The sequence below is a fragment of the Antechinus flavipes genome, chromosome 2 (genome assembly GCF_016432865.1).
Source record: "Antechinus flavipes isolate AdamAnt ecotype Samford, QLD, Australia chromosome 2, AdamAnt_v2, whole genome shotgun sequence".
Taxonomy (NCBI): domain Eukaryota; kingdom Metazoa; phylum Chordata; class Mammalia; order Dasyuromorphia; family Dasyuridae; genus Antechinus; species Antechinus flavipes.
The window spans coordinates 336,752,716-337,329,431 of NC_067399.1; the positions used below are offsets into that span (position 1 = coordinate 336,752,716).

The window sequence follows — 576,716 nt, forward strand, 5'->3', positions numbered from 1 at the left end:
TGAGGATCAAAGTAAGAAACAAAATGAAGACTTTTGTTCTAACTATCGAATGTCCATCTCCAATAAATAATACTCCTTGGTGTCCCCAAAGCACTGCTTTTAAAGCAATGAATTTCTATTATATAGTTGAGTTTTTAAAATGTAAATTAAATTAAATACAATAGTAACAAAGTTGCCCTATTTGTCTATGTTGCCTTCTGACTGCCTTTATTTCTCTTTGGTATAGATATATTTTAAATGTTTCATTAATATTTCTTTTTTTGGGCATCACTATCACTATCAAACAACTATTTCTTTTTCCATAGAAGCCCTGACCTATCACTAATATAAGCAAGCAAAAATGTCAATATATCTGTCAATGTATACCTCATTTTGCAATTATAGTCCATTATTTGAAGCATGCTTCATTATGTTTTCTGAAATTGATCAGATTTTTAAAGTTTTGAATTTTTTTTTGTATTATTGTCATCAACATATAAATCAGTTATATCTGATATCTACTTTTTGTTTTCTTCTTATTTGTCAATTTGAAGTTTTACTGTCCCTTTGGAGCTTTTCTAAAGTTAGTTTTTGTGTTCTTTTGAGGCATTTAAACAATACACCAGTGCCCTAAATTTGTTAAATTATCTTTCCTTTTGTAAATTTCATCTCATTGTTGCTAAATGTGAAGGCTGGGAGGTTTAGTTGATTAAAGGTAGAATAAGGTTCAACTGTTGAATTGATGAAGAAAAGGAGGAGTAGTCACTTCTTCCTCTGGCCTTCACCTTTATGTGGTATTACTTGCTTTGCTTGATCATATATCTTCTTAGAAGAAGAAACTAAGTGGCAAAATGGTTAGACTGCTGAATTTGTAGTATAGAAAACCTAAGTTCAAATCCTGCTTCAAATCCAGCTGGGAGATGCTGGGTAAATCACTTAAACATCTTCTGTTTTGTAATCTAGAACATGAAAGTTGGCTTCTAAGATGTCTTGTGTCTTGTGGATAAAAAGCTATAACCTTAAAGGATTTCTCATATACACATACACCCCCACATACACCCCCCCCATGTTTTATAGCTTAATTATATAATAGTTCATTAAGTATAATTAATTCTCTTTATATTTATTTAAATTTATTTTTTATTTTTTATAAAAGTTTTTCTTTTCAAAACATATGCATAGATTTTCAACATTCACCCTTGCAAAATCTTGTGTTCCAAAATTTTTTCTCCCTCCCTTCCCCCACTCCTTCCTCTAGAGAGCAAATAATCCAATATATGTTAAACATGTATAATTCTTTTATACATATTTCTACAATTCTCATGCTGCATAGGAAAAATCAGACAAAAAGAAAAAAGTGAGAAGGAAAACAAAATGCAAGCAAACAACAACCCCCCCCCCAAAAAAAGGTGAAAATACTATATTGTGATCCACACTCAGTCCCCACAGTCCTCTCTTTGGGCACAGATGACTCTTTCTATCACAAGACCATTGTGGCCTGAATCATCTCACTGCTGAAAAGAGCCATATCCATATGATTAATTTTCTAGTCTAGTCTACCTTTATAGAGGAAAATAATGCAGAAAGTATCCTGACCCCCAACAATACCCTATCGACCTAGACATGCTTGGTCTATTTTAGAAATACTACATTCCTCAAAGGTCCCCATATTGATTCTGAATTTAGTTTAGACATCCAATCAGCATAGCCTAGAACTCCTGAGTTCAAGTGATCCTCCAGCCTCCATCTCCTAAGTAGCTAAGATTACAGACACATGCCACCATGCCCAGCTTCACTTACTCTAAGAACTTTATAAAAAATAGGAAATGAAAGGTTTAATTAAAAAAAGAAGACATCAAATCATTTACAATCACACAATGAAAGTCATTTTTCAATGAAACATTATTGTTAATGCTAATAATAAAAAGGGCAAACTAAGAAAAAAATAGGAAATGAATATCAATGAAATTCTCTCTTTTATAATTACCTGTTCTTTTTTTCTCTTTTTGTAAGTGGGCAAAATTTTTATTGTCCAAGTTTGAAGTATTGACCTACTAAATGTGGGGCAACTGACCTTCATTATTCAAAAGGGATACAAATTTCGATCTGTCAGTTTTCTCTCTTGTGTGCATGAAAATCCAATAATGAATAACTCACAAAATGTCTTACTAAAAGGATAAAATGGGACCAATTATATTATCCTATGTTTTAAGTAACTGTGTGTGCCACTTACTATTCAGATTAATTTCTGACTTTAGACAAATAATTTAACCTATTTGTATATCATTTTATTCATTAATAAAATGGGGGGAAAGAGACAGATCAAAAAAAGAATAGGTTTGCTGTTCAGGATGATGGGATGATGAATAATGGACAAAAGATAAAGCTGCTCAACTCTTTTCTTTCCCGCACCATAAGGTTGCTCTTTTTCCTATTTTATTTTTTGATGTTCTAGACTTGAAAAATACCAACAAACACGAAATTTCCACATAGAAATATATCACAGAAGTTCTGGACTCATTTTATCAATTCTTACTTTCAAGTCACCTAAGTTTTTAACCATATTATCCTGATAAACTTAAGACAAAAGACACTGATATTCTTAATTTCTCTTCTTGGTCTACATGCACTAACTCTTTTTGCTACTCTATTTTCCATTAATGAAGCATACAGATCAGAAATAGCTATGATCAATCACTTTACATAACCAACAAGTTCAAACTAATAGTTTTAACTTTATTACATAAACAGTATTAATGCAACTTTAAAGATCAGAATTATATATTCCTTGAGGGGAGGAGGTCAAGCAAGAGAAAATGGGGAAGAAAGAAAGCAGAAATAGGCAACCATAGTGTTTTTCATTTTAGGCCCAGATTTTATTGTGATATTGGCAACAAATATGCCCTCTCTATCTCTAACTTCTCCAATACCAAAAGCAAGGTTTAATTTGAATGGCTTACTTTCTCTCACCACTATTCAGTCCAAAATCCCTATCACATAGAACTCTTTTCAACACTCTGCAATCATGCATGCCCTTTCTTTCAGAGATCCTTTCTTCCAGTCTGAGAAGAAAGCAAAATGCTTTCCTTTTAAGACACAGGGTCCCATAGATCCCATTCTGTCCAGAAGAACTTCATCTTCTACTGTGCATTTGTCCATTTAAAAGAGATGTCCAGTTTACATTCATCTAAAAGCCATTTCTTAATCCTCATTCTTCTTAGAAATTTTCCTTTTGACATTAATGCATTGTTGGTGGAGTTGTGAAATAATCCACCCATTTTGGAGAGCAATTTGGAATTATGCTCAAAGAGCTCTTCCAGTAGTGTTTCTATTGGGCTTATAGCACAAAGAGATCTTAAAGGAGGGAAAGGGACTCACATGTGTAAAAGTGTTTGTGGCAGCCCTTTTTGTAGTGGCAAGACTGGAAATTGAGTGGATGCCCATCAATTAGAGAACGGCTTAATAAATTATGGTATATGAATGCTATGAAAAACTATTGTTCTATAAGAAACCATCAGCAGGACGATTTCAGAGAAGCCTGGAGAGACTTACAGGAACTGATGCTTAGTGAAATGAGCAGAACCTGGGAATCATTGTACACAGCAACAGCAAGATTATACGATGATCAGTTCTGATGGACATGGCTCTTTTCAACAATGAGATGATTCAAACCAGTTCTAATTGTTCAATGATTAAGAGAACCATCTACACTCAGGGAAATGAGTGTGGACCACAACATAGCAGTCTCACTTCTTCCTTTTTGATCAGATTTTTCTTGTGCAGCAAGATAATTGTATAAATATGTATATTTATCTTCTATTTCCATATATTTTTACTATGCTTAACATATATTGGATTACTTGCCATCTAGGGGAGGAGGTGGGAGCAAAGGGGGGGAAATTGGAACAAAAAGTTTTGCAAGGGTCATTTTTGAAAAATTATCCTTGCAAACGTTTTGAAAATAAAAAGCTTCAATAATTAAAAAACAAACAAACAAAACTGTGCATACCTTTTGATCCAGCAGAGTCACTATTGGGTCTGTACCCCAAATAAATCATAAAAGAGGGAAAGGGACCCACATGTCAAAAATGTTTGTAGCAGTTCTTTTTGTGGTGGCAAAGAATTGGAAAATGAGTAAATGCCCATCAAATGGAAGAATGGCTAAGTTATGGTATATGAAAACAATGGAATATTACTGTGCTATAAAAAAATGATGAACATGCTAAAGGCCTCATTTCCAAAATATATAGAGAATTGACTCTAATTTATAAGAAATCAAGCCATTCTCCAATTGATAAATGGTCAAAGGATATGAACAGACAATTTTCAGATGATGAAATTGAAACTATTTCCACTCATATGAGTGTTCCAAATCACTATTGATCAGAGAAATGCAAATTAAGACAACTCTGAGAGACCACTACACACCTGTCAGATTGGCTAACATGACAGGAAAAAATAATGATGAATGTTGGAGGGGATGCGGGAAAACCAGGACACTGATGCATTGTTGGTGGAATTGCGAACAAATTCTACCATTCTGGAGAGCAATCTCTCCATAATTCCAGAAGGAATTATGCCCCAAAAGTTATCAAACTGTGCATACTCTTTGAACCATCAGTGCTACTACTGGGCTTAACTCCAAAGAGATATGAAAGAAGGGAAAGGGACCTGTATGTGCCAAAATGTTTGTGGCAGCCCTGTTTGTAGTGGCTAGAAACTGGAAAATGAATGGATGCCCATCAATTGGAGAATGGTTGGATAAATTGTGGTATATGAATGTTATGGAATATTATTGTTCTGTAAGAAATGACCAGCAGGATGAATACAGAGAGGCTTGGAGAGACTTACATGAAATGAGCAGAACCAGGAGATCATTATATACTTCAACAACGATACTGTATGAGGATGTATTCTGATGGAAGTGGATTTCTTTGACAAAGACATCTAACTCAGTTCCAACTGATCAATGAACACAGAAGCAGCTACACCCAAAGAAAGAACACTGGGAAATGAATGTAAACTGTTTGCATTTTTGTTTTTCTTCCCGGGTTATTTTTACCTTCTGAATCCAATTCTCCCTGTGCAACAAGAGAACTGTTCGGTTCTGAACACATATATACTGTAACCTATTTAACATGTAAAGGACTGCTTGCCATCTGGGGCAATTCTCCCTCCAGGAGGGAGGGAGGGGAAAAATCGGAACAGAAATGAGTGTAAGGGATAATGTTGTAAAAAATTACCCTGCCATGGGTTCTGTCAATAAAAAGTTATTTAAAAAAATAAAATGCAAAAAAACCCCAAAACAAACAAACAAAAAAATGATGAACAGGGGGCAGCTAGGATAGAGTGGATAGAGTACCAGCCCTGAAGTCAGGAGGATCTGAGTTCAAATTTGTCCTCAGACACTTAACACTTCCTAGCTGCCTGACCCTGGGCAAGTCACTTAACCCCAATTGCCTCAGAGGAAAAAAAAAAGAAAAAAAAGAAAAAAAAAAGAAAAAAAAAGAAAAAAAGAGAAAAAAAAAGATGAACAGGCTGATTTTAGAAAGGCCTGGAAAGATTTACATGAGTTGATGCAAAGTGAAACAAATAGAACTAGGAAAACAGCAACCACAGTAACAGCAAGATTGTGCAATGATCAACTATGACAGACTTGCTTCTCGGTAGTTCAGTAATCCAAGGAAATCCCAATAAATTTTGGATGGAAAAATACCATCCCTATCCAGAGAGAGAACTATGGAGACTGAAAGTATATCAATATACCCTATGTTCTCTTTTTTTCTCTCCTCTGTTTGTTTTTCTCTTGTGGTTTTTCCCTATTGTTCTGATTATTCTCTCCCAACATTATTCATAAGGAAATATGTAAAAAAAAAAATTAATGTACACGTATAATAAAAACAAATGTTGTTTTTAACATATAAAATTAAAATTTTCTCTCTCTCTCTCTCTCCCTCTTTATATATAAAATTTCCCCTTTCTTCTGAATATTTTCTCCTTCAGTTTTCATGAGACTGCTAGATCATGGTTCTTTACTATCAATATGATCAATTCTTCCTTTTTGCAGGATCATAATCTATATCTTGCCCTACATGTATCCCATAGGGTTCTATCATAAGCCTTCTCCTCTTTTCATTTTACTGTCTCATAGTAATTCAAACATCATCTCTATATAGAAGCATTCCAAATCTATATTTTTAGCCCTTCTTTCTTTTACTCATTATGCATGTCAAACGTAGTATGTTAAAAAGAGAATGCCTTATCTTCACCCCCACCTCTCCAATCATGGCTTCCATCTATCTTTTCTGTTCATTATTTAAGATTAAATATAAACTTCTCTGTTTGGCATTTAGAGCCCTTCATAACCTGACTCAAATCTACCTTTTGACATTTATTATTAACCCCAGTCTACACTGTATAGCCTAGTTAAGTTAGTCTTCCAGGTATACTTATATAAAAATGCAACTAAAATATTCAGATGTGAAAATGAAATTAATGTATGATATAACCACTACATAGGTAGTAAAGAAATTGAAGCAAACCAGATATCCATGATTGAAAAATGTCTAAATAAATTACAGTACTTTAATGCAATGGAATATTGCTGTGTTGTGAGAAACAGTGAATACAGTGAATATAGAGAAAAGTGGAAATATTTACATGAACTGATGCAGAGTATAGTAAACAGATCCAAGAAAGCAATATATACACTGATTACAAAAATGTAAATGAAAATAACCACCACAAAGTAATCCAAAGTAAATATTGCAACATTACAAAGAACTAAGTATGGAATTTCTGGGAAATGCCAGAAGAAGGAATAAAAAGAGAAATTTATGGCATGGAGAAACAAAAGAAATCAATAATATATCTCTAAAAAAAGAACTACATAAGAAAAAGGAACAGATTTTAAAGAAATCTTTCCATTAAGTTAAACTCAGAAAATCATTTTTTGTTTTTGTGTTTTGTATAGTGAATAATCTATATACAGAGAAAGAACCACATAAGGAAAGAGGAATAATTTTATATTGAAAAACTTTCTTAAAATTTTCCATTGAAACCTGCTAATTAATTGTGTTTCTTCATATTTTTAAATTAAAAATTATGTTTTTTAAAAAAGAGAAATATTTCTACTTGGCTAGTTACATTGATCAAATAAACTGAATAATTATTAGGAAGCATTATTATTTATAAATATGTACCATCCTCCTGGATATCACAGAAATATTTTATAAAATGAAGTATATTGAATCATATTTTGCTCACTAAAATATTATTTCATGAAAGCAGAAAGTTTTTTTGTACTATTGTTAGAAAATACACTAAAGGTTACTTACTTCACATTTATTTTTTCCTTTTTAATGACTATTTTTATAATATACACATGCTATAATTTATTGTAAATATAAGTGATTTAAAAATATATATACATATCCTGGAGATGTGAACTTGAAGTTCTTTTTTTTAATACTAGTAGTAATGAATGATCAAGAAGTTTGGAATCCACTAGTCCCTAAGATTATGTTTGCATGTCTTTACATTGTTAACTAATTCTTGTTGGTAATGAAAATCTACTTTACTTGGAATCCACCTTCTAGCTGTTCATATCTATCTCCGCAAAACATCTGTACTTTGAAATAAGGTTTATCCTCTGATTTTAAGAGTATTCTTTTACCTTGAAACCTAATTCCAAATGCAGTCACTTCACCCTATGCTAGTCTATTCTGTCCAGTGCTATCCAAGATGTAATACGAATATGTTCTATTGTATCTGTAAAATTCTCACAAGGGTAACTATAACACTCCATAACTTGCTATACTCTATAATTCTTTTTAACTTCAACTCTCCGTAACACTACTTTCAGCTTGGTGAAAGAGGGATTGTCACTTTTCATTAGAATAAAAAACTGTGAATTCTGAACTTCTGTATAAAATACGATTTCTTTCCAAAAAAAAAGTGTTTTTCCTGGCAACTGTGCTTACTAAGTCAACTTACTTTTCCCTCTTACTTTACAGCTGAAAATGGTAAAAGTTATTTTATAACAAATAACTAAAGACTTCACATTTATCCTATCTACTTTAGTAGCTTCCAACTCTCATTTTCATTCCAGAAGAAACTTTACAGATTTTTTTTTTTAAATTCTGAAGATTTAAAAACACATTTACATAGAACATAACAGCTAATGAAAAAAAAAACCAAACAGGCCATACAGTGGTTTTCTCAGCTTCTTTTAGAATGGGGGTCCTCAAACTACAGCCTGAGGGCCAGATGCCCCCGCTGAGGACATTTATGTGGCCCGCCGGTTATGGCAAAGTCAGAGCCGAAGTGACGTTAGACCTAAACTTGCGTTAGCAATGCACACTTCTGGCACTGGGCTGAGGCAGCAGAGACAGAATGTGAGGCGATACCGAGGTGAGTTCCCAGGCCCGGGTGTGTGATGTGGGGAAGGGAGAGACATGCAGAAGATGGAGAACTGATGGCCCGCGGCCTTGTACAGTAACGGCAGCCACCACAACAGATAGTCACAGGGGATGTACAATGCATGCTGCGCATGTCACAGCTGCTGCAGGGGGAATTCACTGCAGCAGTGAAGGTTGGAAGCCAGAGCACGAAGAGCGGGAGAGAGAGGGTGGGAAATGGAGGCATCACAGTATATATATATACAATTTGGAATCCCTAGGAAACAATAATGTCAAGAAAAAGAAAAATTGACTCAGAGTGTAGGATATTCAAAGAACAGTGGATTTATGATTACTTTTTCATGCAGTACAAAGAAAGAGCTATATGTCTGATATGCCAGAATATAGTGTCTGTGTTCAAAGAATATAATTTGCGTCGACACTATGAAACTCAATATAAAGATAAATATGATTTTTTGGTTGGAGAAGTGAGAAAAGATAAAATATTAAAACTGAAAAATACATTGACAACTCAGCAAAATACTTTTTTTAAGCAGAAGCAACTAAATATTTCATCACTGCGAGCAAGTTTTCAAGTTGCCAAGCTAATAGCACACACTGGCAGACCATTCGTGGAGGGGGAATTTGTTAAAGAATGCCTTCTTTCTGTTGCCAAAGAGATATGTCCAGAGAAGGCTGATTTATTTAGTACAGTGAGTCTTTCAGGAGCTATAATTACACGGAGGATTGAAGAAATGGGAGACCATCTGCATCAGCATTTGCAAAACTCCATAAAAAAAAAATTTCATATTTTTCCTTGGCACTCAACAAAAGCAATGATGTTTGTGATTCTGCACAACTTCTAATTTTTATTCGTGGGACAATGATTATTTTGAAGTCATAGAAGAGCTTGCTGCACTGTAAAGCATTAAAGGAATAACTACAGGAGAGGATATCTATGAAAAGGTTTGCCAAACTATGAATGGTTTGGAGCTAGACTGGGCTAAATTAGCCAGCATGACAACTGATGGTGCTTTTAGCATGGTGGGGTCTAAGAAAGGAGTGATTGCTCGCATTAACCAAGAGATGAACAAACAGAACCATTCTCATCCAATAGCCATACACTGCCTCATCCACCAACAAGCGCTGTGTAGTAAATCACTGAAGTAGGGTGCTGTTATGAAAATTGTGGTATCTTGTGTTAACTTCATTAGAGCTAATGCACTAAATCACAGACAATTTCAGGAATTTCTGTCTGAGCTAAATGTTGAGTATGAAGATGTTCTATATCACACAGAAGTCCATTGGCTGAGTCGAGGGAGAGTTTTGAAACATTTCTATGACTTACTTCCACAGATTACAACTTTTCTGCTTTCAAAAAACAAAGAAGTATCAGAGCTCAATGATGCAGAATGGAAATGGCACCTTGCCTTTCTGACAGATGTAACAGAGCTACTCAACAATTTCAATATGCAACTCCAAGGAAAGGGGAAGCTCATCTGTGATATGCAATCACATGTCAAAGCATTTGAAGTAAAATTAGGCCTCCTCATCAAACAAGTAAAGGAGGAAAACTTCTGCCATCTCCCCACAACTCACTATCTGTTAGTGGAAAAATTGCTGATTGCCTTCCCAAACAAAACATGTGTGGATTCACTGGAAAAATTGCAAAAAGGAGTTCCAATTTAGATTTAAAAACTTTATCTCCATGAACAGGATATACAGCTTTTCCATAACACATTTTCTATTGACATTGAAAATGTGGATATAATTTACCACATGGAACTGGCTGAACTGCAGAATTGTGACTCTCTGAAAGACGCATTCAAGTTAAGCAGCCTTCATAATTTCTATGCATCTCTCCCCTCTGAGACACATCCTCATTTCAGGAACCATGCACTCAAAATGGCAACCATCTTTGGCAGCACTTATGTTTTTCTAGAATGAAATATTTGAAATCTCCAACCAGATCAAGACTAACAGATGCACACTTGCATCACTTGTTATGACTAGCAGGGACAAAGATGGAACCAGACATTGACCATCTCATTAGCCAAAAGCAGGACCATAGTTCCCGTTGAAATACTGGTAAGTTTGTTGATTTAACTTTACTTAATTTTAAATATTGTATTTGTTCCCATTTTGTTTCTTCACTTCAAAATAAGATATATACAGCGTGCATAGGAATTTGTTCATGGTTTTTGTTTTTATTATAGTCTGGTCCTCCAACAGTCTGAGGGACAGTGAACTGGCCCCCTATTTAAAAAGTTTGAGGACCCCTGCTTTAGAATCTCTAGTTTTTCCACACCCTTTTAAAAGTGTGGTAACTAACACTGAACAGAATGCTCCAAGGATCTTAATTATTGAGAAAGGATTTGATTCCTTGGTTTTTGTGTCATGCTTTTTTCCTGAGGCAATTGGGGTTAAGTGACTTGCCCAAGGTCACACAGCTAGGAACTATTAAGTGTCTGAAGCTGGATTTGTACTCAGGTCCTCCTGACTTCAGGGCCAGTTCTCTATCCACTGTAGTCAAGTCAGGAAGCATTTAATAAGTACTTATTATGGTGCCAGGTATTGGGTTGCATTAAGTAGTGTTCATATTTTTAACAAGTCTACAACATTGGCTTTTATTCAGTTTTTAGTAAACTTTGACCATCAAATCCTCATCTTCTGTTTTTGTGTGTAATCAGTTCTCCAGAATCACTGTTTATATTGTTGAGTGTACCAGCTTGCTTGTAATTTAAAAATTGCTATTAAGTTAAAATATATTCTCTACTTTTTCAAGAACACTTCAAATGATACTACTTTTTTTTTTTTCTTTCTCTGCAGGATCAACTGCTCTTAACATCATAGAATTATGGATTTAGAGCTGGCAAGGATCTTAGTGGTCAACTGACTGAATCCCTTATTTTATGCAGAGGAAACAGGCTCTGAGAGATTGGATTACTGATCTAGATCTAGAGATAGTACCCAATGGAAGAGCTGGGAATTTAATTACACTTCTAAGACTCCAAATCTAACATTCTCCCTATTTTGAATAATGGGATATCAAGTTTTTTAGTTAACTTCCAATTGACTAGAAATAAAGCTCTGACAGAAATGATTTAGCTTTATTAAAAACTGAATGATATACTTAGTTTCTAAAAATGTATAAAATGAAATACTTAAGACAGAGTAACATAAAGTATGTTATAATACTGTTAATAATATTTCTTTTCTTTCTTTCTTTCTTGCTGAGGCAATTGGGGTTAAGTGACTTGCCCAGGATCACACAGCTAGGAAGTGTTAAGTGACTGAGAGCAGATTTGAACTCAGATCTTCCTGACTTCAGGACTGGTGCTCTATCTATGAGCCACTTAGCTGCCCCTGTTAATAGTATTTCAAACACCAATAAAAAAAAAAATTTTTTTTAAAACTCAAACTTTATCTAGCTGAATTATCTATCTAATTCATTACGATATGGAAATTCAGCCTTGTACACAGTAGGCACTCAAAAATATTTGTTGATTGATTTATTAATCAAACTAGTATAACTTAATTAAAGCCTTTATCCAGGTTTGTCCTAAAGATACTCAGTAGTTGTCTTGGGTGTCCAAGTATCCTTTCCTTTTTTTTCCCTTAATTTTCAATAACATACTGTAGTGAGTAACACATGAAGAAAAAACATGGAACATTAGGCAGAACTGAATTCATTTTGCCTTGGTCACAGATAAGTACTTCTTATGTATCCACCTTTGGCTGTTTCTCTGTTTCAGACTGGAAACAATGAGCACTTTTACAAGTTGGTACTCTAAATAGCTTTGGAAATAATTTCACTATTGCCTGAAATGCAATGTTTTCTTGTCCTTAAAATATTAGTAACATGAAGAAATTTAGCTATGTATTTAAGGTGAATTTGCCAGTGCCCTTATTCTTTGCTCTACAGGGCCTGGTACCTTCACACTATTCTCAGAATTAATGTTTGGGTTTTGATGATTCAGAATGGGTATAAAAAACAAATTTTTTTTTTCTGTTCTGGCCAAAACCCTAAGTCTTCTTCTCCCAGATTGATTTTTTTTTTCTTTTTGAGTAGGCAAAGGCATCTTTTGCCTCATTTCTTACCTAGCCTTAAATCACTGTATGAGTATTGCCTCAGACAAATTAAGAGCTGGGAAAGACCTTAGTTTAATAAGACTGTCGTCTCCCACTTCATCTGGGGGTAGTCCTCTTGATCTATGTCTTGATAGTGGATTGGGTTAAATCTGGAGGAGAGTGAGGCTGATGACTTTTCACAGCCCACCTTCACGAAAATCCAGTTCTCTTGCAAGTCAAGATATCACCCTCCTAATATTATTGATCCTCTTCTAGAATGAAGCGCAGTGGTGTTACCAAAATGCCCTTCCCTGCAGTGCCAGCCTTTCCTTTTCAGAACAATTGGTGTAGCGGTACATTCCTTCAATCTCTGCTCTCAGGAGAAGCTGAGCACATAGATAGTGCAGAGGATACAGTTATAGGCTTAAGGTGAGAAAGACATCTTCCTGAGTTCAATTCTGGCCTCAGATGCTTATTACCTGTGTGACTCTGAGCACTTAACCCTATTCATCTAATCCTAGGACACCCAATTTGCTCATCCATAAAATGAGCTGAAGAAGAAAATGGCAAACCATTCCAGCCTCTTTGCCAAGAAAACTCCAAACGAGTCATGAAGTGTTTGACACAATGGAAACAAGACAACAACCAGGTCAAGATCCCTTGAAATTAGGAGTTTACTGATAAAGTGACATGAATCTCTGGAAACAGGACCACAAGGCTAATGAAAGGGTGAAATCAATCCATTTCAGAAATGGACCTAGTCAAAATTGTGCAGATGAGCAATAGGTTTGGGCCTGTGAGTGATCACTGCACGTCTAGCTTGGATGATAAGGACACTATTCATAAAAACAAAAGCAAAACTCATGGTTCTCTAAACCCCAGCTCCTTAAATAGTGGTTTATGACCTCATGTGCAGTCTTGTAACTGAATGTGGGGATTGCAATATTACATGTTTTTTTTAAAATTAGTAAATGTTTGATTTGTATATCTAATTTATATACCTATATACAATGGATTATATAAAAATGTCTTAGGTGAAAAGGGCTTGTGAGTGGAAAAAATTTAAGAAGCCTTTCTCTAAATATTGCTTTCTGTTAAGGAATGGTTAAGTTGTTCCTCTTCAAGGGCTAATAATCAGTAATTCAAGTAATAATTATTTTTAACAAGGGCTTTTGAAGATAATACCTTAACCTAAAGGAACAGAAGTCTTTCACTACTAGGCACTTAATATTTGTTAAACTGAAAGTAATTTCAGTTACTCAAGTCAATTGTGGAAGTACTTTGGACAAGACAGACTTTTTTTTAGAATAAAGCTTCTTCTTCTTTTTTTTTTTTTTTTCAAGGAGACTTGATATTTTATATATTGATCCATTCTCATTTTTTAAAAAATATGTTAAAGTATATGTTAAATACAATATATATACATGTCCATACAGTTATTTTGCTGCATAAGAAGAATTGGACTTTGAAATAATGTACAATTAACTTGTGAAAGAAATAAAAAATGCAGGTGTACAAAAATAGAGGGATTGGGAATTCTATGTAGTAAGAACAAGGCTTCTTAAACTTTTTCATTTGCAACCCATTTTTTTGCCTAAGAATTTTTTTATGAGACCTCTGGTATATAGGTACATAAAATAGGCATACAAATTAAACATTATGATAATAAATCATAATTTCATGACCTTCATATTCAGTTATGTTACTGATATGGGATTGCAACCCACAGTTCAAGAATCTTTGTATTAGAATACCACTTCCTTCCTTCTTTCACCTGTTTTCTTTTCTCCAGCTAATTCTGAATACTGTTTGTATATATTTATTTGAAGTTGTTTCCTCCATTAGTCTGAAAAGTTCTTGGAAGGAGTGAATTAGCTATGGAGGTTAGTCCCAGTAGGTGTTAGATAGACAATTTCTTCACACATCTAATTTTTTTTTTTTTTTACTAATAATAATCTCATAAGAAAATCCCATACTGATATTTCAGAAATGTAATAGTGATAATATATTTATTATAGGGCTCTAAGATTTGTAGAGAATTTTCCTAACAACAATCCTGTAATCTAGGGATAGTATATTAATATTATTTTCTAGATGAAGAATTTGAGATCGAGAGTGATTAAATCATTTGCCCAGGGTTATACAACTAATAAATCATATTATAAAACCATTGGTTTTTCCATTATACCATGCTGTCTTTTTAATACTGAATTTAGTCATGGCAACAGTCTGATAAAAACAAATAACATTCTGCATTTTTATTTTTTATTTTCCCTGTTTAAAAATCAGTGTTTTCTCCTTTTGTTTCAATTCAACAAACAATGCTTGTAGTTACTGTCTACATTTCATGAAGACTTGGTTGTATAGTTTTATTTTCTTCTAGGCAATGAAGTTAAAGGACTAAAAATGCATTTTTTAGAATAAATAAACACTACATTTCTCCATGAACAGAAATGTAGAAAATAATGGGACCTTAAAAAAAATTCATGTCTTAAAAAAAAAAAAAAAACATACTTGGGCCCCAGATTTTACATTTGGCTCAGAGGCTAACTACCTGATAAAATTTTATCTCAATTTTTAAAATCCCACTTTATATAGATCACCAAACCCACTTATAAATTAAAACCTGCATATCCAATATCCCTATGGGTCTTCTGAGACTTTCAGCTAAATCTTTAAATGATTATAATTGGGTGGGATTTGAGAAAAGAGGGAAAGGGGAGTTTGAGTTCTTAGAATTGATTAAGTAGTTTGGTTGTAAGCACTTAATCAGCTCATAATAACATCAGAAAAAAAATGCTGAAGGTTTAGAATCAATAGGTTGTTTCAGCATAATTGTACCTTTTTGAGACAAAGATGAAAGCCTTACTTTTTTGCCGCGAGATGGGAGCTTTATTCTTTATTGTTTAAAGCCATTAACATACACTGAACAATTTCTTGGAACTTGAGTGATGAGAAGAAAAAAAACAAAACACATTTTGGGTTAAGTTTTTTATTAGCACAATCAGAATGATAGCAAACTGACTCTAAAGGGAGAGGTTTGGGAATTTTTTAAAAGGATGATTCGAGCATGAAGAGAAACATGAAGTTTTAAGGTCCTGGTAAATGTTATTTTCTAGTAGAGTTACTTAGATGTCATTTAAGTGTTGTGGTTATTTTTTGCAAGAGGTGTGGAGGTAGCTAGGTGATACAATAGATAGCATTCACTAGAGTGGGGCCTTGGATACTAGCTATGAGATCCTGAAGATGAGGTGGGTGCTGTTGGCAGAGAAAGACTGAAATACTGCCCTGAGGCAAACAGGAAAGAGCAGGGATGGGGATTAGTTTAACCTTAGAACCCCACTTTGCTGTATCCTGCAGATAAATGCAATTTATGTCAAACCCCTGAGGCCCACCCTCTATGAAGTGCTTTTCCCTTCTCTCTCTCCACCCTCCACTCCCCTCACTGTGGGACTGTATCCAGCCAAGAAATCCTAGTTATGTCCTTGAGGTTGTTTCCCTTATAAATCTGTTTATGTCCCACACATCTCTGTGGGACTCCCTTGGGTCAGTCACCCACAACACTCTGTTTTTCCCTTCATTCTTCCCCCATGTCATGTGGTATCTCTTCTCTCTTCCCCTTAAGCTTCCTGTCTCTTTTCTCAAACCCTACTATGCCCTATGGTATCTTTCTCCTCCTTACAGCTAACTCTTTTGAGGTGTAAAAACCCTTTTAGAATTTGGCCTGACAAGAGCATGCCCCAATGTCTTGGGGTATTTTTTTTCCTCCTGGCTAATTGTGAGTTCCAACAGGGTACTTGATCATCGTTAATTGTTAAAACCCCTTTCTTGCTAACTATATGCTCCTCCACTGTATTTCATATTTACCATTCCTGGTATCTATTGTATCTCTTAATTTTGTCTGTAACCTCTTCTTCTAAATAAACCTACCTCTTATGTATTCTGATGGAAGTGGATCACTTCGATAAAGAGATCTTATTCAGTTTCAATTGATCAAGGATGGATGGAAGCAGCTACACCCAAAGAAAGAATACTGGGAAATGAATATAAACTGCTTGCATTTTTGTTTTTCTTCCCGGGTTATTTATACCTTCTGAATCCAATTCTCCCTGTGCAACAAGAGAACTGTTCGGTTCTGCACACATATATTGTATCTAGGATATACTGTAACCTATTTAACATGTATAGGACTGCTTGCCATCTGGGGGAGGGGCTGGAAGGAGGGAGGGGAAAAATCGGAACAGAAGTAAGTGCAAGGGATAATGTTGTAAAAAATTACCCTGGCATGGATTCTGTCAATAAAAAGTGATTAGATTTAAAAAAATTAAAAAAAATAAACCTACCTCTTACCAAAGAGAATGGCCATTGTAAATTCTTCACATGATTGAACTCCAACATTTGGTGCTTCTCCTAAAGCACATCATCTGGTGTAACATCATTATAGGACTCTAAGATTTGTAAAGGGCTTTCCTAACAACAATCCTGTACCCTGTAATCTAGGGATAGTTTATTACTATTCTCGTTTTCTAGTGAAAATTGGGATTGAGAGTGACATCAGCCACATCATGGATCAAGTCATGCCTCAGTTTCCTCATTTGTAAAGAGAGGATGATAACATGTATCTACTTCCCAGGGTTATTATGAAGATAAATGAAATATTTGTAAAATGTAAAAAAAAAAGTGTTATATAAATTCTAGCTGTTACTATTATTGTCAGCATGACTGCAGTCATAAGTGGATTTCTTGGACTAAGGACTTCAAAAAACAAATTTGTGCTTAAACATAAGTTTTCTATTGAAGGGACAAGAACTTTGTGTGATTTCAAAATTTCCTCTATCACTATAGCTTGACACCTTCTTTGCAGCTTATGGTCTTAAAGCCTGTCTAGAACAGAGAAATTAATTGATTTGCCCAGAATGTGTTAGAGGTGAGTCTTAAACTAACCCCCATTTCAGTTTTACTCTCTATCCATTATGTTAAACTGTCCCTCTCTTGCTATTGAAAGCATTTTTAAGTGCATTGAATTTGGAAGTAGCTACTAAGTTTTGAAATATTTCAAGAAAGCCTTCTTAAGCACAGTCCTTCTAAAGAGAAATTTAATTTCCATAATCAGAACTTAAAGCAAATCATATGGAAGTAGTAATATTTTTTGTTATAATGGAAAGAGTGCATTTGTAATCAGGAGAGAGACCAAGTTTGAAACCTTTTTCTGACACTTTGTAAAACAGGGAAGCTAACTGAAGTGTCCAGCAGAGAAATCCAATTTATGTCAAACCCTTGAGGCCCACCCTCTGTGAAGTTCCTTCCCCTTTTCCCTCTCCACTCTCCACTCCCTTTACTGTGGAACTGTGTCCAGCCACACAAGAGGGTTCAGGTGAGGATTTAATAAGATGATATATATCTCATTTTCAAAATATGTAGAGAACTGTGTCAAATTTAAAAGAATACAAGTCATTCCCCGATTAATAGTCAAAGGATATGAACAATTTTCAGATGATGAAAATAAAGCCATCTATAATCATATGAAAAAATGCTTTATATCACTATGATTAGAGAAATGCAAATAAAAACAACTCTGAGGTATCACCTCACACCTTTCAGATTGGTTAAGATAACAAGAAAAGATAATGATGTTGGAGGGGATGTGAGAAAACTGGGACACTATGCATTATTGATGGAATTGTGAAATGATCCAACCATTCTGGAGAGCAATTGGGAAGTATGACCAAAGAGCTATAAAACTTTGCAGTATCTTTGATCCAGCAGTGTCTCAATTGGGTCCGTATCCCAAGGAAATCAAAGGATGAAAACAGACTCCCATGTGCAAAATTGTTTGTGACAACAAAGAATTGGAAAATAATTAGCTGCCCATCAATTGGGGCATGCTTAATAAGTTGTGGCATATGACGGTAATGGTATATTATTGTTCTATAAAAATTTTTTTTAGAAAGCTAATTTTAGAAAGGTCTGGGAAGATTTACATGAACTGATGCTGAGTGAAACAGGAATATATTATATATAATAATAGTAAGAATGTGCTATGATCAGCTGTGAAAGACTTGGATCTTCTTACTGGTTCAGTGATCCTAAGCAGTCCCAATAGACTGGGGACAGAAAATGCCATCTGCATCCAGAAAAAGAACTATGGAGATTGACTGTAAATCAATAGTATATGCTACATTTACTTATTTTTTGTTTTTTTTTTCTCTTCTCTTGTTTTCTGATTTTTCTTACCTAACGTGATTCATAAAGCAATGTGTATTAAAATAAATTTTAAAAATTAAAAGATAAAATAATATATATAAAGAACTTTATAAATCTCAAAGGCATATGTGAATTATAGCAATATTCCTCATCACTTTGTGTTTTCTAATTTGATTAGAACATGGTAGACATGTTGCTGTTTAGTTACTTTTGATTCTTTCTGATATTTCCTTCCCCAAGTTCTCCAGCTCATTTTTACAATTGAGGAAACTGAGGGGCAAACAGTAACTTGCTCAAAGTTAGATTGCTAGGAAGTATCTGAGGCCAGATTTGAACTAAGGAAGAAGAATCTTTCTAACTCCAGCCCAAGCATTTTATCCACTGCTTCACCTAGCTTGCCAGTTTGTGGCAATATATCTTTCTTCAAAAGTACACTGAGATACTTTGACAAATTTTATCCCTCCTGGAATTTTCCTTGAGAATTTATTTTGTTTGGGTTTCCTTTCAAAAATTAATTCCTCTATTCCATTTCCCCTCCCCTCATCCTCCAACAGTTTATAAAATATTTTTGAGTAGGAATTTTGTCATTAAAAAAATTAAATAAGTTGCTTCCCCCATTAAGTGCTTAATAAATGCTTCATTCGTTCTAAATAATTATACTTGATCGTTTAATTCACAAACAATACACAGACATGAATTAAATGCTTGTGGAATTGAACCAAGATATAATCCAAGCAAATTTCGTGGGGGAAAGCTACCACCTAAATTTTTAAATGAAGAAAATTGGAAAATTGATTGGAAAATTAATGTCCATTCTCAGAGAATGTAAAAGAACATCTTTTCATTTTAGCATTCTAGAGAAGCTATTTTAGATCGAGGCCCTTAATTGCTCTCCCTCAGTTCCATTCTAAAGAATTATAAATACCTAACACAATTGTGACGTAGGGGTGGGGATTCAGTCTGGCAGTTTATCGTAGCCCCAAGCACCAGCTGCTCTTCGAGACATGAGTCTCGAAATTTCACAATTCCAGTTCTTACTGTAAATAACCTTGGAGAATTTGCTCCCCTTATAATAATAACTCATTAAAAATGGGTGTAAAATGCTTAGTGAAAGGCAAGGACAGGGTGTAATTATCACAAGAAAGTTTGGAGAGTGAGTCCAAAACTCTTATCAGGCAGGCTCTGTGATCCCGATGTCCACTCTATCTGAAACCCACCCTTTTTTCAAGGATTCCATACATGACCGTTAACTTCTCTAGGTAACTGCTCTCTGCAGGGTGTCTGAATTGATCAAATCGTGCAGCCTCACATTTTCGAGACATTAACCTAAAGGAGGGAACGTCATCCTCTTCTACAACTCATCCCTGCCCTTCTGGGAATCAAGGATGTTGCGCCCCGGGGCTTGGAGGCAAGAGTTTGGAAAAGGACCATGCTACCCGGGCCTCCCATTGGGTCTGTCGCATTCCACTCATACTCTCTCGCTGTTTGATTCGTAGATTCCGCACCCCCTCGCTTTTCGTCTACTTTCCCTCATTGGGTATTTACAATTCCCCTCCTCCAGGCTCTACTCTTTGGATTGGACCGGAGAGACAGCCCATCAGTCGGCTGGGCTCCGATGCTGCGAACATTTGCTCGCTTCACTTGCCAGCTTCAGGACTTTTAAATATTTGGGTGGGCGGGGAGCTTTGTAAGAAAAAGGATGCCCTTTCCTTTAAGTGTGTGAGGTGGAGGTCAGGTAGTTTTAACCTTTCACAGCACGGGAGTTCGCAATGGTCCTGCTCCTTTAAAAGGACTTTTCCTCTGCACAATGAAACAGAACTTGGGCAGATTTGAGTTTTATATCAATGGAAAAAGCGATCAAACCATAGGCAGGGAATGTCGAGCCACTTTGGTAAAGGCCGGAAGAAGTCTCACCTAGCAATGCCGGTTGCATGGTCTCGTTGCGGTGGCAGTCCAGTGTCCCCACGGGACTGTGCAGCACTGCTCAACGCCAAAGTACCTCAAGCAACCCAACAATATTCCCCGCAGAGCCGCTCAGGGAATTGCCATGAAGTGCCTATATTTTCTGGAGGCCAAAAGAATACTGCAACCCCCAACAGGCATGTTCTCCCCGGGAAGAAAGGAAATCTTGCTTTTGCCCAGAGCAGCCTCGCTTCACCCTTCCTTTTAAGCCCTGGTATCCAGTGATCCTTGATGAGGATGAATTCAGCGTTTCCCCTTTACAGCCCGAGTGGGTGTGCATGCGCACGTGTGTGGCTTGATGAACTGCGGAAATATGCTAGCGTCTTGGTGTATTTTCTCCACTTGGCTTAGATGTGGATGTTCCCGCTGCTACCGCGCCACCCAAGAGTGTGTGTGTGTGTGTGTGTGTGGTAGAGTTAGGAGGGGGAAAAGAGAAGGGGGTGGGGAAAAAGCACTGGCACATGCCAGGGTCGCCGTAGGTGGAAGCGGCCGGCGCATGCGCACGCGCACCCTTGCCGGGCCATGAACGCCGAGGGGCGCGCGCCCCTTTCGTGCGCGCATGCTTGCACTATCATAGGCTCCCCCAGCCTGCGTTCTTGTCAAAGCCGCTCCGGCGCGTGCGCGCGTTATCTCCGGCTGACTCGCCTAGGCTTTTTTTTCCCCTTCCCCTAGCACTCACAGCCTCTTCAGCCTCCTGCACTCCTCCCCCGCCCCTCCGTCCTTTCCCTTTCTCCTCCCCCCCAGGAATGGGGTTCACGCTGCTCTGGGTCGCGCGCCCAGAGGCCAGCTCGCGCTGTCAGCGTCCGCCCAGCTCGCGCCGCCTCGCGCTCCCCCTCAGTCAGTGGCGCCGAAGGCTCCGTTAAACGGCGGCAGCGGCGGTTCCTGTTTCCGTTTCTTCCTCTCCTCCTCAAGTCGGGAGTAGCATCCTCCTCCACGCCACCACCCCTTCTACTCCTACTCCCCCTTCCCGGGGCAGCGACTGCCGGAGGCGGCTGTGGCTGGAGACGAGCCGCCGGAGTCTTCCTCCCTCCCTCCACGGGTAAGAGGGCGTCGGGGCGTCGCGCGGGGCTGGGGCTGGAGGTCCCCGGCAATGGAGAAAGCGCGGAGACCCGGGGACCCGGAGGACTTGGGGCCGTTTCTCTCCTCCCAGGCCTGCGACTGCCGCTAAAACAGCCCCGGAAGAACCCGGGGAAAGAATTCCCCCTCCCCCTCTTTTCCCCATCCCTCCTGGGACTATGGGGTAGGGGGCCTGATGGGGGGGGCAATCCTTGGAGCTCCAGGTGTGGGAGCCCCGGGGTAAATGGGGCCGGGGCGTCTCCTGCTTGGGGCTGGAGGGGCGCTGTTGCTCTCTTCGGAGGAGCGCATCCTGCCCAGGGGGGCAAAGGAGATGGGTTGGGGGGAGGGAACGCGCGAACCTTCGGGGGTTCCTCCTTCTCCCACTCAGTTCACGAACTTCGGCCAGTGGGTATCATCGTGCGCGTTTTGTTAATTAAGTGAATGGAAATGGGAGAAATGAATTTGTACCCAGATCCATCCTGCCCTTCCTCCGAGTAGGGAGGAAGCAAAGAGAATAGCCCCTTTAGGGGTTCGGGCTTCTGTAAGAGGAGGTGGGCGCTTTCCTCGTTTTAATGGAGAGGTGGTAGTAACTTGACTCTAAATACTGAAGGACTGGGGGAGTGGGGTGGGGTAGTGGTGGAAATAAGAGTTAATTATCCTTTTAGTGGGGAGGTTTGCCCTTTCTGCGAGTCTGTGCCATGTCCAGTGCATCACCTGTTATTCACTGACAATTCACTTTGGGGGTTGCAACCTTCTGGCACACTGAACATCAGAAAACTACTGCATAAAAGTACTCTAAAGTTGGACGGCAGTGGCCACATCTGGGTTTAACCTTGATTTGATTTTTTTTTTAAGGGTTGAGATTTCTTTTATATTTGGGCTTAGGAAAATTTTTAAAAAGAGGCAAATAGAATTCCACGTACTTTTATTTATTTAAGCCAATTCGGGAGGGTGAAGTCAGAATTTCCGTTCGGCAACTGTAGATCTGCAATTGCCAATTTAAGGTTTCTCAGAACGATTTTTCGTGGTGTTTTTTACAGTTTAAATCGAAAACTCCTAATTGTCTCTCTCTCTTTTTTTCTTTTTTTTGCTTAAAGTCAATGGATGAAAGAACTAGGTTTCATAATAGATGTATTTTTGTCCCCAGAGATGCTTTTCTTAAGTTTGTATATTTGATTTCATGAAATAGTTACACTTCTAAAAAGTATCATGTTGGAAATGTATTATAAAGGCAATTAAATCTATTTAATTACTATAGGGTTATCTATACTTGCTGGGAAAAGTTGTGGTTATCACTTTGGCTAAAATATTTCTTCAAAAAGCCGTTCCATGAAGTGGACACCAATGCTTCTCTAATCTTTTGTGTTTGTAGCACAACATTTTGAGATTAAAATGCATTTACTTGTGATTTTTGAGGAACTCATTCAAATAGTAAGTTTAAGAGAGAATCCATATTTGAAATTGTGAATCATAGAGGCTTAGTTTCTCAAGAATTCAGGTAATCAGGAATGAAAAGGATCTAAAAACTACCGAAGTTGCTTTGGAGGCATAACATTTTCCTTTTGCAGCTTTAAAATTTCAGAATTCTTAAATTGAAGAGCTTGCTGAACAGCTGGAAGGAAACTTGCATAGATAGCAGAAACAGATGTAAAAATATTTTCTTTATCTTTGATCAAGCAATGAATTAGTCAAACAAAAGTAGAAAGTGTTATACAGTGGGATAGAATCTAGTTTATTGTAAGGATAGTGAATTTAGATTAATTTCATTGAAATATAGAATTATATAAAGATTCTATTTTAAAGTTTTTGTTTTTAACTGAAAAATCATTCTGTAAATGTCCAGATGTATTTTTCTTTGTCATTTCTGTTTAAGATGAATGAGACCATAAGACTCATTCTGATTAATTATGTAATTCTTTGGTACGGTTTTTTCCTCATTAAATTTCAAGCACTTTGATATGATGGTTTTTGAAAAATGTTGAATTTTAGTACTTGTCAATGATTTGGTAGAACCAGTTGAGTGTATCGTGTTTATATCTTAAGTGAAATGCAGTTATAACATTAGTAAGTATGGTCTGGAGGGGGAGCTAGTGCCAAAGCAAAGGTATAGCTTAATTTATTCTGGGACTTTTAAAAGCCTCAAATTTCCTGTGACCATTATTATTATTACTAAAAGGATGGGGAAAAGTGTGCATATATAGTTATTTGTTGATACTAATTAGAAATATTTGAATATATTAATTGTGTAGAAAAAAATAATAGAAAAATTTCAGTTTATGTCTAAAATTTTGGAAAGCAAATAAAAACAAGTATTTTAATTTCTCACTTAAAATAACCGAATGAATGTGTGATCAAAAACTTAATGCACGATCATGTTTTATCATTGCCCTTGGTGCATTATAGTAGAAACTAACTCTAGAAAGAGAAAGGTAATGAGAGCGGTGAAGTTTTTCCAAATCCTTAATGCTTCTTTGTAACCTTTTAAATAATAAAGCCACAATTTTGAAATTTTACCACATGACATAGTTTAATAGTACAGAATGGGTATAAGGAAGTGCATTCAATGTGGATAAGTAAATTTGTTTAGTGTTAAGAAACTTTATAGATCTTTTTGATGAGGAATTGGGATGTTCATGCATCTGGAGAGTAGGGATCCCAAGGTCACTTCTTAACTGCTTCCTCCTGCAATATAGCGCAGTGAGTTAAACCAGGTGACCAATTAAATTGTATCAATACTTCTTGAATATGAAATAATGGTACTTTGTTATTTTGTATATTTTTATAAACTGTAAGCCAGTTAAGTGTTTGTTCTCTTAATAGTCCAAATTAAGACTGGAATCTGGTGGTAATAGCCATTTAAAAAATAGTAGAGTATTCATTTAGAAAGGGATGGATTTGAAGGTGTTGGTTGGTCTTCAATAAGCTTATACATATACATATTATCTTATAAAGTTAAAATAAAAATTTCTTTGAAAGGTTAACAGTATCTATGGACAACAGAATAGGGAGGAACATTTGTATGACTTTTTAATGCCACAAGTTAAACATAGTTTTATAAAACTTGGCTAGATTGTTTTGATTGTCTTACATATCTTTAAGAATAGTTGCTTTGGGTATGTTATACAGTGTGCTCAATGAATTGATGATCTTTTGAATGTAAATTTTTTTTTTAATTATACATTCTGCAAATTGTAAAAGTGTTGTCTTCATTTTAAATTTATAATCTGTAGTAATAAACAACACTTAATCTATCTGAATAATTAACTCAATTTCCCTATTAGGAAACAAACTCAAACATCTTTGAAGAAAAAACATGTCTTAAGAGTCATGACATCATGATGCCTAAAAGCAAAAAAGGACTTCTGACATTTGTTTCAGCATTAATGGTGTTTTATTGACCTTCGAGTCTAGATCGAATGGCAATTTGAGGTTTTCAGTCAAAATTTAGTGCAGTAGGCGAGGTTGATAAAGGAATGGATCCTGCATCTCCTTTTGGGACTTAACTAGTGACTGTGCTTTATGTTTATCATCTGTACAGTGTGAGATTTAGTTTTTGCATTCTAGAAGTGATAGTTCCTTGCCTTTAATTAGGCCTTTAATTTCTTGTGCTGCCATTATAAGCTAAAATTTAAGTTGAACTAAAAAGAATTTATGGATAAAAGATATAGCTTTAAAAAATTTTTTTTCATTTAAATTTTTATTTGCTTTACAGTTAAGTACTTCTATCAGTATTTTTCTCCCTCCTCCCCCCTTAGGGACACACACATGAAAACTGCAACCAAAATTAAAACCTTCCACCTTGCCCATACCTTTTTTAAAAAAGGGGGAATAAAGTTAAGCTGTTATCCTTGTCTATGAGTTCTTGGTCCAATGAAAATGTGTTTGTTTTGATGATACCAGAATATATATGCACACAGATAAACCATTAGCCTTAGTTTTAGGGAGAAGAAAAATAAACACATATAACATCATGCAACTAGTCAGGTTTAATGTGATATTTTTGGACAGTATGTTGAATGTATCATCATCTTTGCAGCAGTTTTTTCTTTTTAGAAAGTATTATGCCTATGTTTTCTTTCACATTATGATAGTATTTCCTTTAATATTATGCCGTATTTGTTTGCTATCCTATTGAAAATAGTGCATGTATTTTGTGTCCTATTTTTGAGCTTTATAAAAATAATAGCAACTGTGTACATTGATTTAAGTTTTAAATGGCCACTATTTTCCTATTATAGTCATGGTTAATGGGAAATGTAAATAAAATTCATAGTTTATAAAATAAGTAATAAAAACGTTGAGGCATTATCAGTTACAATCATAGATGTGAATAGGAAATTAAGCTGTATTTTTGTTTTCTAATTGGCACTGTCAGAAGCATTTCCTGATGTGAACTTTAAATGAAAAAGCGACCACTTTCTGAATATAATGAATATAAATGAAAGATTTGACTATTTGGAAATAATTCAGACATAAAGACAAATAAACTGGTCTAATGTATGGGACAATTTGTGCCACTCTCCCTCTCTTTTTAAATAGAAACTACTATTTTAAAAAAATTATCTTTCAACTACAGTATGAATAGCAAGGTTTTTTTAAAGTATGATTAAGACTATTAACCAGGATTAAAAATATAAATTTGCACCAAGTCAGATTTTAGGAAGGACTTCATTACTATCTATTTTGAATTATGAAATGTTTAATCTTTTAGATAGAAAAAATTCTTGAGTTCCAGTAAAAGTTATACATACATATATATGTATTACATATACATATACATATATATATATAATCTACTTAAATATATGTATACTTTATAGAATGTTGACTACAAAGTTTCCACAAAACTTACTCCAGTTCTGGTGATTTTGGGGGGCAGGGAGTTTGTGATTATGCTGCCTTCAAGTGAGGTAAAATTTGACATACTAAAACTGAAAATCTGTGGTCTGCCTTAATTGGAGAGGAAGAGAAGGAGGAGGAGGAAGAGGAATAAGGAAATAGGGTGAAAAAGTTTCTTCTTTGCTCTAGTTTTCCTTTCTTCTTTCCTCCCCTTCTGTCTTTTTCCTCCTTCTACTTGACCTAGAGTTTTGGAAAAACTACTGGAAGAGATTGAAGAAGGAGGGATATGCTGTAAGAACCAAAGTCTTAGATGATGGAGGAAGAATGGATGGGCTGAAGGTCATAGGTGGCAAAACCTTAGCAACAAAGAGGGATAGCTTTTCCTTTTATTTGAGTAAGTAAATTTCCTGTACTAAAAATTCCAGTCTTCTTTTTCATTATGGATTTTCCAAAGCTATGTCAGAGGAGCATAAATTCTAGCAAGTGCTATTAAAGCTAAAAAGACTTCAAGAATAGGCCAGGTGATAGTATTTGTCTTTCTTCTAGAACCAGTCTTACTAAGTTCAGAGAGATTGATTATAACAAGGTTGTATTACTTGGTGATGAATTTCCTGCTCCAGCAACTCATTTAATAGAACATTTTACTAAAGCAAAGACGGGTTATGATCTGCATCAATGGAAAGACTGTTCACATTGATCAAATCACTATCTTTTCAATGGAAAATAATGTAGGATTTTAGGAACTTGGAACAATAGATAATTTGAAAGTTGAGGAAAGAGAATTGGAAAGGCCAGAAATTAAAATTCTTGGTAATATCCATACAACTGGGGGCTTAATGTTAGGTGAAATTCTGTAGTAAAAGAGGCATTGATAGGCCTTACTTTCATCTCTGAAAACACTGCTGATTGGAGCTCCATTTACAAATAAAACTCCACTTAGCAAACCTTAGAAATGTTAATATTAATCTGGTACTTCTCACCAGTCAAAAAAATATTCTTAGGATAAGAGGTATGAGGGAGATATGTACCATTAAGGTTTAAATAAACAGAGACTATTAGGCTGTCTTGGATTAAGTCAAAGAAGGGTATGTATACTACTTAAAGAAGCTAAAAATAGGTATAACATGTAGAGAAGCTGTTTAATGTTTTATTAGTGACACATTTATTTTAATTTAAACACTAACAGAATCATTTTATTATAGTGGCAGAAAGATGTAAGGAAAATGAAATCTCCAAAGAATTCTTCTGTACCTGGAGCAGCTTGCCAGATCTAGAGGAGAGAACCTATCAGCTGCAACTGACTGCAGAGTCCCACCCACAGCAGTGCAGATGGATCTAAAGGAAAGATGATGAATAACCAAAGTTTTTTCAAGGGAAACCACAGGATTCCCTAATCTTCAAGATTACGCACAATTTCTGTAATTCTTGTTTGTAATGGCTTTTGTACCATTTAGTGGCAGGGTATTTTAGTTTTTGGGAATTCTGAAGAGGAAAAGAATCTGAAATCAGAAACAGCAGAATTTATCATTTTACTTTTTTTTTTTTTTTTGAAAACTTCTTGGACCTCAACAGCTTCATTGTGATGTGGAGATTACTCAGAATTCTTGAAGGTTTTGTGTCAGCATACCATAAACATTGGCTGTCTCACCAAGCTTGAAAGACTTTGAGTATGGCCTTGTCTACAGACTTGTATCTTCTAGCTTAATTTAATTCACATGGCTTATTGGGGAGTGTGAGGTTGTTCAACTATAGCAAAGATCTTTTGGTGAAGAGCATAGGTCATTGCTGTCTATATTGGTGGAAGGATTGCCAAAATTTGTGGCTCCTTGAAGTGTTCTTAAAACAACTTTATCATTTCTTGGAGTTTTAAAAATATGACGCCAAGGAGTTAAAATTAAGTCAGTTTTTATCTTAAGTAATCTACAGCAATAATTTATTTAATTGTTCTTTAACAGTGATACTAAATCTTCATATTTATTCAGTACTTTAAGGTATGAGAAGCACTTTCACAGCTGTGAAAATAAGGTTGATAGTATGAGTATTATTTATTCCCTTTTGACTGAGAAAACAAACTTAGAGGGCTACTAATGGTACTTTAAGTTCACAAAACCCAAGGAACCCACTATGCTTCTGGAAGGGTATAATAGAAAGAAGTGACAACAGTGAGTCGTGAAGTTTAAGTTCTAGTTCTGACTGTACTACAAATTAGCTATATGATCTAGGATGCAAAAAGAAAACCTAGTTACCAGTTTCCTCTTTTGTAAAGTACTAAAACTAAATGTCTAGCCATTCCAGATACAAAATTATGTGATTTGAATGGTTTAAAATAAAACAACTTTTAATTTAGCATATCATACCTATTAAACTGGCAAAAATAATTAAAAGCAATAAAATTCAATATTGGAGCTATTCTCATAGAACTTTTTGGAAAATATTTTATTAATATACAATAGAAGTTACAAAAATAATTGTACTCTGACCCAGTTAATCCTTTGTTGACTATTGTGCCCTGAAACAACACAAACCAAACAGTTTTCATAGCATTATAATAAATAATTGCAAAAAACTTGAAGAAACAAATTTGCAATAATAAGAGAATAGTTAAATAAATTGTAGTATATGAATACAGGAATAGTATCATTTGGCTAAATCTCACAATTGTGAGGAATACAAAGTAATCTTAGATCATTATGAAATAATACAAAATGAAAAAAGCCAACGTAAAAATGAATGGGTGAAAAAGTCTGATTTTTGGGATCTTAGTAGGAAAGGTTGAAAAACTCTCTTTTCTGTGTTGAAATCAATTTTAACTGTAAATGGTCACTAAGCAAATTTAATTGTGTTGTTTAATATTTTTTTTAACAGATTAATTAAATTTTAAAAACCCTTTACATCTAGCCATTCTGTAACACTTTTCCTTTTTCTTTTTTGAAATGTATTTTACCTTCTTAAGTTTTTCTGTTGGTCATCTTTTAATTGTCAGATCTCTTAAGAATTAAGTGACAGTTTCCAAACTATGAGGTTGGGAGGGGAGAGAGAAAAAGATGTGAAGTAGAGGCTGAAATAATTGGATGTTTTAAAGTACAACTTTGATGTTGGTATGTCTATTCAATAGAAACAAAGTTCAAATCAAATCTAACAAAACTGAGACTATATGAGTAATGTCAGAGAGCAAGAACCCATCAGCTCATGGCCCTTTCTTCACATGTCCTGTCCCCACACATCATCTGCTTTTTCTAGGTACTCTGGTCACTGGAAGTTCTAGTGCTAGTTTATTTTGTTTCATTTCCAGGAGAAGGAAGTTCCTGAGTTTTGGAGTGGGTTGGATATGAGTTTAGTTTTTCTCTGTCTCTGATCCCAATTACCTACTTTTATGGCTTTTGTGAATGTTTAAAGATTGGGGGTAACCTTTCTACTCCAATCATGTTTATCCTTTCATCTTTGGGAGGCATTATGGTGCAATGGAGAGAACACTCAATTTGGCATCAGAGGCATTGGAGTTTTTTCAAGCAGAAGTTAAGAGAACTACCGGGGTAAAATATGATAGAGAAACTTTTTCCAGATAAAGGTTATGTGTGGTACAGCCTTGAACCTTTTTCAGTTCTGAAATTGTATGATTCTATTTTGTATTTGAATCCCAGCTTTACCATTTGCTGTGTGATTGGGTAAGTTATTTAGTCCGTCTGGGCCTCAGTTATCTCATCTAAAATGAAAGGATTACATTAGATGATGTGAAAAGTCCTTTATATCTCTTAAGATCATTAATCTTTTGACATGAAAGTGGCACAATGATTAATGCTTTATTTTATCATATGTATATCATTTATAAAATTATAATAAACTTAATTTTATGGGAATAAAAATGAACCAAGAAATGCTTATTTTTTTTATTTTTATTTTTTTGCTGAGGCAATTGGGGTTAAGTGACTTGCCCAGAGTCACACAGCTAGGAAGGTGTTAAAGTGTCTGAGACCAGATTTGAACTGGGGTCCTCAGGACTGATGGTGTGGGGCACCACCTAGCTGCCCCAAGAAATATTTATTTTATGAAAACCTGGCTATGACATTTTTTTTTCATTTATGTAATGAAAGGACACATTTGGGAAGCACTGATCTAATATTATTTTTGAATACTATGTAAATTTTATTAGAATTTATTAGAATTCTCAAATGTCTCAAAAAAAAAAAACCCCAGCATTCTCAAATAAAAATTACATAGCCATTAAGATCAGGCTTAGAAGGGGGCAAGTTTTTAAAGTAATAATGAAAAAAATGCCATTTCTTTGTAGTGACAACTTCGTAAAAATCCTACTTGATACAGTAGATAGAGCACCCTGGAAATCAGGAAGATCACTCTTTGTGAGTTCAAATCTGCTCTCAGGCACTAGCTGTTTTGACTTTGGGCAAATCACAATTCCAGTTAACCTTAGAATCTTCATTGCATAAAATGAGCTGGAGAAAGAAATGGCAATTTTTGGTATTTTTGCTAAGAAAACTCCCAAATGGGGTGATGAATCAGACATGACTGAACAGCAACAACAAAGTTTTATCAAAAAGTTTTATGTGGTCTTTCTTTTTTTTTTTTTTTTTTTTTTTCCTGTTTTGGTGGGATTGTTCTGTTTGGGAAAATATCAGGCAGCCAAATCATGTTATATAGAAAGGCTTGTAAGATGCAGAACTGGAAGGGGAACTTTTTTACAGAAGAAATTGTCAGAGGTGAAATAATCTCATGGACACAAAGGTAGTTAATAAAACTAGCATTCCAACTTAAGTCTTCTCTAAATTCATTATCCCCATCTCCCTCCCTCCCCATACTTACTTGCCTTGGGTTGGATTGGATTATGCTGTCCCTGGTTTCCAGGAATGAAAATGGGTGATTGGTTTTCTAGATCTCTAGGAGATCTCTGAAAATGAAGAAAAAACTTACTAACTGCATTGGTGGTTTGGAAGTAGGAGAGTATGCTTAAAGAACAGGTTATATATAAATACAATATTAAAAAAATGACAAGTCTGTAATGAATAAAGAAATTTTACATTGGACAGAAATGTGACTAATAATTCATACTTGAATATAACTTGTACTAGTGACATTGGATGGCTATAAACTACTGAAACTAGATTTTTCAATGAACCTAATAGCAAATGACATATGCTTTTATTAAGTACTTGATATGTGCTAGTCATTTAACCCTGTTTATCTCTGTTCATTTGTAAAATGAGCTGGAGAAGGAAGTGGCAGAATATTCTAGTATCTTTGCCAAGAAAATCTCACAAGGAGTTCAGAAAGATTCAGACATGACAAAGTGCCTGAACAACAAATGTTCTGGGCACAATGCTTAAGTACTGGAAATATAGATACAAGCTTGTCAACAAGCAGCAAGGAGCCTTAAATTCTAATAGGGGAAGATAACTAGGGCTATAGGGCTAAGTGACTTACTTCCCTAGGATAACACAGGTAGAGTCTTGAGGCTGGATTTGAGTCAGGTCTATCGTGTCATCTAGTTCCCTGCTTTGCTGTATTCTACATTGTAAGTATTTAGTATATTCTTTTTACTATCACTTCTCCCATATTTTAGGATGCAGGCATTTTTATTCTTTATAGGAGTGTCTGGAAAGTTGAGTGTGTGGTCAGCAGTAACACCTACTTGGATTGTAGTCTTTGCATAAGATAGTACTTTAAACTGCCTCCCCTTCTTATATTTGGGAGGCTTAGGTTTATCTATTTGAGCACTGCACATAACATAGGAAATTGTCTGAATTCCTTCTCCATTCAAACTAACCATTTAGTGCCTGTTCATGTTCTATCTCATCTCAGTCTAGGCTTTAAAGAATAAAACCTTTGATTTTAATATTTCATAATTTTATCAAAATGGCTCATATTCTCTTTTTCATTAAGTAGTTCATTTCTTACCCATGCAACTCAAAGAGAAATACATTTTCATACAGACTATAAGTATATTAGATGGACAGAATTGGACATAAAAGACATAAGCAGTTGACAGCCAGCCTGCAGGATGTGAACTCTCAATTTCCTATTGGTTGTGCTTATTAAGAATTCTTAACTTCATTTTTGCCCAAGCAACAGATTATTTAGATGTTATTTACAAGGAAGAGCTATGAAGTCCTCCAGTATCTATCATTAAGGAAAGAAATGAAAGGAACAGTCAGAAGTGTCTACTATACCAGGTACTGTGCTAAGTCCTTTGCAAACGCTTCATTTATAAATCTTCAACTGAGAAAGGTAGGTATTGTGGTCCCTATATTACAGTTGAGAAAACTGAGGCAGCAGGCATATTAACTAGTCTGGATTTGAATTCACATCTTCCTAATTCTAGGCTCAGTTCTCTTTCTACTTCAGTATAGTGGAAGGGGCAATTGCTTTCTGACTTCTGGCTACTATCTGTCTAATTATCTGGTAATCACCATTGTTTTTTGAGGGTCCTTGAAGTTTCTTTTCTCTAAAATCACCTTGATTACTACAATGAGCATGGAGTTCTCAAGAAATCATGTAAATCTGTCAGTTCATTTTAAACTGACTTCCTGGTTGTCCCACCTGGGTCTCACCTGTGTTTTCTGTAAAGCATTGCATGGTCTTTGTTTTAGATGTCATAGCATTTCAGGATGTTACTGTGTCTTTTTTTTTTTTTTTTCTTTTTTAATAATTCCTTTTTCACTAATTCCTAAGCCATGGACAGTAATAACTTTTTGGTGCTTTCTGGCTAGAAGTAATTTAAAAGAATGATAGATGTGAGGTCCTAATGCTTTCTCCGAGTCTTCTTATTATTCCTCTGCAAACAATGATAATCCCTAAAATTTATCAGTCACTTGCTATTAAAGAGCATAAGAGACAAAAAAAGAACCAGACCTTACTCTTAGGGATCTTCAATTTATACACATAAGGGAAATAATATTAAATAAAATTTTCCTACTGTAAGTTGGGAGGAAAGATCTCATGTGGTACTAGAATTTTGAAGGGAGCTCAGAATTCTGTGAGGCAAAGGTAAGTAGGGAGTTCCTTCTTGGCAGAAGGGACAAAAGCCTTTGTAAAGTCACACAGATGGGAAATGGTGCATTGTGAACAAGGAACAGCAGGTAGGCCAGTTTTGCTAGTCTCATAATATATAAAGGGGAGTAATACATAAACTAAATTGGGAAAGGCTTTAAATGCCAGAGGAATTTGTAATTTATCCTAGAGGAAATAGTGCTGCCACTGGAATTTTTAGAGTTGGAGTACAGTGACATGGTTAGAGCTGTTCTTTTAGGATTATCAGTTTAAGCAGTTGTGTGGAGTTTAGATTGGAGTGAGGAAACACATGAAGCAGGGACCAATTAGGAAACTATTGTAATTAAGCTATTCCTTAATTAAGGGGCATATATTTCCACTCATCTTTTTGCTATTATTGATAGTGCTACTATGAATATTTTTGTGCATATATATATCCTTTACTGTTATCATTCATTTCCTTATAGTTATAAACCAAGTAGTGTGATTGTTGATTCAAAGGATATGGATAATTTATTAACTTTTCTTGCAACTTCAAAATTATTTTATAAAAAATGTCTCTATGACAGCACTTCCAACATCAAAATTATTTTTTCTGTTTTTAACAATCTGGCGGGTATGAAATTACAGGTTAATTACAGGTTTTATATGCACATATATATATGTGTGTGCATATATGTACATATTTGATATTTCCCCCTTGAATTGCATGTTAAAACAATTTTAAACTTTTGTTTTAAGTTTTGAGTTCCAGATTCTGTCTCCTGATTGTAGGAATCCAATATAGATTATACATGTGCAATCATGTAAAACATTTCCATATTATTAATTTTGTACAAGAAGGCTAAAACAACAGCAAAAAAGAAAAATGAAGGATAGTGTGCTTCAGTGTGCATCAGTCAACATCAGTTCTTTTTTTTGGAGGTAGATAGTATGTTTCATCATGAGTCCTTCAGGAATGTCATGAAGTTGTATCTAAATTGTTTTAATTTACATTTTTCTGCGGGTAATTTTGAACTTTTCAGATATTTATAACTTGAATTTCTTTTACAAGATTTTTGTTGATATTCTATTACTGTTTATCAATTAAAAAATAGTGCTTAAGCTTATAAACTTTTATCCGTCCTCTGTGGGTTTCGGATATCAGACATGTTAGGTGATGAAAGATTTTTTCCTAATCTCCATCTCCTCATAGTACATTGTCTTTTATTTCTAGTTTGTGGAGGCTGGTTAAGAATTTCTTTCTATTTATGACTGTGAAAATCTTCCATTTTTAAAAAATTTTGTGACGTGACTGTTTATTTGGTCTGTTTTAAGATTTTAGTTAATCTCATTTATCTGTTAAACTGCTATCCAGTTTTCCCCTCATCTTTTTTCCTTCCTTCTTCCTTCCTCCCTCCTTCCCTCCCTCTCTCCTTTCTTTCTTCTTTCCCTTCTTCTCTCCCTCCCAAGTTTATTTTCCTGGTTTTATTGAATACTTGACTGCTATAGGCATTTGATATTACTTACCTGTTTCATTGATCTACTTTTGTATTTTTTATTCTGTTTTAGAAAGTTTTGATAATTATTGCTTAATAATATAGCTTAGGATCTGACAGTTACCTTTATTTAGTAATTTCCCACATTGAAAGATCCTGCTCCAGTTTCTTATCTCCTGAATTTTACTTTTGTTTCAACTATCTGTTGCTTTTAAACGCAACGTGTCTAAAACAGAACTCTTTATCTCTACTTTTCTTGCCTCAGAAAACTCCCCATATTCTTTCCTAACTTCTCTTTCTTCTAGTTAGCAAAATGTGCAACTTTGGAGGCATTTTTGGTTTTTTTCTTCTCCATCTCTCACATTCATTTGAATTGCAATGTCATGTTGATTCTGCTTTCACAATATCTCAGATCTGTCCCCTAACTATATTGACATGGTTATCATTGTAATTCAAGCCCTCATTATGTCTCATTTGAACTATTTTAGTAACTTTCTAATTGCTTTCTCTGTTTAGATATCGCCAATATATTCTTAACATGGATGACAAATGTATAGTTTTTTTTTTTTTTTTGGTGCTGAGGCAATTGGGGGGTCACATAGCTAGAAGTGTTAGGTGTTTGAAGCAGATTTGAAGTCAGGTCCTCCTGACTTCAGGGCTGGTACTCTATCCACTGCACCAACTAGCTGTACCCAAATGTATAGTTTTCAAGTTTAAGACTGACCATGTCCTTTTTTTGATAAAGAAATTCTATTAGTTCTTTATTGCCTCTAGTATAACATAGAAACTTCTCTAGTATAACATAGAAACTTCTTAGTCTTATAAAGTCCTTCACAATTTGACCCCAACCTCCCTTTCCAGGCTTACTGCATTTTACTGCATTACTTTCCACCTAAACTTCTCTGCTTCCTGTCTGTTAATTAGACATGAGATGTATCTTTTGCCTCCATGCAGGTTAGGCTAGTTTTTCCTTAAAAGTATAAAACCCAGTGTGTTTGCCTCATGGACTTAAGAGTCTTAGTTTACTATCATAATTGGTCACCTTGGAGTATAAATTAACCATACTTTTATGCAGATCTAGTTAAAAAAACAAACAATGGACAACCCAAACAAAAGAATTTTTGCTCAATTGAATCAACTCATTTTAAGAATACTCATCATTGTTGAATATTCTTCCCTTGTTATAGATAAATAAATCTCTTTTTGTTAATTTGAATGACCTATAAGTGTCTCCAAAGGACTGGCCTGACTGGCCCAGCCCAGGACAACTGGTATAGGCTTGCAGATTTGGAACAAAAAGAGCTTGGAATGGATGGACAATTCATCAGAAGGTAAGCTCATACTGACATTTGTGCTTTTGTGATACTGTTGGTGATGTATTTAGGAATGGTGCGTGATTATTAATAGATTAGAGAATAAGTTTCCTATGGTCATTCAGCAAGTAGAATCCAATGAGTATATTGCATGTCCTTAAAACCTGTACCTAGGGGCAGCTAAATAGTGTGGTGGAGAGAGCATCATCCCTGAAGTCAGGGGGACCCGAGTTCAAATTCCATCTCAAATATTTAATACTAGCTATGTGACCCTGGGCAAGTAACTTAATCTCAATTGCCTTGCAAAAAAAAGGAAAAGACCTGTACCTTGAAGAGAATTGCTGTAAATTCTTTTAGGTCCAGTCCTAGCATTGTATCTGGATCTGCCACTCTAGTCATTTAAACTTTAACTCTGATAGGGAATTTCCTTAGAAATAAGTTTACCTTTAAAATTCTTGAAGGCATTGAATGTTTGGGGAATGAAAATTATTTTCTCTTCACTAACAAGAACAAATACAAAATAATGAGATATCCACTCAAGGCAGGTCAGGCATGTGCCCTGTCTTTGTATTCCTCCTTGCATAGTCTTGGTAAGTTAGTGGAAACAGTTTGAATGAAAGCAAGCTGAGAATACAATCTGGGGAAGCTTTTCAGGGCTGAATTAGGAGTTAATGCTGCGAGTTGTGATCTCTCTGTGAATAGCCTTAATTGTCCAATAACACTGACCTACAGCATACTGTTTGAAAAAGTCTGACCCAGTGTCAGTCAGTATTTTTACAGATTGCCTGCAGATCACTTGAAAAGAGCCAATGACATCATGAAAGCTTAACAAAGAGGGGGCATTTATTAATCAGGAGCTGTACTGAGTGCTTTTACAAATTTTCTTCATATAATCCTCACAACCTTGTGAGGTGTAGGTACTCTTATTAACCCCATTTTACAGATGAGGAAAGTGGTTAACAGAGACTATCAAATGATTTGCCTTGAATCACACTGCTAGTAAGTGTCTGAAGCCAGATTTGAATTTAAGTCTTCCTGACTTCAGCTCAGCACTCCATCCACTGCACCCAACCCAGCTGCTAGGAAGAATAGCAGGCATCTTTTAAAAAAATCATCCTTAATTTATCCTGCTCTTCCCACAAGAGCTTTAAACTCATAAGACCATTGTAATAGGATCTAGAAAATTTTTTTTTTAATAAGCTATTGATTTAAAGGTAGAAGTGACCATAGAAGTTATTTTTACAACCCAGAAAAGAGACCTAGAGAAGTCAAGTGACTCTATGGAGGTAGCAGGCAACAGAGCTGAGTGTTGAAGCCAGGTTCTCCCTTGAATATCTGAATTAATTGCTAAATAGCTGAATATTCCAAGATTCTGTGATTGGTAAGGGAAGATATACTGATCGCCTCACAAGCTGATTTCTGCCTATGTATGACAATAGTAGAGAAAAACTGACTGGTTATATGAGTCTTAGTTATGTAAATGAAATTCTCAACTTTTAGTGGATTATTCCTTTTCATCACTATCAACCATCAGCAGTCATTTATTAAGCACTAACTCTGTGCCATCCATGTAACTATGATAAGCACTGGGTATAAAAAGGAAGAGGGAGAGGTCTTTGTGTTATAGCATAGAGCAGAACTTCTTAACCCTTACCGGCTTATGAGATCCTCTTTGGTATTCTTGTGAGGACTGGGCTCTGAATAAGGTGGAAAGGGAATATAGGGAATTCTGAGTATAGGGAATATCCAATGAAAAGACCTAGTATAGTACCTGAAGATGGAGTGTTACATTTGAGGAATACTTGATCAGAGTATATGTAAAGAAGTAAAGAGTAAGATGGGAGAGTAGGAAGGGTCCAAGTTGTGAAGGGTTTTAAAAAAAAAACAATTAGAGGATTTGATATATAAAGGAAGCCACTCATTTAACAAGGTAAGGGGGATGACAAGTGCCTATGTATGCTTTAGGAAGATCCCCTCACCTGCTGTTTGGAACATGGATTGGAGTAAGAGAGACTAATTAGAATGCTGTTATAAGTCAGGTATGAAGTGATTCCAAATCTGCACTGGGATGGTGTCAGAGGGAATAATTTATTATGGCACTGCCCTGCAGAAACCCCAGCTCATGCAACTCTGACATCCATTTACATATGTATATTAGATAAGCAAAAAGTACTAAGTTTTACTTCTATACCAGTCTCGTTAATATTATTCATAGGTACTGTTGACATACACATACACTACAATCCTGTGAAGTCAAAAACTCTATTGTCTTTATTTTACAGTTGAGAGAAAAAACCTTGAGGTTAGGTGAGTTACTTCCTCAATGTTATAGTTAAATGAGATATCTAAGACAGAATTCAAACTCTGGTCTTTCTGATGACCTCTGGATGATGTTCAATTCACTGTTTTCCTAATTGCCTCAATAGCTAACATATAAGACTTTGAGTTTTGCAAAATGCTTTTTCATATATTCTCATCTGATTAGTTTGTTAAGTAAAGTAGTAAATCAAAAAGATCATTAATAGGTTTTTGACACTTGATTGATGGAAGAGAGACCTAACTTTCAGTTATGTTTTAGACTAAGCAAGGTTGTTTGATTGGGTTTGAACCATGTAGTCTTAAGATCTCTAATAGTTCTGACATCCTGTGTGTGTGACTATTAATAGATTTGCCCCAGATCGAACCTAGGAAAATTTCACTAGCTTTATTTAAAACTTTTTTTGGATAACCTTTTGTTTTTAATTTCTTAGAAAACAAATTCATCCCTTCCTTCCCTCTTTAGAGAGACATTCCTAGGAAATAAAAACAGTACAACAAACTAATAAATATGCTGAAAACAGTCAGAATCTGTAAAATCTGTGTGCTCTCCCAAGGTCATTCTCATATTTTTTGGGGGGCAAGTTTAGTTATTATAATTTCACATCTTCCATTTTGTTGTTCTTTTCAGTTATGTCATTATTTATCATTGTGTGTATTTAGTTTTCTTGATTCTGCTTAATTCAATTTGTAACAGTTCACAGAAATCTTTCCAGGCTTCTTTCATCATATTCATCATTTCTTACGGTACATGTAAATCTTTAAATCTTTCTGAGTTTAATTTTTCATATATTCATCCTTTGAATAAATCACAGGAATATTTCATTATATTCATGTATAACTTATTTTGCCATTCCCCAAGCCCTATATAGGTCTCACTTTAAAATTAAATTTTATTTTCATTTCTAAATTCTCTCCATATATTGAGAAGGCAAGAAAAATAAAATCCATTGCAAATATATATATAGTCATGCAAAATAAATGTTTGTATTCACTATGTCTTCGCTCTCCCTTCTCATCCTGCCCTCCCCCCCTGAAAAAAAAAAAGAAGAAAATATGTTTCATTGTGCAATCTGAATCCATCAGCTTTCTGATTGGAAGTAGATAGCATTTTTTGTCATCCACATTTGGAATTGTGGTTGGGTATTATGTTGATCAGAATTCCTAAGTTTTTCAAAGCTTATTATTTTTACAGTATTGTTGTCATTGTAAAAATTGTTGTGTTTCTGTTCATATCATTTTGTACTACTTCATATAAGTAGTCCCATGATTTTCTGAAATTATTTTCTCCATCATTTCTTACAATAGTATTCCCTCATTTTTATACCATTTCATTATATTATTACATATAATATGTTATATAGGATGTAATACTATATAATAATAATTATATCATACATTAATTCCCTAATCAATGGGCATTTCCTCAAATTCCAGTTTTTTTTTTTTTTTTTTTTTTTGGCCACTGCAAAAAGTTATTATTATAAAACTTTTTTTGTACATATGGGTCTTTTTCCTATGATTTCTTTGGAGGTATATAGATTTATTAGTGGATCAAAGGGTTTGTATGCTTGTTTCAATAGGTTTTTTGGTTTGTTTGTTTGTTTTTCTTTCCAAGTTATTTTCCAGAATTGTTGGACCAAATTATATATATCCATCAACAGTCTATTAAAGTACCTGCTTTCCTATAATACCTCTAGTATTTTCTCATTTTCCTTTTGTGACAGTTCAACCAATCTAATGGGTGTGAGATGGTACCTTAGAATTGTAATTTGTGTTTCTTTAATTATTAGTGATTTAGAACACTTTTCACATTATTATTGATAAGCTTGAATTTCTTCCTCAGAAAACTGTCTGTTTAAATCCTTTGACTATTTATTACTTAAGAAATAAAGCTCTGACTTTTAAGAGAATGAAGATTAAAAGCATTTCTCAAATTTTTTCAACCATAATTCCCTTCCAAAACTGTCTTTCTTTTTGGTATTGAATTTATGATTTCATTGCTAATGGGCAATTCTGGGAAAAAACTTCTAAATAAGTAGATCAGTACCTGATTTTCAGTTTATTTTTAGAGAGGTGACTGGGAGTGGTTACTTTTGTCCATAATTATGGAAATATTCTTAGTAAGAGGCTGCAGCTGGACTTAAACCTGACTGAGATGGGCTCCATATCTATAATGCTGTTGTTCATATTCCATTTTGTTGTTCATACTTCATTTTTGAAGTGGAGAATATGGATGATGTCTTGATTTGTCTATGAATTGGGTTTAAGTGTGGCAGAGTTGTGCAGACTCATCAGCACTCTTTTCTTCCAGAATCATTGAAGACAAGTATCGAAATCAGTCATGGCTGTGACCTGGAAGTGTAGTAGGTGACCTTGGAGTCTTCAGTGTCTGACTAAGCTCCAAGTGATCCATTCCTGCTTCCTCCACTTTCATGGCTTATAGAACAAATTTTTCTCATCTGCCCATTCTGCCCAAAGAAGCCATATGTATGTGTTACAGAAAGACAGATTTAGGTTAGGTAATGTCATGTTGCTTCTTCCAACATAAAGTTTTATAGAATTAAAAATGATGATATGTTGCCTTTAAGTGAATTTGGGTAGAAAGTTGCATGTATTAACATGAGCTAGGCTACTACTACCAGCAGCACAGCATTTCAGCTAAATTTAGTCCTGGGGGAAATGGAAATGTTAATTGTGGTGAAATATAGGTCATAAGCAGTGATTTCCAAAATTTATATAGCGTCCCTCCTCCCTGGTTTTTTAAATTAAAAAATTGTTGTGGCTCCTTTATTTTTATAAATCTACATAAATAATTTTCTTAGCTTGTATTTTGTTCAAATGAAATCCAAAACTTATTAGTTAAATGTAAATATAGTACCACAATAAAAATAATTTAGCCTTCATTGGCATTTATTAATTCAAACATATAAAAGTAAATAGATTTGATCTCAGGTTTTCTTAACTCAGAGGCCAATTATCTGTCCATGCTATCTCTCCATGAAGTTTTATCATTCTTCTTGAATGAATTTTTGATTTTATCAATGTGGTATAAACTTCCCATGGTAGAAGTTATGACTTATTCATATCTAATTCTATGTGATTTCTTGTTTTTGTATTTCCAGGAATCTTTCATTAAGAAGGGTGCCTTCCTTTTAATCTTTTAAAGCTGAATAGCATAAGAATGGAAAAGAGAGTCCATGTAGATGATGAAGTCCTGAAGATGCTCAGATGTGCTAAGGATGTGCTAATTATATCAAACTCAGGAACTTTGTACAGCTTTATAAATGAGATCCAGATTAACTCAAAAATGTTCTACCAAGCTATCTACATAGGAAGAACAAGATGAATTGGTGAATGCTTATTGTCTTTACAATGATGTGCAGTTGGATTTTTCAGCCCATTGAGTTTATTTATCAGTTTCTGGATAGATGTTGAATATAGACCCTGGACAGGGACTAGAATTGAGTAGGAGGAGAGGGATTTGGCATACTATATAGTGCATTTCATGATTCCAAATTTGCCCTTGAATTAGAATTTATCTTTTTAGCAGCCGTATTCTTTGGGTGCAGTATGGTTTCTAAGTGTGGAATACCACAATCTCAGAAGACAAGAAATGGAAGCAATGTCAGGTTTTTAGACTCAGAAGACTACTGCATATGGTAACTTCTGCAATGAAATTAAAAGATACTTGTTCCTTGGAAGGAAAGCTATAGCAAATCTAGATATCATACTAAAAAGCAGAGATATTACCTTGGTCCATATAGTCAAAAAATGATAGTTTTTCTAGTATCAGTGTATGGTTGTAGAAACTTTATTTTAAAATATGGTTGTAAGAATTGTATTTTAAGAGAAATTGAGCAGTGAAGAATTGACACTTTTGAATTGTGATGCTGGAGACTTTTGAGAGTCCCTTGGACAGCTAGTTGTCAATATTTTAAAGAAATTAATTCATGCTATTATTTGAATGGACAAATACTGAAGTTGAAGCTTAAATACTTTGGCCACATAATGAAGACATGGGACTCTTTGGAAATATCCTGATGTTGGGAAATATTGAAGGCAAAAGGGAAAGGGGATGGTAGAGGATGAAATGGATAGTGTCATAAAAGTGATGACCATAAGCTGAGACAGACTTGAGAAGATAGTGGAGAATAGAAGGGTCTAGCATGATATGGTCCATGAAGTCAAACAGCACTGAATGAATATACTAAAAGGGAGAAGAAAAAAATATCTATTCATCATAGAAATGAGTTAATCTATTCCAAATTTGTTGTTCTCCTTAATTTGCAAGCGAAGAATTGAAATTCATAGAATTTGAAACTTAGCAAACCTATATTTAGTGGTCAACTAGACTTGAGATTTCTAGATCTAGAAGCTCAAGGAGTACTTGCTCCTTTCCCTCTTAATTTTCTTAGCCCTAAAGTTGAATAGGTATGGGAAAGTGAGAAGATAAGCTTACTAGGAGCTTTTACTTAAGAGCCAGTTTCTGAATGAAGATTGAAATGAAGAATAAGACAAAATTATATATCACATACATCTGTGAGAACTAGATCTATGAGATCAGCAATCATGTGGGAAATGAGATAGTTCTAACATTAATAATAACATCTCTGAATCTACTTGCAACTTTTATATTATTTCCAAGATGGCTTTAATTTTTAAAGAATTTTAGTTCTTTTTCTTTTTCTTTTCTTCCTTTCCAATCAATACTTAGTTTTTTGTTGTACTCTAAATGAAGTTTCTTGTAAGCTTCTTGAAAATATGTAATGTCTCATTTTTGTCTTGTTAATCCAGTGACTAGAAGCATATCTTGAGTATACTAGTACTTTATAAATGTTAGTCCAATTTTATTATATCTTTATTTTGATTGAACAAATATTATGTATCATCCACTATGTATAACATATCGTTCCTTACCAAGAATCATGGGGGCTATTGAAATAAGTTTGGGATTAATTGTCTCAAATTAGGGATACTATGCCTATGTAATAGAGAAGTGACTATTTTATCAACTTGATATTGAGGATGAAAAAGTAAAATATTCCAAGGGCATAACAGGGAAGGAACAGTCTTATTTTCTTTCTTTCTTTCTTTTTTTGCTGAGGCACTTGGGATTAAATGACTTTCCTAGGGTAACACAGCCAGGAAATGTTGTGTCTGAGGTCTCACTTGAACTCAGGTCTTCTTGACTTCAGGACTGGTGCTGGTGCTCTATCCCCTGCACCACCTAGCTGCCTCAGCAATCTTATTTTCAAGACAACATTGGTCATATACAACAGCCAACTTACATCTTTCTTTGGATCAAGAAGAATTTTATATAGGGATAGTCTGTGATCTGCAGCCTTATAACATTGTATAGCATAACACTGTAAATTCCTTGAAGTCAGAAATCCCGTCTTTGCCTCTTTTTGTATTCCCCAGCAATTAACTTGGTGCTAGGCATTTAGCAGCTTAGTAATAATTGATTAATTTGACCAAGAAAATATTGGTATTAAACAGATGGGGTTTGTTAATAGGTAGGATTTGCTCTTCTCAGTGTCATAGGAGCATTATGCAGTTTACTGATGTGATTGAGCTTGAGCTTTTCTGATTTAATTTTTGCTACAATTCATTTATCTGTCGAATGTGTGCTTTTAGTGTTCAGTTAAATCATTTTGTGGGTTATCTAGCTGAGTACTATAATCTAGTCATGAGGGATCTTAATTCATAGAGTATAAGAAAGCAATACTGTTTTTTGGAGTCAGGGGATTTAGGTTCAAATTCTACTTCTGAGGTGTACTATGACCATATGCAAGACATTTAATCTCTTTTTAAAAGTGGGTTGAGCCTTTGGTTGTAAAGTTTTACATTTTTTGTGGGGAGGGGCTGGGACAATTGGGGTTAAGTGATTGGGGTCACACAGCTAGGAAAGTGTCTGAGGTCAGAGATGAACTCAGGTCCTCCTGATTTCAGGGCTGGCATTCTATTCACTGTGCCATCTAGCTGTTATTACAGTTTTTGATTTATGAAGTATTAGTTTATTCTTGGAAAAATAATTATAGACATTTATTTTATATCTTTAGTCTCCCAAGCATATTATTTTATTTGAGCCTCAACAACAACCCTGTGAGGTTGATACTACATGCATCATTTTACATTTTTAATCTAAGTCTCATACTTGGACATCAATACTTTAGCTATTTATTCACTTATTAAGTTGCCTTTTTTTCTTTTATATCTCCTACCTTAATGCACAGTAGTGAGAGAATTATAGCCTACTTCTTTATGTCTTTCCGTGTCTTGTCAAAGACCTCTTAATCTTTGGCAGTATTTTCTAGATTCTTTCTGGCAGTGTCATTTGTGCCTATGTGAATCAACAGAAATGGGTAGTGTTTTGACAGATTTTTGGATGTTCTCTATTATGTCTTGGACAAAGGTCCTGGCAAAACAACAGGCCTCTCTCTTGTATTATCAGGTTGAAAAATAGCTGCTTTGGTACCCTTGCTCAAGGAATCACCAATTACTACAGTTCTTGGCTTCTTCCTCAAAATGCTGGCTATATGATTTCTCCCCTGATAACGTCTGTGGCTCTTTTATAGTTTCATTAAAAATAAGAGCTCTTTACCTACTTAGTCAGTAGTTAACCTTTTAATAAGTTTCTAGTATGTACCAAGCACTGTGCTAAGTGTTGAGGATACAAAAAGAGGCAAAGGGTGGTTCTTTTCCTCCAGAAACTTAATCTTTTTTTTTTTTTTTTTGATGTAATTTTTTTTTTAATAACTTTTTATTGATAGAACCCATGCCACGGTAAATTTTTTACAGCATTATCCCTTGCATTTACTTCTGTTCCGATTTTTCCCCTCCCTCCCTCCACCCCCTCCCCCATATGGCAAGCAGTCCTTTACATGTTGAATAGGTTACAGTATATCCTAGATACAATATATGTGTGTAGAACCGAACAATTCAGAAATTTAATCTTAATGGAAAACAAATATATACAAACAATATGCACACATAATATATTTATACAGAATAAATAAGAACTAATTAAAGTAGGGAAAACACTAGAATTAAGAGTGGTTGGGAAGGGGAGGTAGAATTTTAGGACCAACTTCTTCTCCTTTATATCTAGAGCATCCATCTCTATCTTCTTTAGAGCATCAAATTGATCAGCAGATAAAATAGATCAGAAAATTGTGTAGATATTGTTTATCATTAATTTAAACAATTATTTAATAAAGTATGTTTTCCCCCCTTTTTTAATTTGAGAAAAAAACAAAACAAAAAGAAAAAGAAATACAAACAAAAGAGAATTTTGTCGTATGCACATCATGGAGGATTCCAAATATACAACAAATTACCAGATCAAAAAAGTATATATATTAATAAAAGAAATTATATTTATGAATGACCATTTTTTTTTTACTTCCTCGTAAATTGTTCTTTGCTGTTCACTTTATTTACTTTATTCTTTTTTCCCCCTTTCATCCCTCCCCAGCATTCCTAAGTAAGCTATATTTAAGAAAAGATATATTTGTCTCTCTCTATACATATACGTACATATACACACGTCTATCCTTGCTGGCTCTTTAATTAAATTCTGTTCCATAACTTGTTTTGCTATTACTTAACCTCCCCCCACCCAAGGATCCCTCCATTGTCTTCTCTCCTCACCCTTTGCTTTCCTATCTGCTCATTCTTTCCCTTTATTTCTTTTTAGATTTTGGAGGTTGCTATACCCTTCATGATAGATATATGTTGCCTATTGATTCCATTCTCGATATGAGTAGGTATTCAAAACTATGAGCCCTCTAATTCCCTCTATCTAGTCTTCCTTTGCACCTCATTTGTAAAACATGGTTGTTATTTTTACCTTTACTCAAATGTCTTTCTTTTGAACTACCCTATTTTTGATGTGAAATATATATATGTGTTTGTATATATTTGCACATACATAAAAACAAATAATTTGTCTATAATTAAACAAGTTTGTCCATGTTAAATTTCTTAAAATTGATATTTAATATATTGGCTCTTATATGTTAAATTTTCTGTTACGTTTGAGTTTGATTGATACAAAGTCCTGAAAATCTGCAGGGTTGTTGAAAATCCATTTTTTTTCTCTTTCAGGATTATAGAGAATTTTCTGGATAAGATAATAGTTTTGGCTGCAGGCCTAGTTCTTTTGATTGTCAATAGATAGGATTCCAGGATCTGTGATCTTTTATTGTAGCTGCTGTTAAATCTTGTACAATTTTAATTGTAGCTCCAGCATAGTTGAATTGTTTTTTTCTTGTTTCTTGCAAAATTTTCTTTTTGATCTGGCAGTTTTGAAAATTTGGCAATATTTCTGTGTGTTTTCTGCATAGGATTTCTTCAAAGTGATAATTGGTGGATTTTTTTCTATTTTTACTTTCCCCTCATGTTCTATCATTCCAGGACAGTTTTCTTGTTATTTCCCCTGAGGCAATTGGGATTAAATGACTTGCCTTGGATTATACAGCTAGGAAGTGAGATCACATTTGAACTCAGGCCCTCCTGACTTCCAGTGTTCCACCTAGCTGCTCTGGTTTTAATTTTTTTCTTTAGTTTTTCCTCAGTGTCTGTCATTTGAATTCTATACATTTTCTCTGGGCAGGAAGTCATTTCATGTTACTTTTTGGGGCAAAAGCTTTTTTACTTAAGTGTCTTCCTCTGAAGATGAATTCTGGTCTTCCCTGTTCCCATAGAATATTTCAGTGGTGGGATTCTTTCTTCTTTATGCATTTCTTTCTTTCTTTCTTTTTAAAATAAGGGATAGTTGTGTGAACACCTCTGATGATAGAGTGAGGGATGGTGCCTTAAGCTTCTCCTCAGCTCAGGAACCCCAAACCAAGAGCTTCCCCGTCCTGCAAGTGCCTACAGCCAGCAATGTCCCTTCCTCAATGCCTCTATACTTACCAGGTGCTAGTTCTTTCCTGCCCAGGGCCTTCTTTCAGAGGCACAACTGGGCCCCTGTCTTTCCAGTCAGTTGAGGGTTGCTTCCCTGACCCAGATCCCCAACTCCACAAATATTCTGAGAGGTGAAAGTCTCCATGGTTCCTGCTGAGGCTTCAGCCACACCTAGTTAGCCTTAGGTGTCCCCTTGGTATTTCTGAGGAGCTAGCAGGGAGGTGTATGTGGGTTAATTCCGGCCTAGGCTTTTTTTTTTTTTTAGATCTTCTGGAGTTGTATCTGGAGAACCTCAGTTGTGTGCCAAGCACCCTGAGGCACAAATATATTATATTTGTAGGGGAAATGAGAAAATCCCCTAAAGTATGTTATTCTTGTGGAAAGGAGAGATATGGATTGTACAGTAATTATTGGAGTTGGTTGAAAAGCCATACCAAGAGATTGTTAATTATTCCTTGTTAGTTTGGCTGAAAGTCTATAGAAGTAGTGTCCCAGGGATCTGTGTTTAGCCCTGTTGTGGCTAAACATTTTTTTATTTTCTTAAAATCATTCACTTGGGTAAAGGAGTTTAAGGTATGGTTATCAAATTGGCTTGGAGGGATTAGAGCTGTGATTCAGAAGGATCTTGTCAGGGTAGAATATTAGGCTAAATCTTAACTAATTGAAATTGAATATGGTTGAATGTAAAGTCTCATTGTGTTCAGAAAATTAACTTTACAAGTTTTAAGGTATTAGAGCTCAACATGAGTCATCATTGTGATATAACAGCCTGAAAAACACATGGACTGCATTGAGCAGCATAGTTTCCTGGGATAAGGAAGTTTTTATATATTGGTTAGATTACAGATGGAGAATTGTTTTCAATTTTGGATATTGATAAGCTGGAGGGCAGTCAGGATGGTGAAGAGCCTTGAGTACATGTTATAAAAGATATGTTGGAGGAAGTGGGGAAATGACTTGGTGAAGAGAATACTTAGGGGATATATGACAGTTATGTTGAAATACTTCAGGGGCTGTCATATAGAAGAGGGGATTTGACTGGTTCTGTGTTGCTTCCAAGAGCAGCACCAGGAACATCGGACGAAAGTTACAAAAGAGGCTTGACATCAGGAAAAGCTGCCTAATAATTACAGTAGTCCAATGGTGGTGCCACTTTCTAGTGGTTCCCTTTCTGGGAATGTGGTGCCCCTCTATCCCTAACTGCTCATGCTTGGAGGGCTTCAAGCAGAGATTAAGTAACCACTTCGTGAAATTTTATAAGGAGAATTTCTTTTGGATATGAGTTGGACTGTGTGGCTGTCGAGGTCCCTCCCAATGCTGAATTCTGTCATTTTGTGGTAGTTAAGGAGGGTCAAATGTGGCATCTGAACCTTGATCTTTTTGACTGTATGTCTACCATTTCTGTCATTGTGCGTGCTACATAGTTAACTTCAACTTGAAGCATATATTTTACTCTTTACAGAGCATTTTGCAATGCAAATGATGCCAAGATTAAGTTAGGGTAGATAGATAAAATATTATCTTACAATGTGGTAAGCACTATACTGAGGGGTGGAATAATATGATGTAATATAGATAGTATATAATATAACAATATAATCAATATATAATAATATGGGCATTAATCATTATATTACTATGACTGTCCCTGCCCTGAAAAAGCTGTTATTTTTGTCGGGGAACGCAGCATGGTAAGGACATACATAGGGAAGAGACCTGGATCTAGGTAAGATGATCACCCATCAGGGCTGGATGACCTTGGGCCAGAGTCTTTAGGCTGACCTGGTGGTTTCTGAATTCCTGTTTTTATACAGCTTAGACTAGAGGCTGATTTAACACATTGACATACATAAAGTGGTTCTCAGTTCATGAGGAGTGATGGGGAGAGTCATTTGTGACAGTGGGCACCAAGGAAAACTACCTGGAGGCTTCTGGAACATGAGTTATTTGGAGAATTCACTCTCAGGTAAAAGAAAAGACCTCTTCCTATATTTTACCACTTTGCAAGTGAGATGGGAAGAATTGCTTCTAGCCAATTCTTTTACCTTCTATTTTCATTTGTGGTTGAGTAGAAGTAACTCTTAAGGAGTTACTCTTTCTGGGCTGCAGCTTCCTAATTGTTAAAAAGAGGAATACAATCAAACCTTAGATACTTTCTAGCTATGGGGCTCTGGGCAAATAACTCTCTATTTTCCTCAGTTTCCTTAAGATATAAAAAGAGGGAGTTGGACTCAAACTTTAAGCTCTCTTCTTATTCTGAATCTATTATCTTACAAACCTTAGAATAAAAAGAGAACTTAATAGGACATATGAAGTACCTTTAGAGCTTGTAAGTGGTCTGCCATAAAATTAGAGAAGAACTCTGATTTATTTAGAGAGAGCTAATCTTTGAACCAGTAAGTTTAAGTTCCATATGTGACTCATATTGGCTATTTGACACTCTATAAATTATTTAACCTCTCATTTATAAATACACATAAATATGTGTGTAGGTATGTGTGTATTTCCAGTTATATATAAAATAATTTTTTTAACATTTGTTTTTTAAAATTTTGAGTTCTAGATTCTCTCCTTTCTCTTCCTCCCCATTCTCCACTGAAAAGGCACATGTGAAGTTACACAATTCTATTTAAGTTATGTTGCTGAAGAAAATATCTCCCAATGCCCTAGAAAAGTAGAGAAGTCCCATATGACTTTTCTTTTACTAGTGACATTACAGGTCTACAACCTGTGATGTCACCTTTAATGTTTATGTACCACAAATAATCTACTTATTTTTACTTTGTGATGCTGGGGTAGGGGGAACTATTGTCATGAGGGGGAATTCCCAAACCCTGAAATAAATGAGGTCTTCCACATAGAAGTTAACATATTTAGACATGAATGTTATATGTTTAGAGTTTCTAGTTGTGTGTATTACTAGTTTCTAGGGCAATGTGCTGCTTCTGGAGTTGGACCTAAATTTGAATCCCCTTTCATTTTGCTTACCTGTGTAACTTTGGACAAAGCACATGATCTCTTTGGGTCTCTTCATCTATAAAATGAAGAGTCCCTTTCATCTCTAGATCTGTGATCTGTTGTCATGTAAAAGTCATTAAAATTATGAATAAATGTAATTAAGACATAAATAGTAAATAGAGGAAAGAAGTATTAGCTCTTAGTTGATTTTTTTGATGTCTTTTTGTTATAACAAAAGGAAAAGAAATTTCTTGTGATTAGATTAGGAATAGGTAATAAGATATTTTTAGAGATTAGAGACCATGCTTCACTTCCATCCAGTTATCTGCAAAGCCCATCAATAGGGCTGACTTCTTAAATACTTCACTATTCCTGTGAAGCCCTAAAACAGAACTGGCTTAACTAGCTATACCTCTCCTATTATGCATAGTTTCTTATTCTTGAAATGTAAGCTTCTTGAGAGCAGAGAATCTCATTTTTGTATTTGTATTCCCAAGCACTTAGCTCAGTAAATAACTCATAGTTAGCTTAATAATTAACATTTGAGTAAATTATTTTTCTTTCATTCACCCATTGAGAGATCTTTACAGGTATTTACTATTTTATAGTTCTATACTCTTTTTCATTTAGAGGCAACAAGAAGACAGTAAACAGTGTTAAACATGGAGTCAAGAAGCCTTATATTCAGATCTGGCCTCAAACACTTACTTATTAGCTATGTGATGCTGGGCAAGTCATGGAACCTCTGTTTGCCTTAATTTCCTCAATTATAAAATGGGAATAATAATGGCACCTTCCTCCCAGGATTGTTGGGAAAATTAAATGAGATAATTGTAAAGCATTTAGCACAGTGCCTTAACACAGTGCTTTTGAGCGTTCTCTCTCTCTTTCACTCTCACTCTCTGTATATATGATTCCTTTTCTGCCTCCTTTGTTAGCATTCTGAAATCTTATTTTAATGTCTGTGTCTTCTTAGATTTAATTTAACTTTTTCTTAGCTCAATTTCCTCATTTATAAAATGAAGTTTTTTACTAAATGATAACTAAAGTTCCTTTGTAATCTATGATATTTTGTTCTGTATATCCCTATAATTAAGAGAAATGATAAACATTTATTAAGAGCTAACTCTGTATCAGGTAGGTCAGATCTGATAGAATATAAATGCCAATTGAATTATAGTTAACTATACAGTTAGATTGCTGAATTTACATGAATACTTTTATGTAGTGACCATTTTGTGTTTATTTTTAACATGTTTTTTGGCTAGGAGAGCAAGATATATGAAAATATAATTTATGCCATTACTAAAGAAGAATTTGACCCAAACTTTGGTTTGTGGTAAGTCATGTTGCTCAATATAAAAAGAAACTTAACATTGTGAGCTGTCTAGGAATGGAATAGTCAGTCTTGTGAGGTTATAAATTCTGTGTCAGTAGAATCAGTTGTACAATTGGGGGTTTTGTAGAGAGTCATATACTTTGGGTAGGAATTGGAAAGGTTGATCTCTAAGATTCCTTCTGATTCTAAGATTATGTGAAAAATGTATATTCACAAAAAAGAAATATATTGGAAAATCAAGGTTATTTTGGTGGAAGTCTCACTGAACTTGAAAAAGTAGCTATTTCCTTAAGTTTCCTCTTTCTTTGTACATTTAAAGAGTTATAAAAACCTTCAATTTAATAGAAAGTCAGATTTATTCAAGTACATTCTGTGCTGACTGAATTTAAAGTATCTTTGAATTTTTCATTAGTTTGTGAAACTAATTTAAAATCTGGAGTTCAGGCACTGTTTTTGAAAAGGCATCAGGCAAGCCATTTTATTCCATTAATTGGCTAAGTGACTAATGGAGTATGCTATTCCAAACAAATGAAGTCCTCTTATGCAGAGGATTAAATGTAATATTGACTTATATAAAATTTTTTAAAAAAAATGACTGCCCACCGTTTACTATTTAGAACTTTTAATTCCATTTTTTTAAAAAAGATAACATAAGGAGCCTTTTACCTTTGATATTTGAGTCATCATATGTCAGTCATCATATATGAAAACATCCTTTCCTTAGGAGGAGAATGTATAGTATAGTGGACATAGCATTGAATTTGGAGTCAGAACACCTAGGTTCAGATTTGGACTTTGACATTAGCTGTATGTCCATCAGCAAGTCACTTAGCTGCAGTTTTCTCATCTGCAAAATAGAAATTTATTTTTAAAAACTTTCTTTTTTCATTATGAACTTCACAATCAGCATTTCAGTATACAGATAAGAGCAAAAAAGATTGTATATGAATTATGAACTTTTTTACATAGTTCATTTTTAAAAGTGAATATTAAATTTGAGGTAACACAATTTTGACTCCTTCTGAACTTTGAAATTTTCCTTCCTGTTCTCCTTGTCTCTTTACTTTCTTCTTTGTCCTATCATCTCTCTCCTTCCTCTAGTCTTCTCTTTCCACTCTCCATCTTCCTCATTCTCTTTTCCTTTGATTTTTAGTTCCTATAGCTCTCCTATGTGAGATAAGATGCACCATAATTAAAGGCTTGGTATTCTTTTATGCATGACTGTTCCTAAAAGTAAGAACTAGTACACCTCTCCTAACTGCTGGTAATGAAATCATTTCCCTGCCTTCCATTGTTATAAGGAGACAGAAGTGGAACTGTTACTTGTCTTTATTATATGCTCAAAGTTCCTCTGCTGCTTTTGGGGTATAGTGTCTTATGTGTGTATATGTGTATAGATCTGAAATCTTATTGGGGGGGTGTGGTTCTCCCCGTGTTACATATTGCAGCTCATCTATACCTTTTTTGTCCTAGTTACCTTTTGTCTCAGGAGTCCTCAAAGTTTTTAAATAGGAGGCCAGTTCATTGTCCCTCAGACTGTCTGTTGGAGGGCCGCACTATAGAAAAACAAAAACTTTGTTTTGTGGGCCTTTAAATAAAGAAACTTCATAGCCCTGGTTGAGGGGGATAAATGTCCTCAGCTGCTGCATCTGGCCCGCAGGCTGTAGTTTGAGGACGACCCCTAGGTCATCCCATAGAGCTTTCTCTGCCAGTCCATCCTATGTTCTAGACATTGTCTTCTTGATTTTATGGTGGTAACTGGATACCAATAGAACATGATCCATCTGAAAATACAAAACAGGAAACTGTCAGACGTTCTAATAATGTGCTTATGCATCCTGGTGCCTTGGGTCATTACTGCTTCCAAGGAATGAGGTGGGTATATGTTTGAGACCATATTTTTCAATCCTTAAGCTTCCTCCCACTTTTCTTTGCAATAAAATACCCTCTTTTATAGAGGTTGCATTATTTGAGTGCTATCATTTTCTTTATCTTTATTTATTTTCCCCTGTTTTCCTATTGCTTTAGATTAGAGAAAAATGTTCTCCTTATTTCCATGCCTGACTCCTCCATTTGTATCTTCTGCTGGTCTTTTCCAGTTTTCATATTTCATTAGATACCGCTCCTGTATTTTTCATGTTTCTTCATTATATCTTTTCTTTTGCTTACAGAGGCCTCCTTTGTTCTTAAATATCCTCCCTAAACTCTGTTTATCCCTTCATGTACCTTCTATGTCCTTTTCCATTAGACTAATAAAAGTTTTTTCTCCACCAACCATTCATTCCTTAATTCTCTTGAAGTCTTGCTTTTTGCCTTTGCAAGTATACTGAAACTTTTTTCTCATAGCTTGGTCTACATTTTTCTTTATGTTGCTGTTTCCATGTTGACTATTTTCTTGAATATTTTTCTTTACTGTAACACTCAGTCTCCTGTCTCTTCTGAGCATTCTTTTCTTTTCTGTCCATTAAATACAGATATTTCTGAGAGTACAGATCAGTACAGATATATGATAGACATCTTTTCTTCTTTGGAAATCTCTTCCCTTGGCTTTAGCTGTTATTCTTTGCAGTTAAATTCAAATATGTAGATTCTAATCTCTGCTTACCTCTAGATCCAGTTTTCCAATAATGTATGTAGATATTTCCACTTTAATTTAATCTCAAACTCAACCTGCAAAATTCTACATTTGTTATCTTCCTCCAAAATCTTTCTCTTGACATATCTATATCTATTAATGGCACTATCCTGGATGTCTCCTAGGGTGGTATCCTCTGCCTTTGACTCTTTTTTTTTTTTTTTTCTTTGTCTCTTTTTCTCATTAATTAGTCTTTTTTTTTTTTTTTTTTTTTTAGCAGTTCAGTTATTGTAATTGTTTCCTTTCTATTTCTACCTTCTCCACCCTACTTTAGGACCTTATTAATTCTCATGCTGGTTTCTCTGCCTCTTGTCTATCCCTATTTCAATCTTGTATAATACTGCTATCAGATTAGTTTTGGAGTCATAAGACTTTATATCTGGAATGAAGTTTATTTTATTTTAGTTGGAATCTTTAAAGCTTTTTATTTTCAAAGCACATGTATAGATAGTTTTCATCATTTAACCTTGGAAAACCTTATGTTTCAAATTTTTTTCTCCTTCCCTTACCCTATTGCTGCACAAGAAAAATCAGATCAAAAAGGAAAAAAAAATGAGAAAGAATACAATGCTAGTAAACAATTACAAAAAGAGTGAAAATACTATGTTGTAATCCCCACAATCCTCTCTCTGGGTGCAGATGGTTCCATCAGAAAGTCATTGGAATTGGCCTGAATCATCTCATTGTTGAAAAGAGTCTATCACAGTTGATCATCACATAATCTTGCTGTTGCCGTGTATAATGATCTCCTGGTTCTGTTTGTTTCACTTAGTATTAATTTATGTAAATCTGTCCAAGCCTCTCTAAAATCATCCTATGGATTGTTTCTTACAGGACAATAATATTCCATAGATTCATATACCAACACTTATTTAGCCATTCCCCAATTGATAGACATCCATTCCATTTTGGAATAAATTTAAAAAGAATGTCTTATACCCTTGTGTTAGGAGAAATATCCTGACTACTCCCCGCATTCAAATTTGTCTAGTTTTTCCTTAAATGTTGGTCTTTTAGTTCTTGAAGAGGACTGAAATGAAATCATGGTGTTGGAGGGAAGGTATAGTTTGACAGATTGTAGACCAATATAAACTCAGAATATTCTACCAGAGGTTGGACACATATATAGTCCATATCAGCATCTGGAGTGGAGATGTCTCTAAAGTTGTGTTATCTCAGATTTCTTTTGAATTCCTGCAGTTTGGAATTGTCTTGGATTACTGTATTGCTGGGGGATAGATAAGTTATTCATAGTTTATCATATAATATTACTATTTCTGTGTACAATGTTCTTCTGGTTCTGCTTATTTCACTTTGCATCAGTTCATGTAAGTTTTTTTGCAGGTTTTTCTGGGAGCACAGTATTCCATCACAATCATATCACAGTTCAGCCACTCACCAATGGATGAGCATCCCTTTAATTTCCATTTCTCACAAAAAGCTGCTATAATATTTTTGTATGTATTGGTCCTTTTCTCTCTCTCTCTCTTTTTTTTTTATCTCTTGAAAATACAGAGCTAGTAGTGTGATTGATGAGTGAAAGAGTATGGGTGGTTTTATACATAATTTGGACATAGTTTCAAATTGTTTTTCAGAATGGTTGAATCTGTTCACAACTCCACAGATAGTGCATTATTGTCTCACTATTTCTACCTCTGTTTATCATTCTCTCATTGTTATGGGCCAGAACTCTGAACTTGAAACAAGGATGCTTACAAGGTACTAAGTGGAATTGATGAGACAATGGTTATCTACTTTAGCATGGTTCAGTATGATCGATTTAATCTTACAACAAATAATGGTTTCCTAGTGATATAATGATTGGTTTATACTCAGTGTGGAGCATATAAGCAGGGACTGAGAGCCGCAGAGGACAAGTGCACTAGAAGCTCTCAAAGCCAAGGAGACAAAAATTCATTTCACCTTCAGTCAGGCTCTTAGTGGCCGGCCTGGCCTCCTGCACTTCCCCCACTGAGACCAAGGCCAGTCTAAAAGGCTCTCCAAAAAGTTGCCCAGGCCCAGGAAGGAGATAATAAAGAATTTGGACTTTTAACACCTGGTTGAACTTATGGTGATAACTTGAACTGAAAAGAAGGTTGCTTCCAGAAGCCGCCAAGAAACCTGAACCAGAGAACATTACATCTCATCTTTTATCCTGTCTGTTCTTAAAGGTGATTTGCTTCTACCACCTTCCTTTATCTGGTATGCTATTACCCCTCTCCCTTTTTCTTCTTCCCTTGCCCTCTTAATTTCCAGTAGGTTAGGATATATTTTTATATTCAGCTGAGTATGTATGTTATTCCCTCTTTGAGCCTATTTTGATGAGTAAAGTTAAAATTCCCTGCCCTGCAATTCAACAGGAATTCTTGAAAAATTCATTTCTTCTATATCCATTTTTCCTTTTGCTGGATTATACACAGTTTTGCTGGGAAGGTGATTACTAGTTGTCATCCTAACACTTTTCATATTCCAGTCCTCTAATCATTTAATGTATTATCTACTAAGTTTTGTGTTAGTCTAACAAGGGTCCATAATATTTGAATTATTTCTTTTTGGGTGCTTGCAATATTTTCCCCTTGAGCTGGGAGCTGTGGAATTTGGCTATAATGCTCCCAGAGTTTTCATTTGGCAATCTGTTTTCAAGAGGTGATTAGTGGATTCTTTCAGCTTTTTTCAGTATGTTTTTTTTGTTTTTGTTTTTGTTTTTTATCATGGTCTTCAGGCAGTCCAATAATTTTCTCTTTTGGATTTATTTACCAGATAAGTTGTTTTTCCAATGAGATATTTATCATTTTTTCAAGTTCTTTCATTCTCTTGATTTTATTTTATTGTGTTTTGATGTCTCATGGAGGCTTTAACTTTTGGTTGCCCAATTCTAATTTTTAAGGAATTATTTTTTCACTGAGTTTTTGTTAACTTCTTTTCCATTCGGCCAATTGTACTTTGAAAAGTTTTCTTTTTGTTGGATTTGTATCCTATTTTACCATTTGACTTTATTGCCTTTTAAGGTGTTTTCTTCATGTGTGTACGTGTGTGTGTGTGTGTGTGTGTGTGTGTGTGTGTACTCCAGCCTCCTTTAAGTAAGCTGTTGATTCTTTTTTTCATGTTTTTTTTTTTTTTTTCCACTTTCATCCCTCCTTCCCCCATTTTTTTCTATCTCTTTTGATTTTTAATACTCCTTTTTGAGCTCTTGCTAGAATTCTTTTTTTTTTTGGGGGGGGGGTGGGAGGAAGGGAAGAGAGGGGATAGTGTCTGAGACCAGTTCACATTTTTCTTTGAGATTCTGGATGTAGTAGTTTTGACTTTTATTAAATAGAGTTTGCATTTTGAGCTCCCTCCTCACCAGAGTAATTTTTAATGATCAGGTTCTTTTTGTTGTTGTTGCTTGTTCATTTTCTCAGTCTATTTATGTTAAAGCTAAACTTTGCTCCTAGGGTGAAGGGGGGGGTACTGTTTCAAGTTTCAGGTGTGGGGTTTGTAAGTTTTGAGTTCTTCCAAATTGGTATGAAGTAAGGAGATGTGTTTACTATTTCCTGTGCTTTGGTTTGTGAGCAACAACATGCCCTGGGCTTTTCTATCCTGTAACTGTGTCTAAAGTCCCTGGTCTATTGCAGCTACAAGGTCTAGTATATTAGTGCTCTTTGCCTTGGGGCTGGGATTGAGGTTTGGAACCAAGATCTGAGTATGGGCATTGCTGAGTCATGCATGCAGTACCATCAAAGGGACCCCTATAATCTCTGCTGTTCAGGTTTCTGACTTTCCTTCTGTCTATAGATTGAGAGCTCTGGCAAATGATTTGAGTCACTCCCAAGGCTTACTGCTAGTTTGCTGATGCCTGGCTTGTGCCACCCCAGTATGACAGATCTTTCCTGCCAAACTTTTTTTTTTTTTTTTACCAATATACCTTTCCCAATAAATTCTCTTAAAGAATGTCAAAATGCTTTGTTTTTGTCATTCCATCTTCAGAAACCTTTATTTGATAGACATGAGGGTATAATTTCTTGGCATGGTATTAAAAGTTGTTCGTAATCTGGCCTGAGCTTAAGCATTTCAGCTTTTTCTCATTATTTATCTTTGTGTAGCCTAAGTTCTAGCTTAAAATACTTCTTACCCCAGCAAGTCTGTATTTTCTCCTTTTTTAAAAGTTGTCTGCGCGTTTACTTTTCTCCCATCTTTATTTTCTTTGTTTTGTCATTAAAGCTTTTATTTTCAAAAGATATGCATAGATAATTTTCAACATTTACTCTTGCAAAACCTTTTGTTCCAAAATTTTTCCCCTCCTTTCCCCTTGCCCCCTCCCCTAGATGGCAAGGAATACAATATATGTTAAACATGTGCAATTTTTCTATACGTATTTCCACAATTATCATGCTGCTCTTGAAAAATCAGCTCAAAAAAGGAAAAAAAATGAGAAAAAAACAAAATGTAAGCAACCAATAAAAATATGAAAATACTATGTTGTGATCCACACTCAGTTCCCATAGTCCTCTCTTGGGTGCAGATGGCTCACTCCATCACAAGACCATTGGAACTGGTCTGAATCGTCTCACTCTTGAAAAGAGCCACGTCCATCAGAATTGATTGTCGTATAGTCTTGTTGCCGTGTATAATGATCTAGTTCTATTCACTTCACTTAGCATCAGTTCATGTCTCTCCAGGTCTCTAAAATCAACCTCCTGATTGTTTCTTATACAAGAATAATATTGCATAATATTCATATACCATAACTTAGTCAGTCATTCTTCAATTAATGGATATCCATTCAATTTCTACTTTCTAGCCACTACAAAGAGGGCTGCCACAAACATTTTAGCACATATGGGTCCCTTTCCCTTCTTTAAGATCTTTTTGGGATATAAGCCCAGTAGAAACACTGCTGGATCAAAGGGTATGCACAGTTTGATAGTCTTTTGAGCATAGTTACAAATTGCTCTCCAGAATGAGTGGATCAGTTTACAACTCCACCAATAATGAATATATTAGTGTCCCAGTTTTCTCACATTTTCTGCAACATTCATTCATCTTTTCCTGTCATCTTAGCCAATCTGAGAGGTATGTAATGGTACCTAAGAGTTGTTTTAAATTTGCATTTCTGTGGTCAATAATGATTTAGAGCATTTTTTTATATGACTATAAATGGTTTTAATTTCTTCATCTGAAAATTGTCTGTTCATATTCTTTGACTATTTATCAAGCCTGTATTTTCTCACATTGGTTTTCTTTACTCTTTCTTCTGTTTTCAATACCTGTCTTCTCCCAGCTGGACTTGTTTAATTTCTGCTCCTACCTTCAGGGCCAAACTCAAATGCCACTTTAATTAGATACCCAGACACACAGATATTTTACCTAAAATGATGTTTTTATACCACCTTTATTTATAAATATATTCTTATCCCTTTATTCCTTGTAAGAAAGAATAAAAAAAAAAACCAAAAATAATTCAGCAACACTAACTACTGCACCAGCTATGTCTGATAGTATATTCAATATTCTATATCTGTAGGTTACCAAAAGATAGGGAGGTACATTTTTTCATTTCTTTTCCAGCACCAAACTTGCTTATATAATGACTTAAAATTCAGTCTTTTTGTTTGTTTCTTCCATTTATGTCATTTCATTCATTTTGTATATTGTTTGCCTGGTTCTGTTATTTCATTGTCTATTAATTTATATAAGAAGCCTTCCCATGCTTCTTTGAATTTTTTATATTTATTAAACATAATTATATTCCATTGCATTCATCTATTACAAATTGTGTAGTAATTTTCTAGTTGGTGAACATGTACTTGGTTTCCAGTTCTTTGCTACAATGAAAAGCATTAGTATATAAATATTTTGATATATTTCATTTTGTTTTTGACCACCTTGGAATCAACCTTGAAATAGCTGCCTAGTGGTGAAATTTCTTCCATCATAGTATGGATATTTTAGTCACTTGGAAAAAAAAGTCTTAATGCCTAATTGCTTTCTAGAATGCGATCAATTCAGAACACTTTACTTGTCTTTCTATAAATGAACTTTTTTTTTTTTCCAAAAAGGCTTTTTTTGGTCCCATGGCCACAAATAAGTTGTCTTCTCTCAATTCTCATAAAATTTGTGCAGTAATTGTGGTATGGATTGTCTGCTTTTGATGGTGATGGTTATGATTTGTAATTCCCAGAGCAGTTGATGAAATGATATAAAGCAACAAGTAACAGATGCATAGGAGGTTAATGTGTTAAAGGAAATGCAAAGATGCATATATGTTGTTTTTCTTTTAAGAGTTGTGAAGTGGGTCCTTCAGAGGGACAGCTTGCTATTGGATGATGAAATCTTGGCCCTGTCTCTGATGGCCTTTACAAAATAAGCTGACCAATTATGACTGACAGTTGAGAAAGAGGAACTTAAGGAGGATTACTCAAACAATTTAGGGAAGAGCTAGCTATGAAAGACAAAATTTTGTTTTGTTTTTTATTTTACTTTTCTACCAGAAGCTCTAGTGAATAAAATATATAGCATTTACTTTCTGGAGCTTGTCTTATCATTTCCCAATATATGGCTACCCTCTTTGTTTCTAGTTCTTTGTGAATTAAACTTTAAGTTTTTACTACAAGCATTCTTTGGTTGATTTTATATGATTGCAACTTATTGGGTACCTTGATAATATTTCATGGATGTTTCATAAGTGACTCAAAGGAAAGTTGAAAGACAAGTTGCGGCCTTTTTACATCTACCATATCAGCAAAAACTCACACTTGTTAAGTATTGAGGAAAAAAACATTAAAATTAAAGACCAGAAAAGATTGGGTTGACATCTAGTTAGAGTGAAGACTGATACTAAATAGGTAGATTGTCCAGTTGTACTTGTAGCCATAAAAAAAAAAATCTTAGGTGAGCCAGTCAGTGCTCAGGTAGTATATTGGGTAAATCCTATATAGAAGTTTTGCAAGAAAGATATTGAAAAACATAACTCAGGATGAGATGTGAATTGTTTGCCTTTTGCACTGGTTAAATTTTTATTAAAATAAAAATCTTGAGAACAAAGGGATCAGTGAAGTAAAACTGAAAAATCTATTTTAAAGAAAGAAAGTAGTCTTTTAACTAAACCCTAGCACATTCGTTGTTTTTGTTTATATGCCTCACCCTCCACATTCATTTAAAAAGATTGGAGAGAAAATAGAACAAAACAAACTTTTTTTGTCTCTCATTTAAAATAACTCAATAGCCATTTAGCAGAAATTTCTTTTTTATTCTGTTAACCCATTATATTTCAGTGCTTAAAATTTGTACATCTCAACCTTGAAAACTAGTAGGGAAGAAGAAATGGAAAGAAACCAGATCGAGGAAGAAAATGTGATTAAGGAATAAGAAATTAAAATACCAGTAATGTTTTCTGCTACTACTACAGCTGCTTTACTGAACAGGGCAGTACTTTATTGAAACTTAATCTTTTTTTTAAAATAGTAGATGAAAAATATTTTAGTTAAGAGGCGTGTCTCTGATTATTTGAATGCTTGATTCTATTTACAAAATTTTTATGCTGGCATATTTTTATTTTTTGTGTGCCCAGTTTGTTCATGGCTTGGTATATTCCTTACAGTGAAATTGTTAGGCATTGCTGGTAGAATTATCTAATCTTTGATTACATATAAAAGTCCTGAATTTTTTTTTTTTTTAAATGGAATAACTCCTGGATCAGAATGCATTTAGAGCTGAACACAAACCTTATTTTTCATGTAGTTTACTTTCCTAATTTTGGAAGTGGGGAAACTGAGGTGCATAGATGTAAAGAAACTTGCCAAAGATTATAGACATGAATTATAAGGTCCCAAGATTTGAAATCAAGTTTTCTAACCCCCAATCTAGTATTTTTTATGCAGCTAAGTGCTGGATCAGGTCTGTGGGAATGGGTTGTTACAGGGCAATTAGATTATGGAAGATATAATAATAGTATGATATCTTACATTTTTTGTAGTGTAGATGTTTCAAAATTCTGCATATTTGTTATTTCATTTAAGGTGTACCTTTTGTTAAAATATAGGGAGATAAATTTGTAATTGTCAGTAAGCAAGTATTGTGCCAGGGACTGTGCTAAAAACTGGTCCTTCCTTTCTAGGGATTTGCATTCTAATGGAGGAGACCACATAATTATGTAGATACAAGAATTGAAAGTATTTAAGTTAATCTGAGAGGGGAAAGTACTGGTGGTCGAGGTGAGTTTCTTTCCCAACTGGTTGCTGAAAGACCAGAAAAGGCCTCTTCTACAAGGTAGGATTTTTTTTTTCAGTTTATTTATTTTTTAATTTTTACATAACTTTTTATTGACAGAACCCATGCCAGGGTAATTTTTTACAACATTATCCCTTGCACTCACTTCTGTTCCGATTTTTCCCTTCCTCCCTCCACCCCCTCTCCCAGATGGCAAGCAATCCTATACATGTTAAATAGGTTACAGTATATCCTAGATACAATATATGTGTGCAGAACCTAACAGTTTTCTTGTTGCACAGGAAGAGTTGGATTCAGAAGGTATAAATAACTCAGGAAGAAAAACAAAAATGCAAGCAGTTTATATTCATTTCCCAGTGTTTTTTCTTTGGGTGTAGCTGCTTCTGTCCATCCTTGATCAATTGAAACTGAATTAGATCTCTTTATCGAAGAGATCCACTTTTATCAGAATACATCCTCATACAGTATCGTTGTTGAGGTATATAATGATCTCCTGGTTCTGCTCATTTCACTTAGCATCAGTCCATGTAAGTCTCGCCAGTCCTCTGTATTCATCCTGCTGGTCATTTCTTACAGAACAATAATATTCCATAACGTTCATATAGAAGGTAGGATTTGAACTGAATTTTGAAGGAAACCAGGGAAGATAGTAAGTAGAGATGAGTAGGCAGAAGCTTCCAGTTAAAAGACACATACGGATAAAAAATGGAGTTTTGTGCTTTTATAAATTCTGAAATCTAATCAAGGCTAATATGACAGGATGTAGACCATTTCTTTTTATTTTGGCATTAATGTTCTAAATATTTTCTTCTGTTCTTCCCCCTCATCCCCTCTTCCCTTTCTTTTTCCTTTTTGGTAGAAACTCTGAATTTACTTTGCACATCTTTCTTTATAACTACAAATCAAGCTTTAAATATCAAAATGTTATTCTGAAATGAGGATAATTTTTAAATTTTTGTTCTTAAATTGAATATTTTTAAATTTATTTTTATAGCTTTTTATTTATAAGTTATATGCATGGGTAATTTTACAGCATTGACAATTGCCAATCTTTTGTTCCAGTTTTTCCCCTCTTTCCTCCCATCTCCTCCCCCAAATGGCAGGTTGACCAATACATGTTAAATATGTTAAAGTATAAATTAAATACAATATAAGTATACATGTCCACACAATTATTTTGCTGTTCAAAAAGAATTGGTCTTTGAAATAGTGTACAGTTAGCCTGTGAAAGAAATAAAAAATGCAGTGGACAAAAATAGAGGGATTGGGAATTCTATGTAGTGGTTCATAGTCATCTCCCAGAGTTCTTCTTTCGCTGGGTGTAGCTGGTTCAGCTCATTACTGCTCTATTGGAACTTATTTGGTTCATCTCATTGCTGAAGAGGGCCTTTTAGCTTGAATATTAAGTAACCATGTTGATGCTATCCATTCATTTTTTATTTTTTTATTTTTTTTTAATTTTTTAATTTTTTAAATTTTTTTTATCCATTCATTTTAATGACTCCATGAAAATATGAGGGAACGAGAAAAGTTATAGATGGCAAAAAGAAAAAAAATAGAAACTGGGAGTAAGATTGTTATCTTATGGGATTCATCTGTTAGAATTTGATGTGCAATTTAGGCTTGAGAGAGATTATGGTTAATTGACTGCTTCCTACAATACGGCCTAATGAAATTAATTGGAAACCCAGTTTGTAGAGTGTAGTCTGCTATTACCAGTCACTTCCATTTTCTGGGTGTGAGATACTAAAATAATATAATAAATTTGAAAAATTGGACTGAGACCAAAGCAAAATGAACACTATTTTTTATTAAAGCTTTTTATTTTCAAAATATATGCATGGATAATTTTTGACATTCACCCCTACAAAACCCTGTGTTCTAATTTTTTTCTCTCCCTTCCCCCATCCTTTCCCTCTATTGGCCAGTGATCCAATATATGTTGAACATGTGCAATTCCTCTATACATATTTCTACAAATATCATTCTGCTCCAGAAAATTCAGATCAAAAAGGAAAAAAAAAATGAGTGCAAGCAATTAACAAAAAGAGTAAAATACTATTTTGTGGTCCACATTCAGTTCCCACTGTCTTCTCTCTGGGTACAAATGTCTTTCTTCATCACAAGACCATTGGAATTGGTCTGAATCACTTCATTGTTGAGGAGAGCCACATCCATCAGAATTGATCACATATAATCTTGCTGTTGCTGTATATGAGCTTTTGGTTTTACTCACTTCACTTAGCATCAGTTCATGTAGGTCTCTTCGGACCTCATTGAAATCATCCTGTTGATTATTTCCTATGGAACAGTAATATTCCATAACAATCATATACCATAACTTTGAACAGACTTTTAAAAGTGTTCAGTTAGTAATTTTCAACCATGGTAATAATATTTGAAATGCTAGTTTAAACAAAATAAACTGAAAGAATTTGGGTGATGGCATCTAATTTTAAGATAGCAATAACAAAAAACATAGTTAAATTCTAGCTCGCATATAGTAGATTTGGAAATGTATAGTTATGTGTGTCAAAGAAATAGGAAGCTAACATTGAAGTTTTGTGGAAATACCATTAAGAAAGAAGATAGTAGGAAACAGTAGAAAAAGCCCTGGCTCTTGAATTAGAGGACTTGACTTGGGTTCAACTCTCACCTGCCATCACTGCCCTTTATGAATTTGGAGAGATTGCTTACCCACCCGGGGCCTTGATTTCTTCATCTGTAAGTTGAAGAGATTGGACCAGATCACATCTAGAATCCCTCTAATTAAATATCTATAATTATACTATGAATGAACGATCCTCTCTGCCATTCAGCAACAATTTCTTAAACTTATAGAACTAGAATGGAATGGGGAAAGGAGAGATGGTTTAGGGGGCAAAGCTTATTTAAGGCCAGCTCAGAGTGATTTTATTGTAATGATAGTAGAGTAATTGAGGTTTTGTCAGCAGATCAGTAATTTTCTCTCTTTTAAACTAGCCTTTAGTTTATAATATGAAACTGCTTAGGAATCGTTAGTATTTCTTTTTCATGTTCTTGTGTCCTCTATATTGCATTTTTAAAAATATATTTTAATATCCTGTTTTTTTACATCATCATAGTTTTTCCTCTGTATCCTTTCTCTCCCATAGACTGATCCTGTTAATAAATACTATTTTTTGAAACAGTAGAAAAGAAAAATAAGAAGGGATCGCCAAACCAATTGATCAATATATTGAAAAAGTCAGGTGTAACTCTTATTTAAACGCCATTTATCCTGTATATAGCATCTCCCATAGTAGATGCTTAAAATAGTAGATACATAAAAAATTTTATTGATTTGATTGATTTAACACCTGTGTACCTCCTATCTCCACAAAAGGCCTTCATACCCTAGCATGGCCTAGAAACTAGTGGAACACTATCACTGTAAATCCTCACATGTCCCACTTGACCAGCCCATCTTCTTTTTTGGACATATAATTCTTTGATGACATCCTTGACTCCTCTTACTTGGAGTTCCTTTCTAGTTATGGTTTGCTTCCTGCTTACATTCACCATTCTCTTATCCCTTATGTGATCATCTGTAGTTCTCTGGAAGAATTGGATTTTCATATTTTGCAGCCGCTTATGGGAAGCTGTGAAGGTTAGTAAAAGTTTTTAGGAATTTCCTGGAAATACTTGATTCAGTTTTCTGCCCTGTTCAGTTGTGGACTTCCCTCATTATATATACATATTCACACATAATATTGAACAAGTTTCACAGGAACTTCCTACAGAAGTTACTGAAATTTTTAGCAAGCATTTCCATTATTTAATGATTCTTTTAAATAAAGAATCATTAAATAATGGAAATGCTTGCTAAAAATTAAGCTTCTGGATCTGCCATTAAGGCCACATAATGAGAAGAGCAATGATTTCAGTAGTTGGGAGACCTGAGGTATATTGTAATAGGTATATTGTTTTTAAACTATAAATCACTTTGTAAACATAGATTTTTAACACAGTAGAAATTTAATATATGGGCAGTTTTTGATTATTTGCCCTAATGAAGAGGAATAGTAGTAATAATCTATAAACAAATCTATAAACAAACACAATGGGATACATTGTATTCTGTAATTCTTGAGTTTTTTGCCTCTTGTATCTAGCAGAAAGGCTCTCAGTAAATATTGATAAATTTATTTTTTGTTGTTCTTACCTCATCATATGTTTTAGTTACATAATTATATTTTGATTACCTAATTATAAAATCTTTTCCAAGAAGACAAGATAATAAAAAGCCAACAAAAATAATCTGAGAACCATCAGGTAAAATCAAAATACTAAGCAACTAAGAATGAAGAATTTATTATGAATAATCAATTCATACATAAATGTAAATGGAATAGGAATCCAGAAATTCCAAGATTACCAACATTACCTTCTCCAACCCAAGTTCCTTCTCCAATTTGGTAAATCTCTTCTCCTTTCCAGAAACAGATCAACCAGTTTCCAGAAACAGACTAGAAAGCATGAGTTCTTAGCCACCTCTATCTTGTCCCTAGAGTAGGAGACTTTTCAGAATAAGGGTAGTTTCAACCATAATAAATTATTAGCTATTGTGTAAGTAAAGTGAGACAAGGAGTTCTACAAACTCTTTCTGCTGGGAGGCATTTTTTAACAGGGCTACAGATTTCCTTCTCCTCCTCTCTCCTCCTGCCCCTCTCTTCCTCTCCCTCCCCTTCTTTCTTCCTTTCCCCCTTTCCCTCCCTTCCTGTCTTTAGTGAGCTTCTGTTCTAATGGAAGGAGGCATCTTCATAGGATTATAGATTTACAGCTGGAAAGGACCTTTAAAGACAATTCCACCTTGCTCATTTTACTGATGAGAGAGAAATCTCTTATTGCTCTAGATGCAGGGGTCCTCAAACTTTTTAAATAGGGAGCCAGTTCACTGTCCCTCAGACTGTTGGAGGGCCAGACTATAGTAAAATTAAAAACTTTGTTTTGTGGGCCTTTAAATAAAGAAACTTCATAGTCTGGGTGATGGGGATAAATATCCTCAGCTGCTGCATTTGGCCCGCGGGCCGTAGTTTGAGGACCCCTGTGAGATACCTTTGCCTAGGTCATAGAGGCAATGTTGGAGATAGGATTTGAATCAGGCTTTCCAGATTCCCTAGGATGAACCCCATCCATTAGGTTACCCTGCTTCTCATTATACAGTTATTCCTTCCACATCGTGGAAGTTAGGGGCAGAGTGTCCTCTGCAATCTGGAAAATCTGCTTAAAATTTTTTGGCTCTTCATACCAGACAGTTTTTTTTCTTTTGTTGGGTATTTATGGTACCTTATTAAACTAACCCTTACCTAATACTGGAAGCTTAGATAACTTACCCTGGGGCCCAAAAGACAAATGGCTATTTCATCATAGCCTGCATGACTAAGTTAGTTTAAATGTTGGGATGGCACTTCGTCTAGTCTTAGAAAAATTACCTTTAAGATTGAGAGGTTAAGTGATCTGTGCAGGCAGGGCTCACTAGTCTGTATGTGTTAGAGACTAACCCTGGTAAACATTTAAGTAACACTCTATTAGAGTCTAGGTAGCAAAGAAGAGCAATTAGTAAATTCATGAATGAATTTTGTGCTTATTTTTCAGAAGAGGAATTGTTAGTTTAAGTAATGCTTTTTGCCCAATATTTGCCCATAGATTTTATTGTATGTGGTGAAATCGGTGAGTGAAGTCGGCTTCTTAATGTGAAATATAAACTTTGACATTTTCACTATTCTTGGGAAATTAAAATGCTATTAAACTTGTTCTTGGGTACAGCTTGCCTACAAAGCAAAACACACAATAACCTTACAGAAAAGTGAGGCATAACTAAAAAGACAATTTATTACTGAAATAATTTTTTCCTTATAGATAATATGCCTAGTTATGGCCTAGTCATGTATGCATATTTGTATATGACATTGTACAAGGTACTACATATATTTTTTAAAAATTGCTTTCTTGGAGGAGTAAGATAACACAGTATTTTAATACTCTTAATTTTAGTTTTATCACAGTCTTGAATGCTTTTAGTAAATAGAACAATTTTTTCCCATCATGGAGAGTGGCATTATAGAGAATTTGCCTCGGAACCTGGAAACTTCTAGGTTTGAATCCTACCCTCTATCATTTACAAGTTGAGTGATCAAATCATCATCTCCATGAACCTGTTTTCTTAATCTGTAAAATGGGATTAAGAATACTTGTAGGACCTAAATCTCAAACTTGTATGTAAGGTACCATGCCTGCTGTGCTTAATAAATATTTACTGATTGTTTATTCCAAAACTGGTTCCTTTCATGACTCCCTGGTTTTCGCTGTATCTCTTGCAGGTGCAATTAATTAATGTCTCGATTAGAGGAAACACTTTGGTTTGTTTTAGTCCCTGACTCCCCAAACTCTTTCTGGACCTTGAAAAGGAAACTTCTTTTCAGTTCCCTTTTTATTCATTGTCTTTCCTCATGGATGTAATTCTTGAGGTTAGGAACTAGGAACAAATGTCTTGCTTGAGCTATTTATTTCTGCTATTATTAAAAATGGTATTGTTATTTAATAAAGACAAAATTTGAATTCTATTTTGTTTGGGTTTTGGCTGAAATTAAGAATAAAAATAGTAGTTGCTTTAAGATGAGAAAACAGGCCTCAAGATATTAAATTATTTTAATTTAATTAAATTATTTTTAATTTATATTTTATATATATATTATATAAAGCAATTTTTTTACAGTGACCAAATGAGGTAGGTTGTGCCAAGTCTCAGAGAGATTAAGTGACTTTCATAAAAGATCATTCAGCTATTAAATAGCAAATTTCTAACTTGTAAATCTTTTGATTTCAAAACCTGTTCTCATTTCATTATAGTATAGATTGTTCTTTACCTGTGATCCATGAACCTTCTTTTAAAAATATTTTGAAAACCAAATTTCAATATAATTTCCTTTTGCCAGGACAAAAGGTGTCTTCATTAGACAAAAGGTGCCATGATTCCTCTCCCTCCCTCAAAATGGAAAATCCTCTGTTTTACTGTTTCTTCAGGTGACTTTGGGATCATTTCTCTCCATTGTTTAAATTGCAGCGCTTTCTGTCTGCATGGTTATAAAAGGAATGTTGGCCACACTGAAGACTTCCTTCAGGCTCAGGAATCAAGACACTGCCATTTTGTCACAGATGATGGGTGATAATGCTGGTGGTAGTGATAACAACAGTAGAACCTAGCATTTATGTAGCAATTAAGATGTGCAAAATACTTTACAATTATTATTTCATTTGATCCTCACAATAATTCTGTGTACGGTAGGTTGCTATTATTAACCCCATTTTATAGATTAGTAAAGTGAGGCTAAAAAAGTTCAGTGATTTGCTGAGGGTCACACAACTAGTAAGGCAGATTTTTGAACTCTGCTCTTGACACACCACCAAATCCATTCCATGCTGTTTCAGGTTTACTCCTGTTTTTCAATTCCCGCTACTTCTTAAATCCTCTTACTCCTTGGCTTTTCATTGAGGAGAGTTGAGGATACTGAAGAAGAGGTTAGCAGGAATGGGTGTGGTTCCTTATCTCCCAAGACCCGAGTTCTGAGCCAATGAATTAGCTTTAAACCCAAAGGCTATGGTTAAAAAAAAAAAAAAAAAAAAAGCTTTATTGTTAAAGAAACACCAAGAGGGATTCTCTTTGTGGGCATATATTACTCGAGGGAGACTTCAAAAAGTCATTTTTTGGAGACCCATTTTATGTATGAGTCTAAGGGAAGTCTCAAGGAAATGTGAAATTTTGCCTGGGGTTGTGACTTCCCTCTTGCTCTGAGAAGATGCAAGACCATTTGGGTTTGCTACTGGGCTCACTCAGATCATACAGAGTTCACTTTAATCATTATAATCCTGCCTCTTCAGAATAGTACCATACTCTGAAGGCTGATGAACAAATGTAGGGAGGTAGTTATCTTAAAATATCTTTACAAAAGTACTGAAGAAATTCAGTAATACCCTATTGCATCTATGAAAGCCTTCTGTATCCTGCTGCCAATTTACCTTTATAGATTTTATTCCATGTTACTCACTCTTATTTCCTTTCTGTATTCCAGTCAACCTGGACTACTAATTGTCCTGAACCTGGCATTTTGGCTCTTGTTTTTGACAGATTGTTCTCTCTGACTAAAAATTTCTCCTATCCTCTTGTACCTCTGCTTGCCAGTCTCATTTTAGTCTCTCTTATAGGAAATGTTTCTCGATTTTTAAAAATTCTTAGTTTGTTGTTTCTTTGTTCTTTTATAATCAATAAATATTAATGTGAATTGTTGAAGTGTTTGGTCAGTTGTGAAATTAAAGTTATTGAAATGCTTTGCTTTTTTGTGTCCTTTGTTTAATGGTGATTGTAGGATTTGGGGCACTTCAATACATATGTAAATGTAGCTTTTGGGCAAGTTTCTACTATAAAGTGGTCATTTTCTTATAGAACTTGGGCAAATCTGGAATGGAAACAGCGGAAGAATTCTAAGACTTCACCATGTATTGACTTGCAGATAAATTTTGATTTCAGGATATGGTTTTGACTTCTTAACCTTGTAGAGATTATTCCTGGGCCTTAGAATGAGGAATAAGCATTTGTATAATACTGACGAAGGTTGTTGTGTGATTAAACAGGTTAGAATTATAAAGCATTTTGAGATATCTAAGAAGGAGCTTTCTAATAGGTTCCCACCTTAATAATAATTACTATTTCATAGATGTAAGAGAATAAGAAATCTTAATGATTTCAAATATTGAGGTATATGAACAGTTTTAACCCAGTAGTTGCTATTGCAGAGAACAAAAATAGTTCAGACAAGTTGCTCAGAGGTACAGTTTTATTAATATCTTGCAGTATCTGGTTGTGACTATATAATAAACTCTCTGTTTTGTAACTTTTTTTAGTTTGGTCCTTAAATAAGGACTTTTCTTCATCTACACAAGTTCTATATATTGTATTTTTATTTGCTCCCTTTTTTTCCAGACTGTCATCTCTACCAAATAATCAAAAAGTGTCAAGTTTGTTATTTTGGATCTTTACTCTTTCTCATTCCTACATACAGATAAGTATGGCAAAATTCCAAAATATCTAAATATTCCAAAATAAATGACATCTCTTACCATTTCTGCCTTTTCAGTTTCTCTCCCAAATGGTCTCTTCTCTTAACTCATATAGCTATCATCTTACTTTAGGTCCTTGATTATTGCAACAACATCCTAAAATTATTCTCTCTGCTTCAAGTCTCCTCTCCACTTTGTCCATTCCATGTACTCTTGCCAGTAATTTTTCTGTGCATATTTGATCATGTTATTCCTTTACTCGGCAAACTCCAGTAGCTTTCTATTGATCCTAAATAAAATGTATATCCCCTTGTTTTGTTTTTAAAACCCTATACAACATGGCTCCAACTTTCCAGCCTCATTGGATATTACCCCTTCCCTCCCTCTGTAGTCTAGATAAACTTGGTGTTTTCCTGGTTTCTCATTTATGACATTCCCATATCTGGTCTGTGTTTTGTTTTTTTTTTTTTTTTTTTTTTTTTTTTGTACTGGTTGTTGCTGCTATCTGGAGTGTATGTACTATTCATATTACTCATTCTAATTTCCTTACTGTATTCCAGTCAACCTGATCTACTAATTTTCCTGAACCTGACCTCATAGATTCCCTTTCTTCAGGATGCAACTCAGCTACTATCTTCTTTGACTTCCTGCTACCTTATGGTAGTGTTCAGTCAATATGAGTGGTCTAGATTCCTGACAGTCTAGAGGTTAGTGGCAATACGAGAATTGCTAAGAATCCCTTTTAAATCAGTCGCAGGTTTTAGTAGTGAAAGAATTCACTCATTCCTGGATTATTAGTTGCAAAATGAAAGCAAGCATATTGTTACATAGAAATCAGTTTACCAAGAAACTGACTTCTATAGTGGCAGATCTATTGGAAAATGGAGTTTTGCATTGAGAGAATGCAATTCTCAGTGGACAAAAGGGTCCTGATTGCTGAGTGAGCTATCTGGGTCCATCTGCCAAAGACCTTTAGTGAAGGAAGCTGTGGTCTTGGGACAACCCAAGCAGGTCAGACCCAGTGGGGGCTGGGACAGCCCGAGCTCCTATTGAAATTAACAACACTTCAAAAGGTTTTTGACCAGGATTTCTAATTGAATCAAAGGCTCTGGCATCTTGGAAAGATAACTTATCTAGGGGATTATGCCTTCCCCAGGAGGCGCTGAGAATCTGAAAGGGTTAATAATTGTTAATTGAAAGAGTTAATTTTGTGTATATTTCTATAGTATGAAATGAGGAGAGAGAGCTATCTATATATTTGAAAAACATCTTTTTCCTTAGGAAAATACATTTTAGTAATTCTAGCTGATCTATTCTTATAATAAATATGGGGCCAATTTTTATCTACTATTTGTTACTCAGATTTTCTATGAACCATTTAGCCTTTATGATACTTAAGAAAGAAAGAATCAATTCTATAGTGACCCCTTTTCACTGATGGTACTTCATTTCTGGTCTCTGTTTCATTGGGATCTCTGGTCAGGGGTCTGAAATATACCCAAATTGGATTGCTTGTCTTCTGAATCTCACTGTTCATGTTCTACACTTTGCACAATTCCTAGCACATGGTAGGATCTTACTTGTTAGTATTACTTGATGCTTATTACCAAACTTTCAGTTATCCAGACTTTTGTAATCTATGTCATTCTTAACGTCTCACTTTTATCCCACATATTCAGTAAATGAATTTTGAAATCTCATTTTTCATTTTTCTCCCCCTCCCAATTTATTTATTTTTTATTAAAACTTTTAAATTCACAAAACATATGCATAGGTAATTTTTCAACATTGACTCTTGCCAAGTTTTCTCTTCCAAATTATTTCCTCCTTCCATCCACCTCCTCCCCAGATGTCTGATAGTCCAGTACATGTTAAATCTGTTAAAATATATGTTAAATCCAATATATATATATTGCCTTCTCAGAGACCCATCAACAGAGACTATAAATTAAAGAAGTTAACTTAGTTTAGATTGGATTTCATACATACATACAAATTGGATTTGTTTGAAGGCAATAATATTTGATATTCTGATATGTCTCTTATAAGCAGTAGCCTTGGCAACATTGACAAAGTTTGTATTTTGCTGGTTCCTTTCTCAATAAGTCTAGGTGTTAGTGCCATTATGTTTTCTTCTGGTTAAAACCTACTTTACTGAAAAGATCTGAAGTGCCAGTTATTGATAATAGATTAAAATGTGACTGCTTTCAAGATAAATAATCTACATTTCTACAAGGGTTTTAGCATTGTGCTCACAGTAAAATTCTTACGATTCATTAGATACTGGCTTTTAAAAATTAGGTCACACATTTGGCTGCTGTCATTAAGGACATTTATTTAGGCAAAATAATATAAGAGAGGCAGGCCTAGAGGAACAGGTTTGCTTTGAGTGCCAGCTTTGGATCCAAAATGACCTGGATTTTAGACAACTCTTTAAGAATGTAAGTTTGTAATGGGCTGAAACTGAGCAGATGCCCTGAGGTCCAAGCACTTAAGGCTAATTATCAATTGGACAATACTCTATTAGCATTTGGTTAGAAAATGGCCTGCCCCACCATTCTGTGCGTCTATATAGGTCTATATAGGGAGATGAGAAGGAGGGGAAAAAGAGATGGAGTAAGAAAGCCAGAGTGACTCCTGGCCTGATTTGTGTTGCCATTCCTCTCACTTCTTGTGGCTGTCCACAAAGAATAAAAAGATCAAGGACTTGTGCTTATCCTGACTCGGGTTGATTCTAAAGTAACCTGGGTGCTGACGGGGTCATCACATAAGTTGACACTTTAAAGTGCCAGTTGAATGGATAGAAAGAGTTGCCATTTCTGGTAATTCCCTATAGGTCTAGTAACTATGGTTGTTTTTTATTTCACAACCAGATAGTGATAGATTAGAATCCATTTCTCACTTTGTTGTTCAGTCATTTTTCTTATGCCCATCTCTTTGTGACTTCATTTGGTATTTTTTTAGTAAAGATATTGGAATATTTTGCCATTTTCTTCTCCATCTCCTTTTATAGATGAAGAAACTGAATCAAAAGGGTTTTAAGTGAAATGTCCAAGGTTTCATAGTTTAGAAGTATCTGAGCCAGATTTGAACTCAGAAGGATTCTAGGCCTGGAACTTCTTATCTACTGTACACCTAACTGCCCTAATTTCTTTGTTACTGTAATTAAATGAAAGATTGAAATTTTTTGTTAATAATTTTTAAAAAATACATATTTTGTCATAATTTCTTAGAGGCAGAATGGAGTAGTAGGGAGAAACCTGAGTTTATTAATTAGGAAGCCTTGGATTTGTTTTGTTTTGAACTTGTACTTTCCATACATGTGATCTGTGGTGAAGTCACTTAACTTCTTAGTGGCCTTGATAACTCTTTAATACTCCAGTTTTAGATGAGGTTCCAAGGCCCCCCCCCCAAAAAAAAAAAAAAAAAAAAAAACTACACACACACAACAAACACCTTTTGACTTCTGTTGTCATATACAGGTATTCAAATATCTGAATAAGATCATAAGAAAATATAAATCAATAAATCAAACACATTTGTGTGATTTTTTTAGATGCCTTTATTTGTTACTTTTTTATTGTTAATTTTTTAAAAACAATTTTGAAAGATCTACATGTATCTGTGTGTGTATGTACATACACACACATACAGATACACATATATTTAATTGTAGCCACTAGCAGTTGTAATTCTTTTTGAAGTTTATATATATTGTGAATTTGTTACTGTTGCTTTTGTTTAAACACATAATTGTGGTCAATGTTTATATAATTATTTGACCTCTCTGTACCATTTCATATAAATCTTTATGTTTCTTTGAATATTTTATATTTATCATACTTAACCTAATAATAGGCTATTATGTTCATGTAACACAACTTGTTCAGCCATTATTCTTCTGACAGTTAGTTTCCTTCCAGTTTTTTTAAACTATTAAAAATAGTGCTGCTAGACTTCTTCCTACTCATTAATAATCTATTTAGTGGATAGGCCTAATAGTGGGATTAATGGGGCAAAGGTGATAATTTTGGTCATTATTATTGTATATTTCCAAATTGCTTTCCAAAAAGGTTTGACTAATTAATTTTTCAGTGATTACAATTATATTACAATTAATGTAATAAATAGTGTCTGTTTCTACTGCATTGGGTCCAGACAAATTTTGGCAATTTGATGGGGGCCAGGTGGAATCTTAGTGTTTTAATCTGAATTTTTGATTTTCAGTGATTTTGAACATTTTTTTCACATGATTATTTGCAATGTTCTTTGTTTCGTTTTCTGGAGGTTTTGGGACCAGCCTTCATTTCAGCAGATTAATCATCACAAGAATAGCCAGGTGTTAAAGTCCAAATTCTTTATTGTCTCCTTCAAAATCTAGTTTCCTTGTCTGGGGCCAGGGCTAGTTTTCTTGAGGCCTTTCAGACAGGGCTTGGTCTCTGTGGAGAAATGCAGGAAGCCAGCCACCACGGTGCTGTGAGATGAAGTGAATGAATCTGGCTCTGCCTCTCTTCTGAGTCTGTGTCTGGCCCTTCTGAGTCTCTGACCCCTTCTAAGTTTGTCTCTGAATCTCAGTCCCAGCTTATATGCTCTACATTGAGTATAAACCATTCATTATATCACTAGAAAACCATTATTTGTTGTAAGATTAAATCAATCATACTGAATTTAGAGAACTATTAATTACCATGCTAAACTAGATAACCATTGTCTCATCAATTCCACTGACTTAACACCTTGTAAGAATCCTTGTTTTAGAGTTCTGGCCACTAACAATTATTAGTAAGTTCCCTTTCAAAAATTGTTCATCTTATCAATTAGATATCACTTCCTTATAAATTTTAGATATTCACCTTTTATCAGAAGTATTTGATGTGAAGATTTCCCTGTCTCAGTTATTTTTCTCATTAGTCTAGGTACTTTTTTTTGTTATGGGGAAACTATCTTTTTTATGTCCTATAACATCCTCTTAGTCATGGCTTTTAAACTCTGGATTATTTATTAAATTGAACTTGTAGGATAATAGTGTGAGATTAAATTCTAAGAACTCATTAATTCTACAAATAAACTCCATGTATACTTTGAAACTTGGTTACTTCATTGTAAAGATGAGAATAATAGGATAGTAAGAAATTTGATGCAATGAATTAGTAATAAGGATTGAGAAGCCACAGACTTTGGATTTTACTGACATTGTACATATGATGAATCATGAATATTGTCTTTAAGGAAAAAAATGGTAGTTGTTGGATATGGCAAACATAAAAAGAAAATTTAAAAATTAAAACATTTTATTTTAGTGGATAGAAAGTATATTATTACTGACATAAAAATCATTCCTCTATCAATTTTGTGTGTATATTTAGAACACTGATTACATTAATAATGAGGAAAAAAACCATGATATGCAAACTAAATAACTCTTATTTGTTATGAAAAGTGGAATATAGTTAGGAGGAGAAGGACATGAATTTCATATAAAAATTGAATCCCATAAGTCAGTGATTATAAGGAGACCAAAGCTTAGAAAGCTCCAGAATAGTCGGCAAATGTATAACTTCTCCACCAAGCAGAGAGATAGCAGCCAAAGGTAACACCAATTTATAATGCAAACTTCCTTGTAAAATCTTATAGAGAAAAAGGATGAAAGATTATTAGTGGTATTATCTCATAAAACAGATGCAGAACACAGTTAAACTTGTAGAAAGTAAGCTTAGAGAGAACCAACTCGGCAAAGTCACTTAAGGTTATGTAAGCGTCAGTTTATGTAGAACAAAAATTAGAAATTTTATTTAAAAAATTAAGAAAATCTTATGATGTATGTTCTTTTTCCTCCTCAAACCATTTGACTTTAAATATCAAAGTCTCAAATGATCATAGGAGAAGTAAAAGTAGAACTAAAGAGAACAAAGTTGGCAAATATATTTGAATCAGATCAAGTATATTTAGAGATCTTTGTTGGAGGTGATATTTGTGAGTGTGGAGGTATTATTCATAAAATATTTGAAGGAGGAGGAGACAAAGCTTCATAAAAAATCTTCGATCTCACAAATATTGAAAAGGTAAAAGGAAATCATGTTAGGAGCTATACACCATTTGTGCTTATTTTCTCTTTTATGTAAGGTTTTTATGATCCCAATAACAATAGGTTGTATTTACATAGTACTTTAAGATTTGCACAGTACTTAACATTTTATCATTTTATCCTTGTAGGCAGGTGTTATTTTTATTTCCATTTTATAGGTAAGGAAACTGAGGCAAGAAAAGGTCAAATAACTTGCTCAGGATTACACAGCTAGTAAGTGCCTGAAGTTGAATTTAAACTGGAAATCTTCTTGGCTCCAGGTCTAATATTTTATCTACTGAACCATCTGTCTAAGCTGTCTCTGTATTGGAGGCATTGTTGGTAGTGGTATTAATTGGAAAGCAATAGGCTTTCACAAAGTGATATTCCATAGAAGAATACATATTTACCTTCATAAAATTGTCTGACAATGAAAAAACATTTGCTTTATAAAGCTAATACTGCCAACAAGATTCACTTCCAACAAGGTCTCTCATATAGCCATCGAAATTATCAGATTCCATGAAAGATACAACAGAGATGCCTTTGTTCTAGCCTATGATCAATAAGATCAAATGCAACTAAGAGCTGAATGCTCATCATGTGTGTTTGCCATGTTGCAGATGGGATAAATTTCAAATCCCTCTAAATTGAGGAGGGATTCTTTATATAAGATAAGGTCTTCTATTTTTCCCACTTGAGGATGTGCTCATTGCTCCAAGTATTTCAAACATTGTAGAGCCTACTGGATAAGGTCCAAAAACTATTCAGAGAACAGTTGGATTAAGAATTGGGACCAAACATTTATACAAGAAAAACAAATGGATAAAAGTATGCCTGAATTTGATGTAAAGTTAGATGCAACTTTTAGAGCTTGTCTATAAGTGCATGTGTGGGGAGATGGTGGTGGAGATTAGGAGTGTGGTATGGTGTGATATGTTAAAGTGATGGAGATTTATATAGATTGTACATCTAATTGTATGTTGTAATCAAGGCAAAAGGTATATATATACACATATATACACACACATTTACACACACACACACACACACATATATATATATATGTACACACATATACATATATATATATTAGCTTGATATCCCATGAACAGCAAATTGGGCTCACAATTGTAAAAAAGAGGAAGAGACTGGGTTAAATTGTCTTGGGAAACCTCAAACTTCTCCCAGAAACAAACAAAACAACAACAGAAAATATTTTTGAAAAGAGTCCAGAAATCTTAAGAACTTGAAACAGCATAGAACTTGTATCTGAGGGCATAATTTAATTTTAAAATTAACTCAAAAATAATAAAAATAGGTGAAGATGCTCTACTGATAAGGATACTGATGAGAAATGACCATAGTGGGTTTTTTCCCCCCAACTGATGTGAGATAACATTTTTCAAATCTTTTAATGGTATAAAGTAACAAAGATGAGCAATTCATTTAAGACAGAAGTATAGAACTTATAGAAGATGACTCTAATCACACAAGTAGCCTTTCACTAATGTGGAGTAAAAATGGTATTTCTAAAATATGATTGTTTTACATGGATTGCCATGGAAAGGCCTTGTAATTTTTTGGTCCATTCTTTGAAACAGTGGTTGGTTTAGAAAAGAGAGAGAGATGAATACTGATAATAGAAAAAAGTCAAAACATTAGTAAATAATGCTTTGGGTTGTTGGAGGATATTATTGGTGACTGTCATATGACATTCTCCTTCAGTTTGGAGACTGATTATGAAAGGTGGAAAGCTGATGATTACCTTGACTAACTTTTTGTAAGCTTGCCCCTAAGCTGGGTTTTTATTTTATTACTTCTGTCAGGATAGGCTTAAAGGTCAGAGAGTAATAAAACTGAAATGGCGAAGTCATGATTCAAATATAATTTGAGATTGTTTCAGTAGAATATTACTTGGAAATGTATCATCATAGAAAAGGAAAACTTGAAATGGATCAGAAAATAAGATAGGTGACATCGGGTGACTAAGATCACTAAATGGGAGAGCCTATCACATTTCCATGGCTGTTGAAGAAAATTTTTACTTATGCCCCCAACAAAAGTTGTCCATTTTGCTTCTCTGCTCTCATTCTAAGTAGATATTTCAACTTTGGGCCATCTGCCATGGGCTCCCTTTGTTTCTCTTTCCAGCATTCAACAATCTACTCCCTACTGCCCAGTCCTTGTCTCAGTGAAGGAATACAGCTTCCCCTTTGCTGATACCCTTTTCCCATGTCCTTAAGCCTCTTCCCAAATCCTGTTGAATTTTCAGTGATTATTCTTTACTCCTTTTCCTCCTCAATGTGTCATCCTAAGGTCTCTCTTCATCTCCATAGGCAGAATTCTAGAAAATCTGAAGTCATTCCTCAATTTTTTTTGACTTCTGCTACTACTTGATATTAAAGTTGACTTGAAAATCACTACTAATGTAATCAAGTTGTGTTTTTTGAATTCTCATCTACTTAGAACACTAATAATTGTTGACCTACCCTCTAGTTCTTGTTATTTCCTTTTAGTTTATAATATTTGTACTTTTTCGGGTCCTTCCCTATCTTTCTTTGCTGTTTGCTTAAGATGGTTTTTTTTTAATTCCACTATTTCAGGGATATGCCCCAAATTTTCTCTCTCCTCATCTTTTCTTAGAGACGAGGCACAGGGCATGAGGGAGTACATCACAGAATTGGGAGACCCCATTTGCAAAGCTTTAGGGAGAGGAGGTGGAATGTCTTATATGGAAAACAGGTAGTTAGGGGTCCTAACAGACTAAAGTTTGAATTTTTCCATCCTAGATACTTAGCAGCTTTATGACCCTGGCCAAGTCATCTCACCTCTCTCAGTTTCTGTTACTATGAGAATATGAGAATAGCATTTATAATACCTGTTTTACTGGGTTGTTGTGAAATTTGAGTAGAACAGGCTTTGAAAGCCTTAAAGCCTGTTAGACAGGAGAAGGAGTGGCCAAGGAAAGGGTACCTCAATTAGGGATAATAATGAAGGAAGAAATAAGGGAGGAAATAAACATTAGTTGTCTACTCTGTTCTAAGACATTCTGCTAAGTGCTTTCAGATTTTTATCTCATTTATTTCCAATAACCCTGAGAGATAGGTGATAGCATTATCCTCATTTTATAGTTGAGGAAACAGGGCAAGCAGTGTTAAAGTGTTTGAGACTTGCTTTCTAATTCCAGTCCCAAGGTTACTTGTAGGCAGTTTATGATGAGTAGTCAGAGAGTAGGCAGAATAGTAAAGAAGAAGAAAGATTCTGATTTAAGGAAGAGATGACATAATGCAGAAGGAACCCTAGATATAACAAAAACGTGAGAAAAGGAGTATTTAGAATTTTACATCAAAAAGGGCTCAATAAATGGTAGAAAAATAACATTTAAGCATTTTAACATTAAGCAAGAATTTTTTAAAATGATTGTTTCTTTGGATTATAAGTAATAAAAACCTTTCTCAAATAGCATCAGAGAACATATAAAAACTTAATGAATGGTAAACTAGGGGTCTTGCATTTAATTATCAGCATTTATCAGTGTTCATGAACATTCATGACATCATTGTTTGACACTGTTGTGGAAACTAAATGGTTTTTATATATCGTTTTTTCCTTTTGTGAGGCAATTGGGATTAAGTGACTTGTATAGGGTCATACAGCTAGGAAGTATTAAGTGTTTAAGGCTGAATTTAAACTCATCTCCTCTCAACTCCAGGGCCAGTGCTCTATATATTGTGCCATCTATCTGACCCAGTAGAAAGGATTTTAAATAAAAGATTTTTAAAAGATATCAGAACTCTCACTATTTGACAAAAACTGCTGGGAAAATGGAAGCTAGTATGGCAGAAACTAGGCATTGACCCACATCTAACACTGTGTGCCAAGATAAGGTCGAAATGGGTTCATGATCTAGACACAAAGAATGATATTATAAACAAATTAGAAGAACAAAGGATAGTTTACCTCTCAGATTTGTAGAAGAGGAAGGAATTTCTTTTCAACGAAGAACTGGAGATCGTTATTGATCAAAAAATAGATGATTTTGATTATATTAAGTTAAAAAGTTTTTGCACAAACAAAACTAATGCAGACAAGATTAGAAGGGAAGCAATAAATTGGGAAAATATTTTTACATTCAAAGGTTCTGAAAAAGGCCTTATTTCTTAAATGAGCACAACCAGGAGATCATTGTAAATGGTAACAAGAAGATCATATGTTGATCGATTCTGATGGACATGGCTCTCTTCAACAGTGAGATGATTCAAACCAGTTTCAGTTGTTCAGTGATGGAGAGCCATCTACACTCAAGAGAGACGATTGTGAGAACTGAGTATTGGATCACAACATAGCATTTTCACTCTTTTTGTTGTTTGCTTGCCTTTTATTTTGCTTCATTTTATCTCTTGTGCAGCACTATAATTGTATAAATATGTATGTAAACATATTTTTTTACTATGTTTAACATATATTGGACTATTTGCCATCTAGGGGAGAGCATAGGGAAGCAGGGGAAAATTGGAACACAGGATTTTGCAAGAGCTAATGTTGAAGAATTGACCACGAATATGTTTTGAAAAATAAAAAGCTTTTGTTAAAGACATCAGACATCCTTCATCTAATTTAAATCAGGGAGTCATACATCTAAGGCATGCAGCATTCTGGTAATAGATAGAAAGGATAAATATCTAATTTTGAAATAATTATATATTAGCATTTCACAAGCTCTTGAAAAATACTTAGGAAATTTTCTTATACCATCTATAATATCTGTAAGTTTTTTTTTCCTATGTTAGGAATATTTTTGCTTTAAAAATATTAAATAGAAATTAAATTATTTCAAGAATTTGCGATTTCATCTGTGTTAAAATTACTACAATATGGCTACAACTTAGAAGTTTTAGAGTTGTTGAGTAAAGAGTAGAAAAGAATAGACATATCTGTGGTTCTGTGGTTTGATATGTGGTTCTAAGTTTGATAATGCCTTTGCCCAGGCTTTCTGTAATGTTTGGAATGATCACTTTCTTCCTCACCTTTGTCTGTTAGAATCCCATCAAAACTTTGCCCAAATATCTCTTATATTTTTAAATACTATTTAATTTTTCCAAATACATGTAAAGATAGTTTTCAGCAGTCACGTTAAATATGTGGTTTTTCTAAACATATTTCTATATTCATCATGTTATGCAAGAAAAATCAGATCAAAATGGGAGGAAAAAAGAAAGAAAAAAGCAAACAAAAAAAAGTGAAAATGCTATGCTTTTATCCACTTTCAGTCTCTTTAGTTATCTCTCTGGATGTGAATGTCACTTTTCATCCCAAATCTATTGGAATTGCTCAAGTATCATCTTTTAGATGTGGCCTTTCCTGATTTCCCCCATCTACCACTGCAGGCCCTCTTTATACCCGGTATCCCCATGTACTACTAGTACAGTAGTGTTTTATCGTTCAGATATATCCAACTCTGTGAAAAACATTATGGTCCAAAGCATGGAAGAAAAGCACACAGCCTTGTTTCATTCCATTGGTGACTGGGAAAGCATGAGAGCATTGTTCATTGTTTAGAACCCGCGCAAGCATGCCATCATGAAATTGACAGTATCATGAAACCTAGACATAATATCAGCACCATGCTAGGGAACTCAGTTGCCTCCATATGAATTGTCTTAGGAAGATTCTGAAGATTACTGGCAGGAGAAGATGCCAGATACAGTAAGGTCCTTTTTCGAACTAAACTGCCAAGCATTCCAACTTTTGCAGAGAGCACAATTCTATTGGGTGGGCCACATTATCCAAATGCCAAATGCATGCTTGCCAAAAAATTAGTTTATGGAGAACTCACACAGGACAAGCACTCACAAGGTGGTATGAAAAAGTGATATGGTGATGCTCAAGATCTCTCTTAAGAAATTTAGAATCGATTGGCATAGGACCACCCAGCATGGCATGCCTTCATTAGAAAAGATATGAGCACAGCAGAATAGAATTATCCCAAAAGAAATGAAAGATGCACATATGAGAAGCCACCTCAAATGTTCATATGCGTCTGATCTGTGGCAAAGCATTCTGAATTTGTATTGGTTTGATCAGCCACAATTAGACACATTGTAACTTGACTTTAACATAATGGTGTCATTTTGGTCCTCTTCAAGAACAAAGGACAGCAACCAATTCTGGGACCCCATTTGGGGTTTTCTTGGCAAAGATGTGGAGTGGTTTACCATTTCTTTCTTTAGCTTATTTTACAGATGAGAAAATTGAGGCAAACAGGGTTAAGTGACTTGCCTACAGTCACATAGCTAGGAAGTGTGTGAGACTACATTTGATTTCGGGAAACTGAGCCTATCTGACTCTAGGTACAGCACTATATCTGCTGTACCACCTAGTTGCCCTAGATGCAGTGCTCTAATACTTGCTTAGTAAATGCTTAATGATTGAACTATCAATAGAATTTGAACCTAGGTTTTTCTGATTCTTGGTGTCGTTTGATTCAGTATCCATAAGAAGGATATAATAGATTATGGAACTATAAAGGTTGTAGAATCATAGAGGCATGTAAAGAATTTGATAGAGATCATCTGAAGAGATTAACCTGCCTTGGGTCATAGACCCCTTTGGCATTCTGTTCAAGCCTATGGATCCTTTCTCAGAATAATGCTTTTAAATGCATAAATAAAATATAGGATCATGAAGGAAATTAATTAAATTGAGAGTTGTTAAAATACTTAAAAAAAAAATTATGGATCCCAGGTTAAGAACCCCTGATCTAATCAATTCCTCTGAGTATAAAGTAAGAAAGTTAGGCCCAGAGGTTTTCACTCTCTGATGGCCAAGTATTGATTGTAATGAGATAATGGAGAGCTAGAATTAAGAGGTAGGATTTGAATCCAGGAGCTCTGACTATAGAAATCACACTTAATCTTTACACTAAACCTTGGATTGTGTGAGTTTTTTTTAATCCTCTGGAGCTGTAAAGGAAAATTGGCTGTAGCCAGCATCATTTCATTTACAGGATTATCATTTTAAAGATAATTTGACAATTTGTGAAATAGAAGAAAATATGCAAAATTAAAGATCTTGAGCAATTTTTAAAAAATCATATAGTTGTTTTTTTTTAATTATATGAGAAGGCATTTGCAAAGCTGAGTTAGCAAAGGTGTTTTGGGATTAAGTCTACTAAATAGTGCTAATACAAATGCCTTCCATTAAATTTGCAAAACTTTTATGTATAATTTTTTTCTTTTTTTTTTAGGTATAATTTTGCCAGAAGTTTACTCGTTGAGATGATAGTTTCCTGTTAATATAAAGTTTGTTTCATTTTGGGAATATTTAACAGTTTAATTTCTCTCTTGCCCCATCAATTTACTCCCTTTCTTGACCCATAACTTGATAAGAGAAAGGGGATGAGTGGGAGGGAGGAAATCATAAACAAAGAGGTGCCAATCTCTTTTATTCCTAGAAGAGTGCATTTTTTTTTCTTTGTTTGCAATCTTCCAGACATCCCGGGCTCCTTATTCTCTCTGAATCCATATATCTAATCAATTGCCATGTATCGTGGATTCTGCTCTCACAATCTCTCTTAAGCATTTCTCTACTCATGGCTATCATCATAGTTCAGGCCCTTTCATCTGGGCTGTTGTAAATAACCTAACTGACCTCCCTGTTTCAGGTATTTGCTTTCTCCATTCTATTCTTCACATATCTGCTGAAGTGTTGTTCCTAAAAGGCAAGAATGACAAATATAATTTTCTCTGGTATGTAAAGCCCTTTACAATCTGGCTCCAGCTTACTTTTCTAGTCTTATACATCATTCCTCCTCACATATGCCACACCTTGCCTTCTTCCCATATGTCATCTCTATTACTTTTTAGAGATTGTTGCCCTATGCTTGGAAGGCATACCCTTCTTACTTCCACTTCTTAGAATTCCTAGGAAGCTCAAAAGCCACTAGACTTGAGGTTTTTCTTGATATGCTCAAAATTAATTTGCACTTAAAAGTACATACACATACTCATATGCGTGTATATATGTGTTTGTATGTGTATGTATATGCATTGTAATTATACAGTTGTTTCTGCTTTATTCTCCAAGAGAACCAGTGACATCATGAGATGATTATTTGACTGGCATGTAAATTGGATTTAAGTGAAGCAGAGTTACTCAAAGTTGTCATCTTCCCTCTATCTTCCAGCATTTTTGAAAATCAGTATTGGCCCAGAATTCAGTGGATGATTGTAAGTGTCTGATTTCTTACCAAGCTCTAAACATTCCACATCACATGCTTTAGCCACTTTCATGGCCTTTGAAACAGATTGTTCTCATTTGCCCATTCTCTTCTAGGGAAGTCTTTCCTTGTGTGGGCTAAACAATCCCCTAATTCACTGAGGACTTTGAGGCCTGTCGGTTACTCTGAACCTGGTATAGGCTGTCTGTTCTGAGATGGCTTTACCCCCTCCAGAGTGTAGCCTCTATATAGACTATGATTTCTTGGATCTACAGGTGAGAACTGAGTATTAATAGCTGGAAGATGAGCAGCCCTGAAAAGGGCTTAGCAAGCCTTCAAACTAGACCTACAAGTCCTCCTTGAACACCCTATACATATTTAATATTTGCTTGTTAACTGAAGCGACTTTTACTCAATCACACAGACTTCAGATGGCAGAGCAGGAATTCAGATTTTTAACTTCTGACTTTGAGTCCAAAGTACCCTTCTGAGACCTCAAGTGAAAGTAGGGGTTGCTTCTAACTCTATCCTCTCAGATTGTTGGATGTTGGGAGAGTGGAACAAATAGTGGTTAAATTGAATTTCTGCTATATCTATTAAGTAAATGCATAAATTTTATGTCACTGAAAATAGAAATTCTTAAGAGGATTTAAATATTTACTGGTTAAATATCTAACTTGGTGGTCCCAAAGAAGAAATGAAAAAAAGTTTGTTTTTTGGTGGATATGTTGGTTGATTTTGATGATTTTTTTTTTCCCCTTCTTTGTTATGAGAGATGGCTTTCTGGGTTGAGATGAGGAGAGGTATATATTTGGAAATAAGGGTCATATAAAAATAAACTATCAATAAATTTTTTGTTTTAGTTAAAAAATTGGTGGAGGTAGGGCTTGAACTTGACTGACTCCTAGACTGATGCGTTTTTTCTCACTGTAAAATGCTGCATCTGCTTAAGAATAAGTGACCCAGATCTTAATGAATTCATAACTCTTCTTTGTGGAATGATTCAATTTAATAAAAGCAAAATGATAACTTACTGTCAGGAAAGAATATTGGCTCTTTAGAAGAAGAAGAAGAAAGGTCCAGTTTCTCCTCTGAAATTCACTCCTGGGTGGTTCACTTAATTTCTCTAGGTACACATTTGAAAAATGAGGAATTTGACTTTGAGGTTTCTTTCAGCTATAGTATTGTCCAATGAATCAGCTTAAAAAAAAAAGTTTTTTCAAAATATGCTAAACAAATAATACTTGAAAAGAATGTTTGATTTGTTAAACTAACACCCTTATTTAAAAGCTCTGACTTGAGAGGAATCAATACTTTATTAACAGCTTTTGGTCTAAATGCTTAGTTTTAAAAGGAATAATCTGCTCATCTCATCATAATTAGAAAGAAAGCATAATATGGCCTTTGTAGTAACAGGTCACATTTGTATAACTTTTTGTGGATTACAAAGCTCCTTAGTCACAGCAACTCTGAAAGATAGTTTTATTATTCCCATTAAAATTTAAAATAATTGTTAAATTGTATTTCCATATTATCTTATCAACTCTCTCCCTTCCCCATAAAAAACAAACAAATAAAACTTTTGTTAACAAGTATGCATTTTCAGGTAATATAATTCCTACATGGACCATGTCCCAAATATGTATGTATTGCTCTGCATCTTGAGTATCTTCTCAGGAGGTGGGCAGCATGTATCATTATTTAGCCTCTGGAATATTGGTTGAGCATTGTATTGATCAAAGTTCTTAAGTCTTTCATTTTTGTTTGTCTTTGTAAAGTTATTATATAAATTGTTCTCCTAGAGGATTTCAGAAAGGCCTAGAGAAACTTAAATGAACTGATGTTGAGTGAAATGAGCAGGACCAGGAGATCATTATATACTCCAACAACAATACTATATGATGATCAATTCTGATGGATGTGGCTCTCTTCAACAATGAGATGAACCAAATCATTTCCATTTGCTCAATAATGAATAGAAGCAGTTACACCCAGGGAAAGACCTCTGGGAAATGAATGTGATATCACTATATAGCATTTCCAATCTCTCAATTTTTGTCTGCTTGCAGTTTTGATTTCCTTCTCAGGTTAATTTTACATTATTTCAAAGTCTTATTCTTCTTGTGCAGCAAATAACTGTATGGAAATGTATACATATATTGTATTTAATATGTATTTTGACATATTTAACATATTGGTCTACCTGCCATCTTTGGGAGGGGAGGTGGGGGAAGAAGGGGAAAAGTTGGAACAGAAGGTTTTGCAAGGGTCAATGCTGAAAAATTACCCATGCATATATCTTATAAATAAAAAGCTATAATAAAAAAAAATTTGTTTTGTTCTTGCTCACTTTCAGTATCATACATTCATCATAACAGTCTTCTGAGGTTTCTTTGAAACTGTCCTTTTTTCATTTTTCATCACAGTACTCTAGTATTCCATTACATTCATATGTTGTAATTTTATTTATTAGTCATTCTCCATCTGAGAATGATACTCCTTTGATTTCTCATTCTTTACACTACAAAAAGAGGCTCTCTAAATGTTTTCGTAAAGGGTGTGTCCTTTTCTTCTTTCACTGGTTTCAGGGAATTGACTTTTTTAGAGGTATCACTGGGCCAAAATATTAGCCTTAATTTGCATGAAAAGAAACTAAAGTTCATAGAACTTAAGAGACTTTTTACATGGTTGTTTTTGATAACTTCAGGATTTGAAACCAGGTCTTCTGTTCTCTTGTTCCCTTCAGGATTACCCTTCACTAACAATATATACTTACTCCTGTGATGTGTATTTCCAGGTATAAGTCCAGAAATGAGAACATATATATATATATATATATATATATATATATATATATATATATATATGTGTGTGTGTGTGTGTGTGTGTGTGTGTGTGTGTGTATCTATTTTGCTCAAACAATCAAATCTTTGTGTAATATTTATAACAAATTCAAATCTCTTCAACATAGCCAAATTATACTAATGGGATCTGTTTAGTCATACCTTGATTCATTTTATTTGTTAGACATATAACTGTAGGTTTATATTTAGCTGGCTAGTTAGTATAATAGATAAAACACTCATCTTGGAGTCAGGAAGACCCAAATTCAAATCCAGGCTTAGACCTCTATTAACTGTGTGACCTTGGGGAAGTCACTTAACTTTTGTTTGCTTCAGTTTCCTCAGATGTAAAATAAGGACACCTATCTCCCTGGTCATTGTAAGGTTAAAAATGGGAAAATTTTTCAAATCTTAAAGTGCTATTTAAATACTGTCTTATTCTTAGCTATTATTAATTTCCATAAGTCAAAATGACCACATTATTACTTTATGTCTTATGAAAGTCTGGTAAAATATTAACTACTGATAATGTGAAAAAGCTGTTATAGCTTGAGGTAACTAGGGACTTTTTACATAGATTTATTGATAAGAGAAAATAGAATTTTAAAACTTTCTAGGTAGTCTTTATTTTTGAATCTTGTTTTGGTTAAAATTAGTGTTTTTATCAAAAAACTATGATTTTCATTTAAATGTGACTATTTTATTTAGACACTATTTCTGTTTTATAGTGTGAAATAAATAAAAATATGATTTGATTTGCCGAAATCTTCTTTATAGCCATCTTGTGGGATGTAGTCTGTTCTGTACAGTTAAACTTCTTCATCCGTGATTTCCTTAAATGTTAATGAACATATATTCCCATTGGATACACACAAAATTATTGTGCAATTTTTACCTTTGCTAATGAATAATTTTTTGCATTTGTAGTCTGCCAAATATGAAGTTAATGATTTTTTCTGGCTTGTCTTCATTTAAGATTCTTTTGAATGATGCTTGAAGTCTGTTATGTGGAATGCAGTAGGGTAAAAGTGTCATTTATAAGATATTTTTCCTCCTAATTTCCTAACCACTATATTTTGGGTTTTTTTGTGTGCTTCTGAAAAACCTGTGAAAGATAGTTCCATAGTAAATTGCATTCACCCTTGATCCTTAAGTGAATTATTAAGCTCTATTACTTATAGGAGCAAAGAGTATTAGGAAGAATAAGATTTGCCTATTACTGTCTTAAAGAGGTTCAAAAGAGGAGCTGTTCCAATTCTTTGAGGAATTGTCCACTTAATATCTGTAGGGACTGTCAAGCTAATCTGAATATATGGGGTTTTAAGCAACTTGGGTTAATATTAACATTATTTATTTATTACTGATTTAGTGTTAATGGGGAGAAATGACCTGGAAAATTTTTCAATGGGAAGGGAGAGAGAAAGGGGAAAAAGTGTGTGATCAAACCATTGAAAGACTCAGGAAAAAAATGACAAAATTTGGTGGTTTTTTTTTTTTAATAGCTTTTTATTTACAAGTTATATGTATGGGTAATTTTACAGCATTGACAATTGCCAAACCTTTTGTCCAATTTTTACCCTTCTTCCCCCCATTCCCTCCCCTAGATGGCAGGATGACCAGTAATATTAAATATATTAAAGTATAAATTAGATACACAGTAAGTATACATGACCAAACCGTTATTTTGCTGTACAAAAAGAATTGGACTCTGAAATAGTATACAATTAGCCTGTGAAGGAAATCCAAAATGCAGGCAGGCAAAAATATAGGGATTGGGAATTCAATGTAATGGTTCTTAGTCTTTTCCCAGAGTTCTTTTGCTGGGTGTAGATGGTTCAGTTCAATCCTGCTCCATTGGAACTGATTCGGTTGATCTCATTGTTGAAGTAGTCCACATCCATCAGAATTGATCATCATATAACATTGTTGTTGAAGTATATAATGATCTCCTGGCCCTGCTCGTTTCACTCAGCATCAGTTCGTGTAAGTCTCTCCAGGCCTTTCTGAAATCATCCTGTTGGTCATTTCTTATTGAACAATAATATTCCATAATATCCATATACCACAATTTATTCAGCCATTCTCCAATTGATGGGCATCTACTCGGTTTCCAGTTTCTGGCCACTGCAAAGAGGGCTGTCATAAATATTCGTGCACATACAGATCCCTTTCCCTTCTTTATGATCTCTTTGGAATATAAGCCCAGTAGTAACACTGCTGGATCAAAGGGTATGCACAGTTTGATAGCTTTTTGAGCAAAGTTCCAAATTGCTCTCCAGAATGGTTGGATGTATTAACAATTCTACCAACAATGTATTAGTGAAATGACAAAATTTGTAGAAGAAAGTACTAGCTTACAAAATTACCTATTGGCAACCAACATAATAGTTCCAAATAAATCTTTTGTTTGCCATTCTCTATTTTGCTGGGACAGGCAGTTTACATTGGTGGGACTTTTTTAGTCTCATCTTGTCTGTTCTATTTCCATGCAACAGAACTTGAGTTTTCTTGATGTGTCTGGAGAAGTCCACCTGTCAATTTACTTGTATAGATATTTTATTATTGTTGCAGGAATGAAGAGATAAATAGGTACCAGGAGTGGTAAATATGAACTAGATTTGGGAGAGCAATAGATTATAAAAGAGTATTATATAAAATTACAGTTCAATTGACCTGAAGAAATCAAGTCAGTCATTCATCACAGGGTACAAAAGTTTGCTAGTTTTTTTTTTTTTTTTTTTTTTTTTTTTTTTTTGTGAATAGCATGCAGGAGTTAGCAGGGCAAGTAGTTTTTATCATTTGGCAAGAAGAAACTCAAATTCTCTAGTGGAACTCAACAGTTAACCAGAAAGAAGATGCCATTAAAGGGGATAAGACACAAGGTGCCATTATTATGCCATTATTATTATTATGCCATTGACTGGCAGGCTAAATCCATAGAACAGTTTAGATCACTAACCACAGAATGGGATTAACAAGGGAAGGGGTTACACTATTGATTGATTTAGCACTCTAAAAGAATTAGCTCTAACAAGGAAGAAAGATACTGTGAGGCAATGGAGTGAAAGGATGAGAAGAAAGACACCATGAGGGGAGATGCCATGGCAGGCTGACAGTAAAAAGGATTTAGTAAAGATCTACAATGTGAGCAGATGTTTTAAAGGTAGAATAAAATTTGGAATTTTTGTTGAATTCACCTTCCTTTGCTTTGCTTTTATTTAGCAGATGGAAAAAATTTTGACTTAATATTTAGCTCAGTATCACACAATTAATAGAGCTAGGATTTGAACTAGACTCCAAATCCAATGCACTTTCTACAATGTTAGGCTATTAAGAATCTCTAGGTTATTTGGATTTTAATATAAGTGAATCATTCATCCTATCAATTAACCTCAATATATTGTATAATTCAATTTAATACAGGTAGATTTCATTATATTGAAATTAAGGTATTCTGAAAAAAAAAGCTGTGCTGATTGAATCATTGTTTCATATGCCTCAGGGGAACTGGTTTTGAAAGAAAGGATTTTATAAAGCAAAGATTCCTCTTTTTAAATCTAATAACCATCCTCTAATGTGTCATATGTCTAATTAGTTTCTTTTCTAATAAAGCAATTGAATAATTTTTACCCCCTTTGAGTCTTCAGTATTCTTATTTGTCTCAGTAAAATTGTTGTGCAGCAGACTCTATATTCACTGTATACTTCAGTTATTTCCTTTAATCTGAATCAATCTGTTGACAATTGAAAACAGTAAGACAGTGAAAATGAAAATAGAAAAGTACAAGGCTAGAAATTTGATTTCTCTGGAGAAAGGAGAAGATGGCTTTTGTGCAGAGTATTACAGGATAAAAAGGGACACCTGCAAACTCAGTTTGACCATACTGTATGCTATTAATTTTCCCTTGCTTATCATCTTTGAATTTTTTCTCTCTTAGGTAGGCTCTCTTATTCATCTAACTCATTGTGTTAAGGAATTTTATTGGTCCGTTTTAGTGTGTACATAGGACTTTCAATGAAGGGTGAAGGGGCTTCATTTTCTAAATGACTTACCTGGCATGAATTCCTTTGGAAAGCAAGGGAGGGGGAAAAAAAAAAGAGAGACAAGACATAGAGAGGGAGAGGCAGGCAAGGAGGGAGGATGCTGAGCACTGGAATGCAAAAGGATATAAAGACAATTCTTGTTTTCAAGGAACTCAAGAACTTGTGTAATGAGGCAAGAATATATGAAAACTATATACAGACAAGACACATGAGAAAAAAATGGAAATAATCAAAGGAGAAGGCACTAACATTAGGGATGATGGGAAAAGGCTTCTTTTGTAGAAGATGGTATTTTAGGGCTTGACCAAGGTCAGTAACTGAGAGATGAGGAAAGAGAGAATTCTTGGGATGAAGGACAATTTGTGAAAATTCTTGGAATTGAGAGATAGTATCTTGTTCCAGGATCAGCAAAAGTAGCTTGTGTTATTAGATCACAGAGTGTATGGGAATGAGTAAGATGTAAGAATATTGTAAAGGTAGGAAGGGGGGCCAAGTTATGAAGTTTTTTGAATGTCACTAGAATTTATTGAATAGTGGAGTGACATAGTTAGACCTTGCTGACTTATGATGCAGAAAAACCATTCAAGAAAGGTACAGCTGTAGACCAGGTGAGAGGTGGTAAAGTCCTGTATCTGAGTGTTGAGAATGTCAGAGTAAAGATGTTACAAAAGTAAAAAGCATAGACCTTGTCTAGAGCCTGAATATGCTATGGTAAAGAGTGAGCATTTAGCCAACATCTAGATTGTAATGATATGCTCAACATACTTTAAACAGGGAGGAAACTGGGAGTATAGTGGTACCCTTGACAGTAACAGGTTTTCTAAAGAGGGGAGATTTGGGGGAGGCAAAGATAAAATGAATTCTGTTTTGGATTTGTTGAGTTTGAGATACCTAAGAAGACATCTTGTTGGTGAAATGTAATTCTTATTCAGAGAGAGATCTGAACATATTATTTTATTAATTTTTAAAAAAATTATAGCTTTTTATTGACAACATATGCATGGGTAATTTTTACAACATTGTCTCTTGCGCTCAATTCTGTTCCAACTTTTCCCTTCCCTCCCTCCACCCTCTCCCCTAGATGGCAGGCAGTCTCATACATGTTAAATATGTTAAAATATATCTTAGATTATAATGTATGTGTGCAGATCTGTTCGGTTCTAGTGTTGTACAAGAAAAATTGGATTCAGAAGGTAAAACTAATCTGGGAAGAAAAACAAAAATGCAAGCAGTCCACATTCATTTCCCAGTGTTCCTTCTCGGGATTCTGTCCATAATTAATTATTTGGAACTGAATTGGATCTTCTCTTTGTTGAAGATATCCACTTGCATCATAATTGATCCTCATACAGTATTGTTGCAGTGTATAATCATCTCCTGGTTCTGCTCATTTCACTTAGGTTCACTTCATATAAGTCTCTCCAAGCCTCTCTGTATTCATCTGCTGGTCATTTCTTACAGAACAATAATATCCCATAACATTCATATACCACAATTTACCCAACCATTCTTCAATTGATGGGCATCCATTCATTTTCCAGTTTCTAGCCACTACAAAAAGGGTTGCCACAAACATTTTGACACATACAGGTCCCTTTCCCTTCTTTAACATCTCCTTGGGATATAAACCCAGTAGTAATACTGCTGGATCAGAGAGTATGCATAGTTTGATAACTTTTTGAGTGTAATTCCAAATTGCTCTCCAGAATGGCTGGGACCATTCACAATTTCACCAACACTGCATCAGTGACCCAGTTTTCCCACATCCCCTCCGGTATTCATCACTATCCCCTGTCATGTTAGCCAATCTGACAGGTTTATAGTGGTATCTGAGTTGTCTTAATTTGCATTTCTCTGATCAGTAGTGATTTGGAACACCCTTTAATATGAGTCGAAATAGTTTCAATTTCATCATCTGAAAATTGTTCATATCCTTTGACCATTTATCAATTGGAGAATGGCTTGATTTCTTAAAAATTAGAGTCAGTTTTTAATATATTTTTGAAATGAAGCCTTTATCAGAATCTTTAACTGTAAAAATGTTTTTCCAGTTTATTGCTTCCCTTCTAATCTTGTTTACATAAGTTTTGTTTGTATAAAAGCTTTTTAACTTGATATAATCAAAGTTTACTATTTTGTGATCAATAATGATCTCTTCTTTGGGCAGAAATTGCTCTTCCACAAGTCTGAGAGGTAAACTGGCCTATGTTCCTCTTAATTTATTTATAATCTCGTTCTTTATGCCTAAATCATGAACCCATTTTGATCTTTTGGTGTATGGTGTTAGTGTGTCCATGCCTAGTTTCTGCCATACTAATTTCCAGTTTTCCCAGCAGTTTTTGTCAAATAGTGAATTCTTATCCCCAAAGTTAGGATCTTTGGCTTTGTCAAACACTAGATTGCTATAGTTATTGATTATTTTGTTCTGTGAGCTTAACCTATTCCACTGATCAATTAGTCTGTTTCTTAGCCAATACCAAATGGTTTTGGTGACCACTGCTTTATAATATATATTAGGTTTAGATCAGGTACAGTTAGGCCACCTTCATTTGAGTTTTTTTTTTTTCCATTAGTTTCCTTGAAATTCTTGACTTTTTCTTCTTCCATATGAATTTTGTTGTTATTTTTTCTAGGTCATTAAAATAATTTCTTGGGAGTTTGATTAGAATAGCACTAAATCAATAGATTAGTTTGGGTTGTATTGTTATCTTTATTATAATTGCTTGGTCTATCCAAGAGCACTTATTATTTTCCCAGTTGTTTAAATCTGATTTTATTTGTGTGGAAAGTTTTGCTCATATAATTCCTGACTTTCTTTTGGCAGACAGATTCCCAGATATTTTATGCTATTGACAGTTATTTTGAATAGAATTTCTCTTTGTATCTCTTGCTGTTTGATTTTGTTGGTGATGTATAAAAATGCTGAGGATTTATGTGGATTTATTTTGTATCCTGCAACCTTGCTAAAGTTGTGGATTATTTCTAATAGCTGTTTAGTAGAATCTCTGGGGTTCTCGAAGTATACCATCATATGATCTGCAAAGAGTGATAAGGTTTCCTCATTACCTACTCTAATGCCTTTAATCTCTTTCTCAACTCTTATTGCCAAAGCTAGCATTTCTAATAAAATATTGAATAGTAATGGTGATAGTGGGTGATACTGACTATTTTAAGGAAAAGTCCATTTATTTCTATATTCTCATGTGGTTTTTATTAGGAATGGATGTTGGATTTTATCAAATGCTTTTTCTGCATCTACTGAGATGATCATGTGGTTTTTGTTAATTTGGTTGTTGATATAGTCAATTATGCTAATAGTTTTCCTAATATTGAACCAGCTTTGCATTCCTGGTATAAATCCTACTTGGTCATCTTGTATTATTCTGGGGATGATTTTCTGTAAATTTTTTGCTAATATTTCATTTGAGATTTTTGCATCAATATTCATTAGGGAGATTGGCCTATAATTTTCTTTCTCTGTTTTCAACCTACCTGGTTTAGGTGTCAGTACCATGTCTGTGTTAATCCCTATTTTTTCAAATAGTTTATATAGCGTTGGAGATGATTGTTCTTTAAATGTTTAGTAGAATTTACATGTAAATCCATCTGGTCCTAGGGATTTTTTCTTAGGGAGTTGATTAATAGCTTGTTCTATTTCTTTTTCTAAAATGGGACTGTTTAATCAATTTACTTCTTCCTCTGTTAATCTGGGCAAGCTATATTTTTGAAGGTATTCTTCCATTTCATTTAAGCTATCAAATTTATTGGCATAAAGTTTGGCAAAATAACTCCTAATTATTGTTCTAATTTCCTCTTCATTAGTGGCGAGTTCTCCCTTTTTATTTTTAAAACTAACAATTTGATTTTCCTCTTTCCTTTTTCTAATCAAATTTACTAAGGGTTTATCTATTTTGTTGGTTTTTCATAGAACCAACTCTTAGTTTTATTTATTAATGCATTAGTTTTTTACTTTCAATTTTATTAATCTCTCCTCTTATTTTTAGAGTTTCAAGTTTAGTGTTTTGGGGTTTTTAAATTTGTTCCTTTTCTAGCTTTTTTAGTTGCAAGCCCAATTCATTGACCTCCTCTTTCTCTATTTTATGCAAGTAGGCCTCTAGAGATATAAAATTTCCCCTTATTACCACTTTGACTGCATCCCACACATTTTGGTATGATATCTCATTATTATCCTTTTCTTGGGTGAAGTTATTAATTATGTCCATGATTTGCTGTTTCACCCAATCACTCTTTAGGATGAACTTATTTAATTTCCAATTATTTTTTGGTCTATTTTCCCCTGGCTTTTTATTGAATATAATTTTCATTGCATCATGATCTGAAAAGGATGCATTTACTTTTTCTGCCTTTCTGCATTTGAGTTTGAGGTTTTTATGTCCTAATATATGATCAGTTTTTGTATAGATTCTATGAACTGCTGAGAAGAACGTGTACCCTTTTCTGTCTTCATTTAGTTTTCTCCAAAGATCTATCATACCTAACTTTTCTAGTATTCTATTTATCTCTTTGACTTCTTTCTTATTTATTTTGTGCTTTGATTTATCTAATTCTGAGAGTGCAAGATTGAGATCTCCCACTATTATAGATTTGCTGTCTGTTTCTTCTTGAAGCTCTCTTAATTTCTCTTTTAAGAATTTAAATGCTACACAACTTGGTGCATATATGTTTAATATTGATATTGCTTCATTGTCTATTTTTATGGGCCAGAACTCTGAAACAAGGGTTCTTACAAGGTGTTAAGTCAATGGAAGTGATAAAGACAATGGTAGTTCAGTACATGTATTTAGTACTTATTATAGTTCTACAAGATTCACACCTATGATAAGAGAGCATATAAGCTTGAACAAACTCAGCCAGAATTAGAAGTAGAGAAGACAGAGACCGTGGTGGTGGTCCTCCTACCTCTCCCACAGAAACCAAGACACATTCAGGAGGACCTCAAGAAAGCTGCCCTGGGCCCCAGCTAAGGAGATAATAAAGGATTTGGACTTTTAACACCTGGCTGCACTTGTGGTGATTACTGAACTGAAATGAAGGCTGCTCCCAGAGAACCCAAGAAAACCGAACCAAAAAGAACATTATAATCTATGCTACCCTTTAACAAGATATAGTGCTCTTCCTTATCTCTTTTAATTAGATCAGTTTTTGCTTTTGCTTGATATGAGATCAGGATGGCTTACCCCTGCTTTTTTGACTTCACCTGAAGCATAGTAGGTTCTGCTTCAGCCTTTTACCTTTACTCTGTATGTATCACCCTGCTTCAAGTTGTGTTTCCTGTAAACAACATATTGTAGATTCTGGTTTTTAATCTAGTCTGCTATCCGCATCTGCTTTATAGGGGAATCTACCCCATTCACATTTATGGTTAAAATGACTAATTCTGTATTTGTTACCATCTTGTTAACCCCTGCTTATGCTTTTCTCCTTTCCTATCTGCTTAACCCCCTCCCCAGTATCATACTTGTGAGCACCACTTGCCTCTCAAAGCCCTTCCTTTTTAGGATCCCTCCTCTCACGTTAGAGTTCCTCCCCTTTTCTTACTCCTTTCCTCACAATTTCTGTATTCTTTTCTGCTTAGATTAGATCCTTCCCTTTTCACTTTTCCCCTCCCACTTTTCAGTGAGGTGGGAGAAGTTTCTCTGTTTTTCGAATATGTCTAATATTTTTCTCTTTAAGCCAATTCTGATGAAAGTAAGATACACATTATGTTCATCCCCCTCTCTTCTTTCCCTCAGATATAATAGGTTTCCTTTGCCTCTTCATGAGATGTATTACCCTCACTTTACCCTTTTTGTGGAACAATTTCCTTTCTATCTCTAGTTTTTTATATTATAACTGTAAAACCAAATTATACATGTATTCTTTATGTATATTCATAATGGAAATGTAATTTTCAAGATTTATTTTTACCTTTTTATGTTTCTCTTGAGCCTTGTATTTGGAGATCAAACTTTTTGTTTAGTTCTGGTTTTTTCATCAGAAATAGATGAAATTCACCTATTTTATTGAATGTCCATCTTCTTTCCTGGAAAAAAATGCTAATTTTGGCTGGGTAAGTTATTCTTGGCTACATACCAAGTTCCTTAGCCTTTTGGAATATCAGATTACAGGCCCTTCGATCCTTTCATGTGGATGCTGCTAGATCCTGAGTAATCTTTATTGTGGTTCCTCTATATTTGAATTTTTTTTTCCCTAGCTGCTTGTGGTATTTTTTCTTGGTCTGATAGTTCTGGAATTTAGCCACAATATTTCTTGGAGTTTTGATTTTGTGGTCTCTTTTAGTAGGTGATTGATAAATTCTTTCAGTGTCTATTTTACCCTCTGTTTTGGGCAGTTTTCTTTGATGATTTACTGAAAAATAGTGTCTAGGCTCTTTTTTTTTAAATCATAATTTTCAGGAAGTCCAATAACTCTCAGATTATCTCTCCTAGATCTATTTTCCAAGTCTGTTGTTTTTCCAGATAGGTACTTAACATTTTTTCCAGGTCTGTTGTTTTCCCAAGTAGGTAGTTAACATTTTTTCCCATTGTTTCATTTTTTTTGGTTTTGCTTGACTGGTTCTTGGTGTCTCCTCGAGTCATTCATTTCCATTTGTTCAATTCTGAATTTTAATGAATTATTTTCTTCATTTATTTTTTAAAATTTCTTTTTATAGTTGTCCAATTGAGTTTTTAAGTGAGTTGTTTTGTTCTATGGAATTTTTTTCCATTTCACCAATTTTATTTTTTAAAGAGCTATTTTCTTTTTTCCAATTCACTAATTCTATTTTCCTTAGAATTGTTTACCTTTTCCAATTCACTAATTCTGTTTTTCAGGAATTTGATTTCTTTATCCACTCTTATCTTTAAATGAGTGGGATAACTTATCCAACCTTCTTGCCAAGCTTCCCTTTCCTTTCCCCATTTTTCTTCTAGCTCTCTTGTAAGAGCCTTTTAAATTTCTTCTATGAGAGTTTTGTGTAGTGCAGACCAGATAATATCCCTCTTTTAGGATTCTTCTGGAGACAGTCTGTTTTTAGTCTCCTCAGGATTTGAAGTCTGCTCTCTATCTATATAGAAGCTATTAGTAATTACAGCGCACTTCAATTTTTTGCTCATTTTGACAAAAAAGAATCGAAGAAAACAAACAAAAAAAAGCAAATGCAGTCTGTCTTTTGGGCATGGTATTACCAAGCCTCTTCTGCAAACTACTGGAAGTAACAGTGAGGTAGCAGTAGAATCACAATGGCTACGCTGCCTGCACAGCGGCTACTCTCTGAGAGCATGCTGAGTCACTCAGAGTGTTGGGTAGGTGTGGTCAGGTTCTGAGAGACCCCAGTGTTTGGGGATTGAGGTTTTTACCCCCTGTGTTTATTGTTTCTCTGCTGATCTACTGGCTTTCTGCCAGGGCAAAGAAGCTCACAGTGGGTGAAGTTCTCCCTGCAACTTTTCCGCCTGCTGCGAGTACATCCCGCCCCACTCCAGTCTGCTCAGTATGAGCTATACTCCATGCTCTTTCTACCTTCCTGCAGTCTGCTCATGGTCTAACCGTCCCTCCCCACGAGCCAAAACAGACTTTTTCTGATGAATTTTGAGGGTATTTTCTGTTGGTAATATATTTGTGGGTTTTTTCAGTCGAGCACTAATTCTAAGGCCATATCATGAAAAGTATTCTGAGGGCAAGAAGAAGCCTAGATAGATGCGTGTGCCTCTCCACCATCTTGGCTGGAAGTCTCGATCTGAACATATTATTTTGGGAATTATTTGAACAGAGATGATTTAAGTCTATGGGAATTGATGAGATCACTAAGTGATAATAGTTTAGAGTGAAAAGAGATCAAAACCTGGAGGACACCCACAGTTTGATAGGCTGATTAGAATGTAGAACTAGTAAAGGACCACTGAGAAGTAATCAGGCAGGAGACCTGCATATCATGAGAACCTGGAAAAGATAAATTATCCAGAAGGAGATAATATTATGAGATGTTACTGAGAAGGTAAGAAACCTCAAGAGAGATTTTATTGATAACTTTTAAGGGATCACTTTCAGTTTGAGTTCAGGAGCCAAATTTCAAAGGATTTAGAACAGAATGAGACATGAAGAAGCAGAGGGATTTCATGTAGAAAACTTTCTCAAGGAGTTTAGGCTAGAAGAGAGAAGGATATAAGATAATAGCTTGTCAAGACAGTTACCTCAAGAGAGGATTTTTTAAAGGTTGGGGAAGTCATGGGTATGTTGGTAGGCAATAAGGAACCAACCATTATATAGGGATAGATTGAAGAATAGTGAAAGTATGTAAATAATGGAATAATCTGCTGTAAAAGATGAGAAGGGATCAAGAATGAATGTTGGCAAGGAGAGAAAGGTCACCTCTTACATGAATAAAGGAGAAAAGTGTGACATGAATGGTGTGAGATGGAGAAAGGAGAAGCTCCCTGCAGATGTGAGAAATGAAGAGATGGTTTTGAAGAGATAGAAAAGCAGTGGTTATGAAGAGTGGGATGGTGAATTCCTGTTGATTATATTGCAAATGAAAATGATTTGGAATATTTCTTGAAAATATGATATATAATGTGACCAGATTAGCTAAATTGGGAATTTCTGGCTAAGAAGCCAATTCATTCTGAAGAAAAAAAAAATCAGAACACAGCTATTATCCAAGAGAAAGTAGTTGAAACATAGTTGTATTGAAGGAGTCCTGAGGTGGTCTTGTTTATGTAACTTTACTAAGTACTGTGAAATTGAATTATTTTTCTGAATATCATTTTTAGACTGGAAAAGTAATCATTGTAAACATTGAATTGCTGAGAGTTCATCTGGAAATAAATAGGCATTCTGAAGACATCTCCATTTCTTAAAGCTAGCAGAGAGGCGGGGTATTTAAAGAAGAAAAGTGGGGGGAATGTAAAAAAAATAATTGGCTGGAAGCAAATTTCTTGTTATTGCAAAGTTTTAAAAACAGACTTGCTAACTGCTACTTGTTACTTAAATGTAACTCTCAGAAATAATTTGTTTAGCATATTTAGGCACAGGGCAAAATTGAGAGTAAAGGAAAAGTTGGGTTATTGAATATTCTTAACCATGATTAGGAATTTCTTAGGAAGTAATGAATAATCAGCTCATGGTAGACTCATATGGCATATCAGAGTTGGAAGAAATCCTAAAGGTTATCTAATCTAGCTTGCTAGTCAGTGCATGAATCTTTTCTACTTTCTCATAGTATTGAATTATTGAAAGTATTATTATTTCCAGACATGTTTCTCTTTCTACCCCAGTTGACTTATGTATCCTTCTAGACTATGAGAGAGCATTCCCTATAGACATTTTAAAACAGTCATCATGGGAAACTCTAGTCCTGAATCCTGTGTTGTCCTGATTTGTTGAAGGTATGAGCCCAAACTCACCTTGTTTAGTATATCAAACTGGTCTCAGCCTTGCTCCCCCCCCCCCTTTTTTTTTGGCCCCTCCTCTGTTTGCCATTTCCCCTATGTTTACATTAACATTCCTTTCCCTGCTCCCAGCACCACCCATGTTTCCCATTTTTCTCTGGGATCATGAATTAGTTAAATCATTATCACCATTTCTATTGGAAAAGATGTGTAAGTCAACTTCTTTTTAAGTAGAATTAAAACCCAAAACACCATTCTCTGACTATTTACATACTATATATTCTTTTTAATATACATACATATGTATATTCATATACTTATATGCTGTATAAGATGTCCCAAAAATTTTAGTGTAAAATTCAGTAGCTTAAAACTGAAGACTTTTGAAAGTCAATTTTGGAACTGCCTTTTAGTTATTAAAATTAGCAATGAGTAAAGGCATAAGTGGTGATGGACAAGTATTGTCCAGTAAGTAATTGATCATAAGACTTTTAGAACTGAAAGAACATCTAAGAATCATTTAGTCCAGGCTTCTTTACCAACAGAAAAATCCAGACAATGAAGTGCCTGATTTATGTAAAGGCACTTAGGTAATTAGTGGCAAACCTTGGACTAGAACCCATGATTTGTAATTCATTATTCTCTTTGATTTCCTGAAAGACAAGTAGACAAAACCATTTATTAATAGTACCTGATAGATACTAAACTCTGCTGGAAAGACAAGATTCTTCTGAATAGCATGCTGCAAACCCAAGCTGAACAGCATTCATATCATATACCAATCTAGATTTTGTTATTTAAAATTTGCAGGGTTTTTTTTCCCCCTCCTTTCTGGATGATACTCTAAAAGATGACTTCCCAATGAGTTGCCCAAAACACAGTCTTTTGTTTCTAAAAGGAAAACTAGAGGTGGGTGGTACAATGAATAGAATATTGGTCTTAGAATCAAGAAGACATTGAATTTGAATTCTGCCTCACTTATTTTGTGGGACTCTAAGCAAACCCTCATTTTCTTCATTTGTGAAATGTAATTACATACCTCATAGAGTTGTATGTAGACCATTAGACTTTATTAGTCATTAAACTCCCTACCCTTCTGTATCTTCCTGTCCCTTTATGTCCTATTTTGGAGCTGGAAGATTTCACTTTTTTTCTTTAAAAATTTTTTTGTGTGGTTTTTCTTGGTATAGATTGTCCTACATATGATTTGTTTGGAACCAGGAAATGATAGGCATAAAAACAACTCAGGAGAGCTGGGAAGTTTCTGACATACATGGTGAAATCTGCCACATTTATATTAAAGCTGGGTTTTCATTAAATACAAACCAAAATTAACTGAAATGTGAAGAGTACTAAATTTTGATATTTCTTTTCTTCCAGATTACTGCTTTGATCAAATCTAAAGAAGACCTTTCTCTCTCTAGATAGCGTCTTAAGGGATCCACACTGCCTATTCTCTGCCAACTGCTGCCTCTTTTCTTCATTTCTCTCCAGTTTCAGTGGTAATTTCAACAATAGCTAATACTTTTGAGTTCTGTTGGCCAACTTAAATTCTGTCTTCTCCGTGAAGCATTTCGTCATTTTCCCAGCCAATAATGGACTTCAATTCCTTGGAATCATGATGCATTTCTTATTTTGTATTATGTATCATTGCATTTTATGATCATGATTTTTGGAGCTGGAAAGGAATTTTAAGATCATCTAGTCTGTCTCATTTCCCAATGAAGAAAATTAGACTCAGAGCTGAGGGAACTTATCCAAGGTCATGCACAGATTTTAAGTTTCCTTTGAACTTAAATGCAACTCTTTGTATTATATTCCTTAGTTGGGATTGTGTATTCTCTCACAATTTATCTTTCTCATGTATAGCCTTTGATAACTGTTGGTTATGTTGAACTGAAAACTTTGACTTGACCTGATCTTCTTCTTCCCTTAGACTCTTTTTCTGCATTTCTCTTTCAGTTAAACTCCTAGAAAAAAATTCTATCCTACCCTCCTTGATTCCCCTTCCTTTTCTCATTTATATTTCAGCCATTTGTAATCTGGTTTTCAAATTCATCATTCAACTGAAACTAAACTCTCTCAAATTACCAGTGATCTCTTTCTTAATTGACATGTCTAAAACTCCCTTTTTTCATTTCTCAACCTTTTTGATCTCTTGGGAACATTTGATCCTATTGATCATCCTCTCCTATTGCATATACTCTCTGCAAGATTTCATGGCACTCTTCCATCTTGGTTTTTCCCCTACTTATCTGGCATTTCTTTTTGAATTTCCTTAGATGGCCTATTGTCTCCTTTGATTATATTCCAAGATTATATGGGAGTCCTTTTTTTTTTCCTCTCTGAATACTTTTATGCTTAGGGAATTCATAAGCTTTCTTTGGTTTAATTCTCATCACTATTTAGAGACCATCCAGATCTTTCCATATGAACCTTTCACCTTAACTTCATTCTCACATCACTAATTTCCTATTAGATTTTTTAAAAGTAGCTATCTTGTAGGCATTTCAATTTCAAAGATTGTCCAAAGAATAATTGATTATTCTCATCAAATTCTCTCTTCTAATAGATTTGCCTATTTCTGTTGGTCATCACCTAATTTTCAATGTTGATGTAATTCTTGACTTCTTCTCCTCCTTCAATCCAAATATCCAATCTCTTTCCAAATCTTGTCATTTTTATCTCCACAACATTTTTCACATTTATCTTCTAGTTCAGGCCCTATCAGGGGTCAGTTGTGTCTTGGCTTTTGTTTTACTACTGGACTCTGGTGACTATAGAAGAAAGAGTAAAACTGATGACTTTGTGCAGCTCTGCTTGACTTTTAACTAAAGTTAAAGATATTACCCTCCTAATGTCATTGGTCCTCTTAGAGAATGAAGGATGACTTTATTACTTCTGGCCTGACTTATGCAATAGAATCCCAGTTAGTTTTCCTATGTCAAATCTCTCCCTTCTTCAGTCTCTCTTCTTCCAGGAACCAAAATGCTTTTCCTAGAATAGCACATCTGATCATGTAACTTCTTTACTCTAATTCCAATGGGTCCTGTTGAGTCTAGAGTCAAACATTATTTCATATTTACTTCATTCTTTTAAAATTTCTGCTTATAAAATTTCCATAATACACACAATAATTGTTAGAACTGTGCTGGAAAAGTTTATCCTATTAGCAGTTCATGGGCAGGAAAAAGATTTTTTTTTTTTTTTTTTTTTTTGCTTTTTGGTTTTACAGACCTGTATTTGAGAGGTCATTTGGGTCATATATATTTTAATGAGTCATATTTGCTATTAGAAAGAGTTCCTGGGGCAGCTAGGTAGTGCAGTGGATAGAGCACCAGCCCCAAAGTCAGGAGGACCTGAGTTCAAATCTGGTCTTAGACACTTAACACTTCCTAGCTGTGTGACCCTGGGTAAGTCACTTAACCCCAATTGCCTCAACAAAAGAAAGAAAGAAAGAAAGAGTTCCTACCTTCTACCATCATGGAGTCACCATTGTGAAGTTTTCGCCAAGTCTCTTTCTCTAATTAGACATTTTCACTGATTTCTTGTCTTTGACTTGAGGAAATTAAAAGTATGTTGAAGCTTTTCATAAAAACTAATTTTTCCAAATGTCTTTTAAGTAAGACAGTTCATAGAGTTCATAAAGCAATGTGGTTACTTAGAGGCAATTTATTCTTTAAGCAGGTTAAAGATGCTACAGTTAGTGTCCAGCAGAGGTCTCCTAAAATATGGTTATATAGTTAAGAGTTCATAATGATTGGTTGCTTCTCTGGGTGAAAAGGTAAGATCGCAATTCTAGGCAATTAAGGAAAGCAAATTACAACAGAAAAACAAAGGTAGAAGAAACATAGGGATTCATTGTTGTTTTTTTTTCTTAAAAGTTTTATAGATTTGTATTTGACCTGTGAAGCGCAGTGTTATAGAGTGGTGGTCTTTGAAGATAATTTGGTAAATAAAGGTCCTTTCTTTGCTAGAAGATTAAAAAAAAATTCTTGATAGAAAAGCATAGCTTATGTCAGGGTGATAAAGTTGCCCTCATTGTTATGGTAAAAATTTATTGTGTGCTTCAGCAAAAATAATAGGAATTAAGGCTGAGTTTTCATTAAATATAAACCAAAATTACTTGAAATGTGAAGAGAGTACTAAATTTTGATATTTTTTTCCTTCCAGATCACTGCTTTGGTAAAATCTAAAGAAGGCACATATGATTTTGATTGTTTCTGTTTCTGAGAAAAATAATCAAATTTTCCAGTACCCCGAAACAAATCCAGGTTAGTATATATTTGGAGCTTTTTTTCTTTTGAGGGTCTATAAAGTTGAAAGAGGGCTAATCAATGCATGTGTCAAATGGAGTTGAATGATCCGAGTTTAACTGCTTTTTGTTTGTTGTTCTGTTGAATTATCACAAGCATTTACTCACTTTATGCTATAGTCATGTCTTCTTTTCTACATGGATAAAGTTTTCCAACAGAATTAAAGTAATCCCTGAATCAGACCTACACCCTAGACTATTGTTGTTTTTTTTTAGATGAATAATATATGCTTTACAATGTATTATACTAGTTTAAATTTAGATGTAGGATTTGCATGAATAGTCAGCATACTTGGGACTTTTGATAGTATCTATTCTACACTTTGTTTCAAATATTAGCTTAGTTGATCTTTAAGACTGAAATTTTTAACAGTTGACTTTTGTTTTTAGATTTTAAGTATCAGGTTTGGAATTTGTTATTCTTTCTCTTCTAGTATTAAAATAGGAATTTTGTGTTCTCAAATCAAAAGGCTTGTTTTTACTCAAGATCTGCTTGTTTTTTTTTTTTTTTAATTTAGATCTTTTATTAAAAAACTCATTTTAAAACAGTACAGCATTCAGATTTCGAGAGTGTGGAAAAACAACAGAATTATTAGTCAGTTTTAAGTGCCTTTTCTTGAAATTTTGTGCTGTAAAAATTTCTTTACCAGATGAGTTCAAAAGAGAAACCTGAAATATAAAGAAAAATTTACATTTTTACATTTGTTGTTTCCAATATTCAGTACTTTATAAAACCCAGCAAATGGTGAGAATCCTGTTACCTTTACGTTGGATAGGTTTTTGGGAGAAAAAAGATTGTTTTTAGAATTGACTACTTGGATTGAAAACTGTAGAATGCCCTCTTTCTTGGAGGAAATTGTGGTCCAAAGAGGAAGCTTTGAGAAACCATTTGAGTGTTTTCTTTAACCAGATGAAATATTTTTGAGATATTATATATTTTTAAAAAGTCTTTTGCTTTGATATCAAAGCAAAAAAAAAAAAACCCAAAAAACCTTGAGATATAAAACTTTAACTTTGTCTTGCTCAATTTTTCTAAGTGTTTTTATTTCTACTATAGTCTTCTCAAATATTTCTTTAGATAAGTAGGATGGATTCATTTAAGTTTAAAGAGTTGCTTCTGAAATAAAGCATTTGCAGAAAGAATAAAGAAATTTGAAAAATGTTCTTGAGGGAGTCATGACCATCTTTCATGGACAGATAACCAGACACTGATGTGTTGAATGTTATGAATTCATCATAGTTTAAAGCCTTTAAGGCTATATAAGCTTGTTTTGTCTCTATTTTCTAAAAGTCACATGTATTTTTCTAACTTTTTAACATAACATAAAAGACATAGTCAGAAGCAAATTCCTAGGGAAAACTTAACAATATGGAAAAATAGATTCTGCTTACAGAAGAAAATAACTTAGGTATGTTTAAAGTAACAGATGAACTTGGTATGGTTCTATAATAGTTTTCATGCATGTGATTCCTTAAACAGCTTTATAATAAGCATCATAGTTTTATTTATATTTAGCAAATGTTTCTTGAATGAATGAATAAATTCTACTACTTGGATCACTTTGGAAACTAGGAAAAGCAACATAAAACTTGATTGTCTCAACAATTAGCAAAATTAATATTTAAACTTTGAATTGTCAGAAAATTTCTGAATGGTATCAAGTGAAATCCAACAAAATTGTATAGATTGATATTGTTATCATATAATTTTGAAACTGATTGGGGGATTAGAGATTGTTGAGTCTGATTCTTCCATGTTATAGTTGCATAAATTGAAGCTCTACTATGGCCAAGCTGATGTTAAAATCCAGGAATCATAACTCTCAAACCAGTAAGAACTGTTTTCCACTGAACTATTCTCTCTTCATCGTATATCTATTGCTTTTTTCTTTGGTGTAGAGACTCAAAGTTAAATTGCTCATCTTACAAATAAGTTCTCTTAGTGATATTTAAATTTATTAAATTATATTAAAATAGATACAAATATATTCATGATTCTTTAAAAGACAATGTTCTGTGGTTGAATGGCTAACTTGAATTGTTTATTTTTCTTGGATTTGTTAATTTTTAAGACTATTTGCAGCATAATATTTTGGTAGTCTAATCTTTTAAAGTAAATTATAGCATTTTAATGAGAACTTTTACTATATATAGTTTTGAAAAAGTATATGGTTCATCCTTCATCTTTGAGGAAGAAGGGAATATGTCTTGGATGCTGGCGGGAGAGGACTGTGAGAAGAACTAAACAAGATGGATAATGTTAGTAACAAAAGGATCACTTGGGTGAAGATAATATTTTTCTGTAGGCAGCTTGAATGGAGCACTTACTACTGGAGATATAGTAGGCAGATGTTTAGAGTTTTCTGAAAGTAGTCAGATTTTGATCACCAAAGATGGCAAGGGTAGAAACTAAAGAGATCTAGGGTGAAAAGGAGTCTCAACCATTTCACAAATGACCCTTTCTACAGAGAGATAGTGGATTAGAGAAAAATATACAGATGCATTTTTAGGATTTTCTCTGTTTAGCTAGTTTTGTCTAAGTATATTTGTATGTCTACATTATTTGTTATAAGGGAGTCTCTCCTCCGGGAAAAGGGAAGAAAAATGAGTTAGTGAGGTGTAGTTGACAGTGAAAAAAGTTATGAAAAAAGGTATATTCTTTTGAATTAATTAAGCTTTACCAAAGACCATTAAATTGTTTTTTGTACTAATGTTTGAGATTGGTTTTTCTCACCTCCTCTCCCTCCCCCACCCCACCCCCATCCCAGCAATTGAGGTTAAGTGATTTGCCCAGGGTCACACACCTAGAAAGTGTTAAGTGTCTGAGATCAAATTTGAACTCGGGTTCTCCTGACTTCAGAGCTGATGCTCTATCTATTGCATCACCTAGCTGCCCCTTGCTACTGTTTTCAATAAAATATTTCTTAATACAGAAACTTTTACGTCTATGGTTTGGGATGGTGGTATAGAGATAAGGAGAGAAGGGTGGTTGTAAAGAAGAAAGGGTGGTTGTAAAGAGGAAAGAACAGAAAATCAAGAAATTGCATACCCTTTGACCCAGAGCTTTTAATGCTAAGAATATATCCCAAAGAAGTCAGTAATAAAAAGGCCCCATATATACTAAATATTTATATAGCAGCTCATTCTGTAGTAGCAAAGAACAAGAAATAAAATACATGCTTATTGATTGGGAAATGGTTAAACAATTTGTGGTTCATGAATGTAATCGAATATTATTGTGTTTTAAGAAATATGGATTATTACTTATATAAGAAGGAAAAAAGCATTCTAAGAAAAATGGAAAGACTTATAAATTGCACAGTGCCCAGTGAAGTAAGAAGAATCAGGACAACAATATAAAAATGAAGAGAATAGTGTAAATGGAAAGAACAACAAAACAATCTACATGAAACATGAAATTATAATTACCATGTTGGGCCCTGAAGCAGAAACATGAGATTGTAGTTCCCTTTTTTTGTAGAGGGTTGGGGATCATTGGTGTGGAACAGTCAGTCTTGATTGCTATATTTGTTAGTTTGTTGACTTTTTGATTTGTATTGGAAGACACCCTGGGAGGGAGACAGAGAAGGTGGAAATACAAGTGCTACAAAAAACAAAAGCTCTCAAAAATTTGAAAGTATTGTTGATTTTAAGTTATTAGTTTAAGACAGTAGTTCCTTGAAGTAATGTTAGAATCATATGAAAAGAAGATAATGAATACATATTGATACTGTGATTTTTTTAGTGTAGGGAAGTCAAGGGTAAGAAAATACCCTCTCCTGTATCTTCTTTGCAATATAAGGTTCTAGCTTCCTGGAACATTGAAAAGTTGATTGACTTACCTGAGATAATATAGCCAACACGTGTCAGAAGTTAAGAGACATGATTTCTGTATAATTTAATAGTTTTATTAATACAATTCTGGCATTTGAATAAAACATTTAGCCATCTTTTTCTTGAATCCAAAGACCCTCCTAGTAGCAGGTTCACTGTCTTTGTGCCCTTCAAAGAATAGGTGTTCCCCCAGGGTTAGCATTCAGTTCTGATTGGCTAACAATGAATGAAAGGTGGGTTTTAAAAAGAGAAGTGACCTTTCTCCAGTGAGGGGCTGAGAGAGAAATCATCTCATCTTTGGCCATTGTATGCAGATCATCCAACCTTGATTGAACGGAATTCACTGTAGAGTAGAGATTCCTTGTAAAGTTGAGTGGGGTCAGGTAAAAGAGGTTAGCTTAGAGATTGAGATTTTGAAATGAGGTTGGAGAAAAGGGAGCCCTCTGAATTTCCCTAAATCATTCGGTCTGAATTTCTCTCACATGTCTTCCTGGCTTTGTCTCTACTATACCATTCCCATTCTGTATTATGTTATTAGGTTCATTTAATAAGTTACCATTTTATGTTTATTTGTAGCTCAGAATCAGTGGCCAGTTTCTCTTTTTTTTATTTTGAGCTAAATTGAGTCTTCTATGTTGACAATAAATACTGGGAAAGAAAATCAGTCACCAAATTTATTAAGTTGTTCCTATTTAAAGAGTACTTGTTTAAGATGCTGGGGTGGGGAAAAGGAAAGAAAATAAAAACCCAAAATATAATCCTTGCCTTCAAGTGGCTTATAGTGTAATAGAAGAAAAAGTTAGCAACACAAATATCTATAATAAACATTACCAAATAAGTACACTTAAGAGCAAAACAAACTATTTTTTGAGATCTGAAGGGAAACAATCACATTTTGGGGGTCATACAATTAGAAAATGATCTGGAAACTTCAAGGCTATATTTGAAAAAAATTTTTTTTTCTAGCAGGGCTGCAGAAATTAAGAAGAATTAAAGTGGGTTGCAGGAGAGTGACATGAGAAGTAGGAAGGAAGCTCTGTGGCTGGGGTTCTAGAATCTCTAAATGGGGCTCTCTTGCTTTTAGATATTCCATGTGTAGCTATTTTGAAAAGACTGTGACTCAACTGAAACCATTTCAAATTATGCAGTTTATTTGAGCCTGCCTCTGATCCATTTTGTCACCATGTAACATCTTTTCACTGATTGCAACACACAAACTCTCTCTAATGCCTTAAAAAGAAGATATTTTTAGAACTATACAGAGTAAGAGGGGGGAAAAAGCTACCTTAATGGAATGTATAGTGTCACTCCCTTTCAATAGCATTTCCTTTTCTAGTGGCATGTAAATCACTGAAAATAAGCTGTCAGAAGGGGAAGTAATAGGGCAAGTTTGAGGAGCAAGAGGTAGCAAAGAAGAGTCCATTTTAGGTTGATGTTTACCAAGATGTTTACCAGGTTTTGTTCTTAGTAGTATTTGGAACCATCCTCTAATTAGAAGTTAAATTGGAGGAATTCTCCAATCAGTTAATCAAATGAGGATGTTATGCCACAGTTCTCAGTTTCCATAATTATCTTGATCCAGTCCAGAATCAATTTCCCTGCTTCTCAGTCCTGCAAAACCTCCCCTCCCTCTTTATCAGAATATTTGATAAGGATAAAAGATCTTATAGGGAGAGACATTCTGATATTCTATAATATCCCAAGCTATCAGAATGTCAGATACCATCTTATCAAGATGCCTCTCCCCATCTCCAGGGTTCCTTCCCCCATACTCTGTCAGAACTGGATTGTCAGAGTCCTGTTCCCACTCTCAGCACCCTAACTCTGCCTCTGCCTCAGTCTATCCCGAGTCTGTGCCATATGTACATATGTCATTGAGAACTCTCATTGTTTGCTGGATTCTTAGATATGATAATCTCATTCAGCCCTGGGACCAAACGATGGATCCATTTGGTCCCAGTATATCTCTCCCATTTAATAAATTATTAAATATTCTCTAATCACTATCTTGCTCAGTTTCTCCAGCATTACAAGGAGAATTGAGTTTTAATCATTCTTTTCTGTGCTGAAACCCTTTTTTTGGGAATTAAAATACAGCTACTAACTACCTTAAAAAAACTAAAACCTCTGGATCTTAGTTTATGGATTTCTAAAATGAGGGGACAGACAGAGATGATTTTCAGGGTTCTCTACAGTTTTATGATTATGTAAATATTTATCAAGTACCTAATATGTGGTTAGTATTATGAGAATTAGAAGAGGGTTTAGTTTCCATATAGTTATAATATTTGAAACTTAATGAAACTTAAAATTAGAAAAATAAATTGATACTTAAGAAATGGAGGCTACTGATGCTAGGACATTGAACAAGGAAATAAAAAATAACAAAAGAGGAATGTAATGGGGTGGGAAATTCTGACTTGAAAAAGAAAATAAAATGAAATGGTAGAAAACCACTTGAGGGGTGGTAGTGCAGATGTAATCAAATAAGAGGAGATCAGAGGAGGAGATTTAGACTCCTGGCAAATTAGACTCTTCAGATAGGGTAGTATTCAGTCAATAAGGGAATCAGGGAAAGAACTGAACTGTGACCAAATGATGTGATCACCAAAGGAAGAGTAATGATGTAGTGAGATTCACATTCACATGGGGAGGATTAATATACTCCTGATAGGTTGTGACCTCTGGTACTCAGCCATTGGGGCTTCAAGAGAGGGACTTGCATTTCAAGGGAAGGACTTGCCTTTCAGGTATTAAAGAAAGGACAAATATTCATTCCAAGAGTTCCTATTCAATAGTATAATTTATGATCTACTGGAGGAGACAAAGCTATATATGAATATATATATATATATATATATATATATATATATATATATATATATATATATACATACACACACACACACACACACACACACACATATATATATGTGAAACAATTCAAAGATTGATTATAAGGAGTTCAAAAAAGAAAGATGTTGTTTTGAGCTGTAGTAGCCCAAGAATCTTCATGGAGCAAGTGAAACATAAATATGGCTTAGAATTTGTATAGGTAAATAAAGCATTTCAAAGGGAGGAAGCACCATTAGCATAGTTTGGTTAATGGAAGAAGGGAAGTTGACAGTGAAGACATATGTATAGATGAAATGGAGGAGTAATGAGAAGTAAATTTGACTTTATAGGTTGGAACTAGTGATCATGAATCATGAAGGGCCTTGCAAACTCTTTCATATGGCAGAAAACAAGAAGACATTGCAGATTTTTGGAGTGATGTGATCAATGCTGTGCTTTTGGAATTTTTACATCATTAAAAGGGAGTCTGGTAGAGACAAGGAATTAAATATTTTGAGGCCAAGCTTAAGAAAAGGCTGGACTAGGGTGTTGTGACAGTGAGAATAAAGAAGAATCAGCAATTCCAAGAAATTTTTAAAGAAATAAACCAATCACGGCTGACACATTCATATTGCAAGTTGTATACTAACACTGTGGCTTTCCTTTCCCCTTTTCTCCCAACTCCTCTTTTAAAATCATCAGCTTCCTTCCTTGATGGCAAGATTAGAAAGTATCATATGAAATTTATAGATGTCATGAAACTGGTAGTATAGTTATGGTGGATGACAATTTGGAATCTTAACAATATTTTGGCAGTTTGGCATGCTATGATGGTATAAATGGGGAAATACTACACAGAGGTTTCAGAGGATCAGGGTTATAATGGAAAAGCATGTCCAAATAACAATTTGTGACAGGAACTTGATTTAGTGGATTGCAAGCTTACGTAAAGCTTATCTGTGATGTGGCAGACTGAATAAACTGTATGATTTTAGGCTGCTTTTATAGAAACATTTTAACCTTAGAAAAAATGTTCTAGCTCACTTGTGTTCTGTTCTTGAGACATCTGGATCCTAGAGTACTGGGTTCATAAGTCAGATTATATCACCACATTTTGTGAAGAGAATTTACCAAGTGAATATGTGTAGAGAAGGTTGAATATGATGATTGAAGGGACAAGAAACCATGACTTCTAAGGTTTGGTTGAAAAAAACCAATTACATTTAAGATGAAGGTGGAGACTTGGGAACAAGAGTGGAAGGAAGGAAGGAATTGAGTTCATAAATTTATCATGTGAAAGAGATGTTATATATTGTTTTTCTTGGTTTTACAAGACAACACTAGGGGACAATGGGTTGGAAATTGAAAAAAGGCAGATAGGTCTTGGCTTGATATAAAGAAAAAACTCTGTAATTATTAGGGCAGTCCAAAAGTAGAATGTGTTGCCTAGGAGTTTGAATTTCCTTTCTTTGGAAGTCAGGTGGAAGCTATGTAACCTACTTGCAGAGGTGTAATAAAGCCAGTTTTGATTGGCTTGTCTGTTGTTAAATTTTCAATGTGAGCATTTATGACTTAGAAATCAAGACTTGATTTATTGTTTTGTTGATTGCCTAGACTAAAATGACAGAGAATATTTTAATAAAGCAGCTTAAATTTAAAAGTAGGCTGTGGGTACATTTCCCACCTCTCCTCTTCTGGAATCCATTGTTAAACATTTTTCTGGATACCACTACTCCAGATAGGAGGAGGATTCTTGCTTGAGGTATGAGATGATTTATTTTATTTATGATTGTATTTATAGAAGATGAATTAGAAGAGGAAATCCAAACAGATTCTTATTATTTTGCTGATAGGTGTTTAAAGAGGATGATATAATTCTTTTGTGTGTTTAAAAAAAAATCAGTGCAGATTCTTATAGACTTGTACTGAATAGAGTCTGTGCTGATTTTCTGCATTCATATATAAAAATAGACACTGTAATCATTTGAATCCTTTGTTCACCACTTTAAAATAATGTGAGGTCAATTAGAGAGTAGGATACTTTGTTTATAATTATTTTTTCTACCTTATTCCATTACTTCTCCAAGATATTTTTTATGTTTTTCCTTTATAATATTTATAGACTTCCAATTTAGTAGCAGCATTTGTTTTCCCTCTTCGTCAACTCATTAGTTAAGTTATTAAGTGTATTCGTTTTGATCCTTGTATTTGATTTGCTATATACAATTTTTTGGTTTTGATTAGATTATTAGTAAGAATAACATTCTTCAGGCCAGTTAATTTAAAGTTAGCAAAATGTGCAATTGCCATAGCCCCAAATCACTCTAGAAAATAGCTAATTAGCAGAATAATAGCGCTACCATTTCATTGTCTTTATATTTCTCTATCATGTCATATTGTTAGGTCTTGTTGTGTAGGACAATAGCGATCACTAAAACAATCAGAAGTCCTAGTATGAGTATAGGAAGAAGTTTATTTCTTTCTCATGAGAAAAGTGCACAGCCTCTGACACATAAAGCATAATTTTAGAGAGAGACATCTATCTATGCAAAGGGCATTCCCTTTTTTATTCTCTATCTTGAGCTTTTCTTCCTCAACCCCCTGACTGCTTTCCCTATTGCCCAGAGTTTCTAAAGCAGTTTCTAAAAAAATGAGGTCAGTAAGTTTGAGGCTCTTAAATGCTTAACAGAGTAGCTGTTTCTCACTCAAATCTGTCTCTATTTCCTAGGAACTTCATTCTGTAGAAGGGGAAGGTAACAATGGAAAGCTGATGGGCAAAGAACAAAAGATTCTTTTCAAATTTCAGACCATCACTATGATTACAAAACCCAATCCCAGCCCCCAAGGAGCTTCCGTTCTTATATTTTCTTCAGGCCACCCTGGTTATTCCTTGATGTTCTGTGGGTTTCAGTTTTGAAATTTGTTTCATTTCTCCACAATTTAATTTTCATAACTGTGAAAACAAAAAAAATCCATATTTCACATTGTCTTGGAGAATTCTTAACCAAGAATGTTAATTCTTAAATGAGTATCATGGGACCAGAATCTTACAGGTTCTAATCAAGGGGTGACTTTATATTTTGAGTTTATTTCTATGGACTATAAAGTTTTTAATGCAGACTATTTCATTTTAGTCTTTGTATCTTCCTTGCCTCAGTGAAGTGACCACTAGTTGAGCTCTTTTAGAAATGCATGTTGATAATTTTGAGATTTAACTTCCACTTAGATTTTGCTAAAATCATTATTTTTTAACTATTCCCAAAGGGTCTGCTGATTGGAAAAGGTTGTAGATAATTACAAAGTTGATAGCATTGTACTTTTCTTTATTGTTTAATTTTCATAAGATAGAAATCCAGAATTCCTGTTAATGAATGATAAGTAAATCTGAATCTTTTGAGTCATTAAGCATCTAGTGTGTGCCAAATACTTAAGCTTAATTACCAAGGGAAAAATGACTGGTTACCACTACTGCAATTTTGGAGTCATCATATGCAGTAGGCACCCAGGCAGCCAACCAAGAACATTTACCCTAGACCTTTTCCCCACACTCCTGTGAATGTAGTCCTTTTATTTTTAATTAATTTAATTAAAATCTCTTTCTCTCTTTCTCTCCTCTCCTCCTTATCTCCTTAATTTGGCCACCCCTGTTTTAGACTTTTTGCATTCCAGATGAATTTATATTACTATTTAGATCCATGAAGTATCCCTTTGGTAGTCTGATTAGAACAATTCTGTGTGTGTGTGTGTGTGTGTGTGTGTGTAAAAACCTGTTCAGTTCTAATTTTAGTTCTTTGGCACATAAATTGTTCTTTTGAACTGTTTGTAATACTTGACCTGGAGTTCTAGGAATTTAGCTATCACCTTTCTGGGGAATTAAATTTGGGTTTTCCTACATGGAGTTATCTTGTAGAGTCTTTTACTGTCCACTTTGCACTTTTGAATCCAGTGCTTTTAGACAATTTTCATTTATGTATTTTGTTTCATTATAGGGTTTTTTTTTTCCTTTCTGGGAAACAAGTGAATCTTATATTATCTTGCTGAGAGCTGTCTACCAAATAAATTGTAGTTGATTGTAGCTATCTAATTTATTCTTTAAGTTTTGTTATTTTTTCCCTTGCTTGCTTCCTTGTTATTATTGAATTTTTGAGTTCTGTTTCTTCAGTTGTTTGCTTCAGGGAGACCGCTGCTTTCCTTAAGTTTTCTAGCTGCTGTTTCCAGTTGTCTTTCTTTCAGAGCAAGTGCCTAACAAATTTTATAAATTATTCTCAGAACTGACCTGCTAGTTTTTGCTTTCTTCTGTTTTCTTCTGTACAATTTAAAACTTTTTAAATTTTTTTAAAAATTAGTATTGTTTATCCTTCTTTCCTTCATAACCTCTTCCCTCAATTGAAAAACTGAAAGAAAAGGAAAAATTAGAATAAATAGCTATGAAAAATGAAGCTATAAAATGGTTTTCTATAAAAACATTTCTTTCTGCAACTTGAGTCTGTCATCTTTCTGTCAGAGGGTGGATAACATCATCTTTATCCTCTGGAGATTGGATATTGATTGCATTAATCAGAATTATTAAGTTCTTCAAAGTTGTTTATCTTACAACTTTTCTCCTAGTTTTGTTTACTATATTCTGCTTCTATTGATTATTTCTTGAGATTCTGTTGTCATTTCTTATGGAACAAAAATCATATTCTATTATATTCACATACTACAGATTTTTCAGTCATTTCCTATGGATAGAATCTCTATAATACAGTTTTTTGGTTTTCTTTTTTCCTTTTAATATCTCTTCCAGGTTCAATCACATATTCTTTATTATTAGTACCACTAATAGACAGGATGACTGACCGGTCGATATGTACATAGGTGTTACAGTATTCTGAAGTTTCCTGAAGGGCTCCATCTAGATCTGTCAGTGTCAACATAGTAAAATGTCTTATAAATGTGAGTGACATGATAGGGATGCAATAGTACATTAATTTAAGAACCATTCTTGCCACAAGTCTTCACCATGAACTTGTTGGCTCAAAAAAGTCTTCAGGGTTTCTGAAAACAGTATTCATCTCATACTAGATAGTCATCAAATGAGAAGTCATTCATTTATGGTTTATTCCTACAAGGGTAAAAAATTTTGTCAACAAGGACCAAAATGCAGAAATGGGACTTTGATTATTTTCTTTATACAGTATACAGTATTATCATTAAACAGTATTCTTTGACTATGGTAAGATGATAGCCCATGGAAATGATGTTATCAAATAATGTACCTGCAAGGAAAACAATGAAGGGAGTTTAATTAATTTTGATCAGAATATGGTTACTGGCTGAGAAACCAAACAAACTCTGATTGTTGTGAGCTCATGATTGCCATACCCAGTGGCAAAATTTAGTTCAGTCAACTACTTCTTTTCAACTTATGGTGCTTAAAAAAAAAAAAAAGTGAGTAAAGTTAGATCATGCTGAAAATATTAACAGTACTGATGAAATGGGTAGGTGCTACAGTTTCCTGGCCTTACATGTATTGATTTTTGGAATATTGATCCAAATAAAAGTATTTGGAATGCTTTTAATGTTGTATTATGGGGGAAAGAGAAAACATACAAAATGCTAATGCTACTAAACATTGTATGATCAGAATTAATAGATAAGTTGTGGCAATTGACAGCATATATTTAATGATACATAAGTTTTTTAACATTTTCTTTTGAAAATTATGTTTTAAAAATATTTTTCCAATTACATGTAAATTTGGTTTTCAACATTCATTTTTATAAGATTTTTTTCCTCTTTTTATTTCCTAACTATTCTTATCCCCAAGACAGCAAGTAATTTGATATAGGTTACATGTAAAATTATTTTAAACATATTTCCATATGAATCATGTTGGGAAAGGAAAATCAGAACAAAAGGAAAAACCATGAGAAAGAAAAAAAGCAAAACAAAACAAAGTGAAAATAGTATGTTTCAGTTTACATTTAGTCTCCATAATTTTCTTTCTGGATGTAGATGGCATTTTCCATTTCAGTTCTGTTGGCATTTTCTTGGATTGCTGAGAAGAGCTAAGTCTGTCATAGCTGATCATCACACAGTCTTACTGTTAGAAAGTTTTTTATTTTTATCTTTTGGTGAGGAGAGGATTATGTAATTTTAGGTAGTATATTTGTGAAGACAATGCCTAGAATAATATAACATTTACTTCACAGAATTATGAGACTCAAATGAAATAATATGTAAAGTACTTTGTAAATCTTCAAATGTATTGTAAATAGTAAGTATTATAATTTAAAAAAAAGATTTAAAGATATGGCTTGTCATAGGGGGTTTTCTGGGAAGGTTTGAGGGAGAATAGCTATATTATGATATAAGAAACAAAAGATAGATTAAAAACTTAAGTAAAAAACAAGACAATGACCTACTATATGTTCGTTTCATAATAGCCTTTATGTAATCAGCATTTAAAAATTTAAGCTCATTGGGTTCAAAAATCTGATAATCAATTTTTATCACAAATCTTTACTATAATATCAAATTAAGACTTAGTAATTATAATAATTTTGCAAATTCAAAATTAATTTTGATTAATACTGTAATCTTAGCAGATTTATAAAATAGTTATGAATAAATTTAAACTTTTTGAAATATTAAAATACTATTACCATTGTGATACCACATCTTAAAAGGCAGGATATTTTGCAGTTAAAGATGTTTTTCGATCAGACTTTTATCTCTACATTCAGAAGATGAGGAAGGATTGTCTTAGAAATGCCTTTGTAGTGGTAATACCATTAAAACAAGAATTTTCCTTCAGACTAAGAAATTTGGTTCCAATATACTTGGAATAGTGAGCCTATAGGTGATTTTGGAAGACTAAGAAATCTATAACTAGATATGAATATATACTGGAGAAGAGTAATCTTTTATTAGTAGATAGCAAGAAGTTGGTTCCCAGAACTCAGTAGAAAAGCTGCCTTTTACCTAGCCAAGCCAGCAATCTATCATATGCTAGTCAGGTTGTGAAACACTGAGGATATAAGGAAAGATAAAAAAGTTCTTGTTTCAAGGAGGGTCACAGACTTAAGAGAACAGCAACCTATAAATGACTATGTACAAAGATAGAGTGAGGCTGAATTGGAGTAGTCTCAGAAGGAGGGCATTAGATTTAAGGGGGATTGAGGTTCAGGTTATTATAGAAGGTGGCCTTTTAGATAGGGCCTGAAATAAGGTAGGAAAGCCAGGAGACACACAATGTCAAGAAAGAGAATTCTAGCTATAAGCTACAAACAATGAAAATTCTTCCAGTTGGAGGATAAAGTATTTAATGTGAGGAACAGTAAGGATGTCATTGCTTAGAGGGGAGTATGGGACTGGTTACTATACTGCCTTACCCAAATTAACTAATAAGAGACAATTTCAGATACAAAGGATTCAACTTCCTCCAATTGAGGAGTCCCTATAAACTTTTTAGAAATATAAATAACAGGTACAATACCAATCAGGGGTTTCAGATCTATATAAGAATAAAAAAATCTTACAAACAGTTGTACATACCCTATCAAATCAGGTTGCTCTAGCTACTTCAAGAAAGCTATATATCACATTTGTTATCATCTTCATTAAACAAGGAGGCCATTATGCACTTAAATAAATAATAAATAATTTGCTGAAGACAGTTGGAGACTTTGGTAGAAATAATCACTTTCAGAAACTTGCAGTTCCAACAAACCTCTTAAAAGTTTCTTGGATCGCTAAGCAGTGGAATCTCTGATAACAGCATCAAAAATGACCTTGCCTTAAAGCAGCCATAGACTTGAAAAATAAAATCAAATATTCCGTTATTAACACCATGTAAATGTAGGCTGTTCCTTTAAACAATAAAATGTTTCAACCAGCAGTGGGAAGGGGTGAGTGCCAAACAGTGCAGTTTTTTTCTAACTTCTGAGAAGCAGCCACACCCAGAGGGGAGGAGGGTGAGTACAATCTTCACCTTTCCAAGCCAATCTTTCCTTTCCTCCTTTCCCCCCTCCACCAAGCTTCCCAACTCCACTTCTCTCAGCTAATTCTTTTTAGGGTGCCAAGTTCCCCCAAGCATTCAACCTGCCAGATAAGGATGTGCCCCAGCCTCATGGGCTGTCTCCTTTCCTCTGGCAAATGGCAAGTTCCATTAGGAGCTTGTTTCTTTTCATAATAAATATCTTTTACCAAAGATAATGGCCAAAGTGAATCCTGACATGATGGAATGCCAACTTTGGTGCCTGTTATCTTAATCTAGTGTCTACCTAACCCATATAATATCTAATAATTTTTAAGTCTCAATATTACAACAATGAACCCAAATAATTTAGTTAGCAATTTCACAGTTTTCATAAGTGATAGTCAAATAAACATAACACAACCTATCACAAAAATGGATAGGAATCTCATGTAATTTACAGTCGTTTCCAATTTTAACGTACACACCAATTAAAAAGATATTTTAAAAATCAATACTTTACCTTGTGATATTCAGACTAGATGTTCCACATTCAAACTATCAATTGCTTTTTGCAAATCAGTTTTTCTTGTCCCTTGTCTTTAAAACTACCTCTTTTCTCCTCCCCCAACCTTTAAGATTCACAATTAAATAACTTTGGACCAAATTTCATAAAACTTATACATGTATTCAGCAGAGCTGATAAATTTTTAAAGCATAGCTCATAATTTTTACAAATTACACAATATACATTTTAGAGAACAACATATTATCTAATTAGGAGATATAAACATGTGACTCCTCTAAGGTAAGCCTACCAGAAGTTTGTTTTAATAATCTATTTTTAACTTCAAATCAAATACACCTTTAAATTTCCAGTAATAATGTTTAAATTTTTGCATACAAATTTCTAAGATCTTGTACTTAAAGCTAGCCAATTCACAATTACAGCATATACCATTGAATAGTGATTGTCTCATATAATTGTAAGATTCATCATAAAAATTTTTTTTCCTCAAAGGCAGTGCAGAAGGATTACAATTTTTATAAAAGTGCTTTTACTATCATATCTTAAATAACAAATTTTACCAAACTGATTGGACATAGTTTCTTTCTTTCCCTATGTGTCCCTGCTGCAGTCAGGGAATGGGGGAAGAGGAAGAAAAAGAGACTTTCTTGACTCTATGCACTAGCCTTCTCGAGGAGGCCTTAATTTAGTTGAATTTGCTTCCAAATTACTTTATACACACACAAAATTCATTTATCTCAATCTTGGTATATTGTATGTTAATCATATCTAAAAACCCATATAAAATTACCAAATGTGAAACAAATTAAATCCAATAAAGAAGTTAACACTCATAGCATTTGTTTTATTCTAAGCACTTTGAAATCTTGAAATTCCCACTTGCCAAACTCCACAATCATTACTCTCAAAAAATTACCTAACTTTTCCTGCAACTCCCAACTTGGCCAGAGCTAAATGCCTACGGGAAAGCTGGTTAAATAGCAAAAGACCCAAGTCTTTTCATTGGATAGACTAAAAGGAAGTATTCCTCATTGACCAGTGGTCATCAATGTTGTCTGCTTTCTGTGGATCACTTCCTGAAGCTGGAACCTAGCGTCTGACCTTTCTTGTCCTAGAGATCATGTGACTTCCTGCAACATAGGCCTAAGGTCTGACTACTCTATTTCAGACTTTTGGAGAAAAGTTTACCTGGTCTTATTTCTTATTCAGAAGTAAGGTGTAAAATTTAGGGAAAGAGATCAGATTATAAAGGGCTTTAAAAGGATTTTTTATTTATTATGGAAATAATCAGCATCCACTAGAACTTATTATTAAGTAGAAGAAATGACATAATTAAATTTGTACTTTGAAAACATCTGTTTGACAGTTGCATGGAAGAAGGACTGGAACAAGGAAAGCCAACTAGCCGAGTATTGCAGTTAATCTAGGAATGAGGTGATGAAAGGCCTATCAGGGTGGAGGCAGTGCTAGGAGAAAAGGTGTGTGTAGACACAGGTCTGTCTATATATGTATTGTTTGCATATATACACATCACATGTATGTGAGAAATGTGAAGATAAATGGACAGAATGTCAGCAGATTAATTAAGAAGTAGTGAGAATGGCATCTTGCTTGTGAGCCTCAGTGTTTAGGAGGAAAGAAGGAAGAGGAGAGGGTTTTGGTGAAAAATTATTCAGTTTTGGACATGTTGAGTTTGAAATGTCTTTGGGACATTCAGTTTGAGGGCACAGTCAACAAGCATTTATTAAGCACTTCTTATATACCAGACTAGGGCTGCAAAACAAAACAAAACAAACAAAAAAGAAATGAAATAATCCTTGCCCTCCCCCCCCCCCCCAGAAGTATACTTTTGAGGGAGACATCATGCACATGCATAAGAAATGCACATATACACATACACATATATTGAAATACATATATAGAATATATAAAATATATGCAGAAAAATATAAAAAATGAACGACAATTGGAGGGAGATCATTAAGGTCTGGTGAAGTCATGAAAATCTGCTGGAAAGTACTTGTTTGTATTATATAAATTTTTGGGGAAAAAAAGCTGTTTGCTCTTATTCATGAAGAAAATAAAATTCTAACAAGCAGTGAGATGGGAATGCATTTTATCAATGGTGGTAGCTAGCACAAGGGCATTTAATAGGAGAAAGAGCAATGTGTGAGCACCATTTAGAAAGCCAGTTTGATTGAAATATACATTAATTTTTGCTTTCCTAAGTAGTACATTTTAATTAATCCATGTGAAGTTTAATGTTTGCGACTTGTTTGGAAAACTTATTATGTGTTACCAGTTAATTTTTTTTCTCCTTTGTTTGAATCCTGTACCTATTTTTATTCTTCTCTGTGCTGGAAGACTTAATAAACTTCTTCCTAAATTACTTCTGTTTGGGAAAATTTTGTTCTCAGCTCACAATAGTTAAATGTTTTAAGGCTAACATAGTGGGTTGGAGTCAGATTATGAAGGACTTTAAAACTCAGAGGAATTTTATGTTTTCTGTTAGAAGTCATAGAAAACCACTGGAGTTGACTGAATGGAGAAGTGACATGACTAGACTACACTTTAGGAAAATCACTTTGGCAGCTATGTAGAGGACTGAGTGGAGAGGGGAGATACAAGCAAGGAGACAAGATAGATTCACTGTTAAGGCTCTGCTATTTTAGTGGTGGGTTCTTTTTTATTTATCTTTGTGGGAGTGAAGGTCTGATTTGTGTTTTTGCACCTAAGTAAAAGTTTTGGTTTCAAATTAAAGTTGCTGTTTTTTTTTTTTTTTCCCCTTAATATGTCTTTTGCTTTTTAATATGCCTTTTGCTTTCGCTTTCTTAAAGAGTGGCATGTAGTCTCTTCCAACTCTGATTAGTTAGCTAATATATGAAGACCAGTATATTTTTCAAAATTGAAGAAAGGGAGCCATGCCTACATTTTGTTAGAACAGCTGTGCTTATATAGAATGCCACAGAGCTTTTAATTTCCTCTAAAAGAGCTGTAATTCTTAATCACGTGAAGTTACTGTGATTGACTCAAGGGATTAGAAATGAGTGATGAAGCTCTTCTTTTTGTTACTGATTTTTAAAACTATCTGATATAGGTAGGAATGAACAATAATTGAGAACTGCTGTGTGATATGACAAAATGCATTTTGTGGTGATTGCTACTCCACCTGCATCCTAGACAGAATAGCAAACATTGAAGAGGCCAAGGTGGACAAGGCTCTCAATTCTCTAGCAAAAATAGAAAAGTAGAGCCCTTTGGTGGTGGGGGAAGGGGGGGAGAGGAGAAGTAATTTGGAGTAACCTTGAGCTGGCTTTTGAGGCTGTTTTTCATTTAATACTGTAGGTATAGACCAGTTATGAAAACATTTTCAAGGATCTGTGATGAGGTTTTCTTTTAATATAAGAACCAATTAATGCCATGTGTATGTCCCATTTATGAAATAAATTAAGTTATATTCAGATCTTGTTTGCAATGACATCCATATATCACACAAAAAAATGGAATTGGCTGAACTTTTTAAAGCACATCAAAAGAAAATACACTATCAAAAAATCCCATTTAAGTAACCTTAGGTACAGAAGAAATCTTAAGAACATAATAAGATCATTTTAGAACATTATTATAAAGAGAAGTTTTGGGCTTTCAAGTGGTGATAAAGATCACCCACTATATCTTGCCTTGGTAGAAACAAGTTAGACTGGCCCCTATGAGATAGCAATTAAAGAGCTAAGTTTGTAGTATTCTTTTTCCATATGTAGGCTCATATTTCAAGGAAGCATGGTTTCAGTTTTTAAAAAATAGTTTCAATACCTTATAATTTTGTGACTTAATTTTGCATTTTAAGAAATACATTGTTTGCATCTAGATGACAAAGTAGATAAGATTGAGCTTGGAGTCAGGAAGACGTGGTTTTAGAAGTGTTCATAGACACTAGCTCTGCTACTGTGGACAAGTAATTTTCTTTTTTTGTGTGTGATTTCTTTGTGATGCAGACCCAGTAGAGATACTGCTGGATCACAAGATATTCTGTCTCAATCCTTATGGACAATAGAGTTCATGACTGAACAATATCATGACATCAATGCATAGAGGATAAAAAACTAGATTCTAAAGTCTGAAAATCCTGGGTTCTAGTGCTGCCTCTGACACATACTGGATGTATGACCCTAGAAGTCACTTAATGTCTTAGTGTCCTGAGTAACTCTCTTAGAATATATGTTGATAGAGAAATTTCTACACCAGAAGTTCCTATGGTGATATAAGAACAGATCCTTGTAAAAAACATTTTTGTTAACAATTATTTTTCTTGTTCAAGGTTCTATTGCTTCTTACATGAACTATTTATTTATTTAGGCTTTTATTTACTTTTTATTTTTTAAAATAATAATAGCTTTATATTTTTCAAAATACATGCATATCTCTTGCCAAACCTTGTATTCCAAATTTTTTCCCCTCCTTTCCTTCTTCTCTCCCCAGACATCAAATAATCTAAATTAAGCATATACAATTCTTCTAAACACAATAGCTACATTTATCATGCTGCACAAGAAAAATCCGATCAAAAAGGGAAAATGAGAAAGAAAATAATAAGCAAGCAAACAACAACAGCAGCAAATGGTTAAAATATTGTATTGTGATCCATATTCAGTCCCCAAACCCCCTTTTCTGGATGCAGACAGTTCTCTCCCTCACCAGTCTGTTGGAATTGGCTTGAATCTTCTCATGATAGAAAAGAGCCAATTCCATTACAGTTGATCACATAATCTTGCTGTTACTGTATACAAAGTTCTCTTGGTTCTACTCACTTCACTTATCATTAGTTCATATAAGTCTCTCCAGGCCTTTCTGAAATCATTGTGCTGTTCGTTTTTTATAAAATGATTTTTTATATTATTTATATATTTATAAAACAATAATATTCCATAACACACAAAACAATATATATACCATAACTTATTCAGCCATTCCCCAACTAATGAGCATCCACTTCCAGTTTCCTTGCTACTACAAAGAGTTGTTACAAACATTTTTATATATGTGGATTCTTTACTTTTTTTGTGTGTGATTTCTTTGTTATACAGACCCAGTAGAGATACTGCTGGATCACAGGATATACACAGTTTGATAGCCCATTTGGCATAAGAACATTACTTTTTTAAAATAATATTTCATTTTTCCCTAATTAGACTAAAAAGGCTTTTAAAAAAGTTCCAAATTCTTTTTTTCCAAATTCTATTCCTTCTTTCCTCCGTTACTCCCCTCCCCACTCCCTGAAAAGGTAAACAATCTAATATAGGTTATATAGGTACATTCATGTAAAACATTTCCATGTTAGTAATTTTTAAACTATTTTTAATCAGTTGAAATTCAAAGCACACACACACACACACACACACACACACACACACACACACACAGAGTTTTCTAATCAGCAGGCTTATCCAAATAGATTATTATTGTATTGGAAAATGGAGAATTATAAGCATAGTTGAAAAGAATAATCTAGTCTCAAATTCTTACTTTATAGATGAGGAACTTGGAACCCAGATATTCACTTATTCAAAGTTACACAGGTATTAAATGGCACAGAAGAAATTTGGATCCAGCTCTTGCAGACCCACTGTTCTATACTTTAGTGCATCTATATTTTGCTTTAGCTTTATTGTTTAAAATAAAATAGACTTGCCACATTTATGTATAGGATCCTTATTTTGTCTTGGGGATACAATATGCTTCCATTGTAATGTGTCTCCAATTTTATGAGATAGGTCTAGCACAGCAGCTCTCCAGGCACTAGGGGATTACACAGGGTCTAATGATCTTTGACAATATCTGTCCTCCTGGTCTGCCCTGGGTTCATTACTCTGTGCTTGTTGTCCTTCTCAGTAAAGGAACTAGGTTCCTATTCTACCTTATCTTAGCTTTCTTCAGAAATAGTTCTGCTTTTTATCTAGTCTATGAAGGCTTTCTCAAAGGGAATGGGGTTGCTTTATACATGGAGCAGGCAGTTTTATTCCCAAACAGAAAGGGAATGATAAGTGTGGAACAATTAAACTCAGCAGAAAGTATTATGTTTCACTGGAATCTCTGTCTCTTAAAAAAGCTGCTTATTAACAAGTTCCCATTTCATCTCTCCTGAGCTCAGCTAGATAAATAACAAGTGGAGTCCAAGTGGAGTTTCTCCCTATAGAAACAAGTCTTTCCCATTGATAGTTTGACCTTGTTGCAGTTGCTTATGGTGAGATATACCTAGCTACATGGATACTTGGAAAAGGAAAGACACCAGAACCTTTCTAGAACTCAAAAAGTTTGGTACTAAGTGAAAGAAGACCTAGAGCTGCTGATTTGTACAGTAGAACTCTGGGCAAATAATTTTACCTCTATTTGTCTCACTTACATTGTCTGTAAAATGGTTATGAAGATCATATGAGATAATAATGGTAAAGTGCTTAGCATAGTGTCTGACACATAGTACGGACTATGTTAACTATTCTCCTCTTCATTTAAGAAGCAATCTCATCCCAGATGCAAGATTATTGAAGAGGCTATGAATTCATGGTTTATTGCTAATGTGGAGGGAAAGACATACTTCTACTGAACCTCTGGAGGTCAAAATTATCTTTACTTCTCAAGATCAGCAGGAATAAAGATTTGAGGGGCAGCGACTACCCTTTCCATAGTTTTGATTCATTAGTTAGTTTAAAAAAAGAACCCTTAGCTTATAGGAAACAGTCAAAGAATTATCTGAGCTTGCTCTGAAGTAAGGATAAGAGTTAAAGGTCTCCTCCATCACATATCTCCAAGAGAGTACTAGATAGACAGAAATTTTGTTCCATTGAACAGAAATTGACTTCATTGAAAAAGTTTTAAAAACATTCCATTAAATGTGATTTAGGTCACAATGTAAAGAACCTCTTAAAATTTTTTTAGGATTCATTTTATATATGTATTTTTTTTTTTTTTAAGGCATTTCTTTGTCCCAAGTTCTAGTCTGTACAAGCTTCTTTTAAACCACTTCTTAGGGGCAGACCTAATGTTGCCTGATGATTATTTCAAGTTCCAGTTTGAGATGAAATAAGACACTCATAAATCATTTAAAAGTTAATAAAAGGAGATTTACTTAGCCCTAAAATAGCTAGAACCTGTAACAAGAATACAGGGGCCTTTACCTTTTATAGATGAAGTTCTTATTATCTTTGTATAATGAGTCTGGTCACCAGGGCAGTGAATTATGAATTATATTGTCTTCAGATAGCTACTATTTTGGAGAAGTCCCAGTTTTGGGTGGGTAAGATTTTTTATGTCCTTAAGTAAACAGGATCCAACTTCAGGAGAAGTAAAGGTTAAGTCAGGACCTGGGAATTACTGTTGTCTCTTAGGAAAATTAATTTCTTGGTGTTCTTTTGGTAGGGATAAGAGGAGCACTTGATAGGTATTGATCCTATCATACCATTCCTTTCATTTTTTATTTCTTACAGTACATTTGTGTGCCTTAATTTTTTTTTGTTCAACTACTTCATAATTAATAGGTATTAGTTTCTAAATTATTGCTATAATGAAAAGGGGTGGTGTGTGTATATATGTATGTGTATATCTATATCTTTCTATTCATCTCTCTTTTTCTATTTAGTTTATACAAATGCATCCTTTCACATTTTCTTTTATCTCTGGGATTAGAGTTAATAATAGGTCAAAAAGTATTCACAATTTAGTGATTATTGGGACATAGTTCCCAATTTCTGTAATTGCAAGATCAACTTGGAGCTTCACCAATAATACATTATTAATATGCTTTTTCCCCTCCAGTAATCATCATTTTTATTTGTCAATTTCATTGTTGTGAGGTTAGAAGCACAGAATTGTTTTAAATTGTCTTTCTCTAATTGTTAGTAATATAAAGTGTTTTTTAATTTAATTTTTGATATCTTTTTTTGAAAACCACTTGTTTATATCCTTTAATTATTCTTCCATTTAGGCATATTCCTTTCTTGTATATTTGAATCAACTTATAAGACCCAATCAGGAAAAAAACAAAAGTCTTCACTGAATTTTTTCCTCATTTAACTTTGTTCCTTTTCATTTTAACTGCATTGGTTTTGATTTTGAAAAACCTTTTTAACTTTATGGAATCAAAATTGTCTATTCCTTGTTTGGTCAATAAACTCTATTACTGACTGGAATTGAATTGATGAAATTAAATTTGAAGACATAGCCCTAGAGTAAGAAACAAAATGAATTAAGTGTTGCTGAAGCCTGCGTGTCATAAACACTTTATTCAATAAGAGAATTCAGGGACAAAAAATGGTTAACACCAAATAATAGCATGAAAAATAAAAATGAATTTATATCTTGATAGAAGATAAATGGTTGCCCATGTGGAAATTATTTCTGAATCAACTATTGCGGCGCAGTCAGAGTACTGATTTATTAAAGCAAATATCAAAATCATTACCAAATTAGAACAAAAATTGTCTTGGGTGCCGTGCCATTTGATGTTTACAAGTAATTGATACTAAAAAAAATATGGAATTATTAATGCAGACTACAACCATTTCCTAAGGAAATTTAATAAATACTAGTGGATTGTCAATTGTCAAATGACTTTAAAACCACTTCAGCTCTTGATCATCTTTTCAAATCATGAAAAAAGCAAGAAGAGATAGAAGGGAAAAAGAGTCTATAGAAAGCTTGGCAGGAGATCCCATTAAGTTTTATCAATTTGAATGACATTTAATGAATTAAAAATGGATTATCACAAGTGGACTAAAAAAGATTAATATGAAAAGCTATTATTTGCATCAAAATTAGCTTAACCAGTATAACTTGTTCATTCACTTTATAGTCTCCTATCCTTTTCTGTTGATTCTAGCAAGACATGTGATACAAAGAATATCTGATCATCTGGTTGGTTTTAACTATATGCTACAAAATTCTTCTCTCCTTCTCTGCCTACCCCTTTTCTTTCTTTCCTCTTTCTCTTTTCCTTTTCCTTCCTTTTTTTCTTCCTTCCGCCTTCTCCCAATGAATTTTTGTGTTTTTTTTTTTTTTTTTTTTGGTGGCCTTTACTTATAGTTGAGGATGATGATTTGATCACAATTTAATGTGATTTTCTTACCATTATAAGGTCCTATTTAGCCACAGGGAGATCTGTTTTCTTCTGTAAATATGCCTGGTATTTGGAATTAAAATTATTTTTATCTCCATTTAGTGCCCAAATCCTATTATTATATGCTAGTTTGCCCTCTTGCTTTATGTTTCCTTGGTTCCTAAGCTAATCACCGCTTGGGTTTTTATTCTGTGATTGCATTGGTTAATGAAAACATTGACTTATTAAAATATTTGGAACCTGCTTGGAATTGCCAAGACACTATATTGAAGTTCAGTGGTACATTCATTCTTCAGAAAGTAGTTGAAAAGTTATTGTTTTTTTTGTTTGTTTTTGGTTTTTGTGTGTGTTGTTGTTTTTGGTAGTCTTGCTCAGGAGATCTTTGCACTTCTAAATGCCCTTTAAAAAATCATAGAGAATAATACACAGGCTATCATCCACATTGGAAATAGTTATGCCAGATATATTCTAAATACTTTGAATATTTTAAGAAAATGATGTACACAGGTATGTACATAGTTTTAATACGAATCTATTTTATCTAATTCTCAATTATTTATAATTCATACAATATGAAATTATTTTAGACTGTTTTCCTTATGTGCAGGGGAATTCTGGATGTGAAAACATACACATACACACACATAAGCCATTTTGACTTTCTTTCTTTATAGAAGAAAAAAAAAGATGTCATGGCAGCAGAGAAGAGTAAAATGTGAGTTTCAGCATGAGTACTTAAAAAGTCAGTGTTACTGTCAAAGTACAGTTGCTTTTAAAAACATTTATTTTTGTACATTTATTTGATGCATTTTTTATGACATTTATTTCTGAGTCTTTTTCTTCTTATTGCTATGACCTAGTGTGCTTTTCCCTGTAATAAATATTTTAAAAAGAATTTGTTCTTTAAAACTGGACATCAAGCCATGTCTCATAGCATATATAACAAGATCCCACTATCATAGAATCATAGATTGTTACTTCAGCAGCAGCAGATATCTCAGCTTTTTTCAGGGCCAAACTTGGTCATTATAATTATATAGTATAATAAACATAGTCACTTCGTTCCTTTTTCTTTTTGCATTGCTCTTTTTACTTATGTTGAATGTCTGTTTGAGCCATTAGCTCATATGTTCCCATTTTCCTTCTAGTTCTTCACAGCTTTTCTTATTTAATAATCTTCTTTTATATTTGTATAATAACATTCATTTAGCTATTCTACAATTGATGACCACCTGTTTTGATCCTAGTTTTTTAGTACAATAAATGTGTTCCTGTGTATATTTTTATTATTGTATTTCAGGTGTTAATCAAGATAGTACATAGAAGACTGGATAGGAAATCAGAAAAACCTGAGTACAAATTCAGTCTTAGATATTGAACCTATCACTTAGCCCTTTTTAACTCAGTTTCCTCATCTATCAAATGGGGACAAAATAGCACTTACCTGTCAGCGTTGCTGAAGGATAAAATGAGTTAATACTTGTAATGCTTTTTGCAAACCTTAATGTTTTATATAAATGCTAGCTATTATTATTGATTTCCTTGGGGCATTATACTTAAAAAGATCTCTGGGTTAAAAGGTGTAAACATTTTAGTCACTTTTTAGAGTTCTTCCAAATTGCTTTCCAGAATGGTTAGCTCAATTCACAATTCCATCAACAATGTATTGATAAGGAATGCATTTCCTTTTAAAGGAATCCAATAAAAGGATGATTTAAAATGCTTCTTGCTCCCCACCTTTTAAACTATTAAGTAGAAGCAAAGACAAAATAAAAGACTTGCATCATTTAATAGCTACATAGGCAGAATGGTTTAAAATATGGAGAATTTCTTCCTGTTATTCTGTAGTTCATTAAACCTGTGTTTTTTTTTGCATATAATTGAGTCGTTCCAAGAAAAGCTTCAGAACAGCTGTAATTACAGCTGCAGATTTAGTCAAAATAGGAGGTTTTAAGATCTCTTTACTTCCCTTTTACATTGCTTTTCCTCACCTAAAGTGAAGAAAATATAGTTGTGAAAGTTTTGGTACATTCAGGATTCCTGAAACTCAGTGCCACATGTGCAGGAACATGCAGATTATTGACAGTGATTGATTGTGCTAGACCATCTTCATACTGTGCACAGTGAGATGATTTTTGTACTTCATCTCCAAGATGAGTTTCAATCTTATGTGTATTCTGAATGCATGTACATTCCAAACAAAATTTAATGATTTAATCAAGCTTCAGACATTGGTTCCTACTTGTGATCTACTTAAATCTACTTAAAAGAACAATATTTTTTAAGACTAAATTTGCTACTATCTGACCTAAAATGCTTGCAGATGCTTTTCTATTTTTATTTTTTAGATTTGTTTCTTCATATCTGTTGGTAAGAATTTTATTTAAAATAAGGGGTATCATCTTGCCTAGGTAGCCAACTGGGTGATCCTTCTGACTGATTCATAAAACAAGCTCTAACAGATATGATAAATTACACATTAACTAGGTAACAATGTTAAATACCATGAGTTGAAGCATGATGCCTGGCAACCTATGATCTGGTTTTCAATATATAATAAGCCTAGGGCTTATAAAAGGAAATAATAAGCCTTAGAGCTTATAAAAAAAGTTTTCCAACTGACCAGTTCTAGTTGGGTCTCCTATGGAGCAGCTCTGCATCAGTGATGTCATGGTCTTTGTGGAGAATAACGGACAAACAAAAACCTCTGTGAGAAGAGGTGGAAGCTGTTGGTAATTAAAAGGAGTATATATGAGCAATTGGAGTGGACTCAGGAAGACTCTTCTTTTTGAGTTTAAATCTGGCCTCAAGCACTTCCTGCCATATGAGTTGGGCAGGTCACTTAACCCTGTTTTCACTTAACCCTGTTTTGCTTCAGTTTCTTCATCTGTAAAATGAGCTGAGGAAGGAAATGAAAAACCATGCCACCATTATCTTTGTCAGGAATATCTCAAAATGTTGTCAAAATCCAAAGAGTTGGATGAGATTGCAATAACTAAACAGTAACAACGTTATTGTCTATAATGTTTTGCTTGCCTGCCTTTTTTACTTTGCATCATTTCATGTCTTTCATTCCTGTTTTCACTGTCATGATTTCTTATGTCACAAAAATACTCATTTATATTACCGTATTAAAACTTGATTAGCCGTTTCCTAATTGATGATCATCTACTTTGTTTTTAGTTCTTTGCTTCCACAAAACATGGTGATAGATATATATATAGATATATCTATATATCTATATATATCTATATATATATCTGAGTCACAGAGTATACATATTTTTGTTATGCGTGATTCAAATTGTTTTACAGAATGATTATATATCCATCATAGCCCCAATAAAATTCCTGTTGTCTTTACCAGTTTACTTGATATGAAATGAAACCTCAAAATTAATTTGCATTTTTCTATTTATTAGTGATTTGAAATGATTATATAATTGTGTGTAGGCATTTTTTAAATAAGGTTGTAATTTTTCTTTTGAAAGCTATTCCTTTTGAGAAAATTTTTATTTTTAGAGTAATTGATATCCTTTGACCACTTTAAAGAAATTTCTTTTATTAAAGAAATGGCTTCTAGTCTTACATTTTGCTGTTGGTTTCTTATGTATTTTGGAAAATAGATTTTTATCAGAGATATTTAATATTAAATTATTTCCCAGTTGACTGCTTCCTTTCCTTTTGCTTTAATTTTGTCAAGCAGAATCTTTAAAATTTTATGTTATCAAAATTATCCATTTTATCTTTTGTAATTGTCCTTTCCTTTTTAAACAACCCATCCCTTAGCCAGAGCTATGTTTTTTTTTTTTTTAACATTTTTAATCTTTAATCAGACACTGTATTTAGTTTGACTATATTATTGTATATGATATAAAAACCTATTTTTCCAGACTTCTTTGCTGTTTTCTCCATAATTCTTGTCAAATAATTTCTTTTCTTGACAAATTTTTTTTTTGATTTGAACACGAGGTTATTGAATTCAGTTATTTGTTTCATCATTATAATTTTCCTTCACATAGTTATTGTTTCTATGATTTATTCTTTCACCCCTTATTGTTTAGGATTTCATTGTTAAATCTCCATTTGGTTCTGTGAGTTCAGTTATTTCTGCCTCTTCCTTGTCTGGTCTATTCCATTGATCTTTTATTTATCTTAATTCAGTAACAAGTAGTTTTGATAGTTACTATTTTACATTAATGTTTGGAGTCTGGAAGTTGTAATCCCCTTTTATTTACTACTTTTAATATTAAATTCTTTTGATATTCTTGATCTTATATTCTTCCAAATGGATTTTATTATTTTGTGTAGCTTTTGCAGTGTCTTTTTGATAGTCTGATTATTGGTATAACACTAAATCTGCCTGTTAACGGCAGTTGTTTGTCATTTTTATTATGTCGGCATGATCTAGCCATGAGCAATGAATATTTAAGTTGGTTTTTATTTTTTTTAAGACCACTTTGTATATATCTATACAAACCTATAGAATGTTGTGGTGGATTGATTCTCAGGTGTGGTGCAGTAGTAGTATTAAGTGGTAGTAGTACTTAATTTGAATGAAACTTTCTTTTCTATTATTGCTTCCCAGATTTTGTTATTATTAGATGAAATGTTGATTTAGGGTGTTCTGCTTTCTGTGCTACAGCTTCATTGAAGAGATTGAATACCTTCAGTAGGCACTTTAGCGGCATAGTGCATAAATATAATCAGAATTCAAATCCTGCCTTAGATATTGACTATGTCTTTAAACAAATTACCTAACCACATTCTTAGACTCAGTTTCTTAATTTTTGAAATGTGAGTGATATTAGTATATATGTATCTCATCGGGTTATTGTGAAGATTAAATGAAATATGCAAATCATTTTGTAATCCCTAAAGCTCTATATTATGTTTATAATTACATTAATTTTATCATTGTGATGTTATAAGTACATTCATATGTCAGCAACTAGGGATAGTTTTCCCTTTTTTGGGAAGTATCTTTACGCCTTCGATATTTTTGTTATGCTGTTGCTAATATTTCCAGAACTATATTAAATGAGAATGATAACTTTGCTTTACTCCTTTATTGATTGGGAAAGTTTCTAATGCAAAGGGTGATGGATTTTTTGTTTTTTTGTCTCATGCACCTCTTTGACAGTCTGGTGATGCCCACGGATACTTCAGAATATTTTTTAAAATTAGTTAAATAAAAGGGAAAAAAGGAAATAACATTATATTGAGATACAATTATCACAGTATTTAAAAAGAAACATGTTCATGGATCCAGGTTAAGAATCCTTGATCTACTATTTTCCCATCGTAAATGTCCTTTCTTTTTTAAGATATTTTTTCTCATTAAAAAAGATTCCTCAATGTTTGTGCTTCATAATTTTCTTAAAAAGCATCATTTGAGTGTTATTCTTTGTCAAAGACTATTTCTGCATTTCTTGATATAATCATGTAAATTTTCTTTTTCAAGGTGATTAATTGTATTGATTTTTTAATGCTGAGTCATCATCTTACACATCACTGGTATAAATTCATGTTGATAAATTGAATTTTAAAATTAACTTTAGATTTTAAAAAATTAATTTCTATAATCTTAGGATATTATTTTAAATATTTGAATATATCTAACCATCTATCTATCTATCTGTTATGGTTCAAACTGCACTGAGACCTTAAAGATAAACTATATTTACAAGTAATAGACCAGTATTACAATATACAATATGGTTTATACTTGTCTTTCTTTGCTTTAATTTTCCTTTGGTTAGATATTTGGGCTGTATTTTTCTCATAATAGAAGTTTGATATAATTTTTCTAAATTTTTGAAATTAATTTTGTTTTATCCTAGATATTAACTATTCATTAAAATTGAGACTTAAGATTTTGGGATAAGAATTTGTTATCTGGTAAAAACTTGAGAAAATTGGAAAGCAGTATCACCAAAATTGGACATAAGCCATTATCTTCAACCATTTACTAAGATAAAGTCAAAATAGATGCATGACCTATATAAAAAGAGATTTTCAAGAAATTTGAAGGATATGAAATACATTGCTTATCAGACTTAGGGGAGTAGATGAACACTTTATGGATAAATAAGAGAGTGAGGTGTCACATGAATAATTTCAATTACATTAAAACATGTTTATGTATAATATATATGCATAAATAACATACATATATGTATAAATAACAAATTTATATAATTTTATACAATTAAAGCAACTATAGCCAAGGTTAAAAGGAAAGAAAGAAAAGTGGGAAAATTTTTTATAAATAGTTTTTCAGATAAAGATCTTATATCTTAAATATATAAAGAACCGTCAATCTATAAACAAAAAAAAAAGACAAAGAAATTACATTACTTTATTATATATTTAAAAGGAATAGGCAGTTCTACATAATAGATTTTTAGTTTCATGTGTAATCATCTTTTTCATTGTTAATTATATTATTTTATGGAAATACTTTATTCCATAAAGTAAAAATAAAATTAAAATTAAAAAATTGATAAAATTCTCCTGTAAATTCATTTGGATCAGACTTTCCTCTGTCCTTCACTTCCTTTTCAGAGTTACTTTAGGGTTAGTTCAATTTCTCTTTTCTGGGTTAGATTATTTAAAAATCTTTAATTGATGTTGCTAATTTGAGTTTTTTTATATTTTTGTTTACAGTCTATTTTAAATTCTCAGTTTTATTGGCAAATAATTGTATATAGTAGATTATGATAGTCTTTTTGTTTCTTCCAGGTTGATTGTGATTTTATCTCTTCAATTTGCTTTGTTAATTTGATTTTTCTCCCCCTTTTTAATTAGATGGGCTAAAAGTCTATCCATTTTTAAAAAATCTCTCTGCTCCCAAAAATAGGTTTTAGGATTTTTTTAAATCACCAGTTCTAAAATCTTTTTGTTCTCCAATTTCTATTATCTCTAATTTCAAGATTGCTTTTTCTGACTTATTTTGTTTTTATTTGTTGGCTTTTTAATCTTAAAAATTGCATATTACGTTCATCAATCAATTATTTATGGAGGGATAAAGAGGAGGTTGAAACACAAATGATATAAAAACAAACTATCAAAATATTTTTATTTTAAAATATAATGGGGGAAAAAAATCCATTCAGATATCTTCTTAGACATTCATTTGTGTTGTTCTTACCATCAGATTCTCCAGTATTGGCAAAACTGCCAAGTTTGTCTCACTTCATAAAACCCTGCATTTTCATCAACTTCTAGCTGCTCATTCAACCATGTGCAGAAGTAGCCCAACAGCCCAATTCATTATTTGAGAATTCTGAAGATTGAACTAACTAATAATACCTAATGAATTTTTCCTTATTTAAAAACAAACAAAATCATCATTGTGGTGTTCAGTGTATTTACTGTTCTCATTATTTTGATTTTATTTCTATTACTATTTATATTGGTGTTTCCGTATTTTCTTGTTCTTCATATTTATAGTTTGAACCCCATAAGAGAAGTCCAACAGCATGACATAGTCAATACAAAGCATGTCTTGAAATCTGGAAGACCTGAGCTCATGTCCAACCCCTGATAATATATATTGACTTTGTAATCCTGGCAGGAGTTTATCACATGTTCAGAGAGGACCCCTTTTTAGGATATAATTTGCTGAGTAACTGCTAATCTAGATTCCTCATCCTCTCACTCCCTATATAAATTGTTATTAAGGCTTGTTGATTTTACCTTTGTAACATCTCTCAAATTTTTTCCCTTATACTGATATCACCTTGCTTTTTGATTATTGCAGTTGTCTGCAACTCTTTCCCCACTTTCTCAAATCAATCCTCCATTCAGCCACTATAATGATTTCCCTAAAATTCTTGTCTAATGATATCACTTCTGTTGTTCCTTACTTTCCCTCCCACACCCCTAAGTCAAATTTAATAACCTAATGGAATTTTAGTTTTTCTAGGAGCAAATCTCAAATTCCCTGATATTTTTGCAAAATCTATCCCCCTCAAGTTAAATATTACCAAAGTCTACAAAATGATTGGGCTATGATTTTTTGTTTCCTTTCTTGAGAGAGAAAATAGCTCTGGTTCCATTTTTATTTTAAAAACTATGAATATCCACTTTTAAAAGGCATTTAATCATTGCCTCTTCCCTCACTCCAGGTTCTTAAATTAGGCATAAGTCACTGTTCGGATTTGCTATATTAGTTTTGGGGAGAACCTGTCTACAAGTGTACAATATTTGGATTGGAATTGAGCATTTGAAATAGGGTCATTATTTCAAATTTAGGTTTCAGAAGCCTGTGAAGTAGTGGTTGAAGACTGGATTCAGAGAGCATGGTCTGTAATTGTCCATCATGTTCTGAAGCTATGAAGAATAAATGTATTTCAGCAATGGGTAATAAAATCCCCCAAAATGATTTTGAAAATACACTTGAAAAAAAATCCATTAAAAACTGAAAAAAAAAAAAATCTATCCCCCTCCTACCTTTCTAGTCTTCTTTTACTTATACTTTTTTACTTCCTTTTATCCAGAGATACTGGTCTTTTGGCTATTCTGTGAACAAGACATTTCATCTTTTGCCTATAGCATTTTCTCTGTTTCCCCATTACTGGAACATTCTCTCATACTCCACTCCAGCTATTGACCTCACTAGTTACTTTTAAGCTCCAATCAAAATCCTACCTTCTAAAGGAAACTCTCCCTAACCCCTTTTAATTACCTCTTTTAATTATTTCCTGTTTATTTTGTATATGTGGCCCTTTTTTGTATATATTTATTTATTTGCATGTCATCTTCTGTAATGTTCTGGTTAGCTTTCTGGAGATTTTGGGACCAGCTTTGGTTTCAGCAGAATAATCACCATAAGAATAGTCAGGAACAAAGTCCAGAGTCTTTATTATCTCTTTCACGGTCTGTCTCCTTTGCCTGGGCCAGGCTAACTTTCTGGGGGATCTTCCCATGGGCTTTGGTCTCAGTGGAGAAGTGAAAGAGGACAGGCCAGCCACCATGAAGGTCTCTGTTTTCAAGTCTCTTCTAGTCCTCCAGCCTCCAGTCCTTTGTCTTCTCTATCTCTTAGTCTCTCCTTTAGGTCTGACTCTGACTTCATAAATACTCTATTACAATTAAATCCATTCATCATACTGAGTATAAGCCAATCATTATATCACTAGGGAACCATTATTTGTTGTAAGATTAAATCAATTATACTGAACTTAGAGAACTATTAATCACCATGCTAAACTAGATAATCATTGTCTTATCATTTCTACTGAGTTAACACCTTGTTGTAAGAATCCTTGCCTCAAGTATATTTCTACAGAGTTCTGGCCCATTACAATCTCCACAATTAGATTGTAAGTTTTTTGAAAGCAGGAATTGTCTTTTGCCTCTTTTTGTGTCTTTAACACTTATCACAGTATTTGGCATATAGTAAACATATAATAAATGCTTGTTAAATTGAATTGTTGGAGTTTTCCTCATTAGGATTTCCTTATATCAGCGATATTAAAAATCTGGTTTAAAAAATGGCACCATAATATTCTCTTGCATCAGTATGCTATTATGTATTCAGTTATTTTAAGTCATGAGATACATGTTATTCCCAGTTTTCTTGCTATTATAAAATAAGCAATAATGAATAATTTTGTACACATCGACTTTTTATCCTTTTAAATGATTTTTGAGGACAAATCAAAACTTGATAAAAAATATCACTCAGTAGCCATTTCCAACTTGGTTACTGCTGCCTCCCACCAAAAGATTTACAAGTATTTCTTCTGAGTCAGTAAATGGAAATACATAAATTATTTGGGACTTATGCTTTAATAGTATTGTTTGGATGTAGTTCCATAAATCTTCCAAAGTAATTAGGAGTTTGGAGAAGAATTGGAGTGGAACTGAAGAGCTGATGATTTAACCAGTTAATAAAACATAATTATAATAGCTCAACCTCAAGAGATGAAATTATAATAATCAAGAATAAGCACAGGTTAATGAATGAACTGCTTTGTATTAATGATGGATCTGACAAAAGAGTATTTAATATTTAAGCAGAGTTGAGTATTTTCAACTCATTTTACAATTTTTAATTAGGTTTTTGTTGTTGTTCAGTCATTTTAATTGTCTTCAACTCTTTGTAATTCCATTTGGGGCTTTCTTGGAGAAGGATATTGAAGTGGTTTGCCATTTCCTTCTGTAGCTCACTTTACAGATTACAAACTGAGGCAAACAGGGATAAGTGACTTGCTTAGGTAGATCACGTAGTGTCTGATGTCACATTGAAATTCAGATCCTACTAACTCCAGGACTAGCTAGCGCTCAGTCTTCTGCACTATCTAGCTGACTATCTGAATTAGGTACTCTCTCTAATATCCCTATAAGATAGTTGATTGATAATATTATCCTTTTATTAGTAAGTAATGAGAGGATGATTAAGTAAAGCTGTCTGAGGTCACAGAATAATCCAGATATTTTCAGTCCCTCTTTTTATTCTTCATAGATGACATATATGAGTTACATATCTGATAGGCCGTAAGGGATCAACTCATGTCATTAGTCCAATTCGTAATCCATATAGTTCAATTTTTTTTCCCCCATCCACAGAACCTAGGAATTAAGAAATATGCATTTCAAAATGCTTTATGATGTTTTCTCTGAAGTATCTGAAAAAAATTTGAGCATAACCTTTTTGTGCTAACCAAATTATTTTTAAAAAGATAATTCTTTGTTGTATTAAAAAGTGTCTCATTGTCTAGTCTTGATAGACTATAACTAAAAGTCTTATTATTGAAAAAGTACATGCAATCCTGATTTTTAGAAGGAATTTTAGTTATGTATCAGCAACCTCAAAAGACTAAAATTAAGTGGAGAATTGGGAAAATAAGACATTATTTATAATATAATGTTGTATTTCAAAACACATCACAAAATCTTTTTCTAATCCAGCATCTCTCAGTGAAAGAGTCATACTTTACAGAATTATTATGCCTCTATTACAAAGGGAAAACATCACAAATTAAATGTATTATGTGAAATTTAAGTGTTATAAAATGATTATCATCGTGATAAAACTTAGTATTTATATTGTGTTTTAAGGTTTGAAGAACCCTTTACAAATATTATCTCAATTTATCCTTTCTTGGAAGTAGGTGTTATGATTTCCTTTTTTTTTTTTTTTTTTTTTTTTTTTACAAATAAGGAGTTAACTGAGGTAGAGTTTCAGTGATCTGATCAGGATCAGCTAGCTAGTGAGTAAAACTAAATTTGAACTCAGATTCTTTCTTGCTTATTCTTCTCACATTTCCTTTTACATATATGATAAAGTGCCTCCTTACATTGCAAAGAGAAATCACAGAATGCGAGGTCTTCTTATGAAGGTACTTACAATATGAAAATATGTTGAAGGAACTGAAAATGTTTATAATCTGTAGATGAGCCTTATGGTGGACTTCATAACTATCTTAATAGATTTGAGGGACTACCCCTTAGAAGGAAAATTAAGTTTGGGTCTAGTTGGGCACAGACAACAAAAGTAGGAACAGGTAGAACTTGAAAATTGGGATCTGATAAAAGGAAAATAGTCTTAGCTGATAGAATTATCTAAAAGTAGAATGGACTGCTTATATGAGATAGCAGGTTTTTCCTCTTTGGGAAATCTGGATTAACTTCTTGCTACTGAAGGTGCTGGCTTTATAACTCTTCTTGATGCCTGCTTGTTGTAGAGAAATTCTTTTTGAAGTTTGGGATAGACTTTAGATGAAGTTCTGAATTCTGTTCTAATAGTGAAATTTTGTAATTTTTCTGCAGGCCCATTTATTAAGAATGGGTAAAAGAATCATTTCTATAATTTCTTCTTGAAAGTCAAAATTTAAACATGAGCCTAATGTATAGAAGTTATAGAGAAACAGAGTGGAGTTTAACAATTAGATTGTAGTTTTCACAATGTCCAACTGAGGAACTGATATCCTTATAAAGTACTTGGATTCCTATAACTAGAAGTACCCAGGAGGACCTTCTCAGCTTCCAGTGATCTTTAAAAAAGGAGTTTCTCTGGTGGATGTGAAGTCTGAAGATCTTTCTGATGCCAAACTGTTATGATATTACCAAATTACAGGATTTTAGAATTGGATGGGATCTCATTATCTAGCAAGTGCAGTTTGTCCTCAAAAGTAATCAACTATACCATAGCAGTAAATGATCATCTAAGGCTCTGTTTGAAGATCTCCATTAAAAAGAAATCCACTATTTCCAAAGGCCTTTGATTCTTCAGTGACTATTGGTAGGATTTTTTCTTAACATAAAAGTAAAATCACCTCTTTGTAACTTCTAACCTCTGAGGCCAAACAGAACAAATCTATCATATTCCATAGGACAGGGATGAAATTCAAGACATCTATAACTCATGGAGTAGTCTGTAAAGAATTACTGCCACAACATTTGAATTGTTTCTTTCTGGCTGTTTGTTATATTTTCTTCTTGACCTTGAAACTCAAATTTGGCTTTAGTGTTCCTGGAATCTCATTCAGGAGGTGATTGGTGCTTTTAATTTTTTCCCCTGAGACAATTGGGGTTAAGTGACTTGTCCAGGGTCACATAGCTAGGCAGTGTTAAGTGTTTGAGGTCAAATTTGAACTCAGATCCTTCTGACTTAAGGGCTGGTGCTCTATCAACTATGCCACCTAGCTGCTCTGCATTTTTAAAATTTCTATTTTATTTTCTGGTTCTAAAATAATAAGGCAGTTTTCTTTGGTAACTTCTTGGAAAATGATGTCTAACCTCTTATTTTTGATCAATTAGTTATTCTTAAACTCTTAAATTATCTTTCCTCTATCTGTTTTTCAAGTTAGTTGTTTTTCCAATGTCTATTTTGCTTTTAAGGAGTTCCCTTCAGTGAATTTTTGTATCTTTCTACCATTTGTCTAATTCTGCTTTCGAGGTGTGTTTTTTTTTCCTTTTTTTGGGGGGGGGTGTGTCTTTTTTTTTTTTTTTTAAACTAAGTTGTTGACTCTCTTTTCATAATTTTCTTATATCATTCTCATTTTCTTTCTCCCAACTTTTCCCTCTACTTTTGTTGTTCAATTTTTCTTCCAGGAATTCCTGTTTTGTATCTAATTTATTTTTTTATTTGAGGTTTTTTTTTTTTTTTTTAGGGTTTTTATTTTTGTTTTTGATAATTGACATGTTATGAGTTTTTGTCTTGATCTTTCCTGTTACTATAGTGCCTATATTATAGCTTTTAAAATTGAGTTTTTTTGATGATTTCTTTTTTTTAAAACAACTTGGATAAATGTTAACTTTTAAATTTGACTCTGCTCTCAAGGTACAGGGGGTACTGTCTCAAGCTTCAAGTTCTGGTTGTGCTGTTTCAGAGCCAGTTCCTGGGTATATCTGAGTTTTCAGTGCCACCAAAATGGGTTTAATCCAAAGAGAGATGTTGTCACTGCTTTTCTTTCTTTTGGTCTGGACTTTACACCCTTTAGAAAGGGATCTTTGCAGTGACAAATGCTACTGCTCCTCTTAACCCAGAAATCAGAGCCCCTGTTCTTCTTGGATCACAAGTGGTTAGTGTCTTTTTAGCCCTGACACTTCAACTTGGATCTAGACAGTACAATAGGATTTTGTCCTCAGTTCCATCAAAGAACCACCAAACTGGTTCTATCTGACCAGCTCCTAAAGCTGCTGTTTCCACTCTTGTAGCTGTATCCAAAACCCACTTCTTGTGCTTCAGGCCATCCTGATCCTGAATTCACAGACCTCTTCTGCCAATTTCCTAAGTTGTTTTGGGCAGGAAAAAATGTACCATTCTCTCCTTTTATTGGCTCTGCCTCTTCAGAATTTGATTGGTGGCATTATTTGAAAGTTGTTTGGAGGAGAATGTTGCCAGAGTTCAGCCAAATTGCTGCCCGATGAAGTTCTCCATTTTGGCTCAGTTTCTTTCTTTGTGTGCTCAAGATCTAGCACGGTGTCTTATACTAAGTATATAGTAGATGCTTAGTAAGTTGTTATTGGTTAATAGACGAGGTCATTGGATCGAACCTGATAAGATGATTGAACTTAAGTAGTCAGTGGTCTTGACATTTTGGTTCAGAAATACAAATTGGGGGAAGCCTAGTTCTCTACAGCAGTTGTTCTGAAAAGTGCTTGAAAGTTTTAATGGAATGCAAAACAGTTTGTGTCGCAACCAAAGAAACAAATAGAATTTTTCAGTACATGAAAAAGAGAACAGTTTCCAGCAATTCTGAGGTGATAATCCTATGGTATTTTGCTCTCACTAACTTCACCTGGAATACAGCATTCATATGCTGAAGAGTACCCAAAGCCAGATTGTGAAGGACTCAGCTCATTTCATATGCAAGATGAGTTGAAGGAAATGTATAGTTTTAGTCTAAAGAAGGGGAATCTCTCTATTAAGTATTTGAATGACTGTTATGGGGAGGAGAGATTAGTTTTTCTCTTTAGCTCCTGAGGGTAAAACCAAGAAGCTTGGAGGTGGTTGCCAAGAGGCAACTTGAGATTCTGGACCAGAAAAAACTTCTTTAAAAACCATTCATTTATGGATGGGCTGGCTGCCTTCTAATAGAGGCTGAATGACTGCTTATCCTTTTTTGATGTTATAATGGAGGATTCCTTTTGTCCGTGGGCTTTTCTCTCAGATGCTAGGGTTCTCTGTAATTTAGTTTAAAAACCTGCGTTTTTATCCAAGACTTAATCCAGTTTCACTTTTATTGTTGATCAGCTATTGTGGTAGGAGTTTCTTTGGTGGTAATAATACCTTACATTTACATAATATTTTAAGGTTTTCAAAACAATTTACATAGTTTCTCATTTAGTCCTCACTTGTCCTGGTATTATTCCCCCTATTTTACATATGAGGTGACTGAGCCTAAGGATGTTCTAGGTTGCAGAGCTCCCAAATGTTTGAGCAAGGGGCTTTGGGAATAAAATTTCAAATATTCTTACTCCAATCTCTCTTTAGGAAATGGGCATCTTGATAGTCCCATTTTACTTATGAAAAAGTTTTTATTCTGGGATGTTATGATCTTCTTAAGGTCCCATAGTTTATGAATTCAGTTCAGTAAGAGAAAAAAAAGCATTCTAATTCTACAGCCAGTTGTCTTCATAGAATATCAGTGTTCTGTAGCCTATTAATAGTTTTTTGTGCCTGCTAATAATGAAGCTGGAGACATCAACAGTTTTAAAAGAACATGTTCCAGATAAAAGAATAGTTAATAAGCAGGAAGGGAAGTCTGCACTAATACATGGATATAGATAGCAGGCCATCCGTCATTAATAAATTTGTTTTGGTTTCGGTATCTTTGAAACAAAATGTAACCATTTTGAATGATGGTAAGAATTCTTGTACTTTTATCTTGTATTCAGTGGGGAGCCCTAAAATTTTTTCAGCTGGGGAGTTCAAATCAGAATTGCCCAGAGTTACGGCTAGTAAATGTTTGAAGTAACTAGAAAGCTGGTCTCAAAACCAAGATGATTTGGTCAGGGGTTGCTCCAGATATATGGGTTATGTTATTGGGAAAGGAAAAAGCAAGAAATCAGACCAATTAGGAAGTTCTTCTAGTATTCTAAGTGAGAGTGGATTAGTATCTGAACTAGATGTTGTCAATGTTTGAGTCCAAAGTGAGGGGAGGATGTGTGAGAGAATGCCAAGACAGATTCAACAGTAGGTGGAAACTTTAAATGAGGTCAGAGAAAAGAGTCAAGGAGAAATTTGAACTTTGAGCCTGGATGATTTGTGTGATAGAGGATAGGGCAGGCTTGGGGGGGGGGGGGGGATGGTAAACTGATGTTTTTGGCCAAATCATAACATGTAGTATATTTATGCTACTGTAATAATGTAATCTAGTATCAGTATAAGTATAGGTAAATCACGTTATCTACTCTCTACCTCAGTTTATTCATCTGTAACATGATGAGGTTGGATTAAATGATTTCTGTTAGACCTTCTAGCTCTTAAATTCCCTTATTCCATGATTTTTTTTTTAATCTGGCAATCACTAAGAGTCTGGAAAAGAAGATGACTTGGAATAAATCTTGATGGGGGAATGTTTGGGACACAAGTGCTTACTCAAATTGACTACTCAGAGGCATCTTCAGATACAAAAAGAAAGCATTTATTTGGATCTTGCAAGGAGAAGTCCAAACACACCAACTGAGCAGACCCAGAGCCTTTCAGCTCCCATCTCCCAGCATTGTGCCTGGCCTAGCAAGCCGGAAATAGTAAATTTGGTTAAATAGCAAAAAACTTGGGTTCATTGGATATACTGAAGAAGAAGTAACCATTGACCAGTAGTCAGCAATGCTGTCTACTTTCTGTGGGTCATGTAACTTTCTAAAGCTTAGACCAAGGATCTGACCTTTCCTGCCTATACACCCTGAAGTCATGTGATAAGCCTGCAGGCTTATGGTCTGACTCACTCCATTTCATAGACTTTTTGAGAAATTTTCACCTAGTTCCATTCATTCCCTCCTCTTTATTTCGTACATTTGAAGATTTCTCACATCAATCTTGATATATTTCTTTCACAGGATCCTTGTTATCTAGGCCGTCAGGTTTGTTCCTCTCTTTAGTATCAATTGTAACCCATCCTCTACCATTTAGAATCAACACCCACCCAAAGTTTTCAGGAACCAGAGACCTGCTTCCACCAACTCCCACTATTTGTCTTGGAAACCTTGTCATCATAGACCCAACACACTGGCTTCTGGAAGCCATAGAACTACGGCACTGTTGGGGCCCTGGGGGCTCTAGGCCATTATCCCATCCTTCCCACTTCAAACAGTCCAGACTCAGATTCATTTGGGACAATGGGACAAAGGTCTCATCTTCTGGAGCTGCTTCAGGCTGAAAACCCAAGTTTTCAGGGCTATAGAACCGGCCCTGTCCAGTGGGATCCAGACAGAGGAGAGGAGACAAGTGACTTGTAGGTGGAGTTGGCACCATCTGGAACTGTCAGGTGTTTTCAGGTTGACCAAGTTGTTGGAATTTCATGACTTGGAGTCTGGAAGAAGCAACTCTCACAAATAGATTAAAAATGCAAGGATTAAATATGAGCAAAAGAAGAATGAACAAAAGTGGAGTTAGTATGGGGGTTACTAGGGACAGTGACCAGGAACCCCACCCAGAGGAAGATGGAGGGAGGGGGGGGAAGGGAAGATGAGGCTATCATGACTCTCTCATCCAGACGGCTTTTCTTCGGATAAATACCAAAGAATATTTCCCCCAAATTCTTGCTTTTGTTTGCTTAAAGGAGTAGGGACAATAGGTGGGAACATTGTGGCCTTAAGTGAGTATGTTCTCCTTTAGCCAAAACTCTAGGGTCTTTAGTCTTACAAGGGAAAGATTTTTGCCCAATTAGTACAGGTGTCAACACAAACCAAAAGCAGTTTGAAGCCTTTGCCAGAGGGCATATGTGTAGGACTTTTGAACCACCTTTTCAGAAATTAACTGCCTGGGAGCTATATGAGGGAATGCAGGAGTCAGGGGTTGGGGAATTAAAGGAGCCATGGTCGGGGGCAAACAGGCAGCAGCAGGGCAGCTGAAGCTGCAACCTGTTTCCCTTGGCCTGAAGTGAATTCTCCTTTCTTTACAAAACAAAAAAAAAAGCTCTCTAGGTCCATGGACCTAAGGTCTGGTCTTTCCTGCCCTACAGACCTCTGAGAATAAGGATCATGGGACTTCCTGAAACTTAGCCCTAGGATCTGACCCACTCCATCTCATAGACTTTTTGAGAAATCTTCACCTGGTCCCATTTAGGAATGTGTTAGACTGTTGAATCTTCTTCATGAAAATATAGCAGTTTCCCTAGGGAGCATCTTCTTTCTCCTCCTCATGATTAAAAAACAATTCTGTAATTTAGAAAATATTCATTGATGATACTTTTAATGTTTTAAGGACACATTAGGTGAATAGTTCTGGATTAACTTCATTGTGGAAAAGGAATGACATTAATTGAAAATGCATAAATTTATCATCTTTATATGTAATTGGATTTTTTATTTTAATGTTCTAATCTAATACTAATTAGTATTAACATTTCATAAGTTAAACAGGATTGGTGATATGGAAGGTACACTGACTATTTAATAGTATAGCATACATTTGGTGGTGATACAAATGAGGAGGAGGAAAGGGGAAGGGAAGAAGCATTTATTAAGGACCTACTATATGCCAATACTCTGTGTTACAGTGTTTTACAGATAGGATCTCATTTGCTCAACAATCTGGCAGAGTAGCTGTTTTCTCCATATGCAGGTGAAGAAATTGAAATTACCAGGCTAAGTGAATTGCCCACTTAGTAAATGGTTGAAGTTGGATTTGAACTCAGGTCTTCCTGACTCTGAGTATGGAATTCCAGCCACTTCATCATCCAGCTGCCATATGAAATGAAGAATTGACCACTAATCAAGGAGAGGAGGTGGTATGCTATAGTAGCTAGAGAAAGCTGGTGTCAAAGCCAAAAAGATCTTGGTTCAAGGATTGCTCCCAACTATATTGGGATATGGGACCCTGGAAAAAGTCTCAACCTTTAGATGCTCTGGACAATTCTCAAGACTCTTAAAGTGCCAAGAAGATACCAACCTTCATTTGTAGGAGGAATTTTCTCACTTGGAAATTCCCTTTGCTTTTGAAATCACTGGTACAGTCCTTTTTCCTGTAACTAACAGAATGATTAAAGATGAATGAAATTTGCATTTAGGTTGGGTTATTTTATAAGTCTCATAAATTTATGAGTCATTTAATAAAAGAATCATAATTAAAGCTTTCAAGAATAGTAATGTTAGTCAAGGAACATGTATCTTTTGTGTTTTTCTATGTTGTCTATGAACCGCTGTGTGCCCCTATTATTAAGTTAATTTAAACTTCTGCTCATACATTGTTTCACATAGGCTACTTAAAAACAAAACAAAAAAGGGCCCACAGTACTTTCTGTATTATCAGCTATGGAAACAATAAGTAATTCAAATCCAACTTGTAGATTTATATATTTTTAAAACTAAAGTTACAGACTCTATATAACAACATCTATCATCTATACCCAAGGTTTTCATAATATTTTTATATTTTATATTTGCCTAATTAAATATTTTATATTTGCTTTTGTAAATATAAGCTCATATTATTCTTGAAACAATCATGGGAGGGTTGGTACTTGTTACTCTTCCCATTATATAAATGGTGAAGCTAAGGCAGGCAGAGGTCAAGTGAGTTATCCAGAGTCAGACAGCTAAGCAGTCTTGAGTCGGGATTTGAAATCAGATCTTTCTACTGTTCTCTCTCCATTCTCTACCAACCCCACTTCCAATTTCAATACTCGAGCTACTACATCCCTTAGTTCTCTTTAGTCCACTAGTGTATCGTACCTTGACATTGATAACTGTGAAGGGTTAAACAGCTATTTTTGTCTAAAGCTTTGCATTTACTTCCTCGGAAAGAGAGTTCCTAGGTCCTTTTTCAGAATTCATGAAGTATTGTAGTTTCAGTACTTCTAAAAGAAGCATTGGACTATGTGCAGATAAAATGCCATTGTAATTGTTGCTGTACTGTGAAATACATAGAAGATGTAATTCTGCATATTTTAAACTCAGTTTATTTTCCAAGTACAATGATGCTCTTTATCTCTGAGAACTTTGTTGTATCATGCTATTCTGAATTCACATGAATTATTGAAATTTCTAGTATGGGCCTGTTATAGGCAACCACTACCTGACAGTTTCATTTGAAATCTGTCTCAACATTTTCAGAAACAACATTTAGATCTGATTGGAATTAGAATTCCCAAGTCTCTAATAACAAAAGAGTATAGATTTATGACTGGGGAAGGGAGAGGAGGGTAAATGTTGGTGGAGAAGGAGAATACAGTGGTTGAGTAGGGACTTGGTTCTGTCATCTTGAGCAAAAATCCTTTTTTTTTTCCTGGGTTTTTTAGTGTTTTTTTTTTTTTTTTTCTTTCTTTTTTTCCCCCTGGCTATAAATGGGACATAATATAGTTAAATAAGAGAAGGAAAACCAAGGACTCTTGGGGAGAATTAATCTGTTAAAATTCATAAAAGACTCTTGAGATATTTCTTTAAAAACACAAAAAAAGAAAGAAATATGGTTCTTTTCCTTCTTTTTCTTTTCCTCTCTCCTACTCCCGCCCAGAGTTTTCTTGTTAGTCCTGATCACATTGTTCAGTACTTTAAAAATCTATTATTTAGAAATTTAATAGAAGCCCTGGAATTGGGACCCCTTTTGTGCCACTGTCATCATTGTCCCAATTTATGAAACTCACAAATTTTGTGCCAATAGTGGAGTGGTTGTTGAAGTCTTGTCTATCTACTTTATGATAGCTTTTTTAGGGAAAGGAACCCTTACACACACACACAGCCCCAAAAAATTTTTTCCTGGTATCATTTTCATTACTGACAATTATAGTTTTCTTCTTGAATGATTTCCAAACTGTTTGGAGATTCAATTTGTAGTGATCTCTTTATCCACTCACTGAAATTGTATTCTACTTTAGTACATTCTGATAATGGCTTTTAAAAGTGAAAAAACCAGCTAATTGAAACTGCAGTACAACCTAAATCAGAAGGAAGTCATTTTCTAGTTTGGAATTGTCTAAGATAACTGTATGAAAGCTTTTTCCAAAGAATTAGGAAACCTTTAAATGATATTAAAGAGTTAATAATAGTGTTAATTACCTATGTGACCAATACATTTTTTCCATACCTTTCTTTGTTTTGTTTTTCATTTTAAACCCATTTTCTGTATGAAGTTAGAGCACACATGGTCAAACATCTTTTCCATCTTCAGACAGTCATTAAGTTGTTAAGCAGCTTTTTAAAAAAATAAGTCAAGTAATTTTAATTATTTTAGTTTTGCCTGCTTTTGATCCCTTTTGATCTCTGGCACTCTTGATCCTGATCTTATTTATCCATGTCTTTCTTGAAAAGATGGAGATTTTAAAAAATAATAGTAAAATTTTTGCTTTAAATTTAAATTTAATTAGGCCTGCTTCAGTGAAGATAAGATCTTTTAAGAGCCCTTTCAGCTTCTAAATTCTTCATTCTGTAATTTTAAATGAAAGTATTACCTTTAATGTCTTATTTTGTATTCTAAATATTTTTCAGTAAGAAATAATCTTATTGTTGTTGTTTTAGCTCCAGGCTTAATAATATATTCTATTCTGTTCTGTTCTGTTCTATTCTATTCTATTCTATTCTGTTCTATTCTATTCTATATTGTATTGTATTGTATTGTATTGTATTGTATTGTATTGTATTGTATTGATAGCTGACTCAACTTGTGGCCCATACTGACCCTCAGGTTTTTAGTGGAGTCACATGTGTCTTGCTGTTCAATACCTGGCTTGTTGGGAAATTATTGGAGAATACCTTATATTTTTAGCCATTAGATATTATTATCTATTTGAAATAGATCTCAATTTGGTCAAAATAATTTTCAATTCTATTCTGTTTAATCATAGCTTTATGATCTTGTTATACTTTTTAGTTAATTTGGTAGGTGAGGATTCAGGAAAATCTAAGGTTATGTGCCTTTTGTACCTTTGATAGTCTCGGGTCATATTTTTAATAAAATCTTCAAATCTAATTGGGGTTCTCAATATGTGAAGAGTTCTCCTGTTTATTTTCCCCTATTGATTTTAGATTACTTGCGATGCTATGTCTAAACACAAAAGTCAATGTGGTGCTTTTTTCCTTGACAGAAATCCTGTTGGATTCTTTATGCCTGTATCTGATCATATCTGTCAGTCAAACCATTAGTAAATCAACATTTATAAAGTACCTACTGTGTATCAGGCACTGTATTATTGCTGGGCATTCTAGATATTGAGCAATCACTGATTTTATTTTACACAGAATAAAGATCAAACTACTTAATCTAGCATTCAAGACATTTCATAATCTTGTTTTTCTCTTTCATCCTTATCTATAGTAATAATTATAATAGTTAGCATTTATGTGGTACTTTAAAGTTTACCAAGCACTCTATATATTATTTCATTTGAGCTTCACAACATCTTATAAAGTAGTTACTCTTATTATACCTATTTTACAAATAGAAGAACTGAGGTGGAAAGAGGTTGAGTAAGTCCGAGACTGGATTTGAATTCATCTCTTCTTAATTTCACTTTATCTTCTGCTTCATATGCTTTCAGGGTGTTCCATTCCCTATAACTTGTGCTCCAGAGAAATTGGACATTGTCCATTTTGTATTTTCTATATATATATATTTTTTGCATTGTTAAAACCATATTTCTTGTTCCTGAGATGCACTCCCTACCATTCTAATAAGGCAGGTAGGTGGTGCAGTGGATAGAGTGCCAGTAGAGAGCTGTATGATCCTGGGCAAATTCTATATCTCTCTCTGCCTCAGTTTCCTCATCTATAAAATGAAGTGGAGAAAGAAATGCAAACTACCCTAGAATCTTTGCCAAGGTGACAAAAAATTGGACAGAACTGAACAATGGCCACCATCCTAATTTATGCCAATTGAAATTCATTCCATCTTTACAACTCAGCTCAAATACCCCATTGACACTTTCCTTGATTTCTGTCCCATATATTCTAGTTATCCAGTTTCATTGAACTGTTTTCTTCCTTTAAAGTAGGATAATCACCTTGTAATTACTTTGTGTTCTGTTTTGTGTGATTGTTACTTGTGTATGTGAAATGCATTCTTACTATTTTTTCTTTTCTGTATTTATCCCCCTGGTTTGGACAAAAATTCCTTTTCTTTTCAAAATTTTCAAAACACTGTGCTTGTAGGCAAACTGTTGGAGAAATTACTTAACACCTTTTGAAATGTTTGTGTATCTTTGTTAGTCTAAAAAAACCTCTCTAAAGGCAACCAAACTGAGTCAGATTTCTTACTAGACAGAATCATGTGTGGGTTCTTTTTCCCCCCAGCTGTAACAAGTCTCAAAGGGACTTGTTTGTACTGATTGATATTCTTTGGGTAAGATCTGTTCTGTGAAGTTGCTACTCCATGAGCGCTGGGGAGCAGGGCAACTAGCTCATTTAGATTTTCTATCGCGCTTCACAGGATAGTGCAAATATCCTTTAATGATAGGATCCGTCATCATTTTCAGTAGAGCTTAAATTTCTTCTTAATGTCCAAATAACAAGATAGTCCATATGATCATTACTGGCTTCAGATTGTCTAATTAGGGCTCATTTTCAGTGGTGGCAAAATTGTCACGATATTTTTGGAAGCTCATTGAGAATTTCAGATTTCTAGATAGCAAAGCAATACCTGTTCTTCAAAAGCCCATTCTATATATCACCATTTTAAAATGTAATAAACAATAACCTTTCCATATCACCCCAGTCAGTAGACATTTAAATTTTTATCTTACTGAGCCATCTATACCCAGAGAGAGGAGGCTGTGGGAACTGAGTGTGGATCACAAGACAGCATTTTCACTCTTTTTGTTGTTGTTTGCTTGCATTTTGTTTATTTTTTCCCTTTTTGGTCTGACTTTTCTTGTGCAGCAAGATTATTGTATAAATATATGTATACGTGTCTTGGATTTAACATATTTTAACATGTTTAATATATATTGGATTACTTGCCATCTAGGGGAGGGAGTGGGAGGAAGGAGGGGAAAATTTGAAACACAAGGTTTTGTAAGAGTCATTGTTGAAAAACTATATATTTTGTAGATGTTTTGAAAATAAAAAGCTTTAATAAAAAAAGATAAACTTAAAAAAAATAAAGTTTTCCTTACTTTTGCACTTTTTGTACATATGCACTGTATACCTACCATAGACTGAACCTGGAGTTAGGAAGACTTGAGTTCAGATGCAGAGCTAGATACTTCCTAGCTGTGTGACCCTGGGCAAGGAAGATCTAAGTTTAAGTCATGACCCTGAGACATACTTGTTTGTTGTTGTTATGCTTGACTTTAGGCAAGAGACTTAACTTTTCTCCCCAAGCCACTTATACTATAAGTTTTAGATAAATCTTAGACAAGTAGTAATAAATCCTTATCAGTAGAGGGAATTTACACATCATAGAGTAAATACTATGGAGAAATAATAGATGTCCTCCCCACCCTTCCACTCCCCCACAAAAGAAAAAAAAAGTAATCATATGATCACTAATAATATTAGCAATTACAGGTAATACCTTAGCAAGGTTTATAAGGTAGAATGAGCTTGGAGGATGAACAATTACCAAATTAAAACATTGAAATATTTTACCTTAATAATATATTCAAAAGTTAATTATTTGTATACTTTAAGGAACTTAGAACCTGATTTCGTAAAGTCATTATTGAACTTGATTAAGTGATATGTGATATACATAATCAAGTCATAAGAAGCTTTCATAAGCAAACTAAAAAAAATTTTTCCCCCTAATGGAACCTTCAACAAAGTCCTTATTTATAAAGTTATTAATAGTTCTTATTGAACTTTAGATGTCTTTCCTTTAACACAGGACAATGGTATCTCACTATATTAAATGTTCACTTCCTGAAATGTGCTAAAATATACTTTGTTCCTTCGTCTTTTGTATTTAGTATATCAATCTAGAATTTCATGTGCCCTAGTCTCTTAATTGCTATGGTTTTTATAAATCCTTATCTTCAACCTGACATTTTAATACATAGAAGTTGTTATCTGCTGTTTGGTAGTTTAAAATAAGGAATGTTGGTGATTTAGGAGATTCCTAGAAAAGGTAAGCAAACTAGATTTTCGAATTAAAGCATTTTGATTGGCATATACAACTCTATGCCTGCACATAAATACCCATGTTTGAATATTTATAGAAGATAATCTGTCAAAATTGCTGTTATTTTAATTTGCTAAGCTTGGCTGATTGCTGCAGTCGTGTGGTAGTTGAATTCTAGATGAGGATGTATTCTACCCTGGAACATGCTTTTTGTCCTTTAAAGCCACCTGAATGTGTTGCACTCTCACTATGAAGCCTGCCTTAATAAAGCTTCATGTTATTTGGTTTTGTTTTAGATAAACTTTTTTTTTTTTTTTTTTTTTTTTTTGTTACAGGAGAGAGAAGTTCTTCCTTCTCTAGATAATTTACTTCAAAAGCTTCAGAAAATCTTTTCTAATAAAGAAAATATCCTTCCAGGGTTGAAGCCCGGGAAGATTTTATATGGCTTACAAATTTCATGCAATTTTTTTTTTTTAGTTTGTGGGTTCAGTTATGATGATGATTAATAACAGCAATAATAATTTTGGTGATTTGCATATATATATAGAAAGCTTTTTGGAAGGGGTCACAAGGTTCTACATTACCTCTTTAAGGCTGAAGTTTCAGTTTTGACAGGTGTATTTGTAACAAAGAAAATATGGTTCTACAGATAACTTTCTTCCTTTGTTTCTTCCCTTTTTGAACAGTTGATAATTTCAGTGACTCAGAAACACCTTCTGAAAACATTTTGTGGTGGTAGTAGCATCTTGCTTATGAAGGAAAGAAAGGTAAGTCAGATTTTAAATTACAACAAAGAATTTAAGTGACAGTCCTTTTGAAATACAGAATGAATAACATTTTAAAACTTTAACAGTAATAATAAAAATAATATTTATTTACATAGTGTTTTTATCTTCAGAGAATTTTGTGTCACAAATATATTTTTTGGGGGGTGGTTGGTTTTTGAAAGGTTTCTGTAAGCTATTTGTCATTTTCTTGATTTTATAGTCAGCCACTTTTTCAGTCATATAGCACTTTGACATGGAGGACTTCTAGTTTATTATTTTTCCTTTCTATCTAATGTGTCTTATGTATCCCCCTATTTGAAGGGGATGTTGTGATAAACAGTTTATTTATTTGTGTGTATATATAGTTACATATATATACAATATTTTTCCTTTTTTCCTAATATCCCTTATTCATTTATAATCTAGTTTCTTAAGCTATTACTTTCCTATATTTTCTTTCCTGGTCACTCATGTTATAGCTCAGTTGCCCTTAATCGTTTTCATATCTCTAATTGAATGGAATAAGACCAGACTTCTGAGTTCATTAATTTTTAGGGAACTCCTTCTACTGTCTTAAAGTTTCCTGAGGCACTGAGAAGTGGTTTATAAGCTGTATATATCAATTGAACTTGGCTCTTCATGGCACTAAAGCCAACTTTATATCTACTAATCCTCTGTATCCCTAATTATTCTAGCACTAAGACATACTCCTAATAATACATAACCCCATCACCTTTTGCTCATCTTCCTTGGAAGATAAATATTTAACCATTACAGTAGCCTTTCTTCCCATTTTGTTTCCTTCGCTGAGATTGTACTTCTGTTGGTGAGCTAGCTTATTAATAATCCCTCAAAATATTATCATAAACCCTAGTTTGGAAATCTACTTATTATCTAAGGATTATATACATAAGGATTCAGAACTCTCTATAGAATATATTTAAACAGAAAAAACTAAAGTATCTATTAATAAAATGCACATCAACATTAGTATATATGAGTATTTTACCAAGTTTGTTCTTTAAGCCCGATTCTTTGATCTGTTCAGAATTTAATTTCAGACTTATCAATTAATTTTAGATTTACTAATTTCATACTTCTATACCAAATATTTTACTTAAAACTCAAATATAATGTGAGTCAATATCTCAAAAGTAATGAACCATTTTTGGCACTTCATTGGGAAAAGTTTGTTATATTTCTTACTCATATTATCCAAACATCCACATAGAATGCACAGAGAAAATTTATTTTGTTTTAAAGCAAATTAGTTACAATAAAAGTTAATCTCTTATTTATAACAGATGTTGCTATGTCATACAAATGTCAAATCTCACTTAAAAGTTTTGTATGGTCAGATGTTTCTTTATATTGAAGAAGTATTTCTAATTTATGAATCAAAAAAAATCTTTTAATTTTGGGATGAGAATTAATAAATAAGTTTATTAAAAGCTTATTATGTGCAAAGTGTTATTCTAAGTGATGGGGCAAATATGGAAAAGTGAGACAGTCTCTGTTCTCATGAGCTTATATTCTAATTAGGAAATTTAATGCCTGTAAGAAGGGTTTCTGATACAGGACAGATGGAAAGCCCTGGAGATTTTTAGGCTGTAGGGGCAGGCAAAGATGGTAAAAGCCTACCAACCTATCATCTTGCTGGGAAGGATTTCACTTGTTGACTCCTTGCTCATCCAAATGATATGACTATCCAAATCCACTTTGCTGGAGAGGAAGAAAAGGTCAATAGATGATCTAAAATAAAAATATTTTATAGCTGATTCATTTTAGGAATAAAAAAGTTAGTTTAATTTATTTAGGGATTTGAGTACTAAAGTAATATGACACTTGCAACAAGTCACTGACAAATAATAACTTTTTATAAAGATTTTAAGAAAATTTATGAGTTTATTTTGGAAATGGATTGTTTTAAAATATCCTTTGGTGATCCTAAAATATTTGTCCATCAGATTTCATTGCTTCAGAAAGAGAAGATAAAACAAATTTTTGATAATGTTTTTGCATTATTTGTATGGGTAAACTCTGTTATAAGTGATGTTTTTTGAAATTGCTATGCTAAATTAAAGCCTTTTAAAATTTCTAATTACTAATAATATCTTAGGAAACATCACAGATTAAAAATAAAATATGGAATTTTTATGGGTGGGGTTTGAGTTCTAAACAAGTAATTAAGAATCAAATAGGATAAGAAAAATGAGGACTATACTTTCAAGAATATTACAGTTCCTAATCTTTATTCCATATGTAGACTTATGACACTTTGTGGTCTTTTGAGGACTGTGGATAAAGATCACGAACAGTTGAGAAAGGTGTTTTAGAAAGAATTGATAAAACTGATACAAGAAAATTGGAACTGGCTTTAGAAAGCCTTATGGAAGTGGAAGATAGAAGGTAATGAGAACTCATTGTTAAGCTAAAGGAATGGAGATAGAGAGGAATTAAATACTTCTGACAATTATTTCTAATTTTATAAATAATTGGCTGTGACTAGTTGCTTAAATGTTGTCTCCTCCATTACACTATGAACTCCTTGAGAACAGGAGCCATCATTTACTTTTCTTCTTATCTCCTGCACTTAGCACATTGCCTGACACATAGTAGTTTAATAAGTATATCAAGTGACTGACTGAAATGAACACTGGAGTTGTAGGTAGAAGAACTAAGCTTGATTCTGCTGCCTACTACTTCTGTTATACAGCCTTATAACTGTAGTTTGCCTCAGTTTTCCTAACTAAAAAATGGTTATAATAAGAGTACCTACCTCCTAGGATTGTTATGAGGATCAAATGAAAAGATAAGAGTAAAGGGCTTAGCTTAGTGCCTGGCACATAGTAATTGCTATCAACTGTTAGCTATTGTTTTTATTACCATATTGAATATTATTAGACTACTTGCTAGACGTTTAAGAAGTGAACTAAAACCTTGTGACATATCAGATACTTTAATTGAGCCCATGAGGAATTTTATTTAACCATACTCAGCATCTGAAAAAAGGGACTTATTACAAATTGAATTTAGTAGTTTTCTGTAACTAATGGGACAGCATTTCTTTGTTTTTGTCATTTGAAAAGGTTTAGTAAAGTGATTGCTGAGGTTCCTTTCAGTTTTAGATCTCTGGTCCTGCTTGTCCTGTGATCTGAACAAACTGCTTCACAGTTTGGTGACCCTGTCTTCTCCCCTCCTTATATTTTCCTTCTTTTTGCCTTCTTTTGTAAAAAATCTCAGTTTTGTGAAGTTGTGAGAATTTTTGATTTTCTTTTTTTATTCAGGACCAGTCTTTCAGCAATTTTTTGGCTAAATAAATCTATTTTTAAAATTAGGTTCACCTATCAAAAGCTATGTCCTAGTATATAAAAATTTATTTAAGAGCTGTAAACATTCCTTAGATAAGAATCCTGAGGAAGAGAACTTTTTGGCTCTATATAAATCCTCTTTCTTACTTTGCCTATTTATGAATCCTCTAAAATGTAGTTTAATCTCTAACCTAACTTGGTTTACCTATAGAATAAGTTTATTTGTAGAGATTTGTTTTGTTAGGAAATGTATGAGATTTTAACTTGTTTTAATTAATTTTTAATTTGTTCAATTTTTATCACACAAAGAATTCTGGGATTAAAATACACAAATAAGATAAATGGTAGACTAAAATGTGATAAGGGAAAAAAGGAATTGTGATAAAATGTTATAAAGAAGAGGAATGTCAAATCACTTTGAGTGGGGATGATTAAGTAAGGCTTTACAAAGAACTTTGTATCTTAGCTGTACCTTGAGAAAACAAAAAAAATTTAATAGATGAAGGAAATGTGGAAGGAAAGTGGTGAGGGAACAAACAGTACATTCTACACAGATGGTAACCACCTTGATATGGGGAAGAACAACACTAGCAGCTAATAAAAAACAGTTTGGCTGAAATGTAAAATGTCCAAGGAAATAATACTGCTAAGATATTTTGGGGACCTTTTTGGGGAGGACCTTGAACCAATCTAAGAAATTTGTATATTATCATATGCAGGTTATTTTGACCATCTAACTCTCTTTGTAGGAGGAAGCTTCTTTTGGCAAGGCTACTTCTTGCACAGCCAAATGCTTAGAAAATACTTCTTATATGCATTATATTCTCTTTTTTACCTCCCACTCTTGCTTCAGTCCTTATGACTCAAATGAAACTTTCTCCAGATGTAATATTCTTCTTTAAAATGTAATCTTCTTTCATTGGGGTTTCCTTGGGGGTCTCTGGAGGCAGCCTTCATTTCAGTTTAGTTCAAGGGCAACCAGGGATTAAAGTCCAAATCCTTTATTGTCTCCTTCAAAGTCTTGTCTCTTTTCCTGGGGCCGAGTTAGCTTTAATAGAGGCCTATCTCTCTCCTTGGTTCCGAGAGCTCCTGCTGCTAATCCTTTGCCTCTGCCAGCTTCTGCCTCCAGCCAGCACAAAGGTGGAAGATGGAATGAATTTGTCTCAGCCTCCGAGAGCTTCTAATGCGCCTGTCCTTTCTGGTCCTGAGAGCTCCTCCTTATATGTTCCACACTGAGTATACACCAATCATTATATCAATAGGAAATCATTATTTGTTGTAAGATTAAATCAATGCTAAACTAGATTTAACTGCTGTCTCCTCAATTCCACTTAATTAGGACCTTGTTTCAAGTTCTGGCCCATAACATCTCCTGCTTTCTTTTGTTTTTAGAACATAGGTGGTCATAACCTCCCTGACTTCTCAAGGAGGTGAGAACTCCCAAAAAGGTGATCACATCTTTCCTGAATGCTCAAAAAAGGAGTGAAAACACAAAAGGAGATGATCACGCCCTTTCTGACCTCTCAGGAAGGGAGAGGAAAACACCAAAGGAAATGGGGAAATCAAATCAGATTATTGGGTTTCTGAAGGGGCTCACTCTTAAAACCATCATTATGGGAAGTATTACACATAATTACATAAATTACATAAGCACATAGTAACATAACACAGGCTAGTAGTGATGTAACAAATTACATGAATCAAAATGAGGATTTATATATGTCCCTAAGTGGGATGACTGCGTTAGCATCCTGGATATCTTAGAATCAGCCGGAATCAGGATAAGCAAAAGTCCTTGGCTTTTATTCTTGTTCTTTAGAGGTAGGATTGAATTGGATGGAAACAGAATCTCTGCAACCTTCCTTTTTTGTCTCCCACCCAGAAGTGACTCTGGTTAATGTTACCCCACCTCCTAGTCCCTCCTACAATTCTCTATATTCACCAATTATCGAGCCAGCACAGTATAGTGGTAAGGGTCATTTTCCAAGTATATGCTTATAGAGTATTATTCTAATGTCCAGTTGGTAATTGGCCTTAAGTGCTTGGTTGTCCGACCTCAGTGCATAGACTCAGTCCTTTACACATAAGTCCTAAAAATAATCCAAAAGGAATCTATGGTCCATTAGTTCATGTGCCAGGAATCCAATAATTCCTGCAAGTTTTGAAATCCTGCAAAGTCTCATGTTAGGGAATCCAATGATTCCTCCAGATTTTGTTCTTAGATCGTCTTTGTTTCCAGATTTTTCTCTTTTTCTATCTCTCTCTGATGGACAAGGCAAATACAGCTCCTTGGCACCCAGCTGATTTCTTCTCCATCTGTAGAGGGAGAAGCAAACCCTCTTCCCCAAGCAGTTAACCTATCTAGTCCCCTCTATTTTCTAGATTTTTCCTCATCACCTGATAATTACCATGGAGATGCTTGAACTGGACACCGCCCTTCTGTTGGGTTAAAAAGCCTCTCCAAATTGTATTCTCTCCAATTGTAATCCCTATCTCTAGGAAACCATTATTTGTTGTAGGATTAAATCAGTACTAAACTACATGGGAGACCATCTGATTGCTTTTCTGTTGGTTGATTGTGTAATCCCTTTCTGCCATCTGATTGCTTTTTTGCTGATTGATCACATCACAGAGTCCTGACCTCCTAAAGATTCTGGGTGTAAACTCAGCTGCCATCATGTCCCACCTATCTTTTGTAAGATATCTTAGGGCTGGGCCTTAACCTCTCTATTCCCTGGGTCAGTCTACATTCTGAGGCCCAGTGGAATTTGTCCTGTGATCTGAACAACCTGTTTAACAGTTTGGTGACCTGTCTTCTCCCCTCCTTATATTTTCCTTCTTTTTGCCCTTTCTGCTATCTGATTGCCTTTTGGCTGATTGATCATGTTCAGATCATTCAATTAATACTGAATTTCTAAAGATTCTCTGGATGTAACCTCAGCTGCCATTATGCCCCACATGGGGCCCTGAAGCTGGACCCTGCTTTGACCTCTGGGTCAGTCTACATTCTGAGGCCCAGTGGAAGCGTTGGTTGCATTTTGGACATAGGGTTTTAGTTCTTCTCTCACCCTGTCTTCTCACTCTATTTCTGTACCTACACTGAGCTCTCAGATGTCCAATTTTTCCACACTGAAAACATCGATGACACTCTCTAGAAGTCCTTTGTCAAGAGGGACCCTGTCTTCCTATGTTTATCACAGTCTGGGTATAGTAAGCATTTGTGCCCACTGTGGCACAGGTCTTATGATCTCCTCTAAAGGAGCATCTTTGTGTAGTCCCCATATAATTCTTCTTCCTTAGCCAGTTGTCTGATCATTATTTGTGACAACTGTTTGCAAACGTCCCACAAAATCTGCAAAGGGTTCATTGGGACCTTGCTCTATTTTTGTGAAGGATTCCCCTCAATCTTTCCCTAGAAGGGTATATCAAGCTTTTATAGCAGCAGTAGCAATTTGTTCATATGCTCCTATGGGGTAATTAATCTGTGATGAATTCTCTGCATACTGACCTTTACTTGCTAGTTGGTCAAAGGTGATTTGTACATTAACTCCAATTTACTTATTGCTTTGGATTTGAATCCTACATAATTCATGATATTCCAAAAGCCACAACAAGTTTTGTCCAGGTTCCAAAAATGTCCTTGCTATGGATTTCCAATCACAAGGACTTAAGATTTCATAAGCCAGATTATCTAGTAACATCTTAACATAAGATGATATAGCCCCATAAAGAGTGCAACCTTTTTTCAAATCCTTAATTTTTTTCAAATCAAAAAGACTGTATCTTCTCCTTTTTTGATCTGAAGAGTAAAGCTCTTCAATCACAGGATATGCATTTATTTTTAAATCAGATATATCCTATCCTTCTCTCTTAACCTTAACCAATGCCTTTTGTAATCTTGTCATAGGCTGCTTCATAGGTGGTGCTGATTGTGTCACTACCTCTCCCCCTTCTCCTTTTCCTTCTACCCATGAAAGGTTAATTGAGGGAAGTAGGTCAGGGGATGGGGAATGATCTAATTTCTCCTGCTGTGAAGCACCACATTTAAAATTGTACTCAGCGCCACTCTTATCTGATTCTTCATCCTTTTCACCTAGTTTATTTGAATTCTCCCTCTCCTGCTCTTTCTTCTTTTTCCTAATTCTATGACTTATATAATTTCCTAAAGCCAGTTGAATTAAGTTGTGTATATAAAGTGTATCTTTGGAAATTGAGTCAGGTCCATTTTCATTGTAGAATTGACATAGTTGCTCTTAATTTCCACTTCTCTAGATCCAATTCTTTTTCCATAGAGAACCAAGGAGATGTGTACTGTACAGTTTTTAAAAGATCTGCTCCCAAGTTACAATTAAATCTTGATTTTTTATCAGTCTGACCAAGCTTTCAACACATTTTCCTTGAAAAGGAAAAGAAGACTGTTTTTTAAACATCATTCCATTTTAGCTTTAATATTACTTTAGCCCTTAACAAAGTTTTCTTGTGACCCTAATTTCTGGGTCACAGATGAAGGTTCTTGGTCCCATGTTCTGGAGCCAAAATGTAATATTCTTCTTTAAAATGTAATGATCTTTGGGAGCAAGTTTCTTGGGGGGCTTCTGGGAGCAGCCTTCGTTTCAGTTCAGTAATCACAAGTGCAGCCAGGGTTTAAAGTCCAAATCCTTTATCGTCTCCTTCAAAGTCTTGTCTCTTTTCCTGGGGCCCGGTTAACTTTAATAGAGGCCTATCTCTCTCCTTGGTTCTGAGAGCTCCTGCACTACTCCTTTGCCTCTGCCAGCTTCTGTCTCTAGCTTCCTCCAAATGTCTCCAAATCCAAAGATTTGTGCTTCAGCCTCCAGCCAGCACAAAGGTGGAAGATGGAATGAATCTGTCTCAGCCTCCGAGAGCTTCTAGTACACCTGTCCTTTTTGGTCCTGAGAGTTCCTCCTTATATGTTCCACACTGAGTATACACCAATCATTATATCACTAGGAAACCATTATTTGTTGTAGGATTAAATCATGCTAAACTAGATTAACCACTGTCTCCTAAATTCCACTTACTTGTTTCAAGTTCTGGCCCATAACGCTCCAGATTATGAGTATTCATTTTTTGTCTTTGTGGATCCTTCTTGTCCTCTCTGTAGCATTTAACACTAATAACTATTCTCTTTCATCTTTTATAATACTGCCTTCTCTTATCTCACTTTTTTTTCATGTGTCTTTTATTGGGACATACTCTTATCCATTATGGGTCTTTTACAAAGTTTTTTGTTCTAGTTACTTCCTCCATGCTTCCCTCTGTCCTTTTCTTTCTCTTCTCTTCCCTTTTCTCTATCATTTCCTCTTTCTATTCTTCCTTCCTCCCAAAATCTCAGTGGCTCCCATGAATATAATTATCATCTCTGTGTGCTTGAATCTAAGATCTGTGTACTGTATCTGGCTTGTTTGTAGGATATATATCCCATTGGGTTTATCTTAGATATACTAAATGCAGAATGCCTAAAACTAACCTCTTTTCCCTTCTTCTTCCCTTACTCCCCTTTCATCCAAAATTCTCTATTTCTGTATTGATTGCCCATAATTTTGATCCCTCTTCTCTTTCCTTTGTATCTAAATAGTTTTCAAGTTTTACTCATTCTATTTCTACAAAATTTCTCTCATTTCTTCTTTTTCCCTTTATAACCACCCCTTCAGGTTTGTCCCTCAGCACATGAATTGTTATACAATCTTTCCCTTTTCCAATCCGTTTTCAAAACACTTGCTAAAATTATCTTTCCAATACATAGGTCTTTTCATGTCATTCTCTTCTTCTACTGAGAGATCTTCAGTGGTTCTAGGTTAAGATAGAAAGTCTCTACATTGACATTTAAAGTTATTAATATTATGACTACAGTTTGCATTTTCAGAGGAGGGATTCCATGTCTGATGTAATGACAGTTGGAATCTGAATGGTTAGTCTTCTCTGTCTGAAAATCCTAACACTCAAGCTAGGACTCTATAGCCTGACTACTCCAGGAATCTGGCTGTATTCTTGTCATTTGTATGACAATAATCCTAATATGTATACATGTCTTCTCTTCCTTGCTTTTCTGCTCACTCTTCTATTTCACTCAAAAATTAAGTGCCTAATAAATAACTTATTGCTTTTAGCAGTATCAGTCAGTTTTCATTTTCTTTTGAAATCTGAATCCCCCAAAGCAGCAAAAATGGATTGGGACATTATCCTTCTTCTTCTATATGTATCTTTAAAACTACCTTAGTTGGTGAGTATCTTGAAGCAACTTTCCTTTTTTCTTTTCATTGTAATGTGGCACTTAAAATAATTTCAAAAGACATAGTTTCTGGATAATTTAATCTTTTTATTAATAGGACCAGTACTTTAATAATAAAAGAATGGTCATTTGGTAGTCTCTCTTAGACCAAAGACTCATCATAGCAGTGGACTCACAGTATAGCAGGTGGGCTATATTAAATTGAGGACCATATCATCTGTCTTGAAAGAAAGAAAGAATTAATATTTTTTCATTCTTGTCTGAGCTAACACAATGAGCAGAAATGAAACTGTTAACTCAAATTTAGAATTTCTTTTACTGTCTGATAGATCTTGGCTTGCGTAAATCTTTAAGAGTGATTTCCCCACATTGAGTAAAATAAGTAGTTATTAAATAAAAGAGAGAAATAGTAATTTTTCATAGTGATTATTTTTCTTTGAGTAAAGGAAATTAGGTTGTTTAGGAGAGCCTTTATGTGTATGTGTGTATGTTTATATATAAATATACATACATGTCTTCCTTGTAATGAGAGACTTTGAGCTAGATGCTGAATTTATTGAGGAAAGAAGGACTGTCTTGTGGTTCAATAGTTAACAACTACCAAATCTTGAATGATTGATAAATATGGATTGAATGAATAACAAAGGAAATGACATTACTGGAGTTAAGGTGGCAAAAGGAAAATGGACAGTAGAGGGCAATGTGGATCAGAGTTTTCTCATGATAACTAGTGAGTCAGGGCTATGAATGGAATACAAATAGTCCTGTAAAGGGTATCCTGGGAAGCTCTTTATTTGGATGAAGGCTAGGACTCAGTGTGTGCCAGATGATGGAAGGAGAGAGAAAACAAAAGGTTAAAGATGAAACCACCCAGATACAAGTGGAATCTTCATTGGAATGGGACAGCGCTGAGAATTAAGGGAGTGGGCATTGAACAATGGGGAAGGGACTTTGTACAGTAATTGTGAGGGCTTCAGAACTTTTGGGGTAGGGAAGTGAGAATGAATGTCATTGAGTAATGAGCTCAAGTGACTGTCAATGAGTCCATTGAGGGATTAGGTTGTTCTACATTCTTCTTTGAAGTATTGACTTATGATAAGTGCTTAGCACAGTGTCTGGTTCATAATAGGCACTTAATAAATGTTTATTGATTGATTAATAGGGCCCCTTTGATGTACAGGAAACCTGATGCTCAGCAAGCAAGAGCAGGTGAAGGTACAATCTGGAAAAGCCTGGAATTGGCTGTCCTGAATGGCTTCTGAACTACTGGAAAGGACACTGGGATAAAGATAGAAGCTAGAGACCCAAGGCTGGGAGTTGAATTGATCCTGTACTTCATGAGCAGTATCAGGGGTGAAGAATTCACTGTTAGAAGAGATGAATGCTGAGTTTGATGAAGCATTCCCTTGGAAGTCTCAGGGATAAAGTCAGAAGCCACAGAAAGATAGACTATTTCTGATGTGACACAGAATACTTTTTAAAATCTGAAAAGGATGAAGGCAGATGCTGCAGAAAGGTGACTTAGATTCTTGTCTGCCACAGGGTTCTCTGGGCACCCAGGATGGAGGTTTGGGGAAAAGGTAGTTAACTTGGGAAAGTTGCTTCCCTTTTGGCTTTCATGTCTTCTCTTGTTATGGAAAACTTACACCATTTGTGGTACTGGTATGTTGAGCTAACTCTACTTGGACCAGTAGTTTAGGTGACATTGGTCATTTTAGAAGGAATAAATCTATTTAGGTTGCTATGACAAATTACCCGGGTATATAGAGACAATAAAGTTTCAGAACATTTATTTAATACTTATCTGCCTTCTGAGGCAGACTGATACTCTCCTGAATTTAGAAATAGTTAGGACAAAGTCGTGGCACAGCAATGCTGTTCTCTTTGTGGTATCTCCTCCAGTTTGACCTTTTTAGCAAACAGTGAATGGTTACTGGTGACTTAACTGTGTCGATGGGCCAGCGGGATTTTGATAACTGGAGTTTTATGATAGAAGATAAAACTGCAAAGAAATCTGGGAGTATGATTCTGGTAAAAAAAAATTGGCAGATTGGGAAAATCAGGACATGAATATTAAGACTTTGGTAAAATGGAGAGATTTAGATATCAATAATCTTCAGATATGGGAAGATTAGAACTTTGGTGTGCTAATGACTAGTTGACTTGCCTGGGCAGCTAAAATTAATTTTTGTAAGGTGGAAGTTTTGCATCTTTCAAGAAATCAGCAATTCCTTTTTTTCCCCAGATGCCTTTGAGGATGGGTTACCATTTAATCTTGGCTATAGATACTATTGATATATTTCAGTTGTCTAGTTTCTAGGGATTCCAGGGCAGTGGTTTGGTGAGTGGTATGAATATCATGGTTAGAATTGAATCTAAAACTCATTCTTTTTAATCTACATTGGGGATATAGAAATTTGTGACATGTAGAAAAGAACATTTTTATATTCCTGAAAACAGAATTTTTTAGTACTTTAGGAATATAAATAATCACTAAAATTGTAAAAAAAAAATGCATAAGTAAATGGAAAACAATGTATTTTAAAGATTTTTCTGCCTGTTGCTAGCTTGATTAATGTTAAGAGGAGTGGCCTTATAGCATTTTCTTTTGTTGCTGTTAAGTTGATTTAAGGGAGAGCTTATTTTTAATACATTTTTAGCAAAGTAAGTCAGTTCATTCACTAGGATAACATTTATAGTCACAAAAGCCCTAGATTATCTGTATATATTTTATGAACAATGATACAGAATTTTAGGGAATAGGCTTAATGGAGTATTAAATTCCTTCTGGAAGTATCTTTTGTATTCTTGTAAATTGTCAGAAGTAGGCAGTAGTTATCTGTTTTGACTAGCATTGGGAGATTCTGTATGAAGTGAGATAGCATATAAAGATAATACATAAAACACTGTTAACCCTAAAGTACCATAAGCCATGAGCTATTCTTCTAAAGTTTGCCATTTCTTCTTGCTTTCAGTTGACATTAATGATGAAAATACCACTTTTCTAAAGTCTTCAGATTCCTGCTGAAGATTTCATACCCCTGGGGAATATTTTTTAAACATTTGTCCTTGAAGTTGTTTGTCCTCAGGTGAATTATAGTAATAGCTATATCTTTAAAAAGTATTAGAAAATTCTCTACTAATGTTATTTATGCAGAGTACTAAATTTCAAGAAAGTCTCTACAGACCAGTATTTGTAATTGATCTTCGCTCTGGAAGAAGCTTTATCAATATTTAAACTAAAGGAAAACAACAACAACAACAACAACAATCTTCTTTTTCTTCACTCCACTGTACTGTTTATAATGGTCTATTTTGCAATAAAAAAATTAAATTCACAATAAAATATGGGCCAAGTCAGTCAGATATTTGTGTGTTTGTCCCTCCTTTTGGAGGAAGCTGATGGTTTTAATTGTATTTCACTTAGGGGATACTGTTTGGCAGAAATATAATTACAAATTTAACATTGTATTGTTATTTGTTATTTATTAAGGATCCATTATATGCTCTGAATTATTTGAATTTATAAAAATGATCTGATTTTATGAAATTTTTCTGATGTTGAGGAGTCGCCTTATACTTAATAGCAGTTTTTGTTCCTTCTCATAGGCTGCTAGTAAGTCACCTAATAGTAAGGCCTCCATATAAAGACTGCCATTTAATCACTACAAGTCAACATCTTTATTATTGATAATAAGAAGTGACAACCTTGTAAGGTAGGATCATCTGAGCACCTGCCAAGCAACAGGACACATATAGTTTATGCTGAAAATTATTAGCATAGATGGGAAGCATGAAGCAAAAAAACAGGAACATGCTATCTAGAAGTCATGATTGGTGAATTTAGGTGTGCATTTCTCAAAGGGACAGAAAGAAACTTCCTCCAGAGAGGAATGGGTCCAGAATTCATTAATAATAATCCTTAGCACCTCCTTCTCCCCCCCTCCCCCCCCAAAGTTACTTTGATGCCAGGCTTTATTTTATCTGGCTAACTTTTAAAGAAGAATTTCTTTTATATTTATTTTTCAATGCTTTCTGTTTATATCACTTAAATTTCTGAATATATTTCTCTTCTATTCTCTATCCATCAAACCTTTATAACAAAGATTTTAAAAGAAAGCAGGGAAAAAAAATTCATTTCAACAAAGTCAACCAACACATCAACCATATTTGATATGGTGCTTACAGTAATTGCTTCCATTTCCTTTCTTCTCATTCTTCTTAACTCCCTATAGTCTGGGGTTTCCAGCCTTCAACTGAAACTGTTTTCCCAAAGTTACTAATATTACTTAGTGGCTGAATCACAGGCCTTTTTTCAGTTCTCTTCTTTCCTGATTTCCCTGTATCTTTTGTCCCTGTTGATTAATCTCTTCTTAAAACTCTTTACTCTAGATTTTCTGACTTTGTTCTCTTTGGGTTCTCTTTCTATCCATCTTCTTGTGTGGTTCAGAAATAGTGAGGGGTCACCATTAAAAAAAAAAAAAAGCTGGAGAGATCTCTAGGAGCAAAACAAAAGTTCATTGTACATTCTCATGAGAATCGGGGTCCCTCCTGCAAGCAAGCAATGAAAGGGATGAGGCACCTTTTGGGGCAGATTTTATACTTTAAATAATCCCTAATGCAACCACCCTTCCTACCACTGACCATCATCCTCATTGGCTGAGGGTCTTACATTCTAAACTCGGGAACTACTGAAGAAATTGAACTTGACCAATAAGTACATAATTGCCTATATTTGATTGAAATAGGGATAAAATGATGTCATGGGAGTATAGCAGGAAAGGGACTTAAGTATGCCCTTGAATCAATACTCAAAGACCTTCAGGCCTACTCAAACACTGAAGTAGATGAAGCCTTACTCGATTTTCACAATTATACTGAGAGCTCTCACCTCATTTTGTTCATTCTCAATCTCCTTTGTTGTATCTTCATCTAACATACTCCTGGTAAAAAGTGTCCTAGGTCTTTATCTCTTTAATATTTCACTTGGTGACCTTATAAAGTCTCATGGATAAAATTATTATTTCTATGCTGATGATTCTCAGGCCAACTTATCTAGCCCTTAACTCTCTGCTGATTTTCAGTTTTGCATATCCATCTATTATATCTTGAATTGGATGTCTTAAAGACATCTCAAAACTCAGCATGTCCAAAACTCCAAGGCTTCCTTATCTCTTTCAGGATCAAATCCTCTGTTGGTGTGCTATGCCTTTCACAACCTATTCCACCCCATAATTCACTTTTTTCTTACCCCTTATTTCCCTTCCGAGTTCCCCCATGTCTGTTTTGATCTGTGGTACTGGCCTCCTTACTGTTCCTTAAACAAGACATTTCATCTTTGGACTTTGTGTTCTCATTGGCTGACTGTCTCCCTGCTTTATCTTGTTTGTATACAATTATTTGCATGTTGTTCCTCTCAGTAGATTATAAGCTATTTAAAATTAGGGAACACCTTGACCTTTATATTCCCAGCACTTAGCACACTACCTAACATATGGTAGATATTTAATATTTATTGTTTGACACAGATATAGTGTTTTATTGTTTCAGTGAAAGAAGGGCGGTGCATTTTCTTAAACATTCTCTATGTCATCATAAATACACAGTGTTTAGCTTGTTTTATTGTTCTCAGCATTTAAATTGTTGTGGCTATTATATACTTTTCTTGGTTCTGCCTTAATTTACTGTATATATAAGTTCATACAAGTTCCCATGCTTCTCTGGATTTTTCATAATAATTTTTTAAAAATGATTCATTAATGTTCTCTTATAATCATGAATTACAATTTGTTTAGCCATTTCCCTAATCATTGGACATGTACTTCATTTCCAGTTTGTTGTGTAGCAGAATTTGATATTTAAAATTAAATATATTGCCAATCTTATGAATACACTTAACCATTTTTTTGCCTTTGAAATCGCTATGTTATTGACTCCTCACTCCTGAAATTCACTCCTTTTTTATACCTACCTTTGTGCACCTCGTTTCCTTTAAGATTCATGAAGGTACTCCATTGCCTAGAGTTTTTGCCTGGTAGCTTATCTTGTATCTGTCTTACATTCATGTATTTGTTATATTCATGTTCTTCCCTAGATCCCCACCTCTACTTCCATTCTTTTCCTTAGAAGTAAGCTTCTTGAGGATGGTCTTCGTTTTGTCTTTGTTTTTATATGTCCTGAGCACTTACATTCTAAAATACAGGGGAAAGTTTTAACATTTAGCTTAAAACTAACAAAGCTGCTTAATTTTATGTCCTAAGTTTGCAGATAAGCAAAGTGCTTATGTTAATAAGAATATATCACTATTCTTGTCCTCCTACTCTACTGGGTTTTAATTTTAATATATGTTGTTGCTATATGATTACCAAAGTTGAATGGAATAGAAAAGATTTACTTTTAGGAAACTTGCTTGTCACTTTTGTTGACAGTTTGTTGCTTTTATTAGACATTTATTAGGCATCTAAAGTATGCTATACACGGGAGAGAATGTGTAAAAGAATAGTCCTTGTCCTTGAGGAATAAGATATTCCCTAATAGTTTTAAAAACAGAATGGTAGTACAATTATTACAAAAGCTTCTGCTTAGGAAATGGAGTTGGACTTACAGCTCTAACATTAGGAAATGGTATATAGATATGTTAATACAGATATTTGAGTATTTGGACCATGAGACAAATAGAATATTTTGCAAATTAAAATAAATTTACTAAAAATGTTGCTAAAATCCATGTTCATCTGTTTTTGGTTTTGGGGTTTTTTTTGTGGGGGGGAGAGGGGAAGAGTATTAAGTGTCTTGATAGGCTTTTCCTATGTCCATTTCTATTAATTGCATATTAGGAAATATTGATCAAAGTTTGATCACTTTCTTCAGAAATATAAATTCCTTTTATAATGAAACTTTGTTTTTTAAACAAGCAAGCAAAAAATTTAAATAAAAAACAATAACCTGCAAACAAACTTCTGGGACTTTGTATAATAGCATAAAGGAATATAACTCCTTTATACTAAAAGCAAACATTATACTTTAAGCAAAACAAACATAGCAACAAGCATGCAAATACATATAAGGAATTTTTTTTGTAGAAAATAATCTTTTTCAAGACAAGAAATATATATATAACCTTTCTGAATTGCCACACATGATATTCAGTGTACATTTTGCAGGACTTTTTATTGTTTGTGTGTATTGCAATCTTTTATTGGAATTAAGGATAAAATTTTATTTTAGTGGTATATGTATATTTACTAACATCATAAATAACAATCATTTGTTGACAAAGGAGTGGAAGGCCTTTGATTCTTCAGGCACCTGAAATCCTTGTTTTGAAGTATAACGTTCTTAGATATTGAGATGAAATCTATGAATTATTTGAGGTTTCTTCACCTGTTGCTTTGTATAGTATAATAATACATGTTGTATTTGGAGTCAGGAGATCTAGTTTTGAATCTTATCTCAGGCACATCTAAAGGATTTGTTTCAGTATCCTGGAAGCTTTCTTTTTTATATGTGGGTAATAATCTATTACTTCAATTATGTACTTGTTTGATTATATATGCCTGGTGACAAATTACATCATTTATAACATTTCTTTTGCACAGGTTCCAGTGTCAATCAATTTTGATTCTTTAGAACCAAATAGTATCTGCTTTGCTTTCAATTCCTGGTGATTACCATAGAGTCTGGGTCATAGGATTACTAAATTCTTGTTGACAACTGGAATAAGTCTGACATTAAAAAATTTCAGTGCCACAAGGAATGATTAAGTACTATAATACATAAAAGGTGATATGTTATAAGTGTTAGGTGCTAAGAATATAAAAATAAAGAATCCCTCTGTTGAGGACCTTACTTTCTACTGGAGGTATAGAGAAACATTTACTTTACTGAATTGCTAGGTGGTAAAGTGGGTAGAACTCTAGGTGGTGGTCAGGAAGAACTTGAGTTCACATCTAGGCCCCTATACTATGTAATCTTGGGCAAGTCACCTAAACTGCTATTTGCCCCATAATGCCTGCTCCCCCTTTTCCCCCTTTCTTGTGAGGGTCAAATGAAATAATAATTGTAAAGTGCTTTGCATTGTGCTGCTCTCTGATAAATGAAGGGGTTATTCTGTTCAGAACTGATTTACTGATTTGAGAAACTTCTTGCTGGTAAAACTCTCCATTGTTGTAGATGAGCAGTTCATCTGTAACTTTTTGTCATACAGAGAATGAAGGGAAGGGAGAAGAGGGAAAATATGTACACCATGGCAAAGATGGATAAGGAAAATTATAATTGGTTTGGGTTAGGCTACAAATGGTTACGGTTTACCAATCAAAAAGCCATATAGGCTAGAGTAGACTACAGGTACTATTTCTGTGACCATAGGCACTTATCCTTCAATACACAGAACTCTGGTTCAATCTACCCTTTCCTTACGGGAAAGGATATATCACCCAATTTCAGCTTGGCTTTTTGTATTTTTAATATGAAATCCTTGGTCATTGAAGAACTAGTGGATAGTAGAGGAGATAAATCATATTCTTCATTTTTGCTATAAATGAGACTACAAAAAGGAAGAGAGTCTTTTATTCCTTGGAGAGATAAAGAAACAGAATTGTATTTTAAAGAACAGAGTGTATTTTATCACATGATGAGAAGCAAAAAGAAACATGATAAGCTATTTGATCATCACATATTATAATATTAGTAATCTATATTGATAAATTAAAACAAAACAAACCAAAAAAATCCCCAAAACAAAAAAAGATAATTTCTACCTGTTCACTTAAGTTACTGGGGTTAAAGTGATAAAGAAATTCTTTGAAGAACTTGATAATATCTATCTCCTACCCTTCAGATAAAAATCAGCAAATACTTTGAAACTTGATGACTTCTTTGAAAGGCAGAAAAAGGTAAGGATTGGAAGGAGAAGCATGGTTCAGAAAAATAAGATGGAAGAGATTAAGACTTTTGCATTGTATAGATTAACTTTCTGTGAAATGAACAATCCCTTGAAAAAAAGATTTGGCAGATCCTAGACATTCCAAGCAACAAATTAAAACATAAAGAATGGAAGGAAGTATTTCAAATGGAAAAGTTGTTATTGTTGGTATAGGAGTTACCTTGAATATCTCTAAACAGTCTGTATACAGACTGTTAAAATGTCACAATTAAGATCAGAATTTATAAAACAAAACAAGAAAAAGAAAAAAGTATATAGCTAAAATTATTTAACTCTGATTTATTTAAATGATTTGAAAATTTAAAGAATGGGAAATGGACAAGAGAAATAACTTTGCCACTAGCTATAAAATTTTAATTCAGAAGATTAACCAATATAAATTAATTGCTTCAAAAAGGAGATCAAAAGAACTATGCAATAACTTAATATCAGCATATATTTGATTCAAATGGAGCCAAATGGACAAAGATGATTGTGAAAGATCAATACCAGTTTAAAATATAAACTTGCCTACAAAATCTCAAGGTTGATGGACAATTACAAGCAATATCTTTTTTATAAAACACAGAGGAGCCCTGGATTAATAAGCCAATTTATATAAAATTTAGCAAGATATCCAAGTCAGCAATCATCTTAAAACCATTCAAGGATGAAAATGATAGAAGAAAAGCATATAGAAGAGAAATGGAAGAGATTTATTTTAAAAAAATTTCAGTAAACTATTTTCTCTATCAAGGGTAATGAAAACATCACATTTGGCCATTAACATCACAGTCTTTGAGATGTTTGTAAAGGAGATTGGAAGTCATAAAAGAAAACAAAGATGGGAAAAGTAATCATATTAGACCAAGAATATATAGAAAAATTCTGTACTAGAGGCAATATGATTGTAAGACTGTTTGGGGAACCGATGTATAAAAAGAGATGACGGTTTCTGAATATGGGGAAAAAATTTAAAGCTGAATAATTAGGAAGGAGAAAAAAATTACTTTAAAAAATGTTTTATCTTTAAATCTTTATGAGAGTTATCCATACATGAATTGAGGACTTCTTATTAAGGATATTAGTAAGGAATAAGCAGGCTTTTCCAAGTAATATTCATCAGTGGACAACAGCTTTACCATTTTTCAACTCATTGAAATATGTAGAGAACATAAACTCTTAGTTGTATTTATTGTTTGTTGATTGCATAAGAGCATTTGACTTAATAGGATAAATATTAATAGGTGTTTTTGCTTCAAGATATCTATAATTCATACATAGTTTTGTTAGGATGCCTTACAAAATAAAGCAATAAATATAACTTGGCTAAAAAAAAAGAATTAATTGACTTTTTAATGAGGAAGCAAAAAAATCTTTAATGTATGTTCACCAAAGTTACTTGTAACTGTGGAAAAGAGGGTCCAACAGAGAAGCCAAGTTGAAAAGAGTTCTCTTTTCATAGAAAAGTCTTCCAAATGTTTGTTGTTTACCTTTGTCATTGCATCAAGCCTCAGGAACTTCAAGTTGCCTGCAAGAAATCAATAATCACTCAAAGAAGTCATCCTACCCTCTCCCTCAAGAATGACTTGTGGATTAATGTTGTTTATTACCTAGATTCAACAGTTATTTGGCCGGATACCTTGCAGAAGATGTCTATCATTACATGTCATTCTATAATTTAGATATTTTTGTCTGTTCCCCATATATCTTAGGTATTAATACTTTGCTCAGAATATTGAATGCAAATATTTTCTCTTATTCTAGTTGCATTGATTTCATTCATGCACAAGTTAGAAGATTTTATGGAATTAAAATAACTGTTGCTAGCCTTTTCTAGAAGTTTGTTGAAAGGGAGAACAAACTGTTTTGGTTTTAGGATGCTAGGTCAGAAGATAAGGAAAGGGAAGTTGGATGATTAAAGAAGGCGGCTTTTGGTGAAGAACCTAGAAAAGATGTTAGACTAGAGGCATAAGTTGAGTGATTGACTCTGACAAGGAGGAAGACCACTTTCCTCAGAAAGGGAGACAGGGTAGAGGAGTTATGAAATACAAAAAAGGAATGAAGAGAAAGCTTGCTAAGAATATCTTTGTGTCTTGTTCATAAATTCATAGATTTTTGGCTGAAACTAAGCATGGGTGATAGTGTATAGATTAAAAAAAGTTGTTAACAGGGGCAGCTAGGTGGTATAGTGGATGGAGGACCAGCCATTAGATTAGGAAGACTTGAGTTCAAATTTGGTCCCACACAACACTTCCTAACTACATGACCTTGGGCAAGTCACTTAACCTCAATTATCTCAGCAAAAAAAAAAAAAAAAAAAAGTTGTAACAATGTTTAAGAAAAAAATAATGGATTACAAATTAGGGAAGAATAAAAATATTTTAAAGCCATGAGGGTCCAGCTACATTGTTTTTTGTAAAAATTGATAGGGCTTTTTGACTTCCTCATAAGCAACAAATAAGAATCAAGAAATTGGAGGATATAAGGTTGAACTGATTAATTGCATGGTCATGAATTTGAAGTGGGGTAGGTCGTGTCAAACAAGGAGTGATGGACTGGGAGAAAAAGAAGGGTTGGGGTGATTGGTATAATGTGCCTAAAGACAGAAGGAACATAGATTTGTGGCCTACTGTGTATATAACTGATCAAAAATTGGCTTTTCCTCTCTCTGGTTAAAAGAAAAGAAAAGCTGTCCTATATTATCTTCTTTCACTTGCAGTCTTGAAGTAAAGTTCCCTCATTATCACTAAGGGTATTCATTGTACTACCTCGTTATCTCTTGTGAATATGATACTGTTTTCCTTTTGATAATGTGGAGTGTTTAAGGAGGACTAGCATCTCTGGATGTGAGGGCTTACTGAATCCTTTTCAGGGCTGCTCATCCATTTTTGGTGTTGATACCTGATGCTCAGTTTTCACCTGTGAATCCAAGAAGCTCACGCATGCACAGCAGATACTCCCTTGGAAATGGTCTTGGCAGTTGGCAGGTTGAGGGTAACTGCTGAGCCTCAAGCCCTTGGGTAATTTAGAGTGGTGTCTACACCAAGCATGTGAAGACTTCTGCCTTGCAGAATAGGCAAATGAAAATAATTTGTCCCAGCATCCATGAAGGCAGCTGAAGCAGACACTGTGAAGTGCTTAGAGCTTGGTCAGACTTTGAAGATGCCAGAGTCATCTACTACACACGCAATTGTCATCAGTTGGCTTGATATTTTTCTGTCTTTGGACTTTGCTCACTTAAAATTCTATTCATTTATATGTCAAGAGACATCAACCCATGATTTTCTTGATTCTTTTTAAAAACAAAGGATAAACAACAGCAAGAAGGGGAGGCAAGTGATGTTACTTGTTGATTTATTGATTGAAGTATCTGTGTCACATGGAAAGGGTATATATCTTTAAAAGATTGCATTGAATTAAACACATGTATATGGAATAATGTTTCAAAAATGATAGGGTGAAATTTGATTATAATAATGTTAGCTTTAAGCAGTGAGTTTAAAAATTAACATTTCTTTTCAGGAACATTTTAATGGAACATTTAGAAAGCAGTAGATCAAGGATTTTGCTTTTAGCAAAGCAGCAAATAGGACCAGTAAGTTGCATTGTTTTTGTAAGGGATCTTTTTTCCAACCAAAAAAGAACAAAACCAAAAACTTTTGAAAGATTAATAGAATCATACTTTGAATATTTTGCTAAAATTGGGAACATTTGTGAAGAAAATTTATATGGGAGCATCAGAAATTATAAAATAACTGCAATTTTGATTTATAGTGTGGAGCGATGGACTGATGGAATATAAGTTAATGGAAGATTGAATTGTCCTAGTTATATAAGTTATACAAATGGTTGAACTTCATGATCTCTAAGATTGCTTCCTGGTCTAAATCTATGATCCTTTGCAAAGTGGAGAGAAGAGTTTATTGTCTTTATCTGAGAATTATGAGCTAAAAATAGGAAATATTTCATATAAAATTTCTGGAGCCATGTAGTGAATACTACAAAAATGGAAATAAATGGGCACATGGATATATTAACCTCATTTTGAGATTAAACTAAGTCTCAGGGTGGGCTTAATATTGAGGAAAAGGATTCTGTTGGTGTGGGTCAGGAATAGCCAACCTTTGGAGCCCTTTGTGTTCTCTGATCTCTGAGAGCATAAAAACAAAATATGAGCCCTCAGATAAAACAGATAAATGCGTCTAAACCTCATATTTCTCCCCCTGTTATATTGTAAGGTCAGAAAAGTCTATCACTGCTGTAGGGGAAACTTCAGAGATGAAATGCTTTTGCTCACTTTTTTTTGAATGTTGTTCCATTAAATGAAATCTTACTGGGGTGGGCAAGTGTAAGAGCTGTGTTTTCTTTTAGGATTAAAGACTTTACTTTGATTTGGTTCTCATAGGTTTTGTAACCCTTGTGTTCATTATATTTGAAAATGACTTAAAGCAGGCACTTTAGTTTGATTAGCCACAGAGACTCAAATTAGTGTGTCTGAAACCCCAAACTCTTGTGATTATGGAAACTGATTTTTGAGCAAGGCAGCCTTAATTTCAAATGCATTAAATAAATAAATAAATAAATTTAATTTAATAGCATTAAATAAAGTAAACTTTTCTCTCGTAATAAGACAACCAAAAAAGGAATGCTTTTAGTAACTAGGAGTATGCCACTAAATTTAGCTATTTATATTTATTTTATTATTTATTTAGCTCCTTATCAAACCAAATGAAAAAAAATTGTTTAAAGAACTTAGCCAGAAAAAATGGTGCTTTGGGATGATGTGTAAGATACTTTATGAAGAAGAATTTTTGGAGTATGAAAACTTTAAGAAAACTATCTAACACCTGAGAGATCATTATATTGTATGATCTAAAGATGCCACATTTATTACTGAGAATGTCCTGCAGAGAAAAGAACTACAAAAAATGATGAAGGGTAAAAATCAACATTTTTATACACATGAAATGATTTCCATCGACAATGATCATTGCAAGTATTTGGTTGATTTGAGATTGATCTATAGGATTTCGAATATAATCTATAAAAGGAGGTTGTATGTCCTGGGACAAATGTTGAAAAAATATTAATCTTTTATCATTTATAGAGAAGAGATTTATTAATCCCACTCACAGGAAACACATTAATCCATGACTTGTGTAATCCTTCCCCAAAAGTTTTGTTTGCTCATTTATTCCAGTAGGTTTTTTTTCCCCTTAATAATGATTGTAGAAGAGTGCACATTGTTTTTTTTTAGAAATAGTTTTAAAAGAAATGCTAAGATTAGCAACTTGACTGTACTTTGTAAATTAGATTTATATTTCTGTAGGATATACTGAAAAAATTATCAGTTTGAAGTTCTTAATCTCTTTATTTTACAAGGAAATGAGAATAATAAAAAATTTTACATGTAACATCAAAAAAGCTTTTTTGGTGTTGCACTTCTTTTTAATACTATTGTCACTAACAGTACTTATTTGTGATTTCAGCAGTGTTTGCTCCCTCCAGTGGTGGAGATTGCTACTATCCACACCTTATTTTACAAGTGTAATGCTTTTTTGTCTTGTGTCCTTCAGAAAGTTTTCACAAGAAATCCACTTGTTATGCTTGGTGGAAGACTTATTTTAATATTCTTGACATCAAGCAATCATTCAACAAGTATTTACTAAACATGGACTCAAATTGTGCTTGATGTTGGGGAATATCGTACAAAGAATGAAACAATCTTTGTTCTCAAGGAGGTTACAGTCTAATGGGAGAGAAAACAAACACATAGAAAAATATATGTAGTATATTACTCTGTACAGGAGGGCAAGTGCTTAATAAAATATCTGTCAGATTGTTTTTGAATGTAATTGGCAATATTACTAAATATAACTATGGATCCTTCAAATATATTTACCTGGTGAAGATAGGCCTTCTTAGTTACTAAATGTACTGTTCTGTGTTTTGGTTTCTTTAAAAATTAAAGTTTGCCCGAGGAAGGAATTTTGTTCGACTTGAAATTGAATTTGATCAGTCTCTTTCTCTGTTCTGACCATTTTCTGCAGATTAAAGGAAATTAAAATAGTATATTATTATTGTATAGGATTCAGTATTTCTGCCAGTATTTGTTTTTGTTATTTGTAATTTTGTTTAAACTTTTGAGTAAATTATTTGGTAAAGGAAGAATTTTATTTATTTTTATTTATTTATTTTAAAATAACTTTTTATTGACAGAACCCATGCCAGGGTAATTTTTTACATTATCCCTTGCACTCTCTTCTGTTCTGATTTTTCCCTTCCCTCCCTCAACCCCCTCGCCCAGATGGCAAGCAGTTAAAGGACGATTTTTAAAGGAGGAATTATATGCACAATGTATTCTATTAAGGTGCATATAAATGCATTTAAAGACCATACTATTCATCAAATATTTAAAAACTACTTGTCTTGATCTCCTTAGTTAATCAACTGATTACTTCATTCAGATAATGGCACCAAATTTAAGGCTGAAGGTTCATTGGACTTAGAAAAAAAAGGGATAAAAGGCAATAATAGCGTGGTAGTGATATGGTGAACCTGAAGTGAGCCAGATAAAATAATCTTGTAGAAACCAAAAATTGCTTCATAACTAATGAGAATAATTTCTAACATATAGACTGGTTTCAGTGCACCACTAGAATATTTTGTAGTATTAATTCAAAATACCAGACCATTTAATTTCATGTGCTCATATAGTATTATTTTAATGGAAATAAAAGTATAGAGCAATTGGATGCATGCTTAGCTGATGTGCAAAACTCTTGAAATCATATTTTATTATCATAGTATGTACTATAGGAAGTATTTTGGGGGATAATTTGATGACATGTAAAAACTCCCATTATTGTGTATTTAGGTGCTTAATTTTAGGTCTCCAGCCCTCCTTATATTTTTATGTGAGCTAATTGACTTATTTGCCTTTGAGAAAACATTTCTTGATCTTAAGTCAATATCTTAGTCAGATTTTGACAAAAATATTTACAAGAACTCAGTCACAGAACATTGATGAAAGGCCAGTTTCATGAAAATGTTTCTTTTTTGCGGGTCTTTTTAGTCATACATTTATTAAAACTTTTGATTTATAGATATATTTGAAGGACTTAAAAGTGTTTTCATTTAAGTACTCTTATAGAATTGAGGATTAATGATTATTTTTAATTAATATTTTGATATATTGAGAATTAATTTCTTTCTTCTGAAAGCAAATCCCCAGAAATAAGTCTTTGCCTTCTTTGTGTTTTATGATATAATTTGTCCTTGTTCAGTGTTGGCATCCAACATTTTTTGCTGAGTACATGAATTACTGCTTTTTTATACTGTTGTTATTTTATAGAGTGCCAAATTTAGAATCAGCGAAATCTGTGTTTGAAACTTTCTTCAGACATATCTGAAGCTCTGTGATACTTCCCATCACTTAACAAATGGCTTGATCTCTCTGGGTCTCAATTTCCTCATTTGTAATGTAACTTAGTGTGACTCACTAATCCCTAAGGTCTCATTTCATCTCTAAATCCTGTATTTAATTCAAGGAATAGTATCTAATCATTATTCTTCTGTTCTCACTTCTGATAGTTAATATAATAGATTTATTGTAGGACTTTAACTTTTACAATACAAAGTGTATAGTATGCAGTTTATATATTTTGTTGATTCTTTTGGGGGAAGGGAAGGTAGGTTGCCATTAAAGTAATTCTATTTTTTTTTTATTGAGACAATTGGGGTTAACTGACTTGCCCAGGGTCACACAGTTAAGAAGTGTCTGAGACCAGATTTGAACTAAGGTTCTCCTGACTTCAGGGCTAGTACTCTATCCACTTTCCACTCTCTACTCTATCCACTAGCTGCCCCCATTATAGTAATTCTTATGATTATTTCTTTTAAGTTGTCTAAAGATTCTATTGAGAATCTCACTGTAATATCTCTGTGTCTTATTAGAAATACCTCTTCAAATGTCTTAGCTCTAGGCCCCAATTGTCACTGCCTCTGTGATTCCGGTTGTCTTTATTATAAAGCTTTATTTAGTGATTATATAACTTTAGGATAGCAGTTTAGTTTGAGTTCTTGGTTTAACTTTAACTTTTTGGTTTCAATAAGAATATAATGCCGTATTAGTAAATGATGATAATTAATAACTAAAAATTTTAAAGCTCCTGAAAGGTTATCTCATTTTATCCTCCCCACAGCTCTGTCCTTATCTGAGAATGCTTAATTTACTAAACACAGTTAACACTTTTTTTTTCTTTTGATTTACTTAAAGTTTCTTTTCTTTCTTTTTTTTTATTTTATAATAACTTTATATTGACAGAATCCATGCCAGGGTAATTTTTTTTTATACAACATTATCCCTTGCACTCGCTTCTGTTCTGATTTTTCCCCTCCCTCCCTCCACCCCCTCCCCTAGATGGCAAGCAGTCCTATATATGTCAGATATGTTGCAGTATATCCTAGATACAATATATGTTTGCAGAACCCAACAGTTCTCTTGTTGCACAGGGAGAATTGGATTCAGAAGGTAAAAACAACTCGGAAAGAAAAACAAAAATGCAAATAGTTCACATTCATTTCCCAGTGTTCTTTCTTTGGGTGTAGCTGCTTCTGTCCATCATTTATCAATTGAACACAGTTAACACTTGCATTGATAAAGGTATCAATTCCTCTTTTTGAGATTGCAGAAAACCTCACAGGCTTATAGCACTTTACCATTTGTCTTCTCTCTCTCTCTCTCTCTCTCTCTCTCTCTCTCTCTCCATTTAGTGTTTAGTAAGACCTCATTCCTCTTACTGTGACTTTAAAATCCCTTTCTTTTGAGAATCAAAGATTAAAAAAAAGGATGAAAAAATATGTTCTAAATGAGATTTCTAGCTGGTCTGGGTATAATATTTATCTAATATCTTCTTTCAACCAGTTTTAATTAATTCAACCATCAGCATAGGTTATTCATATATTGCTTTTGTTTATCTCCCTTATAATATGTATTTTCCTATTAAATAAAAACTAATTATTTGTGATGGAGTTTATTATAAACTGTGAAAAAAATTCTTGCAGTCTGAATTGATTTGATTATATCTGCTGAATAGGAACTTCTTAAATTTGTTGTAATGTATCTTTTCATTAAAAATAAGACTGACTATTATGATATAATAGCTTAAATAATCCTATCCTCTTGAAACTGCATCTAAATGTCTTAATTCCGGCATTTAATGATTTATTAACCAGTTTTTATTTACATCTTATATTAAATTTACAGAGCCATGTGTGGTTTACACTGCACTAACCCTTTTAAATATTTGCTTAAAGTTAATTAGACTTTAGTATAGTATAAACAGAATATTTGCAGTCTCATTTTATTCAGGTGTTTTTATTTGCTTTTCCAGGCACATTTCAGGATAACAAATTTTTATAGTTGTGTTTCTCTTATCTCCTCACTCCTCTGTGACCCTAAGTCAGGTCACTTTAACCTCAGCTTGCCTCAGTTTCATTAACTATAAAATGGGTGTTGTAATTGTGTTAGGGGGGTATTGTGAAGATAATATTAAAAAAAATACTTTTAATGCACTTAGCATAAAGTCTGGTTTATAGTAGGCTCTTAAGAAATGTCCTCTTCATATGGAAAAACAAAAGGTCAATAATTTCAAGGGAATTAATGAAAAAAAAAATCAAATGAAGGTGGCTTAGCTGTACCAGATCTAAAATGATATTATAAAGCAGCAGTTACTAAAACCATCTGGTATTGGCTAAGAAATAGAGTAATTGATCAATGGAATAGGTTAGGTTCAAAGGACAAAACAGCCAATAACTTTAATAATATAGTGTTTGACAAACCCAAAGACCCCAGTTTTTGGGATAAGAACACATTATTTGACAAAAATTCCTGGGAAAATTGGAAATTAGTACCGCAGAAACTAGGCATTGACCCACACTTAACACCTTACACCAAGATAAGGTCAAAATGGGTTCATGACCTAGGCATAAAGAATGAGATTATAAATAAATTGGAAGAGCATAGGATAGTTTACCTCTCAGACCTGTGGAATAGGGAGGAATTTATGACCAAAGAAGAACTAGAGATCACTATTGACCACAAAATAGAAAATTTTGATTATATGAAATTGAAAAGTTTTTGTACAAACAAAACAAATGCAGACAAGATTAGAAGGGAAACAATAAACTGGGAAAACAGTTAAAGGTTCTGATAAAGGCCTCATTTCCAAAATATAGAGAATTGATTCTAATTTATAAGAAATCAAACCATTCTCCAATTGATAAATGGTCAAAGGATATGAACAGACAATTCTCAGACAAAGAAATTGAAACTATTTATAGACATAGGAAAATATGCTCCAAATCATTATTAATCAGAGAAATGCAAATTAAGACAACTCTGAGATACCACTACACACCTGTCAGATTGGCTAGAGTGAAAGGGAAAGATAATGTGGAATGTTGGAGGGGATGTGGGAAAACTGGGACACTGATACATTGTTGGTGGAATTGTGAACACATCCAGCCATTCTGGAGAGCAATCTGGAATTATGCTCAAAAAGTTATCAAATTGTGCATACCCTTTGATCCAGCAGTGTTTCTACTGGGCTTATACCCCAAAGAGATACTAAAGAAGGGAAAGGGACCTGTATGTGCCAAAATGTTTGTGGCAGCCCTATTTGTAGTGGCTAGAAGCTGGAAAATGAATGGATGCCCATCAATTGGAGAATGGTTGAGTAAATTGTGGTATATGAACGTTATGGAATATTATTGTTCTGTAAGAAATGACCAGCAGGATGAATACAGAGAGGACTGGCGAGACTTACATGAACTGATGTTAAGTGAAATGAGCAGAACCACAGGAGATCATTATATACCTCAACAATGATACTGTTTGAGGATGTATTCTTTTTTTTTTTTTTTTTTAAATTTTTATTTAATAATTACTTTATATTGACAGAATCCATGCCAGGATAATTTTTTTTTTTTTTTAACAACATTATCCTTTGCACTCGTTTCTGTTCCAGTTTTTTTTCCCCTCCCTCCACCCCCTCCCCTAGATGGCAAGCAGTCCTTTATATGTTGGATATGTTGCAGTATATCCTAGATACAATATATGTTTGCAGAACCGAACAGTTCTCTTGTTGCATAGGGAGAATTGGATTCAGAAGGTATAAATAACCCGGGAAGAAAAACAAAAATGCAGATAGTTCACATTCGTTTCCCAGTGTTCTTTCTTTGGGTGTAGCTGCTTTTGTCTGTCATTTATCAATTGAAACTCAGTTAGGTCTCTTTGTCAAAGAAATCCACTTCCATCAGAATATGTCCTCATACAATATCGTTGTCGAAGTGTATAATGATCTCCTGGTTCTGCTCATTTCACTTAGCATCAGTTCATGTAAGTCTCGCCAGTCCTCTCTGTATTCATCCTGCTGGTCATTTCTTACAGAACAATAATATTCCATAACATTCATATACCACAATTTACCCAGCCATTCTCCAATTGATGGGCATCCATTCATTTTCCAGTTTCTAGCCACTACAATGGCACATACAGGTCCCTTTCCCTTCTTTAGTATTTCTTTGGGATATAAGCCCAATAGAAACACTGCTGGATCAAAGGGTATGCACAATTTGATAACTTTTTGGGCATAATTCCAGATTGCACTCCAGAATGGTTGGATTCGTTCACAACTCCACCAACAATGCATTAGTGTCCCAGTTTTCCCGCATCCCCTCCAACATTCATCATTATTTTTTCCTGTCATCTTAGCCAATCTGACAGGTGTGTAGTGGTATCTCAGAGTTGTCTTAATTTGCATTTCTCTGATCAATAATGATTTGGAACACTCTTTCATATGAGTGGTAATAGTTTCAATTTCATCCTCTGAAAATTGTCTGTTCATATCCTTTGACCATTTATCAATTGGAGAATGGCTTGATTTCTTATAAATTTGAGTCAGTTCTCTATATATTTTGGAAATGAGGCCTTTATCAGAACCTTTAACTGTGAAGATGTTTTCCTAGTTTGTTGCTTCCCTTCTAATCTTGTTTGCATTAGTTTTGTTTGTACAAAGGCTTTTTAATTTGATGTAATCAAAATTTTCTATTTTGTGATCAGTAATGGTCTCTAGTTCATCTTTGGTCACAAATTTCTTTCTCCTCCACAAGTCTGAGAGATAAACTATTCTATGTTCCTCTAATTTATTTATAATCTTGTTCTTTATGTCTAGGTCATGGACCCATTTTGATCTTATCTTGGTATATGGTGTTAAGTGTGGGTCCATGCCTAATTTCTGCCATACTAATTTCCAATCATCCCAGCAGTTTTTATCAAATAATGAATTCTTTTCCCAGAAGTTAGGGGCTTTGGGTTTGTCAGACACTAGATTGCTATAGTTGACTATTCTGTCTTGTGAACCTAACCTTTTCCACTGATCCACTAATCTATTTCTTAGCCAATACCAAATGGTTTTGGTGACTGCTGCTTTATAATATAATTTTAGATCAGGTACAGCTAGGCCACCTTCATTTGATTTTTTTTTTTTTTCATTAATTCCCTTGAGATTCTTGACTTTTTATTGTTCCATATGAATTTTGTTATTATTTTTTCTAGATCAGTAAAATATTTTCTTGGAAGTCTGATTGGTATAGCACTAAATAAATAGATTAGTTTAGGGAGTATTGTCATCTTTATTATGTTCGCTCAGCCGATCCAAGAGCACTTAATATTTTTCCAATTATTTAAGTCTGACTTTATTTGTGTGGAGACTTTTTTATAATTTTGCTCATATAATTCCTGACTTTCCTTTGGTAGATAGATTCCCAAATATTTTATGGTATCAACAGTTATTTTGAATGGAATTTCTCTTTGTATCTCTTGCTGTTGGGTTTTGTTGGTGATGTATAAAAATGCTGAGGATTTATGGGGATTTATTTTGTAGCCAGCTACTTTGCTAAACTTATGAATTATTTCTAATAGCTTTTTAGTAGAATCTCTGGGGTTCTCTAGGTATACCATCATATCATCTGCAAAGAGTGATAGTTTGGTTTCCTCATTGCCTACTCTAATTCCTTTAATGTCTTTCTCGACTCTTATTGCCGAGGCTAGTGTTTCTAATACAATATTAAATAATAATGGTGATAGTGGGCAACCTTGCTTCACTCCAGATCTTACTGGGAAAGGTTCCAGTTTTTCCCCATTGCATATGATGCTTACTGAAGGTTTTAAATATATGCTCCTGACTATTTTAAGGAAAAGTCCATTTATTCCTATGCTCTCAAGTGTTTTTATTAGGAATGGATGTTGGATTTTATCAAATGCTTTTTCTGTATCTATTGAGATGATCATATGGTTTTTGTTTGTTTGGTTATTGATATAGTCAATTATGCTAATAGTTTTCCTAATATTGAACCAGCCCTGCGTTCCTGGTATAAATCCTACTTGGTCATAGTGTATTATCCTGGGTATGATTTTTTGTAATCTTTTTGCTAATATTTTATTTAAGATTTTAGCGTCAATATTCATTAGGGAGATTGGTCTATAATTTTCTTTCTCTGTTTTCAGCCTACCTGGTTTAGGTATCAGTACCATGTCTGTGTCATAAAAGGAGTTTGGTAGGACTCCTTCAATCCCTATTTTTTCAAATAGTTTATTTAGCATTGGAGTTAATTGTTCTTTAAATGTTTGGTAGAATTCACATGTAAATCCATCTGGTCCTGGGGATTTTTTCTTAGGGAGTTGATTGATAGTTTGTTCTATTTCTTTTTCTGAGATGGGACTGTTTAGGATATTTACTTCTTCTTCTGTTAGTTTGGGCAAGCTATATTTTTGGAGGTATTTTTCTATTTCATTTAAGTTGTCAAATTTATTGGCATAAAGTTGGGCAAAGTAACTCCTAATTATTGCTCTAATTTCCTCTTCGTTAGTAGCGAGTTCTCCCTTTTCATTTTTAAGACTAACAATTTGATTTTCCTCTTTCCTTTTTTTAATCAGATTTACTAAGGGCTTGTCTATTTTGTTGGTTTTTTCATAGAACCAACGCTTAGTTTTATTAATTAATTCAATAGTTTTTACTTTCAATTTTATTGATCTCTCCTTTTATTTTTAGAATTTCAAGTTTAATGTTTGACTGGGGTTTTTTAATTTGTTCCTTTTCTAGCATTTTTAGTTGCAAACCCAATTCATTGACCTTCTCTTTCTCTATTTTATACAAATAGGCCTCTAGAGATATGAAATTTCCCCTTATTACCGCTTTGGCTGCATCCCATACATTTTGGTATGATGTCTCATTATTATCGTTTTCTTGGGTGAAGTTATTAATTATGTCTATGATTTGCTGTTTCACCCAATCATTCTTTAGTATGAGATTATTTAGTTTCCAATTATTTTTTGGTCTACTTTCCCCTGGCTTTTTGTTGAATGTAATTTTCATTGCATCGTGGTCTGAAAAGGATGCATTTACTATTTCTGAGGATGTATTCTAATGGAAGTGGATCTCTTTGTTAAAGAGAGCTAATTCAATTTCAATTGATCAAGGATGGACAGAAGCAGCTACACTCAAAGAAAGAACAGTGGGAAATGAATATAAACTGCTTGCATTTTTGTTTTTCTTTCCGGGTTATTTTTACCTTCTGAATCCAATTCTGCCTGTGCAACAAGAGAACTGTTCGGTTCTACACACATATATTGTATCTAGGATATCCTGTAACCTATTTAACATGTATAGGACTGCTTGCCATCTGGGGGAGGGGATGGAGAGAGGGAGGAGAAAAATCGGAACAGAAGTGAGTGCAAGGGATAAGGCTGTAAAAAATTGCCCTGGCATGGGTTCTGTGAATAAAAAAGTTATTAAAAAAAAAAAAAAATGTCCTCTCTGTCCCTCCCCTTTCCTCTAAAATAATATAAAATATATCAAAAAACAACAAAAAAAGTATCTGATAATAAGAATCTTTATCATGTTAATGTTGTCTTTTTATTGTTAAATATATATCCTTTCCTCTATGGATTATGTTGGGGGATAGGAGGGTGGGAGGAAGAGAATCTGAAGAGAATGAGCTTTGACTGGATGGAGCCTCCTAGTTCCAGCCTTGGTAACTATTGGTAAAGCTAGATATCCTTGTTCTTGAAATCCAATTGCCTTCTTCCCAGACTCTTTTCTCTATTTTTCAAAAGGTGAATCTTGGAGTAGATGTGGTAGCAATTTTCAGAATGTAATAGGAGCCTTGCCTTACTTCATTTAACTAAACTCCCTGCCCTCACCTTTTGGGGAGGGCTAGTAAAGTCAGAACTATTTTCATAATAATACCAGTATGTTTTAATTTCTAATGTGATAACCATTGATAGATCTAACCTACATAAACAAAAACTTTGTGGGGAGGGGAATAATACTTAATTTTTAAGAGTATCAATTCCTGAAACCAAATGTTTCATAACATGGTTTCCTGAAACAGTGAAGTCATATGGAGAGGGGAGCAGATTATAAGCAAAGCAATATTTAGGAGCAGCTAGATGGCGCAATGGATAGGGCATCAGCCCTGTAGTCAGGAGGATCTGAATTTAAATCTGGCCTCAGACACTTAACACCTCCAACTGTGTGACCCTGGGCAAGTCACTTAACCCCAATTGCCTCGGGGGGGGGGGGAGGGGGAGAAAGCACTATTTATAAGGTCAGGAAGTCATAGGAATGTTGATGTTAAGATTCCTGATCTGGATTTGAGTGTTGATTGGCTTGAGGGCCCCTGCCTTTTCTTTAAAAAACTATTTTGTTAAAAGTGAGGTCACATGAAACATTTCCATATTTGCCTTCTAGCCAAAAAAAAAAAAAAAGGCAAGCATAAGGTAAAACAATAAAGATAAGCCATTTTTAAAAGTTCAATTTTTATTTAAAGTTTTCTCTAGATGTAGATAGCTTTTTTCATCCTAAATCTTTTGGAAATGTTATGGATCATTGTATTGTTCAGAATAGCTAAGTTATTCATAGTAGATTCAATACTGCTTTTATATATATAATGTTCTCCTGTTTCTGTTCACTTTGTTTTGCATAAATTCATATAAATCTTCCCAGGTTTTTCTGAAATTATCTTATCATTTTTTACAGCACAATAGTATATTCCATCACAGTCATTAATCACAACTTATTCAGCCATTTTCCAATTGATGGACATCTTCCAAATCTTTGCCCCAATTCCCAATATAGTTGTGAAAGAAACCTGTGTTAGAGAAATCTGCATTTCCCATTTCTAATTTTTCTTCTTATTTTGACTGCATTAATTTTCTTTGTGCAAAAAAAAAAAAAAGGCTCTTAATTTCAAAATTATCTTTTTTGCTTTCCATATTTTTTTTTTTTTTTTTTTAAGCAATTGGGTTTTAAGTGACTTGCCCAGGGTCACATAGCTAGGAAGTATTAGGTATCTAAGACCAGATTTGAATTCAGATTTTCCTGACTTCAAGGGTGGTGCTCTATCCGAGGCACCATCTAGCTGCCCTTTTCCTTTCTATATTGCCATTTGTCTCATTTGGTCATAAACTTCCCTTTTCCATAGATTTGGCAGGTACATTTTTCCGTGTTTTCCTAATTTGCTTATTTCATCCCCTATGTCAAAATGAATTTTGCATTTTGACCTTATCTTAATGTACAGTGTGAGGTATGGATTTTTGCCTAGTTTTTGCCAAACTGCTTTCAATTTTTCCTGGCAGTTTTTTCCTCATGTTGAATCTTTACCCTAAAAATTTTTCACTTATCAAATACTAGTCATTTATTGTTGTTATATATTGTGTACCTAATCCATTTCCTTGATCCATTGCTGTTTCTTAATCAGTAACAGATTGTTTTGATAATTATACCACTTTGTAATATAGTTTGAAATCTGGTACTGCTAGTCTGCCTGCCTTAACATTTTCTTTCATTGATTCCCTTGAAATTCTTGATATTTTGTGCCAGAAGTATTTTGTTACAATTTTTTTTTTTTAGCTATATAAAATAATTGTTTGATAGTTTGATTGGCATGGCACTTTGTAGAGCCTTGATAGAATTCTCATTTTTATTAGATTGGCTTGACCTAACCCATGAGTAATTAATAATTTTTCAATTGTTTAGATTGGTCTTTATTTTTGTGAAAAGTGTTTTATAATTGTGTACATATAATCCATAAGTTTGTCCTGGCTGGTAATCTCCCAACTATATTTATTGTTTACAGTAATTTAAAGTGAAATTTCTCTTTTTGAAATTTCTTCCTGCTGGCTTTCTGCCTTGCTTTTTCTGGGTTAAGCAGAACCTTGGAGTTCCTTTAGGAGAAACTACTGGGCATGAAGGAAAGTCTCTGAGTAATAGGTAATAGGTACTAGTTGTCCCACACTGGACATGAAGCAGCATAGCATCCCTTCATTATCACCCTAAACTACATTAACAGCCCTTGATGAGCATCAAGTTCTGCCATTGAGTTGAGCTCTATTCTGTAGTAATTGGGTAACCACAGTGTCTAAATATAACACAATACATTTTGACATTTAGACACTAGTTTATGCTTGCTCATGTTATTGCTGGAATTTGAACAAGAAAAAAAAATTAAAAGTTATTGCCAAATTGGAGCCTATAGCTTAAGGAAAAGGATTAAGAAATGATAACTCATGGCTTTCTGAAGTCTTTGTTAAAGATAGTTTGAACTTGATCTATTGATATCACCTGGATCAAAAATGTAATGGATTTGTTTGCTCTAAGACTTGTGGATGGGGCTCTCATAGAGAAACACACCATACTTAATAACTGCTTCCCCTCCCCCTCCTTTCTCTCCCCTTTTTTCTTCCCCCCTCTCCCCTTCTCCCTACCTCTTTATTCCCCTTTCTCCTCTCTTTCCTCCTCCTCTCTCTCTCTCCACCTTCTCTCTCCTCCTCTTCTTCTCTCTTCCCTTCTTCTTCTCTCTCCCCTTCTCCTTCTCCTCCTTTCTCCCTCCACCCCAACCATTTGAATTAGTCCCAGACAGAAATGTAACTGCTCCCCACATAGTATTGAGGTTAATCCTTTGCCTCTCTGATCCCCACATCATACACAATTTCAACTTGGAAGGGGCGAGATTCAGCTTCCATTCAGTACAGAATCTATCCATAATCATCAGGCCACCAGTATCCCCAAATAATAGAACTCACAGGAAAACATTAAATACAATTTTTCTGATTGTCTTAAAAACTTGTGAAAGCAGTTAGCCTTACAGATCCCCTTTCTGTGTGGAAAAGGGAATAAATGTCCTTGGGGGAGGGAGTGCAGGGGAGTTTTCATTCTCTGAAAACTGGAGGAAGTTCATTTGGGTTTTGCTAGAACAAATGAATGGGAAAGTCCTTGCCTCTTAAACTGTGACTTCAAGGAAATTGGGGAGAAGACTGCCTTGTTACTCCAGTTCTTTTCCTCCTTCACTGTCATCTGAAGATACTTTGCTTCTGTCACTATCAATCAAATTGATCCCTGCCTCCTAGCTATTGTTATGCCTTGAAGTCCCCTCTCAGACATTAATCCCTCCACTGCACCTCAGGCTTTTTTTTTTTTTTTTTTTTTTTTAACTGCTTGTTAGGGGAATTAGGAGCTTCTTGTTTGGATGTTCTTCATCTTTGCTTTAGGAAAGTGCTTTTTTAGATTTAGACCTTCCAGGCTGTGGGGCTGATGACTGAAATAGCCCAGGCAATAAAATTCAAGTCAGCCGCAATGAGGAAAATTTAGAATTTATTTGGTACCGAGCTCGGGACGGAGTTCTGATCGAATTCCGTGCCTCATAGAACTAAAGACAGCCTTATAAACATTTTTTTGTTGGCTTGTTACATTTTAATCTGTGATTCGCTTTTTACAACAGGAAGATAGGGGGTTTTACAGGATAAGAGGAGAATCCCACCTGGGCAGATGTTTTAACATAGATAGAGGGTTTCGGGGTACCACCCTCTCGGTACCACCCTCCCAGCACCACCCTCCCGGAACAGATACCCTTAAGAGCCTTGTTGAGCCGGCCCTTTGAAGTGCAAAAGAAGTCCCCCAATCTAGTTGAGCAAAGTTTCTTCTGCTGGCCCGAGGAGGAAAGGAGGGCCATTTGTCCATTTCAGTGACAGTTTTCATGACTATAGATTTATATAAGAAGGAATAGAAGCAATTTAGTGCAACCATTTCATTTTACAGGTAAGAAAACCAATTCTTAATTAAGTTTACAGAGATAGTAGTGATCTGCTGGTATTCAAATCCAGTTTCTCTGACATAAAATCCACCTTAGTTTTTCTATAAACCATACTGTCCCCTCTGCTGCTTAATGTCCTTAGTCCTCAGATAAATTCTTAATTTTCTCTTTAGTGTCTGGCAGACTGTATGGTTTATCCTATTCTTCAGGTCTTTTTTGTTTTCCTGCCCAAAAGACAGCAAAGTCACTTCTTTCCACAGTGGGTCTCCAGCCCTAACTTCTATCTGGCATACTGAGAGTAACTTTTCTTTTACTTCATCCCAATGAAGTACAAACTAAAAACCAAGGAAAATTAGAAGCAGGTAGAGTACTGTCCTAAAGTGATTAAATTAAGGTACACATCTTACACTAAATATGTCTAAAACTGAACTAATCTCTCCTTCCTCCATATCCTTTTCTCTATTACTTTACAGAGTAACACCAACTTACTATCTCTTAGGTTTACAACTTAGGAGTCATCAACTGCTCCTCTCCTTATCCCCATCTAAACTATTGCCAGAGCTTTTTGATTTTATCTAAGAAATAAATATCATTTACACACACCCCCTTCTTTCCTGCGACATTGCCACCACTAGTGCAAGCCTACATAAACTCATGTTTAGCATATTTAATCTATTGGGGATCTGGCTGCCTTTAGTCTTTCCTAACTTCAGTTCATCCTCCATTCAGGCACTGTGTGATTTTTTTGTAAAACATCTTCCTACTTAGTAAATCTAGTGGCTTTCTATAACTACTAGGTGCAAATAAATATGTTTACATTCAAAGCTCTCCATTATCTAAATGGGGACAGCAATTCCTACTTCTTAAGGCTCAAGGCATATGTACTGAAATCACAATGGCCTTCTCTTTTGCCGAAAGGTACTTTTATTCAGGAGAAAAGATCATGGACAAAATCCAGAGATGGTTTTGTGACATACTTTTGAGGGAAAGTACTTTTATAACGGGGAAATAAAGGTGGGATCTAGAAAGTGACAAGAATACGGTATGTATGGAGATATTGAGATTGTCTTAAAGATATTAAGAAGACAGTCTGGGAAAACTGAGTTCCCATCAAGGTTGTCTGAGAAAACTAATTTTCCAGCTTGGCTATTTTAAAAAATGCTTATAAGAAAGTCTGGGAGAATTAACTTTTTTCAATTATGCTTGATAGAGTTTACATCACGACTGTCTTAACTATGGTAATGATAATTTTTAAAACGGTGGTAATAAGACAGTTTGGGAAAGCTGATCTTTTTGTGTAATGATTATGGTTAATAATGGGAGTGGTCTGGACTTTTTGCAATTTTTGACTAGGGAACACATTTAGCTGGTTTTAGAGTTCACATCAATACTACCTTTCCAATCTTCTTATACCTTACTCCTTGCTATGTACTCTTTGATTCAGTTACTAGCTTTCCAGTTGTTTTACAAACATGACACTTCATCTTGGATGAAGCATGAGCATTTTCTCTGGCATTCCTCCCTACCTTGGAATAATCTTCTTTCATTCTGCCTACTGACTTCCTTGGCTTCCTTTACTTGCTAACTAAAATCCCACCTTTAATTGGAAATCTTTTCCCTCTTAATTCTAATGCTTTCTTTTCCTTGTCTGCTTGTTGTTTCCCCCACTAGATTTTGAGCTTCTTGAGGACTTGGACACTTGCTTGCAAGTGGGGTGGATAGGGTATAAAACTCCCCAAGGCTTAGCAGTGTCTGGCACATAGTAGGTGCTTAATAAATGTTCTGATTAATTCATTCTTTGTCATTGATTCTTTCAGCAGCCATTGTGATCTGCTAGACATCTTGTCTTAAAATTTCTAGAAAACTTTAGGTTATATCTGAAACTGTTATAGGGAAAAACACAAACAATGAATTGTTCCCTAGTTTTCCTTTGGTCTCAACAAAGTTCTTTTTTATGTAGATATGTAAATCCTTGCAGTATGTGGGAAGTATAAATCTACAAATTTTAAAATAATTAGGTAAATATGAATAATTATTAAACATAGAAATAGTATGGCTTATTTGGTCTTGCAATGGTGAGGTTTTTTTTTTAATGGAAAATGACTTTCTTTTGTTAAAAGTAACTTTTTCATTTATCATCACACTTTGTGATGTCTTTTTTTTAAAACATATATTTGATTGCTTTTTCTCCTATTGAATTACAAACTCTTTGAGGGCAAGGGATTTTTATTTTGTTTCTTTTTATATCCCCAGAGTTTAGCAGTTTCTGCTATATAATAGGTGCTTAAGAAAAGTTTATTTACTAACTGGATTATATATCCCGAGATTTACATTTAGAAAGTCACTTTTAGGTGGGAAGGGGGACCATGCTAAGATTCTTTAGAAATGACATTTTCCCCAGTTTCACATTTCTCTCTCTCATTTAGCCTTGTCATTTCATTTTATCCTTACATTTGAAAAGGAAAAGTGAAGCCTAAGCAGGAAATACTTTTCCTTAAAGGCTACAATATTATAGTTTGAGAAATGGAAAATAATGCCAACGAATAGAATTGGCACATATTAAACTAATTTCTAACTCGTGACAGATTATGAAACACCTGTGCTTCTTATACAATGTGATAACTTACCAAGTCTCAGTATTTTTGCTGTTTTTTTTTTTTTGTTTTTTTGTTTGTTTTGTTTTGTTTAGTTTCTAAAATCCACTGGTGTCAATTTAAACTAAATTTTGTAGGCCTAATTTTATGGCTCTGTAAACTCCTGTCTCTAAGTGTCTTCTTGTATGTTTTGCCTCTAGCGTTGCAGATTTATGGCTGCTGTGTATCATTGTAATTCTAAGTAAAATGTTATTGCACACACTTTTATTGCTCTTTATTTAAATAGTCCTTTAAGCTTTCCTTTGTTTTTGGAGGGAATTATGGGTTTCACTCAATGTTGATTTGTAGGCTTGCAGCCTTCAAAAGAAAAGAAGGCAGGGTTTTCTGAAGGGCTCTTTGTACAGCATGGTATTTTATAATGGTGAGTTGAAGGGACATTATGACCGGAATTTCAGAATGTCCTATGAACTTATAAAAACCACAGATACTAATGGGTTGCATGTTAAATGATCCTGTTTATGTTGACTGTTTGAGCCACATTAATTTATTAGGATGTATTTCAAAGTGTTAATTTTTCTTTATGTTGTTGGGAAATCTTAAAACGTCCACATTAGGTCAATTGGGGATTCAAAAGGAGATTAAAAAGACTTCATTTAGCAAGGGAAGTGATAGGACAGGTAAAGAGTAGTGAAAGAACAATTGAACAAATAAGGTAAAGTTAGTAAAAGCAGCAGGACATAATTAAAGGTTATTTAATTTAAAAACAGAGAAAAGATACCAAACTTTCCAAGCATGCTTGATTGCTTATTTGGGCCTCCTTTAGTTTCTTATTTAAGTGGGTATAAATCTATTCAATTCCAGTACTAGGGATAAAGTACTTAAGAATTTAAAAAATTAAAAAATGCTTAATGCAGCTAACTAACATAATACATAAAATGTCTGAAAAGAATGAATCCAGAAGAGTTCAATTACTGCCTCAGATACTTAACTAGCTATGTGACCACTGGGAAAATTTCTTAAATCTTTCTGAGCTTTATTTTTTTCACCTGTAAAATGGGGATAATAATAGCACTTACTTCATAAGTTGTAATAAGAATCAGATCATTAATGTAAAGCATGTTGAAAAAGAAAAAAATTTCCTACCTTAATTTCTTGTTTTAAGTGTAATTCAGAATCTTAGTTCTAAAGTAGAAAAAGAGAAGTCCTGGAATACTAATTTTTTAAACCTTATTATGTCAACTCTTTCACCTAGGCACCTTTTCTCTCTCCCTCCACCTCCTCCTCCCCCCCTTTTTTTTCCCCTGATGCAATTGGAGTTAAGTCACTTGCCCAGGGTCACACACCTAGGAAGTGTTGTGTCTGAGGTCTAATTTGAACTCAGGTCCTTCTGAAAGGGCTGGTGCTCTATCCACCTAATTGCCCCTCACCTAGGCCTTTTTAAAAATTAAAAAATTTTTTTAACCTAATCATTAAGTTTATCCTTCTGTTCCATTCTATTGTAATATAAATGTAATAAAATATCAGCACACTCAGTTCAAAAAGCAAAAAGTTTAATTTATTGTCCTTTTGGTCACTGTTTTCAGAAAAAGATATATGGTTTGACATATAGCTTCCTCCCTGTATCTGCAATATTCATATAATTTTAAAATTTGTCTTTCATTATAATTCATATAATTTTAAAAATTGTCTTTCGTTACTCATTGCCCTTAAAGGGAAAATTTTGGGGTTACCAAAATTAAATTCTAAATCAAATCAAGTGAAATTGAAAATGCAGTCAGTTCAAAAGGCGCAGTGGCAAAGGTACATGTTTTTGTTTTAAATCAGGAAAACTCATCTTGTTTTAGGAGGATCTTCTACTAGAGCTATTCAATTGAGAACCTTAGATTCTGTTATTGGGAGAGGTATTTGCCAGTTTCTTAATTTCTATTGTAGCCCCTGACTCACTAGTATGTACCTTATTGTAGAGTTTATTCTGAAAGTAGCAACCTGCATGTGGTCTGCTGAGATAAATACTTCTATTGGCTAGTAAACTGGGTCTAAGAGATGGGATTGAAGAGTTGTAGTCATTTACTACTAATGATGTTTTTATTTCTTTTGAAGATAGATATGTAGAAGAGGGCATTTTCTGGTTATTATCCTCAACCAAGATAAAAATCTTGTCCTCTTCATGTGTACAGAGAATGACAGTATTTAGAAGAAAAAAGGGTGATGATGTCTGTGTCTTTTTTAGACCTAGAGCTAATTGTGTTGTTATCTAGGACAGATTGAATAGTATACAGAGCTGACTTGCTGTGGATACCAAAAACTTCCATTTTACTTGCTACACATAGATAGTAATATTATCCTTAGTTTTTCTATATGTATTGCAATATAATTGTTTTCCTTTGTATCCCTTTGTATTTATTATTTAAAAAATTGTCTGAGATTGTGGTCTTTGAGTTTTTCACCAGACTTCCAAAGGCCTCTAAGATTTAAAAAATATTTAATAATTCCTTATTTAAGATCAGTACATTCTGTTATCCATAAACTTGCATCATTTCATTAAATTCATTTCTTATTTTTTCCACAGAATGTAAAATCCAAGGACTTGAAAAGAAGGCTTCCTACTCATAACATTGGAAGGATTTGTGAAAGAAATTGCTCACGGACTCTCAACAGATACTAATTTGTTTGAAGCATCATGTGTTGAAATAAAAAAGAGGCAACCAACCCACCTTTGTGCTATCTTCCAAGTCACCATGTTGTTTGTAGCTCTTTGAGCTCTAGGCAAGCAAAAGGAGAGCGTTGAGAACCTGAAAATGAGGCCATGGACTGGCTCCTGGCGTTGGATTATGCTCATTCTTTTTGCTTGGGGGACTTTGTTGTTTTACATAGGTGGACACTTGGTAAGGGACAATGATCATCCTGATCATTCTAGTAGAGAACTCTCCAAGATACTGGCAAAGCTCGAACGCTTAAAACAACAGAATGAAGACTTGAGGCGCATGGCAGAGTCTCTCAGGTAGGTAGAAAAGTGGTTAGGAAAAAAGAAAAAAAAAGTGATAGACTTTTATGGTATAATGTTTTGGTTAGTTCTTGTAAAATATATATGTATTTTTTTCATTTTTGTAGTATATAAAATATGTTACTAAGCCACCTTTGGTAATGATGATTCCTGTGTGTGCTTTTCATATGTAAAACAGGTATGATAAAAAAAAAAATTTGGTCATTTTTTTAAATGCAAGAGAGTTCAGTTCATATCAGTACTTGAATAAACAATTGAATGAAGAAGAATGCATCTTTAGTTTATGGACTATGTATTTGAATGGAGCTGGTGTCTTAAGGCCATATCTTGAATGGACACTGTAGATGGAAATAAATTGGCTCTGAATTAAATAGGAATAGGACCCAGTGGCTGAATTGTATTTAGACTGTTGCATAGTGTTTTCATTTCCTCAGACCTTTTCCTGAAACAAAATCTCATCTTATCAATGATATTCCACATTTGACACATTTTTATCTGTGAAACTCTGAAAAGTTCTTTGGAAGGACTCATATTCTCCCCCTCCCCCCCACCAAAAAAAAAAATTTTTTTTTTTTTTTTTTACTTAGCTTTCCAATAACCTATTCACTCCTGTAAGGCTTAAAATGTTGCATATTGAGTACTAATATTTATTGACAAAAAATGGCTCCTTATTGGTGGTTCCCTAAACACAGGCATGGTCAATTTGGTATCTTCCCTTACCCCCTAAAAAAAAAATCTACCAGTTCTGCAACTGTTGATAGTCTATGAATAATATAATATCACAGTTTCTGAAGATGTAAAATTGAAGGGTGCCTAAAATGCAATGGAAAAAAGCACTGTGGTTAAAAATAGCTCGAGTTTTTATAAAAGTCAGCTGTCCAAAATTATTGAATATTTTTTTGAAGTGGCAAACATTTATTAAGCACTTAATGTATTCCAACATTTTACTAAGTGCTGAGGATATAAAGGAAGATAAAAGACAATCTCTACTGACAAAGAACTCACAGTCTTATCCCCATAAGTATAAAATATGTAGAAGAGGTCTAAAAAGGAACATATAAAAACATATAACACATAAAAAGAAGCTAAAAAGTTAGAAGATAGGGAGAGGAAGCAGGGACGTGATGAAGTTTTATAGTCAAGGGAGGAAATGATAAGGTGATTGTAGATTACCTTCCTTAAATGGTAACTGTGGGAAGAGCTCTCTTATGTCCATAGTCTAAGGAAGGGTAGGACCCCAGAGACTGGGTTACTGAGGAAATATGAATTTTAAAGGTGATATGTCATCTTGCAAGTTAATGAATTTCTGGAGATTATAAAGTCTAGGAGAGCATTTGGGTAGGAATTGAAATGCAACTGAAATATCATGTATTTTTTTCCCCTGGAAAAAATTGTTTACATTAAAAGTCAATAAAAGTGAGACTAACACAAGAGGTTCATCTTCAGTGTATAGTGAAGTGGAAGGAATCCTGGCTTTCACTCAAATGACCTAGGTTTGAATCTTGATTCTGTCACTTGCTGCCTGTGTAACTTTAGGCTAGCAAATTAGCCTTCCTATGCTTCATCTGTTTCTTCATCTGAAAAAACCCCAACGCAGTTGGAGTAGATGTCCTCTGATGATCCTTTCCAATTCTATAGCTCTAGTCTGCAGTTATTTTTTATTTTTATTTATTATTAGTATTAAAAAAGTTAAGTCCATTTATGTCAAATTTAATTGAGGAATAAGGTGGCTAGATGAAAATTTTTCAGAGAACATTAGTTCTCTTACTTAAAAAAGTAAGCAAAGACAAACCACGTCTATAATATCAAAAGGATTACTCATATTGCTTAAGATTGCTTATGTAATTACTAAGTGTAAAAAGCCTCATTATGTAGGAGAAATTGCTGTCTATAACTATTGATATGGTTGAAATGATGCTTAGCAAATTACATGCAAAAGCTCTTGGAATGGTTCCAGTTGGGGAATGGGCCAGGGAGAGAGAAGAGAAATGCTTATGTGTCTGAAGACCTTTGCAATAGATTGAGAAGTTAAATTCTTATTTTGCATTACATGTGAAAAAAGCAACAGATGTAGTTAAAGATGTTCATTTGATTGCATATATGCTACATTAAGACTGATTTTAAGGAAAAATTATTTCTTTTAAAAATAAAAATGTTAAAAAATGTTATAATGTGGGACTGACCTATGGAACTCAATCATTATAAGGATAAAATCCCATTGAAAAGAAGAATTTTGCAAAATTGTACAATGATATGGGGGATTAAGATAGCTCTCATGTGCCAAAGTATTTGAAGTGTGTTTTAGTCAGAAAACAAAATTTTGTCACTTTCTTATAGATTATAACAAATATTAAACATTCACACTTATAACAAAGATTTTCCCCCTGAATTTTAGGTTTTTAGTGGATATTTGTGAAAATCATGCAAGATCTTCAAATTCACTTTCTGATCTAGAAAGACAAAGTTACATGTTTGTCATAGGTAAATGTGACAACTTATCATATCTGTATACATTGAAATAAACACTCAAAACTGAGAATCTCATGTTTTGGTAGATGAAGGAAGTTCTCAAAGGAAGTGCTATCAGTTTTGCTTCCACTTGTAATATTTGTGTGAAATAGGGTTTTCTGTTATAGCTTTTTAAAAATAAAGCAACATTCTTTAAAATATTGATTTATTATTGAACTAAATTAAGACTAGTTATTGGAATAATTGAAATGAGAGCTCTGTAAATTACAGGAATTTATAAATGAGGAGATTGGATCAATTTCTTTTCTTCATTTTAGCTCCAAATGGATGGCAACTGACTTTCCATATGTGTCATTGTGTGGTTATTCAGCATCTGTACTAGAAAAGGAAAAAAAGGAGAAAACCTATACTTCAGATATATTTGTCCAAATGCAAATTATTATTGTTATTGTTATTATATGATATTCTTTATGGTTATCTAAAGTTCGAGGTCTAATGCTAAATACCTTTAAATCTGTATCCATATTGGGTAATGTGGCAGTTCCCCAGATTGTTGTTTGGTAGCAGTAAAGGCTTTCCTTTCTTGTACAGGAAAAATGTCATCTCTGAAATGTGTTAGAGAAACTTTTTTTTGGAGGCTGAGTATTCTAGGAGTCATGATTAGTGGGGAACCAGATGTTATCTGCTACCTGTGTTTCCAAGTCCAAACTTTTAGGATTTTTTATATATATTAGCTAGTTTATGGCGAATGCAAGTATGAAGATGAAATGTTTTCAAATTTATTTCATAGTTCTTATCTATAATGTAAGGTGTTATGGTGTTATTTGGACCCAGATAATACACTTTAGCTGTAAAGTCATTAAGAAAAAAGTGAGAGATGTTTTTGACTACTTTTATGAGTGAAAACAAAAGAGAGAAACAGTTAACAAAAAATACTAACCAGTTGATATGTGTGAATTTTTCCTATCCTCTTTTAAAGTTCCACTCTTTTCTTAGCCAAACTCCTTGAAAAAACAGTTTATATTTTCTCTTCTCTTACTCCTCAGCTCTTTGCTTAGATAGACTTCTGACCTCATTCAATAGAAACTGCTTTCTTCAAACCCAAATCCCTTAATTACCCAAACTTTTTTTTTTTTTTTTCTGTTTTTATCCCTTTTTAACCTTTCTACTGTTTTTGTCTTGCTGACTATCCTCTCCTCCTGAATATTCTTTCTTTGGGATTTTTTTTACTTTAATGTCTCCTGTTTGATCTCTCTTCTTAATCTGTTTGACCTCTCTTCACTCTAGTTTGATGGCTCTATTCATATTATGCCCTTTCTGGTGTTTCTCATGGTTTATGTTCTGGGCTCTCTTTAATCTCTACATTTTCTGGTGACTTCATGTTGCTCCCATGAGCTTAATTACCATCCCCTTGTAGACTATTCCCAGATCTATGTAAACAGCTCATATCTCTCATGAGCTTCAATCTGATATCACTTAGCTGCCTATTGCAATGCACATTTCATATTGGATATTCCTTAGACTTCATGAACTCAACATATCTAAAATATAACTCATTATTAATTCTCCAAAACTTGTTCCTTTTCCAAATTCCCCTATTTCTATTGAAGGCACCACCATTTTCCCAGTCTCCTAGTTTTATAACCTCCATGTTATTCTTGATCCTCATGGTCACTTACTCTATAGTTCCAATCTTTTGCCAAATCTTGATGTGTATAACACCTTAGCATCTTTGATGTCTATCCTTGCAATGCACATGACTTCAGAAACACTGCTGCCAAGCAATCTTATGAAGTTTGGGTTTTTAAAATTTGTATTTACCCAGGTAAAAGGTTGGGAAGGTTTTAGATTGACATTGGCACTTGAAAAAAAGATATTTTTTTTGACATTGAGCCTGAAATCTCTTGAATCTGACAGTATCAAAATCACAGCAATGATATTACTCAACTATGTCCTACCATAATGGAGGAAATTGTCCCTGCAGGTTCCTATTTTGAGTATTTCATTATAGGAATGTATTCTCTGTGGGAGAATCCATAGGACATTGACTAAAGCATCAAGATTACACCAGAAAACCTGAAGGACCTGAAGATAATTATTTTGGACAGGAAAAGACTTGGTTTTGAGAGTCTAGGTTAAAGATGATCTTTGTATTCAAAGACTTTGTATAGTTACTGGAAAAAAAGAATTAAGTTTGTTGTCAGAACTGACCTGGTGGCAAAATTAGAATTCCAAATTAAGATAGAATTAGGATTTATGTGAATTGTGGTGTTCTTCTTCTTTAATATAATAATGGTTCTCTCTGGGAGCAGGTTTCTCGGGAAGGTTTTCTGTAGGCAGCCTTTGTTTTAGTTAAAAGTAATAATCTCTCCAAATGCAGCCAGGTGTTAAAAGTTCAAATCTTTTATTATCTTCAATATAGCCCGGTTAGTTTTCTTAGAGGCCTCTCTCTCTCCTTGATTCTAAGAGCTCTTGCAGCTTTGTCCTTTGCTTCTGCCTCTGCTTTCTTCAGCCTCCAGCCAGCACAAAGGTGAAAGTTGGAAATGAATCTGTCTTGCCTCAGAGAGAGGGCTTGTGGGCTTCCTCCCAGAGTGCTCCTCTCCGACTCTGGCAATGTTCTGAAGTAAACTAACTAATCGGAAGCTAAGAGCCTCTTTATATATGATCTCCCAAAGGTTGACTCCTCCTTCTGGAGGCAGGGATTAAGGGAGGTGTGAATTCAGATATCTCATACTAAACCCTGAAATCTCCTAAATGTGTAAACTCCAATGAGTACTTAAATACATTAGTGAGCTAGAAGATTTGTGAAGTACCATGCTAAATTAGCACTCTGTAAGGATTCCAACAGTGAACAATTCAGTTAAACAGTTTATTTTTTGGAGGAGACTTGAGTATTTGGGAGGAGTCATCAAGACCTAAATTTAAATGTAGGGAATTCCCACTTTGAAAAATATAGATCTGCAACTGTTCTTTAACTTTGTAGAGCTTTAGGGGATAAAAATTAAACAAACATACCCACATATGCACATACGTATTTTTATATTTTTGTATACATCTCAGAAGTATGACTTAAATGCAGTTCTTAATCATTTCAAGACCAGCTCTCTTTCTTAACAAGCATTTCTCAAAAATGGAACTGGGTACTTTGAAAGGGTAGTAGTGGATTAGTGTATTCCCTTTGGATAGGGAGTCTTCAAATACCAGAGTACTTGTATTGCTTGTTTTCTGTGGATATTTTTTTCAGATGTTCATCTAGATGGAGTCAAAGATTCCTTCCAACTTCTGGATTCTGACACAATCAGTTATGTCTATTCATTTCATTCAAATCAACAAGCATTTATTGAATCCTAACTTTGTGTCAGGCACTGTGCTTGGGATGCAAATACAAAAACCAAACAGTCCCTCTTGTCTAGGAACTTAATGTTCTAGTTTGGAGTAATTGGGCAAGAAATATGTATCCTGATAAGTACAGTCATTCATTCACATTCATGGTTTTGGTTATTTTGGGGTTGGCCATTGATAATTAAATAGGAACTTTTGAATGTTTTCAGCTTACTATAGAAAATTGCAATTGATCTGCATATGTAAAGAATTAAAAAACCTAATAAGACATAAATACATAAATACCATATGTTATTAATCTGTTTTGTTTGCTTCCATAAGCATAAGTATATCAATTTATTATAACCAGTAATACTTTGTTAAAAGTTTCAGTGGATTAAAGAAATACAGGTTACACCCTCTATTTGGGAATACTTTCTCTTTGTTTTTCTACCATCCAGACTCAGTTACATGATTTTCTTTTGGCAGTAGTCATTCATTACATGTTGCACTTTTCATACTAGAAGAAAATTCTGTGAAACAGTTGCTGCAGCCTCATTAGCAGCTGCAAAGCTTCTGCATAGTGTGTGAGATACTCCTCTCGTACAGAAACTGCAGCTTTTTTTATGAGTGAAGTATGTTGTTTTACTTGTTTTTATGTTAAATAAACACAATCAGAATTATTAAAAATGAAGTTTTGGGGATTCAGCACTCAATCCCTGTGAATGTTGAGGGACAATTGTAAATACAAAATAATTTTTTTGTGAGGTGGATCTTACTAAGCTCCGGGGGCTCTGAAAGACCCCCTGTAAGAGATTATATTTAACCTGTGTTTTGAAAGAAGATAAGCAAAGTTCTGATAGCAATGGGAAGGGAGAACAATCCAGGCCTGAGGTACAACCTGTACAAAGTCACAAAGACAGGAAATGGAATTATTTTTAATGAGGAGCAGTGGGTAGACTGGTTATGGAAAACTAAGCAATGTGAATCTTAATTTTCAAATGTTTGGTTTGTAGACCTTTTGAGACAATTTGACAGTGTAGATAGAGTTCTATTGGTAACTAAATTAAAGTTGCCCCTCTGACTATTTTTTTTTCCATTAAAAAAAAAAATTTAATAATTACTTTATATTGACAGAATCCATGCCAGGGTAATTTTTTTACAACATTATCCCTTGCACTTGTTTCTGTTCCGATTTTTCCCCTCCCTCTCTCCACCCCCTCCCCTAGATGGCAAGCAGTCCTATATATGTTAGTTATGTTGCAGTATATCCTAGATACAATATATGTTTGCAGAACCGAACAGTTCTCTTGTTGCACAGGGAGAATTGGATTCAGAAGGTATAAATAACCCGGGAAGAAAAACAAAAATGCAGATAGTTCACATTCGTTTCCCAGTGTTCTTTCTTTGGGTGTAGCTGCTTCTGTCTGTCATTTATCTTTTTTTTTTTTTTTTTTTTTAATTTTTTATTTAATAATTACTTTATATTGACACTCTTTTCTGTTCCGATTTTTTTTTTTTCCCTCTCCCTCCCTCCACCCCCTCTCCTAGATGGCAAGTAGTCCTTTATATGTTGGATATGTTGCAGTATATCCTAGATACAATATATGTTTGCAGAACCCAACAGTTCTCTTGTTGCATAGGGAGAATTGGATTCAGAAGGTATAAATAACCCGGGAAGAAAAACAAAAATGCAGATAGTTCACATTCGTTTCCCAGTGTTCTTTCTTTGGGTGTAGCTGCTTTTGTCTGTCATTTATCAATTGAAACTCAGGTCTCTTTGTCAAAGAAGTCCACTTCTATCAAAATATGTCCTCATACGATAGATATCGTTGTCGAAGTGTATAATGATCTCCTGGTTCTGCTCATTTCACTTAGCATCAGTTCATGTAAGTCTCGCCAGTCCTCTCTGTATTCATCCTGCTGGTCATTTCTTACAGAACAATAATATTCTATAAGATTCATATACCACAATTTACCCAGCCATTCTCCAATTGATGGGCATCCATTCATTTTCCAGTTTCTAGCCACTACAAACAGGGCTGCTACAAACATTTTGGCACATACAGAACCCTTTCCTTTCTTTAGTATTTCTTTGGGATATAAGCCCAGTAGAAACACTGCTGGATCAAAGGGTATGCACAATTTGATAACTTTTTGGGCATAATTCCAGATTGCTCTCCAGAATGGTTGGCTTCGTTCACAACTCCACCAACAATGCATTAGTGTCCCAGTTTTCCCGCATCCCCTCCAACATTCATCATTATTTTTTCCTGTCATCTTAGCCAATCTGACAGGTGTGTAGTGGTATCTCAGAGTTGTCTTAATTTGCATTTCTCTGATCAATAATGATTTGGAACACTCTTTCATATGAGTGGTAATCGTTTCAATTTCATCCTCTGAAAATTGTCTGTTCATATCCTTTGACCATTTATCAATTGGAGAATGCCCTCTGACTATTGCAGGCCTGGCAAATCATCAAACCTCATGTTTCTTTATCTGCAAATTGTGAGTAATACTACCTGTAATGGTTTTGAAGTTCCAGTGAGATATAACGGATTTTGTAAACCTCAAAGTGGCATTAATAAAGAAAAGCATTTTTGTGTTGTTTATAATATTGTCTATTATGTTTGTGATCCAAATTGTGAAAGATCAGCACAGTAATGTTTTTGGTATTAGCTCTGTAATATCAGATGTGGTGATACCAGTGAGAAGAAAGTAGTTAAATTATTATTTAAGTCTTGGATGTATAGAAACCAAAGAAAAATGAATGACTAAAGCTATGGCCTCTATAGTATCTGGTGTTAAGAGCATTATCAAGAAATTGTTGAAGTTATAGCTTCCTGATCACAAAAGCTTTTATATTTCATAGACTTCCTTCCCCCACCCCCACCCCCACCCCCTTTCTGCTAAACTAATTTTGCTTCCTGTTAATCTAAGCCATTGAACAGTTGTTCATTTTGCTGCTAGTTCTCATGATACATGAGTTTCTTGATTTCAGGTAATCTGTTTTCTCCGGCATGGAGGGAATCATATCTTTAATCTGGGTCCTCCTTTTCTCAAAAAGATCACTTGTGCTTTATGAATTTAAATCTAACTTAGCATTTTTTTTTTCTTCAGTCTAATAAGAAGATAAAATTTCAGCTCTTACATTGAGTTACCTTATATGGGACATGGATACAGAAACATTTAGAACCAAGGTACCTTATTGTATGATAATTTGTAATAATATCTGCTAATAAAATAGATCAGAAGTACTTAATGTAGGATTTCCTTTTGTAATCTTGTGTATTTTATGCATTTAAAAACATTCTGAGAAGTTGGTCCATAGTATTCACCAGAATGACAAATAAGAGCCCATGTCACAAAAAAAAATGTTAAAAAGCTTTGGTATAGAGGACTGAAAGTGGACTCTGATGATGCATATTAAGTTCATACTTTTAGGAAGTTATGTTAATGTTTTTCCATATTATGTTATCTTGAATTCCCAGTTACTTGACTCCATCCACTTTCCAGATACAGTTACGATTTATTTTTTTCTTTTACCAAGTATAGCTTTAGAAAAGCCTGATATTTAACATAATTATATATATATATATATATATATAAAATGAGCATCATACTTCATTTCTCAATGAGTACAGTAAGACAGAAGGAGGGAAAAGGTTAAAAGCCACTAGTCTGGTTCTATGACTTTTTACTGAATCATAATTCTTCCTAACATTTTTGGTACTTTTTTTTACCTTGTGTTTTTCTGGTAGTAACGAATGAGTAAGCCAAAGTACAAAGATGATATCAAATAATGGTAGAACTATGTTAGAATGCTAATTGATCCATCTGCAGCTCATTTTTCAGTTAAATCTATATATGCTAAAAATAAATCTAGAAGCTTGAAGCATTTTTTTTTTCTTTTGAGATTTAGGATGTTAATTTTTAAACAATTAAGCAAGCATTTTGTTGACATTGTTACAAATTTAGGAAGATAATTTTAAATGATATTTTTCTTGAGGAAAACAAATATGAAAGCTTCATATTGAATAAAATGCTAAGATTTTATGTTTGTTTTTGGCAGGGTGGGCTTTTAGATTTTATTTTTTTGTAGCTATAGTTTGCTGTTTTGTTTTATTAAATGCATTGTCTTTGTAAAAGATGGTAATCACATGATTGTTGGGTTAATTATATTTGCTTTTATCAGAAATTTTCTTTTTTAAGATGGCATTTAAAAATCCTTTTATAGCTTTTTTTTTTTTTTTTTTAAACTTGAGGGCTATTTGATTTGGGGGAAGTGAATATATCTTGTTGCTAACTAGTCTTCTAATTCCCTTACGGGACATTGCCTGAAGTCACATATCATAAAGGGGAAGAGCTAAGATTTGCATGCTAGTCATATAGTAATTACAGAAATTAAAGTAGCATGAATCCTATTCTTCATTGAGTTAACAGCAGAAGCAGGAATATAATCTTGTTATCCTGTGGTAGTCTATACATGTTATCTTTTTTTTTTTTTTTTTTAATTCTCTTCAATATTTTTTTCTTGCATATCCCATCCATTATGTCTTAGCAACCCGGATAATAGGATCATCAAGCTGTAACAAATTCCAAAGTGTTCTACTTTGAATTAAAATAAATGATTTTGTTTCATGCTTTTCTGAGAAGATGAAGACTTCAACTTTATTTCCTTCCATTTTAGTTTCAGTAGTTTTGGACAACCTCTCCTCCTTTTCCCCTGTCTGTAAAGAAGTGATATCCTTCTTTACACCCTTCATCTTACTTCTGCCTTGGCTCATCTGGGATATTCTCTTTCTTTCTCATCTTCACTTTTCCCCTTTCTACTGATGCATTCTTTTTGGTTTATATTATTATTTATCCTCTCTTATTCTGATTGAGACAAAACAAAGATTCAAGCCTTTTTCTTGACCTTCTTTTCTTCATTACTTTCTTAAGGCTTTAAAACGTGGTTTTCTTTATATCTTTATGTTGATACTATTACCCCAAAGTTAATCACCAGTCTCCTAGTTTGTAAATCTGGTACCCTTGTTTGGTTCACAAATTTTTTTTTAAAACTTCCATGAAACATTTGACCACCATTTATTTTCTTAAAACTCACTGCTCCTTTGGCTTCTGTAACATTACTTTCTTGATTGTTCTATTTAACAGATTTTTTTTTTTTCCTTCTTCTTTTGCTTTTTAACTCTTTGAATATGGGATGCTTTTTTTTTTTTTTTTAAAGCTATCTTGTCTCTTTTAGTTGTCTCTTCTGATTCTATATCTTTGGTTTTCATCTCATGAATTTATATCTTTTCTTTTGAATTTTCCACTAAACTTGTGACTTGCATATCCCTGGGATTACAAAAATCTTAGATTTGGGAATGAACTTGAACGTCTGGCACGTATCTTCAGAAAAAGTGTGTGTGTGTGTGTGTGTGTGTGTGTGTGTGTGTGTGTGTACACATGCACATATAAAAGAATTGTAATGAAAATATTCTTTTTAGAGGATTTTTTGGGGGGATGTATAGATAAAGTTTAAAAAATATAAATTAGCTCCCATTCATTCTCATATATTAATTTGCATCTCATGGTAGAAATGGGATGTTTAAAATCAATTCACTTTGGGCCAATGTCTTCTGTAAGATATATTTTGTCTCATTTATTATAGAGAGCAATATTATTCAGAGTAAGAATTGGGATTTTTAATTGAAGATGGGTGGTTATTTTTATTACAAAGAATTCCAAACAATATGTAAGAGTTAACATTTTTTTAATTGGTTCTAGTTTGTTGTTCCCATTGTTAAAACTAATAAAAACCACACAGCAAGACCATTTTTCATATGCATTTCAGTTGCTTTGTGTGATAGGAGTACAGAATCATTGGTTGTTTTGCACTCTGGTCCTGCATTGGTACCTACTTTTTGCATGACCTATAGGTATTTCAAACTCTAACATGTCCCAAACATTATTGATTTTCCCCGAGTTTTCTCTTTCTAACTTTGCCTTTGTTGTTGAGGGCATCATCATCCTCTCGATAACCTACACTTAAAAGTGGCATCCTTAACTTTTCATTCCCACTAACTCCCCATTCTGTTGTCATATTTTGTAATGTCTACCTTCACAAGCACTCTTGTACATATCCTTCTCTTCACTTAAATCTAGTACATATTCTTTAGTCCTTCCTTTGTATCGCTGCTAAAGTGATTTCTTTAAAGCACAGGTCACTTCTTCCTCTCCCAATACTTAGTAAATTCCAGTGGCTTCCTCTTTAGGATCAAATATAAAGCTTGGCATTTCAAGCCATTCACAAATTACCCCATTCCTATCTTTATTTACACCCATCTATATATCCTATAATGTAGCTTATAGTAGCCTACTTGTTATTCCTCAAACAAACAATCCATCCTGCAACTCAGTACCTTTACTCTAGTTATTTGTCATGCCTGGAATGCTTTCCTTCCTCATCTCTGCCCCTTATTTTGTCTAATTTCCTTCAAGACTCAGCTCAAATCCCACTTTTTATAGCCAGTTTTTCTTTGTTCTGTTCCTCTTTATTATCTCTCCTCTCTCTTTTCTTCCCTCCTTCCCCAACCCAAGTTAGTAGTTTTCCCTCTGCTCTGAAAAGCTTCCTTATCTTTATACCTGATTATTTTAATATTTGACTTCTCTTACTATGTGAGCCCCTGGAAGCCAAAGCTTAACCTTAAACCATCTCTCTTCTCTCCCTCTCCCAAACCCCCAATATTTGTTTATTTTAGCATTATTTTCAAATTTTCAGTTCCACACCTTCTACCCCTTTCCTACCCACTAAAAAGGCAAGTGATATAGTATCAGTTACACATGTAAAATCCTGCAAAACCTATTTCCATATTAGCCATACAGGGATTAATTTTGCCTTTCTTTGTATCATCAGTTCATAGAACAATGTTTGACACATGCTTAACATTTGTTTTTTGACCGACTTATTCTGTATAGGAATTAATAATATTCATTGATAATTTTGCTACTTCACATTGCCTTGTTGACCTCCCTTGAGGAATGGCAATTATGATGACTTTTGGTAATGACTGCAAAATAAAAAGCGATTTGTGACATCATTGAACCTTCTACAATCATTTCTTGATCTATATTATATGCAAGTCATGATTTCTGCCTTGAAGGATCTTGTGCTCTGTTTTCTCTACCATATGGGAATTTAATATGCAGTCAGGGAAGGGTTAGTCTAGTAATCTTGGACAATTGAACGACGTGTGTTATGATGCCTTCATGATTTTTATTAAGGATTAGATTTGTGAATTCATTGGTATAGAGAACACCCAGCAAGGAAATGTCCTTTACCAATTGAGATTCACAGCTACCGATATATTCTTAGAGCAGGGCTTGCTTTTTGCTTTTTTTTTCTGTATTTCCAAGCTTTAAATAATGTTTGGCACATATTAGAATATCTTGTTGGCCCAGGGTAGAGAGAGGTTGGGCCTGGAATCAGGAAGCTTTGAGTTCAAATTTGGCCTTGGGTACTTATTAGCTAGGTGACCACTAGGGACGTCAACTTACAAATCTGCCTTAGTTTACCCAACAGTAAAACGAGGACCATAGTATCACCTACTTTACAGGGTTGTTATGAGGTCAAATACTTAACAAGAGCCTGGCATATAGTGGTTGATTAATAAATGCTTGTAATTTTCCTTCATCCTTGGAAGTGCTTAATAAATGTCGGCTGATAAATTGATTTATAACTGAGGAGTTTAAGTGCCTTGGCCATGCCAATGTATGTGAGAATTGGGACATAAACATACATCTCTGATTCTGAGGCAAGCTCATTACTGACAACAGCTTCTACTATCAAGGTACTGGAAACTAAGCAGTCAAGTCATTCTTGGAATACAGTGTACCCTGTAATAATAAAGGTTATGAGAAAAATAATGACTATTTTGGTGAGATAAGGCAAATGTTTTCTCCCTCACAAAATTAAAATTGTATTTAAGACATAGCCCAGCTATATGAATATAAATGAACTTTTTCTTATAGTCAAAGGCACATCAGGGTTTGTATACCATTCCTACTCCAAATGGAGCACATTGGAGCTTCCTGGCAACTTGTGAAAACATCCTTGCAGGTGGTTTTCCTCTCAGCATGAATTTTCTCCCTCTGCTTGTCTTCTAAGCATGCCCTTTCTGGGTCTTTGCACTAGTGCAGAGCTGGCTTTTGAATACATGGACTTAGCTAGAAGGAGTAAAAGAGATTACATTTACCTTCTTTGTGTCTAGACTGAAGTCCTTTTAATGATCCTTTATCCCTCAGAAGTACATTTTTGAGGATCGAATATTTCAAAATCAGTAAGCTCTCCCAAAATTTAGCATAATTATTTTTCTAAATCATATTCTAAACTTGATTCCTATCAAAAGAATCACCTCTTTTTTTCATGTCTAGTTTACTTAAAACCACATTTAGACCTAACACAAAATCATAAAATCAGAAAAAAATGCTAGGCCCAGGATAGGTTATTTAACTTCTTTTTTGTCTTAGTTGCCTCAATTGTAAAATATCTAAACTATCAAACTTTGCCTCTGTACTGTTGTGAGGATCAGATGAGATGATGTTTATAAAAAGTGTTGTGTTTGTGCTAGTATTTGGCACATAATAGATGCTATATAAATGGTAATTCCTTTTCCTTCTTTTCCCCTTTCCCTTTCCCCTTCTTGTATTTTACAGACAAAGAACCCCCCTAAAATTCATGTATACATATAGTAAATGGCAAAACTGACTGGAAATTGCAGAGTAGAAATTTTCTTAAAGTGAAATTGGGTGATGTGGTGGATAGTTTATTGTCCTTTAATCTCAAAGAGGACCAAAATGACATCACTGTGTCACTATGTGTCTAAATGTGGCTGAGCAGACCAATACAAGCTCAGAGTGCTCCACCACAGGACAGACACAAATAGTCCATATGAACATTGGTGCTGGCTTCTTTAATTTTGCACATCTCATGTTTCTTTTGGACTAATTCAATTCTTTTTGCTTATAGAGCACAGAGTCTTCTCTGATGAGGGCATGCCATGATGAGGTTCTCTGCCTGTGTCTCCATTTGTACAATTGATTCTAAAGTTCTTAAGCGATACCTTGAGAGTGTCTAAAGTTCTTAAGCGATACCTTGAGAGTGTCCTTGTATTGCCCTTTCTGATTACCTTGCGAGTTCTTGCCCTGTATGAGTTCTTCATGAAATAAATTTTTTTTTGCAAATATACATTTAGCATTTGAACAACGTGGTGGCCAGCCTAACAGAATTGTGCTCTCTGCAGTAGAGTTGGAATGCTTGGCAAATTATGTCTAGAAAGGCTATTTTATCTTCAGAATCTTCCTAAAGACAATTCAAGTGGAAACTTAATTTCCGGGCATGGCACTGGTATGCTGTGCAGGTTTCACAGGCATACAACAATGAGCTCAGCATAACTGCTCTGTAGACCTGCAGAGTCATAGTCAGTCTAATCTCCCCCCCCCCCCCCCCCAACTTTCTTTCGGAGGCTCCTAAACACTGCAATGCATGTGCCATTTGTAGGCATATCAATGTGGACATCCCTGGAAAGTATATTGCCAAGGTAAGTGAACTTATCCATAGCATTCAGAACTTCATCATTTACTGCAACTGGTAGTTCCACACATGGATTGTGTGGTGTTGGCTGATAGAGGATATATGTTTTCCTGGTGTTAATTTTTAGGCCCAAATTAGCACTAACAGGAGAGAATTGATTCATAGTTGCATCTCATCTTCAGAGGCTACACTGAGTGACTTAGGAAGTTGTTAGTTTACATATTCCTTTAAGGAAGGTGGAAGGCCACTTATTGGAATTGTGGAGGGGATTCCTGTTAATGTATGGATTGGAGCAGAGCTAGACTTCTTAAACTTTATCCATTCATGACCCCTTTTCACCAGAGAAATTTTTACCTGGGTATATAGGTATATAAAACAGGTATACAAATCAAACCTTTACTGATAAGAAATCATAATTTCATGACCCCTAAATTCAATTATAAAACCCTATGTTTCATGACCCACAATTTAAGAAGCTGGGGACTAGATGACCTTCAGAGGTTGTATGGTAGTGAGTAGAGTGCAGGAATTGGAAGCCAGATGATCTGGATTTGAACTCAGTTCTTCAGGAGTGGGAACTGTTTGATATTCTATACTCATAGCCTCATGCTGCATACATAAAAGTAAATGTTTCTTGTGTGAATGAGTGGGAAATTGGAAATAACATCCAGGATATTCACTTTGAAACATTTTTGTGCAGAGTAGTGATAGCAGCTATAATTGACAATTACCTAACAGCTCACAAGGTATTTTATATAAATTCTCTCTTTTGAGGATCATGATAATCTTGTGAAAGAAAACAGTGCAAATTCTGTTGTTTCTGTTGTATATATGTAGAATCTGAGGAGAGAAAATAAATAATACAACTAATAAGTGTCTGCCACAAGGTTGGGTTGTTTGATTCCAAATTCAATTTCCTGCTCATCAGACTACTAGTCAGTCATGCACATATACACTGTGGGGTGCAGAGTTAAACTTACCACTAGATAGATGTATAATAATTTTGTGACTGTAATTCAGCAAATTTTAATATTACCCTCTGACTTTGTCTTTATTTAGATTTGTTGGCCTATGTTTCTTTCTCGAGTCAAAGTATTTATTCCCAGACTTATTTTTATGATGTAGTAATGAAATTTTCTCTGTAATTATTAGTACTACATAAAGACTTTTGCTGAAATTGTGTCTTTTTCTGTTGTGAAGGATTTTAAGATACAATATTATTTCCATGGGAACACGTATCATATCATCATAACATTCAGTACTGTGCCCATATATTTATAACTAACTGTAGGCCTTAATAAATGCTTAATGTCTTTTAGGCAGCTTCAGACCATATTGAATTTTTTTTACATTGCTAGTCATAAGTCATCAAGAAAAGAAAAGAAACCCAGAATCAAAATAAATTCATGAAACCTGTACAATTCCATCAATTTCAGTGATATATATCTATTTTCATCCTCAAGTTGAACTACTGAGGAACTTCATATCCATCCTCAGATACCTAACATTTTCTAGCTGTGTGATCATGGGCAAGTCATTTAACTCCAATTGTCTCCCCAAAAATCCTCAAAAAAACCCAAAACAAAAAACTTCATATGCTGCAGTTTGCTTGGAGGTGTTAGCTTCCTTTCCTATTCATCCATCTTGAGAATCATAAATGACAGAATATCTTAGAATAACTAGTGCAACCAAAGTTAGTTCATTATTAAGAAAACCATAAACAAATAACAAAACCAATAAAAACCACATGATTATACTAATAAATTCATAAAATGATGTTGACAAAATTAATTTAATTTAATATTATTTAGCACAAAAATGAATATGGATAAACTGTCAATATGGTTTTTTCTCAATATGGTAAAATAAATTATCTAAAAACCTGGAGCCACTATAATCTATAATACAAAAATGGTAAGGATCTTTTCAACAAGGTCAGGGTCAAAGCAAGGATATCCAGGTACCACTGTTATTTGATATAGTCCTAGAAATGCTTAGAATAAATAAATAGAAAATAAGTGTAGAAAAAAAGGAAATAAAATTATATTTGGGTGGTTGGTTTTGTTTTGTTTTGTTTTTTGGCTAATGTTATGGTTTAGTCAGTATTAAGTTCACATAAAAAATCGATTGAACAATTAAAAACTTCACTGAAATGGTAGAATATAAAAAGAAGGAAATAAAAATCAGCCAACAAAACGAGGGAAGAAAATCAATTCCATTCAAAATAATTGTAGAGTGTAGAAAAGATTCTGATACCCACTTACTATGTGAATACAAGATAATATCCTCTACTGGGAGAAAAAAAGACTTTAAATAGATATACTCTAAATCACTATTCATTAAAGAAATGCAAATTAAAACAATTCTGAGGAACCACCATACCTATCAGATTGGCTAAGACTGTGATTAAGAGTTTCCCACTGGTTTTCTTGGATGTAGTCTGAACTGGGCTGCACACCTCTTTCATCACAGTGAGACTGAACCTTCTTGAAGTCTCTCCCCCCCACCCCCCCATTTTCAGCTGAAAAATGGTTTCATTCCATTTTCCATTTTTTCTTTGTAGGTTGTTCTTCCAGATTTTGTTCAGAAAGCCTGGTTTCATAGCTTTACAAGGGAAACTGAGAGAGTTGGAGCAGCTTCCTGATTTCATTCTTCTCACACTACTGTAGTTTGCTCCAAATAGATATGTGACCTAGACATAGAAGGTCATATAAAAAACATTCAGAAGAGAAGGGAAAGAAATCCTTCTCACAATTCTGAATAATGGAAGACTTCTTAACCTACTAAAGGAAAGACATGTTAATATGAGCTAAAATGGACAATTTTGATTTCATAAAATTGAAAAATTTTTGAACAAACAAATTCAGGGCACTAATAAGTTAAAAGAGAAATGATTAGTTTGAAAAAAAATTAGTTTGCAGTATAAATTTTCTGATAAAGGTCTGATATCCAAGAGCTTTAGGGAATTGGTATAGTTATATAAGAAAAGAATCCAAGTCATAGAAGAGTATTCTATTTTGAAAATGTAGTTACTTTGATCTCCACTTTATAATTGAGGAAACTGAGATCAACAGAGATTAAGTGATTTACCCAGAATTACATAACCAGTAATATTTGGATTCAGGTCTAGGGCTTTATCTATTGTTCCATTTAGCTCATTTATTAGTATGATGATTTTCTTAGTCATCAATTACATAAAAAGATCTGGATGTTTCATCTCAATCTATAATCATTTTTATCAGTTGTCATGACACTAAATTTCTATACCTTTCACCTTCTTTACAATTATATTTTCTTTGTTTGGACCCATAATCAAATAACTTCTTTCAGTGCCTCTGGAAAGAGTATGTCTTCTTTCAGTGCCTCTGGAAAGAGTATGTCTACCATGTTCTTAAGACTTTGACTTTTCCTATTAAAATGGAAGCTCTTTTGACTTTGTATTTGTATACCCAGCATAATGCTTGGCACATAGTAAGTGCTTACTAATTTTTAAATTTTTAAGTCAATTCTTTCAATTACTTATTCATGTAAGAACCCTGAACAATATAATCACCAGATATGACTCCAGAAGACTCTCAGTAGAGAGGTGATTCACTAAAAGTATCCACACTTATTTGTTCTAAGGGTTTCTTTTGGTGGGGGAAGGAGGCTGTGGAGAGTTACAGGAGGTACTGAATGATATAATAATGATTATTTCCCTCCCTCAGAAAAATAAAAATGAGCATCAGCAAAATGCTTTTAAAATACATGAAAATGGCAGAACAATATTCAGGAGACATGGGTCAGTAAAATATATTGGCACTATTGTCAAGATAATGTTAAAAGAGGTTTATTATTTCATGTATAAAACTCGTTTTATATTTTTATATATGGAAAATTCATGTTTGATATTTGTCATTCAGATTTTAAAAAGAAGGAAAAAACTGAAAGTAAAAATATTATCTTTCAGTTTGTACCTTTTAAAGAAATTATTTGCACCAAAGTTTTTCTGTAAATTCACTAATAAAAACTTAATTTATTCAGTAATAATGATACTATGTAAATAAATAGCCAAATAGTTTTTTTTTTTTTTTACGTAGAGCAGAATTTATCAAACTCTTTTATAAATTCATGACATTACTTCCCTCCTGAATAAATCTGTTAGCTCCCTATATCCTCTAGGATAAAAAAATAAACTCTGTTTAACTTGTGAAGCCCTACAAAACCTTGTTTCATCTTAACTTTCTTGCCTTATCTATATATATTTTTCATTCTTTTTATATTTTTAATTTTATCCTTTTCCTCCTCAATTACATGCAACTATTTTCAATGTTAAAAATAATTTTTTTACATTCCAAATTTATTCCTCCTATTCTCTTCCCTCTTCAGAAGAGTAAGCAATTTGATATTGGTTATATATATGAAATCAGGAAAAATGATTCCAAATTAGCCATTATACTTTTTTCCACCTCTGAACACTTTACAGTCATGCCTCAGTGACCTCCTTGTTCCTCCTGTGTAGACATCCTTTGCCTTGTCTACTCTTGTCTCTTCACCTCTACTTTTTAGAATTTATGTCCTTCAAGATTGAGTTGACATTATTTTCTATATGTAGTTTTATTGAACCTTTTGAATTTTAGTGCCTTTCTTCTCTGATTACCTTGTATTCCTGTTCTCTGTGTATTTATTTATACACATATATATGTGTATATATATTGTTGTCAACCTTAATATTATATAAGCTGCTTGAGGATAAAAACTGTCCTCAGTGTCTAATGCAGTACTTGGCATATAGTAAGAATTTAACAAGTTCTTATTGATTGATTTCTCAAAGCAGTACAAGAGGTTTTCTTTTTCTTGAGTACTCCACTGATTTCCTGTTTTCCCTCTTTTTTAAAAAAAATCTAATATCCCTTTTTTCCTCCTCAAATGAAGCCTTTTCTTATTAAACAATGCATATGGTCAAATAGAATAAATCAGAGTACAATTACTTCTTTTTATATCATGATTTTCTCCATCTGGATTTCCCTTAGGAACTCAGAAATGCATAAAATGTTTGCATAATATTGGCTAATATCAACATATTTTATCTTTTATATCATAATAATTCAGATTTCTTCTCTGGTACTAAGGGAAAACCAAAAAAATTTGGGTGGATTTTCCCCTGTGATGAGGAAGGCATAACTATGTTGGCTATATCTGTAAAAATATATGACTCATTCAGCATCTTTAGTCCATCCCTTCTTTGTAAAAAGGTGAGAAGTGTGCTCTATCATCAGTTTTATGATTCTCACAATGATCAGCATTCTAAAAATTGTTTCAAAGTTGTTTTCTTTTATATTTTTCTGATCAATGTATAAATTCTCCCTCCCTCCCCGCCTTCTTCTGGAATCAATTCATATAGATCTTCCTAGGTTTCTCTACATCTCTCTTATTCATTATTTATGAAGGTACAGTAAATGTTTCATTTTACTCATATCACAAGTTATTCAACCATTTTCTTTGAGATTAGAACCCCCTTTAATTCCAGTTCTTCGTGACAGTAAGAAAAAAAAAGGATATTATACATATTTTAGTATATTTAGATTGCATTCCTTTGCCTTTGATCTCTCTGAAGTAAATATCTAGTAACTAGTCTCTGAGTCAAAAACATTAGTTCACCAGTTTTTGGGTTTTAAATCTGAATTGCTTTCTAAAATGTTTGCATCAGTTCAGAACTTCATCAATAGTATGGTATATTAGTGTTTCAGCTCTCCTCATTTCTAAAACTTGCCATTTTCTTCTTTTAAATTTATTTAATTTATTAGTGATTTGGTGCGTTTTTATATGGTGATTAATAAAGAATTCACAGGAGATGTTATAGTCACAAAAGCCATTATTGGCTTGAAATAGTTCACAGGATAAGTCACATATAATAAAACAAGGCTACAGCATACATAAGTTAAGCAAGATGCTTAACATGGCTTTTTAGTCAGAAGGTGGAGGAGGAAGGAAGTAAAGATGGGGTCTAGTGAGTTAGGAAAAAATCAGGGAGGGGAGAAGTGAAGAACTAACTTCCATGCTTATCCATGTTACCAGGTAATAATGAGATCATTGTTTAATTAAACCAGGATTACATGTCTCTTTCAGCATTAAAATAATTACAGATTTACCAGAGCATATTAATAACAAAAACATAATAAAATCCTGTTGTTTAGGTGATAATATATGACCCCAAAAGTATATTGATGCTCCTGACTGTTGTCAGGAGTTCCAAAAGAATGATCCTCATGGACCTCCAAATCAAGGGGCAAAGCTTTTATTAGGCTACTAAGAATGGATAAATTCTAAGAGGAATTAGTGAGAATCTACAATGCAATCAGAATATTTTATAAAGGAAATGTAATCTTGGGAGTTGTTATAACTTGTTCACTGGATAAATAAAAGTGGGGTCTCTAGAGGCCTTGGAGCTGCCCTCTTGAACAAAAGATTTGCTTAAGGACAAAAAGCCCACTTAAGGCCTTAAGCCTTTCCCTGCTTGCTTCAAGAGTGTCATAATCAAGGGGTAGCCAGATGGCATAATGGATAGAGTGCCAGCCCTGAACTTAGGAGGACCTGAATTCAAATTCTCCCTCACACTTAATGCTTCTTAGCTGTGTGACTTTGGGCAAGTCACTTAGCCCCAATTGCCTCAGCCAAAAAAAAAAAAAAAAGTTTCATAACTGATAGGAGTCAGTGCTTCAAGCTTTCTCTGCTATTGCCCCTCCCCACCCCAGCTGCCCAGTACCTCATCAACATGATCATTTAAAATATGCACAGAAAACGTAAAAAAAAAAAAAATGCAACACATTAATGAAAACACAAATACGTGAATCTTTATTATAATAAGCAATATCCATCTAAAACTAAGAGAATGCAAAACCCATAGTGGAGAAATACTAGAGACTTTTGCATTAAGATCAGGAGTAAAGCAGGGATGTCCTTACTGTGTGACAAAGATCTACAAAGGTTAGCTACTGCAGTTAAGACAAATAATGAAATTAAAGGAATGAGAATAGGCAAGGGAAAAACAATTATTCCTATTTTCAGAAGGTATGATGGCTTATTAAAAGAATAGTACCTTAAATATCTAAATAAAATTTAATTGAAGCAATAAATTTAGTGACATCAAATTTTGTATATTACTTGTAAAGAGAAAAAAATTAACTCAGAATAACTACAGAATTTACAAAATATTTGGAATTCCATTTACACAAGGCACATATCTATACATATATGTATAAAATACTGTCTTATGTATGTGGATATTTCATTTATTGAAGAGTGTGTGGGGGAGAAACAGCTGGAGGAGGGTGATATTCATGTGAGAAAAGCAGTTTGCCACACTCCTGAAAATCTTAGTTGTTTAGCTAAAAATACTTAGGGGATCCAATCTAAAACAATTCATAGACAGGAGTACATCTACTGATGTACTGATAAATCTACTTAATGATTTTTCAGAGTTTTGAAGAATCTAGAAAAGAAAATATAAATCAATTGATTTCTTACGACCTAGGAGATGAATAGATAAGTGGTGTTGGGTGGTAAATTCTTAATATGAAGTTTATTTTTTGATTTCCTCTCAAGACAGAGATGAATCAATAAACATATGCTCATAAGGTGAGCATAAGAAATGATCAGATGAGTGAGGAGCTTTAAGAGTTGAGCAGATCTTAAGCCTGAGAAATGAATGTGAAAAAACAGTTACATTGGTTTATACCAGCTGGTGTCTATGACCTGGAGAAGACTTTTCTTTATTGCACTTGTTTAATGAGGCTCATACATAGTATCTTCTCCTCTGAAGGGGGAGCAATAACATAAGTCTAGACACAATGGGGGTATGGTGGCAGAAAGCATTTCTTAGGGCATTCCAAGAACTTTTCCTTTAGCCAATTAAAGGCTAAGTAGGAGGGTGCCTCTGTAATGGTGTATTCTTAGTCAGAGGGGTATGCCTGCCTCTCTTGAGAATAGAAGACTGCTTCCTTTCCTTCAATCTCTCAGTCATCCAGTAAAACATCACAGAATTGAAATTGAGTCTGGGATCTTATTTTAACACTAATAGATATTAGCTGCTGGGAGGACTAACCCTCAAAAGAAGAGATTATGCCATTGACTGGTTGACTAAACCTGAAGAGGATTTAGCACCCTAAAATACCTGCAGGATGAGGGTGTTTACAGTATAAGCTGATCTTTTACAGGGGAACTACTACGTAGGAAGTTGATATCATAACTTGGCTTTCTGATTGGTTATAATAATGGTGGGGTTATGATGATTTTTTTCTATGCAAAGAATTCAGCTTAGAATTCTGCTAGACATCTCCACCTGGAGTGGGGCTGTAGTAAAAATTCACTTGAACAAAAGGTCCTCTTAAAATCCTGTCTGTGTTCCTCCTTGGCTCAGGGAGTAGCTTGGCTTTCTGATTGTATATGATAACTCAGGCTTTCTCTGTCATTGCCCACTAACTACCTAACACCTCATCAAAAATATACTATAACAGTAATTATCAATAGCATTTGGTACTGGCTAAAAAATAGAAAGAAAGCTAATTAATAGAACATATTACTCAAATGAAGCCAATGGCTTTTCTTTAAAAAAAAAAAAAAAAAAAAAAACTGAAATGATTAGCAGAGAAATAACTAAACCCATTTGCCATGCAGTCAGTAGCAGGTTCTTGTTTCCAAGGGAGTAGAATACTGCTTGTTTTGTCTTTAATTCTAATCTTTTCTGCACAAATTTGCATAACTGACTCTTTTCTTTTTTTGTACTCTCTCCCCACCCCATTCCAATCACTTGGCTTGTCTTATCAGAGATTGTATGGTATTGTATAGGGAGATTTCTTGACTTGGAATTGGGAAAAATGGGTTCAGATTCTATTCATTAGTTATGTAATATAGAAAGTCACTTATTGTTTCCGATCTCCATTTTTTCATCTATTAGATGTTAAATTGTTATGAGTCTCAAATGAGCTAATATATGTAGTGAAGAATACTATGTAGCTTTTGCAGGCAGCTGGGTACCACTTAAAGTCAGAAAGAACTGAGTTGAATTCTGGCCCCAGACATTTATTAGCCATGTGATCCTAGGCAGATCACTTTCTTCAACTGCAAAATGAAAATAATGATAGCATCTGTTTTACAGAATTCAAATGAGACGGCATGGCAAAGTGTTTAGCAAGTGCCTAGCACAGAGTAGGTGTCATATGTCATACTTATGTCTTTTTTTCTTTCTATTTCCCTTCCTTTGTCAGTGGGTTTTCCCCTTTCCCCTCATAGGGCTATATAAATATCAGCTATTATTATTTATAGCCTTCCTTGAACAGCCCTGGAATTATGACATCATTTCTCTTGACAGATCAAAAATAAAATATAAATGTTCATTTATATTCTCAGGGTTTTTTTTTTTTTTTTTTTAAACTATCTTTTTAGAGCCAGTGTCCATTGTAATTGACTAACATGGAGAAATGGAAGGAACCAAGAAATCAAAATTGTCAATAACAGTGATTCTATGTATGAATCAAATATTCAGATGTGGAGTTGAAACACAAACTATTAACACAGGTTATTGACAAGAACTGGAATTTTAAAATCTAGACATAACTTCCTTCAACTTCATCTTTAACTCATTTTCTCTCCCTTTACTCATAAGTAAGCTTCCTCTTTTATCTTTTTGTAGATTCAAAAGACACTTGTTTTTATTGCTTTTGTTTAGTTGTTTCCATCATGTCTGATTTTTTTTGTGACCCCTTTTGGATGGTGTTTTTTGTTTGTTTGTTTTTTTGGACTGGAATGGTTTGCCATTTTCTTCTCCAGATTATTTACAGATAAGGAAACTGAGATAAACAGTGACTTGCCCAGGTCACACAGCTAGTGTCTGAAGCCAGATTTTAAACTCAGGCCTTCTTGACTCTAGGCCAGGACTCTATTGCTGCCTCACTAGCTTCTCGTGTCTTTTGAGCGATTCTTTTTTTCTCTTACTTTAAATTTTCCTGTTCTGATTTTGTCCTGAAAGAAGCTGCATTTTAGGGAGGAGGTGGGGGGAAAAAAGGGAAAATTTGGAACACAAGGTTTTACAAGGGTCAATGTTGAAAAATTACCCTTGCATATGTTTTGAAATATAAAAAAGCTTTAGTAAAAAATTAAATTAAAAAAAGATGTTAGTCACACACACAAAAAGAAAGAAGTTTCATTTTAATGGGAACAAATAGAGAGTGGTGAATGGAAGATGATCTACAGAGATTCTGAGTTACTGGGATGTGGAGACTATGACCAGTTATGAGAATGTTCATCATTAAGTGGAGGGTGCCACTCTTTTCAGTGGAAGTTGGAGTTAGGGCTTGGAGGAAGTACAAAATAAGATGGAAGGACCAGGTCATTTAAGTTGGATGGGCAGTTCTCTTCCCTCAGAAGTAGGAGATGAAGTTTTCTGCATTTAGTGGGTAGAAGATGATCTACAAGTGTTCAAAGTCAGTGAGATGTAAAGGGTTGGACCAAATGTGAGAATGCTCCTTGGTCTGGAAACTTACAGAGATAGGTTGTTAAAAGTAAGAGAGAAGATCAACAAGTTTCATCCAGGAAGACTGGTTGGTCTTCATCAATTTGGGGAATAGGTCCCAGGGCAGAAGTTTCTCCTGGAGCAGGAAGGGAATGGAAGAGATTATTAGAGGGTCTGAAATGAAGTGAAGCATGATTGGGGCTTTTTCCTGAAATAGTGATCCTTAAAAGACAATCATGCTCTCGAGAGTAAGGCAGAAGTTTAAAATAAAAATTAGGTGGGGTAAACCTTCATACCTCATCTGTCACTTCCTGGCTGTCTCCTTTCTATTCCACATCCTTGGTCATTCTTACACTAGAACCTTTAGTTTTTGTGTCCCAATGTCACCTACTTCACTAAGTGAGCTAGTTTCCCTTAATTTTTCCTTCTTTTTCACCTATATCACTATTCATTTTCTGCAATTACAGCAAACTTCTAATTTATTTAGAAGATTAAGGACATAGTCACTTAAGCATTACCTCAGTTTCTTTGTTCCTTTCTTTGCCACAAAAAATTCATTTTGTCCCCATCCCCTCCCTACTCTTTTACAAGAATTTCTGCCTCACAGACTATAGATTCTTTTTTTTAGGCTCCTGGTACAACTGTCTGTCTTGGATGTGTAATCTTTTATTTTTTATCTTGAGTTGTGACCAAGCTTCCCCTATTTCCATTTAAAAAAAGGGAACACTTCCTTAAATATTACACTTCCCTCCCCATTTATATTAAAAGCTTCATAACTATACAATTAAATTTGTTTAAAGAAAACATTACCCTGTGCTATGCCATGACTCTGGCTATTTAAAACATTAAATAAAGTATTCTTAAATGGTGTCACATACCACCTGAATCTTTCAAATTGAACATTATCAGCAAAGGAATTCTTTAACAGTCTTTACTGTAGCTAGTAGAAAATAACAGTAATTTAAAAGCTAATAAATTGCCCCTAAAGCATTTTTGTGTATTTGCTTTTAAAGTTTTTAATAATTCTTCCTCCCCTATAAGCTATGATGTTATTAATTAATTCAGGCCATTTACAAACTGGTTCTGTATCTGTGAATATTTATGCATGATTGAAATCAGAGGTTCCTTGACATTGTTTCAATAATGTGGAGCTGTACTGTTATCTCTTTGAGTTCTCATCTTTTTTGTTTATGCAATGACACTTTTGGTAAATAAGAAGTACTTCAGTTTAGGCTGTTCCCTCCTATTATAAGCCCCTCTTATTCAACAGCCTATAAATCTTAGTTTCATTGACCATATGGTGTAACTCCCTCTTTTCCCATGTTCCTGCTGCTATCAAGACAATTACTACTCTTCATTAAGCCAGAGCACAAAAATCGTTCATTATTGTTTCCAAAATTGTTGTCATAACCAAGCCCCCTAATACCAAATTTTCTCTTCCTTCTCTACAAATAATATTACTTCCAGAATTCCCTTTTCCCATATCTGCTCCTTGACTACTTCTATATCAATTAGGTTTTCTCTTAATGCTTCCAGGACCAAAATTTTCACCACCACTCTGTGAATATCCAATCTAAAGTTTTCTCCCCAAACTTCAGATTTCTTACATTCCTTAACACAGTAAAGACATTTCTTTCACATTTCTTGTATTATGGTGGCGTGTTATCATAACATCATATGTAATAACTATGCATAATATAAATGGACCAACAGTATTGTAATCATGAAACATAAAAATAAATAAAGCTTCCCCCTTTAAAACCAAACTGCCTGTATACAGTTATTACATTCAGTATTATCTTGTATTCCTTAAAAGTAATCTCTGAGGTGATGTTTTTCAATATATATTTTTTTAAATTTCTGCCCATAAGCCATTGAGCACTAGATTTTTTTAGATTCTTCACTGTCTAGTTACCCTTTGGTTGACTCATGAGGCTAAGGAGATCTCACAGGAAGCAATAGTATTTCTAACTACTGCTTAGATAACATTATTTTTCAGCCCAATCTGCTCATCTTTCTAACTTTACTCTTTGTCTCTGATATCAATTACTTATTACTCTCCCATGTTCATAATTTTGGGATTATTTTTGGCTCTTCTCTCTTTTTTACTCTTTTTTCCCCATCAATTATTAAACCCTGTTGATTTTACTTCTGTCACATCTTTTATATCTTTCTCTCCTTTTCTATGCCTTATTACCATATTTGTGCAAGCCCTCAAAGCTACTATTAAAATTTTGTTTTTGAGATCTTCCTGTTTTGTTTTTTTTTTCCTCCACTAGTTGGTTCTTTTAACTGCTTCTATTTTTTGGCCTCAAACTCTCCCATTTAATAGAGTACTGCACAGGCAAGGAACTTTTCTTTCTGCATCACAGAACAGTTTATAACTCTCCCGAGACTATTTCTTCATGAGTTAATTTTATCAGATTTACTTACACATATTTACTTATTTTCTGTTCTTTTAAGCAACTGACCTCTTCACAAATAAAATAAGTAGTACCTTATTATATACTTATGCCATTCCTCTCTGTTCAAAAATCATTTGTCTTCCTATTGATTATCAAGTACATTAAAAATTTCTATATGCCTTTCATAATCTTTTTGCTTTTCAAAATAGCCTGTACTCTTATCTCTATGTGGGAAGTAAAAATTAATTAAAATTTTTTTTATATAATAATATATAATAAAAAAATTAATTAAAGGGAAATTTTATATAGTACCCATGATGTTATTGGTTTTTATAGTAACATTATTCGTATTTCTCAGTTTTGTCATCTGGATTATTGTCTATAAAAACATGACTTCAAGTGTTCTTCCTTTTGGAATTTCTGAGAGAGAGAAAAAATTATCAGTTTAAGTTCACATACTGATATCAGATAAAAACCCTTTAAAAATTTTGCATGTACTCTGATCAGATTCACTAAAAACTACTTTTTAGAAATATTTTTAAGAAATAAGAGAGAAGCAAGGAAAATAGAAAAAGATGGTCTCTAACAAAAAAAGAAGGTAAGAGTTAGCCTTACTGAGTAGATTTAGCTAAATATCCCATGACTATTAAAAGTAGTGTGCCATAACTAAAATTGATAGTAAAGCTTTTTCAGGTCCCTTGTAGGAACAGGATTTAGAAAATAATCAAAAATGGGAAAAGTGTTTCATCTGATTGTGCACTGTGAATGATAAAGGCAATACATCTTAGATGATAACTGATGTAATTCAGTGAAACTGAATTTCAAAAAAAAAAAGCATAGGTTGTAGTGAAAGCTTGTGTGAAAGACTGATTATTATTTAAGGGTTTAAGAGTGATTAATAGGCAGAAGAAAGAAAAACATAAATAGCTACATTTTAGATGTGCTTATTAGAAAGAATTCAAGATAATATCACATTCAAATTAAAAAAAAACTTTTTAATCCAAAGTTACATTAAGATTTTGGGAGATTATTTTGTGAATATGAAATAATAAACTTGGAGACAGCTGTCTCCAATAGGATGGACTGACTTGTTAGCATTTGGATAAAAGGATTTGGATAAGTCATGTGTAGGAAAAAATGGGTGCCATAGTACTGCCATGGCTCCACAAGCCCCTTAAAATTTTTTTAAAAATTCCTTTATTAACATTTCTTGAACAACAGATATACCGGATGTAGTTCAAGACACAGTGTATATACATCATGTCATTCAGTCAAGTAAGGTTAGCAGAAAAAGAACTTCTTTGGAACCAAAATGTCTGGGGAAGATGGAGTAAAATAAAAGAGAATACTTTACTTTTCTTCTTTTTTAAAAAAATAATTTTTTATTTTTCAAAATACTTGCAAAGATAATTTTCAACATTCACTTCTACAAAACCTTGTATTCCAAGTTTTTTTCCTTCCCTTCCCTCAAATAGCCAATAATCCAAAATAGGTTAAACATATTCACTTCTTTTAAACATTGCCACATTTATCATGCTACACAAGAAAAATCAGATCGAAAGGGGAACAAATGAGAAAGAAAAAAACAAGCAAGCAAACAACAACCACAAAGGGGAAAATACTATGTTGTGATCCACATTCAGTCCCTATAGTTCTTTCTCTGGATGGTTCTCTACATCACAAATCTATTGGAATTGACCTGAATCACCTCCTTGTTGAAAAGAGCCAAATCCATCAGTTGATCATCACATAATCTTTTTGTTGCTGTATACAATGGAACATATTTTTCTTATGAACAAACAACTTTTTTTTTCCTGACAAGAGTGAGGAGGTAATTGAAATCATAATGACATTATGAACAAATGTATATTTCAAAAAAAAATAAACGAACTTATAAAAAAATTATCTTTTAGTTAAAAAAAGTATGGATAAAGATGGAAGACATTTGAGAACATTGATTTATCTCTCAATAAGAATTCATAGATTTAAAAAAATGTGAAAGTTTTATGAGTTTTAAAGATAGCATATGGTTTTCTCTGTGGTTTATCATTATTTTGTGATTTAAAAAAATTATTTGTAATTGATAATAATAGTAAAAGAGTATTCTATTTTGATCAGTTTCAGTTTTCATTCTTTTTTTTTTTTTCTACTTTTTTTTTTTAGTTATTAACCATAACTTGGGGCTTTCAAAGAAGCAGTTAATCTCAAAAACAAACAAAGAAAGAAAGTATATAAAAAATTAAATAATTGTTTAAAGGAAGATAAGAGTTGAAATAAAATGTGAATTTGAAAGCTGGAGTGAACACTGCTGCCATAGCACATTTTCTTTCCTGTTTATTACTTTCTATCAGTTAATTTGGTTTTTAAATGGTTAAATTATTCATTGGCTTATCACCTAAAGAGGAAATCAAATTCCACTAGGATTAATCTTTGAACAGCTGTTGTTAGAGTGTTTAGTGAATTTGGGGATCAGTCTTGTTAACTACAAATCAGTCAGCTTCCATATCATTAATAGAGTAACCATTGAGCCTATGGCAGCCAGTTATTTAGTTAATCTTGCAGGTAGTAAAGAAATGAATATTTATAAGCTATGTAAGGTGAGTGTTGTAATTATTGTGCTCTCAATAATGGTATTAGTTAGCTTGGGCTTATTTCTACTTTAAATGTGTTATGTTGTTTCCTAGGAGCCAGTAATAATGTATTTAGTACTACTAATAATAGTCTGAATCTACCTAATTATGTCCATTCAGCAAACATTTATCCATCACCTATGATAGGCTAAGTACAGTCCTAAGCACTCAGGAAGAAACAAAGATAAAAACAAATCAATTAACTACTATTAAAGAGCAGCCTATATTTGATTAGAGTAGCCAGCATAGATATATGTCCGAGGACATTTTTGTCTGTGTGTATGCATGTGCATCATATTCAAAATACCTTTGAAGTCTACCATCCAAGAATATATACAAGAACCATGTAAGTACAACTATAAGCATCAGACTTGAATAGTTTCTTTAAAAAAATTTGCTCATGAGTAAGATGAGGCAGTATAATAAAATAATATTAATTAAATTATTAATAGAGAAATGCAAATTAAAGCAATCCTGAGATTCTACCTTGTATCCATTTGACTGGAAAAGTTTAAAAAAAGGAAAATGCTAAAAGTTGCATTGAGGTATTGTTGATAATAAATGGCTTCATCCCAATCTGGAAAGCAATTTGTTATATACATTTATACACAATTTATACACAAAATACTACTAAACATTGTTTGCCCTTTTGAATGCCATTAAAGCTTCTTTGTCTACAAAAATATTAATAGCAGCTCTTTCTGTGGTGGCAAGAAATGAGACACTAAAAGAATAATGTACAATTGAAGAATGGCTGAATGAGTTGTATACAGGACATTATATATTACTGTGTTATAAGCATTAAGGAGGTAGATATAGATGACATACTGAGTTTATAAGGAAAGGAAGCAGAACTGGAACATCAAATTAAAATGTAACAGATTTGAAGATTTATAAATTGTTGTAGAGAAGAACACTTTATACAGTAATAATGTAAAAGCAAATAACTTTGAAGGATGTTAAGAGCTGTAATTAGTAATTCATGATCCCAGAGAACTGATGTTGAAACTTTGTCCAGAGTGGATTTCTTTGACAAAGAGACCTAACTGAGTTTCAATTGATAAATGACGGACAAAAGCAGCTACACCCAAAGAAAGAACACTGGGAAACAAATGTGAACTATCTGCATTTTTGTTTTTCTTCCCGGGTTATTTATACCTTCTGAATCCAATTCTCCCTATGCAACAAGAGAACTGTTCGGTTCTGCAAACATATATTGTATCTAGGATATGCTGCAACATATCCAAAATATAAAGGACTGCTTGCCATCTAGGGGAGGGAATGGAGAGAGGGAGGGGGAAAAAAATCGGAACAGAAACGCGTGCAAGGGATAATGTTGTAAAAAAAATTACCCTGGCATGGATTCTGTCAATATAAAGTAATTATTAAATAAAAATTAAAAAAAAATAATGTTGGTTGAATAGAGTGTCTTGAGAAAAAAAAAAAAAAAGAAACTTTGTCCAGGAAGAAAATATGTTGCATGACGTGTCACTGTCATAATTTGTCAGTTAGTTGCCTGATTTTAAAAATAGTATGAAGTTTATATTTGATATAAACTCTGTAAAGGAGAAAATATTCACAGTTTCAGAGACATATTCATCTAGTTGCTAGGCATTGAGAATCATTAATATTAGAAAACCATTTTTAGGAATTGATAACTAGTCAATTAATAGTGACTTTAAATGTGATAAGAGTCTAATTATAACAAGAACATTATGTAAGTAGGTAATACAGAGAAACTAAAACAAAAAGACTGATTTGGCCAATTTGCCTTTAGGATATGGGGTAGAAATGTTTAGTTATGCTTATGAGTGAAATTGGATTGGATAGAAGACTGATCTTAGAGATAGGATAATTTGGGTTCATGTTTTACATTTGATATAACTTTTTGACAAAAGGCAATTAATTTCACCTCAGTGATTTCAGTCAAGTGTTTTAAAATTATTAGATTAGTCACTGGTCTGAATTAGTGGAAGGAGTTTTCACACTGCAAATACCCCACATAGATAAAATTATTCCTCTTCCTCCCTTCATTGCAACACTCCTCATCCCCATCCTTAGCAAGAAAAAAAGGTAATGTAAAACTTTTAACAGTAAGCATATGCAACCCAATAGAAAAATCTTAACAGTGAAATTTTCTAAAAATTCTTAGGAAATAAGTTCTTTTAGGGGGGAAATATCTTAAGTGTATTTTTCTCCAATGTGATTATTCCCAGTCTCAAATTCATTTGTTTTATAAACCTTTTCATTTAAAATGTATTGTGATTGATTGTGTGATTAAAAACCTTACAAATCTAGAATATTTTGGTGTGATGACCACGTATTTAAAATCAGCCAGAGTCAGGAATTCAGGTTAAAGGAAAAATCTTCAATTTTTATTCTTTTTGAGGTGAAGAGGGATTGCAGGTTAAAGGGGATCGGAGGTGAAGGGGGATCAGAGGTGAAGAGGGGGTTGGAGGTAAAGGGGGTCGCGATAGCAATGTGAGCAGCTGCAACAAGATGCCAGCTAGCAATCTCTCTTTCTGCTTCCCTTTCTGCCCCCCTGCCTCCACCCTCCAAAATCGTCATTTCCTACACAACACATCAGGACTTGCACAAAGAGTGGGTGGGGACTATTCTTTCTCCAAGCATATATATTAATAGAATATGGTCCAATTACTATTTAGCCTCACGTGCTTGGGACCTCAGTGCATCAACTCAAGCCTCAGACCATTACATTTTGGAAAATGGAATTTTGTCATTTTCAAACACATATAATAATTAGGAAATTACACAGGAAATGTTAGGTCTATTTTAATGTTTAAATGGCCATAGTGTGCCATCAAGAGCACTGTTAGTCTTACAAACCTGGCTTTTAATTTTGAATAGTTTTGAATAAGCCCTATTGCTTATGCTTCTATGTAACCTTGATCAAATCAATGTTATTAAATACAAAATGTCTCAAGTCTTTGTTCAGTTTTAAGCTTTAATAGATAATGCATGGCACAGACTTTGTACTTAATAAGTGCAGCATCTCCCCAAAATTTTAGTGTATTTTTAAATAATTTTTTCAAAGCACTATGCTAGTCTGGAGTTACAGTTAAAAGGAATTAAATATTTCCTGTACACAGGAAGTTTACATTCTAATGAAGGAGTTAACAGGTACAATAAAAATGTATACTTCATAAATATAAAACTAATAAGTAGAAATATATACAAAGTAGTTGTATATATAAGGTACTTTGGGAGGGAGGGAACTAGTAGTTGGATAGGGAGATTCAAGAAAGGCTTCATGTAGAGGTGCTTCAAAAAATAATAGAAGGATTCTGTTAGAGGTAAAGAGGGTGAGTTATAATGTTTGGGCTAAATTTCTGGGAAGGGCTTTGGTCTCAGCAGGATAGACATCATGAGAATGGACAAGAATAGAGTCCAAAGTCTTTTTTGTCTCTTACACAGTCTGTGTCTGTCATAGTCTGATCCACTCTCCTCCAGCAGTCTGCTGGTCTGACTTCTGTCTGACTTTCTGTCCCCAGTTCTTATATACCCTATTACAATTACATCATTACAGCATACTGAATATCTGTAGACTAGAGAACCATTACATCACCATCCTAAGTATATATCTAAACTAGATAACCATTGTCTCATCAATTCCTCTGACTTAACATCTGGTTTCAAGTATACTTCTTTTAAGTATACTTTTCCAGAGTTCTGGTTCTTTACAGTGAGTCTTCTAGGCATATGAGGGCTATTGTGAAAGCCCAGAAATGGAGGATCTTATGGGAGAAAGGGGGAGGATAGTTGAGGGATTGCATTGTGAAAAAGTGGGGAGTAATGTTCAGTAATATTGGAAATTATAGTTAGGTACAAATTGTATAAAACTTTTAAAACTAATGAAAAGTTTATATTTTATCCTGGAGGAAAAAGAAAACTACAGCAGTTGATGGAGGAGAGGAATCACATGATCAATGTGATTGATTAGATTAAGAAAAATTATTTTGGAATAATAGCTGTTTATTTGTTCAAATACATGCATAGATAGTTTTCAACATTCACCTTTGAAAAACCTTATGTTCCAAAATTTTCTCCCTCCTCCTTCTACTCCTCCTCTCTTTTTCTTTTTCCTTTTCCTCCTTTTCCTTCTCCTTTTCCTCTTCCCCCTCTCTTCACTCTCCCCTCCCTTTCCTCACTCTCCCCTCCCTTTCCTTAGATAACAAACAATTCATTATAAATTAAACATGCATTCTTCTTTATATATTTCCATATTCATCATGTTGCTTGAGAAAAATCAGATCAAAAGGGGGGGGGGACATGATAAAGAAAAAACCCAAGCAAACAAACTGCAATATCCAAAAAAAGATGAAAATACTATACTTTGATCCACATTCAATCTCCATATTTCTCTCTCTGGATGCAGATGGCTCTTTCCATCACAAATCTAATTGGAATTGCCTCGAATCACCAGTTGAAAAGGGCCAAGTCTATCACAGTTGATTATCTCTTAATTTTGGTGTTGTGTACAATGATCTCTTGGTTCAGTAGGTATAAATATTGTTATGAAAGTATTAGTGGCAATATTCCATGACTGAATGGATATTTGGAATGAGTCAGGGGATATAGTAAGAGAGTTGAAGTTATGCCAAAGTTACAAACCTGCTTTATCAGAAATAGTGAAGTATGGAAGAGTTGAGTCTTTAGAGAGAAAAGTTTTGGGTTTAGTTTTGGTTAAACATTGTGAATTTAAAATGGTATATTTAACTTGAAATCTCCATCAGGAAATTGGTGCTGTGAGATTTGTTCCTAGGGAGTTACTGGAGTTGGATATGTAAAGCTGCGAGTCTTCTACAAGAGATGATAGTTGAACCCAAAGGAGTTGATAAGATTTCCCAATAGAGCCTTAGAACACAACTTTGGGGCAATACCTACAGTTAGAGAGAGAGAGAGTGATATGGTTTTTGAGTCTGCAGAAGAGACAGAATAAGTCAGGAGGAAGAATATAGGTAGGAATCTTAGCCAAAAGAAAACATAGGGAGGAAAGAATATCTTGGAGATGTTGGTCAGTGAAGCACAGAGATTGAAAAAGATTAGCATTGATAACTTTTGGCAACAAAGAGATCATTGGAAAGTTTTCAAGAACTCTTTTGCTTGAGCAATGAAATTGAAGTGTAGAGTAATGAAAAATGACTGAGAAAAAAAAGTAAAACTATATGATAGTAGAGTGAAGTTCTAGTGAAAAAAATTTTTTTTAAGAATTGGGGAGACTTGAACTTGTTTAGCGTCAGTAGAGAAGGAGCTAGTTGATATGGAAAGATTGAAAATTCTTAAGAAAGAGTGAGGATGATTAAGTATGCAGTCTCCTGGAGAAGTTGACAGAGGATAGAATCAAGAGTTTTCCTTGGCCAGGAAAGACTACCTTTTTGTCACATCAAGCAATGTTGAGGTGAAAATGGGAAAGGAAAAAAATGATGATAAAAGGTATCAAGTTTATCAGCAAAGTAAGAGACAAAGTCCTCACTTGACTGGAAAGGGAAGGTACATTATTAGATTTAAAGATGAAAGAAAAGGTTCAATGTAGATTCTGTGGGAAGTGAAATCAGGAATTAGACAAATAAAAGGATTTCCCTGGCCTAATTGAAATTGAATAATATGAATTCATAATATTCCCAGTCATCAAAGTTGTGAGACTTTTGCTCCGTTTAATTAAGTCTTGGGTGGAAGCAGAGGGTAACCCAGAACTGATATGTGTCAAGAGGAGAGTAGTGATTGGACAAGGGGGCAAAATTACAATGGAGCAAGGAGTACAAGGGCAGAGGATATTGTTAAATTGAAATGTTTAATTTGGGGTGATATTGGAGATATTTATGAGTAGTGGCAGTTTGTTGTAGGCTTTCATTGTTGTGTGTGGCTGAGGTGGAGAGAAATTGAAATTCTTTAAGCTACTTAGACCTTAGTTTCCTCATTTATAAAATAAGGACCTTGGACCAGACTCCTTCTGGTTCTAATTTTAATCATTTAAGGCAGCTAAGAGCACACTGGATAGAATTTGAAACTTATAGTGAGGAAAACCTTGTTTTGAATCCTCATATACTTAATAGCTGTTTGACCATGGCTAGATCACTTTTAGCTTACTGTGTCTCAGTTTCTTCATCTATAAAATAGAGAAGATAATAGTACCTATTCTTCAAAGTAATGAAAATCAAATTAATTATTATATGAAATATTTTGGAAATTTAAAAATGCTATGTATAGTTATTAGTATGTTAATTATATAATAATGTGTCATTTACTAATTCTAATAAACAGCTTATTTGCATGCCAACAAAAATAATACACAACATTTCTTTTAAAAGTTTATAGATTACATAAGTGTTCTACAGATTTTCTTATGTCATTTTTTTTTTATGTTTAGTGTATGCTTTTTTTTCATAGTGCAGTGGTAATCTTCAAATCAAATTAAGTTGAATTATAATCCCAGATCAGGAAAACCCAAATCATTATTTTTTTTTGTTACTGTGCTTGCTTCATTTAGGAGATCTTTTGTGTTCCCACTGGATAGAAGGCAAGAAATTCTAGTAATAGGACTTAACCTGGAGAAAAGATTTCATAATCATTACCATGTCTTTGCTGCTGCATATATCATGGGAGTCTTTTCTCTTGTTTAAAAAAGAATTAAACTTAAGGTTTTCTAGTGAATTTCTAAATTACATGAATGACACTAGTAAATTAATAGCATTTATGAGCCATTTAGCTACACAAAGTAAGACAGGGATAATGGCTAAACTAAGCTTTGAAATTATACTTGATTTAGTATCAGTGACATAGAAGAAACCTTTTGCTTTCTTGTCAAATTTCTTACATTTTAAAAAAAATTGCAATCAGCATTCTGTTTGGTGCTCAATAATATGGGTCAGTAATAATTAAGGGGCGATAAGTGCCTTTTACTTTGTTTTCTAGACTGTGGAACTTAACTAATCTATGAGAGAATAATTTAATTCTACATACCAAAGAATTCTCTCATAACTACTGAAATTTAATCATCTTCCTTTCGTCCTTTAAGATCATTTGTTTGTCTTTCAAGATCATTGACTTATACAAGTTTTTGCTCAGAAATTTCCATCATTTTGAATGCAACTCAGAGTAAAAGTAATTCTTTTAAAAGGTTTCCAAGAGTTGATGAATAAATTTAAAAATAAATTTTGTGAATGATTGATTTAAATGTGACATAACATTAACTCTTGTTTGAAACATGAAAACATAACTGGAAACTGAACTTAGGAAGACACAGTTGAATTCATCTGGTATGTCTGTATGAATCTGGCCATACTCAGAAAAAAATCATCTAGGCATATTGTCCATTTCCCTCATTTTATAGACAGGAAATTTTATCTATCTGTTTATCTATTTTTTAATTTTTTTGCTGAGCAGTTGGGGTGAAGTGACTTGTCCAGGGTCACACAGTTAGAACGTAGTGTCTGAGACCAGATTTGAACTTAGGTCCTCCTGACTTCAGGGCTGATGCTCTATCTACTGTGTCACTTAGCTGCCCTAGAACAGGAAATTTTATATAAATCCTTGCTTGAGAACTGGGATTCAAATTCAGGCCTTTTGATTCCAAGATTAGAAAGTCAAGTTCAGCTCTTTTCCTCTCCTATCAATCATTGATGAAAATAGACTAATTTCATTAGACGTGGACTTAGATTTACTATATTTCTCTTCTATCCATGGTTGGATATAGAAACAGGTAAGTCGATTACTCATTATTAAACATAGATGAATTTGCTGGTCTTTTTATGATTTTTTTCATGATTGTGCAAATCTGATTCAAAAGTATACCATGCTTTTTGCTGCAAAATGACTATCCTTTTAAATTGTTCTTGGGCTCTTCAAAACTGAGTCAAAAAAGAGATTCTTTCCTCTACCCCCAAATCTATCCCCATCTACCCCATTATATCTCCACCTTGCAAAATCCTAGGATCACTTGGTAATAGACAGGGTTGTCTACATTTGTTCTAAGAGTGCATCGTTATAATTTAAAAAAACAAGTGCACTGATGAGTTCTCAAATCATGTTATTCCCTGAATGTAGGTCAGTGTTTGGACGAACTATCTGGCTAAATGGTGAATTTTTATACTGACATGAAGACTAAATATAATGAAAATTCTAAACAATATATATTCTTGCACATTCAAATAGAATGAAATATTTGACAGCACTAAAGATTTTCTTTAGGCTTCAGTATTTTCATCTACAGCGAATTTCTGCTTAGAACATTGGTATCCCCTTCCTCCCTCTCCTCCACTTCCTTGTCATTTGCTGGAAATGGGTTTCAAACTAATTTTTTTTTTTTTTAAAGATTTGTATCATATGCTTTAGGGCAAAGGATAATAATGTTTCCCTTCACCTCCTTCTGCCAATCCATCTGTTTAGAAAGAAATCACAGAAGGATGCACTCCTCTCTCTTTCTTTTGGAATTTTTTTTAATTGGACACATTAAAAAGATAGGGCTTTCTCTTTGTAGTATTGCATTATAAGCAATTGAAAGAAAATAGAAAGTGTTTTGTTGATATTTAGGAAAGAGAAGAACCAGTCAAAGTCTTTGGGGAGGGAATGCTAGATTATCATTTTGTGAATATAAGTTCTACATCACTGTTGGATAATACTGGAGTTAGTTTTTTATTATTTCCAGGAATTATAGTTTTAAATGACAGCTAGGCTTTCCCATTGTTAGGGAAGGTAGGTATGCATAGAAATGGTGTTCTGGATATAGGGAGGTAAATTAATATTTAGTTTTTATTTGCACAAGAGATTTTTCAGATAGTTAAGAGGTGTGTGGTCCTAGTTAAGAAAATTTTTAGGAAACTTAAAGCTTTGAACTTAAACTCCCTGATACTAGCAATTGTCATTACTTTGTTGGCCAAAAAAATACTATATAGGAAAATACAGCCTGACTTTGAAAAGATTAACTACTCAGTTCTTGATAACCCATACTGCTTAATTCTCTAGGGCTTTATAGGGCTTAATTAGCATTGGTAGCTTAATGTCCTTGAATAAAAGATTGTGTTGGAGATAACTATTTCTGATTTCCTAAACTGATTAGCATTTTTTATTGCCAATGAAAGTGGGACAAAGAGAAGAACCTGATTTGAATTTGGGCCCTTCATCTCAAATAAGTATTGCTTTAAGCTGAAATATTTTATAAAGTCATCCCCTCTTTAGTACCCAGCTGAAAATTAGTTGTTGCCTTTCTCTTAAACTACTTTGGTACAGTAAGCAGGACAAATGTGCATCATTACAATAGCCATTCTTTTTGGTGTCATGTATAATCTAGTAGCAGCACACATTAATGATTAGGTTAGCACTGGAGGCAAGTCATAGATTGATTATAACAATTCTTTGCATGACTTGGTTGTGATTAAAAAGGAGGTGTAAAATCTGTAGCAAGACAATAAAATGTTTAAAAAAAAAAAAAACAGCCATAAACAAAGGTCATTGTCTCTAGATTTCACCTCCTAATTTCTCAAGATTAGAGCAGCTCATTAACAGAGGGATTAATTATGTCCATGCAGTCTTCTCTATAACTTTGTGTGTTCAGAAGCCATATGTGTAATTAGTTGATTGCCAGATTTATTTTAAAGATGCAAGAGATTATAATGCCTTCCTTCTTTGTGAAGTGATGGTATTAGATTAGATGATCTGTCTGATCCCTTGGATGTATGTGTGGATTTTTTCTTGTCTTTTTTAATTGTATTTTTTCTCTCTTTGGAAACAGACTATCTTATTATTTAAGAGATTATCTTGAAGTACAGAATTTATGTACAAATTTTAGGTTTGAGCACTGCCTGTGAAGAAGACAATATCATTATGAGTCATGACTTCTTAGTTTTCTTCTCCACATAAGAAATGACCTCCCTATAGAAGAAGTAATTTTATGCTGTGTTGTTTTTGAGAGTGTAAATCTTCATCAAAAACTATTTATACTTTTGTGAGGATGTGTACAGTGCCATGCACTGCAACTGCCTGCAAATAAATGAAAGGTTTGTGATTGTGAGTTCTACTTGTTAAAAGAATTCACACTATGGCAATCTCTAATTTAGATCAATCTTAGGGAGTTTTCTGTGGCATAAAAATTAAATAATTCATACTATGTTGAAAACACCAAAATATATTTCCTTAGGAGTCATACACAGTTGTCTTCCATATTTGCAACCTTGATAAGGTAGGGCTGTTTCTTAGTTTCTTTTAAATAACCCACATTGATCAGTTCTCTACTAGAGTATTTAAACAATCTGCTTCATTTGGTTTGTTTAGCCTACATTAACTCTTAGGGGTAATTATAACCTACATTTTTAAAAAAAATTGTCCAAATCTACATCTCTTTTAACCTTCAAATAGTGCCTAACAATCTAAGCATTCCTGAATTTAATAACTAAATCTTTGTGTATGCTATATCTCTATGCTTGTATAATTTCATAGACTCTAACCATAACTTTTCTTTGTCAAAATAAGTGCCTTGTCCAGAGTTTGTGCTCAAGAAATCTAGTGGAATCTCCAATTGGAAATTATCTACAATAAAGGGAGGAAAAGCAATTTTTTTCCTTCATCACTCTGTATTATGAATAATAACCAGGTTATGTTATAGATAATATATATATTTATTATAATAACTTTTTATTGACAGTAATATATATTTTTTAAACTAGCATAGCATAGGCTATAAAAAGACTGTTGCAGTTAATTTTAAAAACTTTTAATACTGTGTCCTCAAGATCTCTTCTGCTTAGGCTACATAGTTCTATGCAAAGGATGTTGCTTTAGCATCTCAGGATCTAGTAGAGGTCTCTTGACTATGCTTTGAGAACAATTGATCTAGCTATCCTTGAAGACCCCTATCATCAGGAAGTCCCAATCTCCTTACATAGCTCAGTTGACCTTTTCATAATTCTAACAGACTTGATCATGTAATGGACTTGAAGTCATAAGACCTAGGTTCTGATGTCAACTCTGCCATTCCCTTTGTGATTTGGGGCAAATCATTTGATCTCTGTTGGTCTCATTTTTCTCCTGTCAAGTACTAGGATTCAATTAGATGACCTCTCTGCTTCCTTATAACTCTAAATATCTGATCTTATGATCAGTGCTTTGACTTCTTTCTCAGAGGGATGAGGAAAAGCTATCAAAATCCTGAGGTAACCAAGCAACCAAGTCTCAGTTATTATAAATACACAAATTAACTACAAAGATCCTATCAAAGAAGATGCTGTTTGAATTTAGAAAATGTACATTCATACTCATAGATACATACATCCACATGTGTGTATTATACATATTTGTGTATGTCTGTATCTGTATGTATACACATACACACATAGAAATTTGTGTCTAATGGTAGCCATTTCAAATTATGGGGTGAACAGAGGAAGAGGAAAATCACATGGTAACTTTGTTGTATATAAAAAAGAGACCATTTAGTAAATAGATACATGAAATTGTATTTAAAATGATAGTTCAACATCTTTATTTTCCCCTTTCCTATCTTTTTTTCCCATTTGTAAACAAATCAGAAAGTGAAAGAATGATTTTTGTCATTGTCAACATAATTGGAAGAATTGACTTGGTAGAGATTTCCACAGGCAGTTTTAAAGCAATTTGAAGTGAATTCAGGCCATTTTATTTTATTTTATTTTTTTGAGAAATATATCTTCTTTTTTTTTTTTTAAAGAGTAAGGACAAGTTTTTGAAGATCAATTGTCTGGTCATTTTGCTGCCTCTGAAAGAGAAAGGCTTTCTGTCTTCTTCAGTTATCACCACATCTACAATAAAGGATCTTCTGCTCTTATTAACAGCATCCTTAGTTTTAATTGACATGAACCAGTTTTTAAATGGCCTGACTTTGAATTTCCTAATCACTTTGTTGATTTATATGGTCAACACAGCTTTATGCCTTAATCCAAAAGTTGACCAATTCAAACATACATTGTTGAATATGATCCTGAATCTACAAAATCAAACATTTTTCATTCTCTAGAAGTCAACATTTTTACTTATATTGGATTTTAACCTTTGGATTAGTTATAATCATTGGATTTTAGTCTTTTACCTTTTAGAAATTGTTTGCAGATTGAATACTATGTATAATAAAGTAACATTTTATTTTGCTTGACAAATAATTTATCCAAATGAGTTATTGTTCTTCAAATTAATCTATTTGGGAGACTGGTAGAGAGGCAATACAGCATAGTAGAACCTAGTCAGTAAGATTTGGCTTCAGATTATTTCTCTGTTAGCTTCCAGGTGCATGAATATGGGCAAATTATATAATCAGTGAGTATTTCAGACAGGTCTCGAAGCCTTTAAGTGGCAGAAAAGTTGCTGATCTATATTGATGAAAGACATTTCCTCACAGGGAGCATCCTGATTAAATTGTTGGTTTGAACAATAATCGAATATTCAAATAGTGTTGTCATCACTAAAAACATGTGTGGGAATACCTATTTTGTAATTTCCTTTTGGGAGTTTTTGTTAAATAAGAAAATAAGAATCATTATTTTATTGTCATAGGGTGCTTTTCCATAGTCAATTTTCTCTTCCATCCCCACTTTTTAACAGTGTTTGTCCATCTCTATTCCTTTGCATCCAACTAGCAATCATTTTGCTTTGGACCATGGGCCCAAAGACCCTTTAGGAGAGGGATAAAAGAGAATGAGAAACAGAAAGATTGGGGATCTTAGTGAGGAGTCAGGAGGACTTTATTTGGATTATGCCGCTTAAGTAGATTAATTGACTTAATTTCATGTTTATGCTGCCTATTTTTTTCATAATATAAATATAATTAGCTTAGCATTGCAGGATGCCTATATGTTTTCTGATTTACTTGGAAAATTGCATTGTTTATATCTCCTGTGAGGGGAGAAAATTTCTTTTATTCACTTTATACTAATAATCAGCAATCAGAAGCAGCCTTGGCATAGTAGATTGACAACTAACCATGGAGTCCAGAAGTCCTGGATTCAAATACATTCTTTTTCATATACTAGCTGTATATTTTGAGGCAAATTGCTATCAGTAATCAGAAATCAGGTTCATGACCCTGCTTGTCAGCAAAACTCACAAATTTAACAATCTAAATTAAAATGTAATGGGGAAATGTTTAATAAATAAATAACAAGACCCAGCACAAATCATAGTAATTTGTAGTTTTCTAAGTCATTTGTAGGTTGCAGGGGTCTCTTTTTGAATATGACACCACTGCTCTACACAGCTCTAAAAGACTATAACTTACAGAACAGGTGCTAATTTCCATTTATTAGGCAATTTTGTATATACAGATTACAGATCTGGTTTAAAAAAAATGCTGCCCTTCAAGATGTTAAGAGTTTGGTAGATTGATATCTATATATTCTATATATGTTGCAATTCTTTTAAATTAAATTTATTTTCATTTTGTGTTTTATTGTTGTTGTAGCACATAGCAATATGGGTGGTTTGTGTAGCTTTATGTTTTTATACTGCTACTATATCTTTTTCTTTACTTCTAGTTGGGATTAATTTTGCTTTGAAGTTGTTAATTAACTCAATTTTGTTGTCGGTTCTCTGAGATTTTTCATCATCATATTATCAGCTTGCAAGGTAATTTAATCTTTTTCTTTAAAAACACACACACACACACACACACACACACACACACACACACACACTCTTACACTCTTTAATGTTATTCTCTTGTCCTGCTATGAGTACCGTTTCTAGAAATATGTCAGGTAATAGTGCAATGAGTAAACTTACTCCTTCTGTATTAGAAAATTTACTCCTATCTGTATTAGAAAAGCTTCTAGTGTTTTCCCTTTGTAACCAATGAATAACTCTTAATTTTAAATATATAATTTTGATAATATAGTATAAAAGAAGAATCTCTACATGCCTGTGATTTTTAATAGTTTTTTTTTAATGTAAGTGCATCTTACAAAAGGCTTTCCCCCTTTTTTTCTGTTGACAGTCATGCTCGCCTCTCCCTTCCTCTCCCCTTTCCTTCCTGCCTTCTTCCTTCCATCCATTGGTTATTTGATTGTAATGTTAAATAATCCTTGCATCTGTAGTATAAATTCTAATGGTCATACTGTATTATTTTCTAGATATAGTTCTGTAGTGTCTCAGAGAGGATTTTTAAAAATATTTTTGCATCAATAATTGTTAACAAAATTAATTTCTGCTTATTTTCCTCTATTGTTGTCTCTCTCTTGTGCCATTATATAACAATATTTATGGTTTTGATTTGGTAGAATATTGTATGTATTTTGGAAAATAATTTTTGTAATATAAATAGTTATTTTTTAAAAATGTTTGATAATATGTATGATGATATGAAATATGTATGGTCCATATATTTTTATATTCCTCATCTCATTCCCAGCAATTCATTTATAACTTGTAAGATTTCTTTTTCCCAAAACTGGGCTTTTGAAGCTTTCTGATTCTTTTTTTCTCTTTAATTTGGACATTTTATATTTCTATAGCTACTCATAATTTTCCTTTGAATTTTCAGTTTTTCTTGCATTTAATTTTAACTAGTAGTCTCTGATCATACCCTCCTACTTCTTTGCTTCTGTTTTCTTTACTCAATATTATCTAACTGGTTATTTCCCAAGTCTTTGGCTTGGATTGCCTTCTTTTTTTGTCTGAATACTCTTGCTCTTAATGACCATATCTATTTCCATGTGTTTAATTATTATCTCTGTAAAGATGATTCCTTCATCTTTATATCCATTTCTTTTTCTCCCATGAGCTTCATTCATCCATCATTAGCTAATAATAATCTATAATGATAAGCTATCAGATATTTCCTACTGAATTTTGACCATTAGGCTTATTCTTATGTCTGTCCCACCATAACTTTGGCCTTGTCCACATTCTCCTGCCTTCCTGCTTTATGTTTGTATTCACATTGCTTAATTCTTAGTGGAATAACTAGGTTGTTAAGTGGGTAAAGCATAGGAGTCAGAAAGAACTGAGTTTAAATATACCATTAGACACAATAGTTGTGTTGCCTTGGACTAATCACGTATCCTTCCTTTGCCTTGGTTACCTTATCTGTAAAATGGAAGCAATAGCAGCTAATTCCTACAGTTATTGTGAATATCCAATAAAATACTATTTGTAACATTTTTAGTACAGGACAGCACATAGTAAGATAAATTATAAGCTATTATCTTATTATTCTTTTCACCGTAGCTGGTATATGATAACAACTTAATAAATATATCATTGTTCATTCATTTTCACCACTTTAGTGTAGGCCCTTATTATATGTCAATTGGAATATTGAAATGACTTGCTAATTGGTCACTTTGTGTCATCTGCGCACTTAAGTACATCCTCCATATATAATTATCATTAAGGACAGATCCAACTATGTCACTTCCCAACTTGATTAATTTCAATGGTTCCCTATTGCCTCAAAGATAAATCATAAATTTTTCTGTCTCTTTTTTAAAAAACCTTTCACCTATCAACCTTAGCCTCATTATACAAGGATTCTGAATTACTTCTCATTTATTTATTTGCTCAAGTATTTAACTCTTTTCTGACTCTTTTCTGCACAAGTCTCCTACAGAAGCCAAAAGTATAATTCCCCCTTTAAACTTTAAAAAAAAAAAAAAAAGGATTTGTGAGAAATGGACTGACTGCCATTTCCCCCAAGTGCAATACTATATAAGGTATTAAGAATGAAAGAGGGTAGCAATGAGACAACCACATTCTTGAACATGTTCCTTCCTCTACTCAAGAAACTACAGTGCCTCCATATTACATATAGGATGTAGTGCGCATCTTCGAGAGATATTTCTTGGATTGTCTGTTCTGTCTTCGCCCCTAAACTTAAAATGCACCTACTTTATAGGTATTTTCTGTGTGCCTTTTTCATTGTAGATATGTTATTTGACTATTAGAATCTATGTTCCTAAAATAGTGATTGTTTTTAACTTTTTCTTTGCATTCTTTGTCTTAGCTTGTTGATTGATTGAAGCATATCATCATTATAATTGTTATGATAGTATTAGGATTTACAGAAGAATCAGAGATGTGTAATCTCATTTTAGCCACTAATTTATATATATAACTTATAACTCATTTGATTTTATGTACTTTTTCTTGCATAAAGGGCTGATATATTTTTAAGTTGTGATGAAGTGAGAGGTATAAATAAATCGTAATAGGGTTAAATCACAGGAGACTATGCTTACCACTTAATGTATTTTAATTTTTTTTGTTTAAATGATAAAAATTGATAAGGAAAAGATCGGAATTTTTTATAAAAATTAAAAGGGTCTATAAGAAAAATGTAAATTCATGTTCAATTTATTTTAAGATACGGATATTTTTTCCTTTTATATAATTAGGAAGCTAATTTTATATTTCTCTTAAAATGTTCTCATCAGGAGCACCGGAAGTTTTTCTAATCATTTCCAGGTTAATATAGGCATAGAACATTGCCAAACAGAATAGCCAAGTGATTCAATGTGAAATTAGTAAAGAAATTTAGGTGGGAGTGATAACAATATTCATTAATGGATTAGAATTCAGCTTAAAAACTTGAGTGAAAAGATTCCATAAAAAATAAATAGCAAATGATTAGAGTATAAAGACTGTGGATTCACATAATATACACTTTGGTTGAATGCTATATTCTGCTTATGATTAATAAATATTCAGTTAGTAATTTTTTTTGCATTCTTAAGTTAATCAAAGCCACATATCCATAGAAAGAATCTGAAAGGTTCAAATATTATCAGGGACTTACAGGCCAGAAAATTAAATTTTTTAAATTAAATTTTAATCTAATTAAATTTTAGTTAATGAATTTTACAATCATAGGTACAGAGTTTTTCTTTTATAAAGAACAGGAAAGAGAACTGTTTAGGGGCCTGGATTTCTGCTTATCTTGTCTTATAAAAAGGAATGTATACCTCCCCCATTTGCCATATGTATATGTATATATATATGAAGGTAAATATATGTATGTGTGTATAGGCATACATACTATATATTTGTTTCATAGGGTAGTAACACAATTGCTATATATGTCCTCTTACATTCTTTATTCTTATGTACTTTTTTTTTTTTTTTTTTTGGTTAAGGCAATTGGGGCTAAGTAACTTTTCCAGGATCACACAGCTACAAAGTGTTGTGTCTGAGGCCAGATTTGAACACAGATTCTCCTGACTTTGGGGCTGGTGCTCTATTTACTGAGTCACCTAGCTGCCCCCATATACATTTAAGACAATATTTTAGTATTGCTAATTTCATGCCCCTACTCTCATGTCTCACACTACCTAATAATCCAACCTCATCCCCTCATCCTTGACTAGAAACTCTCCCTTGTAACAAATATGTACAAATAGTATGCAAAATATAATAAATTAGCCATTTCTGAGAATTTTTGTGTGATTCAGGAAGGAAATTTTAAAGAACAGTGAAGAGTCAAGATCTAAAACTTCTAAAAGTTTTAGACATTTGGAATGTCTCTTTTTGATTTTGTTACTATTATAGAGAAATCTATATGATCTGTGGATTTATTTTGGTTATTTGGTTTCATACTGGTTATCATACTGAAATTTTTAGTGAAATTACCTAGGCTTGATTGATGATATTTGCCCTGATTCTCAAGGGTTTTCTATTATCTGATCTGCAAATAGGGATAGTTTTTTTTTTTTTTTCCTTTCTGCTAATTTTCTTTATGCCTTTGGTTTTGTTTTATTTTCTTAGTGCTATAACTATTGTTTTAGAACTATGCCAAATAAAGGGAAAGTGGATATTTTTGCTTTATCCCTGTTCTGTTTTAAAAACTTCTAGCGTTTACTTATTGCAGTCAATTGGTTACTTTTTATTTTATATAACCCCCTACTTCTGCAAAGAAGGAAAGTAGTCACATTTTCTTATCTTTGCAGTCTTGATATCTTTATATCACACCTGTCCTCTAATTTGTCTTTGATCCGACTGTCAAAGTGATTTTCCTAAAACTCAGGTCATATGCCTTCTCAGTAAATTCCAATGATTTTCTGTTATCAGTAAGAGAAAATATTTTAAAGGGCTGAAACTATGAAAAGTTGTACTTGAATCAGACAACCAAGAACTTAAAGCTAATTGCCTATTCGACAATGATTCTATTAGTATATGTTTGCATAAATGGCCCTTCTCACAGTTGATGTTTGGTGTTAAGATAGTCATAGGCAAGGATTAGAGGGTGGGGTGAGATAGTCCCAGCAGGACTAGGAGGAGAAAAGTAGAGATTCTGGACTCCAGAATTGAGAAGAGATCTTTTGTAAAACTCTTGGCATTTTGCTGCTTCTTTCATTCCTTCTCCCTGAAGACCAAAGATTTTTACTTATCCTGACTCTGGCTGATCCTTAAATCTCTAGGGAGCTAGCTTGGACTTAACAAAAAATAAATTTCCTAGTTTTTCAGGAAATGACCACTTTTTTTTCTTTCTAATTTTTTTTTTTTCAGCTAGAATAACATCTGTGCATTCTTTGAGATAGCCCTACTGTACCACTACTGTACTGTACCACTCTTTGAACCCATTACTCTATCTCTTAGGCTACCTGCTTTTGCACAAACTATGTGCTGTTCCCAAGGATGCATTTTCTTCTAAATCCCACTTTTTAGTTTCTCTGAATAATTTCAAGACTCAACTTAAATCCTACTTCCTGAAGCAGCTTTTTCCTGGCAATAGCTCCCAGTGCCTAATCCCTTTTGAGATTTACCTTCTGTCAATTTTGTGTATGTTTACATGTTGTCTCCTCCATTTCAGGAAGGCAAGCACTACCTTTACTTTTTTTGGTATTCTTGGTACTACTTTGACCCTGATATAATGATGTCATTTTGAACCTCTTTCAGCACAAATCACAACAACCAATTAATACTTAGAAACAAAGCTTAGTAAGGCTTAATAAATGTTTGTTGATTGCTTGATTGATTAGTAGAAAGAAAAATAGTAAAGGTCCTGGAAATAAGATAATAAAATATTATCGTCCACTCACAGTGCACAGGTGTGATACTTTCAAAACAGAATATTGTACTCATTTGCAATTGTAGTCTTTAAATTGAACATTTTAATCTTAAGAGAGAGTTCACTATTTAGAATGAAAAGGGAACAGCTGTGATATAAAGAGGCATTAAAAAAAGTAAATATATGTATGTACACACATGTTTTATGTTTGATTCTATGTAGAATACAGGTACATTTGATCACATTATATAGTGTAGGAATTCTATTTTTGGTCATGCAATGTGTATGAGTATATATATATATGTGTGTGTGTGTGTGTGTGTGTATGTATGTATGTATATGTGTGTATGTATATATATGTATGTATATGTATATCTAGAAAGTTTTTTAAAAAGTCAATGATATTACCAAAAATGTAGTTTTTATAGCCTCATTCTAGATCCATTTAATCTATAATCATTGAAATTTGATAAGTATTATTTTTAATTAAAAAAGTATTGGTATTTCTCTTTGTATCAGAACTACAGAGAATGAGTACATGAGTTGCTGTTGTGGCTTGCTTTTCACATTAAACCAAAAAAAAAAAAATTCCATTTTTTAAAAGCACTAATTATTGATTGTATAGCGGTGAAAGACTGCCAGTTTGAAACTAAGTAGAATTTTTGTATATTGTTTATCAAAGAACTCAGAAAAACAATTTATTTATCTATCCATTTCTCTTTCTTTTATTTGTTTCAACCTAAACCACTTTTTTTGGGTGACTGATACATAATTATGATTTTCTTTGTTCTTTAAAGTATTTTTCGGTTCAAATAATATCATTGGGATTAGAAAATATATTTATCTAATAACAATGTAAATGTAGTTTATGTAATGACCTTACAAATTGATGATATGGAATGTAAATAAAACCTTTGTTAGGAAAAGTGGGGTTTAATTCTAGTCTCATTCAGTTTTGGACTTTGGGTTTATATATACATGTACAAAAAAATGAATATATGAGCATACATATCTAAATTGAAATGTTATAACTTTGATGAATTGTGAATTAACTATAGATCTGCTATACCATTTTTATTCATTCCCTCCGTGAATATACATATTGTGATGAACATTATGCATACTTTATTAATCATTGCTTTGACAACAAACCATATTTAGATAGAGTTTTCTGTCTCTATAATATATATATGATTTTGTTTCTGAGGCTCTTAATTTATCTCTGGTAGCCTATTGTTCTAGAGAAAGACTAATCCTTTTTCTCTTACAAGATCTGTTATTTCAATAACATTGAAATGATACCTCCTACACATCTCAAACTCAACATATCTAAAACAGACCTCATTTTCTTACTCTTACCGTTTCCTGCTCCTAACCCACCTCCATGCTCCCCAGACCACCTGTCTTCTGGACTTTCTAATTTATATTGAGGAATTCACTCTTCTTCAGGGCACCTCAGTATAGTCTTCTATGTCTCATTCCTCTTACCCAATCTTGTTTCTGTTTTCACAACCTCTCTTTCATTAATTTTATTCTGTCTCCTCACATAGCTGCTAACCTTAACTTTGACCCATTTTTTATCCATCTTGCACTATTGTAATATCCTAATTTATTGATATTCCCATTTCAAGTTTCTCCTTTCTAATTTTGAGCTAGTCTGGGCTAACTAGTGTATACAGTTAAGTTATAGCAACTTTAAGTTTAATCTTAGTAGCTTACAACACCTTTGTATAGATGCATCTTACACACACACACACACACACACACACACACACACCCACACACACCAGAGTTAAATGAAAGGAAGAGTAATAATAAATAAGTTTATATATACACATATATTTTTGTGTTTGTGTATGTGTATCTATATGTATGTCTACATCCCCTCACAGCCAATGAGAGAGAGGAGAAGGAATAGAAAAGATGTGGAAATGATTAACAATAGAGAATAAGAAAAAGGGCACAAAACCTGGGTTGGAGTCCTTGCTAGATTTTTTTTTTCCTAGTTCTGTAATTTTGGGAAAGTCCAAGAACTAAATCTAATCGTAACCCTAACCTTGTCTGACTCTCAGTTTTCCTCATCTGCCATTTATGGTGCTGACTTTTTTCAGGTATAGTTTGCTACATGTTGATATTTTTGAAAACTATGTAAATCAGATTTGTTCAAAGCAGGTTCATTATATTACTTTTTGGGGGTGGGATGGAGAGGAAATGAGGCAAACAAGATTAAATGACTTGCCAAGAGACACACAGCTAGTTATTGTCAGGTGCTTAGAAACAGGATTGAGCTCATATTCTCCGGATTCCAATGCCAATGCTCTATCCATTGCATTACTTAACTGTCCCATTAAATTACTTAAGAAAATACTTATGTGCAATCTGCTGTTCTGGACATGTGGCTTTAAATGACAAAATAGTTCCTTCTCTTGCAGAATTTTGCCCTATTGCCCACATATTGTAATTATAAAAGGGGGAAAAGGAGGGGAGCAAACATTAAGTTCTTGCTATGTTCTAGACACTATGCAAATCACTATTTAGATATCTCATTGTTTTAAAATTTTAGTTAATTTTTTTTCTTGACCATGATTTCTAATATAGGTGATGTTCTTTCTCATGAAGTTAATGATTTATTAAGTAATATGTTTGTTAAAATAAATCTAGATGAATTGTATTTTATGTAATGTTTGATTCTTCCTAATTCATTCAACTTTGTTTTTTTCTAGCATCTAATCTGACATACCAAGGATTTAATAAGTACCTATATTATGTAAGACCCCTGCTTAGCATTAGGGATAAAAAGATATAAATGCAATATAGTCCTTGCTTTTGATGAGTTTGCATTCTAATAGGGGAATATAAAGTGAAGAGATAAGTATATTCATATTTAGTCATAATAATTTGAAGTAGGAGGGAAAAACCAAAAACTAGTAAGGTTTCTTATAAGAAAGGAAAGGTTCCCAGAGAGATTGTGCATGAGCGAATCCTTGATAAAATTTGGAGATTCTTAGAAATGTGGAAAGAAAAAAACATAATTCATAGAAAAGAGAAAAGGACCCATATGTGCAAAAATGTTTGAGGCAGCCCCTTTTATAGTACAAAGAAACTGGAAACTGGATAAATACCCATCAGTTGGACAATGGCTGAATAAGTTATGGTATATGAATATTATGGAATATTATTGTTCTATAAGAAATGATCAGCAGGACGATTTCTTTTCTTTTCTTATTTATTTATTTATTTATTTATTTGTTTGTTTGTTTTATTTTATTTTATAATAACTTTATATTGACAGAATCCATGCCAGGGTAATTTTTTTACATTATCCCTTGCACTCGCTTCTGTTCCAATTTTTCCTCTCCCTCCTCCACTCCCTCCCCTAGATGGCAAGCAGTCCTATATATGTTAGATATGTTGCAGTATATCCTAGATACAATATATGTTTGCAGAATCGAACAGTTCTCTTATTGCACAGGGAGAATTGGATTCAGAAGGTAAAAATAACCCGGGAAGAAAAACAAAAATGCAAATAGTTCACATTTGTTTCCCAGTATTCTTTCTTTGGGTGTAGCTGCTTCTGTCCATCATTTATCAATTGAAACTCAGTTAGGTCTCTTTGTCAAAGAAATCCACTTCCTTCAGAATACATCCTCATACAATATCGTTGTCAAAGTGTATAATGATCTCCTGGTTCTGCTCATTTCACTTAGCATCAGTTCATGTAGGTCTCTCCAAGCCTCTCTGTATTCATCCTGCTGGTCATTTCTTACAGAACAGTCATATTCCATAACATTCATATACCACAATTTACCCAGCCATCCAATTGATGGGCATCCATTCAATTTCCAGTTTCTAGCCACTACAAACAGGGCTGCCACAAACATTTTGGCATATACAGGTCCCTTTCCCTTCTTTAATATCTCTTTGGGGTATAAGCCCAGTAGTAGCACTGCTGGATCAAAGGGTATGCACAGTTTGATAACTTGTTGGGCATAATTCCAGATCAGCAGGATGATTTCAAAGATGCCTGGAGAGACTTACATGAACTGATGGTAAACAAAGTGAGCAGAACCCGAAGATCATCTGATAAAGCAACAGCAAGATTATACAATGATCGATTCTGATGGACATGACTCTTTTTATCAATGAGGTAATTCTGGCCAGTTCCAATGGTCTTGTAATGAAGAAAGCCATCTACACCTGAGAGAGAGGACTGTGGAAACTGTGGGTCACAACATAGTATTTTCACTTTTTTTTTTTTTGGTTGTTATTTACTTGCTTTTTGTTTTCTTTTTCATTCCCCCTTTTTTGATTTGTATTTTCTTGTGCAGCAAGATAATTATGGAAATATGTATGGAAGAAATGTACATGTTTAATATATATTAGATTACTTGCTATCTAGGAGAGGGAATGGAGGTTAGGAAAGGAGAAAAATTGGAATACAAGATTTTGCAAAGATGAATGTTGAAAACTATGCATGTGTTTTGAAAATAAAAAGCTTTAAAAATAAAAAAAAGAAAGGATCATATTCTAGGCATGAGTAATACTATAAACTTATTTAGAGATTTTTTTATTCTTTATATTTGAATCCCTAATGGCTGACACATAGTATATATTTCATAAATAAATCATTGATTATTGTTAATTGATTGGTGGAGGTATTAAATTTTTGAGAGCAGCATATCATCCACTCTGAATATAGACAGAGACAGAAAGGCAGAAGAGTTTGAATGAAGGAAGAAGGGTCTCAAATGCCAAACAGAGGAGCTTATATTTTATTGTAGAAGCAATGGGGAATCACGGAGGATTCTTGAGCAGCAGAGTGATGGGAATGGCTGGTATCATTGTTGTGTAGTAAAAGATTTTTAAAAATTGGTTTACTGAATTGTTATCATGTTGATTTTCAACAAATATTTATTGAATATCTACTTCCCCTATGACAGGCACTCAGGGAGATATAAAAATGAAAGAAGCATAATTCTATTTCCTTAACTTCTCACATCTCAAGTGAATATCATTATCTAAGCAGCTAACCAATACAGAAGATACACTGGAATTAGGAATACAAAGAAGTGGTAGTTTTCCTTTGCATTCCAGTTACTGAAGACTTGTAAACAGGGCATTTTCATATAGAATTGCTCTTATTACATCTGTGCTGTTTTTGTCACACCACTTAAGAATTAATTTTGAAATAAAACTGGCCCTAGTGGGTAAGGATTCAAAATAGATTATTATGGGGATTTTCTTCTTATTTCTGTGCATTTTTCTGTTCTTCTTTCCTCTGCCACATCAAAAACTTCATTCCTTGAATTCAATTTGAAAGTAAATGCAAATTTAGAAAATGTAATATTATGACTACTTCCATATGTCCTTTTATTGAAAACGAAAGAAGCAAGTTGCAGATAAATGAAAATTTTGACTCAACTTTTCCTTGAAGAAACAAATAAAGTTTCTTAAGGATGGTCTTATTATGTATCTAAAGGCAAGAAGAACTGTTATGGGGACATTTGGGTATGTTGTAATACAAGATTTATAAGCATTTGAAAAAAAATGAATGTAAAAATAATTATAGCTTCTTGCTAAGATTTCTTGTAGGAAATGAAGAGGTCCTCTAAATCAATACATAATTTGCTAATTCCATGCAAAAGTAGAAAGGTGAAGAAAAAATGTTAGAACCTTTGTATAAGTAAAAAGTAATGAGATATAGGCCAAAGACTTGTAGCCTCATACCTGTATACCTTTCACAAAAGAATTGACAAATTTCGGATATAGTGAGCATCATATTAAAAATGAAAACTCATATCCAGGCTCTGGCATCAGAGAGATGTATTTATATCTAGTCTTGGCAACTTTTATGATGTTGGGCAAAGTTCTGTTCCCCCATGTATCTAATGAAGATGTGGAACTTTAATGTCTCCCCAATTTTCAACCTATTATCCTGATTGATGACAGTGGAAACCCAAATGGTTCTTAAAGAGTCTTTTAGATTCTTTTACATTTTAGATTTTTTTTTTTTTTTGCCTCAATACTTTATTATTTTAGGTCACTAACAATCAGAATATCTTTGATATCCATAAAACTATTCTTCTTTTTAGTTCCAATTTGCAATAAAAGTAAAAAGGCAAATTTAATTTATGAAAAAACAAAACAATGAAAATTCACTCCATTTTAACCAGCAGGATTTAAATTATTGCTGCTGTATCATTCTTAATTAGTTGTCCATAATATCAACTAATAAAATGAAGGGAAGCATTTGAAGATTAAATGAAGGTTAATGAAACCTTGCCAATAAATCCATTTAAACAAAGTTAACTTGCAGCAATATAAGGATGAAAATTAAAGTAGAACAATAAACAGAAATAGGAGAACAAGAGGAAAGATCTGTAAAGTTCTTTTAGTTTTTATAATTTTTTTTTACTTTCACAGATTCTAAGATGTCATCTCTTGATAGGGTAGAAAAAGTAACTGGTGCTATTGGAAATGTGGATGGATTCAATCTTTCTAGAAGGAACTCGGAAGATTGCCAAACTGAATACCCTTAATGCTCTGACCCAATTATACCACTGTTATCCTAACTTATACCTCAGAGAAATTTTTTTTAAAAAGGCATAGATATATACAAAAATGTTTATAGCAGCTCTTGTTAAGGTACCTAAAATAGGTAATGAAGGATTTGTTCCTATATTTTGGGTATGACTAAAGAAATTGTGTTATGTATTTATGAAAGAATATTATTCCATAAAAATTATGAAATGGACAATTTCAGAGCAAATTGGAAAGATATCTATGAACTTTTAAAAAGTAAAGTGAGCAGAACTAGGAGAGCAATTTGTATAATGAGAATCTTCGAGAAAAACCACTTTTGAAAGACTTCAGAACTTTGATCGGTATAATGGCAACATGAACTCAAAAGACTGAAGAAGAAATATGCCCCTCAATTCCTGATAGATAATTAACTTAAAATACTGTATGACACATACATTTTAAAACAATTTTAAAAATTTAAAAAAAAACATTAAAAAATACAAGATATGTTAATGAGGCCATCTGTTTTTATCAAACTATGGAAATAAGTATTTTCATTTTAAAAATTTCTTTATTTGGCAGATAGAGAAGGAATAATATAATTTAGACTGCTTGTTAATTGAAAAATAAAAAATTCATTTAAAAATATTTAAAATAACTGGGTTAAATCAAATGTACTTCATAGAGACAGACCTATGCTGGAGATTATGCAACTATAAGATAATTGAGAAATCAAATTATGAAGTACTTGAAGACGGTATGGAAAAGACATTTCTGAACCTATCAATAAAAAAAAATCTACATATAATTAAATCATTTAGTGGATTTTGTAATTAGCATGATGGCAAAGTAGTTTCTGTTTGTTTTTGTTTTTATTTTTGCCTTTCCTTCCAGTCCAAAAACCTCATGTAAAGGAATTATACATCTGATATAATCTAAATAAAGCTAAATCTACAAGATAAGAAGATAGATACATTGTGTAAGATTAAGTACCTTACAACTGAGTGTTACATTGCTATTTAGTGATACCTGAAGAAAGCAATTAGACACTCAGAAAGTAGAAGATGGTGAATTGAACTCCTGGAAGGGCATGGACAAGAATCACAGAGGTAGGATAGTATGAGCTAGTTCCAATCTGCTTCATTGAAGATTACATCCTAATTGAATAACTCACAGAACCCTTGGGATATTTACACATTTTTATTCTGGGTAAATAATATAACTGAAAACACAGGAAGACATTCATTTGAATAAAATGATTTTGATATTCCCACACGAAGATACCTTATCTTCTAATTTGACAGACTCTTGCAAGACTTCACCATTAAATGTAATTATGCTTTGCGTTGGTGCCTGAGATATTTTAGTCCCATGAGTGGCCACTTAAAATGCCAACTAAAGTAATGAACATCTGTGAATCTTTGAGTAGAATTCCTATTTTTAACAGGTTCAGCTCATATTTAGCAATATATTTTTATTCTAATAGCATGGCAGCACAATGCCACCATTACATATTATCTATGAAAATCTCAAAACTACTTTTATTGGTTCTATTTCAGCACCTCAGCATAGCTCATATCTTCAAAAAGAGGGAAGAGATCATTCAATTTGATATTTTTGTAGCTGTGCCATATACGTGATATCACAAGTTAAAAGAAAAATGGCATTATATAGTGGTTATAAAAATCACCATATTTTTATTTAAAGATTTTCTTCCTATCTAGTTAAAAACATTGTATTCTTCTATGATCTTTTTTTTCTTTCTCTAGTTTCTTTTTTTAAGGGAAGAAGTCTCATTTACTAGGATTTTATTTAAAATTTTCATCAATATTAGTGATGATTATATTTATTCATTCTTCCCCTATCTCCCACCCCATGCCCTTAATTTTTTTTTTTTTTTTTTGATATATCCTTTCTGGTATTAGAACTCTTACATGTCTTATGTAGTTTAGTAGAATTTTTTTTTTAATTGGGCAATTTGTATAGCGTTAGTATTAATTGTATATACTCCTTTAACATTTTAAAAAATAACTGATTAAAAAAAAAGCATTGAGTATCTACTAGTCAGGTACTGTGCTAAGCCCTAGGAATATAAAAGTGAGAAAGTCCCTGCTTTTAAAGAATTTACATTCTAAAAGTAAGTGACAATATATATAAAACTAGGGTTCTGGGAAAGGCGGTCTCCTCTTTCCTTCTCCAGGTGTCTCAGGAATGTTGAGTAGAACTGTTACCATGTTTTTTCCCAGAAGTAATGATAATATTGATTTGCTTATACTCAAAACAAGGAACTGGAATGGAGTGAGAAGACGAGTATATGTAATAGCATCAAAGGAGTTAGAATGATGTCCAGGATAAATGGATATGAAGCAAGATCTGGAGTGAACTAATTATAAGGGGGTGGGTGAATTTGCATTCATTTATTCCACACGTAAGACAGTTTGGTCCTGGGGTGGAATTTCAAAGTAGAGAGGATTAATTCCTCTAGTAAAGTTTCTGAATGTCTGGTGTTGAAGCTCTTCTTCCAAGTGGAGAGAAAGAAATAATGGCAAGGCAGAAATTGTAAGTTTTGGGGGTTAGGTGAATTTTTCATAAATGTCTATAACATGGTTATTTTCAGTTAATGTTTCTTTTATGGCTTATTCCAAATTTTTTTTAAAAATTGGATTATTTAAGCTCTCTGGCTTATGTTCTCTCCCTTTTTAAAATTAAAGCTTTTTATTCACAAAGCATATGCATGGGGAATTTTTCCAACATTGACCCCTGCATAGTCCCCTGCTGCAAATTTTCCCCTCATCGCCTCCCCCCATCCCACAGGCAGTCCAATACATGCCAAATATGCCAAAATACTTGACAGAGGCAGTATGTATATACATATTCACACAACATCTGGTTGCACAAGAAAAATCAGATTTAGAAGGAAGAAAAAGAAAAACTGAGAAAAAGGAAACAAAATGCAAGCAAATAATAAAGAGCGTGAGAATGCTATGCTGTGTTCTGCCCTCTGTTCCCATAGTTCTCTCTCTGGATGTAAATGGTTCTCTTCATCACTGCACAAGTGGAACTTGTCTTCATGTTGAAGAAAGCCACATCCATCATAATTGAACATCATATAATCTTGTTATTGCTATATATAATGATCTCCTGGTTCAGCTCATTTCATTCAGCATCAGTTCATTTTGGTCTCTCCAGGTCTCTCTGAAATCATCCTGCTGGTCATTTTTTATAGAACAATAGTATTTCATAGCGTTCATATACCATAAGCCATTCTTCAATTGATGGGCATCCGTTCAGTTTCCAGTTTCTAGCCACTAAAAAAGGGCTGCCCAAACATTTTTGCACATGTGGGTCCCTTTCCCTCTTTTAAAATCTCTTTGGGATATAATCCCAATAGAAACATTGCTGGATCATAGGGTAGGCACAGTTTGATATTTTTTTGAGCATAGTTCCAAACTGTTCTCCAGAATGGTTGGATCCATTCACAGTTCCACTGACAATGTATCAGTGTCCCAGTTTTCCCACATTCCTTCCAACATGCGTCATTATCTTTTCCTGTCATCTTAGCCAACATGACAGGTATGTAATGATATCTCAAAGTTGTCTTTATTTGCATTTCTCTGATCAATAGTGATTTGGAGCACCTTTTCATGTGGCTACAAATAGTTTCAGTTTCTTCATCTGAAAATTGTCTGTTCATATCCTTTGACCATTTATTAATTGAAAAATGGCTTGAACCATTATAAATTTGAATCAGTTCTCTATATATTTTAGAAATAAGGCCTTTATCAGATCCTTTGGATATAAAAATGTTTTCCCAGTTTATTGCTTCCCTGCTAATCTTGTCTGGATTAGTTTTGTTTGTACAAAATCTTTTTAACTTAATATAATCAAAATTATCTATTTTATAATCAATAATAATCTCTAGTTCTTTTTTGGTCACAAATGCCTTCCTCCTCCCCAAATCTGAGAAGTCAATTATCCTATGTTCTTCTAATTTGTTTAGAGTATCATTATGTCTAAATCATGAATCCATTTCACTCTTATTTTGCGGTGTTAGGTGTGGGTATGTGCCTACTTTCTGCCATACTAGTTTCCAATTTTCCCAGCAATTTTTGTCACTTAGTGAATTCTTATCCCAAAAAATGCAGCTTTTTGGTTTGTCAGGTACTAGATTGCTATGGTCATTGGCTGTTTTGTTCTGTGAGCCTAACCAATTCCATTAATCAACCAGTCTATTTCTTAGCCAGTACCAAATGGTTTTTATGACTGCTACTTTATAATATAGTTTTAGAGACCACCTTCCTTCATTTGCTTTTATCTTCATTAATTCCTTTGAAATTCTTGACCTTTTGTTCTTCCATATGAATTTTGTTATTTTTTCTAGTTCAGTAAAATAGTGTTTTGGGAGTTTGATTGTTATAGCACTAAATAAATAAATTATTTTAGGGAGTATTGTCATCTTTATTATATTTGCTTGACCTATCCAGGAGAACTTGATATTTTTCCAATTGCTTAGATCTGACTTTATTTGTGTGCAAAGTATTTTGTAGTTTTGCTTATATAATTCCTGACTTTCTTTTGGCAGATAAATTCCCCAATATTTTATATTATCAACAGTTATTTTAAATGAAATTTCTCTTGCTGTTGGATTTTGTTAGTGATGTATAATAAGAATGCTGATTATTTCCGTGGATTTATTTTGTATCCTGCAACTTTGCTGAAGTTGTGGATTATTTCTAATAGCTTTTTAGTTGATTCATTGGAGTTCTCTAAGTATACCATCATATCATCTGCAAAAGGTGATAATTTGGTTTCCTTACTACCTACTCTAATTCCTTTAATCTCTTTTTCTTCCCTTATTGCCAAGGCTAGCATTTTTATTACAATATTGAATAGCAGTGGTGATAGTGGGCAACCTTGTTTCACAAACCCTGATCTTAATGGGAATGGTTTTCATTTATCTCTATAATATATAATGCTTGCTGATCATTTTAAATAGAGACTACTGACTATTTTAAGGAAAAGTCCATTTATTCCTATGCTCTCTAGTGTTTTTTATAGGAATGGGTCTTGGATTTTATCAAATGCTTTTTCTGCATCTATTGAGATAATCATATGGTTTTTGTTAATTTGGTTATTAATATAGTCAATTATGTTAATAGTTTTCCTAATATTGAACCAACCTTGCATTCCTAGTATAAATCCTACTTGGTTGTGGTGTATTATCCTGGAAAGGATGATCTGTAATCTCTTTGCCAGTATTATGTTAGAGATTTTTGCATCAATATTCATTAGGGAGATTGATCTATAATTTTCTTTCTCTGTTTTCGTCCTACCTGGTTCAGGTATCAGTATCATGTCTGTATCATAAAAGGAATTTGGTAGGAGTCTTTCATTCCCTATTTTTTCAGATAGTTTATATAGTATTGGAGTTAATTGTCCTTTAAATGTTTGATAGAATTCACATGTAAATCTATCTGGTGCTTGTTTTATTTCTTTTTCTAAAATGAGACTAAGGAATTTATTTCCTTGTCTGTTAATCTGGGCAGTCTATATTTTTGTAGGTATTTCTCCATTTCACTTAGGTTGTCAAGCAAAGTAACTCCTGATAATTGCTCTAATTTCCTCTTCATTGGTCTATAGTTCTCCCTTTTCATTTTTGAGACTAACAATTTGATTTTCCTCTTTCCTTTTTCTAATCAAATTAACTAAAGGTTATTTTGTTGTTTTTTTCATAAAACCAACTCTTAGTTTTATTTATTCAATAGTTTTTTTTAGTTTCAGTTTTATTGATCTCTCCTTTTATTTTTTAGAATTTCAAGTTTGGTATTTGATTGGGGATTTTTAATTTGTTCTTTTTCTAGCTTTCTTAGTTGCAAGCCCAATTTATTGATCTTTTCTTTCTCTATTTTATGCAAGCAAGCCTCTAGAGATATAAAATTACTCCTTCTTACTGCTTTGGTTGCATCCCACAAATTTTGGTATGTTGTCTAGTTATTTTCATCCTCTTGGATGAAATTATTGATTGTGTGTATGATTTCCTGTTTCACTCATTTATTCTTTAGGATGAGATAATTATTATATTATTATTTAGTTTCCAATTTCTTTTTTAGTCTATTTTTCCCTGGCCCTTTATTGAATAATTTTTATTACATTGTGATCATGAAAAAAATGTGTTCACTATTTTTGCCTTTCTGAATTTGATTTTGAGTTCTTTACGTTCTAATATATGGTCAATTTTTGTATAGGTTCCATGAACTGCCAAGAAGAAAGTATACTCCTTTTTGTCTCCAATTTTTCTCCAAAGATCTATCATATCTATTTTTTATAGTATTCTATTTACCTCTTAAATTTTGATTTATCTAGTTATGAGAGAGCAAGGTTGAGATCTGCCACTATTATAGTTTTGCTATCTATTTCTTTTTGCAATTCTCTTAACTTCTCCTTTAGGAATTTAGATGCTATACCACTTGTTACATGTATGATCAATATTGATATTGCTTCATTATCTATGGTACCCTTTCGCAAGATATCAATTCCTTCCTTATCTCTTTTAATTAGATCAAATTTTGCTTTTGCTTGATCTGAGATCAGGATGGCTACCCCTGCTTTTTTTTTTTTTTTACTTCACCTGAAGCATAATAGCTTCTACTCCAGCCTTTTACTTTTACTCTGTATGGATTATTCTTCTTTAAATGTGTTTCTTGTAAACAACATATTGTAGGATTCTGGCTTTTGCTATCTTATTACGTTTTATGGGAGAGTTCACCCCATTCACATGTATAGTTAAAACTACTAATTCTGCATTTCCTGCTGTCTTATTAACCCCAAATTATACTTTTCTCTTTCTTTTTTCCTTTTCCCCTCTCCCTAGTATTTTACTTAGGAGCACTACTGCCTCAAGAGGTCCTCCCCCTTCAGAGACCCTCCCCCTTTCTTATACCTTTCCCCTACTAGTTCTCTTTTCCCTTCTATTTAGTCTACCCCTTCCCTTTTGTCCTTTCTCCTCCTACTTTTCTATAAGATGAGAGATGTTTCTCGGTGAAACCAAATATATCTACTATTCTTTCTTTGGGCCAAATCTTATGAGAGTAAGATTCATACAATATTCATCACCCTCCCTTCTTTCCCTCAGTTATATATGTATTCTTTGTCTCTTCCTGAGATGTATTTTCCCTCATTTTCCCTCCACTTTCCCCAATTTTTTCCGTTACAATCCTCTTTCCATCTCTAATTTCTTTTTTATATTATAACAGTAAAATCAGATTATACATGTATTCTAAATGTATACCCATAACAGAAATACGGTTCTTAAGAGTTTTTTCTTTTTCTTTTTTTTTTTTTTTTTGTGTTTGTCTTGAGTTCTATATTTGGAGGTCAAATTTTTTGTTTAGTTCTGGTCTTTACATCAAAAATACATGGAATTCACCAGTGTCTTTGAATGTCCATCTTCTTCCCTGAAAGATAATGCTCAGTTTAGCAGCATAATTTATTCTTGGCTCCATTCCAAGATCCTTCACCTTTTGGAATATCAGATTGCAGACCTTTTGATCCTTTGAAGTGGAAGCTACTAGATCCTGAGTAATCCTTATTGTGGCTCCTCAGTATTTGAATTTTTTCTTTTTGGCTGCTTGTAATATTTTTTCCTTAGTCTGATAGTTCAGAAATATAGCTACTATATTCCTTGGGGTTTTAATTTTGGGTCTGTTTCAGGAGATGTTTGGTGACTTCTTTCAATGGTCATTTTACCTTCTGTTTCTATGATATCTGGGCAATTCTCTTTGATGATTTCCTGAAAGATAGTATCTAGGCTCTCTTTCTCTCTCTCTTTTTTTATTTTTTTATTTTTTAATAACTTTTTATTGATTGAACGCATGCCAGGGTAATTTTTTACAGCATTATCCCTTGCATTCACTTCTGTTCCGATTTTTCCCCTCCCCTCCCTTCAATACAGAACCGAACAGTTTTCTTGTTGCACAGGGAGAATTGAATTCAGAAGGTATAAATAACCCGGGAAGAAAAACAAAAATGCAAGCAGTTTATATTCATTTCCCAGTGTTCTTTCTCTGGGTGTAGCTGCTTCTGTCTATCTTTGATCAATTAAGGCTCTCTTTATCGAAGAGGTCCACTTCCATCAGAATACATCCTCAAACAGTATCGTTGTTGAGGTATATAATGATCTCCTGGTTCTGCTCATTTCACTCAGCATCAGTTCATGTAAGTCTCACCAGTCCTCTCTGTATTCATCCTGCTGGTCATTCCTTACAGAACAATAATATTCCATAACATTCATATACCACAATTTACTCAACCATTCTCCAATTGATGGACATCCTTTCATTTTCCAGCTTCTAGCCACTACAAACAGGGCTGCCACAAACATTTTGGCACATACAGGTCCCTTTCCTTTCTTTAGTATCTCTTTGGGGTATAAGCCCAGTTCTCTCTCTTTTTTTAATCACATATTTCAGAGTCCAATAATCCTTAAATTGTCACTTCTAGATCTATTTTCCAGGTCGGTTGTTTTCCCCAGTAGGTATTTTACATTTTTGTTTTTTTGTTTTTTTTTTTTTTTGCTTGATTGATTCTTGTTGTCTTTTTGAGTCATTCGTTTCCATTTGTTCAATTCTGAATTTTAGTGTGTTATTTTCTTCATTTACTTTTTTTTTTTTTTTTTTTTTTTATATATTTGTCCAATTGAATTTTTGAATGAGTTGTTTTGTTCTATGGAATTTTTTTCCCTTTCACAAATTCTGTTTTTTAAGAAGTTATTTTCTTTTTCTGCTTCATAAATTGTTTTTCTGGGACTTGCTTTCTTTTTCCATTTTATCAAATCTATCTTTTAATGAGTTATATGCTTTTTTCATTTCACTATGTCTATTTTGTGTTGCCTTTTCCAAACTCTCTTGCAAAGCTTTCATTTCCTTTCCCCGTTTTTCTTCTAGCTCTCTTTTAAGTTCCTTTTTACGTTCTTCTAGGAGAGCCTTGTATGATGGGGACTAGGTTATATCACCGTTTGGAGCTTCATCTGGAGACAATCTGCCTTTAGTCTCCTCAGGGTTTGAAATCTGTTCTTGGCTTTCACCATAAAAGCTGTCTATTGTTAGAGTCATTCCTCTTTACTTTTTAAATTTTTTTTTTTAAGTTAAGGTCTGCCTTTAGGGCTGGAGAGGTTTTCCAAGCAACCGTAGCTGCACTGGGTAAGTGCTGATTCACTCCTGCTGCTGGCTTTGCCATGTGGAGTTCTCAGCAATGCCCTGGGGCTCTGTGCCCAGGTGTTTGTGGTCAGAGTCTGCTCGGGCACTCAGACACTGCATTGCTCCAGGACTCTGAGGTGTCTGTGCTGGCATTTGTGGTCAGCTACCCGAGCCTCACTGTCTCTCTCTGGCTACCCATTGAAACAGACCTTCTCTCGTCCACTTCTTCCACTGAGACTGCTCTCCCTCTGGGCTCTGCAGCCTGGCGTTTGTGGTCAGCTATTAGTGTTTTGTTGCTTCTCTCCTGTTTCTGATTGAAACAAATCTTTTCTGGTCTGTTGCCTCCCATAAATTCTCCATCCTGAGACTCTGAGCTGTCTGCGCTGGCCTTTGTACTGGTTGCCCTAGCTGCCTCCCTTCCATTTACAATTGAAACAGACCTTTTTGGGCGATGTTTGAAATTATCTTCTGCTCATAATTTGTTGCACTTCCAATATTTATCGGTGCTGCCAGTCAAGAGCTAATTCAGAGGCTGGATTTCATAATTATTGTTAGGGCTGTAAGGAAAGTCAGAAGGAGGCATGTGTCATCTCCACCATCTTGGCTCTGCACCTAGAAGTATTCCCTCATGTTCTCTTTAATTTGTATATTATAACAATAACAACTGTAATTAACATTTATGTTGTGCTTTAGTATTTGTAAAGTGTTTTATAAACATTATTTTATTTTGTTCTTGCAACAACCATGGGAAATAAATGTTATTAGTTGGTCCCATTTTACAAATAACTAAATTGAGGCAGATATGTGGTAAGTTATTAGCTATGAGTCACATAATTAATAAGTGCCTGAGAATCAGGTCTTCCTTATTTCCAGTTTAGCACTCTATCCACCAAGCCAACTACATAATAGTACCTTTAGAAATTTTTAAAATTTTGCTGTCATATATTGTGTATCATGAGTTCTGAAAAGTCCTTTTATTTCTCTTCTTGTATTGTCACCTTTTTATTTTTGAGAATTGAGTTTTCTTTTAAAATCCTATTACAAACTTTTTGATTTTTATTAATTTTTTCAAAGAAGCAAATTTTTGGTTTTTTGTTTTCCATTCTCTTTTTCACCGATTTAAAGATCTCTCTTTTTGTGCTTAGTTATTTTAAAAACTGCACACTCAGTTCATTAGGTTTTTTTTTTTTTTTGGAGTCTTGCTTTAACCCATATTCAAAAAAAAGATGTGATGTTTTATCCAGTCTTTCCTTTTCACTTAATATTAATTGCTTTTTTGATTTGTTCACTAATTTCATTATTACATCTTTATTCAATATTGAGTCATTTGCTTTGATCTTGATATTTTTAAAATTTGGGTCAAATGTATAAAGTATATATTCAGTATTTATGCTGTTAAAGATTCACAATCTTCACAAGGATTTGCGATTCTTGGAGACAGTTCAAATCCTAGGAGTCTGTTTCCAAATATTTCCAAATGTTTCAAATGTTGCCTCATGTCCCCCAGAGTTTTGTTTTGGGAAAAATCTCCTAAATATTACTCTTGTCTAGATCTCATATGAAGCATTGGACAGTATTGGTGGTAAGTACTTTTGACATGGATGAAGAACTAGCAAGAGGAGCTGATGAATTGTCAGGAAGGAAGATAAATGTAGGGAGCAGTTTTAAGTAAACAGAGAGTGAGGTCAATGTCTAGGAGGAAAGAGTAATCAATAGCATCAGACAACTTTAGAGAATTCAAGAAGGATGAGAAAAGGCCACTAGTTAAGAGAACATCAGCAGTTAAGAGATCATTGGTAACTTTGGAGGGAGCAGTTTCAGTTAATGATTAGTTTGGAAATCTTAGAACTTTATAGAAGAGTGACAGGAAAATAAATGAAGTCACCTAATGTCAGTGTCTTGCTAAAAGATTTTAGCTGAGGAGGAGAAGAGAGAGATTGGAGACAGTAGTAGCTAGCAAGATTATTGAATCCGGTGGAAGTTTTTAAAAAATGAGATTTAGGCATAATTGTGGACAGATGGGAAGGAGACTGTTTGCTGTAATAGATGGAAGAGGATGGGATCAAGGCTGCCTGTCGATTAGTCAGCCTTGGCAAGGAGAAGGGCTGCCTTTTTATGAGACAGGTGAAAAAGAACTAATAGGTAGGAAAGAATGAGCTGAGAAATGAAGAATAAGGAGCATTTGACAAATGATCTTAGGATTTTGGAGTAATATGAAGCAGAAACCTTAGCAGAGAGGTTGTATGTGTGTATGTTGGGAAGTTTTTGTAGAGATGAGAAACTTTGAAACAGCTGCTGTGTGCAGTTGGATAATGAATTGATTAGGAAAGAGTAGAATATTAGATAACAAATTTGTAGTGGATATAATTGGAATGGTTATATTATTTTCATAGGTTCTGTTTCTGTAGTATTTGCAATATTTGAGAATGGGAGTTAAGGAGATGAATGAGAAGAGTAAGTTAGGAATGGAATTTAGCAAGGAGTTATTGGTAATTGATAAGGATTAAAGCATTCTAGATTAGAGAAAAATGGAGAATTGAGTTGGTTTTCTAAAAGGACAAGATATGGAAAGTTAGAAGAAGACTCCTAGGTGCTGGAGTGATAGAAAAGAGGGTGTTGGGGATGTTTGCCCTTGGTAGGCTTTAGGAAAGATTCTGTCCTGGGGATTAGTGAGTCTGTTAGGAAGGAGGAGGGTGATTGCCAGTGGGGTGGAGTAAAATTAGGGGTCTTGGGGAAGATGAGCCACCTGATTGGTGTCCACAAAGCATAGGATTAGAAGGAAGGATAAAAGACTTTGAACAAATAAAAGAATTTCTGAGTTTCTGAACCTGAAGTAGAATCCTTGTGAGTGGTGGCAAGGTCCAAGGTGTGACTATCTATCTCTATGTCTAGCTGAGGTAGAGTAGAGGAATAAGTTGTGTTAATTGAATTGACTGAAAGACCTGAGAATTTAGGATATTTGAGGAAGCATCAGAATTTATGCTCAAGCCTCCTTAGTTTGAGTGAAGGAGTTGAATGTGGGAGTCTGTGAGCCAGGAGTTGAACTCATTGAGGAAGAGAGGTGTCCCTTAGGCTCAACATGGCCATTTTCAAAGGAGAACTTGATGCCAAGTGATAGAGACAAAAAAAATGAGATGCCAATTGAGAGCAAGGAGACGTCTATTCACCTACCAGTGACTTGGGCACGAGGAACGTAGGAGGCTCTTCTCTTGGGAGGTTTGAGTCTTTGTGGCCCCATTTAGTTTTGGTTTGGTTTGTTTGTTTATTTTTGTTTTTTGTTTTTGGCAAAGTGGTTTGCCATTTTCTTCTCTGGCTCATTTTGAAGATGAGAAAATTGAGGCAAACAGGGATAAGTGACCTGTCCAAGTTCACAAAGCTAGTATATGTCTTAGGCCAGATTTGAACTCAGGAAGATGAGTCTTCCTGACTCTAAGGCTGGCACACTATCCACTGCTCCACCTGGCCACCAGAAATGGTGGTAGAGAGGATGCATTGTCTTCAGGAGGATGCTGGGTCTCAGTGACAGGAGATGGAAGTATCAAAAGAAAAGGTTTAGGATATTTATTTAGTATCCACAAGCACAGTATTTAAGGGGGTAGCTAAGTCTGACCTGAGTGGTGAAAATGGTAAAGGGGGAAAAAAAAGAAAATGGTAAGGGAATGGGAGTAAAGGAGGGATGGATGGGGAATGGAGTTTGTACACTGGCAGCTAAGGGTTCAAAATAACTGGGAAGGGAGATATGAGTGTTCTAACTATTGAGGAGCAAGTTTAGACAAAAATAGAGTGGTTGGAGAGAGGCCTGTTGAGGGAGAAACTTGATTAAAACATTTCAGAATCTTTCTGGTGGCTTAGGAGAGGGGAGAATACTGGGCTGGCCTTGGTTGGAGGGATACCCAAGAGGCAGCTGAGAGTTTGATTTTGTCTGGCAAGGTGTGGGCTTGAATCAGAGATTTCCCTTCTTGTGGGACAAAGTAAGATTCAGTGATGGTAATTTCTGAGGGGACTTGACAAGTAGGTCTAAAGCACAAGCCTATATCTTCGTTTGGCTCTGGTGGCTTGAGGTTGGAGACTGAATTTTAGGTAGTTATTGCAATTGTTGGATATTATTTCATGAGATTTTTACTTTGTTATATTTTTCTTTCATACCTCATAGATTCAATTTTAGTTGGATATTTCTTCATTTCCCCCATTCTTCTTTTTAAAAAACTTTATAGGTTTTGAAGTTAGACACGTTTGCAAACAGCCCCTGCTCCATCCTTATAATCACGTAATTTATGTGAACCTATTTTTGATTAGTTGTTAAAACAATTTTGGGAGACAAGATCTACATTTGTCTGGGAGATTTGTACAATTATGTCATTTGAACCTCGAAGTCACAGTTTTTCATTCTCTGGCAGAAAATAAGTAATTTATTATTTTTTACATTCTCCCGAGGTCTCTACATCTGTTCCTGAATTCCCTAGAACATTGGTGCTTATGCTTTGGTTTCAGAAGGGCAGTTTCTTAACTGAATAAAGATTTTGGTCAAATGTTTTATTCAGCTGATATTTGTTGTTGAAATATACATCAAATACCTTAGGAACTCAGGGACATTGTTTCCTTTTCAATAAAGAGCAGAAGTCATCCTGGAACCCCTTATGATTTATGGGTTAATGGTTTTTCCTTTCAAATTTATTGTGAGTGCTGTATCAGTGCATATAATTAGTAGTGCTACAGACATATCACCAGTTTCCCTCTTTAACTTTAATTTCTTAAAATAATAATCTCTTTATCTTTCTAGTTCTTCTAATTATATTAGGGAGATTGCCTTCAGTCTTTATGTTTACATGGCTTATATTAAGAATTTTATACTTATCGAGTGCAGGTGATATTTTGATATCATTGGAATAAGATTCCATGAAGTAAACTAAATTTTTTCATTGGGGCTACCTAATAATAGCTCAGTGTCTCCCTTATATGTTAACTGGTAAATTAGATGTTTTGACTTAATTTCTTTTCCAAGAAGCCATATTAAGGTATATTTAACTTAAGTGAAAATTAAGCCTAGGCAGAACTGTCTTTTTTTTTTTTAAAGTATTATTTTATTGGTAGCACATTCTAAGGAGAAAACATTTTTATCTGTGGAAATCAAATCCTCTCTACTGTCACCATGCTTAGATTTATTTTGTGTATTTCTGCTAATAAACTATGAGAAAGGAACTGAGTCAGACTTAGAAACAACAAAAACAGTACATATGTTTTGAGTACTTTCGTGCAGCCTTTTAAATAACTGCCACATTAATAATAAATTCCTTTTTTTATACCTTGGGTTTTTTTTTTTTTAAACATACTCTTTTCGCTCATTAACCAATATTTTTCATTATAAACTCTTATGATTTTTTTTTTGCGTGTGACATGAAGATTTAAGTGATTTTTATAAAGTATATGAACATGTAATTGTTTTCTATTTAGAAAAATCACTAGTTTTGTTATCCTTTTATAAAGATATGTGATGCTTTCTATTAAAAAAGATAGAATCAAACTTTGATGGATGTGGCTCTTTTCAACGTTACAGTGATTTAAGCCATTTTTAATGGACTTGTGATGGAGAGAACCATCTGCATCCAGCAAGAGCACTGTGGGGACTGAATGAGGATCACAACATAATATTTTCACCTTTTTTTTTTCTTTTGTTTGCTTGCTTTCTTTTTCTTTCTCAATTTTTTCCTTTTTTGATCTGATTTTTCTTGTGTAACATGATAATTGTGGAAATATGTATAGAATTGCACATGTTTAGCTGATATTGGGAAGGGGATGGGAAAAAGAAGGGGAAAAATTGGAACACAAGATTTTGCAAAAGTAGATGTTGAAAACTATCTTTGCATGTTTTTTGAAAATAAAAAACAAATTTTTCTTTTAAAGAAAATGATCAGACTTAGTTTTCAGATGATGCTGGCAAAGGGTTTTCCTTACTAGTCATCCATGTACCAATGGGAAGCATTTGAAATGAGAATTATGGGTTTTTTTTTTTTTTTTTTGCTTTTTATTTTTATTTTTTTATTGTTAAAGCTTTTTATTTACAAAGCCATATGCATGGGTAATTTTTCCAACCCTTGCATAACTTTTTGTTCCAAATTCTCCCCTTCTCCCTTCACCCCCTCCTCTAATATGTTGAAATACGTGTTAGATCCAATATGTGTATACATAATTATACAATTATCTGATTGCGCAAGAAAAATCAGATCAAGAAGGAAGAAAAAGAAAAATGGAAAAAGTATAAGTAAATAGCAACAGAGAGAATGAGAATGCTATGTGTGTTCCACCCTCTGTTCTCATGGTTCTCTCTCTGGATGTAATTGGTTCTCTTCATCACTGCACAAGTGAAACTGGTTTTACTTTTTTGTTGTCTCATTTTTTCCCTTTTTGATCAGATTTTCTTTATCCAACATGATATATAGAAGAATTTCATATGTATAACATATATTGGATTACTTGCCATTTAGAGGAGGGGATGGGGAAGAGGGAAAAAATTTGGGAGATAAGGTTTTACAAGGATGAATGTTGAAAGTTATCTATGCATATGTTTTGAAAGTAAAAAGCTTTAATAATTAAAAAAAATATGTGGGAGCTGTCTTGGAAGTCCCAGAGTAAAATATCCATGTTAATTGGTGGGGATTAGGTTTCCCTTAATTTGCCCATTAAAGGTTTCCCTTTGTGACTCTTTATGCAGTGGTATACAAAAGAAAGCATCTTTAAGATCTAAAGTAGAAAACCAAGTTATTATTATAATATTATATATATTATTATAAAGTAATTTGTTTTTTCTTTCTATAGTTTAGTAACTAGCAATTGAAGCTATTTTTTATTTAGAATGTTTAGCAGAACCTACTGCCCATAATGGTACTTATTTTATTTTTTTACTTTTGATTCATATTTATTATGATTTTCTTCCTGTGTCCAGACATCTCTGTACAGATCATAATTGAACTTTTAATTGAGCATCAAGTTATTATTGTAATTCAGACTTCTGTTTTCTTTTTTCATTTCCTGATTTTGATCTGCTAATTTGCATTTCTTGAATCTCTGTAAGCTTGTCAGTGTCTTGCAAGTCTTGCCTGCTTTGTAGCAACTTAACTGCATTTTTCTTTGCATGTATGTAACATTTTACATTGCATTTCTTCACATTTCCTCTTCTTTTTATATTTTGTTTTAATTTCTCCTTTTCCATGTTTGCCTTATATAGTAGTATACTTTACTTTGTATTGCATTAATAATTATCTCTGTTTTCTTCATATATCAATTTGGGTGGGCTCTGGCTATGTTTATCTTCCTTTAGCTTCTTATGTGATTTATTTTTTGCAATATATTTCATTACGCATTTTTTAAAATTTCTAGTTCAAGCCTAGATTTTTAAACATAGTTTCCTTCTGTGTATTGAATTCCCTTGTTACTTAAACAATTATAGTAACCCCATATATATATTTTTCTATTATCTAAAAAATTGAATTAAGCAAAAAAAAAATTTTTTTTGAAACTGCCTTATATGTACAAGTGAAATTTTACCCTAAAACATGAAGTTTTATTGGCTTTAAAAATTCTTCATAGAATTCTTTCCTAAAAAGGATTGGATATTCTTTTTTAATTTTAAATTTTTATCTTATTATAAATAATATGTATAATGTGTAATATAAATAATAAAAATAAATAATATAAAATATTAATTTAACAAATATTCCTTAGGATATGAAACCTTGCTTTTTCCAAAATATCTTCTTCTGTTTTCTGAGGGTTAAAAGAACTTAGTCTTTATTTTGGAAGGGAGAAATTAAGGAGCAAAAATCTATTCTATGGAAGAGGTTAATTTAAATTCTTCTTGCTTGCATTTAGATATTAAATCAGCAGTATTTATTTTTAATAATAACTCTTTATTTTCAAAATATATGCAAAGATTGTTTTCAATATCTGCCCTTACAAAACCTTGTATTCCAAATTTTTCTCCTCCCTTCTAATCCCCTCTCCTTTAGACAACAAGCAGTCCAATATATGTTAAACATGTGCAATTCTGTACATATTTGCACATTTGTCATGCTTCACAAAAAGAATCGGATCAACAAATGAAAAAATAAGGAAAAAAAGGCAAGCAAACAATATCAAAAAGGTGAAAATACTATTTTGTAATCCACATTCAGTCCCTTTTGTCTTCCTTCTGGATGCAGATGTCTCTCTCTATCACAAGTCTATTGGAATTGGCCTGAATCATTTCATATTGAAAAGAGCCATGAGTTGATAATCTCATAATTTTCTTGTTGCTGTGAACAAGGATCTCCTGGTTCTGCTCATTTCACTTAGCATCAGTTCATGTAAGTCTCTCCAGGACTCTGAAATCATCCTGCTGGTGGTTTCTTGTAGAACAACAATTTTCCATAACATTCATATACCACAACTTATTCAGCCATTCTCTAACTGATGGGCATCCACTCAGTTTCCAATTTTTTTGCCACTATGAAAAGGGCTGCCACAAACATTTTTGCATATATATGGATCCCCTTTCCTTTTTTATGATCTCTTTGGGATATAGACCCAGCTGGATCAGTGGGTAGGCACAGTTTGATAGCCCTTTTGACATCATTACAAATTGCTGTGCAGAATGTTTGGATCAGTTTATAATTCAACCAACAATGTATTAGTGTCCCAGTTTTCCCACACCCCTCCAAAATTTATCATTACTTTTTCCTGTCATCTTAGCCAATCTGAGATGTGTGTACTGTTCAGAATTATCTTAATTTACATTTCTCTGATTAATAGTAAATCAGCAATATTTATTAAATACCTGCTGTGTGTAGGGACAAGAGCTACAAATACAAGGAATGAAATAATCCTTACTTGCAGTAAAGATAGATGAACTTACATATAGCTAAGAAAAGCAGTAAAGCACTTTTCTAGGCTTAACCCCCAGAATACATCTTTATTAAATAGGAGATTATAAATAAAGTCATTAAAGGGTTTGAGGAAATTCTTGTATCTCATTATCTGCAAAAGAGAAAAGTAGAAATGAGCTAGTTGCAAGTATATTTCAATTTCTTAAATTCCATTTTAATAATTCATAGTAAATCCAAGGAAACCTTACTATGAAATTCCCCATGAAACACAAAATCCAGTAGAATTTTTAGGTTCCTATTTCAAAGCTAATATTTGATTTGATTCTTGTATTTTCTTTTTCTATACAATCATCAAATCTTGAATAGGAAAAGAGGATTTTTACCTCTTAACAATTTTTATGACTTTTCTTCCTGACTCCTGATTGACCAGATAAAGAAAAGGGCGGATATCTCAACTCAAATTGATTCTGAATTGTCTCTTTTGTTATTTAAGGGTAATCAGAGATGAAAAAAACCAAGCACTCTTGCCAATATTGAATTATCTGTACAATCACAAAGACAACCCTAATAGTTAAATTTTCCTGGGATCCATTCCAATTTTGGCTTAGGCACCACAAAATTAATTATTTGGGCTTTTTTCTGTCATTTGTCACAGATAGTTAACTCTTTTTTCCTCATTCCTCTCCTCCCTCCTCCCCCCCCCCCCAATTTTATGCTACTGAAACTTGCTGTCTTTCCCCTTAATCCCACTTTATTTATTTATTTATTTATTTATTTTTATAGTGCACTTTTTATCCAGCACACAAGATTATTTCTGGTCTTCCTGAGTATAAAAATTCTGCTTCTCCATAGATCCTAGAATGATAGTGGCTGTGCATAAAAATAACCCAGTTTGTCTTTGGAGGGCACCAGTGAATCTGTACAAGGCCACTGTTTACAGGATTGTCTTAGATCTTCCAAAAGTAAACTGGGGAAAAAACCCAACAGAAATACCCAGTGCTTGCAGGGGTTAAAAATGATACAAATAGAATCAGACTGTCTCCAACATAGTTTCCACTTCTCATTGTAAAAAACAAGATATCTAACCAAGATTTCTGCTGGTGAATGCAGGAAAAATTCTTGCAAGAATAGGTGCCTAGATTAGTAGATTCACTTTTGCTAAGCAACTCCTATGTCTACTTTCTTAAAATCAGGGTGATCTGCAATGGATATGAAGACAACCATAGCCAGTGAAATAGACCAATAATATGCTATAAAAATTTCAGGCAGCCAAAGCTAGTAGCCAGAACTGGAAGAGTACCTCCCTTCTCCCCCTTGCAAAATGAGAGCCCATTGTTGTTGATGCAAAACTGATGTCAGTTATTAGAGATAGGCACAATGTGAGGTTTCTGTATCTGAAACTCTTACACTAGAGCCAGCTAATAGGAACAGTTAAATAAAGATCAGTTTTCAAAAAACAGATGTCAAATATAAATTAAATGATTTAATTTGGAGAAGATGGAGACATGAATGTTCATTCAATAGGATAAAAATTATGTGTCAATCAAATCTTTTCCACTTGGTTGATCATATACTTTCAATTCAGGTAGCCCAGGCTAAAGCCCAACCCTCACTAAGCCATGATTTAAAGATTTCAAAATCTTCTAGCTGCATGTAGGACACATTGATGCCAAGACGAAGTGCATCACAGTCAGAGAGAGCAATAATTTCTCAACCAACTCAGCAGAATTGCTGAAGGATTGATTCTGTACTCTGCCAATTCTTGCTTAATGAAGGCGTTCCTGTTTCCTGTAGGTGGATTGTGAGAGACTGCAGATGTGAGGCGTGTTTTATAGTTAATGATGCGTTCTCATTGGGATATCTTGAGTTGGAGATGCCTCTAGAATACTCACTTCGAAATATCCAGTAGACAGTTGTTGATGGAGGATTAGAGCATAGGAGAGAGGTTAAGTGTAGATCTAGGTATATAAATGTGACCCCTCTAAAAAAAAATAGAAGCGAACCCAGAGAAGCTGAGGTGGAGTCACCAAATAAGAAAGGATAGAGAGAAGAGAGATCAAGGCCCAGAAGAGACTTTTTTGGTGTGTATATTCAGGTATGGATCCAAGGAAGGAGACTGAGATTGAAAACTATCAGACATTTATAGGAAGAGAACCAGTGAAGAATGTTGTTTAAAACTAAGCAAGCAAACAAACAAACAGAGAGAGAAAAGAGGTTCCAGGACAGGAAGGTCAAGAAGAATAAGGACTGAGAAAAAAACCATTCAATTTTTCAGTTTTGTAGTTCTCAGCTGCTTGACTGATTAGAATGCGCTTGATTGACAAGCTTGGATTTTTGACTGTACTTAATGGGTTTTACCTACGAAGTCCAATTCCATAGCTAATTTATGCATTTCTTTCATAATAATGCTAACAAATATTGATTTCACAACCAATTAAATATCTTCAAGGGTGGAACACTTTATCATGAATTCATTTATTTGTTTGAGGTAACTGATTATTGGGAAGTTCTTAATAATAATGATTATAATAACAATGACTATAATAATAGATAGCATGTCTAGTACTTTCAGGTTTGCAAGGCACTTAGCATGTTTTTTTCCATTTGATCCTCACAACAACCCTTTGAGATAGGTACAGTTATCACCATTTCACAGTTGAGGAAACTGTGGCTGAGAGAAATTAAGTGACTTGCCCTCCTGTGATAGCATTAAATTATTTGAAGACATGTATGATATTTCCTCCTAAATACACAACACTTATTTCTCTGAATTGGATGCCATCTTTTTCCATTCAATTCAGTATGTTGAAATGTTGGGTCCTGCTTTCTAGAGCCCCTAAGTTGGGATTGACAAAATATACTGTTGCTTTCTAGAGCCCGCACACTGGGGTGATTAAAATATACCTTCCTAGTGGAGAAGTGATGAAGCAGGACTCCTAAGGATGGTGGAAAAATGGAATCCATTTATTTCAAGGGCTTTCCCTTTTTTACACTGTAACAAAAACAACACTGAGCATGTGGGACCACATAAATAACTTGCTATTGTTATGTAGTTTGCTACCTGGTATCACTTCCACCTGGTATCATTCTGCCTCAGTCTCCACAGAGGTAGTCACCACCCCCTGACTTCTCAGTCAGACGAAGAGCTCTTAGGGGAGATGAGGAGCTGGACTAGACATTGTCAGCAAGTTCCCTCTGGGCTTAAGGGTCTTATATCTCACCCAGAGTTTCCCCACTGTCTGTGACCCTCTGTATTGAAATGTTTCTAGATTATGATTCTATCACTCAACAATTACTATAGGAATATTATAAAATTATTCATCTAAGCTAGAGGAAGAGAACCTTTTTTCTATCAGGGCCAATTTTTTTTAATGATTATAACATCACTTTCAGGCCATATAAAATTATCAAGAATCCAATAAGAACCCAAGTCATGGGAAGTAGTTGCATCTAGCTTTCAGCTCATTATTACCTTCAGTTGTTTTTGCAAGTAATTTCGTGAGCCTGACATTTCTGATCTAAGCTCTTGAGATTTTTTAAAAAAATTTATAAGAGGGCAGAGAATTTGTAAAAATGTGGAATAGAATATGTCTGATTAAAACTGTGAGGTAAGGTGCCTTTAAACATCACCTTTTCAGTTGCCCTAGAATAGAAGATAAAATAATGAGAAATGCCTTTGGAATATCACTTCTGCTGCTGTGTATGGTTTATGGATTGTTGTAGGAGGAGACCAGAAGCAGGATGATGAGTGAAGAAATTTTGGTTGAAACAGGATTGGAAATCAGTGATGAAGAACTGAACTTAGAATAACTATATAAATATGTGACAAGGTTTGGAAATTGGTCGGATATGTTAGATAAGAAAGAGGGAGGAATCAATAGTGCAGATCTGTTTGACCATTGGAAAAAATAAGGAAATTCAGTAGAAAGTACAGTTTCCCCATCCTTCCACCTCCCCAATCCCTTGAAAACATAATGAGTTTTGTTTTGAACATTTTAAAATTTAAATGCCCACAGGACGTCTACTTCAACATGTTTCATAGATAGTTGGTAATGTAGGACTAGAGCCTAGGAGAGACAGTAGGGCTGAATATATAAATCTGGGAGTTATCAACCTGAAATGATAATTATTTCCATGTGAGGTGATGCAATCACCAAAAGAGTATGTGTAGAGAGAGAAGAGAAAAGCCAGGACAAACCTTTGCCAAGGGAACAAGATATGGATTATGAACCACTAGGGATCAGACAGACTTGGTAAAAGAACCAAGAATCATTAGTGACACAAAAGCAGAAGAGAGAATTTTGAGGATCAGGTGGGCCTTGATCTCCTGCACTGGGGAAAGGGGGTTGATTTCTAGATGATTCCTAGCTTCTTTCTAGCTTCTTCTTCAATAATTTGCTTGATCACAGCGTCATGAGTACTCATCTCTGTGTTTTATCTGCTAAATCAATGGTTCTCAAACTTTTTTGGACTCAGAACCCCTTTTAAATTCTTAAAAATTATTGACGAACCTAAAGATAAAGGTTTTATCTACCAATATATTACAAATGAAATTGGATAAAGTATTAAAATATTGATTTTAAAATAATATAACCCATTACATGCTAAATGTACATCTATGTATTCCTGCTTGGCTCATATGAATTATGCTGCTTAACCTTTCTACCTGTTTGACTCTTATAAAATGGGAAAAATAAATAAAATATTCTACTGTTTGCTTTTTTGAAAAGCACTGTGATTAAGTAAATGTCAACAAACAGAAGTGGAAGGACTTTGAATCCAGAAGAAAAAGGAGGAGAGCTTTCATAAATTCCAGTTGGCAGTAATATTTATTAAGCATTTCTATATTAAGTAGACATTGCTACAGTGTTTTCTGTTTCACTGATGAGATTGAAGTATAAAGGCTGCTTACTACATGTGTAATCTGTAACCTAACTTAAATGTCCCTCTTCTGATACATTATGTCATGAATAGTGACTGTGTTTCCTGGCATTTAAGCTGCCAGTATTTTTCTTAGTTTATAAATGAAATAGGCAGGTAGGTGGTATAGTGGATAGAACACTAGGTCTGGAATTAGGCAGACTCATCTTTGTGAGTTCAAATCCAGCCTCAGACACTAATTGACTGTGTGATCCTGGTATCCATTTAACTCTATTTGTATCAGTTTCCTCATCTGTAAAATGAGTTTGAGAAGGAAATGGCAAACACTCCAGTATATATGTGAAAAAAAAAAACCCAAATTGGAGTCACGAAGAGATAAAAAGGACCAATAGCAACTAAGCAACAACATAAATAAGGTGGATTTACCCAAGTAATATTTTTATTATAAATCTATTAGAGAATTTAAGGCAGCTGATGTAAAAGGTTGGTCTTTGGATTTAGAAATGTGTATTTAGTTTCTAATATTTCCTCCGTCTTCAACAAGTTGTTTAATTTTCACAAGTCACTTAACATCCTTGCATCTAATTTCCTCTTCTGTAAAATGAGAGGGACTGGATGATCCCTTCCAGCTCTAAAAGTTTTCAATTCTATGGTTATGCAAGAGTGTTCTGCATGGCTGATGTCTTTCCATATCATTCGATCTTCTAATATTGAGATTAGGATGAACAAGTTACATTAATCCTTTTTCTTTCCCCATTTCCCTCGTTCCCCCAAAAAATCTTTTTTGTAATCGTTCTTCAGCACTCCTTGAAATAACACAGCTGAAATAGATAAGTGTATTGGGGATTTGCATCTAGAGGCAGTGATTCTCTTTTTCTACCCCCTAGCTGAGACAGATGGGGTGTCCTGTAAATAGAGTCTGGGGCCTGGAGTCAGGAAAACCTAGGTCCAAATTCAATTCCAAATACTTCCCTGTATTTGGGTAAGTCATTTAATCCTATCTGGCTCAGTTTCCTCAACTGTGAAATAGGAATAACAGCATCTATTTTGAAGGGTTGTTATAAGAATCAAATGACTGTCAATAAAAAGTTATTAAAAAAATATCAAATGAAACATTTGCAAAGTTTAGTTCCTGGCACATAAGAGCTGATATAAAAATGCTTATTCCCTTCCTTTTTTCTTCTTCCCTCCTCTCTCCTGTATTTTTTTTTTAAACCATCCATGATGGGGAGTATGATATGGGACTTTGGCTGTTGAATGAAAGAGCAAGGACATTGATCAGTAGTCAATCAACTTGTTTGCCAGTCCTATGCTAGTTCATAAGATACAAATACAAACATGTTATATCATTTACTCCCATAGAACTCACATGGTAAGAAGGAGGGATGAAATGTGGCAACAAAAGGAAGTGTTCAGCAGGAAATATCTTCTGTTCAAGACCTATTTTTGCCCAAGAAATTTTTATGCAGCTTTGGCTTTATGGGTATATAAAATAAAGAAAGAAATCAAACATTTACTTATAATAAAGCATGAATTTATTTTAAAGCAATTTTTGGCATACTTGTAATTTTACCATTTATTAAAGACAAAAGCAAATGTGCATACTAATGAAATAGATGTACAATTTTTATTTTTACATAAATAAATAAATCTTGGCAAGATATTTAATACGTTTTGCTGTTGTCAAATTTTTTTGAGATCCCCACATTCAATTACATGACTCTGTAAGGGATTGTGACCCACAGTTTAAGAAGGTTTGACCTGGGGCAGCTAAGTGATAGAGGCACAGGGGATAGAATACCACCCCTGAACATTGGATTACTTGCTGTGATGGGGGGAGGGAGGAGGAGGGAAAAGAGGGAGAAAAATCTGAATCACAAGGTTTTGCAAAAGTGAATGTTGACAACTGTCTTTGCATATATTTGGAAAAATAAAGTACTATTTAAAAAAAAAAAAAGAAGAAGGAAGAGAGAGTCCTGACTGTGTTCAAATCCTGCCTTCAACACTGTGACCATAGACAAGTTATTTAATTTCTGAATTCACTTTTTTCTTTTACAAAAGGAGGTGCTTGGCTTAGGGGTCCTCAGAGGACCTTTTCCCACCTATATTTAGAATTCTTTGATTGGTCTTATTTAATGATCCCATACCTTTATGGAAGAATGGATCCTAAAGCAAGCTGAAAAATCCCTTTTCTAAATCACCTTTTTTTGTTTGTTTTTACTTAAAAGTTTCAGGTGCACAACTGCTTAATAGGTGTTTTTTATTATATATTTTAAAAATGATTATGGATTCTATTCTAAGACTATAACATGGTAACATACTTCTGGACAATTGACTCCATCATTTGGTAGTCCTTTGTGACAAAGGATTTTGGAAATAGAGCATGTTCAAAGAAAGAGATGGGAACTCAAAAACTGATTCTAACTGGAGAAATCCTCAATAATTGAAAACCTTTATTTGGACAGCCATCCAAAGAGAGGTGGAGTATAACATGGAAGGTCTTCTGTAAGAATAAGAAAAACATTGATGTTTCTTAGCATTCATATTCAACCAGATAAAGCCCCCGTACCTCTACTATTTAAAAGGGGATGGACCAGTAATTGATCCCTCTTGTTGAACAAGACTAGAGTAGTAAGCTATCAATGCCCATATAGAATTAAAATTTCCAAATGGAGGAAAAAATTCTAAGTTGCATTCTTGGTACACTCTGGTCCCATAAGCTTTCCAAAAAAAAAAAAGCCCTTACATATTGGATAGCCTCCTACATAGGAGGGTTGTATATACAAGAGTGTAATTATAGTTATTTGAAGGATATGGTGGGTCAATGCAGAAGATAGGAAAATAAAAAGAAAAGTTGTCAGCAGAAATTTATTTAAGAAAATATAACTATAATATGTTAACCCCTTTTCCTTTCTCTCTCTTTCCCCCAATACACACACACACACACACGCGCGCGCGCGAGCAAACGCACACACACACACATACACACACAGTCATCAACTTTCATATACGCTTAAGATATATATCATTTTAATGGCTTTTTAAATAAGGATTTATCTAAAGTTAGATTGGCTTTTCTATATGATAAAAAAAAACAAACAAAAAAAAAAAAACAAAAAACTATCCAATCTGGCTTTTCTGTAGATTAAAGTTAGACATAGATACTCCATGGAAATTGACTGCTAAGATCCTACTTAATATATGTCCATTTTGTCCCTGATTTTATCCTATCAGTTATGATGAAATAAGGGAAAAGAGACCATGGAAGTAACCTTCCTGCTGTCTTCATGTTTGCAACAATAAAGTGTTTCTCAGATCCATGATTTTGACATCTCTATCATAGAACTGACTGCTGCTAAAATAAACTTAAGGGATATGGTTTTTATTTTGCTTTCAAATCATTTTCCAGAAACTGCCCATCCAATTCAAAAAGAGATTAAGATCTGATTTTTTTTTTTTTTACAGCCATAACAGTGGTATACAAGGAGATGCCTCATTTATGAGTGTGTGTATACACACACACACACACACACACACACATGTTTATGGCCATAAATTGGGTAATTGTGCACCTAAGTGCTCCATTTCTTGTATTATTACCCAGTTTGTGCATATACAAATGAAGGCTTTTTCATGTACCTTCTGCAGTTTGGGACTTATGATTTAAAGAGAAAGCAATATGTTTTTCTTCTGGTAGCTGGTTATTTTTTATTCATGCATCTGTTCCTGGTCAGTCATAATATGTATCAATTTAGAGGAAAAATATAAAATATATCCACTAATGGTGCCTTAACTGTTTAAAAAAATAGCCATCTGCTTTGTGCTGAACAGATGTTCCTACTTAATAGTGGCCCAGGTACTTAATAGTTCTTTCTGCTTGTTTGGTTACATAAGAAATATTGAAAAGCTATGCATTTTATTATCTTTTTAAGCCTTTGATTAGAAATTTGGAAGTTTCCAAGCAACTATAATAAAATATTTTCCTCAACCTAATGGTGGTGAAAGATTGACACATTTTATATCCAATTTTCCTTTGTAAAATGACTAGTCCAGTAATTCATTGAATTTGGAAAGCACTTTTTGTGTTAATCAATTGAATAATATACTAAGGTAACTTATGGAATTACAACCTAATGTCAATTTGTTGGGTGGTCACCAAGAAAACCACTCTTTTCTTAGTAACTTCTCTATTTTGTTTAATTGGGCGTTTCTTTATTATTTTGAACAGGTAATGACGTAAAATATTGAATTGTGATGGAGAGTCCCAATTTAAAAGTGGGGAATGGTTGAAAATGGAAAATGAAAAAAAAATCAAATACTTATTTGATGATGTGGAACTAGGAATTGGTTCTACTTGTAAATGTAGTTATACATTCCATAATCACTGCATTTATTTGGTGCAGAAAGGCTGTTGAACCTAATCTTACACCTTAGTATAGTTTTGGAGCCTTCCTTATCACATTCATATTAGACTAATTTGGGCTTTCCTTGATATGTTATATTTAAAAGGGATGTATTGCATCCTTTTTTTAGCATATTTCTCTGTTCTCTTGAGCAATTATTTAACTTGTTGACTCATTTGTTAATGGGCCTTACAAATTTTTGTCCCACTGGATTTTGATAGTATTGATTATTTTATATAAAATTCTTCGACATTTCCTGAAGGACAAAAGCTAGTTTAAATTAAAACAGGCATTATTAGAGTTATGCTAGAATAGTAGCTTTGAATTGAGTTCCATTACTGCTTGCCATCTAGGGGAGGGGGTGGAAGGAGGGAGGGGAAAAAAATCAGAACAGAAACGAGTGCAAGGGATAATGTTGTAAAAAAAAAAAAAATTATCCTGGCATGGATTCTGTCAATATAAAGTAATTATTAAATAAAAATTAAAAAAAATTGAGTTCTATTTATAGACATGTGAAAGATATTTGATACTGACAGAGACTTTTGCCTTCTTACCTATCCTGATTTTATTTCTTATCACATTTAGATAATGAAAGTAATTACCTCTGCTAAGCACAAACTGGCTATTAGATTATAACAGTACAACAACACTTTTGGTTTTTAATGGTATAAAGTTAGCTTTCTACAGATTTAACTGACTTCAGGAGAGATTAATGACGGTGTCACATTGCAATGAGAATCTGCATCAAAATTTGGATCCATATCTTCTTGACTTCATGCACTTTTCTTTCTCACTAGTCCATGTTATTTCTGGATCCTCATGGTTAATTCAGAATTGTATCTGACCTCTGGGAGAATGGATGTATTAGACTGGGGGGTGGGGGTTGGGAAGAAAGATAGTCAAAACAGTTATTTGGAAATAGTAAAAAAGTGGAGAATTATTCTTTGCTTCTTTAAGCAATCCTCAAGAAAGGATATTCCTTTCTATTTTTGCTCCTAATGTTTTCTACCTAAGAAGAGAGAAATTTAGTAGCAGTTTTTATTGTGCTGTTTGATATAGTGATTTTCAGAGTTATTAATAACGCTTAGCAAATATGAATGTATTGTTGCATAATTTGTTATCTAAATGAATATATTTTGTTTCTTATCCTGTAGGATACCAGAAGGTCCCATGGAGCAGGGACCAGCTGCAGGAAGGGTACGTGCTTTAGAAGAACAGCTTTTAAAAGCCAAAGAACAGATAGAAAATTATAAGAAGCAAACCAGAAATGGTTGGTGACTATACCACTTTTAATTTTTGCTTTATCACAAATATTTGAAATTTTCTGCTCAGCCAAGTTTTGGAAATGCTAATATTCTTATGCTCTTCAATAACAGGTCTAGGAAAGGATCACGAAATACTGAGGAGGAGGATTGAAAATGGCGCAAAGGAGCTCTGGTTTTTTCTCCAGAGTGAATTGAAGAAATTGAAAAATTTAGAAGGAAGTCAACTCCAAAGACATGTGGATGAATTTCTATTTGATTTGGGTCATCAGGAAAGGTACTCTATTTTTTTTTTTTTTTTCTGGTTTTGAGAAGACCGATATCAGAATGGGACACAAATATTATTGTATATTAAATGAGTCCATATTTGGGATAATGACATCATTGATTTTAGATTTTATTTCAATAGATTGTGCTATATGAATTAAACATAGCATAGGAAACATTTTTAAGCTATATTTCTTAAAATCTTTTAAAAGTTAAATGCTCATGGTGTTGATGGTAATAACCAACAAACTAAAACATTTTTCTTTTAAAATTCATTTCAGATCTCTTTTTCATATGGGTTTATGTTAGAATTCTTACAAGGTGCTGAGTCAGTGGAATTGATAGGGACGATGGTAGTTTAGCAGGGTGCTTAACAGTTTTCTAGATGTACTTAGTACTTACTACAGTTTCACAAGATTCACACCTTTAAGAGAGCATGAGCCTCAAGCAGGATTGACTCCGGGAGATTCATAAGCCAGAGATGGCAGTCGGGCAGAACGAAGGAAGACAGAGAAGTGGTGGCAAGCTGTCTTGTGGAGAACACTGAAATCAAGATCCAGAAGGCCTCCAGAAAACTAGCCGAGCCCCAAGTGAAGGAGATAAGATTTTGGAAGAGACAATAAAGGATTTGGACTTTTAACTCCTGACTACATTTGGGGTATTTACTGAAGTGAAACTAAGGCTGCCTCCAGAAGCCCCTTGAGAAACCTGCTCCCAGAGAACATTATATTTTAGAGAAGAGAATATTACAGGTTTAATTTTAAAAGAATGCTATTTTTGTTGGATTATAGTACTTTTCAGTATTTACTGACAATGAAATTTTTTTAAAAGAAATATTAAAAATTTGACAATGGCTTTTGGTTGCTAATTAAAAGTTAATGGCCGAAAATGTTTGTAGCAGCCCTGTTTGTAGTGGCTAGAAACTGGAAAATGAATGGATGCCCATCAATTGGAGAATGGCTGGGTAAATTATGGTATATGAATGTTATGGAATATTATTGTTCTGTAAGAAATGACCAGCAGGATGAATACAGAGAGGATTGGCGAGACTTACATGAACTGATGCTAAGTGAAATGAGCAGAACCAGGAGATCATTATACACTTCGACAACGATATTGTATGAGGATGTATTCTGGTGGAAATGGATTTCTTTGACAAAGAGACCTGAGTTTCAATTGATAAATGATGGACAGAAGCAGCTACACCCAAAGAAAGAACATTGGGAAACGAATGTGAACTATCTGCATTTTTGTTTTTCTTCCCGGGTTATTTTTCCCTTCTGAATCCAATTCTCCCTATGCAACAAGAGAACTGTTCAATTCTGCAAACATATATTGTATCTAGGATATACTGTTACATATCTAACATATATAGGATCTTGCCATCTAGGGGAGGAGGTGGAAGGAGGGAGGGGAAAAATCGGAACAGAAATGAGTGCAAGGGATAATGTTGTAAAAAAAATTACCCTGGCATGGATTCTGTCAATATAAAGTTATTATTAAATAAAATTTTTAAAAAATGAAAAAAAAAAGTTAATGGCCAATTTTGAGTTAAAAAATTCCCACAGCATTCTATTAATGATCTTTCTCTTTCTATGGTAGAAATCGAAACTAGTTATTAGTGACTATTTAAATATGATTCTTAATTGCTATTCATGTAGGTAAAAAATAACAAAACTTATTTTGCACAATATTTTTAAAACGTGGAATAAAATAAATCTATTATCCATCATAAATACAGTGATGCTTGTCCTTGGACCTCTTATTTTCAAAGAGCTATATTACCAGTAGCATTCTAATAATAATTTATTTTCTTATTAATGAACAGTAAAAGAAATATTATATTTTCATTTCATACTCTTGTGAAGGAGAAAAAGCACTTTTCTAAAGAAGAGAGCCATATATACTAATGTCAACAATAATATTATTAGAAATTTTAAAAAAAATTCCCTTGTTTTAATAGAAAAAGCAAAAAAGAATTGTCATTTCATGGACATTTTTCCTTAGTACTAATAATTCTACAGGATTATTATTAAAGTGAGAATTTCAAATAGATTTAATTAATTACAGTAAATATTTTCTGCATGTCTGATGAATGAAGCCCTGGTGCAGTGGAGGCAATGCTGGATTTGGAATTAGAGAAATTAAATTTGAATCTCTGTTCTATTCCTGGTTTTATCTGTGCATCCTTAAACAAATTATTTAACTTCTGGTTCTCAGTTTCTTCATCTGTAAAGGAAAGATACTGAACTAGATGATCTCTTAAGTTCTCTTTTAGCTTGAAAACTGTGACTTAGGGTAATAGGCCTGGAGCTAGCAAAACCTGAGCTTAAATCCAGTCTTCAAACACTTACTTGCTGATTGGTCTTCAGGAAGTTACTCTTTGCTTTAGTTTCAACTCTAAAATGGGGTTAAGAATAGCTCCTACTTCATAGGATTCTTTTGAGCATTAAAGGAAATCATATTGTAAAAGGTACTTAATGCAGTGCCTGGCATATAGTAGGCACTATATATACCTATTAGCTAGATATTATTATCTTATCCTAATATATGTGTTCCCTGAAACATTTTGGAATTGATTGTGTGGCATGGGAGACTGACACAGGACCACCCAGCATATTGTGCTTTCATCAGAGAAGGTAGATGAGCAAAGTGGAATTGAAGTAGTTCAGAAGAAACAGGAGATGTTGACATTTAGAGCCCGGACCTGTGGCAGAGCATTCCAAGCTCATACTGGTTTGATTAGCCACAGTTACACAGACTGTTACTTGACTCTAAGAAAGTAATATCATTTTGGGCCTTTTCAATAATGAAGAACAACAACCAACTAATATTTGTGAGGCATCATGCTAGGTGTAGGATTTAGACATATGATTTTGAGAGGTGGAGCATGAAAACTAAACAACACACTTGAAAAAGCCAAAAAAGCTTGAGTTAACATCTGGCTTCAGACACTTATTAGCTGTGTGACTTAGGGTAAATCGTTTTACTTTTGTGTCCTTTAGTTTCCCCTTCTGGAACAGGAGAACATTCAGTGACCAATAAAGTTCCCTCCAGCTCTAAATCTATGCTAATATCACATATAAGAAAAGTTTAATTTAAATTCTTAGCACTGTTTTTATTCTTTATCTACAACACAGAACCAATTGTTAACAGACTTTTTCAGTACCTGTAATACTCTTTCAGGATATCATATAAGAGCTGAACAGGTTTTCAGCAAGGGCATTCATAGAAGAATTCTTGCTCTTATTCTGATTTTTATGTTGAATTTTCAACTTGAAAATTAGTTGTATGATAAATTTGTTTATACTTTTTGTCTAATTCCAAAAATTTGGTTATTCATTTTAGGTTTTTGATACATCAGGAAACATTTTTTAAAGAATTGTCATGGGGAGGGGAAAGAGAAAAATTTGGAACACAGGGTATTGCAAAAATGAATGTTGAAAACTATTTTTGCATGTATTTGGAAAAATAAAAAGCTGTTATAAAAACAATCATGTATTTCAATTAGTAACTATTATCTAACACCTTTATTTGGCATTCAAAACCGCAGTGAACTGGCTTTCTCCTACCTTTTTTATTTTCATGCATTCTATTCTCCTTCTTGTACTCTTGTGATCCAGTGTTTCTGGGCTCCCTGCTGTTGCTCACATGAGCTATCCATCTCTTGATTGCAGATACTTTCATTAGTTGTTCCTCCATTCGTGGAATTTCTCCCTTCTCTACACCTTCTCTTGGATTCCCTTGCTCTTTCAAGTTCCATCTTCTGGAAGAAGCCATTTTCATTCCCCTTTAGTTCTGGAGTCTTCCCTCTCTTTATTATCTACAGTTTTTTTGAGTTTAGAAGTTTATCCAGTCCTGTAAATAGGAGGAGAAAGAGGAAGGGTTGATAGAAGACAAGGTAGTGGGTGGAGTGAGTTTAAAAAAACCATTATTAAGAGGAGGGAGGAGAAGTGATAGGAGATAAGGTAGTAGGTGGGGTGGGTAAAAAAAATACAGAACTAAGGACAGTGTGGAAAGAGAACAAAAGTTTATATAGGGGAGAAAATAGAATGGAAGGAAATACAGAACTGGTAATCATAACTGTTAATGTGACTGGGAAAAACTTTCCTATAAAACAAAAGCAATTAGAGTGGATTAAAAAACAGAATCCTACAATATGTTGTTTACAAGAAACATATTTAACATAGACACATACAGAGTAAAGGTAAAAGGCTGGAACAGAATTTATTATCCTTCAGATGAAGTTAAAAAAAAGCAAGGGTAGCAATTCTGATCTCAGATAAAGCAAAAGTAAAAATAGATCTTATTAAAAAGATGAGGGAAAATACATCTTGATAAAGGGTACCATAAATAATAAAGTAATAACAATACCCAAATGTGTATATACAAAGTGATAGAGCAGGCAAATTCCTAGAGAAGATTTTAAGCCAGTTACAGGAAGAACTAGAGAGCAAAATTATTCTAGTGGGGGACGTCAATCTTTCCCTCTCAGAATCAGACAAATCTAATCACAAACAAAAAACTAAGAAGGTTAATAGGATCCTAGAAAACCTAGATATGATAAACCTGTGGAGAAAATTGAATAGGGACAGAAAGGAATACACTTTTTTCTCAGCAGTAAATGGCATCTACACAAAAACCTCATAATCAAATACAAAAAGGCAGAAATAGTAAGTGCTTTCTTTTCAAATCACAATGCAATAAAAATTATATTCAAGTAAAGACCAGATATATAGCTCTAGTAATGATATTGCTTGGTCATAGGATATACATGGTTTTATAACCCTTTGGGTATGGTTCTAAATTGATCTCCAGAATAATTGAACCAGTATACTACTTCACCAACAGTACATTCTTATCTTAAAATTTCCACATCCTCTCCAACGTTTGTCATTTTTATTTTTGTCATATAAGTCAATATTATAGGTATAAAGTGATAGCTTGGTTGTTTTAATTTGTGTTTCTCTATTAAGTAGTGATTTAGTACACTTTTTCATATAATAACTTTGATTATTTTATCTGAAAATTACTCATATTCTTTGACTGTTTATCAATTGAGGAATGACTTGTTTCTATAAATTTGTTTGAGTTCTCTATATTTGAGAAATGATGTCTTTATCAGAGAAATTTTCAAAAAGGTTTTTCAGTTATGATTACTGTGTTTTACCATTTATACCATTCTTCTCTCCTTTTAAACTTTCTCAAAAGTATTTTGCTTTTTAATTTTATCTCTCCCAGTTTACCTTTTTTTAAAAAAAAAAAATCAGTCTCTCCTCTCTTTTTCTTTTATTCCCTTTCTTTTTTACTTTCCTAGATGGTAACTTAAATTTCTATACCCAGCTGAGTTGGATATGTTATTCCGTCTTTGAGCTAATTCTAGTAAGAGTAAAGTTCAAGTATTAACACTCTTCCCACCTTCCCCTTTTATTATAGTGTGACTCTTTTATGTAAGAAAATTTATCCCCTTCTACCTCTTCTTTTTCCCTAGTGGGTTCCTCTTTCTTTCTTTCTTTCTTTGTTTCTTTGTTTCTTTCTCTTTTTTTTTTTTTTTGTTTAAGATATGCCATCATATTTAATTCATACTCTTGCCCCTCTGCCTTTGTATATCCCAATAATGAGAGTTGAGTTACAAGTGTCATCTTCCTATGTGGGAAGTTTCGCCTGTTTGAATCCCTTAACCATTTCATTTTCCTATTTACTTTTTTATGCTTCTCTTGAATTTGTATTTGAGTCTGTATTTTCTCTTCACTCTTTTCATCAGAAATACTTGCAGATTTTTTAATTCATGAAATGTCCGTTTTCCCCTGTCAAAGATTACACTCAGTTTTGTTGAAAAGGTGATTCTTAGTTGTAATCCTAACTTTTTTGCCTTTCTAATTTGAAGCCCTCCTTTTCTTTGATATAGAAGCTATTAAGTCTTATGTTAGCCTAACTGTGGCTCCACAATATTTGAATTGTTTTTTTCTGACTACTTGTAGTATTTTCTTCTTGACCTTAAACTCTAGAATTTGGCTATAATATTCTTGGGAGTTTTCATTTGGAGAGCTCTTTCAGAAGAGAATTAGTAGATTCTTTCATTTCTTTCAGCCCTCTGGTTCTAGAATATCAAGGCAGTTTTTCTTGATAATTTCTTGAAAGGTGATCATGTGTTTCAAATAGTCCATTAATTCTTAAATTATTTCTCCTGGGTTTGTTTTCTAGGTCAATTATTTATAGAACGAGATATTTTATATTTTATTCATTTTTTTTGTTGTTGTTGTTCTTTTTATATTGTTTGATAGTTCCACTTGGCTCAATTCTAATTTTTAAGGAATTATTTTCTATGTGAGTTTTTGTATATTCTTTTCCATTTGGCCAATTCTTCTTTTGGTCTTTTTAAAGGATTTTTTCCTTCACTGAATTTCCCCCCCACCCCCACTCCCATTTTCATTTGACCAGTTTTTAAAGTCTTCTCTTCAGTAAATTTTTGTATATTTTTGTCCATTTGGCCATTTCTGCTTTTCAAGATATTTTTCACTTATTGAATTGTTGTTGTTCCTCTTTTTTCACTGGTCTATTTTTAAAAGACATTATTTTGGGTATGTGCCTTCTTTATTGCTGACTCTTTTTTCATGGTTTTCTTATACTACTCTCATTTTTTTCTACCTCTTTTACTTGATATTTAAAAAAAAACTTTTTGAGATATTCCATGGCCTGAGAACAATTCATATTTTTTTTTGAAGCCTTAAATATAGCCTTTTCACTTTTTTGCCTTCTTTTGAGTTTATCTTCCATGTCAGGCTACTAACTTTCTGTAGTCAGAATTTTTTTCTGCTGTGATCATTTTTCCAGCCTATATCTTGACTTTTAACTCTATGCTATCATGAGGCTCTGCTTTAAAGATGGAGGGAACACTGTCCCAAGCTTCATGTTTTTTGTGCAGCTGTTTCGAGGGATAATTTGGGGGACCTGTCAAATTTTGGTTCTTCTTACGTGGTAGATTCTAGGGAGAAGTATGTTTACTACTTTCCTGGCCTGGGCTCTGATCTGTGAATGTCTGTAAGCACTCTATTCTGCCCTGGAGCTCTGACCAGCTCCCCTATGGCCAGAAGCTATGATGGGCTAGTTTTCCTTCTTGCCCTAGGCCTGAGACCTAGATTGATTATCAGCAATGAAATGGTCTTGCCACCTGTGACCTCCTTATGATCAGTGGTCTTGACCTCCTGTGGGGTTTAGAGCTTTAGAAATCACTGATGCCATTGATTCATTTGTCCTTAGTACCTCTGGCTGGTTTGCTGGGCACAGCATGTTGCTGGACTGTGTTCCACTATCACACTAATGCAGTAGGTCTTTCCTGCCAGCCTTCTAAGTTGTCTTCACCTGAAAAATTATTTGACACTGTGCTTTTGTGGGTTCTGCCGTGCCACATTTTGTTTTGAGATCTTTTGTAAAGTTATTTGAAGGGTTTTGGAGAGAGCTCAGGCAAATCCCCAATTTCTTCATGTCTTCCATTTTGGTTCCATCCCCATTATTTGTGTTTTAAAACAGAGATTGGCAAAATATGACCAGAGGGTCAAATTCAGTCTGCCCCCTCTTTTTTCTATGACCTTCAAGCCAGGAATGACCTTTATATTTTTAAGGTAGAACAGAACTTTATTTTTAAATATGAAAATTTAGCTGTGAGTGGTATAAAAGAAAAAACATCTATCTATACATACCATGAGCACCCATTTAATCCAACTCAACAATAATTGCTAAGAGCCCCATTCAGTATCTAGTATGCACTACCCATAAATATGGCATATCTTCAATCCTCTCATGATGAGAAAAGTAAACTGAAGTGATGGCAGCAAAACTTATTTATAATATTCAATCATCATAAAAAAAGTTATTTGAAAATAGAGGTTGGCAAATTATAGCACACAAGTCAAATCCCATCCAGTACCTGTTTTTTAAACTACTCACAAGCTAAGTTTTCATATTACTTGAATAAGGGAATGATAAAGCTCTTTGCAGGTGTTTTTATTCACTCAGAATAGCAGATGGAATAATTTCCATAGTTTTCTTGCCTTCTTTATAAGCCATTTGTCCCTAGACTATGACACTGTGGTGAATAAAGAAATATATGAAGTCCTTAGGTAATCTCATGTCAATTATCAAGGGTAGGATCAAATGAAAACCTGTGGAGTTGCCCAAACCATTCTGTCTAGTCATTATCAAACGGTATCACAATCTGAAGCAGGAAGGTCGTGAGCCAAAAGATTTTTTTTTTCATAATGGAGAATATTGAAGTACCATGCTATATGAACTCTCCTTATAACAACCCTAGTGTCCATAAGGAAGGCAAATAGCACCTCCTGAATCACATTGGACTAGAAAGAAGTTTAAAAAAAAAAAAGTTGTCAACTCACTGTTACAAATATTTCAGAAATGATCAATGTAGCCTAGTCTTCAGGATTTAATGTTATGATATAACCTTGATATATGATATCAACTGAGTATTTTTTTTTCTGTATTTCCATAGTTGAGGTTAATAGAAAACAGTTTCCTTTATCTAAGAAGGAGTTGTCACTATACATCATCACAATATTCCCTAGGGCTGCCTGAACTAATAGAGTCCTAAAAAAGAATCCCCTTCTTGAGGGCATTTACATACATTACTAGATTGACTAGGGTAAGTAACACTCCAGTGGCAGAAAATCCTGCATTGGATGGAGGCCCATGTGAGGATCAAATGTCAGGAAATTATTTCAGCCTTCTTTAAGGGTTTCCATTTGACCCTCCCCTTGATAACAAGCATAGAGATTACCTAAAGACCTCATACAGGCACCACTCCTGTGCACTCCATTCCCAGAATACAGTCATTATAACCATGACCTCACAGTGTGATCTTCATTTCCCAGAGTCCTAAATGTTCCTCCATTCGATCATCAGTTCATCCAAAATTTTTCATGAAACTGCTGTCATCTGTGTTGCTATTGGAGATTCTTTCATGTAAAGTAATTTGGCTGCCATTTATTTGGACTCCTCCCTCCCTCCCACTCCTCCTAATCTCTTTGACTTAGTCACATACCTCTTGTCCCTTTGAGGACATATTGCATGGCCTGAGAGGGACTGATCCCTGACAGCTGCCAAGTATACAGAGTTTAGGTGATTTAGGATTGCCAGGTTGGGGAGGAGCATTAAGTTTGGACAGAGAAGAAGAACCAACCTTCCTTGCTCTGATCCTGGCTATCATGATAGAGTTTTACTAGTATCCACCTAATCTGGCCAATGATTGATTGCTTCCTTATCAAGCTGTGTTCTAAGAGCCTCACTCAGATTGCCCTGCTACTTCCCACTTAGGGCAACATGTATTTCTCTTCTTTCTGTCTCCATAGTATCTACCTCAACACTTAGCTCAGTGCCTGATACATAGCAAACACTTAAATATTTATTGATTGAATAATTGTATTGACAATTCTGCTTGGTTGGTCACTGCTGTTCTATGCCCACACTTCTTTGTTATGTTTCAGGGAGGTTGCTGGGTAATGTGGGATTTGATGCTTTTCTTCATTTTTTTCTTTAACTGGTCGAAGATTTTTCTTGTGACATCCAGAGTATCCTTGCCATGGCCAGTTGTTTCTAACTGTGCAGTTCTCCTGTATTACACATTTGTATTGTCCCTTCCTCATTTTTATTGTGAGGTGAGTAATGATGCCTTTTTGATCCAGTCCTTCTATGGCTGCCAGATATAATAAGCTGGGCCTAATACAGCTGATAGTTCAGTTTCTTCACTGGAAATGATATGCTCATAGATTACTCAAAAGTTAACAAAAGTAGGTATCCTTAGCCATGGTATACAATAAATGGATACAGCTCTTGTTCAAACTTCTTCATCTCTCTGCAGAGATGATTACTTGGGGATGAGCATCTACCAGGTCTGAAGGGCCCTACCTTTTAATGAGGTAACCTCTTTTTATGCCTTTAGGAAACTGGGAAGCAGCTTGAAAAACTTGAAACTTTTGCCTCTGGGCCAATAAAATTTCATAACAGTTTCTTTGTCTTTTGGGGAAAAACCTGCCTTGCCTTCATAATGGGTGGCAGATATCACAGAAATGTTACTACAAAGTTGAGTTCATTAGCAGTTCCTTGTTCATTCATCAAAGTGAGCTTTTTTTTCCCCTAGTGATCATTAAATAATTTATATTTTTCCTTTTGAAACTTATTCATATCCTTTATCTTTTGTGGAATATTTACTCATAAATTTTAACTGCTTATAACAAATGTTTTTCATACATATTTGCTATAAATATTGCCCTAATCTGTTATTTTTCTTTTTTAATATATTGGATTTTAGATTTATTCTAATCCAGTGAAACACATTTACCATATCTTTAAAATCTGTTTAAGTGGAAAAAAAAATCATTACCCATCCACTTACTGTGATACTTTGTTGAATCTCTGATCTCATTTATGCAGGTGAATGGTAATGTTAGCTGGCGTTTTTATAATGCTTTAAGGTTTGCCAAGCACTTCACAAATATTTTCTCATTTGATTCATACCAAATCCTTGGGAAGTTGGTGCTATTATTATCTCCATTTTACAGACAATGAAACTGAGGTAGACAACAAATTAAGTGGCTTGCCTTTAGCCACAAACCAGTTTAGTGTGTGAGTATTTGAACATTTGTATTCCTGATTCTGGATCCAGTGCTGATTCTATCACTCTACCTAGCTGCCTCTAAAAAAACTTCTCTATTTAAGAATGCCAGTCACATTTCTTTTCACTCTTTTCTTTGTCCATATCATCCTGTAAATTTTTAGTAGTTGGGTTGGAAGAAATAACAACCATCATGCTTGAAGGATTAACGGATCTCTTGCTATTATTGTTGAATATTTGAACATATCTTAGGTAGTTTAGACATGTTCTACCTAACCAAATTTTTTTTTCTAACCAAATATTTTTCAAAAAAATAATAAACGAAAAGTAAGTAGTGAAATCTTACATTTTTAGCTCTTTCAAATCAGTTCTATGATTGTTGCAACATGATGTCTTGTTGAATTCCATTTGCAAAATCTTATCTCTTCTCTTCTTGTGCCTTCATCAAGGATGACCTCAATATTTACTGTTTTATAGAGATAGGAAAGTGGATATACGAATTATTTTAACATGCCAATTGTTATGTATAAAAACCAGTGTTACTAATGAAAAGTTATCAGTATCTTATTTACAGGTGGTTTATCTCCTCTTCTCATTTAGAAATCCTTTCAATTATGTCACCCCAGTACCCTTAAAAATCATTTTCCCCAACCTCTTTTGTGTATGTTTCATCTAGGCTAGGTGCTATGACAGTGAGCAATGTGACAACTGTTTTCTTTAACATCTCAGATCTCTCCTACAGCAAACATATCTAGGGTTGTGATATTTGAATCCAATTGTGACTTCTCCTTTGTCATTCATAAAGAAAATAATTTCTTATACAAATAGTAATAGATATTTTATACTTTAGAGTTGTAAGCTTTTGTTTGTTTTTGGTCTGTTTGTTGTCCTTCCAGCTTGTTTTTAAATGCTCTTGGAATTTTTTGACTCAATTGGATCTTTTATGCTATGCTTTCCTGGCCCTAGGTGTAGCATACTCTTTGTTATATGCATTTCCTCTAAAAATGTATAGCTTTCATTTACATAATTATAAATTAAAAGTATATAATGTGCTTCATATATACATGCATATCAACTCATTTGTTCTTCATAAGCAACATCTGAAACTCATAGTGTAAGTATTATCATCTCTATTTATAAATGAGTTAATTAGGTGGTTCAATGGATGGCAAGTTGAAGTCAGAAAGATCTGTTCCATTCCAGCCACAGATACTTAGAAGCTGTGTGACCTTGAACAAGTCATTTTCTCTTTATTTGCCTTAGTTCATTTCTGTAATATAGGATTATACTGAAGAAGGAAATGGCAAATCATTCCAGTATCTTCACCAAGAAAACTTCAAGTAAAGGCCTCATTTCCAAAATATATAGAGAATTGACTCTTATAAATTAAAGAAATCAAGCCATTCTCCATTTGATAAATGGTCAAAGGATATGAACAGACAATTTTCAGATGATGAAATTGCAACTATTTCTACTCATATAAAAGAGTGTTCCAAATCACTATTGATCAGAGAAATGCAAATTAAGACAACTCTGAGATACCACCACACACCTGTCAGATTGGCTAAGATGACAGGAAAAAATAATGATGAATGTTGGAAGGGATGCGGGAAAACTGGGACACTGATGCATTGTTGGTGGAGTTGTGAATGAATCCAACCATTCTGGAGAACAATTGGGAATTATGCCCAAAAAGTTATCAAACTGTGTATACCCTTTGATCCAGCAGTGTTACTTCTAGGCTTATATCCCAAAGAGATACTAAAGAAGGGAAAGGGACCTGTATGTGCCAAAATGTTTGTGGCAGTCCTGTTTGTAGTGGCCAAAAACTGGAAACTGAGTGGATGCCCATCAACTGGAGAATGGTTGAGTAAATTGTGGTATATGAATGTTATGGAATATTATTGTTCTGTAAGGAACGACCAGCAGGATGATGACCAAGAGAGGGTTGAAGAGACTTACATGATGCTCAGTGAAATGAGCAGAACCAAGAGATCATTATATACCTCAACAACGATACTGTATAAGGATGTATTCTGATGGAAGTGGATTTCTTCGACAAAGAGAAGATCTAACTAAATAAAGACCTGCATTTGATAAGAGAATCAATTCTAGACACTAAAGAACAGAGTAGCCTATGCAAAAGCTTATTGTGTAATGCCAAATTTTAGGGAATAACATCTAGACCAGATTGTAGAGTGAAAGAAAATAATCTGACTATTTATAAAGGTAGGTGAGTATAGGCTTGTGAAGAATTTTAAATGCCAAGAGGAAAAACTGGCATTTTATCCCAGAGCTGTAGTGAACTAATGAAAATTCTTGAGTAGGAAAGTGCTGTGATAAGACTTAAGATTTTAAAAAAACAATTTAAGATGTTGTGCAGCAGATGGATTAACGAGGATAGAGACTTTAGGGAGGGAACTAATCAAGAAGTTGATACAATACATTCAGTGAAATGTAATGAAGATCTAAAGTAGGATTTTTGCTGTATGACTGCAGAGGAGATTAATATTAATGATGTTATAGGCATTGAATGAAGATTTAGCACTTCTTTGGATATGAGTCAACCTTTACAGCCCTATTTTAAGTCCTTGAATGCACTCTCAACTACTGTAGCCTCTATTATCACCTTTCATCTCTGAATCCCTACAACTTAGTGGCTGTAGTAGCTTTAATCAGTGTGGGAATTCCTTTAATTGTTGGCTATATCAATATGAGTCCATATAGTACATTGAGATAAGCTCTGGACTAAGATTCACAAGATGGGTTTCAGTCCTGGTTCTGCCATTCAGTAACTATTTAGACTAATCACTTATGAACTTTGGTTTTCACATTGTAATGTAGGGTAATAATACCTTCCTAGATACCTCAAGAGGTAATGTAGTAGTGGTTAGAGGACTAATGTTAAGAGTCAGTAAGATCTGTCCAGTCTCTGACAGACTAACTAAATGTGATCATAGAAAAGTTATTTATGTTCTCATTTCCTTGCCCCCAGGCACCTCCTTAAGATTCCACATAGTGATCTTAAACTTTGCTTAGGAATGTCATATATGCTATAGGAATTAAGCCATTTTGTATTCAAGAAAGAGGTTTTTATTCCAGATATTTAAGTCTGCTTCTTTTCTGTTCTAATCTCTCTGTGAATAAAAAAAGTCATCTAAAAATGTGTTTTGCAGCATATGAGGATCATATGAACCATGAAACTATAGAATCACCATAAACATAAGCATTTAAGAGGTGTAACCTTTTCCCCCACAGGTATCCAAGGCTTTATTCCTCCTAAGTAAGCACACACACACAGCACAGTGGGCAGGATAGTAGTGTAATCGCATAGTGGTCTTTATTAGAGCCTTTCTGGGCTGGGTTGTTTTGAGGAACTGAGAGTTTATAGGAATCTGTCTGAGCTAGTTTTCTGACACAGCAGGGGAAGTTCTGGGTTCAGTATGTCAATATTGTAAGTAACTTCAGATTCATGAATACTATAAGAAACTTGTGATATGCCTAGTAAGAAATAGTCTGGATCCATGGATCCAACCATTCTGGAGAGCGATTTGGAACTATGCTCAAAAAGTTATCAAACTATGCACATGCACACCCTTTGATCCAGCAGTGTTACTACTGGACTTATATCCCAAAGAGAGCTTAAAGAAGGGAAAGGGACCTGTATGTGCAAAACTGTTTGTGGCAGCCCATTTTGTAGTGGCAAGAAACTGGAAACTGAGTGGATGCCCATCAATTGGAAAATGGCTGATTAAATTGTGGTATTTGAATGTTATGGAATATTATTGCTGTGTAAGAAACAATCAGCAGCATGATTTCAGAAAGTCCTGGAGAGAGTTACATGAACTGATGCTAAGTGACATGAGCAGAACCTGGAGATCATTATACACGGCAACAAGAAGATTATACGATGATTGATTCTGATGGACAGGACTCTCTTCAACAATGAGATGATTCAAACCAGTTCCAATTGTTCAGTGATAAAGAGAGCCATCTACACCCAGAGAGAGAGAGGACTATGGGAACTGAGTGTGGAACACAACATAGCATTCTCACTCTTTCTGTTCTTTGCTTGCATCCTCCTCCTCCTCCTCTACTACTGGTTTGATTTGATTTTTCTTGTGCAGCACAATAATTTATAAATGTGTATGCATATATTGGTTTTAACATATATTTCTACCCTGTTTAACATGTATTGGACTACTTTCCATTTAGTGGAGGGTGTGGGGGAAAGGAGGGAAAAGGAACACAAGGTTTTGCAAGGGCTAATGTTAAAGAATTATCTGTACATATGTTTTGAAAAATAAAAAGCTTTAATAAAAAATAAAATGAGAAATTAGATTTAAAAAAATAAATATTCAGTTTTAATCCAATTCACAGGTCAGTCCATCCTTTGGATAGAAAGGGAGCATCAGCAAGTGATTAGTAAAGTCATTAGCCATTCCATCTTCACAGAGGACTTCAATTAGGTCTTGCTGAAGTTATAACTTCACCCATATAATGATTCCCATCTGTGAATCCCCAACAAGTAGTCATCTGCTTGCCGTTTGAGGACCTTCATTCAGAGTGCATTGACCACTTTTATCTAAAATCACTTTCAATTTTTAACAGTTTTATTAGAAAATTTATCTTGATGCTGAACCAAAAATATGTGTGCCTATAACTGCCTGTAGACCATAGTTGAGTACATTTCAAGAGACATTCAACTCCTATTGTGTTAGGGTATTCTGGAGTCAAACACAACATTTGATCCTTCCTCTCTATGAGAATCCTTTAACTGATTTCAATCTAATCTTATGATTGCCATAAGTTTCTTTTCTCCTGATGAACACTTTTGCAATTCATTTATATGAATTTATTTATTTATTAATTAATTTATGTGACATGCTTCTGAGTTCTATTGTCATTTTCCTTTTTTTTTTTTTTTTTAAACCTTTTTCTGGTTATGATTCAGTTTGCATATTGACCCCTATCAAAATGTGCTTCTTTGAATTGAATTCAATACTCAGATTGCATTGTTTATAGTAAATGACATTGTGTCAGTAGATTGATGTTTTTATTGATGTGGCATTTCCCTTTATCAATATAGATCACAGTTCATCTATACCTTCATTTCTTGGTCAATTCTTATCATAGTCTTCTATAGTTGATCCATAGAATATTCATCTGGTATATTGGAGGCCTTCCTGTAGAACTTTAACATATTTAGTTATAGAGTTTCTTGCTTTTGTTCTCTGGGGAGTCCAAAATGTTTTTCTACAGAGAGAAGAGTGAATCCAGGAGGAAGAAAAGTATTCAACACCAGTGTCACATGTTGTAGAAAGGTCAAGAAGGATGAGGATGGAGAAAGGACCATTACATTTAGCATTTAAGTGATTATGGTAACCTGATTCAATCAATCAACCAACTAGCACTCATTAAACATCTGCTATGTGATAGGCACTGAGTTAAGTGTAGGGAATTCAAAGAAAGGAAAAAGCAGTTTCCTTTGAGAAGGAGCTCCTAATCTAATGAGTGAGACAATATGCAAGCAAATAGAATATATACAGAATAAATTGGGGATAGACTCAGAAGGAATGTACTAAAATTAAAAATTACTTAGATAGTAGTTTCAGTTGAGTTGTTGAGGTCAGAAGCAAAGATTGTAAAGCGTTGTTAGATAAATGAAAAGATGGAGGTAAGTGTAGACAACTTACAGATGGACACATGCACATTGTTGTCTCCTTTGTTAAAATCCTCAGTGGCTTAAGGAGAGCAGGAAACTAAAGTTTTTTGCTTTTCTAACTAAAATTACTATGTATAGATTCTTAACTGAGAATAAGAAAACTATTATTAATCATTGCATTTTTCCTCCTCTTTCCTTACCTTGTTTATAGATGGTAAAAAAAATTGGAAATAAAGTTGTTAGTGAATAATATGAACATATTAAACAAGTGCTTAAAATGCAGCACTTGCTAACGACTCTATTGTGTCAAACCACTTTGTAGAGTTAGTCTGTTGTTAATTTAGGCATGCACAGTAAAAACTTGGCCTGAGAATTCTGAACTGTGGCAATGATTTTTAATGTGCATGTGTTTATTATTAATGGTGTTACTTTATTCAGTGGGGCTATTACAAGGCATTATGTGTTAGCTATGGAAAATGTAATAGTTTTACTTGATGTATAAATATAATAGTTCATTTTTAGCTCTTGAGAGGTAAATGTAGAACTGAAAATTAATAATACTATAAAGTATTCCCTTTATAAGTGAATTACTCTGTAGCTTAAAAAAAGTAGAGATTTAGAAATACTTAGTCTACATTGGTATAATAGAATATATTGTCATTGATCTTAGGAAATAAGGCTGTGGTGACAACACACGATGGCCGATCATTTCTATGTTTTTAATAACAATTACTCTATTTAGCTTCTCTACCTTCCAGAGTTCTTAAGAGGATTGAGTTAGTATGTTTAAAGGATTTTGCAAACCTTAAATGAATGAATTGCATATGTATATGTATATCTCAAAATGTCTGGCCTGGAATCAGGAAGACTTTCATCTTCCCGAATCCAGATTTGGCCCTATATCCTTTATAGCTGTGTGTACTTGGGCAAGACACTTAACCCTGTTTATCTCAGTTCATCATCTGTACAATGATCTGGAAAAGGAATGGCAAACCTCTTCATTATTTATGATAAGAAAATCCCAATTGGGTGGACATGAAGAGTTAGACATAATTGAAAACAGCTGAACAAAATCATATATTTATATTGTATATTATATATAATATATATTACATGCTATATATTGTATAACATCTTATACATCATGTCATGTATATATTATGTGTGATAACATATCTATATATTCCTTTTAGAAAATGTTTATAGTGAGTCACACTTAACAACATTGGGAATAGGAACCTATTAATATTCAACTTACAGACTAATCAGAAACTCTTGGAGGAAAATAAAATTTTAATTATAACAATTCCTGCTGATGGTACTAGCCTTCATGGTTTAATGTAGATCTTTTTTTCACATGAGAAGGGGGTGATTATGGAAGCAGTAGTTTACATTGCTCTTATACTTGTGAATGGCCTTTGAAAGAGGCTAATAAATTGCCTTGGACTAATTACTTTAGTGACATGTGTGGCAGAGGGATGGGGTGGGGTGGGGTGATTTATTTTTTAGACTATTTTAGACCTCTAGTTCATACTTGGTTTCCACCTTCATCTTGGCCCTTTGAACATCATCTGTATTGATTTTGAGAGTGAGAGAATGAAAACTAGGTGGTAAAGTGGTTAAAAAAAAAAAAAAAAAACTGACCTTGGAGTTAGGAAGAGACTGAGTTAATATCCTGCCTCAGACTTTGGGATCTTGGACACGTCACTTACTTACAGTGTTTCAGTTTGCTCATCTGTAAAATGGGATGAAGGTTAGATTCAGTTGGCCTCATTGAATGCCTTTTCTAGTGTTGATTCTGAAGGAAACTGGAGGAGCACTCTGGCAATATCCTGGTTTTTCTCTGCCATTTTGGCTCTGCCTCTCCCCAAAGTCTGTTCCAAATCTAAATCTGATTCTCTATCAATAAAAAAATCGGCAGTAACTCCAAAATTCTATAGATTTGTTATGTTGAGAATCTTTATTCATAGGATCCCAAACCTTTAATCTCCATGGTGATTTTGCCTTACCAATCATCCTCTCTTATGTGTTTTCAATTTCTGCCTCTCTGATATTATCCTCCACTCATTTCAGAAACATCTGTGCTAAAAATATGACTAATATGGAAATGTTTTACATAATTGCACATGTATAAAATATATCAGATTGTTTACCATTTCAGAAAAGAAGAAAAAGGAAAGGAGGAAGAGCTAGAATTCAGAACTCAAAACTTAAAAAAAAATTTTAAAAATGTTTTTACATTTTATTGGAGGAAGGGCATAATAAAATAATATATAAAAAATCCTAAGAACAATAAGAAAAATAAAATTCTCTTGACCTAACTTACTCCCTCAAGCTATTCTCATATATTTTTCCCCTTAAAATTTTAAAAAGAATATTCTAGTTTTCTACTAATTTCATAATAGTTTTTTTGTCTTCACTAATTTACTAAAACAGTTTTTGTTATCCAGTCCCCCTTCCACTAATTATCCTTCTTAACCTCTATGGCAATTGGCCTTGTTGAATACTTCTTTCTTCCTGATACTTTCTTTTCATGGTTCTCCTTCTATCTGTCAGATTACTCTTCTGTTTCCTCTGCAGTTTTCTCTATCTTCTTCTACATGCCAGTGAATTTAGGGTTCCCCAGTATTCTGTCTTAAGCTTTCTTTTTTTGTCCTACCAATATATTCCTTCTCTTGGCTATCTCAATTCCTATGACTTCATATATGACAGATTTGGCCATCCTTAGATGAGTCCTAAATTCCTTTCTCTACATAAGCTTTTCTCCAAGTCTCCTGCCCTGTGTTTTAAATCACTTATAATAAATTTGAATTCTCCTCATTCATGTCTAAAACTAAACTCTTTGCTAATAGAGAACTTGTCTTCCAAAAACTGACCTCCCTTAATTTTTCTATTTCTATTAGTGGCACTATCATGTTCTTAATCATATATACAATAATCTTAGCTGCCTCATAAACTCTATGCCCTCCACAACATACTTCAGTCAATAAATTAAAAGCCCTCTTGATCCTACTTTTTCAGTATCTCTCACCTCCCTAGGTTAGGCACTTTTGTTAATCTCATCTGGTCTTCCTGCCTATGACTGTCCCCAATACAATCCATTCTTCTCAATGCTGTCTCAGAAATATTCCTAATACTATTTTTCATCCCTTGTTTTCATTCTCCTTTATTCTGCTGCTGCCCTTGCTCATGTAGTACCCCATATCTAAAAGAGGCTCCCTCTTCATTTCTATCTGTTGAAATCCCTCTTTTCCTTCCCTCTTTTGAAATTCTTTTTTTTTTCTTGTTCCAGTGCCCAAGTCAGATAATATAGCCTTTCAGCTTCTCTTGTTGAAAGTAAAGAAATCTCTTCCTCTTCAAATTTCTGTTCATGTTTTACTCCTTTATACTAGTTGCATATCCTGATGTGTTGTCAATTATATTGTGTATATGTAGTCCTCACTCTTCTGTCCTGAATTAGATTGCAAGCTTTTTTGAAAATGTTTTGGAGCAAAACTACAAAACATTTTCCACACAAATTAAGTCTGATCTAACCAACTGGAAAAATATTAAATGCTCTTGGATTGGGCAAGCAAATATAATAAAGATGACAATCTTTATTTACTAAACTAATCTATTTATTTAGCGTTATACCATTCAGACTCCCAAAAAACTATTTTGATGACTTAGAAAAAATAACGACAAAGTTCATATGGAAAAACAAAAGGTCAAGAATTTCGAGAGAATTAATGAAAAAAAAAATCAAATGAAGGTGGCCTAGTTGTACCTGCTCTAAAATTAATATTATAAAGCAGCGGTTACTGAAACCATCTGGTATTGGCTAAGAAATAAACTAGTTGATCAATGGAATAGGTTAGGTTCAAATGACAAAATAGCCAATAACTTTAATAATTTAGTGTTTGACAAACCCAAAGACCCCAGTTTTGGGGATAAGAACGCATTATTTGCAAAAATTGCTGGGAAAATTGGAAATTAGTATGGCAGAAACTAGGCATTGACCCACACTTAACACCATACACCAAGATAAGGTCAAAATGGGTTCATGACCTAGGTATAAAGAATGAGATTATAAATAAATTGGAAGAGCATAGGATAGTTTATGTCTCAGACTTGTGGAAGAGGAAGGAATTTATGACCAAAGAAGAACTAGAGATCACTATTGACGACAAAATAGAAAATTTTGATTATATCAAATTGAAAAGTTGTTGTATAAACAAAAGTAATACAAACAAGATTAGAAGGGAAGCGATAAACTGGGAAAACATTTTTACAGTCAAAGGTTCTGATAAAGGCCTCGTTTCCAAAATATATAGAGAATCAAGCCATTCTCCAATTGATAAATGGTCAAAGGATATGAACAGATAATTCTCAGATGAAGAAATTAAAACTATTTATAGCCATATGAAAATATGCTCCAAATCATTATTAATCAGAGAAATGAAAATTAAAACAACTTTGAGATACTACTACACACCTGTCAGATTGGCTAGAATGACAGGGAAAGATAATGTGGAATGTTGGAGGGGTTGTGGGAAAACAGGGATACTGATACATTGTTGGTGGAATTGTGAACACATCCAGCCATTCTAGAGAGCAATTTGGAACTATGCTCACAAAGTTATCCACCTGTGTATACCCTTTGATCCAGCAGTGTTTCTACTGGGCTTATACCCCAAAGAGATAACTAAAGAAGGGAAAGGGACTTGTATGTGCCAAAATGTTTGTGGAAGCCCTATTTGTAGTGGCTAGAAGCTGGAAAATGAATGGATGCCCATCAATTGGAGAATGGTTGAGTAAATTGTGCTATATGAATGTTATGGAATATTATTATTCTGTAAGAAATGACCAGCAGGATGAATACAGAGAGGACTGGCGAGACTTACATGAACTGATGCTGAGTGAAATGAGCAGGATCAGGAGATCATTATATACCTCAACAACGATACTGTTTGAGGATGTATTCTGATGGAAGTGAATCTCTTCGATAAAGAGATCTAACTCAGTTTCAATTGATCAAGGATGGACAGAAGCAGCTACACCCAAAGAAAGGACACTGTAAAATTAATATAAACTGCTTGCATTTTTGTTTTTCTTCCCAGGTTATTTTTACTTTCTGAATCCAATTCTGCCTGTGCAACAAGAGAACTATTCAGTTCTGCACACATATATTGTATCTAGGATATACTGTAACCTATTTAACATGTATAGGACTGCTTGCCATCTGGGGGAGGGGGTGGAGGGAGGGAAGGGCAAAGTCAGAATAGAAATGTGTGCAAGGGATAATGTTGTAAAAAATTACCCAGGCATGGGTTCTGTCAATAAAAAGTTATTTAAAAAAAAGAAAGAAAGAAAGAAAGAGTTTTGGAAAGAGCATTTGATGTGGTAATGCCCTGATCAGCTGTTTGATTTTCAGCAAACTAAATCAGCTCTGTGGATCTCAGTTGCCTTCTAAAATGAAGATGTCAAACATGTGATTCACAGAACTCTCAAATGTGAACTGAACCAAATTTTAATGTTAGTGGGACATATTTAACAAAATAAAAACTAAATAAAATAGGGAAAATATTACATTTTATGAGATGAACCAAATCAATTCCAATACAGCAGTAATGAATTGAACCAGCTACACCCAAGGAAAGAACTCTGGGAGGTGACTATGAACCACTGTATAGAATTCCCAATCCCTCTATTTTTGTCTGCCTGCATTTTTGATTTCCTTCACAGGCTAATTGTACACTATTTCAAAGTCTGACTCTTTTTGTGCAGCAAAATAACTTTTTGGACCTGTTTACATATGTTGTATTTAATTTATACTTTAACATATTTAACATGTATTGGTCAACCTGCCATGTGGGGGAAGGGGTGGGAGGAAGGAGGGAAAAAATTGGAACAAAAGGACTTGCAACTGTCAATGCTGAAAAATTGCCTATGCATTTATCTTGTAAATAAAAAGCCATAATTAAAAAAAAAAATCAGTAAAAAGAAAAAAAAGAAAAAAAATATTACTTTTTCTTTTTTTAATAACTTTTTATTGACAGAACCCATGCCAGGGTAATTTTTTACAGCATTATCCCTTGCACTCACGTCTGTGCTGATTTTTCCCAAAATATTACATTTTAAATCTGGGTCCATATGTAGCCTGCAATTAATTCTCCATATCTGTTTGAGTTTGACACCACTGCTCTAGGTCAACTTTTAAGATACTTTCCAGCTTCTGTGATCTTATTATCCTTATATTAAAAATGCATAATCTGTATCTTCCATATAGAAGGAATTTCTGTCATTTAAAAAAATAAATTTTTTACATGTCTGTGTTACAGTTGTTGATGCTGTGTAATATATAGCTGGAGTATAAGGGGTAAGTTGGTGTTTGAATATGAGAAGGGGAAAAAATATCAATTAATTTCCAGAGGCCTTTTCTTTTTTCTTCTGACTCTTACCAGCATGCTTTTTTGTCTTTCTTAAATGAAAACATCAGAGACATATCCATATTGGGTGGTATAAGTCACAAAAGAACATCGTTTCTAAAAAATCATCTCTGAAGTTTATGTTACTAGTGTAATTTATGTTATACTGTGTATTGATTAGATGCCAGGTCTTTCATAAATTCAAACCAGGTAAAATGTGGAGAAGTTTCTCATAAAATCTGTAGTTAATCTCCTTTCACCCTAGAAAAATTGGCATTTGATTTGTTTTACTTTCCCAAGGGTCTTCAGCTTCCTATCACTACTCATTCTAATAAGTTGTTGAATATAGGACAGATTTTATCATACTTTCCAAAAATACAAAACAAATTTGTGCCTGAGTACTTTAACCATTAGAAACCCTCCTCCTTTTTGAGAGAAACCCTCTCTCTCTTTTGGTGGGTCTTTTTCCCCCATGACTAAATATGGTGCCAGCAGAGGGTAATAGATTAAAAGGTCCAACCCCTTCATTTTGCAGATGTTGACATTTAGACCCAGAGAGATTTGATGACTTGTTCAAAGTTAACACAGGTAGTAGAAGATGGCAAAACCTAGTACTCAAACCCATCTTCTCTGAGATGGGTCCAAAATTAACAACTCTTTCTACTGCACCAAGTTCTCTCACTAATGTCTGGGCTGTACCCCACTGCATGGATTTCTTTAGTACAACAAAGACAAGGTCTACAGGTTTTCTCCTTTCCTTTGTGATCCTTTGTCTTGTTACACAAACTTGTTGGCACAGTTTTCTGGTTACATTGGTCTCTCCACTACTATCTAGGACAAGATTCACAGTTTCCAACCTCCCCATTGTATCCCCTTCACTCTTGTCAATATCTCCATTTATCACCAGCTCCTTAAGACATGTTATTCCCTCTGAAACTATATGAATGAACAGGAGTATCTCTAGATCCTTGCACTGTTCATTGTGTCAATCTCCTTTTCATGGTTTCCGTCCTCATATGCCATCTAATCACCAAAGGTTTATTAAGCTTTTATTGTGTGCCAGACACTGGTCTAAGTCCTGGGGATACAAAGAAAGACAAAAACATAAAGGAACATTTGTAAATAAAGGTGGGAAACTGCATCAGTTAGCTAAATAGATATATAGAGAATAGAAAGAAGGTAGCATTGTGGGGGGAGGCTCAAGTTTGTAGGAAGACAAGAAGGCCTTCTGCGGGTAATATTTGTTTTATATCTTGAAAGAATCTAGAGATGTCAGGAAGCAGAAGATGAGAAAGGATTTCAGTCACGAGGAACAACCACTGTCAAGACATAGAGATGGAAGATAGAGTGTTTTGTGTAAGGAACTAGTGTGTAAGCATCCAAAAACAAATGGCTTTGTGCTCCAGGAATGAAGAGAGACGAAGTGCTTGCCCAAAGAAGACAGAAAACTTACCTATAAGCTTCTTTGAGTTGTTGTGCAGTCACTTCATTCATGTCCAATTCTTTGTGAAAACATTGAAGTTTTTTTGGAAAGGGTACTGGAGTGGTAAATTTCCTTCACCAGTTCATTTTACAGATGAGAAATTGAGGCAAACAGAATTATGTGACTTGTCCAGGGTCACACAGCTGGGAATGTCTGAGGCCAGATTTGAACTCACAGAGATGGTCTTCCTGATTTTCAGACCTAATACCCTAATTAACTGCCCCACAAGTCTCTTACATTGGTTTATTTCTTGAAATTCTTCCTGACTTTAAGTGTGTGTGTATGTGTATGCATACACACATTTTATTCTCAACTTAATAAATACCAAATAAAATGGGCATTTCCAGAAAAAGCTACAAGAATAGTAAATATATTTTTGCCTCATTTTCCCAAAGAAAGGCTAGCATAATTGTATAGAGTACCACTGAAGGGTTGGAATGTCTCTTTTCTAATACTATCTACTTGCGCCTTCATTCTGGTGTGGTCCTTCCTAACCCTCCCGCCCCCTTCCTCCCCTCCCGTCCCCTTCCTCCTCTCCTCCCCCACCCCTCCCACTGTTATCTGTTAATGACTAGCATTCCAGTTCCATTTAATCAGTTAACATAAATTAGCATTTTATTTGCTTATAAGATATATCAAGAATATAAGTGCAAACATTTCCCCTCAACACCTCAATGATTCACTCTCCATTATTCCACTTTGGTTTCTGGGGTAGAGTGGGATCAGGCTTAATGCAATTTCTAAAGTTCATTAAAAACTTAGTGAGTTCTAAAGGCAGCATCTCTGCTGGATGAGTTCTTGTCTCAGGTAGCAGTGACTTGAGCCCCAAAAGTTTCTGCTGCTTGTTCCTCAGGACATCCATATTTTGCTGGCTGAAAAAACAAATATGGACACCATTCCTTTACTGCTGTGCTTTGGAAGCTTACAAGTTGTAATCATTTCAAGTCTTGTTCCCCTGAGATAAAAGAATCAATGTCCCATGTCTGTCTCAAAGTGGGAGGGTTCCTCTTCCTTTACAACATAATTTCTTGCTGGAATGCCATCAGTCTAGAAGAAGTTACATGACAAGGTTGAAACCAAATTGACTGATGTTTTTTAAATGTCTGCCTCCTTTCTACTTTCAACTATGTAGCTGGAGTGCCTCAGAGAGACCCCTCATCACTACTTGGTTGGTAGAACAGAACAAGTAACTATCTTCTCAAGATCCAGATCTCTCCAAGGTGCTTCCATCACATATCATCATGACCATCCCCAGAAGCAAATTTCTCTGTGTCTTTCATGTAGGGAAATTGCTCACAGGAATTCTACAAACACTCATAAAAACTGTACTCTTTGACCAGTCTCTATTACATATGACACTACAATTCTCTGTTGAGTACTAGTTAATTTCTAAGTATATGACAAATTCAATATAAAAATTCAACCTGTAACTTTGCTATCTTGCTTGTCGTTTGTGTCTCAGTGTTTTTGTATACAATTTAAGATGATTTAAGTAAGTGCCTCAAAGTCAGTACATTAAATTGGACCCACATATAGTAGAGCTTTACCTTTTTCATGTTTCTCTAGCTACTCATGGTGGCTAAATAATAGGATAGATGTCAAAAGCTGGGAAACCATGCCTTTAAATATAGAAATAGATACTATTTGAAGGTTCGTTTATTAATGAAAATATTTTTGTGTCTCTTCTACATTGGGATAACACCTATGCAGCAGACTGTTTCCTGAATCAAGGACAGATGTTTGCTGTAATAATAAGACTTCTTTAGGTGTGAATGTGACAATAGGTAACAATACTCCATAGTCTCATTGAAAAAATGTAATAAATGTCACTCACCATAAGGTGTTCAGTGTATTTGTGTAATTGAAAACTCTAATTCCATTTATGAATTTTACCAAGATTTTTGATCTGCTATTCTTTAGTTAGATTTCTGTTGTTACCTTCTTTTTATAGGTCAATAATGACAGATCTGTACTACCTCAGTCAAGCAGATGGAGCAGGTGATTGGCGAGAAAGAGAAGCCAAAGATCTGACAGAGCTAGTCCAGAGGAGAATAACGTATCTTCAGGTAAGGTTAGGTTAAGCAGTAAACTTGAATTAAGAGAAAGAATAACATTGCTAGAATAAGTTGTTTAAGGTAACATTTTAGGTCAGAAAATCATAAGAACAGGAATAATTGTTGATGAATGAATGAATTAATGAAGCTCTAGTGATACAGGTATAAAAACAAAACATTCCTTGCCCTCAAGGAGCTTATATCCTAATAAGAAGATCCAACACATGTAGAGCCAACATATAAACCACATCCGTTTATGGTATTTTTCTTAATCAAATGTCTGATTCCAACTATGTTGGCTTTCTAACAAAGTAGACTAATAACTAAAAAGAATAACTGTATTAAATTTGTACTGATAATCTCCCTTCCCTCTCCTTTTGAACACCTTTTTATACTGCTATAGACAGCATAGTTTTATCATGGGCAGTGATCTTTATTTACTTTCTAAGATTGGGGAATGTTAAAATAAAATGATCCTCTCATATATATGTATCTGTCAGGGCACAAATTTTCCTACAGTAAAACTAGGAAAGATAGAAAGTCACGTTTTTAAGGAGACTATTAAGAACCATACTGATCTTGACATGTAGTTTTGTTCTCTTTTTCTCATGGCCATTCATCAGAGGTATCTCTAGGATGAGAAACACTTCACCTCCCGTAGGGTAGAGGTAATTATCCCTTATCAACGAGATACTCATTCAATGAACTCTAAACAGCTGGTAGTGCAGAACCATCATCTTCATTTAAAATGGAAATAGCTCTGTTTTCTAAGCATTTTCCATTTCCATTCTGTTCATTAAATTTTATCCCATAAAATTGTTATCTTTAAGCTATGATCTGGTCACAGTCTAATCCCCACCCCTCACCCCCACTATGGCATGTGCTTACCACCTGCTTCACTTAGTTTCTGTGTTTTCCTCCCAATTTTAAGTGGCCAAATGTTCTTAATTCAAGTGCTAATTCTCGCATATGATTGCTGATGATTATTGTTTCATATTAGAGTATATATTCATATGCTTATAAATTCCTTTGAGGATTTTAATCTAGAAGTTTAAAAAAAAAACCTTTTAAATTGCTCTAGTGAATTTGACCTTATATTATTTTTTTACTTTTAATTTCAGTCTTATCACTGACCTTCCATAAATCCTCATTTTATTCAGTTTTCAGTGTGAATTATTTTTGTGTATTGTGAAAGATTTTTCTACAAAGAAAACTTTTATGATGAGAAAAGCATTTTTCCAAAAGAACTTTAAATGTGTGCCCTTTTTGGTTCTAAATAAGAGAGTTCTTTTCTTTTTTTTTTTAAAGAGGACAGAAATCTTACATAAAAAGCTTCTCTAGAAAAATAATTTTCCTTCAATTATTTTATATGTTCATAGCCTGTTTTTCCTGCTGGGAGTTTACAGATTTCTTGGAAATGTAAAACAGTTCCACAATTTAATATGCAATTGTAGTCATTAGAATAAACATATTCAAGATTAAAGATTTTATTCCTAGATAAAAAGGTGACAGTCTACTTATATTTTATTGTTCTGGGCCTTGCTGAGTCAATAAACATTTATTAAGCACCTAATTTGTACTAGGTACTGTGCTAAGCCCTAAGATTACAAAAAGAAGAAAAAGAACTGCCTCTGAGGAGTTTACAATCTAGACAAGCTAGATAACAAGCAACCAAATCTATACAAGCTAACAAAGCCATTGTTTGCTTGGTTATGTAATTTATTTTGTGATCAAGTAGAAGGAAATTGAGATGATATTTCTCACAGTTTCTTAATAGAACTTTGTATGAAGTTTGGAGCTAACATGCCATTGTTCTTCTTTCATAAACTATGGTCTAGCCAAAGTGAACTCCTAGTTATCTTGTAATCTTGGCCCTATTATTTTTTGCCTCCATGGATTTGTACAATCCCCTTTTCTCATGTTTGAGATGCACCTCTCCATCTCTTCTTGTTCAAGACTTGTCTCAAGCACTAGATATTTGATAAATTCTTCTATAGTCCCCATAGTTATTAGTGTTTTTTCCCTCCTTAATTGCCTCTCTCTATATCACACATCTTAAATTCCCCAAGTAGAAAATAGGTCCTTTGTGGGTAAGGATCAATTTCATTGTACTTTTCCTGGACCTAGGACAGTACCTAGAGGTCTATTTTCCATCTACTTAGAGAAAGAGAGAGAGAGAGGTTTCTGTCTCTTTGTTGGTCTGTTATTTGCTTCTGTTTGATAAGCATTTGGGGAAAAAAAAGGATAAGCATTTATTTATATAGCACCTAGAATGTGCCAAGCACTTTTCACAGATAACTTATTTGATCCTCACAAAAACCCTGTAAAATAGTTGACATTATTATTCCCATTTCTCATTTGAGGAAACCAAGACAAATCAAGGTTACTTTGCTTACGGTTACACACTGTCTCAGGACAGATTTGAACTCATACCTTACTGATTCTATGCCAGCCTTCTATCTGCTGTGCAACCAGCACCCTCCACTACTCCCCTTCCCCTTGTATGAGATAAGAAAATACACAAAGTACCTTTCTTTTCAAGAGATAAAAAAGCTGTAGAGCAGGTAATTGAACAGTTAGAGTCATTAGTTGAATGGCTAGATTCAAAAGATGAATCATTAATGATTTAAGGTCACCTTAGCAGATGGTCTTCAGTAAAGTGTCTCAGAGATCTTGTCTGGTTCTATGCTGTTTTAAATTTTTTATCAGTATCTGTGATAAAGGCGTAAATGGGATGCTCATAATATTTGCATATATCACAGATGCAAAGGATTGCTAATAACATCGGAAGACAGAAACAGAATCCAAAAGGATCTTTAAAGACTGAAGCATTGAGCTGAATCTAATAAGATAAAATTCCGTGAGGATAAATGGAAAGTCTTGCACTTCATTTCAAGAAAATTAACTTCATAAGTACAGGATTGGGGGGGGGTCATAGTTAGACAATAATTTCTCTGAGCTTTAGTGAACTGCAAGCTCCAATGTAAGTATGGAGCAGCATTCAAAAATGCAAATGTGAACTTGGGCAGAATTAAACATAGATAGATACCAGGAATAAGGAAAATGTGTCCCCAGCTCTTGTCAGACCTCATCTGGTGGATTCCATTCAATTGGTAGCACCCTCATTGAAGCAAGACATTGATGAGCTTTGGGGCAACCAAAATGGTAAGGGCATTGTGTCTGGTCAGATGGTGTGATCACTTGAGGGAACTGGAGATGTTCAAGCTGGAGAAGAGAAGATTCAGTGTGGTCTAAAAATATTTCAAAATTTGTCATGAGATTAGACTTAGCTGGTTTGGCCATGCAGACGAGAACCAGGAAGTTATAAAGAGATCCATTTAGTCTTGTTGTCAGGAAATCTTTGCTTCTGTGAATTGAGTTAAATTGTTCTTAAGTGAAACATTCTTGGCAAATTTGAGATTTACACAATTTAGATTATGAAACAGAGACCAACAATAACATTTAAAGACACGTATCAGGACATCAGGAAATGGAATTGTAAAAGGACAAGCAATAATATATTAATACTAAAAGGCTAGGGAGGTATCAGAGATATCTCACATCACATCACATCACATCACATAACATAACATATTAACTATGTTAAGTATGAGTCCTGATTCTTTTCCTCAGTAACTTATATTTGAGCAATGCTATTTGTGGCCAGATCTTATTAGCTCTAGGCAAAAGCTCAGACCATTTTATTTATTTATTTTTTCGTTGTTTAAAATCAGTTAGCTTCTTTCAAAATTTTTAGTGCTATCTTTTGTTTTTTTATATCACTTTCATTTTCAAATCGATCCTTTTTCTGTGCCCTTCTCTTGTAGCACAGAATGGAGAAAAAAGAGAGATAAATTCAACAAAATTAACTAACATATAACCAGTGTATGCAGTATTTTATACCTAGAGAATCACCCAATCATAGATTTGAGAGCTGTAAAGACTTTAGCAGTCATCTAATCTAGCCCTCTCATTTTACACATGAGGAAACTGAGAGAGGGATTGAGTGATTTAGGCAATGTCACAGAGGTGGTGTCAGAGTTAAAATTTGAATTCAGGTTTTCTAGACTCCAAGCCAATGATGTAACCATTGCATTATACTTTAGTTGCTCCTATGTCTCCAAAAAGTGGACAGCCGTTCATTCATTGATTTCTCGTTTCTTTTTCAAGGACAAGCTCAGTCAATTAGTGATTCAGCTTTCATTTAATAATTCTTGTTTTTCCCATGTTCTATATATGTAACTCTATCGATTCAGAAAAATCTTTCCAGATTTCTCTGCATCATTATTATTCATCCCTTTTTTTTTACAGCACAGAAATAATCCATTACATTCAGTTACAACAATTTGTTTCAATTAGCCATTTATTAAATGTTGACACATGGCTTACTGTGTAGCAGACCCCATTGTATTGGAAACCAGTCAGTAGGGAGGATGGCAAGATCCAACAGTCTGGAGAGTATAACATAACAGTGTCAAGTCAAAGCTTTAGGATCTGCACAATAACCATTCTTAATTCTGTCCTTTTGCCATAATGGGAAACTACAAAAGGTAGTTTCCTGCTGCCCTCCTACTTAATTTGCACTTGCAAATCAGAAGCAGTCACCATCATTTTTTAGTATATATGTTTCCATCTGGATGATGACAACTCAATTTTTTAAAATTATCTTTTTTTTTTTTAATTAAACCTTTTTATTTACAAAACATATACACGGGTAATTTTTTAACATTGATCCTTGCGAAAAACTTTCTGTTCCAAATTTTTCCCTCCTTCCCCCAACTCCCTCCCCTAGATAGCAGGTAGTCCAATACATGTTCAATATGTTAAAATATATGTCAAATACACACACATACATACACGCATATTTATACATATATACATATTTATATGCTTATCTTGCTGCACAAGAAAAATTGAATTAAGAAGAAGAAAAAAACCTGAGAAAGAAAACAAAATACAAGCAAACAATAACAGAAAAAGTGAAAATGCTATGTTGTAAACCATACTCAGTTACCACAGTCCTCTCTCTGGGTATCTATGTCTCTTTTCATCACTGAACAATTGGAACTGGCAATCCAGTTTTGTTAACTAGAAAAAGTGTTTTCTGAAGTTCCAAAATCTAAACACAATCCTTATTACCTATATACTACAATGAGGTAGAAAAAAGCAGGGCTAATTCTGAGAGAAAGTTTTGGGGAAAATTTGTTTAGACATTGGGCTGGCTCTTATATTCTGAGCAGTTTTAATAGTTTTATCAAAATATATTACTTTCACTCATTTCTTATAAGAGTCAAAAATAATTTTTGAAAATGAAGAAATTGAAGCCGACAAACTAGGATTAGGAAAAAAAACTCACTCCCCTATCCTGGTAAGTTATGTCCTTCCCTCATTTAAGCCACATGCACAATGTGGAACCTTTACTTCTGCATACCATTTAATATAGTCAAATATAAATTATATCTTTCCTTTCCTAACCTTCTTTGTTGGCACAGTGTATTGGAAAACAAGTCATTTCCCTTCTAAAAATCTGTTTCGAATTTCTAGCCTTTCTTCCCCATGGCTCAGACACCTGTTTCAGCAAATGATGCTGATACGCTTGACTTCCCATATTGTGCATTTATCAGGAGGAACCAAAGTAGGCCCAGTTGGAGATATTTTACCATATTGCCTCAGCAAAATCTACTTGGTCATTGTCAAAATGTAAGCTGATGCTTAATATTCAATAAAGAAAACATAATCACACTGTGAGAAATAAGAAGGCCTGGATTGATTTGTATGATGGGGAGATGGGTAACCCAGAAACAGTTTTGTCATGAGCATTGCAGGAGTTTCTCAGAAATTCAAAAATATGGGCTCCTTTCCAATCTTGTTTTTATGTGTTTCTACACTGCTTCATCTTCATTCACCTTCACAATTTTCAGATCAAAAATAAAACTGGTTAAAATCTAGCTTCTTTTCACAGTATAAGAAGCTTGTCCCAGAAGAATTTGTTATCTGTAGGCTTTCAAAATGTTTCAAAAAGGAAAAATGTAAACATATGCATTGGAATTCAAAAATTCAGAATTTTCTTTTTGTCTTCTATACTTACTACCTGATTAGGTTGGTAGAATGCATATCTCATTGGGCTTCATTTTTTTATGTAGAATAATAATATTCCTAGATTTGTAGAGAATTTTCTGGATGGATAAGGGAATTTTGTCAGTATGCTTAGACATGCTTTGAAAGGTACATTGGAAATATGAAGAAGTAATTTGCTTTTAAGAATGGAATAATGAAGAACAGCATACTAAGGGCACATGTCTTTAATAATATCCTAAATCTTCTTGGCATATTTTTGCCATCTAAATGGCCTTTTTACATCATTTTTAAATAAATCAAACTATTCCACAGTTTATTTTAGATGATTATTTAAGGATTCAGGGTAGATGATCCATAAGATTTCTAATTTTGTCAGATTTTCACTACTAAAGATAATTTTTCCTTTCATAGTTCATCATTTTCATTAAAAAGTATGTTCAATTCAAAAATCATTGTTTGAAAAATGAAATGAAGGAGTTAAAATACTATGGCCTCTGAGGTCTCTTTCAGTTCTAGTTCTAATGCTGAGGGAGATGTAAAGTTTAGAGTGGGGAAGTAAAAGATCCTGCTCTCATGGAATTATATATGAGAAAATCACCTAAACATGTATAATTTAAATAACATGAGGTATATTAAAAGCAAATAACACACTTTATATGGCTTCAATGGAAGTGAAAGCCATTTCATATTTAGGGAAATCAAGAAAGACTTTGTCTAAGAGGAATAATTTGAATTGAGCTTTAAAAGAAGGGTTTGAAATTAAGCAGGTAAAAAAAGCAAAGGGATACTATTCTAGACATTGGGAACAACTGTTTTTGGTTCCTCTTTTCTTGTTCTCTGTTCACACCATACTATTAATACTGTGTATATCCCCTTCCACTCTGTGCTGGACCTCCATCTCTAGGTCTATATTCTGTCAATGGTTTCACCAGATGTGATGACTGTGTATTTTAAAATCATCCAGAGTCAGGAATTCAGGTTAAGGGAAAAATCTTTAATCTTTATTCTTTGTGGAGGTGAAGGGGGATGACGATCAATGTGAAAGCCACAACACAAACCCAGCCAGCCATCTCTCTCTGCCTCTCTTGCCCCTCTGCCTCCACCCACCAAAATTGTCCCTCCGTCATTTCCTATACAACACATCAGGATTTGCACAAAGAGTGGGCGGGGCCACTCTTTCTCCAAGCATATATATTAATAGAGTATGGTCCAATTACTATTTAGCCTCACGTGCTTGGGACCTCAGTGCATCAACTCGAGCTTCATCCCATTACAACCAGCCCTCATGGATTTCCTTATTATCTCAGCACAGGTGATTCCCAGGTCTCTATGCCTATCCTTAATCTCTTTGTTGAGCTCCTGTCTTACATTACTAACTCCCTATGTGGATACCTTCCATTCTTCCCAACTTCTCAGCCATTCAGGGTCACTTTGTTTTTAACCTTGACTCCTCACTCTCATCTACTTGAAATATCCATTCTAGTGGCAGATTTTGTCATTTCTATCTTTACAGCATTTCTCATATACATCTCCTACTCTTTTTTTTTTTTTTTTTTTTTGGCTGAGGCAATTGGGGCTAAGTGATTTGCCCAAGGTCACACAGCTAGGAAATGTTAAGTGTCTGAAAGCAGATTTGAACTCAGGTTTCCCTGACTTCAGGGCTGGTGCTCTATCCACTGCGCCACCTAGCTGCCCCATTTCCTACTCTTTAGTCTCACAACCACTACTCCTTTTCAGGCTCTCATCAGTACTCATTATTGAAATAGCTCTTAATTAGTCTCAGGTTTGTTAATATTCCAATAATCCAAGTAACTCTCAATCACCTAGAGCAGGGGTCTTCAGACTTTTTAAATAGGGGGCCAGTTTACTGTCCCTCAGACTGTTGGAGGGCCGGACTAGAGTAAAAACAAAAACTTTGTTTTGTGGGCCTTTAAATAAAGAAATTTCATATCCCTGGGTGAGGGGGATAAATGTCCTCAGCTGCCGCATCTGGCCCGCGGCTGTAGTTTGAGGACTCCTGACCTAGAGAATAAAATATGAAGTCCTTTGTCACTTAAAGCTTTTGGCCCCTTTCAGACTTTCTAATATTCTTACATTTTACTTTTCTTCTTGCGTTCTATGATCCTACTTGCCATTACTCAGACAGGATGTTCAGTCTCCTGTGATCCATACCTTTTTTTTTTTTTTTTTTTTTTTTTTTTTTTTTGATCCATATCTTTTCAATGGCTGTTTGAAATTCTCTCCCCATCCTACTTCTCATTAGAATCTCCAGGTTCTTAAAAGACTCAACTCAAGTCTCTAATAGATTTTCCTGTTCCACATAGATGCTTAGCGCCATCCCATCCTTCCTTCTACCTACTTAGTATATGTTTTGTCATCAACCTGAGAGTCAATGTGGCTTGAGAAAGATCCAAGGAATAATCGATAAAGTATTTGCTGTGTAGCAACTCCAAGAGAAGTGCCTGGAACAGAACAGAGGCTGTACATATTTGTTGATCTGACCAAGGCCTTTGATACTTCAGTCATAAGGACTTGTAGAAGATCCTGACAAAATTTGGTTGCCCAGAGAAGTTCAATATTGTATGCAACTTTCACTGTGGCCTGCTTGCATAAATCCTGGCAATGGGGATGTTCTTGTACTTTCCCAGTCACTAATGAGAGTAAAACAGGGCTGTGTACTTGCTTCTATGATTTTTAGCATGCTGCTTTCAACAGTGTTGTTGGATGCCTTAAATGAAAACAAAAATAGCATCAGTGACAAAAAAAAGCACAAATTTGTGATGTTTTATGTAGATTACTCAATTTGAAAAAATTACAAGTCAAGACTAATGTGGAAAAAGAGTTGGCATATGACTTTTTATTCACAGGTGATTTTGTACTCAGTGCAGCCTCTGAGGTTCAGATGCAACATAGTATGAATCAATTCTCTGCTGCTTGTATTAATTTTGGGCTGACAATTAATATCAAAACAGAAGTTCTTCATTAGCCAACATCTTACTAATCATACAGAGAACCATCAGTTACAACAAATGAAGAACTTTGAATGCTATGGATAAGTTCACTTATCATTGCAGTATACTTTCCAGGTATGTATACATCAAAAGAGAAGTTAACACATATATTACCAAAGCTCACTTATTTTTTGGGAGGCTTTGAAGGAAAATGTGATGGGGGAGAAAAGATATTAGGATGCCTACTAAAGTGAAGGTCTACTGAATCATTGTGCTGAACTCATTTTTCTTTGCTATACAAACTGGACAGTATACCAGTGCCATGCTAAGAAATTCGAATTTCTTCCATCTGAATTGTCTTAGGAAGATTCTGAAAATCACTGGAAAAAATAAAGTACTGGACGTTGAGATCCTTTCTCAAGCTGAATTGCCAAGCACTCGAAACTCTACTGCAGAAAGCACAACTTGAATGGGCTGGCTGCATAGTTCCTGTGTCAAATGTACCTTTGCCTAAAAGACTATTTTATAAAGAACTCACAAGGCAAGTGTTCACATAGAGGTCACAAAAAACACACACACACACACAAGGACATTCTTAAGATCTCTCAGAAGAATTTTGGAATTGATTGTGAAACATAAGAAACATTGGCACAGTACCACCCAGCATGTCTTGAAAGAAGGCCTTGTCCTTTATGAGCAAAGCAAAATTGCAGTATTTTGAAAGAAATATGTGATTTGCAAATTAGAGCTTTCTCCACTCCAGCAGTTGATATATCTTATTTGTGTCTGACCTGTGATAGAGCCTTCCTAGCTCATATTGGACTGATCAGCCACAGTTTGACATACTGAACCTTGACCTGACATAATGATATTATTTTGGTCTTTTTTTGAGCACGAAGAACAATCAGCCATGTATTTTGTATGACCTTATTGGTTTATATAAGGTGTCCCAAAAGTCTTAGTGAAGCTTTATGTTATTATATCTGTGCTAACCTCTGAGGATACAAATACAAAGTGAGATAGTCCCTGCCCTCAGGACATGTTGTAATGGAGTTCGGAGCAGGAAGTAATATTTTTGTCTGTGGTAGTCACAAAGTAGTGAATGGAACAGAAAGACAGTCATGTTACTTAACTTGTCCAGAAGCATTAGTAGTACTGATTCCCAGAGTAAGAGGCTGGAATGTGAGAAAATGGCTGCGGTAAAAGCAGAGTCCAATCTAGGGCCAGCACCAGTTCAGATTAACCTGGCCTCTGGATTGGAATTTTGGAATTCTTTGGTGAGCTCTAAGATCCCTTCTATCTCTCTTGCAAGCTAATGTTTAGATCTTTATCAAAAAATTTGGACACAGATGAGGTACTACTGTACATACAATGTTTGAAGGAATTTCCACCTTGATTTGAAGACAGAATACTTACTTTAGGATGGGGAGCTTTTAAAGGAAAAAAATGTGGAATCCAGGTAAATAAATCAGTTGACTTTGTCTTGTTGTCAAAGGTGGTCACAGGATCGGATCTGTCTCTAATCTTGTCTACAAAACATATAGATCTCTAGCATTGATTATTTTCACACTCCCTGAGGTTTCACTCTCTGCTTCAGCTGTTTGACTCCTGTAGTCATTGTGCTGCTACTAGAAATAGTGAAGTAAGAATACTGAACCTAGTCTAGGAGGGAAATATAATAAACTGATGTTTGGATTGTTGAACTTGAGACCACACTGGTACATCAGTTGGAAATACCCTAAAGAAAGATTAGAGGACTACTAAATTTTAGAGTTCAAGGGAATCTTGGTGACTAGTCCTTTTTTGTATATAGATGGATGAATGAATGAAAAGATATTTACTCCTCTCTAAGTTTACTATGTGCCAAGTACTGTAGAATAACATTGGGAATCCAAATAATGAAAGCTAGATTTTAAGCCTATTCTTTCAAGGAATTTAATTGAATCTAATTCAATTAATTCAAGGAATCTAATTGAAAAAGACAATACTTAAAAGTAAGTTCAGCTGTTAGACAAATGAAAAGTCCCAGAGTACAGAATGGGGCAGATGTCAACCCTCAGGCTTCTGTGGATCATATCAGAACCAAGCAACTGTAGGGAAAATGAAAAGGCACATTAATCTTCTATCTCAAAAGAAGGAATAGAGGTGTTTATTTATACTTCATCCAAATCCAGTGAAGGGGAGGGAAATGGAAGGATGGAGAATATACATAGTATCCCAAAAGTCTTGGTGCAGTTTGCAGCTTTTAGGACTAGAAGACTACATTTAAAACTTTTGGAATAATTTTATTATGTGATCATGAAGAAATCATTCAGCCTCTCAGAACCTCAATTTACTTTCCTCTAAAATGAGGAGTGACAACTTTAATACTTCGCTCACAGGTTGATTAAGAGGTTTACATGTGAAAAGTGGGGAATTTAATGCTTGTTGACCAGCAGTAAGAACAGTTTTAGGATGGAGAATATAGAAAGAGCAGGAAAATTTCCAAAGTAACTATTTGACTGCTCTCAAACATTTGAACCACTGAAAGCTAGCTTAGGTCCACATTATACTTGAGAAAAAGGGTTAGTCACATCCTAAATTGGATTTGGATGTCCAAAAGCAATAAATAATACTAGCATTCAGTAGGACACAGTTGCTCGTTATATTTCTACTTGATAAATGAGGACTATACATTTTCCAGGATTCCTTTCAATTAAAAAATTTTTTTTTTTAAATTATGTTTGAGGATTAAGAAAACAAAAGGGATTTGATTACAGGTCTTCTAAACTCTTAAGTCTAGTACTCCCATTTGCTTTGCCATGCTGCCTGTCTGTTATCACCAGCAATCAAAGAATAATAGAATTTTAGAAGTAGAATTTTCCTAACAGGAAGGGTAAATCTTATTTTCAAGAAGAAAAAATTGAAAAGCACCAAAGATTACATGACCAGTCATTTGAAATAGTCATGGAATGTTCTAAACATATATTGTAAAGAAAACTTTTAGCACAGCTTTACTGTATCTTTAATGAGACTGATATGTTGGATATAATAAGCATCTATAAAATATTTAATTAATAATTTTTCTAGGTGCCTTAAGATCTTTTTAGGTAAGAGGAATAATTTAGACTGCTCGTAGTTCAACAAAAGCAGTCCAGAGAAATTTGAATTCTTGCTTTCTTCATAAATTCCTTTAGAGTAGGCAGATGGATTCAGAATAATTTAGTGAATATTAAAATTTACAATAAAATGGGACATTGACAATTTAGAACAATCTAGAGTTGGGATTTTTTTTTCCTTTCACAAATATCCATTGTGGCAGGTTGAAAAGGTTCAGTCTTTTGAACATATTTAATTGGTCTTCTTTGATTAATTAAAAGGACACAAAAACGATTAGGTAATCTGATTTCTAATTGGAGGAAAGATTGTGATTTGACAAGTTGGGAGAGTTAAAATGAATAGGTATAGGAGAGGAGTCCCATTTTCCTCTCCCCTCCCCCCAGGTGATTATAAACAGTCAAAAAGAAAATGAAAACAGTGACTTGTCAATACAGAATCAGTTTTCAGATGGATTGATGGACATTTACAATTGTAAGAAAACGCCTTATATCAATTTTTGAAACTGATTAGATTTCTGGTCAGCCTAACCAAAGTCCTTATTAAAGCTCTCTAAACAGCAGGTTAAGTTGGTCTAGCCTCCCAGCCATACAGAAATAGGCTCAAACAATATAATAGGCTTTTCTCCTAATTTCCACAATTGAATGCAGTTTTCTCACAACACAGAATTTAGACTAAATCCATAAATGAATGGAAGAAAAACTGAACTAGCTCCAAAGTTTATACATAAAATGGAGTCAGTGTAGTTCACTCAATTACTACAATTAACCACTTGCTGTCCTAATCCCTTCAGTTTCCCCACTATTGTAATAGTTAAACATTTCAAGGCTCAGAGGGAAAAAAAAATTAATTGTTTCAGGGCAGTGTGTGTATACATACACATATCTATACCCGTATATATGTATTTTTATATTAGCCTTGATTTTGTCTTTTGGAGTTGGGGCCAGAATTTGTATCTTTTATCTCATCAATATCCAGGATAACCTTGAAGGGAAAAAGAAGATATAAAATGACAACATTGAGATTTGTGAAAGGGAAAAATACATTTTTGTGTCTTACCAATTTAGATGGTAGGAAATTTTCTGAAGTTATTGACTATAAGCAGATCTTCATTTCCTCACTTGCATGGCCTTGCGTGGGATTTTTCCTATAAATAGGAGTAAATCGTAAAGGCCACAAGAGCTATTCATTTAATGAGGGAGCAATGAGAAAGACTTCACAGTGTTTACATATCAAAAAAGTGAGCTCTCCCAATTTTTGAGATGATTTCTTCTTGAGTATCATCATTTGGAATACTGTTACATGATACTGAGTACTAACATATAGAATATGCAGATTCAAATCTATTCTTTGCCACATTGTTATCCTTGGGAAAGTCACATAAACTTTCAATAGGGAATTTTATAAAACTATAAATGATGAAAGAATTAATGTTATGTATTATGTTCTCTTCTCTAAAATATGATCATTCTCTGGGAGCAGGTTTCTTGGGGAGCTTCTAGAGGCAGTCTTGTTTCAGTTCTGAGTAATAATCACTTCAAATGCAGCCAAGGATTAAAATCCAAATCCTTTATTGTCTCCTTCAAAATAGCCCAGTTAGTTTTCTTAGAAGCCCATCTCTCTCCTTGGTTCCAAGAGCTCCTGTTGCTAGTCCTTTGCCTCTGCCAGCTTCTGCCTCCAGCTCCCTCTGAATCCAAAGCCCCCAGCCAGCAGAAAGGTAGAAATTGGAATATCGAATGAATCTGACTCCTCCTCTGAGAAGGAGCCCACTTGTGGGTGTGACTTGTGAATCTCCTCCACTGAATCCTGACTTGTATACATACATGTATATAAATATAAACAAATATACATCCATAAACACACATGTGCAGTTATTTCATTCATCTGCATAAAATAGTCCCCAAAACTTTAAATCTAAAATAATAGGCTAAAAAGGTTCCTTCAAGCATTTTCATCTCAACCCTTTCAGAAAGATGAGAAGAGAGAGAATATACTAAGAAACTATGTGAGAGAACAATCTAAAACTTTTTATTTTATAAAAACAACAATTATCAATAAAATAAAATTTATTAAAAATAAGAAAATTAAATACAAATCCCCATACAGGGAAATCCTGTGTCATTGCTATCATCCTATTTTTTGAAGATGCTTTTCCTAAGTCTTTGAAAGACTATATTTCAAATTTTATTTATTTATTTTTGAACCTGATCAACTAATTAATTAATTAGTTAGTTTTAAACTTTTATAGCTTTTTATTTTCAAAACATATGTATGGATAATTTGACAACATTGACCCTTGTATAGCCTTGTGTTTCAGATTTTCTCCCCCTTTACCCTATCCCCTCTCCTACTTGGCAAACAATCCAGTATATTAAACATGTTAAAATATATCTTAAATTCAATATATATAAACACATTTATACAATTCTCTTGCTGCACAAGAAAAATCAGATCAAAAAAAGAAAGTAAATGAGTAAGAAAACAGAATGCAAGTGAACAACAAAAAAGAGTTTCTGCAGTCTTCTCTCTGGGTGTAGATGACTCTTTATCACAAGATTATTGAAAATGGCCTGAATCATCTCATTGTTGAAGAGAGCCATATCCATCAGAATTGATCAAGACTATAATCTTGTTGCAATGTATAATAATCTCCTGGTTTTGTTCATTTCACTTAATATCAGTTCATGTATGTCTCTCCAGACTTCTCTGAAATCTAGTATCAATTCATGTACATCTCTCCAGACTTCTCTGAAATCATCCTGTTGGTCGTTTCGTACAGAACAATAATATTCCATAACATTCACATACTATAACTTGTTCAGCCATTCTCCAACTGATGGGCATCTATTTAATTTCCAGTTTTTTGCCACTACGAAAAGGGCTACCATAAACATTTTTGCACACATGGGTCCCTTTCCTTCCTTTAAGATCTCTTTGGGATATAGCCCAATAAAAACACTGCTGGATAATTTTTTGAATATAGTTCCAAATTGCTCTCCAGAATGGTTGGATGTGTTCACTGTTCCACCAACAATGTATTAGTGTGTCAGTTTTCCCAGATCCCCTCAAACATTCGTCCTTGTCTTTTCCTGTCATCTTAGCCAATCTGAGAGGTATATAATGGTATTTCAGAGTTGTATTAATTTGCATTTCTCTGAGAGTGACTTAGAGTACCTTCTCATACAATTAGAAATAGTTTTAATTTCTTCATCTGAAAATAGTCTGTTCATATCCTTTATCATTTGGAGAATGACTCAAACTTATAAGGATTCAAGCCAATTCTCTATATATTTTAGAAACGAGGCCTTTATCAGAGCTCTTAAGTATAAAAATGATTTCCCAATTTCTTCCCTACTGATCTTGTCTACATGAGTTTTATTTGTACAAAATTATCTATCTGGTGTTCGATTATGAATTCCAGTTATTTGGACACAAATTCCTTCTCCACACTGAGAGGTAAACTACCCTATGTTCTTCTAATTTGCTTATAATATCACTCTATATGTCTAAATCATGAACCCATTTAGATGTTATGTGGTATTAGGTGTGAGTCAATCCCTAATTTCTTCCATACTAGTTTCTAATTTTCCCAGCAGTTTCTGTCAAGTAGTGAGTTCTTATCCCCAAAGTTGGGGTCTTTGGGTTTGTCAAACACTAGATTGCTTATAATTATTGACTATTTTGTCCTGTGAGCCTAACCTATTTTGGTGATCGACTATTCTGTTTCTTAGCCAATACCAAATGGTTTTGATGATCACTGGTTTATAATATAGTTTAAAGTCTGGCACAGCTAGGCCACCTTCATTAGCATTTTTTTTTCATTAATTCCCTTGAAATTCTTGACCTTTTGTTCTTACAGATAAAATTTGTTGTTTTTTTTTTTTTTTTTTTTTTAGATCTGTAAAATACTTTCTTGGGAGTTTGATGATGGCACTAAATAAGATTAATTTAGGTAGTATTGTCATTTTTATTATATTTACTTGGCCTACCCATGAGCAATTGATATTTTTCCAGCTGATTAGATCTGACTTTATTTGTGTGAAAAGTGTTTTGTAGTCATGTTCATATAGTTCCTGACTTTTCCTTGGTCAGATAGAGTTCCAAATATTTTATACTATTGACAGTTATTTTGAATGTAATTTCTTTTTGTATTTCTTGCTGCTGGACTTGCTGCTGATGATTTATGTGGATTTATTTTGTATCTTGCAACTTGCTAAAGTTGTGAATTGTTTTTAATAATTTTTGGTTGATTCTCTAGGGTTCTTTAAGTATATCATCATATTATTTGCAAAGAGTGATAATTTGGTTTCCTCATGCCCTATACCCTGATTCCTTTAATCTTTTTTTCTTATTGCCAAAGCTAACATTTCTAATGCAATATTGAATAGAAATGGTGATAGTGGACAGCTTTGTTTTACTCCTGATCTTACTGGGAATGGTTCTAGTTTGCCCCTATTACATATGATGCTTGCTGATGTTTTTAAATAGATGCTACTGATCATTTTAAGGAAAAGTCCATTTATTCCTATACTCTCTAGTGTTAGTAGGAATTCTAATTCTTAGTAGGAATGGGTGTTGGATTTTATCAAATGCTTTTTCTGCATCTATTGAGATAATCATGATTTCTGTTAGTTTGGTTATTGGTATAGTCATTTATGCTAATAGTTTTCCTAATATTGAATCAGCCCTACATTCTTGGTATAAATCCTATTTGGTCATAGTGTATTATCCTGTGAATGATTTTTTGTAATCTCGTTGCTAATATTTTATTAAGATTTTTGCATCAATATTCATTAGAGAAATTAGTCTATAATTTTCTCTGGCTTCACCCTAACTGCTTTAACTATCAGCACCATATCTATGTTGTAAAATGAATTTGGTAGGACTCCTTTCCCTATTTTTCAAATAATTTATATAGTATTGGAATTAATTGTTCTTTAAATGTTTGTTAGAATTCATATGTAAATCCATCTGGCCCTAGAGATCTTTTCTTAGGAAGTTGATTAATAGCTTGTTCTATTTCTTTTTCTAAAATAGGACTATTTAAATAATTAATTTCCTCTTTTGTTAACCTGGTCAATCTGTATTTTTTGTAGATATTCCTCCATATTAGCCTAATCCTAAATCCTAATGACTCCTTGGTATTTAACTTGTTTCTTTCTGGCTGCTTGCAATATCTTTTCCTTGGTGTGATAGCTCTGAAATTTTGTCCACAATATTCCTTGGGGATTTAATTTTGGGGTCTCTTTCTGGAGGTGATTGGTGAATTCTTTCAGTGGTTATTTTACCTTCTGATTCTAAGATTTCAGGGCAGTTTTCCCTTATGATTTCCTTTCCTGTAAAATAATGTCTAGGTTTTTTTTTTTTTTTTTTTAAATCATGGCTTTCAGGAAGTCCAGTAATCCTTAGATTATCTCTTCTAGATCTATTTTTCCAGGTCAGTTGTTTTTCCTATTAGGCATTTCATATTTTCTTCTATTTTTCTCTTTTTTTTTTTTTTGTTTTTGTTTTTGTTTGACTGATTCTTGAAGTTCTCTTGAGTCATTCACTTCCATTTGTTCAGTTCTCATTTTTACTATATTATTTTCTTAAGTTACCTTTTTTGTTTAGGTCCTTTTGTATTTGGCCAATTGAGTTTTTATTCATTGCATATTTTTCATATTTCACAAGTTTTGTTTTTCAATGAATTGGTGTCTTTTTCATATCTATTTTGTAAGGCATTATAGGCTTTTTCTATTCTTTCTTACAATGATCTCATTTCCTTTCCCCATTTTTCTTCTAACTCTCTTTTAAGATCCTTTATGCAATCTTCCAAGAAAGCCTTGTGAAAAAAGGTACCAGCTCATGTCTCTCTTTGGGGCTTCTTCTGGAGTTGTTTTGCCTTTAGGAACCTCAGGATTTGAGGTCTGTTCTCTCCATAAAAGCTATCTATGGTGAAAGTTCTTTTTGGTTTTTTTGTTTATCTTTATTATTATTATTATTATTATTATTATAACTTTTTATTGACAGAACCCATGCCTGGGTAATTTTTTTTTACAACATTATCCCTTGCACTCACTTCTGTTCTGACTTTTCTCCTCCCTGCCTTCACCCCTCCCCCAGATGGCAAGCAGTCCTATACATGTTGAATATGTCATCATATAGCCTAGATATAATATATGTGTGCAGAATTGAACAATTCTCTTGTTGCACAAGGAGAATTGGATTCAGAAGGTAAAAAATAACCTGGGAAGAAAAACAAAAATGCAAACAGTTTACATTCATTCCCCAGTGTTTTTTCTTTGGGTGTAGCTGCTTCTGTCCATCCTTGATCAATTGAAACTGAGTTAGATCTCTTTGTCGAAGAAATTCACTTCCATCAGAATACATCCTCATACAGTGTCATTGTTGAGGTATATAATGATCTCCTGGTTCTGCTCATTTTACTTAGCATCAGTTCATGTAAGTCTCTTCAAGCCTCTCTGTATTCATCCTGCTGGTCATTTCTTACAGAACAATAATATTCCATAACATTCATATACCACAGTTTACCCAACCATTCTCCAATTGATGGGCATCAATTCACTTTCCAGTTTCTATCTACTACAAACGGGGCTGCTGCACACATTTTGGCACATACAGGTCCCTTTCCCTTCTTTAAGATCTCTTTTGGAAATAAGCCCAGTAGAAACACTGCTGGATCAAAAGGATATCACAGTTTGATAACTTTTTGAGCATAATTCCAAATTGCTCTCCAGAATAGCTGGATGTGTTCACAATTCCACCAACAATGTTCCTGTTTTCCCACATTCCCTCCAGCATTCTGCATTACCTTTCCCTGTCATTCTAGCCAATCTAACAGGTGTGCAGTGGTATCTCAGAGTTGTCTTAATTTGCATTTCTCTGATTTATAATGACTTGGAGCATATTTTCATATGGCTAGAAATAGTTTCATTTTCTTTGAGAATTGTCTGTTCATATCCTTTGATCACCATTTTTTTTGAAGGCTTGAGGTCTGTTCATTGCAAAAGAGCAACAGCTGCTTTAGTTTGTCCTGGGGAGTTCTGCTGATTGATTTCTAGTGCTGGGTAATGGCACCTAGGTCCAGAGTTCTTCCTGGGCTCAGTGATTTACAATTTGCCTTTTGTAGCAATTCCGCCAAACCACCTGTTTGCAACCAGGACAGAGTGGCCTAAGAGGCTCACAGAAGATTCCCAGGTGGGTGGAAACTACAGTGCTCTGACTCTCTGTTACAGCTTCTTGCCCCATCTCCCTGTGCTGCTGTCTGGGTTCCACAGACTAACCCCCTGCCTGTTTGAAAACAGAACTGTTCTGAAGTTCTAACAAGGTATCTTCTTCTAAAATTGTGTTGTATTCCAAATATTTGTGGATTCTTTGTGTCCAAAACCAGTTCAGAGGCTTGATCTGCTGTTGATTTTAGAGAAGGTTAGAGAAGATCACAAAGTTGGGTCTGCTCTCCACCATCTTGGCTCTGCTCCCTCAAAATTTATTTAATGGGAGATAATTAATATAGGAAAGGCAGTAAAATTAAAAAGGTAATCAGTAAGGGTTTCTCATAATAAGGGTCTCATAGAAGGTGAGATTTGAAGGAAGTCTAGGAAGACAGCAGGCAGAAATGAAAAGGGAGAAATTTTCAGGCATGTGGGATATCTGGTGAAATTACCTGGAGTTGGGAAGTGGAGGTTCTTTTGCAAAGAATAGCAGGAGGGCTTTGTCACTGGATTGCTGAGTTTCCTATGTTGATGATCTCACTGGTCTTCATTCCACTCAACCAGATTAGCATTTCAAAGTTTGAAGCCTCATCCAAATCTATAAATCTCAGAGAATACAAGGTAAATTGTTAATAAGGAAATCCTATGTGGAATCCCAGGTTTTCAGCAGATTCTTATCTGTCAGAAGTTTTAGTGAAAGTTATTGGAAATGATTCGTTTGCTCTCAACTTTAGAAGAAGCTGGATAATTTAATAATGAAAGATGGTAGAATTATTTGTTAAACATAAAAATCAAAAGTTATATATATTCTTATCTATGAGACATAGATATCTTTCTTCCAAATTGAAGAAAATATCTATTGTTTTTAATGTAATTCTGATAAAGCCTATCAACAAACATTCAAGAACCATCTTGTGCTATGCATAAGTGCTTAGTGTTACAGAAACAAAGAATAAAGACAATCTGCACTCAAGGAGTTCAAACTAATGGGAGAAGCCAACATATAAAAAGGGTCTTAAATATGAAAGACAATAATCATGAATGGAATACTCTGTTTACTATGGTTCCTACCATTGAATCCTCCCTGTATTTCTAGTTGCAACCCAATTTCATCACAGTGCATAATTTTTTTGATATGTTTATATAATTTCTTTGTCACTGTTTTATTTGCATCAGTTTTTTTTTTTTTTTTACTGTTTCTACTATTTTTCTATTTCTATATTTCTACAGTTTTTTACTATTTTTACTACATCTATTTGGAGTTTTCTCTAATTCTCTTTCTCTTTATTCCTTCCTAATTTGTGAAATATTATTGAGTATTATTCAGTTTTTCTATGTCTTTAAAAGTAGTTTAGATAGGTTAATAATTTGAACTAATCACATTTTTTCCTATAAGAACTAATTTATAACTTTCTCAGTTTCTTTTCCTAAAATAGAAGTATTAAGGTTTTTAAAAATGACTCCTTAAGTACTTGCAATACTGCATTTCAAGTCTTATAAATTTTCAGCTATTTAATGCATATATAATTGGTGTCTATAATGTTGCTCATTTGTCATCATGCTACTTTAATATTTCAAAGGGTATATATTTCTGCAGTTAATTCCATAATGTAAAGCATCCAATTTCAAAATTTTAATACCGAGAACAAAGTTGTGTCATCTCAGATTGTGAATGGAAAACATAAGATTACAAGACTTATTTGGGAAATTATATTCTAGTAAAATCTCTTTTAAGGAGAATATAGAACTTAAGTCAGTATAATAAACAGAAGAAATCTATTAGGAAGACCTTTACTTACTCCCTGAATTAACACTAGGCATGTCCTACTCATGCCAAATACAGATAAAACTTAACTTACTTTGAAACAGTAAGTACAAACTTAATCTTTGCTGCCTTCATGCTAACAGAGAATAAACCCTATTTCCACTGACAAAATCTATTTCTTTTTTTCATTCGCTTTATTCGGTTACAAGGAAATGATATTTTTTGTAGAAGCGAGAAAGGGAAATGAAGAGAGTAAAGTATGAAGAAGTAAAGGAAAGAGAGACAAGGCTGGAAAGACAATATTATTTTCATGACAAAACTGAACCTTCTCAATTCAAGAAACATTTTTCTAATAAAGGAACATATAATTATGTCAAAAAGGCACATGTGTGCATGGTTTTTGTTGTTGCTGTTAAACCTTTTCTTTGATCTGTTAGTTTCAAATTAGGGAAGTTTTGTGGTCTTCAATTATCATTATGTTTTGTCTCTTGTGGTTCTGTTTAGACTGTCTCTTATAATTTTGACCTGTAAATTATTTGATACATGAATTAGGAATTGCTGCAATTTATTTTTTTTCTTTATTATATTGTATTCTAATTTGTCTCTTTTAAATTTTTATTCCACTTTTTCAAACACTTGTCAATTCCATACAGGCTCTCCTCTACCCTCTACTCTCCCACCCCTCTTAGAGTTGGATGATATATTTTAAAAATTGTTTTTATGTTCAGTTCCAAAATTCTCTCCCTCTCTTCCCTTCCCCTTAACCCCACATTGAAAAAGTTAAAAAACACACACACACACACACACACACACACACACACACATACACATACACACACAGTACAAATATGAATAGTTATATAAAATAATTATTTGCATTAGCCTAGTTCTTCATCTCAGAAAAAAAGCAAGAAAAAGAAGTAGAAGAAAATAATGCTTCATTTTGCACTCTGAGTTTGTTAGTTTTCTATCAATAGGTGAATAGCACTTTTCATCATGAATTCTTCATAATTTTAGTTAGTTATTGTGTGATCTGACTTACTAAGTTTTCACAGTTGATTATCATTATAATTTTGCTGTATATTGTTCAACTTGTTCTGCTCATTTCATTTTGTGCCAGCTCATGCAAGTCTTCCCAGGTTTGTCCTGAAACTTATTCCCATCATCATTTCTTAGAACTTGGTAGTATTCTATTATATTCATGAACCAAGACTTGCTCACCTGTTGATGAAGATTGCCTCAATTTCCATTCTTTGCCATCATAGAAAGGGCTGTTACAATTTTTTTTTTAAACATATACATTCCTTTTCTCTTTCTTTGGTCTTTTGGGATATAGATCTTCTAGTAGTATCATTTTGATCAAAGGGTATGCATAGTGAAATAGATTTTTTAAAAAGCATATTCCATTCAGCACTTCTGGTTTGGTGGTGTAGATTTTTCTTCTGGTTTTGCCCACTTCATTTTGTATTAGTTGTGTTTTCCCAACTTTCTCTGAATCCCTTTCATAATTTCATGGTATGCAATGATATTCCATTACATCAGAGGCTCCTAATCTTTTTTGTGCCATGGACTCCTTTGGCAGTTTGGTAAAGCTCAATACAATTTTTTAAATATATAAAAGAAAATGCAAAATCGTACTGAAGAAACCAGTTATATTGAAATACAGTTACCAAAACAAAACAAAAATTAATCAAATCAGATAATAATAAATATTAAAAATAAATCCATGGATCCTCTAAATTTCATGGAGTCTTTACTGTGTATATGGTCTCAGTTAAAAATCCCTGCATAATATTTACACATGATAATCATATACTAATTAAAATGCATCTCTTTTGGTTTTTAGTGATTTACTACAACAAAAATTGGTACTAATAATATTTTTGTATGTATATGTCCTCCCCTTTTTCTTTTATGTTTATGGACCATATGTTACCTAATGATATTATTGGGCCATGCTACATGCATAGTTTAGTGACTGCCTTCCAGAATAGGTAAATCAGCTCATCTTATCACAGAGATAAGGCAGTGGTATATCTATTCTCCCATTTAACCTCCAACAATTATCATTTTTCCTTTTTGTTATCTCTACCAATTCATTTGAGATAGAACCTCAAAGTTGTTTTAATTTAAATTTCTTTTTTTATGAATAATTTCTTCATATGGATGAATGTCTGATTCTTCTTTGTTTGGTCTGTTGTATTGATATACTTTTTCTAAATTTTAATTGGTAACATGGTTTTCATTGCTATTGTTTTATAACATAATTTGAGCTAATGAATTATTATTCACTTCCATTCATTCCTACTTTTTGTACTATATGCCTTTAAGTTAATTTTCTCTGTCTCAGTAAAATATTACTTTGGTGATTATTCTAGCACTAAATCCATAAATTAATTTAAATGTTATTTTAATGTTTATCGTATTTGATATGACCCAACCATTAGCACTGAATTTTCCTCTAATTATTTAAGTTTTCTTCTTCATTTGTTCAAGAAGCATTTTGTAACTATTTTTACAAGTATATTTTAGAATCCCAGATGTTTTATGCATTTTGTGATTATTTTGAGTGGAACTTTCTTTTCTCTATTTACTGCCTGGATTTTATTATTTTTGTGTAATAATTCTGTTGATTTTTGGGGGGGGGTTTAATTTGTAATCTGATAATTTTTGTAAACTATTAATGTCAAAATTAGTTGTTATTGGGTTTTCTTTTTTTTTCCTTTTTTACTAATTAGGATTTTCTAAGTAAATCACATGTAGACAGAAAGTAGGAACAGTTTTATCTCCTCTTTAGTAGTTTTCTTTGCCTTTTTTTTTTTTTTTTGTTATTGAGACCATTTCTAAAAATTGTCAAATAACAGCAGGGAAATGGCACATTCTTGTTTTAGTTCTTTAATTACTGAAAGCTTCTGTTGTTTATCCATCTCATTGCTAAGGTTCTTGGATGTTTTTAATCATTTTTAAAAAAAGATTTCTTTATGTCTATATTTTATAGCATTTGTAGAAAAAAATCAGTGTTATATTTTATCAAAGATTTTCTGCATCTATTACTATAAATATTGTTTTGTATGCTTTTATTTCTAGTATTGTAGTGTTCTTGTTCTTCTTTTCTATAATATAATGGTTCTCTCTGAGCAGGTTTCTTGGGAAGGTTTTCTGGAGGCAGCCTTAGTTTCCGTTCAAGTAATAATCACCTCGAATACAACCAGCTGATAAAATCCAAATGTTTATTTTCTCCTTCTTATCTCTTTCCTTGGGCCCAGTTAGCTCTCTTAGAGGCCTATTTCTCTGCTTGGTTCCAAGAGCTCTTGCAGCTTGTCCTTTGCCTCGGCTTTCTTCAGCCTCTAGCCAGCACAAAGGTGGAAGATGGAATGAATCTGACTCCTTCTGAGAGTGGGCTTGTGGGCTTCCTCCCAGAGTGCTCTTTGGCCCTAAGAACCTCTTGCTTATATGAGCTCTCTAAAGGTGGGAACACAAGCATTGTTTCTATCAGCTCCACTTAGTACATTGTTTCAAGTTCTGGTCCATAACATCTCCTTGTAAGATCAGACCAGTCATACTGAACCATGCTAAATTAGATAATTATTGTCTCTATCAATTCTAATGACTTAACAGCTTGTAAGGATTTTAACATAGTATGATTAAGTAAGATAGGGACTATACTTGTGATTTCATAGATATGAGTACCTCTCAGGTTAAGAATCTTAACTAGCCCTCTGTGCAACATTTAGACTTAGAAAAGGGATATGTATAGTAGTGGTGACAAGTTCAAGTAGAATAAGGGCCACCAATCCATGCATAACAGTCTCTATAGCTCTCATCTGAGGCCCACATATTTATATTATCTATGTTTTATGTTTTTATTTATTTTATTAAATATTTCTTAATTATATCTGGGTCTGGGTCAGGCTATACTTAGCAGTGTTGTTGGCAGTATGTTGTGGACTGTAGACATGTTTCTCTAATACCTCTGGCCTAGAGCACTGAGAAATGAAGTAGTGACTTCACTTGTATCACACTGCCTGTATGTGGATTAATTATATTCATTGTTTTTATAAGGTTGAATCATTCTCACATTCTTAGTATTGACCCAACTTGATCTTAATGGATATTTTTAAAATATAAAATGCAGTAGTCTTTTTACAAGGATTTAATTTAAAAATTTTAGGTTTATATTCATTAAGGGTTTTGGTCCTTTGTTTGCTTTCTTTGCTTTAGCTTTTCCCTATTTCGGTATTGAACCAAATTTATGTGATAAAAGAAATTTGATAGATTCCTTTCTGAATTTTGGATAATAATTTGCATTACCCTTTAAATTAATTACCCTTCATTACCCTTTAAAAGTTTGATAGGATTTTCTAAATTTCTATGAACCAAGACTCCTTTCACCTTCAAACCCAATAGTTTCAGCAAAGTAAATTTCCTTTTCTGAAATTGTATTATTTATTATATATTACATTTATATTGAATCATTAATATTATAATACTAGGTAATTTATTATATTATATTCATTTTTATTTGACCTTTGGCTTATTTGAGTATCTTCTATTTCTATACATAGTCTAATGCTTTTGAATGCTTATTCTCCTGGCACATAACTGTGAAATATATGACTAGGCTATAAGTGCTGAATTGACATTTTAGTAATTCTGCCCCCCCTCAAAAAATATTTGGCTTGTCTGGTAATCATCAACTCAATAATGACTTATTCTTTAAATCCTTGGGACATATTGGGGTACAATATTATTCTCTATAATTAATTAATTGGATTTAGTAGTTGTTATTGTTTGCTGAATGTTAATGGATTTTTTTTCCCCAGAGGTAAAAACTATGAATGTTTTGTATAAAGTACACAAGCATATATGTGACTATATTTGGAAGTTCTATATTGTTAATAAATGTGTGATACCTTCTATTAAAAGATATGAAAGCACAGTTATATCAGACAGAAAGCTAGTAAAGTGCTTTGCTAGTAAATCATGTACCTCTGTGAATCATTTGATCAAATACTTTTTATGAATTTTACTTGGTCCTGCTATTATGCAGGCAGTTTTAGTTATTTCCTTTAATATTATTATTCTATTTATTATTTTGATTGTACTCAGGATTTTTTATTTCACATTTGGTCAACTTGCACTCATTTTTTGCGTTTATTTTGACTATATAACCAGAAGTCTTCTGTATTCTTTTCCCTATGTTTATTTTTATTTATTTATTTATTTGTTTAGTGTTTAATTTTCTAATACAATCTGGCTAAATGTTATAATCTTCTAGTGTTTTTCTCTGTGTTTTCAGTCATTTTCTCAAGTTGTTTTTGCCGTGTGACATGATATTTATCCTTAGGAATATGATTAAATAATTCCACCTTTTCTTCTGGCTTTCTTAACCTTAGTGTTGTGTCTAGGTCATAAAATGTTTTTACATTATGTTGATAATAAGCTGGTAGAGTTTGTTTTTCATGTATCCAAAGGGAACAAAAAAGATCATCTTTTGGCACAATGGTGAGATACAGACAGAGAGTAAATATTATATTATCTTTAGAGAACAGGAAAAGTAGATAAAGGATATTATCTGATAGGATAGATAAGAGGAAGAGGACCAGTTAGATAGGAAGATAAGTAAGAAATGGCTGTTGTATAACATTGATAGTTTTGGAATGTCATGAAATCTAGAGAAAGGCCCCTAACATGTTGGTTGTATCTCCTGTGAAGGATTTAGGAGAGGACAGAGGCAGAAGTTATATATATGCAAGAGTGTGTATAAGTTGTAATTTGTACCATCCTAGAAGTACTTACATTGATGAAATCTTGTTGGAGTCTTGCTCCAGAAGTGCTGAAGGATGAGGGCCAGGCAAAAGAATGTCTTATGCAATCTTCAAATTTATTGGTCAGAGACACACACACACACACACACACACACACACACACACACACACATATATACATATGTGTGTGTATGTATGCATGGTTCTAATGCCTGTAGAGTCAATACATAGTATACTATGTTAGAGTTCAAAATGTTGGAGTTCTTGTTCTTCTCAAAACACAGCCGGTTTAGCTTAAAGCCCTCCGGATGTCTCCAAATCCAAAGGTTCTGTCCTTCAGCCTCTGCCTCTGCTTTCTTCAGCCTCCGACCAGCACAGAGATGGAATGAATCTCTTGTCTCCTTCACTTGGGGCTCGGCTAGCTTTCTGGTGAGTCTTTCAGACCAGCTTGGTCTCAGTGAGGGGCATGCAGGAGCCCAGCCACCAGCTACAGTGGTGTGAGATGAAGATGAATCTGGTTGTCCACTGAATTCTCCACTCGTAACTTTATCCTCTGAAAACTCTTCATCTGCCACCAGGCAGCCAAGTGGAATATATTCTGCCTTGCCTCGGAGAGAGGGCTTCTGGCGTAATTCCGCTGAAATCCGTCAAAGTGCTCTCTGCACCAGAGTCGCTCCTCTCGAGTCCAGCTGAACTCTCCTCTGCGACCAGCCAGCCAAGTGGAAAATGTGTTCTGGAATAGATCTCTCATCACTGGCCTTATATCTGACTCTTCTGAGAGAATGGGATTATGGGTTTTCTCCCATAGTGCTCTCTGCCCAAAGAGCTTTAAGGGAGGTGTGAACTCCCTTGAAGTTAGAAAGTTTACTTTGTGAAGCTGGCATACTTGTGAACTCCAATGAGTAAATGTGTGAACACAAGCCTTGTATTAATTAGTTCTACTTAGTACCTTGTTTCAGGTTCTGCCCAAAACATCTTCTTGTAAGATTAGATCAACTCTAATTAGTTAGCAGTTTGTAAAGATTCCAACAATACTATGTGATGATACTATGAAAATAATACTCTTTGATATTCCTGTATCCCCTCTAACAAATCCAATGTACTGAGATGCAAATGGTTAGGTCAGGATTTTGGCCACTTCTGCAGAAATGTAAATAGTTGTGATAGCATCAGAGCAAAATTATCATACCAGTGTCCTTAAGTACATTTCTCCCAAATGCCTGTAGTCTCCATTATAGGCTGCTTTTTCTGTCCTAAGTTCAAAGGTATGTCTTTGATCTCTTATATAGCTAAGTTTGCATTTTGCTTCAGTCACCAGGATCTTTATCTATGTATTAAATAGGTCTATCTCCACTATTGTTTATTGGAAGGGAAATTGGTAAGTAGGTAGGCTAAGTTGCAAAACCTGAAATGGACTCTTACCTCCTGGCTCTCTACAAAATCTCACTGAAACTATGATGCTCTATCAAGATTTTTGACTTGAGTATCTTTGTCTAATAATGGCAATGGCTGAATTTAATTTTGGCTTTATTGTTTGCTGGAATTTTTGAATCAAAAATAATTATAAATATAGTTGAAAAAGACCAGGCAAGTGCCATTTTTGCTGTGGAGTAAAACAAGTCAGCAGTAAAGAATAAGACAATTACAGTGATTCAAATCTTAGGTTCCAAGCCCAGTTTTTACCTATTTTGAGTACTTTTCATTTTGAGAAAGGAATATTTAGGCATCTATGGCATTCCTCCCCAGATGGCTCTATATTTTCTGTTGTGAGTAAAGGGATTCTTGTATTTGCTATGTAAAATGGTGATTAGAACCTTTCTGAAGTCAGTAGTGAGTATTTTAGATCTTTAACTTCATATATTTGTCCTAAGAGTCATGGAAACAGGCTCAAAGGTCATAAATCTGAGGAAAAACTTTGTGCTCACAAAGAGAAGCTTTCTATGGATTTGTGTGAAACTTTTTTTGTCTCCATTAAAATAAGAGTAATAGATATAAGTTGATTGTGTCTTATTCTCACTCTGGATTATATAAAGCAGGGTTTCTTAAATTGAGATCTGTCAATTTTTTTTTGAAGAATAACCAGTTCAATATAGCTTTATAATCCCATTTATTATATTTTATGTATTTTAAAATATTATAATGAAATTATCTGTCTTCACCAGATTGCCATGGGGCCCATGACATATAAAAAAATCAAGAACCCCTGGTTCTAAAACATTCCTAAGTTCTGACAGTGTTCAGGGAAGATCTGAGGGAAAGCATTTTCCATAGATGGTTTATAGTGTCCTAATTTTTTAAATCTAACAAATGTACTGATTTATGGACCTTAAATATAAACAATCAGTCCCTCTTTTTCTTCAATCTGCTTACTGTAATTTTGGGGTAATTTTGTGGGTATATTTACTGCTAATTCTTTCATGTCTTATATTGAATTTTTTTTTTTTTTAAGGCTTCTAGGCAAGTATTTTAAAAACACAATTGAGATTATTAAGTTAAGATGTCTGGTACAGTTACTCGCAGCTTTAAGTTTTCTTCTTTCCAAATTGTAAAATATGTTAGGATTTTTATTGACTTGGTTGCATGTGCAGTTGTTTTAAAGTACCAGGCTGTCTAGATAATAAATCAGCACATTGTATAGCTTGATATGTTATCTTCTTCTCATTTGGTTTCCATATTTGAGTCTTAAAGAAAAGCCCAGAGAAAGAGATTTCATAAAGTGTTTGGGCATAGTATATTTGGCTCTGTGCTATTGTACCACATTTTCCACTTGTAAAAAATGTTTCTGCTTATGGGGTGGAAAGGACATTGAGATAACATCTTGGCTTTAGTTTGAAAACATTGTTTCTTAGTTTGAAACAATAATTTCCTCTCTTAGGTTTTAAAAAATAGGGATACTATATTTAACTTTCCTTATGTGGCTATGAACTTCACCCAGAGCCTAAAAAGCTTAATCACTTCTTAACAATATCTTATTCTCTTATTTGCTTCATTACCTTCTTTGCTGCATTCTTTTAGATCATTTCAGAGATAATAAAAACATTTTTTCTAGGAAAGTGAAATAGTTATGTTTTGAAAAATCTGTCTTTCATTACCAGCACAAAGTTGAATGTTGTAAAAATCCTCTTGAATAAATAAAATTGAAAAGTATTTAATTTTGTAAATAGAGAAATTCTAGATGATAGTTGAATCTAATAATTTTTATTAAACATTTTTTAAATTCCATTGTCTATTGGAAACAAGAACTATCAATAATCAAACCTTTCACATAATCTGTAGGCAGTTGTTGTAATGGGGCCAATTAATTCGCTTCATTAAGTAATCTTGGTGTAAGGCTTTTATGTAAATCCTAATAGTTCAGTAAACCATCCCTTTTTAATTCTTCTTATTTCATGGAAAGGATTGTAGGTCAGTCGAAAGAGGAAGGAACTTGTAGGAGTTGTAGGCTCTACTTCAATGACTTTGAGCCAGCTATTTAACTTTTCTCATTTTCTCTTCATCTATAATATTCACTGATTGAACTAGAAATATAAGATTTTCTCAACTCTTAATAATTTTTGATTTTAAAATCCAGCTAGAATAAATAAAAAGTCTTACTTAGGAGTTCAAAAGATCAACTGTACCAAGTATAGAACAGGAGAAGCCAAAGTAGACAGCATTTTTTTTTTTTTTTGAAAAGGACTTGGACATTTATTGAACCACACATCCAGTATAAGTCAGATTTTAATTTTGTAGTTTAAAATGCTTATATGAATTTAGATAGATATTAAAAGAAGCATAAAATTGAGAATAAGGGTCAATATGGCTCACTGTTTTCGGTTCTCATCAGACCACATCTGAAGTATTGTATTCATTTTATTCTAAGTATCATATTTTGGTAAGGAAATTGATAAATTTGATAAAGGAGGACAACTAAGATATTGTGAAACAATGTACTAAAGGAACTAGAAATATTTGGGATAAGAAAAGACTTAGAAGAGACAGGGGTACCATCTTCACATCTTTGAAAAGTTGTCATCTGGAAAAGATCTTGCACTTGTTTCATTAGGCCCAAAAGAACAGAATGAAAAATTTTACAGAAGTGTTCTGTTAGAATTGTCTAAAAGTGAAATGAGCCAGCTCCTCAAATAGGATCTGGAAGTTGGAATTACTTAATAAGGAGCTATTACAGAGGGGATTTATGCATCAAATATAGATTGGACTAAAATATATCTGATATATCTTTTCAGCTCAGAGAATCTATAACTCTTTGAGTATGAGTTTTTATCTACTGTTGTATCATCATACCCAACACTACACAACCAGAACACACAAATGAAGTCAACAGGGTATGTGTAATAACTAGTCTCTCCCACTCAGAGTTAGTCTTTGAGCAAATGAAGTTAAATATATAATTCTTTTTAATTATCTCACCTGTGTTTCCACCAGGTTACACATTCACCATCTATTAGTATTAGGTTTTTAACTCATAGAATGTTAGATGTAAAAAGAACCATGGGGAATACCCAGGGAAATCTTTTCTAGATTATATGATTAAAGAAACTGAGGCTTAAAACAAGAAGAAAACCATTTGTTCAATGAATAGAATAAATAGCAAATTTGTACAAATATGGGAAAATTATCATGTAATAATACAAAATACAGAGTTTATATTTGATATAAACTTGGTAGCTGTTAGGATTCTTACAAGGTGCTAAGCCACTGTAATTATTAGAGACTATGTTTATGTACATAGTTCATGTACATTACTTGCAAGATAATCCCCAATGAAAGAAAATGTGTCTTCAAGTTTTGTTTTGTTTTTTAAAGCAGGCTCATTCTTGGGAGCTGAAGGTATCAGAAAACAATAACTTGTATAGTGTCTTTAAAGTGATTTAAGAAAAAAGGTGATAATGATACTTAGTTGAATGAAATGCTATAGCTACTTGTTAGAACATTGCTCCACGTGATCTTTTCTGGATTTATTATGTGAGAGTTTCCTCATGTGTCTCCTCAAGTAAAGTCACTATATTCAGTAAAAGCCACACATAATAAAGATACTTCATGCCTAGGTATTAGTCTTTTCTGCCAACATCAACAACATAAAGGAGTTCTGTTGTACTATTGGGTATGGGTACAACTAACTAACATGGAGTGCCTCTCCACTTAACAGCTTGAAGAAATTTCAGACATATCCTGAAATATAACATGGTATGCCCATGAAGAAATAGAGGCAGATATTTTTACTTCTACTCTATACATTAATAAACTGATTACAGAGAAGTTGTGTATTCATTCTTTCCAATGGAACAAACTTTGTTTTGTTCATCTGAGCTCTCCCTTTTGAAAACAATGCTTTTCATTTAGATCAGAAGCATGCAGTGTTTGATTTTTCCAGATATATTAATTCTGAATTACTCTTGTCTTATGTTAGTGTGAATACACACACCCGAACATATACACTCATATGCACCCATACACACTCCTTTTCTGGTCAAGGTCTTATGTGTTCTCTGTACTTTTAAAATACCACTGTGACAATAAATTGGATTGTACTTCTGAGTTCTTCTATTTGTGGTTATCAATCTAAGCAGCTCCTTATTTCCATTTTCTCTTACCATGAGCTCTCTGTCTTGAAGGCTTCTATTTGTTTATCTTATACTTTTAGATCTTTTTCATTCCTGAATCAAACATAATGGAATTTCCCCTCCTTCAATGTTACCTATGGTGCTGGAGAGCAAAATCACATATTGAATGAGAGTATCTTTCAACTGGTTTGAGATACATTTAGATTATATTAAATTTTATTTTATCTAATATCCCTTTTCCCATCTTTCTTTTAACCTCAAACCCTTGTAACAAAAATACTGTAATCTAATTAAATTCTTATTATAAAATATGCTATATGCATTTTTCCCAAATGGAGGTATGATAGTTTTTATGAAAAAAAAAAGAGAAAAATAAAATGAAAGCTAAAAAGCTGCTGAAGTTTTCTGTCAGATAGCTTTATTCAATTTAATAATGGAAGTCCCAACATTTTTGTTCTTTTTCTTGTTTTTTCATTGTAAGGGGCATTTCCTTTTGAATACATATAACAATTTAACTCAGAGCAGTACTATATTTCTTTCAAGTCACATAAAATCTAATAAATGTTAGTGTTCTATATACTCTTCATAAACTAAATAGCTAATAAAACTTTGAATCAGCTTGACAATGCTATTTATTCCTAGTATCACTGTTTGATAGGGAACAAAGAATTAATGGTGCATTGCTCATCACTGCCATCTCTCCACTCTCACAAAGTATATACCCTTCCTTCCCCTCTTTGATGCATCTATAGCAGCTGGGAAGTACTGCATGCCAATTTGCCTCAGTGAGAAGCCTCAGATGAGTTCTGACAGACTTTTCAGAGGCATAGGCAAAAGAAATCAGCAACTCTCGGTACTTGATCTGGAAATAAATTTGATCAAATCTGGCTGAAACTTATCTGGGCAGTCCCTTGGGATCACTCTAGGCTCCTGACTTCTAAAAGGTTATTGATGATATTTTCTGAGTATGTTCTCAGAAACATCCTGCTAGCAGGATCACATTTGAATTTGTAAGGCATCTCCAGCTATTTGTATTGCATTTTTATCTTGAATTTTCTCCCCAAATCATGTTTTAGTTTCACCATCATTACGTAAGCTCAGTGTCTTTGGCCTCTACTTGACAACATAGATAAAACATCCCTTTGGAAAGTAGGTGCACACTTGAAGTCTGAGTGTCTAGTTTACCTTAAATGTACACAAAACTGCTGCTTGATATATTGAAGACAAATTTTTGGCATTTCTAACCATATCCACTTTCATTTTCTTCTGAGACAAAACACGTTGGAGGAAACTCAAGGTAAAGATCTCAGGAAAGAACAGAGTTGTACTTTAGAACAGTGATACCTCAAACTGTGCATACCCTTTGATCCAGCAATGTTTCTACTGAGCTTATACCCCAAAGAGATATTAAAGAAGGGAAAGGGACCTGTATGTGCCAAAATGTTTGTGGCAGCCCTGTTTGTAGTGGCTAGAAGCTGGAAAATGAATGGATGCCATCAATTGGAGAATGGCTGGGTAAATTGTGGTATATGAACGTTATGGAATATTATTGTTCTGTAAGGAATGACCAGCAGGATGAATACAGGGAGGATTGGCGAGACTTACATGAACTGATGCTAAGTGAAATGAGCAGAACCAGGAGATCATTATATACCTCAACAACGATACTGTTTGAGGATGTATTCTGATGGAAGTGGATCTCTTCGATAAAGAGAGCTAATTCAGTTTCAATTGATCAAAGATGGATAGAAGCAGCTACACCCAAAGAAAGAACACTGGGAAATGAATATAAACTGCTTACATTTTTGTTTTTCTTCCTGGGTTATTTATACCTTCTGAATTCAATTCTCCCTGTGCAACAAGAAAACTGTTCAGTTCTGCACACATATATTGTATCTATGTACCTATTCAACATGTGTAAAGGACTGCTTGCCATCTGGGGGAGGGGGTGGAGGAAGAGAGGGGAAAAATCGGAATAGAAGTGAATGCAAGGGATAATGCTGTAAAAAATTACCCTGGCATGGCTTCTATCAATAAAAAGTTATTTAAAAAAAAAAAAAAAGACCAGTGATACCTAAGGATATTTGACAAAAGTAGAAACATTAAAACTAAAAGAATAAAGAAAATTTCCATGTCAGTTAGCCCCATTGTGCCCCTTGTTAAGTAATCTCCAGTGTTTTAATCATATTTAGCCTCTTTTTAATAGCAATTTAGTCATTTAGAAAAATAATTCCCCAAATTAAAACATGGCATAACACATTTTTATGAGAGCTAAGACAAAACATACTTTGTATAATGAAAATCGTTAGCAAAAACTCAGTAAAAGGTGGCAGCAGATAGGACAACTCTGACATCACAGAGGGTTTCTGATTAGAATGTCAGCTTCTGCCTAGTAGTTTTGTCTTGCCGTGTTTTAAATGTTGATTTTGCTTGTGACATTTAGAGTTCTGGTCTCACATTTGTAGTATGTAGAGTTCTGGTTTCATGTAAATTGTAAGAAAAATTTGAGCCTTTTCACTGAAGGAAAGTTCAGAGCATTGAGATGCTGTCAAAGTAAATCAAGTAGTCACTTCATTAAGCTTTTTTCTTCATGATATACACAATTTTGAGTTCAAAGATGTTCACATTTGTATGTTCTGACAGATAGCAAAGCAAAAGAGTAATTTAAAGTGCCAATTGTTTTATTTTACATTTGTTCAGCGAAGTATGTGAAATAACCATCCTTTTTTCACCACTATCTTACCAAGAATGTACATAAATTTTCACCGAGTGAAAGCCTGCTCCTTTGTTTAATGGCCAATGTATTGGAATAGTCTTAACTTACATCTGATTTAAGACCCTAGTCATTTTTTCCACTTAGAGATATAAGTCTCTCTCTATAATTTGTCTCCAGCTTTACTTCTTTCTTCCACTCCCAGAACCCCAAGGATTGCAGAAAAGCCAAGAAGCTTGTGTGTAATATCAACAAAGGCTGTGGCTATGGCTGTCAACTCCACCATGTTGTCTACTGCTTCATGATTGCATATGGCACTCAGAGAACTCTCATTTTGGAATCCCATAACTGGCGTTATGCTACTGGTGGATGGGAGACTGTATTTAGACCTGTGAGTGAGACATGCACAGATAGAACAGGCACTACTACTGGACACTGGACAGGTAAGAATTCAAGAGGTATTTATTTTCTGAAGTTGATAGTTTGTACAGTACTGAAGATCTCAGGATCGAGTCATTAAATGACCAAATCTTCAGACTTTTCTTTAGAGCTTTTAAAAAATATTACAGTTCTCTTTCTTCTGTGCTCTAAAGTGACAAGTATTTCTTATGCGAACCAAATTTGAAGAGTATTGAATTTTACAGTTTGATATCCACATTTTTATGTGGAATCAAAGATTCCTAATAGCCTTTTATAGAATACTGAACTTGAGTCAGGAAGGCCTGAGTTCAAATCCAACTCCAGACACTTATTAGCTATGTGTCCCTAATCAAATCACTTAGTTTGGGACTGCTCCAGTTTCCTTATCAACAGAATGAGGGTAATGATTGAATTTATCTCCTAGGGTTGTTGTAAGAATAAAATATTTGCAAAACATTTTGCAATCCTTAAATATAAATACTAGCTATTTTGTGTAACTTTGCCTATCTGTAAAACTTCAATATATAAATATATATATATATATATTTTTTAATATTGGAGTTTTAAAGAAATGGCATTATCAAAATGAAACCACCAAATAATTCCCACAAAGCTAATGCAGTACCCTTTTCTTCCAAGATAATGCATTATACTTGGAGTTGGAAGAAATCTTCCTAATCTGTAGCTTACTGATGTTGACCATATCCCTAAAATGAAATCTCTTTAAAAGAAAAAGAAAGACCAGATATAACCCAACGAATAATACTAAATATGAGGTATATGGGTGTGGTTGAGTATGTTGTTTCCTAGGTTTTTATTTAAGTCAGATTTGGGGATAATATGAAGCTGTTTTCAAACCAGTATAATTAATATGATGTAATTGACATTAAATAGATAGCCTTAATTTGTCCATTTTGCTTCTATGGCTCCATTTGAAAAATTGAAATCATTTTGTCTTGTCACAGTTTTCATAAAGCTTAATTGCATAATATTTGTAAGCTTTGAGCTTCTCTGAGACCGGTGCTAGAGCAATACAAAGCATTTTCTTGTAAGGTAGTTTTTAATCAGTGCTTAGGAAGATTTAGCATCTATTCAGCAATTGGTTCTTAAAGTTCTTCTCATATTTTAAAACAAGCTTCTTCCCTAAAAATCAGAACTAATCTTTAGTTCCAAGGATACATCTCCTGTAGATCAGGCCGGCTGCTATCATCAACTGGTGCTATCAGATTGGGTATCAAGGTTTTGAAGATGCTAAATCTATCAGCTAAAAGAGGCAGCTCTTCTTGGCTCCCTGTGGCTAACTTTTTCATTTTGTAGACTATATCCAATTTCAAGGTTCCGTGAATGTGAAACTATGCAATCAGATTGGCACAAATACTGCTGTATTTCACTGCTTCTAGTAAAATCTTAGTTTTTAGTTGGTAATCACTTGTTAGGAAAAAAAAAGAGGTATAATGAATAGATCAAAATCTATGCTTTAATCTATTCTTAATTGAGATACTAGTTTTCAATTTTCTCTTTGTCCTTATTTATTGTACATTTGGGAATGATTATGATAGTGAAAGACTCAGAAATTTAAATTTGTCAGAAGTTCACAGGGCCAGGATCATCTCAATTACTTTTTTCTCTTTTGCCATTTGAAGATGAGAAAATGGAAGCCCAGGAAGTGAAATGGTTTTCTTGAAGTCACTTGGGATGATTAATGGCAGAATCATGACTCCTCAAGAAGTGGTCAGGACCACGTCTCTGGTTCTTACTTCTTCCATTTCATGCTGCTTTGTGTGTAAATACAGATTGACAAGTGAAACTATTTCAAGTTCTTTAAGTTCCCACTCTGGTAGTTATGTCACAATTATAGATTTCCCGAATTGGAAGGATCCTCAGAGGGTCATCTTGTCCAATTTGTCTTCTAGTCAACTCATTTGCCTCCATAGGCTTTAATTTCTTCATCTTTAAAATGGAGATAATTAGATTAATTTAAAATGGAGATAATTCCTAATACTCAAATTGCCTACCTTGAATTGTTGTTGAGGGAAAGATCTTGCAAATTGCTATACAAATATGAGTTATTATTAGAATATAAAAAAGGAGTTAGCCTATTTTGAAAACTAGTCATGTGTAATTGTTACTAAAATTTTCCTTCTCTTCTACTCTTTCTATCTCCTCCTAATAAGCCTATCTTATATTTAGTATTCACATGTTCAAACATTTTATTTCAAATCTGCATGAAGCTGAACAGATATTTTAATCAGCCACAAAAGGAAAGTTGCCATTAGTGCATCTGCATCCATTCTCTCTGTCACTTACATTCATTTTCCAGGGTTGTAAAGGACCCGTTTCATCAGTAAGTTGCAACCAATGGCACAGAAGTATAGTTTATAGTAAATTGTATGCTTTTTATCACTTCAAGTACTCTTTAAAATCATGCATTTATTTTCATAATTTTAAATTGAACTGCCTTTGTTAGATACTTTTAATTTATTCAGAGTAATAATATATAGTTTATAGAGAACATTGTAACTGAACTGATATAGACTGTAACTTATTGTCAGAATTTTTCTTTGAGTTTAAGTGATTTTTGCTTTTAAAACAATCGGTATTTTCTTTTGTTGTTAACCTGTAATGTATATTTTTGTTGTTTATACATGTATATTTTATATATGCATATTTTTATTTTTTACTAGTTTTTTTTTTATAATTAAGGAAAAGAATGAAGACCAGTAACCACTTTGACATTAATCTTTTAGTTAGACATAAAGTAACTACATCTGTTATTGTTCTAACATGTGCAAAAATCTTGGTATAATTCCCTCAGCATCACTGCCATGAATTATTATTTTTCCTATCCATTTAACATGATATGGCTGCAAATAGAATTTAGTGATTCCAACTCAAAACTGTCACTTGTACAAATCTTGGAGTGCATAGTTGATGATTTCAGTGATGATGTCATACCTTATGGCAGATTTAATTCTGTTTTTCCTTCATTATTTTATATTTTTTCTGGAACTATATTCTTAGGGTAAGCATTTTGGCTTAAATGAAACAAACAAAATATGAAAGATCATGCTTTCAGTTAAAAACAACAAAAATCCTTTCAACATTGAAAATGCCATGTCTGTTCCCAACAGATGCATGTTCCAAAGAGGTTGATAAAACAATCTATTTATTTTGCTAAACAGAGAGCCAAAATGTTTGCTAAACTTAAGCTAAAAGGTTAAAAAGGTCCTAATTCTTCTCTTAAGAATGGTATTTTGTAATAATTTAGAATGTTAATCTGGCCTGGATGTTTGAAGATTTTAATAAATGCATTTTTGTATTGGATTTCTCTTGAAGTAAATATACTGAGTTTAAAAAAAAGTTGTTTCTAAATATAACTTTCAAAATGATTTGATAGGGAAGGAGTGGGGAAATCTGCCAGTGAAAAAATGCAGTGATTAATATACTCCAAGCTAGATTGTCCTTCAACTAAATCTCCACATCTGTACTATTTTTTTTTTCTTGAAAAAAGTAGACAGTTCAATTACTTTAGTGTAACTAAACCAGTTGATGTTGTTATTTTTGTGTGTTTGTTTTTTCCACCCTTTGTGACTAGCCTTCTTTGATTGATATCCTGTTTGGCTAATAGCTAGAACTAAATCACAATGTCTAGGACTTCTCTTTTTAAGTGGAATTGATGGTTATATTAATTATAGTAGAAGAGGTTTGTTGTTGTTTTTTCCATTGAGATTTGTTTAATATAAATACCATGATTACATAGCCATCTGCTATATTTCCATAATCAGACTGCATCCTTGGACTCTGTGAGCCTTTCATGACCTAAAGAGAGGAAAACAATTGAATACAGAAGCACTTATAGACCAAACTATTCTCTTACACTCTAAAATATTTTTCATTAGAATAGGTAAAGTTCTTCTTTCCTTTTCATTTGCTTCCCCTTTAGAAAGAAAAAGGATTTATATCCATGATTCATAGAGTGACCTTATAACATCAAAGCCACGTCTTTGCCTGAGATGAGGAAAGAGAGAGTTCCAGGAATGTTGGGGACAGCAAATGAAAATGCCTGAATTCTGGAGATGGGGAATACCACATATGGAGAAACTGCAGGGATCATTGAATCCTACGGTTCAGTAGTGTGGGGAAGAATTGAGATGTGAGAAGACTGGAAAAGTAGGAAGGAATCTGGCTACCAACCAGAGTACTATTTTGGATGTGGCCACAGGAGTTGATTGAATAGGGAGGCAGCATGGCCAGACTTAGCACATTTTTGGAATAGACGAGAAATAATTTGATGAAAGCCTATACCAGCCTAATAGCAGTGTTAGAAGAGGTAAGGAGGCTTATAAAAAAAATACTTTGAAGATAGAAATGACATGACCTGGAAAGTGATTGGATATGGAGGTGAAAAAGAGTGAGAAGGATTGCCCTTTTTAAATGAATGCCTCGTTGAGACCCAGAAGTGCAATTTCATGATTCTTTTCAGCTTTGTCCAACAGAGTGAAAAGAAAAAAAGTTATCCTCCAGGGGCTGAGGCTTGGCAAAGTAACATATTTGATAGGATAAAGGGACAAGGGACTCAAGAGGACAGTGGAGTTGAACTTGTTCCCCAAGGGTCAAGATGGGGAAGGGAGGAGAGTATAGCAAGTGCCGTGATGGAAGATTTGGGAAAGATCTAAGAGTGGAGGTTTTAGATTTTACAATAAGGATGAAGAACAGGTTTAGGGGGTTGCAAAGCAGAGATGAAGAGGAAGGATAACAGATTATGATCAGAGGAGGAAAATTTGGAGTTCATCAACATGGAAATTCATTTAGTTGGGTGATAGGAAGACCAAGGACATGATCATCTTTGTATATGTCGAGGGGGGTGAATTGGTAAAAGGAAGTCATAAGCTTATATGCCTATCCTCTTTTCTGTTATTTTAATGTTGAAATGCCCATGTTTGTTGATCTTTGTTCAGTTCATAAGTAAAAAGGATTTTTAAAAATCATTTTTTTTTATGTTTATAAGCCATTCTTTCTAGGAAATAAAAGAAAATGAACTGAGGGGTAAGGAGAACATCAAGGGACAAAAATAGTTCTGAGAGGCTAAAGATTTAAGGGGAGTTTAAGGAATCAGGAGAATAGGAAAAAGAGCTGAATTAATGGACTTGGATGAAAACTTTTTATGTCAATTATCTCTGATAAGGACTTGATCTCCTAAATATCTAGAGAATCAGTACCACTCTTAAGATTTATAGGATAGGGAAAAACTGTATATGTTAACAAATGCTTTTCAAAAAAACAAAAAGGAAGAATTGCAAATAATCATGTGAGTTATGGGTTTAAATCACAAAAACAAAAAGGGAAGATGTCTTTGACTATTGACATTCTTTGACATTGAGATCTTGTTCTTTCTTTCCTCTACTACTCACTTTTTATTTGCCAGGTTGCCCTGAATCTCTTAAAGGTATTGGTGAATTGCAGCCTTTATTAGTCCAAAATAATTGGCATCTTGCTTCCCAAAGGTCAGCTAAAAATGCCACTTTACTAATGTGAAAGGCTATTAATTTGAATTATGTTTCTGAACTTCCTTTTATGTGAATGAAGAATTGGCTTACAGTATGTCTGCAGTACCAACAAAGTCTTTCATGGCTTGCTTTTTGGTAGTGGTGTTTTGTTTTGTTTTTTTGAGGTGGAAGGGGAATTTGCTTTGATTTTGAATTTTCTGTCAAAAATTATTACCTATCAGCCATTTAGTCTCTGTTTGAACACTTTTGTACCAATGGGGAACTCACAACTTCATTCAGTTTTTGGTCAGCTTTCAGTGTTTTTTGGCATCATTTGAAGCTTGCCTCTTAACTTCTACCTTTTACTTAGGGTTCTGCACCCCAAGGGTCAGTGGAAATAATCTATTCTTTCTTTCACATATCAGCCCTTCAGATACATGAAGGCAGCTATCATGTTCTTTCTCTCTCTCAAACATCCCCAGCTCCTTCAACCTGTCTCCATATGAGATATACTCAAGGTCCATCACCACTTTTGATTACTTTTCGCATAGCACTCTCAGATTAGCTATCCTCTTTGATCCACAATACCTATTTTTTTTTCTAGGTAATCTTCATATAATCTTCATGTACAAGAGGGTAGAGAATAAAATACCTTCCTGTTTCTAGAAACTATTCTTACTGTGTCACATCACAATACTTACTCACTGAACTTAGAATCCACTGAACGTGCAGATCTTTTTTTTGAAACCACTGCTTTCTCAACATAGTTCACTCTCTCTTATACTCAAGAAGTTGATTATTTATACCCCAGTTCAAGATTTTACATTGAATCTATTGATTTTCATTTATTAAATTCAGTCCAGTGCTCTTAATAAACTGTAAAGATCCTTTTAGATATTGACTCATTTATTGTGTTAATCCTGCTCTTCAAAATTGATTCATCTGTAACATCTGTAACATTAAGCATTCTATTATCTATGCCTTTATTAGATATTAGAGTCATGAATAAAAATGTTACAACAACATAGGGCCAAGAATAGATCTTTCGGTCCTTTTTACATGCCTTGTAATAAATCTCTTTTGATGCTTTCAGGTTGGTAATTGAATACTTAAGGTAGTGTCTAAAATGATGAAGTTATTGGGGCAGATTAAGGTTGGGTGGGGGGGAGAGTGACAAAATCAAAGAAAATTCTACTTGTTGATATGCATTTGAGTGAGATCAGAGCTGCTTTAGTTCTAGAGCTTGAAGGCTCATTGTGGGTCTCTCTAATCCAAATTTGTTACAGACGATGAAACTGAGCCCGCAAGAAATTAGGAGGCATGCTCAGTCATGCAAAGAGGAAATACACAGTTTAGTATTTGAACACAGCTTTCAAACTCTATAGCCTTATTTCCAGGGGACCACACTGCTACTAAAATTTTTTATTTTACAATTAAAAAAAAAAAACGAACATTTTAATTAGTATGACATGAAGATGTTGACAAGTGTGAGTGAACTTTGAATTGGAGTTTTCTGTCTAGTTCTCTCCCTCTACCCTGGAATTTAAAAAAGAGGAAACATTTGATCATAGAATTTCAGAACTGAAAGAGAAAGGGCTAAACCTCTCATTTTAAAGAAGAGAAACTCTAAGCCCAGAGAAAGGTTAAGTGACTTGAGAGTACAGAAAATAATAAAGATACTCTAGATATCTTTTGTACTTTTTAAGAAACTTGTTATAATAATGAAATTCTAAGTCTCTTCATTCATTCCCTAAATCATTTTTAATACAGGTATACAAGGATTTTTCCTTATCTATAAAACTGAATTCTTATACATGTATATTTCATTATCTCAGAATCATAACATTTTAGAACTTGAAAGAACCTTAAATGTCTAGTTTGACTCCACTTGACAGATGAGGAAAAGGCAAATCAGACCTATGGCAGAATTATGTCTGTGCAGCCCAGATTTCCTGCCCCCTAAGGGCAATCATTTCATCTGACCACACATTAGAGATGAGTATATGAATAGTCTATATTTCCAACTGGGGCATGGAACTAAGGGACGGTTTAATATTTGGTTATAACATTGCCTCAAGTAGATTCAGATAGCTCTGGCAAAAGTTTTAGCCTTTAGAGTCAGGGTTTTGGGAGGATTATTATCTGTGTAGGGATGTGATAGTTAAAAGATCTAACGATCACCTGGGGTTTAAAGTGGGAGAGGAGGAAGACACAGAATGTGTGAGAGGGAGGCAGAAAATGTATCAGTGGCACACTTTCAAGTTTTATAAAAATTTTAAAAGAATTTTCTAAAAATTGCCCCCAAAAATCAAGCCTTGATTTGTGGGATTTTCTGCTTTCCAAGGTTCACATTGAAAATTTAATAATTGTGGCATATCTTTCTTCACAAATAATTGTATCAGTAAAAAAAAAAAATAAAGTAATACTTGCTAATTAACTTTTTGGATTAGAACACTATATTACTACTTGATAATTCAATATCAAGTGAAAAAATTATGGCTTTGTTTTAATTATATAATGTTAACATAAAAAGAATTATCATTTCTCTGAAGAACTCAATCTTTTCATACTTTTTAACCTCAGCAACCTTGTGATGGCTGTAAAGTATAATATTTATGTACTCCAAAGTGCCTTTTAAAGAAATAAAAATGTTGTCCCAATAAAATTCATTTTAGAACAGAATTTCTTAAATGAGAGCCTGTGAATTGTGTATTTTTAAAAATGTTTGGTTATTATATGTCAGTGTTAATTGATATTCCTTGTAACCTCTATTTTATGCATTTAAAAGTATTATTCTCTATTGAGGTCTAAAGACTTCCCCAGACTGCCAAAGAAGGGTTCATGACACACAAAAAAACTTAACAACTCCTGCTCAGGAAAAGAATTGTTATAATCTATCTTTTTTTGTTGTTTTTCTTCTTTGCATTACATATAAGCTTATTTGCCTATCTTGTACCATTTTTTACCTATTTTTTACCAAAGTATTCTACGTGGAGTCCACCAGTGTTCTTGAAGGTTTTTCTTTTTTCCAATATTGAAAGGATATCCTGGATGTTCATTTGTTATTAAAGAAGGAGTGAGTGTGTATGTGTAAAATAAATATTAATAATTGAATGAATGGATCCATATCTTCAAGATTCAGATTCACTAGGGCTTAGTAGACTAACCTATCAAATTAGAAATTTAATCTGTTGATATAAAAGGAAGGCTCTTTCCTAAAAATCTTTTTTTTTTTTCATGTACTGTTCATTTTATTTGAACATATAACAGGTTTATCTTCATGAAATGTCCCGCTGTTATGTTCATGAAATGCAACTGTATAACGTTTCACCAGTTTAGGTCTTTATATAGTTTTGGAATTTGCTTTTATGAATAATAAGCATAAAAATATAGGTTAGCACTAACTATGAATCTTTATAGTGATATTCTTCTGGCTTTTTGATTGATTAGGCTTTGGCAGAATGAATTCAGAAAGTAGCAGTATATAGTTACAGTAAAAACAAAAAAAAAACATTTGTTTTTTTGTGTGTATATTGTTCATAGCTGCCTTGATCACTTGCTTGGAAAATAGAGTTTTTATAAATCTAGGTTTACATTATTTCCTTACACAAATATATTCCTGCAAAGTTGTAAGTTGCTTTTTTTTTTTTTAAATCAAGTTATATTTTACATGGTCAATGGTAGCTGACTATTAAAATAAGGCTCCTTCCTTGATTCTCCCTCATAATCTTTTTCATCATGGTAATCACTGTTTTATACTGTGAATTTCGTTACCTCTATTTCATTTTCAAATTTGAATTTTTTTCTTCCCATTTCATTTTTTTCTTTCTTTTTCTGTGCATGCTTATGTTTATCTTTGAGCTTCTCTTGACTTTCAAATTCAGAGTTAAAATATTTCAGCAACTTTTTAGTAATGGATTCTCATATGATGAAAATCTAGTAATATTTTAGGCCTTCTTCAAGTTCAGAGTGCTTATTGCCGAGCAGCAAAGGTGGTTGAATGGAGAGAAGGCTGGCCCCTGCATTTGGGAGGATCTGACTTCAAATTTGGCCTCAAGACATTTACAGGAATGTGATCTAAGTCACTTAGCTCCATTTGCCTCACTTTCCTCATCTCACAAAATGAGCTAGAGAAGTAAATGCAAACCACTTCAGTATCCTTGTCAACCAAAGTCAGATATGACTAACTGAATTAAAGAATGATTTATATGAATAAAATAATCATTTATATTACTAAGTTCAATTCAACATATTTTTAAGCATCTACTCTGTTCAGTGAAATACCCTTATCTCCTGTGCACTGGAGATACAAATATAAACAATACATAACTTTTGGACATGTTTTTTACAACTTATTAGAAAAATATGACAAATAACTATGGGGTGTGTGTGTGTGTGTGTGTATACAGAGAGAGAGCTTTTGAAAGAGAGGAGGAGAAAAGACATTTGTCTTAATCATATGATAGAAGAGATTCAAGAAAGAGAAAATCAACAATTCTTTGTTTTTGGTGATTATAATTTATTTTAGACTTGAATACAAAATTAAAAAAAAAAACAATGTCATGTACACAGTAGAACATGAGAGGATTCAAAATAAAGTAATATATTTTCATTTTAAGAAAACATACAATAAATACTGTATGTAATTTTCATAGCTGTCCAGCTTTTCGTTGCTTCCTTGTAAGTTATCTTTTTTTCTCTGCTGTGCAGTTTTTACTTTATTTTTCTCCTTCCCTTCCTAACCTACTCAAAGAAGTTCACAGTTAGGCGTGTGTGTGTGTGTGTGCGCGCATGCATGTGTGGACATTTTATTGATTTACACACGCATCCATATCTACAACCATATACCTACTTATACATTGATGTCTATAAACATACACATATATACACTTGTCCATATATATATTAGACCATACTATGCTTGTTTCTACTTGTCATCTGTTTCTTTGGAGGCATCTTCTTTCATAATTCCAAATCTTCCTATGTTTTTATAAATCAACCAGTTTATTATTTTCTAGATCATAACAATATTTTAGTCTAGTCATAGTCTGAGAGATTACCTATAAAATCCTCCCCACCTTGTTTTTAACTGAATCAGAAAAAAAGTGTTTTAGTAATTTAATTGGGATAGCATTACATAAATAGATCAGTTTGGTAAAATCGTCATTTAAAAATCACACACACACACACACACACACACACACACACACACACACACAGACTTTACCTACTCATGACCAATAAATATTCAGTTATTTAGATCTAACTTTATTTCTATAAAAACTGTTTTATGTTTATATTCATATGTGGGTAAATTCATCCTATTCATATTCTAAGGTATAATTACTTGTATGTTTTCCTCCTTCCTATTTCCCTTCTCTGTTCTTCTTATCCTATTCCTGTCCCTCCTCACTTTTACTATCTTGTCCTCCTATTCCTAAACATACGAACCCTTTAAGAATCCCTCCCTTATCCTCTCCCCACTCTATCCCCTTGCCCTATTAAAATCAGCAGTTCTTGATAACTCATGTGAATGCACATAAAAAGGCTAAGAAGAAATTAAAAATAGCAAGGGATCACTTGCATGGTAAAATAGTTCAGTCTTAGTAGCCATTCAATAGTCTACCATTTTGTCAATGGTTAGATACCCAGAACCAATTACAGAATGTCAGTACATGTTTCAGATTGGTGATCAGATTTTATATTACATGCATTCCTTATTATGATACCTTTCTTTTTTTAGTTGAAGCTTTTTATTTTCAAAAAACATGCATAGATGATTTTCAACACTCACACTTCCAAATTTTTTCTCTTTTTGTTCTCTCTCCCTCCTTCCCTACACGGCAAACAATCCAATATATGTTAAACCTGTGCAATTCTTGTATACATATTTCCACAATTATCATGCTGCACAAGAAAAATCATATCAAAAAGGAAAAAAATTGAGAAAGAAAACAAAATGCAAGCAAACAACAAAGTGTGAGAACACTATGTTGTGAACCAACTCATTCCCCACGGTCCTCTCTCTGAATGCAGATGACTTTCTTCATCACAATACCTTTGGAACAGGCCTGAATCATTTCATTGTTGAAGAGAGCCATGTCCATCAGAATTGATCATTGTATAATCTTGTTGTTGTGTACAATGTTCTCCTGGTTCTGCTCATTTCACTGAACATCAGTTCATGTAAGTCTCTCCAGGCCTCTCTGAAATCCTCCTGATCATTTCTTATAGAACAGTAACATTCCATAACATTTATATACCATAACTTATTCAGTCATTCTCCAACTCAATTTTCAGTTTCTTGCCATTACAAAAAGGGCTGCCACAAATAATTTTGCACATGTGTTTGTTTCCCTTTACCCCCTTTATGATCTCTTTGGGATACAAGCTTAGTAGAAACACTATTGGATCAAAGGGTATACACAGTTTAGTAGCCCTTTGGGCACAGTTTCAAATTGCTCTCCAGAATGATTGGATCATTTCACAGCAACAATGTATTAGATTAGAAATCCTTTTTGGAAGCAGGTTTCTTATTTTCCAGTGGGCTAGTAGCAGGTAGAGTACCCCTGTACCAGAAACCTAACCTTATTCATATTTAGGGTCTTAGATCTCCTGAAAACACTATGTTTAAAAGCACTGTCATCCTCCTTAGGAAGAAAACACCAGAACTAGTACCAAGGTGCTCTTTGCTGCTGGAGTAAGTTGAAAGGGTGAACTTTTACTGTGAAGACCCCGTTAGCACCCTGGATACTTTAGAATCAGCTGGAGTCAGGATAAGCAAAAGTCCTTGATCTTTATTCTTTGTGGACATGAGCGGAATGGCCACACGAATCTGGACAGGAGTCACTCTGCTTTCTTACTCCACCTTCCAATCCCTCCTCCCAATCTCTCTATACACCAACAGATTCAGCCCACACACAATGGTGGGCGGGCCATTTTCCAAGCAATAGAATATTGTCCAATAAGTAATTAGCCTTAAGTGCTCAGTTATTCAATTGCATCTGCTCAGAGATTCAGCCCTTTACATTTTACCCCACCCAAGAGTGAGCTACTATCCAGAAATATAGAAGTCATAACCTGTAAGACCTAAAGAAAGATTTTTCTTTTTGGCTTAGATTAAAAGACTATTAACAGTTTAGGTAAGATTTTCCCAATCTCCTTTAGGATGAATTCAACAGCATTCTTTTTTTTTAAAGCACTGAATGAGGATGTCCTCCAGATAACAGCACCTAGAATCCTCATTTTGTGCTATGGCCCTAGCAACTTAAACTCCCAAGAATTGAGCATATTACATATACTGTGCTATGAAAAATAAATTGATTCTGGGCTTCACTTTTCTTACTTATAAAAAGGAGTTGGACTAGGTGCTTCTAAGAAATTCTTCCAGCTATAAATCCTGTGCCCCTAAATCAGAGGTTCCTTATCGTGTGTGTGTTTGTGTATGTGTGTGTGTTGGACCCATATAACAATCAGATGGACTGCTTCTTAGAAGAATGCTTCTTAAATAATTGAAGAAAATACTGGATTTCTATTAGAGGTAGCAACAAAGCAAGATGTTTTTTTTTTTTTTTTTTTTAAAGGTAGGGGAACTGATCACCTGATTATCGAATGCCATAATTTTCTCATTTGGACCCCACAAAAAACATAGTTTTTGATGTCAGCAGCAAAAATAGTAAAGGAAACAAGGAAGAGCCTGAGGAACTAAATAAATTGCAGGCTTTCCCTGGGAAAAAAAGTACAAATGAGAAAGAAAAGGGAGAATAAAAGAAATACAGCAAAGAGAAAATTTAAATTGAAAAAAGTTCCTATGAAAAAGACACTTCAAAATAAAAGGAGCAGAAATTCCAAGAGAATAAAAAGGGAGAAACAAAAAAGGAAACCATAAAAAGAAAAAAAAGAAGCAGGGAAAAAAAAAGAGAAAACATTCTTCATTTTTCTGTCATTCAGATTATTCCAATAATAACTGAAATTTCTGTAGGCCATACTAATGACAATTTATATTTAAAAGGTGAACTTAATTAAATAATTATGCTTTGCATTAAATTCATAACTTTCCAGGCAAGCATTCCAACATTGTTCTTGATGTGCCCAGTTTTGTCTATAAAGTAATAAGAAAGATCATCATAAGGCTTTTAGTTCAGTTTATTTTATTTTATTTTTGCTTGATTTTTTTCCTCCTTTAATATTACTTACTTTAAAAGTTAATTGTAGTTTTCATAAGAAGGAATCAAATCAGTAGTTAGATTGAAAAAAAGCTCTAAATCACTATTGATTAGAAAAATAAAAATTCAAACAATTCCAAAGTATTATCTCACACCTATCAGATGTGATGACATGATAGAAAAGATGAAGGATAGTATAGATATCATGAAGGTAGAATCTCATATTTGGCAACTAATTGAGACAACAAGGCAAGGGGCTTTACCTGGTTGAGTACATAGATGATGGTACCCTCAGCAGATATAGAGATTTGAGGAAGAAGATAAGCAGTTCCATTTTGAATTTAGTCAGTTTCAGGTACCAGTAGAGCATAAGCACTTTTTTTTTCAACAAGGTGGAAATAATCCAATAAGAAATTGGAAATGAAGAACTGTTTCAGAAAAAAGATTAGATGTATACATATACACCTTGTAGGAGTCCTCTATATAGGGTGTTATTTGAACCCATAGCAATTGAGTTAGAGTTAAGCCCTAAGAGTTAGAGGAAAGCTCTTGTCATGGAAGACAAGGAATGAAAAATTGTGAGGAGTGGTTCATAACGGTTAAAAACAAAAGAGAAGTTCAGGAAAATGAAGACTGAGAAAAAGCAGTCAAATGATAAGAAAAGATTTGGAAGGACAGCTTTATTACAGTGGTGTGGTCAAATGCAGAATGCTGAAGGTAGAGGTGAATGAGGAGACAGAATGGATGTTTTTTTGGTAGGAGGTTGTTAAATGAAAGAAGAAAGATGAAGCATATCTCGATATAACAGAATCAGGTGAAAATTTTGTTAAGACATGTTAAAGCATGCCTTTAGGCAGTAAAAAATGGAGTGAACAGCTTAGGAGAAATTACTGAAAAGAACAAGGAGGAGGGGAGGGTTACAGAGTAGAGGTGATGACTCTCATTTCCTTGATTTTCTCAGTAAAATAAGACAAAGTTATCTATGAGCCAGAGATGATTGGAAAGTGGCATAAAAATCTTGAAAGAGGAAAAAGAGTTTAAAATATCTACTTCATGAAAAATGTTGGAGGGACATATAGAAGTTAAGGATATTGATAGAAGTGAAATTAAAGAATATGATTTTCAGGTTAAAGAATCTGAAAAATGTGATAAAGGACAAGTGAAATCCTCAATATAATAGTTTTCTCCAGAGACAGTGTATGTTTAAAATGTTGTGCAAGCGCAAGTAATGAAGCAAAACATTGGTTGTATAACAAAAGTAATTACATTTTGTTTGGTTATAAATCATGTTTTAAGAAATAAAGCCCTACTAGCTAAATGGTCAGGCATTTCTTGTGCTAATAATATCATCAGGAGCCTTGAAAAATGAGTATGATATCTGGGTCTAATGTAGTTTCTAAAAATGCATATCTGTGGATCCGTGGAGCCCAGCACATTATCTCTTTGCAGTCAGCACCTATCTCACATATTTGGGGATGTTGAGAAAAAATGAAATGGTCTCTAAACTATGGAAGCTGACATTCTTTATGTTAAGGGAGACATGTACATTACAATCTTATATTGGGTACGTATAAAATGAATAAATATGAGGTAATTTAGGGAAAAGCACTAGTTTTCCTATAAGAAGGAAAGGCTTCTTGTAGAAAGTGCCAGTTGAGGTGAATTTTAAAGGAAATTAGGGATTACAAGAGGGAAAGGTGAGAAAGAAGAGCATTCTAGGCATGAGAAATAACCAGCCTGAAGACAAAAGGAGAAATTGTTATGTTTACAGAATCACAAATAGATCAGTATGGCCAGATTGTAGAATGTTTAGTGGGAAATCACATATAAGAAAAGTGGAAACGAAGGGAGGAGCCATATTGTGAAAAGCTTTACAGGCCAGACAGTGGACTTTGTATTTGATGTAGAAGACAATAGTGAATTACTGGAAAATTCTAGACAGAAAGACAGAATTGAGCCATTGAGTTGCAAATGAGGTGCTATTATATGACAGCATGAAAGATGCTATACAGTCAAGAGTTGATGATAATAGTGGCTGAGTTGAGAGAACAGGTTATATGTAGGCAAAAAAATTGTGGAAATATAAACAAGATAATTTATTGGATTTGGGGGATAACAGTGAAAAGGTAAGGGTGATGCTGAGCTTACAGATTTGAATAATTCAAAGGATTATGCTACCTTTAGCAGTAACAAGGAAGTTTGGATGAAGGATCATAATGACTTTTGTTTTTGATGTACTGGGTTTGAGATGCTTCTAGGATGTTCACTTCAAAATCTTCTGTCAGTACTTTGTGATACTAAATGAGCTGAGGAGGGAGACTAGAATTGGATATAGATCTAGGAGTCATCTACGTAGCAATTATTATTGTATTTATGACAGCTGATGAGAGTAAGGTTTCTTCACTCATTTCCTCCCCCTCTTCCCTTCTACTGTAAAAGCTTTTTTTTTTTTTTTAACTTCTTTTTTATGGCAGATAATTTGTACCATTCCACTTTTCTCTTTCCCTTTCTCCCACTACATTCCTCTCTCACCCCTTAATTTCATCATTTTTTTGAAAAAGAAAAATATTCCTTCACATTCAACTCACCTTGTGTCCTCTGTCTATATATAGTCTTCCTAATCGCCATAATAGAATGTTTTAATGAGTTGCAAGTATCATCCTCCCATGTAAACAGATAAATTCTAAGTCCCTGATTACTTCCTTATGCTTCTCCAGAGCCCTGTCTTTGAAAATCAAATTTTTCATTCAGCTGTGCTCTTTTCATCACAAATGCTATAAAATTCTCTATTTCATTGAATTGAGTACCTTTTCTTCTGGAGGATTATACTCAGTTTTGCTGGACAGGTGATTCTTGATTGTAATTCTAGCTCATTGCTCTCTACAATATTATTATTATTCCAAGCCCTCCAGTTCTTCTCATATAGAAGCTGCTAAATCTTATATTATCTTGACTGTGGCTCCAGTATACTTGAATTGTTTCTCTCTGGATGCTTGCAATATTTTCTCCTTGTCCTAGGAGTTCCAGAATGTGTTTATAATATTCCTGGGAGTTTTTATTTTGTGATCTTTTTCAGAAGGTGATCAGTGGATTCTTTCAATTTCTATTTTACGCTCTGGTTCTAGAATATTAATTCTTGATAATTTCTTGAATGATGCTGTCCAGGCCCTTTTTTTGATTATGACTTTAAGGTAGACCAATTATTTTTAAATGATCTCTCCTGGATCTATTTTCTAGAACATTTGTGTTTTCATAGGAGATAATTCACATTTTTTCCTATTTTTTTTTCAATTTTTTTTTTTGGTTTTGCTTTATTGTATCTTGATTTCTCATAAATTCATTTAGCTTCCATTTGCTCAATGGAATTTTTTAGGAATTTTTTTAAGGAATTATTTTCCTCAGTGCTTTTGTACCTTCTTTCCCAGTTGGCCAGTTTTGCTTTTTAAGGCATTCTTCTCCTCATTAGCTTTTTGCATTTCTTTTTGCACCTCTCTCAGTTCTTTCCCAAATTTTTCTTCTATCTCTCTTACTTGATTTTCAAAGCCCTTTTGAGCTCTTTCATGGCCTGAGTCTAATTCTTATTTTTCTTGGAAGCTTTGAATGTAGGACTTTTGACTTTGTTCTCATCTTCTAAGTGTGTGTTTTGATCTTCCTTGTCACCTTAATAACTTTCAATGGTTAGAAACTTTTGTTTGCTTTCTGCTTATTTTTCTAGCCTCTTAGTCAGCTTTTAACTCTTAAATTAAAACTGGGCTCTGTTTCCAGTGTAGAGAGTGCACTTGGCCCAGGATTCAAGGTTTTGTGCAGCTGTGTTCAGAAATTCTTCTAGGGATCTAACCACAACCACTCTTTTCTGTCCCGGAACTGTTAGGTGTGTCCCTGCCCCATTGGAGCTATGAGATCTAATGTACTACCCGGACTCGGGCTCAAATAGAAAATAACATACACATTCAATATGGATTTAGAAATCTATCTTACCCTGCAGGAAAATAGAAGGGGAATAGGATATGAGAAGTGGGTGGTAAAAGAGAGGGCATATTGGGGGAGATAGTAGTCAGTAGCAAAATACTTTTGAGAAAGGACTAGATGAAAGAAGAGAGAGAAAATAGAGGGAAATACAATTAGCAGTAGTAATTATTAAAAAAAAATTCCAAGCCAGTTTTTCTGATGGAATATTATTGTTCTTTGGGAAATGATGAGCCAGGATGCTCTCAGGAAAAAAAAAAAAAAAAAAAAAGACCTGGAAAGTACTCCATGAACAAAGTGAAATATGCTGTATACAAAATAATAGCAATGTTCTGGGATGACCAACTGTAAATGATTTTGTTATTCTCAGTAATGCAATCATTTACACTTACTCTGAAAGACTTATGACGAGAAATCTTATCTCTACCCAGAGCAGGAACTGATCAAGTCTGAATACAGATCAAAGCATTCTCTATTTCTCTCTTGTTAGAATCCTTACAAAGTGTTAACTCATTGATAGTTGCATAGTTGATAGAAGCAGTGCTTGTGTGCTTGGGTTTGCACCTTTGGGAGAGTTCACACATTGGAGGTCATGCATTAGAGCTCACACCTTTGGGAGAGTTCACACATTAGCTTACACATTGGAGTTCACAAGTTCAGGAGATTCACAAGTCAGAAACCCACAATCCCACTCTCTCAGAGGAGGAGTCAACCTTTGGGTTCACACCTTTAAGAGATCATATGTAAGAAGCTCTTAGAGCTTCAGTCAATCAGTTCAGTTGAAAAGATTGAGAGGGGAGCGTCAGCTGGAGATTGAGAAGCCACGAGTCAGAGTTGAGCTAGAGGCAGAAGCTGGAAGAGCTAAAAGACAAGCTGCAAGAGCTCTTGGAACCAAGGAGGGAGATAGGCCTCTAAGAAAGCTACCAGAACCCAAGGAAAGAGACAAGACTTGGAAGGAGAAAATAAACTTTTGGATTTTATCAGCTGGCTGTATTTGAGATGATTATTACACAGAACTGAAACTAAGGATGCTTCCAGAAAACCTCCCTAAGAAAAGAACACCACACTCTCTTGTTATTTTAATTTAATTTTTCATGAGGTTTTCTTTAGGGTAGGAGATCTTTGTTTCTGTCACAACTTGACTTTTCTGAAAATAATTTGCCTAACTCCATATGTGGTTTCTTAAGGGAGAGAACCTAGAACTCAAAAATGTTAAAAAAAAAAAAATGTAAAAAAAATTGTTTTAAATGCAACTGGAGAAAATATTTAATTGATTTTTAAAAAGGAAGCAAGGTGAGATTATATCTTAGTTTCTAAAATAGTTTGTACTCCTATTCATTGATTAAGGAATGAAAGAATCAGGATTTTGTAATCTAACCCAAGTCTACCTCTAAAGACTAGGGAAAGACTCAAAAGGATTCAAGAATACACCCAATTGTTAGCAACTGACTTGCTGAAAGAGCCAAGATTTCCCAGCTATTTAGTATGCCAAGGACTTTCACTAATCTTAGATGATTTCCCACTCCCCACCTCATTTATCAGCACTCAAGAGAACAAGAATGCAAATAACTGTAGGGAATGACTCCCAATTTACTAGACTTAGAAATATCCTGCTCTTCCCCCAGTTTGTTCTCACTTGTGTCTCTTCCTCTCCTTGTCACCACTTTAAATTCTGTACTGTGAGAACCAACTTAAGAAAGGCGAATTTAAAATCCTGGGGTTGTTGGCAACCACAGAGAGAAAAAATTACTGATGTTCTCTTGGAACTGTCGACTGTTTTCATGTCTTCATGTCCCATGGATCAGTTGTATTGCTTTCTGATTGTGGCAAAAACACATTAGCATTTCATTAGGTCAACAATTATTTATTAAGCTTCTGCTATGTGTGATACAAGATTTCCTGGTTCATTAAGTAGATACTATGGGGTGAGGCATCAAGGATAACGCTGAAATTTTGAACCTGAGACCCTGGAAAAAATGATGATACTTTTGGCAGAATTAGGGAAATTTGGAAGAGGGAATGGTTTAGAGGAAAAGGCAAGAGTTTGGTTGACTTTGAAATGTCTCTGGGACACCTAATTTGAAATGTCCAGTAGAAAATTAATGATATGGAACTGAAGCTAAAGAGAAAGAGAGGCTAGGACTGGATATGTAGATCAAAGAGTCCTCTCTACCAAGATGATAGTTAAAATCCCTATTTGCTAGGTAGAAAGAGAGACAGAGGTAGAATGAATGACAATAAAGGGAGAAGAGAGCCTTAAGGTACAAGCACTCCTGTGTTTTGGAGAATCCTGTTACTAGCAGGACAGCCTAGTAAAAAAACATTAATCTGAAAGATGCAAGGCAACAAAGCTCATAAGAAAGAAAGCTCCCACAGCTCCTTCCTTTTTCTGATATATTGCTGTTTTACTTTCAGCCAAAATTCATTAGTTTGCTTTGGTAATTAGCAGCCTATTAATGTTGTTTCTTCTACCAGATGTTGGAAAATATAGGAATATAGTGAAATAGGACTGTATTTCTGGGTCACATTTGAGTAGGAGAGATTCTAGTTTCCAGATCATTGCTACATCAGTACCAACTAATTGCTGTGTGAATTGTGATGACTGTGATCTGCTTCTAGCCTTACCATGCCAATGGAACATGATGGTTGTGCTCCCCTCTCTGAATCTGACTAGTGAATAGAAAAGTAATGAAATCACTCAACCATCATGAAGGAATCACTCTTCTGGCATTTTAGAAATATTGAGGAAATGCCTATTTAAATTATGTGGGAGTCTAAAAGCAATGGTAGATATAAATATATTGCTATATATTATCATCTTTGAATCTGGGTCCTAATCATTCATCAAAACATTTCATTTTGTTTCCATGTTTAGTTTTATTATTATTGAATTGCTTTTCTACTATACTTGTAAACATCATTGAGGATGCTATTTCATCAAGGTTATAATGATAAGAGAGAAAACAGAAGTTTTAATTTGTTAGGCTAAGTAGAAAATAAATAATTGAGACCAGGATTCTATGAAAACAAAAGTGTTTTAGACTTCTTGAGGAAAACAGACTCTGTCATCTTGAATGGGCATAAATGTGCCCTGTATTTTATATAGCTTAAAAAGAATCAGATCAATTTGAGAAAAATACTAATGATATTTGTACATTATGATGTACCAGGTATAATGACCCAATTATCATACTATTAGAGGGGAGCCATATCAATATTGATATTCTCATGAAAAATTAAGCCAAAAGAAAAAAAGAGGTAATAAACAGAAGCCTTATAATTTTTCCTTGGAGAAACTGAGGAGTTGGCAAATTTGGTTTCATAGTCGATACAAAAGCAGTAGAAAACTTCATTTCATGGAACCTTTGACCTTTTCATGTTGCAGTACTCATAATAAACATTAGCAAAAAGACTATCATGAAGAATCAGTTGCAGAATCTAAAGAAATAAAGATATTCCACAAAAATAACTGGTAAGATCCTTCAAACCAGTTCAGTATACATTTTGATAATTACACAACATCATTGCAAACAGAAGAATAGGGAAAAATGCTTTTAAAAAGAGCAAATCTGACTTAGATTTGAAAAATGTTAATGGCCTAAAGCATTTGCACTACTTAAACACATTATTCTTGTATATCACAAATACTTTCTTCCAGAGAAAATGAAGAAGGTACAGTGGTATACATCACTAGGAAGCAACAAGGAAACAAAAGAATCAAGGAAGGAAATCAGAAAACATCCAGTCACTACATGAAAATCATTTCATAATTGAGGGTCAGTTTGCAGAGTTCAAAATATCATTTAGAAGGATAAATATGAAAAAATACTGCAAACACCTACAACAGTTTCAACCTAACTTAATTAGGATAGTCTTGGAGGCAGGCCATAAAGTAGGGAACAGTAAAAAAGAAAAAAGGTACCGATCTTCATTATGGATGTATGTGATTTTTTTTTTTTTTAGCACAAAAATTTAGCATGTATTAAGAAGTTGCCATAGGCTAAGAAGCCTCCTCACCTTGCCCAAAAGATACTTGACTTCCTTGATGAGCAGAGGGATATCACAGCCAAAAAATACTTGAGTTTAGAATGAAACTCGTAAAACATTTTAATTTAAAACATCTTTTCATTGTAAAGGAAGATAGCATAAGGTTTTGTGCAACATTTAAAGTGAACAAAAAAAATTTGTCAAATATTGACATTTAGACTCAAGTGAACCACATCATCCCAACGAAAACTGCAGGAATAGAGCAAGTCGATCAGAAATGAAGTAAATTTATTAAGATAAATTATTACATTTGGACCTTAATGTCTTAGTACTGTAAAAATTTTTTTAAAAATCACTTATGATCAATCTTCAATGAAGATTGTATAGATTTCAGGACCAAATGTGTCCTTTCCACATTTCACAAAAGAAAATCTAAATTTTTACTACCTTTATGTGCTTTGAACCATGAAAGTAGTTCCTTAGAATTCTTGATGTGAAGAAAATTATGCTAATTATTTATGTTGAAATCTGGAACTTCCTCTAGGCTCACTTAATATCCATGTTATTTAGCTTAGTTTTTCTAAGCTATTCTTTTTTATGATTACTGGAGAAAACATTCTATGACTTTTATTGTTACTATGATTTTAATCAAAGAAAGAAACATAGAACTCAGAAATTTTACTTCCAGTTCTTCTCTTGACTCACTGAGACAGATTTTTCAACTAATCTGTATTTTTCCCTATTCTCTATAAAACAAAAATTATGTCTATGCTCATCAAAACTGTAATGAAAAAAATGTCTATTTAATAATGGATTAGATGATAATTTTAAATGCATTTAAGAAGAATTAGTACTGGTCCCATTAACTACTATGTTCCCTTCAGAGAGTCCAGGGAAGACTAAAAAGGATAGAAGTTACAGGGATGTAAGTTTTAGAAATTCTAATTGCATTTTTCGAGAAAAGATTGTGCCAGTCTAGCCTTCTTTTTATTTATTTATTTTTCTTTTGGACAGGATTATTAGACTTGACAATCAAAGGAATGCCTTTGCCTTTGCAGTGCTTATTGGGATTTAACAAGTCATTTTACAAGACTTTCAAGAAAATCTTGTAAACAAGGTGGAGAAATATGAGCTAACAAGTAGCTTTGGTGAATGTGGAACTAGATGAATGACTTATTCCAAAATCAAAACTATTAGTAGATAGGTGTAATCCTAAAAATTGCCTTTAGTGGGGTGCCCTGAGGCCCTGATCTTGTGGCTATTTTATTCAACATTTTTTTTTTTTTTAAACCAAATTACTTCTGTCATTCTGGATACTGTTCATGAATTCTAGCATAGCATTAGCTTTTTTTTGTCTGCACACATCATTGATTCATGTTGAATCATATTGCAGATCACGAAAAATTTTATATTGTTTCATAAGAACTGTTTTCTAGACATCCTTTCCCCAATTTGTATTTGTTATGTTGATTTATTTTGCAACCCAAGTGTAAGACTTTGCATTCATCCTTGTTGAATTTCATCTCATGAGATTCATTCTAGAGCTTAATAAGAGGTTTTTTAACTGGATTCTGTCCTCCAAAGCATTAACTATTCCATCAAGTTTTGTAACAATTTTGAATTTGACTAATAATATCCTCTATGCCTTCAACCAAATCATAGATTAAAAAAAAGTTGAACGCTACAGAACCAAGGACAAATCCCTGTAGTACTTTACTAAAGATGTCTCTCCATGTTGACATTTACCCACAAAATTCAGTTAATTCCAAATTGACACACACAAACTGAAATTAGGTTTTTCTTACATGACCTGTTTGTTTTAAGAATATTTTCCCAGTTACATGTAAAAACAATTTTGAACATTCATTTTTAAAAATTTTGAGTTTCAAATCTCACGCCCTCTCCCCCTCCCCCCCCTTTCCTTTCCTGTCATTGAGAATACACGCAATTTGATATGGGCTATATATGGTAATCATGTCCAACCTATATTACTATAAATCATGTTGTAAAAGAAGATACAGCTCTCTCTCCCTCCCAAAAAAATAAAAGAAAAAATAAAAAGAAAGTAGAAGAGAATATGCTTTGATATACTTTCAGACTCATCAGTTTTTCCTTTAAAAGCATTTTTTTTTATCATGAATCCTATGGAATTTCTTGGATTGTTGTATTATCTTGGATTATTATATTGCTAAGAATAAAAGCTTCACAATCATGTCACAAATTATTCAGCCATTCCTTAAAAGATGGACATCCCTTCATTCTTTAAAAGATGGACATCCCTTTTCAATTCTTTGCCCCTATCAAAGGAGCTGCCTATAAATATTTTTGTACAAATAGGTTCTCCCTTTCTTTTTTTAAAAAAAGATTAAATTTTTTTTTAAATATAATCTTTGGGAATTGTTCCAAATTGCTTTCTAGAATGGTTAGATTAGTTCACAATTCCACTAATGGTGTATTAATATTCTGATTTTTCCAAATCCTCTCCAACAGTTATCATGTTCCTTTTTTCTCTTACAAGCTAATCTGATGGGTGTGAGGTGGTACTTCAGAGGTGTTTTAATTTACATTTCTCTAATTAATAGTAATTTAGAGCTTTTTTTCCTCCACAAGACTGTAGATAGTTTTGATTTCTTCCTTTGAAAACTGCCTGTTCATATTTATCTTTTGACCATTTATTACTGGGAGCATGATTTGTGTTCTTATAAATTTTACTCTGTTCTCTCTATATTTGAATAACAAGGCCATTTTCAGAAACACTTGCTGTCAAAAATTATTTTTCCTGGCTTTCTGCTTTCCTTCTAATCTTAATTGCATTGGTTTTGGTTTTTGCAGAACCAATTATTAAATATGATCAAAATTATCAATATATGCCTGGGTTTTATTTATTTATTTGGTTGGTTGTTTAACTGTCCGTTTGCAGAGCATATGCATGGGTAATTTTTCCAACATTGACCGTTGCAAAATCTTTTGTTCCAGATTTTCCCCATTTCCCCTCACCCCATCCCCTAGCTGGCAGGTAGTCCAATACATGTTACATATGTTGAAATACATGTTAAATCCAATATATGTTAACATATTTATACAGTTATCTTGCTGCACAAGAAAAATCAGATCAAGAAGGAAGGACAAGAAAAACTGAAAAAGAAAACAAAATGCAAGCAAATAACAGAGAAAGTGAGAATGCTATGTTATGTTCCATACTCTGTTCCCACAATTTTGTCTCTGGGTGTGGTTGGCTCTCTTCGTTACTGAACAAGTGGAACTGGTTTGAATCCTCTCATTGTTGAAGAGAGCCACAGCCATCAGAATTGATCTTCTTATAGTTGTCTATAATGATTTCTTGGTGCTGCTCATTTTTACTTAGCATCAGTTACATGACTGGTTTTTAATGGAATTGTTCATTTTTATTGAATTCAGTGCTTTTCCTCCACAAGTTCACTAACTCTTATTATTATATTCAAAAATTTTATATGTTCTCTGCTCTGTTATTTATAGATGTCATCAAATCTCTTCCTTTTTTTGAAGATTTGGACAATATTCTTCAGAAACTGTCTCATTCTCTCAAAACTTGAAGAAATTACTAAGAGAAATTGAGTAATCTCATTTCTACTAATGACATATTTTTCAATAACTTGCATGATCATTTGCCTAGGCCAGGTGACTTTAAATCATTACAAGGTACTCATATCTCCTTACTTATTTTCAATTTCAGGTTACTGTTTAGTCATTTTTCCCCTGCCCTTTCTAAGCTAAGAATTACTTTTCTTGGCAGAAAAAAAAAAAAAAACCAGAAGGGAATAAGAATTAGGCTGTTCCACCTCTCCAACATCAGTTATCGTTGTCATATATAGGTATCCTATGCAATGATTCTCTTTTCTTTTCCCCTTAGTATTTCTTACTGGACCCAGCTCATTAGTTTTAGCAACACAAATGCTAATCTTAGAGAACTCTGATACACTTTGTTTTCATCCTCCTTGACATTCTTATCTTGATTCTATTTTCTTCACATAGTTTTAAAATGTAGGTTGATCAATAAGCTTTCTGTGCTTTTATGCAGGTCTCTTTTATGCTTTATTGATGGCTTTTGCTCTTTTATAGTATAGTTGTTTCCCAGTATGTCCCTCCATTTATCTTTCCCTTTGTTAAACAAAAATGGGGGTGAAGATAATCATGTCTAATGACATGTGTTATTCTACTCCATAGTCTTTTACTTGTTTATGTAGAATGTAAGACATATATCATTTGTTTTCCAGTACTAAGATTAGTCAATCTGAGTTCAGCTGCCTTTTGGTGTTGTTACCTTTAATATTATTGTAATTTGTGCATATTGTTTCTATATCCCTTAGAATGTATATCAGATTATAAAAAGCTTTCCTCTCCATTTCTACTGCAGATTCCAAGATAGGGTAATCATTTCCCCACAACTAAACTCTCTGGTTGCCATCATTTGTACTTCAACAACCAGATATCAGAATCTGGTCCAGTTCCTCTTAGTGCTGCTTCTATCTTTAGAAGTTATTATTTAGATAAGCCTACAGTGTTTTAGCTTCTTTGGCTTGGAGCAGAGAGCAAACTCCAGAGGTCCAGACAATTGAAATCTCTTTAACTATTTATCACCATCCTTCATACTGAACTTATAGTCTTTTCCCCACACTCTTAATCTGCTTTCTTCCATCTAGGTGACTTGTATGTACTCCCAATGACAATGTGACTTTCTTTTTTGCCTCTGTTGGTCTTCACTCAAATGTTTTCCACATTTCCAGTCTGGTTCCTGGATTTCCTCACATGATTATATGATCTTGATACACAATGCTATCTTTTATTTTTGTTTTTCCTTTTGAATTTGTTATAGGTTCTATTTTACTCAGTCTTAATAATACTTAAAAGCCAAACTTGCTTCTTTGTATTGAGATTGTAAGATATTCTTATTTGTTATATAAACTTTTGTATTCAGTTCTGCCCCTAAATTCTAGTCCTTATGGCTAGGTCCCACCTAAATGCTAACAGACCTTCCTCTTGCCAACCACTAGATTTGTCCACTGTGATCTATCTGGCTACCAAGGCATTCATATTGTGCTTCCTGCTTGATCTCCCTGATGCTAATTGCTCACCTTATCCTGCTCTCTCTTCTTTCCCCCCATTCCCATTTTACTGAATGTTGCTGAATCCTTACTTGCTTATTTTCCTTGCTTCAATCTGTATGTTTAATTTCTAGCTCCTGACTAACCCTGGTCTGGTTGTTCAGAAGACATAATTCTGACATATTCTATGTACCCATAATCTACATCCAAAATTAATTTATGGTTATCATAAATTTTTTACAACTATCATGGATATTTAACTTATATGATGTTGTAAAATAGGCCTCTTAAGGGGATTTGATAAAGCACTTGAAGGAACTAAGTATACTGGGAAGTATGTATATATTAGCTTGTATATTCACTTAGAAATAATACTAAATAGAGGATTGATGTCACTTTGGAAGAAAACACAAATGATGCCTTAAAGGTCTAAATTAATTTAAGATTTCTATCAGTTACCTAGGGAACCAACAGACATGTTCTTAGGCCTTAAGGTTATATAGTAAGCTAAGGAGTTGCTAACACTTAGAAGATAGAAGCAAACTTGAATTATTGGGGACAAGTACAAGGAAGATAAATAAAAACAAATCATAAGAAGCTAGCTCAATGTGGAAATTTGTCTTATTTGATTACATATAGTGATTGCAGGGGGTTTGTTTTCTCTTTTTTGTTCAGTGTGATTAGGGTGGGAGGGGAAAAAGGGCGTTATTGAGAGGTTGCCTCCTCTACCCCACTAAAAAAAGAAAAATTTTTTTTTTAATGTACAGGAGAGGATGGAGAGGAAAAGACAAGTAGAACAGCTTTGAAAATTACATGTTGAATTTATAATTTGTTTGAAAAAAAAAGCAAGCTCTGCATTAGGAATCAATAAACTACAATAACTTTTTTTTTAAACAGAAGGTAATCTAAAAATGGTCTTACATTTTGAAATAAAGTTATATTGTATTTTAAAATGTGTAAAACATTCTTAGCTCATCATCTGACAAAATAATGGGTGGCCAAATTTGGTTCTGGGGCTATGGTTTACCAACTGATGCCTTAAATAAGAGAGTTGTGAAGTTTTATGTTTTTTCTTTTCTACTTTGTACATAAAATGCCCATTTTATTTCATGTCAAATACAAAATTATTTTTTTAATAAGGGGGTTGGTGTAGATTACTTCTCTTATTAAAAAAGATCATGGCTAAGTAATCGAATCTAAGAAAGAAATTCAAAAGGGATGCAAGTAGCATTAAATATCAATCAACAGCAGTAGTAATAATTTACTGTTTAGTTTAGTCTGACTCTTTATGACACCATTTGGGAAGTTCTTGGCAAATATATTGGAATCATTTTCCCTTTTCTTTCCTAGTGCATTTTATAGTTGAGGAAACTGAGGCAAACAGTGTTAAATGATTTGCCCAGGATCACATAGCTACTAAGTGTCTGAGACCAGAAAAATCTTCCTGACTTTAGTCCTGGTTCTCTATCCATTGCACTACCTAGCTGTCCTGTGTTAATTTTAAGATAATGTAAGCCAATTGTTGAACAAATATTTACTACCAGTGGTACAATTTGCAAGGCACTATTCAAACTATAAATTCTCTTACCTCAAAAGGCTGAGAATATAATTTCAGACATAGATCTATGAAGTCCATAAAAAGCAAAATCTAAGACTCCTCCATCATCAGACTTCAATAGTTGTATTGTTGCCGTGAGTTCAAAGAAGAGATTATGGTAAGTTGGATAGATGGCCAGCCTAGCTTAATTTCTGAGTATTCATTTTAGGCTACAATATTTTTAAAATGTCTATACCTTTTGACACAAATATATTACTGCATATAACCCAAAGAAACTAAGAATAGAAAAAAAAAAAAAAAAAAAAAAAAAAAAAAAAAAAAAAAAAAAAAAAAAAAAAAAAAAAAAAAAAAAAAAAAAAAAAAAAAAAAAAAAAAAAAAAAAAAAAAAAAAAAAAAAAAAAAAAAAAAAAAAAAAAAAAAAAAAAAAAAAAAAAAAAAAAAAAAAAAAAAAAAAAAAAAAAAAAAAAAAAAAAAAAAAAAAAAAAAAAAAAAAAAAAAAAAAAAAAAAAAAAAAAAAAAAAAAAAAAAAAAAAAAAAAAAAAAAAAAAAAAAAAAAAAAAAAAAAAAAAAAAAAAAAAAAAAAAAACCCTGAGATTTTACCTTGTACACAGCAAACTGGCAGAGATGACAAAAGATAGAAAATAAGCAGTTTTGGAGTAGCAGAAAGAAAAACAAATCATAAGAAGCTAGCTCAATGTGGAAATTTGTCTTATTTGATTACATATAGTGATTGCAGGGGGTTTGTTTTCTCTTTTTTGTTCAGTGTGATTAGGGTGGGAGGGGAAAAAGGGCGTTATTGAGAGGTTGCCTCCTCTACCCCACTAAAAAAAGAAAAATTTTTTTTTTAATGTACAGGAGAGGATGGAGAGGAAAAGACAAGTAGAACAGCTTTGAAAATTACATGTTGAATTTATAATTTGTTTGAAAAAAAAAGCAAGCTCTGCATTAGGAATCAATAAACTACAATAACTTTTTTTTTAAACAGAAGGTAATCTAAAAATGGTCTTACATTTTGAAATAAAGTTATATTGTATTTTAAAATGTGTAAAACATTCTTAGCTCATCATCTGACAAAATAATGGGTGGCCAAATTTGGTTCTGGGGCTATGGTTTACCAACTGATGCCTTAAATAAGAGAGTTGTGAAGTTTTATGTTTTTTCTTTTCTACTTTGTACATAAAATGCCCATTTTATTTCATGTCAAATACAAAATTATTTTTTTAATAAGGGGGTTGGTGTAGATAACTTCTCTTATTAAAAAAGATCATGGCTAAGTAATCGAATCTAAGAAAGAAATTCAAAAGGGATGCAAGTAGCATTAAATATCAATCAACAGCAGTAGTAATAATTTACTGTTTAGTTTAGTCTGACTCTTTATGACACCATTTGGGAAGTTCTTGGCAAATATATTGGAATCATTTTCCCTTTTCTTTCCTAGTTCATTTTATAGTTGAGGAAACTGAGGCAAACAGTGTTAAATGATTTGCCCAGGATCACATAGCTACTAAGTGTCTGAGACCAGAAAAATCTTCCTGACTTTAGTCCTGGTTCTCTATCCATTGCACTACCTAGCTGTCCTGTGTTAATTTTAAGATAATGTAAGCCAATTGTTGAACAAATATTTACTACCAGTGGTACAATTTGCAAGGCACTATTCAAACTATAAATTCTCTTACCTCAAAAGGCTGAGAATATAATTTCAGACATAGATCTATGAAGTCCATAAAAAGCAAAATCTAAGACTCCTCCATCATCAGACTTCAATAGTTGTATTGTTGCCGTGAGTTCAAAGAAGAGATTATGGTAAGTTGGATAGATGGCCAGCCTAGCTTAATTTCTGAGTATTCATTTTAGGCTACAATATTTTTAAAATGTCTATATTCTCCTTAAATAGAACTCATATTTTAGATTCATACTTGACTGCCCTTGGAGAGGAAAAACTGAAGACAGATGTTTATATTCACAATTACTTGATTTTTTTTTTTTAATCAGGAATTTATGGGAATTCTTTGTGTAATTTTTATAACACATTAACAGTAATTTAAGAAAACTAGCAAATTATAGCAAACATGATTTTCTAAGAAAACTCACAAAAATAGACAGCTAACTTAGAATTTTAAGTTGTATTTTTAATTAAATAGAGGAATTGTTGTAGCTCTGTTTATAGAGTTGCAAAGATATGCGTCATATGATATAGAAAATATACATTAAAAAACCATGCCAAAAATATAAAATGGTAAATGCTGCTCTTAAGGAGTGTCTCAGTTAATTAAATGTGTTGGTTTTTAAAGCAATTTGAAAATGCTAATATACAGTGCAATAGCTGCTGAATACTTAATCCCATGGCTGACTGAATTCAAGTTGTGAAAGGTCAAAAGAAAAGGTAAATTTCTCTTTTTGATTAGAAAGTTATTTCACATCTTAGATTTCACATCTGAAGACATGAGTCCAAGTCCTAGCCCTGACTAAATCACTTAATCTTTCTAAACACCTCAGTTCCCTCATTTTTTTTATTATTGTTGAGACAACTGGGATTAAGTGACTTGCTCAGGGTCACATAGCTAGGAAGTGTTAAGTGTCTGAGGACATATTTGAACTCAGGTCTTCCTGACTTCAGGGCTGGTGCTCTACCTAGCTGCCTCTGTTCCCTCATTTTTAAGATAGAGGTAATACTGCTCTCTAGTTATTGTTATACTACTAATATTACTAATAATATGCTGCTACTTTGTAATATGATATGATAATACTGATATGTACTATTTTAGAAAGTTCAAATAAAACAATATCTGGGTATGTATATATGTATATGTATGTGTGTGTGTGTGTGTGTGTGTGTGTGTGTTTGTGTTTGTATCCTTTTGCAAGGTGTAAAGTGCTATTTAAATAGCAACTCATTTATATGTCTATATTGAACTTATTTTCCTCACAAAGTAACTTCATTAGATAAGCAATCTTAAGTGTCATTGATCCCATTTTACAGGAAGGAAGAAGATGCCAAAAGAAACCATCCTTCTGGTTTTGTACTTTATATATGGCCTTGTTTATTATGGAAAAAAACAATGTTTTAATTTATGGTAAATTTTTTATTCTTATAATAGCTTCTTTGAAAAAAAGAAAATTAAATGTCCTCTGAATAGTCTCAGTTCTCACTTCCCATTGAACTATTTGACATGTATATGGACAAATCATTAATCTCTATTCCCTGATAATCTGTACCTTTAAAATTCAAAATAAATAGTTCTTATTTTAATGAAATTGTTCATGGGATAATTTTCCTTTGCCTAAATGGAAAGATATAGGCACAGAATAATGCTTTTCCCTTTTTGTTTTGCAATGGTAGCAGTGTTTGGATTGCTGTGCTCTTACATTAAAATAACCATTAACCTGCCTTTTCTGTCGCTTGAAAAGACAGTCACTAACGCACATTTAACTTTATAATTGTAATGTCTCTTTAACTGTACCTGTGTCTATCCATCTTTCTCGCTCTCTCTTTTTTTAATCAGTAGGATTATTTATTCCAGTGAATAATAGGTTACATTTCTGTAGTATTGTATGGTTTTAAACCAATTTTGCATACATTATCTCACTTAATCCTCAAAACAGCCTTGTAAAATAGGTAATGAAAGCAATTTTATTTTAATGTCTTTTATATATGAGGAACCTGAGACTCAGGACACTTAAAGGACTTGTCTGATTTTATTCTAATTAGTGACAGAGCTGAACTTGGGACCCAGATCATTTATTTTTTTTTTAATTTTTTATTTAATAATTACATTATATTGACACTCGTTTCTGTTCCGATTTTTTTTTCCCCTCCCTCCCTCCACCCCCTCCCCTAGATGGCAAGCAGTCCTTTATATGTTGGATATGTTGCAGTATATCCTAGATACAATATATGTTTGCAGAACTGAACAGTTCTCTTGTTGCGTAAGGAGAATTGGATTCAGAAAGTATAAATAATCCGGGAAGAAAAACAAAAATGCAGATAGTTTACATTCGTTTCCCAGTGTTCTTTCTTTGGGTGTAGCTGCTTTTGTCCGTCATTTATCAATTGAAACTCAGGTCTCTTTGTCAAAGAAATCCACTTCCATCAAAATATGTCCTCATACAATATCGTTGTCGAGGTGTATAATGATCTCCTGGTTCTGCTCATTTCACTTAGCATCAGTTCATGTAAGTCTCGCCAGTCCTCTCTGTATTCATCCTGCTGGTCATTTCTTACAGAACAATAATATTCCATAACATTCATATACCACAATTTACCCAGCCATTCTCCAATTGATGGGCATCCATTCATTTTCCAGTTTCTAGCCACTACAAACAGGGCTGCTACAAACATTTTGGCACATACAGGTCCCTTTCCCTTCTTTAGTATTTCTTTGGGATATAAGCCCAATAGAAACACTGCTGGATCAAAGGGTATGCACAATTTGATAACTTTTTGGGCATAATTCCAGATTGCTCTCCAGAATGGTTGGATTCGTTCACAACTCCACCAACAATGCATTAGTGTCCCAGTTTTCCCGCATCCCCTCCAACATTCATCATTATTTTTTCCTGTCATCTTAGCCAATCTGACAGGTGTGTAGTGGTATCTCAGAGTTGTCTTAATTTGCATTTCTCTGATCAATAATGATTTGGAACACTCTTTCATATGAGTGGTAATAGTTTCTTTTTTTTTTTTTTTTTAATTTTTTATTTAATAATTACATTATATTGACACTCATTTCTGTTCCGATTTTTTTTTCCCCTCCCTCCCTCCACCCCCTCCCCTAGATGGCAAGCAGTCCTTTATATGTTGGATATGTTGCAGTATATCCTAGATACAATATATGTTTGCAGAACCGAACAGTTCTCTTGTTGCGTAGGAGAATTGGATTCAGAAGGTATAAATAATCCGGGAAGAAAAACAAAAATGCAGATAGTTCACATTCGTTTCCCAGTGTTCTTTCTTTGGGTGTAGCTGCTTTTGTCCGTCATTTATCAATTGAAACTCAGGTCTCTTTGTCAAAGAAATCCACTTCCATCAAAATATGTCCTCATACAATATCGTTGTCGAAGTGTATAATGATCTCCTGGTTCTGCTCATTTCACTTAGCATCAGTTCATGTAAGTCTCGCCAGTCCTCTCTGTATTCATCCTGCTGGTCATTTCTTACAGAACAATAATATTCCATAACATTCATATACCACAATTTACCCAGCCATTCTCCAATTGATGGGCATCCATTCATTTTCCAGTTTCTAGCCACTACAAACAGGGCTGCTACAAACATTTTGGCACATACAGGTCCCTTTCCCTTCTTTAGTATTTCTTTGGGATATAAGCCCAATAGAAACACTGCTGGATCAAAGGATATGCACATTTTGATAATTTTTTGGGCATAATTCCAGATTGCTCTCCAGAATGGTTGGATTCGTTCACAACTCCACCAACAATGCATTAGTGTCCCAGTTTTCCCGCATCCCCTCCAACATTCATCATTATTTTTTCCTGTCATCTTAGCCAATCTGACAGGTGTGTAGTGGTATCTCAGAGTTGTCTTAATTTGCATTTCTCTGATCAATAATGATTTGGAACACTCTTTCATATGAGTGGTAATAGTTTCAATCTCATCCTCTGAAAATTGTCTGTTCATATCCTTTGACCATTTATCAATTGGAAAATGGCTTGATTTCTTATAAATTTGAGTCAGTTCTCTATATATTTTGGAAATGAGGCCTTTATCAGAACCTTTAACTGTGAAAATGTTTTCCCAGTTTGTTGCTTCCCTTCTAATCTTGTTTGCATTAGTTTTATTTGTACAAAGGCTTTTTAATTTGATGTAATCGAAATTTTCTATTCTGTGATCAGTAATGGTCTCTAGTTCATCTTTGGTCACAAATTTCTTTCTCCTCCACAAGTCTGAGAGATAAACTATTCTATGTTCCTCTAATTTATTTATAATCTCGTTCTTTATGCCTAGGTCATAGACCCATTTTGATCTTATCTTGGTATATGGTGTTAAGTGTGGGTCCATGCCTAATTTCTGCCATACTAATTTCCAATTATCCCAGCAGTTTTTATCAAATAATGAATTCTTTTCCCAGAAGTTAGGGGCTTTGGGTTTGTCAAACACTAGATTGCTATAATTGACTATTCTGTCTTGTGAGCCTAGCCTTTTCCACTGATCCACTAATCTATTTCTTAGCCAATACCAAATGGTTTTGGTGACTGCTGCTTTATAATATAATTTTAGATCAGGTACAGCTAGGCCACCTTCATTTGATTTTTTTTTCATTAATTCCCTTGAGATTCTCGACTTTTTATTGTTCCATATGAATTTTGTTGTTATTTTTTCTAGATCAATAAAATATTTTCTTGGAAGTCTGATTGGTATAGCACTAAATAAATAGATTAGTTTAGGGAAAAGTGGAAAGGGAAGGAATAAGCTAAGCGGAAGGGAATACAGGAACTGGGAGGGAAAGGGGTAAGATAGGGGGAGGAACTCTCAGGCGGGGGGAGGGATACTAAAAAGGGAGGGCTGTGAGAAGCAAGGGGTGCTCACAAGCTTAATACTTGGAAGGGGGGGAAAGGGGAAAGAAGGGAGGAAAGCAGAAACCGGGGTTAACAAGATGGCAAGTAATACAGAATTGGTCATTCTAACCATAAACGTGAACGGGGTAAACTCCCCCATAAAGAGGAAGCGGTTAGCAGAATGGATTAAAAGCCAGAATCCTACAATATGTTGTTTACAGGAAACACACCTGAAGCGGGGAGATACATGCAGGTTAAAGGTAAAAGGTTGGAGCAAAATCTACTATGCTTCAGGTGAAGTCAAAAAAGCAGGGGTAGCCATCCTGATCTCAGATCAAGCTAAAGCAAAAATTGACCTAATTAAAAGAGATAAGGAAGGACACTATATCTTGCTAAAGGGTAGCATGGATAATGAAGCACTATCTATATTAAACATATATGCACCAAGTGGGGTAGCATCTAAATTCTTAAAAGAGAAACTAAGAGAGCTACAAGAAGAAATAGACAGTAAAACTATAATAGTGGGAGATCTTAACCTTGCACTCTCAGAATTAGATAAATCAAACCACAAAATAAATAAGAAAGAAGTCAAAGAGGTAAATAGAATACTAGAAAAGTTAGATATGATAGATCTCTGGAGAAAATGTAATGGAGACAGAAAGGAATACACTTTCTTTTCAGCAGTTCATGGAACCTATACAAAAATTGACCATATATTAGGACATAAAAACCTCAAACTCAAATGTAGTAAGGCAGAAATAGTAAATGCATCCTTTTCAGACCACGATGCAATGAAAATTACATTCAACAAAAAAGCAGGGGAAGTAGACCAAAAAATAATTGGAAACTAAATAATCTCATACTAAAGAATGATTGGGTGAAACAGCAAATCATAGACATAATTAATAACTTCACCCAAGAAAACGATAATAATGAGACATCATACCAAAATGTATGGGATGCAGCCAAAGCGGTAATAAGGGGAAATTTCATATCTCTAGAGGCCTATTTGTATAAAATAGAGAAAGAGAAGGTCAATGAATTGGGTTTGCAATTAAAAATGCTAGAAAAGGAACAAATTAAAAACCCCCAGTCAAACACTAAACTTGAAATTCTAAAAGTAAAAGGTGAGATCAATAAAATTGAAAGTAAAAAAACTATTGAATTGATTAATAAAACTAAGAGTTGGTTCTATGAAAAAACCCACAAAATAGACAAACCCTTAGTAAATCTGATTAAAAAAAGGAAAGAGGAAAATCAAATTGTTAGTCTTAAAAATGAAAAGGGAGAACTCACCACTAACGAAGAGGAAATCAGAGCAATAATTAGGAGTTACTTTGCCCAACTTTATGCCAATAAATTCGACAACTTAAATGAAATAGAAAAATACCTCCAAAAATACAGCTTGCCCAAACTAACAGAGGAAGAAGTAAATATCCTAAACAGTCCCATCTCAGAAAAAGAAATAGAACAAACTATCAATCAACTCCCTAAGAAAAAATCCCCAGGACCAGATGGATTTACATGTGAATTCTACCAAACATTTAAAGAACAATTAACTCCAATGTTATATAAACTATTTGAAAAAATAGGGATTGAAGGAGTCCTACCAAACTCCTTTTATGACACAGATATGGTACTGATACCTAAACCAGGTAGGCTGAAAACAGAGAAAGAAAATTATAGACCAATCTCCCTAATGAATATTGATGCTAAAATCTTAAATAAAATATTAGCAAAAAGACCCAGATCATTTAAACTTTAACCCAATTCTTTTTCCACTATACCATCTTTCTGTAGTCATGGACACATTCATAAGCTTTTATTGGAAATAATTTGCATATTGTTTCTTAAGGACTTTCATATAATTTTGTTTCATATCTCCATTTAAATTATCAAATAATTTAGACTTGAAGGGACCTTAAATTATCTTGTTAAACTGTTTTTAATAAACATTTTTTAGAAATAAATAGGCTCAATGAAATTATATGACTAGCCCTCTGCTAATAAGTAGCAGGACAAAGATTTCACATTGGGATCTCTGATTCTTTATCCAGTGCTCATTTCACTAGCCAAGCAGGATCATGGAATATCCTTCTATGGGTAATGTAAAGGTTGATGGTATAAGTGCAGTCTTACTTTTGAAATTATAAAATTATTTGAATATCTCCTTTTCTAAGAAATATTTTGGGATGGTAGAAATGATGGTGGTGAAGAGAAGTAACTCTTCTCACTTACATATTGATCAACTATTTGTTATTGAGAGGTATGTACAATACAACTTCACATCTTCTTTGGAAATATCTTTCCCATAGACAATTGTATGGAGAAATCAAAGAAAAAATTTTATTCCTAATTTTTTTCATGTTTAGGAACACAGTTTCCTTAGGAAAGATTTTTATGTGACTGAAGAATATGAACAGATAGTTCTCAAAAGAAAAATTATAAACTATTAACTATATTTTAAAAATGAATAATCACAAGAAATGCAAATCAAAAAAAAAAAAAAAAAACCCTGAGATTTTACCTTGTACACAGCAAACTGGCAGAGATGACAAAAGATAGAAAATAAACAGTTTTGGAGTAGCAGAAAGAAAGGAACATTAATACATGACTGGCTAATCTGAGAATTATGCACATAAATTGACTAAAATGTCTATACCTTTTGACACAAATATATTACTGCATATAACCCAAAGAAACTAAGAATAGAAAAAAAAAAGCCTCATATTTATAGCAGCTCTTTTTGTAGTAGCTAAGATAAGGAAAAGTAAACATCCATAAACAAGGGAAATGGATAAATAAATTGCAGCATATGAATGTTATGGATATTACTCTGCTGTAAGAAATGACAACCATGATGAATATTTAGGCTAACTTAAACAATCAATTCAAGTGAAGTTAAGACAAACTTGGAAAACAGTATTCATTGTCTACAACGTATATGAAAAGAACAACCATCACAAAACAATTTACAATGAATATTGCAAAATTAAGAAGTTAGCCTTCTCAAATGGGAGAACAACCCCATCCTACTGCTTTGCAGAGATCACTGCAAATAGCTTCAGATTTTTAAAATATATTAATTGATTTTTCTGAATTTTTTCTTTATCTTTTTATTTTAAAAAATGATTTATTATAAGAAATGTCTTTCTTGGAAGAAGAGGGGAAGAGGATACAGGGGCAGATTTAGAAAAAGATCATTAAAAAAATTCCATGTAAAAAAAATCTTACTTTACATACATGGCAGGATAGGTAACATGTCATTAAGGAAAAAAGTTTTGATTTTAAAATCAGAAGTGATATTGGGTAAACTTGGAGTTTAAAAAATCTGAGGTCAAGTGCTTCCTTTAGACCTCTAGTAGTTTTGTCCAGTTATGTCATCTGTAAAATTATGACAATAAGAGCACTAGGTTACCTCCCAGGGTTGTGAGAATAAAAATGAGATATCACTAAAAAGTGGTTTTCAAACCTTCAAGTACTATATAAATGCTAACTATCATCATGTTATCTCCTAGAGTTCTAACTTCAGTGTTTTTCTAAACTTCTCTCTTATAGCTGGTGTTATTTTGACTTTAAAGGAACTGCATATTTGCTTTTAAGTTCAGATTTTTTTTTCTATTAAAATTTTAAATATATCCTTATCACCTCCCACCACAAAGCTACCTGCTCTGAATCCATTTTTTAAAATAAGTCTAATATGAAATAAATCTCTTGCCCATTCAGGTTGGATTAAAAGAAAATGCACATTATTACAGTGGAATGTGATCAATTTATAGGCCTAATTTAATGGCTTTGATATCTTTTGAATAGATTTATTGTATTACATCCAAATCATTCTGGATAAAAGATTAGCATTTATTAAGAGCTGTTTTTTGTTTGTTTGTTTTTTGTAGAAAGCAGCCTGTGGTCAAGATTAATGGAAGAAGGATACAACTTTTAATGCAACAAATTCCTCCTGTTACAAAGTTTTAAAAGTTATATTTGTGGATGAATGTACTTTGTGTCTTATTATAAACTAGAATATTGGAAAAGTCTGCTTTCTACTTATATCCAATTAGAATGCTCAACTATTAACTTATAAAATGAACAATTATTAGATACTAGACTTGAAGAAACTTAACCTGAAGAAATAAATTCACTCACACTAAGTTTCTTCTCTAGCAGGAGTTTTAGGTAGCTTATGATTCATACTTAATTTAATTTAGCTTTTTTTCCCCCAACTAACTCTTACATTTGAACTGATTATACCTGATAAGGCCCTTGATTTAATAATGTCCTTTTTTGTCTTCCAAATTTGTAGTGTTTGGTCTTAGTTAATTGATTTAGGGCCCTCTTTGAAAACTCGTCTTCAATTTTTTTAAAAAAACAAACAAAACAAAACCAAGAACAATAAAATGAGGCATACCTGCAGTTGCTGGGCTGTATCATGCTCATAATTTCCCACTATTACACACAAGAGTGAGAAATACATTTTCTTTTGAAGCCAGATTTGTTCATCATAATTACCATAATGATCATTATAATTTTGTAGTTTTCAGTTTGGTTTTGTTTTCTTTATCATTATTGTTCTTTTGTCATTGATTATGGGACACATACACTCTGTTGCTTTTTATGTCTTTTTCATTTTAGACCTGTTGTACATAATTTCATCTGAAACTTTCTTTCTTTCTTTCTTTCTTTTTTTAAATAAGTTTTTATTGACAGAACCCATGCCAGGGTAATTTTTTTACATTGTCCCTTGCACTCTCTTCTGTTCCAATTTTTCCCCTCCCTCCCTCTGCCCCTCCCCCAGATGGCAAGCAGTCCTATACATGTTAAATATGTTACAGTATATCCTAGATACAATATATGTGTGCAGAACCGAACAGTTCTCTTGTTGCACAGGGAGAATTGGATTCAGAAGGTATAAATAACCTGGGAAGAAAAACAAAAATGCAAGTTGTTTATATTCATTTCCCAGTATCCTTTCTTTGGGTGTAGCTGCTTCTGTCCATCCTTGATCAATTGCAACTAAGTTCATATGAAACTTTCTTGACTTCATTTTACATTTTTACTTTTTAGAAAGCACAATGCCAGGTATGTAGTTAGCACTTAAATCCTTGTTTGTCTTTTCCCTTTTAAAAAAACTAGCTTCTCTGTTTTTATTTTACTTTTTGAAATATCTTAATTTTTCTAATTAGAAACATTTTTAACATTTGCTTTTTAACATTTTGAGTTCCAGATTTTCTCCCTCTTTTCTCTCTTCTCTCCTCAATGAAAAGAAAAGCAATTTAAAGTTTGATTTGATTTGTATTCAGGCACTGGATGGCATTTTTCTTTATAAGTTCTTCAGAATTGCCTTGGATCATTGTATTTCTGAAAATAGCTAAGTCATTCACACTTGATCATCGTATAACTTTACTGTTTTAACTGTGTACTTTATTGCTTATGTCAAAAGGCATACATTTTTAATAATGTTTTGGACATAGTTCTAAATTGCTCTCCAGAAGGTTTGGATCAATTCACGACTTCACCAACAGTGCTTTAGTATTACAATTTTCCTATATCCTCCTGAATATTGGTTATTTTCCTATTCTGTCATTTATGCCATTCTGATAGGTATGAAGTGATAGCTCAGCATTGTTTTAATTTACATTTCTCTATTCAGCAGAGATTTAAGAACATTTTTTTTTTCATATGCCTATAGATAGCTTTGATTTCTTCATCTGACAACTGCCTGTCTTTGCTCATTTGTCAATTGTGGAATGACTTGTAGTCTAATAAATTTGATTTTTCTCAATATGTTTGAGAAATAAGGCCCTATCAGAGAAACTTGTTGGAAAGTTGGAAAAATTTTTCACAATTATGATTATTGTGTATTTCCCTCCATCCCATTTTTCCCCATTTATCCTTTTTCTTCTTAATTCCCCCCTACTACTTCTCAAAAGTGTTTTGTTTTTGATTACCACCTCATCCAATCCAGCTTCTTTCTATTAGCCTCCTTCCCCTTCTTGTATTCCCTCCTCCTCCTACTTTTCTATAAGGTAAGACATATTCCTGTTACCAATTGATTGAGGATATTATTTCCCTCTTTGAGCCAATTTCAAAAAAATAAAGTTCAAACATTTGCCATCATTACTCTCCACCTTCCCCTCCCCTGTAAAAAGCTCTTTTGCACCTCTTTTATGTAATATATTTATGCCATTCTACTTTTCCTTTCACTCTTTCCCCGTGCATCCATTTTTCTCACTCCTTGAATTTTTAAAAAATATCATAGTCAACTCACACCTATGCTCTCAATTTCTATAGGTGTTTTCTAACTACCCTAACATTGATAACATTCTTAAGCGTTACAAACATCATCTTCTCATGTAGGAATGTTAGCAGCTTCACCTTATCAATTCCCTTATGATTTCTTTTTCCTGTTTACCTTTTTATGCTTCTCTTGAGTTTGTATTTGAAAATCAGATTTGCTGTCCAGCTCTAGTCTTTTCATCAGAAATACTTGAATTTTTTTTTTCTTCATGAAATGTCTGGTTTTTTCCCCTGTGAAGGATCATACTTAGTTTTGCTGGGTGAGTGATTCTTGACTCAAAGATGCTAACTTCTTTACCCTTCAGAATATTATATTCAAAGCCCTCCAGACCATTGTTGTAGAAGTTGCTGCACGACATTTAAATTGTTTCTGACTGTGTATGACACACTTCCCTCACTGTGGCACTCTGAAATTTGACTATAATATTCCTAGGAATTTTCATTTGGCAATCTCTTTCTGGAGTTGATTGGTGGATTCCTTGAGTTATTGTTTTATCCTCTACTTCTAGAATAGCAGAGCAGTTGATAATTTCTTGAAAGATGATGTCTAGGCTCTGCCCATTGTCCCTCCTTTACATGTTTAGCCTTATGGCATCTCTTGAATAAGTGGATCCCCTACATTTTCTATCTGTTTATGCCTTTTCACTTATTTTAAACTTCCTATTTTTTTCTAAAAGAGAATTGATCATTCTGGAATTTGGGTAAGAAGTCCTTGCTTATTGTGTCATATTTGGAGGCAGCTCAGTAACATAGTGGGTAGAGATTCTGGGCCTGAAATGAGGAAGTCTTGAGTTCCAATCTAGCCTTCTACATCCTAACTATGAGATGATCATTTTTGATGGGGCATGGCTCCCTTCAACAATGAGATGATTCAAACCAGTTCAAATCAGTCATGAAGAGAGCCATCTCTCATGAGATGCCTGTGGGAACTCAGTATGTATCTGCTTGATCCAATTTTTCTTGTGCAGCAAGATAACTGTATAAATGTGGTGTATATATAAATGTGTATTATATATCTATATATTGAATTTAACATATATTTTAACATATTTAACATGTATTGTACTACCTGCCATCTTAGGGGAGGCAGTGGGGGGAAGGAGGGGAAAATTTGGAACAGAAGGCCTTGTAAAGGTCAATGTTGAAAAATTACCCATGCATATGTTTATAAATAAAAAGCTATAATAAGATAAATTATAAAAAATTATAAAGCAGCATACAGGTACAAAAGATTATCTTCATCTTCAAAGAGTATTTATCAAAAATGTTTCTCAATTTACATTCAGTATTCTTTCTTTATTCTCATAGCTTTCCCAGTCATGTTTCCCTTCTCATTCTAGGTAATACTTTATATGGGGTATCTCAAAAGACTTAGTGTACTTTAATCCTTTTTTAAAATCATTTTTAAAACAGTATTTCTGTCTCCTTACATTTGTTTCTCCTCTTATCCTTTCTACGAATTTCAACTAATTGAACTTGATTAAGCCACCACAACAAAAAGGCAAACTGTGAAAAGTATATTTTTGTATGTTTGTAATGTTTCTCTAAGCTGTGCTGCCTGTAGCTATGGATTGTAAACTAGTGGAAGCAGGTTTTGGCAATCTTGTAAGGTATTCATGCCAGTCTGGAAGGCAGAAAAGAAGATGTATGAAGCAGGTGCCAATTTGCCAGCGGCCCTGACGACAACAGCTGTGACTTGGCACTTAAAACTAGTCTCTTTTACTGTCTTCTTCTTTCCAAAACAGAGGTGGGTGCAGATGGAGAAGAGCTCAAAGGAGCTAGGCATGTAGAATTGTGTTGGAGAGCAGGCAGGATGTCGGCCTGATTGATATAACCACGTGGGTCACTGCTTAGGGGGCCCGGCCCGAAAGCCGGCTGTGGGGTCTGTGGGACTGCTGTCCCCAATCTCCATTTTAGGTTCAGTTTGTATGGCTTACACAGCACAGTCATAGCAGGTTTAATATGATGGAAATGATACATATGAACAAAATAAGTAAGTATTCTTCCAATACTCTCAATATGTCATTGTTCCTGAATCTCTTTCTCTTTGTGTGATTTTTTATTATTTTCTTTTCTTAGTGTTGCAAAGATTTTAGGGAGATATTTGGTCAGATATCTTAACTGTTTTCTGTTTGAGGCTTTAAAGTCAGTATTGTCCCAAGTAATTAATGATAATTTGTGAATCAAAAATAAAAGATAAAATTAGCATTTAGTTTAAAACTCTAATATCAAAGCAATCCTTTATGGTACACCTAGTGCCAATAATTTTTCTGCCTCTCAGTGACTTGTGACAAAGATGTGAAGACTTCAGATAGCAGATGACCATTCTAGTCTGTTTTCTCTTTTTAATCAGGGAGACCCGACCCATGATAAAGGAGCAAGAGGAAAGAGAAAACATACAGCTAGATATGTCCCTATACCATTGTTTATTGGGAGTTTTTGTGAAATTAAGACTGCCATCTCCCTTATCCTTCCTCCCACTCCCATCCCCAGCCTTCAACTCTTTTCTGTTCATTTACATTGTTGTGTCTTGCCAGTGGGGGTGCTGCTTCTGGCTCTGTCAGGACCAGAAGGGGAGCTTGAGTAGAGAGGAGGGGCTGTTAGAAGAAAGAGCTAAAATTTTAAAAGTTCCCCAAGCCTCTTGCCATAGGCTGGGATGGCTTTCTTCCATGAGATTAAGCCAAGTGATTGTTGGCAATCTCCCCGTTATAAGTAAGCTGTCTAGTGGAACAAGAGGCTTGGCAGAGTAACTTTTATATTTTAAAGTAAAATACTCAAATTGGGTTCAGAAGTCTTAAGAATGGCTGCAAGAAACCACCTTTTTAGCTACACAAAGCAAAGCAGACCTCCTGGGTGAGTTTCTTTTGACACAGCTCTACTTTACCCTGGCCTGGATAACTCACCAAGATAATCACACATTGTGCATTTGTCATTTTCTTAGCACACTCTCCAGAGTGGAGAGAATATCATTGAGATCAGTGAACCATGAACTCAATGTCTGCGTTGCATTTTTACTTGCCAGCAAGAACAGAAAGCCCCTCATGAGGATTCTGCAGTTGCTCCCACTGGGTCATATGCTAATTCTTAAGAATGTTGCAAATACTGCATTGTATTTCATGTGATTGAATTGAGAACTTTTCACTTGATTGGGTAAAGGCTTCAAACTGGTGGTAATAGCTTAGAGTAGTGATGGAATTCATATCTTCAGCAGCCACATCAAATGAAAAATAAAAGAAATGTGGTCCAGATGTACCCCTTCAAGTAATGTTTCCATTCTCCATATTTTAAATAACTATTAGATAATTAAAATATCAATATATGATAGCATGTAGATGATTGCTACTAAGGTAGCAATTTGTCAAAAAACCATGGGATATGTTTGATAGGGAGGTTTCTTCTCAATTTCTTTAAGATATTTCCTTGGGGTCTAGGAGGTTAATTTTTTTTTCATAATGATAATGTAGATATTTTAACTTATTATAGTTTATGCATATATGTATGTATGTATGCACATATATATCTCATGTACAAAAAAAGTCTTAGGAGAAGGTTCTCAGCAATTTTTTTGTGAGTGTAAAGGGTTCTTGAAACCAAACAGTTTGAGCATGAAAAGCTTTAATGTTGGAAGCATTTTAGGTTAATTTCCTTAGCTTGGGGATATTAATCATCATTTTTATCCCAAGAGAAATTAAAATTATTCAATCAGAGGTCAGTGTATTTTGCAACCAGTCATTTCATTTATTTATATATATGACTAAAGCTAAAGTTCTGCCTCTTCTAGGAATTTTCTGTTAGAGTTTTTCTAGTTAAGATTCTGATATTTCTAGAATTTTAGAATTTAAGAAAATTTCAAGATTATCGATCCCAATTACATATGAGGAAATCAAAGTCAAGAAAGGAAGAATGACATTTTCAAGAAGACACAGCTAATTAGTTTTAGAGCTAAAACTGGAATCCTTTTCTCTAAGTTAATAAACTATCATCTTAGTCTTAATGTCCACCACACATTAGACATTTTTCTCTGAGAAAAACCATTTTTAGCTCATGATTCATTCAAAAATAGGTAGCAGGCCAGATTTGTTCTGTATCTTCAAGTTTGCCCTAGCCTGCTATAGTCTGTGGTAATGTCACCAAATAGAAGAAAATGTTGCTAAGTTCTCAGCCAATTACATTGGGAAGTGATGCATAATGGTTATTTATATCACATATAATGTAAATGCAGCTAATTTCAGAGAAGTATATTATCTATACTATTTAGGACAGGAGTTCTTAACCTTGAGTTCTGTTACTATTATCATTAATAACTTAATTAGTAACTCCCAATGGGAGGAGGGAATAAAATCAAGCAAACTTCACTGTTGTATCAGAACTTCTAAAAAAAGGTTGACAGTCATTTCTCAACTTGTTTATTTTGGGGGGTTGAAAGGGATGTCATTTACCACTAATTTACTAACAGAAGCTGCCTGTTAGTGAAGAAGAAGAATCAGGAGAAAGTGATATCCTGAAAATCTAGAGAGAAAAATCAGGAATAAAGAGCAATTTAGTGGTGTTAAAAACAGTTGAAAGATCAAGGAGAATGTAGACTGACAAAAAGTCTGTCATCTTTTCCCCCCTCTATTATACTATGTTATGGAAATACTTGTTTTATTTAGGAAAAAAAAAAAAACAGAAAAGACAAATAAAACAAAAATCATTTTATGTCCAATAGTACATCAGGGAGGATTCAAAATGTGTAACAATAAATTTCCCTTTCAAGGAAGCATATATAATAATAGAAGAGAAACTCTTTTCTTTGCTTCCTTGTAGGTTATTCTTTTATTCTCTGCTGTGCATTTTTTACTTTATTTTTTTTCTCCCTTTTTATTTCCCTACTTCTCCAAAGCAGGCTGCACTTAAGCATGGATATATATATATATATACACATATATACATACATCTATACTAAACACATATGTGCCTACACGCACACATATATGGAGATATGCATCTAAAAGCAATATTAATATGGCTGACATAATATACATTTCTCTCTTAACTGGTTGTTTGAGATAAGTGATTATTAGTTCTACTTTTTTTCTACTAAATTCTACTAATTTTTGTTATAGTGTTTATGAATATCTCTTATTTCTTTAAAAAAAATTTTTTTTTATTTGAAAAAAACACACAAAAAAATACAAAACAGACTAAAGCAAAACAAAAGAGAACAGCAGAACATCAGGGAGGATTCAAATTATATAACAACAAAGTACCAAATCAAGAAAGTATATGTATTAGTAAAAAAAAAAATTATATTCATGAATGACCATTTTTTTCTTGCTTATAAATTGTTTTTTGGTTCTCTGCTGTGCATCTTATTTACTTTATTTTTTTCCCCCTTTCATCCCTCTCATCATTCCAAAGCAAACTACAGTTAAGAAAAGATATATTTATGTATACATATATAAATACACACACATATGTTTTTTCTATCCTTGCTGCCTCTTTAATTAAGTTCTGCTTCATAACTTGCCTTGCTATTACTTAACCTCCCCCCACCCAAGGATCCCTCCCTTGTCTTCTTCCTTCATTCTTTGCTTCCCCATCCGCTCATCCCTTCCCCCTTCTTTCTTTATAGATTTTGGAGAGTGCTTTCCCCTTCATGGTATATATAGTAGTGTTGCCTATTGAATGCATTCTCAAAGTGAGAAGGTTTTCAGAACGATAAGCCCTCTTCCCCAGTTTAATACCTCTGTATCTATTCTTCTTCCTCTTCAATGAGGATTGGTATAATATGATTGCTATTTTTACCTTAACTCTGCCAATCTTTCCTTTGAACTACCCTATTTTTGATGTGAATCTTAAAACATATAGGATACATATATTTAAAAATATAAATAATTTGTCCATGTTTAAACAGTTTGTCCATGGTAGGTTCCTTAAAATTGATCTTTCATATTGGTTCTTATATGTTAAATTTTCTTTTATATTTGGGTTTGGTTGACAGAAAGTCCTAAAAATCTGCAAGTTCATTGAATGTCTGTTTTTTTCCTCATTCAAAATTATACATAATTTTGCTGGATATGATATTTTTTGGCTGCAGGCTTAGTTCTTTTGATTGTCAGTAGATATGATTCCATGACCTGTGGTCTTTTATTGTAGCTGCTGATAAGTCTTGTAAAATTCAAATTGTAGCTCCAGCATATTTGAATTGTTTTTTTTCTTGTTTCTTGCAGAATTTTCTCTTTGATCTTTGAGTTTTGAAATTTGGCAATAATATTCCTATGTATTCCACACAAGATCTCTTTGAGGTGGAGATCAGTGAATTTTTTTCCATTTCTACTTTCCCCTCATGTTCTATCACTCCAGGACAATTTTCTTGGATTATTTCCCGCATTATTGTATCAAAGTTCTCTTTTTGGTCAGAACTTTCTGGCAGTCTGATTATTCTTTTATTTTCTCTTTTTGACCTGTTCTCCAGATCTGTTGTTTTTCTTACAAGATATTTCACATTTTTGTTCTATTTTCTCATTCTTTATAATCTGTTTTGTTATTTCTTGGTCTCTCATAGCTTCACTGACTTTCCCTTGACCAATTATAGTTTTCAAAGAATTATTTTCACTTTTGAGACTCTTGAAAATCTCCTTTTCTAGTTGGTTAACTTTTTTTCATAATCTTGTTTTTCTTGGATGGTTTTTATTTTTATTTTTCCACAATGATTCTCATTTGATTTCTAAATTCTTTTTATGTAAATGTGTAAATATCAAAGAAGATAGTACAAGAAATTGGATCATTTACAGCAAAACCAGCAAGCTCAAGCAAAGAAAGAGATTAGAGAAATTAGAGCAGAACACAGAAGCACACTCTCCGTATTAGTAAATCCTTTGAAAAAAGAAAATAAAAACACAAAAGTACAGAGATAGGAGGAAAGATATCTAAAGATGTAGATAACATAAGGATTGTAAGTTTTCCAGAAAAAAAGAACTAAATATACTTAACCAATAATATAGAAAAATTGTCAAAAAATATTGGCAGCTGATATCAAAATTCAGATCAGAGAACACCAATGAAAGAAACCCCAAGTTTAATCACCAAGAAACATTATGGCCAAACATTATGGTACATCATCAAAAAATAAATGTTCCAGGCAGAGGGGAAAAGCAGCAACTTCAAAATCCAGATAGAAAAAAATCATAATAGTATGGGATTATTCCACATTTATACAAAAAAAAAAAAAAAAAAGGAACTGTTTGGACCAATTTGCTATTCAAAAAATAGTATCCCACAAAGTAGAATCTAAACATCAAAAAAGTGGATTTTCAGTAGAAGTGAAGAATTAAAATAATTTCTTCCAGATAATCAAAAATAGGTGAGATATTCAAAATGTGAGCTAACAAAAATGCAGGAAGTTTATAATTCCAAGTAGTAATGAAAAACAAAAAAATAACACGTTTATTTTCACTTCTTGAACTCTACTGTGACATGAACGTAGTATGGAGGAATACTTCTGTTTGTTGTCAGTGGACTAATAAAAATTGTAAGAAGACAAAATACAAATTTTTATTGTATTAAAGCTGAATTCTCCTGTATGTATTTTCTGTTAATATGTAAACTTTTAAAGAACAAGAGTGATTTGCACATAGCAATTGCTTAACCAGTGCTCTCTTATTCATTCATTTTAAAAACCAGGTGGGAGAAGCAAACAAATATTTTAAAGTAAAAATCGTGCTTCATGATTAATATATTAACATTATAGCTGGTAGGGTCATACAAAAGATTTTATCTCAGATGTGAAAAGAAGGTAGAATGGACCAAGAAATGATTGATCAGAATTCAGATAGAAAGCTATAGAAAAGGACTCCAATTTCTCCCCTTTTCTTGGGATAAAAAGGAAAACAAAAGAAATATACAAAGCTGAGTACGGGTATAGTATGGCCAGCAAAAAGGGAGTGATGAGTCGATGTTTTGTAGTAATTGTAGAAGCAGAAAGTGCAAAAAGAACTTACTATGAATATTGCTCTGTAGTGTAGAGAGAGGGTCATAGGAGCAGCTTTTACAAGAAAGGGTCATTGATCTCTATGCTTAATCCATTTCAATATCTTGTTTAACTATGATATAAGAAATTTTTCTCTCCTCTTTTTTCCAGTGAAGTAGGGCAGATAGAAGATAGGTTTCTGTTATTATTTTTTAAAATATAAATAAATTTACATATTTATATATATCTAGTAATGATATATATTAGAGATATATACATATATCTAAAAATATAGAGAGATATATGTAGAGATACATAAATATAGAGATGTGAAATGCATTTTCACATGAGATTACATATTCTTAGTTTTCCTCCATTATTTTACTTTGTTACAAGAGAGTTCCTAAAAAACTTAAAGTAATCTTTAAACATATATGTAATAATGAAACATATCAAGAAAAAGAACAACAACAACAACAACAAAAACCAGAATGAGTAATAAGTAAAAACAAAAAGAATGGGACTTCCTACCTCAGCTAGGGTCACATATCTCTTCCCACTTCACCTTTTTGCCTCCCATTGATAATTAGCATTCCTGGGAACTGATTCTAGAGATTCCTAGAAAGGAGTAAAGAGTTGGAGGTGGGGGGGGGGGGGAGTGGAATGAAAATATTTTTCACAAAATAGTATTTTAAATTAATATCACTAAAAGAGAAGAATACATGAGGTTGTGGGAGAGAGGCCGGGGAAGATTAAGAATAATACTTTTATCTGAACTAGAAAAAAGAAGATAAATGAATTATAGGTAGTAAACAGTTGAATATCAGGAAAATGAATCAAGCTAGCCATAAATGAATTGCTGTCCTACAAAATGCATAAAATCTGTAGCATCCTATTAAGAGATATCTGACTTTTTTTTTTTAAATAGCACTAAATAGTCTTTACAGAAATTGAGGCTTAAATAAATGAAAAAGAATCAGTGATCATACTATGATCCATCCCAATATGATGGAAATGACAATGCTATCTAAATTAAATTTCATAATTAGTACCATACCAAAAAATTGTTGAGGAAATTTTTTTTTTAAACTACACAAAATAATTGCAGAATTCATTTGGGAAAAAATGAAAGATCTAGAATCTCAAGGTTAAAAATGAAAAAAAAATACAAATAAAGGAAATAGAGCAGACTTCAAAAACAAAGTCATTAAAACAGCATTTTTTTAAAGTAGATCATTGGAACATAGTGGGGATAAACAAGAAACACATTTATAAAGTTTGATAAACACAAGAATATAAATTGCTAGGGAAATCTTTCCCTTTTTACAAGAACTCTTTAGCAAAAATTACATTGTCTAAAAACCTATACAGTATTCTACAATAAGCTTAAATTGGATATGTGACCCAAATATAAGAGTTCATACCATTTAAAAAAAATTAGAAGTAAGAGATTATACTTCTTCCACATATACAGCTATGGGAATTTTTTTTCTCTATAACAAATGCTTATATTTATTTTGTTTTTAACATCACTATCATTTCTCAAGATACCCTTCCCTTACTTCCCTGAGAGTAATTCTTTGTAAGAAAGATATTCAAAGAAGCAAACTGATAGACACATCAAACAGATCCAACAGTATATAGCATGTCCTGCACTCAAAGGCCACTCCCCCTACAAAGGAGAGGAATTTATAAGCAGAGATACCTCCACATCCCAGTTGCTTTCCATCTTTCCAAACCTCAAGGATGATTCTAGTTATACTAACTGGGAAAAAAAAAAAAAATGTGTGTGTGTGTGTGTGTGTGTTAACTCTTTTATTCAATTGTTCTAATTACTGCTTCTCATCTAATACATGTACCAAAGCAGTCTTTTCTTTGACTAGTGAACTGTGCAATACCAGTGATAAATTCTTGTCACTTGCCTTTTATTGATGAAACAAATGTCGTTTCTAGAGGCTTATTTACAAGAGTCCTGAAATGCTGGAACGTGAGTGAAAATATTAAGTAGATAATTTTAATTCTTAGTTTTACAAAGCATTATTTCTTTTAGCCAAACCATTTCCTTGACTGACCATGTTGGTGGATCATTGAATATTCTTCAAAACATTTTTCAAATGTATAGATAAAGGGAATTTGAAGCCTGTGCTTTATTTTGATGGAAAATCCATTTTAAATGTCAAGGTTTATTTGACACAAATGCTTTCTTTCATTAATGGTCCAGTGATTAACTGTGATTCTAATTCATTATGCAGAATGACAACATCGTAACTGAAATTATTTCATCTGCTCAGGTTAATATCTTTAGTTACTGAAAATTTAATTCAGTACATTTGGTATTCTAAATCTTTTTGCTATTGTCTTTGTTTCTTCTGGTTATTATTCTTACAGTTTTAATATGTAATACCAGACTCTGGGGACCTTGGCTGCTCATTTTAACTTGGATTTGCTTAACATTATGTTATAAAAATTCATTGTGTTGCAATACCTTTAATAGCATATAAGGGCTAGCAGCTTAAAGAAGTAATGTACTACAAAAGGAATATCTCATTTCTATCCTAACTTTCAAATGTCAGGCAGATCAATACACAATCAACACTGATTTTATTGTTTTCATTAAAGACCGATTTGTGCAAAAATGAATCTCTTTGGGCACTGAGATAATTCAGGATTATCCAGTTGTTTTTTAGGAAAATAATTTTTCCTTTAAATAGAGACAGATGCTTGGCTTACAATTGGAACCATTAGGCAGTTCCAGACAGTAATGATTTGCAAGAATCACTATTCTCTTTGCTTCCCATTTTCTAGTTTTAAAGCTTCTTACTCTGATAAATTGTAGACTAGTGAGAATGCTCATTTTCATGTTTCAAAAACAGGAATAACAAAAAAAAAACAGCACCTTGCAAAGTTCTCTGTTCCCCCTGGAAGTATGTGAATATTCTATATTGACCATTTTGAATATTCAGTACAAGCTTCAGAATGTGTCTTGGAGTAAGTCACTAGGATGACATGCCCATTAAGATTTATTGTACATTGTGGTCTTCTCTTGTAGGTGAGATAAATGACCAAAACATTCAGGTGGTAGAACTTCCCATTGTTGACAGCCTTCATCCGCGGCCACCTTATTTACCACTGGCTGTTCCAGAAGACCTTGCAGATCGACTAGTGCGGGTCCATGGAGATCCTGCCGTATGGTGGGTTTCCCAGTTTGTCAAATACTTAATCCGTCCACAGCCTTGGTTAGAAAAGGAAATTGAAGAAGCCACCAAAAAGCTTGGTTTTAAGCATCCAGTTATCGGGTAAGAATCTGATTTGCTTGTTCATATCTTAAACTGTATCGGAATTTACAGTGATTGGGGGGATGTCTTGTGCCTTTCAATAACTACCAAGAAATATGTATCATGCGCATGATCACCTCTGAAATAACTGTGCACCCCCTGCATGTTCCTAGAATAGCTGAGATGTTCATTCTTAACTTTGGACTGACACTAGAACTAGAATGGCCCATATAGTTAGAATGTTTTTCCTTAACTAAAGAAATTAGTCAGAGGAATATTTTGTTCTGTGGGATAAATTGTGAAATCAGCCTTAATCTAATGGGGCCATGAAGTAAAGTTGTAATCTTTATAGCATTTCTTTAACAAGTTAATTCAGAGGATCAGAATTCATATTCTCACTTTGTAACTTTGGGCAAATCTCTTAGGTTCTAAAGGCTTCATTTTCCTCATTTGTAAAATGGGGACTAGATGGTCTATGAGGTTCTATCTTGCCCTAGATCTGGATTCTCTAGTAATGACCTTGTATTTCCCTCTACTCAGATACCCAGGCCTACTTGCCCTTGCTCTCAGCTCCCATCTCCTGTCAATACTTGTGTTCTCCCTATCTCAGGCCTGGAAGGCTTTTTCTTCATCACCTCTGTCTTTTAGTTGCCCTGGCTTTCCAAAAATCTCAGCTCAAGTTGTAACTTTTTTAAGAGGTCTTCACGAATCCTCCCCAGCTGCTATTGACGCCTTGCTTGAGATTACTTCCCATCTACTCAGTCTTTATCTTTTGTATATGACTAGTTATTTACATGTCTCCACCATTAAACTGTGATATTGAGAACAAAAACTGGTTTTATCTTCTATCCCCAGCCCTTAACACGATATCTAGGACACAGTAAGCAATTAATCAGTGCTTTAAAAAAATTATGGTGGTTTGATATTGTTAATATTCTGTTTTATGATCCTTATAAAGAGATTGCTTAAAGGAAGAGACACATTTGAGTAATGTAAAAAATAAGTTATTCTAGTTACATTAAAAAAAATCTCTAGGGTACTCTCTGATTCACCACATGCACCTTTATTTAATATTATGCTTATGTGAAGGTAGAGGTGTCAAGAAATGTTATAAGCAAGAAGAATCCTAATGAAGATCTTAGAATTGGAATGTCAAAGATATAGCCTAAAGCAGGATCTGACCTACATAAGGTTATTATTTGTTCAGTGACACATTTCTTTAATAAAAATAACTTAAATTCAATTCATAGGCTCATAGATTTAAAACTAGAAGGGAACCTTAAAGATCATTTAGTCAACCCTCTATTTTTTTTAACAGGTAATAATTTATATATTTTCTAAAATACAAATTTGCCCCAGTATTTGTTCTGAAATATAAATTCAATTGAACTTATTACCTGCCCTAGAGATGTATATGGACACCCTTAACCAATATGTTGGTTTCTATTTTCTCATGTAAAGTAACCAATGTCATATCACCATCTCAGGGTTCCTTCCTTCTTTGCTCTCAGTGCCATTTCATCATCTCAATTTCTTCTTCCTCTCCTTCTTGCACATTATAAAGAAACCCTACAAAAGAGCAGCCCCCAAAATGTAGAATCATTAAGTACTGAGAATTACCCACTCTCTAAGTTTAGTTTCTGAAAACCAGGTAAAAGAAGCTTTATTGCTTCCAGGCCAGAATTCAGGGAAAAATAACTGATAAAGCATCACTCCCCAGTACAAAGTGCTGTGAGCCACTGTAATGAGGAAACGACAGTGATATTAGGCTAAAAAGTTAGTATAATTGAAAAGTTATAGCATTTAGAAATTGAAGTTATTTATTTAAATATAAATAGTTACAAAGCAAATTTCATGGCTGTACTGGTGTTTAATTTATAAAGTTTATCATGAATCACTTAATCTAAAACCAAAGGCTGGCATTATATGCAAAAGGGGAAACAATAGAAAATTTCCTAGTAAGTATAGGAAAGCAAAGATCCTTTTTCCTGCTATTTTGGACAATTCTAGTGATAGCAATAAGACAAGTAAAAGACATTAAAGTCCTAAAAATGAACAAAGAGGAGATAAAAACCACCTTAATTTACTGATGACATATTTTACACAAAAAACCTCAAAAAAAAAATGAACAAAACACTTAATTGAGATATAGCTTTACTCAATTAGCAAGGTACAAAATAAACTCATGAAAATCAATACTATTTCTTTGTAACAATTAATGAAACCCAGCAAGATATAATTGAAAGGGAAGTCCCATTCAGAATAATTTTAAAATGCATACAATACCTGAGAGTCACTTTTTCTTTCAAGACATATTCAAAGCTTGGATAGAAAAATTTGTGTAGGTATTAAAAAACTCCATAAAGAAATTAAAAATGACATAAATGATTGAAGTGTTCATGGCCTGGGGTATGTCCAAATGACAAAAAAATGATGTTACTACATAAAATGATTTATAGATTTACTAACTTAGTGTTATATTGATTAAACTACCAAGAGATTTCTTACATATCAAGATAAAATAATACCAACATAGAAAATAGTAATGAAGGAAGAATAGCACTTACATCTTAAACTACAAAACAGTAATGAACAACACTTTTTGGTAGTAGTTTGAAAATAGAAAAACACATCAGTGGAAAAGACTAGATAAAAAAGAATTAGAAACATTTTAATTCAACAAATCAGCATTCCATTAATCTGAGAAAATAAATTACTTGAGCAAGACTTCCCTAAAGAAGTTTGGCCAAAATTAGATTTAGTTCAGTATCTAATATTTTATGCCACAATAAGCTCAAGATAGATATGGGACTGGAATATTAAAGCTCACACCATAAATTATTTAGAAGAGAAACTATATCAGGTAAGTACCTTTCATACCTATGGTTAGAGCTTATTCTTAACCAAATAAAGAACATAGGTGATCACAAGATAAAATAAATAGTTTTGATTTTATGAGACTGAAAAATTTCTGCACTAATGCAGTCACTACAACTAGGATTAGAAGGGAAATTGTTGATCCAGGAAAAAAGTCTTTGTGATAAATACCTCCGAAAAATGTTGGTTATCAAACAATATGTAAGATGAAAAGCTCTTTTCTCAGTAGATATGTAGACAAATAATTTTTAAAAGCTTGTAAGAGAATAGCAAACTATTAAGTGTGTGAAAGATTGCCTCAAATAACTAAAAATAGAAATAAAAATCAGAATAAGAGACTTCCAACTGATACAGTTCTTATTCATCAATTAATTTTTCTGCCAGAAAGCATTTTATAGCATGGATTTTTCTCCCATGGTCCATCTTTCATTTCAGCAAGCTATTCTTCAGTGTTCTTTGCAAGTGTTGAGAGAGCTGTGTGTTAGAGCTCTAATATGAATTGCATTTTAAGTTCCCAATAAACCTGATTATTAGAGTCTATGTTCCTTCTTTTGTCTCCCTAGAGTTCATGTCCGACGTACAGATAAAGTGGGGACAGAAGCTGCATTCCATCCTATTGAGGAATACATGGTGCATGTTGAAGAGCATTTCCAGCTTCTTGAACGCAGAATGCATGTAGATAAAAAAAGAGTTTATTTGGCCACAGATGATCCCTCCTTACTGAAGGAAGCAAAGTCCAAGTAAGTTAAACAAGCTGAGATTTCAAATGATGGTATTTATGTGCAAATGGTTCTTCCATTTGAAAAGAAACTCCATTCTTGAATGTTAATTTTTAAAAGCATATGTGTATATATATATTTACTTGGGTCTTTATCAGTAACATATAATACTTGCAGTTAAAAATCTGAAATATATTAGTTGTGTACTAATCATCACCCAAAGAATTTAAGTACTTATCTAGATTGTATACTGAATTGTGGATTAATCATCAAAATGTACTTATCTAAACATGACTTAGTTCCTATATCCACATAGTTAAATATTCACTTCCTGCTTTAGTCACTTCATTTCTTAGAAATTTAACTTGGCAAGTCAGATATTTGGCCATTTTAGTTAAGAAGAAAATGTTCATCTTATATACAAGCCTTTCATGTACGGTGGTCTATTCAGAGGAAAGGAAAGAAAAGATTTGTCTATTTTATGGTTTGGTGGAGAAGGCAATCAATGTATATAATCAAATATCCTATGAAAAAGTTTTAATTATTTCAGAAACAGTTATGATAAATGGCTAGTTTGGGGGAAGACTTGTAGGTTACTTTCACACTATTTATGAATTGCAAAGTTGGATGGGATCTTATAGATCTCCTGATATAACTCATATGTGAACAAGAATCTCCTTTACATGATACCTGAAAAGTAGTTAACTAGACTTTGCTTGAACATCTTCATTGAAGAATAAACCATTACTTGAAGTAGCTTGCTACTTTTGAGGGGCTCTGATGGTTATGCAGGCTTTTCTTGTATCAAACCTATATATATATATATATACACACACACACACACACACACACACACACACACATATTTTTTTAAGCCATTGTTCTTCATTCTTTGACTTTGAAGCCCAAGCAAAACAAACAAATCTAATCCTTCCTCACAAAAGCCCTTCAGACACTTGAAAACAGTTATCTTTTATGTATTTTTCCCTTTCAACTTAAAATTCCTTGTTCATTCACCTGCTGAATCATATCATCACACAATATGAGCTAGAAGGCCTTCATTAAATCAAGTTCTCATGACAAAATATTGTATACAGTTCAGTTTACTTCATATACTTGAAACTAAAGAAATAGAATTTTCTAAATATACAATTAATTCAGACCAGCCTTTCCTTCTACATATTACTCCCAATATAATGAGTTGGGTTTTGTTTTTAATGTAATTTTTTAAAGTTATTTGATTTTTGGGAGTTGGGAGAAGGAATACAAATAGGATATAGTGTTATAGGGATCAATTTGCCATTCATTTAATGAATGATTATGAGAGGCAGATAACAGAGACAGTAAGTTGACAGTAAGTTTGCAGATAGCAAAGGGCATCTCCCTTCTGAACTTTGGTCAGTCAGGATTGGTACTTTAACCAAAGTGTTCTGGCTGTCAAGGAGAGAAATGACTTTGAAAGAAGAACTCGGTACCTTGACTTACTCTTCTTACCTGTCTGAACTTTATTGTAGATTGACTCTTGATCTGGACAGCTTGATTTTTGGTAAAAGAAGAATGACTCGTTTTACAGTCAGCCAGTGACTTGCTGTCATATAATTCCATCAAGTTGACTAAAGAACTTTTTCACACCTCCTAAAGGAAAACAAAAGTGCTATGTTTTATTAGAGTTATTTATATATGGGTTTCTTTGTCTGATTTGCCTTTCCTCTGGGTTAGGGATTAAGACCATATTTATATCATAGAAGGAATTCCAAAATTTTTCAGTTTTTGCAAAAAACTTATGTGCTATTGGAATCAGTTGTTCTTTGAATGATAAAATCCATCTGGTACTAGGTTTTTTTTTTTTTGTTGTTGTTGTTGTTCTGTAGTAATTTATTTTTATATTCTCAACTTCTTTTGCTAAGATTGAGTTACTTAAGTTGACTATTTTGCTGTTATTCTGAGTGTTTTATATTTTTCTGGTGTATCCTTTTCATTTAAATTGCCAATCTAGGGCAAAAGTGGGCAAATCATTTTTGGACAAAATAATTTTTTAATAATTTCCTTCATCTTTTGCTATAATTTTGCTGTTTTCATTTCTAACATTCTTTTCTTCTTAAATCAGATTGACTAATGATTTATTTGCTTTTTAAATTTTTTTATTCTTATTTTGTTTTCAATTTTGTTAATTTCAGAATTTATTTTGTATTTGTATTTTTAAATTATGTTGGTTTTCTAGGGTTTTTTTTTTTTAAGTTATAATTTAGCAAGTGTTTTCTTCACAGCAGTCCTGAACGTAGATGGGAGAAATTTTTGTAAAAATTTGTAGAGATTAATTTTACAGATAAGAAAACTGAGTCTCTGAAATGTTGATTACTTTGCCTACGGCTAGTAAGTGGTAAGCTAGGACTAAAACCGAGGTCTTCTGACTGATTTGTGTATTTTTATTGCCGTGTATAAGTATCACAGCATCAGATATTTAGGGCTAATGGGACCTTAATGATCAAGACCAATCCCTCATATTATAGATGAGAGTGCTGAAGTTTAGAAGATTTGTAGTTATCTCAACACAACACAACCTGTGTCTGAAATGGCATTTGAACCCTGTTTTCCTGACTCCATGTCTAATGCTTGGTCTAATATCTTTTGTCACATATGTGATAACCACACCAAACAATGTATTAGCCCAGTAGTTATAAACCTGCTGTATGGGAAAATTTTGTAAATTTTTAAATAAATTTCATTCAGTTCTGTTACAGGAGGGAAGGAACAATATCCTATCACCCTTCATTTTAAAACACACTAGATTTATATATTGCTGGATATTATCCAATTAATTTATATAGGCTCTATCTAGTGTCCTGTGATTGCAGCACAATTGCAAAATGTAATTGCAGCACATTAATGACAGAATTTACTGTCATTGTGAGAAGAGTAAAGCTAGACTCTTCCCTTTTTGGTCACTAGTACAGCAATTTTCAGAACATTTCTCCATACTTAAATATGATAGAGCGATTTCATGATGCTTCCCTTTCTTCCTTTTATACTTTCCTGAGTGTTAGTTTTGTCAGTCTCCTCCAAGATTTCCATAGTGGTTTTAATTCTTTTTCCTTTATTCCTCATTTTCTAGTTAAACGTTTTGTAGCACTGGTTTAAGTTTCTCAGGAAAATTGATGCAGGCAAGTCTAAAAGCTTTTCCTTTATTCTAAGACAACAAATCATGAATTTGACCTTCAGTTTTGGAGTGCTGTCCTTTCACATGCTATCCAAGGACCAGAGGAATAGCCCCTGAAATTTCATAAGCAAACACATTATATTTTATTGTTCATACTCATTTATGTAACACCAAAAATAAGATTTTTGGAAAGGGATAAAGTTTTATCTTGTACAGACTTTATATAATTGGTTGCTAAGTGGAGATGAGCAGATGATATTTTATGGATGGAAAGCCTTAGGATTCTCGATGTTAGCAATTACTATTATGAGAGAAGGCGGTTTCAGCTTGGTTGTGTTGATGACTGATAGCTGTACCTAATCTGGATAAGTGGTTCTTATATACCACAGTAGTAAAGTTGTTTAAAAACCAGTCCAAAAAATGAATCAAACCTAATCCTTTTAAGGTTATACAGAAAAATACTGCCTTCCAAAATTGTATGATCACTAGAAAAATTACAAGTTGTCTTTTTCATCTCATATGAATCAGTTTGCCATAGTTGCAAAAGTACTGCTTATATGTTCAGCTTTTATCTCTGGAAAAAAAAAAAAGAGCATTTTCATATTGATTTCCATAGTGCCTACTATGTGTCAGGCTCTCTACCAAGCAATTTTTATAAATATCTTATTTGATCCTTTTGAAGTAGGTGCATTTTACAGTTGAGGAAACAGGCAAATAGCAGTTAAATAATTTGCCCAGAGTCACACAGCTAATTAAGTGTTTGAGATCAGATTTGAGCTCAGGTCTTCCTAACTCTACACTGAATGTTCTCTCTTTTCTGTCATCAGTTCCCTGAGTAGCATTTTTTAGGTTCTTCTTTGAAATAAGAAAATTATCTATTCTACCCTATCTTCCTTTTATACTTTCCTGAGTGTTAGTTTTGTCAGTCTCCTCCAAGATTTCCATAGTGGTTTTAATTCTTTTTCCTTTATTCCTCATTTTCTAGTTAAACGTTTTGTAGCACTGGTTTAAGTTTCTCAGGAAAATTGATGCAGGCAAGTCTAAAAGCTTTTCCTTTATTCTAAGACAACAAATCATGAATTTGACCTTCAGTTTTGGAGTGCTGTCCTTTCACATGCTATCCAAGGACCAGAGGAATAGCCCCTGAAATTTCATAAGCAAACACATTATATTTTATTGTTCATACTCATTTATGTAACACCAAAAATAAGATTTTTGGAAAGGGATAAAGTTTTATCTTGTACAGACTTTATATAATTGGTTGCTAAGTGGAGATGAGCAGATGATATTTTATGGATGGAAAGCCTTAGGATTCTCGATGTTAGCAATTACTATTATGAGAGAAGGCGGTTTCAGCTTGGTTGTGTTGATGACTGATAGCTGTACCTAATCTGGATAAGTGGTTCTTATATACCACAGTAGTAAAGTTGTTTAAAAACCAGTCCAAAAAATGAATCAAACCTAATCCTTTTAAGGTTATACAGAAAAATACTGCCTTCCAAAATTGTATGATCACTAGAAAAATTACAAGTTGTCTTTTCATCTCATATGAATCAGTTTGCCATAGTTGCAAAAGTACTGCTTATATGTTCAGCTTTTATCTCTGGAAAAAAAAAAAAGAGCATTTTCATATTGATTTCCATAGTGCCTACTATGTGTCAGGCTCTCTACCAAGCAATTTTTATAAATATCTTATTTGATCCTTTTGAAGTAGGTGCATTTTACAGTTGAGGAAACAGGCAAATAGCAGTTAAATAATTTGCCCAGAGTCACACAGCTAATTAAGTGTTTGAGATCAGATTTGAGCTCAGGTCTTCCTAACTCTACACTGAATGTTCTCTCTTTTCTGTCATCAGTTCCCTGAGTAGCATTTTTTAGGTTCTTCTTTGAAATAAGAAAATTATCTATTCTACCCTATCACATAGGGTCCCTTTGAGGATGAAATGAGATAATGTATTTAAAAATGTTTTTCAAATTTTAAAAGAGTAATTATAATGATTATTATTGATATTAAATTGTTAAATACTATTACTAAAATGCCCTGGATAGTGATGATAATTGGTGATGATTTGCTAAACAATGGATATGAGGTATGAATACACATGAAAGCACATTCATACAATTGGGTGGTAATATGAAAGAAAATATAAACTTATCTCCTGGTTTTAAGAATTTCTCTTTTTGAAGTATCTAAGCACCTAGATTTCAAGTTTGGAGTTAAGAATTGTAAAAACAAACAAAACAAACTAAAAAAACTATGCTGAAGCATCTTATAAATAGAGCCATAGAAATGACAGAATCCAAAGGACTGTGCTAATTTTAATAGATACTTGATTTTTCTTTTATCATATAGAATTAGCAAAATAGGACTAATCTAACTGTTTTCAATTTACAAGTTTAAGTTAGTTCTTTGGATTGGAGAGGAGGGAAATTTATTTAAATTGAGAAAAAAAGATGGTTTGCAGTCTTTGTTGCTTTGTGTTATATGAAACATCCTTAAATTACAGGGATACCCTACCTAACATTCCATGGTTTTGTGAAAACACAGTAGGAGAAACAACATTTTAGGTGACAGTTCCCATAAAAATGATGCTATAAGTAAATAATTGACCAAATGACATTACTGTGGACTTAATGGCTTTAGGAAGTTTGATTACAACGTATTAAAAATCTTATCACAAAATGACAAGTGTTAGTCAGGGCAACTTAGGTAAAATATGCACAGAAAATGATTTCTATGTGGCATATTTTTTTTGCAAAAAACAAAACACTTGCAAATCATTATTTCATAACAAAATTCAGACTATTGAATTTTGCCACTTGTAAGCAAGAGATCCTCCTTTCCTATCATTCCTTTACTTTGGTTCTTCTCCCTTGTCATTTTAAAGAAGTCAGCATCTCCTGTTAAATCACTTCTAGTTTGCTGAATTCTGATTTTCTAATCATGTATTTCAATTAATTTGGTGACCAGATCCCAAGTGATTTTAGTGTCATCATTTCACTTGATGATGAGGTTTCATCATGCCCTCTTCTTTTTGGCTTCACTCAGTACCTAAACTCAACTAGCAAGATTAATATTTATTCTAGGAAGGAGATGCTATAATCTCTTAGTAACCAATTCCAGTGTGTCTAACAACCTCCCTTTCATATTTATTTAGAGCGGTTTCAGCCCCATTCCTGAGTATGCAGCTTCACAGGGATCACATTAAAAGCTTTCCTGGCTGTTTTCTTTTCAGAACAAGTGTGACATTTCCTTTATCTCCCAAAGTCTGAGCTATAGTGGGCAAAATGTCAAAAAATAATGAGGCCAAATGGAGCTATACAATGAATGCCAGTCTAAAGCAATGCTCAAAGGCTTTACCTTTGCAGCCATTATCACTGAGAGGCAATGGAGAGAAAGCTCATCAGTGGTGGTGAGATGGACAGAATACTAAAGTCATTGTTAAGAGATGAGACCAAACTCAGGTAGTTAAGCTTCATCCTGAAAGTAAATAAAGTAAACATCTTTGGAAGCTGAATTAACTTTCTTAAATCTATAAGGCATAGTTCTATAAATGACTGCTCCAGGTTTACTGAATGATAGTTAATACAGTTTCCAAAAATGTCTCATTACTTCAGCAGCCTATTTGAGTTTGAATGAGAAATACTCAGAGCAAAATGAGAAATTTTGGTTCACTGTGTTTCCATGAGCACTGTTGTTGTGCTAGCTGTAAAACTTTTTAACACCTAGCCAACATCTGGTGAACCTTGATTGTAGCTGGATGATTCAGCACTAAAATGGTAGACAGCACCAATCAGCTCTTTTCTGAGTTGCAATGGAAAGGTGTTACCAGGGATATTCAGGGAGTTGGTAACAGGTGGTATTTTCCCATCCATTCAATTTAATTAGGCTGGCCCACTTCTTTGCATTTTTGGCAGGCTGGATTGTTCCAAATGCTAGAGTAAGACCCAGTTAAGTCTGGGCATAAAAAGGGGTCATTGTTTTGATTTCCCTAGGCAAAACTTCCCATGAAACCTCTAAGCTTCCTGTATATCTTTTTAGCTGATCCACAGGGAAGTGGTAGAGTTTCTGCCTGCTCTCCACAAGCATCTGGTATCAAATATTAGACACATGGTCAGGGGGTCTATAATGAGAAGCGTTTTCAGAGAGCTTACTACTACAACTAATTAGTAAATTGCAAAATGTCATAATAGATTCATAATATATAACCCCACATTTTAAGCTGGAAGATCGTTTAGTCCAACCACATCATTTTATAGATGAGAAAGCTGAGCCCCATATTGCTTAACATCCTAAAAATAATACCTGGCAGAGATGGGATTTAAACCTAGGTCCATCAACTTCAGTTTCTGGATTCTTTCCACTATATAAGCTGTACTAAACTTTTCTTTTAAAGCCTAGCTTTTGGAGATATTGGATGTTGGAACTAATGTGTTGGAACTCCCACATTTGAACTCATAACATTTGGCACCCAACGTGGGGCGCCAAAATGTTGTGATCTAGTTCAGATGGATCTGAATCGGTCCCTGTTCGGGCACCAAAATGTGGTGAGCCTTTTCTTCTCAAAACACAGCCGGTTTAGCTTAGAGCCCTCCGAATGTCTCCAAATCCAAAGGTTCTGTCCTTCAGCCTCTGCCTCTGCTTTCTTCAGCCTCCAACCAACACAGAGATGGAATGTCTCTCTTGTCTCCTTCTGGGGAGCCCAGCCACCAACCACAATGGTGTGAGATGAAGATGAATCTTGTTGTCCACTGAACTCTCCACTCGTAGCTTTATCCTCTGAAAACCCTTCGTCTGCCACCAGAGTCGCTCCTCTCGAGTCCAGCTGAACTCTCTGCTGCGACCAGCCAGCCAAGAGGAAAAAATGTATTCTCTCTTAGATCCCTCGTTGCTGGCCTTTTATCTGACTCTTCTGAGAGAATGGGATTATGGGTTTTCTCCCATAGTGCTCTCTGGCCCAAAGAGCTTTAAGGGAGGTGTGAACTCCCTTAAAGTTAGAAAGTTTACTTTGTGAAGCTGGCATACTTGTAACTCCAATGAGTAAAGGTGTGAACACAAGCCTTGTATTAATTAGTTCTACTTAGTACCTTGTTTCAGGTTCTGGCCAAAATCTTCTTGTAAGATTAGATCAACTCTAATTAGTTAGCAGTTAGTAAGGATTCCAACAGAAAGAAGGTAAAAATAATCTGGGAAGAAAAACAAAATGCAAGCAAACAACAACAGAAAGAGTGCAAATGCTGTGTTATGGTTCACACCTACCCATGTAGTGGTTGTAGCTGGTTCTATTCATCACTGATCAATTGAAACTGATTGGGATCCTCTCATTGCTGAGGATAGCCACTTCCATTGGAATTGATCCTCATATAGTATTGTTGTTGAAGTTGTGTAATGATCTCCTGGTTCTGCTCATTTCATTTAGTATCAGTTCATGTAAGTCTCTCCAAGCCTCTCTGTATTCATCCTGCTGGTCATTTCTTACAGAACAATATTCCATAACACATTCATATACCATACTTTACTCAGCCATTCTCCAACTGATGGGCATCCATTCAATTTCCAGTTTCTATGGCTTATTGATGATTGAATATCAAGATTAAAATCTTCCTATGTTGGTGGAAAAGATATACAACCTTGCTAATGGAGAATGCCAGAGACACTCCATCCCAAAAGTCATTGTAATGCCAGAGGAACTGAGGCAAGATAGAGATTAGAGGGTGTTAATATTTTATTAGAGGGAGAGTTTGTTAGAGGGAATATAGACAGCTGGATTCCAGAGACTCTTATAGAACTCCAGCAATCAGGGAAACAAAGGCAAGGTGGGAGTAGAGCACTGGTGAGTGGGAAGTTCCAGGAAAGGACCATAAATTCAGTTCTGACCAATTGGGGGGTGAAGAAGGATCATAAATTCTAGGAGCCAGGATATCTGAGGCAGAAGATACCCAAATATTGAGATAAGCAAACTGGAGTTTTATGACTCTGTGGAATGCTAGTGGTCAGGGCTCCCAGCCCTAATTATCTCAGTCCTAATGGCCAGGAAGCAGGGTTGCCACCAGGGACACTGAGGCAGAATAATTCAGGGAAACTGAGGCATAACATTCTACATTCTCTCTTCTGAATATTCAAATCATTGATTTGAATGACCCTCCATATCTTGGAGGGTCTCAGCACCATGATTTTGACCAACCCTATATGGAGCAGATAAAACAAAATAAAATTGGAAAAATGAAAGGACAAGCCTCTCCTTGATAACCTCAGAGTTAACAGCAGTATAAAGGCTTTCTATTGCAAGCATGTCAGGTCTTCTGAAGTTCTGAAACACCATCTCAGCCAGAGAATCCAGCTTGAGATGGACAGTTCACTGTGAGTTCTACAATCCTTTGTGTACTTAACTCAGGATCTGCTTTATGGAGCAGCAGCAGTGCTCAAGACAGTTTATGCTAGCTCATCCGGAGGTGGGAAGGGAGGTAGTGGAGGAGTCACTGCAAGGCTGTCCAAGACTTTAAGGGAGAAGGATAAGGCCTGAACAATTGTCCCCTTGTCCCCACCCAGAAGAATAGACAGACTAGGAAACGTTGCTACAGAAAGGATCCAGATTCCTTAGCAGAGTATGCACAGTTAGTTAGACCATCAAGGCAGGCAAACCATGAACTTTTAGAGGCCTTATAACAAAGTGCAACATCCTTTGAGAATGCTGAAATACTAATTAAGGAAGTGGGGTTACAGGACTTGAGAAGTGGATCAAAGAGACTGCCAGTCACACGATGCCTGTACCTTGGAGATTTCCAAGGGTGATTTCTTGTTGTTCCTAAAAGCAGGCAATCAGAAAATAGTCCCAAAAGCTGAGTCTGCCAGGGCAATGCCAACAGAATAAGGGGTTTCAAAGTTAAAGCATAACCAGCAGTCACAGTTCAGTTAGGGTTTAAATAATAAGTCAAGCAGGCAGTAAAGACATAAAAGGACTGCTAGAAGGACTTCCAATTTGAATTTGGCGGGGAGGGGCAGAAGTGATTGAGGCCAAATGAAAAGGAAACTAGTGGAAGTTGGAGTTCCCATTCTTTAAGGTATCTTTGGGAAAACTCCATCAGCTTTCCTGGTCCCTATATCTTTTATCCTCCCCTTTTATTTTATCAAAGAAATCCAAGGAGGAATAAATAAATTGTCAAAGTAGCATCCCACATATAAGTCCTGAAAGTTAATTAAAATTCTTGTACATAACAGACGAGTACAGCAGGGTTTTTCTACTCTGGAATTTATCCGAGATCCCCCAAACAATTACATGTTCTGAAGGAAACATTGTGCTCAATTAGATAATGCAGATAACAGCAACAGTTACCCAAACCCAACATTTTTCATCCCAAATCCTAAACACACAATAATAGGAGATACAAACAAGATTTTACAGTAATATACAATAAGGGGACCTAGTCAGAATTTAACAATCATTCATCAACCATTTTCAGTTCCTTCCAAATCAGTGAGGCTCAAAGACCATTAGGGACAAGGATGACATCTATTCCAAAACTGCTTCCTGAGATGGGCAAAGACTGAAATCCTATTCCAGGAAGGGGGATGGGTGTCGCGAAAGTAATAAGTGAGCTGATCCAGGTCCCAGAAGCAGGTCAATGTATCTGTACTTTGACCAAAATTTAGAACAGAAAACAACTCTAACAAAGAAAGGTTAGAACAGTCTGAGATAGAAAGACTAGTTCACAAGGACTGCTACAAAATGTAGAGAAGCCAATATAGACTGGCCAGCAGCTTCCCATGTAAGGAAACAAGTTTGCCCCACAGGACAGACAAATGGTTGTCAGTCCCAATAAACTATGCCAATTGTCTATCATTATTTCAGAAACCTTTTAAGACCTGAATATAGACACAAATATCTAGTAACTGATGGATGACCAGGCTAAATACTCATCTGCCTAAGTATTTAGGATGTAATAATTACAGATAGATTGGAAACAGCAAGGTATGACATAATTGAATTGCATTAATGGTTTCTATTCACTATTGTTTCTGATCATAGAAATCAGTCACAAGAGGAAAAAGCAAGGACATGACTATAACATATTCTAATCAGTCAAAACTGATTCTTCAGCATATACAGGACACAGGATAAAATAGCTTTAACTCAGTTTTACTTCAGGTAATTGTCCTAGTAACTTTCAGAAAATGGAGCTTTAAAACTCCCAAATAATATTAGCTACAGGCCCAAAAAATTTTACCTTCAATAACAAATCCCATTAACCAAAGCTTCAGATGAATTCTAAACAGATATTTTCCATGACCTTATATTGATAAGTCAGAGATTTGTCCCAGAAAGTTCACAACTTATCTTTCATATTTAAGTAGATGTTTTATAAGGTGAACATTATGCAAATCATTTTGCTCTAAAATGCCCAATACATAGAAAAATAGGAAATTTAGGAAATTGCCTGTTGTCCATAACAGAAACATGTTCAAAAGGACAAAGGAAAAAAACTATCATTCCCAGAGGCCCTTTAAATAATGGGCACAACCTTAAGATGACTCAATACAATCTATTTAAACTCATACAGAATATTCTAATTCCACATAAAAGAATCTAAAAGATTCTTTAAAAATATCAATTAAACTTTTGGATACAGTGCTACAAATTATAACATTTGTTATCATATTCTTTAAACAAGGAGACCATTATGCACCTAAAAAAAAGTACTCAATCAATTAACATCATATAAAAGCAGACTGTCCCTTTTAAATAATAAAATGCTCTCTGCATCAGAGAGTTAGTACGTTTATCTCCATTTCCATAGAAGCAGCTGAAAGCAGTTGGGGGAGTAAGGGTGAGTAAAATTTTCACTTTTGAAGCCAAAAGATCCTTTACTGTTTCTCCTTCCCCCTCTCAATTTCTCTTTATAATTAAGACAAATGGCACTAATTTGAAAGACCTGCTTTTCTTTCTTTTTTTTTTCTCTCAACATCCTCTTTCCCTTTGTGACATGCTTTTCCCTTCTTTGCTTTCTCTCCAATTTCCTTCCTGATACTCTCTCCCCCTTCTCTCTCTTTCTTCATGAAATCATTCAAACTCTCAATTGTTTCAACAAATCTGTCTTTCTTATCCTGTTTCTTTAAATCATCTTTTTTTCTCCTTTCCTTTTCTTTTCTTTGAAATTTTTAAGATTCACAATATAGTGAACAATTCAATAATTCCATAAAATTCACAACATGTTCAACAGAGCTGACAAAATTTAAAGCATTTCTTATAATACATATAAATTACCCAATATATGTTTCAGAAGGTAACATACTTCATCTAATTAGGAGGTATGTGTGACCTCTTCAAGTGAGTTATCAAAACTTTGTGCAGCTTTTAAAAAGTTTTTTTCTTTCAGTAATAAGGGTTCAGTATTCAAATTCCTAAGATCTTATACTCAGAATAAACAAATCTAGCATGCAACAAGGCAACAGTAATTATCTCCCACAATTTCAGAATTACAGTACCATTTTTAAAAAAATAAAGTTCCCAAAATTCAGTAGACCAATAAGCTAAAAGGATGTGGCTTTTTCCCACCTAAGTAAGTTTCCTAAATCCCTAATCAAATGTTGCAGACAAACTGAATTGCCATTTGGTTGTATGTGTGGGTATATATATATATATACACACACACACACACACACACACACACACACACACACACACACACACACACACACATACACATATATATATTTTAAACTGGCTCTCAGAAACTTTTTTTTCTGCCTGAGTTTTTTCAAAGCAATTAGCATCTATCTCTTTTGTTAGTTCTCTTACCTTCCCCCCAGGCAGAGCTACAACTTAAATCATATAAGGGTTTGTTGATCTCTTCTTTTTCTTCTACCAGCAGGCTTTTCTGCCAGAGTTTTTAAAGGTAGCCAAGCTTTTCTGTTCCTTTTACTTTCAAATTAGTGCAAACAGGTTAAGAAGTTAAAAACCACAAGCAATTTTTTTTTATGCTAAATATCTTTGCATCATTGAAATGACCAATTGCCAGATTTCTCAGTCATTGTCCTTAAAACTTAACAGAGCTCTTTAAATCAACAAAACAAACAGACATAAACACTGACTATACAGACACAACATTTAACATATACAGGCTAGGGGCAAGCTTCTGATACCTCAGGAATGCCGTGAGGGAAGCTTTCAGGTGGACAATCTCTCCCTCTCAGAAATTCAAATGGAGCCTTTTAAATAGGTTTCCAAACTCCAGTTTGGTGCATTCTCTGCCTCATAGAGAGTGCCCAGATGTAAAAAATACCCAGAATCAAATTGTGTCCTAAGATACCCAGAGTTGTGCCAACAGTGTGGCACCCAGGACCAAATAGTAATTTTAAAAAGCACCCAAATTTATTTTGCAAAGACATATTCAGACCAGACGTGTCTTAATAGACACCTAGAACAGAGGACAGCATGCAGCATCCTGCTGGAACCTCCCACATTATTCACAGTTCATCAGCCTATCTTCTGGGGCCCCAATTATGTTAGAAAAACAAAATAGAACAGAAAAAGCAGAACATACTCTCCTGTGGCTGAAATAGAGGTATCCACAATGAGTATTGCCACAGCCCAAAATTTCTCTCTTCATGGGAACTCTGGAACAAGCCAGAGGGTTAGCCTCCTCAACAAAGAGCCCAGTCTCAATTGCTCCAAGGCAGTGGAGACCCAATCTCTAATCGTGCTCTCATATCTCATATCTCATGGGGAACCTCTAAAATGTAATGTCAGAGAAACTGAGACAAGATAGACATTATAGAGTTTTTTATATTTTATTAAAGTGAGAGATGGATTAAGGTCAAAACAGGATCCATGTTGAGCCCAGCTGGCTGAATTGGACTCTTGTCTCTAAGTATCCAGCAGCAAATGAGAGATTCCAGGCATTCTTATAAGACTCTGGCACTCAGGGAAACAAAGGCAAGGTCAGGGTAGAGCACTGGTCAGTGGGAAGTTCCAGTTCAGTTCTGACAGGTTGGGCATGAATAAGGATTCTAGGAGCCAAGATGTCTGAGGCAGAAGATACCCAAATATAGCAAACTAGAGTTTTATGACTCTTTAGAATGCTAGTGGTCAGGGATCCCAGCCTTAATTATCTCAGTCCTAATGGCCAGGGAGGGGGGTTGCCACCAGGGACATTGAGGCAGAACAGTTCAGGGAAACTGAAGCAGAACATCATAAGGATTTGCATTTTTAAAAAAAGACATTGTGAACTTTAAAATAACATGGAAGTTCCTTGAGGGGCTATTTAACTTTTTTATCCTCTGCACCCAAGATAGTTCTTTGCACAAAGTAAGTGACTTATTAAATGTTTGTTGATTCATTGCACTGAATTTGAAAATAATCAGTATATTTGTGCTCTATCTTTTTTTTTCAGGTACCCAAATTATGAATTTATCAGTGATAACTCCATATCCTGGTCAGCTGGACTACATAATCGATACACAGAAAATTCCCTACGAGGTGTGATTTTAGATATACACTTTCTGTCACAGGCAGATTTCCTAGTCTGTACATTTTCATCCCAGGTAAGTAGCAAAGGGACATTTCTAAATGCCCAATGCATTATGCCAGATTGGTTTATTTTTATTTTTGCTTAATGCTGGTTATTGTGATTCAGATATAGTTTTCCTGATCAGTAATGATCTTCTATGGAAGAATGAAAAGATTCAATAAAATTTGAGAGCACTGTATTGGGTATTGTAGTCATTTTGCAACCAGTAGCTGAATATTCTTCTATCAAAGTTATTCATTATGTAATGATTACAATATTTGGTTTGTTTAAAGAACTTAACAAAAGCAGCAAGTAATTAAGTACATTTTATTATTTTTTTCATACAGTCAATATATAACTATCTCTTTCCACACATCAGCATACTGATACTGAGAAGTTTAACTAAAATTTTGCCTAAGAACAAAGAAAAAACCCAGATACAAATTTTCAAGTCAATTATATTACTTTGTGACAAACTGTAGGTTGAATTTAAACAATACCCATAACCATCCATTTAGTTTAGTTATTGCACATAATTATGTTTACAAGCTTGATTTGTTTTGGTTTGGGGAGATTGGATCAGGCTTGAATAGTCAGTGGAAATTTCAGTTTAATGGTTGTTATTGAGGACCTTGTTCTATTCTATCACTACAAATGTCATATTTATTTGTTCTTACTTCATCCATTCAACAGGCAGTTAATAAGGTCCTACTAAGATGCCCTAGAGTCTAGCTTCTTAAACTGTGATTGGTGACCTCATATAGGGTCTCATAACTGAATGTGGGAGTCACAAAATTTTTATTTATTAGCAGTAAATATCAGATTTGTATGCCTATTTTATATATCTATATATTATTGAATGAAAAGGGGTTGTGAGTAAAAAAAATTGAGAAGTCCTACTGTAGAAGAGTTCAAAAGAAGTCCCTTGTTCTTTTATGGAATTTATAATAAAATCAGTGTGCATATATGAAACAACTGAATAAGAATTAACATATGAACAAGTATATCTATAATGGCAGCTATAAATATATCATCTGAATAGAGAAGAGTTCTAGAGTATAGATGTGGATTTCTGATTCTGAGAGAGAATGTTCCAGAAAGTATATGGTAAGAATTGCTAAGGTGAAATTAATGTACCTGTTCAAAATTTCCCTTAGCTCTAGTATGATTATGTGTGACTCTAGGATAGATTCTGAGATAACAAAGACAAAACTATTCAAAGTCTTCCTCCCCCCTAGCTTTTCTTTCTCACCCTCCTACCTTGTGCCCCCTCACCCCCCTCTTTTTTTAAACAGTGCCTTACATAGGCTTTTCCTAGATAGATATGGTTTTTTTTTTTCTGTTCCTATAGCCCTGGTTCAGTCCATATAGATCACAATATGTCAGAAGAGAGAAAATACAATTAAGTATATGTTGACTTTTGACATTTTATTCACATCTAGGACAAAAAAAGAATTTTGTTCTTCCTTTTAAATTCTGTTTTATACTATAATATCCCCTCTTGTTGAAGTACCTGGAGCCTGAAGAAGGCAATAAGAATAAGATGGGGATGGCAAGTTATGCAAAAGTAAAAGTTGTGTTACTTCTGATACTACAATAGTAGAATCCTACTAGAAATTAGAATACTGATACTTGGAAATTCAAACTAAATTCAATAACAATGAAGTAATACATTATTCAATCGAATAAAAACTTTAAACCAACATTTTAAAAATTTTGTGAAGTCAAAAATGTACTCAGAGAGTACTTTGAAGTGTTTTAGGTTGAAGTTAAGAGTAAAAACTCAACATTAAGTTATTGTAGCACCCAGAGACAATGGACTTATATTTGTTACTTTTTATTTTTATTCAAAAATTTACTTCCTGTCTTCTTGTTACCAAATTTAAAAAATAAATAAATAAAAGTTTGGGGCAGCTAATTGGTACAGTGGATAGAGTACCATCCCTGAAGTCAGAAGGACCTGAGTTCAAATCTGGCCTCATTTACTTAATACTTCCTAGCTGTGTGACCCTGGACAAGTCACTTAACCCCAATCACCTCAACAACAAATAAATGAGAATGAATGAATGTGGTACACAAGTAAAAAATTTCTTAGTAACAATAAGGATTCCTGATTAATGGTGATTCTGCCATAGTATATTGTTGGAATCTTTACAAACATTTTCCTTGAACAGAAACAGGCTGTTTTCTAAATATCTGTCCCATCTTAGATGAAATTCTACTTTAACTCTTTTAACAAAATTTCTTTGTTGCACTCACCCTGATTTCTGGGTTGAAGAGTCTTTTCCACTGGATCAGGATCAGAGGTTTTCCACCTGAATCAGGATCAGAGCCTTTTCACTGGAATCAGGATTTTGCCCCATGTTGGGCACCAAAATGTGGTGATTTTGTTCTTCTTTGGGTTATATAAGATGAAGCTTCTCTCTGGGGGAGAAGGTTTCTCGGGGAGGTTTTCTGGAGGCAGTCTTAGTTGCAGTTGAAAGTAATAATCACCCAAATGCAACCAGCTGGTAAAAATGCAAACGTTTATTTTCTCCTTCCAAAATAGCCTGGTTAGTTGAGGTCTATCTCTCTGCTTGGTTCCGAGAGCTCTTGTAGATTGTCCTTTGCTTCTGCCTCTGCTTTCTTCAGCCTCCAATTCACCTCCACTCTCCATGTAATTCTGCTGAAATCTGTCTGAGAGCCTCTGTCTGTATCTTATATATGAGAGAGAGGAATTGTGGGATATGAGAGAGAGGGATTATGGGTTTTCTCCCATAGTGCTCTCTGGCTCTAAGAGCTTCAAGGGAGGTGTGAATTCACAAAGTTACAGAGTTAAATTTGTGAATCTCTCATACTTGTGAACTCCAATGAGTAAAGGTGTGAACACAAGCATTGTATCAATTAGTTCTACTTAGTACCTTGTTTCAGGTTCTGGCCCAAAACATCTTCTTGTAAAATCAGATCAATAATCTATCAACTCTAAGGAGTTAGCAGTTTGTAAAGATTCCAACATCATATTGGAAAGAGTACTTTATTTAGGGTCAAAGAACTTGGGTTCAGAATTTAGCTGCGCCTTATCTTGTGACCCTGAGTATGTCATTTAAATTAAGATTGGATTAGGAAAGATACTTGAAGCAGGTAGACCAAATAGGAAATCATAGCAATAATCTTTAGGAAAACTGATGAAAGGCTGAAATAAGATGATAATTTTATGAATAGAGAAAATATGAGATGATAGGCAGTTAGAATCAAGATTTGGCAACCAATTGGAAATGTATAATAAGGAAAAGTGAGAAAAGATAATGCCAATTTTGTGAACTTGGAAGACGAACTATGTGGTGCTTTTGAAAGAAATAAGATTTAGAATATGGTTGGGGTTAGAGGAAAAAGATAGACTTTATTTTGAGGACATCCAGTGTGATCCAATTGGTGATTTGGGATAGAAATTCAAGGGGAAAAATTGAGACTAGATTTATTTGGAGTCAATGATTTAGAGATGGTAATCCAGTAGAAACTAATAAGGACACCAAGAGAATGTAGAAAGAAGAGGAGATTTAGGACATACCCTTGGGCAATTTCTGTATTCGGGGATTGCAGTCTGAATAATGAGCCAGCAAAGGAAAGGGAGAAAGATCAGTTTTGATAAGAACATCTAGAAATGATAGAGATTGTAAAAAATTGGAGAGTTAGTTTTAAGTGAGGAAGCAAGCATAGATAGCTTTGTTTTGGAATTTAACTGACAGAGAAATTAGTAATGTGTGGCAGGAACCTGAGGAGCCAGTAGAATTTAGTGAGTTTTTTAAGGATGGATCGGAGGAGTTGGTCATTAATTGAACATTAGAAAGAAGTGATGACAATTTACAGTCTGTTGGAGTCAACAGAAAGGGTTGGGGATCAAGGGCCATTGTCAGAGAGTAGGGGAACAGTAGGAGGTGTCAAAGGAGTTAGATATTAAGTGAGCAGAAGCTAACAGCAAAGAATCTCACCCCAAGTTACAACCCATTAAGTCAGGATTGTTTCCTGTTTTCATGGGCTACTTGGCTATGCCGTTTCAATAGCATAAATAGCAGCACCCTCTTATTTCTAACAGACTAATGTGACTATGTATGTGACTAATCTGAATCAGATGTTTACTTAGGGGCCACAGATGGTAAGACCAAGACCTGTATTCATTTCATTACAGACAGATGCTCAGCTTAGGAATTTCTACTTTTGTAGAAATCATAAAACAACATTGAAATGTTTATGTAAATTTAAGGCTTCACAAAGAGAGGACAAGAGGTTCTCAGTACAGTGAACTCTGGAGAGTTAGAACAAACATGCTCTGAATCTGTACAGATCCTTATTCTTTGGAGTAAAGAACACCATAACACATGGGCAATAATCTCATCAATACTCTATATCTCTCAGAGATATAGAAAACATGCCTTCTCCCTCTTTGAGCAAAACAAGGGTGAGGCAAATAGCACAAAGATTCCATTTGGAGAACGAAGTGGAAAGTTAGACATCATTTAATTGAGTCCGGTGCCTTTATTTTATGGATGAGGAAACTGAGTCCCCCTGAAGTGAGAGGGACTCATATGAAGTCACACATGGTTCATCCTGTACTCTTTGAATTTAGACCTACTTTTCTCTCTACCACACTATGCCAAGATGGGTTGGATCACTCAGTGAATCTAGAAACCATTTTCCCTGATTTTCAGGGTTGAGGAATATTCCCTGTCCTGATTGTCTCGGGAGGCTCTCATTGAGCCAGTCTAAAGGAGTGAAATTCAGCCTCTGCAGAAGATCTGCTTTTTTTTAGTGTTTTTCTGAAATAGAGACACATCTGTGTTTTATCATTTGACAATATTTTTCCTGTTACCACTTACTGTGTGCCTAGCGGTATGCTAAAAAGGATATAGTACCATGTCAACACAGGATGAAATAAAATAGGCGCCATGCAGTTACACAGAGTCTCAGCTTTTGAAACTCCAATTTGCCCCCTCTCAACAATGTCACCTGTCAAAATCAAACCTTGCCTAGTGTTGGCATCAGCTGGACAGGCAAGCTATTTACATTTGTAAGGAGAAGGCTGGGAGAAGAAACCAGAGGTAATTAAACACAGCAGCTTTGTTTTGTTTTGTTTTTCCAGGGTGATTTTTAGTAGAGCCTTCAAGAAAAGCAATCTCTGGAATTTACACTAACTTGTTACACCTCTATGAGTAAGAAGGAGACTTTTCATTTTTATTTCTGGTTATTTGAACAATTATGCTTGGATCTTAATTTTTGATTAATAATTGTGGGGTGCATAGTGGCTATGAATTAGCATTTCCCTGTAGGGCTGGCTTTTTGTACAGGTGTAGTGCCAACCACCTAAATAATCCCCAACCTCTCTAACCCTCAAAATCTTAAGGCTTTAAATTTTTATGACTACCTTAAGCATCCAAAATTTTCACAGTTGTTCATTCCATCAAATGAGGCTTTGAATGCCCCTGTTAAAATATGAAGGTTACTTGGGCAGGGTAACATACTTTCATGTGTGTTAAAAATTAAGTCAGTTATCATTTGGTGCATACCTAGTATTTGTCAGGTACTGTGCCAAATGCTGGATAGTTTAATTTAATTTATTATACTTACCCTAGCAAAAGGAGATAGAATGAACAAATTTTGATCAGAAGCAGGGGATCAGAAAATATCTGGACTATGTGGCACTTTTGGAGCAGATATGCGGAATCAGTTTACCTTGACTTCATGTTATGATGACCAGGGTCCACATTAGAACACAGAGAATAAAGGTTACAAGGATTTAAAGCTCGATTCATGATTGAGAAACTAGATCATTTCATAGCTCTTGAGTTGATAATTTTTAACAGCATGGCAGCATTCTGTAATGGGCTGAGGCTTGAGTTGATGCACTGAGGTCCCAAGCACATGAGGCTAAATAGTAATTGGACCATACTCTATTAATATGTAAGCTTGGAGAAAGAATGGCCCCCACCCACTCTTTGTGCAAGTCCTGAAATGTAATGACCGCGTATTTAAAGTCAGCCGGAGTCAGGAATTCAGGTTAAGGGAAAAATCTTCAATATTTATTGAAGTGAAGAGGTGAATAAAGATTGCTATAGCAAATATAGGCAAGAAAGATTGCGATAGCAAATATAGGCAGTTGCGACAGGAAGCCAGCTAAGAGAGAGCGACGCGAGCCAAGCCAACAGTGGAGCCAACAGTGGAGGCAACCGTGGCAATGGCCGTCCCAAAAGTCTCTCCTCCCCTGCCTCCACCCACCAAAATCATCATTTCGTATACAACACATCAGGACTTGCACAAAGAGTGGGTGGGGGCCATTCTTTCTCCAAGCTTACATATTAATAGAGTATGGTCCAATTACTATTTAGCCTCATGTGCTTGGGACCTCAGTGCATCAACTCAAGCCTCAGCCCATTACAGCATTCATTATTTTCTTTATAATGAATCACCAGAACATAAGGCAAACCCATAATCAAATGTATTTTGAGTGCTAAATATAAATGAATTTGGATTATCAGCATTTTATGACTTTACTCCCTCTCATCTATTAATTCAAATAAGTTGGAAATTATTTTATAAATGTAGTTCACTGTATTATGATGATATTATTATATATGGTATGCTACACATCTTAAAACCAAATTCTGGCTAAATTTATAGTAGCCTGATTCTCATCATAATGAATTAATGATAAAATGAAAGAATAAAAGTGTTAAGCACTTACTTTGTTCAGAGCACTATCCATATTAAGCACTGAGGATACAAATAGACAAATGAAACTGTGCCAGTCCTCAAGGAGGTTACATTCTAATAAAGTAATACAGTGCCTGTAAAAGTGTCCCAACTTCAGGAAAGATAGAAAAGCCCAGTGTTCCTTAGACCACTCATAATCAAAAGTTGGTATTTCTTCTTTAATGTCATTCCTTTGATAAACTATTTCTAGAGTAGAACTATCTGACAGTGCCAAAGACATAAATAATAGAGAGGACTTGATAATTAAGTAGAGTTGAAAAGAAATTTAGAATACTAAGAGAAAAATCATCTCCTATTCGCATTCTTTCTAAAAAATAGAATGGATTGATCAGCTCTATGATAATTGTATGAGGCAATAGGAATATTAGAACAAAGCCAAAAGGAAGTCAATAGAAGAAAATATAAGGTACCTATATTAAAAAAAAAAAAACTGAGTTGGAAAATAGATCTAAGAGAGCTCATTTAATAACCATAAAACTCTCTAAAATTCCTGATCAAATAAAAACTTGGCACCATATTTCAGAAAATCAAAAAAAAAATTCCTTATATTTATTAGCACCAGAGGTCAAAGTAAAAATAGAAAGACTAGAAGGATAGAAGAGACAGAAAGAACCACAGGCAATAAATTGAATATTTTTCTGCCAACAAAATCAGTTTAGTCAAAGCTTGAAGGAAAAGAGTTAACATCTTTGCAGCAAATATATTTGATAAATATCTGATATCCAAAATATTTAAGAAACTGATATAACTATATAGGAATAAAAATTTACTCTTTTTCATTTAAGGATATGAACAGAAAGTTCTCAAATGAAAAAGGTAAGCTGTTGAAAAATCTTATGTACAAATGCTCCCAGTCAGAAATAAGAGAAATATAAATTAAAATAATTGTGAAGTGACATCTCATACCCATTGATTGGCAGAGATAACCAAAAAAGGATAATAGTTATTGAAGGGGATGTAGAGGGACAGGCATGTCAATATACTATGGATGGAGCTGTGAATTGATCCAACCATTCTGGAAAGGAATTTTTTACTCTACTCACTAAGTTATTAAGTTGTATATATCTTCTAAATTAGCAATACCACTATAAGGCATATATTCTAAAGAGTTCTAATAAAGAGAGGAAGGCCTTATATTAGAAAAATATTTATAACATCTCATTTTGTTGTATCAAGGAACTGAAAACAAAATGGTGATCATCAGTTGGGGATCAGTTGAATAAATTATTTCATATGAACATAATACAATTGGACTGTAAGAAATGATGGAAGGTATGGATCCAGAGAAGCTTATTATACAGAGTGAAATGAAAAGAATCAGTAGAACAATATATTTAATGGTTGCAGTATTTCAAAAGAAATACAAGTCTGAAAGACTTAATTCTGATCAATGCAAAGGTCCATTACAGTTTCAGAAGACTGTCAATGAATCATGCTTCTTATCTCTTGACATAGATTATTAATTGATGATATAGAATGAGACATAGATTTTCAGACTGGCCACTACGGATTTATTTCTCTTGACTATCTTTTTTTCTTAAACAAGGGAAAGACTTTATTTTTGTTGAGGGAGAAAGTTCGTAGGGATATTTGAAAGGAAGTAACAGTAACCTCCTTCTCCTCTTCCCTGCCCCCCCAAAAAAGAAAGAAGTGTCAATAAAATATTATTTAAATTTTAGAAGAGAAGCAGTATTAAACTGCCAAGTTTCACATGTGTTTTTCTTAATAATAATAGCTTTTTATTTTTCAAAATAATTGCAAAGATAATTTTCAACATTCATCCTTGCAAGCAACAACAAAAAAGGTAAAAATACTATGTTTTGAACCATATTTAGTCCTCATTGTTCCTTTTCTGGGTGCAGATGGCTCTCTTCATCACAAGTCTGTTAGAACTAGCCTGAATTACCTCATTGTTGAAAAGAGCCATGTCCATCACAGGTAAACATCACATAATCTTCTTGTTACAGTGTACAGTATTCTTGGTTCTGCTCACTTCACTCAGTATTAGTTCATATAAATCTTTTCTAGGCTTTTCTGAAATCAGCTTCCTCATCATTTCTTATAGACTAATAATATTCATATACCATAACTTATTCAGCCATTCCCCAACTGAGAGGTGTTAACTCAATTTCTGGTTCCTTGCCACTACAAAAAAGCAGTTTGGAGCTGCTAAAAACATTTTTGCACATGTGGGTCCTTTTCCCTCCTTGGGATACAGACCCAATAGTGACACTACTGGGTCAAAGGGTATACTCAGCTTTATAATCCTTTGGACATAATTCCAAATTGCTTTTCAGAATTTTTTTTATCATTTCACAACTCTACCAACAATGCATTAGTGTCCTAATTTTCCTGCATTCCCTCTGACATTCATTATTATCTTTTCCTGTCATCTTAGCCAATCTGAGATGTGTGTAGTGGTACCTCAGAGTTATTTTAATTTGCATTTCTCTGATCAGTAGTGATTTATAGCATTTTTTCATATGATCAGAAATGGCTTTAATTTCTTTATCTGAAAACTGTCTGTTCATATCCTTTGACCATTTATCAATTGGAGAATGGTTTGTATTCTTATAAATTTGAGTCAGTTCTCTATATATTTTTAGAAATAAGGCTTTTATCTGAAACTCTGGATATAATTCTCTCCCCCCCCTCCTTCCTTCTCCCCCCTATTTTCTGCCTTTTAACTTTTGCTACATTGGTTTTATTTGTACAAAAAAACTTTTAAATTTAATTTAATAATCAAAATTATCCACTTTGCATTTCAAAATGTTTTGTAGTTCTTCTTTGGCCATAAATTCCTTTATTCTCCACAAATCTGAGAAATAGACTACCCCTTGTTCTCCTAATTTGCTTAGAGTATCATCTTTTACGTCTAAATCATGCACTCAGTTTGACTTTATCTTGTTATAGGGTGTTAGGTGTCAATGCCTAGTTTCTGCCATACTATTTTCCAATTTTCCCAGCAATTTTTGTTAAATAATGAGTCTTATCCCAGAAGCTGAAGTCTTTGGATTTATCACATACTAGGTTACCATAGTAATTGAGAATTGTGTCTTATAAATCTAATCTCTTTCACTGATTCATTGTTTTATTTTTTAGCCAGTACCAAATGGTTTTGCTGACCACTGCTTTATAATATAATTTTAGGTCAGCTGGGCTACCATCCTTTGCATTTTTGTTATTAATTCCCTTGAAATTCTTGACCTTTTGTTCTTTTCAGATGAATTTTGCTATTATTTTTTCTAGCTCTATAATTTCTTGGTACTTTGATTGGTACAGTCCTGAATAAGTAGATTAACTTAGGTAGAATTGTCATTTTTATTATATTAGCCTGGCCTACTCATAAGCACTTGATATTCTTCCAGTTGTTTAGATATAACTTTTTGTGTGAAAATGTTTTGTAATTGTGTCCATATAGTTCATGACTTTGTCTTGGCAGGTAGACTCTCAAAGATTTTATATTATCTAGCTATTTTAAGTGGGATTTCTCTGTTTCTTACTACTTGACTTTATTGGTAACATATAAAAATGTCTATGATTTATGTGGGTTTATTTTATATCATCTTTGCTTAAAGTTGTTAATTATTTCTAGTAGTTTTACTTGATTCTCTAAGATTCTCTAAGTATACCATCATATCATCTGCAAAGAGTGATAATTTTATTTCTTCATTATCTACTTGTAATTCCTTCAATTTCTGTTGGAATCTTTACAAACTGCTAACTCATCAAAGATTGTTGATCTGATCTTACAAGAAGATGTTTTGGGCCAGAAACAAGGTACTAAGTAGAACTAATTGATACAATGCTTGTGTTTACACCTTTACTCATTGGAATTCACAAGTATGGGAGATTCACAAAGTTAACTGTGTAACTTTGTGAATTCATACCTCCCTTGAAGCTCTTAGGGCCAGAGAGCACTATGGGAGAAAACCCATAATTCCTCTATCCTCCCAGAGAAAGGAAACAATCTGCTATGGGGTATCCAATGCAGCCCCCTTACATTTTTAAAGTTTTTTTGTCCAAGCCATTTGAAATTCCTGTTGTTTTTCTTGAAAGGTGCTCCAGGTCTAGTGGAGTTTCTCCTGGCACTTCCCAGCAGCCCCTTCCAAAGGAAGGTCTTGGTGATCTTTGTGCTCCGGGGCTGATGAGCAGGAATCCTAGAAGCTACTAGCCTGTGTTATATTGCTATGTGCTTATGTAAATTATGTGTAATGCCTCCCATATTGATGGATTTATGTATACCGTGTATGTCTGTTTCAAAGTTCTGGCCCATATTGATGGATTTATGTGTACCTGTTTCAAGTGAGCCCCTTCAGAAACTTGCTAATCTGATTTGACTTCCTATTTCCTTTGGTGTTTTCATCTCCTTTCCTGAGGTGTCAGAGAAGGCGTGATCACCTTTTTTGGGGGGTTCTCACCTCCTTGAGAAGTCAGGGAGGTCATGACCACCCTATGTTCTAAAACAAAAGAAAGGGGGAGATGTTGGAATCTTTACAAACTGCTAACTCATTAGAGTTGATAGATTATTGATCCGATCTTACAAGAAGATGTTTTGGGCCAGAACCTGAAACAAGGTACTAAGTAGAACTAATTAATACAATGCTTGTGTTTACGCCTTTACTCATTGGAATTCACAAGTATGGGAGATTCACAAAGTTAACTATATAACTTTGTGAATTCACACTTCCCTTGAAGCTCTTAGGGCCAGAGAGCACTATGGGAGAAAACCCATAAATTTCTTTTTCTTCTCTTATTGCTAAAGTTAACATTTCTAGTATGGTACTGAATAGTAGTGATGATAATAGGCAACCTTGTTTTACCTCTGATCTTATTGGGAATGCTTCTACTTTATACCCATCACATATAATACTTGTTGATGATTTTAGGTAGATACTACTTATCATTTTAAGGAAAATTACATTTATTCCTATACACTCTAGTGTTTTCAATAGGAATTTTGTCAAATGCTTTTTCTGCATCTATTGATATAATCATGTGATTTGTTAGTTTGGTTATTGAAACAATCAATTATGCTAATAGTTTTCCTGATATTAAACCAGCCTGGTATAAATCCTACTTGGTCATAGTGTATTATCCTGGTGATAAGTTGCTATAATCTTTTTGCTATTATATACTTTAAGATTTTTCCATCAATATTAATTAGGAAAGTTGGTCTATAATTTTTTTTTTTTCTGTTTTGCCCCTTCCTGGTTTAGGTATCAATACTATATCTGTGTCATAGAAGTCATAGTAGGACTCTTTTCCCTATTTTTACAAATAGTTTATATAGTATTGGGATTAATTGTTCTTTAAATGTTTGGTAGAATTCACTTGTGAATTCATCTGTTATATTCTGTTTATATTTAGATATATTTAGTTTAATATATCTTACATTATCTCTTTGAGCCAAATTCAATGAGATTAATGTTCACACAGTGCTAATCCTCCTTTCTTCTTTCCCTCAATTATTACAATTGAGGGAATTACAATTATTACAATAGATCATTTTTGCCTCTTCATGTGATATAATCTACCCTATTTATCTCCCCTTTCCTCTTCTTTCCGTACAATCCCTTTTCCACCCCCTAGTTTTTTTTTTTTTTATATTATCACAATTAAGTTAGAGTATACCTTTATCTTCTAAGTAGTCCCCTAACAAAGAAACAGTTCTCAAAAGTTATCATCATCTTCCCATATAGGGATGTAAACCTTTTAACTTTTAAAAATCATAGTGGTTTTTTCCCTTACCTTTTTTAACTGTTTATGCTTCTCTTGAGTTATGTATTTGAAGATCATATTTTCTGTTCAGCTCTGGTCTTTTCATAAAAAATGATTGAAAATCCCTTATTTCATTGAATGTTCATCTTTTCCCCTGAAAGATAGTGCTTAGATTTGTGGGTAGTTGATTTTTGGTTGTAATCCAAACTCCATTGCCTTCTAGAATATCATATATCAGTCCCTTTAATTCTTTAAAGTTGAAACTCCTAGGTATTAGGGAATCCTGATTGATATGCTTGCAGTATTTTCTCCCTGATCTGATAATTCTGCAATTTAATTACAATATTCCTTGGAGTTTTCATTTTGGTGTTTGTCTTTCAGGAGGTAATTGGTAGATTCTTTCAATAGCTATTTTACCCTCTGGTTCTAGGACATCAGGGCAGTTTTGTTTTGTTTTTTTAATAATTATAACTTTTTATTGATAGAACCCATGCCTGGATAATTTTTTACAACATTATCCCTTCAACTCACTTCTGTTTTGATTTTTTCCCCTCCCCTGATGGCAAGCAGTCCTATATATGTTAAATAGATCACAGTATATTCTAAATACAATATATGTGTACAGAACCAAATAGTTCTCTTGTTGCACAGGAAGAATTGGATTCAGAAGGTAAAAATAACCTGGGAAGAAAAACAAAAATGCAAACAGTTTACATTTATTTCCCATGGTATTTCTTTGGGTGTAGCTGCTTCTGTCCATCATTGATCAATTGAAAATGAGTTAGATCTTCTCTTTGTCAAAGAAATCTACTTCCGTCAGAATACATCCTCATACAGTATTGTTGTTAAAGTATATAATGATCTCTTGGCTCTGCTCATTTCACTCAGCATCAGTTCATGTAAGCCTCTCCAAGCCTCTCTGTATTCATCCTGCAGGTCATTTCTTACAGAACAATAATATTCCATAACATTCATATACCACAATTTACCCAACCGTTCTCCAATTGATGGGCATCCATTCATTTTCCAGATTCTAGCTACTACAAACAGGGCTGCCACAAACATTTTGGCACATACAGGTCCCTTTCCCTTTTTTAGCATCTCTTCGGGATATAAGCCCTAGTAACACTGCTGGATCAAAGAGTATGCACAGTTTGATAACTTTTTGGACATAATTCCCAATTGTTCTCCAGAATGATCGGATTCATTCACAACTCCACCAACAATGCATCAGTGTCTCAGTTTTCCCGCATTCCCTCCAACATTCATCATTATTTTTTCCTGTCATCTTAGCCAATCTGACAGGTGTGTAGTGGTCTCTCAGAGTTGTCTTAATTTGCATTTCTCTGATCAATAGTGATTTGGAACACTTTCATATGAGTGGAAATAGTTTCAATTTCATCATCTGAAAATTGTCTGTTCATATCCTTTGACCATTTATCAATTGGAGAATTGCTTGATTTCTTATAAATTAGAGTCAATTCTCTATATATTTTGGAAATGAGGCCTTTATCAGAACCGTTAACTGTGAAGATGTTTCCCAGTTTGTTGCTTCCCTTTTAATCTTGTTTGCATTAGTTTTGTTTGTACAAAGGCTTTTTAATTTGATGTAATCAAAATTTTCTATTTTGTAATCAATAATGGTCTCTAGTTCATCTTTGGTTACAAATGTGTTCCTCCTCCACAAGTCTGAGAGATAAACTATCCTGTCTTCCTCTAATTTATTTATCATCTCGTTCTTTATACCTAAATCATGAACTCATTTTGATCTTATCTTGATATACGGTGTTAAGTGTGGATCCATGCCTAATTTCTGCCATACTAATTTCTAGTTATCGCAGCAGTTTTTGTCAAATAATGAATTTTTATCCCAAAAGTTAGGATCTTTGAGTTTGTCAAACACTAGATTACTATAGTTGACTATTTTGTCTTGTGAACCTAATCTATTCCACTAATTAACTAATCCATTTCTTAGCCAATACCAAATGGTTTTGGTGACTGCTGCTTTATAATATAGTTTTAGATCAGGTACATCTAGGCCACACCTTCATTTGATTTTTTTTCCCATTAATTCCCTTGAGATTCTTGACCTTTTGTTCTTCCCATATGAATTGTGTTGTTATTTTTTTTTCTAGATCACTAAAATATTTTCTTGGAAGTCTGATTGGTATAACACTAAATAAATAGATTAGTTTAGGGAGTATTGTCGTCTTTATCATATTCGCTCAGCCTATCCAAGAGCACTTAACATTTTTCCAATTATTTAAATCTGACTTTATTTGTGCAGAAAGCTTTTTTGTAATTTTGCTCATATAATTCCTGACTTTCCTTTGGTAGATCAATTCCCAAATATTTTATGCTATCGACAGTTATTTTGAATGGAATTTCTCTTTGTATCTCTTGCTGTTGGATTTTGTTGGTGATGTATAAAAATGCTGAGGATTTATGGGGATTTATTTTGTTTCCTGCAACTTTGCTAAAGTTATGAATTATTTCTAATAGCTTTTTAGTAGAATCTCTGGGGTTCTCTAAGTATGCCATCATATCATCAGAGTGATAGTTTGGTTTCCTCATTGCCTACTCTAATTCCTTTAACCTCTTTCTCGACTCTTATTGCAGAGGCTAGTGTTTCTAATACAATATTGAATAATAATGATGATAGTGGGCAACCTTGCTTCACTCCAGATCTTACTGGGAAAGGTTCCAGTTTTTCCCCATTGCATATGATGCTTACTGATGGTTTTAAATATATGCTCCTGACTATTTTAAGGAAAAGTCCATTTATTCCTATGCTCTCAAGTGTTTTTATTAGGAATGGATGTTGGATTTTATCAAATGCTTTTTCTGCATCTATTGAGATAATCATATGGTTTTTGTTAGTTTGGTTATTGCTATAGTCAATTATGTTAATAGTTTTCCTAATATTGAACCAGCCCTGCATTCCTGGTATAAATCCTATTATTCTGGGGATGATTTTCTGTAATATTTTTGCTAATATTTTATTTAAGATTTTAGCATCAATATTCATTAGGGAGATTAGTCTATAATTTTCTTTCTCTGTTTTCAACCTACCTGATTTAGGTATCAATACCATGTCTGTGTCATATAAGGAATTTGGTAGGACTCTTTCAATTCCTGTTTTTTCAAATAGTTTATATAGCATTGGAGATCAGTGTTCTTTAAATGTTTGGTACAATTCACATGTAAATCTATCTGGTCCTGGGAATTTTTTCTTAGGGAGTTGGTTAATAGCTTGTTCTATTTTTCTAAAATGGGACTGTTTGGTATTTACTTCTTCCTCTGTTAATCTGGGCAAGCTATATTTTTGAAGATATTCTTCAATTTCATTTAAATTGTCGAATTTATTGGCATAAAGTTGGGCAAAGTAACTCCTAATTATTGCTCTAATTTCCTCTTCGTTAGTGGCGAGTTCTCCCTTTTCATTTTTAAGACTAACAATTTGATTTTCCTCTTTCCTTTTTTTAAAATCAGATTTACTAAGAGTTTGTCTATTTTGTTGGTTTTTTCATAGAACCAACTCTTAGTTTTATAAATTAATCCAATAGACTTCCGGTTAAGATGGCGGAGAGGAGGCTCACAGTTGCATAAGCTCCGCGCTTTCTCTCACTATCCATTTCATTACAAGCCTCTGAATCAATGCTTGACTGAAAAAAAAACCCACAAATAGTTACCAAGAGAAGCCATCCTTGAGATCCGCCAAGAAAGGTCTGTCTTTACTGGAGGGCTGGGACGGTTTTAGATCGGGCGCAGGCTGAGGGCAGCGGCAGTGAGGGCACAGGAGCAGACTGGAGAGGGGGTGGAGAGTGATCGTAGCCGTCTCTGCGGGGAGAGCTTCGCTACAGCTTTGAATAATTTGCTCCAGCAGCAAGTCAACAGCCCAGCAGAGAAGCTAAAAACACCGGGGGTGAAGAATACAACCCCAAACAGCTGGAGTCTCTCGGGACCTGGCCGCCCCCCCCTTCCCCCCCTCAGTGACTCAGCACGCTTTGGGATCTCAGAGCGCAGGCGCAGCACAGTCCTGCTAGTGCCTCACTGCTGCCCCCTGCAGTCTGTAGAGGAAGCTCGATAACACACCCAGCCCCCCCCCCCCCCCAAAAGAAAGACTCCAGTTTTTTCTGTTTTTCTTTGGTAGTTTGTCTCTGATTAATAGACAGAATGAGCAAGAAGCTGAAGAGGACTTTAACCCTTGACAGCTTCTATACAGATAGAGAGCAGACTCTAAATCCTGAGGAGACTAAAAACAGGCAGTCCCCAGGTGAATCCCCAAAGGAGGAGATCGTCTGTTCCTCAGCACAGATGAACCTCATAGAAGTGATTAAAAAGGCTCTCACAAGGGAACTAGAAGAAAAATGGGAAAAGAGCTTGGAGAAGTCAGTTAAAGAGAGAGTGGATAAAGAAGTAAAATCCTTGAAAAATAGGATTAGTGAACTGGAAACAGAAAACAGCTCTCTAAAAAACAAAATTGGTGAAATGGAAAAAAATTCCACAGAACAAAAGATCTCAATTGGACAATTAGAAAAAGATCTTAAAAAAGTGAGTGAAGAGAACACTTCACTGAAAATCAGACTTGAACAAGTGGAATTGAATGACTCGAGGAGACAAGAAGAATCAGTCAAGCAAATCCAAAAAAATCAAACAATGGAGAAAAATGTGAAATACCTTCTGGGGAAGACAACAGACCTGGAAAACAGATCCAGGAGAGACAATCTGAGAATCATTGGACTCCCAGAAAAACATGATGAAAAAAAGAGCCTGGACACTGTCTTCCAGGAAATTATCAAAGAGAACTGCCCAGAAGTTATAGGAACAGAGGAAAAAATAAACATTGAAAGGATTCATCAATCACCCACTGAAAGGGATCCTAAAATCAAAACACCAAGGAATATAGTGGCCAAATGCCAGAACCCTCAGATGAAAGAAAAAATATTGCAAGCGGCTAGAAAAACCCAATTCAAGTATCAAGGAGCCACAATAAGGATCACCCAGGATCTGGCAGCATCCACATTAAAAGATCGAAGGGCCTGGAATATGATATTCCGAAAGGCTAAGGAACTTGGTATGCAACCAAAAATAACTTACCCAGCGAGAATGAGCATCTTTTTCCAGGGAAGAAGATGGACATTCAACGAAGTAAGCGAATTTCATCTATTTCTGATGAAAAAACCAGAACTTAACAAAAAGTTTGATCTACAAATATAGAACTCAAGAGAAATCTAAAAAGGTAAAGATTAATCTTGGGAACTATATTTTGACTATATAGATGTATAAAGAATACATGTATACCTTGTTCTAGAAATTGATGTGGAAAGGACATTGTACCAGAAAAAGGGTAAAGTGGGGATAGTACATCTCATGAAGAGGCATAGGAAACCTATTATATCTGAGAGAAAGAATGGAGGGGGATGAATATAGTGGGTATCTTACTGCCTTCAGAATTGGCTTTAAGTGAAAAATCTTAAGACATATTCAATCTATGGTGAAACTTCTCCCATCTCATTGAAAAGTGAGAAGGGAAAAGTGGAAAGGGAAGGAATAAGCTAAGCAGAAGGGAATACGGGAACTGGGAGGGAAAGGGGTAAGATAGGGGGAGGAACTCTAAGGCGGGGGGAGGGATACTAAAAAAGGAGGGTTGTGAGAAGCAAGGGGTGCTCACAAGCTTAATACTTGGAAGGGGGGGAAAGGGGAAAGAAGGGAGGAAAGCAGAAACCGGGGTTAACAAGATGGCAAGTAATACAGAATTGGTCATTCTAACCATAAACGTGAACGGGGTAAACTCCCCCATAAAGAGGAAGCGGTTAGCAGAATGGATTAAAAGCCAGAATCCTACAATATGTTGTTTACAGGAAACACACCTGAAGCGGGGAGATACATGCAGGTTAAAGGTAAAAGGTTGGAGCAAAATCTACTATGCTTCAGGTGAAGTCAAAAAAGCAGGGGTAGCCATCCTGATCTCAGATCAAGCTAAAGCAAAAATTGACCTAATTAAAAGAGATAAGGAAGGACACTATATCTTGCTAAAGGGTAGCATGGATAATGAAGCACTATCTATATTAAACATATATGCACCAAGTGGGGTAGCATCTAAATTCTTAAAAGAGAAACTAAGAGAGCTGCAAGAAGAAATAGACAGTAAAACTATAATAGTGGGAGATCTTAACCTTGCACTCTCAGAATTAGATAAATCAAACCACAAAATAAATAAGAAAGAAGTCAAAGAGGTAAATAGAATACTAGAAAAGTTAGATATGATAGATCTCTGGAGAAAATGTAATGGAGACAGAAAGGAATACACTTTCTTTTCAGCAGTTCATGGAACCTATACAAAAATTGACCATATATTAGGACATAAAAACCTCAAACTCAAATGTAGTAAGGCAGAAATAGTAAATGCATCCTTTTCAGACCACGATGCAATGAAAATTACATTCAACAAAAAAGCAGGGGGAAGTAGACCAAAAAATAATTGGAAACTAAATAATCTCATACTAAAGAATGATTGGGTGAAACAGCAAATCATAGACATAATTAATAACTTCACCCAAGAAAACGATAATAATGAGACATCATACCAAAATGTATGGGATGCAGCCAAAGCGGTAATAAGGGGAAATTTCATATCTCTAGAGGCCTATTTGTATAAAATAGAGAAAGAGAAGGTCAATGAATTGGGTTTGCAATTAAAAATGCTAGAAAAGGAACAAATTAAAAACCCCCAGTCAAACACTAAACTTGAAATTCTAAAAGTAAAAGGTGAGATCAATAAAATTGAAAGTAAAAAAACTATTGAATTGATTAATAAAACTAAGAGTTGGTTCTATGAAAAAACCCACAAAATAGACAAACCCTTAGTAAATCTGATTAAAAAAAGGAAAGAGGAAAATCAAATTGTTAGTCTTAAAAATGAAAAGGGAGAACTCACCACTAACGAAGAGGAAATTAGAGCAATAATTAGGAGTTACTTTGCCCAACTTTATGCCAATAAATTCGACAACTTAAATGAAATAGAAAAATACCTCCAAAAATACAGCTTGCCCAAACTAACAGAGGAAGAAGTAAATATCCTAAACAGTCCCATCTCAGAAAAAGAAATAGAACAAACTATCAATCAACTCCCTAAGAAAAAATCCCCAGGACCAGATGGATTTACATGTGAATTCTACCAAACATTTAAAGAACAATTAACTCCAATGTTATATAAACTATTTGAAAAAATAGGGATTGAAGGAGTCCTACCAAACTCCTTTTATGACACAGATATGGTACTGATACCTAAACCAGGTAGGCTGAAAACAGAGAAAGAAAATTATAGACCAATCTCCCTAATGAATATTGATGCTAAAATCTTAAATAAAATATTAGCAAAAAGATTACAGAAAATTGTCACCAGGATAATACACTATGACCAAGTAGGATTTATACCAGGAATGCAGGGCTGGTTCAATATTAGGAAAACTATTAGCATAATTGACTATATCAATAACCAAACAAACAAAAACCACATGATCATCTCAATAGATGCAGAAAAAGCATTTGATAAAATCCAACATCCATTCCTAATAAAAACACTTGAGAGCATAGGAATAAATGGACTTTTCCTTAAAATAGTCAGGAGCATATATTTAAAACCATCAGTAAGCATCATATGCAATGGGGAAAAACTGGAACCTTTCCCAGTAAGATCTGGAGTGAAGCAAGGTTGCCCACTATCACCATTATTATTTAATATCGTATTAGAAACACTAGCCTCGGCAATAAGAGTCGAGAAAGATATAAAAGGAATTAGAGTAGGCAATGAGGAAACCAAACTATCACTCTTTGCAGATGATATGATGGTATACCTAGAGAACCCCAGAGATTCTACCAAAAAGCTATTGGAAATAATTCATAATTTTAGCAAAGTAGCTGGCTACAAAATAAATCCCCATAAATCCTCAGCATTTTTATACATCACCAACAAAACCCAACAGCAAGAGATACAAAGAGAAATTCCATTCAGAATAACTGTTGATACCATAAAATATTTGGGAATCTATCTACCAAAGGAAAGTCAGGAATTATATGAGCAAAATTATAAAAAAGTCTCCACACAAATAAAGTCAGACTTAAATAATTGGAAAAATATTAAGTGCTCTTGGATCGGCCGAGCGAACATAATAAAGATGACAATACTCCCTAAACTAATCTATTTATTTAGTGCTATACCAATCAGACTTCCAAGAAAATATTTTATTGATCTAGAAAAAATAACAACAAAATTCATATGGAACAATAAAAAGTCGAGAATCTCAAGGGAATTAATGAAAAAAAAATCAAATGAAGGTGGCCTAGCTGTACCTGATCTAAAATTATATTATAAAGCAGCAGTCACCAAAACCATTTGGTATTGGCTAAGAAATAGATTAGTGGATCAGTGGAAAAGGCTAGGCTCACAAGACAGAATAGTCAATTATAGCAATCTAGTGTTTGACAAACCCAAAGCCCCTAACTTCTGGGAAAAGAATTCATTATTTGATAAAAACTGCTGGGATAATTGGAAATTAGTATGGCAGAAATTAGGCATGGACCCACACTTAACACCATATACCAAGATAAGATCAAAATGGGTCTATGACCTAGGCATAAAGAACGAGATTATAAATAAATTAGAGGAACATAGAATAGTTTATCTCTCAGACTTGTGGAGGAGAAAGAAATTTGTGACCAAAGATGAACTAGAGACCATTACTGATCACAGAATAGAAAATTTCGATTACATCAAATTTAAAAGCCTTTGTACAAATAAAACTAATGCAAACAAGATTAGAAGGGAAGCAACAAACTGGGAAAACATTTTCTCAGTTAAAGGTTCTGATAAAGGCCTCATTTCCAAAATATATAGAGAACTGACTCAAATTTATAAGAAATCAAGCCATTCTCCAATTGATAAATGGTCAAAGGATATGAACAGACAATTTTCAGAGGATGAGATTGAAACTATTACCACCCATATGAAAGAGTGTTCCAAATCATTATTGATCAGAGAAATGCAAATTAAGACAACTCTGAGATACCACTACACACCTGTCAGATTGGCTAAGATGACAGGAAAAAATAATGATGAATGTTGGAGGGGATGCGGGAAAACTGGGACACTAATGCATTGTTGGTGGAGTTGTGAACGAATCCAACCATTCTGGAGAGCAATCTGGAATTATGCCCAAAAAATTATCAAATTGTGCATACCCTTTGATCCAGCAGTGTTTCTATTGGGCTTATATCCCAAAGAAATACTAAAGAAGGGAAAGGGACCTGTATGTGCCAAAATGTTTGTAGCAGCCCTGTTTGTAGTGGCTAGAAACTGGAAAATGAATGGATGCCCATCAATTGGAGAATGGCTGGGTAAATTGTGGTATATGAATGTTATGGAATATTATTGTTCTGTAAGAAATGACCAGCAGGATGAATACAGAGAGGACTGGCGAGACTTACATGAACTGATGCTAAGTGAAATGAGCAGAACCAGGAGATCATTATACACTTCGACAACGATATTGTATGAGGACATATTTTGATGGAAGTGGATTTCTTTGACAAAGAGACCTGAGTTTCAATTGATAAATGACGGACAAAAGCAGCTACACCCAAAGAAAGAACACTGGGAAACGAATGTAAACTATCTGCATTTTTGTTTTTCTTCCCGGATTATTTATACCTTCTGAATCCAATTCTCCCTACGCAACAAGAGAACTGTTCGGTTCTGCAAACATATATTGTATCTAGGATATACTGCAACATATCCAACATATAAAGGACTGCTTGCCATCTAGGGGAGGGGGTGGAGGGAGGGAGGGGAAAAAAAAAATCGGAACAGAAACGAGTGTCAATATAATGTAATTATTAAATAAAAAATTAAAAAAAAATAAAATTAAATTAAAAAAAATAAAATAAAAATAAATTAATCCAATAGTTTTTTTACTTTCAATTTTATTGATCTCTCCTTTTATTTTTAGAATTTTGTGTTTGGCTGGGGGTTTTTAATTTGTTCCTTTTCTAATATTTTTAGTTGCAAGCCCAATTCATTGATCTTCTCTTTCTCTATTTTATGAAGTAGGCCTCTAGAGATATGAAATTTCCCCTTATTACCACTTTGGCTGCATCCCACACATTTTGGTATGACATCTCATTATTGTCATTTTCTTGGGTGAAGTTATTAATTATGTCTATGATTTGCTGTTTCACCCAATCATTCTTTAGTATGAGATTATTTAGTTTCCAATTATTTTTTGATCTATTTTCCCTTGGCTTTTTGTTGAATGTAATTTTCATTACATCATTGTCTGAAAAGGATGCATTTACTATTTCTGCCTTACTGCATTTGAGCTTGAGGTTTTTATGTCCTAATATATGGTCAGTTTTTGTATAGGTTCCATGAACTGCTAAGAAGAAAGTGTACTCCTTTCTGTCTCCATTTAGTTTTCTCCAGAGATCTATCATATCTAACTTTTCTAGTATTCTGTTTACCTCTTTGACTTCTTATTTATTTTGTGATTTGATTTATCTAATTCTGAGAGTGCAGGGTTGAGATCTCCCACCATTATAGTTTTGCTGTCTATTTCTTCTTGCAGCTCTCTTAATTTCTCTTTTAAGAATTTAGATGCTACACCACTTGGTGCATATATGTTTAATATTGATGTTGCTTCATTATCTATGCTACCCTTTAGCAAGATATAGTTTCCTTCCTTATCTCTTTTAATTAGATCAATTTTTGCTTTTGCTTGATCTGAGATCAGGATGGCTACCCTTGCTTTTTTGACTTCACCAGAAACATAGTAGATTCTGCTCCAAGCTTTTACCTCTACTCTGTATGTATTTCCATCAGGGCAGTTTTTAATGATTTCTTGAAAGATGATGTCCAGATTCTTTTTTTTTTCATCATGGCTTTCAGGGAATCCAGTAATTCTTAGTTGTATTTTCCAGGTCAGTTATTTTTCTAATGAAGGATTTTTACATTTTCTTCTGTTTCTTTTTTTTTTTTTTTTTGGTTTTGTTTGACTGATTCTTGATGTCTTATTGAGTCATTCACTTCCATTTGCCCAATTCAATTAGCTTTTTTTTTTTTTTTTTTTTTTTTTTTTTAACATTTTGCATTTTGCCAGTTGTACTTTTAAAATAATTCTTCAGTGGATTTTTCTTTTTCCATTTTGTCAATTCTGTTTTTAAAGTGTTGTTTTCTTTCTCCATTTCACCAAATCTATTTTTTAAAAAGTTGTCTTCAGTGTATATTATATATATATATATATATATATATATTATATATATATATATATATATATATATATATATATATATATATATATATATGTATATGTATATGTATATGTATATGTTTTCCTTTTCACCAAATCTATTTTTTCAGGATTTACTTCAATTTCTATGTTTCCTTTCCCAAACTTTCCTGCAAAGCTGTCAATTTTTTTCCTCCATTTTTCTTCTAATTCCCCTTTTCTTCTAACTCTCTTTTAAGATCCTTTTTGAACTCTCCCAAGAGAGCCTTTTGAGCTTGGAACCAGTTCATATCCTTCTTTGAGGCTTCACCTGGACGTGTTTTGCCATTGTTGTCCTCTTCTGGGCTTGTGTTCTGGGCTTTCCTGTCTCCATATTAGCTCTCTGTGGTCATCGTTCTTTTTGCTTTTTTAAAGGTTGAGGTCTGCTCCTAAAGCACAGGAGAAATTGGCCGGAGCTTCCTTTATAGGGCAACAGGGGCGCTTCACTGACAGTGCTGCAGGTTTCCCCCCTGCACTGGACGAGTCTGGCCAAGCCTCATCTGTTATGTGGGGTTCACAGACATATTTCCCTTCTGTAGTTGTGCTGGAGGTCTCACAGCTTGTCTGCCAACCCACTGCCCTGCTCCATAACAGAGTGGACTATGCTGCTGTATTTTGGCTTAGAGCTTCCCACTAGATTCCCTCACTCTCCACTCTAGGCCACCCTGTACCAGGCCCACACTGGGCTTTGTTCCCCCTGCCCAATTGAGAGAGAGACCTTTCCTTAAGTCCTTTCAAGGTACCTTATGCTGGAAAATTGTTGCACTCAATATTTGTGGATTCTGTCAATCCAAAATTCAATCAGAGACTTGATCTGGTATTGATTCTGAGGGAAACTCAGGCAAAGTCCTGACTACTCTCTACCATCTTGGCCTCCACCTACATATATTTAAAAAAAAAAATCTGTATGTAATGGAAAATCATAGGTTCATATGCAGTCTTCTTTTTCTATTCTTAGTCTACAGAAGTATTCATATTCGTCAAGTTCCTAAGAAAAATAATAATGATTCTGCTGCCAAATTAATATATTAAAAATATGTATCCTATCATGTTACTACTCTTCAGAAATCTTCAGGAATTCCCTATTGCCTATAAGAAAAAAAAAAGCAAACTCCTTAATCTGGAATTAAAAATACTTCACAGTCTAGCAACCATCTATTTTTCCATACTCACATTAACTCCTCTTAACTTACTACCATTCCCAGAGCCCGTCATTTTTCTTTCTCTCATTTCTTTGCCTTTACTAGGAATACACTCTTTCCTCACCTTTGCCTTTTATAATCCCTAACTTCTTTCAAGACTCGGCTCATAGCCAACTCTCTCTGTGAAGTCTTTTCTCAGTTCTTCTTACAACTTATCTTGTGTACACTTAAATATGTGTTTTGAGTTATAGCCTTCCAGTGGAATGTTCATCAAGAAACAGGGACTGTGATGATGAGGACTACTATTATTATTTTCTCCTCTTCCTCCTTTTCTTCCTTCTCCTTTTCTTTTTCATCTTCCTTCCTTCTTCGTGTAGTTCTTTAATTAATTTAATTAAATTGTTTTAAGAACTTGTACCAAGTGCTAAAATTTTAGAAATATACAAGGTATGATGAGATGGTTGTAGCACATAGGCACTTAATAAATGTTTATTGACTTATTAATAGTCTGGATAAAATTGATATTAACTGGGTTTTGTACTTCAGCTGTGTTGGGTTGTTTTGTATTTTTGTCATGCTATATTCTATTAACAATTTTATTATCATACTTGATTTGAACATTTTCTATCTACAATAACAGGCCTGAGGAACGTTTTGAAATAAATAAACTGTCTTGATGCCAGCAGCCTCTCTGGTCTGTGTCCTTTCCCTACCATAATGATATTTTCTTCTGGTGTTTCCCAGATTTTTCTCTCTATAAAAGTTTTTCCTCAGGAAAGAACTTGAAATAGCTTTATATCATGGGGGTATGGAAGAACCTTTGTATTCTGTATTTTAGCCAAAATATATCATAGTCTGTTGGCTAATACGCAAGCAGTCCCATTTAGAGAACAAGCAAACAGGCAGTTTGTTCTATTAATTGAAATTTTCTGTCCCTCAAGTGATCTCTATATTTTATAATAATTCTAAAACAAAAGATAAAAGTCTGAGCAAAGTAAAACATAGATATGTGGTTGGGAAAAGGGGAAGGGATTTACCAGACAGAATAATAGTAACATTAATGTTGGCATGTCTCTGAAAAATTTCTCCCTGAATTCAATTACATTCTTTTTATTACTCTTTCATTCTGGTTAAAGATGAACAAAGAGTTATTTCTTTTTAATTGAATTAAATAGAAACATTGTTATTCCTGAGCTGGTATCCATAAATAAGAAAAACTTTCTAATTCTGCTTTCAGAGAATCAAGATCCTTTCATGGGATTAATTCTGTTCAAAGAAGACTAATTAAGTCTTTGATTTAAATAATTCCAAGTTTAGGAGATCATGTTATTTCTTTTATTATTATTATTTTTAACATTCATTTTGTAAAATTGAATTTCAATTCTCTCCCTCCTTCAAGCCCCTCTTCCACCCATTATACATGTGAAATCATTTAAAATGTGCATGTTTTTTCTTAATATTTCGTATGGACACCACGTGTCCATAATACTATACTATAAATGAATTATAATAATAATAGTTAGCATTTATATGATGCTTTAAAGTTTGCAGAGCATTTTAATTATTGCAATCTCACTTGGTCTTCATGATAATCTTGTGAGGTAGATAGTATTATATAAATGAGGAAAGTGGGGCAGCTAGGTGGCACAGTGCATAGTGTACCAGCCCTGAAGTCAGGAGGACTTGAGTTCAAATGTGATTTCAGACACTTAACACTTCCTAGCTTTGTGACCCTGGGCAAGTCACTTAACCCCAATTGCCTCAGCAAAAATAAATGAATGAATGAATGAATGAATGAATGAATGAATGAATGAGGAAAGTGAGGAAATAGAGGTTAACTGCCCAACCAGAGTCAAGCAGCTTCTAAATACTGGATTCTAATTTCTCTTCCTGACTCCAGGGATAGGCTACCATACCCTTTCCACAGCATCACATAGCTGCCTATCATATGTTAAACTGCTCTCTCTCCCAGCAGAATTTAATAGACAGAAAAGATCTTGAGCTCAAAGAATGGGGTTTCAGCTGCAAAGTGAAAGATAAAGTTCTGAAAGGGATGTGGCAAGGGGCTTTATCATCAAGGGACTGCTTGGCTTGCCATTCGGTAGCCTATCCAGAGCCTAGCTTTGTTGGTCAGCTATCCTCCCATGTCCCCATGGTCTGTGTGTGAATGTTGTCCGCAAAGATACTGGAGGAGTTTGCCATTTCTTCTCTAACGGATTAAGGCAGACAGCATTAAGTGACTTGCTCAGGGTCTCACAACAAGGGAGTGTCTAAACCAGATTTGAACTCAGGTCTTCCTGACCTCTAGGCCCAGTGTGCTCTCTGTCCATTGAGTTATCTAGTTGCCTCGTTCAACCCTACCTAGTATTATTTCATGGGCAATGGTATGTAGTGGTATGATAGAGTCAAACGCCAGGCCTGGAATCAAGAAGATTAATATCCCTGAGTTCAGATTTGCCCTCAGACACTGACTATCAATGTGACCTTGGGCAAGTCACGTACCTGTTTGCCGCAGTTTCCTCATCTGTAAAATGGAGAAGGAAATGACAAACCATTTCCAAACTTCAGATGAGATCACGAAGAGTCAGACAAGACTGAAAAACAATTGAACAATATATATACACACTCTTTTTCATGCTCATAACTATTTTCTTCAGGTGCATTGTAGAAGCACTGTTTGGTTATCATTTTTGTAGACAAGAATATAAGTCAGTGAGGTAAAATCAACCAATCGGTAGGCATTTATTAAGCACATATTAAGTATGTGCCAGGCACTGGAGATTAAAAAAAACAAAAAAGAACAAAGACAGTTTCTGACCCTCAAGGCACTGTCTAAAGCACTGCAAAAGTATAAAATCATTTGCTATATCATAATAGACCAGATTTATGTCATACTCCTTAAACCAAAACCTAGGTTTGCTAATCCATACCTTTTCCAAGCTGATGGTTTTCCTTAAGTGGCTGTCTATGACTAATACTATTCTATACTAATTGTTCTTTTCCTTCTTTTCCAAGGTCTGTCGAGTTGCCTATGAAATCATGCAAACACTCCATCCAGATGCTTCTGCCTACTTCCATTCTTTGGATGACATTTATTATTTTGGCGGCCAGAATGCCCACAACCAGATTGCTGTTTATGCTCACCAACCACGAACTGCTGATGAAATCCCTATGGACCCTGGAGATGTTATTGGTGTGGCTGGAAACCATTGGGATGGCTATTCTAAAGGTGTCAATAGGAAACTAGGGAGAACAGGCTTGTACCCTTCCTATAAAGTGAAGGAGAAAATAGAGACAGTCAAGTACCCCACATACCCGGAAGCTGAGAAATAAACTTACAGGCAAGGGAATGGAAGAAACTCACTCGGTTCAAACAGTTTTGAGCCAAACAGCATACTAACTAAATTTTGAATTTACGTTTTAACTCAGAGTTAAACAAATGAAAGCCTTCAGGACTGAGACTGAATGAACAGCTTAAAACAGTTGGATGAACCATCGCTGGATTTCCTCCTTAATGAACACATTTTGTTACAATGCACTTGCCCCTGTGCGCAGACCAATAGCCTACTCACATGCAAACAGTTGTTTTCTCCCTTGCCCCTTCTTTCAAGGTTTCATCCCCGTCATTCATCACCAAGTGAGCATTTGGCCTACACTGTCTCTGTCATTAATTGACTATAATTCTGACTTTTTAACACTGCCACGTTATGTAATTTGAGTGACATGAACATATTTTATATGTGTGAGATTTCAAACATGGTGCCTATATTTGAGAGATCTATGTGACCTGTTCAGAAGAACCAAACTTTACCCCGTCTCTTGGTGGGGGAAGAGTTGGTTCTTAACTTTTGGTGGTGCCATGACCACCAAATCTGCTCCAACCAACAGATTCAGAATGAGAATTCGATGTTCTTTTCTTTAAATTTTTTTTAAGTAATTGCATTGATTCATCACATCATTAATAAGTGAAGGTTACATCTGAAAATAAACTATTCACCCTCCATTAGGAACTTTTGTAAAACAATGCCATGAACAAATTCTTTAGTACCTAATGTTTCTGGACATTGTCTTTGATAACAAAAAATAAATTTAAAAAAATAAAAGTTTTGTAATTTCTTTTCATATTTCTAGTCAGTAAGAGAACTGGCCATCAACATTACAATGAAAGAATACAGTAAAATGGAGGAAGGGCTGGAGTTGTGTAGCTTTTTCCTCATGCCTATCTACAATTTCTCTTACTTTTTCTCATAAGAAATCTTTAGGGATCAATTAGACATCTCTATGTGATCCCTAACTATGACTGCCATGTTTTGAGAAGCAAGGTTAAGTTTACCCACATGCTTATTATAAAGTTGTTCAGAACTTTTTTTTTATCCTAACTTTTTTTGAGGGAGAAGTTGGTGGGACAAGGTGTTAAAATAAGGGCTGGAGTCACAGCAGACGTTTACTTTAGTATGATATAGAAAACTTGAATGAACTAATATTCCTTTACCACCAGAGAGGGAAAACTAAAGTGAGAATGATTCCAGGTTCAGTTATGTTTATAATTACTGGAATTTTATGTGTTGTATATATGTGTGTGAAGTCATAAATATCATCAATATATGTCTTGTTGGATCAGATACCTTAGTGGGTATGCCTGAGAAGAATTTTGTACTTCTTAGCCAGCTTCTGAGAAGAAGATAACTTCAGATGTCCACTGACTAAACATGGGAAGCTGTGATTTCCATTGTCTCCCACAGTATATGAAATGTGTTATCATCAATAAAGCGATTTTTATTGATGGGAAAGAGGGATAATAAGAGTCTAAAAACTAAGTTGACTCCAATAAGTTCCTCTAAATTCTGTATTTACTATCTCAAAATCAAAAGAAATTTCAAGGGATAGAAATTAATAAACTCCTTCTGGACATCTTTAAAAAGTCACCATTCTTTTAAAAAAAAGTATACTTCACTTCTGTGTAATGGATTTATTGCAAGTATATTTTAGGGACTTTTTCTGGTATATATCCAGGTTGCAAATGAAAAATCTGAATGTTTTGAAGGATGATAACAGATTTCATGTTAAGTATCAGAGAATTCAGTCAGAAAAGAATTTTATTGTATCTTTTCTCTCCCCTTCCCTTTTCTCTTCTCTTCCTCTTCTCTGTTTAAAGAATGCCAGGTGGACAGTATAGATTGGTATTTTGTCTATAACTTGGAATTAGTCTTAGAAACTTATCTGGAGTACTGAAAGTTTAAATGATTTTTCCATGCTCACACATTGTGTGAAAGTCAAAATCAGAACTTGGACCAGATCTTCCTGATTCTAAGATTAATCTTCTGTTCCTTAGGTCACAGTGTCTCTGATAGTCATTCTCTTGGAGCTGCACTAAAACAAAATGAAAGGATTGTGTGCATTCTTTTTTCCAATTGCCTGACAATGTTTTTAGCCCTCAAGTCCAACAAGTGCCAAAAAACCAATTGTTGACAACTTTACAGTTACTAGTTTTAAATGTTTGTTTTGGTAGAAATGAAAATTGAATGTTAGAATTCTAACTAATCTGACGTAATTTGGAATTTGTAAGTCTTTAGACCATATAATTGTCTGACCTGTCACTAAGTTTTAGTCAGATGAAACCTGCAGAAAGAATATTGTGAAGTTAACTTATATAAATCAGAGCATTGGGTTAGATGTCAGGAGATCTGGGTTCAAATTTCTGAATGCCACATTAAATGCCTGAACTTGAGGAAGTTTCTCCTCTTTGAGTTTGTTTCCCTATCCATAAAATGTAGGGCTTGTACTAAATTACTTCTAACAACTTTTCTAATCATTAGGGAATAAAATTTTTGGATGCTTGTTTTGAAATATCTGGCCTCCACACACAGTTTAAGTTTTACAGAATACTTTAATGTACCTGATTTGATCTCCACAGCACCATTTTACAGATGAAGAAACTGAAGCAGCCAAGGTTAGATGACTTGCCCATAATCCCTTCCCTCAGAAGGAGAATAGTGAATGTGTCACAGAAATACCTGAAATGAATGACTGGTGTATTAATAAGGATGGCCCCTGACACCACAAGACTTCTACCAACCATGATTATCTTTATCTTGCTCATGCTGGTGTTTTCTGAAGCAACTAAGAACTACTTGCCCTAGATGGTTGCATTTATAAAAATTGCCACTTCTTTGTCTACCTCATTATTAAGGCCTTCAGACCCTAATACTCCAGGGCCACTAATCTATATTTCTCATCAATCCTATTTCCCAGGTTATGATTATATATACAGTTCATATCTCAGCCCCAGAGCAAGACTGGCATCCAAGGGGGATAATGAAGCAAGAGCAGATGTCTCCTGGTTTTTGGTTTTGTCTCATCAGTAGTTTGGAGGCTGTTCATAAATGGTATAGTCAGAAGTGGGTGTGACCTCGTCTCTGGTCCTTGACATCTAGGCCTGGCCATAATCTTAACTAAAAGGCCAGTTTGAGCACGTGACATGGCAGCGCCCAGAGAGTCAGTGTGGCAGTTTTGTCAGGGAGCTGCCAATTGCGTACTAGGGGTAAGGTGCAGATTTGGAGGGGAAGAAGCAGAAATTGGTTTGACTCTAAGAAGGTTTAGGAGTAACTCAGGGATGGAGAGATGGGGGCCGGAATCAATGTAGGCATTAGGAAGAGAGAGGAAATGTTATAAGGAATAAAGTGCTTCATTATGGATTAGAAACAGAAGATGAACAGGGAAGGGTCAAAAATGTATTTAAAGCATTTTGTCAGGATACAGAAAGAGGGTCTCACCAATGCAAAAATGGGGTCAGGGCAAGGGAAAGATGTATTTTGCTCCTCTTGACTTTGAGGTGACAGTGGGACATCAAAGTGGATCACAAAGACCTGAGTTCAAATCTTGCCTTAGGCACAAGCTTCAACAAGTTGTTTAACTTCTCTCTGTCCTCAGATTCCTCTGTAAAAATGAGGGAGTTGGATTTCATGGTGTCCAAGGTTTCAATCTGTCTATGATGTCTATGATATAACAGTATGATACTTTTTCTCCTATTCTACTTATATGGGGCAGCTATATAAATAGTAGGTAGATATAGATACAGATACCATGTACATATTATATATATGTAATATATATTATATATGTGCGTGTGTATATATGATAGTGCGCCATATATTGTCATATGTGTATATGTGTATGGATGTCTGTGTATACACACAGGGTACAGCAGATAGAAGTCTAGGCCTGAAGTCAGGAAAACTTATCTTCCTGAGTTCAAACTCAGCCTCAGACTATTACTAGCTATGTGACCCTAGTTAGGTCACTTAACCCTGTTTGCTCACAATTTCCTAATCTGCAAAATGAGCTGGAGGAGGAAATGGCAAACCACTCCAGCCAAGAAAACCCTAACTGGGGTCTTGAAGAGTCAGACACAATCATAACAAATGAGCAATAACATTCTGCCTATTTACACAGCATAACATATTGGACTATATTAATGGAAAGCATAAACAGCCACACAGATGAAAAGAGAAATGCATGCAGACGTTCTAGGCTAACTATATGCAGGGCTATAAAATGGATAATAGGGTAGGCTTGATCCTATCTTTTTGTGTTTGTATTCCCAGCGCTTAGGAAGCCCTGAATAAATACTGTCTGACTTGTTGGCTTGAGTATGACAGACCTTAAGGAAACTAGCTTTCTTAGCACAGTTAGCAAGCATCACTGTTACTACAAATTGCACTTGGGGCTTTAGCCCATCTGCCAGGAAAGGGAAGAACATGTTCTATAGATTTGCTATGCCCATTGACTATTTTTACTTTGCTGCCTCAAAGCTGTTCTAAGCCACTTACTTATTTGCAAGGCCATCCTAACCAACTAGTTATTTTTCATAGCCTCCATGTCACCCTGGGCCACTTTCAGCTTGTCTAACCATATCCTCTGCCCCACCAAAACTTCACTTTTTCAAGGAAGAAAGGAATGGAATAAGTATTTTTTGTGCTTGTCCAATTCTTCATGATCCCATTTGGAGTTTTCTTGGTGAAGATACTAGAGTGGTTTGCCATTTGTCTTTCCAGCTCATTTTATAGATGAGGAAACTGAGGCAGAAGTGTTGCACAGGGTCGCACAGCTCAGTTGGAAGCTGAGTCTTCCTGATTCCAGGCTGGCACTCTAAAAGCATTTATATAATGCCTACCTTTTCCAGGCACTTTGCTAAAGCATTTTACAAATATCTCATTAAATGTTTATAATAACCCAGGAAGGTAGATGCTGCTTTTGTCTTCATTTTACAGCTGAAGATACTGAGACAAATGGCAGTTAAATGACTTGTCCAGGCTCATATAGCTAGTAAGGATTTGAGGCAAAATTTAAATTCAGATCTTTCCTAGTGGAAGAAAACCCAAGAGCAAAATTAGAGGAATTTGATATTTTTCACAGTAGAGATAGCTTCCAAAAAAAAGAAAAAAAAAACCCTAAACAAGAGAACCAAATGATTAGTGCTGTCCTTGGGAATCGTATGTTCTTATTAAATTTGAGAGTATTTAGAAGCTACTAGTGCAACAGGTTCCTTCATGGCATCATACCCACATGACCCAGGTTCCATGCTTTTCTGTGCTTCAGACAAACTTGAAGAGCTAGAATTACCTCTATTATACCACTGTCCTTCACTGGAGTCTTCCCTCCAAGGCCAGTGTCAGGAAAGACCTTGAAGCACCCAGATTATTGTGATTACTATTTTATCCTCTGAGAGAAAGAGATCATTGTGTATTCATTATGCAGATAACATTCATCTTATCATTAATTGTTAGTTGTTATTAAGCATCCCCAAGTGTTTTTCTCCCTTTTTTGGCACCTTGCTTTCTTTTGCAAGTACTATATTGTCTATGAGTAAATCTCACTTACCTAGAGATTGAGCCTGGGCATGGGTAGAGCTTCTTAACCCTTGGCAGGGCCAACTGCCTTATTTTTCTTATATGCTCCCTGGAGGCCATGCAGTAACTGGGATTGATGAGACTTTAAGTCTTCCATGTATGACTTGGGGAGTAGTGAATGGATAATTTTGCAGTGATTGAGACCTTGATTTATTCCAGACAGACTCGGGGAATTTCTCTTCATAAATCATGTACACATGCCCATGACTTGTATCAGTCAACAGCCAATTTCTCAGACCAGAGACAATTCTTTAAAAAATGAGGCATAGGTGAGACAGGGAGCCTAAAGACAATTACATCTAAATCCAGCCAGAGCTGCCATGATCTGTGTAATTGCCCCTCTCTTGAGTCTTTGCACTTTCCAGTGGTTCACCCAAGTTCACTGACCTCTGGTCCTATAGTTCTTGCCCAACTATTCTTAAGAGGGCTATAGATTTTTTATATTTGAGTTCTGGTGGCTATACCTCAGCATGTCAGCTAATCTTGAGCAGGATAACCCATGGCCTTACCATCTCATTTCTTGTCCTATGGACTCTTCTATCTTATGTCTATATCTTGAATTACTTAGATTGCATAGTTTTATAAAATACATTGTAAATCTTAAATTGCAAATCTTAAAGATCTCTGTAAATAGAAGCTGCTATCTTTATTATTTCATAATTGGCCTTATTACCATATTAATGTGAGGTCCATCTGCTATTCTTAGTGAACTACTTTTGTTTGTAAAGTGTGGGGACTAGACCTTGTGAATAATCATGAAAGATTTTCAAGTACTTCACAAATAATCACAATTCAACACTCTGTGTAAGTGGGGAATCTAGACCTAGAAAAGTAAATGATTAAATCTTATAAGTAAATAGAAATTCCAGAGTACAGTAAACAGAATGGCCTCATAAATACCTGAGAATTAATTGAAGGAATTGAGGGTGTTTGACCTGGAGAAGTTTAAGGAGGAATATGGCAACTGTCATCAAGTATTTGAAGAGATGTCATGTGGAAAAGGGATTAGTCTTGTTCTTCTTGGCACTTTCAGGCACAATTAGGAGCAAGAGGCAGAAATTGCAGAGAAGCAAGTTTGGATTTGATATAAAAAACAATTTTGTAGCAATCAGAGCTATTCAAAAGTAGAATGGCTTGCTTAGGTCATGGTGGAATGAATGGGAAGGTAATGTGTTCCTCTTCACTAGGGAAGCTTCCTGTTCAATATACCCTTGAGGATTGTTGACTATAAGGTTTTTAAAATCCCTTCCAATTATATTATTCTGTCTCAGGCTCAACTCACTCTTGCCAGAGTGTTTTTTTTTTTTTTTTTATTGTTGTTGTTGTTGTTGTTTGGCTTTTTTTTAAACCAATGCCTTTTATTTTTATATCACCTTCGTTTCTGAGTTTGTCTCTCCCATCTATCACCAAAGAAAGAAAGACTATATTGTCTTAGTATGGTGGCAGTGAGTACTATCATATTGACTTCATCTGACAGCACCTGTAATACCCCACTATTGTTGTAAAGGAAGGAAAGTAAATTTTTGCAACTCTTCTCTGGGACCAAGATTGGTCATTATAGTCACAATGTTTCAGGATTGTTTTTTTGCTGTCGTTGTTGTTCTTTCAATTTGCAGTGTTTAATTACATTTGTTGTTTTCCCAGTTCTGCCTATTTTACTCTGAATTAATTTATGCTTTCTGAATTCTTCATATTCATTGCTTCTTATAGCGCAGTAATTAATTTTGATTGTATTAACATATCACAGTCTTTTAGCTAATCCCCAACCAAAAGATACCTATTGCCTACACCACCAAAAAAAAGGGGGGAACCCTGGATATTGTAGTATACGTGGAGCATTTCCCCTGGTATTGAACAATTAGGATATATAACCTCACAGTGGGATCTCTTAATTAAAGGTATTGGCAATTTAGGCATTTTGGTCAGGTTTGGTTTTGGTTTTGAGTTGTTTTTTTCCTTTTCTTTCTTTTCTTTTTTAGCATCATTTCAAATTGCCTTTGAGAATGGTCAGACCAATTTACAGCTAAGATTGTGTGCCTGTCTCTCTGTATCCCTTGTAACATAGAAATCTTTTATCATCTTTGCCCATTTGCTGGGTGTGAGGCAAAACCTCAGTGTCATTTTAATTTGCATTTCTTTTATTATTAGTGAATTACAGCAATATTTCATTTGGTTGTTAATAGTTTGCAATTCTTTTGAGTAGTTTGTTCATATCCTTTGACCTCTATTTGATAGGAAATGTCATACATTTCTAAAGCTCAGGACTAAGGAACTTGCTGGAGCTCATAGAATACTTTAGTCACAAAGCAGGAAAGCAATTCCAGACTCCTAATGACCCTTATCTTTTTTTGTAAGCTCTCAGCCTCATCTCTTTGGAGTCTCAAAATAGATGTGAATAGAGTCCATTAAGAGGAGACAAAAGGAGTTTGCTGGTACATAACCCAGCTATGTGTGAGGGCAGCTCTGGAGGTTGGGAATTTGCAGAGCCCTAACATTTCAAACTGTGGGTGTAGAAAACATGCTTTGGAATGACGGGATTAGGACAAAGGATTCATCCTCCTTAACAAACTGTTTTCTATGTTACTATTCATTGGAATCTTTAAGCCTTCATTCTAACACATGACTTACCACACAATAAATACTTTTATGCACTAAGGAATATACATTGCTGACATTAAAAATACATACATTTAAAATAGAGAGCTGACATAGTAGGGGGAGAACTGTCTGAAGCCACAAAAATGAAAACCAGAAGATTTGGATTTAAATTTCCCTACATCATATAGTGGCTGTATAACCTTGAGCAATCACTTAAACTCTCAGTCCCACCAAGTGACTCCAATTTGCAGAAAAGGTAAGATCTGCATATTATTAGAGAAAGGTCTACACCAGGAGTTTCCTATGTTCATGAAATTATAGACTTTTAGTTAAAAAAAATTAAAGAATGTTCTCCAAGTTTTGGTTTAGGAATTCTTTCTACATGAATGAGTAATCCTTCAGTAATATCTCAAAATGGCCCTCCAGACTCTACCCATAAACTTCCAACTGAGAGGAGGAACATTAGACCTCCTGTTGAAACCTAAAATTGCCTTTCTGCAACCTCCCTCCATAGTTCTTTATTTTGTCTTCTGGAACCAAACATGATCATTCAAATTCTCTTTTAACATGACAACCCTTTAAGTACACAAAGATAACATACAGTTTCCCTCTTCCTTCACCCTAAATATTCTCTGTGGTAAACATCTCTAGTTCTTTTAAAATGATCTTTGCCATATTCCCCAGTCTTCTTACCATCTTTCCTAAAATGCAGTGTTCGGCGTGAAACTTAATACAACACCAAATACAGCCAGGGCAGCATAATGGAATTATTACCACTCCCTTTTTGGCTGCCATACCTCTTTTAATGCACTCTCCAATTGGATTAGCTTCTTGACACCTCACATTATCAATTGTACACAAATCCACTAAAATCCCCAAATCTGTTTGAAGGAACTGGTTTTATGGGTGTTTTTATGAATGTTTTCAAGTCAATTATAAAATTTTTTGATTAATTCAGGACCATGGATAGCTCCTTGGGGATATTCCACTAAAGAACTCTCTCCAATTTGACAACAAACTATTAATAATTACTAACTGAGTCCTGTCATTCAACTAGTTCTAAATTCACATATCATCTGGCCGCATTCCTTCTATCTTCTCTATCAATCAGCAGAGAGCATGAGAGTTCTATTAAAATTTAAGTTGTCTAATTACTCTGCAACTTAGCTATCCTGTCAAAACCCAAAACATTTGTAATGATAAATGTTACTGATGAAACCAAGGTAACTTTTATTAATCATTGATTCTCTTTCTAAGTGTTCATTATGTATCTCTTTCATAGTATGATTTAGAATTAAGCTCAGCTTTCTCTCTCTACATGATAAATAGTATCTGAGAATCAAACTGATTTGATAAACACATAGGCAGCTGTAGAGTTCAGTGGACTTGGAGTTAGGTCTTCCTGACCCTGAGTATGACATTTAATCTTTCTCAGCTTCAATCTTCAAATACAAAAATGAAGATAATAATGGCATCTACATCAAAGGCTAATTGTAAGGATCAAATAAAATAACAGGTGCTTTACAAACCTTAGATTGCTGAATAAATGCTAGCTATTAATATTATTCTTAGACAGACTTGAAGGCCAAAACATGTTGAAAAGCAGACTGTGGGTCTGTTGCTGCTCTGACTTGACATGGGTTCTTGGACAGATAATTTTATTATGCTTTATTATGCTTCAGTTTCTCTGTCCATAGAAAAAGAGCAACTGTACTTCTCAACAATAAGCTTAGAAGTGGAAACCAGAACTTTGGCTTTGTAATTGACTAGCCTTGTGATATTGGGCAAATGATTTAATCTCTTTATGCTTTAATTTCCTCATTTGTAACACAAGTAGTTTGTGGATGAATGAAGAACACTTTACCAATGCTTGTGCAACCAAAAATAGTATTCTTATTAAACAAATTAGAACTCATGAAAATAGCTTGCTTTGCCAGGAATCATTAAGTACCCTGTATGAAAGAGCAGACCAAACCCCAGAGCATCACCAACCTCTATCATCACCATCATATTGGTATTTACTAAATGGCTTTTTTTTTAATATATAACTTTTTATTGACAGAATCCATGCCAGGGTAATTTTTTTTACAACATTATCCCTTGCACTCGCTTCTGTTCCGATTTTTCCCCTCCTTCCCTCCACCCCCTCCCCTAGATGGCAAGCAGTCCTATATATGTTAAATATGTTGCAGTATATCCTAGATACAATATATGTTTGCAGAACCGAACAGTTCTCTTGTTGCACAGGGAGAATTGGATTCAGAAGGTAAAAATAACCCGGGAAGAAAAACAAAAATGCAAATAGTTCACATTCGTTTCCCAGTGTTCTTTCTTTGGGTGTAGCTGCTTCTGTCCATCATTTATCAATTAAAACTGAGTTAGGTCTCTTTGTCAAAGGAATCCACTTCCATCAGAATACATCCTCATACAATATCGTTGTTGAGGTATATAATGATCTCCTGGTTCTGCTCATTTCACTTAGCATCAGTTCATGTAAGTCTCTCCAAGCCTCTCTGTATTCGTCCTGCTGGTCATTTTTTACAGAACAATAATATTCCATAACATTCATATACCACAATTTGCCCAGCCATTCTCCAATTGATGGGCATCCATTCGATTTCCAGTTTCTAGCCACTACAAACAGGGCTGCCACAAACATTTTGGCACATACAGGTCCCTTTCCCTTCTTTTTTTTGCATGGAGTGCTGTGTAATAAAAACCTGATCCCTTCCCCTAGGGGCTAGTTTCCTGAAGCCATCATCAATTAACACATTTAAATAGAGATATATCAGATTGGCAGAGGGAGAATAAAGTCAAAGAGCTGGGCATCCTAGGTTACCAACTCCAAATTCATTAGCAATGGCATAATTAAGGTTTATTAACTATCCTGTGTGATAGGACTGCAATTGGCCAAAATTTCTCCCACCTTTCACAACAGGGATGCAATAGGGATTAGTTTTCCTAAAAGCTGTCCCTGGAAGCTAATTGGCCACTGCCTCCCTTGATGAAGATCTGTGGTTATCTAAAAGCATAAAAAGAATCTTCCAGTTGGGTGGATATCTGAAAACCATAAGTCTCCATAATCTATCCTGCTGAATAGATGCACTTCCAAATAAAGATGGGGGCAAAAGGAGACTCTTTTTAGAAGTTTCTTGCTGCTATATTCTTGTTATGCTAGGAATAAGTAAACTTTTTATTAGCTATTTATTCAGTTACAAGTTGTCTCATTTTATCCTCAAATCAAACCTTAGTAGGGTGCTAGCTTCATGTATGCCCCTATATTCTGTCATTCTTTAATTTTGCATATATCATGTATGTGTGTATATATCTGTGTATGTGTAAAAAACTTCTGTACCACTGAGAGATTAAGTGATTTTGCCTAAGATCATGAAAATAGTTCCCAGACCCATATTCTAAATATAACCTAATTATCCTTCATAAATAAAGGCCTTTAGTAGTTAGATGGCATAGTAGATAAAGCATCTGCCCTGAAGTTAGGAGATCCTGGGTTCAAATCTGGCCTCAGATACGTAACACTAGTTATGTGACCTTGGATGAGTCACTTAACCCCAATTGCCTTTCAAAAAATAAACAAGTAAATACAGGTTTTTAGAAACCAAAACTCATTTCAAGGCTGAAACTTTGGAAAAGCAGCTATTTAAGACACATTTTATGAGAGTTTATCTAATGTTTACCAGACTAAAGTAGAAAGTATATTAACTCAAAGCAAAATCATTTTATTAAATAATAGAGCAAGGCAACAAGGAAAATATCCCTATATATATTGGGACATACTTCCACAGATTCTTACACACTACTTGTTGAAGTTGGAACATGCATAGTCTGGAAGTGATTTTAGGATTGTGTCCCTGATGGAGTGCCTCTTAGCCATGCTTTACTACAGAGCTACTATTATCATTTTCTTGGCTGCCTTTTCCAGCCAGCTACAATTGGATGGTGTCATTGACTGAGCTGCTTTCTCTGCTGCACTGTCACAGACTGGCCCTACACTAAGCTTCCACTTCCATTTGCTAGCTCTCTGCTGAACTGATTTTGCTTTGTAGACATTTCTCTTTGGAAAGGTGTTAGTAGCAATTTGAGTGTTACCCATAGCCTGAAGTTTATTTCAGTTCTTTTTTATTTTATGTCAAAAGTGTCTTTTGGATTCATTTTGAATTCTTCAATGAAAGCTCTTTTTCCTTCCTCCCCTAGGCTTACTTGATATTTAAGTAAAAAAGATAAAATTCTTTTCTACTATAATCATGCCCTGGGTCGCTTAATACTAGAGCCATGCAGATTATCCAAGGGTTTTACTTAATAAAACTAGAGGGAAAGGTAGTGATCTCTATAATAATACTCAAATCCACCCTAACAAACCAACAATTTTCCTACCATCACAATGTATCTGCACATGATACAGTTTTTGGGGAAAAGTCAATAAAATGCCTTCTCTGCAAAACTTTTCCTCTCTCCCAATTTTTATTTATTCTTCAAATAGTAATCATGCTGTTGTCCAAATAGAAGAAACTTTGTCCTTGACAGGAAAGGTAAAAGCCCAGAAACCATGTAAGCTAGTCTCTCAAAAACGCTGGGGATTCCAAAAATCAGAGCCAACAGACTGCATTCTTGGCATGGGGGTAGCTTTTGTGAAGCTATAAAAACAGGAAATGTGTCAAGAAGTGACTAAAAGATAGTTTGACTGGAAAGCAGTATGTGAAGAGAATACCATAACATACACCTGGAAATGCAGGTGTAATCCAAATTGTAAAGGGCTTTCATTGCCAGACTAAAGAGTTTATATTTTATTCTAGTGTATATAAATATGGATTTTTAACAGAAAAGTGGCATGTTCAGACCTGATTTTAGAAAAATAATTTTGATAATTTGGTGGAGAAGGGATTGGAGAGGTAAGGAACAAGAACAAACAGACCAGTTAGGAAGCTATTGTAATAATCCATGTAAGGCCCTAGGACAATGGCTATATGATGGAAAATAGAATTGACAAGATATGGCAAATAGATTAGGGGAACCTGATATAAAGGCAAGAGGAGAGAATGATTATCAGGTTATAAACCTTCAAGGAAGGTAGCATCCTTCAAAGAAATAAAGAAGTTTTTAAAAAGGGCAGGTTAAGGAGAGAAAGGTGAGCTCTTTTGTGGATAAGTTTGAGGTCATTCAACCATTTGAATGACTTGAGTTTGTTATATTTAATAACTAGTTATTAAATTAGGATCAATGTTTTTCCCCTTTTCTACTTCCTCATTCAGAAATCAGTCCCTATAGATTACTTAGACAGCCTTTTGAAGTGCTGAACTAATACTGAGAGAGAACTCAGATCTGTTCAAAAGGTAATTGGGTTAATTGATGGATTCTGGGCCATTGTGTTTTATTCAAACAGATCAGGGGAAATGTGATTTCTCCCTTTTAAAAGTCAGATGGATGAAATGGATATATATTCTCTTTGACCAAAACTGAATGATCAGAGTCATGTACCCTAGACCTTCATTAGAATAGAATACTTCTTATTATAATATTCATTCTTCATTAATTGTTAACCAATCAGTCACACTCAATCTTCTGAGGGCATATAAGCCTTAAATGGTTCCATGATTTGTTTTTGGCTAAGAGAGACAGCCAAGTAACTATCCTTTTATTAATAATATGCTAGCATCATTAATAAAATGATTAATTACCCAGAAATTATGTCTCTTGAACTTTATATACATTACAGCTATCCAATGAGCAATTGGTGCAAGATAACTTGAATTCAGAAAATAAATTAGGGATGGATGTGTAAATGTTCCAGCTATCTGCATATAAATTATAACTTAATTCATAGAAAGTCACAGAGAGATGCTACAGAAAGAGAACAGGACAGAACTTCTTTGGGGGCCCCCAAGAAGACTGAGGAAGAGTAGTTAAATAGTGGGAAAGAGAACCCAGGGAAATCAGTATCATAGAAGGCAAAGAAATAATGAGGAGAAAGTAGTTGACAGTATCAAAAACTATAGAGGTGTTAAGTAGAATGAGGAGAAACAAGAAGTCATTAGATTTAGAAGGTAAGAGATCACTGGTAATCTTGGAGAAGGTAGTTTTAGCAAAGTGCTGGCATGAGAAGCCAGATTGCAAGGGGCAGAGAAGGGAGTAAAAGATGAAGATGTGGTAGCATCAATTATAGGTTATTTTTTCTAGGAGATTGGCAGGTAGAGAAAAGAAAAATGTGGGATGATAGCTTAAGGAGATAATAGGATCAAATAAATACATTTTTAAAGTATGAGGAGGCCTGGGTATATTTGCCAGCAGCAGGGGACCAATCAGTCGATAAGGAGCTATTGAAGATGAGAGAGGAAAAGATGGTGTGATTTAAAGGGCAGGTTCCCAGAGAAAATAGGAGAGAATGGGATCAAATGTATAGCGAGATTGGTCTTTGCAATGAGAAACACGAAATACAACTCAGAGAAGAGAATGGGAGATGATATAGAGGAGATCTGAGGCATGAAGTTGGGACAAGAGGGAATTCTCTACAAATAGATAAAGGGGCAAAGGACTTAAGGGTAAAAGCTATACCTTTATAGCTGGCATAATTAACAATACAGTCAAGGGAGGAAAAAATGGTGGTAGTCTAGGAAAAGAAAAATGCAAAAGGATTGGAATTAATAATGAGGATAAAATAGGTTAGAAAGAAGGAGAAAAGGAATGATAAGAGATTATGATAAACAGGAAAAGTTTCAGATTTCATGATCACTGACAAAGCACATTTGTTGTTGGTAGTCATATTAAGGGTATAATGAGTGACCTTTAATGTGAATGACTTGCACAAAATGAAACTGTAAACCTGTAAACCTGGGAACTTAAAAGAGTTTAATAAACATGAAAGCCAGGGTGTTCAAGGTAACAGTAACATAATTTTGAAGTTTGTAATACAGAAGTAAGAGGTTTGAGTTGAATTGATAGTGAATTTGAAATAGTTGAGAGAATAACTTGGAAATGAATTTCTGCAAGAAGCTGGTTAGGGCGATATAAAGAAGGCATGAACTTCAGAGGATGAGAAGTTGCTGAGTAAGAAGGTCACAGCGAGGCTTCAGAAGTCATATTGAGCAAAAAAGGATATATCTACATCTCCTAGCCCACTGTATTGGCAAATACTCAATCAAAATGGGAAGGAAAATTCAGAGATGCTGTGCCAACCAGAAGGAGCCAGTTTTCCAAAGATACAAGAAGGAAAGATTGTAACAGGTTTGGGACATAGAGAAGTTTATAAAAATCTCAGAGATAACAATGGAAAGAGAGAGCAGGTCATAATAGGAACTTGAAAGTTTAAGAATCAAGAAAAAGTGTTGTTTGAACCTCAGAAAACTCTTAAGTTTCTTCCATAGAAATTAAAATAGACAAAGATGGAGTTTGATAGTCAAAGGACTGAAATACTAAACTAATAGGTCTTCTCCCTTTCAAGGATCCTGTAATAATGGAAGGAACCCTAAGCTTTTCTTCTCACAAACACCAGTAAAGAAAAAGTTGAATCCCTGGGGAGATTAGAACCTGGATCTGTGTCAGTAAATATCTGACATAAAAAACCTTTTCAACTAAACAGGCCTTCTTCATTCCGTGTTTATGGAAATGATTTTTTAAATCCATTCATAGAATTTTACATTTAATGTAATATTATTTATAACATGAATTATAATTGTCAGACATTAATGGGAACTCTCCTGCTTAGTTTTGTGCCCACAGGGATAAAGTAGAGATCCTGATATTCACCTGGACTTTAGGGAAGAATTTTAACTTGGATATAAGGATTTCATTAAGGTACAAATTCAAAAAGAAAGGAAGATAGAAAAGAAGCCACATTAAAAAACAACAACAACAACAACAAAGCTTTGAGGGAAGTCATAAAGATCAGGAATAGGACAATATGGCAGTTATTTGATATTTTTATTTTAAAAACAATGATAATGTTAATTTAACTGTAGTTCTCAGAACAGAGGTGAAAAGTGAGCCAGCAGGATGGAAAATGGCTAGGAAAAACATGAATCTGGATGGTCTTGGACATTGCACAATCTAGCTACTTAGCAATGCCTAGGTCTCTGGTGGCCCAGTTTAGAGTATGATGGGATAGCAGTAGCGAAGGCAAAAGAGGAATTAATATGAATTGTTAACTAGGTTTAATGTTTGGGAGTGCTGGGGAATTCCCTGAACCACGAGGAGAGGAAGATGGAAAAAGTAAAATGAAAAGAAAAAAACCAAAGGAATGGTGCTGTTACAGTGTTCCCCAAACCTGTGAGGTCCCAACAGGATCTAAATAGCCTCAAATCCAAACAGAGAGATATAAGTGTATGATAGCCTGCCCTAAAGAGATGTCCATTTTGGTAGCTGAAAATATGTTGTGAGGAAACATGGGACCAATAGATAGTTTGCTCACACCATATGCCCATACACTGAAACAGCTTCTCCACATCTGTGTAAGGTTTTCCCAGGAGGATCCAATGTCATTTCCTCATCATGGAAATTGTAGGAAGTTGTGTCTACTTGTATGGGCAGAGAATGACTCTACTACTTGGCTTTCTTTGTTCTTTACAATACTTTTGCATTTTTTTCAACTGGATCAATATTTCTTGCATGATCTTGATAATAGACAATTATGTAGGATGGAGGCTCAGGCCTTGTGTAACTGGTAACTCAGAACACTGCATCTAAGAAAAGCACTAAAAGACTCTAGTTCCAGAAGTCTCTGGGATTTCAAGGACTTTCATTTTATATGTTGATCTTACCCACTGTAATTTATAGAGAACATTTCTACATTTCTATACCTTTATCTAATATATTAACTATCTTTCTTCACTTTATGTCATCTGAAAATTCCTTTGATAAGGGAAGAAGCAGGGGATGATTTTAATTTGTGCACAATCCCCACACAATCTGAGTGGCCTGGTATGTCTACTATCTCCTCCTTATGTAGAGGGATGTTCCCATACAGAAGGGTGGAGCTGGAAGATGGCCGATTAGTAACTTTTTCCATGGTTCTTTAACTCTAAGTTTCAAAAAGAAAAAAGAAAAAGAAATATTCATCAGAGCAAGTACTGCTTAATCCACAAGAAAAAGGAGCAAAACAAAGTAAAAATGTAAAGTCCTTTTGAATGAACACCAGAGAACACAGCCTAGCTCTCCCATCAGACTTTAGCTTGCCGGCATGTTACTGGGGACTATCATAGTACACTACCTGTAATGTAGAGCATAATCCCTACTTTCCATAGGATGCTATGTCCATTAAGTATCAAATACTGACTTCCTAGTCATATAAGGATAAAAGGGGAAAGGGCTAAAACATATAACTTGCTAGCACTAGATTAAAGATGTCCAAATCTTCAGGAATTCTTTGAGATATACCCTCCGTACATCCCCCATATCCTGAGAAAAGCAGCATCTAATTCAGCCCAGCCAGGAGAAGAAGGCAGGGATGGTGAGGAGGAAAACTGAAGTGAGAAATTATGGAGAGAGACCAACGTTAACTGTTGCACTGAACCTGAAAAAAGGTCACCTAAACTCAGATCAAAGGGTGAGAACAGCATTCTCAGGTCAGTGAGCACCCCCTTGGAGTATATTCAGGTCAGAAAGCCAGGCCAGCACACCTTATATTCCCTAACACCAGATATCTTAGATAACCTTACATTACAGCCACAGAAGTATGCCCCCCCTCCAGAAAACAAGGAGGAACCAGAAGGAAAATGACAACATAATTTTTAAAAATTTGGAAAACCAAAGATTTCAAGGGAAGAGCCTTTATTAAAAACCCAAAGCTGAAGCAAAAGAGTGAGATATGGTTCCTGTGTCAAACCAAAGAAACATTTTACCATTTCCTGAGAGTGGGTAGAGATTCTATCTATCTCTCTGGGTCTACATAAACTCCAACTTATCAAGAATCCAATCAACCAAAAAACTCATAACCAAAATTGTTTTCTCATTACCATAAACTTGAGGTACTTAGAGATCCTGAAGTACCAGCTGGAGCTTGTGACTCTAGTCCTTGCTTTGCCATTAATCAGTCTTCTGAATTTAGATGTCATTCCACCACTCTGGGACTCAGTTTCCTCATCATTTACATGAGGATAATAATATTTCACTCCTAAACTCACTGATGAAACTACCTAAAATACATCATAATTTTTTTGGCCTATTCTACAATGTTGTTTTGAGAATCAAATAATACAAAAGAAATTTAGTTGCTTCAAAAATGCTAAAAGCTCTATAAAGTCAATCAGATGATATTTATTTAATGCCTACTGTATACTTGCTACCATGCTATGTAGTAACAGATAAAAAATAATAAGTATAGTGGGAGAGCACAAGTTATGGAGTCAGCAAGCTTATGTTCCAATCCTCCCTCTGACAGACAAGTATGATCTTGAGCAAGTCATAACCTATATGTGGGCTTCAGTTTTGTCATCTATGAAATGAGGGAAGTTTGACTAGACAATAATTTTATCTCCTTTCCAGCTCTGTATCTATGATCCTATGTCTCCTGTTATCAAAGAATTTACTCCTCAAAAAATTTGATAAATTAGAGTAAGAAATACAAAACAATAACCAATTAAATGATAAATTGTTTTATAGATGCAAAATACAATTCACATTTTTTGGATATTGGCAAGTCACTTGCAACATCCAGAAAATCCACAATATTCTATATACTCCCATTCTTTCCATTCTCTATATTCCCATTTTCTACCATATTGGATAAATGGGAATTGACTATATAACCCTCGAACTGGCATTGTTAGCCACAGCTCACAGTTTAGTGAAAATGTTGGCTACAACATCACTAGTATTGGAGATGGCTGAAACGATCCAGTCTCATTTGAGCACAGATGGGTCTTGGCTATTTTAGGAGAAACTGGATGAACACTTTCCTGGAATGTGGGAGAGGGGATTAATGTTCCTACCAGGTGTTGAACTAGATGGCTTTTGAGGTCCCTTTCAGCTCTGGGGTCCTGTTGATTCTTTGATTCTATCATCCAATGGTTTGGTAGCCATTTGCTTGCAATAATGAGAGCCCTGGCTGGCAGTCTTCTGGCCCACAGTGCCAACCAGCCCAGATGCACTTACCCAGAGAAGCTGTATTATGATAAATGGATGCTCAGGCTGCTACTTACACAGCAATAAAAGCAGCTCCTTAATTCAGGAGGCAAACTGTGGGTGAGCTGCTGCTATTCACCTTCTGAGCTTAACAAGGTACACCACTGGGCAGAAATAATTTCCCTGGATGTGCTCCAAAGAATAAGTCATCTGGTGAAGGTAAACGTTTGTGCTAGAGCTGAAATTGCTGTTGGAATTATATTTTCAGTTAGGGGCACAGTCTTTTAATAAGAGGCTTTGCATAGCATGTATGCTTCACTTGAAATAATGGTTTTTAGCCACAATTTCCCAACTGAATTTCACACTCCATTGCAAGGAGATGAAGGACCCTGCTTTTGTTTGTTGCTGACTTTGTCCAACTAGCAGCATATATGGGAGAATCCCCCACAAAGCCCTTTACTTCTGACAGAATATAAGCTTCTTGAAGACTCACTCCATTTCACTTTTTGTCTTTGAATCCATAGTTCCTAGAGGCACTATGCTTTTTGATTGAATGACTGTAGTTTGGAAGATGTGAGTGGGAAATCTTATAGATTTTACAATGTTTAACTTTTTCAAAGTAATCTCACAAAGACTGTCTCATCTCAATTTCCCAACATCACAATGAAAGGCGGGGGGAAAGTTTCATTGGTGAGATTGATTATATAAATGTTATATCTGTGATGAGGCACCTAGGGCAAGGTTGATAGCCATTGAAGTATCATTAGCCCTGGCAAGGTCAAGCTTAACTGTCAGCATTTTAATTCTTGATTTACATTCGGGCTTCTGAAGTCCTAGAGGCCACTCATCTTCACCATCTCCAGGAACAGAGAGCCAGCACTTGAAATGACGCTCCAGAACAGGAGACTCAGGTCTACTGCTTCTGGATGACTAGCCAAGCCTTAATTGATTTCTCTTAAAGCCTCTCTCTTTCTCTGGTATCATTCTCATTTGCTGAGAAGTGCAGGTGCATCAAAAAAAATTTAAAAGCTAATCTTCTACTGTATATTCTTTTGTCTCAGGGTTTTTAGGACACTGCTCTCTCTTGGATCTCTGACCACTGCTTCTCAGTCTCTTTTGCTTATATATCTTCTATATAACAGCCCCAATTTCTCTCTTTTTGTCAACAAATAAATTCTATTTGATATAATTATCATGTCTATGCAGGTAACTCCAAATAAATACCAAGTTTAGTCACTTTTCTGAGTTGCAGTCACACATCTCCAGCTGCCTTTTAAATATTTTCAATGGGATGAATATCACATACTCATCTTGATTTCAACATGACATGATGCACACTGAATTCATTATTTTTACCCCACAAACTCTAGGATTATTATAGCCAAATTCCAGAACTTTCATCTCAAAGAAAAAAATACCTTAAGTAGCTAGAAAGGAACAATCGAAATACAAGGCAGCATAGTCATGATTGCACAGAATTTAGCAGCTTCTACATGAAAGGACTGGAGGGCTTGGAATATTATATTTCAGAAGGCAAAGGAGCTTGGATAACAACTAAGAATCAACTACCTCACAAAACTTAACATAATTTTTAAGGGGAAAAATGAATAGTCAATGAAATAAGAGACTTTTTAAAAATACACATTGCTTTATGAATTATGTTGGGAGAGAAAAATCAGAACAAAAGGGAAAACCCATGGGCGAGAGAAAAAAACAGGAAAAAGAAATGAACATAGCATGTGTTGATTTACATTCAATCTCCATAGTTCTTTTTCTGGATGCAGATGGCATTTTCTATTTACAGTCTATTGAGATTGCTTCGTATCACTAAACCACTGAGAAGAACTGAGTATTTCATAGTTGATCATCACACTTTCTTACTGTTTTTATGTACAATGTATTCCTAGTTCTTCTCAGCATCAGTTCATGTTAATCTTTCCAGGCCTTTCTAAAATCAACATATTCATCATCTTAATAGCACAAAAGTAATTTATTACCCTTATACACAACCACTTGTGCAGCCATTCCCAAAATGATGAGCATCTACTCATTTCCAATTCTTTGCTACCACAAAATTTTGCATATGTGGGTCCTTTTACCTCTATGATTTCCTTGGGATACAGACCCAGTAGTGTCACTGCTGGTTTAAAAGGTATGCATGTATAGCACATACTATAAAACTGTGCATACCCTTTGAACCTGCAATGACACTACTGACACTTAGGGCATAGTTTCCCAATTGCTCTCCTTTCACAACTTCATTTATTTCGCAACTCCACCAACTATGCATTAATATCCCAGTTTTCTCACATCCCATTCAACATTTATCATTATCTTTTCCTATCTTCTTAGTCATTTTGAGAGGTATGAGGTGCTGTCTCAGAGTTGTTTTAATTTGCATTTTTCTAATAAATAGCATCTTTTCATATGACTATAGATGACTTTACTTTTGTCATCTAAAAATTGTTTATTCATATCCTTTGACTATCAATTAGCTATAGCAAGAAGAGAAGAAAAAGAAATAAAAAAACCAGAATAGATAGTATAATTAGAAAATTCTAGAGAGTTAATTTAAAAAATTATTATTATTCCAATTATTAAAAATTTTAGCAAAGTTTCAGGATATAAAGTAAATCCATACCAGTCACCAGCATTTCTATATTTTACCTACAAATACCAGCAGCAAATGATGAAAAAGAAATTCCATTTAAAATAGGTATAGATAATATAAACTACTTGGGAGCTTACCTGCCCCCCAAGACAAACTCAAGAACTATATAAAAACATCTTTCACACAAAGAAAATGAGATCTAAATAATTGGAAAGATGTCAATTGCTCCTAAGTAGGCTGAATCAATATAATAAAAATTACAATTCTACCTAAATTCATTTACATACTCAGTGCTATACCAAATTAACTACCAAAAAATATTGGTTTCAGGCTAGAAGAAAACAAAAGAATCAAGATTATCCAGGGAATTAATGGGGGGAAAATGCAGAGAAAGGTAGTCTAGCCATACTAGATCTTAGTATATTATAATGCAAAAAAAAACCATCAAGGCTATCTGATGCTAGCCAAGAAATATAATGGTGGAGCAGTAGAAGAGTAATTTTGTGCTAGATAAACTCAAAGACCCCAGCTTTGGATTAAGAACTCAGTATTTGACAAAAACTACTGGAAAAACAGTATGGTAAAAACTAGGTAGAGATTAACATCTTACAACATACATCAAGATAATGTCTATATGGATAAATGATTTAGACATAAAGAGTGATGCCATAAGCAAATTAGAAGAGCAAGGAAGAGTTTATCCGATTTGTATAGAAAGAAATAATTGAAGGGATGATCATCAATTGGGAAATGGTTAAACAAGTTGTGATATATGAATGCAATGGAATATTATTTTGCTATAAGAAATGATGAACAGGTGGATTTCAGGAAAACCTGGAAAGACTTCCATGAACTGATGAAAAGTGAAATGAGTGGAACCAGGAGAACATTGTACACAGTGCTAGCAACATTGTGTGATGATCAACTATATAGGACTTGGCTCTTTTCTGCAACACAATGATCCGAGACAATTCCAAAGAATTCATGATGGAAGATACATTCAGAGAAAGACCTGATGAAATTTGAATGCAGATCGAAGAATACTATTTTCATTTTCTTTCTTTTTTGTATGTGCTTTTTTCCCCCTTTGGTCTCTTTCTTTTTATTACAACATAAATAATATGGAAATATGTTTTACATGGTTGTATATATATTACTTACATCAAAGTGCTTACCATTTGAGGGAAAGAGAAGGGTGGAAGGTAGGGAGAAAAAATTGAAACTCAATTTTAAAAAATGGATATTAAAAATTGTCTTTTCATGTTAAGGGGGTTTCCTCATCTGAACATTTTCTATGCTAATGAATAACAGGTCCAAACTTTATGCCCTAAACTTTCTTAGAAAATGGATGTACTATGTTTCAATATCTTATCCTTTATCCATTTTCTATTTTTTATGTCCAACAGCTAATTTAATTGAAAGCCTTATCTTCTCATTTTAATTCTTCTTTCTAATTTGGCACTGATTGTGATTTTTCTCCCCTAAATTTTTGGTGGTCTGATATTGCTAATTTGGAAATAAATTACATATCAACAACAAGTCATCTTCTGTCTTATCATAGAGCGAATTTATTTTTATGGTGTTACTTGGTGTTTGTCATATTTAGCACCTCTCAATTCCCTTCTTTGTTAATACTAGTCACTTAAATTCTAATAGAATGTAAGCTCCTTAAAGACAAGAACTATTTGTCTTTTATTTTCTATACCTAGTGCATTGCCTTGAATAATAAAACATATGAGAGTAATATTTGTTAAATATATAGGATTAATGATCAAATGATGTAAGAGATTTCAGAAGACACATTGCCTAAGCAATTTTGCAGATGAGGACATTGAAAGCCCATGAAAAGAGGTGACTTTCTCAAAGTTACAGAAGCAAGTATAAGAGGCAGAGTATGACCAAAAGTGCTCTGACTCCCACATCTTTTCTTTGAATCACATTGCTTGTGAATGACCTTGTTTCTTCCCATCCTTGACTGCTGGTTGAGCTGAGTTCTCATAGGAAAGTTTTGAAGTACAATTCAATTAAACCTCTCACCAGAGTTTTCAAATTATTGGGCTTTTCTCCTTTCTGTTCCTTTTTTTTTTCTCTTCAGATTCCACCTTTATTTTTATATTTATCAGGACATTCATGGCAAAGATAGAAATAAAGCCCAGGTGTCTTCTAGCTTCTAATTCCATTTATAAGGCTTTGGAGCCTTTACATCAAAGAAGCATTACATCAAAATTCCAGGGACTATGGTAAAAGGACTAGGGCAGGTGTACAGAGGGAAGAAGGAAGTAATGGTCAGTAACTCCAAGATCTCATCACTGAATGGGACCAGGTGAAGAAACTGTAGATAAAGTAGGTCAGACCTCAGGTCTAAATTTCAGTAAATCATGTGATCCCTATTCTCAGAGAGCTGTAGAATAAAAAAGGTCAGACCCTAGATCTAAGTTTCAGGAAGTCACTTAACCTCTAGGAAGTAGACAGCATTATTGATCATTGGTCAATAGTTACTTCCTTTTCAATGCATCCAAGGAATTTAAAAATCAACAGGAAAGGAAGTTGTACCCACATCTTTTCTGCTATATAATCCATTCTCTCCTTACAAGGACTGAATAAATGCTTTCTCTTTGTATCTGGAGATCCCTCTTAATAGTCAATTTGAATAAGGGGGTCTAAGGTCCCCCCTCCCCAATCCACACAGTTTATGGGGGCTCATCTGGGATCTGTGACTCCTAGAGAGATGACTGGGGTTTTGATATGAGGACAGGTGCTAGATTGAGTTTTTCTCCAACTGTCCTTGAGATCAGACTCCCAACCTTCCTCTCCATGATGTATGGGCTCAAAGTGGAGGTATTTGTTAAAAACAGAAAGTAAAAAGTAAAGTTTCTGAAGCCCAAGGGCAAGATGACAGTCAAGTAATTTATTGCACATAATCCAGAGGTAAGAGGTAAGACCTGTGCTCTTGAACAGTCCTTAGCTGAACAGGACCATGCTTGGTGATTCAAGGAAAGGGGTAGCATCTAGTAAGGAAAAAAAGGAAGTCCTGAATGGCACAGAGCAGGGATACTATGGATAACTGTTGAATGATCACATTAGGCTTAGGGATCTGAGGCAAGAAGTCGGCTCTGTGAATTACAGGATCCAAGTCATTAGACTGGAGCTGCTCTCTCCAGAAGGATATACAGAAGAGCAGTCCAAACCCAAATCTTAGGAACAAAAATCTAAAATACCACCAGATAGTGCACTTGATGAGATATTGATATTTTGAGTGGGGAAGGGATGGTCCTTCCATGTCATTTTTGTCTGTGTCTGTCTTTGTATAGAATGTTTATGTCATGTCTGTTCTGTTACCTAGAAAGATTTAAAATGCAGCCAGCAAGAAGAAAAAAAAAAAACTTCTATGCTGTAGTTAGAATACTGGAAAAGATTTCTTAACACCCTTGATTCCTGCCTTAAAAAGGAGAAAAAGCCTGACTTTTTCCTCTGGACTTCAGCTCAGGGAGCTAAAGAAATAAAAGATAATTAAAATTAAAATAACATCTTAGCAGATTCTCAAGGTTGTGAGAGCAATGATTAAGAAGTTTGGCAATTAGTCATTTTGAAATTTCAAGAAAAATTTCTGAAACATTGGGGAAATTCCAGGCATTTATTCCATTCTGAAAGAAAAGAAATAGGAAAAAAAAAACGAAGTAAATAGCAACTTTTGCTAACTCTTCCTTGACTCTTATTTTGTCCAGAGTCCCCTTCTGCTCCTTTGGAAAAACACCCAGAAGGTATTAAAAGACCCTTTTCACTCCACTCCCTGGAGTCCTGAGTGCATCTTCAGTTGCTTCTGTTTGCTAATTCCTCTCATCCCAGAACATATTTAAAAAAGAGAATACTAAATTCTACCTCACTCGTAGAAATAAGGGGAAGCAGCAACAGGCATGGGGACTTCATATAACCTTGCCCAAACACTTCCCCAACCCAGTTTGGGGGAGTGGGGTTGGAATGAGGGTAAGGGCCAGTGATCAGTATTTCCCTGAGCCTTGGCATCTAAACCTACCATTAAAGGGAGATCCTGGCAGCAGTCACTTCAGCCTTCAGCAGGTTCTGTCCAGGAACTTCCTGGGAAGAATCTGGGTGCCCCTGGCACCATCCAGATGGCAGTGTGAGGTGAGAAAATGAGTCAGCCTCTGCATTTGCTAAGACCACTTTTCTCTGTTTTAGTTGTGAATATGTATTAGCTATGCAATGTATGGCAAATTATTTTATCTCTGCCCAGTTTCCTAATTTGTAAACAGAAATAGTAATGGTTGTGAAGATCACATGATTGCAAGACTGCTTAGTGTAAAACAAATGTTATATGAAACTGCTATATTGCTTCAATATATTTGATAACTTTACATGGGTTTTTATATGTGACCAATATACAATACCAATGTTGAGGTAAATGATTTTTTTGTGTATATAATTTGGAAGCAAATTCAACTAAATTAAGGCCTCCCCAGGACTAGCAGGACCATGCATAGAGGAAAGAGAGAGACTCTCTTTCTTTTCTTTCCCCTCCTTCCCTGATTGCAGCAGGGAAAAATGGCCAAAAGGATGAGAAGGAGAGTAAGAAGGAGCTCTAATCAAAGCCCACAAAAGGAATGTGTAAATTGTAATTTCTTTTCACTGACTATGTTAATAGAAAATTTAAGAGTTTGGGAACTTTAGAAAAACAAAAAGGCAGTTTGCTGCTACCCTAAAAACATTGGTAACAAACAGCCTGCTTTTGAGTTATTAAGGGTCCTGTCAGTAAAAGCTGGCACATTAACCCTTTCCTGGCTCACAAAAGAGAAATAGTTTGTGTGAATTAGAAAATAAATAGCAATTCAATTTGTCTGGAATATTTAATTAGAATTTAGAGAATCTCATAAATTAAAGTTGTCATGTTTAAAATCTGTTCTATCTCAGTTTTAAGAATTGTCTTGTTTTCTCCCTAAAACAAAAAGGAAAATTATTTAAGGGAATGGAAATCCTCCCTGAAAATTTCCAAAGCTCAATAGCTTAGAAACAGAATAAATGGGACAACTGAAAAAAAGATAGAAATTTTACTTAGCCTTGTTAATCCCATTTTATAATATTTTGCAAATGTAATTTAAGGAATTAGGTATTTTCACTTTTGCTAGAAAATTAAGAGGAACTTAGAGTGGAGACTATTTGGCTCTTAGGAAAAATCTAAAATTCTTAAAACAGTTAGTTATTTGGAGTTATTGTCATCATGTTAAACCTAAACTTGGTAATTACCATGTATGGAACCAGAGGGATGAGGTGAAAGCCTTATCAATTCACGTGCACATATGAGGGGGTGCAGCACCTTTTCCTCCTTCACAGAGCTGGGGATAGCATCACACAGCACAGCCCACAAAAATACTAAGAATAGTTGGAGTGGGTGGGCAACAACAAGCTCAGCCCCTTCTCTGGGGTCTCTGTCAGTTCCCCCACTTTGTAAACTTGTCAGCTTTCTTGAAACAATCAGGGTAAGCGAGATCATCATCTCTGAAAAATGAGCCTGTTTAGGATGTATAGTTCCTAAACAAGGAATGTGTTTACTAAGAATCTATAAGCTTGTTTAATAATTGATCCTTTGCACCAGGAGGAGTTTAAACTTGAGAAAAAGAAAAGAAAAACATATCAAACAAAATCTCCTATGTGTTTAAGTCCTGGTAAACTTTTAAAATAATGTGTCTAGCCATGAACTGTCATTAGCAGAATTTGTTATTACAGATAAAATCTCTAATTTTTGAGTTTTGAGTTTTGAATTTGGGTATACTTGCCTGGGTGGATCAGTGAGTCAGTAATCCACCATTAGAGAGAAATGCCATAAGTTACTCAGAAGGATGCCTTCCTGGACTGTCTCAGGTCGATGTCTTATCTGGGCAAGAGCTGGGAGGACAACTTTAGCCTCTGCTTAAGATGGGATCCTTCTGACTCAGTTTCCTAATTCTACTGCATGATTGGTTGTCAAACAGAGCTAAGGATGCTTTATCCTGTCATGTGTGTGATCTCAGACTGAAGCCTGAAGGACTTATTTTGTCACTATTATAATCAAATTCCTGCTTTTTTCTCTTATAGAAAACTTCTATAATCAGAGCAAGTAGTCAGAAGCCATAAGTACAATACAAGTAGATGATCTTTTGATCTGCAGCCCATCCCTAAAGACTTCTATGGCTTCTACCATAAAAACTTTTAACTTCCTGAGACCAGAGTTTCTCTGTCTGAAGGCCCACTTTTCCTATCAGTCTGTTAAGTATTTGGGCAGCAAATTAACTACCTCCCTTTTTGCTCACTGCAGAGAGGAAGCAATTTTATCACTGCTTGAACCTTCCTCTAAGAAACAGCAACTAAAAATAAAACAAAACAAAGAACAAACAAACAAACAAACAAACAAAAAAAAAAAAAAAAACCCACCGGCTTACTTCCCTGGGTATACATGGATTCTGTAGAATCTGGATACCTAACTTTGGTTATTGCCAAGATCTTGATCAGGTAGAGGCTTTTTAAGACCTTCACAGTTAAAGAAACTTCTTCCCTGGCCTTCACCCTACCTAAGCCTTTTGCAGTTCTCAAATAAACTTGGTGTTTTGGGGGTTCCCGCCTTAGAGCAATGGCTTCCATAGTCTTTCTACTTGAGAAAGCCTCTAAACTTACCCTAGGTGAATCATTGGAGATTCTAATTCCTCCTGAGGTTCAGAGCATTTTTTCCCTCACAGAGCTTTAGAATTGGGGAAAGGAATGAGAGTGAATATATAGATTCCAAATATGCCTTTCATGTTTTGCGTGCTCATGGGGCTATATGGAAAGAAAGGGAATTTATTTATTTATTTTGACAGCCAAACATTCCCCCATTAAGTATGCAGTGGAACAATTATTACAGGCTGTCCTTGGACTTAGAGAGATTTCTGTTATGTTTTGTAAAGGGCAAAAGAAGAGGGATTCACACAAGGCCAAGAGAAATAGGCTTGCAGATTCAGTTGCCTATGCTATTGTCTGTTTGCCCCTGATCATGGCACTTTAAGCCAATTTCTAATCCCAGAGGCCAGCCAGTAGAAATTTTTTTCTTTTTGGCCAACACCAAGCTACTTATTTGGAAAATAAATGTTATCCAATACCTTGAGAAACCTATTTTCACTAGTCACAGGCTAAAAGAAACAATTGAACAGATCTGTTAGGTCTGCCCAGTTTGTGCCCAAGTAAATTCTGAAAAGTCTATTTAAAAGGGCCTATTTGAGGGTAGCTAGGTGGCCCAGTGGATAGAGCACTAGCCCTGAAGTCAGGAGGACCGAGTTCAAATCTGATCTCAGACACTTAATACTTCCTAGCTGTGTGATCCTGGGCAAGTCACTTAACCCCAATTGCCTCAGCGAAAAAAAGAGGACTTTCTGGAAGAGGGGTACATAGGGGAGGACTGACAGATGGATTTTGCACATATGTCCCCTGGCAGGGGCTTCAAATTGCTTTTAGTTTTGTTGATTCCTATACTAATTGGGTAAAAGCCTTCCTTTGTAAGAAAGGAAATCATACCCACGTAAGATTATTATTTCCACTCTGCATGTCATCCTCTCTACACAATGCCTTTTGAACATTATGGTGCTTACACCCTAGACCGCCTGAGCATTTCTTTCACTGTGTACAAGGCCACATTGTTCCACCCATTGTCCATACTCCTTTGAGAAAACAAAAGTAGGAATTTGGGGAAAATAATTTTGGGGATTTATTCTAGAAAAAGCTATTTGAATGAGACATTCATGATAGCCTCATATTCCCCTGTTTCTGCAGTCTTCCTCTGAGTGGGGTTCCTGGTCACTGTCTCTAATAACCCCCACTCTAACTCCACTTTTGTTCATTCTTCTTTGCTCATATTTAATCCTTGCATTTTTAATCTACTTATGAGAGTTGCTTCTTCCAGATTCCAAGTCATGAAATTCCAACAACTTGGTCAGCCTGAAATCACCTGAGACCTGATTCTGACAGTTCCAGATGCTGCTGACTCCACCTACAAGTCACTTGTCTCCTCTCCTCTGTCTGGACCCCACTGGGCGGGGCCGGTTCTATATCCCTTATCAGCCTGAAGCAGCTCCAGAAGATGAGACCTTTGTCCCTTTGTCCCAAATGAATCTGGATCTGGATTGTTTGAGATGGGAAGGATGGGATAATGGCCCTGAGCCCTCGGGGCCCTGACAATGCTGTAGTTCTGCAGAGAACACTGGTTGCCAGATCCAAGTCAAATGGTGGGAGTTGGTGAAAGTGGCATCTCTGGTTCCTGTTCATTGGTTTAAGGAGCAATATGCTCTTAATCACCAGAGTAGTTCAAGATTTCTTAGCTAAAATGGTTCCTGAAAGCTTCCACTGGTGATTGGGTGTTGGTTCTAAATGGTAGAGGGTGGGTTACAGTTGATACTGAAAAGAGGGATGAGCCTGAAGACCTAGATAACAAGGCTGTCCTAGTGGAAAAAATGTATCAGAACTGGTGTGAGAAATCTTCAAATGTATGAAATAAAGAAGAGAAAGTGAATGGGACCAGGTGATGGTCAGACCTTAGGTCTAAATTTCAGGAAGTCACATGACCCTTATTCTCAGAAGGCTGTGGAGCAGAAAAGGTCAGACCCTGGGTTTAAACTACAGGAAGTCACATGACCCTCAGGAAGTAGACAGCATGGCTGACTACTGGCCAATTGTTATTTCCTTTTCAGTCCATCCAATGAATTTAGAAATCTACAGGAAGGGGGGAATACCTGCATTTTTTCTGTTTTATAATCTATTTTCTGCTTCTGTCATGTGTCAAACCATCCTGGACTTTGTCCAGTTGATATGCATGGGGTTCTCCTTGCAAGAACTGAATAAAGGCTTTCTGTTTGTATCTGGAGGTTGGGTACGGGGATCTAGCATCATGTCCCACACATCATCCAGAAGCCATCAATAATCAAATATCCCATAGAATAAAGAATAAAGTTTTTCAGATTATAATTGTGCTTAGATATAAAAAAAAATTACAAATGACTCCATCTCTCTACATGATTTGGGTGATTTTCTTGTGGAGAAAAATTTGGACTTAGAACCAAAGGTAAATGCACCTTTGGTTACCATGAGGCAAGAAGAAATATAACCTAGGATAATTTCTTCTATTATATATCCTTTCTTGAACTGATAGTTTATTATTATATGTTTTGAATCCTCCCTGTTGTTTTGCTGGGAACATGACATGTTCTGTTCTGTTCTGTTTTATTTCCCTTTTCTGTTTTTCTTTTTTTTTTTCCTATTCTTTTTTTTTTTTTTTATTAAAAAGGGTCGGGGGGAATACAATCTAGGGTCTAGGTTTCTCTTTTCTACACATTCTTTGCTAGGATTCATCCTCTTTCTCATATTAAACAAGTGCCCGTGTGAAAGGGAAAATGAGGCCGGGCCTAGAGGCAGAGTCATGACTCAATAAGGGGGATGCAAGAACTGAGTCATTTTGGCACTGATTGTGATTTTTTTTTCCCTCTCTACATCTTTGGTGGTCTGATGTTGCTAATTATCCCTACTCCAATGACCAGCTAGCCACCTTTTCTTTTTTGTAATTCTTGGCTCTTGTTTCTTCTCCTCAACATTAGCTTTCTTAATATTATTGTTCTTCAGGAGTCAGGTTATTTATTACCTGACCATGTCTCCTTATTAATGTAACAGAATTTTAAACATTATGCATCCCTGTGGCCTAGTTTGCCAGGGCAGAGCTAAGTGCTTATGAGCTTTGCAATTAGATTGAGCCTATGAAGTGTTGAAACATTTTCTCAAGCTGCTTTTTCATGGAAATGGGGTGAAGGGGAAAGAAATGGGAGATGTGAGAAAAATGTGTGGTGGAGGGGGAGGCAGCAACCCCTAGGAACTTCTCCTTGGCTGCCACTTACTTGAATAGTATTTGCATATTTCTTTTTAGCTTTATCTTGAAGTAAAATGCTCTTAGTCTAGGACTATGATGCTAAAGAAAGGACAATAAGGTTAACTCCCCCTAATTTTTCTCTTTCTACTTAGAATTTCTAGTTTCTCCCTCCCCAGTCTTTTCTTGTTTCCCTTGGAAGGCCAAAGAAGCAGATAATGTCTTGCCATTATTAGTGTTTTATGAAAGAGAGAATATGATATGGGAGATAATTGGAACTCTCCCCTCACCCAGTCTTACTCATGGAAGATTACAAAGTGCAATATAATGAATGTCCAGATGACCTGCCTACTCTGAACAATTACTCTAGCTGAGCTGGGAAGTGTTAGAGTTGGGTGGGTGAAACTTGTCTGGGGAATGTGTCTGTTGCAGGAAGAATATTGAGAAAATTCTTGAATTGATTATTAAAAAGATGGTTAAATAGAGAACACTATGAAAGGCACAATGGACAACTTTGATTACATTAAATCAAAAAGGGTTTGCACAAACAAAATCAACAGGAACAAGATTAAAAGGGAAGTACAGAGCTGAGAAAAAAATCTTTACAGCCAGTGTTTCTGATAAAGAACTCATTTCTAAAATATATAAAGAACTCTGTCAAATTTATAGTCAAAGGATATGAATAGACAATTTTCAGATGAAGAAATTAAAGCCATAGGCAGTTATATGAAAAAAATGTTCTAAATCATTCTTGATTAGAGAAAAGCAAATTAAAACAACTGAGGTACCATCTCAATACCTCTCAGATTGGCTAAGATGACAGGAAAAGATAATGATAAATGTTGAAGGGGATGTGGAAAAACTGGGGCATTAATGTATTGTTACTAGAGTTGTGAAATAATCCAACCATTCTGAGGAACAATCTGGAACTATGCCCAAAGGGCATAACTGCACATATCCCTTTGACCCAGCAATGCCAATACTGGATCTGTATCCCCAGGAAATCATAAAGGAGAGAAAAGGACCCACAGGTACAAAAATGTTTGTAGCAGTTCTTTTTGTGGTAGCAAAGAATTGGGAAAATAAAATAAAATAAAAAAATATATATGTATATATATACATATATATATAACTACATAACTATAGTTATATATAAACTATAAAATAAACTATAAAAAATAAATGAATAAAATGTATAAAAAATATATATAAAAATGACAAACAAGATAATTTTAGAAAGGCCTGGAAAGATTTACATGTCCTTATACTGAATGAAATAAGTAGAATACAATGTATTTCCATACATGATACACAATAGCAGCAATAATGTGTGATGATCAACTATAAAAGAATTGGTTCTTTTCAGTGGTTCAGTGATCCAAAGCAATCCCAATGTACTTTGGACAGAAAATTCCATCTGCATCTAGACAAAGAAATAAGGAGATTGAATGTAAATCAACACATACTATGTTCACTTCTTTTTTCTGTTTGTTTGTTTTTTTCTAAATCTTTTCCATGGTTTTCCCTTTTTGCTTTGATTTTTCTCTCTCAACATGATTCATAAGGCAACATGTAATAAAAATAAATAAATTTTAAAAATAAGATGGTTAGTGGACATCTGAACTGTGATCAAGGATAGTTTGTGCCAAAGTAATCTTATTTCCATTTTCTTTTTTGATAAGAGTTACTAACTAGTTATGATGGGGTGAACCCTGAAACTGTCCTACATGTCTTTATTCAAACTATGGGCAAAAATTGTGAACCTGAAGCACAGAACCCTGGGCACTTTATTGGAGACTTCCCATCAAATTGACATTGAACAATTAATACCTACTCATTGAGTTCAGTAAGTTCTATTTCTCCATCTTTTCCATAAAAAAAATAGAGAGGTATTTTATTAAATGCTTTGCTAAAATGTATATAAACTAAATCTATGACCTTTCCTTGATCTAACTCTGAAATTCTCCTCTGACAGGGAGCCACCCTTCAGGGCAGTTAAGTGGTTTCATTAAGAATCACCCAGGACCACTCCCTATTTAGTCTCACTCAGCTGGAGATCTAGGCCTGAGGTCAGTGACAACATTGAAGGAATTTCATTCAATTGAAACCCCAGTCTCAGATTTCTTCTAAAAAGACAATTTTAAACTCATACTTTTGCAGAAGTCCAAAGTGGTATTCTTTGCCAAAGGACCTCTCCTCTTGGCACAGCTGCCTACCAGGACTCCGGCCCGCTGTGAAGAGACCTTCTTCTCAGTGATAACCTTTTGTTATTTCTCTGCCAGGACCTTGTCACTAAAAAGTGTGCCTTCCTAGCAAAGCTGGCTTCTCAGTGCCAACACAACAAACTTCCCTTTTGACATTCAAACTTTTTGGGTTTGTGAATTCTTTTCATGTTGGACCTGTGTCGACCAGAGTGGGTTCCCACAACTCTCTGCACTACAACTAACCACATCAATTAGATCAAGGAAAGGTCATAGATTTAGTTTATATACATTTTAGCAAAACATTTAATAAAATACCTCTCTATTTTTTTATGGAAAAGATGGAGAAATATAAGTTTGATAATAGCACACGCAGATGGATTTGGAACTTACTGAACTCAATGAGTAGGTGTTAATGGTTCAATGTCAATTTGATGGGAAATCTCCAATAGAGTGCCCAGGGTTCTGTGCTTCAGGTTCACAATTTTTGCCATAGTTTGAATAAAGACATGGATGGCCTATTTATCAAATTTGCAGATGATATCAAGCTGGGAGAGAGAGGGGATTCAGTAGATGACAGTCAGAATCCAAAGAGATCTTGATAAGTTATTACACTGGGAAAAATCTAATACAATGAAATTCAATAGGAATAAGTGGCATCTTACACCTGGATTAAAAAAAAATCACCTTTACTAAGTACAGGAATAGGGAAGGATATTAAGATAGCATTTTCAGAAAAGATCTGGGGATTTTAGATGTCTTCAAATTTTAATATGTGCCAGCAGCATTTTTTTTTTTTGCAGCTAACACAGAATAAGAAATAAAATATCTTACCAAGAACTTCACTGACTCACTGATGAATGTAAGCAAGATTTTTTTTTTTTTACATTCTTGCAAGAATGGGTGTCTAGATGAGTGGATACACCTTTGAAACTCCAAAGGCAGCATTTTATTTCCTATCCTGAAGAACAAGTCCCTACTTTGATTCCCCATTAATTGGGAGTTACAGAAGTTACAGGACATAAATCTCCACCTTTCATTACATAGCTAGTTCCTGCCCCAAAGGAGTTTACATTCTGTAAGGAGGAAGCTAACAGAGATAGGCTAAGGGCAAAGAATAAGGTTCTTTTCAAATCTCAGGCCACCAGCCCTAATTACAAAAGTCAGTTTCTACCCCCAAGGAGCTTACATTCTTTTGGCATAAGATAACCCCACCTTTGATTATTCCTTTATATCCATGTGGGTTTCAGTTTTCTAATTTGTTTCATTTCTCCAATTTAATTTTCATAACCGTAGAAAACAAATGCTCAACCATTTCTCAGCATAGTCCCATTGTAATCTTCACTGTTCAGATGTCATCTGGCATATAGTGTTCAATTCTAGGTACCATGTTTTAGGAAGAAAGAAGTTAAAGTCACATGGAAAGATGGGCCTTAGGTACTCCTTGGAAAGACAAAAAAAAGAGTTGACAGAATGAGTTTTATCATTCACCTAGAAAAAACTATGAATATTATATAATGAGATATTTGATTTTTACATAGCACTATATGCTATGTAGATACTAATAGTAAATATGAGGATATTAATGGTAATATAGATACTAATGATAAGTAATGGTAAGTAGAGAAATTCTACTAAAAAATTTTGCTAGAACCATTTCAAATCAACATGTTCTCTGATATTGGTGACTTCAAAGCAAAGGAGGAGAAGAAAAAGTAGAAGGATAAAGAAGAGGAAAAAAGAGCAGGAGGTAGAGGAAGATGGAGAGAAGAAGAAAAAGAGGAAAAGGAGAAAGAAGAAAAAGCAGTAGGAAGAAAAGGAAGAAGAGGATAAGGAAAGGGAAGAAGAGAAAAGGAAAGGATGAAGAGGATAAACATAGAAAGATATGGAATATAATTAAGACAAAAATATTGAATTATTTGAATTGTTTAACTGCAAAGAAAAAAGGATAATGAACAATAAAATGACATTATAGTTGACAGTAATAATTTCATTCATAAATTTGACCAATGTAAATTAATTGCCACAAAATTTTAAAAGAGCCCAGAAAACTTGTTAGTCAGGAAACATCTGAATTATTTGCCAAATGAACAAAGATTGCCTACTAAAGATAATCCTGCTTTCTGATATAAATTGATTTGTAAAATTTTACGAAGAAAGATGATAGACAATTATGATTAGCATTTGCTCATAAAGCTGCAAGAGAATCAGGGGAGGACAAGACCAATCAAGCAAAGTCATTCAAAGATGAAAATGGAAAAAATAATTACAAATGGAAGAAAAAAAAAGATTTGCAAAAGCCATTTTAACAAATTTCTGTTCATCAATCATAATAGAATGATTATACTTGGACCTCAGCATCACAGTTCCAAATGTGCTTATGGAAAAAGGTAGAAAAATGTGCTTGTTCTAAAAAACAAGGATGGGAAAAAGCAATCTCATCAGATTAAGTTAATGTAGAAGAGAACCATGATGAAGGCCATACAATTATGTGTGGAGGGGAGGGCATCAAAGGACTGAAATTTAAGATAAATCATATTTAAAGTAAATGATAAGGTAAAAGATAAAGATATGGAAAATGTTTTGAACTTTGAAAAGGTGACTAAGAGAACTTCAATATCTACTGACCTATATGTTTATTATATAAAATCTGTATGAGAATTCTCTCTTAAGAATCTCACTAACTTAGGGCATCATCTGTAAGATAGTAATAGTGAACAAGTAGGCAGTTTGAAGCCTGTTTCCAAACATTAGACCATTATATTTACCTTTTCACAATTAACTAAAAGATGATAAGAATAAAAAAATCCATTTATGCTTGTTGTTTGTCGATTATAAACAAAAAGAGATATTTGATCCAGTAGAACCTTATGGACTCTATTACAACAAACTGTGTCCTATGTATACATAAAGATCACTCAAGATTACTTGGGAGATGTGATAACATAAATAACAATACCCTGATGATAAACATTAGAAAAGCATAATACAGAGAAGTGCTCACCAAATGTATTTGCTATTATGATGGAGATCCCATAAAGAATCAAAGATGAAGAACATAATAAGGTCTTCCAGATGGCTCCATTTGCAGATGACATTATGCTGGTTACACAAAGTTCCAAAACATTTCAGAACCTCCTGGAAGAGAGCAGTAATTTTGTAAAGGAGTATGACCTACCCATCCATATAGGAAAGACCAAATATATAAAGAATGACTATTGCTCAGATTTCACTATGTATTTGAACAGGATCCAACAGAGTTTGTCCAATAGCATATAATTTCTGTGGCATATTATAACTAACTAGTGAACTGGGCTCAAAATTGAATAGGCATTGGAAAGGGGACTAGGTTACTTTTGGGAAAGTACTAGCTTCTTTTACTGATCTCCAATTCGTCTGTCTTTTAGATACTAATATTGCTTATGGGACAGCAAGATGTAAAACACCACTGCCTCTGAAGAACTCTTAAAGTCTCACATAGAGGATAATGGAAAGGTTTATGGTACATATAAGCTATCTTCAACTTATAACAAACATGGCAAAGAATCAGTAACTAAAGGTGTACCCATAAATTGGGAAATGACTGAACAAGTTTTGGCATATGAATATGATGAAATATAATTATACTGTAGTAAATTATGAAGGGGATAGTTTCAGAACTTTATATGAACTTGTGATATGGAGTGAAGAGTAGAATAAGGAGATAAATTTATTCAGTAACAATATAGTAAAGATTATCATCTTTGAAAATCTTGGGAACTCTGTGCAACATAATAACCAGTCATGATTTTAGAGGCCTCATGATGAAAAAGTTTCCCAACTTCTGATAGAAAGGTGATAGACTCAGAGCATAGATTGAAATCTTTTGGTTATAGGTAATTTGGGGATTTCCTTTACTTGACTATACCTGTGTTTGAGGTTTTTTTTTTAACTTTTTCAATGGGAGGAAGGTGAAAAGAAGGGAAGGCAGATCTTCATTTAAAAAATAATTACAAAAATCCAACAATAACATATAGCCAATAAGCCACTTAGAAGAAAAGAAATAAAAATTTATCAAGGAATTGTATCCTAAAAAGAGAAGATAGGTTAGTCAGATGATAAGAATGAGGGATGACAAGTAGGCAAAATGTTGCATGAGCTAGTAGTGTGCTGGTAAATATTTAACAACTGGTTCTCTAGAAAACAGTATATGTACATGCAAATTTTATAGTATATAGTATTAAGATTTTCTATCTTACTTTCTTAAATCCGGATCAAAAGTATCAGCAACACTTTTAGGTAAAGTAAAAAACAGATTAAAATGTAATTGGGAAAGAGTTAAGAAAATAAATCAAAATGCCATAAAACAAAGATAACATTACATTTAAGTTTTTTAAATTTATTTTAATCTGAATTTAAGAAATAAAACAGAAAATTTCCATAACATAGTAGAATAGAAAAAAAGATACATGAAATTTCAAGTTTATTATATACAACTAGCTATTTCTTTTAAAGATATAATAAAGTTACCATATAATTCCCCAACCCCACACACACATACCTCCTTTTTTCCCTCCCCTATCCTTTCCTCTGCTTTAACAACTTAAACTTAACTTATTATGTGGCTAGGAGGGATTCTTCTGTTTTGTTCTTTTTGAATATGACATTACTGGGTTAGATAGTCAACAAAAAAATAAAACAAGCCCTGATTTTGCAATATTTGGCAATGTTTGAAGCTGACTTCAACACACTGATGCCCTCAACACACTTGGAGAAAATGAGGAAGGTACCCCAGCGTGTTGAGTGGCCAGCCTATAATGGACTTTTCAAATGGACAAGAATCATACAAGATAGGTTGTGATTTGTATTATTGGAGGGAATTCCTGAAATGACAAGATGTAATAGTCTTTTGAATTGGAGTCAGGAAAAACTTCTTAGTAAATGCATTATCCCAAAGTGTAATGAGCTGTGTCAGAAGGTAGTAGGCTCTGCCTCATTGAAAGTATTCAAGCAGAAGCTAGATGACCATTTGTTGGGTATGTTATAGTTTGATTTATTTGGGGATTATAGGTCTATAGTTGCTTATAGGTCTTTTCCAACTCTAATATTCTGTAATCGTTTGATTCTATGATCTTTAGTTATTTCACTTTGTTCTTTCCTCAAATGGGTTTTCCCCTAAATGAGATTTTCTTGCAATTATAAAGCTTTGTTCTCCAAGCATGGTATTAAAGGAGGTTTTGGGTGGAATCCCCCAGGGTTAGGCCTAAAAACACCTACCACTAGATAGTGCAGGGGATAAGAGTACTGGGATCAGAGTCAGGAAGACCTGAGTTCAAATTTAACTTTAGATACTTAAAATGTGGTTTCTGGGCAAATCATTTACTATCTTTCTGTTTTGGTCTCCTTAGCTGTAGAATGCAGATAACAGATAAAAATGGGAATTATATCAAGGGATTGTGAAGAGGGTCAAATGAGATAGTATTTGTAAAGCACTTAGCATAAGACCTGGTTTGTAATAGCTAAATAATGTTCTCCTTCCCCCTCCTCCTAGCACAGGAAATCTAAGTCTGCTTATGAATAAGTAGCAGTTCTGTATATATCACATCATGGGCCATCCCTCCAGAGGAAGGTTCACCCAAGAAAGAATCCCCTTTTCCTCCTAAACCTGGCCCAAAAGAGATTGAGTATGGGATTTGCACCTAAAGCTAATTAAAGATCTAGAATGAAAAGGGATCTAAGAGACTATTTTGACTAACCCTCTAATGTTACAAATAAGGAAATTGTATTCTACTGCCATTAAGCTTGGCTTTCAGCCCTCTAATTCCAAAGCCTGCTATCTTTCACCTTTACCAGGCTGATTCCCTAGTTTACATCCTTGTCCTGAACCTTCCTAAGTTGATGATTTTAGGTAAATACTTTTATTTCTCTGATTCTAGTTTTCTTCTTTGTAAAATAGGAGAGACGGTATTTTCTTCTATATAATAAAAGTTCTTTTGTAAAACTTAAAAACATAAATGTGAATTGTTCTTTTCACCTATAAATTGATCCATTTTCATCCAATTAATATGAACCATTCAATCCCATCCAATACAGTGTCTACATAAGATATTGCATTTAATAATAATAAATATAAGCTATATTGTACCTTATGATTTGCAAAGTGATTTTCAAATATTATTTCATTTGATACAACTATTCTGGGAGGTGCATGCTATTATTTTTATCAGCATTCTACAATTGGGAAAACTGAGGTCAAGAGAGATTAAGTGGCTTGTCTGGAGTCACATAGCTAATAAGCCTCTACAATGGGATTCACATTCAGTTTTTTGAGGTTGAAGACCAATACTCTGATGATCCTTGCCCCATTTAAACTCCCCCCCTCCTTTTTTTTTGTTTCAGAGGGTAGATAAATCTTTAGGGAACAGAAAGCTCAAATAAAGAGGAAGGAGGAAGAAAGAGAAGAGAGGGAGAGAAAGAGAGAATGAGAGGAAGGAAGGAAGGGAGGAAGTGAAAGGGAAAGAGAGTGGAAAAAAGAAAAAGGGGAGAGAGAAAAAGAGAGGAAGGAGAGAGAAAAGGAAAGAAGAGAAAAAAGGGGGGAGAGAGAAACTATAACATTTTGCTATGAAATGGACAAAGGACTGGCCTCCCCTCCCTTCCCTCAGTCTTAGGGCCTGGGGCTGGCTGAAGGGTCTGCTCAGTTAGATTAGGGGATTTCTTTTGCACTTCAAAGTGCCAGATCAACAATGCTCCCAAGGATATCTTTTCTGTGAGGCTGGTCACCTAACCTTGATCCCTAGCTATGTTAAAACATCTGCCATTTTATCTTTCCTCCTGTAAAGTCGAGTCACTGTTTAATGTCAAAATGTACCAGCAAGGGTGAACAAGAATGCTTATAAGGATGCCCCTATTTCAGTTGGGCACGGAACCATGCCAGAATCCTACTGGAGGTCCGTCCTGGCCATGCACACCATCTAGGCCAGTTACAAATAAATTATTTCTAAATTATGAATTACTATGGCCGTCTTGAATTTTATTGCCTGGGCTATTTCAGCTATAACATTATATTCTGGTAAAGGGGCCTGAGCTAATTAAAGAAAATTATTAATTTTCCCAACTTCCCCAAGAAGAGTGTTCAAAAAAACTTATTTCTGAATTTATATAGAATCAGTCGTCTAACTAAGGGAGACTGTGGCTTGTTGGGATGCATTGAAAGAAGAGTTTTTGACAAAGTTCTTCCCAACTGAAGCCCAATTTGAAATGAAAAACCTCTTTCTGAGGAGAATTGCTGAAGAAAAGTCACACGCAAGGAAAGAGTAGCCCATACTAAAGAGGAAAGGAGTAAGAGTAACAATTTTCTTCAGCAACATAGTTTAGAACAACCTCCCACTAAGATTATATAGTCATTCACTGTCCAATTGCTTCCTCAGCTCCTTTTCTATAGTTCTCTTTGTGAACTTGCTCTTTCTGGCTGGAGGACACGGGACCAAACAGACTCCCACAGTTATTGCTACCGGTTATCTGAATCTATTGATATATGAGTACCTCACCTCTGGGGGCAGCCTGGGTTTCAGAGGGTAGATAAATTTTTAGGGAACAGAAAGCTCAAATAAAGAGGAAAGACATTAGCAAAGGCAGAACCTTGGTTACCTCACCAGGTTCAATAAAAGCCGTTTCCCCAGATCTATGAAAGGTGACAAGTAGACAAGTGCCCTTGTTCACTGGAGATAACAGCCTCAGGAGCTATTATCAGCCTAATTCCTTTTTACGCTGATGTAGATTTGATGCCTGCTAATATATGTCTTGTATATTTAATGGCCTTTTAATGATGAAGTGGATCAAAAGCATTTGAAATCTGAACCTTAACCATTAATCTCCATTCCAGAAATCCATGATAATTATTGCAGCTGCTTTGCCAAACTCTGTGCTACCATCAGGTCACTGCAAATATAGACACACTGTTTATCACAATCAGGCAAAGAGAATCCATTAAGGTGCTCAAGCCCTAGAGGGAGAGGACAGAGAGCCTGTCTTGAGTATAGGCAATTGGCAGAAACTGTTTACCCATTTCACCCAGCCTGTAGAACAATAAGGCTGATAATGAGAGCTTGAAGGTCTATGTCAGGGAGTCAGGATTTTAGAATCATTTGATTTAGAATCAACCCTGCAGTGTCTGCCAAGGAAAGTTTCTTTTATTGGGCTGGGGAAGATAGCAGGTGATTTGGAGAGCAAATGCCAGAGACATAGGTAATAACCACATAGGACACTTATACCAACCAGGGGCACTTCATTATAGGTACTAAACAGAAGGAGCTAAACTGACTCCAGGGAATGCACATGGCTCTCGATTTTTTGATTCTATAAATTTAAACCCTAAGCTTAACCTTGGATAGCTAACTGAAAATTCAGGATTTCTAATTCTAACTTCTCCACCAAAGAATGGGCCTACTTTTCCTAATGATTAAATAGGTTTCTTGGTTAATATAGGCTTTATCTTTATAACTGGCAAATAGGGATTTCCATTAGGTCCTGAACACAAGGAAATTAATTGATTTTCCGTCTGTTTTCTTCTCAACTTGGGAGTCAATTCAGGCCATGTAATGCATGCAGTAGATGCATCCTACCAGACAAATCTTTGAGATCCCTGTTCTGCCACTTCCCAGATACCTTTTTTTCAGATCCTCTCTACTTCACTAGGATATAACTTTTTCTTTCTACAGTTTAATTCTTTTAAATAAATAAATACATTTTTAAAATATTACCTTCATTTCTAAATATATCCCTTCCTTTGGCCTGCCCAGAGAGCCATGTCTTATAACAAAGGAAAAAGAGCAAAAATAAAGTAACAAACAAACAAAAACATAGCAAATCTGAATCTGATAGTACATGCAAAGCTATCACCCACAATCCCCCATTTCCTGCAATTGAATTCACTTCACCATTCTTCAAGTGACTATTGTGTGAAAGACTCTGGGTTTGTTCAGACAGTTTATAAATAGCAAATATTTCTATGGCACTTCCCATTCTGTGGGAAATGATTAAGTTAGATCCCCATTTTATCCCTCTATTTTATTCCAATCAGTATTATTTAGTTTAGTGTGATTCCATAAGAGTGGTGATTATTTCTGTTATATTTGTCTCATCAATTTACAATTAGTCAGTCTATTGATTAATAAAGCTCTATAATTCTTTCTTATTATAGGGCCTAGAACTTTGAACTACAAGATAAGTTAACTTGCTTTTTGTGAAATTCACTTGATTAATCTTAAAAAGCTAACTAAAGGACTTTTACCCTTTTTTCTTACTGAATCTGTGACTAAGCCCAGTGTGACTAAGATTAACTAATGGTATGGAAAGTCCCTCAACTATTTTTGACTTTCCTTTCACCTTTATTGTCCTTTTGTTAGAGAAATGAATCTATGGCACTTGGTCAATAGGCCTGTGTGCACTTGACAATGGATGACCCTGTCTTCACATTGCTATAGCTTTCTATTGTCCATTGTCTCTTGTCCAACATGGGGCTAGTGAAGGACTGTTAGCTCTGTCCATTTTGGGATATCCTCTACTGATATTGACCATGAGCATGAATTAAAGGTTTCATATATATAGGTCTATTAATCAAGAGATCCTGTATTTTACTTTGCCTCATCTGTATCATCTAGGCATTAATAAGACCCTGAAAAAAAAGGAGCCATCTCAGATTATGAGAAAATCTGAAGTCCCATTCATTGAAGGGGGTCATATCCCTCTAATAGGTGGTTATTGGCTCAGAACACTGACTCAGTTATCTTTTATTGCCTATTGGACATTTTTAGGACTCTACAATACATTGCCCATTTATGCAACACAACAAACCCGAGGTAGATAATGTAATACCCCTATTTTACAGATGAGGCCCAAAGAGCTAAGTGACTGGTCAACCACAGCTCGTGTATCTGTTAAATAGCAACCCCAGGATGTAAATCTACATCATTTGCTGCCAGATCTTTTGCAATTTCCATTAAATTACAGTTGCTTCTCATCTAATATATTCTTTACCTTCAAAGAATTAACAAATATAGCTATCATACAAGAGGGAAAATGGAAGTAATGGAAAGAAAAGTAAATGAAAAATCTTGGGAATATGCTACAAGAAATTTGAGGAAGGAGAGATCAATTTCAGCTGGTGGGATCAGGAAAGGTTTCATGGAGGAGGTGGACCATAAAGGAAACGAGGCCTTGACTTTAAATATAGAAATGGGAGGAGGGAGATTATGAGCAATCATCATTCACCTATGCTATGATGCATCTATGTAGGGTCACAGGAAAGTTAACTTTTAAGAAACTATGCAGCACCAATGGAGCACTTTCAAAACTCTGGGCAAACTATAAAACTTAAATTTATTTATTCAGTACTCAAATATTGAGTGATATTATAGGGCTCTTGTGGTGACTGGATTTGGATTAGGATGAAATGAGATACTTATAGATTAGCTAATAGTTAACAAAAGTAGTTTACTTAGTCATAGGGCAGGCCAAAGGAAGGGGTATTTTTAGAAATGAAGGTAATATTTTTAAGTCATAAGCAAGGAAATACTCTTGATTTAGCTCTAAGTGTAACTTACAACCTTCTGTATTACCTATGCTGGTCTGTTAATCTACTGGTCCTGGCTCTTCATGAGCTGGAATTTTGTACTTGGGCTACCAGGAAGTTATATGGTCTAAGCTATGTGATTCAAACCTCGGTCCTCTGGATCATTTAAATCCTGAAGATAGTTTTAATATCTTAAAGGAAAATTAATCTAGTTTATGTGGCAGGACCTTAGAAAATATTGTTCTTATGATATTCTGCCCTATAGTAACAAGACCCTAAAGCCTTCTAGAGCAGAGGTGTCACAGGGTTTGAGCATGCTTGAACATGGACAATACCCTAGAATATGCTTGGGTTAAATAACGCCTAATTTACTGTAGGGTTTGAGACCCCCTTAGCTACTCTTAACTTGGTTTAGCCCATCTGCTACAGCTTCTTGGAGTCACAGATGAGAGTTAGGTGGATCAGGTGGACACCAAAAGAACTTGTATGGAAAACTCAACCAGGACAAATGCTCCTAAGATGGTCAAAAAAAAATGATACAATGATACTATCAAGGTCTCTTTTAAGAACTTTAGAACTGATTGTATGACATGGGAGACACTGGCACAGGACCACCCAGCATGGCGTGCCCTTCATCAGACAAGGGCTGTGCTCTATGAGCAAAGCAGAATTGAATTATCCCAGAAGAAATGTGATATGCACAAAGTTAGGGAAGCCAGCCCAAATGTTCTTGTGGATATTTGTGTCTGACCTGTGGCAGAGCACTGTGAGCTTGTATTGGTCTGATCAGCCGCAGTCAATACAGCCACGTTGTAACTCAACTCTATCATAGTGATGTCATTTTGGTCTTCTGAGAACAAAGGAAAGCAATCAACCTCTGAGTATAGCCTGAACTACGATAAAATATAATTAGGAAACATTTAACAATATAGACAATACAATAGAACACAGGTAACATTAATATATGATTTTTTTTAAGTCTATATTCATTCAGACAGCTAGGTGGCACAGTGAATAGAGCATCATTCTGGAGTCAGGAGGACTTGAATTCAAATTAAATACTAGCTGTGTGATACTGGACAAGTCACTTTACCCTGTTTGCCTCAGTTTCCTCATCTGTAAAATGAGCTGTAGAAGGAAATGGAAAAAAAAAAAACCATGCCTGTATCTTTGCCAAGAAAAACCCCAAATGGAGTTATGGAAAGCAGGACATGACTAAATTGCCATAACAACAACTTATATATAGTTTACTGTTCTATGGAACCTTCCACTCGTTAGAGCTGTTATTGAACCCTATTGCCTCCCAATAAGTTTAGCTTAACAATTGACTCTTCAAACACAGACAGCACAGCTTTAAGATTTAATCTGCATTATTAGCATTTTCTCTATCACTTTTTTATGTCTAGATAATCAACAAAACAATAAATCAAACCATGATTTGTAGTATATGCTGATTTCTAAGGTATAAATGCTCACATTGAATATTTAAGAAGCAGCTTTCACAAACTGAAACAAACACTTTCCTGGGTATCCCTAATTACAAGTGTGACATAGTGACAGTAGAAAAAACAAAAACAGAAAGCAGCACTTTCCCTACTATTCTTTCTTCCTTCATCCCATCAAATTATGTTACAAGCCCCTGAAGAAGTGTTGTTGAAGGTGTTGAATATTGAATGAAGATTCAAAATCCCAAACCTCTTCTCTCCCTCCTCCCTTTGGAAGGACTGACTCCTGCCTTAACGACCTGTTCCTCAGAATGAGGAATGCTATATTTTTGTAGCTTATACAGGATCTCTGGATATAAAGTGGTGATGAGGAGTAAGAAAAGCACCAGAAACTTCAGTGCTATAGGGCAGACAATAACATTTCTGGTAGAGTCACTAATTCTCATCATGGGTCAAGGTTATGTCTAATAAGATAACTAAAGGGTCATTATCCTCTTATATAGAGACAGCGAGATGGCTCAGTAGACACAGTGCTGGCCCTGGAGTCAGAAGTCTTTGCTATTTAGTTGTTTAATTGTGTCTAACTCTTTGTGACCCCATGGACCATTCCGACTGGGTAGTTTTCATGGCATAAATATTGAAGTTTTCTTTTTCCAATGAATTAAGACAAATATAGATTAAATAACTTGTCTTTGGTTACACAGAAAGTGTCAAGTTGAAGTTGAATTTAGGTTTTCCTGACTCCAGGCCCAGTGCACTATATACTGTCCAGCTAGCCCTAACATAATGTAGTAGATGTTTAATAAATGTTTGTTCCTCCTCTCCTCATCTCATCCTTTTTTCCAATCCAGTTTTGAGGAACAAACATATTGTTTGTCTGATTCAGGATGGGCTGATGCTTCAGGCTGAGACTGGAATTAAATGAGACACTCATGGAGCATCTAAAAGCTAACAAAGAAGGCTCACTTAGCCATAATATAGAAAGGATATACAACAAAGATACAGAATTGATTCAGTTGAGCATGACTGCCCCACCCCTATGTTGGTCGTATTGGAAGACCTTGCCCCCCGTGCTGATTTTTATGTACTTGTAGGCCACAGAGAAACTACATTGATGATTCAGGTCTTAGTTCCTTAATTCATTACTTTTTGAGGCTAGTTTAGTACCTTTTAGGAAAAGGAGTCTGGCCTGCATGGCGAAGTCTTAGGAAATATTGCTTCTACTATAGGTGTACCTAGTATACAGGTGCTGCATGGAGGCAGAATAGGGACATTTGATTCCTAAACCCAAACTCTTCCACTGATGATTTATACAATTTTCAATAAGTAACTTTCACTTTCTAGATCTCATTTTTCCTTCCCAGCAAAAAAAATGAGGGCAATGGGGAAGATGGCAACCAAAGTCCTTTCTATAGTTAACATGCTATAATTCTGTGATTAGCATTGTCATTCAAGATAGAGTAGACCAGAAGTGCTAGTATGACAATCCCTATTTTCTGCAAATTTTTGGACTCTGGTATGGGATAAAAAGCCCTGTATCAGTCCCCAGTCAGCTACCAGATTGCCAAGCCTATTCTTTAGCAGTATGCAGAAGAGGGAAAAAAATCACTGTCCTGGAGCTTTTTTTTTAAAGGCATTTATTAAATCCCTCTTATGTGCCAGATACCATGCTAAGCTCTTTATACATAGTATAAGGTAGTTATTATCATTATTTTACAATTGAGGAAACTGAGTCAGAACTTAAATGACTTACTGAGATTCACACAGATAATGAATATCTGATTTGACTTAGCTTCCTGAATTTAGGTCTATTTCTAAATCCGCTGTAATTTCTATTTGCCTTTTTTTTTTTAAATCAAAATAGGTTTCACAGAGGAGGTGAAATTCTAAGTGAGTATTGAAGGATTTATGGCAATTTGTTTTTCTTTATGGTGTCCCCTGCCTCTCAGATACATCTACAAGAATTTGAAGAGCATTCTGTCCCCATCCATTAAGCTGCTATGACTCCAGAGTGAAGTGTGGCCTAAATTGTACCCTGAGATCAGTAGTGTTTTTTCTGAGATATATTTGGGAGGGAAGGCAATAGGGGCTAAATGACTTAGCTAGGGCCATACAGCTAGTAAATTTAGTCACCTTCTTTGACGAAGGGGCGATGTACATGTGATGTAATTTTAAATTGTCTGCATTATTAATTTTTCTTCATCACTTTCTTAAGTCTACACAAGCAACAAAACAATAGATAAGTCTTTATTTGTGGCTTTTGTTGATCTCTGAGGTGTAAATGCTCAGACTGAAGATTTAATAATGGGCAGTCCTGAGCCAGTTAAATCTGGTGTCAGCATGCCCTGACTGACATATGTGAGTGCTTTAAAAAAGAAAGGTATGATGTAGTGGAAACAATCCTGAAATAAGAGTAAGAACTCCCTGGATTTGAGATCTGACTCTAACACATTCTTGTTATAATCTTGGATAAATCACTGTACCTGCCTAATACTTATTTTCCTCACCTATAATATAGAAATCATCTTACTCCCAAGAAGTCATTGGGAAGTAGACACTTTGTAAATTGTAAAGCAATAAGGAAATGTGAGTATTGTTGATAATTAGCGATACCTAATGCATTGATCTTCCTGAATAGATTGTCATGTGTCGCTCCCCCCCTCCATCTTGAGACCAATTCCTTTATAGAATAGCTGTCCATTTGTTATCTATTAAGAAAGTGACCTTGCTAGTGGAAACCAGGGCCCATAAGACTTGCCTGTAGGATAAAGCACATGCCTTTGGTTTTTTTTTTTTTTTTTTTTCTGCAGGGGATATTAATCCCAAGCATGTATAGGATAGATTTGTATCACAGGCAGTTAGATAAGACCAATCAATGGCCCTAGAGTCAAAAAGGCCTGAATTCAAATCCAGTCTCAGACACTTCTTAGCTGTGTGATTGTAAGACACTTAACTTTTAAATTTCAGTTCCCGTAAGTGTGAAATGGATTAAATAATAGTACCTACTTTCTTTCCCCTTTCCTAGGGCTGTTTGCAAAGTGCATAGCTTTTGCTTGGTACATAGTAGGAATTACACAAATGATCATTTTCTTCCTATTTTCTTTATTCTCATTCATATTATCTTTGTCTAGATAAGGGGCTTTTGTTATCTTAAGGGAGAAAATTCACACTTTCTCTTTTCTTTCTCCACATATCTTTTTCTTAATGACACCAAAAGGGTTTTGTTTCTTTTAATCAGCTGTCTAGGTGAGGAAGGGAGGGGCCAGACCGTGAGGAGTCCGGCATTTGGAAGCAAATTAAGAAATTCCTTGTTCTTTTGCTCTGACCTTGGTTTTTCATCTCCCTGTCCATCCAGGCCAGAGACCTCCAATCCCACTTCCTCAGAGGCAGTAATACACTGTCATCCTCCTTGACAGAGGCCATCTGCCCAATGATTGTATTAAGAAGGTAACATATCTCCCTTTCCTCCCAGAGGTCAACCTAATTTACTCCTGTGTGAGTGAGGCCCATGACCTTGTCATTGCCCCACACTATCGCTGATGAATGGGGAGTCATGGCAATAGCTGCCTATTCCTAGTAACCGGCTTGGGAGTAGATGGCCATTTTGAGGCTGAGATATTGTCTGTGTGAAAGTTCAATGGAGTGTGGTAATAGCTGCACCATCATAAACTCTCCTGATTATCTGAGCCTGCAGCAATTTGCACCCCTTCCCCCAGTCTCTCAATCACTTCCCCAGAGTCACCTGGAGGCAATCTGGGCTTTTCTAGCTTCAGGTCTTTGCTCCAGCCATGGGAACTGTAGCCAGTTCTCCATCATTGTAGCAGGTGTCACAGGCAGAAGAAGGCTGCTGTCCATGGTTCCCTTTCTTCTGGAGGAAAGGCTGTCAGGGACTAGAGTTCTCTTTTGTGTGAGGGTTTTTGTTTTGTTTTGTGTTGTGCGTTTTTATTTTGAAACAGCACAATTATAGAGTTGGGACCTTGATTTCTTCTCCCCAACCTTACTTTCTAAAACTGACAGGTTATTAATGCTTATGAGACATAGTACCCACCTCAGTTCAACAAAGTGGTAATTATGCTGTCTCTGAACTTCAATCACTTTCTTTGTCCCTGACACTATATGGTTGATATTTTTTGGACATCCCTCTGTTTCCAAAACCTTAAGAGGACAATACTATGTTTTGGGAGCTGAGAGGGATTTTGGATGAGGAAACTAACATTTATAACAGTGCCGTTGGAAAGAACTCCCAATCCTATGGTCTGGCCCAGTGAGTATGGCCTTCTCCTGAGAGATGTCCTGAGAGGTTTGCTAGCAAGAGCTAATTGTCAAATTTTCAGTGTGAACATTTACACCTCAGGAATGGACAAATCAAATTAACCTTGATTTATTGTCATATGGATAATTATTTTATTTTATTTTATTATTAAAGCTTTTTATTTTTAAAAACATATGCATGGATAATTCTTCAACATTAACCCTTGCAAAACCTTGTGTTATAATTCCTCCCCCTTCCTTCACATTCTTCCTCAGTTGGCAAATAATCCAATATATGTTAAACATGGCAGAAATATATGTTAAATCCAATATATGCATACATCTTTATAGTTATTTTGCTGCACAAGAAAAATCAAATCAAACTGGAGAAAAATAAGAAAGAAAATAAAATGCAAGCAAACAACAAGAGTGAAATGCTATGTTGTGAACCACACTCATTTCCCACAGTCCTCTCTCTGAGTATAGGTGGCTCTCTTCATTGCAAGATCATTGGAACTGGTCTGAATCATCTCATTGTTGAAGAGAGCATATCGATCATTTAAAATTAAAATGTATCCTGCTTTTTGATAGAGCCAGTTTTTAATATTTAGTAGCATATCCTTTCTACTTTTCTCCATTGAGTTGGTAACAGAGATTTAATCCAAAGTATGGTTGTAAGTAACTCCAGTGCTTTTATCCTTGGTGGATAGAGAGGCCTATACTAAAAAACCTAGTGGCCTGGTTCCTAAATCTGTGTGCTTTATGCCCATGTAGGAACAAAGAGAGAAATCCTTATCCAAGGATCTTTTGATGAAATAACTTTTTTTTTTTTTTGCTGTATTTGATTGCTTTCTTTCCTCACTTTCTGTAGAAAGAGGGGAACAGAGACAGAGAGAAATAGAGATAGATAGAAGAAAGGATGGGGTTGTTCATTTTCAAAGAGAACTGATGACATCATGGGGTGATATCTTGACTCTCTTGTGAATTGAATTTAAGTGAGACGGAGCTGCCCAGGGTTGTCAGCTCTCTCTCTTCCAGAGTCATTAAAGTCCAATGACAAGACAAAAGTCAGGATGACTGATCTGGGATGCAGTAGAAGATCTTAGATTCTTCGATGTCTGACCAAACTCTAAAGACTTCACAGAACCTGCTTTAACCAGCTTCATGGCTGTTGGAGCAAATTGTTCTCATCTACCCATTTCACCATGGAAATCTTCACATGCTTGGGGTAGACATCGCTTTAACTCACTGATAGGTCTGAGACCTGTTAGTTACCTTTAACCTGCATTAGCTCATCTGCCAAGTTGCTGTGGCCACTATGTATGCTACAACTTCTGGGAGCCACAGGTGTGAGTTGGAGTGCCAGAGGGGACACCAAAGGTGGATGAGCAGCCCTGAAAAGATGCCAGTCCTCCTTGAACTCTCCGTACACCTGAGACATTAAGAGAAGAAAATATGTCATCAAACATATTGGGACATTCTCTTTCTGGCTTCTTCCTCTACATTTGTTCTGGTTTATCTTCCTCAAGGTGGATAAGGGAAGAAGGACCAACTCTTCAGGTTCCCTAACTTTTCATCCCTGCATATAAACTGACTTTGAATGCCTTAAAGGTATGTCTGGGTCCTCAGATTCATGACAAATCATCTGAGGTAGTGAGAAAGAATGATGCACTTTCATTTAAAAGACCTGGGTTCAAGGGCTACCCTGTCACCCAAAAGTCTGCATGGATATAATGGAAGAAGCATAGGATTTAGAATGAAAGAACATCTGTTCAAATCCTAATGCTCTTACACAGATGTGGACCTTTAGGCAATTTATTCTCCTTTTCTGATCCCCTATTTCCTTATCTATTGTGGCTCTAAATCTTTTATCTCAAGATAGCTAAGTGGTACAGAGGATAGAGGGATGAGCCTGGAGTAAGGAATATTCAACTTTCCAAGTTCAAATACACCCTCAGATATATACTAATTATATGACCCTGTGCAAGTCACTTAACCCTAATTGTTTTGCTTTCCTTGTCTATAAAATGATTTGAAGAAGGAAATGGCAAATTACTCCAGTATCTTTCCCAAGAAAATCCCAAGTGGGGTCACAAAAAGTTGGAAATTACTGAAGCAATGGGACAAGAGAAACAAAACTCACTCTCTCTCTCTCTCTCTCTCTCTCTCTCTCTCTCTCTCTCACTTTCTCTCTCTCTCTCTCTCTCTGTCTTTCTCTCTCTGTGTCTCTGTCTGTCTCTCTGTTTCTCTCTCTCTCTCTCTCTCTCTCTCTCTCTCTCTCTCTCTCTCTCTCTCTCTCTCTCTCTGTCTCTCTGTCTCTCTCTCTGCCTGCCTGTCTGTCTGTCTTTCTCTCTGTCTATCTGTCTTTGTCTGTCTGTCTGTCTCTCTATCTGTCTTTGTCTGTCTGTATCTCTTTCTCTCCTCTCTCTCTCTCTCTCTCTCTCTCTCTCTCTCTCTCTCTCTCTCTCTCTCTCTCTCTCTCTCTCTCTCTCTCTCTTTCTCTCTCTCTCTCTGTCTCGCTCTCTCGTACAGCAGCTGCTCACTGGCCTGACCTCAGAGCATCCATGTAGTTAACATCTATGTCACATACTTGGGGCATGTGTTCTGCTGGTGTCATCACTGCTTTGCTGGTCTCTGCAGACATGTAGGTCTCCATGAGATGTTCTGTGATTGACATAGCCTCACTGGACATGTGGCTGCAGAGATTTTCTTTGCCAATTTCCTTGGCTATCTCTTCCTCATTCAAAGAGAGTAGCTCTGCAATGGTTATGCAGTTCAAAAGTCAGAGGCTTCTTTTTATAGATCTTCTGGGAAAGCAGTCACTCTCAGCCAGTGCACCAGCAATAGCCCTGGGCACAAGAATCCAGTCTTTTCAGTTATTTCAATTATTTTCAGTTTTATATATATCTTCAGAAGACTTTCAATCCCAGGCACCCATCTCTTTAGGGGGAAGAACAAATTCATTCAACTAAAAAGCTGTTGCCCTTAGAATCAAGTCTTATCTTTTCTTTGAATTCAACGTCTAGGTTCAGGGGCTTGGATTGTTCTGGCAGAGACTTCATCCTAGCTTAAAGTAAACATTCCCTTTGCTTCTTGATTTTAATTTCTGTAGGCCATAATACGCCATGCTCATTATCCATGTAAAGGACCTTTGCCCAATAAACTACTAAACCAGCTCTAAGGTTTTAAAATTCCCCATTTTTCCAGCTCCAAATCTCCTTTCCCATGTAGTGAGCAGATAGGAGAATGGCCCAGAGACAAAGTTATGATCATGGTCTTCTCTATGTGCTCCACCTTTTGCATGTAGATATCGACAGCAGAGTCTATAATTTACCTGAGTTTACCCTTTCTTTTCTATAATGCTTACAAAGTTCTTTCTACAGAACCACTTTGGAAGACAGGCACACAATTATAATGCTATCTCCATTTATAAATGAGGAAACAGAGAATTGATCATTAAATTGAGCTAGTAATAAGGCTAGGATTTGTATTCAAATATCTGGACTCAAGTTCAACTTGCTTTTCTTTATACTACACCAATATATATTTATTAAAATGTAGTCCCTAATCCTTGATCCAGTGGTTCAAAACTGTTTTCACAATATTATCGATTTTATTTGCTTTTTATTCTCATTCTTTCATGAACATACAGTAGAATTTTCCATTGGCTTCAGGGCCTGTGAATTAAAGTTTTAGCTGCAAAAATGAAGGCTGAGTCCCTTCTTCAAAACTGGATTTTGCATTTACAAATGGACAAATTCATAGAGCTGTTTTGTTTGTATTTGTTTGATATCAGCATCAATGAATGATCAAAAAAAATCTTTTACATGAATACTTGGTAACAAACACAAGTGGAACTGCAATATTCAAAGTATTGAGTTGCTTTTTAAAAAATTCTCATGGTTTATCCTGGAACAATTGTGTTGACATGAATCATTTAGTGACACCAAACTATACTAGTAGTCATTGTATTCTTTACCATTGCTTATTATTCATGGCAAAAAAGCCCAAACCCTCCAATTTTACCTAAGAATCTTTGATATAGAAATAAAAATTATTAATTTTATTAAATCTGGACCCTTGAGTATATATATTTAAATTTTTTGTGTGTGATAAAATGGTAAATATTCACGGAATACTTGTGCCGCATATAATGACTGGCTTGAAGAAAAGCACTTAATGTGATTATTTGAGTTTTGAGCTGAACTAGTCACTTTTTCCCTCCATGAAACATCATTATTATTTGAAAGAGCTATTGATAGATACAATGCAGTTATTCAGTTACTTACATTGAGCATTTGGCAGACATTTTCTTGAAAATGGACAAAGGGAGCTTGTCATTTCAAGGAAAACAACTTGACAACATTTGTTGCCAATAATAAAATTTGAACTTTCAAGGGAAAATTAGAATTTTGAAAAACTTGTATCTACCACCAGGAACTTGACAGCTTTCCAATACTTAGTGACTTTTCTGAGAAGATTGGTAATGATATTAACAAAGTGATTTTTTTTTGGTATTGTATAATGAAGTATGTCAATGTTTGGAAGATCTGTATAAATCAGTGAACAATATTTTTTCCAAATGCATGATATCTCATGTTACAAAATCACACATGAATAAAAGATCCATTAAAATGCAAGAGAGACCATGGGATTTTAATGTAACACAGAAGCATGAAGCATTGATATGGTTTCATATTCCACATGACCTTTAAGAAATGACCACTTGTTGAGATTTGGTATAGTATTAAGGAAGACTCACCATGATGATCTGAAAAGGCTATTAAAATACTGTTTCCTTTCCCAACTTCATACCAGTGTGAAGCCAGATTTGATTTCTATACTTCAACCAAAACAACATATTGCAGAAGCAGATAAGAGATTACAGCTGACTTTTTAAAAATCAGACAAAGAGATTTGCAAAAAAAAATACAAAATGATGCCATTTCCCACAAATTTTTATATAATTATTTTACATATTTTTCTTTTTTTCATATTTTTCATAGGTTAACAGGTAATGCATTTATTAGTGATGTTTTTAAATGAACTAATAAATAATTTTAACTGTATCCACTTCAATTTTTAATATGGTTAACATCAATAGAAATATTCCCAATAGGTAAAAGCTCTTTGCAGATCTCAATAATTAAGAGCATAAAACAATCGAGATCAAAAAGTTTAAGAACCATGGCATTACACTATTTTCTCCCTTCTTCTTTGTTTCCTTCCCTCTCTAAATGGGTAAGTCACTCTTCCTAACCTCTTCAATCCCCCATAGGTCAAAAGGAGTGTAAGATAGAGTGCAGGGTATTGAAAGGTTAGCACATACTTCATGTAGCTCAAGTCCCATGATTTTCCTGCATACCAGCCCTGTGGTAGGTGGAGGAAGGCTTCTTTTTACCTTCAACTTGACTATAAGAACCTTCATTATTCAGGATAGTCCCATGAGAAAGGCCAAATGAAATGTGAGGGAAAGTACTTCTTAGGGGTTTTTATTTTCTTAGGTATAAAAAGGTATAAAAATATTTCTGGGGAGTCTTAAGATTATAACTAATTCCTTGCTAATTGTATTTTCTTTCACTTAGTGATATCATTTGGACAACAATTGACCGATTTTTTCCCCCTGAAATAGTTCAAGCCTTGATAAGTTAGATCTGGATCTAATTATTGGAATCTGGATAATAAACCTCAAAAGGCTTTAGCTTCCATTACCAGTTCAGGGTCTAATTGCTAATAATAATAATAATAATAATAATAATAATAATAATAATAATAATAATAGTTATCAGCTACATAACATTTTATAAGCTTTGGAAAGTGCTTTATATCTATTATCTCATTTGATCCTCAAATTAACTCTTTGAAGTTATTATTCTCATTTTACAGATGGGGAAATTGAGGGGAAAGTGATTTGCTCAGGATCACATAGTAAGTATAAGAGGAAGAATTCAAACCTAGCCTTTCTGACGAAGTCAAATGCTCTATCCACTATGGCATCTAGTCAATGCAAAAAGCACAGATGGAAACTCAAAAGCAACATCTATAGAAAAACGAATTCCAGGGAGCTGAGCTAATAGACAGGGGAGGTCCTACCCTTTACCTTAAGCACCAATCCCATCTAGCAAGCTCTTTCGTGGGAGATGGACTCTATGAAAATAGATTGAAAAAGCAGGTGCAACAGCTCCCTCCCTTATGGATGAACACCTGCTGGTCATTCATTACCTTAACAGCATCAAGACAGCAAGTTTCCCAGGTGAACATAGTTTCTTGATTTCAGGCCTTGTTTGCCAAGTCACCCTAGGTGTTTAATACCCATGATAATGTTTCCTTGGTTACTGGCCAGATGCAATTTTCCCATGAGGCTGTTGGGAGCTCCCAGGAGTGTAGCATTTCGCAGGTGGTGTATGCTTAAATGATGGAAGTATTCTTCCTGTAAAGGGTGTTTACTGGTGTCCGGAGCCAGAGCATTTCCAACTTTAAGCAGGGTTTGCAATAGGAAAGCAGATGCTTGTCTTACTCCAATTAGGCCTTCAGGAGGTAATGACTCAGCTGAACAATCATATGGCCCCTAGGAATTGCTAACTTCACAAAGATGAGGCTGACAGAAGATGGGGGCTGCAAAGTTTGAGATATGTGTGTGTGTGAACAAATAAAAATGTGGTTTACCCTTGGATATCCACTGCATTTGTGTGTGTGAGCAGACACAAAGTAAACCTCCATTATAGTATCACTCACGATTGTACCGAGTCACATATGTCCCCAACCCTCCCTTTACCCCTCACTGTCTCTTCTGCAGAATACTATCAAGCTCCTCTGACATTCTTCATGATACATTTCTGGGGAAATCAATGGGCAACTAGAATTAATGATTGGATCAAATGTGAGTCAAACACTAGGAATCACAGAATTCATAGTAATAGTATCATAGATGGATAAGCTCTTCGAAGACATCCATTTCTATCTCTTTCATTTTATATTGGAGGCCCAGAGAGATTAAATGACTGCCTTGAGTCATATAGGTAAAATGAGGCAGAACCAGGATTTGAACCTCAGTCCTTTCAAGCAAAACTCAGTACCTTTTTTTTCACTGTATCACACTCTCTCACATAGGAAGCAGGGTACAGAACAGATAGTATGTATAGGCAGGTTAATTGGGAATTTGGCCAGATAGGCACATTAAGAAAAGGTTTTAATAAATAAGATCAGAGGCAAAGTTTACATATCATCCTATTTCTCTTCTATGTTATATGAACTTATAAGCGTTTTTAAAGATATGTAGAGAGCTCCAATTGAGGAAATTCCCACTTCCAATGAAAATCATTAATTATTCTGTAACTTAGAGATTACCTTCCCTCCTTTTACCCAATCCTTGCAGGCACTGCAGGAAGCTCTTTCCCCTAATCTTCCTTTAAATTTTTCTTTTTCCATTCCTTCACCTGGATGAATATTGAGCCTTCAATCACTGCCCCTGTGAGAAGGATCCCAGAGATGCCATCCCACTTTCCCTTTTCCAATGGCAGTGGGTGGCTCTCTGTACTGATCCCTTCCCTTCGCCAAGTGGACATGACCATTCCCACCACTTAAATGAGCAGCAGTCTCCAACAACAATTCATCTTGTGAGATCAAAGATTACTGAGCTTTACCATCCAGATGCTTTGTAGTCTTTGCAGACATTATCAACTGAATTTTAACACACCTTAAAGGTTTCTAGGATTTGATACTATTAGAACCACTAGACCCACTCCAAAACTGAATTGTTCATTAATTGTAATCTTCCTTCAATTTGAATATGTGCTCCTTGAACAAAGCAACTACCTCACATCTTTTTTGTGTCTCCAGTGCTTAGCATAGTATCTGGCAAATAGTAAGCGCTTAATAAATGCTTTTTCATTAATTGCTTCATTTTTTTTACATTAGATGGTGCTGTTGGGCAACGTTGGCTCCAGAGGTGAAGGATTACTTCCCATTTCATGATGACCCCTACTTTTGGAATATGGGAGCCTTACTCTTTCCTCAGTTCTTACTTTACTCATCATGGAATGTGACTATGCCTTATCTAGTGCCTCACCAGGGACAGCCCAGTTTCAAAATAAAGAAAACAAAGAAGGGAGTGAATTTGTTTGAGGTTCCTTGCCTCAGAGAAATGTCCTGCATTTATCAAGTCATCTCATACAATCTAAATACATTTACACATGACTCCTGCCTAATCTAAGGTAAAGGTTGATCTTAAGTCATATGGTTTAATCTCATCTGCTATTGAGGAGCTATTAATTTTTTTTAGCTTTTTATTTTCAAAATACATGTAAAGATAGTTTTCAACATTCACTCTTGCAAAACTTTGTGTCCAAAATTTTTTTCCTTCTCTTCTTCCCATCCTCTCCCCTAGGTGGCAAATAATTCACTATATATTAAACATATGCAATTCTTCTATACATATTTCCATAGTTATGCTGTGCAAGAAGGAAAGAAATGAGAAAGAAAACAAAATGCAAGCAAACAACAAAAAAGTGAAAATACTATGTTATGATCACACTCAGTCCTTATAATACTCTCTCTGAGTGCAGATGGCTCTCTTCCTCACAAGACCATTGAAACTGGCCTAAATTACCTCACAGTTGAAAAAAAGCTACTTCTTGCAGAATTGATCATCTTATGATCTTGCTGTTGCTGTGTACAATGTTCTCTTGTTTCTATTCACTTCACTTAGCATCAGTTCATGTAAGTCTCTCCAGGCCTCTCTGATCATTTCTTACAGAACAAGAATATTCCATTATATTCATATACCATAACTTATTCAGCCATTCCCCAACTGATGAGCATTCACTTAGTTTCCAGTTCCTTGCCACTACAAAAAGGGCTGCTATAAACATTTTTGCACATATAGGTCCTTTTCTTTTTTGTGATCTCTGTGGGATACTGACCCAGTAGAGACACTGATGGATCAAAGGGTTTGATCCAAACTACAGTTTGATAGTCTTTTGGTCTTAGTTCCAGATTGCTATCTAAAATAGACAGGATCAGTTCACAACTCCACCAAAAATAGGTTTTTTTTTAAGTAAAAACTCTTAAGGATCTTTTTTATATGACTATTGCCTCAACTTGGGTTCAATAAAAATCTTTTCCCAGCTATTCGAACGATCCTGAGCATCAGTTTTCTGCTTTTCTCTCTCTAATTCCAAACCATTTGTTGGTTCTTTACTTTGCAATCTTGTTCCTCTCTTTCATAATTAAGAATATACACAAATTTTAAAGAGGTTATGATCAGTCATAACTGTATATCAAAGGTAAAATAATTTTTGGAAATTATGACTTTAGAAAATAGAAAAATCTTTGAATACACACCAGCCAGGTGAGGGGAAAAGGAGAATTAAACATTTTCACTACACCTTTATAGATTTCATATTTAGCGCATTATACTTTGACCCTTTCTCAGTAGGCTTGAATAAGCAGATAGTGAGCTGAGAATACAGATTGGCTCAACACCACACTCCCAGGCTCACCCTGATACATCTGCTAAAGCTGTAGCAACTCTTTTTCTCTCTTCTAATCACTAGTCCCAAGTCTACCACCACACTCAGTCTTGTTAGCAAAAATGAAACTGTCCTTTGAGATCATTTAATTTTCATTTTAAAGGTAAGAAACAGACTCAAAGAGGTACTATGACTTCTTATCCCTCATTCTGTGATTCCACCAAACCAGCCTTCATTCTGTTCCTCATTCTTGACACTCCATTTCCTATGTCCATGCCTTTGCAAAACTGTCCTATATGTTTGTTCCTTCCCTTGCTCAGAGTCCTTCTCTTCATTTGAGACGCAATTTAGGCAATATCTTCTTCATCATCCTCTCAACTGCTACTACCTTGCTCCTCAAACTGTTTTATATTGAACTCCTTTGCATATATTTGTATTTATTAACTTTGCATTTATCATATATATGGACACATTTGTTATCTTCTCTATTTGAATGTAAACTAATTATTTTATTGTTGCTGGTTTTGGTCCTTAATTCTCAAAGAGGACCAATGACAGGGTGATGTCTTGATTTGCAAGTGAATTGGTTTTAAGTTAGTAGATTACACAGGCAGGGCTGTGCAAAGTTACCAGCCCCACTGTCTCCTCCAAAGTCATCAGAGTCCAGTGGCAGGATGACTGGTGATGGCCTTGGATGCAGTGGGAAGCCTCGGCCTTTTTAACTTAAGGCCTTTCCCAGGTCTCAGCCTGTCTGAGATAACACCCTTCCAATAGTTAAGGGCAAGGTAAGACCTGCAGCAAAAGATGGACTAGTTTGCTTTCACAAGAGAATGGGTCAGGAAGGGAAGAGAAGACCCTGAGTACTTAGCATAGTGCCTGACACACAGGTGTTTAATACTTTTTGATTGACTTGCCCCAGGTTAGATGGGCAGCCAGTGACAGGGCTGAAATTCAAGCCAGAAGCTCCAGCTCCAGATTCAGTGTTTTTTTCTGCCATACCCCTATGGCTCCCTGGGGACCTGATGCAATTTGAATGTAATGAAATCTCACTTAAAGCCCAACTATTTCCATTTCTCAAGGGGCCTACTATTGGTGGCCATCATGGCCCTTTCAAGAATAATTCCTTTACTAAAAGATACATATAATCTGACTAGATTTAACCATCATGTTGCTTGTTACCACACATTGGACTGAAAGGGAAATAGGCTCATATAAAATCCCCTAATATCTTTAAAATAAGAGTTTCAATACTTTCTTCAAACCAGAAAAGGGAGCTGGAAGGCCAGGAAGAGCCAGTTCCGGAGGTGAGGGTCCTGAGTACTTCCCTGAGGGTCTTTCCCTCCTTCTGAACCAAAGCCCAGTGTGTCTGTGTGCATTGAGGAAGGAGCTGGTATACTTGGAAAGTTTCCAGGAAATAAAGATTCCTTCCAATTCTCAGCTCAATTGCTTATGAATAAATTAGCCTTGGAACTTGATGAAGCTGCACAAAACCTAGAGATGTGGGAAGGGGTAAAAAACATGCAGTGTTGACGCTTTCCTCTGCTACTCGTAGGCTGTTTGGGTAACGGGGCCTGCTGAGCCAGCAGCACCAATATATTCCACTTGGTGAGAGAGAAGACTGGGACTTTTTCTTGGACTGCACACTGGGGCTTCAGACCAAACTTGACATGTCTAACACAGAACTCATCACCTTTACAGTAATACTGGCTCTCCCTCCTGACTTCCCTGTCAAGAGTGCAGTCAGAGCAATAACTATGCCAGAGAAACTGAGACTTTGATCCAAAGCATTGAAATTTAGAGTGTTGATAACACTTGAATTCATTTGGCAGGTAGAAACAACTGAATCTAGCATCTAGCTAGCAAGAATCATTGTTTAAAATAGCAAGCTTTGTTATTACCTCATTCTTTTTTTTTCTCATTCTAGCAGCCAAATCCTAGATGATCCTCCCCTTCTTGTAACTAGCTTTCCCCCCCTGCTTCTGGTGGAGATCTTTACATCAGCAGCCTCTCAGTACCTTTCCTAAGAATATCCTGGCAATCTCTCCTAGAGTTTTCTTTCTTTTGCCCCGCATAATTGAATTTGTCTTTAAATTTTGATTTGAGAGCTGACCCTGGATATCAGAATTATTAATCATGACTCTGTTTACAAGGGTGAACTTGGAATCAGGAAAATCAGAATTTGAATCTTGCTTTTGAAACTTCCTAACCCGTGTGACTACAAGCAAATTGCTTAACCTCTCAGTCTCAAATTTCTTTTTTGTATAACTTCACTTTAGCACTTACTTCATAGGGCTGTTTGGAGTCTCAAATGACATGCTATATATAAAGTGATTTGCAAACTTTAGAGCATATAAGGTGTCTCAATAGTCATTGCACTTTTAAGCAATTAAAGCTTTTGTCAACAATAATTATTACCTAGCACAAAATTCAGGAATTGTCTTTAACACCTCTTTCCCTTATACCATATATTATTGATTGTGGAATTATGTTGATTCACATTTCCCATCTGTTTTTTCCATTCCCTCTGCCACCAACCTAGCCCAGACCTCCTTAGAGCTGGCTTATTGTGATTACCTTTTAACAAATCTTCTTGCCTTCATTTCCCTCTCTTCAGTCCATCTGGCACAATGAATCACTACTTTCTATGAACTAAACAGATAGTTGTTTCCCATATAGAAAATACTAGCTACAGATAGGAACTGTCCACAGCTGAAATTCCTTAAGAGCAAAAAACGGGAGAGCTTTCAGAATCATTCTTTAGAGGTCTTTCAGCTGCAGCTTCCTGACTGCACCCTCATCTTGGATAGAGCCATGGGGAACAATTTCATTGCTCTTTGGTCTGGCATTTTTTGTCTTCCACTCACTAAGGTTTTCCAATCTTATTTCCCATTACTTCCCAATATGAAACTTCTACTCCAGGGAAGCCAGCCTTCTCATAGTTCCCCAGAAATGCCTTTTTCATTTTCATCTGCATGTTTTTGATTACGCCATGCTTTCTCCTAGAATGTCTTTCCCATTTCTTTTCCTATATTCAAAATCTTCATTCAGTTTAAGTCTTATTCTCTTTTCAGACTTTTAAACTTCTACTCCATCACAAATAATTTCTCATTGTTTGGAACTCCTATACAATTTATAGACTATGTCAATCATCTTCAAATCTTTTTGATTGCATAATCCTATCAGTAAACAATTTATAAAAATGCAACCTAATGTACATATGCTACTGTGCTAATAGTTTTATATACCTTATAAAATATACAAAAAATAGAAGTCAAAAGAGAATGAGATTAAGATGAAATAATATTTGGTCCTTAAGTCAAAGGGGAGCCATTGGTATTTATTGACAAAATGACATGGTCAGACCTATATTTTAGGGAAATCACTTTGGCAGCTAGGTGAAGGATTGATTAGAGCAGGAGAAAACTGAGGCAGGAAATCCAATCAGGAGGCTATTGCACTAGTCCGGGTGAGAGGTAGTTAGTGTCTGAAAGAGGGCAGAGCTATGTGAATGAAAGCATAGAAATGTATTAAATGTTATAAAAATAGAATCTACAAGATGTGGCAACTGATTGGTCATGTGAACTGTGAGAAAGTGAAGATTTTAAAATGACACTAAGGCCATGAACTCTGGATATCTGGGAAAATGGTGGTGCCCTTGGAAAAATTTGGAAGATCAGTGGGTGGCTCTGGGCATAAGGCATAAATAGCATAAGGACATCTACAATCTGTTTATTGAAAGTCATTCATTGCGTTCATCCTGCGCAAATCACTGTCTTCCCTCTCCCAAATTGGATGCTATTTGGTTATGGCTTTTACTTATTAGTCAGTGATGTGGAGTTTTGTTGCTATATTCTAAGGGTTGCTTGGTGGAGTAGGAGGTGAGAGGGAGAATGTCTCTTATGAGCACTTATCAATGCATTCAATAATCACAGATTACTAGACAGCTGAGAGATAAGTGGTTAAAGCATTATACTTGAGTTCAGGAAGATCTGAATTAAAAGCTTTCCTAGCTGTGTATACTTGATCGACTCACTCCATCTTTCTGAGCTTGTTTTTTCATCTATAATACGAGGATAATAATAGCATTTACCTTACATATTTGGAATAAAGATCATATGGAAGCATATTTAATGCATTTTGCAAATCATAAAATATTACATAAAGGCTAGCTATTATGATCCATAAACATTTACTATATAAGCACTTTGAAGTCTGAAAAGGGTTTTACATACTTTATCTCAATTGTACCTCACAATAACTGTGTAAAGTAAATCGTTCCAAGTCCATTTTACTAAAGAAACTGAGGCTTAGAGAGATTTAACTGACCAAAATAATACAGCAAGTGTTAGGTAGATGTTGAACCCAGGTGTTCCATCATTCTATTCACCATGACACAGTGCCTTCTGTTTCTCTGTATTGCTACTGAAATTTTGACGAGTGCTTACTTTTTAAAAATCTCCAATTTGGGAAAGATTCTTGTATTTCATATCTTTTAGGAGACAGAGTAGGCATTAAAAACTTTGAATGTATTTCAATGTATTTAACATGTATTGGACTACCTGCCAGCTAGTGGAGGAGGTGGGGAGAAGGAGGAGAAAATGTGGGAGCAAAAGGTTTTGCAAGGGTGAATGTTAGAAAAATTACCCATGCATATATTTTATTTAATAAAAAAACCCAAAACATTTTGTTGAATAATGTGTGAATGAGAATGACCATTTGCCCTTTTTGGCAGCTGATAGCCAAGATTTTAAAGACAGGGACCTTCAATCCCATCCCAAGCAAAGTTGATCAGGAAGATGAGAAGGAAAATATTATTCCTCATTTCCTTTATGGGACTTCTAATGCTTTAGCATTTCCCTACTAAATTTCCTAAAAACTGCCCAAGAGACAGCATTAGAAACTCCTGTTACTTGATTCGAAGCTAATGGAAGCCAGCCACCTGGAGACACTAATTGCCATAGATAATGCCAAGACTTCATTTCACCTTCAGCAAGTTCTTGGCCATAGAACTACCCATCCTCATCCCTTCCCAGCATGTAAGCTTTCTAGTATGTGGGAGGTGTGGCTGGGTCCTCAGTAGGAGGTGGATGACAGCTGTGAAATAACTGCAGAGAGAAGAGGAAATCACCCCCAGAGTCAATCTGCTGCCAAATCCTGTTGTTTTTACCTTTCTAGCCTCTCTCACAAATGTGCCCATCTCTCTTCGGACACTGTCCCCTCCAGGGGCAGATCCTCATTACCTCATTCTTGGACTATTGCAATAGCCTGCTGCTTGATCTCTTTGTCCTAAGTCTTTTTCCACTCTGATCTTCCAGCTGTCAAATTGATCTTCCTAAAAGACATGTTTGACCATGGAACTTCCCAAATCAGTCACTGACAGTTGTCTTTAAGATTAAATATAAAAAGCAAAAAAAAATTGTTTGAAGTCCTATATAAGGTGGCCCCCTTCTGTCTTTCTAATTTTCTTATACTTCACCCCCATATGCTTTGTAATATCGTGAAATTGACATCCTTGATATTCCTCCTACAAATCACTTGATCTCCTGATTGCATTCTCAATGACTATCACCGAGTCTTAGAATTCTCTTCCACCTCATCTCAGCTTCTTGATTTTCTTAGTTTTCTTAAAGTCCCAGCTAAAATCCTGTTTTCTACAACAAGCTTTTTCCAATCCTCCTTAATACTAATATCTTTCCTCTGTTGATTGTCTCCAATTTATCCCAACTGTATGTTGTTTTTTTCAGTTATTTGCATGTTTTTTCAACCTTTAAACATGAGCTCCTTGAGAGAAAGCATTGTCTATTACCTTTCTTAATATCCGTAGCACTAGATTCCTATGCAGATCTCTATATAGGATCTTAATGCTTATTAACTGTTAAAAAAATCATATTCTATATGCAGAAGTTATAGCTCTGACAATGTTGTTTCATCCCAAGTCATGTTTTCACAGAACCAGTTAAAAATGTTAAGTGGGATGAATTTATATTTGAAATGAATGAAAAGGCATTTATTAAATACCTACTATTTTCAAGGTCGAGAGGCAGCATGCTATAATAACAATAGAACAGAATTAAGAAGATCTCGTTTTAAATTCTGCCTTTGACAAATATTGATTGTGTGATTTGGGGCAAATCACTTAACATGTTAGTACTCCAGGTAGATAGGAGCATAAATTGCTAACTTGCTTTGGTAGAGGAAATTTCCTTATACTTCTCTATATAATGAAATCAGAGATTTCCACCTTATTCCTAGTTTCTGGGGTTGTAGAATATAAGAGCAAAATCATTCCCACCCTCAAGAAGCTTATATTTTCATTAAGGAGATAACTTAAATATGTAATAGTGGTTGGGGAATTTATTTCTAGGGAATCATAGGGATGGTAACTATTTGCATTGATTTTATCACTGTTACCAGACCAAGAACTGTATTTAATATTCAGTGTTAGGACAGTTGCTAAGCTCCCTCTTAGACCTCAGTTCTCTATTAATTGGGTAGGTTCAGAGAAGCAGGATCTCTAATGGTCAGGCTCCAAAAATGGTCATTCTAGGTAAGGACAAAGATTGTCACCTGCTTTGTGATTGAGCAGGTAAAAAGATAGTGAGGAAGGCCAGTTGGACCAACTGGTAAATACAGTTTAGAAGGCAGGATGAACTAGGAGACCTGGCTAGGAAGAGTGAGGGAGGTGAACTTGACAGTTACTCACTGATCAAAACTGCCTAGCCTCAGGGCAGAGTGGACTAACTCCCTCAGGGAATGTAGAACAGTCAAATCAAGCCAACAGATATTTAGGATTTAGGGCTGAAAGGGACTTTAGAGAGTATCTAGTCCAACCTTTTCACTTTGTGGATGAAATTGAGGTCCAGAGAGATTTTCAATGATTGGTAAAAGGTCACAATTAGCTAAGTAGCCAAGGCAGGGTTGAAGTCATAATTTCTGACTCCAAATTCCATACTCTTTCCACTTTGTTATATCTACTTTGGACAGGTACTATGTTCAAGACCTTACAAATTCAAACTTCTAATGTGACAGGAAATATCATTAGAGTATTTAAAATAGTAGGAAGTAGATTGGGACAGGTAGAGAGTTTTATACTAAGAAAGATAATAGTAAGAATATATGATAAAGACAATAATCTAATTATTTGAGAATGGCTAGAGGGGAATCAAGAGGGGACATACATGGTCCCATGTGTGTGAAGCTATAAAACTCAATGAAATAACAAATTACTTTTTCTATTTTTAAGTTTGTAATTTTCCAGGTCATATCCCCTGCCATAGTTTCTCACTACTAAAATGAAAGGGTTGATTAGATGACTTCTAAGGTCACTTCCAGATTTTAAATCCCATGGATCCTAAGACTTTTGAATGATGGTAGAGATAGAATTACCTCTTTAAATGCCTTTTGTTCCTAGTACAGCATTAAAATCCTTTAGGAAAGGAAACATATCCTTTATTTCTTTGTTGCTCTTGTTGAGTTATTTTAGTCTTGTCCAATTCTTCATGACCTCATTTGGGTTTTGTTTTGTTTTTTTTTTTTTTGGCAATGATACCATAGTGCCCTATAGTGCCTGGTACATAGTAGACACTCAATAGATGTTTATTGACTAACAGTCTCTTGTCAAAAGGAAAGGAAAAGAATATTGGTTTGAAATTGGAGGCTGTGAGCTCAAATCTGTCTCTCATTAAATACCTCTAATTTTAGAAAAACCACTTAAGCTGTTGGTTTCTAAAATGAAGAACTTGGATAGGATGACTTCCAAGGCCCTTTGGGCAGCTAGGTGATGCAATGGATAGATTACTCCTCTTCCTGAGTTTATATCTGGACTTGAAATTTACTTGCTGTATGATTGGGCAAGTCATTTAACATTGTTTGCCTCAGTTTCTTCATCTGTAATGGTCTGGGGAAGGAAGTAGCAAACCACTCCAGTATCTCTGCCAAGAAAATCTCAAACTTCAGGAAAAGTCAGACATGACTGAAAAACAACCAACTCTAAATCCATAATTACTTCTGGTTACATTGGCAGAGCTCAGTGAAAGGAAGCTTTTGAAGGATCTAAAGCCATTCCAAATCCAAGAATGTTAGTATTTGAAGGAATTTTGGAGATCATAGATTCAGAGCTGAGAGAACTCTCATCTTTTTCATACAATCCAATAGACAGGGAAACTTAGGTACATGAGGGTAATTTTCCCATGTTCACTTGTCCTGTAAACATCAGGGAAGAGATTTAAGGATAGCTCCTCCAAGGCCATAGCCAGTACTCCATCTGCCTCATTCTAGTTAACTAGAAAAGTAGCCTAATCTTCATTTGCAAATGAGGAAAGGGAAGGTTAGAAAGATGGAGTAAATTGCTTCTTTCTTTGATAAAGAATAAACATTCATGATAAACTTTATGCTCAGAGGAATTCTTAAAACCATCCTTTGGCTCACCTGTTAGAGATAAACCCAGTGATAACCAGGTATTTTATTGGTGTTGGACAAAATGAGAGGTCCAGTGCTACTAGGGCAACCCTAGGCTAAGCCATTTATTTTTTAAGGGCACCTTCTGGGGACAAGTGGAGATCCCTAGGTCTACCAGTTCTGAAATTTTGAGCTTTTGTGCTTTCTCTCTGTAGGCTCCATTTTGGCAAGATCGGTAGGCCACACAGCAACGGATTTCTATAACCCTTGACTTAGACAAATGGCACCAAGAGGTCAAGAAGAAAAAGCCAAGAAGGAAGCAGGCCAAGATTCAAATTAAAAAGCCATTTAATAAACATTTATTAACCTAATACCACATTCCATTTGCAAAAATTGATATGACATAGACCTTGTTCTTATCAATTTACATTCTAATAACATAGTATGATATAGAGAAGAGCATGATAATTGCAAAAAAGGTCCAGAGAAAGTTCTGTGAGAACTTTGGGGGCAAGATACAGAAGTTTGAGAAGGAAAAGACTTCATTTAGGGGAGGGGAGAGGGAAAAAACTTGGAGGCTGTAGTAGCTGAATTTGGCCTTGAAAGGGAAGGACTTCAACAAGATGGGGATAAGTAACAGCAAATTATTTATATGGTAATTTAAGGCTGCTAATCACTGGACAGTGTTAAGTGGGAATATATTCCAATGTGAGCCAAAGCAGGAAGATAGCAGAGGAAAAGACAAGAATAGGGGATAGAAAATGGTCATTATTGGCTGGAACAAAGTGCATGTGAAGGTGAATAACAGGAGCCAAGACTGGAAAGAACCAGGATGCAAAGGCTCTTAATGACAAAATCAGTAGTGTGGTAGGTAAAGTGCTGCACATGGGGTCAGGAAGTCTTCAATTTGATCTTATCTCAGATACTAGCTCTGCTCCTACCTTCTTCATTACTGTAGAGAGTAATACTATCCTCTCAGTCCCCCAGAATTGCAACCCACATGTCGTCTTCAATCCTTCTGCTATCTCTTACACCCTACTCTCCTTCTCCCACATAGCCAAGGGATTACCAAGGTTTCTCAGCTTTCCCTTTGCAATCTCTCCTCTACACCCCTTTCTCTCCCCTGACACCTCACAGACTCTCATAATCTCATACCTGCACTATTGTACTAGCAGATAGGTCTGCCTTCCACAAGTCTCTACCCACTCCAAGTTATTTTCCATTCAGTAACTTAAGTGTTTTTCTTGGTCTGGTCATGTTACTCCACTGCTCAATAAGCTTCAGGGGCTCCCTATTGCCTCCACGATCAAATATAAGATGCATGGCATCCAAAGCCCTTTAAAACTTAGTTCCCTCCTGCTTTGCAGTATTTTTGTACCTTACTTTCCAATGTACATTTTAATCAATGACAGAGGATGCCTAGCATTTCACAAATAAAACACTCCATCTCTTGGCTCCAGTTTACTAGATGAGCTAGTCCAAATCTTTATTTGCAAACAAGGAAAGGAAAGGTCAGAGATGGAGTAAATTACTTCTTAAGTAAATTACTTCTGTCACATGATATGCTTCTCTTTAGCTGGCCCCCCTCTCAGGGGGCTTCTGTTCTGACTACTGACCTCTCTGGCTTTCTTTAAGTTCAAAATAAAATTTCAGTCTTCTACAGGATGTTCTCTCTAACCTCTCTTAAAACCAGTGACTTCTCCCTTTTAATTATTTCCTACTTTTCTTGTATATAGTTTATTTGCATATTGTCTCTCCCAATAGATTAGATTATTTCTTAAGGTCAAGGACTGTCCTTTGCTTCTTTTTGTAACCCCAGGACTTAGTAAAGTGCCTAGCACATAGTAGGCACTTAATAATTGTTTGTTGATTGAATGACTATGAGCCTGGGCAAAAATCTTACTAAATCTTATTTTGAGTTTCAGTCTTCTCATATATAAAATTACTAAGCTGCCGGTGATGGCTTCTAAATTCCCTTTTAGCTCTAAATCTAGAATCCTATCACCAAGAGTATATACTTTTATTTATTTATTTATTTTTTCAGTAAAGGAGAACTATGGAAGATTTTTTAAAAATAGATATTTAAAGCAATATATTAGGAAAATATCTTGGCATAGTGTGAAGTCAGGGAAATCACTCAGGAGGCTCCTATAAAAACTTAGTTAAGAGATGATGATGTCTACCAAAGGTTGCAGTGGAATTGATAAGAAGAAGCAAAACTATGGAGTGAGAGAATTTGCTGCTAGAATGTGTTAGACTTGACTACTGATTGAGAGTACATGTCTGGAATTAAGCCACAATGATGAAGAGATAATACTAATGTTCTTTGGTTATGGCAAAAAATTGTAACAGGATGGGGGCCAAGATAAAGCAACCGAGGGTAGAGCTCCCCAAGGTTTCATTTCTACTTTTGAGAACAGATTGTTAGTTGGTATAATATCTTCCCCTTATAGTCAGGTAAAAGTTTCATTTCCTGAGGGAAATGTCCATTTCAAATTAATTATTTGTTTAACAGAAGCAGGTACTGGATGGAAGAGTTCCCAACAGACTAGCAGGGAATGCTCCGAAGTGCTGAAAAGTAATGGTTGATTTAGGATGGATGGGTACTGGACTTATGATTTCATTATTAAAAAAAACTCTGGATGATGAAATTCTCTTTACTAATGCAGACTGGCAACTGCTCTGCAATTTAAAGAGTTGCCTATTATACTGGGCAATTATGATTTGCCAATAGTCATGCAACCAGAGATGTGACTTTGGCTCCAAGGTGTGCTCTCTGTCCATGATGATAGGTGATAGACGTGAATCAAAGATTTGAGTTGGAATTGGTAGAGATGAAAGCAGACAGAAAAGGACTGATGGCCATAATAGCAACAAAAATTGCAGCAGCAATTGCCACTCTGTAACTCAATAAGCACTTTTCTCACTCCACCTCTGTGAGGCAGAGAGCATCACTGCAGCAAGATGCGGGTTGTTGGAAGTCATGGGGCAGATTTGCACCTGGGATTTCCTTGTGATCCCAGTTGTACAGAGGAGGAAGCAGGTTTGGAGAGATAAAGTCAAGCTGTTTGGTCAGCCAATGATGTCACAGCTAGGACATGTCAGAATCTGAATCTAAAACCAGGCATCTTGATTGTCAATCTACACTCTTTCCATTACGGTCCAGAGTCATAAATGGGACAGTGTCCCAAGGCACTGACAAGGAGTGGGGAGCGTTTTTCCTCCTTCCTATTCATTCTCCCACCCTTGGCCAGGACTAGGATCCAGCCACTATGGAGCCCTTTGCCCAAGGACCATTTTCTCCCCACCTGCCCTTGTTTGCCAAATTCCCACAACCTTAGCTAAAATAAATTCATCACCCGATGGTAATCATTCTGGGAAGAAGCCTCTACAAATTTAGCTTGGTTGTTCTTCAGAGTACAAACATCTGGTCTGTGACTCATCTAACTTGGTAGAACCAGCTATGGCTTATACTCCACTGGCATAAGCTATGAGAATACAACACAACTTTAACAACATGATGAGAAATTGAAATACTATTTTGTTGTATTAAAATAGATTTTTACTGATACCTTCTGTTTTTATATCACTTATACTCCTTTTTAGGTTGGTGCACTGGATAGACTGCAGGGTTTGGAATCAGGAAGATTCATCTTCTTGAATTAAAATCTGACCTCAGACACTTGAAAACCTTAGTGATGCCAGGCAAGTCATTTAACACTGTTTACCTCAGTTTCCTCTTCTGTAAAATGAGCTGGAGAAGGAAATGGCAAAAACTCCAGTTCCACTGCCAAGAAAATCCCTAAAGTGATTGTGAAAAATTGGACATTATATTCCTTCCCCTCCCAAAGAGCCTTCTCTTAACAGAGAATAAAAAAGAGAGAAAATAAAAGTTCAGCAAAGCTAACTGACATACTGAAAAAGTGACATTATATGCAGTGACTCATATCCATGGCCCCTCCCTACTTCTGTGAGGAAAATTGGAGAGGTTTCTTCTCATATCTTTCTTTACTATGGGCCCATAGGCTTCAGTTTTGATTTTTTTTTTTTTGCCATTTAAATTGCTGTAATAGCTGTGTATATTTTTCTTTTTGTTCTGCTTACATTGTTACACATCACTTCAAAAATCTTCCTATGCTTGTGTATTCAACATAATCTTTTTTTTCTTGTTGCACAGTAATATACTATTATATTCATGTACCATAATGTTTAGCCATTCTTTAGCTCACAGACATCAATTTTATTTCTAATTCTTTGCTTTCACAAAAGTATTGCTATAAATATTTTGATGTTAATGAGACCATTAAATTTTTTTTTTTTGGTCATTGACTAAGGTATGTGCTTTGGGGTATATAGCTGCCAATAGAATCTGGGTCAAAGGATATGGATGTTTTTGTCACTTTTTTGCATAATTCCAAGTTTCTTTCCAGAGTGATTGAATCAATTCAATGCTCCACCAACCATGAGTTACCATTCCTGTTTTTCTACAAGAAGTACTTTCCAAAGTAAGTGAGAATTTATAAATATTTAGTTAAAAATAAAAGGGGAAAAATCCAACTGGAACTTTAATAAATTGGATTTTAGAATTTTGAAGAAGACAGAGCCATTCATTTTATCAGAGAAATGATAGCTGATTTGGCAGAAAGACAAATTTCTTTATACTGTATAGTACATGGTGGACAGGTGGATGAGGACTAGGGAATTTTATCTGAGGTAAACAAAAGTTTGAATATAAATAACTAATATAAATTAACTTGTGCTTTGATGATGAATCCCTTTATTGGCTACTCAGGCAGAATTTCTGATTAACTCTATAGATTTTCAAATTAACTCTACCCTCAGTGTCCTCTTTTCTTCTGGTTTAAATTCTGGTAGGGGCCATCTGAGTTACTTCATAAGAAGGGTAAGATGGCTTGTCCTATTTTGGTTCCCTGTTCCTGGGGTGCTAGCTAGGATTCCATGGTTTCTCACAAATCTTGCCTAAAATCAGAGTCTGAATTCTGGGCTTCCTCTTTCATATTTATTCTTTCTTGTTTGAAGGTGAATGGATATCTCTCCTCAGATTGTTATGTCTAGGCTTGAAGGGGATTTTATGAATATAAGGGATCCAGATGTCTGAGGTCCTTTTGGTCATAGCTGATTAGCAGCACAGGCAAAAGAGCCCAACAACTACTTCAATGCCCTTGGAAAAGACAGCCACCACCAATAGAATAGACTTGGCCCAGTTTTCATATCATATAGCTGAGATTTGTTTAGACAGTGAAAAGCTAAGATGAAATATAAAATACCCAATTGATTATCCTACAAATTATTTTATGTTCAGCTGAATTTTAAGTATTAACCTTTTAAGATAAAATATAGTCTTGTTAATATATTACTGAATTATTTAAATTATTCTGTTAATGAACAGTCATTTGTATTCATTTAGTATTTCTTTTGAGTGTAAGAAACAAACAACAATCCGGTATCTAGTTTTTAGTATATTATATTGTATATTTATTATGTTTTTCTTTCCCATGGGAAGGGAAGACAGCCAAAATCTAAACTTTAAATAATGTATCACCACAGCATTAGTGTCAATGTATGGTTGTTGCCTTTTGTTTTCATGAATATCACTATCTTAGAGTCAAGTTACAGTGTGCCAGACTATGGCTGTTCACACCAATATGAGCTCAGAATGCTCAGCCCTAGGTTGGGCACAAATAGTCTACATGGACATTTGGGGTGGGCTCTAACTTTGCACAAATAATGTTTCTTTTGAGCTATTTCAAGTTTGCTCATAGAGCACAGCCCCTTCTCTGATGAGGGCACACCATGCTGGGTGGTCCTGGGCCAGTCTATCCCATATCATGCAATCAATTCTAAAGACCTTGAGAGTGTCCTTTTATTGCTTTTTCTGAAAGACAAATTTCTTTATACTGTATAGTATAAATACCTGCCCTTTTTGGCAAGCATACATCTGGCATTTGAACAATGTGACTAGCCTGATGGAATTGTGCTCTTTACAGTAGAATTTGAATGCTTGACAGTGTAGTTTGAGAAAGGTCCTCAGAGTCTGGTACCTTCTCCTGCCAGGTGATCTTCAGAATTTTCCTAAGACAATTCAGCTGGAAGCGATTCAGTTTCCTGGCATGGCACTGGCACACTGTCCAGATCTCACAGGCATGTGACAATGGAGTCAGTTGGTACTCAGTCTAATATCTCTCCTCGCCCACATTTTCCTTTGGAGCAAACCAAATGCATTGCCAACCTTATTATTGATTTGTACATCCCTGGATGGAACCACATTGATTATTGATAAGGACATGATCCTAGACAGATGGGCTGAACACTTGTAAAAATGTTCTCAACAGACTGTCATTAATCAATACTGAAGCCATTGACTGTTTACCTCAGGGTCGAAGTCAATCCCTCCCTAGTTGAAGTTCCAATTGAAGAAGAGGTTTTAAATGCCATTAGGCTCCTTTCATGTGGCAAAACACCTGGTGCTGTTCTATTCCTCCTAAGATTTACAAGCAAGGTATTTATTGCTCATACAAAACTGAAATTTTCCATATTACACGGCAAGAGAAAGTTATTTCAGAGGAGTTCCAGGATGCCTGGGGGTGTGGGGAGGAGTTCTCTCTTTTAGTTAGTGCTGACAGGATTCTTGCCAGAGTCCCCTTTAATAGGCTGAATCTTTACCTGGAAGATGGTCATTTACTTGAGAGCCAGTGTGACTGAAGGGGCCGAGGAACAGTTGTTCTGGTGTTTGCTGCCTGACAACTCCAGGAGAAACGCCAGGAGCAGAACAAAGGCCTATGTACAACGCTTGTAGATCTGACCAAGACCTTTGATACTGTAAAGACTTATGGAAAATTATGTCAAAATTTGGTTGCCCAGAAAAGTTCATCAGTATTGTATGTAAACAATGCTTGCCTGCATTTTGGATAATGGATAATGTTGCATTTTTCCAGTCACCAACAGAGTGAAACAAGAGACGAAAGTTAGAAAAATAGAGGAGAGGAGAGAAAGAGAATGAAGGAGAGAGAATGAAGAAGAGATAAAAAGAGAGGAGAGGAGAGAGAGAGAGAGAGAGACAGCAACAGAAAGACAGAGGGAAAAACAGAGAGAGAGATAAAGAGATAGAGACAGACAGACACAGAGAAAGGGGGGAGGAAGAGATAAGAGGGAGACAGAGAGAAAAGAAACAATGAGAAATAAGAGAAGGAAAGAAAGGGGGGAGAGAAAGAATAAATTTCTCCATGAATTGCTTGAAACCTCAAAAATCACAAAAAAAGATGACCTAGTAACATATGATCAAACAACTTTTGATATTTCAGGATAATTTCATTCAATTTGGACAAAATGAAAAAATATCAGTTTGATGAATGTTGAGTTGAATTGGATTGAATAATCAAACTGCAAAATAATCAGTTTATTAGAATGAGGAGAATTAAGCCTTTGGCTTTATGCTCTCTATGTCCATTGTCTTCCAGGCCTTTCCTCTCCCCCCCCTTCCCCCCACAAGGATTAGAGGAACTGCAATATTTGTTAAGTCAAGTCAGCCAGCATTGATTAAATGTCTATGTGCCAGGCCATCTGCTAAATGCTGGAGGTGCAAAAAAAGACAAAAAACAAAAAACAAAACAAAAAAACAGGTCCTACTTTCAAGGAACTCATGGTCTAATGGGGAAGAAAATATACAAAATATTTACACAATAACTTGGAGATAGTTGCCTGCCTTTGTAACCACTGGTCAGTCTCAAAGTCTGAGGATAGGTTCTTCCCATGAGAGGAAAGCCTAGATCAGGAAGAACAAAAGCAATGTAAACCTAGGGCTAAACCGGGTGAGGGCCAAGGATTCTTTCACTATCCAGTCTAAGTAGCTAGGGCGTGATCAGAGGGCAAAAAACAGAAGTAGCGACTTCCAGAGGCCAGGGAGATAGCACAGGGTCTGTCAGGGGCCATCTGCCTCTCCCAGACTTTAGTGATGGTGTGTGTTCAACACCTCAATGCTTCTCTGAAACATCAGCTTCATCACGAACTGGACTCTGACACTTTGTCCTGAGCCTAGCTCTCGTTTCTGGAATATCCAAGAAAACACCGATACAGCTTGTCTTTTGTTATGGTAGAGGTAATGCCTGTGATATCCTGGGTTTCAGTTTCCCAGGAACCTGAGCTTTCTTGGCTTAGGAAATTGAATTTTTGGTGAAATTCTACCTGAGTTGGAGATCCAGGAGATGGCAACAGAAAAGGAGACAATTCTGAGTTCAAGGTTCTTTCTTTTGCCCCCTCTTACTGCACAGCTTAATTTTAGTTCTATATTGTTCTCTGTCACAGAATCATACAATCTTAACATTTGAAAGCACCTCAGAAATCATCTGTTACAGGGATTCTTTTTTTTTCTTATTAAAGCTTTAATTTATAAATATACATGGATAATTTTCAATATTCACACTTACAAAACCTTGTGTTCTAATTTTTTCTCTCCCTTCCCCCCACCCCTTCCCCTAGGTGGTAAGTAATCCATGTTAATCATGTGCAATTCTTCTATACATATTTCCATAAATGTCACGCTGCACAAAAAAAAATCACATCAAAAAGGAAAAAAATGAGAAAAAAAGCAAAATGCAAGCAAACAACAACAAAAAGAGTGAGACTATTATATTGTGATCCACACTCAGTTCCCACAGTCCTCTCTCTGGGTGGAGATGGCTCTCTTCATCACAAGACCATTGGAACTGACCTGAATCATCTCATTGTTGAAGAGAGTTACATGCATCAGAATTGATCATCGTATAATACTGTTGCTGCTCTGTATAATGATCTCCTGGTTCTAATGCAGGGATTCTCAATGTGAGAACTCATATAAAATTTTGATAACTTTTATTTTAACATAAACGATATTTTATATGTATTTTATCTTCTGCATTTAAATATTCTATGATCCAACGACACTGACCTTCTTGCTCTTCCTCACACAACATTCTATCTCTCAACTCCATGCATTTTTCCTTGCTGTTCTTTATGCCTGAAATTATCTCCCTTCTCCTCTTCATCTCCTGATTTGCCTGGTTTTCACTGAGTCAGCTCAAGTCCTACCTCCTGTAAGAAGCATTTTCTGATTTCCCTTAAAGCTAGCATCTCTCCTCTCCAATTTATCTTTCAACCTGCTTGCACATGTTTGCATGTTGTCTTCTCCATTAGTCAGTGAGATCCTTGAGGTGAGAGACTATTTTTTGTCTCTTTTGAAATCCTTAGCATGGGTTCCTGGCATATAGCAGGTGCTTAATAAATGCTTGTTGACAACCCAAAAGGTTTATACGCTTCATCAGACTGTCAAAGGGGCTAAGAACGCTTGACAAGCTGCACTTGAAGGGGAATTCCCTTTACAACATACCAGACAAGGATGATAAACCAATATTTTCTTGGAGAACTTTATATTCATTCCTTTTTAGTCTTCAGGAGCTGTTCTTCCTTGACTCTTTGATCACCATTTTTTTTTTCTTTTTCAAAAGAGGGAGAGAGATATGTATTGTGAACTTGCTATCCGAGGGAATTTCAGGGAAATTTGTAGTATAGAAAAAACATGCAGCTTTATCGAAAACGATTTCTCTCCATTGAAAACATGACAATAACCCCGAGGACACATACACTTACACACATACATTTCTGCAATAGAGTGGAATTAGATTACCAACTGATACATGTCCTAAGCCCAGGCAGACCTTCCATGTGATTGCCAGTGGGAAGCTTAGTGCTGCCAGTTGTTGATTCGCCTTCCAGGAGGGAAGTAGCAATCTGAAAGGAAGAGAGAAAAAACTTCAGACCATAAAGGAAAGGCCAAGGGTTAAGCAGAGTAAGGTTCCTCGTTGTTTTATGTATCCATGACTTCTTATTCTTTTTCCTTAACTGACTGCATGAGTGTTTTTTTCCTTAAATTTTTTTCTATCACTATCTTTGATTTCATATTATTTATATTTCTTCCTATTCCTTTCAGAAGTAACTAGTTAATACAGGGGAGAGAGCACTGAACCTGGAGCCAAGAAGACTTGAATTCAAATCTAGCCACAGATATTCCCTACCTGGGTGAATCAAATCATTTAACTTTTGTCTATCTCGATTCATCATCTATAAAATGGGAATTATGATAACATCTTCACAGGGTTGTTGTGAAGATCAAATGAGATAATATTTGTAAAACATTTGCTTGGCTTGCAGTAGGAACTTACTAAATGCTTTCCCCCTTCTTCATTATGTGGAGTGAGGGGGAACCCTTTTCACAATGGGAGCAGAATCAGAATGTCTGGGTTATCCTTGAGGATGTCCAGGAGGATGCCTACATTGGGATAATCTAGTTAAAGTCCCTGCTGCCCGCCCCCCCCCCCGCTCCCCCCACCTCAATCTAGCAATTGCTAGTGTGAGCTGGATTTAGGGATATATGGCTTGGCAGGGTGCGTCAGGAGAGCAGCTCCTTCTAAGAACCAGCAGAAGAGAAATTGGGCCACTCTCAGCCTCAGCTGGCAAATTGCTCCTTCATTCAAAGACTCCTTGTAAAGGCCCATTAGAGCATAATGGAAAAAATACCCCACCAGAATCTTGGTGTGTGCCAAGGGCTCTGATCGGGCCAGATGGTGTCGGATCCATCTGCAGCGTGGCTGACTTTCTGTCAAGGATGCTTCACGGGAGTTTGGAGAGGAGCTTGAACAACTCAGTGATTTTCCTGAGCAGAAAGGCTTGCTGGTTGATGCTGGGCTGCTCATCCATCCAGAACTAGCTTGTGATTCAGTGACACCTCCGGCACCAGGGCTATAGCTCTCCGATGGCCAGAATCTTTCATTGCCATAGCAACGCCCAGAATGGCTTTAAGTAAGAATCCTTTGATCTGTTGGGTTGGAAAGGATAGTTTTTTTTGAATGGGGCAGGTGAGGGCAGAGGGAGAAGGAAGGTGAATGCAGAGGGTGACATCAGTAGCTGAGGTAGCCCATTCCCACTCCCCGAGACAGGTAGTTCTCTCAATCCCCTCCTATGATGTTTAATTCACTGTGAAATACAAAAGAAGGTGAGAAGGAAGGAATGATTCTGCAGCTAGACTGAGAGTCTATGACCTGTGGTAGTGTAGACCCCCATGCATAAACCTGAATTAGGAAAGCACCTAAGAGGAGATGACAAAGGGACCCTTACAGGTAGAGACTGGCACTCTCCACAGGTGAAGTCAGATCTGCCAGGACTGTAATGAGCACCTAGTACATATAAAGCACTCTGCTAAGTTCTAGGCATACAAAGCTGGACCCCCACTAGTCGCCACGATGTCTGCTTGCCAAAGGACTCCGATGAAGAGGGAATGAGACTGATGACTTTGCACAGTTCTGCCTCTCTGAAAACCAATTCACTTGCAAGTCAAGTCATCCTCCTCCTGTTGCCTTTTCAAAAATGAAGGAGGAACAACAAGCAGATATACAAAGAATGGCAAATCTAGGGGAGGGAGTGGAGGCAAGGAGGGAAAAATTGGAACAAAAGGTTTGGCAATTGTCAATGATGTAAAATTACCCATGCATATAACTTGTAAATACAAGGCTATTAAAAAATGAACTAAAAAAAAAGAAACAAGTATTTTTCAAAATAATCAATTAATCAATTAAAAAAAAAAACAAAGAATGGCAAAAAAACCTTTACCTATTCTTAAGAAGAACTTCACAATTTAACTGAGGAAACAGCATGTAAACAACTGGGTACAAACAAGGCATGTAAAACATTAATTGGAAAGGAACTTGTATTAAGGGGGAAACAGGAAAGGTCTCTTGTAGGATGTGGACTTTGAGTTGGGACTTGAGGACGTCGGGGAAGCCGGAGAAGAGAAGAAGAGAATTTCATATCCGTATGTGAAAAAGAGCAAAGACATAAAAAGGATGGGGTAAGATCTCCCTGCTGATCCATTTCCCTCATGCTCCTTCTCTGTTCAGAGGTAGTGTGGGTGGTCAGACCGTGTCTGAGCCATCTCGAGTAGCTTGCATTATTGCTTGTGTTATATTGTATATATCCTATTAGGGTTCTGGTTTTTGATGCCCTATGTCAGGTGTTTGGGTATAGCCAGTAGGCAATTAAGTGCTCACCAATTTGATTTGGGGGATGTCCTGAGTAGATTTTTAGACAAAATTTTAAAGTTTACTGAATAGTGGTGATTTCTGAACCAGGTGACCAGATAGTTTAAAAAGGATATAGAGCTGCTCTGGCCCTCTACACCATGGAAGAGAGCCCTTATGGTATGTCAGACAGGACTGAATCTTCAAGTCCCTTCTTTGTCACTGAATAGCCTGTTCAAAACTGGGCAAATTATAGTCTCTTTGAAATTTATTTTTCTGTAAAATGAGGTTAAGACCTGGATTATTTACTTTATAAAGTTTTTATGGGAAAAATATTTTTTAAAGTTGTGAATGCTACACAAATGTTATCTGTTATTTTGAAAATGAATGACAACTATGGTTATTGGAGAGTCTGCTAGTGTTTGAGAGAGATGAAGGGGATGTTAGAGTGTGTGTAAGGGAGCTGGGGGGAGGGAAGGAGAGTGGGGAAATGAAGGGATAGGGGTGGAGGAATGCAGGAGCAGGAGGATGGCAGGGCGTAGAATTTGAGTTTAAGTTGTGCCTCTGAGACATACTAATAAGGTAATTCTGGACAAGCCACTTTTGTTTCTTAATGCTCATGGCAACTCTTTAATAATATAAATTTCAGAGCAAGTTTCAGTCCATATTAATGGAGGAAGTTTCTTATATGGTAGCTCCCAATATCAATGAAATTACAAGTCTAGCTTTAAAAAAGTCAAAAATTTACAAAGCTATGAAGACCTCAGGAACAGGAGTTTGTCCTTTACCATTATATTTAGGGGACTATGAAGAAGGATGACCTAGCTCCTTTTATTTAAAAGAGTTAAAACCAGAGGGCGTAAATCTTAGCTATAATAATAATTAATTATAATAATAGCTAACATTTACATCATACTTACTATGTGCTAGGCATTGTGCTAAACCCTTTAGAATATTTTCTCCTTTGATCCTCACAATAAACCTGGGAGGTAGGTGCTACTATTATTCCTATTTTTATAGTTGAGGAAACTGAGGCAAACAGATTAGGTGATTTGCTTAGGGTCACATAGATAATAAGTATGATTCCATATGTGTGGGCAAGTCAGCCTCTCTGGGGCTCATTTTTCTTGGGTATAAAATAGCTGATCTTTAAGGTCCATTCTAGTTCTAATTCTATAATCCCAATAACTTTTCCCCTTGTTCTTTAAAGTTGGTCAAAATACAATTAGTTTGTTGAGCCAAGTGGGTGTTCTAAAATTCTAAGGATCATTTGTCAGTTGGTTAAATCCTATCTCTTTTCTGTGCATGTGGTTTTCCATCATTGAAATGGACATTGAAATGAGAATTTAGGTCTTCATTATTTCTGAGAATGTATTTTCTATAAAAAGAGCTGCATTGATCAGAGAGAAGTACCTTGTAAATAAAAGCCATTCATGTCCATTTCTATATTTTTTCAAGGATGTTAAATACCTTTCACCAAGCAATTAGATGCAGGGGGGATTTTATCTCTTCATCTTAGGGAGAGATAAAGAGAATAACCTCCAGAAGCTGGAAAGATACAGAAAATAAATATCAAACCTTTCTATCTACTATGATTTCAATCATTCAGATAGTTTATAGTCTGTATGTTTCAATGTTGGTGCAACTAATGGATCAAGTGGGATTCTGGCAAGTCCACTGACCTGGAATCTCTAGCTTTCTCATCCATTACAATGGGGATGCTCTTATTGGAGGTCACCTCACTGGGGTTTGGTAAGCAATGGACAAATAATAAAGTGATTTTTTTCATGTGCTCTTATAATTTAACATACCAACTAGTAATGGCTAGCTGCTATGGTGACAGGTTATCATAAACAATGAATCTACCCGCCTGACACACATGGGGGTTTAACTACCCTATTATTTGCTGAGTTACCATTGCAGCATCTGAGAGTTTCTTAGATCACACAGAGGAAAATTTTATGACCTAGAAAGGAGAAAATGCAACAGCTCTGAACCTGCTGCTTACCAATAGGAAGAAAATGATTGGGAAACATGAGAACAACAGGGAAGCTCAGTATCAGTGACCATAAACCGTATGGATTCAGTAGGAAGAGAAACTGTTTCACAGATTCCCAGGCCCCAGGAGGGGGTTAAGAGAACCAGGTAGCCAAACTCCAAGAATAATAAGGGAATAAGAGAATATGAAATCTTGAGATAATATACTAAAAATTGAAATTATGAGAGGAGAGGTAAAGATTTGGGCCACAGCAGGATGAAAGTGTAATTAAGATGATTATTCAAAGGAAGAATATAGAAGAAAGGCGTATATAACCTGGTCTTATAAAGAATTGACTTCTAGAAGATCTGTGGTTAAGCTGCTGAAATAAGAGAATAAGAGATTTTAATACTCAGAGGGAAAAGGGTAACAAGAGCACAGAGTTCATTAACAGAAAGTAGGAGGAAGTTATGGAATATTCTAAAGCCAGAAGGAAAGATAAAGAGGTGGATCAATGGAAAATTAGGAAGAAAGTTAATGTAAGGATGAATTTAAAATGACTCAGACTTACTCAGCTAAAAGGAACATTTCTCTTCTAGCCAGTAATATCTATCTAGATCACAAAGCAGATACTGAGGTATCTGGAGGCAGCTTTAGCCAGCTTGGGAGAAATGATTGTTAAACTTTCAGTGTGAGCATTTACACCGTGGAAATTAGTAATTGCTATACTTCAAGAACTGATGGAGGGGAGTTATATGCAATAAAGCCAGAAAGTTAGGTTGGAGTCAGGTTGTGAAAGACTTTTGAAATAGGTTTTATATTTGATTCTAGAAGTTATAGGGAGCAGTGGAATTTATTGGGTAAAGAAGTGACATGGTCAGATTTGCCATTGAGGAAAAGTGTTTTGGTAGCTGTGAAAAGGAAAGGGTTGGAGAGAGGAGAGACTTGAAAGCATAAAAACCAATTTGGAGACTATTACGATAGTCTCAGGGAGAGATAATGAAGGCTTCAAACAGGGTGGTGGCTCAGGAAAGGAGAAAAGACACTGCAGAAATAGAAAGAATATATAGTAGCTTATTGGCTATGTGGAATAAGTAAGAATAAGGGGTCAAGGATGATACCAAGACTGTGATTCTGGGCAAGCCATTGAACATCTTTGACCTCAGTTTTCCATATCTGTAAAATAAGTGCTTGAAAGGCTGTATGACTGACAAAAATGACTAATTAGGTGCTTTCAGCATAATCTTTCCAGCTGAATAACTTTTTAAAAGAAGAAAATGAACCAGATCTATACAAATTAAAGATACATTAAATGCGATTAAAAAAACAGAAATGCCAATGAAAGTAAAAATTTTCTGAAATAACATTTTAGACTTGGAAAAATTGAAAGCTCTCACTCACCTTGACTATCCCTGATCACAGGGTCAGACACAGCTTTACATGGCAGGGGATTGTAGATTTAGATCTAGAGGGGACCTTGACAAGCTCATTTTTCAGGAATCAGTTGTGGTGGTCTCTATGTAGTCCCTTCATGGAAATGATTCAGAATAAACTACTTCCTTTCCCTCTGGTCCATAAGAAGTAGGAAACACTGATTTGAAGGTAGCTGGGTGGTGCAGTAGATAGAATGTCAGGTCTGAAGTCAGGAGATTTATGTTTCTGAGTTCAAATCCTGCCTCAGACATTTCCCCACTGTGTGAACTTGGGCAAGTCAGCCAACTCTGTTTGCCTTAGTTCCTTATTTGTAAAATGAGCTTAAGAAGAAAATGGTAAAGCACTATAGTTTCTCTACCATAGTTGTTGGAATCACTTCAGAAAGGATGAGAGTTTATTTGCACACATGTATAATTTGAGGTAAGTCACAAAATCTTCTCTCTTTCTCAACTGAGGCCCTGGGTCTCTTACTTTACTTAAAGAAAAAATATTGGAGCCATTCAAGATAAGCTCCCTTTGACATCATATTTCACTCTCTCCTCCTTTCCCTTGGTCCTAAGCAAAGATATGGACCTTCTTTTACAAGGGCAACCATTCTGGTATGTGCCTGATCCCAACCTCTTATCTCTTCTCTAGTAGATCTCATCCTCAGTAATTCCTCTCTGTCCTTGTTCTTTTTGCTCCCAGTCTTTACATTTTTTCTTTCTTCTCAACATTTTCAAAGATTTCCAATTTTCTTCCATTCTTAAAAAACAAACAAATGCCAACTGATATTAGCTCCTCCTAAACCTTTTAGCAATCATCCATATTTGTTTAGAAGGATCAGCATCTCTGGTATGAGGGCTTGCCAAGCCCCTTTCCAGGTTTGCCCATTCACCGTTAGTGTCCACCTGTCACCCAATTTTTACCTATGGCTCCAAGGAGCTGTAGCATAGTGGCCACATCCTAGTCCTAGTAAACCATCTTGGCAGACAGACTAAACCAGTTTGAGGGTAATCGATAGGTCTCAGACCTGAAGATGAGTAGGGGGATGTCTGCTCCAAGCAAGTGAAGACTTCTCTGGTGGAATGGGCAGATGAGAACAATTTATTCCAACAGCCATGAAAGTGGCTGAAGTAGGTCAGGAATCAAAAAAGCCAAGATATATCCTGGGCTATTACCCAAACTCTTGACTTTTGTCATCCCACAGGATTTCAATGACCCAGGAAGAGTGGAAAAAGCACTATATTTAGGATCAGAGTTTGGGGGATCTGCTAGGTATCCAGGCAAGTCATTTTCCTTCTCTAGGCTTCAGGTTTCCAATCTGTAAATGAGCAAGTTGAATTCTAAATTTCTTTTTGGTTCTAAATCTAAATGATTTCAAAATCTAAATCTAAATCTAAATGATTCTCAGATCAGTTCTAACTCTGAATCATATATGAGTTCCCCTCATTCAAGGATCCCTTAAAAGTAATCCTAGATTCAAAGCATGCTTTGGATTAGAATTAACTCAAAACCATAGCTCGTGGATACCCAATGATTTTCCTTTTATCAGAGCAACTATAAGGTATTCTAGTTCAAAGCAAAGTACTGCATAGCAAAAGATATGTCAGGACAATTCCCCCTATACACATTCTTTTTATATATTTCTGGAAGAATGAGGCAGAGTGGGAGAAAGTGACATTTATCCTGCATTTTCTGTCAATGACAAAATCACTGTTCTTACACCTATGATCCTATTATTAGAAACTTCTGAGACTCATTCAAACACTCCATTTATATACATATCTGCTTTAGCTAACCCCTCACTACCTGTGAAAGGTTAACATTAGCAAAGATCAAACTTGTGGTTTGACTATCTTGCTGCACTGTGATATAATACAAAGGATTTCAAGTAAGTCAGATATAGATAGCTGCTTTCTACTTTCTCTAAGTCATCAATAAAATGAAACAAACAAAAGAAAACTCAGCCCAAATGGAATCAGTATCATATTGAACCTAAAGATGAATTTGGCAATTAATATAGAATGAGAAAGCTTTTTTTGAAATTTTGTTGATGTTTCCAAAATGTCCAATCTGAGAATCTCTACAATAGTTGGGTATATTCTTGCTAAGTATTTAAATAAGATAAGCAGCAGGAGTAATGGAAAGATTCTAAATTTGTTTCATTAACAGGATAAGAATATTTAAAAATAGTATTTATTTGCTTTAGGGTTTAGGGCAGAATCCACTTGACTCAATTTGCTTATCCAAGAAAATCTATGTTGTTCTTTAGTTAAGTTGGGATGACTTAAAATAATCTAAGTGTATTTGTGTTTGTATGTAACCACATAAACGTTGCCTAAGGCCAAATAGCTTCAATAAAACAACCAAATGTCATATAAAATATAAGTAGGACCATAGGGTAAATTTAGTTATTATAATATATAGTCACTAACAATTCAGTTTTCTATAAACAAATTGGATCTGGATAACCTGCACATTTGGATGGGAAATTTAGATAACAAACTAAATAAAAAGAGAATTGTCAATTATATAGGACTGAAGGGAAGGAAAAGAATCCAATTTGGTTTTGCTCTTTGAGAAAGCTTATTAGAGATCTTCAAAACTGCCACCAAGGTAATCTAATGTGAGTGATTAGTGATTAGTTCTGATTACAACAGAACTGGTAAAACGAGGGAGAGGATCTTGTAAATCTTTGAGAGTATATTCCTGAGCAATTAAGCACTCTGGGCACTTGAGGTAGTTGAATATAGCTTGGGGGTTTTACACTGGTATGCAACAGGGAGTGATGGTTGTAATAGATGAAAGCACTGTTTTTTTTTTTTTCAGGAAAATTAATTTTTTTCTACAGATATATTTGAAGAGACTAGGTGACAAGACTAGGTGACTTCCCATAGGGAGTGGGTGGATTTTTGGAAAGGAAGAAAGGATTTAAATTATTAAATGTTGGAAAAAGAGAATTTATAAGGAGAACCAAGAATGTATTTCTTTAGAAACATATTCATTCCTTATCTGCAAGTGCTTCTGAGAGGGGCCTAAGAGTAGTCTTTGTTTGATAGGCATCTATACTCTTAGGTCATAGAAATCTTTGTAGGAAAATATAATAGAAGCATACATTTAGATCTGATGAGGAATTATTAACCTGGGATTCATGCACTAAATGTTACATGAATAGATTTCAGAAGGTGTATGAACTTGGATGGGAAAAAAATTGCATCTTTATTCCTGAAATTTAACTTTTCCTTCTATTATTTAACGCTTTTTGAGAAGGGATCTACAAGATTTAACAGAATGCTCAAGGAGTTTGTTACACACACACACACACACACACACACACACACACACAAGAAAAGAAAAAAAAAAGAAAAGAAAAAGGAAAAGGAAAAAAAAAAGATTAAGAATCCTACTGTAGGAGCAGCTAAGTGACTCAGTAAATAGAGCACCAGCCCAGAAGTCAGGAGGATCTTAGTTGAAGTCTAATCTCAGACACTTAACACTTCCTAACTGTGTAACCCTGGGCAAATCACTTAACCCAAATTACCTCTGAAAAAAACAAAAACAAAAACAAAAAACAAAAAGAATCTCTATTGTAGAATCAGGAAAACACTTTACATAGCAACAACAAGATTGTGTGATAATCAACTATGATAGATTTAACTCTTCTTAGCAATATTTCAATAATAATTTCAATAGACTTGAGATGGAAAATACCATCCATATCCAGAGAAAGAACTATGGAGACTGAATGCAGATTGAAGCATACTATCTCCACTTTTTTTGTTTCTTCTTTCTTATGTTTTTCCCCTTCTATTGTGATTTTTCTTTCACAGCATGACTAATATGGAAATATGTTTAACATGACTATAAATGTATAACCTAAATCAAACTGCTTGCTGTCTTGGGGAGTGGAATGGAAAGGGAGGAAGAGAGAAAAATTTGGAATTTAAAATCTTAAAAAAAGAATGTTGAAAATTATCTTTACATGTAATTGGAAAAAAATACAATTAAATGTGAAAAAAGAAATAATAAAGCAAAATAAAAGACAAAAAAAATATCCCTGCTATAGACCAACCTGATGATGATGATGATGGTAGCTAGCACTTACATCAGACTTTAAGATTTGTAGAACACTTTGTAAATACCATTCATTTTACCCTCAAAAAACAATCCTGGGAGGTAAGTGCTACTATTATCATTTTATAGATGAGGAAATTGGGCCTCTCAATGTGTCCAAATTGTCACTTGGCTAATTAGTGTCTGGTTATACCTAAACTCAGGTCTTCCTGTCTCCATGTGTAGTGGTCTAGTCATTGTCCCATCCAGCTGGGAAGCAGAGAGGTAAAGCAATGAAGAATTGCCCAAAGTTACCCAAATAGTAAGCAGCAGAACTGAGATTCAGTTTCAGGTCCTATGTCTCAAAAATCCAGTGCCCTTGCCACTTCTCTTTGTAAAATGTTTAGCACAGATTAGCATGTAGGAGGTGCTATTTAAATGCTTATTTCTTTCCTTTTCCCACACTACACTATGCATAGTAGAAAGATGCTGTTAGAAATTGTCATCTAGTCTCTTCTTGGAAAGGCTTAGAGCCTTGATATACCTACTTAGCAATATTCAATGAACATGACATTAAATTTGCAAAACATAAAGTTTGTAAGATGCTTCTTATGTTATCATATGAAAATAAGTGAGATAAGTACCAGAGCATTTATGACCCTCATTTTTTTTTTAACAGATAATGAAATTGAGGCACAGAGCAGATAAGAGGCTTGCTCAACGTCACATAGCTAGTAACTGTCACAAGCTGGCAAAAGTGACAGATTTTTCCCTCTTCTTCTCAGTTCCAAAATTGTATCTATCTTAATATAATTGTGTCATCTTAGCTCTTGCTCTTAGTATTCACAGCCCTTCACAAAGTCTCACAAGTGGAATAATAGACATGAAAAATTTAAAGCATATTTCCCCCCCCCTCTCTTTTTTAAAGTGTGGAAATTATTTAGGGCTTTGGGGAAGTTGGGGCAGCTACTTGCTATTCAGAAACTCATCCCCTTAACCGTCACCCCTGCCATGTTCAGCAAATGACTCTTCTATTCTTTTCCTGGCAGGTGGTCTCATAGCTACATGTGTTCAGTGCATCCAGCCGTGGTGCTTTGGGGTATGCAACATGGCATTGATTGCTGTTTCTAATTACTGCCATACCAAGAGGAGAGGGAAGGAAACTCTTCTCTCTGAGTGCATAGCTGTGGAAAACACCAAAAAATTCTGGTCAGTTGGCAGCTAGGGAAAGGTATCAGTTCGGTTGCCCACATTCTTGTTCTGGAATGTAGAATTTCTTTCCTGGAATGTGGACCTTCTCAGATTTGATGAATCTCTGCTTTGTACGAATCTGTGCTAAACATCCTTAGTATCCATAGCAATCCACTGACAGTTCCCTGGGTGATGTGCCCAACACCGGACAAGACACCTGTAAGGAATACACTGGGATGCTGAGGGCTTTTCTTATGAAATGTGTGATTCAGATAAGAAGGCAAAAGAAAGAGGTATATGTAGCAACTAAAGAGAGAGAAATACTGACATATCCTTGTGAATTCAGTAGTATAGAACTGCCTTTGAGTGCAATAGAGTTCAGAGAAAAAAAACCCTACAAAGGATCACAATGGGTCATGGAAGGGAGGACTAAAACTGGGCCTTGAAGAATGAGTAGGATTTGCATGGGCAGGATGGAGAAGGGACTATCCGAATTGCAGGAAAGCATAGCAGTGATTTGCATGACTTTTTGTGGGGGGGCCAATTAGATTGGGACAGAAGGCTTGTTTGGGAATTGATTGCATGAGCAGGATTGAGCCAGATTATGAAGGGATAGGCAGAGTTTAGGCCAGAGATAGTAGGCAATTGAGAGCTGTTACAGGTCCTTAAGCAAATGAGGGACATGATGAAAACAGTGTTTTGAGGAAATTAGTTTGGCTGTGAAATAGGGGATGGGGGAGGGGAATGAAGAAAGACTGGTGATAGGGACACTAATTTGGAATCAGTTGTAGTAACCCAGACATGCTGTGATTGGGATCTAGACTAAAGTGATTGCAATGGAAATGGAGGAGAAACTCAGGAGGCATTTAGAATGAAGAATTGACAAGATTAGATACATAAGATTAAAAAAAATGGATGATGGAACATGGCATAATGGATAGCTATTTTAATACAGGCAATTTATTTACCCTCTGTTCCTCAGCTTACTCACTTGTAAAAAATGGCAATAATAGTGTGAAGTTGAAATGAAATAACATGCTATGTAGCACTTTGTACATTTTAAAATATTATTATAAAAGTGTCCCAAAAGTTTTACTGCATCTGTAAGCTTTAAAATGTTAAAATAACAACCACCTCATGATGATGATGATGATGATGATAATTTTTGTGATATCCTTTGTACATGCAGGCTATTATGATAACTCCACAGACCTGGAGTCAGGAAAATTTATTTTTTTGAGTTCAAATCTAGCCTCAGACATTTACAAGTTGTATGATCCTGGGCAAGTCATTTAACCCTATTTTCCCTTAGTTTCCTCATCTTTAAGTTGAGTTGGAGAAGGAAATGGCAAATCATCACAGTATCTTTTCCAAGAAAACCAAATGAGGTCATGAAGAGTTGGACATAATTGAAAATGACCGAACATCAAAAATAATGACTGAGATTTCTAACTTGAAACATGGGGGAAATTGTAGTACTATTGACAGAGTTAAGGCAATCAGGAAAGAAATCCTGTTGAAAATAGTGGTAGAGTGGAGGATGGGAAGGGAATTATTGTAAAAGTTGGAAGGGGAGGGAGGGAGGGAAAAAAGGAGGGAAGGAGGGAGGAAGGAATAGAGAGAGAGAGAGAGAAAGAGAGAGAGAGAGAGAGAGAGAGAGAGAGAGAGAGAGAGAGAGAGAGAGAGAGAGAGAGAGAGAGAGAGAGAGAAGAGAATGTGTGTAGACTTATCTTTGTGAAAAAGGGAGCTCTATTGATCATTCTACCTACTTTAAAAATAATTGCTTCTTGATTAATTGAATCAATCAGAACAGGAATGTGGCTTGAATCAATCAAAAGCATCAAGTGAGAGACTTGGTCATGCTCTGAGGAATTTGTATAAAGGCAAAGAGCTATCTCCAAACCATTTAGAGATTCTGAAAATCTGAAAGAAGGTTGGAGCAAGTGTGGTGATCAGCTCTGTCTTATTCTTAGGAGCAAAACTTCCTTCAGCAGAGTAGAAGATCTGGTCGAGGAAGTCCTGAGAAAAGGCTGGTTCTTCTCTCAATTTCTCCTCCTGGTGCCACTCTATTCACAAATAATATGATATTATTAACATAATATAATAATAAATACATATAATTATGATTAATATAACATATATACATTTATGCTGTAAGATAATCTGATGTTTTGCTGTCCAAATATTTTAAGTAAACCAAATTTTGACTAAACCACAAAGAGGCCAAGGATAGATATAAGCATAACTAAATATAAATGTAAAAGTTATACAGAAAGCTAACCTCTGCCTAAGGATTATATTTCCTAACTAGGAGTTTGGAGTGATTTTGTCTGAATTTATAACTTTTTGTTAAAATAAACTTCTTAAAGTGGAAGATTAGAGAATTATATAGCTATTAGGGACCATTGGGGGTTTAAAGTGGGACAATTAGGTGGTACAGTGGTGAGAATCCTGGAGTCAGGAAGTCCTGAGTTCAAATCCATCTTTGGATGTTGTCTAGCTATGTAACCCTGGGCAAATAACTAAGCCTCTAGTTTCCTCAACTGTAAAATGGAGATAATAATAGCACTTCCCTCTCAAGTTTGAGGATCAAATGAGGTATTTAGTACATCCTCCCCCATTTTACAGATTAGGAAATGAGGCTCAGCCAGGGGGATGATCTTACCTCCATTTGCTCAGATAGTTAAGTACTCAAACTAAGAGATGATGAGTTCAATTTTTTATGTCAATCAATCAACCAACATGTATTAAATATTTCCTTTGTGCTGAACATTGTGATAGGAGCTGGTGATACAAAGACAGTAATGTAACCATCCCTGACCTCAGAGAAATTATACTCTGTTGACATATTGTATTGAGAAGATAGAAAGTGATCCTTGTCTTTAGGTAACTAGAAATAAGGGGAAAGAGCAATAGAAGAGAGGTATGTGCTCTAACTGGAGAACTGGGGGTCATCAGTAGAGAAGATTTAGCTGAAGCAATAATGGATGAACTATCAGAGAAGAAGCAAATGAGTAAGGAGCAAAGCAGATGGTCAAGGATGAGACTTTGGGGAATGTCCAGTAAAATGTTAAGTATCACTGTATGCAAGCCCTGTGCTACTGTGGGGTTTGCAAAGAGAGTTGGGGTTACAATTCAGACTTCTGATATCCAGTAAAAGGCTGTAAAACTCTGTAAACTTACCTCCTTTTAGTGAAAGCCTAGGAGCTCTCATTAGACAACCCATCTGTCTGACACTAAAGAAGGCAGCCCAGCCCTTGGTTAGCTATGAACTTAGGCTCTCTGGTGCTGATTCATTTCAGAAACCCCTTGCTTCACATTCCCCTGTAGGTCCAAATCTAGTCTCTCTTACTTTCAGAATCTATTGTCCTCCCTCTGGGTATTTTGTCTACAAATAACTCTTTTTTGCTTAGGGGCCTGACTCCACTTTCCACTGCTTTGCCCTCTCCTCCAACATTGATTTTTATTTTCTTTAAAGAAATATGAGAAGAAATGATTTATATTTACAGATTTTGTGTCATTCTTCAGAATAGAAAGTTATACCAGGGCAAAAATTTCCAACTTCAGACAAAGAATATGTTGGACTCCAGTTTAATTTTTAGTAAGGAGAAAGGCAAGAAGAATTTCAATTTTGATAAATGTGGGAAAATCTATTGAGAGTTAACCCATCTTAATCACCATCCTAATGAGAGCATTTGATTTGTTCCTCCATGTTTTTTTTTTTTTTTAATTACTCTGGAAAGTTCCACGGATATATTAATTGAAAAAAGAGATGTTGTAACCCCTTCTAGTGGGGTGCCATATTAAAGCAAAGGAAATATACTTTTGACAGATATAGTCAATCAGTAAGCATTAGTATGGACTATGTACTAGGTACTAATGCTAAGAACTAGAATTATAAAGAAAGACAATAGCATGTTTCCTTCCTTCAGGGAGCTTATATTTTATTGGGAGAGATAACATGCAAACAAGTATATATACATATACATCTATATGTATTTGGAAAATAGAGAGTAATTTTGGAGGGAAGACATTAGCAATGTATGGGGATGGGGCCTTTTGTAAATGATAGGATTTGAGCTGAGTCTTGAAGGAAGGAAGAAATATCAGAAAGATATGCTCCCTCCCATTCCCCATAAATGAGAGAAGATAGTAAAGGTCAATTTCACTATAGGAATCCACATGGGTAGGGATAGAGTCTTTATTCCATATGATTAAAGAAGAAATTATGGTTTCAGGGAATTACCATTTGGTTAGAAGAGAGCAAGAAGTTATAGAGTCCATCCAGCCAAGGCTTTCCAGGTCAGTTTCCATTTCAAGAAAACAAAATAAAACTTCATTTTTAGTGAGATTTTACAAAAGAAACATCATTTTTCAGACCAAGTGTATTGATTATGATATAGGAAGCTTTATAGTATTTTTCAGGTTGACTGAAATTTGATTGAATAATGCATAGCATCTGCTTTAAATTCAGGGAGTGAAAACAGCTGCTCAATGTGGAAACTCAGACCAACCTAGTGGGGAAAAAAAACCAAAAACTTTTCTATTTTTCCTGTCCTGATTCAAGTATATATCTTTGGTATAGTTTGGATTATGTTAAAAAACATAGTTTCCCTCAAGGGAGGTATAGTGGAAAGAGAACTAGATTGAATATCAAGGGAGAGACTTGTATTCTCATTCATTTTCTGCTGCTAATCTCCTGAGAGAATTCAGGTAAATCTTTGAGTCTCTAATGGACATTGGTTTTAAATCATGGATACTTGGAGGAATCTTAGTGGTCATCCCATACAATTAGGACAAGAACAGGAATCCCTGATAAGTAGTCATCCAGATTCTAAAATTGAAATAATTTTATGAAATATTTATTTAAAAACTGGTATGTGCAAGTAATTGGTAGGTGCTATGGGAGTTATAACGAAATAGAATCTTCTCTCCAACACCTGACTATTCAAAAGAAGACAAATACACAAATAATTGTGCTACAAAGGTTGAGATAAATGCCAAAAAAGATGTTTGAAGAAAGTACTATGGGATTTCTGAGGAAGGAGACATATATTTTGGCTTATAATGATAAGATGCTATGATTCTGAAAGAGAACAATAACAGTACCTGTCCACCAGAAGCCAGGTGACATGGTGCATAGAGTGGGATACAGAGATTTGAACTTGGATTCAAATCTATCCTTGACTCTTCTGAGACTGTTTCCTCACCTGTAAAATGAGCATAATAATATCTCTATTACCCATCCCAATAGTGTAGTTCATGGGCTCCAGTGAGATAATGTATAAAAAGGGCTTTGCAAATTTTAAAACACTATAGTATATATGTAACTTATTTTTACCTACCTTACAGGATTGTTGGAAAAGATCAAATGAAAATATAAATTACTATGTAATTGTATATTACAGATATAGTAGGAGTGCAAAATGTAGCTACAATCTGAAAATTTGGTCTCAAGTTTCAGTTCTTCCATTTTCTACCTGTATGACCTTGGGCAAACAACTTCCCCTCTTGATTTCATAATTTATAAAATGAGGGAAATGCATCTTCTCTTAGGCCCCCTTCCAATTCTAAACGCTATGTTAATTGTAATCAGATAGGACACATAGTTTCATCCCATACATTTAGAGGAAAAGGTCTTAACAGAAATAGTAACAGGGTAGTCTTAGACATGCATTGCATGCTATCAATTCAATTGAATACAATAAGAGTTTATTAAAAGCTGACTATATGCCAAGAATTGTGACGGATTTTGGCAACACAAAGATAAAAATATAATGGTCCCTTAGAAAGCTACCATTTTGCAGTGGACACCTTTTCCTACTGCAAAATGGCTTGATTTGAAGAGAAGAATGAGGTACACAAAAAATACTTCTCTTCTCAGGATAGGGAATAGTTTGAATGAACAAATTATCCTTTTCTGTAAAGCTTTTTCTATACCCCATCTCCACATCCTGCTAATGCTTTCCCTCTGATGTTACTTTCTATTTACACTGTATACATCCTGTATGTATATAGTTATTTTCAATTGTTTCCCCCATTAGAATGTATTCATTTTGCGAAGTTATTGGTTGTTGTTGTTGTTGTTGTTTTTTTTTTTTTTTGGCTATGTTGTTACTGTTGATTTTGTCTATATTTCCAGTGCTAAGCATAATACCTGGCACATAGTAAGTACTTAATAAATGCTAGTCTACTGGCTTTAATACCTGTGATAGCACAGGAGCAAAAGGATTGTCATTTTGCAAACACTAAGGGATGATAATAATCAGCAGACATCAAAGATTTCCTGATTATAAATTATGGCTCAGTTTCTTTCTTTAGTAAGTACTGACTTTGGTTTAAAGGATAAGGGAGGGAGGAAGGAAAGAAGGTAAGGAAGCAGGGAGGAAGAAAAAGAGGATGGGAGGAAGAAAAGGAGAAAGAAAGGAAAAGAGAAAGGGAGAAAAGGAAGAAAAGAAGGAAAGAGGAAAGTAGGGGAGGAGGAAGAGAGGGAGAAAAAGAAGAAAAAGAAGAAGGAAGATGGGGGAAAGGAAGGGAAAGAAGAAAGAAGATTGGGAATTGGGGGAAAGGGAAGGAGAAAAGGAGAGAGGAAAGGAAGGAAGGCAAATAAAGAAAAGAAGGGAGAAGGAAAGGAAAGAAAAAATGAAATGAGGAAAGCAGAAAAAGGAAGGAAGAAATAAAAGAACAAGAAAGGGAAAGGAGAAAACAAAGTTAATTTAGTCTTAGGAATGAAATTGTTTAATAAAAGAAAGATTTCCTTTTTCTGCTATCTTTGAAGTAGACCCTGGGAACTTGCATACACACTGGCATCTTCAATTTGGAACAAAATGTTTCTCAGCTGGAATTTGCAGATAGAAATGGGTAGTCCCATGTCTCCTTCTTTCTCCCTGAATGTGAGATGATGTCTCCTTTCTTCAGACCACAAAAGCTGTTTTAAGAAGAATGTTTATTCATCATGTTCATGCATTTTACAAGGGGAAAAATACCCTGGATTGTTATAAACCTACTTTATGGACTAAAGCTTATTCCTTGTAACAAAGTAGTTTGCTTTTTTGCACAGTGCTAGACAGCCCACTGGCTCTCAGTTGCCTAAGGCCAGAGCTTTGCATTTCTGAATAGTTTCTAAATTAAAAATGAAGAAATTTCAGGCAGATGTAAATACTATCTAGCACAAACTTAGAGGCATAAGTTGCTTCAAAACTTTAGCCTCTTTTATTCATTCCAATAACCAAGTTTGTTCCCTCCTGGGAGCACTGATTCTGGTCTTGTGGTTTATACCATTCCTTTCATTGTATCTTGCAGATTTTGTGTTTGTGGAGCTCAAATGATTCCTATGTTCTAGATATTCTGGTGGGCACTGGGAATATGCAGAGCTCAAGGAATTTATATTCTCTTGGAAAAGACAACAAGGACACATTTAAGTATATGCAAAAAAAAAAAATAAAAGGGGTTTACTTATTTATTTTTTGAGAGGGGAGGAACTTGTTAAGGTGAATAGGGACCATTCACATGCATTTAATCCTCCCAATTTTGTGAAATGAAAGAGCATGTTGCATGTCTGAGAGTTAAATGATTTTCTATCTCAGAGCAACTTTTTTGGTCAAAGAATTAGTACGTAGCATTTGAATCTAGGTCTTTTGATACCATACTAACCTACAATATTTTTTCCTAGAGGAAAGCTTGACATCCCAAAAGAAGAATCAAGTTCTTTATGCTCCCATCCTGCAGCTCTAGGGTGAATGACTGAAAACTTAAATTTAACTTCTGTCTAGGGTCTCCTCAAAAGTGAGGAGTTGAATGGTATTCAGTGGACAATGTAGATCAAATTAGGGCAGTTATTTATTATCTCTATATAAAAGAAATTCTAAGAAGATATTCACAAATACACATTGAAAGAAAAAAAAGCAACAACCTTGAAACAGCAGTGAGGTAAGTATTGTTATGTTACTCTGGAAAATTGCAATTTAAACACCTAAACATAAAACAATTTGCAGAACTGTTGAATAGGCATTTTACATTTTTTTTAACCTTGGCTTTGCACTGTCCAAACAATTCCATTTAAGCCCACATTTTCTGGTAAGATAAGTCAAGGATTCGGCTCATTCTCATGATGTGGTATATTCCAAAAAGCTCTAGAATAAACCACCTATTGAGAAACACAAAGCAGAAAAGACAGCCAGTGCCCCACAATGCAGACTCAGTTAGCTTAGCAAAACCTTGCTTTGTTTGCCATATAACCACAGTTGTTATGCTGCTGGATTGGAGAAAGACTATTTTTTCCTACTCTTCACTGGGAGTTTGAGTTACATTATGTCCTGGTAAGAATCAAAAGAAAAAGCAGAAAATCTAGTCATTCCCTTTTTAGGTCCATTGTGCCAGTCTTCATTGTTGGTTTGACATAATTTTGACACATGCTCCCCGCTTCTCCCTGTCATAGTGTGGCAGATCAGTATACCACCCAGCATTTGCTTCATCATTCAAAGTGATTGTTCCTTCAGAGGTAAGCATATGTTTCTTTGTAAATGGAGAGAACAACTCAAAATAAGTTACAGGGGTTCAACCCCTATCACATAAACAAGATACATATAGAACAAATAATAAGCACAAGGAGGAAAAGCCTCCTAGGTAATACGAGCAGAATCTCGAAGGAAGTCAGGGATTGTAAGACGTGGATATGAAAAGATATATCATTGAATTAATGTTATATAGTTAGTTTAAAGGAACAAACATGAGATATGACCTTGTGTGGAAGGACCATCAAATAGGCCAGTATGGTTGGACTATATAGAATGTGTGGAGGAGAGAATTTATATAAGAAACCTGGAAAATAGGAAGGGCCAAGTTATGAAAACTTTAAATGCCAGAAAACTTTATATTTTATTATAGAGTTGATTCTTGGGTCACTAAAGCTCCCTGGAGGGAGCCACCAGAATTTATTAAGTAGGTGGCTGACATAGTTAGACCTGTGATTTAGGAAAAGCACTTTAGCAGCTATATGGAGTATGGATTGAGATGGGGAGAGAATTGAAGCAGAAATGTTACAGAGAGAAAGAAATCATGAGTGTAACTAGGATTATCTGGTCAATGGAAGGGGCAGTTCTTGTAGCATGCATAGATATTCCCTGCTTGTGTCTAGTTCAAGAAACTTTGTGAAAGCTTATAGTGAGCTTACTTTCAGCTAAGATGTCTCAGATTTTGTTTTGTGTGATAATAAAGAATTCTCTATGTAAGAGATTCTAAAATAGAGATTTCTCTGAGATCTGGAAAAGTTAAGGACTCAGGGGTTGCTGTAAAAGGATTGATCTACCTATATTTCTCACTCTTTTTCTCATGTCTTTACATTGGGAATACAATATTGAGTTACCTCCTGAGACCTGGGTTAGAAAAAGAATGGCTTCAGTTTCTATCAAACTGTTGAAGATCTTAGCTTAAAAAGGCCAAGGTCTCCCACTACATCCAGGTCTCTGGAACCACATGGCTCTGGAGGAAAAAGTGAGGCAGATGACCTTACTGAGCCCTCCCTTCTTAATTCGCTTCACTAGCATGTTATGGTATCACCTCCCTGATGTCATGATCTTCTTCAAGAAGGACAAACAGCAACAATAATGACAATAATGAACTCCTTAGGACAACCTATGTCTCACGTGAGAATGTCTCTTTTTTGTGTTTGTTCTTTCTGGATCTTAGGTGAGTGAATATTCTGAAATGGGAGTGTCCAGGCAATTTTGGAGTTCAGGAAGTGACCAGACCTCAGGATCCATTCTGCAGTTGGAAATGAATACTGTCGGCATCCAATGGAATTGATAAATGCAGTTGCCAGAATAATAGCTGAAGCAACTGCAAACATGTATTGAAAGACAGCAGCCAAGAAACATGATCTCTTAAACTAAAGAATAATGTTGGTTATGGATTTTAGAAAAACATTGACTGTCAGGGCTTAGCAAAAAGCTACACATAGGGAGAACTTTACAAGGATTCCACAAAAGAGGAAAAGGAGTTGTGAGGTACCTTTGTGCCATATACACTTTGCACAAGTAGGCTTATTGAATTTGTGGTAGAGCTAGGTTTTGGTGGAAATTCTTATATCTGAGTAAATGCTTTTACTAAAATCTAAAAAAATGGCTAGGTTACTTAGTTAATATGGAACATATTAGGGGGGTTCAGGAACAATAATACTAGAAATCCAGCCCTTCAGTGTTACCCCTAGAACAATGAGGGAATAGTAGTTAACTGTCCCCTAGGTAACTCCAACCTGACTATGAGTACACATTGGGAATGTAGTCCCAGAGGAAATGCCTTGTGATTTGACAATGTGGGACAAGCAAAGTTAAGGGGTTAAGGATGAAAAAAGATTTCTAGTCTTGTTGAATGGAAGCATAATGGTACCCTCAACAGTAAGAGGAAAGTTTGGAAAAGGGAAAGGTTTTGAAAGATAGTCTGAGTTTCAGATGTCTTGAGATATCCAACTGAATATGTCCAAAAGGTTATTAACAATGCAGACTGAAACTAGATTTATAAAAATGGAAGTATTGTGTATAAAGAAGACAATTGGATTCATTGGAGAGCTTATGAGATCATCAAGTGAGGGAGTGTGGAAAGAAAAGAGAAGTAAAAACAGGAGCGAATAACAGTAATGCAATCTTACACTTTTATCGATTTAGTACTTTTTTACTTTAGTAAGTCAGTATGAAGGTTGTTCATTATTTTCTTAAATTTTATTAGTATTTGTTGTCTTTTTTTAAGTTTAATTGCCATGTTTCATTTTTATATATTTACATTATCATCGTTCCCTATCTCAGACCAGACTAAACTCATCACTGTGACAAAGAAAAATACTTAAGAACTCCGCCCCCCCATAACCAATAAAGAGATAATATCTGACAATGTATATAATGTTCTGTCCTAGTCTGCTAACTTTCTGCCCTCAGGGAGGAGGTACATTTCATAATTTCTTCTTGGGGCCTTCATTAGTTTTTTCATTATGCGGAGTTTGACTTTCCTTTAGTGATTTATTCATTTACATTGTTGTAGTCACTGTGTATATTGTTCTCTTGGTTCTGCTTATTTTGTGTGGCTTTTTCCATTATGTTTATCTTATTGCCTCTCAAAGTTGTCTTCATTTATATTATTTTAATCATTGCAGATATTGCAATGTTAGTGTTAGATCTACTCTTTTCTCTCTGCATCACTTCATTAAGGTCTTCACACATTTCTTTGAAGTCTTTATATATGTCATTCCTTCTGGCACAGTATTACACCATCATATTTATTTCCTTCAATTCACTCAGTCATTCCCCTATCATTGGGGGGACCATTTGTTTCCAACTTAAACAAAATTCAAATAGTGCTGCTCTGAATATTTTTGTACAAAATTCTATTGGTTGACAGTAACCTTAGAAAACTTCTAATCCAACAAATATTAAAAAGAATTCTCTTTAAATTAACTTAAATATCTCCAGAAAGACAGACCCTTCCCAGGCAGCCCTTTCCACATTTGGATAATTCTCATTATTAGGAAGTTGTTTTTGTTGTTGTTGCTGTTATCCAAATTCTAAATGTATTTCTTTTCAACTTTCACCCATTGTTTCTGGTTCTGACTTCTGGGGTCAAGAAGAACAAGTCCATTTCATTTCATTCCGTCTAGTAATCTTGTTGGAAGGTATAAGCCCATTAATGGGAACGTTGGGTCAAATGGTGGGAACAATTTTGTAACTTGCATAATTTCCAGATTGATTTCCAAAATGGTTGGAACAATTCCCAGATCAGTCAGCAGTGGATTATCATGCTTGTTTTTTTCTGCATGTCTGTCAACACTAAATTTCAAAAAAACCTTTATTTTCTTTGCAAATCTGATAGGTACAAGGTGATACCATGGATTTGTATTACTTTGTATGTCTATGATTATTAGCAGTTTTTTAGTACTTTTCTGGATGATGTGGATCATTTGTGTTTCTACCTTTGAAAGCCTTTTATTCACAGCCCTTGACTACAAATCTATTGAGGACTAACTTTTATTCTTATTGCACTAGTTAGCACTCCAAGGCTGTAGTTTGTAGAGAATGTGCTTCCTTATCCTCCTAATAGGAGTTGCCTTAAATGAGATTTCCCTCTGTCATTGAAATCACAGATCTATCTTTATTTTTGTCTAATATAAAAAATTTCCCCAGGTTATATTCTTTATTTTTATTCTATCTGAATTGACTTTACTAGCAGATTTTTTTTTTCTTTTGGAATTAGAACATCAGAGGCTATCAAGTATAACCCAATCTTAAAAATTCCTTCCTGTTTCAACATACCTGATAAATGGCCATCCAGTCTCTGTTTAAGGAATTTTGATGGGGGTAGCTAGATGGTTCAATGGATAGAGTACCAGCTCTGAAGTCAGGAGGACCTTAGTTCAAATCTGGCCTTAGACATTAAACGCTTCCTAGCTGTGTGACCTTGGGCAAATCATTTAATCCCATTAAATCATATAACTTTGCCTCAGCAAAAACAAAACAAAATTTTGATGATGTAATTCCACTTTGGGATTGCACTAATCATTAGGAAGTTTTTTTTTTTTTAACTTTTAGCTTAGATTTGTCCATTTATATCTTCTATTATTTGCTTAAATTCTTCCTTCTATTGGGGCACAGAGATATAAAGTGACTTGCATAGGTTCACACAGCCACCACATATAAGAATGTTAGTAGAGGTCATTTCTTTTGCTTTATGTTAGGTTTCACTCTCCAAGGGATTATAAAATTTAAGTCTTTCCAAATTTTATTATATACCACAAAATATGGTAAAAATTCACTGGATTTCAGCCAGCCTGACCTTTTTGTTGTTCTTTACACATGAAACTCTTTCTCAGTTATCAGTATTATTGTATAGATTGTCTCAAGCTTGAAACACAATACTTTCCCCATCCTCACTTCTTAAAATCCTGAACTTCCTTCAAAACTTGGCTTTTTTTTTCTTTCAAAGGAACTACTCTATCAACCCAAAGCACAAGCCCTTTAGCACAGAGCCAAAGCAAATAGGACCCCCAACAAGGATCTAGAGTATGGGCTCAATGCAATGCTCCATGGGATTCTGCTAACCAACAGATTATGGGACTCCTCTTATTGCTCTCATTATAATAACAAAACCTATCTTGTCCACTTCACAGAATAATTGTGAAGATCACTTGAGATACTGGACATAGAGTGCCTTGTAATGCTAAAACACTATAAATGTATGAGCTATGACTAATAGTATCAGTCTCTTGAGTTGAGGTACTTGGCAAAGTAAGTAGACTAGATATAATTTCCAATTGACAAATGAAAAAAACTAAGGAACAGACTGTGGTAGGCAAAGCTTAAACCCTAATTGGTAACTTCTGTCTCTTAGGCAAATATGTGTCCCACTGGACCAATAAAATATGTCAAATTCTTACTTGTAGTAAGAGGCACCTCAAGGCATACAATTTATTTAAGAATAAATGCTGCCTTAACAACAATTGGGGCAAATCGGTGGTATAATGTTTGAACTCCTGGGTCTTGGAGTCAGGAAGACTTATCTGATCTCAGACAGTTATTAGCTATGTGATTCTGGGCAAGTCACTTAATCCTGTTTGCGTCAGTTACCTCGTCTTTAAAATAAATTGGAAGAGAAAATGGCAAACCACCCTAAAAGGGGTCATGAAGATACAACTGAAACATGACTGAACAGCTTAACAATGGAACCATCCTTCCCACTTTGCCAGTCTATTTTCTCTGCCCTTTATCTTCACCTTCTGTTTCTTCCTGTTCTTCTGGCTTTGTCTTAAGCCTTGAAGTGTGAAAATGGAATATTCTAGTCATCAATTAAAGGCAGTTCTGTTTTGTGGGCTGAATAGTTCCTTGTAATTTTAATTAATAGATAGTACATTGTCGGCAACTTCTAATAGCAGCACTATCCATTTATTAGAAGACCTTTTAGTTCCAAGTGATGAGAATCATTTTGTAGCCCTATATGGCTAGAGCTGATGATGAAGGACATTAGGAATACCTCTCCAGTATCTGCCAAGAAAACCCCAAAGAGTTGGACATGACTAAAATGATTCAACAACAACAAAAAACTCAACAATATAAGAATAGGATGTAGGTTCTGATTCTGAAGAGCTTATAAACTTGCTAAAGAAGGCAGACATAGATGAAACAGGATAATAAAATATCATTCAGTCAATAAATATTTATCAAATGCCTAGACATTGTGCTAGTCATGAGGATACAATAATAAAAATGAAATAATTTTTGTCCCCAAGGAATTTATTATTTTGGGAGTAGGCAACAAATTGTAAATGTTCAATTATTAAGGCAGGGTCAGAAATCATCCCATCCCCATTTAGCCCTAACATATTAATTAGGTGATTATTTAGTAGCTATGAAGAAGGTCTGAGAACTTCCTTAAATTAAATAACAATATTTCAACTAGTATGACTTTTCTGATTGCATGAAGAACACTTTGTGGAGCTTATATAAAAATTAGGGATCTACTTGAGAAATGGGGAAATTTGAGTAAGTAGAGAAGTGAGAGCTTTCTACCTCTAGTACTTGAAAGAGAAGGAATCAATGGGGAGAGGAACAGAAGGATGCCCAAGCCAGGGATGGAGCAGGTAGTTTATTCCCACATAGAAAAAGAGATAATAAGCAATAAAGAATCATAGAATGCTAATATTAGAGTCCATTAATTTATCACTACAATTACATGTACTAGTTCAAGGGACTTTATTGAAGTGTTGTTAGGACATAAAGAATTTGTGCACAGTGACCAATTATCTAGTTCCTATCTCACTTCCACTTAACACGCTTTAATTAAATAATTAGCAAGATCATCTTTGGGCACAGTGGGTAGGGTGCCAGCTGTGGAATTAGGAGCCCCTTAGTTCAAATCTGACCTCAGATACCTACATTGTTGTAAGAATCAAATAATATGCATCCATAACAGTCACTGTAAATCTTAAAGCTATTTAAACTTTTAAAAATTATTATCTTTCTGGCAACCTCCTTCTCTGATGTCAAACGCTTTCCTACTCAAAAGCCCAACTCTGCTACTGCTGCTGTAACCCTATCCACTGGAGTAAATGCTGCCCTTGTAGCTGGCATTCACACGCCTTCTAGGACTTTATTATGTTCAGAAAGTTGCTAGAGGAAAGGAAGCACAAAATAAGAAGTCAGCCAGAGGCCTCTGGCAGAAGCTTAGCTAGTTGAATGCACATTGTTTTTGGGTTTTAAGGACACAGAGAACCCTCATTCTGTAGTCAAATGGAGTCTTCCTCCCTTCCACTTCCCACCAAAGTCAAATCTTATTTTCTTTGAAAGCTTCCTCCAACAGACTTGCTAGCTAGGAGTTCATCTTTTATAAAGTGTGCGATCCTGAATCATCAGCTTTTCCAGCTCAGCAACTAGTTGGGGGTCTTAACTCAGCTGGAAGTAGTCTGAGAAAATCCACACACACTCTAAAGGGAGGGGAGAAAATCCATGTGCTGGGCTGGAATGCTGATTGAGCATTCCCTAAGGAAGAGCACCACAAGGAGGCCATACAGGAGTGAATGGAAAGTAATGAAATGGAATGGAACATTGGCTGGACTCTAGTGAAAAAAGTTTCATGCAGTAAGTAACTTTTGATCTGTATCTTGAAATACTGCTAAATAGAAAGAAGGATGAAAAAGGATCCACAGCAGCATAAGAAAAAAAAATTAAGTTACAGACATAGGAACAAAGAGTGAGGAAACTAGAAATGAGGCTGGAACAGAAGATATTTGCATACAAACATACATGTATCTGGAATGAATGAATGAATTAATTTTTAAAAAGCATTTATTAAACCCTTACTATGTGCAAAGTACAATGATAAATGCTGAGGATAGCCCATGCTCTCAAGTAATTCATATCCTAATAGGAGAGACAGCACATATAGAAGGTTTTAGTTGTGTCAGATGGAAAAGTCCCATGGTTCTTAGGATGCAGCAACAAAGTAGACTCTTTCTTTTTAAGAATATATTTTCATCTGATTAAATATTTCCTAAACACATAAAAATTTTAAATGTTCATTTTTTTGAATTCTTTTGAGTCCTTCCCATTCCATCCCTTTTGAGGTCAGCAATATGATATACTAAATGTTAAGTCATGCAAAACATATTTCCATATTAGCCATATTGAAGAAGAAAACATATACAAAACCCCCAAGAAAAGGAAAAAAAGGACAAAAAACGATGCTTCAATCTGCACTTGGTATTCCTCACTCCTCTCTTTGGAGATAGAATTTTTCATCATAAGTCTTTTGAAATTGTCTTGAACTGTTGTCTTGATCAGAATAAATGCTTCTTCTTTAATGTCTTTTTCAATGATAAAATCATATCAGTTTCGGATATTGAATGATTTTGACAGTACTGAAGACTGAAGTTTCACGTGAACTTTATTGTCTGGGTCTTCAGTAGTTGTTGGCTGTAACACTTGCAGGAGCTGCCTCTCAGGGATTGCTTCTCTCCTAAGGCTCTTGGGTTCAGGATCCTGGGCTTTCTCCATCAAGGTCTGAGGACAGATAGTGATGAAAATAGTGATAGAGAGGGTTTGAGTTGCCTGGAACATGCTATTTACGATTTCCTTCTAAGGATCCCCTGCTGATTTAGTTAGGTTGACTTGGGTGTCCTGTGAGACAGCAATCATAGTCTCAGTCTTTACCACAGGAAAACATGGCTGTAGAGACATCCATTTGGCATGTGGATAGGGAGCTGTTCTCAGTCTCACCCCACCATCATGTTTATTATTTTTTTTATGCAGTTGTCAAGATTTTGCAGAGTCAGATAACTGAGGAATTCCCTGGAATATCAAAGATATTACCACGATACGCCAAAATATCTTGACACTTTGAGAAAAAAAAAGTCTAGAACATATGGGAATATAGTGACTATAATGGCTACTAGTCATGTTATGCTATTAAGTCTGTGAAACACTATATATTTTCTTTCATTTAATTCTCACATCACCATATTGTCATGAATTAGAATCTGAGGGCAAAAGAAATTAAGTGTCTTACCCAGAATCATATAACTAATAAGTATCTAAAGCAGGATTAGGATGCAGGTCTCCTTATCTCCAGGTGCATTATTATATTCATTATGTCCTTTCCTAGGAACCTTGATTTTCAAACATTGTAAATGTGTCTCATTGTGAATTTTAAAACCGAAAGGGAGTGAAATTGCCAAATACTTAAATATAATGTTGGACAGGAACTATTTTGATTTCTCAAATAGATAAATTAATAAATCAGTCAACAAATATTTATTGACTCCTATAATGTTCAAAGAACTTTGCCAAGTGTTTTGAGAGACAGAGATATTGATCTGTCCTTAAGGAGTTTATGCTTTAGTTGGAGAAATATAATATACATACACACACACACACACACACGAATTAGTTCAACAACAATATAATAAAACTATGTTAAAGACATCCCAATGCACCCATGATTAATTGCTAAATGAATGATACAGAGAGTGCTATGAGCATAGAGGAAGGAGAGATAAGTTTAGGGCAGGTAGTTAATGTTAAAGGTTTGTGGAAATATATTTACACTATCTTTATCTCATGACTCCAACCAAGAAGAAAGATTCTTATTTCTATAGCTATCAAGTCTAGGCAATTAGTAAGTGTCAAAGTCCAAAACAGTAGTCATTAGAGAGGCAGCTACGTGGACCACATTTAGCCTGGAGCAATGGAAAAAATGCTGATTTTCAGTTTGAGGTCCTTGGTTCAAATTTGAATTCCAAATTTGAATGTATATTATTTCTATGACTGGGCAAGTCACAACCTCAAGTCTTGATTTCATCATCTGTAAAATGAGGGAGCTGAACCAACTAATCTCTAAGGTCTCTTCTAATTTTAACTATATTTAATGGAAACTCAAGATTACATGTTTGGGTTTAGAAATAGTATGGTCATTTTATCCTCATATCAGTAATCTCTAGTGTTTTGCCTTTGAATCACATCTAGGGGAGGGCTTTTAATGGGATGGAAAATATCTTTCATGAGCAATGTCTCTGGGGAAGTTTTTCCATCAGTTACTTTGAAACACTTTGTTTCAAAATTTTTAGGATTTCCTCTTTGTGCTAATGATGGAATGGGAGGAAATCAGAGGAGAAAAAAGCTGCCTGATACCCATTTTGAAATCAAATCATAAGTGTTACAAGAGGGAGTTCTGAAACACCAGTGATGAAAGACTCCATCATCATGAATGAACGTGGTAGGAACCAATTCTTATTAGGTCCTAAGGGTCCCTGACCGTCTCTAGTCATCTCTTCCGTTCTGGAGCTCCCAAAGAAGTGGAATCAAAGAGATGACTCAGGATCATTAACAAACTGTCAGACCGTCAAGCTCAGGAAGTAGCAAACTGTCCCTGAGTCTGTCCTCTGACTTCAGGCAAGGGAGGATGGAGGCAAAGAAGCAGAAGACAAATGGCTGGGAGAGAGGAAATACTCAGGTACACCCCGGAGCCACGGGCACCTGTTTCCTGTGAATGGCTCATTCACCTGCCCAACTGCTAAACTATAGCAGCAGCTCCCAAGCTGCAAAAACAGCTGGGTAACTGAGGCCTGGAGGTAACACTGAGTGGCCCTGCCAGCCTAATGCTCCATGATAAAGAGGGTAATTGAGTGCTGAGTGCTGCGTGCTGAGCCAGCAGTAAAGCCCTGGCTTACAATAGCAGCCCAAGTACTGAAGAGGATCACAAACCAAAGTTCCATTCACAGGAAACAGAGGAATGGAGCTTGGTTTGCCTCTACTCTCGAAGACCTTATTCCAAAATGTTCATTATGAGCTTTAGAGCAAATGTATCTGGTTAGCCGTTCTGCCTCTTTGGTCTTATATGATTTGCTTGTGATACAGTAGGAAGCACACTGACCTGGGGATCAAGAAACCCAAGTTCTAGCCTTAATTCTACCATTAATTTGTATGCAAGTGCCTTGAGAATAACCTTTTACTCCCTTTATTCCTCTACCATGTCTTTGACATGAGCTGACCCTTAATGAATGTTAGTTGAATAAATGACCATTAATAGTCATTCTAGGTTCTAGTCCTGGTTCTCTTTTTACTTGTCTGACCCTTATTTCTCCCTTTCCATTACTGGATCTTTATCTAGGATATCCAGGACCCTAAATGTTGGTGATCCTTAGGTCCCATCCTTAGCCTTCTTCTGCTCCCTCTATTTTCCTTGATGATCTCATCAGTTCCCATGAATTCAGTTATCTCAACACATGATTCCCAGATCTATTTTACCCTTTTAGTTATATCATACTGGTTGTTTTGTCAGACAACTTAAACTCCAACATGTCTAAAACAGAACTTATTACCTTTCTCCTGTAAACCCTTCTCTCTTTTGAACTTCCTTGTTTCTGTGGAGAACACTAGCATCCTTTCAGTTACTCAACAACAGCTTTGATTGCCCACTCAAACTCATCTCAAATAAACATTCTGTCAAGCCCACTCATTTCTACTATCATAACACTTTTTGCTTATGTCCTATTACCCTCTCCACCATATAACCATAGTTATATTCTGGTTCTCTCTTTCCAAACCTGATCCTTCCCACAGCTCTTACAGCACCCTACTCTCAGGATCTATCATCTACCATTATTAGGTGTCCGTTCTTGTACCTGGTGAAAAGTCAGGAGTGGACAATGCTTAGGGAACAACACACCCCGCCAAGATAAGTATGCAGAAGTATGTTTCATCATGTAGCCTTCATTAAAATTAACCTTAGTTCAGCTGATTTTTAGCAGTGTTTTCCTTTATTTATATAATAATTGCATATATATAATATATACTACTAATTATATATATATGTAGTACATATATATTACACATATATATGTATATAGTAGTCAATATGTCCATTGTTCATTTGGCTTTATTTTCTTCGCTTTGTATCACTTCATACAAATCTTTACCTTTAGACAAAACACTGTGCATAGATCTGGGAAAATGAAAGAACAAATTGTTTTTGCTAAGAGCAGCGAATTTAGTTGGGTATTTCTCATAGCCAGATCTAAAGGGACATCAAACATCTTTTGCTCAAATGTCTTATAGCTCCCATCTCCTTCTCAGGTCAGCTTATCCCTCCTTACCCACATGATTAGCCAGTTTCTTAGAGATTCAGATACTACTAGGAAATAGAGGAGCTTATATATAGACTTGGGGAGACAAAGAAAAAATACAAGCTAGTTTCTACTGATGATGCTTGAAAATAGACCTCCAGAAATCCCTATGAATTAAAGGCTTTTCATTTCTTTTGCAGGGGAAAAAAACATTAATTAAGCTTGAGTAATCCATTTCCCCTATTTTAAGTCTAAAGAAAATCATCAGAAATCTGCTGAAATTTTCTTCCTTAGCTTTGATCATTTATTATCTTCAAGTTCTCCCTCTCCCAAACAAAACAAAACAAAAAAATCCTGCAACCCATTGCTGATTCTAGCATGCAAAGAAACATTTAATGGTCCAATTTTTCAATACTGAGAGTAAAGAAGTCATCAGATCTGATCTTTTAAAATGCCTAATCTGTGTAGAAAGTGCAGACACTCTATGTTTAAAGTTAGTTGATTCAGTAGCATTTTCAACAGGTTGGCCTTCCTCCCCCCTCCTTCCCCACCCCCACCTTTCCTTCCCCCTCCTTCTCTTCTTCCCTCCTTTCCTTTCCTGCCCCTTCTTTCCTTCCTTCCTTCCTTCCTTCCTTCCTTCCTTCCTTCCTTCCTTCCTTCCTTCCTTCCTTCCTTCCTTCCTTCCTTTATTTGGATGCTATTTCAGAGGCTTCACTAATTAGAATACACATTGTGTATAAAGAGACAGATAGACAAGATACCAGTGACACATACACACACACACACACACACACACACACACACACACACACACAGAAAGAGAGAAAGACAGACAATGAGAGAGAGAGAGACAGATAGACAAAGAGAAACATGAATCAGAGCATCTTCTGAAGGAAAATAGGTTCTGTGGTGAAGACACTATTTCCTCTCATATGAATCAATTTCCTTGTTCAAGGTTAAATTATTCCCCCCAAAGAAGTGATATACTTATTATAATTGTAGGAATTTTTGTGTCCAGGGTAAATTCAATCGATAATGATGGTGGTTAATGTAAATCAAAACCCATTTGGGCCCATTCTTGGGGTGAAAGTGTCATGATATTAGAGCACACTAAACAACAATGTACTTATCTTGGCGGGGTGTGTTGTTCCCTAAGCATTGTCCACTCCTGACTTTTCACCAGGTACAAGAATGGACTGCTAATAATGTCAGATGATAGATCCTGGGAGCAGGGTGCTGTAAGAGCTGTGGGAAGCATAAGGTTTGGAAAAAGAAAACCAGAATATAATTTTCATTTAGTGAGTGCCTTAAGTCAGAGCACTACTCACCTCTGCTTTAGTTATAATTCTGATAATTGGCTTTGGCTTAGTGCATCTAAATCAATAACCCTACATTTCTGGGGATTATTACTCTAACGTTGCTAGATCCATAGAACATGTCCATCACTGGTGAGGTCACAAGCAGACTCTAAAAGATATTATCCATATCTCCCTGTGTGTGTGTGTGTGTGTGTGTGTGTGTGTGTAAATCAATAAACATTTAGGTTAAACTCATGATTGCTATTCCTTAATGAGGAATGCTCCGATGCCCCTTGTGCTCTCTTTATTTTTTCTGTAAAACTGACTTCTTTCTAAGGCTCATCATTCCCTTCACCCATTCCTAGGTATACTGCATCAATCCAGTGGAGCCTCCCTGAATGGGTAGCTTCCTGTGCTGTCCTTGAGTGTTAGAAATTGGAATCCCTCCTGATTTAGCTTCCTTGGGCTTACCCTTCCTATTCCTGGGACCTCACTCTGCTGACTTTGAAAAATTGAATACCTTTCTACTACTTGTTCTTTCCCTCCCTTCCCCAGCCTGCTGGCGGAATCCCCTAGGTTCACCTTCCTGGGTCTCCTGATGCCATTCTCATTTTTCTCTGAGTTTCTGCCAACCCTTGTTCTTCTGGAGCCAGAAATTTGGAGAGCTAAGGACACAGAATAATAAATAGGGAGTGCATTTGAGGACGCTTAAATACAATCAGACCAGAGAGTTAAAAGCTTTCTTCAGAGACTATGACTGAGAATGGTTTTGCCTTGTTTAATGAAAATGATGGAGTAGAAGAGTTTAGCCTTAAGAGAAAATAGCTCAGATTCGAAAAATCAGAAATCATCACCTGGTTTTTAATGTAAGGCATAGACAGTTCACATGGAAAGTTTTAAAGGCCCTGCTGAGCTGTCAGCATTTGTGTTGTTTGTTAGCTTTTTTTTTTTTTTTTTCTCTTCAAATTGCATTTTCCTTTGGGTGGACAATGAAGTCTGAAGTGTCTACTTTACTTGCAGTGTGTATTCTCCATTTTGCTCCCCAGATTCCCTTATCTTAGCCAAACTGCCTTAGTGTTCCTTGCACTACAGGGGAGATTGGAATCTAAATAATAATATTAAAGCCTCTGCTTTTTATTGAATTTTTAAGAAATACGTTGATGGAAACATTTCATATTCACATTAGGTTTTGTAACCCAATCTAGATACTAACTGAGCTTATAGTGTTCCCCAAGGGCTGTTTCTTTACTAGGGACTTCCCCAGAGTTTATATTATATTGCTATGGAGAGAAAAATTGCTTTGAACTGAGCCAGACTTGAAAAGATTCACATTTCAGACAGTATGTACTCCCTCCACCCACCATATATATTTATACATCCATACAGAAGCACTTACTAGTCTGTGTGTATGCCCATGTGTATCAAGAGGAAAAATAAGAGGAAAGAAAGGAAGAAATGGAGAGAGGGAGAGGGGGAAGGGGGAGCAAGAGAAAGGGAAAGGGATCTTTAGGAAAAGAAAGAGTGGGGAGGAAAGGGAGAAGAAAAGGGACAAAGAGAAGGGGTAGAGTGGGGGAGGAGAGACACACACAGAGATAGAGATAAAGAGACACACAGAGAGACATGGAGAGAGAGACAGAGAGAGAGAGAGAGAGAGAGAGAGAGAGAGAGAGAAAAAGAGAGAGAGAGAGAGAGAGAGAGAGAGAGAGAGAGAGAGAGAAAGAACCTTCTTTTTCAGTCCCTCCTTCTCTTTTTTCTTGCCCTGGAGACAAGTATAACCTGTAAAGGGCACTTCTAAATAAGGTTCTTTAGAAATCACATTTCCTAAACAGATTTCTGGGTTTGGCCTGAGGAAAATTCTCACTAAAGGGTACAGAAATGGATTCTTCATTCAATTAAACATAAATCTAGTTTTAGCCCTTTTTCTTCTTTATCCTCTCAGGAAAACTATTTCTGAAGATAGTAAGGGGCAAAGGCTTCAGTATCTCTCTCTCTCTCTCTCTCTCTCTCTCTCTCTCTCTCTCTCTCTCTCTCTCTCTCTCTCTCTCTCTGTCTCTCTCTTTCTCTCTGTATCTCATTGGCTTTCTTTGAATGTGTTAGTTAACTGTCTTTATCAAGGAAATAATTACATGGTATTGGTGGAATCCTCTAATGTCTGGTGTCTGGCAGCAATTTAGAAAGTGCTTTGAGATCTTTAAATGATTTGAGTTATTATAACCACAGGTTTTGTTATTGAATTGTGTTTTAATGGGATTTGCTTAACATAGGAAGTGTTTCTGACAATTACTTAGTGACTTTAATATAACAAAAGAAATAAAATTATTTAAAGGTAGAACATCAATTAAACTAATACATTACTCAGCAAAAGGATTAATTAGTATTTAATGACTAGAAATTATTATCAATTACTACATATAATTGCAAATTACTTATGGGATTGAAAAGTTATTTGGATACTGTTGGTATATTGTTACCCTCCTGTTATTATATGTCACGTTTAATGAATCTTATGTATCCTCTCTGGTGCATTTTGTCCTGTGTTATTGTACTGTATAATTCTGCTAAAGGAGAAGTCTTTATTCAGATAGTATTTTAACAGGACATTTCCTCTGGTTGGTTCAGTATTGCAGTATTGGTGACAGAACTCACTGTCTCATGCAAATGTTTTGGAAAAAGTTGCAAATTCACTTTTTTTTTTTCTGATTTCACTGTATGTGTATGTATATACACACACACAATACACACATGCATATAAACACATTATGTATATAGAGTACATTTACATATATGTACACAAATGTCACATCACAAATCATATTATACATCATATCATATCAATTAATAAGGCACATTTAAAAGCCAGAATGGCATTTTGGAAATATGAAGGAATCTAGTCTTTTTCAATCTATGAAAATTCTATAAATTTACCATGACAAATTGAGTGGAAATGGAACGTGTGTGTGTGTGTGTGTGTGTGTGTGTGTGTGTGTGTGTTTTGTTCCTGTCTCATAGATCTTTATACCTTTGTCTGCTCATACTCAGCAATCCATACCAATAATTCATCCACCCTATACTTATGCAATACTAATTTGCTTGCAAATTTGTGAAGAGGACTCAGCCAAAAAACAGATAAAAGTTTAATTTTGCTTAATAAATAATTTTTGTTGGAAGTTTTAAAACAAGATAATTTAAAACATTTTTATTGCAGTGGAAAAATAATTAAAACAATTGAGTTAATAAAGTCTTTTAGAACAAAATCAGGTGTTTTAAAAGTAATTTGTCTTTTCATTTATTTTCATATTTCATTATAAAGCTTTTGTACACACACACAGAGACACACACACAGACATCCTCTCTCATGAAATGCTAATATATATTGATACCATGATTGGGAAACAGGGGGCAATAGAGTTACATACTTTCTATACATGGGTATAAAGTATATTTTAACTGTAGAAAGTTATTTTTTTTTGTAGGTACATTTCTTCTTTGATCCAATCTTATAAATAGGTATATTGCTTAGTGCTGTAATTTGTAGGACATATTCTTCCAAATATTTCCTAACTTCTGTCAAGAATGAAAGAATCTTTTTTTTTAAAATTTTTTATTTAATAATTACTTTATATTGACACTCGTTTCTGTTCCGATTTTTTTCCCCTCCCTCCCTCCACCCCCTCCCCTAGATGGCAAGCAGTCCTTTATATGTTGGATATGTTGCAGTATATCCTAGATACAATATATGTTTGCAGAACCGAACAGTTCTCTTGTTGCATAGGGAGAATTGGATTCAGAAGGTATAAATAACCCAGGAAGAAAAACAAAAATGCAGATAGTTCACATTCGTTTCCCAGTGTTCTTTCTTTGGGTGTAGCTGCTTTTGTCCGTCATTTATCAATTGAAACTCAGGTCTCTTTGTCAAAGAAATCCACTTCCATCAAAATATGTCCTCATACAATATCGTTGTCGAAGTATATAATGATCTCCTGGTTCTGCTCATTTCACTTAGCATCAGTTCATGTAAGTCTCGCCAGTCCTCTCTGTATTCATCCTGCTGGTCATTTCTTACAGAACAATAATATTCCATAACATTCATATACCACAATTTACCCAGCCATTCTCCAATTGATGGGCATCCATTCATTTTCCAGTTTCTGGCCACTACAAAGAGGGCTGCTACAAACATTTTGGCACATACAGGTCCCTTTCCCTTCTTTAGTATTTCTTTGGGATATAAGCCCAATAGAAACACTGCTGGATCAAAGGGTATGCACAGTTTGATAATTTTTTGGGCATAATTCCAGATTGCTCTCCAGAATGGTTGGATTCGTTCACAACTCCACCAACAATGCATTAGTGTCCCACTTTTCCCGCATCCCCTCCAACATTCATCATTATTTTTTCCTGTCATCTTAGCCAATCTGACAGGTGTGTAGTGGTATCTCAGAGTTGTCTTAATTTGCATTTCTCTGATCAATAATGATTTGGAACACTCTTTCATATGGGTGGTAATAGTTTCAATCTCATCCTCTGAAAATTGTCTGTTCAAATCCTTTGACCATTTATCAATTGGAGAATGGCTTGATTTCTTATAAATTTGAGTCAGTTCTCTATATATTTTAGAAATGAGGCCTTTATCAGAACCTTTAACTGTGAAAATGTTTTCCCAGTTTGTTGCTTCCCTTCTAATCTTGTTTGCATTAGTTTTATTTGTACAAAGGCTTTTTAATTTGATGTAATCAAAATTTTCTATTTTGTGATCAGTAATGGTCTCTAGTTCATCTTTGGTCACAAATTTCTTTCTCCTCCACAAGTCTGAGAGATAAACTATTCTATGTTCCTCTAATTTATTTATAATCTCGTTCTTTATGCCTAGGTCATAGACCCATTTTGATCTTATCTTGGTATATTGTGTTAAGTGTGGGTCCATGCCTAATTTCTGCCATACTAATTTCCAATTATCCCAGCAGTTTTTATCAAATAATGAGTTTTTTTCCCAGAAGTTAGGGGCTTTGGGTTTGTCAAACACTAGATGGCTATAATTGACTATTCTGTCTTGTGAGCCTAGCCTTTTCCACTGATCCGCTAATCTATAGCCAATACCAAATGGTTTTGGTGACTGCTGCTTTATAATATCATTTTAGATCAGGTACAGCTAGGCCACCTTCATTTGATTTTTTTTTTATTAATTCCCTTGAGACTCTCGACTTTTTATTGTTCCATATGAATTTTGTTGTTATTTTTTCTAGATCAATAAAATATTTTCTTGGAAGTCTGATTGGTATAGCACTAAATAAATAGATTAGTTTAGGGAGTATTGTCATCTTTATTATGTTCGCTCGGCCGATCCAAGAGCACTTAATATTTTTCCAATTATTTAAGTCTGACTTTATTTGTGTGGAGACTTTTTTATAATTTTGCTCATATAATTCCTGACTTTCCTTTGGTAGATAGATTCCCAAATATTTTATGGTATCAACAGTTATTCTGAATGGAATTTCTCTTTGTATCTCTTGCTGTTGGGTTTTGTTGGTGATGTATAAAAATGCTGAGGATTTATGGGGATTTATTTTGTAGCCAGCTACTTTGCTAAAATTATGAATTATTTCCAATAGCTTTTTGGTAGAATCTCTGGGGTTCTCTAGGTATACCATCATATCATCTGCAAAGAGTGATAGTTTGGTTTCCTCATTGCCTACTCTAATTCCTTTAATATCTTTCTCGACTCTTATTGCCGAGGCTAGTGTTTCTAATACGATATTAAATAATAATGGTGATAGTGGGCAACCTTGCTTCACTCCAGATCTTACTGGGAAAGGTTCCAGTTTTTCCCCATTGCATATGATGCTTACTGATGGTTTTAAATATATGCTCCTGACTATTTTAAGGAAAAGTCCATTTATTCCTATGCTCTCAAGTGTTTTTATTAGGAATGGATGTTGGATTTTATCAAATGCTTTTTCTGCATCTATTGAGATGATCATATGGTTTTTGTTTGTTTGGTTATTGATATAGTCAATTATGCTAATAGTTTTCCTAATATTGAACCAGCCCTGCATTCCTGGTATAAATCCTACTTGGTCATAGTGTATTATCCTGGTGACGATTTTCTGTAATCTTTTTGCTATATTTTATTTAAGATTTTAGCATCAATATTCATTAGGGAGATTGGTCTATAATTTTCTTTCTCTGTTTTCAGCCTACCTGGTTTAGGTATCAGTACCATGTCTGTGTCATAAAAGGAGTTTGGTAGGACTCCTTCAATCCCTATTTTTTCAAATAGTTTATATAACATTGGAGTTAATTGTTCTTTAAATGTTTGGTAGAATTCACATGTAAATCCATCTGGTCCTGGGGATTTTTTCTTAGGGAGTTGATTGATAGTTTGTTCTATTTCTTTTTCTGAGATGGGACTGTTTAGGATATTTACTTCTTCCTCTGTTAGTTTGGGTAAGCTGTATTTTTGGAGGTATTTTTCTATTTCATTTAAGTTGTCGAATTTATTGGCATAAAGTTGGGCAAAGTAACTCCTAATTATTGCTCTAATTTCCTCTTCGTTAGTGGTGAGTTCTCCCTTTTCATTTTTAAGACTAACAATTTGATTTTCCTCTTTCCTTTTTTTAATCCGATTTACTAAGGGTTTATCTATTTTGTTGGTTTTTTCATAGAACCAACTCTTAGTTTTATTAATCAATTCAATAGTTTTTTTACTTTCAATTTTATTGATCTCACCTTTTATTTTTAGAATTTCAAGTTTAGTGTTTGACTGGGGTTTTTAATTTGTTCCTTTTCTAGCATTTTTAATTGCAAACCCAATTCATTGACCTTCTCTTTCTCTATTTTATACAAATAGGCCTCTAGAGATATGAAATTTCCCCTTATTACCGCTTTGGCTGCATCCCATACATTTTGGTATGATGTCTCATTATTATCGTTTTCTTGGGTGAAGTTATTAATTATGTCTATGATTTGCTGTTTCACCCAATCATTCTTTAGTATGAGATTATTTAGTTTCCAATTATTTTTTGGTCTACTTCCCCCTGCTTTTTTGTTGAATGTAATTTTCATTGCATCGTGGTCTGAAAAGGATGCATTTACTATTTCTGCCTTACTACATTTGAGTTTGAGGTTTTTATGTCCTAATATATGGTCAATTTTTGTATAGGTTCCATGAACTGCTGAAAAGAAAGTGTATTCCTTTCTGTCTCCATTACATTTTCTCCAGAGATCTATCATATCTAACTTTTCTAGTATTCTATTTACCTCTTTGACTTCTTTCTTATTTATTTTGTGGTTTGATTTATCTAATTCTGAGAGTGCAAGGTTAAGATCTCCCACTATTATAGTTTTACTGTCTATTTCTTCTTGCAGCTCTCTTAGTTTCTCTTTTAAGAATTTAGATGCTACCCCACTTGGTGCATATATGTTTAATATAGATAGTGCTTCATTATCCATGCTACCCTTTAGCAAGATATAGTGTCCTTCCTTATCTCTTTTAATTAGATCAATTTTTGCTTTAGCTTGATCTGAGATCAGGATGGCTACCCCTGCTTTTTTGACTTCACCTGAAGCATAGTAGATTTTGCTCCAACCTTTTACCTTTAACCTGCATGTATCTCCCCGCTTCAGGTGTGTTTCCTGTAAACAACATATTGTAGGATTCTGGCTTTTAATCCATTCTGCTAACCGCTTCCTCTTTATGGGGGAGTTTACCCCGTTCACGTTTATGGTTAGAATGACCAATTCTGTATTACTTGCCATCTTGTTAACCCGGTTTATGCTTTTCTCCCTTCTTTCCCCTTTCCCCCCCTTCCCAGTATTAAGCTTGTGAGCACCACTTGCTTCTCACAGTCCTCCCTTTTTAGTATCCCTCCCCCTGCCTTAGAGTTCCTCCCCCTATCTTACCCCTTTCCCTCCCAGTTCCCGTATTCCCTTCCGCTTAGCTTATTCCTTCCCTTTTCACTTTTCCCTTCTCACTTTTCAATGAGATGGGAGAAGTTTCACCATAGATTGAATATGTCTTAAGATTTTTCACTTAAAGCCAATTCTGAAGGCAGTAAGATACCCACTATATTCATCCCCCTCCATTCTTTCTCTCAGATATAATAGGTTTCCTATGCCTCTTCATGAGATGTACTATCCCCACTTTACCCTTTTTCTGGTACAATGTCCTTTCCACATCAATTTCTAGAACAAGGCATACATGTATTCTTTATACATCTATATAGTCAAAATATAGTTCCCAAGATTAGTCTTTACCTTTTTAGATTTCTCTTGAGTTCTATATTTGTAGATCAAACTTTTTGTTAAGTTCTGGTTTTTTCATCAGAAATAGATGAAATTCGCTTACTTCGTTGAATGTCCATCTTCTTCCCTGGAAAAAGATGCTCATTCTTGCTGGGTAAGCAATTGGCAAGGGTAAGTTATTTTTGGTTGCATACCAAGTTCCTTAGCCTTTTGGAATATCATATTCCAGGCCCTTCGATCTTTTAATGTGGATGCTGCCAGATCCTGGGTGATCCTTATTGTGGCTCCTTGATACTTGAATTGGGTTTTTCTAGCCGCTTGCAATATTTTTTCCTTCGTCTGAGGGTTCTGGCATTTGGCCACTATATTCCTTGGTGTTTTGATTTTAGGATCCCTTTCAGTGGGTGATCGATGAATCCTTTCAATGTTTATTTTTTCCTCTGTTCCTATGACTTCTGGGCAGTTCTCTTTGATAATTTCCTGGAAAATAGTGTCCAGGCTCTTTTTTTCATCATGTTTTTCTGGAAGTCCAATGATTCTCAGATTGTCTCTCCTGGATCTGTTTTCCAGGTCTGTTGTCTTCCCCAGAAGGTATTTCACATTTTTCTCCATTGTTTGATTTTTTTGGATTTGCTTGACTGATTCTTCTTGTCTTCTCGAGTCATTCAATTCCACTTGTTCAATTCTGATTTTCAGTGAAGTATTCTCTTCACTCACTTTTTAAAAATCTTTTTCTAATTGTCCAATTGAGTTCTTTTGTTCTGTGGAATTTTTTTCCATTTCGCCAATTTTGTTTTTTAGAGAGCTGTTTTCTGTTTCCAGTTCACTAATCCTATTTTTCAAGGATTTTACTTCTTTATCCACTCTCTTTTTAACTTTCTCCAGGCTCTTTTGCCAAGCCTCCCTCTCCTTTTCCCAAGCTTCCCTCTCTTTTTGCCAAGCCTCACTCTGCTTTTCCCATTTTTCTTCTAGCTCCCTTGTGAGAGCCTTTTTAATCACTTCTATGAAGTTCATCTGTGCTGAGGAACAGATGATCTCCTCCTTTGGGGATTCACCTGGGGACTGCCTGTTTTTAGTCTCCTCAGGATTTAGAGTCTGCTCTCTATCTGTATAGAAGCTGTCAAGGGTTAAAGTCCTCTTCAGCTTCTTGCTCAAGGAATGAAAGAATCTTAAGGTCTTAAAGGTTTTTCAGTCTTTCACAGAATTTGAGAGTCAGAAGTGACCTCAGCAACCATCTGGTTCATCCTATATCCCAAATATAATTCTCAACACATTATATCTGATAAGTGAAACTTTTTCTTAGAGACCTCTAAGGAGAGGGGGACCTATTATTGCTAATGACAGAGTCCTATGTACTTTCGGGTAACTCTAATTGTTAGGAAATTGTCCTTACAATAAACTTTAATTCTCCTTGTTGTAATTTCTATCCATTATTCCTACTTTTGTCATCTGAGGTAAAGAAAAAATTATAATCTTTCTTCCATATGTAGCCCTTTAGTTATTTAAAGATAGTTATCACACCCCTCCCTAAATCTTATCTTCTCTTGGCTAAATCTCCCTCATTTCTTCAATTAATTATCATATGGAAAAGACTTGAGGACTGTCACCATTTTACTTATTCTTCCCTGAATATATTTGTACTTTTCAATGTCCTTAAAATTTAGCACCTAGAACTGAACTCAGTATTTGAGATATAATCTGAGCAGTAGACTATCCTGTCCTTATTTTTGGAAGTATAGCTTTTTTAGTATAGCTCAAGATCAAATTAGCTTTTTATCCCTTCCTTAATATGTTACTGACTGATACTTTTCACTAAAATTTCCTAATCTACTTGAAAAAAGGTGGTGTCCAACCATGCCTTTCCCATCTTATATTTGTGAAGTCAATTTCTTGAACCCCAGTCTAGGATGTTAAATTTCATTTTCTTCAAAACAGTTCAATTTTCTGGTCCGTCAAGATATTTTTGAATTCTGACTCTGTTATCTTATATGTTAACTTTCCCACCCTGCCCTTTGTTAGATCCATATTTCACAGCATTTCAATTCTTTAAATGGCTTCTTTATAACAGACACTGTGTTAAGCTTTGGGGATACAAAGTAAGGAAAGAAGAAAGGCTCCTATTATGTGCGAAGCACTGTGCCAAGCCCCCCTTTTTAAACAAATATTGTTTCATTCAGTCTGCCCAATAACACTCAGAAGTGAATGAGATCATCATTTCCATTTTATGGCTGAGGCAGATACAGATAAATTAAGGTGGGAACTCAGGTTTTTCTGAAGCTAGTTCCTGTGTCACCCTAATGAAACAGTCTCTGCTTCATTTATTTATTAAAAAAAATCTATTATTATTATTTTCAAGACAATTAGGGTTAAATGACCTACCCACAGTCACAGAGCTGGTAAATATTAGGAGTCTGAGGTCGGATTTGAACTCAAGTCCTCTTGACTTCAGAGCCAGTGTTTATGCTGCACCTTCTAGCTGCCCTATAGCCCCTGATTTAAAGAAGCTTCCATTCTACTGGATGCCATCCATTGTTGTTATTGTTCAATCATGTCTGATTATTCACTGCATCATTTGGGATTTTCTTGGCAAAGATAATGTAATGTTTTGCTATTTCCTTTTCCAGCTTGATGAAATCTCATCCTGATGAGAAAACTGAGGCAGATTGACTTGCCCAGTGTCACACAGTAAGTGTCTGAATCTAGATTTCAATTCAGGAAGCTGATTCTCCCTGACTCCAAGCTAGTTACAGGGGTCCTCAAACTATGGCCCGCTGGCCAGATGTGGCAGCTGGGGACGTTTATCCCCCTCACCCAGGGCTATGAAGTTTTTTTATTTAAAGGCCCACAAAACAAAGTTTTTGTTTTTACTATAGCCCGGCCCTCCAACAGTCTGAGGGACAGTGAACTGGCCCCCTATTTAAAAAGTTTGAGGACCCCATCCTCTGAGTCACCTGGCTGCCACCTATGTTTTTATCTAAATCATTAATAGAAACATTGAATCACAAAGGGCTGAGCTAGTGTGCTTCATTGGACACCATTTCAATCTTGAACAATGAATAATTTCTCTTTGACATTGTCCATTTGTTTAATATTGAATCAATTTAATTGTACTGTGGTCTTGTCCATCTCTCCATCTTTTCCACAATAGTATGAAATAGGTTATCAAATGCTCCACTAAAATCTAGGTAATTCTTATCTATAACATTACCATCATTAGTAATTATTAATTCCATATAAAAGCATATAAGGTTAGTGTGGCAAGATTGAATTTTGATGAATATATACTGCTTCTTTGTGATGACAGCTTCTTTTTCTAAATTGTTATTAAGCTCCTGTTTAATAATATATTCTAGAGTTTTTCCAGAAGTCAAAGTCAAACTCTACATGTTTTCTACTCTTCTATGTCCTTAGCTTTTGTTTCCAGCCTTAGCATATTCGAGATTTAAGAGTCCTGATAATAGTCTTATAAGATTGCACCAGTCTTTTAAAAAAATTAATTGATCAATTCTGATGGACGTTACTCTTTTCAACCATGAGATGATTTGGGCCAGTTCCAGTGATCTTGTGATGAAGAGAGCCATCTATACCCAGAGAGAAGATTGTGAGATCACAACATAGCATTTTCACTCTTTTTTTTGTTGTTTGTTTGCATTTTATTTTTTTTCTCATTTTTCCTTTTTGATTTGATTTTTCTTGTGCAGCAAGAAAATTGTAAAAATAAAAGAAATAAATTGTATAAATGCATATATTGGATTTAACATATATATTTTACCATGTTTAACATATAGTGGATTACTTGCCATCTAGGGGAGAGGTTAAGGAGGGAATGCAAGGTTGTGCAAGGGTTAATGCATATGTTTTGAAAATAAAAAGCTTAATAAAAAAGTTAATTAAAAATTATCAGGTTAACAAACATCAACATAGACATTTCAATCCACAAAGGATAAAAGAGCATTGTATATGAAGCTATGAACTATTCTATACAGTTTTTAAAGTGAATATTAAATTTTAACATGATAGTAACAAAGCTATCTTGCTTGTCTATGTTCCCCTTTTGACTCTTCTTCTATACCTTTCTGTGTATTTAAAAACTTTTTTATTGATATGATTTTTTTTTTGTTGTTGTTGTTGTGTTTGAGGAACTAAAAGTAGGCCAGTATCTTTGTAATACAGAGTGGCTGTAGAGGGAAATAAATTGTAGGAAGACTAGAAAAGTAGGAAGGGGCTAGGTTATTGAGAGCTTTATTTTATTTCAAATAAAATAGGATAAGATGTGTATAGTGCTTTGGAAAAATTAAAGTATAATATAGATGATGATGATGATAAGTGGGCAGCTAAGTGGAGTATGGACTGGAGAAGAAAAACTTAAGGCTCAGAGATCAACTAAAAAGCTATTGCAGCAGTCCAGGGGAGGGTGTTGAGGTTCTGAAAATTTATTCAGCTATTATTCAATTCATGGGCACCAATGTTATTTTTAATTCTTTGTTATTATAAAAAATGTTTAAATTTTTTTATACTTTTGAGTTCCTTGTTTCTGTCTTTGACTTCTTTAAGGGTGCTGAGTAACAATACTTAGTACTACTAGGACAAAGGGCATGCAGATTATGATTATCATTATTATCATTATTATTATTATTATTACTATTACTTTGGTAGAATTCCAAATAGCTTTCCAGAATGGTCACAATTGCACTAATAGGATACTAGTGTGTTTCCATATCTCCTCTAACAATGGCCATTTTCCTATTTTTGTCATCTTTCCCAAATTGATGGGCTTGAGGTAGAACCCTGGAGTAGTTTCAATTTGCTTTTCTTTTATTATTAATGATTAGATGCATTTTTATGGAATGGTTATTTATAGTTCATGTTTCTTCTTTTAAAAACTGACTATAGCCTTTGACTATTTACAATTGGAGAATAGCTCTTGCTCTTATATCAGACTTTATCAAGGAAATTTGTTGCAAAGCTATTTCCCAAGTTAACTCTTTCTTTTCTAATTCTAGCTGTTTTGATTTGGTTTGTGCAAAGTATTTTGATTTTACATAATCAAAATTATCCATTTTATTCTTTGTGATTTTCTCAACTCTTTATTTGGTTAAAAAATTATTCTCTGGCCATAGTGATCTTAGATTTACTGAACATCATTCTTCTATTTGATCACCTTTTCTGTTTCTTGACTAGTACCAAATAGTTTTGATAATAGTTTGAGATCAGATACTGCTAAGTTCCTTTTATTCCTATTTCTTAATTTTCTTTTTCCTGAAAATCTTGACCCTTTTTTCTTCTGGATGAATTCTGCTATTTTTTCCTGGTTATAAAGTATACCCTTAAGTAGTTTGTTATAAACACGAAATTAATTTAGATAATATTATCCTTTTTATCACATTGGCATAGTCCAATCATGAACATTTAAGACTTTAATGCCTATTCTTCTGAAAAATATTTTTATTATGTTGCCCTTACAATTAAACTATTTATGTTCTAACCCATTTTCATGGTGCTTCAATCTCACTAAAATATTACTAAGAGTTCTAGAGAGTCAACTAAAAAATCAATGGAAACAATTAACTTCAGCAAAGTTGCAAAATATGAAATAAACACACATATCATAGCATTTTTACATATTACCAACAAAAACCAACAGAAAGAGAGAGGAATTTTATTTAAAATAACTAGAGACTAAACTTAGAGAGCATATTTGGGAGTCTACTTGCCAAAATACATTTAGAAACTATATGAATACAATTTAAAAAATTGTTCATGAATAAGTCAAGTCAATATAATAAGAATGATAATACTATCTAATTAATTTATTTAATGCCTTCCCAATCAAACTACTAAACAATTACTTTATAGAGCTAGAAAAATAATAAAATTCATCTGAAGGAACAAAAAAAAAATCAAGAATATCAAGAGAATCAATGAAAAAGAATGGGAAAGAAAGGAATCTAGCAGTACTAAATCTCAAATTATATCACAATGTGGAAATCCCCAAAACAATTTGGTAGTGGATAAGAAATAGAGTGGTTGATCTATACAATAGATTAGGTATACAAGATACAGAAGAAAATGAGTACAGTAACCTAATCTTTGATAAACCCAAAGATTCTAATTATTGGGTCAAGAACTCATTATTCAACAAAAACCATTGGGCATAAAAGAAAGCTGTTTGGCAGAAACTAGGCATAGATTGACATCTCCCCATATATATCAAAATAAGCTCAAAATGGGTGCAAGATTTAGACATAAACAGTGATATCACAAGCAAATTAGGAATGCATGCAAGAAAATACTTGTCAGATTTTTGTATACATTTCATCACAAGAGATAGGGAAATTTGTGAAAGGTAAAATGGATAATTTTAGTTATATAAAATTTATAATTTTTTAATATAAATACAACCATTGCAGTTAAAACTAGAAGAATACCAAGAAATTGGGGAAATATTTATAGTAAATTTTGCTGTAAAGATCTCATTTCTAAGACAGAAATGGAACTGAGCCAAATTTTAAGAGAGAATTTATCCTATTCACATTAACAGTTTTGATTATTGTGTATTTCTCTCCATCTTATTTTCCCATTGTTTATACTTTTCCCTTTCTCCTTTCACCCTGAGCCTCTTTACCAATGTTTTGCTTTTGACTACTGTCTCCCTCAACTGGTCTTTTCTTTACTTGTTCCTTCCTTGCCTACTTTCCTATAGGGTAAAGATAGATATCTATACTTAATTGAGTATGTAAATTATTCCCTTTTTGAGTCAAATCTGACAAGATTAAGATTCAAACAATACTCATGCTCCAATCCTTTTTTCCTTCCACTGTAATATTTTTATCAGTTACCTTTTTACCTCCTTTTCCATTTATCCCATTCTACTTTTTAAGTAGTTTTTTCTTCAGTGAATTTTTATATTTAGGGACTTCTTTTAGAAGCTATTGACTTTTTTCATGATTTTCTGGCATAGTTCTCATTTATTTTTCAATTTTTCTTCTACTTCTTTTATTTGATTTTTAAAATCCTTTTTGACCTTTTCACAAAGAATTTTTTGGGCCTTAGACATACAAAATAAATACAAGATAGTTTGATGATGGCAGCTCTAGAAGTTAGTAAGTGATGCTGAAAATCAGGAAAGTCTTTACAACTGAAGCTAGGCATTGTATTGAGTCATGCATCAAAGCCAGCAACACTTTGTCATCACCCATCTCTTCTTGGATGCATGGAAAATGAACTCCACAATCTGATCCTATAATCATAGGAGGGGGACAAATTGGGGAGATAGAATAGAGGATATATAGCTGCAAATGGTTTTTTTCCCCTAAAAAGCCATCTTTAATTTTATTTTTCTTAAACTTTTTTATTATTATTAAAGCTTTTTAATATGCATAGATAATTTTCAATATTTACCCTTGCAAAATCTTGTATTTCAAATTTTTTCCCTCTACCCCTTCCCTTAGAGAGCAAATAATCTATGTTAAATGTGTAATTTTTCTATACATATTTCCATAATTCTGTTGCACAAGAAAAATCAGATCATAAAGGAGAAAATGAGAAAGAAAATAAAATGTAAGCAAACAACAACAAAAAGAATAAAAAGGCTATGTTGTGGTCCACACTCAGTTCCCACAATCCTCTGTCTGGGTATAGATGGCTCTCTTCATCACTGAACAATTGGAATTAGCCTGAATCATCTCACTGTTAAAGAAAGTCATTTCACTGTTAAAGAAAGTCCTGTCTATCAGAATTGATCATTGTATAATCTTGCTGTTGCTGTGTACAATGATCTCCTGGTTCTGCTCATTTCACTTAGCATCAGTTCATGTAAGTCTCTCTGAAATCATGCTGTAGATAGTTTCTTATAGAACAATAATATTTCATAACATTCATGTGCCGTAACTCTATTATGCAACTGATGGGCATTTCAGTTGCTTGTAACTACAAAAAGGATTGCCACAAACCTAAGTGAGGAAACATGGTCTTTATAGGACCATAGTCTTCTAGTTTAATTTTAGAAAATTAGATTGAAAGGCCAAGTTAGAAGAAATCATATACTATATCTTCCTCTTTGTTTGTGAAACTGACAGCAGAAGAATGAAGGGATGATAAATCACTTCTAAAAAAGTACATAATGACAAAGCAAATAAGTTAGAAAAATGCTGTCTAAAGGGGTATATGGAAAAGGAAGGAAAAGAAAGATTGAATAAATGACTAACCTTGAGCTCAGCTAAAACAGGGGCCACTGAGGTTAATTCATTTGATTTAGGAGGGTGTTAGTTGGGGATGGTGGAAATGAAAACTAGCCATTGTAATTCTTTATCTTCTTTTTGATTAAATGATAGGCCCTGGATTTTTTCTTCAGTTTAGTTTGGTGAGTGGGGGAGGAGGAGGATGTAACATTAAATACAAAAGGTAGATGTATTTGGCTGAGAGCCTGATAGCCCTTTAAGAAGACACAGGTGTTTTATGTTTTTCAGGGGGCGACCTGGGATTTACTGCCATAAATGGGTCAGGTATAATAAAATGGCCGTTAATTAATGCTGATGAGTTAGAGAATACATTACCTACCCTAAGCTTCTCAGCATGGAATGTGTTGGTTAATTCTAGGAAATCTAATTACTGCAGCCCTTGGCCTGTCACTCTCTCCTCTATGATACTGGTGTTTGAAAGTAATAATAAAAAAAAATCTTCATAGAGGCTGTCTTTTGACCCTTTCTTTCATTTCTCTGCTGTACTCTACCCAAGCATAGTAGATTGGTAAGGATTTCTATAATGGGAGTGGGAGAAAGGAAATAAACCAATGAGACTATATCCAATTTAAGAGAGACACAATATATTTCTGAATAGTATATTCTATCTACTTTCAAATGGAGGTCTTTGCCCCATGAGGCACAGAAGAGCATGGAAAGGTTTAGGGACTTGTCCTTATTTGCCACAGAAGTCTGTAGCAGAGTGATAAATCCATCCTGGAGTTAGAAAAAATCATTAAACTTTTAGCACTAAGCTAAGGAAGTCTGAGAAGGAAGAAATTTTAAAAAATAATAAAAGACATAGATTGTACTGCTAAAGATCCTAAGTCCATTTAGAAATACATAATACATTTAAACAAATCAGAGAATGTTAGCATTGGAAAGCCATCTAGTACAATTCACATAGAAATGACTTAATATTTACTAAATCACTGTACAAGAGACTGTCAATTAATAAAACATAAAGAGAGGGTATATTTAGTGTGGGTAAGGAAAATGCAAAGTAAAAAAATTCTCAGAGTAAGTGGAATTAGTTTGTGAAAACTTGTTAGAGAGGGTAAATTAAGAAAGGAGAAATGGCTTGATCAATCAATTGTACACTCAGTAAAGATCATATGCCATGTATAGGGTCTGAGAAGAGCAGGGAACAAGAAATACCTTTACAACTCTGTAAAGATAAGTCTTTCTTTATAACTCATTTTTTTCTCATGTCTTAAATTATTTATATGGTTCAATAACTCAGTAGAGGTGACAATGGGGAGGAAAAAGGCAAATGGGGAAGAGCAAGAATAGATAGATATGGGTAATGAGATAAAGGTGCTCCTAGTCCATCTGCATAGTATTGGGTCCCCACCAATCTGGATATATGATGTCCCAAACAGTTTGGTATAGAGAAGAGGTTTTTAAGTTGGTGTTCATGAATTAATTTTCAAACATATTTTGATAACTGCATTTCAATATAATTGATTTTTTTTGTGCTATGTTTTTAAAATGAATTTAAAAACATATATCTGAGAAAGAGTCCATAGGGTACATTAGATTGATAGAGGTGTATCATATATGTGTGTGTGTGTGTGTGTGTGTGTGTGTGTGTGTGTGTGTGTGTGTATGTGTGCCATATAGCTCATTTTATGATGATATCAGGGTAGGTAATTCTTTGCTCACTATAACTTCTATCATCTCAAAATGGTAGCATATTCTAATAGAGAATTATGATGGCCTCTTTAGAACACATGGGGAGTTTTTTTTTTAAATGTCTTCATCACATATTGTTATATTTATATAACTTGTGGCATAGAACTCCAAATTCTGGGCTCACATAAGCCAGATTTAATCTTGGGGATTCCTCAAAAATCTTCTTTTACTTGTGTACCCCAATAGGTTTTTCCTGGGAATGTCAGAATGTGATTTATTTTGTCACCATGGGAATCAGTGGAATATAAAGCTTGTGTCTAGTTTTCCAAAGATATGGAAAAAAGGTCTTTTTTTTTTTTTTTTGCAAGTACTCAAGCTAACAGCATATATTGAAATCAGAACAAACCACAGAAAGAATAAAAAAAAATTTAAAAACACATCAAAAGACTCACAGGAGCACATAAATGATCAAGACAAACTCCCCTTCTTCATCTTCACTAGTGTCCCATACATTTCATTATATTCATACCATACCCTAGATAGACTCCTTGAATTTAGATACAATTGGGAGTCAATAAGTCAACTCTTCACTTTCTGGTAAAACTCCTTGGAATCTATATAGTCCTTTAAATTCATAGTGGAATCTTAACAAGGAGGAAGATGATGAAGAGAATTATGTACTTGGGATTTCTATATAGGCAATTCTCTTCCCATCGTCCCATCAGATTCATCATCTGAGTAACTCATGGTAATAGTGTACAAAGACCAGATTTATGTCTACACACTTTGACTCTCTCCTCTTCTGCTCCCCTAGTTCCATAGCTACATGTTTGGGTCTCTTTTGTTCAAGAACCTTTCCCCAAGAACTTGGATTGCGCCTTCAGGACACTGGGCCTAGAAGCTCCCTCCATTTCATCACTGACTACCACCATCTACTATCACCTCGTGTATTATATGGTTTCCTGAAAGTTTACACAACTGCTTCCAAGCTCTGCTTCTGACTGCATGACACCTCACCTGGGCTTTCACCCTGGAACCTCTTCATTTTGGGGACAGGCTCAGATTGGTCATGCTTCATTCCCCTCCTGGGGAATTCCCCTTTTCATTGCCCTGTCCCCTTAGCCTGTTCAGTTCCTTTTGTGTATTTTCTTCTCTCAACTGGTTCATATACAAATGTCTTCCTTTTTATTAGCTCGAGCCCAAAAGTAGGATTCAAATCTAGAGTAGCCTGATCCAATCAAATGATTTCTTTGCCTCTCCTGGTTGCAACCTCCACACTCTTTAACTTCAAGCTTCCTTCTTCTCCTCAATTTCAAATTATTCCTGAATTGATTATCCTCTGTGAGGTAGGGATGTAGTGAATACAAGTCAGGTTAAAGGTACTTTCCATCCCACTCCCCATCCCCTGCCTCATTCCCTTCCCCATCCCCATCTCCATCAAAGCAGTTATAAATTAGACTTCATCCTTTAACCTCATTGAATTGCCCAATTTTATTCCTTTCACACTTATTAGGTCATTCAAATGACCTAATAATTTCTTGATGAAAATGAGTCTGCTATGAATGAATACAGAAGAATATATTTCCTGCCTGAGAATATCTGATTAATAAGTATTCAATGGCTTCTTCTCCATCAAGTTGCCAAGTTGGTAGCTGTCATTTTGTTTTAAGCTATTGTTCCCATTTTGATTGTCTACGTTTGTTATTGCAGTTATTGTCATCATCATTATCAGAGCTGTCGATCATCACACCACTCAGAGATGGAAGACGCTAATTAGGTCATCCAGAATCTCTCCCTAGAGGGCTATTGTACATTCTAGCATGTTTTCCCAAGCTAGGTCAGGATTAGTTTTAAATGATTTCAGAGAGAAGGCTCTACCACTTCCCTTGGGAAAGACTATACCCCTGATAGATTGAATCAGAAGGACACATTCCCCCTTGCTATTCTTAAACTTTCTAAATGTCATACTGGCAATCATTAATCACAATGAATAAGAAGTTATAATTAATAGAGACCAGAGTCTTTCAAGTGGAAGATTACTCTTTTGAATTCTTTTATTTTTCTTGGAACGTGTCCTCGAGTTAATTATCTAGTGTTTGGGAGCTTTAAAAAAAATCCTCAATCTTGTTTCCAAAAACCACCAATTGATTACATTAACATGAATATGCCATGATATATCTATAATAAAGTGCAAATGCACAGAGCTACTCCTTCAGTTTGTACTCCTACTTGGGTTCTTTGTGGGGTAATTACTCTCACCATCAAGGCTGCATGTCCTCTGTTACTACTCTTTTAAAACCCAATTCACAAGCCCCTACTGATGGACTTTCCTTTAACAATTATCCAGCAGACTTAAATAGCTCTTAGCAAAGACATTTATTCAAATGATATAACAGACTAGACATTATAAAACATTTTTTTCCTTCCATAAACCTAAGGCATTCTTCCCCATAAATATACACTGTCTTTGGGGAGAGCAGGAACAAATTTAAAGTACATGGTATTGAGATACATGGGTAATGAACAGATGTGGCCACAGCAACTCATAACTCTCAATGCCCTTGATAGCTTCCTAGAATCCTCATAGAGTTCATTTGGGTATGGATGGATTTCTCAACTCATAGGGTCTAGTATCAAAGCTACTCTGTTGCTCAGATTTATCCACTAGATAAGTGGGCCTTTTCCTCAGTGAATAGCTGAAATTTTTATTACTTCCCCCTTCAGGCTTGGCTACAAAAGCTGCGATTGACAGAAAACTTTCCAGTTCTACTCTCTGAGGACTTCAGCTTTGAGACTTGTCACCTCACAGGCAGGAGGTGGGAGAGCAGGAGTTTAATCTTTCCTTTTGACAGGTCTTCCTAGTACAGAGCTTGGTCTTTTAGGCAAAAGACCTTACCCTAACTTAGGGTAATTGTTCAGTACATTTCCTTAATGTTCAGGTTAGGACATAGCCAGACTATGACTATTTATTTGCCTATTTCAACAAAAATTTCTCAGCTTCTTGTTCTTTAAATGCTCAAGTTCTTCTGTTTGTGCATGC

At 34.6% G+C, this 576,716-nt stretch overlaps 1 protein-coding gene across 3 annotated transcripts; it reads left to right on the plus strand.

Moving 5' to 3' along the window:
- The first annotated feature begins 21,120 nt into the window (after window positions 1–21,120).
- Window positions 21,121–446,198, plus strand: FUT8 (fucosyltransferase 8). Of its 3 annotated transcripts, XM_051977839.1 has the most exons (13): window positions 21,121–21,654; window positions 103,685–103,806; window positions 106,478–106,578; window positions 156,245–156,325; window positions 199,131–199,562; window positions 284,448–284,563; window positions 284,670–284,832; window positions 310,953–311,067; window positions 346,407–346,644; window positions 398,678–398,924; window positions 402,344–402,520; window positions 417,048–417,198; window positions 445,111–446,198. In XM_051977839.1, exons 5-13 carry the CDS (start codon window positions 199,360–199,362, stop codon window positions 445,426–445,428), a joined length of 1,728 nt encoding a protein of 575 aa, XP_051833799.1. In that variant the 5' UTR covers window positions 21,121–21,654; window positions 103,685–103,806; window positions 106,478–106,578; window positions 156,245–156,325; window positions 199,131–199,359; the 3' UTR covers window positions 445,429–446,198. The 3 variants fall into 3 exon arrangements, with proteins under 3 accessions (XP_051833799.1, XP_051833797.1, XP_051833798.1); XM_051977837.1 differs by lacking the exon at window positions 103,685–103,806; XM_051977838.1 differs by lacking the exons at window positions 21,121–21,654; window positions 103,685–103,806 and adding an exon at window positions 62,585–62,711.
- The last annotated feature ends 130,518 nt before the right edge of the window (window positions 446,199–576,716 follow it).

Coding starts and splice junctions, on each gene's coding strand:
- FUT8 (XM_051977839.1), top strand. CDS start 199,360: ATGAGGCCATGGACTGGCTCCTGGCGTTGGATTATGCTCATTCTTTTT. Junction 398,925..402,343: donor TTTAAGCATCCAGTTATCGG/GTAAGAATCTGA, acceptor TTGTCTCCCTAG/AGTTCATGTCCGACGTACAG. Junction 402,521..417,047: donor CTGAAGGAAGCAAAGTCCAA/GTAAGTTAAACA, acceptor TTTTTTTTTCAG/GTACCCAAATTATGAATTTA.